The sequence below is a fragment of the Peromyscus californicus genome, unplaced genomic scaffold (assembly GCF_007827085.1).
Source record: "Peromyscus californicus insignis strain IS unplaced genomic scaffold, ASM782708v3 Scaffold_13__1_contigs__length_99412109, whole genome shotgun sequence".
Classification (NCBI taxonomy): Eukaryota; Metazoa; Chordata; class Mammalia; order Rodentia; family Cricetidae; genus Peromyscus; species Peromyscus californicus.
Genome location: NW_026294424.1, coordinates 56,462,204 through 57,038,919, shown reverse-complemented (window position 1 = coordinate 57,038,919; position 576,716 = coordinate 56,462,204). Strand labels below are relative to the sequence as shown.

At 37.5% G+C, this 576,716-nt stretch overlaps 2 protein-coding genes and 1 non-coding gene across 9 annotated transcripts; 1 reads left to right on the top strand and 2 right to left on the bottom strand.

Moving 5' to 3' along the window:
* Positions 1–48,264: 48,264 nt before the first annotated feature.
* Positions 48,265–48,369, bottom strand: LOC128109234 (U6 spliceosomal RNA). The gene has a single exon (XR_008217768.1). It is a non-coding gene; the product is annotated as a U6 spliceosomal RNA (small nuclear RNA).
* A 180,290-nt stretch (positions 48,370–228,659) lies between these two features.
* Positions 228,660–303,400, bottom strand: Dthd1 (death domain containing 1). 5 transcript variants are annotated; one of them, XM_052734964.1, is made up of 10 exons: positions 300,695–301,303; positions 295,734–296,067; positions 293,114–293,293; positions 291,768–292,018; positions 284,171–284,335; positions 280,382–280,671; positions 272,931–273,169; positions 244,775–244,832; positions 238,550–238,874; positions 228,660–228,910 (listed from the first exon to the last, which is right to left on the bottom strand). In XM_052734964.1, the coding sequence occupies exons 1-9, from the start codon at positions 301,279–301,281 to the stop codon at positions 238,552–238,554; spliced, it is 2,427 nt and encodes an 808-aa protein (XP_052590924.1). In that variant the 5' UTR covers positions 301,282–301,303; the 3' UTR covers positions 228,660–228,910; positions 238,550–238,551. The 5 variants fall into 5 exon arrangements, with proteins under 5 accessions (XP_052590924.1, XP_052590928.1, XP_052590925.1 ...); XM_052734968.1 differs by lacking the exon at positions 228,660–228,910 and adding an exon at positions 303,022–303,400 and having other exon boundaries at positions 235,072–238,874; positions 300,695–301,307; XM_052734965.1 differs by lacking the exon at positions 228,660–228,910 and adding an exon at positions 235,072–235,558.
* Positions 303,401–345,756: 42,356 nt separating this feature from the next.
* Positions 345,757–523,695, top strand: Arap2 (ArfGAP with RhoGAP domain, ankyrin repeat and PH domain 2). 3 transcript variants are annotated; one of them, XM_052734962.1, is made up of 33 exons: positions 345,757–345,876; positions 362,786–363,841; positions 378,579–378,637; positions 379,893–379,969; positions 380,839–380,930; positions 382,576–382,926; positions 398,984–399,053; positions 407,442–407,562; positions 418,808–418,986; positions 432,292–432,407; positions 434,425–434,624; positions 438,214–438,299; positions 438,963–439,145; positions 439,659–439,833; positions 440,234–440,368; positions 448,862–449,006; positions 451,228–451,330; positions 451,978–452,176; positions 452,351–452,414; positions 465,324–465,487; positions 469,601–469,813; positions 473,602–473,707; positions 477,021–477,168; positions 480,056–480,124; positions 482,507–482,581; positions 485,606–485,723; positions 491,460–491,588; positions 501,276–501,403; positions 508,543–508,625; positions 509,572–509,607; positions 511,319–511,382; positions 516,543–516,677; positions 521,431–523,695. In XM_052734962.1, exons 2-33 carry the CDS (start codon positions 362,946–362,948, stop codon positions 521,812–521,814), a joined length of 5,103 nt encoding a protein of 1,700 aa, XP_052590922.1. In that variant the 5' UTR covers positions 345,757–345,876; positions 362,786–362,945; the 3' UTR covers positions 521,815–523,695. The 3 variants fall into 3 exon arrangements, with proteins under 3 accessions (XP_052590922.1, XP_052590920.1, XP_052590923.1); XM_052734960.1 differs by lacking the exon at positions 345,757–345,876 and adding an exon at positions 347,055–347,372; XM_052734963.1 differs by lacking the exons at positions 345,757–345,876; positions 480,056–480,124 and adding an exon at positions 347,055–347,372.
* Positions 523,696–576,716: the final 53,021 nt, after the last annotated feature.

Here is a 576,716-nt window from a genome sequence, read left to right as displayed (position 1 = left end):
GGGAAGAAAATTATCAAAATTTTTATTTTGGAATAAAGAGATTAAAACTTAGTATTCACTGGTATCCTGTGTGGTTTTACTGTCTTAAACTCCTCAGAGTAGGTGTTCTTATCTTAACTGGGAGTGGTTTTTGTCAAGGATGTTCAGAGAGAGAGAGAGAGAGAGAGAGAGAGAGAGAGAGAGAGAGAGCGCAAGAGAAAGGGAGAGGGGGAAGAAAGAGAAAGAAAGAAAGAATTTGGCAATTTCTAGAGATACCAACACTGAACAAGTCTCTGAATACTTTCTTTTTTTAAACTTCATTGACCAGAAAAGATCAATTGAAAGCCAATTAGAAATTTAATGGTAGAAATCCCCTGAACCCAAATCGTGAAAAACAAGTAAACATGCTTTCAGAACACTGAGGCTTCCAAGGTACCTGGGATGCATCATTCTCTATATCACAAGCTACTTGAAATACATAGACTTGAACTTTTAGTTTTGGGCCAATGTGCAATTCTTAACACAAGGTTATTTCAGTTACAGGTACCTGCTGACAAGATGGGACAGGGCACACTAGACCCTGGCTTAAGGAAGGAGGTATCCCTGACATGCCCTTGGGCTCTTATCTTATTCCACAGTGTATGCAGTCTCCCTTTGTTACTGTTTCTCCTATTCATTTAACCTAGAAAGAAACATGATCTGAAAACAGTCACAAATCTTAAGACTCAAGAGATCTTGCTAGTCACAATGTGGGCAGAGCTCACTGGAAACAAGATGCTTTTGGTGGCAGGACTGTGCATAGTAATCTTACTCTCTTAAACAGTGGTTCTCAACCTTCCTAGTGCTGTGACCCTTTAGTACAGTTCTTCATGTTGAAGTGACACCCCCTCCCCAGTCATAAAATTATTTACATCTACTTCATTACTGTAATTTTGCTGCTGTTATGAATTATAATATAATATTTATATATTCTTAGGCAACCCCATGAAAGGGTCATTAGTCCCCAAAGGGGTATCAATCCACAGGTTGAGAACCACTGCTATAAAACAAAGCACAACTTGAGCCCACCTGTAAGATGAACAATTTCAAATTTGTTTTAATGGAAAATGCAAGAAATTCAGTCCAAAGCCAAGCATTTAACAGCTTCACTGTGAGGCTTTGATCAAAGGATAATATTTAAAGCTAAGTTTGGAGTTAAGTGGCCATATACATATATATGTATACACACACACACACACACAAAATACTAAAAGAAGTGGACAGAATGTATTTTTATATTTATATGTATGTATAGATATAACAATTTTAGTTTGAAAAATTAAAGAACACAATAAAGATAATTCATGAAAGTAGAGGAAAGGGGATAGTAGGCAGAGGGACAGGATATGAAAATAGGGGACTGAAGATGATCACAGTATATTATACACATGACTGGAAAGTCACAGTGAAACCCATTATTTTGAATAATTAATACATTCTAGTAAAGCACACCTTTAATCCCAGCACTCAATAAGCAGAGGGCAGATAGATGTCTGAGTTTAAGGCCAGCTTGGTTTACAAAATGAGTTCCAGAACATCCAGGGCTCTGTTACACAGAGAAATCCTCTCTTAAAAAAAACAAACTAACTTACTAACTGACTAACTAACTAACTAACTAAATAAATAAATAAATAAATAAATAAATAAAAATAAAATTGAGGTTTCTTGTTGCAACTGGGATTTTTTAAATTTATATATTTACTTATTCTTTGTGTCTTTTATATCACGAATCTCAATCCCATTCATCTCCCAGTCTCTTGTATCCACCTTCTGCCTTTGCAACCTCCCTGTGAAAATAAAATAAAATTTAAGAGAAAAGAAAAGAAAAATCTCATCATGGAAGTGATAGTGTGACACTGTGAGTCACTCACTATACCCTTTAGTCCATATATCTTTATTTGTAAGTGTTCATTGGAAGAATCATTGTCCTGATTAAAGTCCTCTGGTTTCTGCTGTACCATCTATATTGGGCCCTCACTGGAACTCCTCTTGGATATCCTGTTCTTGTCCTGTGTTATGGAGATCCTGCAGCTTTGGGTCTGCAGGACCTGCCCTTTCATGGGCTCCAGCAGATCATAGGTGGGATGGATGTTGGGGTGGGCCAACTTAAAGCCCTGGTTCTAGGTCTGGGTAGTTGCAGGGTTTGTCAGCCTGACAGCTCTCCTCTGTCCTAACCACCAACGTGAGTTCTCCTGCTTTGCCCCAGCTAGTTTATTCTATATAGCAAGGAGCAAAGGATGAGAACAGTTCTCTTGCTTTCATGCCCCGAGGGTCAATTCACCTGTACCTATACCACCAGGACCAACTCTACAGTGTTGCCCAGGTCTGGTGCAGGGCCTGCTCTCCTGAGTATGCAGTTGGGATTTTTATTATTAGTGAACATACATGTGATTCTACTCCTCAATTCAATTCTTCATGCAATTTATTTCTCACTAATATCTTCATTCAAACTCATTGCTTTGGGAATGTACAGTTTTGATATGATTTTATATGGTAGGGGATTTTATTAATTCTCTGTTCTGATCTATTACAGAGCATCTGGTGGCAAAATTCTAACTACTGTCTTGCAGTTGGGGACAATACCCACAGCAAAGTGATTAGAATGGAGAATTGATTTCTTGAGGGCAGGAACCTTCTACATGCACCTACTGCAGCCTTTATGCTAATAATCCCAGAGGCTAGTCCCACTTGGCCAAGGGTGTGAGACAGGGAACCTTGTCGAGGAGTTGATCTCATGAACCTTTTCTCTTTCTTGATCTTGATCTTTCCTATGCTAGTGGAGTGAGTGACCTAATCATTATTTGCTCCTCTGATTTATGTACTGCAACGTGGTGTCTCTCCAAATTCCCCAGAAGAGGCTTGGTTTTTGAAGTCCTTACTCTTTATAAATCAAGAAATGAAGCAATCTATGTTAATGGCACCTTTCTACTGGTTAAGTCCTTGTGCCCACCTCATTCTGAGATCCAACCTAGAAGGACAGGTAGAAACAAGTCTGCTGAACAATCACCTCAGAATGCCTGTCTTCATTGAGTATTGCTGGCATTTAGATTCTCTGCTTACTCATTGTTTTATATCTCAGTTGGTTGAGAACTCAAGGAAGGTGATGCTATTTACTAGACTTGCCTTTAGGAACCCACAAGATGTAAATATTGATAATTCTTGTTTCACAGTTTAGGCATCTGAGATGTAGATAAGCTCAGGCATATGCCCAAGGTCATGCTCAACAAGTATGGGCTCCAGTCTTACCAACATCATATAGACTACTCAACTTCTCAATTATGAAAGGGTATAATTTATAAATTATACAATCATTCACTTAATTTTATTTTATAAAGTAATTAGAAATTTGGACTATTATTAGAAACTTCTGCCTAGTTCTATAAAACTTCATTTTGATACATCTGAGCATCTCCTTTAACTCCTGATCACTACTTAACAAATCTTCATGAACTTTGTAGTACCACTCTTAGCTTTACTTACATTTTTTTTTAAAAAAAGAGTGTTATAAAAATAACACATTTACACAGATTTGGGCTTATCCATGGGGATTAGAGGTGTCAGAAGACATTTGCTGAAAAATCAAATAGCAGCTGCAAAAAGCTTAATTGCTTGCACATAATTTTTCACTCCCCAGGATATATTTTTCACTCTTCTGCAATTTGCTATCTTGGATTCTGATGTTTATTTGTATATGTGGTTGCATAATGGATATAAAAATATTAGTGGTCTAATGTTCACATAAACTTTCTCCTTTAGGCCCAACATTTTTTTTAATAGTCATAGACATAAACAGCAAAGTGATGCTGAGAGACAAGGATGATACCTAGAGAATGTGTATTTGATAAGAAATCACAGAATGCTATTGTTGTAACCTTCACAACTCACCTCCTAGCTTCCTAAATGCTTATGCTTACCTTAATCTCCTTTACCCCACCAGGTGCCCCTTTTCACCTATGGAGAACTTCTTCCTTTTCCTCTTCATTAGAAAGTTACCTCTGGCCGGGCGGTGGTGGCGCACGCCTTTAATCCCAGCACTCGGGAGGCAGAGCCAGGCGGATCTCTGTGAGTTCGAGGCCAGCCTGGGCTACCAAGTGAGTTCCAGGAGAGGCGCAAAGCTACACAGAGAAACCTTGTCTCAAAAAACCAAAAAAAAGAAAGTTACCTCTGTAGAGTGACCTCTGACCAAGATCAATAATCATAGAAAGGATATTATTAGAGGCTGGATCAACTTACAATGATTTCTAAACACTAACAGAATTGATGGAATGGAACAAATCATCATAAGAAAACAAGTTATGGGGCTCATTGCCATTAAAGCCAACATAAATAATTTCTTCTATAAATATACTGTTTTGTTGCAAAACAATAATTTTCATTTATTGTTAAATGTATTGTACATGTGTTTATTTTGTAAAAAAAAAAAATTATAAACTATCAGTTGGTTGTGTTTCCTGGATTCTTTTTCCTGTGATGTGAAAATGTTTGAGTTTCAGCTGCCTTGCTTGTGATATTTTCAACTAGAATGTATCAAAACCAAGTATTCTGTGTTTGATGAAAATTTTATTAGGTCTTATTAGAGTTGCTGTGTTTTCTTGCTGAATCTGCAGTAAACAGCCATTTCAGAGAAAGGGCAGAATGAGGTGCAGTTGTAGGCCAGCTCATACTCTTTTTCATAGCAACACTTCTTTTCTTCCTGCACACTTTCATCTGGGCTAATGCCCTCAAGAACGTCTATGTTTATTGAGAGTGAACTTTGAGGCTTGGGTTTAGCATAGACCTTAAGATGATATGCCTGGATTCAAAGGAGGTTCTTTTATTTTTATTCTTAGAGGTGATTGGATCAGCATTTCTAATGTTTACATTACAACCCAAAAGATGGAACAGAAAAGCACAGGACAAAAAGAGAGAAGAGAATGGCAGAAAGAGAGCAAATGTCTGGAGCAATAAGGAGGACGCAAAATTACAGCAAAAAATCCTGCACAACAATGTTGAGACATACTAACAAAGGGACAGAGGGTCAAAATTCTCAGAAGGAACATGGACATTATGGCTACATTCCCTTATTATTTTGTTTGTTCATTCCATCATCATTTGACATGTTTTTATTGAGTTCTGACTCAGTTCTGGCAGTGAACATGGCCCTGAGAATAGAAGAGAAAATGAACTAGAAGTTACCCACCCTAATGGCAACACATATAACTTCATAAATCATTCCATGATTGCTTCTAAAAATTATTCTCTTGGATAGTATCTATAGCTATTTGAAGAAATCTCTCACATAGGATGTAGTTTCATAGCAAAGCAAAGACAAAAGATTCCTGTAATCAAAGTTTATTTCACATAGCATCAATTAATAGATGACCCAAACAATACATTTTCATAGTTTTGAAAGTTATATGTTTGCATTTATTACGTACCTATCTGTGTTTGAAACAGAGACTTGCCCAGGCTGTCTTGAAAGTAAAGATTTTCCTGTCTCAACCCCCGGAACACTGGGGATGATCAGTACATGTTCACATACTCAGTAAAGAAAACTATTTCCAGTGTAAAATCATATCAACCAATTCTCCTCAGAAGGACTAGGGTGATAAAAGCAGAGAGTAGATGCCAGCATCTTTATCTGACAGGCAAGAAATTGAAGTCCAAACACTCAGAGCTCTGTTGAAGTTCATACACCTCGGGAATGAAATTGTTTATAAATCTGATTGTCTCACTCACAATACAAAGTGTTTTCCCTTGTTTGCTGTTCAGTGAATTTGAATAATAATTAATATGAATATGAGTGAAATAGAAAAGATGCAACCATCTTTAAACATGAGTGAAATACTAGATTCCTAAACTTGAAAGTATACATTTAGTAGAAATTTCTAGTGTGAATCTGGGTCAGATGTATACTTTCTTTGACTTACATACCTAATTGCCAGGGAATTTGCATTTTCCTGTCTGATTTTGTACCACATGTAAGTCATCTACATATTTCAGTTAATCTACACGCTGTAGATGGATAAGCTTCCCTCCTCATAGCTGGAATAAATTTCAGTTTCACCATGCTTCAAGGAAGAGAACTTCACAGAATCTGAAGACAAAATATTTTCAGAGTCAAGTCTTGTCAATCTTTTTTTATAGCAATGAATGGTTACTATGATGCTGTTGTCAGGGTGCTGAAGAGTGTACAGAGTGGGGTTAACAGTGAAGGTATCATAATTTCACATTTATACACAGGCCCAGATTGAGAGAAATGATCTATAAATGTGGAAGCTTGTTAACCTAGGTGTTAGCACTAATGAGCTATGCATTAGCTCTCAGTTCTCATAATATATCCCCTTAAGTTCACTCTGATGTTAACCCTCTAAATTTAGAAATTTGAAAGAATAAGAATGTGAGCTTTTTGAAGAGGATTTCAGTCTTTGTAATTAACATTCCCTAAACGCTCACCATAGCCTCTTTAGGGTCCTGTGCCACTGTGTGTGCATTTCACTAAAATTAATGATGTTAGATGGACATAGTGCTGATGATACCTTGTGTGCATTTGAGGTTACTTTTGAGGGGGCTGGCAATATGTGTGGTGTGTACGCACACCTGTGTGTGTAGACAGACACCTGAGGTAGATGTGAGTTGACTTGCTCTATCACTCTTCCCTTATTCCTTGGAGACAGGGTCTGTTACAGAACACTCAGCTTAGCATTAGCATATCTATGCAGCAAGGGCAGTCACCAGCTGAGCTATCTTTGCAGTCTTTGAGTGGATTTTTTCTTCATCATGTATGCATGATCAAGGTAGCCTCCATGCTCTCCTCAACTGAGTTAAACATTAAGTTGACGTCTTTCTTTTGTAGTCAATTGTTTCTCCATTCTCATAAACCATTTACTTTAAGATAATTTCTCTTCTGCAAATTCCTTCTATAACCTTTTGAGACGTAAATCTCCTCCCAACCTTTGCCAATTTTATATGGGATGTCTTTGTCAAAAATCATGGACATCTATGTAAAGTGAAATCATCAAAAGAGATAGCTCCCTTTTTGGCCATTATCTGTGTAAGGGTAAGAGATTAAATTTAATATGTGCCAGTTTGCAAATCACATTGATCACAACCCTCTAATGTTCCCCAGTTCTTGTTTGCCATTTCACTCCAGTGCTTAAGATACTCCTGCCTTCCTTTACAGCAGTATTAATACATTCAGTCTCTCCTGGTTGTGGTAGACTTGGGTAACTTCTCATTTGTCTGCATAACTCTCTCTGGTGCAATTTCTCTTTGACAATCACCTTTTCTACCATCTTGAGTTTAGTAGCTACATACCAAATCTTTCCTGTGTCTATTAATATAGATCATCTCATTGAATCCTTATACTTTCCTAGCCTTGATTCTTGGTCTCAAATTATAGACAAAGAAACAAAGGCAGAAGAGAAAAGTAACAATTCTTTCCCTAGAAATAATGCCAAGCCATGGTCTAAAAGCCCGGGAGGAAGAGAGATGAGAAAATGAAAAGGGGGAAAGGGAGATGGAGAAAACAGGAGAGGGGAAGACATGCGAAGAAAGGGAAGGGGGTAAAAGTGGGGGAAAGAGAAGAGGCAAAAGAGTAGGGAGTGTGGGAGCTCCGGAAGCAAAGGAAGAAAGAAGCAGAAGGGGGAGGGAAGGGGGAGAGAGGTGAGGGGAGAGAAGACTAGACTCACCAAGTAAGTCTGAAGCCAAACATAGTTCTTTGCCTGTGGTCATCTCTCTAGAAATGTTTTATGTAATTAAAACAATAATCATGGAATAGAGGTCCAAATTTTGTACCGCAAACGGGTATGTCTTTCTGGGAAGGAAAAGTGCCCTTCTCCAGATGCTGCTGATGAAAAAGAGAACACGATTTCCACCTTGCCATTCCAGTTTCTTTTAAAGTTTTATTCTTTTGCGATAGCTAGTAAGTCTATGTCTCTGCATTCTGCACTTGTCGTGTCTACCAACTTTCTTAAGCGAAGCTATTCATGTAGAGTGGGGGCAGTTCTCAGGCACAAATGGTGCGTTTGTAGGCTTTGCTGCACGAAATTGTGTGGTTTTGAAATATGATTATTGGAACAGATTCCACATTTAGCTTTTTTTTATTTAAATATAAGCTTATTTTTAAATTTTCCTCTTTCTATGAATATATAAGACAGAGAGATGGGGTTTTGCTCTTTTTACCTTCACCTGAAATCATCCCCACCACTAAAAATGGGGTGGGGGTCAGGTGCTCACAGGAACTTTCCTTTATGTTGACATTGACTGGTACCAGGATGCTTCAAGCTTCTGGGGTCCCATATTTTCATATTTCCCATGTTTCCCCTAGAGGCAATTTCAGGAGTAGTAATAATATAAATCCCTATCTAAACATTCCTCAATATATTCCAGATAATTTATCCAGTGCTTTAGATACTTGGATTACTTAACCACACAATGAATTTATGAGATACTTCTAATGTTTGCATTTGAATGTTTCCCCAAACTGTTCATGTCATGAAAGTTGAGTATCAAATATGGTGGAGTCAGAAGGTGATGGAGCTTTCATGGCCTAAGACCTGATGCCATGGTTGAGGGCCTTGGAGTACATCTTAGTTTCTATTGCTATTACTGTGACAAAATACCTTGACAGAAACAACTCAAAGGATGGTTTAATTTCAGCTAACAATTCAAGGACCCAGTCTGCCATGAAGGGAAGTCAAGGCAACTGAATCCTGAAGCAGTTGGCCACATCACATTCCCATTCAGAAAGCAGAGACTGATGAAAAAGAATAATGCTCACTCACTTTCATCTTTTTATTTAGTTCAGGATTTCAACCCCAGAGAATGATGTCACTCACTTTGAAGCTAGATCTTCTCAACTCAATTCATCCAGTTATGATAATGCCTCACAGGCATGACAAACTAATTCTGGATTTTGTCCAGTTGACAGTTGACACTAACCACCACAGAGTACCACCCTTGAGGGGATTAAAGATGGTTGCTATAAAAAAGCAATCTTAAATTTCTTTGGTTTCCTAGATCACTGGTGCTTTCTCATGTCTATCCTCAATGCTGATTGTGACACCAATCACTGTGATTTCATGTATCCAGAAAATCTAGACAGAGTCTTGAGCTCCAGCAGCTTCCTTGATTTTGATCTTTACTCTCCAAAAACTATGTGTTAAATAAACATCTTAATTAACCGAGTCATCCAGTGAGTAACTACCATCCAGTAGGCCTCACTACCTCTCTGTACTGGAACAAAAGCTGAAAGCTCAGTTCAATATATACCACTTACATTTGTGACACTAATCTCCTACTTTAAACAAATTGATTGTCATGCTAAGTAACCTGTAAGTGTAATTTAAAATAACCATCATACACACAATCACAGACCTACACAAACATATACTTAAGGATCACACTTTCTTGATATAAATGTATGCCACTCTTTATCTAGCAACTGAACTATAGCAGAACTAAATAATTTCATGTTTTATTTCTCATCTAATGAAATGTAGTTGAAACATTTCTTATTAAGTTTTTTAATTGGCATATATTTATTTTACATGATAGTGGGTTTCATTTTGACAGTTTATATGTGTATAGTGTATTTTATCGTATTGATACCCTTTTACACCCTTGTTTCCTTTCCATCACTGCTGATCCTCTTCTCCTAATAACTGGTCCCCCTTGCACTTTTATGCTCATTTTTTGTGGACCAATTAGTTTCTTAGGGTTGCTTTTTTAAATAGGAACATAAGCAAGAGGTTATTTCTCAGTGCATAGACAACTTGTCACTGTATATACCACTGAAGAAAGTAAGGAAATATCACTCCTCCAGAAACCATTAACTGCCTTCAGATCCTCACAGAGGCTGAGGATTGTCTTAGTAGAAAAAGACACAGAGTGAGACAAAGAAATTGTTAATAGAGAGAATGAAAGGAATAATGAGAGAGAGGAGGGAGCAAAGAGAGAGAAGGGAGAGAGTTTTGGGGGTTTGTGACATATTGGCCATCTATGCTTTCTCTGGATTCCTGTTCTGTGTTTACATGAAGAACTCTTCCATAATACCAGTCAGCTGAAGCTAGTCTCCATTTCCTTCATTGGAGGATTTCATTGATGATATTTAATTTGGTTCTTGGAAGGTTTTTATCTACAGTATCATTACAGTAATTTTTTTCCTAGTGGTTTTCATAGGATTACCCATAATTGTCCTGCATGTTATATGGCCTAGTAACTCAATACTGTTTCTATATATGCATATAATTTATATATATATATGTATGTTAATTTTTATATATCTCCAAGCAAAGATACTACAACTTGCATTTTCCTAAGAATAACAGTATGTTCATATTGAACTACTTAATAGATCCAATGGAAAATATAACACATTTTGGTCCTGAAAATAAGTAACATTTCCTTTCACTTACTTTTTCAAAACTTTGCATGTTTAACACATTTTATTTTTCTTTAGGACTTGAGAAATTGTCCGTGACAGGCAGAGCACTGATGAGTCCTTCCTCCTAAGCTCAACCAGGCAGCAGCAGAGAGAAGAAGAGAAGGCAAACACACGTGAGGGCACAGGGTCTGTACCCTCCTGTGTCTTTCATCCTCACCAACTTCTCTGTGGTGTTAAATTGAATGCAATCCCTTGGGCACATATTTCCCCAGAGGTGAGGATTTTTCTGAGGTTTGTTTTTCAGATTTATATTTACATTTAAACTCTAATGAAAGGTCAACAGAGAATGAGCTCATTACGGTGACCTTGACTCTCCTTCCCACTCTCACTGAAATAATTATCCAGACATTTTACTGTGTACTGACAGGCTAGGAAAGAAAAGACTGGGGAATGTCTCTTCCTGTTTTCGGTTCCATTATCTAATTACCTGATGATTGCTAGATCCTATGCTTATGTTTAAGGAAAACTTAAAACCTATGCTTTTTATGGATTATCCACAAGGATGACCCCATCTAAGAATCCTAGCAATAGTGAAGAGGGTGCCTGAACTGGCCATCTACTGTAATCAGATGGGTGAATACCCTGGAGTCCCACAAGTAGATTAAGCTATTCAACTGTCACACATATGTAGCTGTCCTAGATTGGTCCCATAGGGCTCCTTAGTGGTCCAGTGTAAGTGAGCTCCTATAAGCCCAGGTTAGTTGTTTCTGTGGGTGGCCTCATGATGACCTTGACCCCACTGGCTCTTAAATTCTTTCTCCTTCTCTTCAACAGGATTCCCAGAGCAAGGCTCAGTGCTTGGCTGTGGATCTCTGCATCTGCTTACTGGATGAAGGTTACTGGATGAAGGCTCTCTGATGACAATTAGATTATCTGATTATAGGACAAGGCCAGTTCAGGTTATCTATCTGCTATTGCTAGGAGTCTTAGCTGAGGTCATCCTTATAGATTTGTGGGAGTTTCCCTCGCACCAGGTTTCTACCTGACCCCAAAATGTCCTCTGATCAAGACATCTCTTTCATTACTCTCCCTCTCTATCCCGCCCCCAACCTGATCACTCATGTTCTCATTCCCACTCGAACCTAATTTACCTAGGATATTTCTTTTATTTCCCCATCCCACAGTAATCCATGTGTCCCTCTTTGGGCCTTCCTTGTTACCTAGCCTTTCTAGGGCTGTAGATTGTAGCATGGTTATCCTTTACTTTATACCTAATATGTATTTATGAGTGAGTTCATACCATGTTTGTCTTTCTGGGTCTGGGTTACCTCAGTTAAGATGATTTTTTTTCTAATTCCATCCATTTGCCTTCAAATTTCCCGATGTCATTGTTTTTAGCAGATGAATAATATTCCATTGAGTAAATGTACCATATTTTCTTTATCCATTCTTTCATTGATTTACATTTCATTGATTTCATTGTTTTTATGCTCTGGCTATTACAAACACTGCTATGAACATAGTTGAGCATATGTCTTTGTGGTATGATTGAGCACCCCATATCTCACAGAGGCTGATCTCCAAAATATATAAAGAACCCAAGAAACTAGACATCAAGAAACCAAATAATTCAATTTTAAAATGGGGTACAGATCTAAATAAAGAATTCTCAACAAAAGAATCTCAAGTGGCTGAAATGCACTGAAGAATTGTTCAACATCCTTAACTATCAGGGATGTTGCAAATAAAATGACTCTGAGATTCTATCTTACACCTATCAGAATGTCTAAGATCAAAACCACTGATGACACCCTATGTGGGAAAGGATGTGGAGTAAGGGGAACAGTTCTTCACTGCTGGTGGGAGTGCAAACTTGTACAGCCACTTTGGAAATCAATATGGCAATTTCTCAGAAAACTGGGACTCAATCTACTTCAAGATACAGGTATACCAACCTAGGGCATATACACAAAGGATGCTCAATCATATCACATGGTCTCATTTTCATTAATTGTTTTACACACACACACACACACACACACTCACTCACTCACTCACTATTTTTGTATTTCATTTGTATTATTATATATTTTCCTAAATATGTAAATGCAAATAGCAATCTCACACAAGCTCCCTGCTCCTCTGACTTATACTCTTTCTGCTGCCTCTTCTACAATGGTCCTTGAGCCTTAAGTGCTGGAGTTGTATTGTACGGATTAACTTAGTTTGTAAATTTATTGTCTACACAGCTCTCTAATTAGACTTTAGAACATCTTAACAAGAGGAAATCCTAACCAACTAACTATCCAGGGCTAATTAAATCATGGATTCTGGAGGAGAACCTATAACCACCATGTCACTACACAAGCACAATCCCTAACAAAATTTCAAATATTTGTTCTTGTACCAACAGATAAGTGTAGTTCTCACCCCATCAAGAAAACTTCTCTTTGCAACAGAGACAATTAGAGAATCCACAACCAATCAAAACGCAGAGTTGTGTATCCCAATCCCAATGGATACGTCTATAGAACACTCCCACATCTAAGGCTCATTGACCATTGTGGAAGAGTGGACAGAAAGACTGAAAGAGCCAGAGGATAAGGAAGTTTTCTGTGATATTGTGTCTCCTAGGAATGTCAAAAGCGATACCCTTAAAGTCTTACCAAACATGAGCTGAACAAGGACAACAGCAACAGACATGCTAACTTGAATGGAGGTAAGACCACAAGGCCTCAATCCCACATAAAGAACTGGGAAACTAAGGAATTATGAGAGCAGGAGAAATACCCAGGGAAAAGCATAACAACTAGCTATTCAATACCAAATGGTCATTCCTGAAAACATATACACAGGTAGTGTTATACAGACTGAGCTGGTTATATTTAGGAATATGTATGTATATACATATAAATGTATGCATGTAACAGAAATTGATTTTTAAAAAAGAGCCCATGCATTTGAAAAAGAGCAAGAAGGGTCTATGCAAAGTTTTGGAAGGAGGAGACAGAAGGGAGGATGATGTAATTATAGTATAAATCTTACGAATAAAAGGAACAATAAAAAAAAACACTAAAACTACAATTTTAGCCAACAAGAGCTCTAACATTTTACTTAAATATTGATTCACTCATTGTTTTCTGTAAGAATAAATTCTAAGAAAATAATTGAGACTACCCAAAAAGAAAGAGGAGAAAATAATCTAAATGTCGAATTGACCCTCATCTATGATTCTGCATAATGAAGACAAATGCAGCTACAAAAATAAAATCAGATTAGAAAACAATAAGATATACTTTTTTATTTAAAATATAGTTATGTGTACATACATGAACTGCTTAAAGATGTATGGACTAGTGTTAATGGTGACTATTAATGACTGATGGGATTAGAATAAATTCTTTTTCTCCCTCTTTTATTTTATCTTCTCTCCATCCTTCAATTCCACCTTTCTTATCATCGTTCCAATTATAAAAAAATGATATTCCATCATTATGACTTGCATCATAAGTATAATCAAATGTTTTGTTTATTTCCTTGATTTTTAATATGATAACAAAATATTAAGGTCACTAGTTTAATCAATAAAGAAAAACATGTATTTTTTCCATGGGGTTCCTAAGAATCTAATGCAGGAGGAACTAAAGTTGGAGGATCTCTATGATGCAGGGCAACAACAGGATATCTGAGAGGAATCCCAGTGAGGATCCAATGTTGATAGTGTAGCCGAAGCCAGAGGTCTTAAACTAGACCAATGGCTCTTTACAATGAACATTTGGAAGTAATGCTCTTTGGTCAAAAGGGTGAAACACTGGGACACACCATGACACACCACAGCTTCCAAAGTGAGATTTTTGTTTGTTTGCTTCCTTGTGGGGTTGGGGTTGGGTAGCAGGGGAAGAGGACAGATATGGAGGAAAGAGGAGATGAGGGGGCTGGGGGTGCATGATGTGAAATTTACAAAGAATCAATAAAAAGGTTTTTAAAAAATTTAAAAAGAATTTCGTGCATGGATAGGAGGTGTTTTGATTCTTCACTCCAATTCTCCCCACACCTTTTACTTCCAGTTTCCTCAACTGTTAAACCCACTAAGTCTAGCCTCTGCTGCCAGTATGTGCACGGGTGCAGGGCTATCCATGGAAACATGACCAGCCTGACGGGTATATCTAAAATTCACATCAGCCTTGTTATGTCAGGAAGACAATGTTTTGCAGGCGTCTTCCACTATTTCTGGCTTTAACAGTCTTTCAGCCCCAGATAAACTCTTTAATAAGATTGTCCTAGTCTCTTTGTTCTCTAACTAGAGAGGAAACAAAGCCAATCTAAAAAGTGGACCATAATATGGATGAGCTTGTGTCATTGATTTTTCTCTTCTGAAATACTATGTGAAGAAGAAATAAAATCTCATTTTTAAAAAGTAGTAAAAATGTTTGAAGGTTCATTTGTTACAGCAGTCAACTCTCTCAAGATACAAATTGCATTTGTGCTGGCTAGGTAACTCATATCCAATATTATACTTTTGACCACTGCTCTGCCTTTTATCTGCCCTGGTGACTCAAAATCCACTTATCAGATGTCTCTGATTTTCTGTTTACCACAGACATATCCAAATTTATCTTGGATAACCCCATGCTGCCATTGCATGAATTTTTAGTGTCGTGTGTGTGTGTGTGTGTGTGTGTGTGTGTGTGTGTGTGTGTGTGTGTTTGCAAAATATGTTTACTTGTACTGCTAATCATGCATATGACCACCCAAAAGCAGTTGTTTGTATCCTAATAATCCCTCTGCATCTGCAAAGCCCAAATAGGGGCACTTCTCTCCTACTGTTCTTGTATTGTCAAAAATCTCCCCATCTTCTCTTTCTTTGTGATCTATATTTAGGGACCCTTTTCATATTTAGATCACCTAGATGGTATAGGGCAACTTTGTTCTAAAAACCTGTCCATTGGGAATTTTACTTCTAATTTTGAAGAAAACTTAACACACTCATACTTTTAGGATTTAGGTTGTGGTCTTTGGGATGTAGGTATTACTATACCAGTTATATCATCCAAAACCTCACAGGTCATCCCTAGCTGTGCATGATAGGAAATGATATATTCACCTCTGACAGTATCACTGGGTTATAAGCATCTGTGTAAATGCTGCCATTTTTCTGGTTTCTACTTTCACTGTTCACTTGATCAACATTTCAGTTTCCATCTGTTTTTCATAGACTATGTTTAGTCCTCCTAAAATTCTGTTGCCTGGGAAACACCCACAGGATTGGAAACACATCAACAAACCTAGAGGAATGTTGTACTTTACTTGGTAATTTGAAAAATGTATTTGCTTCAAAGAAAATAATTTGGAGAAAAAGACCAGTATCTAAATAGGTACTTTGGACAAGTGGCTTGAGAGGTGAATGTGGTTTTGTTTTGTTTCTTTTTTTTTTTGTTTTTTTTTTAACATATAATAATCATTCCTTCTCTGTCGCTGGATAGTATGATTCAATACAGAAACTTTGCAAGCTATAAATTTTGTCATTTTTGAATAGGTAGAGTTATTATGTTTGTAAAGAAAAAATATGGAATTATCCAATGAACAATGTAATATATATATATATATATATATATATATATGCAGGTGCATGGTGCAAATGAACTGTGTACTAATATGAAAATGTTACCTCTCTTCTATCATCGACTGAGATCTTCAGCAGTTACATAGTTTGATGCTGCTCATCTAAGCATAACCATGTTCCTTAATCTTCCCTAATAATTAGTATTTTACATTTTAAAAATAAATTACTTATATCTTAATAGGCATATTAATCATATCCATCATCTATAAAGATAATGTTTATTAACTGGCAGTGGCATCTTTTAAAGCATGAATTTATTTCTTAATCAGAGAAACAAATTACTAATTGAAGCACCATGAAGAACAAGCAACTGTGTCATAATGTGTACATCAAGTGACACTGGCAGTCCAATAATGAGAGAGTAATGAGACAATGCTTGTCGAAATCCTTTCTGGTTTTCAGCTGAACTTTCCATCTGGATCTCCCTAAGCGTCTCAGCTCTTCTTCCAGATTATGCATTAAGGATCTTTCTGAGCTAGATGGCTACAGTTAAAAACATACCATCTGCTATGCATAAGTCACTATTGTACATATTAGAAGTGCAATCACACGTAGATGTGATGTGATATGATTAAAGGTCCACAGAAAGATTGAGGATGAAAAAAAATGCTTGTAATCTAAAGCAGAATACAGGTAAAACTATCCACAGCATGAAGAAAAATGCTTCATAAACTGATTAGCAGCAGTAAGAGTTATTAAATCCTTGGGGACAAGATGGTCTTTTAGAACCATTGGGAAGTTGATGTTTATGTTTATAAAGGAGGCAGCATTGGAGCTGCATAATTAAGGGTAGGTAGGGTTTTACAGTTTCATATAGAAAAGGGGAAGGTACATAAAGGGAATAAACATTGATCACTGGTCCAGGCTTTGTTCACTGTTTGACCATACCCATCGGTGATGGGTATCTAAGTATGATTTTCACCTTCACTACACTAGAAACCTTCTATGATTTCCCACCATGCTCTCTGAAAAACAAAATCTATAGCGTGCTTCTTGGCACCTGCAGACGTTGGTCTTGTCAAAGATTTCAGCCTCTTCCCTTGCTTCCACACAAGAGTTCTCACAACCTGCTTGGAACCACTGTATGCACTGATTTCTTTGAGTCCAAAATTCCTGTGGCCTCACAACTGGTCTCTGCCTATTTTTCTGGCATGGTTTCCTATGGTTAGCCTCCATTTGGTCATTTGGGTTCTGACTTGGCAGTTCTTGAGGAGTCTTCTGCCTCCAATTCCAGAATAGTAAGCTTAGTTCACAATCTCATGAGCACTGAGACTTAGAGAATCTCACCTGTTTTTTCATTGCTGTTAGAGTTATCTGGCTTTCTCTGCCTTCAGAATTTCTACCTATCTTCCTAGCTTATGTGGAATCATCTTTAAGTCAACACTTATAATAACATCTCCTCTCAGAACATAATTCCTTGAAACTGATACCTCTCCTGTTAAGTGCCTTTGTTATATGATTTCAGGACAAAGGCATATTTCTTTTAATACCATTAACATTTAAATTAAAATTCTATTTTTGAACCTGTCAAGCAAGGAAATCTATGGTACAGGAGACTGGTTGCATCTTATTAACTGTGTATTCCACATACAGCATGCCCAGCAGTGACTGATTTCCAGATAAATAGTATTTACTCTAGGAACCTGAAGATGAGTTAGAAAGCATGGCTAGATTCAGACTAGGGAGGACTTTCACCTTAGGGCTATGAAAGTTCAGTAGAGAAAAAGAATCCATGTGCTGCAGGGTGGTGGTGGCATATGCCTTTAACCCCAGCAGTTGGGAGGCAGAGGCAGGTGAATCTCTGAGTTCAAGGCCAGCTTGGTTTACAGAGCAAGTTCTAGGGCAGGCTCCAAAGCTACACAGAGAAATGATGTCTCAAAAAAAAAAAGAAAGAAAATTCATGTGCACTTATAATATAGATATCATACACATACATACTGAACAGTTGTATTTATATATTTAGAACACACACATACACACACACACACACACACACACACACACACACATACACACACACACATACACACACACACACACACCAAAAATTTAAAAAAAGGAGGCTAAGCAAAGGATTAGTACTGAGATATAGCAGAGGGGTTGAAGGGAGGAAAGGGAAGTGGGAGAAATGATGTAATTATATTATTATCGCAAGAAGTTTAAATAATATAAAAAAAGAATAAAAGCAACTTGAAGGAAAAACAGTGTTTGGATGCGGAGGGGCAGAACTTGCAATGACTCACAACTCTTTTTCCTTCTATTTCTGAATTCTAAGTTGGACTGTGAGAGACCCAGAAGTCTTAATCTCGTAACCCCCTTTTGACGTCTGTGTATACAGGCGTTTGAGTTATGGAACGGTGTGTCTCTCTTGCCTGTTCTCTATAATGTGAACATTTCCTTGAGCAAGTGTTCTTCCATTCTGACCAGTGAACCTTTATTTAATCACAACCTTCTGTAAGTCCTGTTCTTAATCTACATACACCTGATTCCTGGAAATAAAGTCTTTTAAATTGTCTTAAGTTTTGTTCCCACAACAATATCATAGTTATTTCTCTGCCTCACTTCAAACAGATTATGTATTTTCTTAATAATGCAAGCATCCATTTTCTAATTAAGTAATTTCAAAAAGCTACTGCCCTCCTGTGTGTGAAAGCCCTCTTTCTGGTCACTGAATTCTAAAAGGATGTTAAGGCCTGAGGATAATGAGTGTTTTTGAGGCTGTCTGTTCTAACATCTTGATTAGGAACCTGTAGAGAAGTCACAGTCATTTCTCTAGGCCCTAGAGGTAATTAAAATCCACATGATAGAAATGTAGAATTTAGAGCGGGTGACCTAACATTGCTTACCTCTGTGTGGCAATAACAAATTCACCCTCTATGTTGAATCTGCTCCAGTCCTTTCCGATTTCTACAATTTAAAGTCTTAGTGTTACTGGCTTGGACAAAAAGTCTGATAAAGCGAATACTCTGCAATAAAAGACTCCCTTTGTTCACAGGCCTTGAAGATTCTTTCTCTCCAGCACAGGTGTTCATGAAGGTCAAGGTCAAGCTGCACTGACTGCCCATAAAGATCCCTGCTGCCTAGAAGTCTGGAATCCTCGACCTGAGAGCTGAACGTGCTGAGGCTCATGCCAGATGTAAACAGCCCTCAGCATATGAGCAATACTATAAATAGCTACAGGGTTCTCTGACAAGTCAAAAATTCTACAGTAATAATAACTTTTCAGCTTCATTCCTAGAATCTACCCATGTGTTACCAGTTAAAAGTAATTTTTCTAAATGTAAAATCAGCCACCTGAGACAATAGATTCACCATAGGTTAATAAATTTGCAACTGTTCAGTACTGGTTTTATTTAAACTAAGTCTAAAACTACATGCCTAGGTTTTGTTTTTTTTTAATCAATTGTTTAGACTCAAGTTCCCCTTCCTTTTTTTTTCTCAGTTTTTAAACTGTGTTCCAAAGTTTGCATGATGGGTTTCCAAATGAAATTCTTATTTTGCCTGAATTCTGAATAATTTAAAAAATGTAAGAATTTATCAGGTAAAGATACAAAAATATTACAACCATTTTCCATTATTGGGATGACTGACTTACGTTGCCAACCCATTTAACTCTCTGATGCATCCATTTTGAGAGTACTCTCTGGTTGAATTAAAGCTTTCGGAAAGCTGACTTCACAATAGAATGGAAACAAACAAAATTCCTAACCATAAAAACTTAATAAGGCTGTAGATATGTTAATTAGCTTTATACAGTCATTCTACAATGTAAGCATACATGAAAAGCTTACATTGTTCCCAGTTATCGGAGGATGTGTCAAAAAGGAATGCTTTGAGTTCAAGGCCATCTTCCTCTACATAGTGCATTAAAGGACAGCATGGACTTCATAGTGAGACCTTATCTCAGCAAAACCTAAACCCAAACAATAAACATCACATTGTACCCCCTAAATTTTGATAATTGTTATTTGTCCAAAAAAGAAACTAGTTAATTAAATTTTAAACACCAGAAGTCGAATAAATAAAGGACAAAAGAAGGCATGGTGTATCTTAGTATAACATGGGGGACAAGTTCCATTTGATATGGTAGTTGGCAGGTCAGCTTGGTACAGTTCTTAGAGAAAGTCTGAGCCCCCAAATCCTCTGACTAGAACCAAACTATGAAGACGATTTCATCTTCAACTAGAGGGCGGTCTGCCTGACAGCAGGACTTTTTCCCAGAAAGTAGAGCAGGGTTCATGCTGAAGATAGGGCAGACCTGCCTTACTGTGAGGACTGCAAACTGTAAACATTATTTTACTAATTCCTTGTGAATTTCATGTTATGAGTTTTGAATTTATCCCCACTCCTACACCTAAATTAACTGAACGGGCCATGTTCTTTCTGGATATGACGATACCCCCATGCTTTCAAGAGGGAGGGCTACAGGTCTGTTAATCTACTTCTGAGAGCTCACATGCATTTGAATCTTCTCTTCTCTCTAAGCAGCTACAATACCCTTAAACCTTCCAGACCTTTAGATAAAGACATTACATGTTATTTCCTTTTAAAGAAATCCCTTCTGTGCAGTTCTGATTGATTAGCAAGTGTACTTCAGACTGGTAGTGTGACAATAAACTCTTGGTTGATTTAGAAGATTGGAGTTTAGAGACATTTTCTGCACTTTTGCTTTTGTAGATAAAGGATTCTTCCAACCCAACTAACTTTCTTCTTTCCTTCTTTCTTTCTTTCTTTCTTTCTTTCTTTCTTTCTTTCTTTCTTTCTTCCTTCCTTCCTTCCTTCCTTCCTTCCTTCCTTCCTTCCTTCCTTCCTTTCTTTCTTTCTTTCTTTCTTTCTTTCTTTCTTTCTCCTTGTGTGTATGTATTCAAGTGTATTGTGGATGCACGTACATATGTGGGCATGCATGCATGTAGAGGACAGAAGTCAATGTAGGTGCAGTTATTCAGTGACCATCCACCTTTGTTTAGATAAGAGTCTCTTACTGGCATGGGGCTACCAAGTAGACTGGGATTATGGCCAGTGAGCCAAAGGTATCCACTTGTCTCCACTTTACAAACACTGGGATTACAAATGTATACCACTAGATCTATAGGTTCTGGTAACCAACCTTCGGTCCTCATGTTTGCATGGCAAGCAGTTTACTGACTCAGCCATCTCCCCAGCCCCCAATCCAAATCAATCTTGTATGAGAAAATGCAATACTCTTCCTGAAGTTACAAGTCAGCTCTCAGAACTGGCATGGAAGAACCACTCTCGGATTATATCACTGAAGGGATGTTGTGCTAGGGACAATCAGATTCAGTGCCTGATTTTCATGACCACAGCAACGGGTTCAGAAGAAACTGCATGGCACAAGAACTCAACATGGATTGTTTGCCATATTTTTTTGTACTTAACTTTCTCTTTCTTTCTAGATGTTGTGTGGTGTTGGTATGTGGGTCTGATGTGAAAAATCCTTGTTCTTCATAGTATGAAGAAGGAACAAATATTAATACTACGCTAACGTGAAGTGAAAAAGGAAAAAGAGTGAGAGAGAATTCACTTGTAAATGAGCTGCTAGTGCTCAACTTCCTTCCCTTTATGCCATTAAATTTCATGCAGAAATAAATTTCTCTTACATTTGTTTCTAAGTTCTGAAATTCTGAAATTACATTGCACGGTAACTACAAAGAGTGGCTACAGTTTCAGCCATTTACCTGCAGGTTTCATTTTGTTTTTCTTTACAGTTGATTAATACTCCATTGTGTATGTACCTCATTTTTCTTTTTCCATTCATTAGTTGATGGACATCTTGGTTGGCTCCATTTCCTAGCTATTAATAATAGAGCCAGAATGAACATGGATGTAAAAGTATCTTTGTTGTAAGATATAAAGTCCTATGAGTTTGTGCCCAGGAATGGTAGAGCTGGGCCACAAAACAGTCCTATGTCTAATTTTTTGGAGAAACCAGACTGATTTCCAAACTGCCTTCACTAGTTCACACTCCCACACAGTATCTAAGAGTTCTACTTTTCTCGCATCCACACCAGCATTCATTGCCATTTGATTTCCTGGTGATGGCTATTCTGACCAGAGTGAGTTGGAATCTTAAAGTGGTTTTTCTCTATTTCCATGATCAGTTAAGGATGTTGACCACATTATGGTCATTTGTGTTTCTTCTTTTGAGAATTTTCTCTTCAGTCCTCTAGCCATTTTTTAATTGGGTTTTTTTTTTCTTCATGTTTAGCTCTTTAGGAATTTAGGAATTTTTTTAATTAGAAAAGAACTCTATTAGAGGTATAGTTGGCAAATATTTCTCCCATTCTATCGACTGTTTCTTCATTTGATCGACAGATTCCTTTTCTGTGAAGACATCTCTTAGTTTAATGAGATCCCATTTGTCAATTGTTGAATTTATTATTTCTTAATTAGATTTATTCTTAGGTGTGTGTGTGTGTGTGTGTGTGTGTGTGTGTGTGTGTGTGTACTGTGAGTAGCTGTCAATAGGATTGTTTCCATGTTTTCTTTTTCAGAATGTCTGCCATTGGTATATAGGAAGGCTTCTGATGTGTTAACTTTGTATCCCAACTGTATGACTTTTCAAAGCATGTTTAAGTCTCATGATACTATTTTATGTCACAACGGAATAGATTTTCTAATATAGCTAGATTCATAGTATTTAAATATATATTTCATAAATCATATTTGCCACATTTATTCTTTTAGAGGATACTCAATTATTTTAGATTTTGTGTTATTTCTTAACTATTTTACCAATTTTTTTCATGATTCACCGTCCTTTGTAATCTAAATGGCCTTTAACTAATGAATTGAGGATAATTTTATGTACTCTAGTCCAGAGTGCATATGTTGCTGTTTTCCAGAGTTCTTACAAATTTGAATCTTAGTTCTAAGAAGTACCCTTTTCATATTTTCTATTAAAAAGAATACTTCTCAACATTATTTGATAGTAAGAGACAAATTGCTTTTCCCTAATACAGAATCAAGTGCATGGGCATACACATGGCTTCAATATGTTCTGAGGAGTTCTTGTTGCTTGCTTCATGAAGCAAGCAAGTGTCAATAATAATTTCCAAAGACCACTGAGCCTACAAGTAGCATAAGTAAGTGCATTATGGCACTATAAAAAGAAGGAAGAAAAATATTTTTGGTTCTTCAAGCGCTGCTTACCCTAATCAATATTTCCTAGGTAATACATGAGAATTTATAATATTCAGGCAGAGCTCAAGGGATCATGTTATATAAATTAGATAAGGGAGATTAAAGAGAAATTTCTATCAGTGTATCCTACTATTTCTTACTTTTCTTTCAGCTATCAATTTTAAATTTTATAGGAAAAATATGATATCCATTGTTCAAAAATATAAAATAGAAAGACTACCATTTATGAAATGGTGTTGTTATAAAAATTGCTCCAGATATCAACAAGTTTTGCTTGATCAATTGATTAACTAAAATAGAGTAGAAATTATTCTGTTCCAGAGAACTAGAAGCTTATAACTATCTGAACATTATATATCAATAAGTCTACATGTATGGTAAATCATTTTGATAATCACCATCTTTATTAAATTCTAATTGTTAACATTTTTGACATGAATAAGATTAATAGCATCAAAAATAGGTTGTTTCATTTGTCTGCTACATTTATTTCTAACAACATAATTTCATCATTTCCTTATTACAAAAAGTATTGTAGATACAACAGGACAAAATTTCTTCACCCCAATAAAAATCAACCATTTATAAAGTGATATACCTTATAAATAATGATTCAAAAGATGTATATAATAATAAACAGAAATATTATTTCTCAAATATGAAACTATTTCTGAAATAAAGAGAATTATAACAGCAAATAAATATTTAAGTTAAGACTTAATTTCTAGCCACATTCTTTTTGTCTAATTATACCTTTATAGGATGGTATTGATCATATCTTAGTAACAAGCTAGTTTAAAGTTTAGAAGCTAACTGCAACATATTTATTATTGCATTTTTTTTTGTAGGTAGGAAAGCCAGGTGTAGCAGGGCTGTGCTTTTTTTTGGTTTCTGAAAACCTTCTGATTAGAACAGCAGCTGTCTCAAGGTTCACCTGAAGCCGGAGAATGCACTTACATGACTAAAGCTGTTGGCAGGACAGAGAAAATCTAATTTTAGGCTCACTATTGTGGCTTCTGGCGAGTCTTGGATGAACCACTTCCAGGCACAGTCAGATGGCCTCTCTACCGAGCTTTCCTGGCAGCTGCCGTTCCCCAGGGATGAGAAATCCACAGAAAATTAGAGAAAGACAGAACTAGAAGCTCCAGACTTTGTATAGCCTACTCTTGAAAGTGACACCCTACTATTTCCATCTTGTTATAATAATGAGAAATAAATTAAATATTGCAGCCCTTAAATTCAGAAAGAGAAGTAGATTTGAGGACACAAGGTAGTAATTCATGATACATCTTAATATGCACGTATGTCAACCTTTGTTTAGTTCCTCCTGTCTTCTATAGAAGAAAAGCAATGCTTCCTACTACGCCAACTAGGTGTAACTTCTAAAACCAACCTTAGGACTCCTTCACTTACAAAAATCCACACTGAGAGTCTGAATCTGAGTCACGTTATTTTTTTTAAGCTGCACCATTTGAAGTTCAACACTGGTTTACCTTCCTAGGAGCACCACTGTGATGCCTTCCAGCCCATCCCAAAGTCTAGATACAACAATCACGTCCATAAACAGCAATAGCTAGCAATAACTATCCTGTAACCTGTGATGTCAACACTACTTCCCAAGGGGTAATTCCACAGAAGTCACTTCATCAGTCTTTGCCTCCTCCTCTAACAGCTGCTCTCAGATACTCTTTAGCTGGCTCCCGAGACACGGGGGAGTTATAAGCATTCAGTCAATTGAAAGAACATTACTTAAAAACACCTTAAGAGCTACAAAGTGCTCTAGACCTGTAGAGATCTTTAGACGTCCTTTTCCTTTTGAAAGGTTTTATAGATCCCACTAGAGTAGGCCAGAAAGGCCTGAGTGATAGGAAACCACTGAAAAGGAAACCACAGGTTTGCAGATTCCAAACCAGCCATAGAAAATATATAACAGTTAATTATAGCTGGAGTTTTCCTGCCTGGCCCACAGTCAGGACAAATCTCTCTCACCTGCCAGTCCCACAGCCACTCAGACCCGACCAAGTAAACACAGAGACTTATATTGCTTACAAACTGTATGGCCGTGGCAGGCTTCTTGCTAACTGTTCTTACAGCTTAAATTAATCCATTTCTATAAATCTATACCTTGCCACATGGCTCGTGGCTTACCGGCATCTTCACATGCTGTTTCTCATCGTGGCGGATGGCAGTGTCTCTCTGACTCAGCCTTCCACTTCCCAGCTTTATTCTCCTCCTTGTCCCGCCTATACTTCCTGCCTAGTCAATGGCCAATCAGTGTTTTACTTATTGACCAATCAGCAACACATTTGCCATACAGAACATCCCACAGCAGTTAATATTTACTTTGGCAATCACTGTTATTTTAAATAGCTGTAGCATCCCTCATATTCATCTCAATGTGGTTAATCAAATAAGAATAAAATGAAAAATAAACCTATGTGTAAGACAGGGGTCTCAGTAGGGCTAACGTTTGATTAAATTTGATGATAAAATAGTAATATTATTTCTTACATGTATTTTTATTAGCAATTTATAGGCAAGCAAATACTGAAATCTAGATGCTTACAGATTTGTAATTAATATTCTTCAAGTTTTATAATAGTCCTCAACATAATGGTGATTAGTTTTAGATATTTATAGTATCATGAATAACTGGTTAGAGAAATGTATCATTTTTATAAAATGGTTATATTTCATAGGATCCAGGATGACAATAATGCTTTTAACCTTGTTATTTTACCTGACTGGCAGGTAGTCACTTCTGTAAAATTGCATGGATGTTGAATTATTTGCACAAGAGAGCATTTTTAGCTTAACTTTTTGGAATGTTTTCTCAAAATGTGCCTGTCAATGAGGCTTCTCTGACTTCCCATCAGCCTTGTCTTGACCCATGGGCGTTGCCTGTTGACTCTCCTCTATTCTGTTTTATTTTTTTCTTTCTATCAAATATTTCCCATTCGTTTTCAAACAAGGTGATATTTTACTGTAAAATAAATTTATTGCCTTTGAAACTGCTGTCTCATTTTTCTTTGATCTTTCAATTGGATTTCACTCAGGAGGCTACTTTGGGTTTTCAGAATACACCACATTCTACCCGCTTCTCCTTTTCTATATAGACTCTTCTTACTCTGCATTTTCAGTTGCTTTTTGTTTCTTTGACATTGAAAATGTGGAATCCCAAACAATCTTTACAATAACAGTCTCTTTTCTGGCTTGGTTACATGCTTGGTAATCTCATCTAGGCTCATAACCTTAAATTCTATTTAAACCAACAACATCTAGATTTGGATATTCTTATCCCTAATACCTATGATGACAGTAAGACTGGGCCTTAAATTATGGATGATGGAAATCCAAATGTGCTGCTGTGCCGTCTGGTAAAGACCCATCCTTCCTCTGATCCAAACTTTTGCACTGCTGGAAATTAGTTGTTAATTTAGAATAAAAAAGCAACTTCTCTGTACCAATGGGAAAAATATTCTCCTTCTTCAGGATTGAATTGTCCTTTTTCGTATTTAATAGCTTATAAACATCACCACAGATTTATTAGTGAATATATTTCTCAAACCTCCATTGTTTGAGTACTGAGCACATAATAATATTAAGCATCTCCCACCTATCAGAAGAATGAGTGAATGAATGAAAATATTGCACTTATTACCCACATTGCTGTTACTTTACATCTTTGATTTCTTGCTCATTTCTTATATTCTATCTGGTATTTTCTGAACACATATTACCATTTATTCTATTTTAAACTTTATTTATATATGTATTACAAATAGAAATTTGAAATGCTTAGGGTACATATTGTGATTATTTCATATAGTAATATATGAGTAAGAGCTTACCATTATTAAGCCAATTTTCTTATTTGTCACCACACATAGTTAATGCTCTTTTTGGTGTATGGGGAGAATACTTAAGATCCACTCTGCTGGAAGAATCTTCAATATGTGATTAATTATTAAGTATAGTCATCGTGCTGTCTAGATTATGCCAACTGTATAATTTGTTCACCCAAGAGATTTCCAAAACAATATTAGCAATTCCAGTTGCCTCACAGAGGTAGAAGATAAGTCTCTATTGCTGAAAACAGTGTGCACTTCAGACATAAAGCTCATTTCTTTTTCTTATACAGTGATAACATTCTTAAGGAATACTATTCTTAGTAATACAAAAAATATTAAAATGTCAAAATAGAATATCAAAATTCAAGAAAAAATAATTTTATTTTGATGTTGGTGTTTTCGAATTCTTTTGGATACATTTTGTTGACAATGACTATGAATATAATTGATTTTTGCATCCTGCTGATTTTACTGGTTCTCACAGGTAGAGACACTAGGATATATGTTTTTGGATATGGACTGCATCTATGTCATGTTTGTTCTGTATACCATCTCTTCCCTATAGAAGTTCCTTTACAGAGGAAACACCAAAAATAAAGTTATAGTGTTATGTACTGCCCTACAAACAGTACAAAAACCAAAGGGAATTGCAACGTTAAACATTTATTTTACTCATGCTTTCTCATTTGAACAACATAAATTATTAAGCATATAGGATAATTAGCTAATTCAGTTTGGGCTTTACGGAGGCCTTTATAGTCAAAATCCAATTTGAAATGTTCTGTCTCTCATCTTCCCTGGACCAATGACTTAACTTATGCTTTCTTTGGCAGTTCCCTTTCAAGTGTCCTCATGACCCACCCTTTCACTAACTTGTAAAGTAATCAACAATTCAATTAGGCTTTTCTGACATTTCAAATTACTGTCCTATACTAATGCAAAGTACAACAGAGCAGTCTGGAATATGCAGTGCTTCTTACTTCCTAGCCCTATCTGGAAGACCCTAGTCTTTACCTACCTACTTGTCATCAATTTTTTCCTTAAGCTGAAAGCCAAGAGACAAAGACTATGCTGGTCACTAGTTGTAAGAATTGGATAGTTATATAACAATACATACAAGAACAAGACAGTGTGCCAAAGTTATGCCAAAACTGCACTCAGTGGTCAAAGTTAAAGGACTGGGGTGAATGTTAATGAGTAAAGTGCTTGTTATGCAAGTATGAAGATGAGTTTGGATCACAAGAACCATTTAAAACCTGGGCACAGAAGTACATACCTGTAACTTCAGTGCTAGGATCACAGACATGCAGAACCTTGCATAGCCAATTAGCAAGGTCCAGACTCAACAAGAGACCCTGTCTCAAAAAAATTTAATGGAGAGCAATGTACAGAAGGTGACATTTGACATCAACCTCTAATTTCCATGTGCACCTTCATGGGTATCTATATACACATAAGTGTACATGCACCTCCACAGATATGTGTGTGGGAGCATGCATATTTGCCCATGCATTCTCTCTCTCTCTCTCTCCCTCTCTCTCTCTCTCTCTCTCTCTCTCTCTCTCTCTCTCTCTCTCTCTCTCTCTCTCTCTCTCTCTCTCTCCTCTCCCCTCTCCCTCTCTCTCTCTCTCTCTCTCTCTCTCTCTCTCTCTCTCTCTCTCTCTCTCTCTCACACACACACACACACACACACACACTACATTGGATTAAACAATCCAGTGATAATACCACCAAGAATTCCCAATGCAGCATGACTCTTACATGGTGTTCCAGTATTTTCATAGCCTCCACAGTACATTTCAGTGTATCATCTATGACTCCAGCACTGTTTTTTAGATTCTGACATTAAAATGCACAAGTAAGATAAGGTTCTATGAAACAAACAGGGAAGCAATTACTCATTTTATAAGAGCTGAATGATTCAGCTCAGTTTACTTATATGGTGAATAGGCACAGTTGAAATCAAACATGGGTTTGTCCTTCTTGTAATTAAACTATGTAATATTTCTTAATTCCACTGCTGACCTGGACAGACTATAATTTACTTAAAGTCTAAAGCTGCAATATAGAGCCAAGATGGAGTTGATATAACTCCACTCTATACTAAATCATTGTCTGAACAGTATAAATTACTTGGTTATCCAGGCCCAGATCTATGGCCTTCTATGTGTAGAGTTTGTTGCTAACAGTTAAGGATCATTTTTCTACCCACTCCCTCACTCCAGATAGTGAGTTTATGCCCATTGCAGCATATAACACTTTATACTCTGAAGGAAAATCTTTGAAGAGAATCATTGCTAGGACCTAAGAACACAGCTTGGAACTCCCTTCCTAAGATGAAACTGCCTTTGTCTTTTGTAATTTCTTGTGGATTTTTTCTCATTGTCTTCTCCCAACAAGCTGTTCCTCAAAGTAACATATTGATTTAATTGAATCTTTCAGTTGCTTCTGGGAAGTACCGTGAATAACAATAAGGTTTCTACATGGAATATGACTTAATTTAGAGAGTTAAGTGCTGACACAAGATGGCAGATTCATTAAACTGCCTGGCTGATCAATGGACTACCATTTGAAAGAGCTAATGCTAGCCTGGGACCTAAGTACCTTTTCTCATCGGTTGTCTTTTTTTTTTAATATCTTGTTATGTGTTATGACAGATGTGTGAAAACATCTTAAGACCAAGTCAGCGATTTGAATGTGTGTGTGTGTGTGTGTGTGTGTGTGTGTGTGTGTGTGTGTGTGTATGATATGTATACAAGTGCTGCTTCAGCCCAACATTTCCCATCATTCTGCATCTACACAGAAATAAAGTGTGCTTCACTTCCTCCTTGGCAATGACGATAGTGGGAAATAATCCCTCCTAATAAAGCTGCAACTTCCCATTTTATTCTTTTCAGTAATAGAAAGCTTGCTAAATTAAGGTGGAAACTGATAGTTGGTGCCATTGAAATTACCGTTTGTAAGAAAACGTCACAGAAGCAGTCTTTGTTAAAGAATCTGCAGGACTCTGCTGCTTATTCTGGACACATCCTTTTTCCTGAGACTCCTGACCTTAAGCACCAGGTTTCAGTTGCATATTCAATTGCTTAGTTCTAAATCTCCAGGGAGTTGTCTTAATAAGCAACAGCCTGCCCTCTTCTAAGCAGCCCAATTAGGGTTAGCAGGGAAATTTCTTGCATCAAAGGACAATTGGGCAAACCTTAGTGAATTGGCAAGGCACCTCTAGTGCAGTCCATTAGCGGGGAGTCGTGGTTATAGATCTGAGGATTTTTATTTCAGCCCTTTTTCGGTAGAAGTTTTATACCTGCGGCTATGACTTTTTTTTAAAAAAAAAATACTCCAATTAAATATAACAATGATCTGGTCACTTTCCTGTTTCCTAACATCCTATCCTCTTGTGTGAAGACACGTATATCTGAGTTTTATTCACAATTCTTCACAAAAATAATCAAGGTAGGAATATGACCATGCTAATAGAAAACATACTGAATATAATTTTATTTTAATATATGGTTTTATTAAGATAGAATTTCTGTATATTTTCCTTCTCCTAAATATTGTCTCAAACAAGGAATTAAAAATAGCAAGAATACAATGTCTATTATAAATGATATTGTAGTTATGAGGAAAAAGGAGCATATGGCCTCATGTCCCTAAATGAACATATCTGTGACTGTTCTGTCTGTAGATGCCAGAACACTATCACAGTTTCCCAGTGAGTTCTTTTGAACAACTGAACTAGTAAAGATAAGATATGATTGCTGCACAGGAACATAAAGATTTTAGGGTACCCTAGATCCAGTATAACCATGACGTGGTGTATGCACAGACTAAGGAATTAATTAAGGAACATTTAACTATAAGGTTTAGAGAGGAATAACAGGCACTATTGTCAACTACAGGCAAAGAACAGTAAGTGTAGACAGAGTGAATGGAAAAAATCCATCAAAGGAACACAGAAGATAATGGGGTTGATGTCAAATTTAGTATTTGATAGGCAAAATTTATGTTAAGACCTGTGTGGTTCCACACCATTCAACTCACCATTGTGGATGGTGGAAATCTCACAAGGCCTGACCATAGATGAAGAGCTACAAGCCATCAATGGCTGCTGAGAGGAAGAATCCATTTTCTCTAGGGACCATTCGCTTTATGAGTTACCCAATCCTAAGTGGTCAGCCCCACTTACACTGAACAGACCCACTCGTTCTCTCTCTGTCTCTGTCTCTCTGTTTCTGTTGCTGTCTGTCTCTCTGTCTCTCTCTCTCTGTGCCTCTCTCTGTCTCTCTCTCTGTCTCTCTCTCTCTCTCTTTTTCTCCCCTCTCATTATACATGTGTATGGGTGTGTGCATGTGTGTGTCAGTGTGTGTGTGTGTGTGTGTGTGTGTGTGTGTGTGTATACAGCCCCAATTTTCCCTGTACCCTGTACTTTTTCATCTTTACCACTAAAATTTTTGTCTTGATCTCAAACAAACTTTGGGAAGTTTATTACCCCAACAAATCTCCTACTACACCTGACTTATAGAAGAAAATGATTTTAATAAGACCCATATACTAAGCCCCAGGCTTTCAGATTAAAAGAGTACTGTCTACAGTATCAGAAGAAAAAAAAAACCTAACCTCAATTAAAAGACAGTTGTAACTTATTATATGCTTAGCTGTATTCCCCACTGAGAAGGAAGAAGCACAAGAGATCTGGAGGTAGAGTGCACAGAAGGGAAATTGTAGTAGTCTAAAGACACCATCTGGAGACACATGACACAATAACATTTACTTCAATGAACTTGTCAATACCACAAACCCAACTTGAATTGTCTGCAACCATAAAAGAAACTTACCAGCAGTATTTGGTACAAAGCTGATGTATAACATTGGCCTTGCTTCTATTCATCTATTTTAATTTATCCATAGTACATTTTTAATTGAAATAGAATGACAGGACTTCCCTCCCTTTCTTCCCTCCAGTCCATCCAATGTCCCTATCAACACTTGTTGATGGTCAAATTTTCTTTTATTATTATTAGTGTGTGGGAGGGGTGGGTGGGTGTGGGTGTATATACAACTATATAGATATAACCTGTTGAATCCAGCTTTGTTGTTTGTCTGTATATTATTTCAGGACTGACTACTCTGCATTGGACCAATAACGGGGCTCATCCATGGTAGAGCCTAATTCCTCTTTTACAAGCTCTCATTACTTGCCTGTAATTCTTTCTCTAGAGGCAGGAGCATATGAAATTTCCCCCTTCCATATTAACATGTCCATTGGCATTGCCACTATTCTGGTCATGTTTATACAGTCATTTCTAGGAGAGATTGTTTCACAACAGACTTCCCAGTATTATGGCTCTTACAATCTTTCTAATTCCTCTTTGGGCAATGTTCCTAAGCCATAAATGCAGGAGCTGTGCTATAGATGTATCCACTGGGGATGAGTATCCCATGAATCCTTGATCTCTGCATTGTGCCCAGTTGTGGTATTCTGTGATGGTCTCCATTTGCTAGAAGAGAGCCTACTTTGATGAGTGTGTGGGGGTTGGAGGTGGGAGGAGATAGTCTGCACTTATCTGTAGATACAAGGATAAGATTTAGAATGTAAGAAGTAATTTTGCTGGTCTTACAAGGTGGCAGATGTAGATTATTTTCTAGGTCTATGTTCTTACTAGCCCTGGGAAACTGGCTAGGTTTTCAGTAACAGATATAATTTTCCTCCTGTAGATTGAACCATAAGTCCAATTAGACAGCTGCTAGTGACCACCAACATGTGAGTGCCACTGTACCTTTACATATATCTTATCATGCTGGTCATTGTAGTGGTTTGTAGTTGTTGCAGGATGGTTAAATTGCTTCCCTCCCTTGGCAGTTTGCATAGTATTTCTGGTACCGTGGAAGCGGGATCACAGGATAGAAACTTCCAGGTCAGACCCAGCTCAAATTATCCAAGTTCTATATCCTAAGTGTGCAGTGTCATCAGAAATAAGAGTCCACTCTCAACCTCTGAGAGGCAACCAAGGGCTGCAGCTAAAGCCTATATTGTTTCAGAAGTCACTTGGATTTCACTGACCAATTATTTGAAAGATGGTTTCTTATGCATAGTTTTGGAAGTTTTGTTAGTCTATGACTCTTGTGGAGAGAACTGTCAGCCCAAGTGGTTTAACTTCCTTTAAGATCATATATATAATTATATATGATAATAAATCATATAATATTATAATGATATGGCATATCATGTATATGATATAAGGGTATATATGTATATATAATACACATACATAAATTTAGGTAAATGCAAAATATTATCTCTTGAGGCTTTATCACTCCACCTTGGTATTATCTGTATCTCATCCCTCCTCTTTTTTCTATATTGACATTTCTTCTCCATCCTTAGTTGGAGACCCCATCCCTGCTTCTCTGCTTCCCACTTCATATCAGCTCTATCTTACTATTCTCCCTTTAAGTCTCACTCCCATGGTTCTTCTATACTTTCCTTGCTTTTCTCATTTCTTTAATACCTATTCCATTTGTAGTGGCTATATTCTTTTTTCAGGTTTCTCTTTCATTCCTTACATAAAATATGAAATTAATATACCTTGATAGTCATATCTTCAGACAACAGGATAAAAATGTTTTACTTCAAGTTACAAAATTTCCATTAAAGCAGCCAGTTTTCTTACTTTTATTAAAGAAAACAGTTCTGGATAATCCATGGCCAAAGTTGAGATCACATTGAAAACATGGAAGCTGTATATGAGACTTGTGGATGACACTAAAAAGATAGTTTACAGAATGAGAAGCCCCTCATTGCCATCTCTGATTAGTTTCATGACATGTTCCATATCCACTCCCAATCAAATATTTTCTTTTGACTTTTGTCCAATACACAAATTAGCCTATTGTCATCTTTAACTCAGTTTAAGTACAAATTTCCTCTTCATGGAAGAGAAAAAAATAACTTCTAGTTCAGCAAGATAGGGTTTTATTTAGAGTTATTACTAGTAAAAATACACTAAGAAGAGCAGTCAAGGTGGTGTTGGTGGTGTATCAGAAGGCTATTCTTCCTTAAGTTTAGCATTTCTAGTGGTATCATAGCTGAAAATATGAACTCCTTCAGGTAGACCTCAAACAGTATAACCACAAAATTTAAGCAGATAGGAAAATGGTCAGTATGAAATAATAAGGAAACAATAGAACTCATGCCCAACTAGAAAGTGACAGGAAAGTTAACACCAAGATCATATATCTTGGTTTCAAATATAAAGTCTAATAGCAATGACCTTGTTTTGTGAGCTAACATTTTTCTCCCACTACCAGATATATAGTCGTCACTCAATATGAAGTATTTGATAAATAAACATATGCTCCTTTTTCATTTCTTAGAATTAGCTTATGTTCTTAGGCCAATTGATACAGTTGACTCAGATACTAGGTGTTTATGGCATTACACTGAAAAAGAAAAGGGATTCAATTATGAAACTGATAGAACTATTACTATGTGAAGTTTTCTCCTTGGCTCTTGTTTCCTTGATTGAAAGAATTCAGCCAAGAAGCATAGTTATTTTAAGCAGTGGTTTATTTGCTAAAGCAAAGTCTTCTCCAGAAAAAAAAAAAGACAAAACAAAACTGAAGCAGGATGACCCAATATGTTGGTAGCAACAGTACCTCAAATTATATGTTTTGCTTCACTCTTTAAGTGTTAGGGGTATTTATGAGGTGGGTGACATATTCATGGAGGTAAGTTTACCTTCTCCTCACACCCAAATCATGATTGACAAGACAACTCTTTGAGAGCATTTCTGCCCATCCTGCAATTGCATGTGAAGCAGTGGGAAAGTTCCCAGGTACTTGGGTTTCAAAGACAGCAGAAGAGTCTTCCTGTAGGTTTAAGGATCTATCCTTCTGCATGCAGGAAGCACACCTTAACATCAAGGATAGACTTTACCTCGGGGTAAAAGGATGGAAAAATATTCATCCTTTATGGCATACTTCAATACCCTACTCCCTCCAATAGACAGATTATCCAGACAAAAACTAAAGAGAGAAATGCTAAAGCTAACTAACATTATAAACCAAATAACAGATATTCACAGAACATTTTACTTAAAGACAATAGAATATACCTTCTTCATAGCACCTCATAGAACTTTTTCTCCAAAATTGACCACATACTCAGACACAAAGTGAGACTCAACAAGAAAATTGAAATAACACTCTGCGTCCTTTTAGATCACCACAGATTGAAGTTGGATACCAATAATAGAGACAACAGAAAGCCTAAGAACTCACAGAAACTGAACAACTCTCTCCTGAGTGAAAAGTGGGTCAAGACAGAAATTAAAGACTTGTCTAGAATGGAATACAAATGAATACACAACATACCCAAACTTATGGTAAGCAATCAAAGCAGTTTTTTTTTGAGAGATCTCCTACTCCTAACTTAAAAAAAATATAACAGCATACTGGAAAGCTCTAGAGAAGAAGGAGGAGGAGGAGGGGGAGGAGGAGGAGGAGGAGATCACAAAATAGAAACAAACAAACAAAAAATCAACATATGAAACAAAGAGTTGGTCCTTTGAGACAATCAATATACTTGAAAATTCTCCTTCAAATCAACTAAAAGACAGAGAAAAAATATCCAAATTAATAAAATTAGAAATTAAAAGGGGGCACAACAGCAGACACCAAGGAAATCCAGATAATCATAAGGACAAATTTAGAAAACTCATATTTCGCCAAATTTGAAAATCTGAAAGAAATGGATAATTTTGTCAATCCCACTTAACAAAGTTAAGTCAAAATCTGATAAGCAATTCAAACAAAGCAATATTTAACTACAAAAGGGCTTTGCGACCAGGTGGAGACAAAGATGCCAATATTAAGCTGCATTCTTTTTGGTTCCTTCATATTTAATTTTGTGGCTAACAAGGAATTAGAGCTAAAAAATATAGCTTCTGTTTTTCTCAATTTATTGGTATATAATTATTTGACTGTTTTCAGGATAACTTCCTTTGTTTTGATTTTTTTATTTGAAAAAATTTATTCATTCTATATACCAATCACAGATGCCCCTCTCATTCTTCCTCTTGCTTTCCTACAGTCTCCCCTGCCTTGCCCCACCCCCCATCCCCTCCTTCAAAAGGATAAGGCCTCCCACGGAGAGTCAGCAAAGCCTGGTACATTCAGTTGAGGCAGGATCAAGTCCCTCCCCCTGCATCAAGGCTGAGCAAGAAGTCTTACCTTATAGGCAATGGGCTCCAGAAAGCCAGCTCATGCACCAGGGACAGATTCTGATCCCACTGCCAGGGGACCCTCAAACAGCCCAAGCTACACAACTGTCTCCCATATGCAGAGGGCCTAGTCGAGTTCTGTGCAGGTTCCACGGCTGTTAGTCTAAAGTCTGTGAGTTCCTATGAGCTTGGTTCAGTTGTCTCTGTAGATTTCCCCATGGTGATCTTTACCCCCTTGCTCATATAATCCCTCTTCCCTCTCTTCGACTGGACTCTTGGAGTTCAGCCTGGTACTTGGTTGTGGATCTCTGCATCAGGATGACTTTCAGTTGGCAACAGAAGAATCATTTTTGTAACTTGAAAATCTATGCTCAATTAGTTTTTGTAACATGTATCTTTACTTCCCAATGAAGTTTTCAGGTCTTAAGAATATAAGTAGGATCTAAAATACAAAAACAAAATAAAATAAGCAACTCTCCAGGTTACAAAGTTCCTTTGGATAAGGGATCAATTCATAACCCTCTTAACTAAAACCAGACATTTTGGCAGGATTCAAAGTATCTGGTATGAAGTTCATATTTTCACTAACATATTTTAAAATTTCTAATATGGTTGTAGTTTAATCTGATAGCTGGTCTACTTATTTAAGTTTGGGATAGTACATCATCTTTTTATATGAAGTTCTTTATATGTTTTCGGTGCTGTAGGAAGCTGTGGGTTAGTGAATCTGCAGTCTCTATACCACTTTGAGAATCTGTATTTGTACCTCTTTGAGGCAGATAAAGCCCATACACCAGATGAATGGACTAAGCCTCAATTAAAATAAAAACAAAAACAAAAAACAAAAAAAAAAACAAAACAAAAAAAACCTGTGATATGTGCAATAGTGCCTTGAACCAGAGAAGCCTGAAACTGGACCTCCAAGATGACAACTGCCAAAGTAAGACCCAGGGCCAAATCAAGAAGTGCCACAATAGCTACAAAAGCAAAGCCCAGCAAATAGCCCCCACACAAATACCTCAGCCCTTTGTTTAATATACGAGCTTGCTTGCAACCTCCCAGAGTCTATGTCATTGACTCTGTATCTTCTCACCCCCTGCCCCCAAGGGTACCTAGGTTGGTAAAGACAGAACAGCAACACCCCTTCAATTAGATTGTCATGTTCAAAATCATGTTGATGTGTGAAGACTTTAATGGAGACCACATGGCCCAGGTCAGACTGTTAAATGGCTTAGACTTCAGGAACAGCGATTGATTTAAAGATGAATCTGTGTCCCAAGCAGAGTCAATGAGATGTGTCCCTAATTTTCTTGGACTCATAATAAGAAATTAGTATGTTTCTTTGGAAATATTAGGAACTCTACATCTTTCTGGGATCAGAAAGAAAGAAAACTACTTTTCAGGCAGATCAGCACTTAATGATGAAAACAGAGAACTGCTGATAAATTTTGCATTGAATATCATCATATCTTAGCTCATTTACACTGTGAAATTTTCAGCTATGTAACCCACTAACTGGAACTCATGGTATTTCAAATAATCTCTTTGTTGTGAAATAGAATACTTAACTGTGTAAAGATGAGTTGCTTTTGTTTATGCTTCATTTTTTAACTATGTAAAGACATGTTGCTGTTTTACTTTTCCTGCCTAAGGCACCTGATTGGTCTAATAAAAAGTTGAATGGCCAATTGCTAGGCAGAGAAGGGATAGTCAGGGCTGGTAGGCAGAGAGATAAGAGGAGTCAGGCAGCTGGGGATCAGATAGCTAGTGCCTAGCCAGGTGGGGGGCCAGTCAGCCAGAGATGGATGAAGCAGGAAAGCAGGATAGATAGTACATAGATGAGATAAACTAGCCTCTGGGCAGCACATAGTTTAATAGAAATGGGCTAATTTAATTTTTAAAAAAAGCTAGCTAGAAACAAGCCTAAGCTAAGGCCAAGCATTCATAATTAATAATAAGTCTCTGTGTTATGATTTGGGGGCTGGCAGTCCAAGAAAGCCTGATACATATCTCCTAGCAGAGTATATAACAACTTGATACAAAATATAGTAAAATATTGAAAACCCTTTTAAATACTTCATGGAAGACTTTTATGAAAATGGTGCTGTTATGATTATGTATAAATGCAAACATTTGTAAGGCTGTAAATGTTCTTCAGGCAGAAATATTGAAAGACATGCTTTTAAAGTGAAATATGCATAAAGAAACATCAACAACATATTCAATTCACAAAAAGAGCTGTATAATCTCCTTGGATTTCCAGAAGTACTTGTTTGTAGGATAAATAATGAGTGTTTTAAACTTACATATAATGTTTACACTTATATAAGTGTTGCTTTTTGAGAAATTGAAATTTTAGCTTTTCAGCACTCCTGGTGCTAAATTTATATGGGCATTTGTGACTTGGAAGATAAGTGATACAATATCATGGTGACTCAACATCCATGTGAGGAATTGTTTATTTAATAATAAGTAAAATCACCCAATTCTAAAAAGGAAAAGGGAAAAAATTGAGCTCATTAATGATGTCTATGTAGAAGTAATTTCAAAAGATATATTGCTATGGTTCATTGTAAGAAATGAAGAGACAGCTGCCTCTCTTTCTCCTCTCTATTTTCTCTTATTTTTAATGGATTTTTTCATACAATATATTCTGACTATACTTTTTCCTCATCCAATTTCTCTAAGATCCTTCCCACTCCCCTACAATCCAGATCTACACCACCCTTTCTGTTGCTAGTTAGAAAACAAAAAGTCATCTAAGTAATAATAATAAAATAAAACAAACAAACAAGAATAGGACAAAATAAACAGAAGAAAAAGAATCAAAGGAAAAGCAGGAGAAACACATATAGACCTAGAGACACAAGGAATGTTCATATACACAGGGATACCTTAAAAACAGAAGGCCAGACACCATAATATACAAGTAAGGAAGCGATAATATTAAAAACAAAACAAAACAAAACACAACCAAACAAACAAAAACGAGCAAACATTGAGACAAAGATCCTCCAAAGATGCCATTGAGTTTGTTTGGTATGGGCTATCTGCTGCTGGGTATGGGGCCTGCCCTTAAGAGTGGTTTGTTTTCTCAGTGAGACTCCCTTGTAGAAAACTAATTGTCATTTGCAAGTAGTTATTATTGGAGATAACGTTCAAGTTAGGGATGGAGGCATGTGTCCTCTTCTCCTTTCTGTTCTAGGATCTAGGATCTCATTTGGTGTAGATCCAAGCAGGCCCTGTACATACTGCCTTAGTCTCTGTGACTTCATTTGTGTATCAGTCCTGCTGTATTTAGAAGGTCTTGTTTCCTTTGTATCCTCCATTTGCTCTGGTTCTTACACTCATTCCCCATCCTCTGGTAAAGTGTGAGTCCTGATGGGAGGTATTTGATGGAAGCATCGCATTCAGGGTTGAGTGTTTCAAGGTCTCTCCTTCTCTGCACATTGTCTGGCTGTGGGTGTCTATATTTGCCCCATCTGCTGCAGGAGAAAGATGCTCTGATTATGGCTGAGCAAGGCACTGATCTGTAAGTAGAGCAGAATGTCACTAAGGGACATTTTATTGCTGTGTTCCTTTAGTAGAAAAGTAATATTTGGTGTTTCCCCAGGTCCCTGGCCTATCTTGTCTCAGTTTCTTGGTCACCTAGGTAGCATCAAATAGAGGTTCCATTTCATGTAATGTGCCTTAAATCAAATCAAATATTTGTTGGTTACTCCCACAAGCTTTATGACACTAATGAACTACCTCTTTGCTTTTTGTTTGTATTTTACTGATATCAGTCTGAGTTTGACTATTTCTTACTATCTATTCCTCTTGGGTGTTATTTCTGCTTTTGTTCTACAGATGTCACATGTGCTGTTAAATTACTAATATGAGATCTCTTTAATTAAGTAGGCTCTTAGTGCTATGAATGTGCCTTTTAGAACTGCCTTCTTTGTGTCCCATAAGTTTGGGTTTGCTGTGTTTTCATTTTCATTCCATTCTAAAAGTTTTGAAATTCTTTCTTAATTTCTGTACTTAACCATTTTCATTTAGTAGTGAGTTATTCAGTTTCCCTGAGTTTGTAGGCTTTCTGTTGTTTCTGATGTTGTTGATATCCAGCTTTAACCCATGGTGGTCAGACAGGATGTAGGGTGTTATTTTAATTTTCTTGTATCTGTTGAGACTTGCTTTATTTCCAAGTATGTGGAGTATTTTGAGTAAAGTTCCATGAGTTGCTGAGAAGGTATATTAATTTGTGTTTGGATGAAATGTTATTTAAATATTTTATATCCATTTGGTTTATAACATCACTTAGCTTCAGCATTTCTCTGTTTAGTTTTCATCTGGATGTTCTGTCTATTTGTGAGAATGGAACACTGAAGTTTCCCACTATCAGTGTGTGAGGATTAATATGTGATTTAAGTAGTAGCAGTGCTTCTTTTATAAACTGTGTGCCTTTTTATTTGATGCATGGATGTTTAGAGTTGCAATATACTCTTCTTTGTGGATTTTCCTTTGATGAGTATGTAGTATTCTTCCCTATTTCTTCTGATTAGTTTTGGTTTGAAGTCTATTTTGTCTGTTATTAGAATGGCTACACCAGCTTCTTCTTGGATCTGTTTGCTTGGAATAACTTTTTCTATTCTTTTACCCTATGCTAGGGATATCACTCTGTATGCTGTGAATGTGTTGTTCTGATTGATTGATAAATAAAACGTTGATTGGCCAGTAGCTAGGCAAGAAGTATAGTCTAAGCAGGTTAAGCAAAGAGGAGAATTCTGGGAAGATGAAGGCTGAGTCAGGAGATGCTGCCAGCCACCGCTGCCATGAGAAGCAAGATGTAAAGATACTGGTAAGCCATGAGCCATGTTGCAAGGTATAGATTCATAGAAATGGGTTCATTTAAGATGTAAGATCTAGCTAGTAAAAAGACTGAGCCATTAGGCCATACAGTTTAATTAATATAAGTCTCTGTGTGTTTACTTGGGTCTAAGCGACTGGAGGACTGGCAGGTGAGAGAGATTTGTCCTGACCACAGGCCAGGTGGGACACAGAAAAACTTCAACTACAACCCTAAGGTAATGTCTATCTTTAATATTATGTATGTATCTTGGATGCAGCAGAAGGATAGCTCTTGTTTTCACATCCAGTCTATTACTTTGTGCCTTTTTATTGGGGGATTGGGAACACCAATATTGAGAGATATCAATGAGCAGTGTTGGTTAATTTCTGTTATTTTGTTGTTTTGTGAGGATTTATTTCCTCAACTTTGATTTGCTGATGTAGGATTATTCACTCCTTGTGTTTTCATAGTTATACATTGTCTTTGGAGAAATGCCTATACTCACTTCTCATTTTCAACTGTTTTTTTTTTCTTTCTATTATGATTTTGGAATTCCTTTTACATTTTGCACATCATTCCTTGCCAAATATATTCTAAAAGTCAATCTTTTTATTTTAATTTTTTCTTGACTGTGAAGTGGCTTTTAAGTTTGATAGAGTCATATTTATGTAGTTTTTATTGTATTTCCTGTTATTTTGAGTCTTACAAAAGACATCTTTGGTTAATCCAACATCCATTGTTGTTTCCCCTACGTATTCTGATAATAGTTTCACACATTTCAGTTTTACACTTAACTCTTTAATAATGTGAATTTATTTTTATTTTGTTTTAAATAAATTATAATATTAAGCTAACACTATTTTAAGGGATACTCCTGGGCCTATGATTAGATTATGCTATTATATTTTTAATAACTTGGAAATAAAAAATAAATCAAATTGATAGAAAGATAGACGTTTAGCAGTTGTGAATATACACAAAAGCATTCATTCAATGACAGGTACTATAAATCTATCAATTATAATAGAAGACACTTCAAAAGTGTCCTAAAAATCTTTGAGCCTCCCTCCATACAATCCCCCACATAAATTTCTTTTTCTTCTTTTGTTGCTGATGCATCATGTATACCTTTGTTACAATACTCATCTCAGTATTATGATTTCATATACAATTCTTTTACTTACTTTCCCTGAAATGTGAATTCCATGAGAGAAAAGTATGAATCACTCATTTTGTCTTCCTCCAACCCTCTCAAGATAGAAGATCATGTATTCTAGGATGATCTCAAACTCTGTGCAGCAAGAATGACCCTGAATTTCTGATCTTCCTGCCTAAAATGATGGGATTTCAGATGCGTGCACCATGCCCAGTTTATGCTTTGGTAAGGATCCAACCAAGCGTTTCATGCATGTCACACAAGTGCTCTACCAATTGAACTACTTTTCTAACCTCATTTTATTGTCTCTAAAATGAATTCTATTCTATTTGCTCTATTATGAATATTTAACATGAGGTCTACTCAACTAATGTTTTTAGCTAATTGGTACCTTATGATCAGAGGTCTCCAAATAGATTTGAATTTGGTACAAGTGGCCAAGTATGTATGAAGTTGTCCAGTATGTCTCAGAAGCGTATTTGCTTTATGAACTCCAAATCCTGTAGCTCCATACTGATGTTGCAGGGCTTAGATGGCACCACTCTTCCAGCTTTGCTGCCTACAAGACATTTTTTCCTCTTAGGCTGGTTTGACTCCCTGTGTGCAACTCTGCTTGGCAGATGTCTCATGGCTCTAGCACCTCTAACACACTGGGGTTTCCAACGCAATCTAGGCTTCATTATGACAGCTTCATGCAGTGGCTTCTCAGGGCCTCCACACAGAGACTCCCTAGCCATACCCCTGACTTCAGTAGCTCTACTTAACCATGGGGGAAGATTTCATAAACCTGTCACTCTTGTATCCTTTATGTCTCTAAAGCCAGAACCATGTAGAAAATGTTGTCAGATTTGACTGCCCATTTGAAATGGAAGTTGTCTCCCTTGAACTACATTTGCAGCTTTCCTTTGTTGTTTTTCCTTAGGATCAGACAATTCCTCAGGCCTTTCCTTTTTACAAGTTAGAAGCTTAGCTGGGTGGGGTCTTGTCCTGGGGACACTCATCCTTTTATTTCAATGTGCGTCAGGCCTCTCTTAATTTTCTCATCTCTTTCAGTACAAGCCTTGGCTCCAACCTTAAATTTCCTGCTGCTCATATTCTTATCAAACTTCACATTTTGTATTTCTTCTATCCCAGTTGCTCCTTTTTCATTATAAACCTGATTAATGGTTATTACTAACATCCACAAGACAGAGTCAATATTAGGTTATCTTTAAGTCTACTTTATGAAAGAAATTAGCCTATTACTTTGAAATTTAATCTCAGACAAATCTTTGGGATTAGACAATAAAGAGGTCCCATTCTTTGCCAAAATAGCCTACGACCAGTCTCTAACCTGGTGGTTTAGTATTCTTCCCCTCTGGAACCTCTTGAGTTGGGTCTAGACCATTTGCCTAGCTCTCAGCACTATTGTTTTCCAAGCTGCTGTTCAGATGACCCATTAATCTCTGCTTACAACAGGCAACAGTTTTTCTAATCCAAAGTCCCAAAGTCTTCCACATTCTTTCAAAAAAAAAAAAAAAAAGCCACATGATGTGGTTTGTAACAGCAACAGTCCATACCCTGGTACCATTTTATATTTGTTACTTTTCTATTGCTGTGCTAAAAGACCATGACCATGCCAACTTACAAACTATAGCACCTAACTGAGCTTGTGGATCCTGAGGTTAGAGTCTAGGATGGTAGAATGAAGGCACAGCAGCAGGAGGTGATTGCTCACATCTATAGCTGCAAGCAGGAGGCAGAGAACACACAGGGAGAGGAACTCACCCTCTGAAACTTCAAGCCTGCCCTAACCACAGACCTCTTCCAATAAGGCTAACCATCACAATCCTTCCCAAATTGTTCCATTAATTGGGGACCAAATATTCAACCCTGTGGAGGCCATTCTCATTCAAATTACCATAAGTCTGATTTGTGTTGACCATGGGTGTACCCTGGAATGTGGCTGATATACCTAGTGTCATTCTGTTAAAGAAAATGGGCTTTCCCTCTCCTTCCAGCTCTCATCTGCAAGAGGCTCTATGACCAGCAGTGGGACTTTGTGCTGACTTTCCCTTCTCATGCTGGAATTTTATCTGGCTCAGTATTGTACAGGTCTTGTGCATGATGTCACAGTCTCTGCAAATTCAAGTTGTTGGCCAAAGTGATCCCATAGGCACCCCAAATATTGCAGGCTATTGCCAATGCTATTGGTTAACCGCCACTACCTGACAGTAAGACCTTGCTTCTGATGACATCACATACTTACTTATAGAACATGGAGAAATCAAGTTGGTACTCATTTGGAAGCTTCACATTTACTGACTAGTATTCATATAGTTGCTGAAAGGTGCTATTCAAACTATCAGAGGTGAAAGAAAGTAATTATCAATCTCACCTAGCAATGAACCCTGAGAGCTGCAATAGAAACCTGCTTTGAAGTTATGACTGTGGGTGCAGTGGTGGTACAAATGCTATGGGAGTAAGGTCCTTCTTAAAACATGTTAACTCCGTTTCTTTTGGTTGTGTTCCATAGTTACTGTTTGTCTTTGAAAGAGTCATGATACCTTGCTTTTTCATGCTTTACATATTTATATATATGTACCCTATGGATCAGTTACCTTTAAATTATTTTCAGGTGAAAATATTCTCCTGGGGTTTTGGGCAATCATTTAAGTAAGGTGCATTAGCTTTGGTGTAGGTAGATGGAGGAGTACCGTGTCTGTGTGGCTTTATAACTTTCATCTTCAGCAATGCCTGCATGTGGTTCAGGGACCTCACCTGTAAGCCATCTCAAAGCATTGTCATGCTTTACATAGCAACTTCATCTTATGGCTTTTATATTAGTATCTTGACATTATAACTTTTTATAATATATAATCAAAATATTCACTTTTTGGTAAGTTTTACAATTTTTATATGAAGAATTTTGTTAACTTATAAATTATTCAAATTATTTCAAGTGTTATTAAAAAACTCTGTGTAGACCAACTTTATATGTCAAAGGATAGACAGTCACTAAGTCACAATATTTGTCTGTTATGAGCTTGGTCATTAAAAATAAAAGTGACATATTCAAAGTAATGTCTTTTGTCAGGGTAAAACTAAGGTGTATTTCTTAACATTCCTTTGTGAATAAATGAGAAGTATGACATGGGAATTAAATAAGAATAGGCAGAAAATAACTTTTACTATGTTTTTAAAACCTACTATTTTAATTTTAAGTTCTCTACATTAAACATTTCCACCTATATTTCACAAAGAAAGGATGCTACTTTCATGGTTTCCTAAAAGATCATGACAATTCAAATCATGTACTAAAAATTCATTGCAAATATAGTGACAGATAGAGATGCCCTTCCAAAATTAGCATCTTTAAAGTGTGGTCAACTTTATAGTTGTGTGGAAGTTCACTAAGCTGTCCCAGTCTTTGGGACTGGGAGAATGTCTAAGTCACTTCCTTAAACTAACTTTGTGATGCTTTTATTTGTGAGTTAATTAAAATGAAGTGATTTCATTTATTTTTTTAAATGGTGCCATGACAAATTCAATGATAGAATAATTTTGAAATAAAACACATAACACACTCACATACAGGCATGCGCACACATATGTGCACACACACAAAATTAACCTTGGCTAGCACCATTTGCTAAGGTTTTCAAGCAGAATGCATTTAACCACAAGTAGGTGTCTGCTGTCACAACAGAAAATTTGGCAGTGTATTTAGTTCACGTGGCTATATATTTTAGTTAAATTGAGCTGGATTCAGTCATGTCTACATTAGATGCAGGTCATTTAAATTGTTTGGCTATGATGTCTCAGCCCTTAGAGGTTAAGAAGGTAGTTGTCTAGCTGCTAGCTGGCCTGTGATGACTTTGGCAGGGATGACTTCAGTGAGCCAGAACTACACAATATAACTTTTATCTCTTTATAGTCTAGTCCATAACTCCAGTCATGACACCGATTCAAAATTAAGCAAGCTGTGATTCAAACCTCATACTGATCACATTTGCTGTCTTTGTAATGACTGTACTCAGAAAGAGAGACCTTTACAATATTATATGCCAAAGTATAGAACTACAGGGCATGCTGAAAGATTTGGACCACTTTTGATGACTGTAGCCCAGAGTTCTAGACTTGCTTTTTTATAGGAATCGAAGACGACATAGTTCCTGCACTTCTAGACTCCTGGTCCAGGAACATATAGTTTTCTTGTTAATATTCACCACAGATGAAGAGTTTCTTGATCCTGTAACAGCTTTCAGAAATACACATTGCTGATTGTTCCCTTCCCCACCCCTCTATGCAAGACCTTGGAGGGGTGATTTTCATTTAGCTTTCTTTTGCATGAGGTGACTTTGAAGTATTAGCTAATATTATTTAATGACAAGTATGCAGTAATGTTCTCTTGCACTCAGGAATGCTGCAAGGAAGATAAAAGTGAAAGTGAAATGGCCAAATAAATGAGCCAGAAAATAAGACCCCTGCACAATGAAATTTTAGTGCCTAAGCCAAACAAATGAAAACCTTTGAGGTTAATTATATAAATTCTGCTTATTATAGATTGTAAAAGAAAACAATTTTTAGGTTTCTTATCACCATGGGCAGCTTCTGAAGCTCCAAATGGAATTTCCTAATGAGCATGGAAACAAATCTGTTTCTTTTTTTTCCCAGATACTATGTAGCTTGGCTACACACCAGAACTGACCAGCTGTTCCTCTTCATTCTTGAATCCACCTGGTTTTATTGCAGACATTTGAGTTTGGAAATAATGAATGCTTCTTCCTAAATAATAGCCCTGATACTGTCCTTGATCACCCTACTACTGGCTTCTGGAGTGACTCAATGAGAAAATGGTAACATCTCTCATTTTTTCCAAGAGGTAAATAAAATGAAGTACTCAGAGAATCTCATCGTGGAGACTCCCTAGCCTTTGACCTTGCTTCTGTATATTGGAGGCTTGAAGAACTTACATCTAAGCTTCCAGCATCAAATGAGGGTTCGAAATGTGACAGAACTATGTAGACTAGAAAATGGAAAGAAGGTAAGCCACAGGACTGCAACTGCTATGGTGAACTGCTTGCTGTCAAACAGGTGCAGGGAGTCTTTGACATTTCCAGCAGTGAAGTTAGCAGACAATTCCATAAATAGTTGTGAAGGTTGGGCATTAAAGGTTTGGGTATGGAAACTGAATATTGACTCCTTGCTTCTTGGGTGGAACTCAAGCCTGTACACTGGTTAAGCTGCTAAGTCCTGCAAGCAAGCTCCTCTTTCCTCCTTTTCATTGTTAGAGTAAAATCAGTGACTCTCTGGCAGATTCTTCTATTTGGCTTCCATTTTACCTACCTTCCCCGCTAACCACTGTCTTATATTGGGTGTGTTTATGTGCACATTTTGACAGTTAGTGTTTGTATCCACGACACCAGACCAGTGTATACAAATGCTTTATATTTTTATACTTTTGTAAACTATTTTATATTGTCTAAATCAGATGTATTTTTACAACTTACTCTTTTACTCTTTTAGTCAATATTATTCTGCTTATTTTTCTATTTTTACACATAAAAGACCACTTCATTTGTATTTAACATGTGTATGCTTTTCCAGTGACTAATATTTGTATTTCAACCACAGTGACTGATATTTTAATAGCATCTCAAAACCAGTACCATAATAATACATAACTTCCTCTTACACTTCACAATAGCTCTGATAATTGATTTTCTAATTTTTATCATGACACTTGTACTCCCAAGTCTTCCAAGTTCAATATATTTCTTTTATTTTGATGTATTATTTCAACACTGGTCAAATATTGTTAATGTTTTATGGTTTAGAGTTACAGGTGGATCTTCAATTAGAAATCCAATCCACCAATTTAGCATTTTACACCTAAATGCTGAACAGAAATGCTAAGGAGAAAGCTCATAGATCACCCCCATCATTTGCTTAGATGCTGTCTTCTCAGGAGTAATAGCATCAGCCATTGCTCTCTTCACAGACACCTAAAGAGCTTTCTTGGCATCTCTAATACCATACTTTCTTTGGGCCTTTCTAAATATCAAAATTCATGATCTTGTGTATTGTTCTTGCACAGGTGCTATGCTAATCTTCTCTGTATTGTCCCAATTTTCATACACCTCCTGCAGAAGCAAGACAACCATTGGTCCATGCTTTTTATCGTCAAGTCCTTGTCACCTATTAAGACCACTGAATGTCAGTCAGTTGCTGCTACAGACATTTATGAAGTATCACTCCCAATTTGCTGATGGTCTCCAACACCCATTCTCCTTCCAGAGTATTTTTACAGTGCATAATTAATATTCACCTATGTTCTGGTTTATTTGTTGACTCTTCTCTTTACTTCACTATAAGCTCCATGAAGTCAGCTTCCAAGTCTTTGTATCACTTTAGCACATAATATAAGCTCAGTAGATATTGACCAGTTGGTTGTTGGATACACTGTAGAGTTCATTGAATATAAAATTCACCCTGTCACATGACAAGATTTTATCCTTCAAAACATAAATAGTACGGGGAGAAATAGGATATTTAGAAGCAAGAAAAATATAAAAATAAGAAAGACTTGTAGAACTTAGCATATTATCTAGCTTATTTCTGGATGCTTAAAATTAGAAATATTAAGATGTTGGGACAAATGACTCAAACAAAATGTGACCATTTAATTATAAATTGTAATTTATATTTTAATATGAATAAATTTCACATTTCCTATTAATAGCATTATTTTTTAATTATAAGAAACTTCAAGTATGTAGAAAACTACAAAAATAATCCAAACATTTATGTGAAATCACTAAAATTCAACAGATGTTAACATTTTGCCATATGTGCATCAAACCATTTTTAAAATAGAAAATGAAATATTGCAAATTCAGTTAAGGTCCCCAGTCCCTCATATCTCCTTTCCTCCTGACTAGAAACTCACATATCAAAATGTTTGTACTTCTAATGTATATCCTGTTTCTAGAAACAGTTTGTATATAGGCTGTTTGTATGTCCTGAGGCTCTTTATTATGAAAATCACACAATTAAAAAACAAAATCAAAGGCAAAAAAAGGAAAGCCACGGTGATAGCTTAGTCAGGAAAGTGCTTGCCTTATAAATATGAGGACCTGAGTTCAATCCCCAGACCCAGTGCAAAAATTTCGAGCATGTGACATGGATCTGTAATCTCAGAAAGGGGGCAGTGGAGACAGGAAGATCTCTGGGGCTTGCTGGTCAACCTGTAGAGCTTAACTGGAAAGCTCTAGGACAATGGGATAACCTACCTCAAGAAGTGGATGTAGTTCCAGAAGATGACACTTGAAGTTACCCCAGCATCCACACACACATGCCCATGCACATGCACTCACACAAACATGTACATACACAAGTACACATAAAATGCAAAAATGAGGCATATTTTATGTATAGTATGGACAGATTAGTGTATTTGTAATTCCTGATATGTGGAATCATTCATTTTACTACACTACAAAAAGCTTATTTGTTACAGTGTTGTTGGATTTATAGTCAACCTATCCAGATGCAGGGAAAGAATGAGTTCTGTCTGAGGTCACTAGCTTAACTGGAGACCAGCAACAGCTACTAAAGCAGGTAGAGACTGACCTGCTTGAAAGAGGGAGCTCATGTCTATCTTCTCAATAGTTTACTTCTGTTTTTGCTTAATAAAATTAGTAAATGTATACATTGCACTAACCAAACATATGCATCATTGGAAAGTATTTTCTCTCTAGCTTTTCTTCATCATCTTAAAGCTAAGGTATTTATGGTTAATCTCAAATTACACACTACTTAGAATAAAACATCTTGTTCAGAATTTTTTTTAAAAAAAAAACCTGTGAAAATAAAACTTCCCCAAATTGAAGGTTCATTAACATATAAAATCTACCTTCATTTGTGTTATATTTTACATGAATGGTTTCACTCTGTGCACCTTTTAAAATTTAACTAGCTCATTGACTTTATTGTAGAAATCCTTCATGCTGACATGTAGCTATAGTCTACTTACCTTTACTGCTGTCAAATACTGCATTGTGCTAATCAACCACATTTTATTTTTCTAGAGTGTTTAAAGTGGGTTTTTAAAAAGTTGTTTCTGCTCTTCTGAGCAAAGTTGAAGAAAACATTCTCCTTCCTCTCTCTCTCTAAATAGGTGTAGTACAGTCACCAAGGTAACCAATTAGAGTGAAATTCTAGGTTGCAGGATGTGCCTGTCATATGTGAACTGCAAAGCAACTGAAAATCTTGTACTCTGCCCTTCATTATCTTATTGCTTCTATCTGAAGATTGGTGCAGACTACACTCACTTTACTTTAGATTTTCCACTGCTATCTCAAGTGCCTTTCTAAACATTGCATATGAAGATTCCCAGTGCACACACTTACTTCTATTTCCATCATATCTACAGTTTCTCTTTCCCAGATTATTTTCTTGAGATTTTGTGGATACTGCAGTTATTAATGTATATTTGGCATTGGCAGTCCACATATATGACAGTAGTAATGCCATAATACAACTGGAAGATTTCTATCTCCAAGTAACATCACCATGTTGTAGCACAATAGGTTAGCCATGTGTTTGTGGAGTTGTTGATATAGTCAAACCTGGTACATTGCCAATCTTGTAAAAAACATAACATATATGAATATGCTTATTGATATATGATATAAAATAATAATAATACTGGCATATATATTTCTCTACCATGTGTCTTATAAACTGTACTGCTTCTATTTATTAACAACTGTTTACTGTTATACCTTTAGAAAGAGGGCAACCTCATGCATCTTAGTGTTTCCCATTTCCCTTCATTTTCTCTTGTGCATTCAATCTCAAGTCTGTGCAAATATGAACAATCAAGTCAAGTCACACAGTAGAATCCTCTAGTGGTGAATTTCTCTTGACATGCAAACCCCATATCATTATGTGAAACATGCCTATAGTTTGAAAATAACTAAATACTAGTTATCCATTTGATGTCAACTTAATCTTTTATTAGACACTGTGAATATGCCAGCATTATACACAGCACAGACATGGTGAGCAAGCCCAGGATGCCATGAGTCTTGACTTGTTTACAACCTGGTAGGAGATGCTTACATTCCCATGACTATTTTCAAGCAAATGAAGTTTAATTACTTTAATCATAACAAGCCATGAAACTCATGTTAGAAATGCTTCTGGAAATGGAATGTGGCTTTCACTTTAGTAACTCCCCATGGAAACCATGTGAGAACATACTGTACTCTAAATGTCAGAGACAAGAAATGAAAAAGACCCAGAAATAGAAAGGGATGGAGAAAAGGGGAGAGCGATGTGGGAGAAGAGAGTAAATCAGATGCAGAAAGAAGCAGAGTAGACAAGCCATTTCAACACACATCAATAATTGGAAACCTCAGATAAGAACTAGACATAACAGAGTTATTTTATATTTTAAACATTTGCAAAATTTTTTACTTCCATCTTTTCTCTGAAGTGTGTGTGTGTGTGTGTGTGTGTGTGTGTGTGTGTGTGTGTGTGTGTGTGTGACAAAAATATAGCCAGCTCTAGCTTTTAGTTGTTGTGCTTGCTGGAATGTTTTACAAGATCAGTATCTCCATTCCTTTGCTGTTGACAACCAACACAACCATTGTCCTGACTTTTGTGCATTTATAGGCAACAATCCCTAGGATAGAAGGGTGATTCAACCACCCTCTTCCTTTCACAAGCTCCAGCAACTCATGTTTCTGTTCTCTCCTGCTGTGATAGGCCATGATTTTCACAGTATCCCTGCTTACAGCAAATATGCCCACATAATTCCACTGAGATTCCTCAAATATTTTATTGTTTACATTTTCTATTGATGATAACTAAATGACATCAAATAATAGGCCATTAAGAAATCACAACTTATAATTCTGTAATTATTGAACTCTCGGTGGAATGGTTTAATGTAAGATGCTTGCACTTAATACCCACCTTAATCCTAATGATTTTATGTCATAAATATTTGTGTTAGCCCAGTTTACTAAGGAGAAAGTTAAGCAACAAGATTACTGAGTGTGGCAGAAACACTGACCGTGTGTATGGATATGTGTGGGTTCATGTATGTGCCTATGTGGGTTCAAGTGTACAGTCACACACATGTGTGCAGGCCCACATAAATGTGTGTGGTTAGAGGACAACTTCAGGTGTTCCTCAGGATTTATATTCATTTTGTTCTTTTGGTTTTTTGAGATGCTGTCTCTCACTGTCCTGGAATTTGTCAAATAGACTTTCTGGTTGGCCAACAAGTCCCAATGATCTGCCTGCCTCTGCTTCCCTGCAGAGGCCTTATGAATTTATGCATGTCACCATGCCATTGTAATTAACATGGGTTCTGAGAATCAAACTCAGGTCTCCTTGCTTGCAAGTCAAACATTTTACCAACTAAGCTATTTCTATATCCCCTTTACTTTTTGTTATTCTAAGTTCAATACTGCTTGGGTTAAATTGTCATTTCAGAATTGACTAGATGTACATCCTGATAAAGGAATCCTTAATTTTTTTATTATTTTTGTTTTGGAAATAGAGTTTCTTCAAAGCCCCACACCTCATTCACAATATCTGATACTTCTGTGTTAAAGCTTCTTCCATTCATTTCATGGTGACTGTTGACTTCACTGGTTCTGAGTTACGCCAAGCACCATAGGCTGCTCTTGATACTGTGAGTTTCTGAACAAGAAAGAAGCACCACTGTCCTCCATGAAATTACACTCTAATGAAGGGAAAAACTCAATAGGTGAATAATGACTCATTTAGTCATATTTTGCCAGTGTTATAAAGGAAATTGATGACTGTGATAAGTAATCATATGGGTGAATTTAAAGATTTATTTTTTTATATTTATGTGTGTGTATGTTTGCCTACATGCATGTTTGTGCACCATGTATGTGTGCAGGCACCCAAGAAGGCTAGAAGATTGCATTTGATCCCCTGGAACTGGATTTATAGGTGGTTTTGAGCCATCATATTCATACCAGGAACTGAACCCAGGTTCTCTGCAAGAGCAGTAAGCATCCTTAACTCCTGAGCTATTTCTCCATTCCCAGGAGTGATTTTAAGTGAGATAACTCTTTCTTCTGAAAATGGGACTTTTTTTTTTTATCAAGGTCTGAATGAGTGATGAGAAAGAAAAAAAGCGCACCATTTCTTGGAGGACTCATGTTTCCCTTAGAGGGAAGAATCGATTTAAAGTCTTGAGACTGAGACAAAAGGCAGAAGAGTGAAAAGCAACTTAAGGAGGCTAGAAGAGCCAGATCTAGTAGGCACTTGCCAGGCACTGAGAAAAGTAAGCGCTTTTTCTGGGAAGGCAACGAGATGCCACTGGTGAGTTTTAAGCACGGGAACAATGAAATCTGACTAGCATTTGAAAAAACACACTACAGATGCTGTTAGACCAAGTGAAATTTTAGGTGCCAAAGAGTGGGTGATTTGAGTTCTCCAAGGCTCATATGAGCTTTATTTTTATCCCAGAATAAGGCTCCTGCATCTAGAGTTCTGTTTCTTGTGGGATATGTAGTTTATAAAGCTTATAACTGCTTCTCTTTCCTGAAATCTGAAATCAGAGCACATTTTTTTTTTCTTGGTATTTGTTTGTTTGTTTTCACAAATAAAAAGCAATGAGGTTTAGCATCCCTATAAGATTAATGGTCAGTTGGGTGATACAGTGTTTTTTTTTTTTGGGGGGGGGCGGTTCTTAAAGACACACATAATCCCTGTTATTTGATTGTTTGTTTTATCAGAGACAAATCCATTGTGTCTCTGAGACAGAGAGGGAGTGTCTTGCTTCTTTCCAATTGTGAGACATGGATCTGCCCTGCCTGGCTGTCCTTTAGATGTATACTTCCTCGTGTGGAGACACTGGTCTAGAACAGAACTTGTCAAATAAGACACTGTTAAAAGCTGGCTAACACTTCATTGTGAGCGACTGTCCTGCATCTTGCAATTTTTTTTTTTTAACCAGCACCCCTGTATTCTACCTATAGAAGTCAGTTATCTCTTTCAGGTGATCAAAAATGTCTACAGACACGGGAAAAAACACATTTTGCCCCCATGCTGAGAGGCAGGGTGCAAAATCTTTGACATTTGAGAACGCAGAGTCTAGAAAGACATCTTAGTTCTCTCTTTGCACTTGAACTTTAAATGCATCAGGAACCATATCAAAAGTCAGAGACTGTTGCACTTTGGTATTTTGTGTTATTTACGGAGACATTCTCTGCAGAGAAATGCTGAGCTTCCCTCAAGCCCTTTTCTTCTTCATCACCATGACACCCAATTATGGCCCTAAAATGCTTCTTACCACCGAGCAGCTTAGTAAAATAGCCAGAGTGACTCTTTGAACATCAGTGCTCAAGTAATCAAGAGTTGCTTACCCCACAGGTACATAATTGTCTTCTGTATTTTTGAGGACCTATGGTTCATTAAGAGAAGATATCTGTGCATTTGACTACAAAGGAAATTGAGACAAATCCAGTTAAAGAAACCTAACACATCTTAGCTGCCACATTTCCTTCAAATTGGAATTTCTATTTCTTCTCCAATAATGTATAAGAAGATGAGTGAAACTAACTCAAAATTCAAAATTCTGTTCTCCATCCTCAGATCGAATGCCTGCGTTGCTGGATGAGACTTCAGGAAGCTTGAGCTGGTCATTGCTGACATAGTCCCGAATACTCGTGTCTGCTGTCTTGGGGTCTTTCCTTATGCTTTCCCTTTGAAGGCATTTTGAGACATTCTTTGGCTGAGCAAGCTATTTGGAATCTTTGAAATTCAAAACACCTACTAGATTCTGGGAACTTTACTTTGACCTAAAACCATAAGCTCATGTACACTTTGATCTACCACAAAGCCTAAAGCATTTTATTTTTAAGCTATAGATTTTATGTCAAAAGTGATAATATATTCGAACGGTGACAGAATTACTGGAAGTATTTATATTTAAGATATTTAAGATACAATTTGTATAGAGAGCAACAATACCAAAACTTGCTTAAGAATCAAATACTATATATATATATATATATATATATATATATATATATATATATATATATATATATATAAAACAGTTGTGTAGGCTGGTCTACTTGTGGGGTTCCTAACAGTGGGAGCAGGGTCTGTCTCTAATGTTTTGGCTGGCTCTTGGGAACATATTCCTCCTACTGGATGGCCTTGCCCACCCTTAATACAAGGGGAAGTGCTTAGCCATACTGCAACTTGATATGCAATGCTTTGTTGATACCCATTGTGGGGGGGCTGATGCCCTTTTGAACATAAACAGAGGAAGAGTGAATGGGGGACAGAGAGGAAGTAGGGAATGGGAGAGTAGGAGAGAGCATAAGCTGCAGTCATTGGGATGTAAAATAAAATAATTAATCAAATAATAGTAAAAATAAAAGAATCAAATACTTGGAAGACAGAAAGATGTATGTCATTGGCTCTTCAAATGATGACATAACTATCTATCTATAGCTACACCTATGTACATGATCATGTGTTCTAGGCTTACTTTTAATTAACTATGTATCTGAGGATATCCTTGAACTTCTGATCTTCCTGCATCTACCTTCTCAGTACTGGGATTACAGGTATCTGCCATGCCACCTGGTTTATGGGATCCTAGGGATGAAACTCAGGACCTTGTGCACACTAGGCAAAGACTCTGTATTTCCAACCTCTTACACCTTTGATGCACTAGAAAATAAAATAGAAATATTGTTTATAGGTCTTTGTGTGTGTTCAAGTGCCTGCATGTATCTGTGGAGGACAGCAGTTGATAGCAGATGTTTTCTTTAAATTATTTTTCACTTTAGTGAAAGTGATTTTCACTTTGAGACAGACTTCTCACCACACCTGGATCTCACCAACTTCGCTAAAATTGTTAGCCTGCCAACAAGCCTGGGAGGCTTCTGATCTTTGCTTCTCCAGTATTGGGGTTATAAGGAAGTGTAACCTTGCTGTGCTTTTTTTTTAATATATAAAATTGATTCTGAGAATCAAATTCAGGTCCTCATGTTTGTGGAGTTCACAGAAAAATTGAGCAGAAAATACAGATAACCTAATGACCATTTCACAGCACTTCTCATTATCAGTATCCTGACCTAAAACAATTGATTTGTTACAAACATTCAACCTATATGGACTTACCATTATGACATAATGTCTGTAATTTATCACAGCATCACTCTTAGGGTTGTGCATTCTATGAGTTTGAAGTCATGTAATGACATGTGTCCATATATGAATGTTACCATATGCAGTAGTTTCATAGCTCTGAAATCTGTGAAGAGGCTTTCTTTGGAATGTAATGGATCCTAAGAGTGTAAAGTCTCAAGTGAAACTCCATCACTTCAGAATGGCCATTCTAACTGCATAGCAGTTTGCTGAGGTAGATAGTTTGGGACTGGACGATTGTTTGAATGGCTTCCTCAATCTAGTTCTGTGGTGTTTATATTTGTGAGTTCATTACAATTAAGTGATTTTATTTTTAAAATAACAGTAAGTGTTATAGTGGGAGAGGTGGTCTGTAGGAGTGAACAACTGTGAACTGCTGTTTGAGTTCAATCCTCACCTGCACAATGCCAAGGACCCCCATGTACCTGAGTCTGGTGCAGCAATTAGTATGACAGGAACATATCATAAGGATTTGCTGAATAATTGGTAGCATATATTAAATTAATTGTTTTTTATTTAGCAACTATATCAACTACCCAAGATGTGCTAGGCACCACCAACCTCAGTAAGAAGTGCTGTGAACACAGCACACAGGAGCTGCTCCCCTGTAGAATGGAGAATATTTACTAAAAGGAAAGCTGCCTTTAACTACTTGTCAGCATCCACCAATCTCAAATTTGTTGGAGTTAAGAAACAATAACTATTATTCCTCTTGAATACCAAAGTACCTTTTTTTCCTTTTTACATATTTCAATAGACTTTTTCATAACAGTATTAAAGTCACAGCAAAACTGAACAGAAAATATACAGCTTTCCCATTACCCTCTCCCTAGTGTTTAGAAATAATCCTTTATAGAAACCCTACCTCTGAACATGGCGTTATACTGGATGGACCTGCATGTTATCCAAAGCACATGGTTTATATTGGGGCTCATTGTTAATGTTGTAAATGCTATGGTTTATAAATGTTTAGTGGCCTGTATTCTCAATTATATCATTAAACAGAGCATTTTCATACCTATAAAACCCATGATCTTCTTATTTGCCCTGAGCCATCACATTTAAATGATAATCTAAACCCCATATAAAAATCTAGATACAAATCATTTTATTTCAACTCTATGAATGTATCATTCTATTATCTTCTTTCCTATAAGATATCTGCTGAGAATTCTGGTGCTAATCAGGTTATTATTACACATGTAAGTAGTATTTTCTTTCTGAATACTTCCAAGACTTCTTTTTTCATATGTTCATAAATGTTTCTAGTTGTTTTATAAGTCAGTTTTTTAAAATGACGTATGAGCCTGGCAGTGGTGGTGCACGCCTTTAATCCCAGCACTCAGGAGGCAGAGCCAGGTGGATCTCTGTGAGTTCGAGGCCATCCTGGTCTACAAAGTGAGTTCCAGGAAAGGCACAAAACTACACAGAGAAATCCTGTCTCAAAAATAAATAAATAAACAAATAAATAAAGAAGTAAAATGACGTATGATTGTCCCACAAAACTTGTATAAATTAATGTATACAATTTGGTAAGTGTGGAGCTAAGTGTATCCCTATGAAGGTAGAAGTTGACCATAGTCTATGTAACAAGTCTATGGTAGATAGCATGCCACCAGGAGAAAGAAACTCACTAGGAGAAATCATACAACAATGCATAGCTTGAGATTCTTTTTCTGTTTTATGTATCTGGGGAAAATTCAGTTTTCTTGTTGATGTCCAAGAGATGTTTGACACTATTCCGTGTTTCTATTTTTTGCTTTTGTTGCTGATATTGTGGAATGGTATGCACTAAAACATTGACCAATAGAACACATCTTTTTCTCAGGTTTTCTCCTACCTGTTTCATAGTTTTCCCATTTAATCAGGTTTTAGTTAACTTTGTGTAAGATGTGGAGAGAAGGGTTCTATTTCATTCTTCTGCTTGTAGATATATAGTCTTCCCACCACTTCTTGAAGAGACACTCCTTTCTCTGTTGCCTTCCTGACCCTTATAAACATTCAGTTCACCATGAATGTATTCACTTCTTTCCTGGGCTCTCTTTTTTGGTCTATGAATCTGCTTTATCAGTATCATGCTGTTTTGGTTGCCATAATTTTGTATTATATTTTGAGATCAATTAGTGTAACAGTCCAGTTCTGTTTTCTGCTTAATACAACTGCTTTGACTTCATACTTTGTGATTCTATATACATTTTGGAATTTTCCCCCATTCGTGTAAAAATAACTCATATTTGGAGTTATCAGGTCAGTTTTGGAGTAGACAATGTCTTTGTCTGGCATTTCTGGCACAGTGCTAACCTTGACAGAAAGGGAGAGTGATGAGTAAGGTCCATATGCAGGGAGTTCTGAGCCCAACTATGTTTCTTACTGATACCAGGCAGTTTAGACCTAATATACCCAGTGTTTTCTTTGAAGCAAGATACTCCAGAATTCCAGGGAAGCTGGATGTTAGCTGTGGGCTTTTATTTTCTTACTTGAAAATGACTTATTATTCATTATTATTTTCATTTACTCAATGCCTCTGTTTTATAACAAAACTTTAACAGTAGGGTTTCTTAATATGAGACATGCTGCTGAATCCTATGTCATCCTGTCTTCCTAAAAAAGACTGGATTCTTCTATTGCTATAGACTAGCTTAAGCATCTTTCATGGGTTCATTTCTATGTTTGTTGTGAATTTAGTGATTGTTCTTCAACCTCAACCAAGGAAAACAACAATTTTAAAGATAAAAATCTTTAATTTTTTTTAAATGTATGCATTGAAAAAAATCCAATATCCTTCTGTGAATGATATCTGAAGATTCATTTTTGGGGAGCTGGATAAATTCCAATTTGATTAGAAAATCAAGTGTGTGAGTTAGCTCCCAATAGTATACATGAGACAATTACCTAGGAGAAACATGGGGCATGAAGCTCAAATAATGGAGAGAGCAGCTGAATACAAACAGTAGAGCTTGGTTTCATGCCAACATAGCATATTCAGAACCTCTATTATCAGCACTTCATGATATGCAAGGATTATATATCACATTTTTATTATGCTTAAAATATGATAATTTACAACCATAGCCATTTTACGGGTACAATTCAGCAGTATTAAATATATGCAAAGAATTTTAAAAAGGTTTTTTTCTGAATTGTGTTTGTAAGTACACATTTATTATAGATTTAGTAGCAAAGTTTCTTTTTCCCTCTATCCCCAGACATGAGCGTCTACTGCTCCTGCCTCCTGTTGTCATGACTTTGAACACATCAGATACTCAACATAAGGAAAATTATCCCAACCAGGTTTGTGAGGCAGAAGGGAACTTCTTATCACCAGACTTCTCCAAAAAGAGAAGAAAAGAACACCTGAGCCTTTCTCCTGTTTCTCTCCTGTCAAACTCACATTTAGGTATTTCACTTAAATAATGTCCTGAAGCTTTATCCAGACTTTTCTGGTTTTATATTTGAATAGTTTCCCACTGCGTTAATATATCATGCTTCCTTTATATGGTCATCTCCGGTGGACATTTAGGTTGCTTCTGCCTCAAGGCTATTATTAATAATGATGCCATGAATGTGGTAGTGTGGATGTCTTTTCAAGACCCAACCCTCAATGTTCTTGGTTTTCTGACAAGCCGTGTTAACAATTCATATGGTAATAACCATTGAGTTTGGAAGCCATAGTACATATGTCTTTCAGGTGTCTCCTCATCTTCCTCTACTCTTATTATTTGCTTTGCTTTAGGTTTTATTTGTTTGTTTCTGATAGCTGCCATCTACCTCTGTGGGTATGAATCGATTTCTTATTATAGCTTTGATTCCATTTTTTAAAAACTGTTAATGATACTTAACATCTTTTTATGTCTATATTAACATTTTATGTATAATTTCTAGAAAAATATCAGGGCTTTTCAGTTTCTCATTAGGTGGTTGGGTATTTTGTTGTGAATAATAAAACTTACTTATGTATCCTAGAGATTAACCTTCTCATCAGAATTTTAATCTGAAAATAATTCTACATATGGCCGTGGTGATATTGTGTCCCCCAATATATTGTGCACCATAATAAACTTATCTGGGGATCAGAGAACAGAACAGCCACTAGACAGACATAGAGGCCAGAAAATGGTGGCATACACACACCTTTAATCCTAACATTCCAGAGGCAGAGATCTGTCTGGATCTCTGTGGGTTCAAAGCCACACTGGAAACAGCCAGGAATGGTGACACAGGAAGTGATGGCAGGAAGCAGAAAGGCATATTGAGGACCAGTAACTAGAGTCCCTTTGTGCTTTTAGGCTTTTAGCAGCAGTTCAGCCGAGATCCATTTGGATGAGGACTCAGAGGCTTCCAGTCTGAGGAAACAAGATCAGCTGAGGAACTAACTGGCAAGGTGAGGTGGCTGTGGCTTGTTCTGCTTCTCTGGTCTTTCAGCATTTTCACCCCAATACCTGGCTCTAGGTTTGTTTTTATTAATAAGACCTTTTAAGATTTGGGCTACATATGACTTTTTAATTATACTGGCTGTGTCCTTTGAAGCAGAATGTAGATTCCAACTTTAAAATTCTTCTCCACCTAAAGGAAATACGCTATGTGGTGCTGACCTGAAGCTAAGAAGGGGCTGACGCATGCCTAGACCCCAGATTTTCTCATCCTGAGAGTGGCAGGAGTTTGGCGGCTCCCCTGCTTTGCCCAGGTGCCAGCAATCCACAGCAGTTAGGCTTCCCAGAGTGTGTATGGTATGTACTCCAGTGCAAGTAGCAAGCTCATGCTTCTCCATGGCTACAGGGACTGGTTGCTGCTTCTCTGATTAGCAAAAACATTCCGGGCTGGCCGTCTATGACCTTAAAAGATTCCTTCCCTTGGCCCCTGTTGCCTCTGAGTATGCAAATGAAGTGCCCTTGATGTTCTTACCTCAGCCAATGACATACTTCCACATGAATCCAACTGGCCATTCTTCCTAGGGTGTAAACGTCCCTTGCCCACTCCGAATAAAGGAACTGTCCAATGACAGCCTTGGGTGCATTTTCCAAAGGCCTTGGGATCTGCCTTTGGCCCTGCCTATACTCGTCCCATTTCCCCTCCCCAGATTGTGCTAGTCCACCCCATGCTGGGACTAAGCAGGGCTTGAGTCCAGCAATTCAAAAGAACAAATATTTTTTCTGCTTAGTTATAAAACTAATCTGAGCTTCACCCCTGTCTGCAAAGTCATCTGGATAGTTGAAGGTCAAACTGTAGCAGCTTGTACAACGAAATTAACATCATCCCACATTTCTGAGTTGAAAGGTTAACATTTCTTTAATGTCTTGAAAGACCGTGTTTGGTAAGGGCTCATTATATTGCTTTTGCAAGAAGTGGACTGTCCTGTATTTGAAGCTGTGAAGTCTCTGCCATCACTATCATTTGGACAGACATACTAGAGGTGGCAGTGACCCTCCAAAGTCAAAACCCCCAAACTCTCATATACTAAGATGGAATAGAATTCACTGACTACAGCTATTCACTTCATATGAGAAACTTTGCTTTCTGCAATTTTCATGTGGTGAGATGAGATTCCAGTTGATTATAGCTTTCAAGGCTCATGGCAAACAAATAAGAGATTTAAGGGATTTAATGATAATTCTCCCCTTTCTCCCAGAGCTTAAAACAAATTTTAAAAAATGAAATAGGAGACAGAAAGATGATACCAAAATGTCAACATATTGTGGGTAAGCATTATTGGAAGGTGAGAATTACATGAGCATGCTAAGTCTTCACCCCTTCACCAATTCAGCAGCAAGCAGGTAGCAACGGGATGCTGTGGGCCTTTGAAATAATCTTTCCCCATGATTTGCAAGATCAGAAGCAAGACTCTTATCATTCTGATGTCTCCAAAAGAAAAGAAGGGTGAGAGTATGTGGAACTTGCCTATATTCTTCTCCCCAGACTCACAGACCTCACTCCATTTCCTAAGATGACGAGAGAGGTTAGACATGCTGCAAGGCACTTATAAACTGAATTGCCCACAATCAAAACAAAACTTCAAACCAATTATAACTGTGTGGAAGATTCTACCAGGCTGTTTAGAAATTCATGATTGTAGTTACTTCCAACATTGCAGATCTAATGCTGAATGTCTTGGGCTGCCAGCTGTCCCTCGTCCCTCTGCCTGTGAGTTAGCATCCTGTGACTGATGGGAAGAACTTTGTCATGTCTTTTTACCAGACCTCTAGACTCTATTGGTCCAAAGGCTGAGTTTCATTAACTGGCATCTGAGATCTAGAGCCCAGGTTTGTTTGCTTGGCTGTGACTCACCTGTGTGCCCGGGTAGTGCATTTCCTTACAACTTTCTTTTTCTCTGTGACCAATAAAACTTCAGGTAATCACTTCTAAGATGAAAAATGTCATTCAGGGTAGTCCAAGTGTGTGCTCCTGGGTCAGGAGTCACTCCTGTTTAGTTTAAAATCAGTTGTTTCTTATTCTCTTTGAGCTTAGATCTGTGTTTTCTATCAACAGTCCATAGGAGAATATTTGTAATATAGGATAATTGCTCTAGCTTTAACATTTGACTTAAATTCATAGGACAAAATATATTTATTCTTCATTATTTAGCCTTTTTTAAAAATGAGAAATACCTTAATAGACAATGTTGTGGATAAACTAGGAAACTATAATGTTAAATGGAATAGCAAGCCAATAGTTAATTCGTTAAAAACAGAAAATAGAAAAGAAGTTATTTTGGATGTGGGGTAAGAGAAATGAGTTGTTAAATGGTTCTGTTTCTTCTTTCTTTCTTTCTTTCTTTTTTTTTTGAGACAGGCTTTCTCTGTGTAGCTTTTGAGCCTTTCCTGGAACTCACTCTGTAGCCCATGCTGGCCTCGAACTCACAGAGATCCAGCTGCCTCTGGCTCCCGAATGCTGGGATTAAAGGTGTGTGCCACCAATGCTTGCCTTGGTTCAGTTTCTTAATTGATGCTATGTAATAAGTTGGGGGGTACAGAAATTATCTAATGTAGTTGGGAGGTTTGGGATGAACCTATACTTTACAAATCAAATAGAATACAAATGCATGTGCTACATATTAATAGTTATACTTGGATCTGAGGATCTCATGAGATTTTTTTCTTAAGAAGTTATTTTCATAATATTAAGACATTTATAACATTGAACAGAAAGAGTTTAAAATAAATAACTATTGAAATAAAACTAGTAGATTTGTAGAAAATCTTTGTGATTTTTTTCAGGCAGCTTCTAGACTAGATACTATAACCCAGTAATGTACTCTCGACATTAAACATACAGACTGGAATGATGGCTGTCCCTTTTCTATAGGCGATTTACCACTGGCTATTTGGTTTGAGGTAGGAGGCATGGAGGTACTTAGAATGCAGAGTATTTTGAATTTTGAAACACAATTTTTCTGAAGAGGGACTTCTAGTAATAATAATGATAGAAATAATAAATTATAGCATATTATGTTGATATTAAACATAAATTTAATTTATGATTAGTAATAATCTCTTCAATATATATGAATTTTGAAGTGTTCTATCTGTTCCCATGTCCCTAAGTCAACTACAGGTCCAACTAGTGGCAGTTTATTAACATTTTAAGCACAGGGTTCCAGTGGCCAATACATTACTTCTCTGCCAGCTGCACAGATGCCCTTACTTACATGCACCTGAAATGACTGATAGCTACATATCACGAAAAATTTGTGATTCATAAGGAAAATTTGTATTTTCATATTAGTTCAACCACTGGTACACAGACCCACATACAACCTTGCACAAATACAAACTAGATTCAGCCTGCCCAGATGGAAGTTGTCCATTAAGAACACATTTTCAGTTGAAAACATACCTTGCATGAATCTGTTTTTTTCTAAGGCAGTCAATTTTGTTATCGTTTTTGTGTTTACCATTGCCAGTGTGGCATATGGAATCTAACAATTCGATTCTTCCCAGAAAGAATACTTTAAGAACCCAGGAAATTCTTTTTTGCTGGTGGAAAAGGAAGTTACTATTTAAACTATTTACCTTCAGGAATTACTTTTTTTCCTAAATAAAATTATTTTCTGTTCTCACAACAAACACTAAATTGAAGGTGAGATGGGGGTTTAAAATCATGAACCCATACTTCACATCTTGCATAAGCCCTAAAGAAAGACAACATCTTTCAAAGTGATTCCATTCAGAAATCTAGTGTGGCAGGCTTGCTCTTACAAATTAGAACATGTTGTCTAATTTATCTAATTTATATGACATGTAGGGAATTACCTTAAAGTCTCTGGAAAAATAAAGAAACATCTTTTAAATGTCATGATTTTAAAGTTCCCAGGCATGTAGCCTCCCTGAATATGAGTTCTGCCATAAGACAGGCACTGAATTGGTTCATTCTCTCATTAGTGTGTATTTTTTTTTTTTTTTTTTTTTTGGTTTTTCGAGACAGGCTTTCTCTGTGCAGCTTTGCGCCTTTCCTGGGACTCACTTGGTAGCCCAGGCTGGCCTCGAACTCACAGAGATCCGCCTGGCTCTGCCTCCCGAGTGCTGGGATTAAAGGCGTGCGCCACCACCGCCCGGCTAGTGTGTATTATTTTTTATAAATTATCTTTCAAACTTGTTGACATCCCTCTTTCCACACAAGGGATGTCTATACTTTGTGACTCCTGTCTCACAGCCTTGGGAATCAGGAGTGACCTGCTATGGATGTTCAATTGTCTCTTAGTGACAGTCTTCTAGACGATGATAAGCAAAAAGCTTAGGAACATTTTTAAAAACTGGGCACCAAAAAATGGGATTGTTTCTTTTCCATTTACCTGTGTAATCCTATGCAGGGTTTATGAGGGTGGAAAGACTGGTATGTGTACGGCAGCCTCCTAGAAGCTCTCTTTAGGCAAGACTACAATAGCCTGGGATTAATGACTACCCTTTCAGATGGCTCCCCTCAATTCCAACTATAAAAATGTCACCATGACATGACAAGCTCTAGAAAGTGTCAGATATAGAAGCTCTGCCCTCTGCATGTTGTCAAAATTCACTTGGTGCTTTGTTCAGAGATCTCCAAGGTATCAGGTCATTCTCTTGAGGGACTCACAGAAGGTAATTGAAGGTTATGGTCGCAACTGAGGCAAATTGGAGAAAGACTGTATAGAGCAAGAACAGAAGGGCAAGAGGCACTATGCCAGACTTAGAGAGAAGTGGGATACAGGTTCCTTAGTTTGGTCTTCATCTCAGTTTGGACCCATTATTAAGGATGTGCTTTCCCCGCCCCCCCCCCCAGTTTTGAACTGCAGTGACATATAAAGAAGGCAAACTGAAAAAGCACTAGGCTTTTAAGCAAACCGTGTTACACTGACAGCCATGGCAGCTAAGGCTCAGGAGGGACCCTAGCAATGAAGCCAGGTGCATATCGTCAATCTTGATCTTCGTACAAAAGAGTTCTGGCGTGTCCATGCCCAGTGATCTATTATTGCAGGTGTACTCAACAGAATCATCAGCCATTAACATTAAAAAGTCTGCTGAGGTCCAGATTCCCAGGGCTCAGCCAAAGGTCAGCTGTGATTCTAGGTTCCCATGGAAACATGCAAGAAACAGGTAGTCAGTCTACTGTGACAGCCCTCCTCCCAGTGCTCCTTGCAGAATCAAATCTATGTCGTCAAATTCTGAACAGAAAAAAAAAAAATCCAGATGACAGTTGTTCCTAAACAAAACCATTTGATGAAATTAAGCATTTCCTTAGAAAAAAATGTTTGCGCACACATAACATTGGCATATATTAGCAGGAGTAAAGTGCGAACAGTTCATTTGGAGATGGTACCAACAAACAAGGCAGAGACGTGTGAAAATAAAAGAGGTAAAAGAAGGAAGGTCACACAAGGTCTATAATCAAGCCAGCTCTCACTCTAGGCTGCCAGAGTCCAAGACGAATGAGAAAGTCTGGAGACAACACACCGTATTCAAGAGCAAAGGAAGAGAAGGACTTGTCTGTTCACATCCCTTCTATCATTCACCAAGGGCTATTTCTAGGATCATCAGCTCCTGAGCAGAATTTCCTTGTTCTGTGTAGAAGTCAAATGTCTACCCAGATTCAGTAAAACAAAAAGAATTATACAAAGATGCAGTTATTCAAGTAAATAAACAGATGGACATTGAAATTAATGCCAGGAAGTTATGGGCAGAGAAATGAACATGCTTGCTATATATACTTGCACATACACACATAAAAAAAGATGTTGCTATATCCAGTTTTTGACAGTTTGTGTGGCTGTGAATCATAACCATGGACTCCTGGACACTAAAGATTAAAATAGTCCAGTGTGTTACCAAATAATACTGTATTTAAAGCTAAAGCCTTGCAAATACCATGATTTCATTTAGGACTAGGTTACTAGTAGTAGACTGTCTCAAAGAATCATTTATTAAAAGTTACCTGGTCAGTTCCAATTAGATTCTTCCAAGACTTGTGTATGAAGTGTGTGGTGACTTTAGCAATAGGGTCTTAACTTCAAGTTCTTGAAGTCAACCAAGGACAATGGCAACATCCTAAATTGTCTAGTGAGTCTCTTAGACTCCCCTGATCAATAACTTGAAGGGAGGTTTCTCATATGTGCATGTGTGTACATATATACATATATATGAAATATTTAAGTAAGCTTATAAAATAACATGTTTCTATCCTTAGAGTTATTTATTTCTCCTTCCTCCTTCTCTTTCTATAATACTTTTCTCTTTTCTTGGCTTGTATAGTTACTTCAGATTATGTACTCAGATCTAAAGAGTCTGTTCTAGGATCTACAAATAAAAGAGAACATGGAAAGTTTGTCTTTCTGGGTCTGGGTTATCTCACTTGGCATATTATTTTCTCAGGTACATCCATTTACCTTAAATTTTAATTATTTCATTTTTCTTTATGTCTGAATACCACTCTATTGTGTGTATGTGTATATATATATATATATATATATATATATATATATATATATATATATGCACACACACATCACATATATCACCACATTGTCATTATATATTTCATCAGTTGAAGGATATCTAATTCTCATAGTAGTGGAAGGTGCTTTGCAAGTTGCCAAAGAAGAAAAGCAATAAGTAATCATACCCACTGTTGTAGTCTGAATGTAACTGGATAAAAGGGAGTGACACTATTAAGAGGTGTGGCCTTGTTAGAGGAAATGTGTCACTGCGGGGGTGGACTTTGATTGCTCCTACGCTCAAGCTACTCCCAGTGCTACAGTCTATTTCCTGTTGCCTGCATATCAACACGTAGCAGCTCCTTCTCCAGCACCATGTCTGCCTGCAAGCCACCATGTTCCCCACCATGATGATAATGAACTAAATCTCAGAAACTGTAAGCCACCACCTCAATTAAATGTTTTCCTTTATAAGAGTTGCCATGGGCATGGTGTCTCTTCATAGTAATAGAAACCCTAAACAAGACACCCACCCATAAAGCATATGAACCACAACATTTAAGAGCATGATAATATATTTCCAACAATGCACTAGTGGCACTATTATTTTGGGGGTTAACCAATAACTGTCAAATTAGAATTAAAGCCCACTTAATATCAGGGAATTCATGCCTGATACTGTAAACCTGGCCAACTACCTGTGACTGGAAAGATCATAGACCCTAGAGGAGAGTCTACTACTGCTATTTTCCTAAACCAATATTATTTCTAACTATATTTTAAATATTTATTTTTATACCCATAAAAAAATGTAACTCCTACTCCTCATCAAAGAAGATTCTTTTTGCCACAGAAGGAGACTATTACAGAGAACGACAAATAGTCAAAATATGGGGAGAAAGTGAATGTGGTATGCTCAACCCCAACTAATGCATCTAAGTGCAACCTCCCCATTGATTCTCAGGGAACATCAAAGAGTGATCCAAAAGATGACAAAAGCTAGATCAGGAAGTTGGCTGATCGACAGTATCTTTGAGACATGGTGGCTGCAGTACCAATATCTTAATGATAGAGTTTGCCTAAATAAGACCTGCATAATGACAACCCTAGTCAACATGCCGACATGGATATGCAAAATTTCACAAGGCTCGCTCCTAGATGATGAACCACACGCAATCAGTAGCTGCTGAGAAAAGAAGAATCAGTCTTCTCCAAGGATGGGCGTCCTGATAAGTTATTCAGTCCTAACTGATCATCACTAAATCCATAAATATACAGAAAATACTAAATGAGCTCAATAGGTTGTATAAGTGCATAGTAATAATTACAGAAAAAGAAAGAAGTCATACTTTGAGAGGGAGTAAGAGGGCATAGGAGGAGTTGGAGTAAGAAGGTGGATGGAAATGATGTAAATACAGTACTTATGTATGGGAGTTTCTAAAAATTAAAGCATTTCAATTAATAAAATAAGTAATAGATGCTACCTAGTATCCCCTAACTCAGACCATCTATGATACTGTAGTGATAAGAGCAACTCAGATTATCACTGCTGAATTTTCCTTCTCAGTAGAAAATATAATAAATTCAAAGTTAACATTGGTTGTGAAACTCCATTATATGTTATTCCCCTAAGAATAAGGAAAAATAAGAATAGGGAGAGCCAGTTTACTATTACATTATATTGGCTGAAAAACACAAGCATATTTTCAAGGTTTCAAAATATGGAAACTCAAATAGAATCAATCAAATATAATAATATCAATTTTTATGTTCTGGACTTTAATCATTCACCAAAGGGCCATATTCTAAAACTATGTTACCAGCCTGTGGCAGCTCCTGGACCATTAGGGAATGTAAACAAAAGTAAGAGGAAGTAACATGCTCTTGAGGGAAATATTAGACCTCTATCACTTTCTATCTCTCTTTTGCTTTCCCAGTTTTTGTAAGATGACATGACATGACATCCTCTGCCATGATGTGCTGTCTTAGCACATACCCAAATCAAAGGGAAACCCTAAGCTAAAATCATCTTCTTTGAGTCCTCCACCTTAAATGGGGCACCTATATTATCATCCCCTGCCCTCCACCATGGTTTGGGGAAAATCTCAGAATGGGCTAAGGAAAGAACATAAAAGATAAACAAATAGGAGGGAAGGTCATGAAATTCTGTCCTACGGGCACAGCATATCCATGACATTCATAAATTTACGACGGCTGTGATGGCCTACACAAGGCCCATAAAAGACTTAGCCAGCAAACATTCACTCATAGATAGGGTACAGGTATCATTAGCCCTTGTCCTGCTCAGGGAAGCTAATGGCAGGCAGTTGGGAGCATCTGGAGAAAGGGAAGTTGTTTATAGGAATATAGTCACTGATGAATTACTCACACTACAATAGATAGTTTTATACCTATGCTCACACAAGAGGCCCTGGTCAAGTCTGACACATCACAAAGCAACACAAGAAGACATGAAAGAGGGATGGAGAATTTGTGGGATAAAGAGTGGGTTACTGAGTTGGTAAGGGGATAAGAAATGGTGGAAAGATGAATGTGACTAAAATGTGTTATGTCTATGTCAAAAAATGAACCAATTAAAAATTAAAATGTATTTAAGCATTAATGTGCTTAAAGGGTAGAGGGACTTGCTCTATTAATCCTAGATATTATGTCTAAAAAACCTGAATGTGAAAACTGCAAGTAAGAGGAAGAAATTTAATATGCTAAAGAAATCTAGAGGTTTTCAGGGGAAACATTTTTGGTCACACATCAAGGGAAACTTGAAAAGTGAAGGGAAAAAATTCCTAATATGGTAAAGTTTCCAGAAGTTTTGTTCTTACTCTAATGACGTTGCTCTCTTGGGACTGTAGAGTGAATTAGTGTTGTCTTTCCTTATGTCTCAGCCCTCCTCTCCTCTCCAGCAGTCTGTGTGTCAGTATTCAGAAGGAAGCCGGAGCCTCTGCTCCTTGCAGAAGGATTGCCTCTGGAAAGGCTGTCAGCCATGATGAGTCACCCCTGGCATTGATTCCAGATATTCTGTTGCCAAGCTGCATTTGCTAATGCAGTCATCAATATCATGGTGTCTGAGAAACACAGTGGAAGGCAAATTTGTCCTTGTCATTATATGGCCAAAGGCCTCTTTTAAAAGACACTACAAAATTAATTAGTCTGCAGACATGACTATAAGATGAAAGGATTCATACCAGATATCCAAGCACAAATGCCTAGAAGAGGAAGCCTTCTTTTTATTAGGAGATTCTTCTTGGTGTTTAGGTCAAGTGGTTCACATTTGTTTGGACAGGACAATAAAATTTCATTTTTATTTCCAATCTTGGAGTTAATTAAAGAAGAACTAATGTAAATAATTTATCATTTTTTGTCTGTGTCTGACTTTATCATATCATCACCGCACATAGCGATCTTCAGAGGCTTAGCATAGAATTTCAATAAAAGAAAACTGAGTAGTATAGGATCTCTACGATTTGAAGAGTAAATACAATAATTTCGGAGTAAAGTGCATTGAAAATTAGATCAGAAGAAAATGTGTCTTATTTTCATAATTGTACACATCACCCTGTAGATCTATGATGTGAAGTTAAAAACATTTGTGACATTGAAGAGATGGCTCAGTGGTAGTGTGCACTGTTCTTGCACAAGACCAGACTTCAAGTCCCAGCATCCATGTCAGATGGCTCACACCAGTCTGGAACTGCACCTTGAGGGATATTTGATGACTTGGGCCTCCACAGATATTTGCACTCATGTACACATACCTACAGATAGACAGACAGGCAGACAGGCAGGCAAGCACGCACACAGACACAGGAGCAAATAAGAGGCTAGTTTCCTATTTTTCAGATTTATTTATTATATTTTTATGTGTATGTGTGTTTTGTCTGAGTGGAATTATGTGTGCCATGTGTGTGTCTGGTGCCTGGAGAGATCAGAAGGAGGTGTCTGATCCTCTGAAAATGTAGTTACAGATCCCTGTGAGCTACCGTGTGGGTGTTGAGAAGTAAATCTGGGTCCTCTGAAAGAATAACAAGTATTCACAAGCACCAAGCCATCTCTCCAGCCCCACAAAAATAAAACTTAAAAAAAAAAACCCTCATTTATCACTTGGAGTTTTTAAAAATTCTTTGGGTGTTGTTATTTTACAGAAGAAAAAGTATAAGAATACAGATCATAAATATCTTTCATTTTGCCTTACAACAATTTATTTCTTATTCTAGATTGATGAGTACTGTGATGTTATGAAATTATTAAACCAAATTTGATAAAGTAAGACTAGAGGAATTGAAAATGTTCCCAACTAGATTGCCAGAGGGCATAAATGTCCCTTCTTGTTCTATACCATTCAGTTTGAACAATTGAAAAGAACATACAATTAGTGTTAATTCCCACTGGGATAACAATATAAATTTTGACAGAATACATAACAGAGAAAAATCTTATTTAATTCACAGAAAATTGCTTTTTGTCATTAAGTTTATGGAAGTATAGAGAATATATATAAAAAAGATTGAATAAGTGTCAGAGATACAATTTACTTAAATGTGCCATAGAAAATGGGGTAGTTAAACAAAGTCTCTGTTAAGTATTACTGAACAACACCATAATTATAAGTTAAAATAATGTGGAGGATCAACCATGCTTCACATATATAAGTAAACTGTGATCAAATCATGTATTAATTCTATGTATTTTGAGTAAGAGGTGGCTCATCAATTATGAAAATAATCAAGTACCTTTACACACCCTCCTTCATCAATAAGATTCTCTGGATTCCAGATTGTTAAAAATAAAACAAACAAACAAACAAACAAAAAATACTGTTAAAGAGGACTTGCTGACCAATCAAAATAAACATATCAAAAAACTTCTTTCTGAGAAACACATGAAATGTTTTTAATTTTATAGTATTTATCTTTTGGTGAGCACAGATTTCCCACAAGCTTTCTTTATAGTTAACAATTCTCATTTTATAAATACAGTGTTTAGTTTCAACTACTTCATAAAAGTCTTAAGAAGCAAGATAAGCATTATACCTGTTGTTGAAGGACAGGGGTCAGGTAAGAGAAGGGAAAATGCTCTAAGTACAGGATGAATTGGTAAAATTGTACAGAGAGATTATTGGTGGAGTAAGACGGCAAAATAAAACTATTAAAAAGATTACTGAATTTGGAACTGGAATTTGGTGTGCAATAAGAAAACAAATGAAATGTGGAAAGACTGTTGTCAATAAGCTTAACTCCACACTGGGAAGACACAACATTTTATTATGCAAGCAAAAGATTTAGTAGTATATGGGTAGTAAATCATAGTTTTTCAGTAATTCAAAGTGTGTTTAAAGTTCCATAGCATGATAGTAGAAGAAATAATTGAGTGAGCCATCTCTAGTTACTGCTGCAACACATCTTCACTGCCATCTACCCTGCATGGACTGAATTTTTGCAATTTGTCTTGGACTCTTATTTCTCTTATATTCATTTGCTTATCTATATCAGGAAAATGTTATTGTGCTTTGATAGTTTAATTATTGTCTTTGCTTTCAAAAATAAAGAATCAAAAGAATAGCATTATTTTAAAACATATTTTACGATTATTTATTTATGTATTTATTTTATGGATGGGGAAACACATATGCCACAGCACACAGGTAATGGTCAGAGGACAACTTCCATTGGGTGGGTTCTCTCCTTCCATCATGTGGATTCAAGAGGTGGAACTAAGGCTGGAGAAATGACTCAGCGGTTGAGCACTTCCTGCACTTGCAGAGGATTGGAGTTTGGTTTCTAACTCCTATGTCAGTGTCAGTGGCTATTATGACTGATGATTTTACTTTCAGGGAATCTGACTCTCTCTTGCAACCTTGATGAGCACATGCACGCATGTGTTCACACACACACACACACACACACACACACACACACACACACACACACCAAACAAATAAAAATAAATGTTTGGAAAAACAGGGTATCAATTTCGGTGGCAGGTGACTTTATGTACTAAGTCATCCTTCTGGCTAAGGCATAGCATTATTAAAGTAATTTTCTCAAGCTTTTGATTGTAGGCAGACAGTTGCTTGACAGGTGAGGGACAGAGGGTCTACTTTAAGAGATGAATGCAGACATTGAAAAGAATCCCTGGATTTGACTGAGTAGACAAAAGAAAAACAAAACACTTTTGTATAGTTCTAGGTCTCTAGAAATTAAAGGAAATCATAGCTAGTCAGAAGAAACCTGAAAAGCAGTGAGGAACATGAAGATAAGAACTAAATTACATCTGCCCCAACAACAGACTTCTTACAGAAACAATAGCAGCAGAATATGAAGAAATTACAGTGTCAACGCACCAGTAAGACTGACAGAAAACTTTCAATCCAGTACTGTGTGCCTACAATAATTCCCTTCCAATAAAGAGAGTGAAAGAAAAATTACTACATTTCAGATAAGAAAAAGTTGACTTTCCCACCAGTGAGCTGTCATTGAACTAACTTCTAAAAGATGTGCTTTTAAAAAAGCAATTACCTCAGAACAGGTTTTAGGGGGTTAGAAGCAAATCTGAACACAGGTTTTGGTAGACAGAAAATTTATCAACACTGACATTGTGTATAGAGAAGAAAATAGAATAGTCTTGGAAGTTACAAAAAGAAATACTTGTGTTGAGAAATAGTAAGGTGAAGATGGACCAGAGAGTGAAAGAATCAACCAAAAATAAATACATACAAAAATTACACAAGAGAACCTATCACCTCCTAAAAGAATAAAAGTATTGACTACTTGTAGGTTGAAATTTTCCTGTCCTGATCACCAGATCCAAAATAAATGCACAGAGACTTAATATTAATGTAAATGATTGGCCAATAGCTCAGGCTTATTACTAACTCATACATTTTGTTTGTTTTTTCTTTTTTTAATTAAGAAAATTTTTTATTTATTTTACATACTAATCAAAGATCCCCCTCTTCCTCCTCCCACTCCTCCAGCCTCCCCCTCCAAAACCAACCCCCATTCACTCCTACAAGAAGGTAAGGCCTCCCATGGTGAGATACGTTTAATAGAGGCAGGTCCAAGCCACTCCCCTTGCCTCAAGGCCGTGCAAAGTGTCCTATCATAAGTAGTGGGTTCCAAAAAGCCTGCTCATGCACCAGGGATGGATTCTGATCCTATTGCCAGGGAGACCCTTAAACAGATCAAGCTATATAATTGTCTCATTATGCAGAAGGCCTAGTCTAGTCCCATGCTAGCTCCATAGCTGTTGATCTAGAGTTCATGGGTTTCCACTAGTTTGGTTTGGTTTTCTCTGTAGATTTCCCCATCATGATCCTGATGTCTTTGCTTATAGAATCCCTCTTCTCTCTCTTCATCTGGACTCCTGGAACTTGGCCTGATGTTTGGCTGTGGATCTCTGCATCTGCTTCTATCAGTTACTAGACAAAGGCTCTATGATGACAGTTAAGGTATTCACTGATCTGATTACTGGGGTAAGCCAGTTCAGGCACCCTCTCCACTATTGTTAGTAGTCTAAGCCAGGGTCATCCCTGTGGATTCCTGGGAACTTCTCTAGCACCTGGTTTCTCCCTATTCCCATGATTGTCTCCCTCTATCATTTGCTGTGGATATCACTTTGTATGCTGTGAATGTGTTGCTCTGATTTGGTTGATAAATAAAATGCTGACTGGCCAATAGCCAGGCAGGAAGTATAGTATAGGCAGGATAAACAGAGAGGAGAATCTGGGAACAGAAAGGCTGACTCAGGAGTTGCCAGCCAGACACAGAGGAAGAAACATGTAAAAGTACTGGTAAGTCACAAGCCATGTGGCAGCTTATAGACTATAAAAATGGGTTAATTTAAGATATAAGAACTAGATAGCAAGAAGTTTGCCACAGCCATACAGTTTATAAGTAATATATGCCTCTGTGTGTTTACTTGGGTCTGAGCAGCTGCAGGAGCTGGGTAGACACAGGAAAAATCCAAATACAATCATGATATCTCTTTCGTTGCTGTCCCACTCCATGCCTGTTCCAGCTCCACCATCCCATTCCCTTATGAGATCTTCACCAACCGTACATTTGACAGAGGGCTGATCTCTAAAATTTATAAAGAATTCAAGAAACTAGATATCAAAATAATGAACAATCCAAATAAAAAAATGGGCTACAGAGCTAAACAGAGAATTCTCAACAGAAGAATCTTAAATGGCCGAAAGATATTTAAGGAATTGCTCAACATCCTTAGTCATCAGGGAAATGCAAATCAAAATGGCTCTGAGATACCATCTTACACCTGTCAGAATGGCTAAGATCAAAAACACTGAAGACAACATATGTTGTAGAACATGTGGAACAAGGGGAGCACTCCTCCACTGTTGGTGAGAGTGCAAACTTATACAACCACTTTGGAAATCAATATGGCAGTTTCTCAGAAAAGTGGTAATCAATCCTCCTCAAGATCCAGCTATACCATTCTTGGGCATATACCCAAGGAATGCTCAATCATACCACTAGGACACATGTTCATCTATGTTCATAGCAGCATTATTCATAATAGCCAGAGCCTGAAAACAACGTAGATCCCCCTCAACCAAAAAATGGATTAAGAAAATGTGGTACATATAAACAATGGAGTACTACTCAGCAGTAAAAAGCAATGACATCATGAAATTTGCAGAAAAATGGATGGAACTAGAATATATCATCCTGAGTAAGGAACCCAGACTCAGAAGGACAAACATGGTATGTACTCACTCACAAGTGGATACCAGATGTAAAGCAAAGGATAACTAGACTACAACCCACAGCTCCAGAGAGCTAGCTAACAAGGAAGACCCAAAGAGGGATGCATGGATCTCCCTGGGAAGGGGAAATAGTTGAGAACTCCTACATTTTAAATTAACCCATATTCCTTATTTATGCTCTGCCATGTAGCAGTACTTTTATTAGCACGGCACATTCATTTCCTACTCCCTCTGCATCTACTGGGGACTCCAAACTCTGCCCTTCCTCATCCCATCATTCTCAGTTTGACTTTCCCACCTATCTTTATCCTGCTCAACTATTGTCCAGTCAGCTTGTTTGTTAAACAGCAACATATATTCACTCAGTGTAAAGGAATATTCCACAGCAACTACTCATTTAATGAGACTACAAAAATGAACAAATTCAGTTATTTATTTATTTATTTATTATTTAAGCATGTGTAAGTGTGCAAGTGCATCTGTGTATGTGTATATGCATGTGAGTGTGTGTGTGTGTTTGTGTGTGAGTGTAGGGCAGAGGTCAACCTTGATGTCATTCCTCAAGTGTCATTCAACATTTTCATGAGGCTAGATCTCTTGTTAGCCTGGAGCTCACTCTTTAGGCTAAGGTTGTTAACCAACAAGCCCAAGGCTTCCACTTGTCTCTGTCTCTCCACTGTTAGAAACACAAGCATGAACTAACATGACCCGGTAGGTTCTGAAGATTGAACTCAGGTCCTCATGCTTTCAAGGCATGCACTTTACCCATGGAGCTATCTCTCTAGCTCCCAACTAGTTTTGAAAGTCAAACAGAGGCAAGAACTAGAAACAAGTGGCTAAGTACAACAGATAAAATAAAAACAAAGACACAAGTTAAAATATTAACAGTAACCAGGGAAGGACTTAGCAGAAGTAAGATGAAGAGGGGGTGGTTAATGAACAGGCAAGGACAGAGAAGTAACTTCTACTGTATTGTAGCAAGAAGGATATTCTGTCTCATACATTTAATTTAATGTCTCATAATATCCAATGAAAAAGCTTTTGAATGTTTCTCTCTCTCTCTCTCTCTCTCTCTCTCTCTCTCTCTCTCTCTCTCTCTCTCTCTCAAACACACACACACACACACACACACACACACACACACACACACACACACTCCACCACCACTGCTTCAGGCACTACAGGGGCCATTTATTCAGATCTGAGCATGACATAGTATGGATTTAAATATTAAAATATAATACTGTACCCATAAATGTGTAACTAAGTGTGGTATTTTGAATGACAAATGCCCTCCTAGGTGCATGTATTTGAACACCAGTTGATTGTTTTTGGCTGTGTTTGGAGAGATTGCGAATTTTTTAGAAGGTAATCATGTTCTGGAGCAGTACATCACTGGAGGGGATTCGAAGGTTTCTAACTTTGCCTCACTTTCAGTTCACTCTCTTGCTTCATGATTGCAGTTGAAGATGTGATCTCTCAGCTCCCTGCTTGCTCCCATGCCTCTCCCACCATGATGAATCCCTCCTCTGGAACCATAAGCCAAAATAACTTCATGTTTCCATAAGGCACTTTGAATCAAGGTGCTTTGTCACACCAGTGAAACAAGAGTCCGAAAAGAGCCTGGTGAAGAAAGTAGAACACAAAGACGGTATAGGAGAGTATTTTTAGGGGCACAGACTCAGTTGGAGCAGACTTTGGAGAAGAAAAATGATAAGAACTACTTCACTTTAGAATTTTTTTAAAAATCAGACCAATTGTATAGGTGAGGATTCAATAATGAAACTGTGTACTGAGTAACATAACAATTATCCTCAAGAAATGGAACCCTTTATTTAATTAAGTATTTAAATCTATATTTATCTTTCTTAGAATAAACTGTTATCTGCATTACTTACATAATACAGGATTTTGGATTTAAAGTGTGTTTTTAGAGATAGTTTCCAATACACCCTCACTCCTTATCAGAAAATTCCCCATTTCCCATTTGAATAATGAGGATACAGTTTTTAAAAAAAATCCAGAATTAAGGACAAAAACCAAAGGAATAAAAAAAAATCTAAAAAATGAAAATCATCTGTCCTATTTCCTGAAGATTTCAAAAGCAGAACTCTTTCTTGCCTTTCTGCTCCAATTTTCTTTTTAAAATCCATAGGAAAATGGAAGGAAGTACAGGAATAATAGGAAAGCATTGGAATCACTGCAAAGCTTGGACCAGTGGTTAAAATAGTAATGATGCTACCACTAATAATAAATAACAATTACAGAGGACACGCAGTTGGGAAGAAGATGTGTTAGGCACGAGGAGGGATTGCAGAGGGAAGTGGAGAATAGATACAACTGAGGTATATCATACCTGTATTAAATTTTCAAAGAATAAATGAAAACATCATTTAAAAATGAAAATATCTTTAAAACTAATGAAAATAATTACATTTCATCTTCTACTCTGAATGTCAACTCTCACGTTTAAAGAAATTACTAAAATAGAAAAGGAATTTTTAGAGTTCATCTTGATCTATGTTTTTCTGTAAGAACCCTACCTACTTGGAGCTAAAGAGATGCCTAAGTGGTTAAGAGTAATTGTTCTTGAAGATGACTTGAATTTAATTCCCAGCACCCAAATGGTGGTACACAATCTTCCATGATTTCAGTTCACAGAAGGTCTGATTCTCTTTTCTGAACTCTGTGGGCACCAGGCACAGGAGCACGTCCCAGACAAATCACTTGTCCACACAAAATAAAATAAATTATGAACATTTTAAAAGATCTTTGACTGACAAAATGAAACAAACAAAAGAATAATATTTTGTACATGTGTCTGCAACTTAAGATGTGGAGTTACAGAAGAATGGATTTGTAAATCTTGCTTTATCATAACTCAGTTGTTTAAATGTTTCCTGATGACACATTTAAGCAGAACTCCAAGAGACTGAGACTTAAACATGACAAAATACTGTGAATGGTATAAAGCAAATGGTAAGCTTTCAATGTAGGTTAACTCTCATTATAGAGAAAATATTATGAATTTATCTATAATAGTCAAGTTTTAACACACAATAATTCTTTAAAATACTTCTTGTCTTAGATATTGTCCAGACATGTCAACTGTCCCTCAGTGTAATATAATATCCTTTCTGTTGCTTACTGCTCAGCCATCCCTTTTGTGTCAAATGACAGTGATAGCATTATTAGTAATTATTTTACTCTTACATGTTGACCTGAAAAAATAAAAATGGAGGTAAGAGAGGTTGGAGAAAGAAAGACAGCTATAATAATAAACGTCATACTACAAAAGTGACTGAAAGCATCAAGCAATGGCTTTTGGTTTGGAGGGCTCTGCTGCTTAAGGCTGCAGATCACTGTGTCCAGATAGCTCTCTGATCTTGGTGTAATATGGAGGAATCCCTTTGCAGCAGGACTACCTCCCTACCCTATTTGAATAGTGTCTCTAGGCCTGGATGCCTGACTTTATTTGGAAGCTGTCCCTGAGCCTGGATGCCTGACTTATCTTAAGTGTGACCTTTGACATAGTTCCCTGCAAATGCTCACCCCTTGCTGTCCACATGATAATCAGGTATTGTGCTCCAGTTGTATGGTAAGATCATGCTGCCAAATGCAAATTAGGTGGTGCCTCAGCCAGTGTCCCCATCCTACATATTCCCCTTACGCTGAAATAAAGTTGAGCTGTAACACTGAAGCAGACTGCCAGAAGGCTATTTCCATTGTACTCACAGGTCGTACAAAGCCCTGCACACCACCTCTATTCCCTCTGTCCTCACAGACTGGTGTCAATGGATCAAGAGGAAAAGGGAGACCCCACACTTTTGGAGAGCTTGAGGAACTAGAAAGTTTTATAAAACATACCTGTTATGAATTCAACCTCGTAAAAGCACTAATTAATATCTAACTATTGTTAACTGATAAATCTGGTGACATAAAAATTGGGAGAAATAACACTAAAGCCAACCTCCTACAACTCTCACTTAAACTGTTATAGAGAATGCTTCTTTTGATCTATTTAAATTTAGGAAATTTAAACATAATTTGTATTTCCCAATTAGACAGTTTCTTCAGTAAGCCATCAGTGGATTTTTGGTCGGATTGGTGAAAAGAGCTGATCTCATTTCATTTTACCAGATGTTAAAATAAAGTTTCTTAATGGCCTCATGAGTTATACAGACAATTAAATTGTGCATTTCATTATATAACCATATATTTTCTGAATAATGTCATTTTAATGAGTTTCTAAAACATCCTGAAGTAGATTATTCTAGAAAGAATTACTAGAGTATTTCAAATTGTAGGAACACCTCTCAGTAATGTACATCAGATATTTTATTTTAAAATCTTAAAATCTTTATATCAAAAAGTGTGAGAGATGTCATTGCATTGTTCTCTTCTAGACGTTCATAAAGACATTGTAGATTATAATTAGTAATTATATGTGGCTGTTTGACATCACAGCCATATATTCTGTCCTCAGGGGATTCCCTGTTCAAATGTCACCTGGGTTTAATACTTACTTTTAAAAAACAGAGTACAATAGAAGTTATTAAATTTGGGTTGGAGAGAAAGCTCAGCAATTAAGAGTACTAGCTACTCTTCCCGAGGACTCAGGTTCATTTCCCAGGACCCACATGGCAGCTCACAACTGTCTATAACTCCAGTTCCAGAGGATCTGACACCATCACACAGATATACATGCAAGCAAAACACCAGTGCATGTTAAATAAATAAATAAATAAGTAAGTTATTAAATCACCCTTTACACTAACTTTCAAGAAGGCTGCAGTCTTATTGGTGTTCTCTCATTTTCTTTACCTCCAGTGACAGGCTGCAAGTGGAGTCATAGCTGAAATAGGTGGAGAAGACTGAAGCTGGCTGGTGGCCAGGGTGAATACGCAGTGAACATGAAGGAAAGACCACGCAATGAAGACCTTAGAGTGACCAGAATCACATGAATGAGACTGAAAACAGATCTTTGCGGGCTTAACAATGTTTGTGTGACTTATTTTGGAGGTTGTAGCTAGAGTTTTCCTGCCTGGCCCACAGTCAGGACAAATCTCTCTCACCTGCCAGTCCCACAGCTGTCAGACCCGACCAAGTAAACACAGAGACTTATATTGGTTACAAACTGTATGGCCGTGGCAGGCTTCTTGCTAACTGTTCTTACATCTTAAATTAATCCATTTCCATTCATCTATACCTTGCCACATGGCTCGTGGCTTACCGGCATCTTCACATGCTGTTTGTCATCGTGGCGGCTGGCAGTGTCTCTCTGACTCAGCCTTCCACTTCCCAGTGTTATTCTCCTCCTTGTCCTGCCTACACTTCCTGCGTAGCCAATGGCCAATCAGTATTTTATTTATTGACTACTCAGCAACACATTTGCCATACAGAACATCCCACAGCACTCCCCCCCTTTTTTTTTCAAAAAGGAAGGTTTTAACCTTAACAAAGTAAAATTACATATAATTTGGGAATTTGGGAGTAGCTTCTCTTACTACTTCCTGCTGGAGGGGGGCGCTGTATCTTATGGCGACACAAATAAAATTTTAGAATTATGGAATAGTCCATGAGGCTGTATCATCTGAGCCAGTTGCCTTCAAATCATTCTGGATGTTGGATCATCTGGGCCATGGTGTCATCAGAGACCTTTCAGGGGGTCTTGGCTGGTCAAACCTGATGTATCTTAATCTGGAACAAATCCATAGCCTTTGGCTTTCTGTGGGTACAAAAGCAGAGACTCCTTTCCAAAGCAACATATCCTTATATTCAAATTTTGAAGTCAAGGTACCTTTAAAATATACATTTTGGCATAACCCAACAGCTTTTACAATCAAATGTTTTTCTGCAGTTAAAAATCCCAAAGACAACACAATCCAGATTCTCTGTGTAATATTCATCTTTACGTGGCTTATTTTTTTATATTAATTTTACTGTCTCTTTAAAGACTTTATTTTTAAAAACTATGTATTTCTTTATATAACTGTATATATTCCTTTTTCTCTCTCTTCCAAGCCTGCGTACATTTTTACACACATTGTAAAGCATTTAAAGTCTTGTTTTATCTGAATCTATCTTATTGTGAATCTATTGTTTTAAACTGCAGCATTATGGCTGCTGGCTCCACCCATCTCAGCTTCCCAACATGTCTACGTTTACTGCCAGCTCTGGGAGCTATTGTGGGTCTATGCTTTTCTCCAAGCAGCGTGTAGCCCAGAAACCTTTTTTGTTTTGTCTTGTACTAGCAAGGCTAAATCTACCATGCAGCTTAATGTGCCACTTGCAGAGGCCTCATTCCCACCATACTGCAGGTCGAGCATGCACGCTAGGAACCCACCAGTAGCTCAAACCAGCAGCTGCCGCTCATTTGAGAGAGACAATTAGGAACTGTTTTTAGCTCCGTTTTAGAATCTTTTTTCTCAGTTTTTAGATGAAAACTCTTGCCACCACGTTGGACGCCATTTGTAGCTAGAGTTTTCCTGCCTGGCCCACGGTCAGGACAAATCTCTCTCACCTGCCAGTCCCACAGCCGTCAGACCTGACCAAGTGAACACAGAGACTTATATTGCTTACAAACTGTCTGGCCGTGGCAGGCTTCTTGCTAACTGTTCTTACATCTTAAATTAATTCATTTCCATTCATCTATACCTTGCCACATGGCTCGTAGCTTACCAGCATCTTCACATGCTATTTCTCATCGTGGCGGCTGGCAGTGTCTCTCTGACTCAGCCTTCCACTTCCCAGTTTTATTCTCCTCCTTGTCCCGCCTACACTTCCTGCGTAGCCAATGGCCAATCAGTGTTTTATTTATTGACTAGTCAGCAACACATTTGCCATACAGAACATCCCACAGCAGGAGGTAGATTCTTTAGTTAACCAAAGCACATTTTTTCATTAATTTTTATGGAAAATCAACATTAATATTCAGTGGTGGCTACTAAGCTACAAGCCAAAGCCTCCCAACCAACTACATCCAAAGAAGTCAGCTGGAATCCACTACTTCAGTTTACTTGATTCAAATGGTATCATATTTGTTAAATGTTTAATAATTATTAGTGAAAACTGACAGTAACATTAAAAATTGGACTGTTTTGGTTCAAATCTCCTTACGTATCTGACTTGCTATATAGTATTGTAGTAAGAAATAGCAACATGGAATTTTAATCAAACTCAAGTACTGTCTCTATAGAAGAGACACTGAGGAAAAGTAACTAGGGAATTTCATTGTTATGAAAAACAAAACAAAACAAACAAAAAACTCTTAACATTTTCACACCTATCAACTTTTAAATTTTTAAAAATGTGTTATCTAAGAACAAAAAAGCAAACTCCAAACTATGCAAACTAACAGAAATGACTATCTTGCAGGCATCTGGATGAGTGAACACTTTAAACTAATCAAAGATACCCTAGAATTATTTAAATAATAATTTAATAAAAATAATAACCCTAGATACCTAGTCATTATTTAGTGATGAAAGACTCTAGGAACTTATCAACTTTCCTTGAATTAATCATAAACAACCATGAGAGATTAGGGGACTCAAATATAAATTGAACAATAAAGCTGATAAAATAATATTATTAACACAATGCAATTAAATTAAAAACATCCATTGCTTTAATTTTCTAAGATTTTTTTTTTTTTTACAAGTAAGGCTGCTTTATACTTGATTTCTCCACTATGAGTTTACTTTAGTTTCTGGGAAATATTCCTGAGAATGAAGGGATGATGTCTACCTATAGTAAACAGTCATGTTCCTGTGATCAACATGGATTTTACAAAGTACAATTAATGTAACTTAATAATGTTAAAACCTGGTTCTAATGGTTCATATCATTGTGTTCTTCCCAATTTGTAACACTTATTTTTTATTTTTGTCTTTACTCAGCATTTGGTAACTTATTGACGTCTTGGAAGATGTCACATTAAATCATTGATAGAAAGTTTGATTGTGATCAACTTAAATGACTAAGATTTATCAACAGGAGTGGGCTTCCTTTGTCAATGAAGGATTAAAATCAAATCCTTGGTAATGGCACTTCAGTAAAACTGTTTTGTCTTTATTTGTCTTCATGTTGAAGGAAGATAACAATAGTAGTTGTGAACTATGATGTGGTTAGCCTTTTCTAGGGGACTAAATTATTTATTGAAAAACCAATACTATCTATTAAGAATGTATCTTATACTGTTGCTCAGTATATTAATAAGAATAACAAGATGATAACATTTGGATTTCACAACAATTTTGCATGAAAGATTAAGCACAATTGTTATTCTCTTTAGAGATATTTCAATTTTAGGAACATTTTTAAGGAACATATATAAAAATAAACTTGGTCTAGCCAACTGTATTATTTTCTTTAGTGTTGGATACTGAAGTATCAAAACACATAGCAGACATGATGTGGAGGGCACCGGGGATTGAGTGATTTGGGATAGGAATTGCACACAGCACATAGTTTGGACATCACTGAGTGAATTGGAGATGCTATACTTGAGAAGAAAAGTTACTAAGAAAAATAAACAGGCTTCAACTATCTCATACTGTCTTTAGAAACAGAAATTCCACTTCCTATGTGTAGCTCCAGAGGAAGCATACAAGGCCAAAGGACAGACGTTTCAAGAAACAGTGCAGGATTAGGAGGAATTGCTTTTAGGCAATGAACAATGTCATAAATACAATTTGGGAAACCATTTGCTAGCCCTGAACTTAGGGGAAGTAAGAGAACAGACAACATCTATGATGCCTTCTGTTTCTTTGATACCGTTTCCTTGCAATCTGGAAAGCAGTCAGAATCTTGTGTGATCCTGATCTGCATAAGAATGAGATCTATCTATGGATTTGTGTGTGTATGTCTGTGTGCATATGTATGTGTTCTAGCTAATCTATAGAAGTCCATTAATTTTTATTATTTTGTAGTGTTTTTCTATAACTTTACTCATAGTCCAAATTAAATAATATATTTATTGAATTGGACAAAACTTTAAGTCTCCATAAACATCAGTTTTCAAGAGAATTTTCATATTTCTCAGCTGGATTAGCAATTCATGCATTTTTAAAAGTAACTGTTTGATTACTTAAAATTCTTTACTGGATAGAAGTGATTGCTCTTTCTATAAACGACTTGCAGAGTTCTCTCTCCAAAGAGGACTAGGCATTAAACTAAAATTAGTATCACTAAGCATTTACTAATCAGTAATGCTTCCAAATACATTTAGAAAAAATAAGATAAAAATAAATCCTTTCCTAAGATTTATTATGCTAAATTCACATTAATTCTGCTTCCAGCTTGTGAGGATTATTGAAATAGTTTCTACTGGAAAGTCAAAAGAGAACTAAAGATGACAGGGGTATTGTGAAGATGGGTCACAATGACAAGGGAAGAATAATGATACTTGTTTCTTTCTGTTTTATATGGAAGTATAATGATGAAATAGAGACTCAAATAATAATTAAGGGGATTTAAAGGTTACAGTTTAAGATACTGACAAGTAAAATGTAAAGCACTGTGGTTTTCAGCTCAAAAGAGTAACACACTGTTATGTAAAATCCTTCTTAAGCAGGGTTATATGCAATCTCACCCTGAATTATGAAGGTTTACTTAGTAATGATTCTCAAGAGGTGTTCATGACGTTTTGTAGAATGTTATGACTTGACTTTTGGTAGAAACAGTACTGACACATACATCTGCATTTGGTCCAGAAATCAGTAATGCCATTCATTGACATTGATAACATGTTAAGCTTGAATTTTCATAGGAGTGGGTAAAGAATTATAATCTCCTATCTCCCACTCCAGGCCCAGACAATTTTAGTTCAAAATATTCTAACACATCGCACCAATCAGTACATATAAAATGTACATTCATAATAAAGGCTATTTGTGGGTTCTGTTAGACAATACTATATGCCTTTAGTATGAATACTTGTATATTTCAATGTTTTTCCCTTCTTCAATTGGAAATGTTAGAATGAGTGGAGAAAAATAAAGCCTTCCCAGAGGCAACAGAACTTATAAAATAGCCCCAGAGCAAATTTCTGGGCAGAGGTTGGGGGGGGGAGCTGCCCAGAAGAGCTAAAACAATTCTGGCTGCATAGAAATCAGGGCAAGCAAGGATGGGACACAGCAGATGCAGCTTGTGGAAGACAGAGAGGTTGAATAGCAAAGAGAAGATGGAGAAACCAGTATCAGAGACACCCAGTAACATCTCCTGAATTCAGAAATCGATTTTGAGAGTCATGTGTGTATCTTTCTATTGATTGTTGGGGATGATAGTGAGATTTGAGAGTCATGTGTGCCTTTCTATTGATTGTTGGAATGATAAAGACACAAAATATATCTTGATAATGTTTAAATTTGATAAGGGCGATAAGCTCAGCTCTGCCTCTGGGGCAGAAGCAGAGACAGGCATCTCTGTGTCAGGTACTGAAAGGGCAGTCAGCATGTGATGGATTCAGAAATGGCTTTACAGCTGTAAATAGCTAGTCCACAGAAAACAAAATCCTCCAAAAGTGAGTTTCTCAAAACAAGCAAGCAGACAGAGAGATAAAAACCCCTGGCATTGTAACCACAGCAAAGTTTAAATTTTTAGAAATAAAAATGTACACATGTATTTTAAAAAAGCTTTTATCAGACAATTAGTGGTCTAAAATAGACAAAAGCAATGCTTTATTATTTCTATACAACTTGGAGAGAACCATAGATAAAGAAAAATGTCAGAGGCTTGGGAGTAAATGTCCAGTCAGCTCAAGGAGACCAGAATAAACACTTTCAATCTCACATGCAACACTCACAAAGAGAATAAATTTGGGAATATGAAATCATTTTATCAAACCATGCAAAGTATCCTCACACTGCAATGGAACAGATAACTACAGATAACTGCAGGAGTATCTCAAATTACTCAGAGATTAACCGTTTATCCCAGAATAGCATCATGCTAAATAAATTTAAAATACTTCAAATTACATTTTAAAAATACCACCGACATGGTGATTCCCTCAATCTTCTCACTCTGGTTCCATAGATCCAAATAGGTGGGAAAGGATTAAGGACATAAAGATAAGTGATTTGTGATGCTTGGCGTCCTGACCATTTTTTTTTTTTTCTGTTGTGTTTCTGCTTACCACATTGTAAAAGAATCCTAATATATCCTACTGACTCTAAAGAACCACATTGATCTAATAGAAACTTCTAGATACCTTGAAGAAGAGATGCAATAGAGAGAAATTAGGGCCCACTGACTCAATAATCCTGATGAAGGCCACACCCTTGCATCTTGAGAAACTGCAAGGTGTCATAATTCACTAATCTGAGGGTTAAAGTCTAGAAAAGTCAGCAGCATGTATGGTTCCTTGTGGGGAGCAGAAGAGTTCCTTAGGTCAAATCTCTGATGAGTTGATTCTAGGAACTTCTGACCACTGGAAACTTCCACCTACTGGAGGTATTGGTGCTGGGACCAATGTTTTGAAATATCCAGTCCTTGATTATGGTGATTGAGATTATACAAAGAATTCACACTTTGAGCAGTGAATGAAAACAGGGATTGTGTAGTCTAGTCATATCATAAATAGATATATATATTTAATAGCACCTTGTATGTGGCCATACTTGCACATTTGACTTGGGAAAAATTGGAAACCACATATAAGAGGTTATTTTAATCAAAATTAAAATAATATAATATATTTGGTATGCCATAAAAATGCCAAAATAAATGCAGTATCTAAGATATTCAGCATCTAGACAACATTCCACTTTGTCAGTGACCAAGGTATATCGTGATATTTTATTTGTACTGAAATGTGATTTTATTTGTATGTTAATAAATAAAGTTGCCTGGGGGTCAGAGCTAATAGCAAGCCATAGCAGAAGCTGGGCGGTGGTGATGCACGCCTTTAATCCCAGCACTTGGGAGGCAGAGCTAGGCAGATCTCTGTGTGTTCAAGGATACAGCCAGCATGGAGACACACACCTTTAATCTCAATGCCAACCATAGAAGATCTGGAGGTCTGTATAGATGGGCAGTGACGAGGAGGTCATGTGGTTGGGTTTACAACCAATGAGAAGGCAGAACAGAAAGTCTATAAGAAGGCAGACACACAGGAAGTAGTTCTCTTGGCTGAAGAGGACAGCAGCAGCAGTGAAGGGTAAGGTTTTTAGTTCTTAGCTCTGATCTCTTGGGCTTTCATCTCTGCATTGGCTCTGTGTTTCTTATTTAACAAGATGGTTACATCTACAAAGGTAGACAGAGACTTTCAGGGACAAGGGCCTGTTTCATCTGAATTTAGAAGTTTTGCTCTCCTTTTAGATACATTATGACAATAAGCAATCTCCACATGTAGAATAAGGTAATTTATAATCCCACCCTGGAGAAGAAAGAAATTGACTATTGCCACTTCTTCAGTGAGGACTTTTAAAGCAACATGCTCTGAATGATCAGTGGTATTAACGAAAACATTTTCTTGCTTGGAAGAATCTCTTTTCAAAAACTATAAAATGTGTTCAGATGCTGGGTAGCATTCCATAATTTTTACCAAAATTATATTTAAAACACTTCATCTTCAATGGTGCACAAGCTAAATAATGAGAACAAGGCATTAGAGTAAGACAATGATACACTCCTGAAAGGTGTTTTTTGACCCTTCAGTACTTAGCTTTTTATCCTATTGTCATAACTACTAGCTTTGTATAGCAAACACAAAACAGGAGGAGGCACGTTGTTCCTGTCTTTCAGGAAGGATCCATGCTTCTTTCTGTGTCTATTGAGAAGCCTTATATCATTTTCCCTACAGAGCTGTTTTTCCTGCTGTCCACATGAGTCTTCCACTATTTCCCAACTCCTCTAAAAGCATATTTAACATACGATATTTTGGGCAACATTCCAGACCAAACTACATTTGTATATACACATATGCCATAATCATTCATTGCCAAAGCCAAGAAATCAAAATGAGGAGAAATATTTTAAAAGAGAAAAATATCAGTATCATTCATGCAGAAGAAGATTGGTACAATTTATTTCTTACTGGAACACTGTCCAGTCGAGGGGGGTTTTGCCAGTATTTGCCAGTAAGAAAATACAATACTGAGAAGTATTCACCTACCCTAAGGAGCTCAAGTGAGGTCTTTGAATATGTTCACTCATCACTAACAGATTCTCATAAACCTTCAATCTAAGATCCATGGTACCCTGGCCACTTAGGAAATAGAGATAAAAGAACATTATTATTTCTCAATTTAAGGAGTTATTTCAGCTTCCCACCACAACACTAGGACTAAACCTCTCTTCCCTTTGGGAAAAAAGTAGCTGAGAACAGAAAAAGTCACAATGCAATGATTTTCAGAATTTCATTTAAAACAATGGTTCATTGCATGAGACTTCAAGATTCATGTTCACCTTCTTCATAGCCATCCATTTCATTAGTGACATTATATATCAAGGCTACCTAAAAAAAACTGCATTTTTTGAAAAGTAATGTCTTCTCTGAGAAAATGTTTGTACTGAGAACATATTCCTATCATAATACTGGCACATATTTATAGATATACATATTCTCAAACCTTCAAGGGCTTAGTCCAGCCAAATTCCCATTATATTTAAATACTCAAGTAAAACTGTTGATACCTTCTGTCTCAATCGCCTGCTTCAGATTAGACTTGGCTTTAGAATACTTTCTAAGAACAATGAGCATTAATAGTATGATTTCATTTTTTATTACTTCTCTGGGAATTTCATATGCCTTTTGAGTGTATACATCTCCTCCTCCACTCCTTCAAGATCCATCCTTACCCACCCAACTTTGGGTCCTCTTTTTTGTTTATTTCTCCTTAAATCCAATAAGTCATATTTGTACAGCCTGTATAGACTTGAATGTGTGGCCTTGTACCAGAGTATGATGGACTTACCATGCACTACATTAAAGACAATTGACTCTTTCTCTTCAGGTTGCTAACTATTGTCAAATAAGATCAAAACTAGCATTATTTTTTTTTTAACTTTTTTTTAGTGAAATACCCCATCTTAAATGATTTTCCATCAAGGACTGGAAGTTTGGGCCAAAGACAATTTGGTACTACTGCCTTTACAAGCAGAAATCTAGGGAAAGTTTAAAGGTCTCCTTCTTCAGCTTCAAAACACTATGCCCACTGGAAAACTGTTTGAAAGAGCAGCAAATCGCCCCATACACAAAAGAACACAGTATGTGATGCCTGCCACCTGTACAACCCCAAATGCTTTGCTTGAATGGCTTAACAATAGCCTTCAATGACAGCAGAAATACTGAACAGATTTTACGGGCCGAAAGCAGTGCTAACTGGTAAGAGCCACAATTATACATGAACGGAAGCAGCACGCTAAGCCGGCAGGAGAGTACCGGTCACCTCTGAGATAAAGTTGTGAAAGGCAAGCAAAGGTGACTGAGAGCATTTAAAAATACATGCCAAGTGTGGAAATGTAACGATGGGGATGGAGAAATTTATAATGGGACTTCAAAGTCACCTTTCCCCTAGTCTTAAATTTAAAACAGCACTAGCCTACATTGTTCACTTATTTCAGTGCACCAAATGTTACATTTTAAAATGATGGCTTCAAGATCGCTTTTTTTATTGTTTTCCTAAAGTAAAGGACCTTAGGTCCAAAGACAAATCGATACAACTTCATAAGCAGAACCCTGTCTTGATATGAAAGGGCAAAATGGTCATCAGAGGGACCTGTAAGGAGCCACAATGAGCAACAGATCCTGTTTTTAAGCTTTAAAATCTATCACCTGCTCTGTCCAGAAGCAGTGGCTCTCCTGAGGCTACCATTAACAAGTGAGGTGGAAAGATTCAGGAATTCTGAACCTACCAGCATTGTTCTGGTGGTTCAAACAGAACCTCCATAGCAGTAAAGATGCTTCCTTCACACTTCTCATCCTATCATGTCAAAAGTGCGTCTCAGTCACATATTTCTTCTATTATTGTCAGCCCCCTCATTATTTTCTTTTATAAGAAATTTTTCTCTTGATATAATCCTTGCATGGGAATCCAGTGCTGATGATGTCTACTCCATAGTAAGGGATAACATCTGTTCTTAAATAAGCATGCTCTTAGTTTCATTAACTGAAGGTGCTTAAATTCTAGGAAGAAACCAATCACTGACATAGTAGAAAAATCTTGTCTTCCAATGGCTTCTAAAATATCTCAGAAATAAAATAAAAAGGAAGAAATAAAATGTACATAATATATTGTTAAGTGAAGAAATACTTCAGAAGGGAAAAGAATTATTAAAATAACACTATTCATAGATAAAAATGATAGAATCAAAAATGCTTTTATTCCTCATTTCTCTTTTTATGTACTTTGTTTACTTAACTGAACATATTAATATTTGATATGATGTTGGGAAAAATTTTTAAATATATCTGTAGTGCATCAACCAACTCTCAGATACTTGTAATAAAATTCAGACAATAGAGAATAGTTTTGGATCCCTGCTAGTCAGCTGTCTCCACAAAATGATTAGTGCTAGATTGTTGGCTTATTTCTTACACATGCTCAAGACAACTCTCTTCTCACCCCAACAGTTCTTACAAGTTCTAAGTCCCAGCTCCCCTTCTAAGGAGAGTTCATTCCTGATCTCTGTATGCCAGATTTCCTCAAGAAACTTTATTTTTCCTATTACTGCCAGGGCACTTGGAAAACAACCAGGGATTCTGACACACTTCACAGGTGCCTACCAGCATGAGCCAGTGCAGCTAGAGGGCAGGACATTCACCAAGACTCCTCTTTGAATAAATACGAATTCTCTAGTTTCACTATCATTCCACTCTCTGTATTCTAAAATTCTAATTTTCTAGTGGAAGAAATATATTTAATAATGTTCAATTACACATGCTTCTTTAAATGCAGTTTGCTGCTGGACCAAGTTTAGACATGTCAAAATGCAAGCTTCTCAAGGATAGTCTTCCTCAGTTGAAGAGCTTTTCCATATAGCCTTGTGGTGATATTGTGTCCCCCAATATATTATGCAACCTAATAAACTTATCTGGGGTCAGAGAACAGAACAACCACTAGATAGACATAGAGGCCAGAAAATGGTGGCACACACACCTTTAATCCTATCACTTGGTAGGCAGGGATCTGTCTGGATCTCTGTGAGTTCAAGGCCACACTGGGGGAATAGAGCCAGGCATGGTGACACATGCCTTTAATCCCAGCACCAACCATAGAGGTCTGGAGGTCTGTATAGACAGACAGAAAGTGGCAGAGGTGGGCAGGAAGAGGAAGTGATGTAGCTGGCCTGAGAGAGCCAATGAGAGAACAGAATAGAAAGATATATAGGCATGGATATACAGGAATAGGCTCTCTTTGGAAGCTGCAGAGTTGGTGAGGTAAGGTTAACTGTGGCTTTCCCTATTTCCCTGATCTCTCAGGTTTTCACTGCTATATCTGGCTCCATAGTTTTATTTAATAAGACCATTTAGCAATTCATCTACACAGCCTCATCCCAATGTTGGTGTTCAGGTTATAAAGAAAAATGTATATAAACTTCTATCTGACATCTGGGAGGTATCATCCTCATGTAATTAGGGAATGTCATCCCACATGTCTCTATGATTTTATGTCTGCTCTGAATGCTCACTGTGATGAAGGCCTGTGAATGATTCAACTCATGGTCTGCTTTCTCTGAAAAGAACAATATTGTGATTTTTCCCCTGAGAATGTATCATCTCTATCTGAGTAGGATAGGCACTTCATCTTTGCTCTTATTTGTACTTTAGACATCACAAGTCATGCCAGGGACCATTGCAATCCTAAGCTTGAGAAGTCGTAAAATAGATTGTCTATGGGCATTTTATTTGCAATGAACCTCTAACAGTTTTAACATTAAGCTCACATAGAAAAGCAGCTTAAATAATGTTTATTAAAATGAAGCACACAAACATCCTACACTATTGTATTGACTTCCCCATGTATGTTCACAATTAAGAGAAACAAAACGTTTGACTTCCTCTTCATGGTGGTCAAATGATTTTCCTTTGGTTCTCTCCTCTCCTGTCTGTTCTTCAGTGATGACATCTTATCTCTTTTGAATAATCAGCCTCATGACGTTGCATTTATTGGGAAAGTGAGACGGGGGGAAAAAGAACAATACTGGATAGCTGAACCAAAGCTTGCACTGGGAATTACTCTAATGCCCTTTGCTCAAGTTGTTTTATTGTCTCATCATTTTATCTTTTTATTGAGTCAATAATATCTTCTACATATTTATTTTAAAAAAATCTTTGTAATTATCAAATAATCAAGAGGTAATTATTGCTATCTTCTCATCTCATTGATATGAAAAGAAATGTCTTCAAATCTCTTTTTTTTTTTTCTTCCTCCTACACTCCACAAAAAACAAGGGACAAGATGATAGAGATGTAGAAAAATAATTAACAGCAATAAAACTAGAACACTGACTAAGTCATTTGAAGCACTCTACTCAACATTCTAATTAAATTCATTTGGTATTTAGAACTAATTTCAGATGTCTGCTTATAAGCTCTAGTTGGATGGTGGGGAACTTATTAAATCTTATGCAGTTTATTCAGGCAGAACTAATGCAATGATCTTCCAAGGCAGCAGTCCAGGTTTAAGTGACATTTCAAACCCAAACTTTTGCTTACATTTTTGTTAACTGATAAGCAGATCATAATTCAAGTCTTTTCTGCAGTTATGTTTCTTCATGAACGTGAAGCCATGGTTAGATAAGGTTGGAAATAATAATTGATAATGAAGTGGTATAAATAGAATCTTGCTATTAGACTTCATGGTTTTAAAGATAAAAGTCCTCACAGAGAACAGGCAGAATGTTTTTAAATGCTTCTATCTAATTTAGCAAAATAGAAAATACACATTTACAATGATGTTTTACTTTTTCTTTATTCTAGTGAAAGTGGAAAAAATCCACTGTTGCTGTGAAATTTACACTACTGCAGATGAATAACTTAAACCTCTTAACTTGTACCATCATGAAAAGAAATGATTATTTCCCCAAAGTAGACACAGTCAGAGCACTTTTTCCGCATCACTCCACAAAGCCTTTGCTGTCTCCCTTAAGGGACGTTTGTTCCCAACAATGGTGAGAAGCTATGATTTAGAGAACTGATGTCATTCCTAATTTCATTTTTGTCTCTGGATCCCATTTACTTTATCTCTTTGGAGCCCATTCTCTCTACCACAAGCTCATTAGTGATCATGTTCATTTACCTTTGGTGGATGATTGTGTGTTCTTATTGATTTTTGTTAACTTTCCATTCTTTAAATCATGAAACTTTCTAAAAGAACTCTTTGTTATAATTTGGGTCACAGTCATGTACGTGTGCCAATGAGGGATCCCTGAACTTTTGCAAGTACAAATCTATCTGAAGCACATTTCAACATCTCACCTCATGCTTCCACAAATTGAGTTTAGGAATATTCCTGCTTGAGGAAGGTTTCTGCAAATGCAAATTATTTGCCTTTGTCTAATTCAAGTCCCTCATGAAGCGTCAGTTAAGGAACTGAACCATCATTAAACATGAAAATTAGAAATGATTCTCAGTGGCTTCAAGGAGAGAAATAACCAAGCCCTGGATTTTAATTGCTATTTTTTAAAGATACTTGTTGATTATATTGCTTTATTTCAACTGGAAGGGCGTATACTGAAGTAAAGTATTTTGATTTCTAAAATGACTTTTAAAATGCAATTCTACTTTGAGGAGTGTGTGTGTGTGTGTGTGTGTGTGTGTGTGTATGTGTGTGTGTGTGTGTAAATATTGTATATGCATGTGAGTCTGTGCATGTGTACACACAAGTTCATATACACAAGTATATATACAAGTGGAGGTTAAGGTCAATATGGAGTGTTTTTCCTTGGTCACCCTCTACTTTTTCTGAGATAGAGTCTCTTACCCACAGGAAACATTCATTGATTTGGTTATTCTGACTGGTCAGTAAGCTTCAGGAATCCACCTGGCTCCAACCCGGCTCCAAGGTTTGGGTTGCTAGCACATGTAAACCCAGGTTTTTGTATGGGTTCTGGGAATCCCATCTCTGGTCTTCATGCTTACATGGCAGATATTTCACCAACTGAGTCATCTATCTCCACAGCCCTTCTTGGAGTTCTTTAGCTATGATCAACATCTACGAATCTAAGACAAAGGCACAGTCAGCTGTCTCACCAAATTAATATGTTTATTAAACTTATTGGTTATGCTAGTCAAACCTTATATGTTCATTATTTTATTTGTGATTTAATTTATGACTAAATAATCACAGTTTTATGTTAAAATCAACATTGGTAAATTTATCAACTTGTAAAAAGATTTTATGAAATTTACAATTACCTTATCTCCATGGTCAATCAGATCTTTAGAAATTTTGCATATTCTTTATCTTTACAAACTTTTGTTCATAAAGTCTATTGTATGACATTAATATCATCAAATAAGTTCTCATTTGCTTGTTCTTTTATCATTTGCTTCATGTCATACTGTATGTTCTGTAACTTTGAAATGCCCCAATATACTTGGTTTAGAATTTTCTCATAAAATCCTCCATTATGACAATATAACCTAATTGACAGCCATTGTATTTTAAATTTTAGTCATTCATTTCCTTCATGGTTTTTGTATTCACTTATGCACTCTTCTCCTTCAGACCTGACAACCTGACACTCTTGCTTCCTCTTAAATAAGTTGGTTTTTCTGCCTTCTCTTGTTTTATATTTCTGGGCATTCTCCCTTCATTACCATAGACTAACCTTTTTAGTGTATATGATTGACACATTCAGGCTAAACTGGATGAGCACCTATGAACCTACCCCAGTGCTTTGTCAGTAGGTAGAATGTTAGTCCTGATAGGAGCAGAATGAGCAAAAAGTCTCTCTTGGTACACTTCTTGGGGTACCAACCCTATTCAGAAAGGCTTTGCTATAATGATCTAACTTTCTACCAAAGTCCTACCTTCTAGTATCATCACATCAATAATTAGGTGGCAATAAGTCCACTTTGGAGGACTCAAATATTCAGATCACCACATTCCACTCCTACCTCCCAACTTTGATGACTTTCTAACATACAAGTATATTTTGCATAGTTCGAATGTGTTGTATCTAAAATCCAATATTGAAACTTAATGGCCAATATGATATATTATGATGTTTGATCAGGCTGGAGCTGCAGCTCGATGATAGAGCATTTGCCTGGCCTGTGCAAGGTCCCATGTTTGATCTCAACACCACAAAGGATGATTAAATATGTGGGACTTTCAGGAAGTGATTAAGGTTATCGAGGCTTTTCCTTTGTGAATGAGATCAAGGTCCTTGTAAAAATGCTGCATTCTTTTGCCACATGTGAAGACAACATTCCTCCCTCTGGATAATTCCAAATCCATGTGCATCTTAGATGATGAAAGTAGCTTTCACCAGACAACTGAACTTGCTGTCTAATTTTGGACTTCTGAACTTCCGAACCTGAGAAAATTAACCAGTCTTTATCAATTTCCCAGTCTTGTGAATGTTGTTATAAAAGCACAGGCAAATGAAGAACATTTATTCTATATCCCAATAGCCTCTATAGTCTCTTTGTTCATTCCAGTATCAACTAAAAAGTCTGAAGTCTAATCTAAATATCTAAATCAGATGTGGGTCAGGATGGAGTTATGATTCATCTAAAGCAAATACACCTCCAGCTGTGAGCCTGCAAAATTAAACAAGCTATCTGTTGCCAAAACACAACAGTAGGGTAGACATTTGCATGCCAAAAGGGAGAAACAAGAAAGTGGTAACAAGTTCCATGTTAATCTGAAACACAGCAGGACAGACAGTAAGTATCAAATCTTACAAATTATAAATAATCACTGTTGACTGATATCCTGCCTTCCAGACCCTTGATCAAGAGTGAGTTTCAGGCTTCGCATAGCACCATCCACATGGTTTCAGGGGATTCAGCTCATGTTGAAACTCTTACTCATTCCAGCCAGATACTTGCAGCTAGTCTGGTCTCAGGTTGCACACCGCATGCTCTACTGTGCTGCATTTACAGGATGGTTTTAATCCATGGTTCAGAGAAGCATTGTCTAGTGGGTACCCCCAGTGATGACTTCACCCTTCTGGCAGCCTTCTGCCTAGTTCCTGTCACAGAGGCTCCAACTGTCAGTATCCTTCAAAATCTAAGAGGAGGTAGCCATGTTCCCGTTGGCTATGAATTCTACTTGCCTGTAGAAGTGAAATCATACAGATTAACAACCTGTGACTATGATACTGACAGCAACCAGAGTTCCTGCCACACTTGGGTAAGCTGCTTCCCAGCCAGGGATTGGCAAGAGGAACAGCAATGGAATGCAGGAAACCAAAGGCGGGATCCAAACAGCAAGTGTCAGTGTCACACAAGCATCCATGACTACTCCTTTAAAACTAAAATTATTCTGTTACCCAAACCTTGTACCATGGGACCCTAATGGTAATGACATCCCTAGTGATCTCTGAAATGCCTTTATTATCACTGTGATTTGAATGAAATATCACCCATAGGCCCATGGGGTTGAAAATTTGGCCCCAGCTGTTGGCAAAGTTTGGAAAGTTCTTACAGCCTTTAAGAAGTCAGGACTATCTGGCAGAAGAAGGGCATTGGTTGGGCTTTTAGAGGTTATAGTCTATGTCTGATTATGGTATAGCCTATGTTTTCTGACTTACCAAAATGTGGTACAGTTCTGACATCATATTTTCTTTACCACCATGAACTGAATCTTCCCTAGTCTGTTAGCATAAATTCAGCTTTCTTCCTTTATTTTCTGTTTGGCATTTTGTCAACAGCAACACAGAACACAGAAGTGTAGCTAAAGTTTTCCTGCCTGGCCCACAATCAGGACAAATCTCTCTCACCCGCCAGTCCCACAACCGCTCAGACCTGACCAAGTAAACACAGAGACTTATATTGATTACAAACTGTATGGCCGTACCAGGCTTCTTGCTAACTGTTCTTACAGCTTAAATTAATCCATTTCTATAAATCTATACCTTGCCACGTGGCTCGTGGCTTACCGGCATCTTCACATGCTGTTTGTCATCATGGTGGCGGCTGGCAGTGTCTCTCTGACGCAGCCTTCCACTTCCCAGCTTTATTCTCCTCCTTGTCCCGCCTATACTTCCTGCCTAGCCAATGGCCAATCAGTGTTTTATTTATTGACCAATCAGCAACACATTTGACATACAGACCATCCCACAGCACAGAAGTAACTAATGCAAAGACCCAAGGACCATTCCTTCATTATCTCTATATAGCTCCTAGATGAACTATAATTTTTAACACACCATAGGTTGGCCATTTGCTCTTTCTCATTTCTTACAATATGGGCAGAATAACAAATTCTCCAAATTTGTTCATTATTTTGATTTTAAAATCCATTGCTTCCAATTTTTATCACTTGTGTTCAATTATGATATGAAATGAATGAGACATGCTACAAGAAAACCAGAGCAATAAAGCAAAAGAAAGGAATTAGGCAAATCGAAATTGTAAATCAATTATGTTAACATCCAAATCACAACATACCACCAACAAATCTAAGTTGGAAATATGAATTGTCATTGCTTATGAAGGACACGATCTTATGTAGAAAACTGTACCCAAACTACATGAAACCAAAGTGTAATACCAATCTTAAAAGGTCTTATTAATAAAAACAAACCCGGGAGCCAGATATTGGAGTGAATTCTGTAAGATCAGAGAAACAGAACAAGTCACAGCTAACCTCACCTCACCAATTCCTCAGTTGATCCTGTTTCCTCAGACTGGAAGACTCTGTGTCCTCATCTGAATGGATCTCAGCTGAACTGCTGCTAAAAGCTTAAAAAGAACTCTAGTTCCTGGTCCTCACACCTTATATACCTTTCTGCTTCCTGCCATCACTTCCTGGGATTAAAGGTGTGTGTCACCAGGCCTGGCTGTTTCCAATGTGGCTTTGAACTCACAGAGATCCAGATGGATCTCTGCCTCCTGAATGCTAGGATTAAAGGCGTGTGCTACCACTGCCTAAACCTATGTTTAATATAGTGGCTGTTCTGGTCTCTGACCCCCAAATAAATTTATTGGGAAGCACAAAATACCAACCACACCAAAGTCTGAAACTACAAAATTAGTTCAGCTATGTTTTAGGAAACAAAAATCAACATGCAAAAATTAACACTGGTGAAAGATATTAAAGACAACACAATAAAATGTTAAGATAAACCCTGTTTGTGGTTTTTTTCTATTTTTTCAAATCCATCAAGCCCAGTTTGTGCTACCCATGTACTCTTGGTTGTATGGTCTTCCACTGGAGCCTGGTCAACTAACCAGGAACTCCAATGCTAAGATAAAGCTAATTCTCCTCCTCCTAGCACCTATCAATTGCCAATAAGTCCTCAGATAGTTTTGGGAATTTATGCTTGTGCACGATGTCACAACCACGGTGAGTTCATATGTGTAACAGTCCAGAGAAACTATTTTCCTTGGAGCCATCCATCCATGGCTGTAACATTTGTTCCGCCCTATCTTCCACCATGATCTCTGATCCTTAGGACAAAGGAATTCAATGTAATTGTCCAATACAGGCCTCAGTGTTCTACAAATTCTGTGTTAACCACCATCTACTGCAAATTGAAACTCGTCTAGCGAGGGATGAGAAATACACTAATCTATGGATATAACAATAAGTCATTAAGAGTTGGTTTAGTAGTATATCCACTTAGCAAAATAGAGTACTAGGTCCTCCCCTGGTGCTCATGATTGGGCTAGCTATGGGTTCTTATCTTAAAAATGGTGCTAGGTGTGGGCTTCATATTGTCCTTCTGTTTTTCCAGATATATCCGTGAAATAAATAGAAGCAGTATATTCACTTAGCTGGTGGTAAAATCAGCTTGGACAGCTTTCTGCCTGTCTAAGTTATCAGAGTAAGTACATCTTATAGACCGTTCTTTATCCTTGCTCCATTTGTTTTCCATGCCTTTTCTTATAAGCACGAAGTTAATGTTTAGATTTTTCACAAAGTTAATATTTATATTTTTCTTTCAGTAATTTCTCCTGTGCGAATGTTTTCACACTGTGCACATCTCTGCATAGCAGCCCTTGTTATCACCACTGGAGGAACGAATTTACAATTGGAGGATTGTGGACAATGCAGGGGAAGAAAGAAAAATACGTGTTATAAATCCAGCATAGTAGTTTACTATATTGTGCCTTACTATATAAAAGTGTATTCTACAGCAAGTCAGTTCATACAATCTATATCATAGCTACTTATTAAACAGTAAATTTGATGAGCATATTAGTGCTTAACCAACTAGAAAAAATTTGTGGTATAGAAACCGTATAATTTCCTAAGTAAGATGAAGAATCCTACAGTATCTATTCTACAAAAAACACACTGTCCTTCAGTGGCTATACTACAAATAAGATTAAAATAGCATGTTTAGTCATTATTAAAAACTTGCCACAGAGCTTTACTTTGAACAAATACATACTCTAAGTATTGAGCATGTTAGGAATTTAGTGTAACTTTACTCACCTTGGCTGCCTTAGTGGGCTTTCCATCAATGTGACAGTCACATCAGAGAAACAATTTCAGAGGAAGGAAGACATGTTTTGCTCCATGGTTTCAGTTACATTAAATGCCTTAACATGTCATGACAGTTAAAAGTGAGTGCTTTCATTTTTTAGTACAATTGTCTTGTACAGCTAATCCAGCCTTTCTTACCTTGACCACAGAAACAATAACATGAGACCAGAAAACTTAACAGATATTTATTTGGAATATTTCATATATGTCTAGGCTTCTTTACTTTTTTCTAATATTTTCTGAAATTGAGAGGAAATCATTTATCACCCATAGTATTCACAATGTCTTGTTTCTAAAGTAACCAACCAATAAACAAACATATCTTTTAAAAATTTTAACGTATAATACCTTACTTTATGTAACTCATTGATTCCAGATACTTTAAACTAATTTGTGAAATATTCTCTCAACTTCTCAAATTTTCCTCTGTGTACCTTTAACAGTATGTAGATTTAGGAAGGATATAATAATTAAATTCTTATACAAAATTTTTCAATTTAATATTTCCACAAGTTGCCAGTACACCAATTATTGTTCCAGTTCAACTAAACACTGAAATTCTTTCACTAATAAAATAAGCAAGCCTGCATTTTCTTGTCTCTCTCTTTGATTTTTTTTGAGAAAGTATTTCTCTTTGTAGCCCCTGGTTGTCCTAGAACTCATTTTGTAGGACACGCTGACCTGAGACTCACAGAAATCTGCCTGCTTCTGCCTCCCAAGTGTTGTGATTACAGATGTATGCCACCACCACCCTGCAATATTTCTTATATTAACTGAAGCTAACATGCAGCACCCTTGTTTAATGATATATTAATTAGTATATTGGTAGAATTGCCAAATGATGGAATAAACCTTAACATACGCACAAACTAAGAGAAAAATGATTAATTTATGCTTAGTAAAATAATGCTTATGCATTACTCAGGACTCTGGAGAAATAGAACCAGTGGAATATACATTACATGTGTGTGGATAAATATACATGATATGTATGTAATATAAGATAATCTGCAATGGCATTTGTTAGGGGCTTGCACATAGAAGTCTTGTTAATCTAAAAATGGCTATTAGTGTGACAGAGATATAAATAAATTTGTAGCAGCTCAGTCTAAGAAGATGGAGCCTGAGCAGCTCCTGTCCAACAGTGAACTCCTAGAAGTTCCTGAAGAATGGAACTAATTGGAGTTCACATTGAAAGGGTGAAGAAACTGAAGTCTGATAACTTTGGGTGACAGGAACTGTAATCGTTACAAATATTCAGGAAGAGAAGACTAGAGTGTTCATTCACTGACTAGCACTTTTTTCGACTTTTACTCCACCAGCCCATAGAGCGCTGACTCCAATCTCAGGATAAGTATTTTCTCCTCAGTTAGTGAATGTTAGTCCCTTTGCACACACACACACACAAAGGTAGACGTCAAGGGTTCTCGACATGTCTTGATCCAGTCAAATTGTCAATTTTGGGTTCCTGGATACTGGTGGTCTCAGGATGCAGAGGAGCTGGGGAGCAGGGTCTCTGGGGTCAGTGAGTAGACCTGGCAGGAACAACCAAGGACACTGTTTCATAGGACAGCTCATTTACTGAAGTAATGGGACTAGCTTATATAGCTCAAGTCAAGGGAGAGGGGAGGATAAAGAACAAAGGAGGAAATGCACCGAATTTGCACATACGGAGCTGATGGAAGACAGACAAATGTTAATGACTCATCAATTCAGACACCAAAGCATGCTAGTGGAAGAGCAGGGAGGAAGTGCTGCAGCACATGCAGGGACTTTCCAAGCCTATCAGTTAGGTTCTCTGACTGCTGGTCACATGATTTCAGAGGAGCCCGTTCTCTGGCCGGGAAACAGTAGGCCCAGGGCTGATTTGGGTAGGGAGGATCCCACTCCTCTCATGATCTCTGAAAAATGTCTGGGGTATGAGCAATGCCCTCCATCCTTCATCTTACCTGGGAGCCCACAGTCAATTGAGACTATGTATCACAGAATATAACAGGAAATGTATGCGTGTGATGAAAAGGTAGGAAAGGTGACAACGATTGACCGCATACACGTGTTATTGTTTGTGTTCCTCTGGGTTTCACTGACTTAAGATTTCAAGAAAGGAGAGAAGATTTATTCTGGCTCACAAGTTTCAAATGTACAGTCCATGGTTAGTTGCATGCATTATTTATGGGTCTGTGGTGAGGCAGAACACACAGCAGAGAGGGAGAGAGAGAGAGAGAGAGAGAGAGAGAGAGAGAGAGAGAGAGAGAGAGAGAGAGAGAGAGAGAGAGAGAGAGAGAGAGAGAAAGAGAGAATATCTGTGTATTATATGGTGCCAGGAAGAAGAAACCAGTAAGAAAAGGACAAGGTCAAAGTATGCCCTTAAGAGGCATATCCTCCTAAATGACCTCCTTAACCAGGCCTACCATCCCAAGTGCCCTCTCTGATTAATAGTCTATTGAGGTTTATGCCTATCAACTAATTAAGCCACTGATAATGTCAGGCCATCAGGACCTAATTGTATCTGGATATGCCCTCAAAGACATACCCAGAGATGTATTTTACTAATCTCCTGGGCATCTCTTAAACCATTAAAACTAAAAATCAACAGTAATTGCATTGGCCACAATCAAAATCATCAAGGGTACCTAAGGTTATCCTTTTTAATGAATTAAATTAGTTAATTATTTCTAAGGATACAAAATCAAAAGAAGATATACATTACCACAAGAAAGAAGCAGGAGTAATGTCAACACTTCATAGAGAAGAGCCTCTGTGAGGAAGCTGATTCTATATACAGCAAGAGAAAGGAAGGAATGAGTTTAGGAAGAAATGAAAGCTGGCACAAGATAAAATAAAAATAATCACATGATTCAGCCATTCATTCATCAGAGAATTTAAAAACAATAAATTCAGCCTTCTAATCATTGGAGATTTTAACAGAGGAAGTAAAACATAATGCTATTGTGTAATTCTAAATTTATATGGTTAACAAGTGAATTGGAGACAGAACCCTGACTTGACATTTTTTGTCATCATATGAGGCTTCCCGTACCTGGATTAGGTTACATCTAATTGAGTTATTAGACAAAGAGTTTCCATGGGAATCCTGAAGCAACCCAGGCTGTTGTAATGACTATAGGTTGCTCTCCATAAACTGATAGCAGAGCCCAATTGATGAAGATAACACCTAGAGAACTAATTGAACATGGAGATGTTGAACTAGTGCCTACATAGAGCCATTATCTACATGTGCTGGCATCTTTGGTACAGGAAGGTATTCTGCATGCTACCAAAGATCAAGAAAAACCAACAGAAGGCCCCAAGAAAGGCATAAGATTAAGAGACCCATTCTTTCATACACTCGTGGATCCCATATAAACACTTAACTGGAAGCCATATAGTCTACACTAAGGACCTGGTACAGACCTATACAGCCCCTGTCCATTCTGTTTCAGTCTCTGTGAGTTCACATGAGCTTTGCTCATGTTATTTTAGAGGGCTTTGTTTTCTTAGTGTCCTCCATTCTCTCTAGCTCTTACACTCTTTCTGTCTTCTCTTCAATGGGGTTTCCTGAGCTCTTAGTGGAGCGATTTGATGGAGACATCCTATTTAGGGCTGAGTGTTCTAAGGTCTCTCATTCTCTGTATAACACATGGCTTTGGGTCTCTGTGTTTGTTCCCATCTGCTACAGGAAGCTTCTCTGATGACAGATAAACAAGGCACTGATCTATGAGTATAGCAGAATATCATTAGGCATCATTTTATCACTACTATTTTTTTTAGACCAGTAGTATTCACCTGAGGTCCCTGGTCTATCTAGTCTCAGGTTCTTGGTCACCCAAGCACTGTCAGGTATAGGTTAAATCTTGTGGATTTATGCCTTAAGTCAAATAAATTGTTGACTGGTTACTACCACAGGATTTGTGGCTGACTTGGTGTTATGTTTCTCTTTTGGTGGCATTCACAGTACATTCTTGTACCAAGAGAATAGAGCATATGAAAAACAACAATAACAATAACAACAAAGTGTACCAATACAATGATATCTTGTTATGATATACTCATAGATCACTGCATTGTTCATCCATCATGATAGAACTGTCCTTCTGCAGCATATGAGAATAAATATAGAGACCCACAGCTAGTTATTATGCAGAGTGAGAGACCTTAGAACACTCAGCCCTAAGAGGGATATCTCCACAAATCTTTCCCTTCATGGCTCAGGGAACCATGTGGAAAAGGAGGCAGAAGGAGTCTAGGAGCCAGTGGGGATGGAGCATACCAAAATAAAATAAGACCCTCTAAGTCAACATGACCCTTGAACATAATAACTCACAGAGACTGAGACAGCACAGGGCCTGCATAGGTCTGCACCAAATGGGGTCCTAGAGGCTGAAAGAAGAAGTGGTCACATGCCCTCATCCCTAACCCAGAATTTATCTCCAATTGATGACCACTTGCCAATGAAAATTTAGTATTCTTCAATGTAGTCTCACTGGGGAAACAAACTACTCTTCAGGGAAGGCTGCAGGGCCAGCACTAGATGACTAATAAAAAAGGAAGTTAATAGCTTCATTGGAGGTTCCTTGTTTTATAATACTGAGTTGGGCATTTTTTATTTCATCTTATTTTTTATTTTTATTTTATTTTATTTATATTTTTCTCTATATATACTTGACAGGTCCTTTGCACATATGTCATAGCTTCTAATTTAGTGTTTTTATGGCATTCCTGAATGCACAAAGGAGTGGATCTCCGAGTCTATATTTTTTTCTTGTGCCTTTTCTTGGTCTACATTCCTTCTGTTTGTTTTGTTTTATTCCAATGTATTAGTTTTTGCTTTATATTGTTATTTTACTTTAAAAAAATTATTATCTCTTAGAAGCCTGATTTCTTTCTTGTGTGTGTGTGTGTGTTGTTTTGTTTTCGAGACAGAGTTTCTCTTTGTAGTTTTTGGGCCTGTCCTGGATCTTGCTCTGTAGACCAGGCTGGCCTCAAACTCACAGAGGTCCACCTGTCTCTGCCTCCTGAGTGCTGGGATTAAAGGCATGCACTACCACCACCACCACCACCCAGCTGCCTGTTTGTTTTCTAATGAGACAGAAAGAGAGTGGATCCATGGGAAGAGAGGAGGAGAGGGAGGAAACATTGTAATCGGGATGTTTCATATAAGGGGGAAAGCTATTTTTACAAAAGGGGAAAAAACCTTAACAGAAAAAAAACCTATGAAAATAAATAAAATCTCTAACAGAAGCCTGGATACTTTTTCTCCCTTTCCCAGGTGCCCAGTTGAGTTCCTAGTATATAGCAGACAATCTTTAAACCCAGCTAAATTGCTTTTGAAAAAAAAAAAAAAGTGAATCCTGGGGTTCAGACTACCCACATGAGTCATCCTTGCTTTCATTTAGGAAAATCCTCTGATAATTCCTTCCTGAATTGTGCTCTATGCTTTTCAGATTTTTTTTTCTTTTATTTCTATGAAACTCATTCGAAAGAAATGAGAAGAAACAAAACCTAGCCTGTGCTTCTACAGAGGTGCGGAACTATCACAGAGCATGTCTGGGTTGTATCAGAATAAGAAAGCGAAGTTGACAATGTGCTTCTTTTGGAAGCACAGGTGACATCAGAGAACATGTCACACAGGTGCCATCACTCATAATCTTCATTTTGATCAGTGTTTTGTAGAAAGAACAATCACACAGTGACTATGGAGGAGAACTCATAAACCTCACAAGAACTGGCTCCTTTGATGCCAGTGATTTAATCTAAGCAGTGATTCTGTTTCACAAAAATGAAAGTCTCTTTGGAAAATTACTTTGATGAAGTAGGTAATTTAAAAATACAATTCTATTGTAACACATTTTAGAAGTTGATTAATACTACCTAAATCAAAAAGATTATAGTATTTTTCAGTTCATGTACTTACTGAAGAAAATTTATACTTCGGAGATCAAATACATGCATACTATCAGAATGGCATTAATGAAATTATACAAAGAAAACAAAAAATCTATTAATTACAACTAAGGACATTTAATACAAAATATACTTATTTAAACTGGGCATATAATTTCATGCCTTCAGTCTCAGCACTTGAGAGGCAGAGGCAAAGGGAGAGGCTGGCAGATCTCTAGGACTTCATGGCCAGCATGGTCTACATAGTGAGTTCCAGGACAGCTAGAGCTACGTAATGAGACCCTGTTTCAAACAAACAAGCAAATAAATAAATAATAAAAACAAAATGAACGAAAAGTAAAAAAAAAAAGTTTAAAATAAAAAGTACAGATCCCACTACAAAATATATAATATCATTTACAATCAGATTAGAAAATGGGCAAAAGATAAGAAATTATTTCTATGAATAACTTACATGAATGACAGACATGTAATAATAAATTATTTAACATTACCATTGTTTTCTTTAAAGATTACCATTGTGAAAAGTGACACTTCAAACCATGCATCACACAGAGTACCATTTTAAATCAGAGGCATCAGCAAATGCTGGCAGAGTGTGGGAATAGTCGTCACAGACAATAATGCAAAGTGATGCAGATAATCTTCAGAAATATAATCAACTTTCAATATATATCTTATAATCTGTTATCATACTGAATTCAATTGTTAGCTTATAAATCATAGGTTTTCAGTAAAATCCTTGAGAATTAAATAAAATAATAAAAATAAAATAAGTAAAATGTACGTATTTATTAAATTAACAAGGGATTAGCTCTTAAATTGCCATGCAAAAGTATAATCCTGGGCTGGCAAGATGACTTCATGGATAAGAGTTCTTGCTGCCAAACCCAATGACCAGAGTTCAAGACGCAGAACACACATAGTGGGAGAGAAGCATTCCTAAACATTGTTCCCTGACCTCTACAATACCAGCACCATGATATACATATGCACACACACACACACACACACACACACACACACACACACACACACGTACACACTATACAGACAATATGTACAAATGTTAAACATTTTTAAATATATTTCTAAATCAAAATTTTTAAAAGTTCTAAATAAATTTTGTTATTTGACTTTCTTCAAAAAGAAAATTCCTGACGATAGAGAGATGGCTCAGCAGTTCGGAGTCCTTGCCGATCTGGGGAGATATGGGTTTGGTTCCCAACAACAACAGGTCAGCCTACACCCTCCTGTAACTAAATCTTCAAGCATTAAATCTTCAGCCTTAAAATATGAGAAGGGAAAAACCAACCCTGGAAAGTTTTTTTTTCTGACAGTCACACACATGCTGTTGCACACGCACACAAACACGCACACGCACACACACTCACACACACATACTGAGACACATTCACATGTACACAACAAACAGACAGGCAGACAGGCAGACAGATAGATAGGTAGATAGACAGACACATATTAGAAAGTTAACACTGAGAATTTATTTAACAACAAGGGTTGAGTACAGAGCATAATCCATTTGGGGGCATTTATAGTAAGGAATGCCCCAATATAATCTTGAAGTCGTGCTCCAAGCTCCAACACTAATCTCTCACTTTTCATGCACCATATCATCCTAAAATCACGTGATTAAATCTAGCAAAAATGAAACCTTGCTTTGTGAGTGAAAAGTTGACAGATAGCTTCCTTGTGGTGATCTGAAATTTCTCATTAGCTCCACAGCTAATAACACCATTCTGTGGAAACAGGATTCTTTTCAAAGGACTCCTATGAAGGCTACATGTATTACTTTTTAATGCATCTCAGCCTTTCAGTGCTCTCCTGGCAATGACTGTAATATAAAAATATAGATTTTACAAACAAAAGCAGAAGCTTAGTTTCATTTTTTTTGCTTTTTATTAGTTCTGTCAAATACTTGATATGTGCTATAGGAAAAAAAAATCTATGCATTTTTCTTGTAAAACCTATTAGCTCAGTCCATCTACTCAGAAGCTTTTATTACTCCACGGGTGTGTTTCCTCATAGCATGAAAGGTGAATCTAATATTTCATCATAATGTAAGATCATATTTTTTAAATCACTGAAAGTAATTTAGTGAGGCTGAGAGATGGAAGAATGAAGACTAGATATTGAAGAATTTTCTTCCATAACCTCTTGATCCTTAGAAGCTCTATCTTTCCCTTTTTATAATTATTTTTTCTGTCTTATTAGTGTTTCTCTCATCTACCCACCAATTTATTTGGGTCTATTTTCTTCAAGCATTAATTAAACATGTTCTGTGTATTAACTTTCCCCTGTATAGTTAAAAAAACAAAGGAGACAAGCAATTAATTCAGAAGAGTTTAAATGATCATTTGTAAAACAAAAACTATGAAAAACACTTAAAGCAACCCAGTAGAACCATAAAATTGTCCTTGGGAGTATAAGAAGAAATTGCTTTTAGCAAATAAACCATAAAAGTTTCTCTTTGACTATGACCAACTGTCATCATCATCTAGTGATATTTAAGCATATGATAGTATAGGCAATCAAAGTGCTATCAGGGAGTTGTCAAAAATAGTATTTGGGGCTGAGAAGGTGGCTCAAGTTTAAAGTACTTGCCACCCTAGTGTGAGTACTGAACATTGGATCCTAGATCCCAAGTATATGATGGATAAGTAGGGTGGCCTGCCTATAATTCTAGTACCAAGAATGTAGAGATGGTATCCCTGGAGCAGACTAGTGAGTCAAACTAAATATATCAGCAAGCTCTGGGTTCAACTGAGAGACCCTGTCTCATTCACTGAATAAGGTGAAGAGTGATCAAGAAATACTCCCAGCCTCCACCTTAGTCTTCTGCAAATGAACACACGTATGCATACTCACTGACAGGCATGTGTGCCTCCCACACACAAGCATGCAAACCATATGCATATGGTACACACTTATTTGAGAAAAAATATAGTGTGCTAGAAGATTGAATAGTAATATAAAGAAATACCCTTAGTTCTTACATGAAAATAAGTGTAAAATTACCATCATATAGCAAATCCAATGCACAGGCTTCTCTACATCTCAAACTCTGTTTTAATCAATGTAATAGTTAGTTTTTTAAGCACCACACTTAAGTTTTGCATATATTTAATGAATTCTAAGTATCATGACAAATTCTAAAGACAATGGAAATTAATGATTCCTGATAACAGGAGCTTCCTGAGTGGTCAGGAAATTCCTCCAGGATTATTTAAAGGACAAACATGCTTATTTGGTTGTTCAGATGGTGGTATCTGAAGTTCAAATTAATTCCCTTCTGTGGTGATATTGTGTTCCCCAATATATTGTGCACACTAATAAACTTATCTGGTGTCAGAGAACAGAACAGCCACTAGATATAGAGGCCAAAAAATGGTGGCACACACACCTTTAATCCTAGCATTCCAGAAGCAGAGATCCATCTGGATCTCTGTGAGTTCAAAGCCACACTGGAAACAGCCAGGCATGGTGACTCACGCCTTTAATTACAGGAAATGATGTCAGGAAGCAGAAAGGTATATAAGGAATGAGGACCAGGAACTAGAGCTTCTGTTAAGCTTTCAGGCTTTTAACAACAGTTCAGCTGAGATTCATTCCGGATGAGGACTCAGAGGCTTTCAGTTTTAGGAAACAGGATCAGCTGAGAAGTTGGAGAGGTGAGGTTAGATGTGGCCTGTTCTGTCTCTCTGATCTTTCAGCATTCACCCCAACACCTGACTCCGGGTTTGTTTTTATTAATAAGACCTTCTAACAATTCATGCTACATTCTTCTGTTTTTTAAAATTGCTATGCCTATGCAGTATTTCTCCTAAACTCCATGGTATGGAAATAGAAGCCTTTGTGTCTCTATAGTTTCTTGAACTAATAGACTCTTACTTGACATTTTTTCAAGTCATTATTCATATTAGATACTTAGGACAGATATTCATACCAGCTTATTAAATAGTATATTTTTGCAGAAAGCAAAACAAATATACTCATAACCATATAGTCCTACATGACAAAACAATGAATGAGGCTAGTGTTTTTCTGATTCTTCTTTTGTATACCACTATTTCAATTACCTTTAGGGGTTATGGGACCAAACTTATCCCTGTAAGTTATGTTAATATGTCTGCCACCTTTTCCCTCAAAAGGATTTTATCTTTCTATTGTCACTCTTCCTGTACAAACAAAGGATTCAGCATGGAGAACTTTTTAAAAAGTCAGGAGGGACCATTCACTTTTGGTTCTACATGAAATCAGCATGGAGAAGAGAAAGGAAGTCCTCCACGTTCCAAGTAATTTTACACCGGAGGGAGATCATGGCTTCATCCTCCATCAACTTCACAGAATAGTTACAAATTTTAAAATCTGATTCTACAAAAGACCCCCAGTGCTGGCTGTCTCTGGTAGTTGATTTTGGTTAACTTGTATACTTCATTTTTTTTTATACTGCATCTTATCTAATTTCTGCTAAGTTAAAAGTCAACATTGGTTTCAATTTAGCTTTGGAAAGCTGCAAATGGAATAATGTTGGGCCAGACAGAAGATGGGGCATAGTGGTTATTGATGCGGAGGCCATCTTGTACCCATCAGAAACTCAAGTAAGGTCCAAGAACATGTTGTGGGCAGTGGTATGTATTGAGTGAGTGAACTCCATGTTGAGTTTGGAGAAGACTGTGAAATTGTTAGATCAGGGGCTATCTTGGGGTGGATGCACCTTAATTTAAGTGTGTTTACCTCAGCGCACATGATTTTAAAATGAATTTTATAGTTCCTTATTAAAAAAGCCTGAACCACTGGCCTATTAAACATTTTTCTCTTTGTTATTTACTTGGATAAGTTTTTTGTGCAACTCAGTTGGAGAAGCTGTCCCAATGGAATTTATGCAGATAGTGCCTTTTGGAATTATGCAAAGGGCTTTTTGTGTTGGTCTGTCAAGTAGCAGTCCTTGTTTTCTAGCTTCATAAAACCCATTTTTCTTTGTACTCCATAACTAATTTGATGTGTTATACATCTTATTTGTTTCTTCATGGAAAATAGTTCAATTGGGTTGCTTTGATTTCCCATTTTACTGTTGACAATCTGTCTTCATAGCCACATAGAGTTGTTAGGAATATGAATCACTTCAAAAGAACTCACCCAGTGCATACATAATCCATGGAATCATGAGCCCCTGCTTCCAACTAAGTTGCTATTGGCAGTTCATGGCTGCTGGGGAAAGCACAGTCAATTTTCTTCAGGGGTGTTATTCCTCATAGGTAGCCCATGCTCCAGTAGATAGTTTTCACCCATGCACATATGGGCAACACTACTTCATTTAGATGGGTTATAACCAAAGAAAAAGGTGGAGGGAAAGAAAAAAGAGAGATAGAAAGAGTAGTGGTGGACATAAAGATGGTAGGGGGAGCAGGAGATAGAAAGTAGGTAGTGTGAGACCAAAATGAGCCATCTTAGAAATAAGACCAAAATGCTTTCACCCTAAAATTAAGGCCTAAGATTTCAACTTTTAGGAATAGGCCATTCGTTACTTAAACCAGGAAGTTCAGATTCCAGAAACCAGGAAGTGTAAAAGTACAGAGTCACAAGATAGTCACGAGGTAATGCCTGCCTGACTATGGAATGTCCTCTCCCTGGTTTCCAGGGTAACTGACCACAGAAATGCCCCCACCTGAGGGCAGCCAATGAGAAATGGTGGCGGGCAACCACTCCCTTAGAAGTAATTTCTAGAAGTCCCTAGAAGCGAGCCAATCAGAATTGTACTTGTACTAGCGCCCCTAAATAATGTAACCTTGTGGCTTTTTCCCTTTAAAAACTGAACTTGCAGGTAGGGGGGCACTTCCTCCAGCCTCCACTGCATTGGATGTATTGGACAAAGTCCCTGCCTAGGCTTGTATATCCAGAATCAAACCTTGCTTTTGCATTCCGGCATGCTCATCTTTGGTGGTCTCTCTGGGGGTCACGATCTGGGCACAACAGTAGAATCAAAGTACACTGTTATGGATTGCCCAGAGTCTGGGGAGGATGCTACATCCAATGTGGGATATCTGAGGGGAAAAAAAATCTACGTACACTATGCTCTTATGTCTGTTAACTTTATTTCTCTAAGACAAAATTCTATCTTTACAGCTACACCTCTGTCAGGCATTCAGGGCAGGAATAAATCTAGATGCACCAAGCTCTTTATCCTTCTACTTTATTTCTCTGGGATGAAATCCTGTCTACTTAGCTTCAGTTCCATCCTGACACTCAGTTCTTCTTTGTTTCCTCATTTACTGTCTTCTCATAGTCCTGCTAACAACTAAGCTCTTATGCTTCCTGCCTCATCTTTGTCCTCTGTTTCTTCGCCCTCCACCTCTACTTGCTCTCTACTCCCGGCTCTGATGAACTCTACAAGTAGTCTGCCTTATCATTTACAAAACCTCTGTGTTCTTCCCTTCTCCCTGGTCATGCCATTCTGTCTGCCTCTAAAGAAAATACCTATCCCTTCTTCCTCTGCCCTTGTGGTTCTCTGCCTCCTCAGGAATGTTGCTCCACCCTACCTTCCACCTTGATATGTAAAAACCTCTTTCATTCTCAGTCAGTTGCTCTGGAGAGCCACTAGGCCTCAAGGGAAGGGGATGGTCTGAGCTTCATTAGCACAAGAAGCAAAGCTATACATCTCTCACAAGCTTGTTTTTGCCTATGTGACCTTATCCAGGTGCTGGCTGGAACAGGGAAGTTCACACACACACATTCTATGGGAATTGTGAGCACAAGAAATTCATAACAAGGCACAGCTGAATATTAAGCTGTGTAACACCAAATAGTTCATGCTAGATGGCTTGCCACTTGACTGACCCTTGGCCTGGTCAAGGCATAGCTTTAATATACAGCTGGATTCCTTATAACATATTCTTGTGGCTCACCACACATTGTGGCTAGAGAGATGGCTCAGCAGTTAAAATTGCACATTGCTCTTGCAGAGGACCTTAGTTCACCTCCCAATACCCATGTCAGATAGGTCAAAAGCGCCACAACTCTACCTCCAGTGGATCTAAAGATTGTGGCCTCCAAGGTCATTTAAACTCATATGCATATACCCCATAGAGATACATAAAACTAAAAATAATAAAAAATGAATCTTTTTAAAAACATTGCAGTCAAAAATTTAAAATTTAAAGTAACTGAAAGCCTGATTTATATTTTTAATGTTATCTTTTATTTTTGGTTCATGGGTAGTTTCCAGAGAACTATTGCCTCTATAATCTCCTTTCAACACATTCAAAATCATTTGACCTTTTCAAAGTGTTTTGTTTGTTCTAAAAGCATAAATAAGCTCTGCATAGGCTTTCAACTGGTTTTAATTGTACATATTTTATGTTAATATTTTTCACATCTTCCAATCAGATGATTTTTAAAATGATTTCTTACCATGTAGATATAGTTACTTACCAAAATCCTTATTAAATTTTCATTTTAGCCTGTTTTTCTCTCTGCTTTTCCTGCTCTCATTCAATTGCATATTTATATACTTCAGAATATGGGCTCAAGCATTGTAGTCTTTCAGTATCAACCATGTAGCTGTTGGACACTGAAGACATATCCTTATGATGCGGAAACTACAAAATGAAGATAAATGTCTTTCCCTGATTAAAATTACCCACTTACGTCACTAAAACTATAAATAACATTGTCAAAATAAACTAAGGCATTCCCTCTATTGGCAATTTTAAATGTGTGGGTTTTTTTTTTTGTGTGTGTGTGTGTGTGTATGTGTAACAAAAGTAGGATATCTTCTTCACAGTTCTATATTCTGTATTATTCTATTTGCCACTATTAGAAAGTAAAATCTCTCAAAAATGCAGTTTTCAAAACTTGAACATACAGTTATACCACCATGTTGGCAATTAAATGTTTAAATACCTACTTCTTTTAAAATTGAAACAACAGAACTGCTCGGTTTATTTAAGCAAGTTATTTTTGAATGCCTATTCTACTACTAAAGGTAACATCTTTATTGACAACACAATTAACTGACTATATTGCACAATTAGTATTTTAAGTTACTAAACAATTACAATAGGTATATAACAGAAATTGTTAATATAGGAACAAGAAAGGTCAACTACAGGTCACTACCTATCTGTTTCTAAAACTGCACAGTCACAATTGTCAGGTCCTCTGACAAACAAGTGGTCTCACTATTACCCACACCCACTGTCAGCCCATTCCAAAGATGTATCACTTGAGGAAACTCTTAACCACTGCTCAGATCAAACTGACTGCTGTCTAAAAGCTAACCTACTAGACTTCTTTGGAAGTCAGGTTATTAGAAAGGTGTTTAAATTTCAAAATTTTCCTTTTGAAATATAAATACTCCCCACAGTAGGCCTTACCTTGTCTGAAGAGGAAATTGGGGATAGGTTGCAGGAGAGGCTGGGATGGCGGGGGAAGAGAGGGGGATCTGTGGTTGGTTCATAAAATGAATTAAAAAAAATTATAATTAAAAATATAAATACTCAAACCTAGTTCACAATTTAGCTGAGTTGAATCAGGAAAATAGTTGAGAATGAGTTTTGATTTTGCCTTTAATCATGTTCTCATCTTGCCTTACATTTGTCTTTCTTATTTTTCTTTTCAAAGATGTCTCTGTGTGTGTGTGTGTGTGTGTGTGTGTGTGTGTGTGTGTGTGTGTGTGTGTGTGTAATGTACATATGTATGTGGGTTCTTGTATGTGTGGATGCATCTGTGTGTATAGGTTATGTGTTGATATGTGTCCTAACCCATTGCTCTTCCCCTTATGTCCTAAGGCATGGTCTCTTACTGAGCTTGCACCTTGCTGTTTGAGCTAGTCTGGCTAGCTAATTTGTTGAAAGGATTCCCGTCCCCTTCTCCTGAGTGCTGCGATTACAATTAGCCTGCCTTTCTACAGAGTTCTGGAGACCCAAACTCCAGCCCTCAACTTTATCCCTAGAGCAATCCCCCAGTTTGAAACTGCCCCATTTTTTTTTTAAATAGTACTTGATATGTTCAACTTAAATGTAAGGATAAAGGTAAAACTGAATTATTTTGCAAAGAGACAAAAAAGAGAGCAAAAGAAGAGAAGTTATGGCTGTCTCTGGTCAACCTAAAGGGTAGGTTAGGTGGACATACACAGAGTTAACAGTGAAAACTAATGATTGTGTGTTTGCCAGTGAGGGACATGTGCAGGCTTGTTCCTTGGTTTTTTTCCCCTTAATCTTTATTGAGTTGCTTTTACTTTGGGATACTTACACTGCTACCATGATCCCATACCCCAGTGAGAACTTGCTTCTATTTAGGTTCAACATTATTGAGAGAGTCCCAGACACCCTAAAATTTATAAATGGATGCTGAGGCTCTTGCATGCCTAATGGTACATTTAAAACCAGTGGAATAAACCTCGGGATTGATTAACCTCAGTGTAAGACCAAGGGAGTGTCGGAAACTATTTCAAGCATGAAAGATTTTATAAAGCCAGATTGCAAAGGAGTGTCACTTTGGTTCAGAACTCCCAGTGAGAGCAGGGGACAACTTGAGAAGGTAGGACCCAGCCAGGCACATTGAAGTTAAATTTTTTATCTAGGTCAAGCCACAAGAATCAGAGTATCTGAAACTGGGCTTACTCTCCACACACCCACAACCACAGACCAGCAGCAACAGACTTTCTTTTCTTTTTTTCTCTTCTTTTTTTTTTGCAACAGACTTTCAAACCGCAAACTATACACTGATGATTCTCCCCCACCAATCTCAATCTGTACAAAGCCAATTGCAAATTTATGAGTTTTGTCTTTGTAAAAGTCTGATCTTCTTGTCCCTTCTGTGGAACACAGTCCAGCTACGACTCCACAAGTGGGGACCTCAAGTGACTCCAAAGAAATACCTTTATTCAATTCTGATTCTAATTATCATTTTTATTTTAGATGTGTTGAAGATCACATATCTGTGTCATTTTGATTTTATTTTGCATGCTGAGTAAATGTTTATATGTACTCATATGCACATGTATGTTGATTGTTTAATACAAGGTCTCATATGCATCCCTGGCTGAACTAGAATTCACTATGAATGCTGGTCTGGTCTCAAACTAACTGCGTGTGTCACTTGAGTGTTTGGGTACCACAATATCTCATCTTGGACTCATAATGATTTTTGCCACTGTGAAAATGTAAAAATATTTCTGGTATCCATTAACATCTTCTCAGGAGCAGAATGACAGTCTTGAAAGAAGAGAGACAACACAAAGGGGAAATTTGACCTTTGACTAGAAGGACATCCTAGAATTTGGGTGGCTCAGAGTTTTTCTGCATTTTATATCTTTATCCTAAACTTATACATGTATCGACATACATATGCATATACTTCTCAACATAATATTCTTATTTCAAAATATAAACAGGGTATGCTCAAGGTATCAACCATTTTGGACACTATCTATTCTAGTTTGCATTTTTAACATACGTGGAAATTTATCATGATCCAGATGCTACATAAAATATCAAAATAATAAATCGTTTATCAATATCATGCAATATCATGTCAATGTTAACTATACAAAAGAGTTGAGTAAAGTCATTCATGTTTTCATCATTACATTTATAGAGCCCGTTGTATCATTTTCTTGTTTTTCCTGAAGTAATCCTATTAGAATTTGAATCACTGTGGACAGTTTGGATGGAAGATAAAGAAGTCATGTTCCCTGCTCTGATGAATTTACCATTAAGTTGAACATTAGAAATAGTGTACATATACACATAGATGTACACATACCTATATTATTTTCATAGAATAAATAAGATCTCACATGCATAAATGATTAAATTGAAAACTGTTCATTGTTTTAGCATGGGTTAGAGAATAATGTGATCATCACAACCATTGGCAACTGTCACAAACAGCTCCATATATTCTTAATCTAAATGTCACTTTAAGGAGATAAAGATCCTCCTATCTCAAAGCATTCTTCTTCCCAAATAATCCTGAGAATCCTTAGTGATAATTAAATGCGTGGAATGAAGATTCTTTAAATTTTGCTGTTGTGGGTCCCGCAGGTGAAGGCATTTTTCTTCTTGGAATTGTTACATGGGATATAGGGCACTGGGAAAGACATAAATAAACAGAGCTGCCTCGTAACACTGGGTTCCACAGCAGCTGCTCCCATCAACTCTTCTGTCTTTTCGCTTGTCAGTGAGTGGCCCAGCATCTGTAGTATTCCTTAGAGGTATGCCCCCCAAGCCTGCATTTCCTTTGGCTTAATGCTCTGCTACACTAGCAAGAAGAAACTTTCTTTCACGCTGCCTGGATTTTTGTAAGCAAAATCTCTCAGTTATATTAACATTCATCCCTTAAAAGTGTTTGGAGGTCATGTGACTTATTTCCAATTTGTTCTTTCCAATCAAAACAACTTGTGGTTTTGTTTCTGCATTATTCTATAGTCATCTATACCTTATATTTATACCTTCTCATCGAAGAACTCTAATTACTCAATAGAGTAACAAAAGGTAAATTATGATTTTATTCTTATTATGTAAAGGCTAAACGTTGATAATATGAGTGCTCTCACTGACCCTGCCAGCAATATGAATGAAGTGAGGACACAAGCCTCCTGACTTTAATTTTATGTCAGTTTCCACAACCACACATCATTTAATACATTCATGCCAAATTATGGGCAATCTTCATAAACATCTTGGAGTGTATAAAATGCTGAATTATTGAAATGTGATTTCTTCCCTAAATAATTAAGCATTTTATCCACACGAAAATTTTACTATTTTTTCAATTAACCAATATTAAGCACCTGTTTTATGCAAAATGCGCCGCATCTTAACAAGAGGCTGGAGGAAAGGTTCGAGTCACTTGGCCACAAGAATTGCTTCACACTGACAAGGATCCAGCTACCCTCGGTTCAGGCTGCTGAAGAAATCCACCTGTATCTAAGTGTCTTCCCTTTTGTTAAGATTCTCTCCCATGCTACTCATGTTTCCACAGGCTAGGAAATGTAAGTTAAAGCATCTAGATGGGAACCAGAAATTGTTTTCTTTCCAGTTCTAAAGCAGCACAATGCATATAATAGGTTCAAACTAACTACTTAGAAAATGAAACATAGGTAATTAAATATGACTTTGTCAAGATTATGAATAAGACTCAAGATCCAGCCCAGTGATCTCAGAGTCGTGAAATTCAAGAAATATTCTTGAAAATTATGAAGGGCTCTATATCTGAGTTTGCAAAGAGAAAATCACTCTTCTTAGAGAAAGCATATTAAATCCACATGAGGTATAGGAAATGTAATTATTTTATCACATATCAGGGCATTTAAGTCTTACTGCCCTGCCAATAAAATAGATTGTTTCATATGAAATATGTAGTGAACTGGAGAACCTTTATGGATGACAGAAATTGTTTTCTTAATGCCCCTGAAATCAGATTTTATTCTAAATTGGAGATTTTTCAGTTTATAAAAGATAATAAGGCTTTCATACCATACCTTATCTTGCATCTACTGAGAAGTCTACTACTGAAGTGTCCAAATCAAACCCCAGAACTTTTTTGGCAGCAAAATACTTTTACTATGTTGACAGAAAAACAAAAACAACAACAACAAAAGCAAAACCAAGTGCGCATACACACACACACACACACACACACACACACACACACACCAACCTCAACAACAATAACAACAAAAATACCACATAATTCAAAGGGAATAAGAGATAGTTTATTTGTATGACCATGGCCCTAGAACCCAACATTAGGTTACCTAATTAGATTAGATCCTGTTAGATACCTAATTCAATCCCATGTTACAACATGGAAGTAGTTTGATGCGTTTTATATGAAAAGAACAAAGAAAATTATAAATTGAGACATTTAGAAAATACATTGATGGAAACATCACATGGGCAGCTACAGCAGGCAGAGGAATCTCAAGTGTTGATGTCTGATGCTACCTGGTGGCATTCATAGCCCTTCCATTGATGGAGAGTAGGGTTTTGTTAATACATTTCAAAGACATTTATTTGTTTATTAGGATGGTAGGCTGATCCAGAGGTAGATAAAGCATGACTCTGTGGGAGTCTAAGATAGACCAAAAGAACCTGTCATTGTATTATCCATCAGCAGCTTCCCAGACTGTGCATAGTCATTGACGTCTGAAGCACTTGGTCAGCCTATGCACACAGCTTCCTTCCGTTTCTTGTTTATACTACTAACTGGGAAATAAAGACTGTACTTTGTCTCATCATTTTACATTATCTTTTAATGTATTCATTTATTTGTTTTGCCAAATGAATAACGTGCAGATGGAGTTGTTAGTGATAAACAACAGGTCTCCATTTAGTGGATTGTGAGACTAACTAGAACTCTGTACTGATCTGTACAGTGGGAAGGAGAGAGGCATACTATTTATTCTTGGGTGATATTTGCAGAAGCTGCCAGATAAAGCTAGGCAGAAAACCAGCTAGCTGACTTATCACAAACCCTGGGTCAGCTGGACCTGAGCTCTCAGCATGGTCCAAGCCCAGCTGCATCAACAATGGCTGCATCATCAGTTACTATTCCCTCTCATTGTTCTTGGCAGTGGCTTTGTTTTTAGACTTCTCAGTACTGAATACTTGGAGGAGTTGCAGTTTGCCATCTTGAAATACTACCTCTCTGTTGGTGACCTCCTCTAGTCTGAGGGCTTAGAAGCCATCTAAATTCTGTCTGGTTTCTTCTGCAACCTCTCTGAACTCCAGACTCACTCAAGCTGCCGCCTCTCAGATCCCCACTTGAATGACTAAGGGCCATTTTCTAGCATGACACTTCCAGAACTGACTGTGTATCACCTTCCACAATTGCCTCCCTCTCATAGTCTTCCAAAATGTTTTTTTTTTTTTTTTTTTTTTTTTAGATAGAGATAATTTCTCAGATGTTTTGATTACATCCTCCTGTGCATGTACTTCACCGGCATGTGTCACCTCATATGCAGCTGTTAACTGTTGCTAGAGTTTTCCTGCCTGGCCCACAGTCAGGACAAATCTCTCTCACCCGCCAGTCCCACAACCGCTCAAACCCGACCAAGTAAACACAGAGACTTATATTGGTTACAAGCTGTATGGCTGTGGCAGGCTTCTTGCTAACTGTTCTTACAGCTTAAATTAATCCATTTCTATTAATCTATACCTTGCCACGTGGCTTGTGGCTTACCGGTACTTTACATCTTCCTTATCCTGTTGGCGGCTGGTATTGTCTCTCCTGCCTAGCTTCCTGTTCTCTCAATTCTCCTCTCTGTTAGTCCCGCCTATACTTCCTGCCTGGCCACTGCCAATCAGTGATTTATTCATTGACCAATCAGCAACACATTTGACATACAGACCATCCCACAGCAGTTAACCTCTTCCTTCCTTCCATCGAAATCTTCTTGAAGGGAGAAGTCCATAGTTTATATTGCTAGAAAAGAATTTTGCTTGACATTTTGTGAAATAAGAGTATTTGATTGGGGGGGGTCATAATTTGTAATGGCTGCATTTTGTAATATGGTTGCTTGCTAGGAAAACTGGGTCTGTATTCACAGAGAAGTCTAACATCGCACAGGATCCTGAAAGCACCATTCTTTTTTTTCTTTTCTTTATTAAGAATTTTTTTTGTTTGTTTGTTTTTTCAAGACAGGGTTTCTCTGTGTAGCTTTGTGCCTTTCCTGGATTTTTTTATTCATTTTACATACCAACCACAGATCACCGTCTTCCCTCCTCCTGCCCCTCCAGCCTTCCCCCCACAACCCACCCCCCATTCCCTCCTAGGAGAAGGTAGGGCCTCCCATGGGGAGCCTTCCTCCTGCCTCAAAGTTGTGCAAGGTGTCCCACCAGAGGTAGTGGGCTCCAAAAAGTCAGCTCATGCACCAGGGATAGATTCTGATTCCACTGCCAAGGGGTCCCTTAAGCAGATCCAGCTACACAACTATCACGCTTATGCAGAAGGCCTAGTCCAATCCCATGGAGGCTCTACAACTGTTGATCTAAATTTCGTGAGTTCCCACTAGTTTGGTTTGGTGGTCTCTGCAGGTTTCTCTATCATAATCTTGATGTCTCTTGCTCATAGAATCCTGCTTCCCTTTCTTCTACTGGACTCCTGGAACTTGGCCTGGTGTTTGGCTGTGGATCTCTATATCTGCTTCCATCAGTTAATGGAGAAAAGCTCTATGATGACAGGATACTCACTGATCTGATTACTGGGATAAGTCAGTTCAGGTACCCTCTACACTATTGCTAGTAGTCTAAGCTGGGGTCATCCTTGTGGATTCCTGGGAACTTCCCTAGCACTGGTTTCTCCCTATCCCCATGATGTCTCCCTCTATCATAGTATCTCTTTCATTGTTCTCCCACTCCAACCCTGTTCCAGCTTGACTATCCTGTTCCCTTATATCATCCCCTATTCCTTACCCTCTGTGTCTACCCCTCATCCCCAGTTTACTCATGGAGAGCTCATCTATTTCCCCTTCCCAGGGCTATTCATGCGTCCCTCTTATTGTCCCCCTTGTTACCTTGCTTCTCTGGAGTTGGAGGTTGCAGTCTGGTTATCCTTTGTTTTACGTCTAGTATCCACTTATGAGTGAGTACATACCATTTTGTCCTTCTGAGTCTGGGTTACCTCACTTAGGATGATATTTTCTAATTCCATCCATTTTCCTGCAAATTTCATGATGTCATTGCTTTTTACTGCTGAGTAGTACTCCATTGTGTATACGTATCACATTTTCTTAATCCATTCTTTGGTTGAGGGGCATCTAGGTTATTTCCAGGTTCTGGCTATTACGAATAATGCTGCTATGAACATAGTTGTGCATGTGTCCTTGTGGTATTATTGAGTATTCCTTGGGAATATGCACAAGAGTGGTATAGCTGGATCTTGAGAAATATCGATTCCCACTTTTCTGAGAAACTACCATACTGATTTCCAAAGTGGCTGTACAAGTTTATACTCCCACCAACAGTGGAGGAGTGTTCCCCTTGTTCCACATCCTCTCCAGCATACGCTGTTATCAGTGTTTTTGATCTTAGCCATTCTGACAGGTGTAAGATGGTATCTCAGAGTCATTTTGATTTTGATTTCCCTGATTACTAAGGGTGTTGAGCAATACTTTAAATGTCTTTTTGCCATTTGAGATTCTTCTGTTGAGAATTTTTTGTTTAGCTCTGTAGCCCATTTTTTGATTGGATTATTCAGTATTTTGATGTCTAGTTTCTTGAATTCTTTATATATTTTGGAGATCAGTGTGGGGTTGGTGAAGATCTTTTCCCATTCTGTAGGCAGTCATTTTGTCTTATTTACCATGTCCTTTGCCTTACAGAAGCTTCTCAGTTTCAGGAGGTCCCATTTATTAATTGTTGCTCTAAGTGTCTGGAAAGCACCATTCTAATGTAAAGTCTTTTTATGTATATTGTTCAGAAACCTGTCTATGAGCTTCTCTATAAATGATATTAAATTTATAATCATGTATGTTTGAAATAGCTTGTACCCTTAAAATATCTTCCACTTTGAAATTCACTGAGCATGGACCTTAAGAAAGGTCTTGACAATGCTTTAATAAATAAATTGTTTTACTTAAAATCATGTGTTTCACAATTAAATTCTTATCAAATATCTATTAATGCATTGTTAAACTTATTATTTGCTTGTTAAGTTTGGGAGATGCTTTCTGAGTGGCAGCATTTATAGACAACATTTTGAAGGGACTCACCATAGGCTGGACTGAGGAACAGCCATATGTCTCACAAGCCTTCCCACTGAAGTCTGTCCAGCCACGACACAGGCACAATGTACCTATATTCCTAGTGCTGAGACAGAGTAGGTTTGGTGAAGTTATCTAGGACTTTGTTAGCATCTTGTCACAGAAATGGAGATCAGTAACTGCTACTGGGGGGCACTGGTCTCTGACTGACTTAGGAAACCCAGCTAACATAGACTTTTCACAGACTTTTCAGGAAGCATTATACCTGACAACTGTGGAAGCATGTGCAAGTCACTGCAGGCCAGGCCAGGCCAGGCCAGAGATAGCGTATTTACTGTAGATGTTTACAAGGTTTCCTTTCAGATCTAGGACAAATGCCTTGTGTCTATTTTAGAGTTGGTCATCTAAAACACCAGGAAGCCATAAAACATAATAATGTGTTCTCTGGTGTCAGTTCTTTGGCCTCTCTAGAATCCATGGTGAAAATTTACTGCCAGAATAACAGCCTTAAGAAATGTGTTCCTTTGTAGGAGGCACCTGAAACATGTGGGGTCCCATCTTGCAAATGGGATTATGTGCCTTTATAGAAAGGTTTGATATGTGGGCTTAAAAGATGGGTCAGTGGTAAAGAGCACTGGATGCTCTTCTAGAGGACAAAGTTTCAATTCCCAGCATCCACATGGCAGTTTACAACAGTTTGTGCCTCCAGCTCCAGGGGACCTGTTCTCTTCTAGCCTCCATGGGAACCAGGCACACTTGTGGTGCCGACATACAAGTCTTGACCACTTCAGTCTCCAGACTTCGTTCTCACAGCACCTACAATTATTGACTCTCTTTGTAGCACCTCCCACCATGACTCAAGCTGCTGTCCTGCTGGGTTCCTGCTTTGATTTTGTACAATCTTGGATACCATTGTTCTTCCCCTTTGTTTCTGCCTTTTCTCTGATTTTAATAGTCTGGATCCTCACTGGGCTTTGCTGATCTACATAGAAATCCCTTTTTTCTTCCCCATCCCTGAATCTGAGTAACTAATTATAGACTTCAGACATTCTAACATTATCTTTTCCCTTTTTTTTTTTTTTGTCTAGTAAAAAAATAAACCTCAAGATATCATCTAATCAGAATTTTGTTTTTCTAAATATCCATCTGGATGCTTCTTCTGATAAAACACAGTGAGAAAAGGTTGAATTCACCCAACAGAATGAAATGTAACTGCACATTGAACCTGTTGAACCAGCAACTGTATGCACATTTTCTGTGCCTTGACTGTTGGTTGACTTGTATTTGAATACTTGACACACTGACACAAAAATCACATTAGTAAAATTAAGAATATTCGCAATAGACTATAGCAGTTTAGAGAAATTACAAATTCTGACAACAAACTGTTTTTTAGGGCAAAGGATGTTGAGAAAACACCAAGTTTTCCAAATTGACCTTGTGGTTCTTCTTTCTTGGCTTCTTAAGTACTGGGATGATAGAAGTATGCCACAAAACCTTGAGTTCTTCAATTTGGATGACTCCAATAACATTCTAAAGGCAAAATTTTGCACCCCTTATTTAACAGTGCTGATATTAGAAATCTTCCTCGACCATACTGGCCACAGAACCAATCAAAAACAAAACCTGTCTAAAATTATGAGTTATAGATTTTGTTGAGTTCATTCAGCTAATTTAATTACCAAGTTGGTTGTCAGTTTATTGACAAATGCTTAAATAACAATAGTTTTGTGTCCTTGCAATTGGTCCAACATTTGATTTCATTGTACCTGAGAAGTGGTTTTGAGGGTAAGGAGGACTTTCTTCAAAAATCCTCAAGACTTGTCACTATCTGCCAAAAATAACAGAAGCAGCCTATAAATAACTGAGTTGGGCAAATCAAGTTGGTTTATGTTGGTGTGCAACACCTTACTTCTGTGCTATATATATATATAAAACAACAAATGCCAGACTGGCTTATTGCTTGTAGTCCATTATCAATCTATCAACACTTTCTTTTTTGTGGGTGGGAGGAAGGAGGAGGAATATTTTCACAGGAATACTTTAAACACTTCTAATTTATGATGAGATTCTGAATATTCTGAAATATATTGCAATTTTTAAATGTCAAGCTCATTTAAAAAATAAATAACACATTATGCATGAAATGTATTTGTGGCATGCAATGAGATACTGGTAACCTTTTTATAATCAAATTTTTCATTTGGAAGTGATTAAATACTCATATGCTATTGTAAGGAGTATTAGAAAGGGAGATATTGTGTATCGTTTCCTCTGAGTGCAGCAACCTGAAAGACTGTAGAATGATAGCTAGACACCGACAGTGATGTCAGTGCAGTAAACACACATAAAGTCTCATCACTACCTTGCCTTCCCGACATTCTTCTATAGCCACAACCACTTTCCATGTGCATCCCTTATCCATACTTGTAGACAACTTTCTAAACAGTCTTATTAAATAAGAAACGCAGAGCCAAATTCAGGGGTGAAAGCCTTAGAGATCAGAGAAATAGTGGTAGCCACCACTAACCTTTAGCTCACCACACTGCCATAGCTTCCCAAGAGAGCCAGTTTCTGCCTGTCTAACCTGCACCTTTATTGCCTTCCTGTTCTGCCTTCTCATTGGCTCTTAGCCCAGCCACCTCATTTCCTCATCACTGCCTGCCTGTACAGACCTCCAGGTCTCTGTGGTTGGTACTGGGATTAAAGGCATGTGTCACTGGGCTTGGCTGTGTCCTTGAAGGCACAGAGACTCTGCCTGCCATGTGATCGGATTAAGGGGATGTGCAACCACTGCCTGACTTTTGTTTATGGCTGCCTATTAATGTCCTCTGATCTCCAGGCAAACTTTATTTATTAACATACAAATAAAATAGCACCACATTTCAGCACAAATAACATATCACCACACATACTTAATCCTTAAGACATTCTAACATGACTTCCATTCCCGTGCATTTAGTTCCCAAATGTTATCTATAAATAGAACCATCATTAAAAGATAGTCTTGAGTGTTGTCTTTTAAAATTAAACTTAATTCTATCCAGATTTATCCAAGTTGTTTCTTGTATCAATTGACTTCTCTGTTGAGTAGTGTCCTGTATAGCTACTTTACAGTTTGATAAAACTTAAAACCTGCTGAGGGACATCTGGATTGCTTCCAGAGTTGACTATTGCACATAAAGCTGTTGTAAGCATTTTTGTTTGAATTTTGCATGAATATAAATCTTCATTTCTCTGAGATTAAAAACTCAAGGGTGTGATTATGAAGTCACATGATAGCTTTGTGTTTATTAAGAAGCTGCCAAACTGCTCTCCCGAGTATCTGTGCCATATATATTCCCTCCAGAAGTGTGTGAGTAAAACAGTTCTCTACATCCCACAAGTGTTTATAAATTTTTTTCAGTTTAGCTAATGTGGTGTGTTTAAATTTAATGACCTTATTAACAATGCTGAACAATTTTCCTTTGCTTATTTACCATCTGTACATCTTCTTAAACATGTCTAGTTATGTCCTGTCTGTTTCATAATTGCATTATTTCATTCATGTTTTATATTTAGATATTTATCATTACTGTGTAAACTTTATTTCAGTCTGTACTTTGTATTCTCATATTCTTTTTTCAAGTGTGTGTGTGTGTCTGTCTGTCTGTATGTCTGTGCATATGTATGTAGTCAATGGTAGACCATTTGCCTAATAGACAAATAGGCTCAATCCCTAGCATCACTGATGTAAAAAACAAAACAAAACAAATAATCACTCCCCCCAAAAAGATGTCTCATGAGAAAGCCACGTTTACTTACATTTTTTCCCTTTAAAAGTAAAATGTAGTTTCTCACTTGCTCCTTCCAACATATTTTGTGTTCTAAACTTTAAGTTTGATGATGATATGTCTTAGCATGAATTTCTTTGCATATTTTAAGGTTTATTTATCTCATTGTGTTAGAAACTTTATTCACAAATTTGACATAATTTTGTTATTATAATTCTTCTTTCTCTTTCTTCCCCATCCAAAAGTCTAGTGACAAAAATTTTAGATTTTTGTCTACACTACATGTTTCTAAAGCTTTCTTTGAAAAACTTTTATATTGGATTTATTCATTTTATTTTATGTGTGTTTTGCCTGCATGTATATAATAAGTTCACCACTTGTGTGTTTGGTACCAGTGGGGATTAAATAAAGGTATTGGAACTGGAGTTACAGATGTTTGTGAACCACAGTGTCAGTGCTGAGCCTCAAACCTGGATCCTCTCCTCTGCAAGGACAAGTGCTTTTAAACACCAAGCCATCTGTCCTGCCCCTAAAGAATTCTTAAAGTATTTCTGCAATCTACTGTATCCCAGGTATTCATACTGGTAATTTGTCTTGCCCTGACTTCACATGAACTGTCTTCCTTTCTCCATGGATCTGTTTCTTATCTCATCTGTTGTGGGAGTTTTTTTTTTCCTGTTATTAGATTTTCATTTTACAAGATACATCCAATTCTTTTTGCATCGAATGTTTCCTCAAGCACACTTTTTGTTTATTTAAAGATTTGTGTGGTAGCTGCCATAAATCATTTGTAGATAATAACATCTCTGTCAGTCTGATGTTGGAGAGTCTTATCTAAGTTGAGATTTTTTTTTTAGGGTGTTATTTTGAGTTTTTTTTTTCTATAGGAAACTGGACAGTTTGTTTTTGGGTTATGGGACTGTGGATTTTACTCAAGTGCCTGTTTTATCTGGCTTCCTTTGATATCATTCTGGTAAGAGAATAGTACATGAAAACTATTACTGGTAGAAGTTAAGATTTCCCGATAATCCTCTATTTATCTCAAATGAGGAGAGATTGCTAGTGACATATATATGGAAACCTGGGCTTTATATCACCTCCACTGGGATATGTAGGGGTATCTGGGTGCTTCACAGATAACGATCACTGTTAGAATCCCAAGAGGATGCCCTCCACATCACTGAACACTGGTGAAAGTGGGATTCTGTCAAGGTGCTCACAAACACTTTGCAGAAAAAAAAGTAAGGTGTCATGTTACTTGAGAGATTTGTCAGATGGTTATCACGGACCACAAGGAAGGAAGGATTAATCCGGTCTGCTTGGTGTGAAAGCCACTGCCCCCTAGTGGCCCTTTCTTAGCACAACTTCAGAATGTTATTTACAGTGCTTTTTAAAACAGCCTGGTAAAGATAGACACCTACACTTCCTAATTAGACTTTAGTGGGATGGGAAAGGGAAGGCCATGCAATTTTCTGTGGTTTTTGTTTTGGGCAGAAAGGCTGTTATAATTTTTTAATTTAATATTCCCTCATTTTTTTTTTTTTTTTAATGATATACTTTTCTTGGAACCATTTACTTCTGAGACCCTTGGGACATCGTCTCAGAGGCCACAGACACCAAGAACCAGTGTGGGCGGAGGGGCTCTCCATGCTTTCTGGCACAAAAAAGCTGTGGCAGGAGAATGAAGTCAGCCAACTCGAGAGACATGGCTGGAGGCTCCACTCAACCTTGAGCCCAGCAGAAACTCTTCAGATGAGGCAAATGGCAGGCAGCGACAGTGGTTTGGAGAGGGCAGCAGAGACTTTGGATCTCAGCTACCGGAGCAGGTCTGTCAGCAGGCAGCTGGAGGGAGTGTGAGGGGCACCTTTGCTGTTGCTTGACAGACAAAGCCTCCAGAGAAAGATGCCCATGGGACACACGCTAAGAGGGCCAGGAAATAGGTGCCTTTGAGTCTGCGTGTATACCTTGGGGGACACAGAGGTAGGCCTGACTACCATGAGCAGTGGTGAACAGGGGAAGCCCTGCAGAGGCCAGGCAGCATCCCCAAGGGTGGAACAGTGGAAACGGTGGAAATGACTTGGGTGGGATGAGCCCTGGTGTGGATGAGCAGTGGAGGTTTTGAAATCCTCCCTGCAATGAAACGTCCAGGGTCTGAGTCCCTCGCAGCAGCATGCAGCAGCAGTGCTCCAGCTGATCAGCGGAGACACTGGAACTCGGGCCAGCCTGGGCTCCCAGGGACACACTGAAGCAAAACAGTCAGAGTTTCTAGTCAGCTGATACTTCTGACCTCAAGTTTGAGAAATATGAGCAAAAGCCCTCCCAGGAAAGTCACAGTGAGGTTAGGAATCTTATGATGCCTAGACAGTATATTTATTTTCTTCTCCATCTTCTAGAGTCTTCTGTATATTTTTATATAATTTCTGAGGTTAACTTAGAATGAAGAAGTCAAACCACCAAAAGTAGAATTAATTGGAAACGTTAGGATCTGGCTAAAGAAAGAAAGGTGACTAATATACCTGCACATCTCAAAGTGATACAGGATATTTTGGTGGGCCTTTTTAATAAGAATAAAATTTGAATATAATATATACATTGTGAAAAAAGTAATAAAATTGTTTCTTCTATGATAGGCATCAAATTAATGCTAATAAAATTGCAAAAAGTAATTTGAAGGATAATTACAGATAGGAAGTGGCAGCACCTGAGTTTCTCTGGCCCATTTTTGATAAAGAAGTCCATCAGTGTCTCAATAAAGTCTAGACATCTCACTTTTTCATATGGTAATTTAAATCCTAAGGAAGCACCTACCTTTCTGATATTACCAGGGAAGTGGGAGGTGGAGTCCAAAAACCATGAGAGAAGAGTAGATCTCCAACAGCCTCCAAACTTGGAAGTTACTGTCTTTCTAGCTGCCTAACTCTAGCATCAGACTGAGGAAATGGGATAAGAAGATGCGAAGACTTTGAAGGAGTCTGGCAAATACACATAGTATCACCTGCTTGTGTGGTCTTGATGCAATTATTACCTAACTTTCAGTAGCTTCATTTGTAAAATAGTATTAATAAAACAATTTCTAGACAAAGACAGTGTGTGTTTAACACAGTATCTGGTACCTAATAAGTGCCTGGTGAATGTCATAAGTAGCTTTAAAGATAGAAGGAAGCATTATTTTCCCCATCAGAAGGCTCAGAGAGTAAAACAGATAGGGAATTATGCGAAGAAGTTTTAGCAGTCCCATTGAGTAAAACTGTGAAAACTAGAACCATTTGAGAGATGGCTCTGCTGTTAAGGGCACTTACTGCCTGTTTTAGTTAGGGTTAGTATTACTGTAATGAAATATTGTGAGCAAAATAACTTGGGGAGGAAAGGGTTTATTTTGCGTAGACTTCCAGTAAACGGTCCATCGCTGAGGGAAATTAGGGAAGGAAGTTCTTTAGGGCGGGAGCCTGGAGGGAGGAGTTGATGCAGAGGCCATGGCAGGATGCTCCTTCCTGGCTGGCTTACATAACTTGCTCAGCCTGCTTTCTTATAGAGGCCAGGACCACCAGCCCAGGGGGTCCCCATCCACAATGGGCTGGGCCCTCCTATATCAATCACTAAGAAAAGTCCCCACAGGCTTTCCTGCAGCAGGATCTTACGAAGACATTTGCTCAACTGAGGTTCCCTCCTCTCAGATGACTTTATTTGTGTCCAGTGGATGAAAACTAGTCAGTACACTGCACTTCCAGAGGACTTTTGGTGTTCAATCCCTAGCATTCATGAGAGGTGGCTCACAACTGCCTGTAACACCAGCTCTGGAGGAACTGATGGGCTCTTCTGGCCTCTGTGGGCATCTGCACACACATAGCCTATATACTCATATACACACCAATAAAATTAAAAATTAAAAAAAATACTAGAAACATCAAATGTTGATGAACATATGGCACAACTAGAAGTGTTTAAATTTTTTGTCACTGGGAGTGTAATGTTGTTAGGATCTTGTATAACTTGAATAACATTTGTGTGTATAACTTGAAAACTATTTTGTGTGACTTGGTATAATGTAAGGCTTACAAGATAGGAGCCAGCAGTAAGGCAGGTCTGATTATGAATCAAGCCTAAGATGGGCTTTGATATGCTAATGAACAACCCCCAAGGGGACATTGCTATATTAATGAGGCAGACCTAAGTAACGAACCTCAATAACATCACACAAAACTAATGCTCATTATAATAATACAAAAACTGGAACTTTGGAGGCAGCACTAGGGGTGAACTGGCAAGTTCTTGAAACTCATCTCAAGTTTCTACCCTGAAACACATCAGACTTTGAGACTGGCCGCTGTGTGGCTCTGGCTTCAGTAAACTTCGAGTTTCCAGCACCGTGGTTGAGTTCACACATGCTTGCCTGTCAGTATTAAGTCACTGGCCCATGCTCTCAAGGACTTTCTGGGACCTTCATCAGTGACATCCACCAGGTCTACTATAGTTGAAGGACCTTACAGTGGATGTGGTTCAAGCTTGCAAGCTCCAGAAGGGTTCTCACTGGGAAAGTTTCCTCAGTGGAACCCTGTGGCAGTTTTTGCCTAACCAACTATTTCTGCCTTATAAGATATCTGGGCGGTGGTGGCGCATGCCTTTAACCCCAGCACTCGGGAGGCAGAGGCAGGTGGATCTCTGTAAGTTCGAGGCCAGCCTGGGCTACAGAGTGAGTTCCAGGAAAGGCACAAAGCTACACAGAGAAACCCTGTCTCGAAAAACAAAACAAACAAACAAACAAAAAGATATCTGATTACCTGAGATTGCCATAACACTTATAATAGCATGGTAGTATAAGGAATGTTTATGTTAATAAACCAGGAATATTTGAAAGGCAGAGAGAAAGAGAGGTAGACAGACAGACAGACAGTCACAAGCACACAGAGAGACAAACATGAGAAGCCCATTAGTTTGTATTTTGTGTTCTGAGCATTCTATTTCATGCAGGCAGGGAGCTCTGGAGTTGTCTGCTCAGAGCTCATCAACATGGTCTTCCTTTTGTTTGTTTTACATATTTGTGCTCAACTCTGATTTTTCTCTCAAGAGAAGCTATAGCTTGCTGTATCTGTTGATGCATATCAAGTGGATTTGGATTCACAAGTGAAATAGAGGTTAAACACATTGCAAGCCTTCCTGATGATTTAGTCATGGGATAGAATAAAAGTAGTAGAGCAGGGTGCCCTTTCAGCAGCCAGGGGAAGCTAGGGCACTAACTCTCATTGTGTATTCTGTAAGAATCTATTCTAGCTATTAAATCTCCAGGAAAGTCACTGGTGTTTAAATTTATGTGCAGACTTATCCCATAAATTGGGGAGATACACAAACATATTCAGTCTTACTGCTAAATCAACCCATATTAAGAATTAATGGGGATATCGTTGGAAGATTTACTATGTAGTTCAACATACCATTAAAACTTCATTTATTTCACTGCAGAGTAAATGCAGATATGACTTATAACTTAACAACTAATGGTACTTTAAAATACCATTAAGTGTCATTCTGGGTGTAAAATGCACTGTATCAGACCTGCTCTCCTGTGCAGTAGATGCTTTCACTAAATATGGATTCAAGTGTACTTTCTTCTGCCCTTAGTTTATTGATATCAACATAGTCTGGAAATAATTTAAAATAATACCTTATTAAGTTCTTCAAAATAACCATGTATTTCAACTTGATTTGGCATCTCTGAGTCCATGTTTTAACAACATGACCATCCTTTTCCAATTTGGCCATCAGCAGTACTTTCTTATTTGAAATAGAAGCTGCAAAAACATGTATATGTTGTTGGACATCAATTACATGCAATGTCAATCTGTTTATAGTTATAAAATTTAATAAAGAGTTGCACTGAGATCCAGGACCATTCTATAACATCTAACTAAATATTAGGTAATAGTATTAGTAATAGTATTATTAATTAATAAAAATCAAGTACAACTTAAATGCATATTTTATATCAAATTCTAGCATAAATGGTTTATAAGTATGAACTCAATTATTTAATAAGCATCTATGATGAGAATAATTATCTTCATTTTAGAGAAAAGAACATTTTGAAAAGTGAATAACTAATCTTAATGCAATCAATTAAAAATTGCCACATATGCCGGGCGGTGGTGGCGCACGCCTTTAATCCCAGCACTCGGGAGGCAGAGCCAGGCGGATCTCTGTGAGTTCGAGGCCAGCCTGGACTACCAAGTGAGTTCCAGGAAAGGCGCAAAGCTACACAGAGAAACCCTGTCTCGAAAAACCAAAAAAAAAAAAAATTGCCACATATAACTCATCATTTACTTTAAAATGGTTTATATTCAACTCTTACAAGGATAAAAATCAATCATTTTGTAACCTTTTGGTATGGCTTAGAACCTGATAGTAGAGGAGACCAGTGTACGTTGGTGATTTGATTCAGAAATATGTATCTATGCAGATACAAGTTTCAAAGAAAGGGATAAATTGATTCAGCTTGAATTTAAATGGATAGTAGAAGAACCTGGGCCATTGGATGTACTGTATTTCCAAACAGAGGATTATAATTGGTCGTCCTTTCTTTTAAGCATTTTTGAATGGATGAATATATATATACACATATATATGTATATATATATACACACACACAATTCCACGAAGAATAGACTGGCAAAAACTGAAAGAAGGCAAATGTGGCTTGAACACATGAAATTAACAGAACAGTTACATTACTAAAATTATTCAAAGGAAAGATGGACTCCAAGTCCAAGACCAACAGTGAGGCTAAATGGAGACATGGAGTTAAGGACAAACAGAAAGGAAATGACAAGAAGTGATAACTCCAATGGTAGTCACAAGGAACAAAATGGCATGATGGAAACCAGAGTCTGTACTAAAGGTCATATTTGGGAAGAAGGTGAAATCTATTACTGGGGGAGTAAGATGTACTGAGTGGACAATGTGCATGTTCAAAGAGAAAATTATGCATGTGGACCTAAAGTAATGAGCAAACAAGAAACATTCCCATAAGCAGGTCCCAACATTTCAACATGCACAAAACAAACTGTGTAAATGAAAATAAGGTCCAGATATAATCTTGCCTGCCTGTATTATATTGACAATTTTTTTGGAACTATTAAAAGACTGAAATTCCTCTTTCAGACTGAAAATGTGATGGAGTGTTTGTTTTTCATTAATGGGTAATGTAATAATAAAATGTAAGAGACACTCCACTCCCCCAAAGAACATTGAAGGAACCTATCTGTAATTAAAAACTTCCAGGGCCAGTCAAGCAGTAATTATGTGTACGAACAAGAAGATTTAAATCTAAATCATCTAAATGGAATGAATGCTTCTATAATCTTAATAGTCTGTGAGTGGTAATAAACTTCATTTAGTCATAAATGTAACTGACCAGATTATCCCATTTAATCCAAATATTAAGCAGTTTCCTTTTTAAGGAGAAAGTTGAATTCTAGCAAATAACCAGATGTTTGCCCAATTCACTTTTTAAAAAAAATCCAAATTATAGCTCACTCTGCTTAAAACCAGTCCTGAGCATCATTGTTCTACCTCAGTTAGTATTAGAGCCATTTGAATTTAATGCAAAGCCAAGGGAATTGGAAGGTAGGAAACATGCAAGAAAAGTTTATTTGCAAAATGCCAATCAGATAAAGGATTATAAATTTAGAATATTCTGAGTAGTTTTAAAATGCAGTGATAATAAAGAAGATAAATTAACTATAAAATTGGGAAAACACAAATCGTCAAAGAAGATATAGACAGAAGAAAAGCACATGAAAAGACACTCAATAGCATATTTTCCTGGGAAACAGCATTCTAACAATAGTGCACAAGTATCATAATGTTCAAACTTTCAAACGCAGAATAAAGACACCAAATGTCTATGACAATGCTGAACCTACAGCAGTAGGTCTCATTCGTTGCTGACTAGAATGAAAATGTTAGAGATACACGGAAAAAACAGCTTAGCTATTTCTTACAAAACTGACTCTATTCGTTATTTTTCTATTTCTGTAACAAAACACCATGACCATGACAACTTACAGAAAAAAAAATTTCACTTTGATTTATTGTTCCAGAACTTTTAAGCCCATCATGAGAGCAAAGCCATGGAAGCCAGATCGTCAGCTGAAAGCTCACAGTTTGAACCACGAGAAAGAAGCAGAGAGAGGGAAGTAACTGGAAATGACCTAAATCTTGAAGCTTTCCATGCCCCTAGTGACATACTTCCTCCAGGAAAGTCACACCTCCTAGGTCTCCAGAAACAGTGCCTCTGATAGGAGACTAACCATTCAAATACCAGAGATATGGGGAACATCTCACTGAAACAACCATATGACCAAGCTTTTGCTGTAGATTGCACAATCATCGTGATTCTTTGTGTTTACTCAAAGAGAAGGAAATTACAAATCCCCACGAAAATCTGTAGAAACGGGTTTATAGCCAATGTATCCAAAACTGTCAAAACTTGGAAGAAGCCATGATGTACTTCATTGAGGAGTAGATAAACTATAGTAAGACACGACATTGTATCTTAGTGTCAAATGAAGTGAGCTATGAAGCTATGAAAATAAACAGTTGAATCTTGAATAATCATTCTTGAGTAGCAAAGCCAATCTGAAGTTATACATTTTGAGATTCTTAGTATGTCACATTCTAGAAAATATGGAACTATGAAGATGGTAAAAGAAAGGTTTGTCATTGCCAAGGATAAGAGTGTTAGACACCAAGGATGTCTGGAACAATGAGAAACTGTGATATACATTGTAAGGAGTGAGTGAAGTCTTGAGGGAGTGAAGTTCTGAGCAAATGTGTATTATTTGACATGAGCTGACCACCAAGGTTTCAGACCCACCAGGAACTGGCAATTTTGGTCAGGCTAGGAATTGGCAAAGCCTTCCTCTGGTCTAAGTATCGGTGCTTAGGAACAATTGACCAGTGTGTGCAGAAACTAGCAAGTACAGCTTCCTCCTCTTCCTCCAGCTTCAGACACTCACCTACAGAGACCTCCTACTGAGAACAGCTAACTCCTCTCTTCCCTGCTCTACCTAATAAACTCACTAAGGTTCTGGGTTGTTGCCTTAGTTGCTGCCATTCCCATAAAAATGTGCACATCACACTCACCCGAGCCAAGGTTTTCGGTCCATGTTGTTCATTTTCTCAGTGTCTTTGTAATTTCTTTATTCCCTTGATGCCCTAGTCAGGTCAAGTTACAAAGCCATATGGGTTTCAGTGGTATGGTACTATGAATGTGAATAATTTTCATTATACATTTGTCCAAACACACAGATTACAAGACATCATGAATGAAGCCTTATGTGGGCTGTGTGATAATGTATGATATGTGTGATAATGACATGTCAGTGTTGGCCTGTCATTGTAACACATGAACTACTTTGTTGACAACAGTAGAGGCTATGCATGTGAAGGGGCTGTTACATAAAAATTCTGCTCAATTTTGTTATGCTTAAACCTGCTCTAAAACCATGTATTTTTAAAAGCAATCATAGACTTAAGACTAAGACTCCAAAGAATATTGGGGAAAACATGTTTCAACTTTCTTCTCTAAATATCTGTGATGGGAATAAAGAGAAGAGAACAACCATTTAAAGGTTGCTATCTGGAACAGAAAAAGAATTAAAGATTTCATGTAATCCAGACTTTGTATCTCTATCTGAAAATAGTTGAAAAGTAGCTGTTCATTTAAAATGGTCAAATAACTATAAATTACCAGTTCAGAGGAGTTAGTCATGGGTTCATTTAATCTGCTGATATTTATGAAATAATGATTATATGCAGCTTTATGAGCTTGGTTACTGCAGTGTGATTGAATGCCTGGATAAAGTTAATAATACAGGTTTGTTTGTACAATGTCCGCTTTGGGATCTACGTGTTTATTTAGAGTCTTTCTTCTTGGAGTAAGTTTGAAAACTAACTCTCATTGTTTCTATAAGATTAATCATCAACTTTTTAACTCTTTCTCTTAAATAGGCTTACAACCTATAAAGTTAAGTTAAGAAACAACTGACTGCACTGAGTGGTGGGAAACAACTGTAATCCTAGCACTCTGGAGATTAAGGTAGGCAAATTACAAGTGGAAGGCCAACAGAGCTATACAGCAAGACCTTGTCTCAGGATGAAAACTAACTCCATAAAATTCCTCACAGCATTGATGCACATGTAATTAAATGTCTATTGTCAGAGGGTACCACAATCATAAATATATATCAACTGTTATATTTTCAATGATATTTTCTTATTCTTACTGCCCTGCTCAAAAACTAAGATAAAGGTAGAATTCTAATTATCTAAATCTCTCTCTGTCCTGTGCTTTGCTAACAGTACTAGCTGTTGCTTTTCTGCACCTATTTTATGCTGTAGACTAGCATTTTTTTCCCTTAGTGTTGAAATGTATGTATGGCTGTGTACCGAGCTTTCATAGTTTGCCTTCTAATTTTAACCCAACTATGAAAGGTATCCCTATCTTACTAAGCATGCAGACATCTGGAATGCCTTCAGATAGAACATGGCTGTGTACATACATAGTATCATTCAAGGAAGAGTAGATGCAAATGAGTGAAAATTAAGATGGTATCATAAAAATTCATAAAAACATTTTTTAGTGAACATCTTACAGATAAAATCAAAACAGGAAAACATTATATTCAACAAACAATACACTTTGAATCAATGTGCCATGAAAATAATGTGGTTATTCCCAAACAATAAAGTGGCTAACTTTTATTGAGAGTAGTAAGTTCTGGACATTTTGCAAAATGCTCCATTTGTCAAAGCTACTATATTTCCTACAAAGGAAATCCAGACCTATAAAGTGTATTACATCATGGACCTTGACATTAATGATTCAGATGGTAAAGAATAGGGATGAAATTCAGATGCCCTGGGTCTATGAATGCCCTTGTAATCTGAGAAAGGCATTGTTACAGTTAGGTAGTAATATGTAACAATGACTGATGACTCAGTCAAGTTTTAGTCCTTCAAACATGCTGAAAATTCAGATGTGTGAGTGTTTAAAGGTGTCTGACTACACAAATGTACATGCACTTGTGGCCATTAACATGTACTAAGAACTCCATACTGAAAAAAATAGCAAAGAGAGACTTTTACAGCCCAACTCAGTCCCTGCAGGACCTTAATTAAAGGGCTGCATTATATCTATAATGTGGAGATTGTTACTTTCCAAGAATCCTGTGTTAATGATAGTAGGAACTTTGCACAGGAGATGACTGGCAATATTCTGATGTCAGTTTTATGAGATCTGAAGTTCCCTAGTGACTGAGCTAGTACTGGCTGGTAGGCAGGAATCAAGGGGTTCAGCCACCTCTATGTGAATCCCATTCCAGCAGCACACTGTAACGATTATACAATCACACCGCTGAGCAGAGGACATTGTCAGAAGTAGACTTAAATCAATGGCATATAAAATGGCATTCTTCCTCTTCCTCTTCCTCTTCCTCCTCCTCCTCTTCTTCTTCCTCTTCCTCTTCCTCTTCCTCCTCCTCCTCTTCTTCTTCCTCTTCCTTCTTCTTCTGTGGTAAAACATTTGATTTGTCTAAGCTTCCTGCTCCTGCCAACATATCTTCCCCTTGCTGTCACACTGACAATCCATGATGGACGAGTAAACCAAAGTAAAACATTAATTCCCAAAGTTTCCATGGTTTTGGTGTTTTATAACATAAACAGAAAAGTAGCTAATACATATTTGTAACAGAGAATGGACTGTTTGTTGTGAAGAACATGACCATGTTTTTAGAGGAAGGTGGAAGACATTGGAACTTTAAATTGGAAAAGTGGCAAAATGTTGTAAGCAGAGTTTAAAAGGTCATTCTTAAAAAAAGCTTTGAAGATAATAGTGCTCAGAACAATGTAGACTGTGGAGACTCAGTTCAGTAGGTTTTTTAAGAAGGAAAAAATATTACCAATTTGTAGCCATTGTGATATTTTGACAAAGAATCTAGTTGTTTCTGCCCATGTCTGAGGCTAAATTTAAAGATCATGAACTAATTACATTGGCTGAGGAATTTCAAGAATGTAAAGTTGAGTCTTTGGTATGGTTATTACTGATAATACATATGTAGCCCTGTAATGCAAAAACGGGTAGTGAGAAACAAATAAAATAAAATGTACAGTTTGGAAAGAAGAGGAAAATTAGGTGGCCTAATTTTATAGCCAAGACATGGACTAGAGGAAAGGCCACAATTGTTATAATTATCTATCACCATTAAGGAGAGGTCTGCCTTGCTCTGCAACAAAGGGCATGTGCTCTCATGGCAATACCCCACAAAGCTAAGCTTCTGTGGTAGTTTAAATGAGAACTCCCCCTGTTGTCTCTGGCATTTGAACCTTTGGTCCTCAGGTGGTGATACCATTTGAGAGGTATAGGAGGTGTGGCCTTACTGGAGGAAGTATGTCACTAGGGGTGGACTTTGAGGTTTCAAAGCTACATGCCATTCCCAGTTTGCTATCCCTGCTTCCTACTTGTAGTTCCAGAGATGAGCTCTAAGATTACTGCTCCTGTTGCTGTGCCTTTGCTCTGCTATCATAGACTCTAACTCTCTGGAACCATTAGCTGAAACAAATATTTTCTTCTGTAAATTGCCTTGGTCATGGTGTTTTATCACAACAATAGAAAAGTAAGTAAACAAATTCCAACTTGTGAAAAAGAGCCTTAGGCATTTTCTTCTCCTAGAAATCAACTAAATAAAAATGTTGTGACTAACATCATTTAAGGAGGTCTATTGCAAGCTGGCAGCAGAATTTAGCAGTGTCAAACACATGGTGATGGCTTTCAAGGTAAGAAAGATTTAGGAATGAAGGGGTCATATGCTGTGGATGATTGACTGATAAATAAAATGCTGATTGTCCAGTAGCCAGACAGGAAGTATAGGTGGGACTAGCAGAGAGGAGACTTGGGGGAACAGGAAGGCAGAGTCAGAGAGATGCTGCCAGCTGCTGCCATGACAAGTGAGATGTAAGGTACCCGTATGCCATGAGCCACATGGCAACTTATAGACTAATAGATATGGGTTAATTTGAGATATAGGAAATAGATAACAAGAAGCCTGAGCCATTAGGCTAAACAGTTTAAATAATATAAGTGTCTGTGTGTTTATTTTGCAAGTGGGCTGCAGGACTGCCGGGGCTTGGTGGGAGCTGAAGAGAAACTCTCCAGCTACAAATGGCGCCCAACATGGGGCACCAGATATTGGCTGAAATATTAAGGCAACTCCACGTAGTTAAAAGGGAGGTTTATTCTGTGGGGTAACTTACAAGTGAAGGGATAGGTTACAGGGTCTAGGAAAGATGAATTGCAGTCCAGCAGTGTTCTCTGGAAAACTCTGCTCAGTCTACCTCCAGCATCCAGGATCAAGGAACCAAGAGATCCAGCACATCTAGATCTTGGGTCTTCAGGGCTCCTCTCTCGGCTCTGCCTTCTAGGCGTGACAGTTACCAAAGCCTCAATGGGGTAGTACTTCCAGGTTAAAGCTGGAACAGCTACCCACTACAGTCATGAATTCTTCTCCTACAGTTTCAGAGAGCTACTAGCTGAGGCTAGGCAGCATGCATCCCTGCATTTAGATTCCAAGAAAGCAAGAGACTGTGAGAAGTCCATTGTGTGAATCTATGAAAGTGAAACTTGGGTTGTAGTGTAGAACACAAGATGTTAGAGACTGTAGATCCGTGAGATATTGGTCAAGAAAATCCATGGAGCAGAACCAACCCAAGAGAGAGACATATGTTACAGAGAACAAAGTTGGGGACATGGAGCCATTTTGAAATTACAGTCCCAGACATCAGACACAGAGCTACAGGATTTGGTATTTTCCCTGCTGGAGTTAAGTCTTGCTTTGGCCCAGTGTTTCTTTATTATGCTCTCATTCCTCCATTTTGAAATAGAGTTTGGAAAACATCAAAATATAATTTTCGGTTGATAATACAAGTTAGGATAGAAAATGAATTAGGTACATTTTAGACTAACCAAAATAGGATAGATAATGGAATATTTTTTGTTGAATTTGTCAAATGCAAATGGACTAGACATTGTTGATGTATTTATTGCCTGTATATAGTTATTGTAATCATTGTATATAGTTTTTCTTACATTAGTTATAATTTTATTTATTTTAGACAAAATGTGGTGATATGTTATTTGTGCTCTAACAAATAAAGCTTGCATGGAGATCAGAGGAAATATCCAGCCACTGTATTAAACATAGAAGTCAGGTAATATTAGCACATGCCTTTAATCCTAGCATTTGGGAGGCAGCGATTCATCTGGATCTCCATGAGTTCAAGGCCACACTGGGAACAGTGCCAGGCATGGTGACACACGCCTTTAAATTCCAACACTAGTTAACCATAAAGGTCTGGAGGTCTGTACAGACAGACAGGAAGTGACAAAGCTGGGCAGAAAGAGGAAGTGATGTAGCTGGGCAGAGAGAGGAAGTGAGATTGCAATGACAGAAAGCACATAGGCATGAATATACAGGAAATGGCTCTCTCTTGGGCTGAGGATTTCCTAGGGTAAGAACTTGTGGCTGTGGCTTGTTCTGTTCCTCTGATCTCTTGGCTTTCATTCCAATAATCTAGCTCCCAGGTTTTTATTAATAAGACCATTTAGCAATTCGTCTTACATTCTGTGATTTGTTGCCAAGCTGTGGTTTGCTGGTAACATGTAGCTTAATTTTGTATTTTATGGGAAGTTTCTTAATTTTTTTCCTTTTTATTGAAAATAGATTCTTTTCTTATACATTATATCCAGATTGTAGTTTCTGTTGGTTTTAAATAATAAGTGGCACTGTTACCATGGGAGGAAAGGTCACGGGGCACTACAAAAACCCAGTATCAGAGCTTTATTGGGGGGGACGGACAAAAGAGAGTGACCAGGCCTGGGAAGAGGCACGTGCAGAGAGGGGGGGTGGGGAGAGAGCAGAAGAAGGAGGAGGAGTCTGTGACTGGCTTTTTAAGGATTTCCCAGCACATAGCATGTGGGTTTACTAAGCTATGCCATGCATGTGCTGATTGTGTGACCCTGCTGTGTGCATTTGCACGATCATGCAGCACACTGATGACATAAGACCCCTTACTTAGCTACTGAACTGTTCATGTGTGGTCATAGAGCTGGAGTTGCAGAATCCTAACAGTTTCCCCTCGCTCTGCTCCTTCCAGCCCCTCCTCACTTCCTCTCCCAAGCAGATCCACTCCTTTTCTGTCTCTCATTAGAAAAGAATAGGCTTCTAGGAGATAACAACTGAACATGATGAAATAAAATATAATAAGTTAAAGAAAAACCATCACATTGAAGTTGGATTTGGCACCTCAGCAAGAGGAAACAGTTTCCTAGAGCAGGCATTAGAGTCAGAGAACCCACTTGTTCTCACACCTTGGAATCCCTTATTAAATGAAAAGCTGCAATATAGAGACAGAGGATCTGTTCTAGACCTGTGCAGGCTCTGTGCTTGATGCTTCAGTGTCTGTGAGCTCATAGGCACCTTGTTTAGTGATTCAGAGGGCCTTGTTCTCCTGGTCCTATCCTCCATCCTCTCTGACTCTTATATTTTTCCCAACTCCTCTGAGCTCTGAGGAGAGGGAATGGATATAAACAACCCATTTAGACTCTCTCTGCACATACTGTCTGACTGTGGGTCTCCACATCTATTACCATCTGCTATTGGAGGAAGCTTTTCTGATGATGACTGAATAAGGCACTGATCTATTAGTAGAAGAGAATATCACTAAGAGTCATTTTATCGATACTTTATTTTTTTAATGTATTTTAAACCAGTTGTGTTTGATTTATTCTATGTATTTGGGCTATCCAATCCATAAAGGTAGGGAAGCGTGATAGCAAGTGGTAAAAATGGTGACAGGAGCAGAAAGCTAAAAGATCACATTTTTGACCATAAGTAAGACACAGAGAGAGCAAGCTAGGAACGGCATGAGGTCTTAAAAACTCAAAGCCTGCCCCAATAATATATTTCCTCAAGTAAGGCTGCATTCCTTGACATGTCCAATAAGTGCCACCAACTAGGGACCAACTGTTCAAATATCTGAGCCGATGGGGGACACTTTCACTTAAACTACTACAGGAAGAAGTGGAGCCTTGATGGAGGAAGTTTGTCCCTGGTGGCAGGCCTTGAGACTGTATGCTCTCCTCCTATTTTCCATTTCAATGTCTTTTCTTTGTGTTAATGCTTAAGAATGTGATCTTTTGGCTTCCTGCACCTGCTGCCGTGTCTGCCTCTTGCTATCATGCCTCTCTACCACAGTGGACTCATACCCTGGGACCATAAGCCCAAATAAGCCCTTCCTTCTATAGGGCACCTTTGCCCTGGTGTTTCATCATCGCAACAAAAAGGTGACTAATACAATATTACAAATTGAAGTTCTTATGAATTACATATGGTCTAAAAGTTCTGTCCATGAAAGTCAAGTTATTCAGGCCTCACCAGTGATTTCTAGACTCAGTCTCTAATCAGATGCTCATATCTCATGATGGAAAGAAAAGTCATTTATCATGATTTGATCTTTAGAGAGTTAGAAAGATTCTGAATTTGCATTTCTTCACAATGGCCTGCTTTTAGATTCTGGTTTGGATTGTGGTTAACTCTGATTGATTCAATAGCACTGATTTCAATAAGCCAGTTTTTGCCTCACTGATTTTCAATCAATTGATATTCATACTCCTACTTATTAAGTGTAATGAGTCATAATGGCTGATTTTTATTCTAAATAAAAAGAGTTTTTCCATATTTGATTTCATTATTTTTCCTTACTTTCACTCTGTTTTAATTAAATTTTTTGTCAATTAAGAAATACTGTAAGTGTGGGAAGCAGTGCATTCACTGAAAGTGCAACAATTTCTACTGTGCTCTGTATGGAAATCAATAGTGTCTCTGTGGAATGACTTGCTGTTCTGAAGTTATGCATTTAAACCACAGTTTTTAAAGAAGTCTGCTACCAGGCGCCTGTGCATAGTATTTCCTACAGAAAAAAATTTATATTACTCGGAGATGAATTTGTTGCATTACTATCATTAAGAATTTCAATCCAATACAGAAGACAGAGGATCAGGTTAGCTTTCCATATGATAATAAATACAAAGATAAAGCAAACCTGTGATTTGTAAAGAATTGTGACAGAAAAGATACGTTGTGCAAAAATACCCTGCCAAACAATGTCTTAGTCCTCAATCTTTCATTATTATCTCTTTTCTTCAAGTAGTACATTTAAGAGTAGGAAAAGCAAGAAAAATGTGTACCGACTAAACCTTTTTGCAGAAGATTTTAGTGAATTTTGACTGGAAATTTAGACCATTTAACTGTAAATTTCGTAGTCTGACATTCAGGTTACAGCTCAGGATGTGATGATAATAGTAATAATAAAAAGAGCTTGAATCAGTTATCCAGCATACTTTCTACACAATGCTATTCTACATGCTTCCTCATACTTGGGACAAAGGCTTAGCCAGCCAACTACGTATTGTAGATCAATTGCAAAACATGCAGAGTAACCTCTTCTGTGATTCTCTTTATGTTTTCTTTGGGTTGTGTGTTTAAGTTAGTGGCGACAGGAGGGGATATCTGCTTACTCTCATGGTGTTATTTCACCCCACAGCGATCTGCTGGAGAAGTCTTTTGATTGAAAGCATCAGTTACTAAATAATGTCCCCCAACCCTGCCTGAAAGCCTCATTGTCCCTTTGGCTTTCTCCTCCACGAAGCTTTTCCCTTCTAGGTGCTTATTACTACCTGAAGCTACTTCTGTGACTGGGTGGCCATGATGGAATCAGTTTCAATCTGTCCATGTTGCTAAAACGAAATATCTCAAAATGGTTAATTTATAAAGAACATAGATTTAGTTTTTACATTCTGGAGTCTCCACAGTTCAAGAACAACTCACCAGAAGATCTGCAGTCTACTGAGGGGTTCGTTCTCTGCTTCCAATGCAGCATATTGATGCTGTGTGTTGACATGGTGGAAGGGACAGATGGGGAGAGGGGAAGACTACTATGGTAACACGTGGTGCAGGAAGAGAACATGAGTGCCCTCTTCTCAGCATCTTAGAACCTTATTGCCTTTCATGGGAGCTCTACTCTTGTAGCTTAATCAACTCATAAAGGTCCTATCTTTTAAATATTGTCATTTAAATTCAAGACATGAATTTTGGAGAACACAATCAGACTGTAGCAGAGGTTCTAAAAATATGTTGTTGTTTTTTTTTTTAACAAGTGAATGGTGTTGGAGATAATCACGTAAAAAAGAAAAATATCAGACTTAGGAAGGCAAATGCCATATTTTGTCTCATATGTGGAATCTAAAAAGTACTTTTAAGATGTGGAAGTGGAAGAGGGACTATTTAAAATAGAAGGAACTGGCAGGAAGAGGGAAACAAATCAATAATAGACGAGAAAGAACAAAGTAAAAAATACTCAGGAGCTTTTTATATTTTATTTTTTATTTCATTTACCTTAAAATTCCATGTTAAGCATATAAAACATGTTTGACACATTTAAACTTTATGTAATATTTATACACAATGAAGTTATAGATACATTTAGGCAAATTAATTTTGCAACCATCTCCTAATTTTTTAACATATGGTAAAAAGTGTCTCAAATCTACTTTTATGGCAAGTTTTTATTATAAAATCCAGTATTATTAACAGTGGTCCCCCTGTTAGACCGTTAGGTTTCCTCATACTACAGCACTGTAAATCTGTAGTCTTGTGTCTCTTCATCCTTTCTTCCTAACTAAACTCCCTCAATTAACTTTCATTGTTTCCATATGTTTGACTTTACTTTTTAGGTTCTTCATGTATGAGATTATGCCATATTTTCCTTTATAAATATTACTTATTTTATGTGTGATAACTCCTTTTAGCTTCTCTATGTTATTAAAAATAATAAAAAATAATAGGATTTGTTTCTTTTTTTCTCTTTGCAGTACTGGACTTTGAATTCAGGGTCTTGCACTAACTAAGGTACTGTGTTACTCAGATACCATTTTCAAAGCTGAAAAATTCTGTTGTATATATGCATATGCATATATATAAGGTAGCATTACAGACATATCACAATTTATTGAGTCATTCATCTGTGGTAGACGATTTAGTTGTTTCCATAACTTCTCAAATGTCTCCTTTCTTTACTGTAAAAACAAAAGTACATTTGATAGCTTCCACTGGTGACAATAATCCCGAAGCCTGATCTATTCTAAGGCTGTTTTTCCTGCTGTTTGTTTTGTTTGGAAGAGCTGAACATATACTTCTAGATTTCACAATACTTCCAACTTGAAGTCTTGTCCCCATTAATAACTCAGGGTTTTGTGACAGTTGTTTGGGGTTTGGTTGGTTGGTTGATTTGAGGGGTTCCATTCATTTTAAAAGAGCACCTTCAGTATTCTTCCTCACTATTTTTATTTTACCTGTGCTTTTCTATTGTCTGTCACTCAAGGTATCCACCTCTGGTGAGCCTTTTCAAAATGTGAAAGATTCAAGCGTAAAAGTGGGAGGGATTGGGGTAATGAGATACTAGCAGAAAAGTCAGCTAAAATCAAAGGTATAAAAGCTAGGTGGAAATCCAAGAAATAAACCAAACTAGAAGTGATAGTAAAAGACAGGTGACATGGAAGAAAAAAGAGGAATTAAATACGTAGGTTAATGTTTTAAGTGAGGATGAGGAGATTGGGAGAAAAGAGAGTAGGAGCTCTGTTAGCCAAAACCAAGGATACACAAGGATGTAGAAAGCCACTAGTTTATAAGATAAAAAACAAACAAAGCTAGATAGATGGATAGACAGACAGACAGACAGATAGATATTGAACAGAAACAGTTTGCAAGTGTGAAAATGATGGCCCCAGAAAACTTAGGTTTTTAAATGAAAATCTCAGTGCTAGAGATACTAGGAGTTACTGGTCATGAGGGTCCCAAAGGCACCCAAAACACCACAGGCTATTTCCATTGATATCAGTTGCCAATGATAACTAGACGATTAAACTACCTCTTGATGAAGACACCACTTTCTTTGAATGTAGGACATGAGGAATCAACCTTGAACTGACCTTGGTTGTCTCACCGAGCTCACATAGGTCCAGAAATGTGCTATACAGCCTTCTTGGGGAGAAAAGACATCAATGACCTTACCCCACTCTAGATGCAACATGCTTCAATACCAACCTGCTGGCAAGATGTGCCTATTGTAATAGCAGCATGACAGTTATGAAGGTAACCAACAAATTTCTGATTGGACATGAGGCCTGCCTGCTCCACAGGGGGGATATTCTGCTTGGTATTGTAAACCCAGTCCAAAGCCTGTAACTGAGGAGATCTCACAGGCCCTAAGGGTGACCTTCTATTAGTTTTGTTTTGTTTTGTTTTGCTAAATCATCATGCTATCAGACTGCAACTTAAATATTTATTTGTACCCACTGATTTGTACTGCTTTAAACCTTGGTCATGCTGTGGGATGGTCTGTATGGCAAATGTGTTGCTGATTAGTCAATAAATAAAACACTGATTGGCCATTGGCTAGGCAGGAAGTATAGGCGGGACAAGGAGGAGAATAAAGCTGGGAAGTGGAAGGCTGAGTCAGAGAGACACTGCCAGCTGCCACGATGAGAAACAGCATGTGAAGATGCTGGTAAGCCACGAGCCATGTGGCAAGGTATAGATTTATAGAAATGGATTAATTTAAGCTGTAAGAACAGTTAGCAAGAAGCCTGCCACGGCCATACAGTTTGTAAGCAATATAAGTCTCTGTGTTTACTTGGTCTGGTCTGAGCGGCTGTGGGACTGGCAGGTGAGAGAGAGATTTGTCCTGACTGTGGGCCATGCAGGAAAACTCTAGCTACATGGTCAGATAAATTTCTTTTTTGGCTTGGGTAGTGATTAATACCTGCACTCCAAACTGTCCAAAATGTCCTGGGTAAATAATGCTGAGTGCATAGATCTGGATGAGTCATCTAGCTCAACTTTCTACCATCCAAAGCTCAAGAAACTTCACAGAAGAGGGGGCAGAAAGAATATTGAGCTGGTAGGTGGGGAGGAGAGCTGTGAAATGCTGACTTCTGGAGATGGCATGTCTGTTACACACATCAATTTACAGCAATAGTGGTTGTAGCAATAGTGGTAACCCAAGACCTGAACGTATTCAGCCAGTCAAAATTCCTGGTTTGGTGGGAAAGGAGCCCCTGACGTTCCACCCCTTTCAGAGGAGCTATTGACAATTGGTGGATTCTGAGGAAGGGGGAATCATTCTCCCTTGGGGATGTAGCCACTGGTAGGCTTCTCATGACCCAATCGATGTCACACATTTATACACACATGGGCAGTACTTATTGGATTCAGAGGTTATTAATAACGAAAATGAGGTCAATAAATTAGGAGATGGATGGTGTGGAGGCACTGGGGGAAGTGAGGAGTGGTGATAGAGGGATAAAATACACTTTAGATGATGTATAAAATTTTCAAAATATAAAAGCATTATTTTTTTTTTAAATGTAAGGAACATCTTCATGTATCTCTAGCCTTGGCAGAATATGAGTGGGAAAGATTCAGATATGTCAGCATCAAACACTGTTTAATTAGATCAGAGTTGTGAAAAGTGATCATCCCAACTTTGGCGTGTAAATTTGGGAAGCTACCATTTCGTTTGCACATTCCTTGATTTGCGAGAATAAATGGCAAAGAATCACCCGCATGCAGAAAGAATTAAATACAAAAGCTTCCAGCTTCTCCATACATGTGAACATTTTTTGGCTTTGCTGGAAGGCAGCACTTCAGAACGCCATGAGGAGGATCCAAGGCGGGAGGGTGGGGTGGGCATGCTACAGAGAAGTGTTGAAAATACTATACATCTAGAAAGATGTGGATGTGCTTTAATGCTTGGATTGATCTAAGTTAATCCCGGGCCTTCAGGAAGCAGCTTTTACTTGGCTCTTCTCCTTCGAGGTAGAAGGTGATGGGATGAGGATTTGAAGATGAAGCAGATGAATTGGGATCTGATTTCACAATAGATGGGCAGCTGTTTTGGGCCTTTCACTTGAACTTCAATCTGCTTTTAATTTCTTCTACTTCTCTGCATGCTCTGGCCGTTCCTCCCTACCTTGTATACAACAAAAGGGAATCAGGGGGTTCTTTTGACTCGCCTTTTCAATTATCCATTGTTTTAGAACAATTCAAAGACAATATTTTTAATTAATGAATTATTCTCTGAGGAATTTAAAATATTTTCAATTCTTTGAATTAATGTAGAAGATACCTATTAGGATGAAGGTGGCCAAGTACAGGAAATTCAATTTGCAGTTGAAATGTGTATTGCTTCTTACGTTCACTTTTTTCAGTTCTAAGGACATCTAAAGGTTCTAGAATAGTGAAATCACTGCCTTTAACTTGGAACTGATACTATCATATAGCAGACATGTAGTGACATAGAAAAGACCTCTGTGTGACCAGCATTTATAAGCATGTTTGTGAATGCAATCTGTAGTCATACAGCTCAAATAAAGAATGAGGTCTCAAGCATTAGGACCATTCGATGATCATCATACTGGTGACTGAAGAGAACTTCAAGGTATGAATTTATATTTTCCCATTTTTCTAGGTAGTTAATGCCACCCACCTCAGCAGACTATTGAATAAATAGGTAATAGCAGAGGCCTTTCAAGCACTAAGGAATCCTATTAATACAAAATGAATGAAATCTATTGTGTCAGAAAATTTCCAGTGCATCTAAATAGCCTTGCTAGCCTTGTGATACTTCAGCATACCAATGTATGCTAATCTGTAACTTATAGTCCATGTGGCTTCTTTGTGTTTATTTATAAGGTGCTTGTAAAATATTAATTAGTAATATGTACTTCAAATTATCTGATCTTTTTGGAGGTCAACCCGGTGAATGGTTGATTGAAGGTATATCAATAGTTTTGTGTCATAATATCTACTTATGTTAACCTATTCAATAAAGACTATATCAAGATAATGAATGTAGCAAGATATACAAAAGAGAATCCATGTAACATTTTTGTTTGGGTTCTTATTCTATTGTTAATCTTCACAGGTTATTAACGTGGAAAACCTGACTTTCCATGAGCTGGAAAGGCTTGTGTTGACAGTTGTATCTAAGGCTGTTATTTTTGACTTTTCTATGAAGTATGTGAAAATTTAATCATATATGCTATGCTTTCTGTAAGAAAGTGATGAAGCAATTATACTCACACATCAAGACAAACTGGTTCACATTAATATTCTCGTAGATGAAGATAAGTAGGTAAAATCAAATAGGTGAGAAAGGTCCACATGACACAGCTTTGAGAATCCGGCCTTGAGATCATATGTGTGAGCAAAGTAAAAGAAAGAGAATGTCTGGATGAGAAGTGAGAAGCCACAGATTTCTGTGGCACTATGAACAGTTGTGTTTGGAAGGGCATTTGCTAAAAACTGAGGAATAATACTGAAACTGTGGAGCACAAACTCATCAAAAGAATCCATTCAAAAGAATGTATTTACACTTTACCCCTTGTTGATTACAACATGTAATTGTAGAGATGTCTTTAGTAAGTTGTTAGGGAGTATAAAACTAGTTTGTCAACATAGTGTATTTGGCTGGTATAGAGATTAGAAACAGTGGAAGCCATATTTCGATAATACACATGCAACCTACCACATACTCAACCGGTGTGGTTTTGACAGCAGGTAGATAAATGTAGGTAATTAGATAGCTAAATCTTAAGGGTCAGGTGATTAGATGGGGAAATGAGAGAAAAGACCTCAGGCAACTGTGAGAGGCTAATAATGTCAACTGTGGTAGAAGATCAGGAGGCTGAAAAGCCAAGACAGATACATAAATATGTGGTACAGGCAGCAATGGCATGCAAGAGGTCACATTTCATGTTCTTACTCATCCATTTATGTATTTTTCTCCTTTAATTTTTCACACACACACACACACACACACACACACACACACACACACACACACACACAGCATTGTGTGCATACTGTGCTACATAGTGGCAGATGGAATCCGGCAAAAATGTTTGGAATATCATAGATGCTGTGTTCCATAGTGTCAAAACTGAACAAAGCTTTACATTTTGTGAACCTTCATTTGTTTTGTGTTTAAAAAGAAAACCACTTATTGAGAAATGTAAAAAGAATAAAGAGGTAAAGAGACATGTAGTTAACATCCAACCAAATACATAGTAGTTTAATGTCTGTGAAATACGGTGAGTCATAATTTTCCTGAGAAAGAGAATTCCTAGAAAACTGCAAACCAACAGTGGCTCAGCTCATTTTGTTCTCTCCTAACACCAAGCTTGTGAGACAAGCCACTGTTGGGGCCAACTGGTCCCAGGCCATATCGAAGCTGTCTGAGTGTGTGGGAGAGTAGGGTAAGAGGAACAGAGGAGCCAACGGGAAGTTTCACTTGGAGGCTGGACTCATGCTGGCAACACAGAGTGTACACAGAAACATGCAAAGATAAAGCACTGAGCATCTAAAAAATTGAAAAGTGGCTTAAGTTAACAATGTGCCGTAGAGAACTGATTCTCCCTCTCACAACAGACATCAATTTCTGTAGCTCTTCATCTAGGGGTGGGGTCTTCTGAGATTTATTTTCCCGTTAACACTGGTGTGGCATTTGGTATTGTCATTATGCAGATACTGCTTAGGTGAGACGAAAAAAAAAAACATGTAAAAGAAAAGGAATCTAGGGGCTATAGAAAGGACTCTATGGTCGAGAACACTTATTGCTCTTGCAGAGGACCAGCTATCAATTCCGAGAACTCACACAGTAGTCCCCAACAATCTTTAATTCAAGTTCCAGGGGTACAACATCTAGTTCTGACTTCCACAGGATCCTGCATTCACATGGTACACATAAATATACTCAGGAAAACACACACACACACATTAAATAATACATAATTATTTTTAAAATTAAAAGGAATTTAAAACTTTTTATTATGTCAGTGGATATGTTTTTGTTTCTTTAATGGGCTCTAGGGTTTAAAGAACAAAAAACAGCTGGATATGGTGGCGCACGCCTTTAGTCCCAGCACTCAGGAGGCTGAGGTAGGCAGATGTCTGAGTTCAAGACCAGCCTGGTCTACAGAGTCAGTTCTAGGACAGGCAGGGCTATACAGAGAAACCATGTCTCAAAAAAACAGAAAAAAGTTACCTAAAGAACAAAAAACAAGCCATCCAAGTACAATGAGGAAACATTTTACACAATGAAAGGAATTGAACTTGACCCACGGTGACACAAGCTTTATTTCTGAATCCTATACTACAGAGAGCATATCCTGCACATATACCTACCAAAAAGAAACTGAACAGCATATGGCAATGTTTTCAAGAACCTTGGAGAATTGAAGAATCGAGCTGAAGTGTTAAATGCAGTACTTGTGGTTGAAGCCAGCACTGCAGAGAAATAGAGAGTGTAGGAATGATAAAGAAGTTAAGATATTTTTTAAAAAAATATTAGACAATACAAGGGGGAGAGAGAGAGAGAGAGAAGAAAGAAATCAGTCCTTTATCAGGATTTAGGGAAAATGTCTATGTTTGCCTTGCTTGTCTTTATGTTTCAGGGAAACCTAGAGTTTCTTGCAAACCATAGTGAATGATTCAGAGAAAATAGAAATAATAGATACATACACTAAAGATGCAAGAAATGGAAAAAGGAAAATCACTGACAAAATTGCAGGCACTTTTTGGAATAGCATCTTTTATTTATGTGATTAAAATTTACCCATTTCTGCCTCGGAGGATGAAAGATATGTTTTTTTTTTTTTTTTTGGTTTTTTTTTTTTTTTTTTTTTTTTTTTTTTTGAGACAGGGTTTCTCTGTGTAGCTTTGCGCCTTTCCTGGGACTCACTTGGTAGTCCAGGCTGGCCTCGAACTCACAGAGATCCGCCTGCCTCTGCCTCCCGAGTGCTGGGATTAAAGGCGTGCGCCACCACCGCCCGGCGAAAGATATATTTTAATGAAAGACAGACATTTTGGTCACATAGTTTCAGTGCTCAGTCTAGATTACATCTTAAGCCTCCATTATCATGGCTTACTAAATGATTTTGTTTCTCAGATAGGATCTCAGTACGTAGCCCAGGCTGGCCTGAAACTCTTGTGTAGCCCAAGAATTACTGGAACTTAGGATCTTCCTGCTTCGGCCTCATGTGCCACCATGCACTGCACATTTTTTAACCTTCTCCAAGAAATAGTGTCTCCATAAACAGGTGCATACATACACAAACAAAGCAAAATGAAAAACAACAACAGCAACAAAACAATTGATCTTGGAAGGAAAAAGTTCAGTGATGTTAAAATTAGTGCAGATGGATAAAACTTGTCAAATGAGTCAAGACAATAAATCTAGTTGCTTTTCTAGCTTTATCTCTGCCGTGCTTTTCATTTTGTTGTTACTTTAATTTGTTTTTCTTTTTGTGATGAATAAATGAATAAAAATATAATTGATGATGAGAGTATAAAATTCAAAGCAAAGTTACCCAGCTTCAAAATGACTGCTGTGGTGGTTTAAATAAGAATGGTCCTCTTGTGCTCATGCATTTCAAAGCCTATGTTGTTTACACAATGATAGGGGAAAGAAACCTGGTCTATCCTCATAACAGACAAAGTAGTACAGAATGAAGAATGAGTTGATCTAGTCTTGGTTGGTGAATTGATTGTGAGAACTTAGACCTTACCAGAATTAAGTGTCTTTCACTTTGCATGATGCTGTAACCGCAAATGTTGCCGACTGGGCACACAGTTCTATGTGTAGGTGTGCCTAGTGAGAAAAGTTCCTTTGTCATTGTAACACTGCTTATGATTCTAACATTAGAGCTATGAATCAAGTAGGCAATGCTTACAGGTGGGAAAGTTGGGGAAGGAAGGGAAATAAGGGAAATGAACAAACTGGCAACTATTGTAACCATTATTAGAAACTTGAAACAAAATTGATTGTAAAACTGTTCATGCAAACCATTGAAACCGTATAAATAAAACCAGCCCAGGATATCCAGCCCACTTGTTTGAAACAGGTGGTCACAGTTTCTTCATTACGCCAACTTCACACATCTGTCCCAGGTCATCGGACCCATTTGGAGCATCCCTGCAACATCCTCATTTTAAAAGATCAGGACATTCAATTTTGTTTTTGTCGATTTGAGATGGGACTTTACTTTGTTCTTTTTTTAAATTTCCTTTTGTCTCTCTCTCTCATCATCCCTCATTCCCTTCCTCTGTGTGTGTGTTTGTGTGTGTACATGTCATGTGTGTGAAGACTGTGTGCACACATGTAGAAGTCAGAGGACAACTTTGGAAGTAGCTCAATCACCTCCCGACTTGTTTGGGATTTGATCTCTTTGATGCTGCATTTGCCATGCTAGCCCGACAGCTTCCAGGGCTTTTGCTGTCTTGTCTCCATGTCACTGTCAGAGTGCTGGGATAACAGAAGTATGGTCTTATGTTTGACTTTACATGGGTTCTTGGGATTTGAACTCAGGTCTTTGTGCATGTGTGGCAAGCACTTTACCCACTGAGATTTTCCCAAATCGCATCATTTTTTTTTTATTGTTTGTATATTCCAGACTGCCCTGGAACCCCTGACCCTCATGCCTCAGCCTTTTGAGTGCAGTGATTATAGTTGTATACCACAAATGCAGCTAAGTCATCAGTTTCCTCAAGCATGAGAGGCAACACAAAGTAATATCTGGCAACGTTGCAAGTTTTTTTTCTCATGAACACATGTTTTTGTTCCTTTATCTGTTTACAAATATGTTAAATGTATCTATAAATTAATGAATAAATTTAGAAATTGTTTTACAGACACATGACATACTTTGTGGACATTTAGATTGTTATTAATGGTGTGGACTTATGAAGAGCAAAGAAATTGTTAAATTTTGATTACTAGAAGATTCTGACTAGAGTATGAAAGCTCTGAGCCATGTGTGGCAGCTAATAACTATAATTATAACTCTTAGGTGGTCTAGCTCTTAAGTGATCCTCTTAGCAGAAAGATCATGAATTTGAGACCAGCATAGACTAAACAATAAGACTACCTTTAAAAGATAAAAACAAAATGAAAAGATATGGTTGGTTGAGAAAATAGTGATAAAGGTGCCATTTTATATGTCATGAATATTCTAGAACAGTGGTTCTCAACCTGAGTCTTGAGACCCGCTTGGGGGTTGTTGAATGACCCTTTCACAAGGATCACATATCTGATATCCTATATATCACATACTTACATTACGATTCATAATAGTAGACTAATTATAGACAGAATTAGTAATGAAAAAATTTTATGGTTCCAGTCACCACAACATGAAGAACTGTATTAAAGGGTCACAGTATTAGGGAGGTTGAGAACTACTGTATTGTATTTTAACATGTCTTTATTCAAGCATGTCTGAATGTTAACTATTACCACATAACATTGCTGTCTACAAAATCATCCTCAGGAACCATATAGTAAAGCATCGAAAATGTCACAAAATAATATTAAAGTAGGTTTATGATCTCATGTTAGGCTGCACTCATGGGTATCCTGAGGTGCATGTGGCAAGGGCTGGGTGCAGCAGACAGAAAATTGGGAAAGAAAAGCTATATCAAAGAGATATGTCAAAGGCACTATTCACTGCTCTTGAACATATTGGATATCAAAATCAGTGCAAACACTTAAGCACAGGCATGGGTTGCTCTGTCCCTGCAGAAGTTAGGGAAAGATATTTTCGTAGGACTGGGTTTTGTCTAGCTCCTGGAGAAAAAAACATTTAAGCCTGGTTTTCTTTCCTAGAGTGTTTGGTGAGTTTGATGCCTTGTAGTAAGATTTGCTTTGACTCAAGTCAGAAAGGTTGCAGAGACAAGAAGACTGCATATAATCACATATATAACTGACCCTCAATCAATGCTGTGGACCCTTTCTTGGGCTTTTGTACTATGCCATCATTTTCTTTAAGAGATTGGACACACTGCTGTCACAGAACTGGGAGAAGACACTTATTAGCCTACATTTGCTTATATGTGGACAACATTAGTGTATTTTTTCTCTATGTTAACTTAACATATATCATATCTATGTCAATCATTCAGACAAAGCTTTTCTAAATTTCATGTGTCCTTTCAAATTATGAATACCCCTATCTGGGAGGATCCGAACTTGTTGAAGATCAAGAGTTCATGTCATCTCTCTAAAGAAGCCAAATGGAGTTATTTAATGAAAACAGGAGCCATGGGAGAAATAATGTGAATTAACAAGAATAAGAACAAAGAACTCAGGGTCAGATATGGTCAGATGAAATTATTAAAAGAAGAGACAGAAAAACCAAAGTAAAAGTATTTTTAAATTCTATATTTCATATAAGAATACAATGTGAAACTGCACCAAATACCAACATACAACCTGACATTCACTCCACAGATCTCCCAAAGGCTGCTCTATAGTGACTTGTTTCAGTGGGGTGTTTATAATGTTTGTCTGTATTTTGGTATGCATGGACAATTTGTTCTGTTTTAGTAGTGAGTACAGGTCTGTTGTGAGAAAAATTCTAAACAACTGTGTGGTAGACTAAACTTCCCAAGTGAAAACCTGTAACCTAATCTAGGAGCTGAGAATGTTAGTTACCTTGCATTAAAGTTAACGATTCTGAAATGGGAAGTCATTCTAGATTAACATCGCAGATCCAGAGAAATTGAAATGACCTTGGAAGGGAAATTGGAAGGGGGGAAGAGAGCAGAAAACAATATAATGATGGGAGGAAAGACTGCTGTGAAAGCCAAAGAAGCTGGAAGAAACAAGACAATGAAAATTTCTCTGGCACCTATAGACAGAACCAGCCCCAGTAACAGCTTGACTTTAGCTCCCTAAAAGTTAATTCAGAATCTTGTCTTTTAGAACTATAAGAAAAAGAATTAATGTTGCTTTAATTCACTGAGCTCATGGTACGTTGTTAGGGAGTGGTCCAGTACTAACACACATTTGTAGTTCTGTTGATGGACATGAAAGCCGTTTCCTGCTGCAAAGTGCTTGTTACATAAAAAGCGCTCATTTCAAGCGATTGGCTTGATCTGTTTGGGAGGCATCCAGGCAGTGGGACCCGGTCCTGTGCTCATTGCATGAGTTGGCTGTTTGAAACCTGGGGCCTATGCAGGATTGCTTGGCTCGGCCTGGGAGGAGGGGACTAGACCTACCTGGACTGAGTCTACCAGGTTGACCTCAGTCTGTGGGCAAGGCTTTGCCCTGGAGGAGATGGGAAAGGAGGGGGGGGGGGGACTGGGGGGAAGGTGAGGGGGACGGGAAGGGGGAGAACAAGGGAATCCGTGGCTGATATGTAGAACTGAATGGTATTGCAAAATAAAAAAAAAAATGCAAAATTAAAAAAAAGCGCTCATTTCGAGAAGTTATAAGGGTAACATTTTTAGAACACAATTTTAGAAAGAACTTTTTTTTTTCTAAATCGAATTACCATTTTTCCACTCTCGTTGGTTGTTTCATGCTTTACAAGTATTTGTTTCTATTTCATAACTATTCAAATTCTGATGGACAGATGCTGGTCCACCTTAGAAGTCTTCATTTGTGTTTCACAGATGTCTAATACTATTTTATATAGTTTTTATATACAAATTGATCATTTAGCTATTACTTTGAGATTTATATTATATTCACAGGTCGCTTTTGAAAGATTAGCGCTGTAAGTGAATATGCACGTGATTTGGGAGATAGAGAGAATCCTGAAGCCTCTTTCTGTCGCAGGCTGTTGGCCAAGGTTTGATCCTGTATCTGTTATTTTTTTCCAGCCTTGCTCCCGCCCGTGTCCTGACTCTCACTTACTGCTCTAGAATTCTGAAGCTCCTGCCCATGTCCTGACTCTCACTTACTGCTCTAGAATCCTGAAGCTCTTGCTCACAGTGTAGTTGGCTAAGTCTTATTTCCATGCATTGGAAATGTCTTCCTCCTCTCAGTGTCCAGTTTCTACTTTATACTTAAGTCACAAATTTACTTCCTTAGAAAGTGTCCTTAAGCAACTATCCCCCTCGTTATAATACTCTCTGTGTTATCAAATTCAACATGTTGTTTCCCTGTGTGTTTCTTTCTAACCTGAGTATCTTAAAAGTGAGCAAGTCTATGTGATAATAAGAAGAAAAGTGTAAACTTGTGTTTGAAGCTTGAGTTTATATTTAATAAAATCAGTTGATTTAACAATTGTATCTCCATTTGAAATTATGGAAAATGAATTTCCAGAAAGAAATGACTAAAGTTATTATAGTTAGTGTAGCCTAAAAACAAGAAGAATGCTGTGTCCTAGATAATATAGGAGGAGAATACTAGATATTAATAGAGGAGAAGCAGTAGAGATTTGATTTTGTTTTTAATTTGATATTTTAAAAAAGACATATGTACTACTTCTTTATCTTCTGTTAAAGTCCCTTCCTGTTTTTACTAAATATAGGCTACATTCTAAAGGGCTATAATTCTTAAAATGCACAGTTGTTCTGGGTAGCATAAACTCTTTAAGTCCGTGTACATGATTTTTAAAAAAATGGTACAAAGTAGTTATTCAATAAATCCTTGTTAACTGGGATTGTTTTTCCCATATTCCAAATGCCAAAGTCAGATGACTGGCCAGGATCTAGCCTGACAAATGTCATTGTCTGACATTAGCAGTTGGGCTTGCTCCATTTTGTTCACCACAAAGAAAGTCAATAGACCAGCTAAAGACAAAAGTATGCCAGGAACTAACCTTCTAAACAGCATCACAGAAAGTCTACCACCAGCTGCTAAACTTGCATTTGCTCCAGGGGAAGAAAAGGTTGTTCCTCAATTGTGGTGAATGTCATGTTCTCCTTCACCAGGGAGTGCGGACTGTTCAGCATTATGCAATGGAAGCAAACCCATTTCCTCTTTGAAACGAAAGAGTCCAGCTGGGTTCAAGCACAGGATCTCCTTGGAGGAGGTTGACCTGCCACCCTTCTCTGCATTAAGGCACAGAGACCTCATGCATTTACTCACTCACTGAATTATACGTATTGAGGACTCTAAGGCGAGTCCTCCGCTGAGCACTGTGAGTAAAGGAAATTGAAAGAAGTCTCTGGCCTTTTGAAGCATATACTAGTACCTATTACACAAATAACTGCTGCCAATTTTTCCAGTAGTCACATTAGCGTAATTTCTTTAATTTTAATACATTTGCATTGAGAATTAAAGAAAGAGAAATGTTTGAAGTAAGAAAGCTCTAGACCTATCATTTACTTTTTCAAATATGTCCTCTTTATTTTTCTCCCCCTGTAAATGTCAGAACTGAGCTGTTCTATTTTCACATGTTTGCTCCACAAGGAATTCTCTTTCTGCCTTTGGTTCTTCTGTAGTGTTCTGACCCATTACTTCCTTCAGCTTCTCCTATTTTTCTTTCTTCACCTTGCTCTGAAAGAATCCTTTCTCTCCTTGAATAGCTCTTTATCCTACAATCTCAGAACCACTGAGCTAGGTATATCTGGAATAAATGCCTTAAAAATACTCATTTATTAAGTCTATTTTTGCTGTTTCTAAATGATCGTGACTAGGTTAAGGAACTTGAAGTGGGCCAGACAACAGCACCCTCTTGATCTAAGCCGATTCCCAAATAGTTTTTGCTACAGACAATGCTCTTGGAAATTAAAAAAATAAAATAAAATAAAATCCTCATTTTTTTCAGCGGTATGGCCACCAGTAGGTAGATCATGCTCCAGGTGGATAGCCTCACACCCAAGAGCATGTAGACAACACCTACTGGACTCTGTGGGTCATACAAAAGAAGAGAAGAACAGGAAGGCAGGAAGGCTTAGTATGAGGGTGGTCTGAAGGGAGTAAGAAGGAGGGTTTAGGTTGGATACGATCAAGATACATTGCATACATGCATAAACTTATCAAAGAATAAATAAAAATATTCTTTAAATTATAAGGGGAAGGACAATAGACATAAAATATTAAGAAGAAAGTAATTAAAATTAGAATTAAGTAAAATTTCTACCCACTGTTGGCAGAGTCTGAATGCCTGCTGGGGAAGTGAGAGATGAGTTTTCATAGTTCTCCTACTCAGAGTTGCTAGCAAGCTAGATTAATTCTTAGTATAGATTTATCTGTTTTTATGTTGCCCTAGAGTAATAAATAAGATAGACTATTACTGTATGTAATGTTACTTTTTTCTCTGGACAGATGTAAACAAATGTCTATTCACTCCACATAGGACATCAACTTAGAACAAGGAAAATATTCCACTCAAGTCTAGCTTGCTGAACCATTGCGTTTACTGGGGCTGCTTACAAGAGTATACATGAGAAGTCACTTCCAGGAGAATGGCTAACTCAGGCAGCTACAGTACTGGAAAGTCACCAGAACACAGATAACTCACAAAAGCTATGTCACTGTAGCTCTCTGTAGAACCTGAAGGCAATTCCACTGAAAATTCTCTTCTCTGACTGAGGTGAAGCATACAGGGGATAATCACACTCATAAACTAGTTTGGTCTCAAAATAGAATGGCTTTAAAAACATGCAGGTGATATAGTGTGCATGTATGCCACATGCATGGGGGTACTTATGGGGTTATATTATGGACACTCACAGGATTTCTGTCTTATTTTTACTTGCTGTTCTTGAAGGCAGATTAAAATCTGCTAACTGGGGAAAATTTCATTTTCAGACACCCATGAAGTCTCACCAACATGACTAACTAAACTTGAGATTAACAAGGACTAGAGTAATAGACATGTTAATGCAGCAAAGGAAAGCCCAGGAGGCCTGAACCCTGCACGAAGAACTGTAGACAACTAAGGAATGGAAAAAACAAGAGAAACAGTCTTCCCCAGGGAGAGCACACTAATTGGTTATCCAGATGGTCAGCTCTGAAAACATACAAAAAATTAACATTATCCGACTAAGTAGATTTTATTTAATATTTAGGAATACAAATATGGACATACATACATATATGTCTGTAACAATGATTAATGAAGAAAAAAGATCATGAGTTTGAATGAGGGGGTATATGGGAGGGTTTGGAGGGAAGGGAGGAATGATGTAATTATATAACAATGTCAAAATTCATTTTTTACATATTTAGACCAATGATTAGTGTAGATTTTAATCTCATAATGGTCTTTATGGTCTTAAAATATTTTGAGATTATACCTGAGCCTTTTGAAATATGAATCCATATCTACAAATATTCAATAATACTAGAAATTAAGCTCATAATTCTGATGTGTAATCAAGGGAAGAGCAAATGAGGAAAGACAGAGTATCGCTGTTCTAATGACAGCTTAACATACGTGAAAATTTGAAATTCTAAGTTGTAGTTATAAAATCAAACTGATTTTCTTACATTCTACACAAAACAAGGTTACTAGTGTTTTGGCATCTAATGCTGGATGTACAACATAGTCTTTACTTAAAACTGGACTAAGGCTGATGAGTAACCAGTAAATAACTGTTCCTATGGCAAAGCCACCTCACTTCTCTGACACTTGCTTTTCTACCTATAATAATGAAATCTTAAAAAGTCTTATCCAATAAAACAAAATGAGAAATATGAACAAATGGAGCCATACCATCTAATAATATAAGCAGATTTTTTCTTTAATTTCATAATGATAGAAAGATGGAAATAAGATCTACTCTCTCATATATGTGATTGTTCAATGATTTATCTATAGACATGATGTTCAGATTTTTAGTTTTGTCCATTTCCATAACTGAGATAATCACCCATTTCCTTCTGTCCCAAGCCCTTGGAAACCTCCTGGTATTATTTGCTTCTGTGTTGGACTGTTTTTAATAGTTCATGTAATTAGAATTATACAGTCTCTCCCCTTCTATGATTCACTTACTTAAGTCAGCGTTACTTAAGTCAAACTTTTGTCTGTTTGTTGCCAGGGGGATAACACTGTAGCCACATATCTCTGCTAGAGTCATGGGTCTTTTGGGTATGTTACCCAAAAAAGCGGGGAGATGTTATGGTGCCACAAAGAAGGCGAGACAGAAGAGGAAAGGGTAGCCTACATGCTGTCCTCTCCTTCAGGCTTAATTTTGAATAATTATATGAAACTCTGGGCTCAAACACAACACCTCCAAGAGCACAGTGATCAACTTAGCACAGGGAAAGACCATTCCCCTCTGCTCTGCTCTGTCCTACCTCTGCTCTACTACACAGAGGTCCTTTATGTGGGAATATTATGGAATGGGTTGAACACACAATTCCTCTGAACTTGTCTAAAATGACATTGAATACTTATTGTTCTGTTGAACTGTCCAAAGCAACATAAGGAATAACCCCTTCACCCTGCTGCTCAGTCGTATTTCTTCAGTATATAATCCCTTTTGTCCTGTCCTGTTCTCTTTTGTCACTGCAGAATGAGTGGCCACCAAAGAGTTCATGGCTCATACCAGCAGTATAGACACTGATATCCAGTGTGATTTTTTTTTTTGGAGAAAGGAAGGTTTTTGTTTCTAGTATCCTCAACAAACATGATCCAGAGCCTACAGTTGAGATCCAAGTCCTTTCCCAAAGCAATCCTGTGGACAAAAATCTAGGACATGACATCTTTGAGTCAGGAGTCAGTCAAGGTCCACACTTGAAGAATAATAAAGAAAAAGTGGTAGATCTTCTGGAGGTCCTTGGTGAGGCAAAGAGTGAATTTTCTGCATTATAGTTGTAGTAGGATAAATAAAAACGGTGAGAACAAATCCTGATGATTTAAAAGTTTCCTTCTTTGCCTCTGATATTTGTAGCTTTTATTGAATTTGTTCTTTGAAAATTTCAAACAAAAATAAAGTACATTCTGGCTACTGTAACCCCCACCCTCTCTAATATTCCTTTCATTTTCTCCTCTTTACAAGTCCTTTTCCTATATTCTTTTTGTCTCTGTCTATATCTTTGTCTCTACCCCCAACCTTTCTCTCTCCAGAGTTTGACTAGGATGATCTGTGTGACTATGGGGTTAGACTTTCCAAAGAAGCCTGGAGAGGTCCTCAGTGGGTACATAACTCACAACAAAGGCTGCCCTTCCCTCAGAATCTGTAAGTAACCAACAGCTAATTGGGGAGAGATGGAGCCATTTGAACCTCTCCAAGATCTCTACCTTACTATTGTTAGACCCAGGCTTACATAGACCCACTGCTGAGCATCTCACAGCTCTTCTTCCTTCCTTCTGGCTCTAGAATTCTTTCCATCCCCATTGTCTTCAATGATCCCTAAGCCTTAGATGGGGTAGTATAAAATGTCCTGTTTAGGACTGAATACTCACTGCCAGTTATTACCCTGAGAATCCATGTGTAACACGAAATCTAATAGGTCTTTTAAAAAAAAAAAAAAAAAAAAAACCCAGTACCAGATATTGGAGTAAATGCTGAAAGATTAGAGAGACAAAGGAACAAGCCACTGCCACGTCTCACTTCACCAATACCATGAATCCTCTGACTGAAATCCTCAGAGTCCTCACCCAAAAGGCTCCAGCTGAAAGGGGCACTTCGGCCTAAAAGCCTTTAGTTCCTGTCTACTCAGGCCTTATATACCTTTCCCACACCCAGTCATCACTTCCTAGGATTAAAGGCATGTGTGCTTTTGAGTACCGGGAATTAAAGGTGTGTGCCACCACTGCCTAGCTCTGTTTTATCTCCTAGATTAAGTAAATCTCATGTAGTCCAGGGTAGCTTTGAACTCACAGAGAGCCAGACGGGTCTCTGCCTCCCCAGTGCTAGGATTGAAAGTGTGTGCCACCACTGCCTCTATGTTTAATCTAGTGGCTGGTTCTGTCCTCTGATCTTCAGGAAAGTTTTATTAGGGTACAACAATATATCACCACACATGTCTCTGGGTTCACTGCTGTTCACAACAGGGGGATGTCTCTCTTGCCATTTAGGTTGAGTTAGCAGGTTTTGTCAAGAGCAGGCAGGTAAAGGAAAACTGGAAAAGGACAGAAGAAACTCTCAGGCTACCCCTGATGAGTCTCATCAACAGACTTGCCTGTATTCCATTTCAAATGTCAATTGCATCTCCAAGAAGCAAGGAAGAAATGGTTTTAGTGTAAAGTGCTGAGCTCTTTTGTGGTGAGGAATAAGTCTTCCAGGTGAGAAAAGGTGGAATTCTAAGTTCATGATTTCACAGGTAAAATATCTAACCACTCTTTCCCACCCCTTCCTTCCCCAAGATCATTTATCATATTGTACTTTATGTCCTTATGATGGCTGTTCAATAGAAATACCACATAAGCACAACAAAAGCTACATATGTGATTTACAATATATGGAACTCACATTTTAAGAACTCAAAAGAAATGGGCAAATCAACACTACCCCCTTTTCTTTAAGCCCAGTGTATGGCATACAGCTGTTCTAAGTGTACTCTTCCAATCCACTTTGATGTGCTTGACAGAGCTTTGTACCTCAGTGACATGAAGTTCTAGTGGGAATAAGTCCATAGCCCAAAAACCTCTTTAGCTCTGAGACTTTGTCGTGTTCATGATTGTAGGCTGGCCTCGAACTCACAGAGATCCTCCTGGCTCTGCCTCCCGAGTGCTGGGATTAAAGGCATGCGCCACCACTGCCCGGTGAGGTAAGTTCTTGTATTGTGTTCTTACCTTATCTTCAAACTCTGTTACTATCTGGATGCCCCCCTGCAAGACTCATGATGAAATATAACTGTCTTTGTAGACACATTAAGGGAAGGAGCTTTTAGATGGCAAGGTGTTTGGCACATAGAGTCAGGGATGAGGAAGGGTATTTTTTTTAATGAATATGGCAAAGCTGGTACATTTTGTATGGGTGATTTGAAAGACAATGGCCTACATAGGCTCATATGTTTGAATACTGGGTCCCCAACTGCTGTGGGATGGTCTGTATGTCAAATGTGTTGCTGATTGGTCAATGAATAAATCACTGATTGGCAGTGGCCAGGCAAGAAGTATAGGCAGGACTAACAGAGAGAAAAATTGAGAGAACAGGAAGCTGGGTGGAGGAGACACTGCCAGCCGCCATCAGGATAAGGAAGATGTAAAGTACCGGTAAGCCCCAAGCCACGTGGCAAGGTATAGATTAATAGAAATGGATTAATTTAAGCTGTAAGAACAGTTAGCAAGAAGCCTGCCACGGCCATACAGTTTGTAACCAATATAAATCTCTGTGTTTACTTGATCGGGTTTGAGCGGCTTGGGACTGGCAGGTGAGAGAGATTTGTCCTGACCGTGGGCCAGGCAGGAAAACTTTAGCTACACCCAACTGGTACAATTGTTTGGGGAGGATTGGGAGGTGTGGCCTTGTTGAAAGAACTGTATCTGTGGGGCGTAGGCTTTGAGTTTTCAAAAGACAAGTGTCATTCCCAGGCTTCTCCAATCTGCCTCAAGATTATGGATTAAGATGTGAGTTCTCAGCTGTTACTGCCAACATGTCTTACCTTGCAAAACTATAAGCTCAATTATACTTTTTCATAAGTTGTCTTGTTCATGGTGTTTTGTCACAGTAATAGAAAAATACTACAATAGTCATCCTCAGATGAGCCAAAATTGATCACATTTTTACTGAATGACATTAATTTTCTACCTTATTACAGTAAGTTCTCTTACCTAATTAATATGAATTTCCTTAAAATGAAGAAGAGAATTAGCCAAAAGAGCTCTGTTCTAACAAATGGACTGAAGATCTTATTTTGGGAGTAGGTTAATTACTAAAGGAGTAGAATGCTGATTAAAAGAATTAATCTAGCCTAATTCCTCCTTGTGTTTTGCATATCTCCACTTTCCCATCTGCCCTGTTGTGATGCCTGATGGAGGCTTTGTCAGAAGTAGGATCATGGTCCTGGGAGTTTTCATCTTCTGAATTATGAGTCAAAAAGATAGCATATCATAGCAGTTCATAACTCTATTCTGTTAGAAAGCATACTAAAACATCAAACTTACTTATTCTAATTCCTAATCACTGAAATACAAAGAGAAATTAATGGGTTAGAGTTGAATTACCCTATCCAAGTCTAGCAATTCTGAGCTACAGCCTTGCAACTCAATCTAGGCATGCTGAGCACCTCTCAGCCAACCTACATGCTCAAGAAATATATACTCATTGATATAAACCATTAAATTTAAGAATAATCTTCATGAGACCCCCTTTTGTAATGATAGTGTCTTCCTCATATATAGAACAAGAATGGCCACACATAACTCACAGGGTTATATTAAAGATGAAATTTTTAAGGCTTAGAAAAATAAGTATACCAAAAGTATATGTATTACATTACAATGTATATGTATTACTTATTACATTTAAAATGAAAGTGACTTACATAACAGTTAGTGGATAATAAATAAAAGTAAAAAGTTTAATTGTGATTCAGGTTTTACTGGGTACCCTAAATGCCTCAAATACTGACAGCTGAGCACCTGGTTTATAGCATCACTAGTGTTGATTGTTTTGGAGAAACGTAATAACTGGTGGAATAAACAGCAAATACTTTTGACTCAGAATATAAACTAATTCACCAACTTAACATTTTAATGTTATCTAATAAGAACTCACTGCTGGGCATGAGGGATCTGAATGTGAATTGAGAAAGAGTAAAAGCAGAGAGTGGATACAGCTCCTCTGCCACTACCATTAGTGTGATCTTGGGTAAAAGTATCTCCAAGCCTCAATTTCTTTACTGTAAGACTGGGACAAAATTACCCCATTTTAACAGAATTTGTGAGAGTTAAAAGAAATATTTGATATAACAAAGCTGATACATGTTACAGCATTAGAAAATGATCTTCTTCTTCTTCTCCTCCTCCTCCTCCTCCTCCTCCTCCTCCTCCTCCTTCTTCCTTTTTTTCATGTTTCCTTCTTATGAGGTCGTCTCCAGAGCTCTTTATATTCTTAATGATGGCTAAGGAAATTAAATTTTCTTACAACACCATGTAAGAGAAGAGGATTAATTAAAATGATACTTTGAGAGAATTACCTAAGTACTCTCAATTGTAATTATGGAATTCAAGCCTCAAGTAAATAAAAACAATTTAATCAAGATTAAATTGTGTGATTGGGATCAGAAGTGGCCCCACGAAGCTCTCAGACAGTTATTTGGACTTCACAATGTTACTCATTGGGCATCCTTACTCATACTTTCTTCCTTTCTAAAAGACCCAAGATGGAAGTTTATCACTCAAGAACTCACATCGGTACTTATACACGCTTTTTTCCATTCTGTCACAGATGATTTTCAGTGTCCTTTTTCTGAGCCTTTCTCTCCTCTAAAGGATAGGTAAAGTGCATGCTCCTTTCCATGACTTCTGTCCAGTTAGGGAAGACCTTAGGACACAGTCTTGTCAAGAAAGATAGGAAGTCTGCTGAAGGATTTCTAAAAATTGTAGTGTTTGAAAATGAGCCATTTCTTCCTTTTTTCTTACTTGATCTCAATCTAGATGTCTAGAGTTTCCGTAATCATCTTAAACTGAAATGAAATGAATAGAAAGGGTGATTAGAGGAGAATTCAGTTCCTTCATAAAATTGATGCATAATGTTCCAGCTGTTTATCAGCAAGTTCCACATGTCATCAGCCATTTAGGAAAGAGAACAGATCAACTGAAATGTAACATCAACCATTCAAGAAAGAGAGCAGATTAACTGAAATGCAACATAGTTTGCAAAAATTGGACATGTGCCTTGGAGTCACTTATAGGTCATAACAAATGTGGACCGAATCTTTATGTTTCTTAAGAAACTCTTACGAATAATCTAGTTTTGCAAAAACGTTATTAACAGAAAAAAAATCCATTGTCAGATCCTCAAGTGGTATAATGATATGAAAAAAGTCTTTAAGTATTTTAAAGGCAGAAAATTTGTTTCAAAGTATCTCCTCTAACAACATTTAATAAAATTAAAATACTTCATGTGAGCACATCCTCAGGAAAGGGTAAATTAAGTTTGTATTTGAAATTCCGTTATTCAATAAGACATTTAGGCATTTTCAAAGTTATAAATACGAGTAAGAGAAGTGACATATTATACAACATTGTGCTTATTTTTAAAAATGATTTATTTCAAGTATTATTTGGAAGGAAGGTATCATGATATGTGTCTATTTGATATCATAAAAAATGAAAAGATTAATTCAAAAGAGCACTTGCTTAGATCTCAAACTATGTTACCAAACCATAGTAATAAAAACAATTATGACACTGGTCCAAAGACAGACATGTAGACTAATGAAAGTAAATTAAAGATTCAATATGACTATGCATCCGACGTTTGACAAACGTGCCAAAGAGGCACACTGAAGAAAAGGAAATCTCTTCAACAAATGGTGCTTGGAAAACTGGACGTCCTTAGGTAGGTGAATGAAGTGTGATCCATATCTATTACCTTGTACAAAACTAACCCCAAATGGCTCACAGCTTAAGTGGGAAAACAGAACCTGCTAGAAGAAAGCACAGGTGGACTTTGCTCTCTCTCATGCATGTCTCAAGCCCAAGTCTTCAGATGTGAGCAGACAGCCCAGAGTAACTGCAGACACAAGGGAATCAAAGGCATGGTGGTGCAGGAAGCAATAGCAAGGCAAGCACCAGCTGAAGGGGAAGATGAGAAAAATGAGAAAAATGAGTGGAGGCTTTAGTTAGGGGAAGGAAGGAAATTAATACAAAAGAAGAAAAGTGAAAAGTAACAGTATGGATGTCTGAAAAATTATAAGGAAACATATTATTAGCTATCTATTCTAACTAAAATTACATTTAATACATATAAGTATGTATATAAATATGCACATATAGTTTAAATGAAATTCTCCCCTCTGGGCTGACAATGCTTCCACCAAGTGACACAGACTATCTGACATGAAAATGTCAACAGCAGGCATGAGACACCATTTTTTGAGTTGTTTGTTAGGGTTGTCTAAGAGTCTCTCATTTGCTCTTGCCCTTGGTTTTCCCCCAAAAGTTGAAAGTAAGTCTCCATTGCTAAACAAACCATGTACTTCAGACACAGGACCCAGAGAATCGAAGGTCATTCTTCACCGAAAGACTCCTCCCCAAGGACTAGCTTTCATGGTACCAGAAGGTACCACATAATGCTTCAAGTCAGGAAGGCAACCAATGGTCCTACCTGGGGATCAAGGACCATAGAAGAAGAAAGGAACAATTATTGTAAAAGCCAGAGGAACAGAAATTCTTCTGAAAGATTTCATCTCCTAGCCATGTCAGAAGCTACTTCCGTTAAGTCTCTCACCAACATGGATGCTGAAATGAGACCTGAACAAGGACTTGCCCAGTAGACATGCTAACATGGAAGGAGAAAGGTCATCAAGACTCAATCATAAACAAAGACCTACAGGCAACTAAGATATGCTGAGAATGGGAAGAAGCAGTCTGTTTCAGGGGGAAAGCCCTTAAATTGGCTTGATTATTCAATACCAAGTTCTCAGACCTGAAATCTGCAAGTAACAGTATATAAACTAAGCAGGTTCTCTCTCTCTCTCTCTCTCTCTCTCTCTCTCTCTCTCTCTCTCTCTCTCTCTCTCTCTCTCTGTGTGTGTGTGTGTGTGTGTGTGTCTGTCTGTCTGTCTGTCTGTCTGTCTCTCTGTGTGTGTAACATCAATTAAAGAAATAGAGGCTTTGAATTAGAGAGAGAGCAAGGGAGGTGCATGGGAAGGGCTCAGCAGAAGGAAGGAAAGGAGAAAAACAATGTAATTATATTTCAATTTCAAATATATATAGCACTAATTGAATAGCAATTAGATCCAGTCAAATACCTAACTGAGCTAACAGATAGGAACTAGCTGGCTAATAAGTAAAACCCCAAGCTTCTCAGAGCCATCTACCAATTCCTTCCTCTTCACAAATCAGCCACCTTCCTTATGAAGGCGTTACTTCATCCAGCTCAGCATCCATTGCATAGTGTACCAGTCACCAACATCTTTATTTCCTCTGACCATGATGTCTGCCTCTTCAAGAACTGAAATAAGGGTATCCAAATATCACAGCTTTGGGGCAAATAGACCTAGACTCGACCCCTTTCTCTATTTCTTCATTTGAAGCTTGTCTTGAACGTCTTTCTTCCACTTCTCTGATCCTAAATTTCCTCACTTGTAAATTGGAGAGAATGAACACGTCGAGTAAAACTATTTTTTTTAATTTATTTTAATTTATTTTGCAATACAATTCAGTTCTACATATCAGCCACAGATTCCCTTGTTCTCCCCCCTCCCGTCCCCCTCACCTTCCCCCCAAACCCCCCCCCCCCCATTCCCATCTCCTCCAGGGCAAAGCCTTCCCCACAGACTGAGGTCAACCTGGTAGACTCAGTCCAGGTAGGTCTAGTCCCCTCCTCCCAGGCCGAGCCAAACAATCCTGCATAGGCCCCAGGTTTCAAACAGCCAACTCATGCAATGAGCACAAGATCTGGTCCCACTGCCTGGATGCCTCCCAAACAGATCAAGCCAATCAACTGTCTCACCCATTCGGAGGGCCTGATCCAGTGGGGACCCCTCAGCCATTGGTTCATAGTTCATGTGTTTCCATTCATTTGGCTATTTGTCCCTGTGCTTTATCCAACCTTGGTCTCAACAATTCTCGCTCATATAAACCCTCCTCATTCTCGCTAATTGGACTCCCAGAGATCCACCCGGGGCCTAGTCATGGATCTCTGCATCCAGATCCCTCAGTAGTTGGATGAGGTTTCTAGCACAACAATTAGGGTGTTTGGCCATCCCATCACCAGAGTAGGTCAGTTCGGGCTGTCTCTCGACCATTGCCAGCAGTCTGTTGTGTGGGTATCTTTGTGGATTTCTGTGGGCCTCTCTAGCACTTTGCTTCTTCCTATTCTCATGTGGTCTTCATTTACCATGGTCTCCTATTCCTTGTTCTCCCTCTCTGTTGTTGATCCAGCTGGGATCTCCCACTCCCCCAAGCTCTCTTTCCCTCAACCCTCGCCTTTCATTACCCCCACTCATGTCCAGGCTGTTCATGTAGATCTCATTCCATTTCTCTGTCATTGGGCGATCCCTGTGTCTTTCTTGGGGTCCTGTTTTCCAGGTAGCCTCCCTGGTGATGTAAGTAGCAGTCCAGTCATCCTTGTTTCATGTCTAGTATCCTGCTATGAGTGAGTACATACCACGTTTGTCTTTCTGAGTCTGGGTTACCTCACTCAGGATGATTTTTTCTAGATCCATCCATTTGTCTGCAAACCTCATGATGCCATTGTTTTTCTCTGCTGAGTAGTATTCCATTGTGTATATGCACCACATTTTGTTTATCCATTCTTCAGTTGAAGGGCATCTGGGTTGTTTCCATGTTCTGGCTATTACAAACAATGCTGATATGAACATAGCTGAACAAGTGCTCTTATGGTGTGGTTGAGCATTTCTTGGGTATATGCCCAAGAGTGGTATAGCTGGATCTTGGGGGAGATTGATTCCCAATTTTCTAAGAAAGCGCCATATTGATTTCCAAAGTGGTTGTACAAGCTTGCATTCCCACCAGCAGTGGAGGAGAGTTCCCCTAGCTCCACATCCTCTCCAGCATAAGGTGTCTTCAGTGTTTTTGATCTTAGCCATTCTGACAGGCGTAAGGTGGTATCTCAGAGTTGTTTTGATTTGCATTTCCCTGATGATTAGGGATGTTGAGCAATTCCTTAAATGTCTTTCTGCCATTTGAGTTTCCTCTGTTGAGAATTCTCTGTTTAGTTCTATAGCCCATTTCTTAATTGGACTGTTGGGCATTTTGATGTCTAATTTCTTGAATTCCTTATATATTCTGGATATCAGTCCTCTGTCAGATGTGGGGTTGGTGAAGATCTTTCCCATTCTGTAGGCTGTCGCTTTGCCTTGTTGACCGTATCCTTTGCTCTACAAAAGCTTCTCAGTTTCAAGAGGTCCCATTGATTGATTGTTTCTCTCAGAGTCTGTGCTACTGGTGTTCTATTTAGGAAGTAGTCTCCTATGCCAATGCGTTCAAGACTACTTCCTACTTTCTCTTCTAGCAGGTTCAGAGTAGCTGGATTTATGTTGAGGTCCTTGATCCACTTGGACTTAAGTTTTGTGCACGGTGATAGATATGGATCTATTTGCAGCCTTCTACATGTTGATATCCAGTTTTGCCAGCACCATTTGTTGAAGATGCTTTCTTTTTTCCATTGTGCACTTTTGGCTTCTTTGTCAAAAATTATATGTTCATAGGTGTGCGGATTCATGTCAGGGTCTTCAATTCGATTCCATTGGTCCACATGTCGGTTTTTATGCCAGTACCAAGCTGTTTTTATTACTGTAGCTCTATAGTAGAGCTTGAAGTCAGGGATCGTGATGCCTCCAGAAGTTGTGTTATTGTACAGGATTCCTTTGGCTATCCTGGGTTTTTTGTTTTTCCATATGAAGTTGAGTATTATTCTTTCCAGGTCTGTGAAGAATTGTGTTGGTATTTTGATGGGGATTGCATTGAATCTGTAGATTGCTTTTGGTAAGATTGCCATTTTTACTATGTTAGTCCTGCCTATCCATGAGCATGGGAGATCTTTCCATTTTCTGACATCTTCTTCAATTTCTTTTTTCAGGGACTTAAAGTTCTTGTCATATAGGTCCTTCACTTGCTTGGTTAGTGTTACCCCAAGGTATTTTATGTCATTTGTGGCTATAGTAAAGGGTGATGTGTCTCTGATTTCCTTCTCCGCTTCTTTGTCCATTGTATATAGGAGGGCTACTGATTTTTTTGAGTTGATCTTGTATCCTGCTATGTTGCTGAAGGTGTTTATAAGCTGTATCAGTTCCTTGGTGGAATCTTTGGGGTCGCTCAAGTATACTATCATGTCATCTGCAAATAGGGAAAGCTTGACTTCTTCCTTTCCAATTTGTATCCCCTTAATCTCCTTATGTTGTCTTATTGCTCTGGCTAGAACTTCAAGTACTATATTGAATAAGTATGGGGAGAGTGGACAGCCTTGCCTCGTTCCTGATTTTAGTGGAATTGCTTTGAGTTTCTCTCCATTTAATTTGATGTTGGCTGTTGGCTTGCTGTAAATTGCCTTTATTATGTTTAGGTATGTTCTCTGTATTCCTGATCGCTCCAATACCTTTATCATGAAGGGGTGTTGGATTTGTCAAATGCCTTTTCTGCATCCAGTGAGATGATCATATGGTTTTTTTCTTTGAGGTTGTTTATATGGTGTATTACATTGATGGACTTTCGTATGTTGAACCACCCTTGCATCCCTGGAATGAATCCTACTTGATCATGGTGGATAATTGTTTTGATGTGTTCTTGGAGTCTGTTTGCCAGTATTTTATTGTGTATTTTTGCATCAATGTTCATGAGGGAGATCGGTCTGTAGTTCTCTTTCTTTGTTGTATCCTTGTTTGGTTTAGGAATTAGGGTAATTGTAGCCTCGTAGAAGGAGTTTGGTAATGTTCCTTCTGTTTCTATTGTGTGGAACAATTTAGAGAGTATTGGTATTAACTCTTCTTTGAAGATCTGGTAGAATTCTGCGCTGAAACCATCTGGTCCTGGGCTTTTTTTGGTTGGGAGACTTTTAATGACTGTTTCTATTTTGTTAGGGGTTATTGGACTATTTAAATAGTTTATCTGGTCTTGATTTAACTTAGGTATGTGGTACCTATCCAGAAAGTTATCCATTTCTTTTAGGTTTTCCAGTTTTGTCGAATAGAGGTTTTTGAAGTATGACCTGATGATTCTCTGGATTTCCTCAATGTCTGTTGTTATGTCCCCCTTTTCATTTCTGATTTTGTTGATTTGGATGCTCTCTCTCTGTCTTTTGGTTAGTTTGGATAAGGGCTTGTCTATCTTGTTGATTTTCTCAAAGAACCAACTCTTTGTTTCATTAATTTTTTGTATTGTTCTCTTTGTTTCTATTTTATTGATTTCAGCTCTCACTTTGATAATTTCCTGGCATCTATTTTTCCTGGGAGACTGTGCTTCTTCTTGTTCTAGAGCTTTCAGGTATGCTGTTAAGTCTCTAGTGTGAGATTTCTCCAACTTATTTATGTGGGCATTTAGTGCTATGAATTTCCCTCTTAGTACTGCTTTCATAGTGTCCCATAAATTTGGATATGTGGTGCCTTCATTTTCATTGATCTCTAGGAAGTCTTTAATTTCTTTCTTTATTTCTTCCTTAACCCATTGGTGATTCAGTTGGGTATTATTCAGTTTCCATGAGATTGCAGGTTTTCTGTAGTTTTTGTTGTTGTTGAAATCCAACTTTAGACCATGGTGGTCTGATAGAACACAGGAGGTTATTCCAATTGTTCTGTATCTGTTTAGATTTGTTTTGTGGCCAAGTATGTGGTCAATTTTAGAGAAGGTTCCATGGGGTGCTGAGAAGAAGGTATATTCTTTTTTGTTAGGATGGAATGTTCTGTAGATATCGATTAAGTCCATTTGAGTCATGACATCAGTTAAGTCCTTTATTTCTCTGTTAAGTTTCAATTTGGGAGATCTGTCCATTGGTGAAAGTGGGGTGTTGAGGTCTCCCACTATTAATGTGTGGGGTTTTATATGTGATTTAAGCTTTAGTAATGTTTCTTTTACATATGTGGGTGCCCTTGTGTTTGGGGCATAAATATTCAGAATTGAGACTTCATCTTGGTGGATCTTTCCTGTGATGAGTATGTAATGCCCTTCTTGATCTCTTTTGATTGATTTTAGTTTGAAGTCTATTTTGCTGGATATCAGGATGGCTACACCCGCTTGTTTCTTAAGACCGTTTGATTGGAAAGTCTTATCCCAGCCTTTTATTTTTAGGTAGTGTCTATCTTTGAATTTGAGATGTGTTTCTTGTATGCAGCAGAAAGATGGGTCCTGCTTTCGTATCCATTCTGTAAGCCTATGTCTTTTTATAGGTGAATTAAGTCCATTGATATTGAGGGAAATTAATGACCAGTGATTGTTCATTCCTGTTATTTTTTGGTGGTGATGTGTGGGTACTTCTATACGTTGGGGTTTACTGCTGTGACTTTATCTGTTGCCTGTGTTTTCGAGGGTGTATCTGACTTCCTTAGGTTGGAATTTTCCTTCTAGTGCTTTCTGTAGGGCTGGGTTTGTGGATAAGTATTGTTTAAATCTGGCTTTGTCATGGAATGTCTTGTTCACTCCATCTATGGTGATTGAAAGTTTTGCTGGGTATATTAGTCTAGGCTGACATCCATGGTCTCTTAGTGTCTGCATTACATCTGTCCAGGTTCTTCTGGCTTTCAAAGTCTCCATTGAGAAATCGGGTGTTATTCTGATGGGTTTGCCTTTATATGTCACTTGGCCTTTTTCCTTTGCTGCTCTTAATATTCTTTCTTTATTCTGTACGTTTAGTTGTTTAACTATTATGTGGCGAGGGGACTTTTTTTGGGGGTCTAGTCTGTTTGGTGTTCTATAAGCTTCTTGTATCTTCATAAGCATTTCCTTCTTTAAGTTGGGAAAGTTTTCTTCTATGATCTTGTTGAATATATTTTCTGTGCCCTTGAGTTGGTATTCTTCTCCTTCTTCGACCCCTATTATTCTTAGGTTTGGTCTTTTCATGGTGTCCCAAATTTCTTGGACATTTTGGTTCATGACTTTGTTGGCTTTAGTGTTTTCTTTGACTGATGAATGTATTTCTTCTACTGTATCTTCAACGCTAGAGATCCTCTCTTCCATCTCTTGCATTCTGTTGATTATACTTGCATCTGAAGTTCCCAATCGTTTTCTCAGATTTTCTATTTCCAGCGTTCCCTCTGTTTGTGTCTTCTTCATTTTTTCTATTTCCCCTTTCAGGTCTTGGACTGTTTCCTTCATTTGTTTCATTGATTTTTCTTGATTTTCTCTCAGTATCTTATTGTTTTCTTCCAGGACTTTATTGATTTCTTCTAATTTGTTTGCCCTTTCCTCTAGTTGTTTACAGCATTCTTCACATTTTTTTGTCTTTTCCTCTACACAAGCCTCTAGCTTCTTCATGATGTCATTTATAAGGCTGTTTTCTTCTGCTTCTTCCAATTTCTGATGTTCAGGTCTAGGTGTTGGAGGAAGGCTAGGGCCTGGTGATGCTGTATTGCTATTCATTTTGTTGTATATATTTCTGCCTTGACGTCTGCCCATCTCCTTGTGGTTCGTTCTTGGCCTTATCCGCACACTTGGTTCAGACAGACCAGTGTTCCAAAAGGGAAGTCTGGAGCAAGATGGGAGCTGGGGGCCGGCCTCTAAGTCTCAGGAAGAGGCTTGGGGCTCAGGGGGATGAGCGTGGGGGCAGGGCGTGGAGACTGCAGGGTCTGCCAGGGGTCTTGGAGAAGAGGATCCTTCCCGGTGGGGCTAGCAGGGAACCTGCCCGGTGGCCAGAACCTGGGGCCAAGTTGGGCAGGTCTTCCCTGGAGTGGCTGGTGCCCAGGGATGGGGTCTGGGGCTGAGTAAAACTATTTTAAGGGGTGCTGCCTGCCATATGAAAACAACCTTGCAAGTGTTTGTTTCACATTTGAGATTTGAATTCTCGGTGATTGTTCATGAATTTCTCTTGCATATCAAAGTATAGATGATGTCAAACTTGCCACAGCATTTGGTGCTAGCAATCCCACAGCTATCTCTTTATTCAACTAAATATGCACATTGACAATACCATAGGCGTGTAGATCATGCTGCATTGTGAAGTGATTCTAGGCAGAAGTCCTTTATTAAAGAGTAGGCTTTTTGGGGGGAGAGATTATCTATCCTATTCATACCACTAATATTTCATACTGTGCTTAGCACAGAGAATTTAAATATTTTTGACAAGATGTCCTTGGATGTAGAGACAGATCTCAAAATTCTAAAAATAATCAAGGTCACCTCTCTCCATGTTTCAGAGTGGGTTTTCCAACTGACACAATATGTTAAATGTCCTATACATCCCCAAATCCCATAAGAAAGCAGAATGTGAGAAACAAATATATTTTTTTCTCCTATACTTATAAACCTGTGTCTCTACCATGGTTTCAATAATAAGGTTTCAGCAGGAATTCAATGTTGAAGAATAACTGTCACCTAGGAAACAAATTGTAAATTTCTCAAAGGACTGCAATTTTAAATTTCAGACATCTTGAAAAAAAGCATCCTCAAAAGAATATTTTTAACTGACTTGGAGAAATTAATTAGATGAAATGATGCTTGCATCTCTCTTTATTCTGAAAAGTGTGCTCAGAAACTTCTACTCACAGATTTCCTTTTGATTTTCTTTTTGATCAGTATGTAACTTCCAATGTCAATGTGAAGATAAAGTTTATATAGCCCAATGCAATAATAAAGATTATTTTTTAAAAATATGCCCATGTTACTGTGTTTCTTGGCATATAATACCTAGGGAAGTGATTGAAAAGGTAAAGGATAGCAAAATAATACAAAGTTCTTAAAATGATGTTGCATAATTCTAGGAATAAGGACAAGTGATAAGGCTGTATTTAAATTCTCTGACATTCTAAAAATGTCTATCATAAAAACGTATCTAGCCATCGAATACAACCAGAGCACACATGCAATATGTCATTATGTTTACTTGAATAGAGACTTAGTCCTACTGCTACTGGTTACAAACTAGTGATGAATTATTTTTCTTGATTATTAAGCAGCCAGTGTTTTTATTTTTTCTGTTTTCTGTCCTAACTTTTTTCTTTACTGAGCATTTTAAGCATTCATGGCAACAATATTAAGCTTGATGCTGCTTCATTGTTACCATGGTCTCTTTTCTTGTTGCATTTTCTTCAAAGTTGGTGTCTTGTCCAGACCAGTGGCAGCCTTACCAAAACATTCATTCTGAAAATGATTCCATTTGTCATCCTGGCCTCTCCTGACACCAACAAACTGATGGCCCAATCTAGGCACTATCTTTAGCGGTAAGATGATTGACTAAATATTGTGAAAATCCTTCTAGAGAACAACCACTCTGAGTTGAGGATTGCTAACTTACACATAATTCTATTTTACATAGTCTATGAAATCATATGAAAATTGAATGAGAAGCCACTTGCAATCTATCTTTGCTAAGGAATGAGTAAATCCCATGAGTGGATACAGACTGGGTTTGTATTTTCTTCTTCATTTGTTCTTCCATTCTTCTGTGCTTTTTGATCTGTTCTTCTCGTATTTCATGTCGGTCTCTGTGCCATGCTAGTACATCATGGCTTCTTGTTATTTCTTTTGTCTGTAAAATGCTCCAAGTAAAGCAATTTTTTCATAACATTCTGTTTATTTAGAACACAGTTTCCTTTGCTTAAAGTACATAATACCCTCACACATGGAAATTTTTCCTTCAATTCTCTGTCAATTATGTCAAGCAGAACTTTTTGCAGGATTTTTTTTTTTACTTTTGGATTCTTTAAATATTCTTTGTATTGGTGAGATAAACTTTGTGTATTGTTGTTACTTTAGGAATTGAAACATACAAAGTTCAGTTTGGATCCTCATGAATCTGTGACCATTCCTTCATCTTTTCTATCTGTTTCCCTTATTTAGAGAACATTCTTCTTTTTTTTTTACAGTCTATAAAATCATATGCAAATTGAACGAGAAGCCACTTGCAATCTTCCTTTGCTAAGGAGTGAGTAAAACCCATGAATGGATATATTCTGGGTCTGTGTTTTCTTTGCATGCACTTGCACATGGAAGGGCGTGTTGAACTGTTCCTCTCACACTTCATGTCGGTCTCTGTGCCATGCTAGTACATCGTGGCTTCTTGTTATTTCTTTTGTCTGTAAAATGCTCCAAGTAAAGCAAGTTGTTGATAAAATAAGGATGACTCTCTAGCTAGTTCTGTCCCTACTGTGCCGGTCTCTTTCCACTGAACTCACAGAACCACATGATTGTGGATTGAATTCACATGTGCAGTCCAACATTGTCACATACAAGGCCATTCACATAGGAAAATCATGAGGCCAGCCAAGGAATCTAAAACCTCTCAGTACAGGGTAGAATTTCCTTATATATCTGGGAAAGGTGCTGAAACATATTTATTTAACAGTTTTCCAGATTGATTCATTAACTTTTTATTATTCAGACATATGGCATATGGCTCTCCATTTGAATTTCTGCTCCAGGCCTGGAAAATATTTAGAAATCTGTACAAAAGGGTTTCCTCTAACAGAAAATAATATTTTTTTTTCGTTTTTCAGCCTTTAAGTTACAGTTATAAAGAACATAAAGAGCCTGAGATTTCTGACTCCAAAGCATAACACATTGAGTAGAACATGTGCAGGCTTCCCAGTCCTGCCAATAAACTCAAGAGTGTGGCATGTTTTCCTTCTAAATATTATTATGCTGTTTTCCTTTACACCAGGACTTGTATTGTGCTTCAGGATGGAGGATCGCTAGCATCATATTAACACATATTGGCAGACTCTTTCTGATTTCCTGTCTTCAGAATCTCCCTAGAAATTTGGCGTTAGTTTCATAGTGTATACTTTATATTTACACTGATTTGAGAGGCATAGACAATGTAAAGGTGTATTCCTCACCAGAGCTAAAGCTTTGGGGCTGATGCAGGAATAACACCCATGAGAAAGAATGTGCTTCTAAATGGGACTGGCCTCCTGGTATTTATTTATGATAGCTTCAAGTTTGTTTATTTAACCCTTTATTCCTAGGACAAATTGGCTTACTTTGGTGCATTTAACAAACTATAAGTATACCAAGAGTAGAAAAGCATAAACAGTTCTCTAAAATTCTACCAATAACCTATATTTAATTAATTTTTTAGTGGCTGTACTTGCAAATATACACACATTGAAATAGAGAATATGAAATATATATATATATATATATATATATATATATTGTTTTCTGTATATTACTCTATTTTATCACTTCATTAAAATGTTAGGTATAACTCCTTTACATATAAATATGTATTATTCTTCCTTATTGCTGTATGTTATTCATTATGTAGCTAGACATGTAACTTGATTTCTTCCAGCTGCTTTAGAAAATGTATTATTCTGATGCAAAAGAAATTACAAAAAAGTTAACCTTCATCAAGAAAAATAAAGAAGTTGATGGTTGAAAGAAAAAAGAAACAGTGATCATAGTACAGTCTTCTGGTGATTCTGGTCCAGGAGAGGGAAGGGCTACACCGTAGAAACAGTGTGGAAGAGTTTTTCAAAAGACTATATTTAATACTCTTTTGGGATACAGAGGCTCTTCACATACCCTGGAGTCTCGGACGTGCCAATTTACCTTCTCATGCATTCCTGGTACCATTATGTCCTCACTTTTCTCTGTCTCTTTACAGAAGTGCTGACACGTGGCCAATGTTCTAGATATTGCTGACATCCACTGACACTGTCCCAGTCTTTGACACTACAATGGGTAAAACACCTGGGTTTACTAGGGCAACTTCTCCTTACTTGATGTTGCTCCAGTGGCCACCTGTAACTCCCTCTCCCCGCCCCATCCACACCCTTGTGTGAAGTGAGGGTCCAGCACTACACTCACTAGTCTCGCTGCTTCACATGCTATTCTGAAACTGCTTGCATCTGCCTGATCCCTTCCTTTTCTGTAGATGGATTACTTTCAACTTAACTAAAGCCTGTGGCTTCTCCTTCATCATTTCCAGCTTCTGTGAGTCTCTGTTAACAAATATCACAGCAGTTTCACACCATATACTTAAATCACTTTGTGATGGAAACACTATCTATCTAAGCCACAGCAAGCATACTGGATGAGGTGAAGCAGCTGATTATCCTAAGGAGTCAGCAAGCTGACCATTGGAAGGAAAGGAAATTATCTCTGCATCTTTGGTTCTTGGTGGTGGTATTAACATTTGTTGATTTGTTTTGCCTCATTTTGTTTTTAAGATAATGAGTAGTTTCACAGTAGTCATCTAGGGTGAGAAAATATTGATGATAGAAAAACTGAGTGTTTCAACAAACTGATGAAAGTGAGTGTGAAGATGAACAGATAAAGACAGGGTGAATGGGACAGAAATCTGGTGCAATGAAATGTACTGGATATCTCTCCAGTGTTTCCCAGACCTCAAGTGTAAAATCTGTATAAAAATCAGTTGTATTCCAGTAAGAAATGCTCTGCTATCTGCAACCAGCTTACTTCTGATAACTTCTAAAAGAATGGGATTTTATCCAATAACTTCTAAAATAATGGAATTTTATCCAACAATGATACTCTGATCTGAAAGATGCCAATCACACTTGAACTGGACTCTGATACCATAAGGAGACAAGAAGAGGTAATCAAGTACGGACTGAGTGTGAGAAAGTCTCACTGTCTTGCCCATGCAGGTTCCCAGGACTGCCAGACTATCTCCCCCAACAGCTAGGAGTTTTCCTAATGATAACTCCGACCCATCAGAGGGGAACAGTCAAGTGTGTGTATGTGTGTACTATAGAAAGAGTACCTCTGTATCATATAATGCTTCTCTTTGTATTCTTGTATTCATCCAGTTTCATATAATAAGCATACACTTCCTTTTTCTTTAATCATAAAGTTAATATTAATTAAGTTAGTACTTGTGTGGACAGTATTATTAGCAATTTAAATTCATTATCAATTTTCACAGTAACCTTATAGATTAGGTATTATTTACTTAATGATTGAAAGAGGTGGGTTTTAGAGGTTAATATATTGCTCAATATCATGTGGCTAATAGGTGATTAAGTAGTTTTAACCAACTCTCTCTTTTTCTAAACCTCACTTACAATAAAATTTTCCAATAAGTGAAATTTATTTTTCAAAATGAATAGCTTCTAGCCCACCCATCCTAAGTGTTCTTCCTTGACATTTCCATACTTTATCCAGGTAACTGGGATGACGCCTGAGAGCACCTGGTGTACATTAGAAGTGACATGGGTGCTGTGATGCTGCTGAGGAAAGAGACAAAGAGGCCTGTGCAAGGTTTCAGTCACTCTAGATAGAAATGTGAGAACTCACAAATATGTTAAGATAGGTACAGCTTCCTGTGTACACAGTACACATACAAAATCATGTGTTTCTACTTCACACAATGAGATTCTACAGTGCCCTTAATTATCACATAGAGAAGTAATATTTGAATATAAAATCCTCATAAAATTATGTTGCTGTTTAATGTATAAGAAATAATTTAATACAATATGAACAAAATATAACAGAATCAATTGAAAGGCTATAGTAATCTGAAAAAATATTTTAATCAAATTATAATTATTTCTTTCTCACCTCTCCTCCTCTAACCTGTCCCATGGACCCCACCTCTTGCTTCTCTCAAGTTCATGGTCGCTGACCTCTTTAATTTTTGAAAAGAAATTATTATTAGTATCCTGAGAGAAATGAAGGAAAGTGCTACATATTTTTTTCTAAAATGAAATAAAATTAAAAAAAATAAAGGTGAGGTTGGAATAAAATAAAAATGATGGCGAAGAGAAAACAGATAAAATAGAATGGAGAGGGGAAAGACTTTCAGGATATTGAAAAATAAGGCTGAAGAAACTTGTCACAAAGTAGAACCCAGGCTGATGAGATAAAAAGGGAAGATAACCAGAGAACAAATCCAGAAAAATCCTTTGCAGGGCTGCCAGAAATAAAGAACAGGGGAGGAAAAAAGCAGAGAACACGAAGTCATCAAAAGAGTTTCAGGATTATTTCCAAGAACCAGAGAATATGAAATTTTAGCTTCACAGAGCCCATAAAATGTTCATAAAAATGGAAGAAAAACAGATCTAACCCAAAGTACCTATAAAAATGGAAGAAAGGAGTTCTCAAGAGAAAGTTTTATGAGCTGAAACAAAGAGAAAGAAGGAGGGAGGGAAGGAGAGAGGAGGCAGAGCCTACTCAGAGACTTTAGTGCTTTGTAATGACATTTTCAGGCACATCACACATTCAAACCTGACTTCCCATGTGAGCATTCTTGAGAAGAGTAATAGAACCCCTCCCAACTCACAGAGAAAAAGAGGAGATATTGAAAAGTGGGGAAGAGACATTTTCAGGATGGTGATGGATTGGAGCACCCATGCTAACAATGACAATCCATGTTGCCATCACAGATGAATGCATAGTCTTCAGAAATGATAGATGATTTTACTAAATATAAAGAATAGTTGATGCATATGGATATATTTGATATACTTTCGTAAGCATAGGGAAAATCTGCTTTGGGATATTGATCGTTGACATCAAAATGTTTGGAATTAAAGAGTTTAGATTAAAACTTACAGCTACTTTTTTGTATGATTTTATATAAACCATGGTACAAGAAATAATAGAGAAATGGTAAACTAATAATGACATGGGAATAGCAAATAAAATGATATAAGGCATGAAATGGAACAATCCATAAAACCCATTTACCATATTTGATTCTGAAAGAATATAATCAATTTCAAAATTAAATTCACTTTGAAGAACCAGCTCTCTTAAGAGCAGACAAAGGAACTTTGTATCTGAGGAAAGTCCAATCGTGTCAAGCTTGGTTTAGTTGGTGTTATCAATGGTTAGGAATACTCGTAGGAAAGACTGACAATTAAGGAAAACAAATCTGAATAGATTAGAATAATTAACTTTCCTTAAGAAATGATCTCATTATCTTAACAGATTATACACAAAATAATGAATTTCCAGAATTAGTATCCCGATTTACCCATTAGTGGAAGGTGAATATGATTAAAACCATTATCTGCTGTGGATATCATTCTGTATAAATAAAACACTGATTGGCCAGTGGCCAGGCAGGAAGTATAGGCAGGACAAGGAGAGAGGAGAATTCTGGGAAGTGGAAGGCTGAGTCAAGAGGAGACACTGCCAGCCACCGCCATGACAAGCAGCATGTGAAGATGCCGGTAAGCCACGAGCCATGTGGCAAGGTGTTGATTTATAGAAATGGGTTAATTTAAGATATAAGAACAGTTAGCAAGAAGCCTGCCATGGCCATACAGTTTGTAAATAACGTAAGTATCTGTGTGTTTATTTTATAAGTGGGCTGTCAGACTGCCGGGGTTTGGTGGGACCTGGAGAGAAAACTCCAGCTACAATTATCAGTATCTTCTATAATTCACTCCAAACACTGAGGAAGACTCATGTAAGAGTCTTAGTTAGGACATTGTGTCATCTCATATCTTTCATGTTCTTTCCTTAAAATTCAAGGGAAAAGAGAATCAAGGCTTAAAATAAATCTAGAAAATATACATGTATGTATAGACTTATATTTACATCTAGATTACTTGTTAACATGCAAGTGACTAGCCACATATGGAGCTGGAGAGATGGTCCCGTGATGGAGTACACTTGTTGATTTTACAGAAGACACAGATTTGGTTCCCGGCACCCATATCCGGCAGCTCAGAACCACTTGTAACTCTAGTTCTGTTGGATCTGGTGACCTCGTCTGCCCTCCACAGGCACTGCACACATGTGATGCAAACAGCCATATACACGTATCCATAAATAAAAACAAACATTTTTAATTAAAAAAAGGGAGAGATTGGCTACATTGGAGCTAGAGAGATGATGCAGTGGTTAGGAATACTTCCTGCTCTTCCAGAGGACCAAGTTCACTTTTCTCATCTCCTGTCAGGTAGTTCACAACTGCCTGTAACTCAGAGCATCCAACACCCTCTTCTGCCTTCTACAGGCAACTGCGGTCCTTTGGCATATAGTCACAGAGCGCGCGCGCGCACACACACACACACGCACACACACACTCACACATAAATAAAAATGACAAAAATAAATCCTTGAAATGATGAGCTACAAAGCAGAACAAATTGTTCAGTGGTGGAAATCACAGTAGGTGTTAACTCTGTATCAATTATCCATTAAAACGTCATTTCATAACACTGATATTTTCCAATCAAAGATCATGTAAAACAGCAAGGTGTCTTTCAATAACTAATGAGATGTTAATGAAGATTTTTTGAATCAGGAAGACACATGATAATATGTTTGCTCCAGATAATAGCAAAATTTGGTACATGAACACATTTAATGAAAGCAGCTATCTAGCAGCATGTTTCTTTTTATAGAAAAGACACACGATTTTGCTAGCCTAAGAATAGTGTACCTTTTATGCTTAACCCAATTCAGGGTTAGAGAAGTCGTTTCATTTGCCACAAAAGGACTCAAATTTCACATTTTTCATCAAAAACATTGGGCTAATGAAAATAGTGCATGTTGTGGGGAAATACAAGCTTTTATACGAATAGAAACCTTTAGCTGCCCTTCTAAGTTTTCTAAGTAATTGAAGAGCAAATGCCAAAAGGAAGAAAAACTGAATGCTAGCCAAATTTCTTCTTTGTATAAAAATTCTTGAGTTTAAAGAAGACAAGGGAGATACATTGTGCTTTTAAATGATAGCATTTCTTCAAATTTGAGAAGTGTACTCCATCACGGAGTCATCTCTCCAGCCCCATATGTGGCTAATCATTTGCATGCAAATAAATAATATAAATATAAATATAAAGTGTCTGTCTTAAAAAGAAAACATTAAAACCACCACAACAACCACAGATTTCCACTCATTCTGTTCCAAGGTAACACTGAAATTTGTTAAGCAAGGAAACTAATTCTGAGTTCTAGAGTGCCCCCATGTGGACGTAAGTAAGCACTACTCCCTTACAGTGTGGCTCCAATTGCTGCCTCTCACAGGGGCTATCTAGAGGCTGATTAAGATTTCCTTTTGCGCATGATTTCTGTTGATTTTGTTCATTGTTAACTTCATACAAGTACAGTGCATTCTGATTGTTCTCACTCTCTCTCTCTATTGTATCTGTCACAACCTTGTGGAATTCCTTCCACAAGTCCCTTTCTCATATTGATGCCTCTTTGTTTTGTTACCTACAGTGATTAACCAGAGTTGTCTGTGTAACCATGGGGTTAGACGATCCATTAATGAAAACTGTCCAAGTCATCACAATAAAGTAGCAGTTTACCATGGTTTCCTTTTTATTTGATTAAACTTTTAATAGTTGCACACTAACAGTATGAATAAAATGAACAATCACTGTGTACAACATTGGATCCCAATGCTTGTCATAATTTCTGGCACAGTGCAGATATCTTAGTTTCTTTTCAGATGCTGTGATAAAATGTTCTGACAAAAAGAAATTAAAAGACAAACAATTTATTTAAGCTCACAGTACTAGGTTACAGTCCATTATTTTGGGGGAAGTCACAGCATCAGAAACTAGCCACATTACATTTAGAATAAAGACGCAAAGAGAAAAAAAAACAAGAACAAAAACTGAATTCATGTTTGCTACTCAACTCTGTCTTTACTGATATAGTCCAGAATCCAAACCAGCAAATGATACCACCAATACTGATTGGTCATGCTGATCACACATTCATCGGTAGCGGAAGTTATCTATGGCAGAAAACCAACTAAGATTTTTCCTCAAGAAATAGAAAGCAAGGGGCTGGAAGAAAGAGAGAGAGAGAGAGAGAGAGAGAGAGAGAGAGAGAGAGAGAGAGAGAGAGAGAGAGAGAGGAAGGACTATAGAGAATAGCATTTCTGGTTTGGTGGAATAGGAAGTTTGGTACTCTTTTTCTCCCATTCCCAAATAACAGAAATTGTATAAAATGTTTAGGACTGCTAAGACTCAATAAATGGCAATGAGCTGAAATAGCTTTTTATAGTTGTCAATGATTTGTCATGCTTAAGTATCAATTCTGGTATGGATTTGTAGAAATAACCAACAATAGCATGGGACCAAACTGAAATCTCAGTCTCTAGTACCAGTTTTTAAAACTTGCTAATCCTAAGGCATTTGCTCATGTTTTCATCAGCTATTACCTTTGACACTTTTATGATGTAAGTATTTTGATAATTTTAGGTCACTAAGAGCAGTAAAAACTAAAATTATTTCTAGTAACAAAACTTAGGACCAGCAACCTAAAGCTTTTGCCTGCTTCTCAGGAGTCTATTGTCATTGAAATAAATTAAGTCAAGGAGAATTTTAACTCGAATTTCACAACATTCATTAAACTTATTCACGAAGCAAAGAAAGAGGCTAAGCTATTTAATATTGAGAATTCAAAGTACACATCTCATGAGAAAGTATGTTTTAAACTTCTTTTGTAATCAAAATTATGAATACTTAGTTTAAGTGTATATGATAGAGAGTAAGAATTGATTAATAAGGAAAACGGTTTTCTATTACAGTAATATAAAAATAAATTCTTACTATTTTACTTTTTGTGTTCTTCTCTCCATTTCCTAGTTAATTTATAATTATAATACAAATAATGAAATAAAATTATATCCAGCAAACTAGAGTCATAGTCTATGATATTAACAAGAAATTTAACAAAAAGAGTTTTATGAATTCTCATTATTAATATGTCAATCCTGCACTTTAGGTGTGCATAGTATACCACTAGATGTGGTATTTTCTACATATATTCTACATATATATTTCTTTTCCACAGAAATATAAAACCAAGTTGACTCCAAATGTGCTCTCTGCTTTTCAAATATAGGAAAATTTATTATCTAGTAAATTATATTTTTTCTTTTCTCAGGAAAAAATAAAGTCTGTTAATAATTAAAGATACTTTTAGGAAAGAATATATATGTACATTTAAATATGCACTCCATAAAATACTAGTTGGCATTACCAGTATAGAAATCCAAGTCTGGTTCTAACATCTGTATGTCAAAATGCAGATCTAAGCAAGAAGTTCATGTGTGGAAGTCATAAAATTATTGGTTGTTTCAACACCAACCAAAGACTCCAGTGAAAACAAGCCTTAGATGTTTCATTGTCCATAATCCCTTTGTGTAGGTGCTGGTCCTCAATCTGGTGGCCACGTCTTCACCTTACTTCACCACATCATCAGATAAATACAAGCATGAGGATGTCACTCATCCTTCTTCACCTCACCAGGTTCTACCGACCTTAGAGAATAGTCAGAGTCAGTTTTCTCTTTTCTCTAGAGAAGCTATCCTCCTTCTCCTACCTCACAACTCTTACATCAGTGATGGCTGATTCTTTCCAGTTGGGGGGCCACAGGCCTCTGTAGCTCATGTTGCTTTCTCTACCTTTCTCCTTTCTCTAATTCTCATTGCACTCTCTTTTACATTCCTTTTCTATATCTTGTAAATTAGTTTTATTAGTACATAGATTCCCCATGAGAGATGTATGACTTTCCACTTGGGGAAGAACCCATTATACAGTACCATGTCAGTAGTGTTCTTGTCCATGGTTCGATTAGGTTTCATTACAGTTCTCATGGTTGATACATTTGCTTATATTTCTGCATTATAAGGCAACTATGAACCCATAGAGATAAGGAACAATACAACCAACATTTAGCAAACATCCTGAGATATGTAGGGTTCTAAATACATGTTTATGAAAAAAGAAAAAGTGCAAAACTTTTAAGCAAAGAATCCCACAAGGGTTTCCATGTAGGAACTAAGCAGGTATTTAGACTGAGTTCTTGTGGAATTGGTGTCTGTGGTCAGATATTGAACCAACAAGGACAGAATAATGTGAAGATGGACACTGAGTCCTGGAAACTCAAGAGGCTCCATATGGCTATTCAACATAAATCATCCCTTCTGCACCTTCCATACTTTAGCCCTACTACTCTCTAGTGTCTTTACTACATTTGACTAGCTTCCATACATAATATTTTCATAATACATTTGCTTAAATTGACTCACATTTTCATTAAACTTACTATAATAAGAACTTTATTTCATTGCTTTATAGAGAAAATTCAGGATTGTCCCAAGAACACAAATTACACATAAGTATAATGGGAGGTTGGTTTTAGTTAATTCCACGGTAGGTAATTAGGACTAATCCTCCCACCAAGAACAACTAAGAAAGCTAAACAAGATATTTTTAAAAGTATTTTTAACACATTAGAGATCTCCCAAGGCTAGGAAAAATTACAGAGAAAAATCTTGGAGAAATCAGGAAAACAAAGAGTTGAGTCTCACACCAGAGTGCCCCTCCCCCCGCCCCCAAAACTCCTTCACCCTGCAAATCCTAGCTCTGAAATGCTTTGTTTTTCAGATGTTGATGTCTAATGAAGAAATGGAAACTAATTCCAAGTCTTCCATTTTGCTTCTATTGCTGTGATAAAGACGGTAGCCAAAAGTACCTTGTGGAGAAAAGGGCTTATTTCAGCTCACATGTCCAGACCTCAGTTTATCATTGAGGGAAAGCAGGGAATGAATTCAAGACAGGAACCTGGAAGCAGGAAGTGACAAAGTGGCATGGAAGAGTGCTGCTTGCTGTCTTGTTCTTGGCTTGCTCAGTTCGCTTTCTTATACTACCCAAGACAACCTGCCCAGGGAATGGCACTGCCTATAGTGAGTTGGACTCTGCAATGTCAATCAATAATAAAGAAAATGGCCCCACAGACTTGCCTACAGGTCATCTGATTGAGGCAATTCCTGGATTAAGGTTTCCTCTTAGATGACTCCAACATGTGTCAAGTTGAAAAAAAAAGCACCTCATAGACTTTGATAGAGATGGAGTCCATGGCAACTGCAAGCTTTTACAACAAAAGCTCTCCCCATAGCAATATTGCCTAGAGGAGCCCAAATTAACGCACAGCTTTACTTGCAATGCTACTTTCTTCTTTTGTCTGCATGTATTCACTCCCTCTTTCTCCCACTTTCTATTGTGTTCACACAGTAACACTTCCTAGCTCTCATGCATTGTCCTTTAGTAAAGATAATGTAGATCCACAGAGATCTGATGGAGACAGTTTCAGCTCTAACAAGGTCCATTTCAGTTCTAACAGGTCTATTGCTCTGCGGAGTTCCAGAACTTAAAGAGAAACAATGTTCTATTTTACAACAGTACCAATCCCTGGAATATGTAAATTCTAGAAGTGTCTCAGTCAAGTGAATCTGTTGTAAAGGAGGAGAAAATTAATAAGCTGACTTCAGGGCTTTAGAAATTCTAGAGGAGTTTGTATGGTAATTGGTTTACAGAGATTAAAATATTGTCCATATCCAAGCTTACCTTTTCAAATGTTTTGTCAATGTTTTCCTCTAACCTTTTCAATGTTTCAGTTCTTACATTAAGATCTCTTATTGATTTTGCATCTACTTTTATTCAGGTGAGGAAAATATGACCTAGTTTCAGTCATCTGCCTGCAGAAATTCAGTTTTTAAGCATCATTTGTTAAAGATGCTGTTTTTTTTCCTCCACAATGTATGTTTTGATTCCTCTTCATTGAAAATTGGGTGTTTGTAGTCATGTGGACTTATTTCTAGACATTCTGTTTTGTTCCACTGGTCTATATGATTGTTTTGTGCCAATAACAAAAAGTTTTTGTAACAATGGGTCTGTAGCATAATTTGCAAGGAGGTATTATGATGGCTTCAACATTGTTTCTCCTGTTTCTTGGGTTACTCTGGCTCTTTTGTAGTCATTTGTGGATCCAGATGAATCCAATTTTTTTCTACTTGTGTAATGAATGCAATTGAAATTTTGGTAGAAATTGTTACAAATTTGTAAATTATTTTCAAACTATATCTATTTTTTACCAAATTATTTATGTTCATTCATAAATGGGAGATTTTCCCGTCTCCCGGGGTCATCTTTATTTATCATCTTAATTTTTTAATAGTACATGCCTTTTAATCTCCTTGGTAAAGTTTACTCCTAGGTATTTTGTTAATTTTGTAGCTATTGTGGATGATTTTTTCAAACAAATTTTTTTCTTAACAGATTTGGTATTGTTATATGAGATGGCTATTGATTTTTGAATGTTTATTATGCATCCTGCTACTATGATGCAAGTGTTTATTGGGTCTAAGTCTTTTCTGATGGATTTTTTTGTACTTTTATGCAAATGAACATGTCCTATAAATAAGAATAATTTAACTCTTCATTTTCCTATTTGTACCTCTTTTTATCCCGTCCTCTTACCTTATTGCTCTAGCTAATACTTCAGGTACTATGTTGGGTAGGATTAGAATAACCAGCAAGGGCTTTTTAAAGAACAATATAATAGCTCAAGAAAAAAAATCTCAAAATTGAAAAATTGGACTTTATGAATTAAAATTTGGGTTATTTCTTTTGGAGTTACTGGCCAGTAGGTGGTGGCCCACGCCTTTAATCCCAGCACTCGGGAGGCAGAGCCAGGCGGATCTCTGTGAGTTCGAGGCCAGCCTGGACTACCAAGTGAGTTCCAGTAAAAGCGCAAAGCTACACAGAGAAACCCTGTCTCGAAAAACCAAAAAAAAAAAAAAAAAAAAAAAAAAAAAAAAAAAAAATCCCAAAGACTGCCAAACATTAGAGGCTATTGAGATGCTTTTGGCTACCTTTCAGAACTTGATGGTAAGACCTTGTTGATGAAGACATCATGCAATTGAGTCACAAAATATGGAGAAATTAATCCTTTACTGATCAGGATGCTTGATTCATACTGGCAAGCTTTCAATAGTGCTGAAAGGTGTTATGCATCTTATTGTAGGTGAAATCTTACCCACTCATGAAAACTTTGAGCTACAATAATGACTTATGTTGCAAGACACATCTATTAGTTCAATAGTGTCATGAACATTATAGGAAGTAACTAACTACTTTTGATTAGATTTACATTCTACTCCACAAATGAAACCTATATTTGGTACCATTATTGGGCCAAGCATCTACGGCTAGACAGGTTATCAACATAATATTATTATTTGCCAAATGGACACAGTATTAAAACCAAGTCTAATGACTTATTGTTATAATATATTATTATATATTAATATATTAATGCATTTCTCAACCTTCATCAGAGAAGCTTTTGTTTTTAGTAGATGATGATTAACACATCTGGCCAGAGTACATAGAATAAGAGATTACAGAATGCTTAGCTCTAATTGGGATGCATATACCACACTCTGTCCTCCAATGGCCCAAATATAATTGTACAAGAGGGTAGGTAGGGGTAGAGTATAGAGCCAGAGGTAGTGAATGACAACAAGGAAACAGTGTCTTCTGGACAGAGCAGACATAAGCTCACAGCAGTTGTACGAGTGTAAGCCAGACCAAATCTCAGCAGGGATAGGGGAACTGGGCATCAAACCCCTTAGATGAGGGGCTTTATCAATTATGAATTAGCTTCTGGTAGAAGGAAGGCATGTTTTCTCTAATAGTGTAATCCCTGATAAGTTAACCATGCATTCAAGAATATTTGTGACTGCACAAATTAGTCTTGATTGTAATACAAAACAGGTGCAAAGTTGAGTGGGTATAAAAGGAAGAATGGATATGTAAAGAGTTGGGAGAGGGAGAGAGAATATGATCAAAACATGTTTTATAAAATACTCAAAGAACAAATAACATATATATGTCACTTTTTAATTAAAATTTTTAATAAAAATTGATGACATTTTTAATGAAACAGCGATTCAAATTTATTCCTACATACCACAACTGACTTTGAATACATGAAAATTATTAGTGAATAACATTTATTATAAAATCTTATTCTAGAAATAATTCCATCTAACACACAAAGAACAATTATAGTGCTGATATACCATTTCTTTAAAAAATTCTATACTTGTATGTACTATTATACATTTATATAATATTTTTCTATGTATAAACATACAGCTATGTCAACTAATGCTAAATTAAAGTGACAAATTAATTTTTACATATGTATTTTTATATACACAAGTGTACTCTTAAGAGTTAAAAATTTATCCTTTGATGTTATCATCAAACTTTAAACAATATCATTACAGCTTATGATTCAATGATATTATACCATATCAGAAAGTAAAAGTAAAAGTATTAATTATAAGAGAAATTATATAGTAAAATGAAAATTATGATTATTGTATAGCTAGTTATACATATAAGAAAAAAAGACTAGTGTTTGACTACATATCTCACTCAGAAAATGAAAGTATGTTTTGTCCTCACTCACACAAACATTTGTTTCACAAGGGGCTAACACTTTGCTTGCATTCTGCTTTTTACTGGTCTTGTAGGTTGTTTTAAATAAAATAGCAAGAATTCTTCACTCCAAAATTATCTAGAATTTTTAGTGTGGGTTATGTTAACCTTTGTACATTTGTTTTAAATAGTGTATATACAAATTTATTGAGGTGCTGATTAATATAAATCCAAGTGTTTTTGATATCGCCTTTCCTAATTCTAGCCCTAGCTTCATTGAAATGAAACCACAATATTGTCTTTTAAATGTCAACAGTGACTGGTGTTTCTCAGGAGGCCTCTGGATAATAATAAAATCAGTTCACTTGAGGATTAGAAATGGTTATTTTCATTTCAGATTTTATTCAATGAAAGATAATTTGAAACTCTTTGTCTACCAAAAATGGGCATTTTATAAAACCATCTGACAAACCAAAATAGATGAGCCTTCCAGATTAATTATACGTAAGTAGCTTGCAAGTGCATGATTGGTGATTATGTTCTTTCCAGACTGAAAATAGGCCTACTTATACTCACACATGAAGACCGATATTGGGTACAACATTAGATTATATATATATATATATATATATATATATATATATATATATACACACAAAACAACAGTTTGTGTATTTACCTAGTTGACAATAATCACACAACTTACATTATGAGTGTAGGAAGAGCACCACCTCTGAGGTCAAGGAATGGCACAAAACCAGGGACTCCTGTCAGTAGCTATTGGGAATTTCTCTTGTTTTTCCTTAATATCTCACTTCCCCCACCTTCTCACCTTTCCATAATAACATTTTTGTTGTTATTGTTGATAATGAAAAGGAAGAAAAGATGATCTAGTCAATGTGGTCACATTAGAAAGAAGTACAAAGAGATCCAGTGACACACTGGGAAAAGGGACAAAGAGAGCAAGTCCATCTTTAATATCTTAATGTTATGCTGATAGAATCAGCCCTCTTCAGGATGCTATCCTGCTCAGTCAGCAGTTCATCATTGTCTCTCCTACAAGGGGGTCTAACAAGTTGCAAATCTCTTAGTTGAGAAGATCCCCATCTGGCTAACTCAGGCTTTGAGCTTTCTCTTCTCCCAGTGTGAGATTCCTAAGAGAATTCTGTTTTCTTGAGGTCCGTTGTTTCAATAGTCTGATAGCCAAAGTGGAAGACACAAGTGTCTCTTCAAAATATTCTTATCCTTCTAGAAAAGTTGTATTTCCCCACTTTGTTTCAGTCCCTCATTCTTGAGTTGGAAAATGTCTATGTCTGAAAGAAATATTGAAATAGAATACAAGTAGAAACCAAGGTTAAAACACATCCAGTTAGACACCAATGCTATAGAACTATTTTCTATAACCACTTGGATTTAATTACTTTTGGAAGGGCTGGCACAAACCATTCAATGTTGGTTGGAGACAAGGTCTCCTCACAAAGCCTAAGATAGTATCAACTGTATGATCCTCCTGCTTTAATATCCCAGGTAAATTCTGGGATTCTAGACAAGTGTAACTCAGCATGACTCCATCACAATGCTGACAACTTCCCATCTTGTTTCTGAACAATATTTTCCAAAGACATTGCTGATTATCCATTTGGCACTTTATTGTTTATTGTGTCTCTCCATAAAAGGATAAAACTTGTCCCGTGGTTCTAATTCTAAAACACATAGGTGGAGAGAGACAAGTATCAAGGAATCAGTGCAATAAACACTTTGTAGTCAATGTTACGCAACTAAGAAGTGTAGAAGGAATGAGTCTTGGGCAAGTCATACCTGGAGTCCATTTCATTTGTCCTGTGAGTATTATTTCAAAACTGTTGTTCAGCTTCCTTTGTCAGAGACTGTGTTTCTGCAGATTATTAACAGACACGTTGCAAAAAGAAAGTCAATAAGAAAAACTAAGGATTTTGGAAGCGTTCTTTCTCTTTCTGTTTTTTTTTTTCAAATAATTTAAGAAGTATTAGTTGCATATCTTCTGTGAAAGTCTAGTAGACTTGTGGTATTAAGAATATGGGACTGTGCTGCTTTCAGCTAGAAGACATTTTATCACTTAAAACTAATTTAAAAATTAAGTATTGCTTTACAGATTTAGCAAAGTTCAATACCATTTAATTATCAGGAGGCGCTGCTTGGGGTTCCTGGTGTTAGAGACTGTCTATTTGTCTTTGCTGATGAGAATAGTCATAATTTAACTAGGAATACATAAACATAAGACCTGAAGAAGGTTAGCAATGTTAATAATTCTAATTTAAAAGATGTGATCTCTGTAGTTTTTCTTATGCTTTGTATAAGGATTATATAATGCATATTATAAAAGAGCCAGCAACAATTAACCTCAACAAGTAGAAGACTTACACGAATTTGCATATGTTTAATAAAGTTCAATGACTGAAGTAAAATTCAGAATCATTTTTAAGATTTAAAAATATTTCAAATTTTTAAAAAAATGTCTTTGGGGACTTCACATATAATTACTATATTTATATCATTTTCTCTTCCCTCTCTTTCCTCCAACTCCCTTGTCTCCAGCCACACCCCTGCCAAACTCGTGGTCTCTTTTTCTTGTATTATTACATATAAATATATATTATATAAATAATATTGTACATATATACAAATAAATATGACCTACTGAGTATATTTTGTGTTGCTTGCACGTTAATGCTTTTAGTGCTGACTACTTGGTATTGAACAACTAGTTAGAGAGCCTATCTCTGGAGCAGGCTGATTCTCCCTCTCTTAACAGAATGTTTAATAGGACTACAGAATTCAGAAAAATTCAAAAGATTTTGGTATCTCCTACAAATTGATGGAATATTATTAGCTATATAAATAAGTTATTTACAAGTCTGGCACATACAAATAATAACATGATGTTTATTTATTTTATTAGAGCAAGTTGATACATACCAAGAATTTAAATATCAAAGTTGTCTAAATGCCATATTCTTTACTTGGGCACTTTCGGTCTGGAAGATACTAAGACATTAGCATCGTGTCACACATGTAGTGAAGCCTTCCCACAGAGGGTTGGCTGCATCTCTGAAGTCCCATCATTATCTTATCTAAGTAGATACCTGCTGGGTTCAGGAATCAATAGCTAAGGGAACTAAAGAAGAATGTTTGCAAGGTCTAATACAACACAGAAAGATTCCATCACTTGTTGCAATTGTTCCTTTCAAAAAGCAAAGGGTAAAACCCTGTGAGTGAGAAGTGTCCACTGTTAGTCCTTTATACCTTTCCAGAAGTTGTCCTTCCACTTATCAAGGATGCTGCCATGTGGCTGCCTTGCATTTCTCCATTCTTATTTATTCTGACCCAGGTCCAAGGGGAAGCAGGGTTATATTCTGGCCTGCTGGGCCCATTGATCAGGCTGATGCTTGCTGTAGCCACTGTTATTGCCTTTTCCTTAGTCATACCTGGCTGTTTAGAAGGACTTGTGGTAAACAACAACATGTACCAGTTACTTTACATGTATCAACCTCATATTCATCTTAATTTGTAATCTTTTTTATGGTACATAAAGTTTAGATACTAAGATATGTGTCATGGGTATATATACATATACATACACATATATGTATAGTATGACTTTAAATAGTTTCTTAAAAGACAGTTATTTGAAAGATATTAACACAGATACATAAAAAAAAAACCTTGACTTTGTTAAGGTATTTTTTTCAGTAGTTCAAAATCTGAACATAAATAGCATAAAATATCAAAACTTTTCTCATAACAAAACATGAAATCTTGTCATTTAACTACAAAATATTATTAAGAGGAAAACAATATTCTTACTCAATGTCACAAGATGGGTGCAGCTATTTATTAATGGAGACTGCCTTACATCTTCACCAGGTTACCAATAGGCAAATACTATACAAGGCACAGAAGTTATTTTGTAAATAGCCATCCATATCTATCCACTTCAAGATTTTAAGAGTCAAGAAATGTGCAATCAACTTTCAGCATCCTCCTGCTTCTGAGCTTCTGATGACTGATGATATAGTTAACAGATGACAAGGGGCAGACTTTCTCAAGAATCAAAACAAAGTCTAAATGTTCATTTTTCTGCTAAATAGAGAAAACAGGCAATTTATGCCAGATGAAGTGGGAAGATAGGAAAATGTACATGGGATGAAATTTTTCCACGGCATCTGTGACCTTCTAATCTTTCTTCCCTCTCTGGGGTCACCTTCCTGCAGGTGACTGATACCACAAGTGTGCTTTTCAGTCCCCTTATGTTCATTATGATTGTTTCAGGACTAAGATCATAGTCTGTATCCCTAAAAGTCAGGTTCAGGCATGCATCATCTATAAGACAATTAAAACAACAAATTTAATAGTGAAAAGCAGAAAGGATATATTTACTCAATATAACCACATTGGGAAGAGAGACACAGATACCATGACCCCTAAGTCCATCTTCCTCTGTAATGATGTTCACTAAGTCCTCTTTTGCTTTGTATATTCCCAATAGAGTCCTCACGTTAATTTTTATTTGCACAAGACAATGAACTTGGAACCACTTGAAACAGTGATCCAGTGTCAAGTTAATCTTTGATGACTGTGAGTATCTGGCATCTTAGGTCCTTGTGAGCTATGGAAGATTCTGTTACTCTCAGAAGTAGAAGCAGTAGACACTGTGTGAGATATATTTCAAGGAACTGGTTTATGTCATAGCAGGATCAAATGGGAAAGACCAACATTTTTTGGCCAGATTATCAGAAAGAACAGGCTGGACCACTTTAGGTCATGCCAAAGTTTCTGTTCAGCAGTGTATCTTCTTTATGAGAAGTTGTCTAAGGCCCTTCAGTAGCTTGAATTGGGCCCACTCCCATTATCTAAAATATCTCTATTACTTAAATTCTGCTAATTGTGACAGCAATGACATCTAGAAAATGTCCTTAAGGCAGCATTTACATTTAGATTTGTAGCCCAGTCAAGCTGAGATAGCAATAGACACTAGATTATATACATCATGCTTAAAAGATTGAGCAGATACCATGGTTACCATTGAAGTGAACCCAGTAGATACAGTATGCAATACTGCAATACATTTGTTTAGAATATAATCTGATCCTTTTGCCTTCCCTGGTGGCCTTTGTTCACATTTGGTCCAGTCTCTACATGTTTGAGCGATCAAAGATTGGTGTGTAGTATACATAGCAGTTCTTGGGGAGAAGTTCTAACTGATACAGTTTCAAAAGATAATAGTTTTTCCTTAAAATGTTAGTTTGTCCTTTCAGAATATCTCCTTGTAATTCCAAAGAGCTCTATCATCTTTTATACATTAAAGTAATCAGCCTGAATCCTAAGATTTGGGTGAATAAAAAGTGTACCATGAATGATCAATAATATAAAGACACATATATTTTTTCTAATTAAAGGGATGCTCTCTACCTTCATGCCTGAAATAGTACAGGGATATTCTACTTCTACACAGGATGATACTACAACAGTCTTTTTTTATTGGAAGGGACTATTTCCACAGCAAATTGAATTGTGTTAAAGGCAAAAATGTGAAGTCCCTTTAACATATTTTATATCAATTCATTTTGCTCTGTAATCTTGTTTGGTCTCTGTCATGTTCCAAAGAGTTCAACAGAAAGATTTTAAACCACTTTCCCCATTCACAGTGATTCATTTTCCCAGGAAATGTCTTGTCTGTCTCTTTTCATTATAAAAGAAATTACCAGCTATTCAGCCAGCAATTTTCGGTGTCCTTGGAAACAAACTAGAGTGACTTCTTTTCAATAAAGAACCAAGGAAAGCCACATGTGCTCTGAAAACAAGTTTATCTAAATTATTTTTTAAAAGGAAAAAAAATGCCAGTCTCCTACTTTAATCATACTATATAGAAACCTGTCAAAAATATAATAGAAACAAGCCATATTTAAATGAATAAGTATTTTAAAATTGGGGGAAGATCCTGCACAGCAAATAAGATAGAGGACATGCTTATTTTTATCCAGTAATTATTAAACAGGAAACATTTTCCTCCTACTCCCAACATTGTTGGCTATTCCTGTATTTTTTTTTCTTTATTGTCATTGTCAAAAATTAAATGCAAAATCTTCGCTGTGTAAAATGGGTTCCTAAGAACCAATCACTGGTTCAAATGTCCATTCTATACTTGACCTCAAAGTACTTGTGGGAGGAAACTGTGTGCTTTCAATTGGATTGTTTGTCTTCTGTGTTTGAAAGCACTGGGTGGAGTTTCCTGTCTCTGAAAGAGACTGATGAGATGCTAGCCAGAGTCTGTAAGAGGGCACTACATTTGTCTGTGTCTCTAAACTGAGGATTCCTAGGATGGGTGAGGTTCACCAAGAGGTCTCTACAATTCCTTACAGTCTACAAATCTTTTCCTTGTTTTATTGCAGTATTTAAATGTTTAAGCATGATTTTCATACTACTGCTCATGATTTTATAGTGGTTGAAAATTTTGAATTGAATTAAATGTCCTAAAGCACTTAGCTACATTTCTGACTCTTTATATGAATGAATTTGTGTCTAAAATTTTATATATATATATATATATATATATATATATATATATATATATATATATATGAGGCTTCATTCCAGAGATATAATAATTTACATGTTTGAGGCAGATGACTTGGGGTTGGGTAATCTACCAGAACACTCAACCCTAAAGAAGAATGATTCTCCCTCTCAGCTTCTCCCTCTCAGCAGTCACTAATTGCCTATACTTCTTTATTTGGGAGTGTGGCCCTGGGAGATCTCTTCCATCAATGTTAGCATATCAACTATTGTTGTTACTGTTCAGGTCGTGGTTACACAACCATGCTGTTATGATACAAGCAACAGTAAAGGCACTCATCAGTATATATATATATATATATATATATATATATATATATATATATATATATGTATGTATGTATATATATATATTATATACACAAAACATATGCACATATGTAAACAACATTAATAATTAAAGAAGAACTCATTAGTTTGAGAGGGAATGGGAAGAATATGACATGGGAGGAGTTGGAGGGAAAGAAAAGGGTAGAGAGAATTGATGCAAATACAGTACTCATGAATGAGACATCATTTTAAAGAAACAGATAATGTAAGAAGTGATGTAAGTTCTGAGAAAGAACCAAAAATTCTCCAAATAATTTAAATAAAAAAGAGAATTTGCATGTTCCATGTATTTTTAGAGGTCTGAAGAAAATTCATTTTTTAGACAAATACAGATGCAGAAAATAAGCTAGCATATTAATATAAAGAATTAAATAATGGAAGAATTAAGACTAGACATCAGTCTTCTGGTTTTCATAGTAGTTCTATAGCCATTAAACCATATGTATCTTACAGTCCTGATTTTGGATTTATCACAGGGAGTTTAGAACAATACCCCAAAGACTCTAACAACCTAATATTGTAAAGGGCAGAGGTGTGTAAAGAAACTGGTAATAGAAGAAAGATGTAAAATCAGAATGAAATGCTAAAGAACAACAACAAAAATACCACGGAAGAAATGAAGATTGCCAGTGATGGTTCATTAGTGGACTGTGCATCAGCGAGTAAGAAATCTGAGCTCGGGAATAGTTCTTAAGGCATCTAACAGTAAAAGGAACAGAGAGAAAGTAAACTATGGAGCATTCTATCCAAGACTTATGATGCCATCCCAAAGAAATAATGCCTACGCAGTGAGAACAGTATAGGGCTAAGAACAAGAGACAAGAAACAAAGAAGAGAAGAAGGAAGAAAGGGAAGGAAGGAAGTAAATATGTGAAGAAATAATGACTGAAAATTTACCCAGAACACTGTTAAATCCCAAACTATAGATGCGGAAAGCTCAGAAAACAGGAAGTAGAACAAATTCTAATAATTCTCTATTAATGATAATAATATAAAATCTTTCATCTACACATGATACTCAAATCATAGTAAACCAGAGACAAAAGCATAAATCTTGAAAAAAAGTAGATAAAAATATGTATAGGGGAGAAAAAAAGCTAAGAGCTGCACTCATGTCTCCCCAGGAACCAGGTGACAGGAAGAGTGTGGAATAAGATTTCAAACACAGACAGAAAAACAAAACAACAACCTAGGCTTTGGTGTCCTTGCAAAGCTATAGTGTCTGGTGAGAATGTGAAGAAGAAATAAAGATTTTCTCAGATTAAAAAAAAAATTATGAGAGATTTATTGTCAGTAGAATTACCTTAAAAGGAACATAAAAAGATCTTTAGGAAAGAGGAGAGTTATACACATCAGAAACTAAGATTTAGATTTAAAAGGGAATATAAAAGAAAAGAGGAATCGGGAGAGATGGCACATTAGTTAAGAGCAGTTACAGCTCCTGCAGCGGACTCAGTTCCTGTAAGCAGGCTACGTGGCAGCTCACAATTGCCTGTACTGCCTGTTCCCGGGGATCCAACCACACTCCGGACATCGTCCATGCTCTTGTCTGGTCTTCTAGGGCTTCAAGCAGGCATGCCATGCACGTACATACATACAACGAAAAACATTCAGACTCAGAAAATAAAAACAAATAGATGTTTGAGAAAAAAAAGGAATAAGGGAAGGTAAAACAAAAATCTTTTATTTTTATTATTCTCTCAGTAGTCTAACAGCTTATGGGTCACCAAATAACAAGAGTGTAGTTGATGGTTGATCTTAATTTACATATAAATAAAATAAGTGACATCAGATGAGAAGGAACAATTCTGAGTACATGGGTATTAAAAAGTAACTTATTCCCATGGGTATTACCTGAAACTATCAATGGATTTGGTTAGCCATTCTTGCTGACTCTCTGGTCTCTACTGAGTTTCTTCCCAGTGCTAAAACCTACAGACGTATTGTATGATCTCCTTAATGAACTCTGTCCTGGTCTTACTTCCCAGCTCACTTACCATGGAGAAGTGCATACTGCTATTATTTCCATTGTATCTTGCAGATGTCTTTATTACCATGTTTATCCATATTTTATTTATCTTTTAGGAGTAAAGGTACACGGATAACCCTAATGCTATATGGAGGTAAATTATATGAAGGTAAACAAATTGTTTATTTTCATCTGTTTTTTTTTCCATATAATTTATCATATTCTTTCTCATCCCCCAACTCCGTTCAGATTATTTTCACCTCTCTAGTTACGCAATTTCCTGTTCGGTGTATCAAAATAAATAAATAAATAAATAATCAAAACAAACAAACTTCCAGTAAGAGAAGCAACAACAGGGAGTCTGTTTTGTTTGTTGGCCAACCACTCTGGTCATGGGCCCTGCCCTGGAGTGTAGTTGATAAACCCAGTGACACTCCAGTGGAGAAAAATGGATTTTCTCTTTCCCAGCAGGTATCAATTGCAAATTGCTTCTCGGTTAGGAGTGGGACCTGGTTATCTCTCAGACACTCAAAGTTCACAATGGTGACATTGGGTCACCAGAGGGCACCACCTACCCAGAAGTTGGTTTTCTAGTGAAGTCACCTGAAGCTCCTTGACTTCTAAATCATAACTGAAGACAAAGATTGTCATCTTCCCCATAAGTAGTGCAGATGATCCTGGTTGAACTCAGTGAATCTAAAAATAAAAGGAAAAGGAAAGAGAGAAAGAGAGAGACAGAGAGAAATTCTGTCAAGAAGAGCAATACTAACCAGAGTCAGTAGGGTGTGTGTGTATCTATCTGTGTGTGTGTCTGTGTGTAAAAAAATCAAATATAGAAAAAAGAGGTCATGAATTCAAAAGGGTGTGGTTGGTAGAGACACTGGAGCAGTTGGAGGGCAAAGGTAGTTGTAAATGTTGCAAATACAATGTAACTACATATGAAACTTTAAAAACTTGTTTAAAAAGTCATGAATGTGGGAAGGGGATTTGTAGGGAGATAATGGAGTGAGAAGGAGATAGGAGTTTTAATAATCAGAGTACACAAAAATGGATCAAATTGCTAAAGAACAAACTCAATGAAAAATTTAAAAATATATACTATGCATATACATACATATATACAATCATCTAGAAACTGGGAGATGTCTATGGGTAAGACAAATAAGGTCTCCCCCACTGAATTTCTAGGATTTCACTCCAAGCTGATTATTTGAAACAATCAAATCTAGTTAGGCTTTTAGAGTCTAATTTGTCTGGGTCATTACCAGGGAAACAAGTTTCATTCTGGTCTCCTCTAGCCACTTGGCCAAAAGGTGCTCATCAAAAATCCTACTATGCATTGTATTGGGTTTGTCTTTCATACAATATACAGCATGGGGGGGGATACACACATGCACTTTTAGATATCCATTTGTAACCAATTATGATTAACTAAATTACACAGAGAAGTCACAGTGCACAAAAGTATGAGTCAATTGGTTTTTTAGAGTTTAGGAATAGCTACCTAGAGGTGGCAACATAATAGTAACATCACCACAGCCAATCAGAAGTAAGTAAATATAATTTGGTAAAAGATTTCTAAGACAACACCCCAGATGGAAGACAGTAAAAAGAGCCCCATGAAGTACAACATGGTAGATAACAGAATAAGGGAAGGAGTGTTTAGACATAGAGTTTAGTCCAAAAGAGTTGCTGTGTGGGAATATGTGCTAATCATTTGCAGTCTTCTGAGATATACCTGCTAATTGGACACCCAATCCAATGTAATTCCAGCCTTATGGCAGCCTCAACACCAATCTAGAACCATGTTGATTTGGAACATGACCTAGAGAGTCACCACAAAAACATGATAATATTAATTGAGTTTAATCATGTCAAGACATGTTTATGACCTTGTGGTGGTTTGAGTAAGAATGATCTTCATACACTGATGAGCTTACATAATCTCCAGTCCATGGACCTGTTTGGTAAGAGTTAGAAGGTGTCACCTCATTGGAGGAGGAGTGTCAATGGGGGCTGGGCTTTGAGGTTTCAAAAGACTTCCCAATGTGCTCTCTGCTTCCTGTTTGATAATTGAGACATAAGTTCTCTGCTGCTGGTTTTCAGCTGGCTGCTAGCTACCTTTGCTCCTCCATCATAGACTCTAACCCTTTGGAACTGTAAACCAATTGTGTGTGTGTGTGTGTGTGTGTGTGTGTGTGTGTGTGTGTGTGTGTGTGTGTATGATAGCTTTACATTAAAAAAATAGGTCTCTGGCTTAAATATAATGTTCTTTTAAGCCAGCATACTTTTTCTTTTTGTTTTTTGATTTGTTTTGTTTTGTTTTCAAGACAGAGTTTATCTGTGTAGCTTTGCACCTTTCCTGGAACTCACTGTGTAGCCCAGGCTGGCCTCGAACTCACAGAGATCTGCCTGCCTCTGCCTCCCAAGTGCTGGGATTAAAAGCGTGTGCCACCACTGCCCAGCAGCATACTTTTTCTTATTTGTCTTTCTAAAAAGATAATTTGAAAACTAAAGAAAATACAAGGAACATGACTAAAAACAGCTGGAGAAAATAGTAAAGTAGCATAAAAGTAGTAACAGAATAATGGAATAGTAATATATCTAATTAATTAAAATAATTACCATTCATCTACTACCAAGCCACTAAGAGCTCAATACTGGACTAGAACCTAGAAATTAAATGATGGAAACAGTTTTTAAAGTAATATTATCTGTGCTGTGTCATAAGTATGTTATGGTTTCAATGGGGGCAGTACATGTGAAACTAATGAGGCAGTGTGGTGATTTCTATAATTAGGGGAATTAAATTTAAGGAAAGACTGAAGCAAAGAAAAGTAGGTAGAATAGGGTAACTCCCATTATTATTTTTTCTCTAGTTCTTACTGTTTTCACTTGTGAAAACCTGTCAGACCATGTGTGACTTCTGGAATCATGAGCATGTTCTTGTAGCCAGAGAATCTGAACATGGCAATGTAGAATTTTGTTACCAAGCCGAGCCCAGTGATGTTCCTCTATGAGCCAACTAACTCACCTTTTTGTGGACATTTCTTTCAAGAATTATTTGGAAAAGTCAAAGTACTCATTTCCACTGACAATACTGAGTTGAAATCATGAATTCATGACTCCTGATACTCATTTATAAAGCCTTTTGTGTGGACCACATGAAATAAGAGAGACAGAATCGGATAGAGTGGCAAGGACTCATTATGCCTGATATCAGTAGTTGCCCACAATTGCCAAAGAAGTAGTGTGAGGTCTTGTCCCTCCATGTGGATAAAAGTAATTCTTACTGTTGTGGAAGATATTGTTATACTACAATGAATAGCTGGTATATGCATTTTAAAGATCTTGATTTTGAATCTCAAAATCAGAGAGTAAATCATAATTTTTTAATTTAAGGCCAACAAATATGGATTTTCACGGTGTTCATTAAGCAATGCTGGATAGGTCATAAATGTACAAAAAAATTGCATCAAGTTCATGGAACAGACTCCTAGGCCTGCATGAATATGCAAATATCACAAAGTCCTGTGACAGAATCTGAGGTCATGAGTCTGGCAAATAGACAAAAACACAGAAAAATGAAGTAGGATAGTGACTGAGTAGCAAGAAAGAGTCACGTTTCAAGCTCATTATAAAACTTCTAGCAACATTTAGGACACTATACACTCGGTTTTAAGAGGACCTTAGCCAATAACAAGATGAACTAGTTAAAGAGTGTCTTGTTGCTAGCATGAGGCTGCTGGTGACGACATGTTCATTTTTAGTATTTGGCTTTAATATCCTGAGCACAGCAGTAAGTTAAGATACAAATAGAACATTTTAGGAAATGGGAGAGATGCACGGTTAATTGAATTTCTTGTGACATTTTACAGGCTAAATTTTATTTTGAATGACTAGGGAAGAAATCTTTAATGTTTTCCTCTTTACTTTTTAATTTTTTTAAATTATCCTCTGTAGTTTGCTCTCATACTCTTCTCTGTTGTGTCAAGCCATTGTCAAATAGACGAGAAGGACTTAGTGCTTACACTAAGAGACAGTCAGCTACACATGACACCAAGTGAAAAGGTACCTGTCACTTGTGTGGGGATGAATCAGAAGTCAAAGTCATGATGACGGTATTGTTCTCCAGGTCAACCTACCCTGACCACCCTAGCGTGGCTTGCATTTAAACATAGCATGCAAAGTGAAGAGATGTCTGTAAGCATGAACTAATCTTCAAATCCATGTTCGCCCATAAACCAGGAGCCACCAGATTTCACTCCTAATATGTGTGTTACTCATCACAGCTTTGTATTCTACTCTTAAGACAAGCTTATTTAAAATCCCTTTTGATAGTAAGAGGAGATAGGCTCTGGGGAGATTAAATCCTGCGGAAAAAAATCATAAATAGAATTAGTGTTCTGAAAAAAAAAGTGAAAGACATTCTTTGCCACTTACAACATGTGACCTCACTTAGAGAAGATAACTATCTGTGAACCAGAAAAGGGTTTATTCTAATTTGCCTTCTATTGTGGTAATAATCACCATGACCAAAAGCAATTGGGTGAGAAAAAGGGTTACTTCATCTTACACTTCAAGGGAGTGTGAGGGAAGTCAGGGCAGGAAGTCAAGGCTGGAACTGAAGCAGAAGCTATGGAGAAATGCTGTTTATTGTCTTGCTCCCCATAGCTTGCTCACCCTGCTTTCTTATCATATCCAAGAACCACTGCCTAGGGTGGCACCACTCACAATGGGTTAGACCCTCCAACATAAGTCATTAATGGAGAAAATGTCCCACTGACTTGCCTACAGGCCATCTGATTGAAGCATTTTCTCAACGGAAGTTTCTCTTCCTGGGTGACTCGAGCATGTGTCAAGTTGATAAAATTAACCAGGACAAGGACCCTCCACATTGGACAGCTATTGTCACAAAGCATGTGACATACAATAACTTAGAGGTAGAAATTTTTATTTTGACTCATGATGTCAAATGTCTCAATTTGTAGTCAGGGGGGCTCTTGTTTTGAAGCTAAAGAAAGGTAGAGTATCATGGCCGCAAGAGCAATGTAGCAAAGCTACTCAAGTACCTCACAGATGACAGGAAGCTAAGAGAGAAAGAAATTGGCCACAGCCAAAATACACTCTTCAAAGCCATGCTCTTGGCACCACCTTTCTCCAACAAGACCCCACCTCTGACAGCTCAACAAACTAAGAACTCTTCAATGGATCATACATTGTAAAAGTCATAAATTTTATGTTCCGATGTCCTCTCAATGGTCCTTACCTCTGGATGTTACTGCTGCCATAGGTACCAAGCACTCGGCACACCAGCTTCTAGGGTACAATATGGATTTAAACCATAACATGTCTTCAAACACTAATCCAAATGCCTTGGTCTCAGACAGCCCAGACTTCAGATTATAATAAAAAATTTCTAGTATACAGTCTAAGATATTCTCTATTAAATAGTGACCCAAACAGATTAAGACACGAGTAAAATGACTTTAAAAAGAATATTACCAACTCCATTTGTCCCGTAAAAAATTCTTGTTTTCCTCCCCTGGTACACCCAGAGGTTTACAAATGATAAACTTCCATTTTCTATTCAGTGCTTAAATAAAGAAAATGCAAGAAGGTGTATGGGTTTTCAATGAAAATAACAGTAAAAATAAAACTAACTTTAGAATAGAAATGATTAAGTGCAAATAATCATGTTCCTTTAAAAATAATAAGGTAGGTTTCAGGACCCACAGCAATGTCAACTGGAAATGGCTCCAGCCCAAAGCTTAGGACTGTCCTACTGCACCTGCAAAACATCAGACGAAGCCCACCTTAATAGTTCTCACAATGACGTAATAAGAAACAGAGGAGGCAGAGAAGGTTTACAGTAGGGTGTAGGTGTTGGATAAGCATGAACCAGTAGGAAGTATTGTGGAATATTTGTTTAACTATGCAAAGGTATGGTGCATTTGTTTATGTTGTAGAATATTTAACTATATAAAGATGTGTTGCATTTGTTTAATTATGAAAAGATGTGTGTGCCTGCCTAAGGCACCAGATTGGTCTAATAAAAAGCTGAGGAGCCAATAGCAAGGGAGGAGGTATCGGCAGGACTCTTCTGGGCAGGGAGAATAAATAGGAGGAGAAATTTAGGCCTGGGGAAGAAAGAGAAAGAGATGCCAGGGCCAGTCAGCCAGACAAGGAGGAAGCAGGAAAGCAGGACATACAGAATGAAAGAAAGGGAAAAAACATGGAGGCAGAATGTAGATGAATAGAAACAGGTTAAATTAAGTTAAAAGAGCTAGTGGGACAAGCCTGAAGCTATGGCCAAGCATTCATAATTAATAGTTAGTTTCCATGTCTTTATTTGGGAGCTGGTTGGTAGCCCAAAGAAAATTCCTACCACAAAGTATAGTTTCAGGGCCTTGTTTGCCATGCACAAGGACCTGGGCTCAATTTGAGCAAGAGAAGGGTGGGGGAGGCGTTGAAGAAGAAGAGAAGAGAGGAAGAGAGAAAAAGGAGAAGGGGAGGAGGAAGGCAGACTTAGATCCAAATGTGTAGATAACCTCCTGTAGACTTCGATCCTAATTTGTAGACAACAGGTAGGGTGAATTTATACTTCATGCTAACTCCTTTTCATTTTCCTTTCCTTTTTTTTTTTTTGACTTTCCCAAACTTATTCCATGGTTTTATGGTTTTTTTGCCTTAAACATATGGAACTCTGAAAACTTAACACAATTTATGTATAAATATAACAAGTAAATAGAAAAAATGCTACTGATACATTTATAGTATATTTCATAAAGAAGAATATATAATCTGTTATTATACATAATAATAAAAATGCTATATTTCGCTATATTTGAGATTATTAAGATTACATCAACAGCCGGGCGGTGGTGGTGCACTCCTTTAATTCCAGCACTCGGAAGGCAGAACCAGGCAGATCTCTGTGAGTTCAAGGCCAGCCTGGTCTACAAAGCGAGATCCAGGACAGGCACCAAAACTACACAGAGAAACCCTGTCTCAAAAGGCAAAAAAAAAAGAAAAGAATTATACCACATAACCTTTGTGGCATCATGAGGACTTTTTGTCTCACAATTAAAAGCCAGATAATGTATGGAAAATATTTTCTATTTTAGCCTTGTATGCTACATAATCTTTACTCAATAAACTTACTATATCTGAAATGTCTATAATAAAATGTTGTTAATTTTGTATCAATATATGTAAATTGTATGTGTCTAAGTATAGGTATGTGTATGTGTGTGTGTGTGTGTGTGTGTATAGGTGCATATGTGTATGCATGTGTGTGTGTTGTTTATATATATATATATATATTTGAGTGTGGTGAGAAATATAAAGAATTTTATAATTTCCCCTGTGAAGAGTGTATGATTCTGATGTTTGTGTTATTTGTTCTAATTGGGCTAATGCACGTCTTAACAACTTGCATTGAACAGAAAGTCACTGGCACTTCACTAATGGCACTGGCCTCATTAACAATGATCCAGAGAAGAAATAATACTTCATGAATTTAGTCTGCAGCTATTACTGGGAAATGTGAGACATTATTGTGTGGAATTTATGTATTTAAGTATTTATAATTGGTTAATACTCATAATTTAATAGTTCTGTAGATTAAAAGCAAATGAAAACTTCTGCAAATATGAGTCGGATATGAACAATTAAGTAATGGGTGGTGGGTAGTAGGAACCGGGTTTCTTGTTGCTTTAGTGGGGAATTATAGATAAGTAAGTGGGGACTAAAATAACCTGCCTGGGGATGCATAGAGTTACTGACATCCATGACAATGCATGCTAAATTACTATAGATTCAACTAGGTATACATTAAAAAATATGTGCAGATATGTGTACAAACACACAAGAAGCATCTATGAATATCGCTACTTGCTTTGTCTGCTGGAAGGGCCTAAAATTGGCATACAAGCCAGAGGCTATAAGCATAATGCTCAGATACAATGATTATTGAAGAAATGGGTGACTACAGTACCAGAAAGCATGTAAGATGTGCCAAGAGCCTCTTAGTATCTGACAGTAAGAGACTTCTGTGGAAGAAATGCCAAAGGAAACAATTCTATTGCTGGGGTATGCTGAAAAAACACAGAAGCCAACTGATAACACTGTAAATAGACAAAGGTGAAATAGTTTGAGCTACAATGTTAATAAGATTTTAACTAAAATCCAAAATATCCCTTCTGACTTACATAAATGACACATACCAGTCACATTTTGTTTTCATATAGTAGAATTCAAAATAACCTACATCGCTATTTTACCTTCAGGGGTTTGATCATGACACCCCAATGGTAAGTATGGGAGGTGTTTTGTAAATGTTATGAGTTACACTGAATCTTCCTAGTATTTATCCATTGCAGATTTAGTTGCCAATACCTCAAAATGTGACTTTACTTGAAAACATAGTCTTTGCAGGTATAATTAATTAGGATGAGGTCATAGAAAAATGAATCTCTAATACAATCTGACTGATATCTACAAAACATAGACACATATACAAATAAGGTTGCCATGTAAACCTGAAAGTAGAAACAGGAATAATTCATCTACAAACCAAAAAAAAAAAAAAAAATCCTAAAATTGGCAGCAAATTGCCAGAAGCCAGGTGAAATTTCTAGAATAGATTCTCTTTCACCAGTCTCTGAGTCTTCAATACCATTGACACTTTGGTCTTGGCCTTCAAGCCCGTGTACATCTGCATGATTTTCCAAAGGCTCCTGCAATTAATATTTGTCTTCAGCTTGGTGGGATTGGGAGCAGATTAAATGCAATGGAGGGTAGGGGATGGGAACATAAGGGAACAGGATGGTCGAGCTGGAACAGGATTGGAATGGGAGAACAATGAAAGAGATACCATGATAGAGGGAGACATCATGACCATGATAGAGGGAGACATCATGGGGAGAGGGAGAAACCGGGTGCTAGGAAGGTCCCAGGAATCCACAAGGATGACCCCATCTTAGACAACTGGCAATAGTGCAGAGGGTGAGTAGTGCCTGAGTTGGCTTACCCCAGTAATCAGATCGGTGAATACCCTAACAGTCATCATAGATATTCATTGTTTTGTCTTTTCAAATTTTATGTAAATCTAAATCTATTTCATAATGATAAATTTACTTTGAGATATATTTTAAAATGTGTGAGCTGCACATAAATAATTTATTTAAAATGCATAAGACAGACTATTTCAAATTTAAGGACATTTTATATGAAATACAGTTTGCAAAAATCCCAACATGCTCATAAAAGTTAATGTGTACATTTAATTAAAAAATGTGATCATAATAACTCACTCAAATCGTGGTGTTTGGTGAAGCAGAATGTATATTTTTATCTTTTAAAACCACAATGAATAAATTTTTAAGATATATCATCTTTGACATATTATTCTTAGACAACTAAGTAAACAACTCAGGCTTCATTAATTTCAGCTGAGCAATATTTTACGTTCTACAGTAATAACTGAAAACTTAAAAGCATCAAATTTTCATCAGTAGGTTTTATCTTCTGTATTACATGCAAAATCAAAATTGCTTGAGGGTCTGACACTGAATTACCCTGTCATACCTCCCCTTGGACATGTCGAACTATCACTTCTTAAATCAACTGAAGCCAAGATAGACCACTTGTGGTAGACATTTGAGGATTTAATATTCCAGTTCGTGTCTGGCGTATATCTTCTGTCAGTAGGTGATGTGATGGTGTGCTAGTTAGGGTTTCTATTGCTACAATGAAACACCATGATCAAAAAGTAAGTTGTGGAGGGCAGGGTTTATTTGGTTTACACTTCAGCATTGCTGTTTATCATTGAAGGAAGTCAGGGCAGGAACTCAAAACAGGACAGATCCTGGAGGCAGGAGCTGATGCAGAGGCCATAGGAAGGTGATGCTTACTGCTTGCTTCCCATGGCTTGCTAAGCCCACCTTATTATAGAACCCAGGCACCACCCATCATGGGCTGGGCCCTCCCCCATTGATCATTAAATGAGAAAATGCCTTACAGCTGAATCTCATGGAGTCATTTCCTCAACTGAGGCTCCTTCCTCTCTAATAACTCTAACTCGTGAACACACAAAACCAGCCAGTACAGCTAGCTATTCTTGGTTGTCAACTACATCTGTGTAGTGGGTAGCCATTTTAGCTTTGATCTGGAAGTTTCAACCCCCATTGAGACTTTGGCAACTGTCACACCTACAAGGCGGGGCCAAGGGAGGCGCCTGGGGACCCGAGATCTGGATCGGCGGGCGTGCTCTCTGTTGCGGGACCCTGGATAGTGGAGGTGGACCGAGCAGAGCTCCAGAGAACACCGTTGGACTGTGATACACCTTTCCCAGACTCCGCGACCTACCTATCCCTTAATTTATAAGTTGCGCCATTAAATAAATCTCCTTTTAACTACATGGGTGGCCTTAATAATTTCAGCAATATCTGGCGCTCACGTGGGGGCAAATTCCAAAGGCCTGGGTGGCTCCCACCCTCAGCCTCCTCCCCGGCTGCCTGGCTAGCTCAGTCGCATCTGTAATTAACTAAAACTCAAAAACGGAGGGCACGCCCGTGAGGAATTTTTGCTTAAATTGAAATAGGAAGATCCACTTCTAATCTAAATCTTTGAGGTAGAAAGACACACCTTTAATTCAGATCTTTTGAGCTGGGAAAACACTTTAATCCAGATCATTTGAGCTGGAAAAACTCACCTCTATTCTGGGCCACACCTTCTGCTGGGAATAATTAACACATTGCATCCCATTTTCACCAACTATTAACATTCTTGTTTTGCTGATTCGTCAATGAAGGTCCAATCAGTATGGAGGTATCAGTCTGAAAGTTAGAGGACAGGAAATTAGTACAGGAAAAAAGTCTTGCATAATAGCAGGCAATATGGGGCCAGAAAATAAATTGCATCAGAGCTGGAGTTGCAGGCATGTTCTGCCAGCTTCAGATAGTGAACTCCAAATGATAGGCCTATGGCAAAGCCACTGTCCCCAGGGAGTTGTGGTGAGCAGTTCCAAAAGTTAGAGAAATAAGTGAACACAAAGTGAAACATCTGTGACCATCTCCCTCTCATGTAAGTTTGTAGAATAGGTTTCAGAGAATAATTTCTGTCTTCCAAAGTCACATGAATACTTCTAGCCAGCACTAATTTTGAAGAATACAGAGAAAGGCATCTCTCAGGAAGAATCAGCTTAACCACAGTAACTGCTATGTGTATGCCCAGGGAGCTCTACAGTGTCCTTGTACCTGACATCATCATCTTCATCTGTATAGGACTCTGTAATCATTTGAGTAATAGAGAAGACTTTTTATTAGACAAATGAAGACCATATTTTAGAAAAGTTCTTACAAATTGGAGCTTCCCAATGATGCTGATTAAGATGTACCTTTACGGGGGCTGGAGAGATGCCTCAGAGGTCAAGAGCACTGGCAGCTCTTCTGGAGGTCCTGAGTTCAATTCCTAGCAACCACATGTTGGCTCACAACCATCTGTAATGAAATCTGCTGCCCTCTTCTGGCATGCAGACATACTTGCAGGCAGAACTCTGTATACATAATAAATTTTAAAAAAGATGAACCTTTATAAGAAATATGAAAAATAAAATAGTATTAATGACGTGTTATGAGTGTGTCTGTTTGGGTTGATTAATAGGATATATCGTATCTGGAGGCTAGATTTGCTATGGGGTAGAAATACCTCAGGAGAAAGCAGAGGTGACAAAACCAAGATGGTGACCTGGGGTTGATAACATGGGGCCAACAGATTCATAGCACATAAAAGGGCATAGCAGGAGACCGCAGAAACACCTCTCACAACAAGCATCAGACTGCAAGACCTCTGAGTCAAAGGTCTTGAAATCTGGAGCACAGAACAGTATTCAAACACTGGAGCCCTGAATCAGGGATTCAATCTAAGCCTCACTCATCTCATCCTATAATTTCAAGCTATTTTACAATAGAGAAATCATTTCAAACTCTGAGAAATATTATTATTAATAGTAATTATGTTAATTAATTAAATTAAAAATTGAATATTAATATAAGAATAATAAAATACATGGCTATGAAATTGAACACTACTGTCCAGGGCACAACAACAACCCCATAAACACTATTTCCAGAGATTAAAAAAAAAATTTCCTTTGTTATTTTTAGAGACTCAGCTTCTGACCTTGATTGCTTTTTGACAAATTAAATTATTAATTACTGGAAGGTAATTGCATTACTCTTATTACACACACACACACACACACACACACACACACACATATATATATATATATATATATATATATATATATATATATATATATATGACATTCAGTTGATTTGTTGGTCTCATGAATTACCCACAAATATCCTACCCTCAAAATATTTTAGGAAGGTAGATTTTGTGTTCACTTTCCAATACTCCAGAACTCTCAACACCTTGAGTGTAGTCTTGGGAATTAGTCTTCTCTAAGATACTCTTTTCTCAACAGCACTTTTTGCCCACAAAGTTCCTCACATGAAGGTCCTTTTAAAGGTTTTAGTGATCTCTTTTGATTTTTATTTCTGGCCTTGGGCACTGTACCGTATCTTTGCAGAGCAAAATGCTATAATTTTCCAGAATTACTTTGTAACACTAAAAGTCATATGTCATGTTACATTCTAGTTTTTTTTTCTTCTTAGCTTCTAGAAGTAGCAAATGCCACTGTTGTTTCATGTAACCTTTGCAGTATCTTGTATATAAAATGGGGGTGTGAAATGTGTCCTTTTAAAGGCTAAGCCATCACTAAATTCTAGGGTGAATGTCAACACCCTTTCCTTGTTTCTCTAGGGGCATTTGTGGTGACCCTGTTTGCCATATAGGCATAATAAACTGAACACATGAAAATATACAGGCCTCAGACCAAGCTGTTGAGAATTTGATTTTATTATTTAATCACATAAGAGGTTCTACTGAGTGTTTGAATTGAGTTTGTCTTTGCAGAGGTTGTGTGGTTAAATATATTGATTTCTGTAGCTGAGAGCAGGTGATGAGGGCAAATAAAAAGAAAAAAAAAGGAATTCGCATAAAATATAGAGAATCAAGCACCTAAAGTAAGATAAAAGGCCAGAAGCCATAAGTTTCTCTATTCAGAGAACTCAAATTAATGAGTATGTCCAGCATATGAGAGAGAAAGAGAAAGTTATCAGCCACTTTCAACTTTCCCTTTTTCTGCATTATAATTCCCTCTCTTTTCAGAAGATAGCTACTAGAACCAATGGTTAGGATTTAAATCCTGGATAATTATCTATTAGTTGCATATCATTGGGAGATTTATGTCACTTTTTATCTCTTCACGGGCACATCTGTAAAATGTGGATAATCATTCACCTATCAAAGCAATCATAGGGTAATTAAGCACACACTGTTAGAAATCATGTTCCTGCCTTTACCATGTATTAGTTGATTTTCTGTTGCTGTGATGAAAGACCATGATCAAGGCAACTTACAAAAGAAAGTTTATTTGTGCTTAAAGTTCTAGAAGGTTAGAATCCATGATGGCAGAGAGAATCCTGGCAGCAGAAACCAGAACCTGAGGCCTCACGTCTTAAACAGCAGGTCCAAAACAAAGAACAAAAGGGGTGGTGTGAGTCTTGAAACTCTCAAAGCCCACTCCCAGTGACAACTTCCTTCACAAGGCCATACCTCCTAAACCTACTCAAACTGAGCCAGCAACTGAGGACTGTAGCTAAAGTTTTCCTGCCTGGCCCACAGTCAGGACAAATCTCTCTCACCTGCCAGTCCCACAGCCTCTCAGACCCAACCAAGTAAACACAGAGACTTATATTGGTTACAAACTGTATGACCGTGGCAGGCTTCTTGCTAACTGTTCTTACAGCTTAAATTAAACCATTTCCATTAATCTATACCTTGCCACATGGCTTGTGGCTTACCAACATCTTCACATGCTGTTTCTCATCGTGGCGGCTGGCAGTGTCTGACTCAGCCTTCCACTTCCCAGCTTTATTCTCCTCCTTGGCCCGCCTACACTTCCTGCCTAGCCAATGGCCAATCAGTGTTTTATTTATTGACTAATCAGCAACACATTTGCCATACAGACCATCCCACAGCAGAGGACCAGTACTCAAATTCCCAGGAATACGGGGAATGTGAGGAAATTTTCATCCAAACCACCACAGAACAGGTGATTGTTATTGAAAAAAACTGCAAACATAGAACTTGACATAAGCTATTTCTTCTTACTCACTTTGGGATAAAATATGCTATGGACTGACAGTAGTCATTAGACACCCAGAGGTAACTTTGTGGGATAAAAAGTGCCAAGCCAAACAAGACAGATTTCTATAATATGTAAGGATAAGAGTTAGAAATTCTTGGGAGAAGGAACTAAATCGAGTTCCTGCAGTTACTTGCTTTTGGATCTCAGATTATGTTTGCTCTTGTGTTCAAAAGCAATAAGCAAGATCTGGAGAACTTCAGAGTACTGGGCTTTCATTTTAATTTAATAAAGAATTAACCATAGCTGGGCCTAATGGTGTAGTCCTGTCATCCCAGCTGCTCTGTGGTTTTTGATCGAGGACCCCCAAGTTCCATAACTACCTGGTGAACTTAGTGAGGTCTTGTTTCAAGATCAAAACTGAAAAGAAGGCTGCTCAGGAACTTGCTCTGTAGACCAGGATGGACTCAAACACAGAGATCAGCCTGCCTCTGCCTCCGAGTGCTGGGACTAGAAGTGTGTGCCACCACTGCCATTGGGAAATTTTTCTAAGTTTTCCACATTCTCTGGCTGCAATTGATCTTCCATTGCCTTTAATTCAGCCCCTAAATGTACTTCAGACCTACTACTACACAAAAGACTTATTTTATGAAGATCATCAGTGAACCCTGAGTTGCTACGTCCACCTTTTTCAGTCGATCTACCAGAACTTTTGTCACTGCTCGTCACAATCTCATCTGGAAAATTCTTTCACTGTTGCCTTTCCACATATTCCCTTCCGCTAGTGTCCCTCCTCTTTTCTTGGATTTCTTTCATCTCTTGACCATTCTTCCCTAGCTCCTCCTTCTTTCAGTTTAAACATACAACACATATTTTTTTCCATCCCAGATGTTTTTTTATCCAGTTTCATGGATTTAAACTTATTCTGTATTATGACATGTCTCAAGTCTACGACTCCCATCTAAGACTTCCACTCTGAATTTCAGAGAATACAACTGTCTAATGCCATCTTATGTTTTGAAACTAACACGCAAAAGCCATAGTTCCTACTCCTACTGCCTGTACTCTACCTTAACAAAAGAGAGCTCCATTTCTGTAAATAGCAACTTTATTGTTTCAGTCACTTAGTAATTCTTCGTGTCATCCCATATCAAATTTGTGGACAAGCCTAAGATACTACACTGTAAAACTATATTCATAGATGAACTATTTATTGCCTTCATTGCAACTATCCCCCTAAAAATACCATCATTGCTCCTAATTGCTTTCTCCCCTTTAGTTTTTAATTTTTTTTTATTTTTTTATTTTTATTTCATAATACAATTCAGTTCTACGTATCAGCCACGGATTCCCTTGTTCTCCCCCCTCCGGCCCCCCTCACCTTCCTCCTAGCCTACCCCCCATTTCCACCTCCTCCAGGGCAAAGCCTCCCCCGTGGAGTGAGATCAACCTCATAGTGATCATAAACCATCAAACAAATAGAAAATCGTCATGACATACATCTCCAACTTCTCAGTAACTTTCCTTTGAAGTTGAAAAACAGACAAAGGTGTTTTTTCTATAGTTCCTGGCCCTTACATCATTTGATATCATTTCCTAATACTAGTTTCTTATTTAATTTTGCACCACTCATGGTGTATACATTTTTCTAACATTTTATCCTCCTGCTGCCTGGATGATTCCTCTTCTAGACTCATAATTCTAGTTCAGAGATTTTCAATGGGTTGTCATCAGCCTGCAAATAGAAACCACATTAGGCATTTCACAGAAGAAGACTCATTGTGGAATTGGCTGTTGAAGGGTGTTGACAGGAGGTGTTGAAGGATGGCAACAGTCCTAGGAAGCATTAAAATGAACATGAAATAGTAAACACAGAAAATAACTACCACCTTTACAAACAGGAGAAATTTTAGAAAGGGTGTGGGGTTGTCAGAAGATTATAACTCAGAAAACTGTCACTCAGACCTCTAAGTCTGTGCAGTGCCCACCTGGTGGTAGAACTTGGGGAACCTGAAGGAAAAGACCTACAAGATTTGTTGTCATGCCCAGAAGTCTATGTTATGAAACAAATAATGTGTCTCTAAAAATTCACATATCAAAGCCACTAATGTGACTGTATATCAACATGGGATACTTGAAAAGGCAACTGAGAATAAACTAAATAAAGCATGGGAGTGGAGCCCTGATGCAATATGACTGATAGGAAGCAGGATGTGAGCACATAGAGCAACAGCTCCAAGGTAGCAATGCCAAGACGATGACTCTTGCAAGCTGCCACAAAGACAGTCCTTCAAAGATTCCTTGGATTTGAACTTCTAAACTCCAGATTTATAGCAATCAAATCTTTATTGTGATAGTCATCTAGCCTGTTGTGTTCTATTACGACAGCCAGAGCTATTTAATAAGATCACCATCCATCAGAGTCAGTGCCTCAGAAAATCAAATGAGGAGTTTGTAGAAGTAGGTATAAAATTGAGAGGTAGAATTCCATTAATTCAAAAGTGCCAAGAAAAGCTGAAAGCTAATGTCATCCCTTGTAGAGTGGAAGGGCCATCTCTAGAGTGATGCCAATAGAAACAAAGAACAGACCAGGAGAAAGGGCCTTCTTTACTCCATCAGCTTTCAGTCTCCGTCTGGTGAATTATACTTGGTGGAGTTAAACAAACCAAGTGGACAATGAAAAATATTAACACAAAATCCCAGTAATAAACAGAAAAAAAATACTTCATCGGAACCACAAGATTCCTGGACTCCTTGAATCTGGGCAGGTAGCTTAGGCATGCTACTAACTAGTTCCTACAAATTAAATTAACCCATTTCTATTAATCTACATTATTCCACATAGAATTGACTCTCTTTCATCTTGCAGGTCCTGTTTCCTCTCCATGTCTTGTTGGCTACTCCTCTGACTCTGCCCTCCTTCTTCCCATCATTCTCTCTGCCCTGAAAATCTGCCTAGCCATCAGTCAATCAGCTTTTAATTAACAATGATAGAAATACATATTTACAGTGTACAAAGAGTGTTCCACAGCATTTCCCCATTTTGTCTAATTAAAGAGGAAAGTTTTAACTTTAATATAGTAAAATTATATACAACAAAAACTGTTATCAAGTAAGAATTACAGTTACAATATCCAGTCCATTTGTATTTGGCAAAATTAAAGCAAATACTCTATTATTTATCTTATCTTTGTGAGTCTAAAGTTTTATGTCAAATTTACCTTTTATCATAGCTAAGAAAAAACTTTAAGCCTAATTATTTAGTCTTCAACTACACCAAAGACCCCAGAAGGGTAAAATGTTACCTAATGACAGATTCATCTGCCTGCCTGGGTAAGTCACACAAAATTCTTCTGTAATGTTGGGGCATCCATCTTAGGACTAAAGGCCTAGTATATCTGACAGACTTTTCTAAGCAGGGAATTTTGAAGGACTGTCCTACTTTATCTTGGTAAAGTTCGGTGGTCACTTTCTTTCTTTCATCCTGTTGGTCCAATTTGGACAGTATACTGTCAGCAATTGAGACAAGGGCAGTTTCTTTGCTCAAATGGTTAGCTTTTGCCATAAAGAAAATTTCATGCAGAGTTTCTTTGATGTCCATTATCTTCTCTGAAGTGAATTGGTGCTACCAAGGGCAGATATGTCTTTCTGTCAAGAAAAGTCTTATGTTTTTAAAACATTTTAAATATCATATTCTGTAGGTCTTTGAAGTGTTTGAAGACCATCTATCTATCTAAATATATCTGCCTATGATCTTAAAAATGTATCTAACATGTCTGTAAGTTTGACTATTATTGATGACTATTAATTTGTATTTCTTAATTATGCATTATATTTTTAAATGAGCTGCATAAACACAATACCCTAAACAAGAGTAGAAACATACATACAATATAATAAAATTAACTTTAAATTTGTATCAGTAAACCAAAATCCATACCAATGTAAAATGTCTTGAGATTAATAGCTGTTTTTTGGATTAAAGTAGATTCAGTAATCTACCCTTTTTTCCTATTATTCCTATGTTATATCTTCCTTTTTTCCTTTAGAAAGATATCTTTGAATTTAACATTTTTGTTTAGTTTTTTTTTCTGACTATGTTTATTAACAACTTATTATCAACCCTCTTAAATAATGACAAACATTCACAATCCATTGAATAACCAAAACCTGCCCATACCCCATCTCTTGGGAATGTGGGCATTGTTTTCTAAACTACTTTCTGTTGTCTATGGGTACTGTTATCTTTGGGGAAACCTTGAGAAAATCAGAGTAATTGTTAGGTCTTTGCTGGAATGTTTGTGAGGCTGGACCATCTCAGCCAGCAGCCTTAAAACTGTTCTGGATACAGAACTCCAAGAAAACTGCAACAATGGCATTTTGAGATGCTGGATCACTGGGCTATTTGTTTTCATTGGTGTCTGGTCCCCTTTCTCTGAAAATACATAAACTTTTAAAGGTAACATACATATCTGTATTAGTACAAGAATAGACAAGTTTGCCAAAAATGATTTTTCATTTTATGTTTGGGCAGGTAAAATATATGTTATATGGGATTTTTGTTGTGTTTGGTTTTTTTTTGTTTTTGTTTTTAGGTTTCTTTCTTTATGTTTATAGGATTTTCATGGGTCTTCCTCGATCAAAACTGATCATCTTTAACCTGGAATGAATCCACAGTCTCTCATTTCCTGTGGAAACAAAAGCATAACCCCTCTCCCAAACACACCTTTTGGCTTCCATTTTGAAGTCAAGATATTTTTAAAATATACAGGTTATAATCCAATGTGTCTTAGCAGCTGTCATTCCTTTATTAACAATCAGAACATCTAAAGACAACACATTAACATACAGAATCTCTACTGTATATTTCCTATCTTTACATAGCTTTTTTTCTTTTATATTACTCCCTTTTAAGGACTTTACTTATTATTTTAAACTGTATTTATAATTTTTTATAACTGTCTATATCATTTCTATTTTCTCTTCCAAGCCTGTGTACTTTTTAAAACACACTGTAACCCTTTTAGAGGATTTTTTCCATCTGGATCTGTCTTTACTGTGTATCTGTAATCTTTTTTGTCTGTATGAGCAAAACCCCAAACCTATCATTTATCATGCTGTCAGGGAGCAGCTGAGAGAAGTCTTTCTGTACTACAGCCCATGTGAGAGACTGTAGGAACCTACCATGAGGTTTAGCTCATGGCATGCTGCCAGCTGCCAGGAGATGCATCTCTGTGCTATGACTGGCATAAGAGACATGAGACTAGAAAGCTTCATTTCACTCTATTTTTGTGTTTTTAGAACTTTTTAAAGTTTTCCTAGGTCTTAGGCGAATGTAGGTGGCAGATGTTTGGGCACCATTTGTAGGCAGAGTTCTTTTGTGTCCCAGCAGTTACTCCTAAATAACTATAAGAGACTTAATATTAATTATAATTGCTCAGCCAATAGCTTAGGCTTGTCTCTAGTCAGCTCTTACATTTTATATTAACCCATATTTCTTATCTACCCTCTACCATGTGGGTACCTTCTTCCAACAAGTCACATTCATCTTGCTTCTCTCTGCATCTGTTCTCAACTCCTGAGACCCCATCCTTCTTCTTTACTGCATTCTCTCTGCCCCTAAAATCCTGCCTAGCAATTGGCCAATCCATTTTTTATTAACAATGAGAGAAATACATATTCAGTGTACAAAGATTGTTCCACAGCACCCTTGTTTTATAAAGTAGTATGATGACTGATGCTCTCTAACTCTAAAGTTCTCAATAAATATTAGAAAGCAAAGTAATACTTAACATCTTAAACATTTGACATTACAACCCCTGTCTGCTTAGCAAGGCCCATTTGTTCTTACATAAGTGTTTATTCACCATCTGGGTGACAAAAACCAGTTACAAACTGTGTGTTTTGCAGTAGATTTAATGAAAATTCACTCACAAGTGTTAGATAAAAATGATGCACTATGCTTTGTCCAGACACACTGAGTGGCTAACTGAGCATCACAAAACCTAGCATTGAGTCTGGTGATGTCTAGAATGATGTCTGAGACCTGCAAAGGAATATGACAGTATTGATGCAATATATGGGTGACATAAAGAATGGGAGTGATAGAGCTTTCAGAAAAGTTAAAGATAGTGTATTGATCATACAATATGAACCAAGTGGGTTTCAATGTAGAAAACCCCCATCTCAAAACAGCATGAAATGTATGTAAGTTATCCAGTAAGATATGAGCAGAACCAGACCAGATTGAGATTTCCTATGCAATTGAGGAAGCAATTACTTGTAATTAATAAGCAGATTTAGTGGTAAATAATGATTTTCAGTTGGAGGCATTGAATCATAAATCTTTATGATTTGCTTAAAAAACACTCTAAACAATTTATCAAAGGGACAGAGTCAGGGTCAGTGAAAGAGCCACTCAACCTACTCGGCCCTCTGCATCTAGGGACAACACAACCACTAAATAATGATTTGCTGAACCAATGAGGTGCTAGAACTCATTGGAAAAAAATCAGAGAATATTGTATTTAAGAAGATACAAAGCTGGCCATGTCTACTTAGTTGACCCCTGTTTTAAAATACAAATGAACTTTTATTACGCTCGTGATTTATTCACAATGACAAAGCTAGTTTCTGGTGGAAAGATCCTGTGAGAACTTCCCCCTGAATTTCATACTCTGTTCCACTGACAACAATAAGCAGAGAAAAAACACATGTGTTGGACTTCTTATGACATCTGGTGGTTAAGCATGTGAATTGAATAAAAACTTGCTTATCTTCTCTTCAAATACATAAACATATAGCTTCCTCAAGTCCATTTGTGTGAGGACAATTCCTCATAAGATTCCTTCTTTAAATAAGATTACATTTTGCATAAGTAAGCACTAACAAATTCTAGAGTGAAAGGCAATCCACTTGAGCTATTTGAACTTTTCCCTGTCCCATATCTGATTAGTTGTGGAGATCTGGAGTGTGCATCTGAACCACTTTAAGTAAGTGCAGCATGAAAAGGGAATGGCTTGGAAGATTTTGATTGATGTAAAGCAGTAGCACATTTTAATAACATGGAAAGTCTGTGCTAGGGTTAGCAGCTTGTAACAGGTCCATAGTCAACATAGAGGAAAACATCACCAGTCAAAAATATATCTTAACATCTTAAAATTCATGTTAGAAGACAAGGTATTAATTTAGATAGCTCCCTATCATTGAATATTGAAATAGTGAAGTGTTTCTGTCAGAAGCATTATTTGAATGTGTTTTAATTTGAAAACTTCCTATATACATTCAGTCTAGAGCTGTCCCCTGCTTTACTGGCTCTAGTGTTGATTTGGATCACTCAGGTTCTCTTATGGAATGGTTTTAGATTAGAATGGCTGCTGTGAGGCAATGTAGGAAGTAGATGATTGGAAGATTGAGAGATAGTGTTGGTCTTGTTCATTTCTATCCTGCTCAATGCTATATCTCTCAAAGGAGTCAAGTGTCTTCATGATTGAAGTTCCTATCTAGGCTCTAGATCTAGCACTTTTTTTTCTGCTCTGAAACTTCCTCTGTCTAGGTCTAGAACTTTCCTCTGTTCTTAAACTTCCTCTGTCTAGGTCTAGAACTTTCTCTGTTGAGGAATTTGTTGTTAGTTTCCAATACTTCTGCATCCCTTTATTTGAGGTAAAGTTTGTCCTATGTCTCTTGAAGAATGGCTTAAAAAAACCAATCCTCATTTAAACCTTCTGTGTGCTTGATGAGACTTTTGAGAATATCTTTCTAGAGATGATATTGTTTACATAAGAGGAAAAAAACTATAGCATAAAAAGGAAGAGCAGTAAATGACCAGAAACCTACCAGGCTGGATGCTGTGTGTTCTAAATAAATAAGGACTTCTTCAAAGAAACATATTTATGATCAGGAAGCCCCTAACCTGCAAAATAATATTATTTGTGATGGTAGGGGATGTTGGGTATTGTTGCCTTAAAATTAGGCTTCCTAAAGTATGAAGATTGCTATTGTTTTAGAATATTTGCCTCTTTAGTCCATCAATATCCAAATATCTAGAACTTAGAATATAATCACTACTTAATAAATATATTTTCAAGCTGAAGAGATGTCAGAATATTTATTTGAAGGTACAAATTAATAGATGGTTGGGTCAATGGTTTAATCGATTTATGGAATCATAGATGGATGAATGAATAGTTATTAACTATTTTACTTAATTCAACTTTGTATCATTGAACCTGATTTTGATTACTTTTTCAGAAACATGGTAATATACTAAGAGAAACTCAGTAAAGATTAGGGCAAGAGATATGCTGTAATTGAGAAAGCGTCTACCAAATATTCTGCTGCTTAGAAATTAGATTTCTATTTTACAATGTACACCATGACCAAAGCAACATGGGAAGGAATGGGTTTATTTCTTCTTATGGTTTGTGATCCATCATGAAGGGAAGTTAGGGCAGGAATTCAAGGCAGGATCCTGGAGAGAGAAACAAGCTGTGGAGAAAAGCTGCTTACTGGCTTGCTCTGGGGCTTACGTGCAGTTACCTTTCTTATATCTCCCAAGGCCAACTGCCTAGGGGTAGCATTATCTACAGTAGACTGGATACTCCCAGTTCAGTCACTAACCAGTAAACACCCTATAGACTTGCGTTCACGTCAATCTGATGGAATCGTTTTTCTTCATTGAAGTTTCTTCTTCCCAGATGACCTTAGCTTGTGTTAAGTTGACAAAAAACTAACAAGCACAGCAATAAAAAACAGTTAAATTTCTTAGCTAAATGAAAAGATTAAAAACATGCTTATGTATTAATTATCACAAATATTTTTATGAAACAACTGAATTTTGTTTGGTTCTGTCTTTTTGATGTTATTTAACTTCTCCATATTTCTATTTCCTCATGGCTCTTACTAGAAAACACATAATGTAATGATTACAAGTACATGCTGGAATATACTAAACTGTCTCCAATGGAAAAAAAGTACCTCATTTATGACCCTTGCTGATTTTGTGGTATACATTCTACCACTACACTCACTCACTGCAAGATTGCTCTTAGTGTACCAACACGTCTTTCTTAGACTGCATCTCTGAGCCTGCTTCTATTTTCAGATTACTTTCTCTGCCCATAGGTTGGAAAGGGTCTTCACCACTAAGGGCTTGTTGATTAGAAGGAGCCGGCCTGCCTAAGCCGGGACACTTTAGCCAGCTCCTTTCAACATATCTTCAAAGTCCCTTATGCCAGATAAAGTAATACAGTTGCAAGTTTTGGACACCCAAACATGGATTTTTTTAAAGTGAGAATTGATAACAGAGATAATACTTGTAATTATAAATGTAAAACATCAGTAGATGCTAACTACAGTTTCCATGCTCATCTTTTTAAACATTTTTATGTTTGATGTTAAAAGAACAAACGTTCCTTTATACAAGGAAGCTAAGTAGTAAATCCCCATACAAATAGTGATCAAATATTTAGCAAGCTCAAAGCTCATATTTTTCTCCAAGGCACATGTGATTTATGTTCACAATGATTATTATAAAGTGTATCAGCAGGATCTAGGCTTTCTGAAACTTCAAAGACAGATGCAATCGATCTGCTGTGTTACTGTTGCTTCTACTCTGTCCTAGCCAATTTCCTATGTGCTGTAATTGGAATTTTCTAGTGGGTACAGTATCAATTTTTAATAAGTAAAAGTGCTCTAAAATTTTACAGAAAAGGGACTTTAGATACAGGGGAAATAATAACTCACGTTCAGAACATACTCTGCTCCATAAGAGTGGTAGTAAAACATAAGCAAGGACAAAGGAGCCAGGCCTGAAGGTTCCTCTAAGTTAAGCAGGATTCCGACAGGACATTTTATCTTGAACACCTGTTTACTTTCTACTCAAACAGGAAGTAGAAAGAGCAAGATAGGAAGCAGCCAAGGACAAAATCCTAAGGAACTTTTACCATGACCTAGTTCCTCTAGCACTGTCCCACCTCAATTTTAGAACCTCACAAAACAGTGCTTCTGTTTGGGTACTAAATTTCTGGTCATGAGCACATGGAGGGCATTATTTGTTCAAGCCACAACATGGGGCTTTCTAATGCCGCCATTCCTCTTCTTTCACTAGGAAACACACATCATTTGGACCTCAGAATCATAGGATAGATTTCTAGGTAGTAATCAGTAAGAGATTTGAATTGGCCTATAAAATGATCCTCAGTTTCTTTCCCACCTTTATACAGATTTTCTCAGAGCTGATAGAGATCAAGGGATTCACCCTCGTTTATCTCAGTATAAGACAATGTCTATGATCACAAAAATATTGCATTTAGTCATCATGTGACATTAAACTTTTTTTTTTTCTAAGATGACTTCTCAGTGTTGAAGAGTTTCCTTAATGTATTTCCTACAATGCCTCTTAATTGGGATTTAATTAATGTTTTCACATTACTAGACTGGGTTCTGGGTTTTGCAAGGAAAACCCCAAATGAATAATCCCCCCTCATAATGTCATTTCATTGCACACCTGATCAAGATGACTTATCTCTTTTGTAATTGATTTTATTTTTCCTATGCATGACCATTTTGATGGACTGTTGGTCACTCTCCTTCCTTTTGGATTTCAGTGTGGGGAGGACATGCTGACCAAACCTCAACTGTATTTTTCTTTCCTCATTCATGTCAAGTCCACCAAGAAGTCAATAAATATTATTATTTTTCTGCTTTACTGTTTCTGGGCCTCTGATTGACTTCTTTCTATAGTTTCCATCTCTGCTGAAATCCTCCATCTTTTCACCCATATTGCCCAACTTTTCCTAGTGAGTCTTGCAACATCACCAAAAAATGTTCTCTGGTGTTTCCAGTGTCTTGATCATAACTGAACATAGCTTTGTGGATTACTTTCCTTGGTCTGCAAGATTCTTCTTCCCAGACAAATCCCTTGGCTCTTGCTATGATACGCTTACTAGCTGATGATGATAGACATACGTGGGGTTTCTGAAGAGACCTAACATCACTGAATCATGGGACTTTCTAAGTGATCTCTGCCTTACTGGTTGCAGATCTCCTGAGATCTGGTTCAGGTTTCCCACTCCTTCCACAGTGCACACTGCATCTGCCTTTCCCCAGGCTCAGTAGGTCTTGGCCTCTGGTCCGTGTATTGTGAGGTTTACTGCAAGTGACTTAAAGCTGTTTTCTAAGAGAGAAGCATCAGCTGGACTTCCTGACATTCCCTCAACTGTGATTTCTTCCTTCTTCCGGGCATCGCTAGTGAGGAACGTGTTCTGTCTTGTTTCACCAGCCACTACCCTTTCTTGTGAGCTCCCAGAGGAGAGTCACAGAGAACATCTCTCAGGATGGTACAAATTTCCCTTTTGCTTCCAGGTACAGCAAGTTTTGTATTCACACACTTTCACCCATTCCACTTTTAGCTATTTTCTTTAAAATTTTGACTTTAACTCTTCTTTAACAAACTTGCTGCATAGCCCTATATCCAATCTGTGACGTTTTGTGCATACCATTGGGCATGGCTTGTATATTTTTCTTTATAAATCACTGCCCTTTCTTCAAGTTCAGATCAATTTAAAATCTACAATCTGTATTACATTCAAGAAAATTTATAATTTTCTTCTGGCACTTTGAATATAAGCAATGCCTTTTGCCACTTTTTATCCCTAAGCACAAGCTAATAATTCCAGTTAATATTTAAACAGATGCACAATAAGGATTTAAAGATCATTCTTTTTCACTTAGAATCTCTCAGTTTATTATCAGCATTCTAAATTCTGTACTTGCTATGGAAAAAGTAAACTAGATGTCAAGAAACCTGGATTGGACCCCTATTAGTAACATGTGGAATGTTACTCCAATGCTATGAACTTTCTTATCTACAAAAGGAAGATATTCTACTCCCTTATTTTCCCAAAATGCTCCATCATTTTCTTCAGTAATAGTTTATAATTGTGTTAGCAAAGCATATATTTTCACAGGCTTTTAACTGTATGTCTCCATTTTATGTACTGGAGGGTTGAAATTACAACCCAGAACTACAGGTTTTTCTGGCAGCGAACTGGGACTTGATCAGTTACACAGATGTTATGACCTAGGAAGTGGTGGTGGAAGCCCTGAGAACTGCCTGAGCTTCAAGGAATGAAGAGTAGTACATTAACTCAACGATTTATCAAGGCTCTTAGCAAAGTGTAGAATCAGCTGCAAGCTGAGATAACACAGATTAAAAAGCACAGGCCTTCTAAATAACACCCGTCGAATCCCCAAATTTTTAATAGGAAGTCGAGTTTTCATTTCACAGGAATTTGTTTCAGTCTGTATTCTCTGATTTTCCTTTTCTAAATATGTTTTACCTGAAATAGATTTATATCACTCTCCACCTTCCCTCTATCCCCTCCAAGCTACCCTGACTGTAACCCATACATGTTCATACAACTCTCAAGTTGATAGCCTCTTTCTTCCATTATTATTATTTCATATACATGTATATGCAAACTGATATCAGTGGATTTTTTCCTAGAGCCCATTAACTCACTAGCCCTGGGAAGCTGGCTTGTTCCAGTACAGGGCTTTTTTTCCTGCCTCTAGAGTGGGCCTGTTTTGATCAAACACCATGACCAAGGCAACTTCTAGAAGAAAGAGTTTATTTGGGTATATGGTTCCAGAGGGTTATAGTCCATGACAGCAGAGCAAGAGCATTGTGGCAAGAGCAGAAGGCTGTCTCCAAAGCCTGTGTCTTGGTGACTGTATGGCTGGTGTCCCATTGATTTGTCAGTTGTCATCTCCTGGCACACTTAGATTTGCACCACACAGTTTCTTTTGTCTCAGTAATGAAGACAGTTCCTCCTCTGGAATCTCTGTGTTCCAAATTTCTCTCACTTTTCCTGCTCAGAGAAACCAAGTAAAGGTAATGTCATGACCAGTAGTACAGCCTTACTTTAGAGTCAGCCCTGCTATATACCATAACCATGAGTGAAGTCCAATACATTCACAGAGTAGAAATTATACATCATTTATATAAAAAGAGAGTGGGAAATCTTGGGGATAATTTTAGAAATCTGCCTACCACAGAATTTTATGAACTAGAGAGAAAATAAGCTTTGGAATCAGAGACAAAAAAAGTTTAGAAATATAATCTCATAATTTGACTTAAAATAGCTATTTAATATTATTTATTTAACTTTGAATGAGTAATTAAGTGGACAAATAAGAAAGGGAACATGCAAATAAAAAACCTGAGCATTTGAAAACCTATTTCATCATGTAAAAAAGATAAATAATAACACCAAATTGAAGATTACCTAAGAGAATGAAATGAGATCATACATTAAAAGCCTATGGCATGTAACTGGCGCTCAATTAATTGCTACCTATTATTAATCTTTTATAGTGGGGCTATATGGGCATAACATTCCAGTAGCAATCTATTTCCAGTCCTGCAAAAGATGTGAATCTGTGCATGTTCCTTCTAGTTGTCTTACCTCTAATGCCCACATGTTTTCTCCCTTGTTCAATGTTTCTTAAAATCTGATAGTCCTAACAGCTAATATGATTTTCTTCCCTGTGCTTGATAAATGAATTCAACTGAATTCATAAGGATAATGACAGGTTACAACAGCAAAGATGTTTTCACAAATTTTCTGACATATTTCCTATGGATTGTACATGGGTAGTGGGTTTCTTCCACCCTCATTACCCAGGTCAGTGAAACATCCTTTCCAGACATGATGCTGTTCTCAGAGCAGGAAGAAAAGGGAGAGGGAAGAACCACTTAGTGGTCTTAAAACTCTCACTCAAATATGATTGTGTATGTCCTTATGCACTCTGAAACATCAGTCAGCAGGAATGTACCACCCCACAGTAAGGAACAGCAAACACTCTGACACAACCATGGTGTTGTAGTAGTCTTTAGACATCCAGATGTTGTACTTGTGTTATTCTGTTTTACCTTCTTCGCAGGCATATCTGCCATGACAGCATTGGTTTACAGTTGTGAGGTGCACTGTAAAAAGAACACTGACTAAAAATAATATGCTAAAAGTCACAGTCTATTAAAAATGACTTTATAGTAAGAAATATATTTCAGTGTATAGATGTTAGCCAGTTTCATTTATTGTCAAATCATAATAACAGAATATGGCTCAGAACATTTTAAAAAATTAGAAATTAATTCTTGATTCCTAAGACTCAAATCAGCTTAATAATCAAATTAGTAAACATTTATTGGAAACTGAATGGAGCTCAGAGTGTATTTATTTCTTAGTGTCATCAATTATACTTACATTTGCTCCTCAGAAAATTTCAAAAAGATATACATTGTTCAAGTAACCAATCCTACATTGCATTATCAATTAGATTGCTTTTGTTAAAGAAAAATAAAACACATTCTAACATATAAACCATGTGCAGCAATTTCTACATACTTTGTTTTGTCATACCAAATGGGTGTTAGACTTTTGAGACTTTTACTATTAGAGCTGAATTTAGCAAAAAAAAAAAAAAAAAGGAATATTACATGTATAGTACATTGACTATATGTCATTTTTTCCCTTTATTGCAAAATGTTATTAAGTATCATGCAAAATATTGTTTCAATATGTAAAGAAATTTCTTTGTAAGGTCTTGCTCTCATCCTTGATTTTGTGTGAAACATGGGTTCCCCCTTGTGGCTGTATGGACACATTTGCATTGACTGTTTATAAAGGAAAGTTTCCAGATGTGGTCTAGACAGCGAAGCAAGGCTGGGCTCACTTCATTGTGGAGACCCTCGGTGTCTGTACAAATGACCCCAAGTGAATCTAAATAGAAGTATAAAGGTAATGTGTTATACTTTACATCTTTTAGTATGCACAAAAACATTGCAGTACAATTCTGTCATTGAAAAATGAAACAATCAAAAATGTTAATTTACATTAGCTACACAATAAGCAGCTTCCTGAGGCATTACCCACTCAGCATGGCCACAGTCAGCTTTTCTCATTTTAAAACTGCAGACCTGAATTTCTCTCTTCCTGGAGGGACCGACCGGGTGAAGAGTTCTTCCCCTATTCTACCCCCTTATCTTGGCTCTGGGCTCCACTCTGCTTGGTCTTGTGAACAGATACATCTTCTCAAATGACCTCTCCAAAGGAAAAGTCTTTGTAGTCAGCATAGACAGAGTTTTCTCTGTTCTCTTTCTTCCCTCCTATTACTCTTGACCCAAGGCTAAGCACAAAAGTTAAAAGTTGCAAGATTGCTCTGGGCAGGAAGTAGAACACAGTGGACAATGCCCTTCAACATTATGGGCATAAACGTGACCTGAGGGACTTGGTGACTATCCATAATCCAGAAATGATTTAGAGGGCTGAGTTTTCATCTTATGAAACTGATTTTAACACCCATTCCACATATTTCAGAGTCTATTTGAACAGAAAAGAATCATTCTTAACCTGGCTGCAGTGAGGAACTTTGCATTTTACTTCCTAGGGCCTACTTGAGGCTAAATCAAGCAAGATCTATCAGAATCAGCCCAAGATTCAAGCTGACGTAATATGCAGCTAGTTTGAAAACTCAAGTGTTGAATACAGGAGAATCATACAGGTAACACAGATAGGGAAGGGCCACCAGGGGCAAATCTGGAACACAACAAAATTGCGATTACTGTTTCATTTCCACAAAGCAGGCTGTATATCAAAGGGATGACCAGTGTCTCGTTACACAGAATCAAAGAGAGTTATTTTAGTACAAGGGAGTAAGTTTATTGTTTCAACAGGCACAAATCAAAACAGAGCTGCAAGTGCAGATGTGAGCATCAGGTCGGCTGTATAAAATGTCCCTCCCTGGTAGCATTAAATCTGAGATGGATGTTCAGTATTCTAGCTAGAGGCCTTTTATCTGGACCGAGCCTGGCACATCAGCTTGTAGATCAAGAATTCCTGTCTGTGTCAAAGTGGCTTCAGTCCTCCAGGCAAGTAAGGGATTCCTTCTTAACTGATACAATTTCAAGTGGCAATTTTTTCTTATATTGGATGATGTGGAGAACAAAGTTTCTCAGTGTGCAAGGAATCAAAAATCACTTGAAGGAGATGCTTCAGAGCTATGATGTGTGAGGCAGTATTGATTCCTATTAAATTTGTGGCTAGCTTTACCTATGCCTTGTGAATGGTAGGGATGACTGTTAAAATCCTTGCACACTTTTCTCCTTTCAAACATGATATTTGCCTCACAAGGTTGTCTTGGGGAGAAAGATGGAACCGTTAGAGTCCAGATGGCCTATCAGTATGTTCATGGGTACTTGTTCATTCATTAATTTAATGAAGAACTTTTGAGGACCTACTATATGCCATGTCCTTTGCAAAACTCTGAGACCCCACTGATAGACAAAAACCAAGGAATTGTACTCATGAAAGCTAAAAGGTGATTGGGAGATAATATGCATTGATAGGTGATTATAATCATGTACAGACAAGCTGTGGCTGTACTTGCAGGTGGGTTTTAATGGACGTTAATCTTATCCTGGGAATTTGGGAAACTCAAAAACATTGTCAAATTTATAAGCTCTAGAAGACTAATAAGTAGCTAGAAGAGTAGTCCATAGTAGAAGAAAAGGAACTTTGAAACAGAATCTTCTAGGGTTTTGTCTATTGTTTCTGTTTGTTTGGGGTTTTGAGGCAAAGTCTTCCTATATTGCTCAGGCTGGCCTTGAACTTGAAGTCCTGCTGTCTCATCCTCCAGATTACTAGCACCGAACACAATTGCCACCATGGTCAGCTGAGTCCTGGTGGCAGAATTCTGTGTAGTAGGAATATATCAGTGAGCAGGAGACAAGCACCTGGCCTTTGTGTATGTACACAGAGGAGGGTGCTGACTCACTCACACAATGTAAACAACGGTAACAAGTAAGCAAACTATAATAAATTGGAGACAATTGGAAGAGGTAACGATTCAAGGATCAATGACTGACATGCTATCTCTGAAAATGTGAAGACCATGCTGTGACTTATTGAGAGCTTAGATTACAGAAGCAATGCTTGGCTAAGCTGCTGGGAATCCCCCAGCCTACATCCGCCCTGGCATTGACCTCACTCACTGCTTCCTTCTTCCCCCATACAGTCGCCTTTTTAACTTGAGGGAGCATGACTTTGTATCTTTGATAAACCTCTCACTCCATGACAGATCTGGACTCCTCACTGAGAAACAGTCTCACTGAACAAAAACAGTTTCTTGAAGACACTGGTAGCAGCTGGGGAGTTTAATTTGGAACCTTCAGAGCTTAAATATTTTAGATTTCCCTTTCCCTGTCCATACACCACATCAAACCAAAGATTGAGTCAAGTGCCTACTTCCTACCACATTCACCTCTCACCCACCCACCACTACCCTTGTGGGCACAACCTTGTGGAAACCATTTAACTAGTCATGGGTTCTAGGGGTGTTTTAATCACTTGGTGTGGAGAGGGAGAGATGTTTAATGGCCTGAAGTTCATGGGCCAGTTCAGGTTAGTTTTTCTTTCTTTTTTTTTAGTAATTTATTCTCTCATATATTACATCCTGGTTGCAGTTTCCCCTCCCTCCTTTCCTTCCAGTCCCACTCTCATCCACTCCCCACCCCCATTTCCCTTCAGAGAAAGGCAGGCCTCCCAGGAATTTCAATCAATCAAGGCATATCAAGTTGTAATAAGACTAGGCACTTCCCATCATCTCAAGGCTGGAGAACGTGACTCAGCAAGAGGAAAAGGGTCCCCAAAGCTGGCAGCAGAGTCAGAGACAGCTCATGCTCCCGCTGTTAGGAGCCCCACAAAAAGACCAAGCTACACAACTATAGCATATATGCACAAGGCCTAGGTTAGAACCATGCAGTCTCCCTGATTGTTGGTTCAGTTTCAGTGGGCTGCTAGGAGTCCAGGTTTGTTGATTCCATGTGTTTTCTTGTGATACTCTTGACCCTTTTGGTTCCTACAATCCTTGCTCCCTCTTCCTTCCCTCTTCCACAAAATTCACTGAGCTCAGCCTAATGTTTGGGGCTCTGAATCTGCTCCCATCAGTTTCTGGATGAAGTCTCTCTGGTATTGATTTTGCCAGGCTCTTATTTTTGAGTATAGCAGAGTGTCATTCATTAGGGATCTTTTTGTTTGTTTGTTTGTTTGTTTTTCTGGCCTCTGGTTTCTGATCCTCCAGGCAATGTCAGGGGTAGGCTCCCTCTTGTGGCATGGGTCTCAAGCTGGACCAGTCATTGGTTGGCCACTCCCACAATTTCTGTACCACCAGATTAGTTTTTTTTTAATGCAATATTCCATTGAAAATATCATAGCATCTTTCTGAGAAGTGCTAGTTTAGAAAAAATAGATCAAAAGTTAACTCTTTTGAAAACTGGATTATGACATTCTCAAAGCACTCATTGCTTATGAAGACCTTGCTATTTTTCTCTGAAATACTTCAGAATTTCATACTTCAGACACAACCATTTAATCAAAATGACTATGATTAAGCACCATAGGTTTTGTGAGTTTGAATAATAAATGTTAATTTTGTCTAATTTGTAAAACAAAGTGCTTAATAATTAGCAGAATGACGTCGATAATAGGTTTTTCACTGGTAAAGTTGGTGATTAACGTAAATGGTAGATCATCCTTAACCCTGTCTGGTATAAAACAAGCAGCAAGGCTAAATTAATTTTGCCAGCCTACCACTTCACTCTTAGGTGGAGGAACGAATGATTAATATACATATATATATATATATATATATATATATATGCTTAAAAGTATGCTAAAATAAAATTATATGCCTATATATGCTAAAATCTGTGCAAAGAATTTTCATAATAGCACTGTATATGACAATCTGAAAATAGAATTTATTTCAATGCCAATCTACAATAGAATATATGAATAATTTGCCAGATAGTGATGGTGAATGCTTTTAATCTCAATGTTTGGGAGGCAGAGGTGGGTGGATGCCTGTGATTTTGAGGCCAGCCTGGTCAACAGAGCAAGTTCTAGGACAGCCAGGGCTACACAAAGAAACCCTGTGTTGAAAAGACAAAAAATAAAAATTAACAAAAGAATATATGCATAATTTTATTTTTTCCATAATGAAACACTGGGCAATAATGCAAATGAACAAACTATGGCCATGCATGGCAAAATGAATGCATTTCACCAACATAAAGTTGAATTAAAAACTTGAACATCAGAGAATCCATGTTACATTTCTCAATTCAAACATTTTCTAAAATTAACTATGATATGTTATATGATCTTTCACATAAAACACAGGCATTGAAAATGCATATAATTAAATAAGACATTAATTTTTGATACTATGAACTGTATACAAAATATCTGACTCCTCTTGTGGTAAAATATGCACAGACAGGTTTCTGGAGCATGAGGTGAGGTTGTAGAGATACATGGGTCAGGATTTCAATAAGACACAGATGGGGTAATTGAATAGGAATAAAGGAGCTGTGTCTTAAAAGAGAAGGGACTGCATGGGAAGCAGATGGAATAATGCAGCTGTTCCTCACAAGGAAGTGGGTGCCATCTCCAGACCTAAAGAAAGGAGCAGGGCATCGACCAAAATTCAGGGGAACATGGTTTCCTGGAGAGGAGTTCAGATGAGAGACACAGCTTTACAACCAAACTACAGGAAGGAAAAAAGGGACATAGCACACAATTCTCTCTCCTCCCTCCCTCCAGTCTCTTGCTCGGTCTCACCAGTGAGCAAACCCAACTGGAAGCCAGTGCTTCTACTAATGTGATTCATGTGGTCAGCACATCAGACAAAAGGCAGGTGCATCAGGCTGGGGTGTGGCTGTAGGGAATTCTGGAGCATTTTTTATGTGCCTCTTTATGGTTTTAATGTTGCAATAATATGAGAAATGTTTTAACACTGGGAAAACTGTGTCAATGTGTACGAAGGGATGCATGTATGTATTTCCCTTTCAAATATGTATTTAAATGTGTGTGAGAGAAGAAGTGGTAGAGCAAGAGTAGATTGTGTAAGAGAAGAGAGAATGTGTGAAAATGTAAGTGTGCACATAAAGATTTTGTGTGTGTGTGTGTGTGTGTGTGTGTGTTTGAGGGTAAACATTGTGGTGATATTTTATTTATGCTGAAATGTGATATTTTATTTGCATGTTAATAAATAAAGTTTGCCTGGAGATCAGAGGTCATAGCCATAAACAGAAGTCAGGCAGTGGTGGCACACACCCTTAATCCAATCACATGGCAGGCAGAGTCTCTGAGTGTTCAAGGACACAGCCAAGCATGGTAACACATGCCTTTAATCCCAGTACCAACAACCATAGAGACCTGGAGGTCTGTATAGACAGGCAGTGACGAGGAAGTGATGTGGCTGGGCTTAGAGCCAATGAGAAAGCAGAACAGGAAGGCAATAACGGTGCAGGTTAGACAGGAAGAAGCTCTCTTGGGAAGCAAGGTGGTAAGCTAAGGTTAGTCAGTGGCTATTTGATATTTCACTGATCTCTTTGGCTATTACCCCTGTGTTTGGCTCTGTGTTTCTTATTTAATAAGACTGCTTAGAAATTCATCTACAATACATGTTGAATATGTATATGAGATGTGGGGATAGATTGCATGTGACATGATATACCTGTGAATCTATGTGAAAGTATCCAAGCCGATTTGATAATATACCCATGTGTGTTTATGTGATTATGTATATGAGAAAAATGTGTTTGAATAGGTGGAAGTGGTGTGTTGCTTACAGTATTCAGATACACAGGAGGTACACAGGTAGGTGCAAGATTGTGAAGTAAATGGTATGTTAGACAGTGAGATTGTGAGAGGTGTAAAAAGATGTGTGCTTATGAATATGCTTGTGTGTGTGTGTTTGTGTGTGTGTGTGCAGATACTGAGGAGATGAATAGGGTGAAGGAGTTGAGTGAATGAGGTCATCTATATTAGGAGGCTTGTGTGTGGAGGTTGTTTGCAAAAGTATATACATGAGTGTGAAAACATAAATCCATATGAATAAAAATAAAATATTTTTCTTGAAAGAGAGATGGACACCTGAAAGAAACAATATCTGTAATAGCAATCTCTAATGGCAGAATAAAAGGAACATGAAATCTTTTTGCATTCAGAAAAGCATTAAATATTTTACTTTTTCTTTTCACTTCAAGAACACAAGAAAATATAAGTCGCACCTTTTGGGTGTAAAAATATTTCTTGACTAATAAACTATAAGACAGTCAATTGTGACTATCTTAGAGAAGTCCTCACTCTGCTGTCTGGGCAGCTTCCTTCTGGGTGTTTCTCTTCTCTCATAATCTGCATGCTGATGCCTATTTTGAAATATCTCTAGTAAATGCCACCTCTGCTTCATGCGGGCTTGTCATGAACTTCTTTTCTGTGTTGAAACCACTAACTCCAGTTTGACCTGAGTCCAGGTCCCTAACAAAGGGAACATCTCAGGCTGTAGTATTATGCCTCTTTCCCTGCCTCCAACCCCAATATTTATGCAATAAGATTTCTCTTAACTGTGTAATAAACACCCTCTTTAAGTAATTGAAAGAGATCTTGGGTTACTTTACAGAACTTCATTTTTTTTCTGTATTGCTTCATTTCCTTAATAATGAGGATGAAATGTCACCAATTCTCAGCAACCTTGCTATAAAAGAGCTTTTGCCAGTAACTGCCTGAAGTGCTTTTATACTATTAATTTATTTTAAGATTTTCAATTTCCTAAAATTTACTTGTTACTGCCTATCATTGGCACCCTTTATTTCATATTGTCACATCTGGGCCTCTGACATCATGTAACTGGAATTGGTTGCTTGGAGTCATGAAATACTATTTTAATTTTAAATAACAATTATTTAAAAGTCATTTGCTATAACATACATTTACTTCACACTTAGAAAACAACCTCAGCTATTGAAATGTAAACTGGGTGTGGTGGTTTGCAAGAAAAAATGGCCCCCAAAGGGAGTGGTACCATTAGGAAGTGTGGCCTTGTGTAGTAGGTGTGGTCTTGTTGGAAGAAGTGTGCTACTATGGAGGAGGGCTCTGAGATCTTATACACGCATAAGCCATGCCTAGTGTCTCAGACCACTTCCTGCTGCCTCTAAGTCAAGATGTAGGACTCTCAGCTATTTCTCCAGCATCATGTCTGCCTGCATGCCACCATGTCACACCATGATAATAATGGATTAAACCTCTGAAAATGTTAGCCATCCCAATTAAATGTTTTTCCTTTATAAGAGTTGCAGTGGTCATGGTGTCTCTTCACAGCAATAAAAACCCTAACTAAGATGGGGGCAAACTCTATTGCAAATGCCTTTAAGCTTAGCTGAACCCATGGTGCTGTTGATTGCCGAAAACATGTCAGTTATCATTGAAGGTACTGACACCCAAAAGAAGCCTTCAGTTGTCTGAGGATTCCCTTTTGTTTCCATTGATTTCTCAATAGTGGGTCTTTCAAACAGACTCACTTCAAACAGTCTTACTCAGTAGCTGGAAAAAGTTGACACCCAATCTTTAAAGTCCTTTTCTAGGGTAAAGGAAGAGTGAGCATACCTTTATTCAGCAGTCACATCAAACCAGGACTGAGGTTCCGTGAACACCTTGTGTTCCCACTTGAACTTGAGCTCTTCTGCAAGATCACACCGGCCCAGCTTGCGGAGATGGCGAGCCAGGAGGCGAATTTTGTCCATGGAAGTTGGTAGTGATCGTTTCCAGAAGCAAAGTAGTTCATGGATCTGCTCTGTCAGATCATCAGGGTGCTTGAGTTTGATGAGCTGAACTGTGCTGCGGCGCAGAGGGAGGGATGTGGTGAGGACCTCAACACCTTCTTCAGAGAGCTCCTCAGCCAGCCAATGAAGTAAGTTATCCCAAAGAGCCTCTGTCAGGGCACATGTAAAGTTAGGTGAGGATAGTAAGGTTAGGACTCTTGCTTAGGCACGTGATGATCTAACTCTCCTCACCAGCTTATGTGAAATCTACCTGCTTTCATATTTAGCCTCTGAGAAACAGAAAGCTATGAGACAATCCAGGTAGGCAGCCAAATATCTGCCAATGCCATGGTCATCTAAGGATACCAGCGACCGCAGAGGCTTAGAGATGCTAATGTCCCTCGGAACCAGAAGGACTTGTTAAAATGCCCCATTTTATGCCCCATGCTCATTATGATTGAGCAGTACTAGGGTAAGGAGGGCATTTGATGTTTTAACAAACTCTTGGTAGATGCTGATACTGGAGTCCAGACCACTCTTTGAAAAGTACTGTGTTAGAAGATGTTTTACAGGTACAAACAGATATTTATCTTTATTAGTACGAATACGATGGATAAATACATCAGCTAGTCAATTTTCACAGGAAAAGCAACAAAAGCCAGGGTACCCAGGAAACATTTCTATGGAAGGCCCCTTACCCTAAAATTTCCATTGACCTCTGCACCACTTAGATTTGCAAACTTCTTGAGCTTGTGCGGTATGCTCAACATATCCCTCTCCAAGCTTGGAAACTACCTGTTCATCTCTTGTGTTTCTGATTCCACTTTGCAGTCATGACTGGTGGCTGTGGCGTATGATTTAGACATCACTCTGTGAAAGGTCCCTCTGCCCTACTCCCTTCTATCACAGTCACTTGTCTCCCGCTTTGCCCAGACTTCCACCTTCTACTACCTGCAGGAATTATACTCTGAATCCCCTTTCCTATGGAGATTACTTAGGAGAAGGGTCAGGTACAACCTTCCTGATTTTCCAGTGTTCTCCTAGCATTAGGCAATGCACTCATTTTTGATGTCCACTGCACTTCATAGATCTTCCTCTCCCCATGTCCTTCATCCTTCTTCTGAAGTTATCAGGCAGCTTCATCATCAGCCTTGCTGGTAACTATTCACTTCCCTAACCACAATCCCCATGGTCCTGTCTTGTGTTTCCAAAACAAATAGGGGCCAATCCTCACATTTCTTTCCATTTCCATTTCCTTTCCATTTCCTTCCCTTCCCTTCCCTTCCTTTTCTTTTGTTTTCTTTTCTCCTTTTGCATTGCTGAAGATCAAGACCAAGGCCCCACCCATGGTTAGTACTCACGCTACCACACTGTAGAATGCTAACTCTACTGCTGAACTACATGCATTCACAGTCTGAAAAATCTTATGCTTCATAGTCAATGAGATTGATTCCTCCTATGTGGCCTAAACTTCTCATCATTATTACTTTCCTCAACATCCTAGACTTCCGTGGCTCCAATTCCTCTGCTCCTGCGAGGGGGAGCACTTCCCTTCACCACTAATAGGCACCTCCATTCACTCACTCATCTATGCAGAGTCCCACCTGCCTCTGAACCACTGCTGCTCTAAAGGCTCAACTCTCTATCCATGATGGTCTTCGAACCAACTTAAAATGTGTTTCCTCTTTACCTCCATTGTTTCCCAGTTTCCAACCTTAATCCTGCATTCTTAACACTTTCCAAAGTACTTGGGCTTCCCAGAGTTATGAAAAATGTGTTGAATGTAACCAGCTAGGCAACATTGTATAAACATAATATTTGAGATATTGACCAACTTAGAAATCTGTTATTGTTCTAAATTCAATTTAAATTTTTCTATACCAATGACAATGAATCCTTTCTTCTGCTTTTAAGCATATTCAAACTGTCCTAGAGACATTTGGTTACTACTTACAGCAACTGGCTCTTATTCTGCATCTTCTATGACACAGACGGACCATGTCATTGTTTTTTTTTTTTTTTTATAGTAGTAGTAGTTCATGGTTTCCTGCTTTTCTCTCTTCCCTTGGTTAACTCATCTCCCTAGTGTGACTCAGTGGATCCTTCTTGTGTCAGTCTGCTTGAATTCTTTAAAAGAACTATTGTTTTATAAATTTCATTTTTATTTAATATTTGTGTGTGTATATATATATATGGTGTACATATGAGAATGTGGGTGTGTATATGCTATCCATTATATGTAGGTTAGAAGATATTGTTTGGGATTTGGAGTCAATCCTCTCCCACTATAGAATTCAGAGATTGAACTCAGGTCTTTAGGCCTGTATGGAGAGCACTTTTACCTGTTAAGCCATCTTGTCAACCCCAATTATTTCATTTCTTATGTCTCTCCTCAACGGATTTATACACTCTTGCTGACTTACCTCTCTCCTATATGTAACATACCCCAATCTACTATAGCTTAATCTTTAGGTTTGTTTTTCTTGGACCTACTATAGTACTGAAATAGTCACCTCTTTGTGAGAGATGAATTCATCAATATGGCTATAGAACAGATAACTGAGATATCATATTTATAAAATTAAAACTATCACCTTTGGCCTTTTTCTTCTTTCTAGCCATTTGACCTTCATTCCATTTGTTTGCTTCTTTGGTTTTTAATGTGATAGTTTGGCCAAGTAAGCTAAAATACTACATATTATTCAAATTTCTCAAAGCTCATTTCACATACTGTTGTGTCTAAATACTATCTCAACTTTACAGATCTCAAGTATTTCTTCTGCTTTCCAGCCTTGTTGACACACTATTGATCATTCTTGCTGTAGTTGGGATCTTGAATATTGTCCCCTTAAAAGACCCATGTTTCTAAGCCTGTGGTGCTATTTGGAGATGGAAGAACCCTTAGGAGGTGGAGCCTGGTGAGAAGTTAGGTCTTTGGGCCTTTCTTGTTGGGGGAGCATTATGCTTCTGAGGTCTTCCTGTTTCTCTCCATTTTTTTTCTTCCTGATGAAATGAGATGAACATGGCTCCAGTGCCATATCCTTCCACCACAATGTACTCTACTGGCAGAGATCCATGGTGAAATAGCCCAAATAAGTTTTTCATATTTCAAATATTTTAAAGATTTATTTGTTTTGTTTTATGTGTATTTGTGTTTTGGTTGTATATATGTATGTATGTTGTGCATGCAGTACTAACAGAGGCCAAAAAGTGATCATCATATTCCTTGTAACTGGAATTATAGATGGTTGTGAGCCTCCATGTGGGTGCTGGGAGCCAAACTGAGTTCCTTTGCACAAGCAACAAGTGTTCTTAACCAACAGAGCCATTTCTCCAGGCCCCCTTCCATTTTAAAATCGATGCCCTTGGTAGTTTTGTCACAGTGTTGCAAGGCTGACAGCTACAGTGTTCTATCTTCTTGCTGGAAGGAATTAGGGTTCTCATTCATATTATTGCTATCAATTTTGGCCTTTGTATTTGACACAACTTCTAAGGGTTTAAGATCTGATCTGATCTGGTCAATCCTTTTTTTATAAATCTGTTGAAAGTCTTGGCTATTATTAAGGCTTCTTAATTTGGCATTTTAAACATTTAATTGTTTATTGATTGTTAACTTACTATGGGGGCCTGTGAAGCAAAGCTGTGAACTTACTGTGAACTATGGATGGGACGAGTACAGAATGTTCTTCCCACAAGGTGCCCTTCTAGGAAGAATTGCATAAACCATGATAAGTGAATGCACTTGAAAGCAAGGTCATGGAGGAATGCCCTGATCTGTCCACATTAACCCCATGGTAAATGCAAAAGCCTAGGTATGGTGATATTTTATTTGTACTGAAATGTGATTTGTATGTTAATAAATAAAGTTGCCTGGGGGTCAGAGCTAGTAGCAAGCCTTAGCAGAAGATGGGCGGTGGTGGTGCACGCCTTTAATCCCAGCTCTTGGGAGGCAGAGCTAAGCAGATCTCTGTGTGTTCAAGGATACAGCCAGCATGGAGACACATGCCTTTAATCTCAATACCAACCATAGAAGACCTGGAGGTCTGTACAGACAGGCAGTGACTAGGAGGTCATGTGGTTGGGTTTACAACCAATGAGAAGGCAGAACAGAAACACTATAAAAAGACAGACACACAGTGTCTCTTTTTTGGAGTAGGTCTCTTTCAGAGAGGTAGGAGCACCGCGACAGTGAAGGGTAAGGTTTTTAGCTCTTAGCTCTTTGATCTCTATATTGGCTCCGTGTTTCTTATTTAATAAAACGGTTGGTTACATCTACACCTAGGAGGAATAGTCTTGGTTCTTTTGGCATGACCAAGATGATAAGACATAAAACAAGGTGTATTCCCTCGGTGTACTTATATTTGCTTAATCTACCTGTAAACATCACCCCATCTCTTGCTTGCCTTAATAAAAATGAGAAGTGCTTTGTTTGCACTACTCTTTTAGAGTTCAGAAGCCTGGAGTACCCTAGTTTGTCTCCACTCCGATCTTTGGAATTTATCTGTGGTGATATTTTATTTGTGCTGAAATGTGGTGATATTTTATTTGTATGTTAATAAATAAAGTTTGACTGGAGATCAGAGGACATAGCCAGCCATAAATAAAAGTCAGGTGGTAGTAGCACACACCCTTAGTCCAGATCACAAGGCAGGCAGAGTCTCTGTGTGTTCCAGGATACAGCCAAGCATGGTGACACATGCCTTTAATCCCAGTACCAACCATAGAGACCTGGAGGTCTGTACAGACAGGAAGTGACGAGGAAGTGAGGTGGCTGGGCTAAGAGCCAATGAGAGGGCAGAACAGCAAGGCAATAAAGGTGCAGGTTAGACAGGAAGTAGCTCTAGCTTGGGAAGCTACAGCGGCATGGTGACCTAAGGCTAGCTGGTGACTCTCACTATTTCTCTGATCTCTATGGTTTTCACCCCTGTATTTGGCTCTGTGTTTCTTATTTAATAAGACTGTTTAAAAATTTGTCTACATTTATCCTTCAATCTTTCAGACTTAGTCTTGCTGGTCATGGGACAGGTCAACAACCCAAGCTTAATTCCATCTATGGTCATTCTTCCATCTGAAGCTTTGATGATACCTGGAACTTCCTAGTACACATAAGGAGGACCACTAGGCTCCTGTACAATCTGATGGTCATTGACAACAATAACTATCGTGTTTTTATTTGAGCATAAAATTCTTTAAAAATTAACATTGTTAAACTTTTTGGGATTTCATCCACTTCAGCTGTGTGAACTTCACCTGCTCTCTTTTAAAAAGTATTTATTTGATAAAGTATATACTAATGAAGTTTATTCCTGTTCTCTCTACGATGCAGTTCAGGGGTACCTGCATTTCCTGCCCTAACCCATAAGGACTGCTAATCAGGATTCTGTACCATTCCTGGTGGACCTGATAAAGTATGGCGAATAATATGATGCCTTTGAAGAGCACCAATGATAGAATTCATAGATTTAACATCATTAAATAATACATTTAAAAGCTTAAATAGAATAAAAGTGTCAAATTCTGTCTGGAAATTTGCATCTTTGTTAGGTAGCTACATACTTATTAATATGAAACCTAACTAATTATGCATAACCACAACCAAATTTTTTCCCTCTGGTTTCAGAATTCAAAGTGCTTAGTATTACACTATGGAACCTACTCTCTCCTCTTTCAATGAAATACACACCTCAGTTACACCTCTACTAACATCTAAGGCTGGCCTAAATTGACAATATTTAGACACTGACAAATGAAAGTTAGAGTTGAACAATTTTGTAATAGTTAAAAAAAAACTATAGTGTATTTATCAAACCGAGAAATTTCTTACAATCTGAGCCAGATGCTTTCTCAAGCTCATATTTCTGTGAATCACAATGCAATTTTAATTACATATACATTTGCCAATGCTATTTTAGGTTATACACACATGAATTCCCAAAGAAGTCCACTGATGGGCATTCAAGCAATGAGTAAGTGTCACTCTCTCCCTTCTTTTATATAAAAGAACTCAGATATATGTAAACTATATAAAAATAAAAAGTAGTCTGACCAGGACAAAGTCAAGGGTCCTTACCAAGAGGGTCTGTAGACACTCTTTTGGTACTTTGTGGACGGCTGATTACTTTTTCATGCTGCTCAGAGAAAGGGAAGCAGAGGAAATGGAGGAAATTATACACTAATGAACAAGCCGCAGTCTCCACCCAAACCTCACCCTTCTTTGCAAGACTCAAACTACACACCTTGCAAACTTAGATTGTGTGTGTGTGTGTGTGTGTGTGTGTGTGTGTGTGTGTGTGTGTGTATGTTTAACAGTGGTTTTCCTGTGTTAGAGCAAATTACAACCCAAATGTTTCAGGAAATTTACACTTAGTAATACACACTTGAGCATCACCAATGAAACCGCATGAACTCCAAACAAAATTAAAATTGAAGATGATTTAAAAAGCAACTAGCATAAAGTACCACACAAACTCTATACCCAAACCATGATATTTCATAAAATACATGTGGGCCAGAACTGGGCCTTTACACTCAACTCAGGACTTGGTACCCAACAGAAAGTCAAACAATGGTTTGTGTGAATGATATGTATATAGGATACAAAACAAAACAAAACAGTTAAATGGTTATGCATGTATCTTTAAAACTTATTTTTCCAGAACTAATCACATAGCTAATCATTCCTTTTGAAACTACCTGAGTAACAGTTTATACACAGTTAATGTGAAAGAGTGAAAAATAGCACAAGACATGAAGCAAAAATGTCTAGTTTTCAACATGTAATTAGAGGCTGAGAAGCAAAGTTTCTTTGGAGCATTTGTTACCTCAATCTCTGTGAAATACATTTATTAAAACTGTACCACAAATCTTGAACACAGTTCACTGCAGTTTCATCTATAACTACACAAAACCATAAATGAACAAGATGGTCTTAAGTAAGTGAACACTACATCCAGATTATGGTACAGTACTTACTGAAAAATAAAAGACAAATAATTGAAGGACAAAAAAGGGATTAAAAAATATTGAAACATCCAACAGTTTCTAAATAGAAGTGCCATAGGGTGCTATGCTAACTGCAAAATGTTTGTTTTAGAAAGTTACATATTCTAGTTTCTCTGAGATCACATTCTTAAAATGATAATTTTTTTCAATATGGGAAAGATTACTAGTAATTGCTGATAGGTGGGGATCAAGGAGACATGGCTATAAAGAAGGATAAAGAGGTTTTTGTGATAATGAACCAGTCCTGCACTTTGATGGTATGATGGGTATGCAATTCTTCAAGCTATAAGATAGCATAGGGCTATACACAAGCATGTATCGATGTCACCTTCTGGGTTTTGACAGTACATTGCAGTCATGTGGGATGTGATTACTAAAGAACATTGGCTGAAGAAGGCATAATTCTCTCTACTACCTTTCCAACTTCCTGAAAACGTACCTTTTCTTTTTTCTTTGTGTGTGGTGTGTGTGTACTGGAGTTGAACCAAGATCGAGGTACACTGCCAGCACCCAATTAGAAAAAACTGCCTCAGAGCAATGATGTAAGAATGATAAAAGCACTATATGTTAAAATGTGGCACATCCTATGTACTTAAAACAGCAAGTTCACTGAATCTGAGTACTTGCAGGAATGCTTCTCACAGTTCTATGGAAGAATATAAAACTTACATTAGGAAGTTTCAATACGAGGAAATTAAGAAATGAGTATATGTTCAGGTGTATTATACTATAGCACTTCAATCTAAATAAATTTTGATGTATCAACTATATGAAATATGTCTATTTATAATTTTAATATTTATGTGTGTGTAAGCATCTCTGTGTGCAGGAAACCATTCAGGCTTTTGTGTCAGATGCTGTGAAGGTAGAGTTTCAGGTGTAGGTGTCTGTGAACCAGCATATGTGGGTGCTGGGATCTTCTAGCTGTGGTCTTTTTATTAGCAGCAAATGTTGTTAAACACTGAGCCATCTTGTCATCTCCATAAATAGTTCAACAGAATCTGTCTCCCCAACAATGGGCATTGCAGGGACTGAGCCTACGTAGGTATCAAATTGCTTTCTTTGTGTATCAGTAATTTTTTCCTGCTCCCAGGAAATTGTTCTTTGCTCACAGAGATATCTCAAAGCATCTTGATGCATGACAATGTTTCTGATGCTTAAATACAGAGGGTTTTTCACACGTATGTGCCATCCAGTCTCCTCATAAAGGATTTTTATTTATTTATTTATTTATTTATTTATTTATTTATTTATTTATTTATTTATTTTGAGACAGGGTTTCTCTGTGTAGCTTTGTGTCTTTCCTGAAACTCACTTGGTAGCCCAGGCTGGCCTCGAACTCACAGAGATCTGCCTGGCTCTGCCTCCTGACTACTGGGATTAAAGACGTGTGACACCACCGCCCGGCTTTTTTTTTTTTAAACTAAATGGCATATTTTTTAATATTTATTTATTTTATGCATATGAATGCTTTATTTTCATTTATACCAGACGAGGGCATCAGATCTCATTACGGATGGTTGTGAGCCACCACATGGTTGCTGGGAATTAAACTCAGGGCCTCTGGAAGAACAGCCAATGCTCTTAACCAATGAGACATCTCTCCAGCCCTGTTTTTTTTTTAACTTTTGAGATTATAATATAATGACATTTCTCTTTCCCATTTCTTCTATCCTAACCCTCCTATATACCCCTTTCCATCATCCTTCAAATTCATCACCTCTTCTTTCATTAATAGTTATTGTATTTGCATACTTATAAAAATATATATTCCTAAATATAACCTTCTCCGTATGTATAATATTACTTGTGTGTATACCAAGTGGTCAGTCCTGAAATCATAAGGGATTTTTAATGCCACCTTTCCTTGCCTGGTTTTCCCTGCCCTGTGCTTACTACCCCATCCATTTTCTGCATGGTTTTTACTGGGGCACAGTTCTTGTTTGTATGCTATTTTGCCTGGAGCTTTGCCTTTGAAGCTGTCTGTGTCCAGAACTGCCCCCAAGTCAAGAGACTCTGCATGCCCTCATGCAGTCTTTCTTTCTAATGGTCCCAGTGTCCCTAGAAGGCTCCCTGTGTCTTCCTGTCCAGAAACAGCTCTGCTTCTCTCCTTTCTCTTTTCTCTCTTTTTTTTTTACTCGGATGGCGCCATTCTGTTACCTCAGCCATCTGCTAAAGGAAGGCTTGTTATTTTTATTAGTAGTCTTTTTGTATGGTAACTAGTACATTGTGGCATGTTGAATACAATTTCTTCGTCAATTTCAACTTTCATGGTATATGAATACTGTTGAATAAATCAAAACATGGTTCTAATCTTTTAAAACTTTTTCCTCAATACACTACCCTCTTTCAAAAGAGACCAGTAAGACTTATATGGCAGGTTTTTTTTCTCACTATAACCCTCTTAAGGATATCAACATGAGCTATAAATAACTTGGGTAGGTACAGGTGTTACATATTTACACTGCTATTTATGAACCCCTTCTCATAAAATGTCACTAAAAAGAACTGAAACCCAAAACACCACTTAGGCTTGAAGCAATATGAATATTTTTTCTCTCTCTGTCTCTCTGTCTGTCTGTCTCTCTCTCTCATGCACACACACACACCATATATATTATATACATATTAAATATGTGATTAAAAAATCTTTGAATCTTCCTATAATATCCATGAATAAAAAGTTAGTTTTAATTTTTTTCATTTTTCGTTAAGAAATTTCTACTCACTCTACATACCACCCACAGATCCTCCCTCCTCCCTCCTCCCATCCCCCAGCCCTCTCTCCCAAGCCACCCCACATCCCCACATCCCCCAAATCAAGGTCTCTCATGGGGAGTCTGCTGTGGGATGGTCTGTATGTCAAATGTGTTGCTGATTGGTCAATGAATAAATCACTGATTGGCAGTGGCCAGGCAGGAAGTATAGGCGGGACTAACAGAGAGGAAAATTGAGAGAACAGGAAGCTGGAGTGGGAGACACTGCCAGCCGCCATCAGGATAAGGAAGATGTAAAGTACCGGTAAGCCACAAGCCACGTGGCAAGGTACAGATTAATAGAAATGGATTAATTTAAGCTGTAAGAACAGTTAGCAAGAAGCCTGCCACGGCCATACAGTTTGAAACCAATATAAATGTCTGTGTTTACTTGATCGGGTTTGAGCGGCTTGGGACTGGCGGGTGAGAGAGATTTGCCCTGACTGTGGGCCAGGCAGAAAAACTCTAGCAACAGGAGTCAGCAGAGCCTGGCACACTGAGCCTAGGCAGGTCCAAGCCCCTTCCCACTACACCAAGGCTGAGCAAGGTATCACACCACAGGCACCGGATTCCCAAAAGCCTGCCCATGCACCAGGGACAGATCCCGATACCCCTGCCTGGGTGCCTCCCAAACAATTCGAGCCAAACAACCATCTTCCGTATCCAGGGGGCCTAGTCATCATAGAGCCTTTGTCCAGTGACTGATGAAGGCAGATGCAGAGATCCACGGCCAGGCCCCGGGCTGAGCTCTGGGAATCCAAATGATGAGAGAGAGGAGGGATTCTGCAGGTGGGGGACATTGAGATCATGATGGGAAGATGTGTAGAGATGACCGGCCAAACTAGTGGAAGCCCATGAACTGTAGACTAGTGGCTGTGGAGCCCCCATGGGACTGGACTAGGCCCCCTGGATATGAATATTGACTTTTACAGCTTCTATTGTCCGGATTCCAAACATTGCTGACCATTATTTCTGTCCTGCCTAAGTATAATTCTCTTCCTGAATGATTAAAGTTACTAAAGAATTTAACTGAGATCATATCTGTGAGTTCAGGTGCTTTTCTGTGTGATTTTCAACAAACTGACATAAAGGTATCTATTAAGTGCTCTAGTAGTATGCCCCCCAGCACTTCTCATGTTCCCCTTATAGGTCTTTTCACTCTCCAAGATCCAGCCTTGATCAGTCTTGACTTTCTTGTTATACTAATTATCTCTGTATGTCGGCAATCACAAACTGTTCTACTTACTGTAATATATGTATATATGGATAGATAGATGGATGGATGGATAGATAGATAGGCAGGCAGGCAGACAGATAATAGTTATCGTACTGTTTTATAGACCCTAGCTAGAATTGTTCACTGGTACTCTTTATAGCAACAGGGATTAAGACAGAGAGACTGTAAAGCATTTTAAACGCCACGGCTCAGGTCAGTTCTTGACACATAATGTATGCTCAGTAGAAGTCACCTGTTTTTATCACACGTTTGGGAAGAACTGGGTGCCATTTTTGCATGTATGAAGGGTTTCTACAGCACTAACATTCTAAGGGATGAGTGTCCAAAGTTCCATTTGCAATTATGATGCAAATAGAGGCTTGGTTAGAGAGAAGTCTCATCTCAGTCAATGTTACCATTGCAGAGTAGCCTCAGAAACAGTGTTCTATGCTGTGTCTCACAGCAGCCCTGCACTAAACTATTGTGGAACATCTGATCTCTGACAGTACTTTGGTCTGGGAAAAAAAAACTCAGCATTTCAGTATCAGCTAGGACTCAAACCCATTGTAATGTGCTCTCAGGGAGCTTATGATGGTGCATTCACTAGCCAAGCCAACGTCACTATAGAAACACATGGGTGAGAATAAAGGGCAAAACAGTGCAGAGAAAGAAAGAGCCATTGTGGGCTGGCTTTAGGGTGATTTGCTTGGTGACATCATGTCATCATCCCACCCTCCCAGCCTAAATGACTGAATGGGGGTCATAGTTGAGAACACAGCAAAGATGATGAGGTGACCCAAGCCCAGGGTCTACCACAGTAACTGGTAAAACTGAAAAGAATGCTTTAAAAGAGAAAAACTCGGGGAAGCTACATCATTTAGACTATTTTGCACATATCTTAAGTGGTTAAGTATAAACAATGAAATAAAACTATATCTTTGAGATATAGAGCAATAGTGTGTTTCAAATTATAGTTTAAGTGGTAAATTAATTTCAAAGACATCTATGATAATACTGTTACAATTTGGTAGATGTACAAGTAATACATGATAACATTGTCATATTTAGTTTCTATTGCATTCCATTATGGGAGTCTCCAGAGAAGAATCAGTTTTTATTAGATAATCATGATGGAGATTCCCTGCTCTTTTGAGTATCTGTACACATTGATGCCATATAGCAGAATGACTAAATAGTACAATCACACTACCAAAAAATAAGAACTGTCATAACGTTTTTAACATGTATCTTGGGGCACTTAATCCTGAAAATTTTGCAGGTACTTATTATAACATCTTATGGTAACAACTTCTTCATCTTGTTCTACCCCACACTCCTCACACTTCAACCAACTTGCCACAGATTTTTCTGGTAACCAGGTTATTTGTTTTGTTATTAAAATTCACACAAGTTTATTTAAGTAATGGATCAAAATGTATCTAATTAGTATTTGTCTGCATATCTCTAGCATGGGTTTTTATAAGTATTTAAAACACCATAAGCAGGTTCTGGTATTCATTGCGGTAATTTGAATGAGAATGGCCTCCATAAGCTTGTATATTTGAATACTTGTTTCCCACTGTTGCTGTTTGGGGAGGACTAGGAAGTGTGATCTTGTTGGAGGAGGTGTCACTGGGCACCAGGCAGTTGTAAAGCTTCAAAAGCTTTCCACCATTCCCAGTGTGCTCTCTCTACCTTCTGCTGTGGAGTGAGATGTGAGCTCTCTGCTACCACTCTAGCTGCATGCCTTCATGTCTTTGCTCTTCCATCATTAACTTTAACCCTTTGAAAGTGTAAGCCCAATTAGACATTTTATTTTATAAGTTTCATTGCTCATAGTGTTTTATCACAGCAATAGAAAAGTAAATAATACAACTGCTTACTATAATTTACTTGTTTTGTGTGGAAAATTCTTCAATAATAGTTATCACTTACATTTGAGTGCATTTATAGCAACATAGTTGTAAACTATTTTCTTAGTTTTATAACACATGTTTCATGTTGATTTCTTAATGATTTCTTATTATAGGCAAGCTAGATAGATGTGGGGCGTTTACCCACCAACCCCACAGTCTCCCAGAGTTTTCTTGAGTGTGAGCAGAAGGAAATATTAGATAGAAGGATTTATTGCAGAGAATAATGCGGAGATAAACAGATAGAAAATAAAGGATAACCTCGAGAGGGCCTGGAACCTTTTCCAGTGGGCCGGACTGTCTCTGCCCCAGGGTTTTTATGGAGACGCCAAGGGGTGGAGCAAAAGACCTCCTCCCCCAGCACAGCCAAGTGCAGACCATCTCAGACACCTGCACTCAGGCCCATGGTCCTGATCATCCTCTATGTGGACCTGCTGGGTAAAGCCACGAGGAACCCGAGAACGGGCTCCCACAGATAGACTATTAATCAAATAAGTAATCTGTTATAAAATTAATACTAGCATAAATTCTTCTATATAGGTTCATCATAACTGTCAATCAAGTAAGAGTTTATCTCTGTATTGTCTCATTCTATGCTATACGACATTATTTCATTCCAAAGATAAAACAATAGTTTGACTAATTATCATGCCTATTTCACAAATGTAAATTCACCAAGGCAACATGGCTAGGATATTGCAAAATTCGATTTAAAACCTAGGTCTCTTTAAAACTCTAATTTAGGGGCTTATGATGTTCTCTGATAGCAACATTAGCCAATGATTTGATTAGTAATCATGTACTAGCAATTACTCTAAAAGGGTATATCCTGTAATCTTTGCAGCAAAATGCAGTTTTGTGTGTATCCCATGAAGTCATTATTATGTATATTTTACAAATGAATAGGACAGATTTAAAGAAAGAAAACAATTTGGCCAAAAATATACATTCAAAATGACAGACATAGCATTCAAGCTAATATCTATAAGAAAATCATAGCCCATATTTATAACTGTAAGCTTAAACTTGCATATAAAATGAATATAACATATAACTTTGTATTTAGTTACTCTAGTTCTACCGAATGCTCTATTCATATATGCCAACTTTGCTTCTCTGGTCTTTGAGGTATTATGAGATGGTAAAGAGCCCGACTCCTGGCCCTAGTATTCATTTAGTTGTAAGCAAAATATTCCCCTTTTCCTCTTTCCTCACTTAACAAGCAAGAATAATAGCACCTATTTCCCAGTGACATTGAAAGGAGGCACTGAATTATATCATGTTCCTTTAAATCATGGCATAATGTTCAACAAAGTGCTCAAAATATTACCAGTAATTACTTATTTATTTTTAAAAGATTACTACTTGTTGCCTACTTAAAAGGAAGTTCATTTATATAAACAAAGAGAAACTCTAAAAATAAGTGCAATTAAAACAAAACAGCATTGCTAAATTCTGTTGCTAGCCAAGATTTCTGAACCTGAGAGCAATTCTTAGCTAATATGGGAGTTTTGCAAGTGGTAGAAACATTAACACCAGCCTGAGTTCTATTCACAAGATCAGAGAAAGGGACTAAAAAGAGAACAACTGCCTCACCATGTGAATCTATTTTTTATTTAAAGGTAATTTATGTATTAATTTAAGAAATAAATGAAAACACTACCAGCAACTCCAAAAATTGAGGACATTGTGTAAAAAAAAAAAAAAAAAAAAAGCATCCTTTTTTATTTTCTGGGAATTACATCACTCAGGGTAAATATGTTTGGAAAGTATTTGTGTCTTCCCAAGCTCTAAAGAAAACATTTTAATGCCATGGGGGTGAGGAGTCATCATGGGAACTAGACTCTTCTAAATCAGAGAAAGCCAGATCCAGGTGGGTAGAGGGATGGCTGCAATGTCTGCCTGGCAGATTAAGAACTGTGTCACTATTAAAATAGAGCAGAAAAATCTTACCAGCATGTTCATAAGCGACTAAGCCTTTAAAACCAATGTGATTATGGAAGGCTGCTTCTGTTATAGGAGCTGAGAATGTCCAGGTGAACAGATTAACCACCATCCAAGACTCTGTTCCAAAGCTGAGTTTCAACAAAAGGGGTTGGTTTTTGTGTCTTAGAGGCCTGCTCTTTTCTGAAGTGAAATGGAAGGGGAGTGCTTCTGGGGTACAGGGGAGATGGAGAAGAGCTGGGAGAACGAGAGGGAGGGGAAACTGTGGCCAGGATGTATTGTATGGGAGATGAATCTATTTTCAATAAAGATAAATAGATAAATAAATAAAATTGCTCATTCTCTTCTCAGGGGAAGGAAAAGACTTCAAAAGAGGGTGGCAGAAGCCAAACTCTGTGGTTGGATCCTATTAGGACCCTGTCTCTTACAAATGAAAAGAAAAGGGAAAAAAACTGAGTTAGTCATTGAATACTAAACATAAGCTTGCTGGAGCTCATTATGGAGGCAGTAATTGTATTGTGATCAATTTTTTTTGTCTTCACTCTTTAGAAATATATTTGCAAGTAATTATTTGTAGATGAAATGGTATGTCATATTTATTTGCTTTAAAATTTTCCTATAAGAAGAAGTAATATCATCAAATCTGGGCATAAAAATGATGGAAGAAGTGTTCACTAAAGTTCCTTCTGTATTTTCTCTATTTTGGTACACATGTATGTGTTTACACACTGGCACACACCAAGATTTTTAAACAAAGAAATTAAAAGACACCAGCATGGGTGGGCTGATATCTTATGGTTGTTGTCATATAGACATTCTGTGAACTCTATAATCAGCATAGAACTTCCCTGACGGCCTAGAAAGAGATGGTCTGCACTCAAAATGAAAGGGAGTGCCATCCCATGGAGGGGCTTCAGGGCAGCATGAACCTAAGGAGAAGTATGGTCATTAAGGAACAAAATATCGAGAGTTCAGAGCAATCTTTTCCTTTTAATCTAGACAGATCTCACAAGGAAATAAATTGAACACTTAAGTTTGGAAATGAAAACAGGTGCTGCTGGTGTGGAAGAACCAGGCATCTTCGCTTGCCCAGCTCAGCTTATTCTTTGCTTTAAGCCTATGCTTATTTCTATGCAGTAGGCTTTACAATTGCTTCTTCATTGGTTTTACCATTGTTTGAAATTGAAAAATAATTTCATTCTTTTCAAGGCATTAATCTGACTATGCTTTCATCAATAAGAAAAAAATGAATGTCCCCTTTTGCCTCAATAAATCTAGTCACAAAAGGAGACAGCTTTCAAGCCCTGGTAAGAGGATGGATCAATTCAGGAAAAACTCAAGGAATTTAAGGAAGTTGGCAGATAGGAAGAGATGCCTCTACCAATGGCTGCGTTTGTAAAGTGAGGAGAAATCTGAACAGTTCAGAAAACACATGTGGAGTATTTAAAGACAATCAAAAAACATCATTAGTCAGTCTGAAATAGAACAATATGAGTCTTAAATTGATAACACTGGCTTCAGGGTTTCTCAATTGTTACTCTCGAACAAATGAGAAAAGCAAAAGATACGCTGCATGAGTTAATGAAACACTCCACACGTACCAGAACTACATAAATATTCATGCTTATTAATATGAGTTTTTTAAACTACTCAGAATTCCAAGTTGCTCCTGCAAAAAGCAAATCTCTTTGACCCACAAATGCAACTACATGGAAACTGGTATTTATTTTTATAAAGCTGCTCAAGAAAATGAAGAGAGAAGCCATTACTCTCAACAACTTTGTTTTGATGGCTCCACTTCAAGATTATACTCCTAATAGATTTTGTCAGAAGACCCACCACGGTGACTAAATTCTGAGAATAACTATTTCTAGGTTATTCTAAATGATCTTTGAGTTCCTGTTTGTTTTGTCTTTAGTGGGCTTATAGCTAGGAATAGACTTTCTAACAATATCAGTGAGATAAAAGTTACCTGAAAGGTCTGGACATTCACAAACATAGTTCTAGGTCTTATACAGTCTAAGAAACCCCAGCAATAATCAAGGCTTTCCTGTCATGAGAGGCTTTTTCTAATTGTTAGCTGAGTAGAAAACAGGTTAAAGTTTTGTCAGTTATTAAGACACACTTCAATTGTTCATGAATGCTATTAGTATGCATTCATTTGTTAATCAGTGAATTCAGCAAAATGTTATTGAAAGCATCTGAGGAGAGAATATTAAATTAAATGAGGTCCTCTAGCTCCAATAAACTTAGTCACACAAGGTGAAATAGGGTGTCATGGTCAAGGTGGCTGATGCTGAAGTCAGACCAATCTGGTCTATTGTACTACTAAACTTGATGCACTACTTCTCCTGAGGGGAAAATTTCTCTGTCATTCTATATCTTCAACAATGTACTTTTTCAGAAAATCATTTAACATGGATAAATGTTTTATCAAATTGCTAGCAGAGTATAAAAATTAATAGTACTAATTACTCTATATAAATAAAAACTGCAGTGGACCATACATTAGTAAATGTGCAAATACATTGGTTACAGTGACTGTTCAGCACCTATAACCAAATTTCTTCATTTTTGTTTAGTAAATGTAAAGGTTTCTCTAAGGAGGTAACAACAGAGCCAAGTGCAAGGGTCATTACTGATATAAGAATTTATGTTAAGAGACCCTGAAGTAGTCATGATTATAATGAGTCAGAGAAACGGAACTAAAGATGTTACTCAGGGCAAGGTATCAAAAAAAGGTTGTAGGGGTAAAAGGATGGGAGCTGTGAAGGGCTTTCTATGCCAAGATGACCCATGGATACCCACTGCCTATTGAAGAGTCTTAGTAATAATGATAAAAGTCATTGGTTTTTGAGAAAGTCCATACTTTCCAGTTATATGAAAGCTGGCCGTGAGTAGAAAAAGGCACTGATCACAGGTCCTCAAGGGAAAAACAGTTCTAATGGGTCTGTATTAAGAAGAATAGAAATAAATGCAAATCTGAATAACACTTCCAAAGTAAGTCACTAATACACTGCAATGGTCGTAAGACAACAGGTCACACCAGTTGCCAAAAGCCCCTTCCCACAGCTTCCTCTCTTCACCACTGTACTTCTGTTTCCTAGCTCCACCCATATCCACAAGTCCAGTTGACTCCATCCCTAAACCTCTGTGTCTTTCTTCTCTTCTTATCAACATCACCATCTCATCATGAATTACTTAACTGTCTCTTTGATTTACTGATAGTAACTCATCTCCTGAATCTATTTCCATATATTTCCATCTATTATAATGACACTACAAACAAAATTTTACCATTTTACTCTCCTGGTTAAACTTTTTCAGTGGCTTGTTATTAATTATTCATCTACAATTAAATTCCTATAAAATCAAATTTAGTTATGAACTAGAAACCTGGGATTTGTTTACTATGCATTACATACTGTCTCTCTGAGTAAATCTTTAACTGCACATGTTCTCTATGTCATAAAGTCCATCACACCCTCCTGATGAATTAGATATTCATGTGACCCAAATGAGGAATCCAAATCACTCCATCATAGTTCCTCAGTTGATTTCAGTATGAAGTTTCCACAGCTCCCACTCAAGCCTCAAAGAAGGACTCATTATATGTTCTTGAAATACACCTGGTTCTTTCCCATTTTGAAGTTTCTGTTAAGACTTTTAAAGTTTCTATTCACTGCTGTGGGATGTTGCTCAACTTCCAACTACAGTTCACTGTATCAACAAAGCCCACCCCAGAGTGGGTGACAACTCACAAAGCTGAGAACCTGGAGAACACTGGACAGCCTGCAGGCAGCTGAACAGGTGAGAGTGTCTTTTTCCAGGCGCCTCACTTGGTCCAAACTTCTAGGCAGCTAGGCTAGTTTCTGCTTCTTCCAGGAATCTGGTCTGGTATCAGAGGCTGCTTTGCAGGTTTGCTCATCTGAGAGTCTTCTTTGCAGCCCAGCTTCCTCCTCTGAGGGGGACTCTCAGCTTTTATTGGTTATTCTGGCAGGGAGTCTCTATGTTTACTTGGTCGGGTCTGAGCAGCTGTGGGACTAGCAGGTGAGAGAGATTTGCCCTGACTGTGGGCCAGGCAGGAAAACTCTAGCTACAGGGGTCAGAGAACAGAACAGCCACTAGAATATAGAGGCCAGAAAGTGGTGGCAAACACGCCTTTAATCCTAGCATTCCAGAGACAGAGATCTGTCTGGATCTCTGTGAGTTCAAAGCCACACTGGAAACAGCCAGGCATGGTAACAAGAGCCTTTAATCCCAGGAAGTGATGGCAGGAAGCAGAAAGGAATCTAAGGCTGAGGGCAAGGATCCAGGCCTGGTTAAGCTTTTAGGCTTTTGAGCAGCAGTTCAGCTGAGATTCATTTGGATGAGGAATCAGAGGCTTCCAGTCTTAGGAAACAGGATCAGCTGAGGAATTGGCAAGGCGAGGTGGCTGTGGCTTGTTCTGCTTCTCTGATCTTCCAGTGTTGACCCCAGTACCTGGCTCCAGGTTTATTTTCATTAAGACGACCTTTTAAGACTCGTGCTACAGAATCTAAATGGAATCACCAAATAACCAGAGAGACAAAGCTCTACTGAGACATTTTTCGCCACCAAATGAAATTTCCATTGCCAGGGAATGTGTTACATATAATTGAGTTGTTGGCCAAAGGAGACCCATGGAAACCCACAATGACCCAAGCCATTGCCAAGACTATTGGTTGCTCTCCACAAATTGACAGTAAGTCCCCATTACTGAAGATAGCACTTATACATCTCATTGAACACAGAGAAGTTGACCCACTGCCTATCTAGAGCCTTTAGCTCTACTGACTAGTGTTCTTGGTACTAGAGGGTACTCTGCATGAGACCACAGGAGAAAGATAAACACAAACCCAACAATAAACCCGTAATCTACAGTGGCAACCTACCTGCAAGATAGACTGGTGTAACAGTGGCTCAGAAGCTGGGGGAGTAACCAGCCACCATCTAATTGGATTTAAAGCCCATACCATGAGATAGAACTCATGCTGGACACTGCTTGGGTGGCCAAGAATCTGAGACTAGATAGGCCAGGGACCTAAGGGAAAACCAAATAGTACTGTTCTGATGAAGGTATGTAACAACATAATGACTCATAAACACATTCTGCTATATTCACAGATCAGTGTCTCACTTAGCCATCACCAACCAGAGAAGCTTCCTCCTGCAGTAGATGGTACAAATACAGAGACCCACAATGGGACAATGTGCAAGGAGTAGGAAACCTTGGAATACTCAGTTCTAAATGGGATGTCTTCATCCAATCCCTCCCCTCAGGGCTCAGAGAACTCTGTGAAAGGGGAGGCCCCAAACAGGTAAGGGTCAGTAGGGATGGATGATGTCAAGGAAAGAAGGCCCGCTGGACACAACAGGGCTGGTGCACACACGAACTCACAAGAGACTGCGGCAGCACACACAGGGCCTGGACAAGTCGAAGGCAGATGGGACCCCAGTGCTGAGAGAGGAAGTGGACATGACCTTGATCCCTAACCCCAGAAGCTATCACCAGTTGCTTACTGATTGTGAAGGAAAAATCAGTTTTCTCCAATAGATATATAAGCCTCATTGAAGGGCAAGCCCAATATCCAGGAGAAGAAGGCCAACATGGCTGAGCTCTATGGTATTTATGCAGGTTTTGTTTTGATTTTAATCTCATAATGCTGTGTCTGGTCCCCCCGCCCATGTCTTTTGTTTATATATTATGGTTTCTAGTTTTGTTGTTATGAGATTTCTGTGCATGAAACTTTGTGGCTTTTCCTTTGGTTCTTGTTTTCTCTGTTTGTTTTGTCCTATACTGGTTTGTCTGTTTTTTGTTTATCTTATTTTATTTTCTTTTTCAAGATGCCTCTTTGTTTTCTAATCAGAGAAAACCAGAAAGAGAGTGGATTGCTGTGGGATGTTCTGTGTGCAAATGTGTTGCTAATTAGTCAATAAATAAAATACTGATTGGCCATTGGCTAGGCAGGAAGTGTAGGCGGGACAAGGAGGAGAATAAAGCTGGGAAGTGGAAGGCTGAGTCAGAGAGACACTGCCAGCCACCATGATGAGAAACAGCATGTAAAGATGCTGGTAAGCCACGAGCCATGTGGCAAGGTATAGATTAATGGAAATGGATTAATTTAAGCTGTAAGAACAGTTAGCAAGAAGCCTGCCAAGGCCATACAGTTTGCAACCAATATAAGTCTCTGTGTTTACTTGGTTGGGTCTGACAGCTGTGGGACTGGCAGGTGATAGAGATTTGTCCTGACTGTGGGTCAGGCAGGAAAACTCTAGCTACAAATGGTGCCCAATGTGGTGGCAAGAGTTTCCACCTAAAAACTGAGAAAAAAGATTCTAAAACGGAGCTAAAAACAGCTACCTAATTGTCTCTCTCAAATGAGCGGCAGCTGCAGGTTTGAGCTACTTGTGGGTTCCTAGCATGCGCACTTGACCTGCAGTATGGCGGCAATGAGGCCTCTGCAAGTGGCACATTAAGCTACATGGTGGATTTAGACTTTGCTAGTACAAAACAAAAAAAAAGAGGTTTCTGGACTACACGCTGCTTGGCTAAAAGCATAGACCCACGATAGCTCCCAGAGCTGGTGGAAAAGGTAATACCGCCATGTTGGGAAGCTGAGGTGGGTGGAGCCAGCAACCACAGCTGCTGCAGTTTAAGGCAATAGATTCACAATAAGACAGATTCAGATGTAATAGCTTACAATGTGTGTAAAAGATACGTAGGCTTGAAAGAGGCAAAAAAGATGATATATAGAGTTATAGAAACAAATACATAGTTTTTAAAAATAAAGTCTTTAAAGAGACAGTAAAGGAGCTGGGCGGTGGTGGCGCACGCCTTTAATCCCAGCACTCGGGAGGCAGAGCCAGGCGGATCTCTGTGAGTTCGAGGCCAGCCTGGACTACCAAGTGAGTTCCAGGAAAGGCACAAAGCTACACAGAGAAACCCTGTCTCGAAAAACCAAAAAAAAAAAAAAAAAAAAAAAAAAGAGAGACAGTAAAGGTAGTATAAAAAATAAGCCACGTAAAGATGAATATTACACAGAGAATCTGCATTGTGTTGTCTTTGGGACTTTTAACTGCAGAAAAACATTTGATTGTAAAAGCTGTTGAGTTATGCCAAAATGTATATTTTAAAGGTACCTTGACTTCAAAATTTGAATATAAGGATATGTTGCTTTGGAAAGGAGACTCTGCTTTTGTTCCCACAGAAAGCCAGAGGCTATGGATTTGTTCCAGATTCAGATACATCAGGTTTGACCAGCCAAGACCCCCTGAAAGGTCTCTGATGACACCATGGCCCAGATGATCCAACATCCAGAATGGTTTCAAGTCAACTGGCTCAGACGATACAGCCTCATGGACTATTCCATAATCCTAAAATTTTCTTTGTTTCCCCATAAGATACAGCACCCACCTCCAGCAGGAAGTAGCAAGAGAAGCTACACCCAAATTCCCAAATTATATGTAATTTTACTTTGTTAAGGTTAAAACCTTCCTTTTTGAAAAAAAAAAAGGGGGAAGTGCTGTGGGATGTTCTGTATGGCAAATGTGTTGCTAATTAGTCAATAAATAAAACACTGATTGGCCATTGGCTAGGCAGGAAGTGTAGGCGGGACAAGGAGGAGAATAAAGCTGGGAAGTGGAAGGCTGAGTCAGAGAGACACTGCCAGCCACCATGATGAGAAACAGCATGTAAAGATGCTGGTAAGCCACGAGCCATGTGGCAAGGTATAGATTAATGGAAATGGATTAATTTAAGCTGTAAGAACAGTTAGCAAGAAGCCTGCCAAGGCCATACAGTTTGCAACCAATATAAGTCTCTGTGTTTACTTGGTTGGGTCTGACGGCTGTGGGACTGGCAGGTGATAGAGATTTGTCCTGACTGTGGGCCAGGCAGGAAAACTTTAGCTACAGTGGATTTAGGTGAATGGAGAGGTGGGGAGGACCTGGTAGGAGTTGGGAGAAGTGAGCCATAATCATAATACATTGTATGAAAAATATATATATATTTTAATTTAAAAAAAGAAAAAAATTTGAAGCTTATTTCATAAACTAAACTTGAAATTTTCTTAGAGGCCAGGTCACTGATCTTCATTATCAGAATATTTTAGCACTATAAAATATATCTTGTTTTTATTAAGATGCTTTGATTTGCTGATATTTTGTCTGGCATGTCTAAAGAAAAAAACAAAGCTAGGTGAGAATCAAAAGGAAGACAGACAACTGTCTAAATTAATAAACACCATTTTTACTCATTAAACACAGTCATTTAAGATTCAGGAAAATGCAGTGCCCAACTCCTGACTTGTTATTCAGACTTCTGATCAGAGAAATCTGTGTGGACAGAAGCTGAAGAGAGACAGGTGATGGGAGAGAGGAAGACAGAAGGAAGAAGGGAGAAAAAGAAGAAAAAGAAACAGGGAAAAGATCAAGAGCAAGGGTTTGGGAAGAAGGGAGGGAAGTCTCTTCTGATGACATAGGTGGGCAAAGCATTGCTCATCTCTCTCCCTTGTGTGTTCTAGTGGCTCATGCACAACTGTGTCTGTCTCTGAGGATCACCCTGGTGGGTGACAGGCAAGCAGGACCAGAGGGAGAGTCAAGGGGAGTCAGAACTAAGCTCAAGAGGTAAAGTTTAGCTTACAACTAAAGCAACAACAACACATTTTTCTTTTTATTTATTTATTTTGTTATTATATTCTCCATTATTTAAAACAATTGATCATATTCTTACCCACCCCTGAGTCACACCAAATCCTTACCTACCCAACATTAAGTTCTTTCTCAAGAAAAGAAACAAAAACGCAATGCAACAAAACAAAATCCCCAAATCCAAGAAAACAAAATACAACCATATTCAAAAAGAGAAAACGAAAACAAACAAAAACCCCCATAAACTATAACCATATAAAAGCACACACACACACACACACACACACACACACACACACACACACACACACACACACACACACAAACTGTGGTGTCCATTATATGTTGGAGAATCACTCCTGAACATGAAGTCTGTCCTGAAGTGGTTGATATACCCAGTGGCACTCTATTGGCAAAAACTGATTTTCACAGCAGATGTAAGTGAAAGTTCAGTTGTTAACTTTTTCCTTAGTGGCTAGGTTTTCATTCATTCATTTTTTTAAAAAAAAAATAACAAAATAAAATACAATAAGATAAAACAAAAACTATCATATTGATGTTGGACAAGACAAACCATTAGAGAGGAAAGACCCCAAGAGGAGACACAATGGTTCACTCAATAAAGAGTTCCATAAAAGTATTAAACTGGGAGGCATAACATATGCACTAAAGACCTGGTGCTGGCCTGTGCAGGCCCTATGCATGCCTCTTCAGTCTCTGTCAGTTCATATGAGCTTTGCTCATGCTGATTTAGAGGGCTTTGTTTTCTTGGTGTCCTCCATCCCCTCTGGCTATCACAATCTTTCTGCCTCCTCTTCTGCAGGGCTCCCCGGGCAATGAGGGGAGGGATTTGATGGAGACATCCAATTTAGGACTGAGTGTTCCAAGATATCTCATTCTCTGAATAATTTAACATAATATTTCAATTTATCAAGATCTTAGTGAATTTATTCTCTGACAAAGGTTGGAGCATAAAGCAATAGACATGTTGCTGAAATTGCCTGTACTATAAGAAATGTGGAATTAAGTTATAGAGAATTCTAAAACTCCCTTAAGTTCAATGTTTCTACGAAAACCAATTTACTCTGGTTTTTCTGATAGTGTTTAAAGTATATATATATATATTTTCCTAACATATTTTCTTATGAGCTAGAAACTGACTAATGAATTCCATTTTTTAAAATAGTATTTTTATTTATCCTGAAAAACTTGCACATGTATACAGTCTTTCTTAATCATATCTATATCCCCATACCTTACTCCTTTAACATTTCCCTGGTCTCCCAGCACATTTGACTCCCAACTATTTTTATTTATAGCTCACTGAGTGCTGTTAGTGCTACCCATATGTGCTGTTTATACTTTACTTATTAACTCTAATACAATTTTATAAAATAACTACATCTGAAAACTGTAAGCAAAACTAAGGTACCTGTGATCATAAACATTTCATCCCAACTCCAGAATCCACTAATTTATTTAGTTAAGATTACTTTAGCGGTTCATGTTCTTAGGGGAAAAAAAATGCAGTTTTAGAATCATCCTTCGCAGGGTCGGAAGAATGCAATGAAAGCCCCAAATCAAGAGAAAGTGACACTACTGACGAACTAACTCATGCAGTAGGACCTACACATTTCCTTCCTTTAACACGATCTGTTCTTCAGGTGGTGGGAGAGGAAATGCTGACACATTATCTCTCAGGGTTTTTTTGTGTTTGTTTTTTTGTTTGTTGTTGTTGCTGTTTGTTTTTTGTTTTGAAGGAAGTTCTGTCTCAGCAGGACTTGGGTCAGTGTTGCTTATGTAAGCATGTCATTGAGGTATTGCTGGGAACTCCAGCCTCCCATAGACTTCAGCCAGGGGATGAAAGGGATGAAAGCCCCTCAGCATTCAAGCAAAACCACCCAACAGGTGGGAGAAGTACAAGGCAGTCACAGCCCAAGCTGACGAAAGTCACCAAATGTCATAGAGCCAGCCATCTGGGGGATTTCAGAAGCACATGTTCTGGCACCAAACATTCTAACCACTTCCTTCCACCCCAAAACACCTCATTTATTTTTTTCAAAGGTGCTTTCTTTCTGCCAGCATACAAATGAATGTAATATCAACAGAATGTTCTTGAGCATCTCTGAAAAAGAACTGTTTAAGGCACAACTGAGAAATGATTTATAGGCAAACTATTGTCCTTTGTGGCCATATATTTTTACCCATATTGCTGACATGGCCATTTTCAGAAGGGCATCTGATTACCGAGTACCACAAAGAACCTCTGATCCTTTTTGCAGACCTTATCCCACGTTGTAGCCACCATAACACACTACCCCTGATGATATTCCTTCAAGGCATTCCAGAGTCTAGTCATCTTCTGTTTTCCTTACCCCATCTGATGGTCTCCTAGAAATGTAGGTAGAGAGGCTTCTTGTCATGTGTTCTTCCTCAGCCCAGAAGTAACTCACTGTTGTTCTACTTTAACACGCATGCCACCAATTTTGTTTATCCTCTGACACTAATTTGTCTCCTTCCTTGATGTTTCTCATTTTCTCCTCTCATGTCTTATTATCTATACTATAGCTGTATTGATTAGTGCATTCATGCAACCAGCATTTGTTTAACATGTGGTCTATGCCAAACATGGCTCTACATCTGCGCCAGTAGGTAATGAAGGGACAGAACAAAGCTTCCTGCAGTCATGGAGCTTACCTACATTTTTTCTGTGTGTAGGTCCTTGTGCCTGCAACATACCTAACGCACAAGGCTCCAATGCTTTAGAGGGAAACAAAGTTCAGGCAGGTTACAGATGCACTAGAGTGTTGGATTAAGAGAATAGAAGTATATCACTTACTAAGTAGATTCAGATGAGGCTTTAGAGAGAACAGGATATTTGACCGAACAATGAAGTTTGAGGTATTGGCATATAGATAGACATTCGGAGGACCATTCAGGTCAGAGTAATCACTAACACAGAGATTTCCATCAGAAGACTATGTGGTGTGCTCTAGAAGCAGGAACAGGATAACTGTGGGGTTGGAGCTGAACAAGTGAAGAGGATGGGATACAAGGATCTGGACTCAGTGGGCCTGTAGGTCATCTGGAGACTTCTGCAATAGCTGTCCCTTATGAGTGGTTTGAATTTTCTGAACTCAGTATCCTTCAGCCTCCGTGATAACATGGTCAATTATGGTTGAAAGTATTAAACAGGAATTTCCAGAAATAAAAAATCCATAAATCTTAAGGAATTTATGTTATAGTAAATTATCAATTGTTCCATTTATTATTAGTTGTGCTTATTAATATCTTACTCTGCCTAATTTATAACTAAACTTTGTCATAGCTATGTATACATAAAAAATCCATTTCCTTAGGTTTCAATAATTTCTAGCATCCACTGGGAATCATCATACATTATTTCCTGCACATGAGTGGAGCCCTTGCTCTGAGGGAAAACAGAGTCATCTCAGGGTTTGAAGTAGACATGTGATCTGAATGATGTTTTTAAAGATACCTCTGTCCTCAAAACAAAAGTGGACCACAGAGAGGCAAGGGAAGGTTTAGACTGTGGTCGTTATGCTTCATTGTCATCTCAGGGGAATCTGGGATTGCCTGGGAGACACACCTCTGGTGTCTGGGAGAGTGTGTACATTGACGGTAGACCGAGAAAGGAAGACTCACTCTGAATGTGGGCTGCAAAATCCCCTGTGATAGGGGGAACAGACTGAATTAAAAGGTAAAAAGGAGAAAGGAAGTCAAACCCCAGCATTTGTTTCTCTATGACTCCCGAAGCACGTCAATATGAGACACCCTCCCCCGCAGTGCTGCACCTGTGAAGCACTCCTGTCACCAAATCTTCCTGTCACAGGGGACCCTCCCCTGCAACTGGGAACCAGAACAAATCTTCTTGACTTGCTTCTCATAATGTATTTGGTCACAGTGACAAGAAAAGTGAATATTATACTATCTATACAGGAGCACTATTGTACGTTAGGTCCTTGGCATACAAAACATGGTTTTTGAATGAATTAATATATGAATGAGCAAAATATGGAAGTTGAAGAATGTAAGGTATTCTCACAAGGAGGAAGTAAACAGATAAAATTTACAGTGGATCTCCACTTTCCGAGGAGCCTCACAGCACATTAACATTATACCTTGTGATTACTTGTGTGCAAATATGTGTGACTATATACATACACAACACATCATGACCATCTGTTGATACACCATGTCTTTGAGATGCTTGCTTTTCAAATATTCTTGAAGTCTTGAACTTACAGGTATAAAATACCTTCAAATTGTATGTACTCTGTAGCAATCACTTAGCTCTTTAGACCTTTCCAAGGTACTAAGGTGGAACTGTTTGTGGTGGTTGTTAAATGTTAGTATATTTTAAACTAGAATCATTTAAGGGGAAAAAGGTATTCAACCTGCTTGTTCTAAGTGGTGTTTAACATTATAGCTTCTGTTATTTGTAGAAATTAAGCCACAACATTTATTCTGTTAAAAGTATTTTCTGTTTGCCTTCTGTGGGTACTTCTATTTACTGAAAAGTAACACATGTTAATGCTGCTTAGCTGAGTTGGAGTTTTTTGTTTTTTGTTTTTTTTTTTCTGATTCCAAATTTTGAGGAAGTAGTCTGTTCTCACAAAACAAAGGTCATGGTTTCAATTCCTGTTTAGGTTTGTATTAGTTATAAAAGAGGAGAAAAGCTTCCTCAGCCGCAGATTCTTTCTCAGCCCCAGGGAACTTATTTGCAGAGGCTTTGTATAAAAGTTATGGCCAAGAGTGTGAATCTGGAAAGCCCTGTACAAACCCATCTGGAGGAAAGGAAAGTACAGATGGCATATTGATAGTCAATTAGCCTACGAAAAGCAGCAGATATTTAAGACATTCTATATTTAACACAATGATGTAGTTTCAAGATGATAACTTTCAAGGTTGGACAATTTTAAGACTAGTAGAAATGACCTCATTGATCTAGTCATTCATAAACATTCCCTGAACTTGTGTGACCTATCAGATGCATGGCAGAGTTGAGTAGAAAAACCTGTCAGTCTGTACTGTCAATCATGCCTGACCAGCTAGAGAAACAAAGCCCTCAAAGAGACATGTCTTCTCCTGAATGTGACCAAAAGAAGGGAGGGAGGCAAGAAAGAGAGAAGGAAAGATGAGGGGATAAGAGGGAAGAAGGAAGGGAGGGAGGGGAGAGGTTGGGAGGGGGGAGGTTGGGAGAGGGGAGGTTGCGGGGGGAGGTTGGGGGAGATTCAGAAATATTCAGAAGGCAGTTTCACAACATGCTTATTTTGGGAAACCTTGGTGTGTGCCCCAGTTGGATGGTGTCTGTTCTAGCCCTGTGCTTTTGATCAGCTTTATAGTACCAGGTCTGTGTTCTTTCCTGCAGAGTGGGCTTCACATCCAATTACAGAGTAGTTGGTTGATTTTCTCCAAAATAGTAGGGGCAATGGCACTATTGAACCAGTAGGAGTCTTGCCTGGCAGGTCAGTATTACAGCAAACATGGTCTATAGCTGAGTGAAGCCATTGATAAGTTTACTTTCCTAGTAACTTGAACAGCATCTTCCAGTACTATGAATGCTAGCTAGCAGAGAGAGAGAGAGAGAGAGAGAGAGAGAGAGAGAGAGAGATCCCAGCTCAGTTCCATCTTAATTTCTGTGTCCTATAACCAAAGTATGTAGTATCTTCAGGATAAGGTTATATCACAATGTCTTGGTGGGAAACCAAGAGCAATGACTACAGGCTGTATTGTTTTGGAGCCTCTGAGTCCTTCCTGGCTAACAACTCATAGGAAGGAATTCCACATCTGATACAGATTTTGCTTAAAAGCCTGTGGCTTCCTAGAACAGAATTAGCCATCCATAAAGGAAAGGTACCTCCATTCCAAACTTTTTTTAAACTTATTTTTCAATTATATAAAGCAAAGTCACAGGGATTTACACACTTTTACATGTGTTTTTACCTTTTGGTAGCCCTCCAAACCCCACCATTTCCCCAATCATATTTAAGTTTTTCATGCTGGAGCAGCACATACTTTGCTACTTATTATTTATTTTATATTTATTATTCCCCTGTCTTAGTGCTTCCTTCCCAGTGGTTCTTTCTTGCCTCCTAATAAATAATTATACTATACTCACAACCAGTTCTACGTTCAGCATGGAGCACATATATGGATTTTTGAAGAGGTTGGCAATTAATGCAGAGACTCATATTTGTTCAAAATGCTGAGAATAAGTGACAATACTCAGTCTTAAACAAGACATTTGCACACTTGCACACACACACACACACACACACACACACACACACACACACAGAGAGAGAGAGAGAGAGAGAGAGAGAGAGAGAGAGAGAGAGAGAGAGAGAGAGAGAGAGAAACCTGAAGGCCCAGAGCATATTGCAGAAGAAAGGTCAAAAAGAATTTAAGAGACAGAGGATGGGGAAGAGTATCATCTATTGATGCCACCCAGATCTGACATTGCTCTTGCAAGCATAAGTAGTAGCTATGGAAACCTTCACAAGATTGGGCCCTCCAGATTCCCGCCATGGATACAGGAGATGCTCATGAGGCCTAGTCCCTTCCTGAAGAGCTAATGACTGTTAACAACTGCTAGAGGAGCACGTATCATTTTCTCTAATGGCGTAGCCACTAGGGGTCTAAGTGGAAAAAAAAAGACAGCAATTGGAGGAAAAGGAAGGGGGTAGCATGGAATAATGGGGAGTATGAAAATAAAAATAATAAGTGGTTTATATATATATATATATAACAGAATTAAAAAAGAATTTACAGTTCTATTTAAAACAGACATATATTTGCACATATAACATACATAAGCAGATCGATATACAATGTATCTGTATTGGAATTCTGAGGGCTTGGTAGTGACTTAATAAAATGTCTAAAAGATCCCCATGAAGGCAATAAAGACAGTACGGTTGAAAAGTGTTTGTATGTAGAGAAACAATAAGCAGGGCATTATAATGAAATGTGGTAACTGCAACAACAGATGAAGAATCTTGTAGCTCTACATATCAGGAACACCCACAGCTTCCTGGGAGAGGTCACACTGAGGCAGAGGTGAAGAGGTGGTCAACAGGAGCAGGCAACTGGGTGAGAGGTATGTGTGTGTCAGGGTCAGAGAAGGAAAAGAGCTCATGACACGTTTATGGTGATCACTTACAAACTTTCACAGGGAAAACCTATGCACACTCCTAAATTAGCTACCTTGGTTAATTATTTCAAGAATCATACAGGCCACAGAGGAAATACAGATAACTGAAAGTTCAATTTATGTCACATGTTTGAATTGAAGTTCCTTTTTCTGTACATAAGCTCTCTCTTCCTGACTCTTTCTACTAGAAAATCCTATGGAGCTTGGCTTTCTCTCTCTCTGATCAGGCCACAGCTGCAGAATACAACACAGCTCTTTGGAAGAAACACGCTCAATTAAGCAGCCTGGAAAGCAGCCCTCATGGGTATTCTGAACTCCAAATCTTTATGTGTTCATGCAGAACAGCTCCTCAGTCTGACAGGCAAGGGCTCATATAATTAAGCTCTAAAATACCAATCTGAGAAAGTCTGAGTGTCCTATCCAGTCCAGAGTTGTGATCCTCAGAGAAGTTAATGAGGGCTGTATGGAAAGCTCTCACGTGTAGTCACACAAATTTAGTACCTGGTCTGAGTCACACTCTGTTCTCACCATTCAGGACAGGACTTGGCCAGGACAGACTAGGTCTAAATACAGCAAATAAACCTAAAGAGGGTTACAGGTTAAAAGATGACTAGGAGATGGGGGATGGAGGAATAAGGACAGTAAATAGCATGTGGGCAGGGACTTGAATGTTAAAGAGTTGAGTGCAGGAGAACACTCAAATTCTTCCTTTCTAGGTACTCCAAAATAAAGTTTGAGGTGATGGCTATGCTAATTATCACAACTTGATCATTATATGTTATGTATATATTGAAAAGCTCTACATAATAAATATGTGCATTCCTTGGTTATTGCTGATGGTGACTGAACCCAGAGCCTCACATATGCTAAGCACATGCTCTTTACTCCATTATATCCCAGACAATATGTAAAATTATTCTGTCCATTAGACTCACAGTAGGAGCTAGAGAGACTGTGCAGTGGGCAAAGGAAAGAACCAATTTCTGCAAATTGTTCCCAGACCTCCACTGTGGCATATATATGTTCACAGACAAATGGACATATACCACAAACACACATACACACATACACACACACACACACACACACACACACACACTCACATCTGTGTATATATATAATTTAAATATTAATCTATATAATTTAAATATTAAGCATATAAATTTAAATATTAATCTATATAATTTAAATATCAGCTTTATAAATTTAAATACTAATCTATATAATTTAAATATCAATTATATAAATTTAAATATTAATCTATATAATTTAAATATTGATTATATAAATTTGAATATTGCTCTATATAATTTAAATATTAAGTATATAAATTTAAATACTATATAATTTTAAATATTTAAAAAGTGAAATAAAATTTAAAATATGTAGACTCTTTATAGGAAGGAAATTACAAATAAACATGGAAACATCAACATTGCAGAAGATGCACAAATGGAAGTGAGTGTTCATTTAGATGGCTATACTGTTCTGAACATACTGCAGTTTCTGCCATCAGTGGTTTAACAGCATATCCTCCTGGCTCAGCACCCCAATACCTTCTTCAAACCGCCAAGGAAAAGGTTCATATGGCTCAGTGCTTACTCTTTGTAATGAGGTTTCTCTGCACTAAGGCTGCTTTGGTTTGGTTGAAGTCCATGACATACTATTTGCTAACTTTTTCTAGTAGTTTGTCTACACTCTTTCTGTTTTCGACTTGTCCTACAACTTTTAGGGAGAATCTGGATACCTGCAACTCTATCCTGCCTTCTGGGATAAGAATAGAAGTTTTTTCTGCTAAGAGGCACCAGCACAGAGGTTGCTGAACACCTGGCGAACAGATTTCCTGAGTTGGAATCCTTCCTCTGCACTTAGCTCTAGGATCCCAGACAACGTGACTGAACCTGCTCCGTCTCCACTTCTGGTAACGCAAGAACAATGGCATTGCACCCAAAGATTCTGTGAGGATTTAATGACACGGTGCATGCAAAAGCACTTAAAGGGATTTTTGTATTTTAGAAACTATGGTAATGGCTTTAATTGAAATGTGAATTTCTGCTAAGATATTTCTATTATCCCAATCAAATGCATTCCGTTTTCTTGCTGTAAGCCAGTTTTCCCTTCGTGTCTAGTGGTTAAATTCCCAAGAACAAAAACAGTTTAGAAAAAAACATGATGTAATCACCACAAAAGGTCTACTGTTTTCAGCTTCCTGAGATGCTATTTTCAACTTCTGAACAACTATTAATGCATTATTTATACCATTATCTAATCAGTTATAATCTTATAATGCAGTTTTATATACATGTTTTACATACTCTGTTAGGTTACATTTATTTTCAAAAGTACTATTCCACAGAAATAGAGTTTGAGATGTGTATTTCAATGCAGCAGTTACTTAAGGAAAAATAAAATTGATTTATGGAACATGTTATTCAACCCGATCAAACCAAAATATTACAAAAGTGCCATTTCATCATTATAAACAAATTATGACTCATTTATATTTCCTTACTGGATCTATCTGGCACAGGATGTCTCCTTTGAAATTAGCCATATGTCACATGTTTGAGGATAGCCATGGTGGACAGTAGCTACCGTTATTGACAACACAGATTCTGACTACATTTTATTTCTATAACTCTGTATTTATGATAACACGTAGGAGAGCAATCTCTTTCAGAAGTACAGTTAATATTTGTTAATTAAGGACTGTACAAAGACTGGCTATGATGGTTCACACCTGTAATCCTAGCACTTGGAATTTAAATAAGGAGATTTGGAGTTCACGGTCATCCTCAGCTGCATAGTGAGTTTATGTGTGGTCTGAGCTACATGACACCTAAAAAATGTACAAAACCTGTATATGGAAAACATGTTCTGAGATTCAAAACACAAAAGGTAAGAACAGAAAAAGGCTTTCTTTAAAAGTAACAAATATCTTTTTGTAAGACAGTGATAACATGATTTTTTCAGCATTATTTCCCATTAAAAATACAAGGTAGTTATACTCATTCATAGAAAGTAATTACTTATACAATAATACAATGTTTATATGCTTTAATGTGTTTGACCTTTTGGAAAATCATTTAATCTGACTTTCTGGCATGAGGCAGGTTATTAGATATGAATAACTTGTAAACATGCTGGCATAGATTAGTCTTAGTAAAGTTTTTTGATGTTAGTCCCATGTTCAGACTGATCTGTCCTTCAAATACACTCTGCAATGCACTCAGTGTTTTCACAAATGATGTCGAAGTTCCTCAGACGTAGTTATGGAAGATGAACGGCATTGTTGCCATGGTCATTAACAACATGCTGTGAGAAACCAATCTACTTCCATTGCTCTAGTTAGAAAAAACTAACATCAGCAACAGCAGAAACCCAATGCACTTTCTATTACTCTAGAGTTGGCCCTACCTACCCTTCTTTATCAAATTTGGCCTTATGTTTATTTTAGCCTTCTGTATCCATTTGCTTGCAGAACTAATTGTAATAGGGAATTACAAAGAGGCGACCAAAGTTGTTACACAGGAAGGGGAGGGACTTACCTTTGGCAATTTCAATGGTAATTTGCAAACTGGCAGCTGGTAAAGATTTTCATGAAGGGATTGATCCAAGTTGGGGACAATCTTCTCTCTGGGTACTTTATAGACCACAATGGTGCCTTTATAATGAGGGCAGCTGTAGTTCCCAAATTCATCCACCTCTTTGATGTGGAGTTCTAGCCTGGGTTTTCTTTGCAGGTGAAAGATGACTTTGTAGTCTTTCCCATAATCCTTCCCATTGCCTGAAAAGGAGATACATTTGTCACAAAAGGATAATCGGTTTGCTTTAATTTGGAAAATCCCAATGACCTTTCATTTATCAAGTCTAGTTAAAGTGTCTTGCCTGCTGTTACGCCTTGTGAGGATAAACCCTAACAGCAATGACAGGTTATTGTAGATTATTAGGAAGATTTCTCATCTGTAATTGTATTCTCTGGAAGCTCCGACACAAATAATTTTTGCTTTTGCTTTTTCCTCTCCATGATTTTCTACCAAGAAACTTCTGGAAATATTCATGTTTTCCAGTCTTTAGAAAGTCATCTTCACTCTCCAAGAATTATCTTTCTCCTTCCTTTGTGCTGTTCCTATCACACTGCACACTGCCATGAGCACACATTGGATATTTTAGTGCTGTATTCTCCTGGGACATGTGGCTGCTTAAGTGTAAATTACAATTAAATTAAAGACCATTAAAAGTTCAACTATTTGACCTCCTAGATGGCTCAACAGGTAAAGTGCTTGCCACAAAGCCTTAATACCTGACTTCAATCTCCATATCCCACATGATAGGAGAGAACAAACCCCTGCAAATTTCCTCTCACCTACACACACACACACACACACACACACAGAGAGAGAGAGAGGGGGGGGGAGGGTGAATAAATGTTTAAAAATGTGTTTAAAAATTGAACTTCTCAGTCACTCTACCCATGCTTACTATGCTTAGTGGCTACCACATCAATCTCCTGGCTTCCTTAGTTTCGTTTGTTTGGTTGATTCATTTTGGGTTTTCAAGAAAAAGTCTCTCTGTATGTCTCTGGCTATCCTGGAAATCACTCTATACACCAGGCTGGCCTTGAACTCAGAGATCTACCCACATCGACCTCTGCCTCCCAAGTGTTGGGATTAAATGTGTGTGACATGATGGCCCAGCTAATGGCTTCCTTAGTACAGAGAACAGAAATAAAATGTTATCACAACTATGGAAAATGACAGTGCTATTGTGGCACTTCCAAACAGAATAGTTACTGGATTTGTTGGAATTGTTAATAAAATGTGGTGGATGCTCTGAAAACAAAGACATAGATAAGTCTTCTCTTTGAAACTAATGAAGCTTTTGTGAACAGGAGTTTGCACCTCTGCAGGTTTTAGGGCCTCATATTGCAACAGCAGAAGAGATATCTATGCTTCCTCAGACAGTGCCTGCCTGCATCATCATCGCAACATCTTTCAGAAGCTCTGAGAGAGCAGCTGAGGCGGCATGTTTGGGATGTAAAGGTCTAGAGTCAAGTCCAGCCTCTGCCACTTGTCTTCATGGTAATATCTGTCCGGTGCTCCTACGCTTGGGGAACTTTGAGGTCCTTAACTTCCTCCTCTTTAAAACAGGAAAAACAGCATTTGCCATCTAAGATTACCCTTAAAAGTGACCTGATGTAATCTGAATAATATAATTGCCCCAACTCCTGGTACATATTAAATGCCGAAGAAATGACAGCGTGATAGTAAATGAAGAGAAAGAAGCAAGATTCTGTTGTTGTACTGCATCTGTATGCTAAACCAAATAGTTAAACTTTTAATGAAACACCAAACTGAGGTTCTACTCTCTAGGAAGACATAAAGCTGGTGGTCCTTAGCTATATCTCTCACAGAATGAATGCCTTATGTTTTGCCTAGGGGGAAAATTCAGTAAACAATTTGGAAGATATTGCTGTTTCCCTGCTGTGGCTGCTAAAAGGCATTTTGGCAAATTTCTAAATTTCACTGAAAAGCAGGAATAGACAGGTTCTCCATTGTGGAAAGGAGTCCCCTTAGAATAAGATTGTGTTGTGGCAATCTGGTTCCTGAACTGAAGCAGATCATTGAGGACAATTACTTATGGGGGAAGGAGTGTGTTACTTAAGAAGGTTTCAGGTTAGCGTTTTTTAGTGATAAACTATTTTGGGTGATTAAAATGTGATCTATATTGGAAATTAAAGTTTTCAGATCCCTTGAATAATGTCTTGTTAGGTCTTTGCTTCCCACCCCAAGAATTATCAGAAGAAACAGCACTATGTTGATCCTAGTCAACTATGACTTAGAAAATTTCTTTTTTTTTTAAATCTCTTTTTTCCCTGTGAGATTTACAGTTACTTGTAAGTGACGATTAATATGCAGGATACAAGGATTTGGAAGTAAGCCTACATCGGTTAAATTCAGATCTAGACTGTGTAAACACCTTTTAAACATTAGTAGTATCTGTAATGGAACTCTAAAAGTCATATCTGTAAATTAAATAAGGATGCAATTATTGAGAATTTATCAGTAACAGATTCACGATCTTGTAAAGGACTTGTTACATAGTTTTTAAAAAAATTTGGACTTGTATTGTTGTTAAGAGAGAACATGATATTTTGAGGGCCATCAGTCTCTAATAAAAAAGAACAAAGGGCTGAAAAACATAAAATAAATGACAGTATTTTTCCTCTTCCTCTGACATACACAAAGAAGTAAAAATGAAAGCGACATTTCTAAAGCTTTGGTTGGCTGACCTTTGGAGAGAGTTTCCCCCTTCTGACCATATAAGACACATAGCCCTTAGTAGAGAACTGAGACAACCACTATTGCACAAATGCTTGCCAAGTCAAAATATTATTTATATTTTGTGAGTAACTGGAGGTTTCTTACAGCAATACATATTCTTCTCGGAAATGAGGGTTAAATGTCTTTTATTGATGTCATAGGCATTCACATACAAGAAGAAGTGCTTTCCCTAGAAAAGTCAGATGAGGAAGCAAAAGTGCTAGTTATAGGAGGAACCAAAATACCCAGAGATAAACAGTGTCTTTGTGTGTTTTTATGATTCTTACTGACTATCCACAGCTTCTACTCGACAGTCTGCCATGGCCTTACAGAAATGGCTCAATTACAGAAAGAGCTCATTATATGGCCTCTTCATTTCAACTCTCACCTTATAGCTTATTCTCAACAGAGTTGTGGTCTAGCTTGTTATGTTACTCCTCTGTGGACCACTCATCTCAAATGGTGTCTCAGCCTCAGTCTTTGCAATGGCCCTAGGAGTGATCAGTTCGCATCTCCTACTACCTCCCCTCATGCCTTCTGATCCTGCTTTTTTAGCTTTTGCTGGTCCTCAAGCACACAATTTATATGCACTTTTAATGCCTATGTCTGAGACAAACTTCCTGAGATGGGATTAATGCTCATTCTCTCATGTCCTTAGAGAATTATATAAATGTCACCTACTTAATAGCTCTTCTATGATCATTGTTTAAAACTGTAACTCTGCCTCTTCTTTATCTTTTTCCTGTTTTGGTTTTCTGAAGTACACTTTTTAGCCAGCATTATAATGTATATTGTATTCACTTAATTACTTATTTTTTCTTGTCTATAGATGATAATATTCATAATAGTTGGTAAGTTTTACAGAGTGAATAAAAGGATGATTAATTGAATATGCTACCCAAGGACATAAGGCACTGCCAACATCTTTGAGGCACATGGGCTTGCACAGAGTATTTCTAGACATTAGGTGTGAGACTACGGTATCACTATATAAAACCCCCAAGAAATTGCTAGCATTTTCTGGATTTTGTTTGCACTCAAAGGGATCCTAAGGGTCATGCAGCAAAATGTGTAAGTGCTGTATTGAGAGCTCTGACAGAGAATGAAAGCATGCTCTAGCTCTATCCTGAAGAATGACAGGCAAAGATAAAGATCAAGATGCAGAAACATTCCTTTGATCTCATCTCAGAAATAGGAACTGTGTTTATGCCTTGTGAAACTTTCTCAAGAGTCATCCATGTTGCATATCTGTAGGTCAGAGGACTTTGGGTTTTTTATTGGACAGTTGTCTAAATTCCATAATGTATGTAGCTAGAGTTTTCCTGGTCCTGCCTGGCCCACGGTCAGGACAAATCTCTCTCACCTGCCAGTCCCACACCTGCTCAGACTCAACCAAGTAAACACACAGGGACTTATATTGCTTACAAACCATATAGCCATGACAGGCTTCTTGCTAACTGTTCTTATATCTTAAATTAACCCATTTCTATTAGTCTGTAAGTTGCCACATGGCTTGTGGCTTACCAGTACCTTACATCTCACTTGTCATGGCGGTGGCTGGCAGCATCTCTCTGCCTCAGCCTTCCACTTTCCAGAATTCTCTTCTCTCCTTGTCCCCCAAGTGCTGTGGGATGTTCTGTATGTTAAATGTGTTGCTCTGATTGGTTAATAAATAAAACACTGATTGGCCAGTGGCCAGGCAGGAAGTATAGGCGGGACAAGCAGAGAGGAGAATTCTGGGAAGTGGAAGGCCAAGTCAGAGAGACGCTGCCAGACGCTGCCATGACAAGCAAGATGTAAGGTACTGGAAGGCTACGAGCCATGTGGCAACTTATAGACTAATAGACATGGGTTAATTTAAGATAAAAAAAATTAGATAGCAAGAAGTCTGCCACGGCCATACAGTTTGTAAGCAATATAAGTCCTTGTGTGTTTACTTGGTTGGGTCTGAGCAGCTGTGGGACTGGTGGATGAGAGAGATTTGTCCTGACCCTGGGCCAGGCAGGAAAACTCTAGCTACAAATGTATTAATGAATTTATTCATAGTTAATTCATTCAACCACCACAATCATTAGTGCAATGCCAAGACCTTTGTTTTCATTTCTAATCACAGAGTTCCTTCTATCTGCCCTGTACTATCCTAGGTGACGGGGGTTGCGTGGTATCCCCAACAAGACTGCCCCCTTCCAATGAGAGTCTTTATAGGGAAAATGGCATTACATAACTAAATAGAAAGTGGCGTCTGTGGCAGGGGACACAAAAGAAAGGGCGAACATCTGTGAAAATAAAATAAAGCTCTAAAAAAATGTGGCGGGGAAGAATAAGGAACACATCCTTGAACATGATCATTAAGAAGATGAAATAGGAGACATTAGGGTGGGAGAGAAGCAGGGGAGGAGATGAGGGCCCAGCAGACAGAGGACACCTGGGGTTATCTCCTTCGGCTTCCCATGTTCTGATGTAGAGATAGGTATCAACTCTTTGTGGAGAGTCATGTTCCTCCTCGATCCAGAAAATTCCAGTGAGGATCCTAATATGAACAAGAATCTCCTGGAAAAGGACAATGGAAAGAATATGGGCATCTTGCCTGCCTTGGTTTCTTTGAATGAAGATGAGGTCATCTCCATCCCTCCTAGATGCTGTCCATCTTTAGGCTGTCTTAATTTAGCATGGGACCCTGGACTCAGTCAAGACAACAGATTCCCTGCCTGTAAAGACAACAGCTCAGTCCTGTTTAGGACAGTAGGTAAACATAGCTGCCTCTTTGGTGTTACAGAAAAATCATTTGCATCATTAGTTTGGGTGGAGTACTTCTGAGTTATGACTATCTCTCTTTCTTGGGTGTCAAGTTTGGCTTCTGCTTCCGAACTTAAGTAGAAAGGCATCGTTCCCATCCTTCTTTCCTCCTCTCTTCCAGTGACAGACATGTAAGAGTAGAAGAGACACTTTAGATTGGGAGATATTGGGTAATAATGGGTCTCACTTATCCCTGTGAGGGTCAGGACTGGCTTCAAACCTCCTTTTCTTTGTGAGCTACAAATACCACATAAGGCCTTGGGGCCATTTTCTAAATGAGAGATAGTAGGCATCATGGATTCAATATTATACATATTAATTTATATATATATATATATACATATACAAAGAATATTGCATCAAGTCAAGTGCATAGTAAGGTTCCTGATTCAGAACTCCCCACAAAATCCACCCTTTAATTCTCTCTCATGTGCCACCATTATCACCATACCTTTGATATTCTATTTTACTCAAGGAAGGAATTGGAAATTGGAAGTAGCTGATGAAAAAGAAATACCCAGATGGCAATTCCTCTCAAGACCTTTTGTTCTCTTCTTTTACCTATCCCTTTACTCTTCTTCTCTTTTCTTCTTTTCACTTCCCCTTTCGCTGTCTTGAATCTTTTTCACCTCCCCAACCACTCACTTCTCCCTCCCCCACAGCATTTCCCACTGCCATCATCTTGTTCATCTTCTTCAGCACTGCCATATCTTCATTCATTCACTCTACAGTCAATGAAAGAAGGTACTGTTAGGCTCAGAGGACATCAGACAAGGAAGACATGCTCACTGTCCCATGGACTTTCATTCCAGCTAAGAATGTCTCCTGAGAATATGAGTAAAACCCAAACCTAGGAGCCACTAATTTCTAATTTTAATGTCATTTATAATGAGAACAAGAGCAATACTGGGTAAATGTGGGAATGAGAAATCTGCAGGGTGTGTTGCCCACATAAAATATTCTTAAGCTTCTTTTGTACCTCAGACCACTTTCCAAATGTAAAATATATTTCTGAGAATATATTTTAAAATATGTAAAATAAAATACATGTAATTTAAAATAAGGAATTACATGGCATACTTCTAATCATGGGAGTCTACTGACCCATGCCGGATTCTTAACAGACACATCAAAGAGTATGTAGATAATTTTAGGTGCAATGGAAGCTAATACAGTTCTGCTAGATGAATGACAGACAGATGCTCCTGAACTTGTGATGTTCCCACTTTCTTACAAATGTAACAAATAGAAAACATCATGTCAAAAACACACTTAATACATGTCAAATACTTAACACCATGGCTTAGCAACCCAACATACCACAGAATATTAGTTCTTTCCCCTTGAGACTGAGTGGCCAACTAGGAGTTGTGACATCACAGACAGTATCATTCCTGAAGCAGATAAGTTGGAGAAAGACCAAAACTCAGAATGTACCATTTCTACTTGAATATGTATTGACATTGTATATCATAAAGCCAAATTTCCTAAGTCAAATCATCATAAGTGGGAGCCATTTATCACATGACATGTTTCTCAACAAATTGTTATTTCCTTATGGAAACACATTCATATTGCCAGGTGGAAGCAGGTAGCATTTAGAAACTATGGAATTGTCACAAGGAAGAGGTGATGTTAGCTTGAACTCGGGAGCAATCATGAAGAAGACTGTTTCTAAAAGAATGTCACTTAAAATCTGTCCAAAAAGACACATGTGTCCCTGTACATAAAAAGACTAGTGCCTAGATAGACTAGTCAGTAAATGTTTCCCCAAATTCTCTAAAGGGAAGTCTTCCTTAGTAATACAAGTTTGGTGTGTTACATCTAAGGTTTGTGGCTTATAGTCTGTAAAACACATAAGAATATTTCCTCATACTTACTTGAGCCAAATATGTTTCCAGTAAACCTTAAAAGAAGTTGTTCTCCTTCTCTTACTTGGAAATGTCTAGATGATTCTGGAAGTCCTCCAAAGCCTTCTGAGCGCAAGTTCTTCAGTACCAGGTTTAACTCCTTCGAAGGTACCACTAAAATAACCACTCTGTGCGGATTGTCCTTCTGGTGTGACAGCACAATACAGGCAGTGGTGCTGAGTGAGGCTTCCTCTAAAGACTTCACAAAAGAAACCAAGTGGCTATTGTCTGCTGTGGAAGACAGGTGGAGCACAATAAACCTGGGTAAAAGGAAAGAGGCGAGACCCAAAGGGAATATGAAGCATTGAAATACCACAAACCCAAAGAAAAAAAACTGCTTTTCTTAACTTCCACTTAGAGCAATCATTCTGATGATCAACTGCCTATATTAATGAAGGACTTTGGTGAAATCCCAGGCAGTCAAGAAGCTAATTCAGATCAACTAAGCTGTTTGTTGTCTTTGGCTGCGTGTTTTGCATGCATGTTGTTTGTATGGGTGCATGCATCTGTACATTTGGCTGTGTGGGCATATGTACATACATGCATGTGGAGGCCAGAGATCAATGTAAGATGTTAGGTATCCCTCCATTCCTTTCCATCTTAGTATTTGAGATAGGCTGTCTCATAGAGTGTCTTGGTGAACCTAAGAGAGCTCATCAGGTCCACTAGACTTGCTGGCCAATGAGTACCAGAGATCTGCCTGTCTCTGTTCTCTTCAATACTCAAGTTGCAGATGTGAACTGTCATACTAAGGTGTTTGAGTGCTGGGGAACTGAACTGAGGTCCTGTTGTTTGCATGGCAGGAACTTTACTGACCAAGACCTCCCCCTAGGTCTCAAGCTAAATTCTAAAAGATGCTTTTGGATATTGTTGGGTAGTTTGTTCTTGCTCTGTAGCCCAGCTAGTCTTGAACTCACAACAGTCCTTCCTCAGCCTTCCATGTGATGAGATTACAAGTGAACCCTACCATATCCCCCTCTAAAACATATCCTTAAAGTAATCACTCTGTCTCAGCTGAGTTCTAAAAGTGGTCCTATGTTTTCATTATAGAGTCATGCATTCTATATCATTTCAATCAGTGACTGCACATACCTGGTTGTTCCTATGAGAATATAATGGAGCTGAAAAATTCTATCACTTAGTAATGTTGCAGTCTTAACACCACACTACAAGGACATTACTCACATGTGTGTGGTGATGTTGGTATGAAAAAACGATTGCCCTGCCAAGTGTATGAAGTTGCAGCATATAGAATTATGCATAGTACATGATACTTGATGATAACAATAAGCAACTATATGACTGCCTTTTGTATTTAACGTATTTTGATTATTAGCTTAGAATGTATTCCAATCTAAATAATGTTTGGGGTACAGAAGAAGACACTGCTCTCATAAAAGATGACAGCTCCAGGTATGTTGTTGCCCCTAAAGAGCTTGTAGTGGGACAAAGTAAGGAGGTAAAAGGCAGTGTCTGGGTGATTCTGATGCTATGTAGACCTAGAATAATGTTTACTTATGTCTTTAACTTTAAAAACAACAACCAAATTAAGTAAATCCAGATGGATTGGTTTGTGTCTGTAATTCCAGCAATAAGGAGGTAGAGGCAGGAGGACTATGAGGCCAGTCTTGTCTAAATAGAAAGGTTTGAGAGTATCCAGGACTAGCTAGCAAGATCCTGTCTCAAACGATATGAAATAAATAAATGAATAACAATTTAAAATAGAAATTTGCAGAGAATAAAATGTAAACAAGGCGTATAGAGATGTCTCCATGGTTAAGATCACATTATGTCCTAGTGTAGGACCCAGGTTAGGTTCCCAGCACTGGTGGCAGGCTGCTCAAAACCACCAGTGCCCTCAGCCCTTGGAAACCCTACACTCTCTTTTGAACATCATAGGTTCCTGCACTCTTAGAAAAAAAAGAGAAAAGAATGTAAGGGAAACAGTTTTATATAGCCAAACAATATGCTTCTGTTTAAAGTTAATAACACAAATGACCCAAAATGTGAAAGTTTTAAATATATGAAATAATAAAATAATAGTAAGTAATACTGTTTATGATTGAAGAAAAAGACAGTAAATTTAGTCTCACCACTGACACAGTATTTATAAATCTTACACAGTGCAGAGTAACATCTTGGGTCTTCAGATTCAGTGTTCAGACTCACCCAGAACCATGCCCTGCCCTGCAAGCTCCATCCATGGTAAAAGCACTATGTAGATATTCTATTAAAAACATCTTATATCCAATATTTTTACTATACTGAAATACATTTTGATAAACTAGCTATTTTATGTTTAAATCAGCTGCAACCATACACTCTTAGATTTATTCCAGGCTATGCTACCCAGGTTTGTGTGAGTACACTGTGTTCTTTGTATGGTAGTACAATTGGCAAGGTTTGAAATGTTCATTATTCCATCATTCAACAGAGTAAGGCTATAGAAAAGTATCCAAGTAATACTTCAAAACACGGAAGCAAATGATGTTGAAAATAATCCATTTCTGTAACACATGTAGGTGGGGGTGAAATACTCATCTTCATTTTTGTGATGTGAGAATTTTTATGATGGATCTTGTTTGGGGTTTAATTTTTTTCCCATCCTAAATCATATCCTCAAATGCTAATGTTCATGTAACACTATATGTCACTACAGAGGTATACAAACCAAGGTGAGGGCACTAGGATGACCCTAATTCAATATCCCTAGTGTTCTTCAAAGCAGGAGTTTTCAACAGAAAAAGAAGAACACAGAACACTGTGTGAGGAGGACAATGGTCATTTATAAGTCAAGCACAGGCTTCCAGTGGATTTTTCCCTTGAAGTCCTCAAGGGAAGCAAACCCTACACATGCTCTGATTGGAGACACGGAGCCTCTAGAACTGTGGGATAATAAATAAATGTGTGACATTTTGTTACAGCACCCCTGGGAAACTAATACAGACTTAGATCCCAGAATAGGACAAGTTAACCCTTGCTTGGCCTCCAGAGAACAGAAGCTCTCATCCCCAGCAGACTTCTCTCACAGACAAGGACTGCTGGGTGTAACCACCAAAGCCAACCACTGTGATGTTCCAGAGTTCCCCTGGGGCACCAGGCTGGGGAAGAGCCAACAAAAACCAGCTTTGCCGTCATGTTCCCTGGACTCCTCCACTTCTTTCCTTTCCTCACAGGTTCTTCCTGAGAGGCCTCCCTCAGTCAGCCACCTGCCCTCTCAGCTCACACTGTGTTTCTGCAGAATTTGGCGTGGGGATAATCACAGAGGTCGGGTCGTCATTACGAAAGGAAACCTATCTTTAGACATGTGATTGCCTCTCTTCATGAGTGCCTAATCCTCATGTACCTGAAAACTGTCTAAAACATTCCTTTAATGGGCCGTCTAGAATACATGGAAATGAGAAAGCTAAATGAAGGAACTGAAATAACAAATTCAGTTTATATCTACATAGTTATGAGATGAGCACAGTACGAACAGTTAATTACTCTCCTGTGGAATTTAAGAAATGAAGGTGCTGTTTTGAAACTATTTTTGTGGTAAGAGAAACCTATAAAAATAAACCTATGTTGAAAGTAAATTTCGAAAGCCCTACATATACTGTCATGAGCAAAATTGCAAAGAGAGGATCCATGTCCATTGTGGTTTGCATTTTAAGTACACCCTAAAAGCCAGCGTATGTTTCTATGATCCCATTCCTACACATTAATTATAGGCTATAGGAGAGTGCCATCACCTCTGATCATTTCCTATGGCCTTACCTCTCTAAGTGTTCACACAATTCGAAAGATACCAAGCCATTCTGGACAGTTCTCACCACGACGTCATCAATCCCAAACCAACCACTGTCTCTGCTTCTGAATCCTACTAATTTCAAAGTTTCACAAGCGTTGTTACCAGGTTTTCTGATGGAAGCACTCTTGGTCCTATAAAATGGTTAACAGAAATGGGTAAAAATCCACATAGCACAAATCACATTAAAAACATCTACTTTTTATGAAGTAACTAATCCAGCAACAATCCATCATGTGTATGCTATGCATTCCTAATTATTTCTGACTTCAAGAATAGAAAGATGGGACGATTATAGCCCTTGCTTCTAGAAGTATCCATACACTATCATAGTATTATCTGTTTATAGCATGGGGTGATCTGTGTGGTACTAAGAAGAAAGTATGGGGGATTTAGGAGCAAATATACTATTCAAGGATATTTGCAGAATAAAAATGCTGGTGTGAAAGAATGGATTTAAAGAATGAAATACATTTTACTACTGGCAAAAGAAGGTTTAAGGGAACACTTAGAAACAATGGACTCAGAGGGACAAGTACAGACACTTTAGGGGTACTTAAGAACCATAGACTCCAACACCATTTCTTCTGGCTGGGTTCCGTCTCTTAAAATCAAATGACCATACATAAGGTATTTTGTATTTATGTATCTCAATTTTACTGGCTATCACAATAGAACAATGTTATCTTTATCATAGGATTATATATACAAGTGTGGATACTTATGAAGCATTCATTGAAAGTGTTAGGTGGTATTAATATTCCCATACCACATCCTACAGCAGAAGATAGCCAATATGCTTTCTTAAATACTTTTCCTGCTTATGTAACACGTCCCACCCAAAGCCTAACAGCTTTAAGTACCACATGTTACTGCTTGCCAACTGGAGTTCATTCCATAGACCAGTTTCTAAGAGCCAGCCAACGCAGTTCCCTTTCTTTGGAATTTGGCTATGTCAGAGTTCAGAGACTGTGGCTCATCACTTTCCTTTGGTTGCAAAGCTCTGGACTAAGGAAATCAATTGATAGTGTGCATATTAAGAAGAAAACTTAGATATTAAGGGAGTAAGAAAAAAATTAATGTGAAAGAGACAATGGAGTCTTCTGAGACTAATATGAGGTCCTTCAATGAATGTTCTTCTTGCATTCATTTAAACAGTATCTGTTCTTCACAACCAAAAAACAAAAAAAATGTTGATACTGAACACCTTTGGAGAAAAACATCCTGCAACTTGCTGGGGGACAGAAACAATTTAGCTAGCTACCAAAATCAAGATCGATCTCTCTCATCTCTCCCCATCTCTGTCTCCTCTCTCTCTGTGCATTTATGTGATGTGGTGTGTCTATGTGTAGATAATTAGAATTATAAAATTTACCTGTTTCACAGACCAATATGTCCTATGACTCAGAAACAAAGAACTGGTCTAAACTTACATTATTTTTAAAATCCTCTGTTGGTTTTTCAGGGACTCTGACAGAATAAAATAAAAAAGTAGAGAAATTGGCTTTGGGATGTTAGATTATAATCACAGATGTGGCAGATTTTTTTAATCCTGAAGCTAAAAATTAATTTACACTGGAGAATATATTCACACTGAATCAGAATCTTGATCATTCACTAGAAATAAATTTCACTAAATACAACGTTGATCCTTCCCTAAACCCACCCATGGTAGTTACTATTCACTTTTTTTCTGCCAATGCTCTGAGTTTCGATGAGGTCGTAACGTGTAGTGAAAGCTCATACATCCTGACTCAGGACAGACAGTTACTTGATTCAGCCAAATAGTGCATGTGGCATTCATGAGCAATGGCCACTAAAATATTGGCTAATCCTTTGTTTTGAGTGTACAATGGGGTTGCATGTCTCTATCACTATAGTTGAGTGAGACCATGTGACTAGCTCCAGTTAAATAATTGGAAATTGAAGAGAGATTTGTCACTTTGGGGACATGAGCCTTATTGCTAGTGAATCTTCCCAAAGTTTTTTCTACAGCCATAATAGCAACCAGAAAGTATTTGTTCTGTGCCTAAGTACAGGCATAAGAAGCAAGAAGCAGCCTTTCATAGCATGGAATGAGATATAAAGACTGTTGTTATATATGCATAATAAGATACAAGAACTGTTAAGAAATTTGTTATCACTTCATAACATAGGCTGATCTGTATTCTGTATTCCTTCTTGGTCCAGTTATGAGTTTCTAATAAATTTGGAATGGGAGTTCAGCTCTAGGCTTATAGAGCTGAACTTATTTATATGCATATAAATGAGGGAAATATTCCTGTTTTTCTCTAACTTGGATTTATGAAGATGTAGTGGGTATCATCTGCATGAGGTACAAACATGTCAGAGAATATAATTGGTTCAGGAAAGAACACAAATGAGAGACTATATTTTATCCCCAGTACACAAAAATATAAATAAATAAAAGTTATAGCACTTTTTAATTGAAGACTTTTGTTTGCTTTTCTGTGACTTAAAATGTGTCCTTAATAACCAAGATTAATAGCATGTGCCTGTAACCTTAGGACTGAGTAGGTTGAGGTTGAAGGAGAACAGAGAGTGTGCAGCCAGTTGGGCTACACAGGAAGTACCAGAAGAGCTATAGAACAAGAGTCTGTCTCAAAACACAAGAAAGAAACAGTCCTGAGTTAAAGAAACAGAATTTGCAGTAATAGATGCAATGTATCTTTAAGTCAAATAATGGCATGTTACATCCATACCTCCTAGGATTAACAGCTCTTTAAATAAACTATGCCCTACTTATGCACTATTAGCAAACCTTGACAAATAATGTTGCCTAGTAATGACTAGTACTTGGTCAAGATCAAAAAATGACATGTTGATGTTATGACAATTCTCCAAAATATATAAACCAGAACTGGAGAGATAGTTTGGCTAGCACAACATGGAGCATGAGCACAGGAATTCTGACCCCTACCACTAATGTAAATGATGGGTGGGTAGGTGTGTCTGCCCTTTTATAATCCCATTGGTCAGGAGATGGACATATGGAATCCTTGAAGCAAACTGATTAGACAGACTAGTTGAGCCAGTCTGTTCCACATTCAGGGAGGTACCCTGTCAGTCGATAAAGTGAAGAGTGATTGAGGAAGACACCCAACATCAACCTAGGATCCCACGTGCATACACACTTTCACACATACATGTTGAAAAATTAAAATAAATAAAATATAGTGCATCTTTCTAAAAATGATTTATTTAAAAATGTTCATCTCTTCCCAAGATAGAATCAGGTTCTGTGAAGATGCTGACTAAAATAAATATGCTATTAATCTCTAAGAAAACGTGCTGCAAGCAATCACATTATCAAAATTCTCATATCACATTTTACTTTCAGAACAATCCCTTTGTGGTATACATAATGCATGGGCCTTTAAATGTGAATGTCAACACTTTAGAATTAGCTTTTCTCAGAAAACTAATTTAGCCATTAAAGTACTGATTTTTACATAGAATTTCTTTACTCAAAAATTTAAAACAACTCCCATTATAAATTATACATGTTGATGATAGAGCTGTTTTAAAATAGAAGTGTCTCCTGACTAATTTTTTTTTTGTCAACTTGACACAAGTTAAAGTTACCCAGGAAGAGAAACCTCAATTGCAAAAATGATTCCATCAGATTGTCTGTAGCAAGTCTGTAGAGCATTTTCCTGATTCACAATTGATGTGGGACAGGCCGCTATAGGTGGTGCCACCCTTGGGCAAGTGGTCCTGAGTTGTATACAAGAGCAGGCTGAGCAAGCCATGGAGAGAAAGCCAGTAAGCAGCACTCCTCAATGGTCTCTACTTCAGTTTCTGCCCAGACTTCCTTCAGTGATGATGAACTATGATATGGAAGTGTAAGCCAGATAAACGCTTTTCTCCCCAAGTTGCTCTTGGTCACACTGTCATCACAACAATAGAAACCCTAAGACAGAAAGTATATGGACAAGGAGCGTATGCATGGTCACATTGCCTAGGGTGTATGGCATACTGAGGAATTTCCAGTGGTCTATTTTCTACATGGTTTGTATTTAGTTTGCAATAAATTGATAGATTGATGATCATTTTCTGGATCAAATTGTTCACTCTGAATTTAATATTTGTTACCAATGTAATCACTTTGGGATTTCAATTCAAATGACTGATATTGAGAAAAAAGTTTTTGTTTTTGTTTTTGTTTTTCTGATTCAACTACCCTGTTTAATTATCAAGTTACAAACTTTTGGTGTCTTGCCTAATTGACAATGTCCTTAGTCCCAGTTACACTTATCACAGACTCCATATTCTAATCTACTGTGTGTTGTGGATATGTATCTGGTCATGACAGCTGGGGATTCCTCATGATCTGTCAGCGTTAGTACAACTACTAGCACATGTCTCTATTCGAAAAGTTATTGTTTAAAAATATAAGAACATTTTTCTTTGTTGAGCACATATGGAAGTCAGTTACTATACCTTGAGATTGTGCTCCCAAAGACACTGCACATTAAGCACTAGCATAAAAATTTATTTCTTCAAAAGTGAAAATATAGACATTGCTAAACTGTCTTACTGATCAGCAGGGTCTACACATTCAAATTCCTTTCTTCATTTTTTTTTATTTCCAATAGGCTTCAGAATATCTAACTCAACAAAGAAGAAGTATTTCCACAATGCGGTACTTCATGGAAAAATAAGGGTGATGACTCCAATTTCCATTCAGGAGACTTTTATTTCTAACCTGACTATCTATCCATCCCCAAGGCGACTATCTTCATATACCAAGGAGTATAAAAATGAAATAACATTTGTTAAGATTATTTTGGATAAAATAAAAGACAACTAAATCTGCTTTACCCAACTATAAAATGAATCAATTAATAATAATGCATGTTTGTTAATGGAGCAAATATACAAGGTAGAAAAACTATATACAGAAGACAAACATCATCTTTACCTATTTTTCTCTTCATCCAATTCTGAGCAACATAAAATTCACTTTATAAATTTTAAATTTATAAATTTTAAATTTTTAAATTTTAAATTTATAAATGTTGCTACTTCTTGAGTCCAAAGCTCTTCTCATGTCAATGGCCATGCCTTTGGAGGGCAGGGTCAGCCCACTTAGGGTTCAAAGTTTCCTTATAGCAGTGACACTGACTAATATGGAAATCTCCTGTTGAGTCTGCTTGAACACAAAAGGTGAGTTCTAGAAACTAGGTTAATTCCCCTCAGACAATCTGCCAGGGAGACAAGATGATATATACACAGCCCAGGATCACTGTCTCAGGCCTGGCAGTCACCTATTACTACACCTTTCTCACCTTTCCTTAATTCCTTCAATGCCACATAAAAGACGTTCGGAAGAGCATCCCATGATAAAAAGGTCTGCTTCTGGTCACTTCAATATTTGGTTTCCATGAGTGGAAAGATATACTACTAGGGAATGTTCAAGAGGGGTTTCCTCTTGATTTTCCAAAGCAGGCTTTTCAACCCTCCAGGACCTTAATGTTCTTGAATGCAATAGTACATGATATGTTTGAAGACTTTACAAAGCAATAGCTTCAGGTTTAACAAAAGGGAAACATTTTATTCGCTCCATAGCTCTCTGAACCCATGTCTCACTGAAATTGTGACATTATTATGGTAGGTTGGGCCTTCCTGTGTGGACCAGACAGTACTAGCCCCTAAGGACCGTACAGCATGTGTGCTATTACTATCTATAACATTACCATTTCTTTCCCCAATTGATTCTTCCAAAGATTATATACTTAATACGTATAACACAGAATGGTACGTAACAAGTTTAGAATGGGTCATCTGAGAATCTTTCCCCAATAAAGCAAAAATAGTTCTATGTGGACAATGCTCTCCCAATAACCAAGAAACAGGAGGCAACAGCAGTAAACAGTAATCAAATGAGCAGAATATGAAACTATCCATCTTTGGGATCACAGGCGCACTGGAAAGATGAACATGAACGTTTAGCATATTGAAACTGTTGAAAGTAGTTTTGAAGTCGGAGTTGGATCTCAACAGAGACAGAAATACATGCCATCTGAGGAAACTGGCTCCGTTTCATGCCAGCAGAATCCTATAGTGCACACCCAGGCATTAAAGCCCCCAAATGAAGAAACAGAGCCACGAATGACAGCAGAAGAAACAGCCACAGATAGGAATTCTCAAGACGAAGGTACAAGCAGCAAGAGACTAGCAAGAACTTAGGAAATTTTAATAGGTGACAAATACAATAAGAGAGTTTAGAAGAAAACATTAAAAACAGTAATTCAAATGTCACCTTAAAAGTATATTTTAAAGATCAGAATATTTTTTTAACATTGGGGTGTTTTGAACTGGAATGTGAAGAAATTATATGGCACATTGCCATAGGTATATGATGATGGAAATACGTAACAGAAGTAAAGAACTGTGAAAGTGTGTTGGAAGGAGGCTCTGCTGGTGAAGTCGAGTAGTGAAATTATAACTACTGATCATGTCTATTTCTATGTCCCCTATCTTTTATCTTATAGTAAAGAATGTGTAATTTTCCTCCAGCCACAAATCAACAGAGTGCTGCCCCAAGCTTCTTAAGCTGCAAGCATAATAGGAACAAGAATATAGCCATTAACTCAGACAGATGGTGGGGACTCAATAGAGAGGAAATGTGTGAGTTCAGTTCATGACTGCATCACTCACTAGTTCTTAATGTCACTACACTTAAGTCTTCACATTGATAAAAAATGATAATGCAGGCCACAGTACACAAATCTGCCACAGAGTGACCTCTCGGGTAATAGCAGCTGTTACTCAATTCTTGTTTTTCAAAACCAGTCCTTTCATGTTTAGTAAATGGGAATATCCTCTTCTGTCTCCTCTATTAGGAAAGAAAATTAATCTTAAGTTAAAAGATGGGAATTAAGATCAGGTTTAATGTCCTGCAATATGTTCAATTTGCTAACCTTCCACTTTTTTTGTTTATTTTGGCTGCTGAGTTAATATGCATATTTGACTTTATTCATGAAGATGTTGTTCGTTTATATGACTTGGGAGAAGAAATACACTTGCAGGTAAATATAAATTCAAATTAGGTTGATTAATTAACCAATTTTGAGACAGGGTGTCTCTGTGTAGCATTGGCTGTCCTGGAACTCACTCTGTAGATCAGACCGGCTTCAAAATCGCAGAGATCCGCCTGCCTCTGCTACGGGAGCGTTGAGATAAATCGAAGCAGCACCACGATCTGGGAAATTTTATTGCATTTTAATATATCAAATTTATCTTATTCATACACTGAATGAAGAAACTAGAAGTACTATGTTGCATTCTTATAATTAACCATATCATAAATTCTTGAAAGATTTAATCTCATATCTATATTATTAAAAAGCACCGTTTTTCACATGGTACAGCTTTGAGTCCATTAGAACTAAAACTCTTTCCTATTGTGGGTCAACTGTGAGAACATACTTCATACTATTTTACTCAGATATTTAAATACAAGTCAACTGATTACAAGTAACCCTGGAAGGTTCTTTGTACCCCAGTAAATTAGTTAGCAGTAGTAGGTCTCTGACTCACCTGTTGAAGTACAAGGGTGTTGGCAGGCTCCTGTGCACTGTGGCACTCTCTGGTCTCCTGTGATCTTTCTCAGACTCAAGGTTCTTTTTTTCAGGGAGAGGAGAACAAGGAAGGAATACCGTGACTGGCTTTTGAAAAGAATGAGTTGATGGGTGCTGGATGTGTATAAGAGGACTTGTCGACTGTACTGAATAGGAGGAATCTTGATGTGCTTTTAAATATGACACCAGAGAAGGGTCGACTGGCTGGATCTAAACAAAAAGGAAGGAAAAATATGTCCATGTCCATGTATACACACTCAAATACACATATGCACACATACATTCAGAGGATGCAAGTATTAGCATGGCCCTAAAACAATTTTCTGAAAATTTTAGGGAATGTATTTTCATGTGATTCTCTGTACATTCTTGCCTGGAAATAAAATTCTTTATATAAAAGCACACAATTGAGTAAAATCTCTTAAAATGTGGTTTCCTATTCATATATGCATGTGCACATGAACACACACACGTGCATACACACTCACAAACACACACGTGTTTATTTATGCATATATACGTTTGTGCATGTGTTTTAGAAACACTCAACTATAAACAACAACATAATCAAGGAAACAGAAGTGACATTTTGTGTAATTTCTAAATATCACTATTCTTAGATCATGCGATCAGCACAAAATTGAGAAGAAAACTAACACAAGTCAAAGTTCATAGAAAATATTTTCAAATACATTATTACAATTAGGCTTTCTTCCCAATCTTTCTCCTTGACTTACTATTTGTGATAGGAACTGGGAGAAATAGGAAAGAGAAAATGGGAAGAACAAGGCTTGGAATGATAAGGAATCCCACTGGAGAACATAAATTTTCTGGGATGTATATTCATATGGCATTACACGTTATGAAAATAGTGTTTGTGTACATTAAATTATTGTCCAAAAAAGCTGATTTTCTTTAGTAAATACAGTAAAAATTCATGATAATAACCATTTGAATGGATCAGTAGCTTCCTATCTTTTTCCATCAATTTATTTGGAAATCTGGATTTATATAAATACCCCCAAATTTGTCAGCAATTGTTTTCTAGACATTCAGCATATGTTTGCCAACAAACATAAACAAATAATACAGAAGACTATTTAGGAAAGCCTTGTAAATAAAAGCAGAGGTGTGTTTCAGATTGCTCAAAGTATTTACTGTATCACTCAACTCACTATAGATGAGTCCGCATATAAGAGAAGATAAGCTTCATGGATATATGACAAATCTACAATTTCTGCATCTGTAGGACCATGCTGGCCCGCTAGACAGAGAATATAATTAATTTACCTTTTTAATTTTTACCTTTAACTGGACAAGCACTGGTGAGTTGAAAACTCCTGCAGGATAACTGAAGGCTATCCGGGCATCTACGCTTGATTTTAGATTGAGTCCTTTTTTCGTTACTGTGAAAGACTGTTTCTTTAAACATGACACTACTGAAAACATACCCAACTTGTAAACATTCACTGCAGCACAAGTCCCCTATACGGAGTAAAAGACACTTTACTGAAGCAAGCAATTAGCATTATTTTGGAAAAATACATATATAACACATATTCTGTGGGCTGTCAAAACAAGCAAAAAATGTATATGCTACCCATAATCTCCCATGGTGTGGAGAGATCACATTCACTAAGATATGATCTTTTTTGGGAAAGGATAAGGAGATGTTAAGAGTTTCTTAAGCTTGAACTTCCCAATAGAGAAATGAGAAATGAATTTATTTTGTAACTTAAATTAAATCTTCACACATGTATAATAGGTAGTCATAATATCTTCACAAGTTTTAGTTACTCTGAAATCCTAGCCATTTTTGGCTAGAATGATTTTTTTTTTGGGATAGAATGAATTTTATATATAGAACTTGTCTAGAAGTTTCTATGCAATTTTACAGAATTCCAAGGGATAGAATTTTATTTCCTGGGCATTTTACTTTAACATTGCAGCAAGTGTACTGTCCGAAAAATTCTTTCTTCTGACAGATCACAACATCTTCAGATGCCATAAAAAGTTATTGTCTCTATTTCTTTCCCCAGTGGAAACACATAACTACAGAGTAATACACTGTGTCTTTCTTCTGTATTTATATTAAAATAAATAACCATGTATCCAAGCACATACTCAACAGTTTTATCATGTAAAATGGAACTGAGTCCATAAATGGAAGGAAAATGATCTATGTGTATAATCATCAATGCTTTAAACAAGGAGGCAGACCAAGAAATAATTTGCTCTGTTCATGCATTCCCCAATACCAGCTAGACTCCACCCAGCATGAGTGGATAATAGCACATGCACACACACAAACATTTCAGGGTTATTCACACTGGAAAATAATCTGCCATTTGAAAGCTGACTAAGGAAAACATTTCACAATATCACAGTTGGGAAAATTCGGAGCACAATGATCCTGCTTCAGTGGCCAGAGGGAAAGTAGTGAGAAGAAAAGGTCTCCTGGGAACAAGTGGTGGTTGCTGAGCACTGAGACCACATTTGGCAGATACCCGGCAAACTAAAAAGGCCTTTGAGAATTAGAGCATTTAAATGTCATAGGACCCACATAAAACTTTGGAAGGGGTCCAGAACTCAAATGTTCCTGAGCTAAAATTAGAGATAACTCTCATTAGCCTACTATGTAAAGAAGAGTACAGTTTTCTGGTAAACAATGATCGTCTTAATTTTTCTTGTGTCTTGATTATTCATTTACAAAACATCTTTTGAGCCCATCTGGGAAAGGCACTTGTACTGTGAGCAGTTTCTAAAGTACTTGTTATAAAGGACACACAGACTCGCCAAGATTGAGAGGCCTGCTCCAGAGCAATGCTAATCAGACTCCCATATTCACAGGCAGCTAGTCTAAATCTAACAGGTATTAGTGGCATGAATAGGAGTAATGAAAACAGACTTAGCTTTATTATTCAACTATGTAGCCTTGATTTGATTTGTAAACAAACCAAAAGGACAGAATGTATTATGAAGATTTTAACATGTATTCTTTTCTGTTCCCACCAAATAAGAAACATTTGCATATAAAAACATAAACACCTTAATTGTTTACAAATAAATTCAGTAGCCCACAGAAAACTCAACTTGAATCCTCATTAATTCTCTAATACTAAATTCAGTAATTCTGGATTCTGTCTCAGCAACATTTGAATTTGTGACATAGAGAGCCTTAATATTATTACAATAAAGTCTGTTTCACATGGTGAAAACTTATTGACAACTCGCTTGTATAAAGACTTTCCCATCTTCTTAAGTGGTTTGTTCATTTAGTTTTTGCCGTCTTATCAGGCAGACATTATTATATTACTTTTCAAATAAAAGCTCTGAGTCACAGAGAGGTGTCTTGATCCATCTGAATTTATACTGTAGCTAAATGTGGGAACCACATTTCTTCCTTTACTGCCCTCATCCCAGTGACTAACAACACAATCCTCAATGTGTAGATTAAAATCCATTTATAAATTTAATCAATTCATCAGAGCATTCACATACACAGTTTCCATTATATATATATATATATATTTCTCCCAACCTATGAATAATAAAAACTAAAACTATAGCATCTGAAGATTCTAATGCTTCTGTGTGGGCAGCAGTCCAACACAGTAGATACGTAATTATGAAGTTAGCATGAACTATGAAGTGAATGAAGCTATGATGCTGGTTGTTTTCTAGGAGAAAGAAAGGAATATTTGGTGAGTCCTAGACCCATTCTCTATTACTAACTTTGGCAAATAATTTCTACTGTTTGAGCTTCATAGACGTTATTTAGGGAAAAAAAAACGTGAGTATTCTAACATAAATGTGTCCACACTTATATAATGGAACAATTATTACTACATTACTGCATAATATTCTGAGTTACAAGAAGGGAAGGGAAACAAACAAATACAGTTGTAGCCCAGGCCTTACTGACCTTGTAAGAAGTTCCCCTCATTCCTTCCAGTGAACTTGGCGTTAGGTAACTGGATTGAAAGTTTGTGTCTGTCATTTTCACCAGGATGTCTCTGTAACTGCCCTTGTAGCTTGCCTTGAAAGGAATTGCAATGCATACTGGGAATGGGATTTTCTTTTCCTTATCTGAGCATTCAACAGCGATGACGTTGCTGACCAACTCTTCGTTAGCACTCACTATAAAGGAGCTCATGCTGTTAATTATCTGGCAGTCCAACTGTTGCAGGACATGCGATGGTGCTGTGATGTAACAAGACACTTGAGGGTCAGTCCCAGCGCTCAGCACATCAAGATACCTGGAAAAAAAAAAAGCAAGCTTCATTTTCCAGCCATTCTATCCATGTACTTTATAGACAAAGGCAGAAGGTCACAAAGTGTGAGGCACATTGCCTTGATGTGGACTTTAATGTTCCTAGTTATTAACCCTGTAATCAAAAAGATGCTAAACCTCTGTGTACCACAATTTCCTGTAATATGGGGTGAAAGCAACATCTACTTCACATAAGCTATAACTGTTTTTGACTAATTTTATTATCAAAGTGATTGATTTATTCCTCACTATTGTTCATCCTATACTAAAATTCTAAAATTAATGATGTTTTTAAATAAATTAATAGTTTACTTAACTGTGAGGAGAGAGATGCCTTTATAGTGAGGTCCTCTAGGATTACAAGAATGAATTTTTTTTCTGATTTAAAAGTAAAAATTCAGAAAAAGGAAAGTCCCAGCATTCATCCAGTCTTATTGAAATCAAAAGTACACATGCATGTGCATGCACACACAACCCCTCACACACAAACATACACACACACACACACACACACACACACACACACACACACACACACACACACACACTCATACAGAGAGAGAGAGAGAGACAGACAGAGAGAAAGACAGACAGAAAGAAAAAGGGAGACAGAGAGATAAGACAAAAACAGTGCAGAGGTATTCAGACTCTATATATGATTGGGGTAGAGTAGATTCCTTTTCTTCCTCAAAAGTAGCTAGTTTGGGCGATTGTAGGAAACTGAATAATCCAGACAAAGAAGAAAAGCTAATTGCTCCCTTCCATAGGCCCTCACTCCTGACTCACCACCTGTTCTGGGAGACTTGAAAATTCTAAACAGTTCCATCTGGAGGGGAAAAGGCCACCAAGTCCTTGACTTGGAGAGGAAGAAGAATAAGGAAGTTGCCCATCTTAAATGCTTAAGTATAAAGTACATTAATCTACCTAAAACCTCTTATTTATTTGCCTGTCTACCTACTGGCAAGGGATCTGTATGATGCCTATTACCTCAAGAAGTGATGAATATGAAGCACAGAAATTGTCCAAGTACACGAGGTCAAATAGTGATATTTAAGTTTTGGTACACTAATCCTATTAAGCAGGAATAGATTTCTAATCCTCAGATTATCATTTGAAAAGTTTAACTATTTTATTTCTCTTCAACACCATCTTTGCAAAGATTTTCAGTGCCTTATAAATTTGAATTCAAATTTGAGACTGGCCATTTCCTATTTGTTTGCCCATAAATACCACAACCTCTCAGAATAGTCAATAGTTTAATGCTTCCTGTTGGTCAGGTTTTAGCCACATAGTTTTACTTAATTTTTATAGCTTCTGTGTCAAGTATTATTATCTCTACTATTTTGCAGACAGGGAAACTGAGGCTGAGATTTTTAACTTGCTACAAATCTCATAGATGTTCAATTTTAGAAGTAAACGTTGACTCTCTGCTTCTTAATGTGGAAGTAAAAGCTCTCAAATATTGTCATTCCTTTCTCAGATCTTCCCTAAGTAATGATTGCTCCATCCATTACAGCTTGAAACTAATATCTAATCTATGATATTGTGAAGTTTGGATGAGATCTAATATTTAAACCTATTAAAATGTAATGGATCTGAATAAACTGCATGATCACTAATGGTTTGATCTCCATGTTAACACCATCCACTTGGGGTTCTCTTCTTGATATTTATTTCACAACAGAGAAATAATGGAAACAAAGGCAATGTTGAAGGTATATGACAGGATCTATGTATAACACAACATCATTTTCTCAGTTATATATTAATAAAGTTTTAGCTGTTTTTCCTTTACTGTTAATACAGTTCAAAGTTTACTGCTAAATATAATTTATAATTTCATAAGGAAATATAATTAAGCATTTAACTCATAGAGGTCATTTATTTATGTACACAGTTCTGAACTTATAAAAAGATCTCCAGCACGCTGATCTGCTTAACTTTTTTGTTCATAGAGATAATGATAATTCAGAAAAAAAAGAAACATTATTCAGCAGAAGATTCAGTGAACTGGCTTCATTTAAGTCCAGGAATGCCCTCTTCTCTATCCTGGAGACCATCTCAATGCACCCCACCTCTATAAGGTGTGGTTCCCAAATGACAGATAAAGTGTACAGGAGATTTGTAAATAAATCCAACCTCTACAGTCTTAATCAACGATGACTAGTCTTGTTACTAAATAGATTACATTAGTTTAGTGTTTTTTTTTCTCTTTGTGTACACTTTAGTATAGCTACCTCCAAAGGATGGGGCTTTTGGGAAACTGAAGGTTGAGGAACCACAAAAGATCCCATGCAAGGTTTTGTTTATTGCATATACTTTTATGTGCTGTGATGGCTTCCTAGCCTGGGGGACTGCAATGAAGAGTCATCTTGGTAAATATGCAAGCCAAGCACAATTGGTTCAACGCCACAGAGGAAGTCAGTCGCTAACCAGGGAACACCTAAAGTAGGTGTCAGAGGGAGTGGTGCCGGCAATGACTCACGAGGTGCTGTTTTGAGTCATTTCTGAATGGGAGGATGTGAAGTGTCAATGTTTTTCTCAAATGAAATGAGAAACCACATATTGACAACTTTAGAGGTTGTTTGTCAGGGACAGTAATTCTTGCAAACCATGGAGGTCTTCATGCTTTGAAAGATTCATCGACAGAATTCACTAAATTCTCTTTGCTGGGGATACATTACTTTCTTTTTTCATTTTGTTTTTATAGAGTCCTATGTTTAAGGTAAGCAAAGTACTTGCTGAAGAACATAGACTCGGTGATGTTTTCCTGGGAACGGTGTTGTGTGCCTACACAGTAGACCATCAGCGTGTTATGCCGAGAAGGATACAGGTGTACAACAGCAGTGAGGAGTGGTAGGATAGTGAAAGTAGCTGGGCTGTGGGGTGATATTTTATTTGTGTACCACAATAAAGCTTATCTGGGGATCAGAGGAAAAAGCTAGCCACTATATTAAACATAGAGGTCAGTCAGTGGTTACACACCTCTAATCCTAGCATTTGGGAGGCAGAGATTCATCGGGATCTCTGTGAGTTCAAGGCCACACTGGGATCAGATCCAGGCATGGTGGCACACGCCTTTAATCCCAGCACTATACATGGAGGTTGGAGGTCTGTACAGACAAACAGGAAGTAAGATGGCAGGGCACAGAAAGGTATATACGCATAAGAATACAGGAAGTAGCTCTCTCTGGAGGCTGAGGAGTTGGTAAGGTGAGGTTGGCTGTGGCTTGTCTATTCCTCTGATCTCTGCTTTTCACCCCAATTTTTGGCTCCTGTTTTTTTTGTTTTTATTAATAAGACTATTATTTTTATTAATAAGGCATGACATCAAATAACATACTAACACCTAGCTGAGTGTGAACACTGACAGAGGGACCCAACACTAAGGCCCCTCTGTGACTGTCTCATTTGCTAATCACATGCACCAAGGAAGAAGACACTGAGAAACTGAGATAAAAAATGAACACACAAATAAAAAGAAGGAAAAAGAAAACACGAAGCAAGTTTCAAAATAACTTGCTAATAATAAGACAGCAAATAAAAATTAATTTTGTCCTGCTCCCCAAATATTTTCCCCACTATATCACATTGTTTAGGAAGATGTTGCATTTATCTGGGAAAATATAGTTAGAAACTATCAATTTAGACAAATCAAGAATCAATGCTACCTTGCAGTGGTGGGGAGATAGCTCATAAAATACATTAATCTTTCTCCCTTTCTTTATTCCATGGACTTTTAGAGAATCTGATTAAAAAAAAAAGCAAACAAACAAAAAACTTCTGACAATTTTCTGAGTTGAATAGGTGTGACCATCATATTTACCTTTAAGAACTCTGAAAAGCCTATCCACAAATCCCCTGGAGCTCTGAAGGCAAGATTTAAAGACTGATGACAATTATCTTAGAGATAATCGTAATCATATTAGCAAATTGTCTTTTAATTTTTTAACATTCTGAAATTTCTTTTTTTCTTATTAGAAACTGAATTTTGTTATTTAGAAAAGTGTCCATGATCTGAACAATTGCTCTGAATTATTTTCATAACTAATTATTTTTCCTTTAAAGCACTACTTAATATTAGTATTTTCTAAAACAATGAAGAACAGAATGATATTAGCAATAGCAGCCACATAAATTTCTGTGGGTTGATTTTTAACTTGAATCACTTGTTTTCAGTAAATTTTGGAGACATGACACAAAAATATAAAACTTCATTACATATTCCCTCATATCATATGTTGGGATTTTTATCCCATAGAGGACTGTTAGGAAACAGGGCCTTTGCAGGACCTAATTAGGTCATAGCACAGTCCTCATGGATAGGATTAGCATCATTAATAAAGGACCTTGAAGCTGGTTTGCCCCTTACACCATTTGAGAATGCAACAAGAAGGTACCATCTGTGAATCAGTAAGCTTTCAGTAGACACCGAATCTCCTGTGCCTTTCTTGTCTCTCCACCTCTAGAACTCTAAGATATTAATTTCTTTCACTCAAAACAAACCAGTTTGTGGTAGTGTGTCATAGCAGCAGGCTTAAGGCATTTAAGAACTACAGAAATGAATGTAGAAGTAGGCTTATATAAACATTTCTCACGGTGTCTTTACTTACTCCTTCTCCATTATGTTATTCTTTTGTTTTGGACTCTCTGAGTCATTATGAAGACTATTCACATCCTTACTGGAGACATCCCATGCTGCTGGGGATGTAATAATCTCTTCTCCTCGGTTTTCTGAGGTCTCTCGAGTTTCCCTTGTTGTTGTCTGGATTGCATCATGAATGTCTTCCTTGTTGCCATTTATGTTCTCAGCAGTCATGTGTTCTATTTGTTTTTCATCTTCATTTTCTGCATTATCTGGGAACACTGTGCTCTGTGACTCTTCTTGCCCTATTACATTTCCACTCAATGATGCATTGTTTTCTTTCCCCCCTAATTCAGAATTTATCTGGGTTTGATTTTCTTTTAACTGGACCTGGTTTGTGTAATGACGTTCCTCTGCATTTGTAGGAGAAACAGTAGCTGTTTCCATGACATTTAGTTCCCTTCTTGGAGCAATGTCTGTTGCTTTGGTATCTTGAATGGCCGATATTGTCTGCTGTGGAGTACGGTCCTCATGCATGCTGCATAAATTACACATCTCCTTTTCTTCTTTCCTTAGAAGCATAGCACTGTTCCCCAAATGTTCATTCATTTTCATGAGGCAGTCTATGAAAGCAATAATTTCTGCACATGTAGACACACAAAAAAGAAGTAAAAACTAAGTCAAATTATGCTTCTGCACAGATGAGGGAAGTATCTGCACAATTTGCCAGCTTTTAACCTTTTTATAACTACAAGGGAAGAAACTCTACTTTTAACATAGTAGCCAAGTAGTGAAACTGGCCCTTTTTTCCCCAGAAGTATGCTTTAAACCTTATAGAAAAATGTGAGGATCCTTCTCCTTAATAAGGATGGAGGCAAGAACTCCTCAGTCATTTGGAATATTTGACAGTTGTTCCTTTGCCTTGGGAGATACTATACTATATCAATTGTCCATTTCAAATATCAGACATATATTTATCTGAACACCCAGGACAGGTCAATAGCAGAAAAGCAACAGCTATGTTATTTATGATGACACAGATGCTGTATTTTGGTCGGAAATTCAATCCTTCCCCTACTGAGCACGTGATCATTAAAATATGCCAAATTGTTCTTTCAAAGAATAACGTTACCGTATCATTCTCTGACTGGACCCTGCAATGGTTGATCAATGAATACCAAACTAAGACAAATTGCTTTACTCTAAGGCTAAGTAAGCATCATCAAACCCGAGTCAATCCATTTCTCACTCCATCCTAAGCTCCTATCTGTGCATCTCACTTCGCAAGCTTCTCTCAGGCTGAACCTTTCTAGACTCTCAGCTCTGAGTCAGGAGTCTGTATCCAAAGATCACACATCTCACTGTCACCAAATCATCCTTCCACTAGTCTGGACTTGCCTTTGCACTACAGTTCTGACAACTTGGTCTTTGTCTGATGCCTGAGATCCCATGTTTATTTTGAACTCATCCTTTTTGGTAGCTTACTAATTGCCTTAGCTTGTTGTCTAGGACTGGGTTCAATCCTTCCAGAGACTGACTGGCGGTGAGCTCCTGCTGATGGTCCTGGGGTCACATGCTCTGGGAGAGGTTCTCTGATATTCACTATTTGGCCTCTAGACTGAACTCCTTAGTGCTGTCTACTCTGGATTCCTGACTGAGGTCCACCTGCTCACCTTGACATGACTTTATATGTCTGAGAGCTGGATTTCATACTGCCACCTAGATTCTGAAAGCATCGATGTTAGGACCACAGTCCTCAGATACTGCATCCCCCATGCTTACTGTACTTTTTAGTGCACACACCTGGTCATATTCCCAAGAATTTACATCCTACTTTCAGTGTGTAGGGATCCAGTTTCTTCTAGCTTATCCAGTCTTTCCAGTGTTTTTGTAATTAATAGCACTAGGCTCAAATGACTCTGGAATTAGAACATGCTCTTCCAATATAGAAAAACTGCCTGTTCTGCTTTAATTAGTCCTGGACTTTCCTTCCTCTAAGGCTTTGGTCTTGCAAATAACAGACCAAGCACCTGAATATCCAGTTGCATGGCTCCAATTAGTTGTTTAGGCGTCAGTTTAAATACCACATATTTCCTAGCAGAGCCGTAAATTCCCTTCCTTAAAATATGATTCCTGGCCACCAGAGAAGCCTGAAAACACTTCAACTGTTCCCCAACAGGAGGAGCGTTTAAATCTTGTGAGATACTGTCTTCCTCTACTTTCTCTATAATAACATCAGTTTTTTGTAAACAGATTCTACCTTCCTTGTTTCTATACATAGCTCCTCTTAAATATTGACCAGATGAGTATTTCAAAAGAAAGTACAAACCCAAGCAAACAAAACAGACTACTTGCCTTGTCTCCAGACACATTGATTATCCTTGTCAAGTAGTATATGCAGCTGCTGGCAGGTAGACTGAAGAGTCCCTACAGTGTGTTCCAACAGTTGATGAAGGGCTTCACTGAGCCCTTGACCCAAAAAGATCACTGTGACTAGCCAAGTGGCTCCCCCAGCCACCTCACAGAGACTATCACCCAGGAGAGCCTGCTTTAGCATTTGGTTTTGTCTCCAAATCTGCTTCAGTATTTGTCCTAATTTACCTAAGCCCTTGTCTTCTGTATCCATTTTTAAGCTCCAGAAATAATATATGTATCTCCTGCTAAAGGTTTAGCACGTTCAAACTTAGCAATGGTTATTTCTTCTAAAATCTCATAGATGATCCAAGTCAGCGAAACATTCTTCCGCAACCTAAGAGTTTATTCGGCTTGTTGTTGACCAGTGAAAAGTTACTAGGTGACCAGAAGAGGGGCGTTCCTGAACCCTAGTGCTATTGTGTACGGAGGAGATTAATCACCAGGACAGAGTTAGCTCACATAATCATACATCCATGTAAACTTTGCAAATTCAGTATGCTATGGAAACCCCACATCTCTTTAATTTTTACAGTAACAAAATATGTATCCCAGGTAGAAGATGAACTTAATTAATTAAAGCAAACTCTTGTTTTTTTTCTCTTTTATTACAATACTGCTACTAAAATTCCTGTCTGTATCTTTATAAATACTTATTAATGAAATATATGGTTTGCTTTAAAATAATTTGGGAGTATACGAATAAAGTTTAGAAAAATAAGATTGGCCATAAAATTAGAATTTGTTGGAACTGGATGAAGTTACATATGGGGTCTTTTTAACTTACATACATGTAAAATAAGAAGTAAAGATTTAAAGTTAAAACAAAGAGTTAGAGGAGGTCCAGGCATGGTGACTTATGAGTCTAATCATAGCATCTGGGAGTTAGGGGCAGGATGATTATTTCAAGTACAAGACCAATCAGAGCTCCATAGTGAGACCCAGTCACCAACAACCACAGCAAGAGTTAAAAGAAAGAACATCCCTCTGCTGGAGCATAGCCTAATACCATTGTTTAGTAAGTATAATTACTACTTTCTTATAGGTAAGTGTACATCAAGATTGAGATAGGAACTTGGTCTCAGCTCTGCCCTTTGATAATTTCTCTCTAATTGTGTCAAGTGCTTCTTTACAAAAAGAAAGCAAACCTGAAGAGTGACTTCCTCTGGGCTAACAAGGAGTATTTACTACCAATATAATTAAAATTCAGATGTAGAATGTTCTCACCATGCTACCTGTCCAGTGGGCACATTATAAATGGGATCATTGCAACACAGGGCTGGACGTAGGGGAGGCTGAGGTATACTGCAGAACAGCCTGCTTCCTCTCCTCCAACTCCCCTTTTCTAAGAAAAGAGAATACACAGCAAAGGGAGAACTCATGTTCCCTAGAGGACCTGATAGAAAATAAAACCTTTCAAAAAATAGGGGAATAGAATGCTTTCCGCCCTACAGCAACATTATTTCATCTTAAGCACTGAGGTTCTTAGGGCTTCACTTAGAATACACAAACCATTGGGGGAAAGAGTTCCAGGGAATGAAGAAGGAAGAGTGAAAACACAGACCTGTAGCCTGCACAAACCTCCCTCCCTGGTCCATAGATTCCAAAGGGCATGGAAAAGAACACAGAAGAGCTGGGGGCTCCAGAGTGTATCTCCTTATATCCTACTTTTCAGGTAACTAATAACTTCTGAGAGAGGGCGAAATTGTCATCCACAGGGAAGAGCCCCTCATTGGCTATCCAATACCAAATGGTCAGCACTGAAATCATATACAGACAATCAACACTAAATGGACTCAGGAAGTTGTATTTATACATTTGTGTGTTTACATGCACGTGTGCGTGCACACACACACACACACACACACACACACACACAAGCAGGAATGACAACAACAATTGGAGAAGAGGAGGCTGTGAATTTGGGGGGAAGAGAGGGAACACGTGGCAGGGGAAGGGGTTGGAGGAAGGAGAGTGGAGAAATGATGTAATCATATTTTCATTTTAAAAATTACAAAATAAGTCTTATTTTCCAGTGAAACTCATTTTTTTTTGAAATTTTAATCCATATCATATAAAAGATTACATTAAAATGTTTTCACATTCTTTCGGTTTTCAAGGCATTCTAGTTGCATCTCAGCTTATTCTTTTGGCTAAGTGCTGAAATCTATATATAATTTCCCAGATCATATACAAATGGCTTTTATTCGAGACTAATTCTGAAAACCTTTCTCCAGTATATACTGTGAGCTATGATTTCAGGCCTTTTATGAGAGGCAGATACATGAGTACATAACTGCAATACACTTTAGACTGTTGAGAGCTAGACCCAAAGCATGAAAACTTAACTGATGGAGGTATTCAAATTAGGAACCTAAGGATGAACAGGCTAGAAAACACAAAGAAGCACCATTTTAGATTAGAAATCATATTATCGAAGGTATGTACATGAGAAGTTTTGCAGTGGAATGACAGTAGAAAGATGTGATTTTAGGGAAAGACTCCGTCAGGAGGGATGAGAAAAGTTGCATCCAGAATTGGAAAGACTAGAGAAATCAGAATTTGGCTTTGTGGATAGAAGTGAGAGGTTATATGTTTTAAACCAAAGTAACAAAAATGATGAAATCTGTGCTACATGTCACATATGGCACTGATGCCATAGATTTAATTCTTGGGAGGCTTGAGGATCTACATTAAAGCAGTTACAGGGCAAGCAACGAAAGTGGACATCTTGAAAGCAGATTGAATTTGGAGTAGAATACATAGAATTTACTGCACAATCAGACAGACTGAAAGAAATTGAAAGCATTGGATATATGCCCATTTATTTATTGGTCACTGATAAAAGAACTGTTATTGGCAATGGAATATAACTAAGCCATCTCACTTAGGTCACTTCCTAGTTGGTAACTGTATTAAGAAATATATGAGGGACTTTAGGTTTGTTAGAATGGAATTTGATTGATATTAGATTAAGCTTTCAAGTTAGCTCAGGAAAACCATTGAGACTGTGTTAGAAATGTAACAGATAGGTAAGAAGAGTATTGGCAAATATTTGAGCATTTTCTGTAAATAGGTAGTGAATGAATCCCCAGTAGTAGAAGAAAATGAAGAACTTATACCATGCACATTTTAAATACTGAATGAAACAATACTAAATGCAAGATCACTAGATCCACTTATGTTTATTTCCTTATAGATGTGTGAGAAACCCTCTCTGTCAGGATAAGAAGGAACACCCAAAACCTCCCTCCTTAGTTCCAACACCACTTGCTCATTTCATGTCTACACTTGCTTTCTGTCTAGCTTCTAAAGAATAGGCAATGTTTGCAAAATAAAACTTACCACAGGCCATGCTGCATGCACTTGTTAAAACAGGCATCTGCATGTTTCTGCATTTTGATTTCAATTAATTGATGTCACTGACCACAAGAAAAACTGACATTTACAGTAGAGACACTCAAATAAATCAACTGCAGAAGTTCATCTGATGGTTTTCACACTACTTTAGACCCATCATTGTTGAAGCTCATTAAGACTGCTTCCAATTTCCTACTAAACAGCCTGTACTTCACTAACATGAGACAATTTAGCGCATAGTCTTGAATTCATATAAAATATTATATGGTTAAAAAGATGACAGTCTTTAAAAGTATCCAGTCAGATATTAAAACAGGGGAGTAGGATAGTTACTAGTATTTTCTCTAAAGAAGTAAAACTATAGCAGTTGGATAAATTATTGATTCAAAACAAGGGATAAAAACAATAGTGTTTAATGTTTTGGTATCGTATTTTAATAGAAGTCCTGATGGTTAGTGATTCATAGTTCAGATGTCAGCACAAGAGCTTTAAATATAAACTAAATGTAAATATTGTCAATGTGCATATCAGTTTTAAAATGTTTCAAAAGATCACATGATGGAGGAGGGAGGGACCTGATGGAGGGTGGCAAGGGAGGGGCTTGAATAAGAAGGAAGTATAATGACCTATGTGTATAAAGATACAAAGATGTCATGATGAATCCCATTATTGTGCATGCTAAAATAAATAAATAAAATAGTAAATAAAATAAATCAAATGGTAAAAATCAAAACCAACACGTCTGTTTTTGAAGATAGATTTGATGCTCCTTCTTTTTGTTTTTACTCTGCTGCTTCCTCAAATCCCCAGAAAAAGAAAAAAATAGTAATAAATTTCACTAGGAAAAAGAAAACAAATTATGATAGAAGAAAGAGGTCAGCAAAGTCCAAGAAGGTTAAAAGTAGTAAACTGTGTGACGCTAAGGAGAATTGAAACACAAGAATATAAATGGTGAAACGGGGCGGGGCTGGCCTGCACCAGAGATGCTCACAAAGTCCCAGCACTTAGAAAGCCCTGGTGCTCCTGGACTTGAGAAGGAACTTCAGATAGTAAGTAGTTTTTGTTGTGACTGGATTGGAAGCAGGTAGATGTCTATGGCCCACCATTGGGTTCACAGTCAATTCACAACCTTTTTTCTACTCACCAAAGTTTGAGAGTCTTTCCAGAAAAGACATCAGCAGAGAAGCTGAAGGCCTTATTTCAGCTTCTCACCTCTGAGAGCGTGGAGGGACAATCATAACCTCCTAGACAGAATGCAGAGTCCTTTCCATAGCATCTGTACACTGTAAGAGATAAACATCCGGGATTGAAGCATTCAGTGCCCCTCCCCCACTCTCAGCCCTTCAGAACCTGCTCAGACCTCACTGGATTGTCCAACCAACAATGAGGCTCTTAGTCTTAAGCCCTGCCTATGAATGTCAAGCTTGTAAACCGTGCACTTAATACCTCCCGTTTAAATATGGGGAAATAGCCATTGAGGTCAGGCATCTACAAAAGCCTCTAGTAGAAAGCAAGGGGCTGAACTATGGAAAGTCAAACAAAGCATTTGAAAGAAATGAGCCAACACAGGGAAGAGAAGAAAATACCAACCACACAGGTACTTAAATTTACCAGACTCTGGGATAAGACAAGAAAATGTACATCTCCTCCCATCAAACCAGAGAAGATTTTTCTTTACAAAAATGAGAAATCTGCCTCTTGAGAAGAAACTCAGAAATTAAAATATATTAACAGAAAAATTTCAAACTAGTATATGGTCAGGAAAAAAAAAACAGTCAAAAAGACCTTAGAAAGATCAAAGAAAAATGCAGAGACTCCCAGTCAGGGGTAGGGGGAAGGGAGGTTAACGATATTAAAGACTTGATGAAGTAGTCCAATTAAAATGAATTCTAGAAAGAGAAAGAGGAACAAATATAAATGTGTTCCAGAATAATTATTGGTAACCTCCCATATAGTATAGAACAATGATAAAGCCAGAATAAAATTAAACTTTTGAGGAGGATGTGCACTTATAGTCTACTGTGTTGCACTGCTGTGACTAATATTTACACAGCCAAAACAGTAAAAAGATCGACCACTGCTTCAAATAAATATTATAAGTCTGTTACTAAGAAGGGCCCAAGAAGTGTATATCTGATGATATATACAGGGAGGTATATGTAAGAGCAAAAGGGTTTATTACTCAAAGAAGAAGCTATTTACTTTATAACTAAATGCAACAAAAGGTAAAAATTAATATTTAAGAATCTAGGTTCTTAAATGGGAAAATAGCACAGCAGTTAATGTGCTTGTCATGTAAGCATGAGAACCAGAGTTAGGACTCACAGAGCTCACATAAATGGGTGTGCCAGCATGCCTGTGAACTCAGAATTTGGAAAATGAAGATGGAGATCTCTGAAGCAATCTAAACAATCAGACTCCCCGAATCATCCAGCCCCAATTTATCTGAGAGATCCTGCCTCAATGAATGAGGTGCAGAGCAATCAAGGAAGACACACGGGGTCAGTCTTGGGCCTGGATGCATGCACACATGCACACACACACACACACACACACACACACACACACACACACACACACGTGCTGTGATTAAGCATGCTTTAAAAAGGACTCTTTAATGTGATGGCCTCTGGAAAGAAGGCCACAAAGAGAAAAGCAACCTCTGACTTCTTGAAACTGGCCTACTATTGCCCTGGTGTTTGCTAGGGACTGCTCTGGCCTTCACAGCTAGAAGTTCGCATTCTCACGTTGGAAAATAAAAAGTCTTATAGAACCTCAATATCTCGTAGGAACAAGAGAAAACAAAGATCCCCCCCCCATAATCACAAGTAAACACAGGTGGTATGTGAGCCTTGTCTCATCCATGAAATAGCACTTGTGTCCTTCTCCCAGTCTCTGTACTAGTTGTTTATAAGCCACTGCATTTTTAGTCTCATTATAGTCTGCCCTTCTTACGGAGATTTAGTGAGGGCTTGGCATGCAGCCCAGGGGTCAAGCATTTGTCAGTACTTCTCCTAAGGCCTTAACTTCCATCCTGAGCACCAAAAAAAAGAAAGAAAGAAAGTATTGAGATACTGATACAACCAGTAAAAACCAGCATTATCTCATTTTACATATTATTCAAATTCAAAAATGGAACACCATCTCAAAAACACCCAATCAAAGTACAAATCAGATCATCAGATGAGACACCTCACAGCTCTCCATGGCAAGTTTTCCCTCACTGAAATAAAGAATTGCTTGGTCCTACTTGACCAGTTTCAGGTGTTCATGGTAGTCTTTGGAAGGAAGACATTGATAAATGTTTGGGAATTTGGGGTGGAAGGAGTACAAGGTTGAGTGATCTATTGTTTTTCTTTGGAATCGTAATACTATATGGCTCTTAAAACAATGTGGCTACATTCCCTAGGTATAAGGTGTATGCATACTTTGTAGAAGGGCCTGATTCGAGTGTTATCTTCCCTACGGATCTCTTGGCAAAGTATTAAAACTGGCATAATAAATCACTTCTATGGAATAACTTCAAAGTAGTCAATGGAGACTCTGTTGACTTTATAAAGAAAAAAAAGTATCACTTGGAAATGCTTAGAATTCATTGCCAAATGTTTAATAGTGAGCAAAAACCTAATTGGCTGGGCAAGTTTTTCAGAGGTGGAATGATCTCCAACTGGATATAACCTGGAGTGAAGTGCTTTATCTGAACAGAGTTCCAAACACAGCCAAAATCAACAATTGTTTGGTGATTCAGATAAAGATGAAATGTCGTAAACATCCCACATACTCTTTTTAAAATATTATCATACCTTTTACCATCTTAAAAACAATACAAACAAACATCTCTTTTAATGTCATAAATATTGTCAAGTATTTTGAATTACTTCATAAATATCAGAATCTTCTTATACAGTTCCTAAAATTATATTCTAAGATTCATGAAGGTGATTGACTCCTTGTTAACGGTTTTAAAACAAATGAAAACAACAGAAAACTCATTTTCATAAGTGTACATGCCTAAAGAAATGGTAATGGAACAGTTTATTGATAGATTTCAAACATCTTTCATTTTTGTCATTTTGTATATGCTAATGAGGCACAGAAGTAAAAGAATTTATTCAAACCAAGTCACTGGATTGGAAAATAATAGGAGACATGTTGACAGAGATGTTTTCATTCCTTTGTATGTAAGCAAATGCATGAACGTTTACCATCCAATTAAGCAAATTCATGAACATTTAGCATTCAATTATAACTGTGAGTGATTCTGAGATGGTTTCTTACATATAGATGTTTAGTGTTGAAACTTCATTCTCCTTGGGCAAGTTCCTCAGTCATAACAAAAAGCAAATGGTTTCTTCTATCTACATGTCAGGAGCTATCCTTGACTTGAGAAGCAATTATATATGTATTCAAAGATTTGAGTGGCAAGTCTCCTTTTCAATAGCATTAACGGCCTCCAAAGCGATGCCAGTGCTTCAGATTACAGCCTTGCAACACTTCTCCATTGAGTCATTGCTGTGTTTGTAAAGATTCTGACTCTTTATACAGTCATGGGCCTATCACATGAAACCAATGAAATAACTTTCATGTGAACTGAAAAACTAGATGGCTTTCCCCTCTGCCAAAGTTTTCTGAACCAGATTTTCACAGGAGGGAGTGTCCAATGCATTACTGCAGTTTATGTATATGTGTGTGCATATATATACATATATATATGCATAAAACAGATTTTCACAAGAGGGTGTGTCCAATACATTACCACAGTATATATATAACAGATTTTCACAAGAGGGTGTGTCCAATGCATTACCAAAGTATTCTTTGCTGTCTCAGTGTTTCTAGTGCTTACTTCACCTTCTTTGTGGCTTGAAGTTTGTCAGGCTATGATTATAGTTCGGAGCAACAAATCCACAAAAAAAAAGAAAGAAAGACACAAACGAGTGAATAAAGGATGTTTTCTACAAAAGAGAGGCAGAAAGTGCTCTGTATGTTTTAACTTGAATATACTTCACTTATTCTGTCATATCCCCTTTATGTGATCTTTGCCTCTGGTCTTATCAAAACAAAACTTCTCTTCTATCCTACTCCTTGACATCCTAGAAACCTTAATCCCCAACATACACAAAGACTCCTCCCTTGAAAGCTGAACTGTCATCAGAAATCTGATTCCTTACACTGCGAAATATGAACATAAGATTTCCTCATACTGCTAAAAAAAAAAAAAATTACCTTTGTAACTCGGGCGGGGGTGGCACATGCCTTTAATCCCAGGACTCGGGAGGCAGAACCAGGCTTATCTCTGTGAGTTCGAGGCCAGTCTGGTCTACTACACAGAGAAACCCTGTTTCGAAAAAACAAAAACAAAAACAAACAAAAATGAAAATGAAACAAACAAACAAAAAAAACCTTTGCAACAAGCTAGTTCATAAGCATGAAATGCACACTCAAGAAACTGTCTTGAGGCAAACAAGAAAGGAGTGGGATGCCCAGTACCATGCTTGTCAGACATAGTTGAACTTATTCAGCTCCATTGGAATGAGTTAGGATCCCCTCAACATGCCATCATTTTCATCATGACCAGTAGAGTTACGCTGTACATACATACCTCAGTGATCTTGTCTCTCAGAAATAAAGTTCACTGAAGGTGGAAAACTTTAGGCTCCTCAGAGCTGCAATTTATCCCTTCTCACACCAGTGTTATCATAACATATTTAGTCAATCAACCACTGTCTTATGTAATCTATATCTAATTATTGGCTGTACCCAAAATCAGAAAAGAACATGCTGTTAATCTTTGTTTTCACGTGACTCTTTTCCCTTGTTCTCATTACCGTGTTCAGGACTACTTGGAAGATCTCAGTGAGGAGCAATATGGGGAAAGAGGAGCCATTTTGACCTTAGGTAAGACTTTTCTTATCCAAACTTATCATCATTGGCGTGTCCTTTCTGGCCCTGTTTTCTACTTACTTTTCCATTTCAACACACTTTCCATGTTGCTCCTTCCCTCACTGTCTAGCATCAGCTGCCAAAATCACCTACATAAACCCATTTGTACTAGAATCTTGGCAGGTCCAAGATTCTTCGGAGGCATTATTTGAATTTTTAAAGAATGAATCTGCAAAGGCAGCTCCTGAGGCTTCTATGCTCTGCCTATTCAGAGTACCTGTCAGCCTGTGCATTAGGTCTGCACAGTGCTGTGCTCTCATAAGATACTTTTCTTTGCGGTTTGTTTTTTCTTTTGAGAACTTTCAGAAACAACACGATTACTTACCCAACCATTTCATATTTCAGAATCAGCTATAAAAATTCCAAGGAAACTGCATTTAATTTAAATAATTTCTCTTTTAACTCCTCAGGATGAAAATGAGAACAAGAATGAATTAATTTTATTCTCTGGAAGCAATGACTCTTTTGACAGAGGCAATCCAGTACTTTTTTAATGATATATTTGCATTTAACTGTAGACCCAGATAACAGTCCCAGTGTAATCCCAGATTCCCATATTGAATTAAATCTGATCTGGGCTATTTGGGTCGCAGACCAAAGAAGTGCCCTCTCTGTGTCATTTCTCTGTAAATAGTGGGTGCGCGTTAGTTTCCCTCTATAATGTGCATTTATTTTTGGAGCTCATTAAAGAGGTTAGTCAGTTTAAGTAGGTCTAGTCAGTCAATAGGAGCAGACGCTGAGGTTGGAAATACTCTCTGTAGTATTATCTAACCACATAAGATGGGGTCCTTTTTAATTCCTGGATACTAGCTTCAAAAGATTGAAAAGTCTCATTTGAAATCCAGGCCTTCAAATTAGGTCTGCACTTCACATGGAAAGACTTTTCCTTTGTATTCATATTGTCACTTCTAAATGACAATAATTTAGTTGGAAAAGGAAACTCTCCAATGCACCATGAGCTGTATAAACTGTGCCAACCAGATGTGAGTGAGGGTATGAAGATTCATTTAAATCCCATAGTTCAATTTGTCTTCTTCAGCTCCTTTTTATTTGTCTAATATCTAAAACCAACTCCAGAAAATTAGCAAGGTATTTGTGAGTTAATGATTAAACTGTATTTCAGTAATATTGACATAGACATCTATTCATTTCTACAGATTGGTACACAAGTTGGTACCTGTGTACAGGAAGTGGCCTTCTTAAGCTTTGAGGGACTTGAATTTCTCAAGTGCTTAATTTTTATTGTAAAAGGGACTGATGGTACTAAGATATACATATGTACATACATTCGTACATACATACATACCTATGTGCAAGTATGTGTACATGTAAAAATGAATGTGCATATGAGCATGAATGTGCATGCATGTGTATGCTCATGTATGTGTGTGGACATGTATGTTATGTGTGTGTGTGAGCATGCATGTGTATGTCTGAGAGAGAGAGAGAGAGAGAGAGAGAGAGAGAGAGAGAGAGAGAGAGAGAGAGAATGCACGCATACTTTTATGTATGAGTTTTCAGTTTTAGAACTCTTTTGTTTATTTCTAATGTTCAGGAGAATTGTTATGTTCAAGCATGGGGAAAACTGTCTCCTATGTTTCTTTACTTTTAAAATCACAACTGAGTTCAAGTCTTCTGAATTTGAATGGCACAGTTTAATGCTGTCCAACAGAGTAATTTCTAAAGAATTGACAATTACTAACCAATGAATTGAAAAGTGTTATAGAACCTTTAAAAGATGCATTTAACATATTTACAATATTTTCAATAAGAAAATTGATATTTAAAGGAGGGAAATGGATTTCTACATCCTTTATGGCACTTCACACATTCTCTCTTAAACAACACATTCTAAACTTAACATTCAGAAAACAATTTCAACATTCATAAGGACTGAGAGAGGGAGACACAAGGATACATGTCAAGGGAAATGACTGAGATATAACGCACATCCACTCCAATATCTATCTGATAAGTTTTTCTGGGAATCAATGACCCGTGGGAAAGATATTCACAAATAGGACTACTATTGTGGATTTTAAAATGGGAGTTGGATTCCTTATCTTTGTCCAAAGAGACAGAGTATGTTTCCATGACCTTGAAGACAGATACTTAGAGCTGTTACTTGATCCAACAGCTATGCCAATGCCCATTTGCATGATATACAAAGAAACAACACAGAATCAGACCAATTAGTTCCATGTTTCAGAGTGTGCCCCTCCAGTCTCCTTACATGATAGTCTGTTGGTTGGGATAATGGTGAGAACTTGCCTGCAGTTTAGCTGTGAGATCTGGGCCAAGGGCAGATATTATAACTCATCTGAGAACAACTCTAATGGGCATCACCTGTGAGCCACTAAGAGCACAAAGAGCAAGACAAGATTATTGAGAATCACCCACTCCAGAGAAAGCAGGTGCTTATCACCAAATTTCTGTCATCAAAAACTAAGGAAAAACTGTCCTGTATACCTACACTTTTATAGAGAACAGGCCTCCTAAAGTGGGACATTTTGAGTGACTAAAAGTGCATTTTTTAAAGAACAGAAGAAACCAAAATATTGGTATTTAAAAAACAAAAAACAGAAAGTAGTCATATGTTACAGTTGCGAAGCAATACCTAGACTAGATTAAGCAAGGACAGTAAAGGAAAGGACACATTTAATGATAGGGCCACTGAGTAGTACAGTAACAGATGTTGAAATATAAACAACCTAATACATTCTCACCAGCAGCTTCAACCTGTAAGGAAGTCCCAGATTTATGGAAAGAACAGTGAAACCACAGATGGAGTAACTATGTAACTCTGAGGAAAAGCCCTACAGCAAAACAGCCTCTGCCCTCCCCTTGGGACTCAGCCCCCATGAATGAACTGTGAAGGAGCTGAGTCCCTTCTCATATGTTACAGCTTGTAAGAAGCACACCCTGTTTCCATGGGAACCATAGCCATGAGGCAGCTACATCTTAAACTTAAGACAAAACAGTCCTCCAGGTTATCTACCAACCTAACTTTTTATGACAATATTCTTCTGCTTGATCCTGAAACTCAGCTTGTTAGACATCATTCAGTTTGCCTGGTCCAGAAAATGTTTCATGGATATGAGTTTGAACAAAATTCTAATCACATTTTCTGTGACCTACAACATGTCAGTCATTGAGAGGTTTTTTCCTTACTCATACCTCTTCCATCTGTAGATTACACTAGAATTTCTATTTCTCTCCTATTAAGTGCTCATGTGGCTTTTCTTCCCATGTTCACCCTGTAGTGATTTGGTGTGATACAGAAATGCAAAAGCAATATTATCAGATAATCATCTGCATACCATTTGAGACAAATGCTGAAACTCACAGTATTGGAATGTCTTTATAAGCCTTCAGTCAAATATTGTGTCTGTTTCTATTACATAAAAATACCCTTTTCTTCACAGGTCTGAGGAACATATCTTTTGGAAAACCTAAGCATCAAGATATATAGCGGAGTTTATAGTGCTTCCTAAGTTCAGGGAAAATGTATTTCCCACAATTAAAGAATTCCCTTTATAAGCTTTCAGATAAAACATCAGTAACCACATCAACTCGACTTTGATTAGAGCTGATAAATCCAATTTTTGACACTAAATTGAGCAAAAGAACATAAGGCATTTTTATTCCTTTAACATATTTTACTAAAAATTAGTCTTTTGTTTACTTTGACTTACCTGTTTAGGCACTGAATAAAACGCCCATTCCTCATGTGTACTCTATTATATGTGTCACGTATCCTGTTTGTGTTTAGTCTACAAGGAAGAGCTAGCTAGCTAGCAATGCAAGACTGACTTAAACAGATTTCAAATGTTATATAAGCTTGCCTGTGTATATATACTTGTCTTTAGAGTCCTTTATTACTACTGGCAAATGAGTAGTTCTTAGCCTGTAGGGGCATGTTTAAAGATAATTCTGTATTTCACAATGAAGTTAATAGTGAATTCTTTCATGCGTAGTAGTTTTGTTTATCTTGACTGTTAGAATAATCATGAACAATTATGCTTGAAACAATGTGAATTGCTATATAGTAACTATGGTTAAATAGTTACTAAGACTGTTTTCTCTTATTATCAAGCTTAATATGAGTTTTCCACAGGATATACAAAAGGCATGATTTTAAACTAGTAATAGTTTAAACTTGAAATTATTGTGATGATGAAAAAATAGTAGATATTCTTGGTCATGATCTCCCATAATGTATTAGCTCTTTTGACTGCTTAAGGGTTTATATTCATAATACCCGATACTTGAATGGAAATTTGAGTTCTTAGAACTCAAAAACATTATTGTGTGAAATAATATTCCAATTTATTTTGGAAGGAAATGCTTTAGTCCAGTCTATTTCCTGAGAATGTCTTTGTAAATACATAGGACTTTTTGAAACTCCTGCATGGCAATACCATGTCTTATTGCCCTTCCTGGCTGTGCTCTCCCGGGATAATTAGGTGTTTAAATGGCAAGATCAAAAAAGCCTAAATTTAGAAGGAATCACATAGTTCCAAAACTAGAAATAATCCTTTAGGGCTACCTAGTGCTGCTTCCTTGTTTTATAAATGATGATGCTGAAGACAAAATGATGCCTTTTCTGAATAAGGACTCACTACAGACCTCATCATAGCCAGTCAGTTCCATATGCCTGTGCTAGTCAAAGAGCGGTGTTCATTGTTTAAAAAAAAAAAAAAAAAAAAAAAAAAAAAATCTGTGGTGTAAACTCACAAGGTTAGTTAAACTGAAACTATTGACTTACCACTCCCTTGAGTTGTTTCTTTACATTTGTATATCTGTTTATGGTGCTGAGAATGGAACTCGGGGACTTGTGGATGCCTGTTAGCAAGGGCTCTGCCAATGAGCTACAATCTCAGGCAAGTATTAATTCATTGTAAAACATTTTTAGTGGTGCCTAATTGTGGTGTGTACAGAATAAACATTATTATAATGCCCATATATAATTCACTTAAAAGTTTACAGTCTACCTCTTACCCTGCATTTCCAAACAATCCAAATACCTAAGTATGTTTAAACTTACAAACAATTTGACTATTGCAAATAAAATGACAAAGATCAGAAATCATACATAACAAAGGGAAAGATAATACTGAAATTGAGAAAATAACGTTTTTAGGCATGGAAATTGGCCCTGAGCTTTTTGGTCAATAAGGCAGAAGATGTTAATTTTTTTTTTGGTAGTGATGATTTTACCTTCTAGATCTGTATCAAAAAATATTAATATAATGGTCACCAAAAGAAGGTATGAAATGTATCATAATTTTTGCATGTTCCTTGTACTGATTTAAGTGAAAGCATTTGAGCTTTATATTATATTCCTGCGGGGGGAGAATTTCAACTGAAAGGACTATTAATTGAGATATATTATGATAATGTCAACTAATGCAGGGATAGGAGTAGTACAATTGAAGAATGAATAGTTACTGATTCCTTACAGTTCTACTTAAATATTAGAAGATCTATGCCTGAGGCCAGAATAGACCTGATGTAGTCCATTCATTGTTCCCTTGAAAATACTGGGCTGAGGCAGATTTCTACCAAATTGAAATTTATTTTTATTTAATTATTTATTTTATTAATTCATTTAATTAACCATATTCAATTTAATTCAGTTGAATTTGGTTAAAGTCAACACACTTCCTTGGATATTCTCCCAGTGATATCATCTCTCCAAAGATCCAATGCAGTGAGGAAGCTTGAAAGTTTCTGCAGGACTCTATCAGGATGGACTCAAAACAGCAGGATGTTCCTCTCCTAAGTATAGAACTAACTGGCTAGACTGGCATCTGTGAGGGAGAACAGGATGTGCGAACTAGAAGTGTAAACTGAATTTCCAAAAAAAAAAAAAAAAAAAACCCTATAATTTAAATTCTGCATAAAGAATGAAGTCTACAATCAAGAATCCATTGTTGGTAGACTAAGGGCAGTGTTTCATTAGTTTCATGTTTATTAATTTTCCCTTTAATAGCATTTTGCTTCTCGTCTTGGTTTCTGGTCTTCTTTCCCTTTTCCTTTTTAGTTGTTTTTGGTTTTGAGGTAAGGTCTCGGGTAGCCCAGGGTGACTTCAAATTCTCTATGTAGCCAAGGCTGTCCTTGAACTCCTGATCTACTTATCTCTCCCTTTACATGCTAGACTTACAATTGTGTTCCAATCCCGCCTACTCTACCGTATTTTCTTAGGCTACAACCATTTTCTTTGCACATGTGTTTATCAGTATACTCCGAGAAACAAACAACTATACCAGGTTAAATACAGTAGGCAAATTACAAGTGAGAGAAAGGGGAGGGAGTAGGAAGAACCTTGGCCTGATGTTAGATGAAGAAAAAGCAAGAAGATAGATGGTGAAAGAACAAAGGTATAGAATCGTGATATACAGGTACTGCCAGAAGTTTCTTCCTGGGAAGACTAGGCAAAGTCTACACATCTCCTTGTAAGGTCATAATGACAAACCCAAGTTCAATTCCACCATAGTTCACCCTGGGGAATCAATGAGTTTATTGGGCTGGCTTACAGAGTATGGGTAAGCAGCCACAGTGGAAAATTTTCACCCAGCATGGATGCTGATCCCTCCATGGCTGTATAGAATGAGCCCTCGTCTCAGTTAATTTCCCCCATTCTATGCACAGCAGTATCTCCTGGAAACCAAACGGCCACATGTAGTGAGGGCAGAATGGCACACTACTGTTTGGGAATGAACTGGCTGGATATTCAGATGACATCCAATGCTACTCACCCTCCTGTCCTTTTCTGAGGGGATCTCAGCAGTCAAGAAGCCTAGTTGTGATTTTCACAAGTAGGCATAGCTGCTCTTTGGAAGAAGACTGTTGTTTGGCTTGGAGGTTAGTGCTATACAATGGTAGGCCTTTCGGTTTTAGAGATGTTTCCACATGAGTATTTGTGCTCAGGAACACACTTGCCAAAGTTTCACCACAATACCCAGACCTTGACCTGGGCGCCGAGCTGAAGAAGGAGTTCTGACACAATTGTGGCAGTGGGTTCCAGAGTTTCGGGATTGGGACCCTTGGTTAGTTTTTCTTTCAGTAGTCAGAAACCTAAGAGGTAACTTCTTGTGGCATTCACATATAGCAGTGATCTATCTTGAGGGGAATTAATCATAAATATTCCCCCTTTAATATGATTTTTATACACACACACACACACACACACACACACACACACACACACACACACATATATATATACACTATGTAGCCTACACTGTTAAAAGCTTTACAGCTTTACAAGTATTTTATTATTTCATTCTGCCACTACCCTGTAGCCGGAAGTTTTCCTGTGTCCTACTGGCTGGCAGTCGGGACAAATCTCTCCCATTCGCGTCCCCCAAGTAAGCACACAGAGGCTTATATTAATTATAACTGCTTGACCCTTAGTTCAGGCTTAGTATCGACTAGCTTTTACACTTAAACTCAGCTCGTTTCTGTTAATCTATATGTTGCCTTGTGTTCCGTGGCTTTTCCTGTGTGCCATTACATTACATGCTGCTCCCTGGATGTCAGCCTTCTTCCTACAATTCTCCTCATCTGCTTATCCCGCCTATACTTCCTGCCTGGCTACTGGCCAATCAGTGTTTTATTAAACCCATGTACAAAAGCATTATCCCACAGCACTACCCCACTATGATTTACATCTGAAAATTTACATAGTCTGATACCTCTCACAGTCTGTGACAGGCTACTAGTTAGCTTGATTAAGCTAAGAACAGTGGTTTCTTTACTTGTGGTGAATAGAAAGAAAGAACGTCTAAGAGATTTGAAAATTGGAAATTATATTAGCTGCTTTTTTTGTTGCTGTGAAAAACTGCACTGACAAAAGCAACTTAAAGAAGAAAGGGTTTATTTTGACTTATCATCAAAAAGGGATAGAGTCCATCATGGCAAGGAAGGCATGGAAACAGTTAGGGAAGCAGAACTTCAGGAGCCGGATGGTGGCTGATCACATTTCCATACACACACACACACACACACACACACACACAGAGAGAGAGAGAGAGAGAGAGAGAGAGAGAGAGAGAGAGAGAGAGAGAGAGAGAGAGAGAGAGAACAACAGAGATAAAACAAGAAGTTCAGCAATGCTATTAACCTTCAGAGCCCACCCAAAGTGATGTTCTTCCCGCACCAAGGCTCTATCTCCCAAAGGTTCTATAACCTTCCCAAACAGTAACACTAATTGGGGATCATGTGTTCAAGTACATGCAGCTATCAGGGACATTTCTCATTCAAAGCACCACAGAAAGGCTGCGGCAGATAGTCATCTCTAAAAGTTGATTGGCAGGCAAGTGAAGGGATGGAAAGATGAGGTGTCATTCAGTTGATTTCCACAATAACTTCTTTCTCCCTCGCTTGCACATCAGGTCTTCTTCCAGTCTATTCGCTGTCTTGGTCCATGGTAGTCTCAGACTTTCATCAGATACTTGCCTCCTCAGAGGGAACAAGTGCCCATGACTTCTCCTTTATGGATCCAATTTGGCACCTGGATTACTTGTTTCTCTTAGATGAACTACTTTCTAACTTCTGAGTCCTCTTTCAAAGCTGTCCTTTTCCACTTGTGCGTCCTGTCTGTTCTGTTGTCTTAAGCACATGGTGACTCTTCTCCCCTGTCTAGTCCCTGAGTCAGTCCAATTATCTGGTGAATGAGACCTGTGCAGGTTGGCTTCCGAGCTGAAAACCCTGTTTTGTCTTGTTAAACCAAGCACAAATAATAATATCAAATATGAGAAGAGAACTCGGCCAGCTCTTATTGAAATCTCTGTCCCTCTTTTGATATATAAAGTGTCTCACTCATAATTTTTAACACAGCTGTTCTTTCTGCCATTTCATAGTGCATGGTGCACACCAGAATTTTGTCAAAACAGAGTAAGACCTTCCTCATATGTACTAGAGCTCTATGTTTTCATGCCCAAGAAATGTATTAGCATCTTATTCCCAGTAAATTGTAGGAGTAAACTCTATTAGTCAAGTATAATACTTCTGGATTTTAAGTGTAGATACTTAATATGTTGGTATATAAAACCATATATTGAAAAACATTTTCTGAAAAGATGGAATGGCTACAGTTTGTGTATTTTTTTTTCTGAGAGTAATTGTGTAACTCATTTAAATCTTCTGCTTTCATACTTTAAAATTTGAATACAGAATTAAGGATAGAAAAATATTACTAATGGCATCTGGGTGACAAATTTTAGGGCCATACTGAGAGTCATACACTTTGGGGGGCCAGCCACCACCTTTTACAGGGTTCCTATGAGGAAGAGAGAGGAATAAAGAACTTGTAGATAGAATGATAGGCCTAGCCAAGAAGAAAGAAACAGAGGATAGCTTTCCAGAGGACCTGGGTCAATACCCAACGAACCAGGACTTTATTCAAAAGGGCTTTTTTATAACAATGCCAAGGGGCGAGGCAAAAGACCTCCCCCTTGCTAGATACAGTCAAGTGCAGACCCTTCCAAATACCTGGTACCCAGGCCCGTGGTCCAGTCATCCTCTTTTGCAATCCTGCTAGGTAAAGCAAGCTCAGATTTCACTAGGAAGCCTCTGCGGGCTCCCACAATACATGTAACTTATCTGTGAGGACTCACTCTGTTTATATGTGAAGCTTTAAATCCATCCTCTGTATGCCTCTGTGTGGTATGTTTAGCCATATGATGTTCCATTGGGTTTTGCTATAAGGACACCGAAGAGTCAAGAGGTTAGAGAAGGCATAACACCATTCTCCTGTCTGATCTGTGCTACACAGCAATGGTTTTTTTTTTTTCACATCTTGAAAATTCTGTTTATTGACTTTATGTGCATATTATTGCTATCTTTTATTACAGAGAAGTATCTTGTCCTAATTGAAATATAACATGCTGCCATTCAAAATGTTAACTTTAAACTGGTCACGCTGTATTAAATACTCCTCAAACCATAAAGCAATTTGATTTTCAAGTTTGTAAAAGGCTAGATGTTTATTTGGGTAAGCAGTGCTGAACACAAAAATCTCAGTTATGTGTCTCTACAGCTAGCTTTAGGCAAGTTAGGTTGCATCATTTAGGGGGATAGAATGCCCCTCCCATTGTGTACATACTGGGTAAAATGAATTTGAAATCACTCTCAGGCAACCAGGAAAGAGTCCGTTCTCCCATTTGCTTGTTTCTATATTCACCCTGAGAACTAGTTAAAAATCTTTTTTTTTCTTTTATTGAAAATAGATTCCTTCTCATACAATCTCCTGATTATAGCTTCCCATTCCTCTACTCTGCCCAGCTCCTCCTTCATCTTAATATAATTTATTTTGCCATCTTTGGCTGTTATCTCTCAGAAGCCTGTTCTTTTCTAAACAGAGACAGAAAGAGAGTGGGTCTAGTAGTGAGGGAGGGTGGGTGGTGATACTTTTACTGTAGGATTGCCCATTTATCCTTATTCACTGTGGTATCTGCAGAACACTTGAATTAGACAGTACTGAATACACAAGCATCAGGCATGTGGGATGAGGCCTTTCCTTCTACATGCTGCTCTAACAAGAGATGGAATCTCTTACCCATTGTCCCCACAGTCCTGGGGGTAACTGCTTCTGCTCCTAGTCACTCTGGGTTTACTCTATTTTCGCCCACAGACTCCAATACCTATTTCACCATTTCTTTTTTTTTTTTTTTTTTTGGTTTTTTCGAGACGGTTTCTCTGTGTAGCTTTGCGCCTTTCCTGGAACTCGCTTTGGAGACCAGGCTGGCCTCGAACTCACAGAGATCCGCCTGGCTCTGCCTCCCGAGTGCTGGGATTAAAGGCGTGCGCCACCACCGCCCGGCTATTTCACCATTTCTTACATAAACTCTTCTCTGTCAAAGGCCTCAATAGGATAGTTTTCCTCTATACATCCTGTCTAATACATCCAACATTTTAGGATTTCTACCATATGAAAAGGGTCTTAGATCTATTTACACATCTTGTTCTTCTCTCCAAATACTTTTTAGTGCTTCTGTGATCTGTTTTAATTGTCCTCAAGAAGTTTCCTTTCAGCTGTCAAGAACTAAAAAGCCATGAAACTTCTGTGTGTACGGCTTCTTCCTGCTGACTCGGCAGGTACTGTCAGAATTTCCTGACAGATAGATATCAAAGGTATTCCACATGGGTCCAGTTGCTCACTTTGCTGTCCTTACCCGGCTCTGAAAGTATCCTTTGTGATATCATCTCTCCATCCTGGGCTGTTTTATTCAATAGACTTCGCAAATTATGTTTCTGTTGAGTTTTTGTATTTTCAGGCATGTAGGGCACCCATTTCTCCTTTGCAATCTACTTAATTGAAGGTCTTATTCTATTACAGAGACCTGAGTCACGGGGATACCCTGGAGGACAAACTGTATCTGACAGACCTTAGTGTTTTGTATTACTCACACGACAAGAAGGTGCGACATGCCAGCCTACCATCCTCTTCTTCTGCTACGTTATCAATCTCACTTCACTTCCACTTTATCTGATGACTTTATTTGAACAAAGAACTCTTCTGACACAAAATACATTAAAAACTAATAGCATAAATTCTCCTCCACATGTGCAGAGGTTTCCTCTGAATCCGAGGATAAAATGTCTGCATTTTAAGGAGAGACCTTCTTTAAAAATATATAAAACGCTACATGACCCATAACTCAGAATTCAGTGTACAGTTTTCTCTCAGGTGTTACAATATTTTGAAAAGAAAACTATTTTCCCTTTATGTATTTAAAAGTATTGCTATTTGCGTGTAAAGTACACAGAAATTCAAAGTCTATATTCCTTGAAATTGCCCTTGTGGTTTCAAATAATTTATTTAAAAAGGTACATTCAGTGAAACTTCATAATGCCAGAGTACAAGATAAGTTCTTCACTATAAAAAATAATATGTTTAATTCCCTGGATTTAATTAGCCAAACAAGAATAAATTAAGAGACACATTGAGCTCCCAAGATTCTAAGTCATTACATTTTACATTAATATGTATTAGTTCCAAGCAGTAAATGAAAATTATATATGAAAGGATTTGAAAGTTATAAAGTATTAAAAGGAATGAAATGCATATATTTGAAGCTGTCTTCTCAATAAAAGTGAATTCCTCAGAAAAAAACCCTGAAAAACATAAAAATGCAAGAAAGTGAATGACAATGTAGAAACGACACTGAAAGTGTGAGTGGAAACCATTTAAAAGTAGGATTCAATTCACTTACCATTCTCAAAGTGGCAAATTCATATTACTGGTTATTAGTTAAGATAAGCAAATGTAAGAGCATTATTCTTTAAGCATATTATGTTTGTAATACTTTCTCATAGTATTATATTTAATATAGATGTTCCTTTTTTCAAAAGTATAAATTTCCACAATATCCTTTATTATCTTATGATATTTTATTCACTCTTTAATAATTTATTACATGTCTGCAATGTATTTTGATCATATCTACCACCCTCTTCAAATCCCCTTACATTATACCCCACCCCCCCCCATCCCCCACCCGCCACAACATCATGTCAACTTTCTTTGTTCTTAGTAACTCCCTGAGTTCAAATAGCACACATGGATATAGGGCCATCCACTGTAGCATGGGCAACCTACCATGACCATACCACTAAAACAATTCTCCCCCTCGAAGCAATCATCAACAACCAATAGCCCTCAGTTAAAGGTAGAGCCTCATAAGGCTCCACTTCATGCTTGTGGGAATTCTGACTGCCTTGATCTTTTTAGGTTGTTATGAAGGTAACAGCTACGGTAAATTCATGAGAGAAATGCTCATGTAATGTCCATAAGGCAGCATTTTTGCAGCATTCTTTCGAATCCTCCAGATCCTACATTTCCCCCCTCCCTTTCTGTAGTGTTTCCTGAGGGACAATGATATAGATGCGCGATTTAGGGCTAAACAGTCAACACCCAATTCTCAGCTCTTTGACTTGTTATAAGTCTTTGTGTTAACCACTTCCTACTGCAAAAAGCAATTTCTCTGAGCAAGGTTGACAGCAGTACAAATCTAAGGATATAAGCATAAAATTTAGATGGCAATTTGGCAACATGAATATTTGGTAAAATTGTAATAGTGGTAATAGTGTGTTCTGTCCTAGGGTCCATGACTCTCTAGTCATGAGCTTTTGAGCAGATTTCTAGTACCAAGTTGAATTCCCTCCTGTGTTGCAGGCCACAAACACAGTCAGAAAGCAGTTGATTACTCCTGTAACAAGAACGTCATTATTGCACCATGTTGTACATTCTGCCTAGCAGGTTGGTTTTGTAGGATGCAGGCTTCAGTGCTATGTAAGACCATCAATAGCTTTTCTCTCCCGTCTAACTGAATAGCACTTTCTGGCATTTTGAAAGCTACCAGCAGGAAGGAAGTTTTCCAGTCAGTTCAAGAGGGATTTCTACTATGCCTTACATTCAATGTGACTGGTGTCTTCAATAGAGTTTTGCCATCTAGTTACTATGTGTAACAGAAAGGGATGCCAATAGGTTATATTGTATTGATGGACTCTGAGACATCCTTGACCAATAACTTGTAGAGTAGTAGCCCAGGCCTGATACTGAGTTTTGTTTAATAATCCATCTCTTATAACAGCCTTGTTCACCTATGCAGGGCTCCTCTGTTCAAAATTATTTTTCATTTTAAGCTGTGTTTTAAATTTCTCCTACAAAAGTGTGGTTTCCATATGGCTTTTTCATATCTTAGTTTTAAGGAGCCCAGCTCCTATCTTCTCCTCTCCTCTGTCCCCTTACCTCAATACTCACTTCAACTTTTTTTTTTTTTTTTTTTTTTTTGGTTTTTCGAGACAGGGTTTCTCTGTGCAGCTTTGCGCCTTTCCTGGGACTCACTTGGTAGCCCAGGCTGGCCTCGAACTCACAGAGATCCGCCTGCCTCTGCCTCCCGAGTGCTGGGATTAAAGGCGTGCGCCACCACCGCCCGGCTTCACTTCAACTTTTAATCTATAGTGTTTCTACCCTTTCCTTCTTTCATGTCATTTGTGTTCTAAAAACTCTTTTAATTATGCTTTTTAATTGGGTTGTAAGATGTATCTTTCCATATGGCTTTTTTTACACACCCATCACTTTTGTTAACCTTTCCTCCTGCCTTCTTTTCCCCCATCCACACATCCCCTATCTGGTCCCAATATTCCCCATCTCCACTTTCTTTTTTTTTTTTTTTTTTTTTTTTACATTTTGAATTTTTTTTTTTATATTTCTTTTTTTTTATTAATTTATTTTGCAATACAATTCAGTTCTACATATAAGCCACGGATTCCCTTGTTCTCCCCCCTCCCGTCCCCCTCACCTTCCCCCCAAACCCCCCCCCCCCCCCATTCCCATCTCCTCCAGGGCAAAGCCTTCCCCACAGACTGAGGTCAACCTGGTAGACTCAGTCCAGGTAGGTCTAGTCCCCTCCTCCCAGGCCGAGCCAAACAATCCTGCATAGGCCCCAGGTTTCAAACAGCCAACTCATGCAATGAGCACAAGATCTGGTCCCACTGCCTGGATGCCTCCCAAACAGATCAAGCCAATCAACTGTCTCATCCATTCAGAGGGCCTGATCCAGTGGGGACCCCTCAGCCATTGGTTCATAGTTCATGTGTTTCCATTCATTTGGCTATTTGTCCCTGTGCTTTATCCAACCTTGGTCTCAACAATTCTCGCTCATATAAACCCTCCTCATTCTCGCTAATTGGACTCCCAGAGATCCACCCGGGGCCTAGTCATGGATCTCTGCATCCAGATCCCTCAGTAGTTGGATGAGGTTTCTAGCACAACAATTAGGGTGTTTGGCCATCCCATCACCAGAGTAGGTCAGTTCGGGCTGTCTCTCGACCACTGCCAGCAGTCTGTTGTGTGGGTATCTTTGTGCTCACTCATAGCAGGATACTAGACATGAAACAAGGATGACTTGTCTGCTACTCACATCACCAGGGAGGCTACCTGGAAAACAGGACCCCAAGAAAGACACAGGGATCACCCAATGACAGAGAAATGGAATGAGATCTACATGAACAGCCTGGACATGAGTGGGGGTAATGAAAGGCGAGGGTTGAGGGAAAGAGAGCTTGGGGGAGCGGGAGATCCCAGCTGGATCAACAACAGAGAGGGAGAACAAGGAATAGGAGACCATGGTAAATAAAGACCACATGAGAATAGGAAGAAGCAAAGTGCTAGAGAGGCCCACAGAAATCCACAAAGATACCCATCTCCACTTTCATTTCATCTACAGTCTATGCTCCTTCCTGCTTTAGTGAACCACCACCAATGGCTCATTTCTAGTTTGTTGCTCCCCCATATATACTCTACATTTAATGCAAGATACAAAAAACTTGAGCTAGGAACCACATATAACAAAGAAAATGTGACATTTGTTTTATTTTTTAAGCCCTAAATGAAATTCTGTTGTGAATATGTATATTTTTTCTTATTCATTCAAAAGTTGATAGATATATAGGTTAGTTTTACTTCCTAAATATTGTGAATAAAGCTCTGTAAACATGGGTATGCAAGTATATCTATAGAATCTACTTGATGTGCGTATCTTCTTGGATTAAGAAAGAATTGCTCTAACAGATTTTTCTCACACATATGTTGTACAAATTGACAGGGATGTCAACAAGTTCAGTGACAATCCTCTTTGCTTTATAGATAGACAACCAAGGATATATCTGAAAGGGTTTTGGTTTAATGTAGAGCTTTTGTAATTAAATACAATCTACAATTTAATATCCCTATAGTAATACCATGGATGTTTGTGATCTTTAAATGAATCACATAATAATTTCCAAGTCTCTATAAAGTTTTTATTCTCTCCCATCATCCTTAGAAAGCATAAATTTGTGTTGACACAGACTTCATGCTCTTCAACTTGACTGGTATTGCTCATTAAATCTCTAACTTAACTTCTCTGACTCTGAATTAAAATATTTGGTATAGATTTCTGTAACTAACCTGTAGTTCATGTGTATGTAATTAAAACTACTAGTTGTTGCATATAGAGAACCTCTTATAAGTAACAGAATCTGAGATGTTAACATAAAACCTAAAGACCCAGAATTAAGATCTCACTTTACAAAACAATTGAAGGTAGGTGCAGCTGCTCAATTAAGCCCTAATATGAAGACTATGGGTAAAAGTAAGAGGCCACTTCTTGGTCTAGTCTATGGACCTGTGGACTGCTCCCTCTTTATTTTCCTTTCGGTATACCAGTGAGGATGTGGATGTGATGGTGAGAGGAAGAGCGGCCACATTTGTGAGGTTTACCTCATGCTGATAAAGACAGTGCCTTTGTTTTGGTTACTTGGTTGCTATAAAAAGTTATCATAGGCTGGGGTGGGGGTGGGGGCTAAACAACAGAAGTGTCTCATAGTCTGGAGCTGTACGTTTAAAATCACCATGGCAGCAAAGTTAACATCTGGTAAGAAGATTGCTCACCCCATCCTTTAGATGGTAGATACCGGGTTTGAGAGCTCTCTGGGCTCTATTTGAGGAAGACAATAGCTCATTCCTAAGCTCCTTAGCCTTATGACTTACTCACTTTCAAAAGTTCCACTTCACATTCAATCCTATTATATTTCTTAGGATAGATTCAACAAGTTAGTTTTGGCAAGGGGCATAGTTAATCTCTAACAGATGTGATGAGTCTGATGCTATCCTGGGCTATACATATAGGAATTAAGAGGGCACCATTCTATCTATTTAGATGACCACAATTTTGACTTTCTCTACTGTATCTAAACAAGAATCCTAACTCATACAATCAACATATACGAAAGTCCTGTGCTGAGCTATTTAATACAGTGGATGATTCTGATTCACTTGTTTACTTGCTGTCTAAATTTAAACAAATTAATTAAAATTGTATAAACTCAATTCCTTTCCCCAGTGTAAAATGTGTTTTGCTATAAGGAGGAGATAGTTAATCCACATATGTGCTTGCCTCTGTACTTGACAAAAAAAAAAAAAAAAAAAAAAAAAGCAAACACAACAAGCCTTCAAAAGGTTTTTTTTTTTTTTTTTTTTTTTTTTTTTTTTGAGACAAGATTTCTCTGTGTAGCTTTGTGCCTTTCCTGGAACTTGCTTGGTAGCCCAGGCTGGCCACAAACTCACAGAGATCCGCCTGCCTCTGCCTCCTGAGGGCTGGGATTAAAGGCGTGCGCCACCATTTGCTAGTGTTATAATTAAGGCTATATGTCAACTCTTTCTATTGTGTAGATAAACTCTTAGCAAATAATAATCTCAAGTGTTTCTTGGATGTTACACTTGGTCTGATGACAGTTCTTTAGAATATCCACCCCACCCCCATTACCCTTTTTACTAAAAATATTTTTTTCTCATGTGATATATCCTGATTACAGTTTCCCTTCCCAGTTACTCCCGTCCTCCCCTCCCATTTGGATCCATCCCCTTTCTGTCTCTCACTAGAAAAAAAAAAAAACAGGCTTCTAAGGGATAATAATAAAATAAGTTAATAAAACAAAAACGAACACATAGGAATAGGATAGAACAAGCAAATAGAAGGAAAAGAGCACAAGGAAAGACACATACATACACACACACACAAACAAATAAACAACCAAACCAAAATAAAAACACACAGACATAGGTGCAGGACACACTTCTTTGTTCACTCAGGAATCCCATAAGAACACTAAATTGGAAACCATATATGCAAATGACCTGTAGGGTAAAAAAGAGAGGAAATATATAAATAAAAAATTAAAAATAAGATAAAATTAAAACACACACACACACACACACACACACACACACACACACACACACACACTACCCTGACAGGACATTTTGAGACAAGGAACCTCCCAAGATGCCTTTCAGTGGTTTTCTGTCAGACCTCTACTACTGGGCATGGAGCCTATCCTTAAGAACAGTTTGTTTCCCTAGTAATGCTCCCTTGGGAAAATCTAATTTTTCATATGCAAGTGGTTATCAGTTGGGGATAGATCCTTGGTTAAGGGTGGGGGCATGGACCCACTTCTCCTTTCATCTATAAGACCCCGTCTGGTGCAGACTCATGCAGGATCTGTGCATGTTATCTCCGTCTCTGTGAGTTCAAATATGCCTCAGTCCTGTTGTATTTAGAAGGACTCTTTCTCCTGGTACCCTCCATACCTTCTGGATCTTACACTCTTTCCATCTCCTGTTCTGTAGTTTTCCCTGAGCCCTGAGAGGAGGGGGAATTTGATGGAGACATTCCTTTTAAGGCTGAATGTCTCAAGATCTCTCACTCTCTGAATATTGTTTGGCTGTGGATCTCTGTATTTGTTTCTATCTGTTGCAGGAAGAAGTTTCTCTGATGATGGCTGAGCAAGACACTGACCTATGAGTGGAGCAGAATATCATTAGGAGTCATTTTATTGCTATTTATTCCTCTTGTAGAACAGTAGTGTTTAGTCACCCTAGGTCCCTGAGCTATTTAGTCTCAGGTCCTTGGTCACCGGAGCTGTGCTGGGTATGGGCTCCAACTTGTGAAACGGGCCTTAAAGTCAAAGGTGATACTCTTTGGCTTATTAGTCAGGGTTCTCTAGAGGAACAAAACTGATAGAATCTCTCTTTCTCTTCCTCTCTCCATCTCTATCTGTCTGTCTGTTTCTGTGTGTGTGTGTGTGTGTGTGTGTGTGTGTGTGTGTGTGTGTGTGTGTGTGAGAGAGAGAGAGAGAGAGAGAGAGAGAGAGAGAGAGAGAGAGAGAGAGAGAGAGGGACAGAGAGGGAGGGAGAGAGAGACACAGAGAGAGACAGAGGGAGAGAGAGAGAGAGAAGGAGATTGACTAGAATGGCTGTCTACCAATTGAAAGTCTAAGAATCTGGGAGTTGTTCAGTCCACAAAGCTGGGTGTCTCAGCTGGTCTTCAGTATATTCCAGAATTCCCAAGAAGTAGGCTCTTATGCTAGTGAATATTCAGACTTGCCAGTGAGAGCAAGCTTCCTTTCCTGCATCTTTTATAAAGGCTGCCAGCAGAAGGTGTGGCCCAGGTCAAACATGGTTGTTCCCGCCTCAAAAAATGTGAATTTAAGGTGGGCCTTCCCACTTTAAAGAATCCAGATGAAAGGTAGGCGTTCCCACTTCAAATGATTTAATTAAGGAGAAATCCCTCACAGGTATACCCATCTTCTTGGGTTTTACTTAATTGCAGATATAGTCTAGTTGACAAGCAAGAATAGCCATCACAAGTCCACCTCTTGTCAAATTGACACACAATCATATCTCTCTATGATATGCTTAATTTCCAGATATAACAATAAGCTGGTCATCATTATGACTAACATGATATAACTATCACAAATACAATCATAGACAAATTATATGTTCAACCAGGTGATAATTACATCTAACATGATATAACTACTCCCACACAACCACAAATATATTACCGATTTTAGAATAGGTGACAGGGGACATTCTTTTAGTATTTCAAACTTAAATATGATAACCAATGATATTCTTTTAACTGATGTTACATTACATGATAAAGAAATCACGGAAAGAAAACACAAATATCTGTACAAATACATTCTTAACAACACATGACAGAAACCCTCATGTCAATTATATCATTATTTATGCAACTGGTCATGTGGCAGTAGCTGGTATTTGTAACTACCTTTCTCTACTATCTAGTCTGTATTTCCTCCAACCTCAGCAGGTCATGTTTCTTTTCTTAGGGGAGTGATCCATACACTCATTCCTGAAGGGACTATGCCCTTTGTCATCCTGCCTAGATTTAGTTGTATTTTTCCATTGACTTTAATCACAGGACATGGTAGCACCAAGATCCTAAAAGATCTCTTCTACTCCAGGCATAATCTTTCTTATTTCCATTGTGGAGAAGCAATCCAGTTCTCCTGGTAATCTGGATCAATCACCCCTCCTAACACTGCTATTTCTTTCTTACCTTGGTGCCTTATGAGCATTAGAAGCCCGAAGTGGGCAGGTGGGAGTCTGACCTTCCAGTTCAATGGAATGTTTATTGTGGCTCCTGGCAGGGGCACTCCTCTCTGAAACCAAAACTTCTAGGCCAGCAGAACTTAAGTGCATGGGAACAGGAAGCACACATTTTCGTGGTAGGTCACTAGGGGTGATTCCTGGACCTGTGGATCCTGGCTATGGGAGAAATCATATCATATATTGGATGCTGATTTGAAGCATATAGCACCTTCTGTAGAACTCTGCCCCAGCCCTTCAAGCTGCTGCCACCTAATTGGTGCTATAACTTTGTCTTCAAAAGGCCATCCCATCTTTCTGTTCATCCAGCTGCTTCAGAATAATGGGAAACATGGTAAGACCAGTGGATTTCATGATTGTAGGCTGTTGCACACCTCTAGCTGTGAAGTGAATTACTTGGTCAGAAGCAATACTGTGTGGCATACCATGATGGTAGATATGACATTCTGTAGGTCCACAGATGGTGGTTTTAGCAGAAGCATTAGGTTCTGCAAAGGCAAATCCATTACCAGAATAAGCATCTACTCCAGTAAGCACAAAGTGTTCTCCTTTCCATAGAGGAAGTGGTTCAATGTCGTCAATCTGCCACCAGGTTGCTGGGTGGTCACCCCCAAAGAATGGAGTCATATTTGGGGTCAATGTTGGTCTCTGCTGTTAGCAGATCTGGCACTCAGCAGCCTTGGTGAGTGTAAATCCATGTTGTTGAGTCCGCTCATAACTTCTATTTTTTCATCATGGCTATTTTGTTTATGGGTCCACTGAGCAATGACACGGATGGCTGTGGAAAGGGGCTGACTTTCCTTAGAACAGGTCTGATCTACTTGATTTCTGAACTCCTTCTCTGTTTATGAAGTCACTTTTGATCAGCATTTACATGAGATACATATATCTTTCCATCCATCACCCATTTAGAACCTGCTCTTTAGAAGTGATATTGCTGTAGAGTTTCCTGTGTGAAGTCACCTTTGATCATCATTTATATGAGATACATATATCTTTATATCCATCACCCAGTTAGAATCAACTTTTTAGAAGTGATATTGCTGTAGTGTTTCCTGGTATGTTTAAACCTGACATCTGAAACAAACAAAAGTATTTAAGTGTGTGAGTGGTTTTTTTTTTTTTTGTTGTTGTTGTTGTTTTTCTGCAGTAGGTACCACATGCATGCCTGGTATCTATGGAAGGCAAAAGAGAGTGATAGATCCTCTGGAACTGGAGCTATAGATGGTAGTGAGGCTCTGTATAGGCCTTGGGAACTGAAACCTGATCCTCTGCAAAAGTAGTAAGTGTTCTTGACAGGGAATCAGCAGTTTTGAGCATGTGGTTCAGTACTGCAAGTTTGGTATCTGGATGAAATGAATCTAGGGAGTGTTAAATTAAGTGGGATTCCAGCAGGATTGTTCTCTGCATGGTTCCCTTGAAGACTTTCATACAGCATGTGTCATTAAACCTTCAGGAGAGAGTTTTAATTGAAGAATTTTCCAGGATTATTTAACCAAGTAGCTCCTCTCTTCCTAAAGCCTCACACACAAATCTGAAATGAGACTCTGGTTTGGAAATGCTACTTGATGTTGCCATCAGGGTCAGGAGAAAGAGCTCTGTGACTCTCTGCTAACATAGCTGTCTTATTCTCTTAAACTGTTAATACAATGCTTTCATGACTCGGTCTCTCTTGCTCCTTAAACTTATCTCAGTATTCTACATAAATAATAACAACTATTACCAGGGTCTGTCCTTGAGCCAAGTTCTCTTTTCTCTACTGTTCCTGACACCCCAGTAGCTAAGGAACTTCATATGTTCAATGCCTGGACATGCTATCTTGCTTACTTAACAAGTATATTTACTTTGAAGTTACCACGATACCAGTGTGGTTTGTGGATGACCTTCCTGGTAATGGAATTGACTCATTCTATTTTCTTTCTCATAAGATAATGTGAGTAATGATGTTATTTCTAATGCTCAGAGAAAGGAATCTGTAAACTAGTATTCAAAATTTGTAGCTTGACTCAAAGAAATCATAGCTAAATAAAGTATGATCAACAGGAATTTCAATCAGGATGTGCTTAACTGTATTATGGGTACAATATGTGAAAATTTGTATAATGTGCTGGCTAGAATTCTTTGAAGACCAGAATACTTTGAAGACTTGGCTCTTGTCATTGTTTCCTATTATTTAATAAGAAGATGATAGTCATGTATAGGCCTGTACAAAGGACATGTTTCACTCAGTGGGAGATGGCTATCAATAAAAGAGATCAAAGCTGCAGTTAAAGTCTGTTATCTGGGCAACATCGGTAATAGATGCAAAAATAAAATAAAATAAAATTTAATAGCCAGTTCCAGTCACTAGTTAAGCTAATAACACTCTATCTACAGGGAGATAGGCTGATGTAGTAATTATAGTGAACTAGCTTCTGTATTCACAGTGCTACTCATCTTCAGTTGCAGCTCTACTATTTACAAGTCAGGTGACTTTGCCGAAGTTACTTAAACTCTTATCCCTTTAGGAACCACCAGCTAGAAAATGAGACCAGTAGTACAGTGCAATCTCTGAAGCTGAGGATTAAAGAAATAGTTTGTCTACTGGGTTGGGTTGGGGATTGGGTAGACTTTAGAAAATAAGACTCCCTACAAGAACACACATACACATATGCCTACATGAATGAAAAACTTCTATCTTGGCAGAATGCTATGTTGCTATTCTAATTCATATATACCAAATAGTACATTTAGCTAAAAGATCTTTGGGTCACCAACTAGCTCCCAAATAAACACAGAGAGACTTATTATTAATTATGAATGCTTGGCCTTAGCTTAGGCTTGACCCCTAGCTCTTTTAGCTTAACTTAACCTGTTTTTATTAATCTATGTTTTTGCCTGGGGCTTTTTACCTTTCTTTCATTCTGTATGTCCTACTTTCCTGCTTCCTCTGTGTTAGCTGGCCCCTGGTGTCTCCCTGTCATTTCCTTTTCTTATTACCCCTAGGCTAAACTCTTCCTCCTACTTGCTCTCCCTGTCCAGAAGCCCCACCTATACCTCCTCCTCACTATTGGCCATTCAACTTTTTATTAGGCCAATCAGGTGCCTCAGGCAGGCAAGGTAAAACAGCAACACATCCTTACAAAACTAAACAAATGCAACACATCTTTGTATAGTTAAATAAATATTCTACAACAGATCTTATCTGTTTTTCTTAATCATGCTATCTAGGTAGTCTTAGGAGGTTTAAGGCTCAACTCCAAAGAAAGTAGGAGGGACAGTTCACCCCCTTAAAGTAAAAACCAGTCTTGTATGTAGAACTTTGCTAGGACTATGGAGAATGTGATAGTAGCTTGGGGAGACCTCTGGAGACAGTGGATTTGTTAAACAAAGAACATTTAAAAGGGATGTCAAAAGCTGCTGACAGAGTATTCCCAGCATCTCCACATCACAGCAGGAGTTAAAGGGTGTGTGTGGGGGGAGATGGTATGGAGAGTTGAAAATGAAAGTACGGAAAGAATCACAACCCAAAACGTTGCCTTGTTTCTCAATCTCCTCCTCCCCTTGACCTGAGCAGAGGGAAAGGAAATACGTTGCTCTTCCTGTCCTACCCATTATCCTATGGCTGGCTTCAGCACTGAAGCAGGCCTGTGGGAAAAGGATGCTGACAGGGGACCAATGAGTTTCATGCACAATTAACTGATGCTGGTCTTGTATGCTAGTTCAGACTAAATATTTCGATCACATGGGTTAGGATATTTTCATCGTCGACACAAGATGCAGAGTCGGGGGGACACATGTATTCTAAAACAGAGGCAGGAGTTAGTTCAAAGGCAAACTGGAAGTGGGACTGGATACAATACTGGTGAAGCATTTGCCCATCTGATGACATTTGCGTTGCACTGCTTCTTATGTGTCCTGTGTACTTCATGAAGGTGATAGGATGAAGTAAACTGGCGGTTTTAAAACACATTGCTTAGTTAAAACTGTCTTGATCCAGAGCACAGAGAGAAGGTACTAGTTCAATGCACTTCATTTTGCTGTCTATACCTTGAATAAATCAATGAAAAACAAAAATATCCATTTCTGGTGCCCTAGAAACTGCATTGAGAAAATCCAGGCATTTACAGCTCAGGGAATGTATTAAGTAGTAGTTCCTTCATGGATAGAAGGTACAACTCAATAGGCAGAACTACAATGGTTTTCTTAAAAGGCTTGCAAAACCTACTGGGCAGATGTTGTGTTTTGAGTGCTAAACCAGACGGAAGCTACAGTAGTGGGGGTGTAAGCACTTCCACAGGAAAAAATATAAAACCATCACACCGGATGCTACGGAAACCATGTGGAGTGAAGGAAATGCAAGCCCGTGAGTTAGGCCTTTGAAGGTCTGCACCTGCTCTTAGATGACTTGAGATGGTGTGTCAGACTTCTCTCACACAGGAGTGGTACCACGTGGTTTTTAGGAGAATAAGACTACTATCTCTCCAGACAGAGAAACACTCTTACATGGGCATCTGTTTCCTAAAGTAAGAACATAGGAAAGGCTGGTGTGTGAGTAACAGCAACTAACGTACTAAGTTGGTGACTGAAGAACTTCTCAACCCATGTTCCAATTTCTGGAACTCTTAGCTATAAAGAAATTAACTCAGTTAGCATCTCTATTCCCAGATCAACCAAAACTTTCATGAACGACTGGGACATTTTTATCCATTTTTTCCCTTCTAAACTAATTTTTGGGACTAGGTTTGGGGATGGCAGTTGAATTTATTTCTACAAAACACACAAAAAAAGCATCTCAGACTTAAAACATAAATATTTATTAGAATTTTACTGCAGAAACTGGAAGTATATATACACTTGCTGGAATCTCTACAGGAATATCAAATATAAAATCTTTTTTTCAAAAGGCTGAAGTGCCTCTGACTTGTTCATACATAAACCCTGTTTCTAAGTTACAACCTGTAAATCACAAATGTCCTTCGATTTCTGCATAGACCTTAGACTTCTGTACACATGAAATAGCCCACAGACTCATGTCCATACTGTAGCTATTATTAATACATTTGCAATCCAACCTCCATGTATTGAAATTCATCCCCCTGAAATACTACCAGGAATTGAAAATTATATAAAGTGCAAAAACTAAAGTAACTATGATTTTCCCTCTTAAATCTCTCCAATAGCTTCTGAAGAACTTCTCAACCCATGTTCCAATTTCTGGAACTCTTAGCTATAAAGAAATTAACTCAGTTAGCATCTCTATTCCCAGATCAACCAAAACTTTCATGAACGAAAGTTCTTATAAACCCCACACCCTGTATGTGGCCTGCAAGAACCTATTTATTGTAGCAACCTGCTCTTCCACCTTGTTATGTTTTGTATTCCCTGCTTCACTGGGAGAGACCTTTTTGTTTTTTTCAGTTCCTCTAAGGTTCCTGCTTTTTGCTCCATCTAAGGTTTTCCAAATGTTCTTCTTTGCCTGAAACATGTCTTTGCCTCCCCCATGCACGCAGAGTACAAATCTCCCACCCACTCCTTCATTTCTCGGCTTAAATGTCACTTGTTTAAAAAAAGACTTTTTTGAGTTACCAATCAAAACTGTTCCTTTTCCTGACTTTTCTCTAGCATAAAATATTGTTTGCAATACCATAAATGCATTACTTGGTTTGAAATGAATGGGCAGATTGAAAGGGATCAGGCAACATGATGACAAATACTACTTTTTTATTATTTTAGACAACATGTCAGACTTGGGAAATTGTGGACAGATTGAGATTTCCTAGGGTTTCTCAGCTAGGAGGAGCTGCATAGAACTCTTATTCCTAAACGGCAGCCCACAAGAAGAGAAAGCAGATGAAGGAGCAGGGCCTGAGGCCAATGACTTGTGCACCAGATAAATTACCCCCATCACTGGTCAGACAGTGTGAAATGGGTGGGTGGGTGGGGGCAGGAAGGTTTTAATCTCCTACCACATGAGCACACAAGATTGGGGGGGGGGGGTAGCAGAAAAGCCTTTTTTTACATTTCCAATTCAAATTTAATAATTTAAGCTAGACACAAGGAATGTCTATTTTAGACTTTAGAGATAAGTTATCAGCAATTTCATATGTTTCAAATATCACAATGCATGTATATGTTATAAACAAAAGAAACACATCAATATGTATGCATGAATGTGCTGTGGAAGAAGTATCATATATTTATTTATTAATATGTGTTATATGTATAGTATATATGCCATATGGGTTTATACATAGTGCACATACAGATGTCTCACATACACCTGTATACATATCAATTACTATTATTATTTGGTACTGTCTGCCTCTGCAATCATATTGTAGGCCCCAAGAGTATAATAAAGATTGTCTACTTTCTTACGTTCTGCATTTGGGACCCTTCACATCCCAAAATACCCATTAAAATCGGTGGAATGCTCAAAATATTTACTGTGTGATTTGATTTAAGACTCAATAATAGTTGAAGTGGAAGTCATGAATTGTACTGCTGCTCATAATAAAATGATTGGTATTAAAAATTATCGTCTGGACTGTGTTTTTCTAAGATTTCCATTTTAGAAACCCTCAAGCTTACCTCACTGGAAGCTTATCTTTCACTGATAATTTCAGGGAAAAGAATTCACATTTGTAATCGCCACAGCTCCTGAGTCATCAGCTCAGGGAGGACCTATGTTTGTGGAGAAAACAGCCAAAGAAAGAATGTCCTGACCAAATAAGAGCAGTCGGTTTTGCCATGCTGATTTGCTTCTTATTAAAGCAAGGTCAGCAGGCCTTTGGATTCTACATGAGAAGTTAAAAAAAAAAAATCTATATTTTTTAGTGGAAAGCCTCATTTTGGAACCGATTAAAATTTGGTGAACTCTGTGGTCCAACACTTACGGAGGACTTCCTGCTTTCTGGCTACCCCCAGGCGCCTACTTTGTGACCTCAGCCCTCATTAAAGATGCCTTGTGGTGCACTCTCTTATCAGTCCTTTTCTTGCATTTCATTTACTCCTTACGCTGGCACTAGGAGAGCTTTCAAATGCGCTCTTGACAGTGCAGTTTCTTTGGTTCGTGAGGAGTCTATTTCTAGCCACGGATTTTGTGTCATATCCCTTGTCTTTTGTTTTGCTAAAATCCTAGTTTATTTGAAGCTTTCAGAGCTTTTATAAGGATACTGATTAGCAAAAAGAGGAAAAAATGGAGCCAAACAGCATTTTCAAGCTCTCATGCAGAAGACCAGATTTAAACATATATATGGTAAATTCAGCTTTGAAGATACAGAGAAAAGAACTGACACATCAAAATGATGTAATAATTGTCTGACCAGTAGATGTATCTCATCTACAAATCCTTGGGCCAACACTAAGGTATTGTGAAATTTCTCTTAGCCTTTACTTTTCTTAAGAGATGCTACACCAGAAAACAGTAAAGTTAGATTTTATTTTTGTTAGTAATTAAAAATTAGAGCACGTTAACAATTTTAAAACGTGGTCTTTTTTTTGCCTATCTTCAACATATTCCTCAGCAAAAAAATAACTGTGTCCTAAACTATGACATGTAGTTTTAACAATTATTTAATCTTTTTATTATATATAAGAAAACTCTTTTGAGGTTGTCTAGACACAGATGCATATCATTATCTCACTGTCCCGTTTCCTTGTTTTCTGCTGAAACCTGCTGTAAACTGTCTGAAAACGTCTTAACGGACAAGCTCAGTATCAGTAGAACTGTAGGTGTAAATAATTCACAGGAAGTGCTGACAATATAAGTATCGATGTTCTAGTTCATTTGAACGTAAACAATAGCCATTCCATTTTAAGATGAAGTCTCGCTTCCAAAGCAGGAGAGTCTAGAAATATGTATATCATATAAAACTCTCAGCTCTTGGGCCTCAATGAGCTTCTAAAGTATTAGTTTTATGGGAAAACATTCATTACCCATTTTCTTGATATTTAATGGTTTTCTTTAAAATATGTTGTTTCCACAACACCATCACCCTTTGGTGAGTAGCTGAATTAGCTGAACATTGTCCGCAGCTGCCATGTCTATTGCGGTCTGGCGGTACCGACCACTTACTGTTTTCTTGTGGTGGGGAGTTAGATGACGCTTTCAAAGCAACTCTTACAATAACCAAGAGCCACAAGAATTCTACTTGAGGTGTCAACTTAATAAAGCAAACATTTACCCAAGGCCCCAGGATGGGTACTTCAGAAATTATGAACAGCAAGAAGAGGAGTGTCTCTGTAGCTAAAGTGCACAGCTGACTGACTAGGATTTTCCACTCAGCTAAAAACTACAGGGAGAAACATGAGAGAATACTGCCAATGGCTCGGCACCAGGCAGATCATTTCCTCCAGAAAATATTAGCCTCAGAAGAGAAGTCTGTATGGTTGAACTATTTTTTTTTTAAGTTTTTAAAAATTAGCATGCCAACCAATGGGTTTCTTTGGGGTGTTTTCATACATACTTTGCTCTGGTTGGTCATCCCCTCCTGCTCCCCTCTCCTGTTCTGCCCCTCCCCTTGCTTCCTTTCCCTGAGGAACTCCTTCTCAGCTTATAGGTCACAGTTACTCTGTTGTCTTCTTTTGTCATGGTTTTCCTTTTCTTCATGGCTGAATACTTTTAAAGAACTTTCTATATCATCACAGAATGTGATGTGCAAGGCACAGGCTTTGAACCCATATCACGACGTGCTTTTGAATCCTAGCTCTGTTATATACAGATTGTGCATTCTTAGCTGAGATAACTTTTGGTTTCTAAAGGATTAAAGAGGGCATAATTGTGGAACCTAGTCTCAGTCCAATTGAGAGGACTAAAAAATGTTAGTATGTCAAAATACTTGGATCACAACCATTAATATCCCACCGGGAGCCAGCATGTTGTCTGGTGCTGGGGATGCCTTTCTGTATGCTGTAAATGTGTTGCTCTGATTGATTGATAAATAAAATGCTGATTGGCCAGGAGCCAGGCAGGAAGTATAGTACAGGCAGGATAAACAGAGAGGAGAATTCTGGGAAGTGGAAGACTGAGTCAGGAGACTCTGTCAGCCACTGCCACCATGAGAAGATGCAAAGTACCAGTAAGCCACAAGCCACGTGGCAATGTATAGATGAATGGAAATGGGTTAATTTAAGATATAAGAACTAGATAGCAAAAAACCTGCCATGACCATACATTTTATAAGTGTGTGTTTACTTGGGTCTGAGTGGCTGCAGACCCCAGCAGGACTCGAGAAATCTCCAACTACAGTCTAGGCCCAGGCTGCCAATGAGGGCCATGTCTGGGTCCGTGGTCCTGGTGCAGCTGAGGTCTGTGTTGATGTCTGTGGCCTGTGTCATTTCATGGAGCCATGGAAACCATGAGTGATGGAATCAGAGGGCCATGCTAAGCAGGCCCTGCCCCTTGTTGGATGCTGCAGGAGAAGAGCTGGCATCAATTCTCATGGGAGACCTGGCCCCCAGCACTCAGGAGAACTGGCCTCACCCCTCACCATGGGCAGATGAGAGCTGACTCTGATGGCATGGGAATAGAGGCACTGGCTCCACCCCTCACCTGAGGAGGGTGGCCACAGTGGCCTGGTCAGACGAGCTTAGGTATCACCCAGGCCCACTCTAAACATCTACTCCATCTAGAACCTGTTGGAGCTTGTAAAGGAACTGGTCCTGTGGAATAATACCCACGGGCTCTCCATGACTCTGGGTCAGTTCTAAGAGGAATTTCAGTGAAGATCCAGTGATGATGGTGTACCAGAAACCAGAAGCTTTGAACCAGACCAGTGACTCACTGCAATGATTATTTGCAAGTAAAGCTGATTGGACAAAAGGGTATACTGAGTGACACGTTGTGGCTTCTAATACCACCAGGATGGATGAAGGAGTGTTAGAGAGGCTAGAAAGATGGAGGAGCTGAGGTTCTTTTTGTTGTTGTTTTTCTCTTTGTGTTTGTTTGTTTGCTTGTTTTGTTTCATTTTGATTTTTAAAAAAATTTCTTTTGGAAGGCCATTGCAGTGGGGAGCAGAGGATATGGAGGAACTGGGAGGTGAGCAGAACTGGAGTGCATAATGTGAAATTCCCAAAGATTCAATAAAGAAATCATGTTAAAACGGCCGGGCGGTGGTGGCACATGCCTTTAATCCCAGCACTCGGGAGGCAGAGGCAGGCGGATCTCTGTGAGTTCGAGGCCAGCCTGGTCTCCAAAGCGAGTTCCAGGAAAGGCGCAAAGCTACACAGAGAAACCCTGTCTCGAAAAAAAAAAAAAAAAAAAGAAAAAGAAAAAAAGAAAAAAAAGAAATCATGTTAAGCAAAACAAAACAAAACAAAAACAAAACCACATAAATAGCACAGCACCTCTTTGTTTCCTTCAGTTAATTAACCTGATCACTTCCAAGGTCCAAGGTGGCAAGTATGGCCCACAACATCTCCCGTCAGACTTAGTATGCACACAGAATTTGCTATGGTTTGAATTTGAAGTTTCTGTCACAGACTCACATGTTGAATAGTTGGACCCCAGCTAGCAGTATGATTATGGGAGGTGTCAGAAACTTCAGTCATCATCTTTATCACAGCAGAAGAAAGTAAATTAGAACATCACCTTAGTGTATTTTCCAGAGTGACCTTGAACTGCTGGGGGATAGGGAGTGAAATAATCTATATGCAGAAAAACAATACTGCATGAGCTTTCTTATACATGAAATCTAAAAAAAAGAAAAAAAAATTAACTAGGGATGACATGGTGTATTCAGAGTCTGAGAATACCTTGTGACCAAAAACAACTTGGGGAAGAAAGGGTTTCATAGTCCATCACAGTCCATCAATGAGAGAAGCCATGGCAGGAACTGAGGAACTGAAGCAGAGACCATGGAGGAGGACTGCTTGGTAGCTTGCCCGCTATGGCTGTTCCATTTTCTTTCTTATATAACCCAACATCATGTGCCCAGGGATGGTACCACCTATAGAAGGCAGGGCCCTCCCACATCAATCTACAGAGAAAATGGTCCACAGGCCTGCCATAGGCCAACCGGATGGAGACTATTCCAACCGAGGCTCCTTCTTCCCAGTTGACTTCAGCTTGTGTCAAAAGAAAAAAATAATGGGATAGACAGACAGACTGACTCAATCAGCAGAGACCCTTTTCTGAAAGAGAGAGGGAGAGAGAGAGAGAGAAAGAGAATTCACAGAAGTACAGTGTAGAACAATGGTTACTGGAGAGGCTGGTGGGTAGGAAGAAGGGTTGGTGAGATGCTATTCAAAGGATACAAAGTTTCAAGTAGATAAAAATGAACAAATAGGTTCATTGTATAACATAAAACCAAAGTTAGTACCACTGTGTAATAATAGCAGAGCATCAGGGAGTGGAGTTAGGGAGGAGGGGCAAATAAAAGATGATTTACATACAATTCTCCAGGTAAATTTTCATGTTAAATTGCATGTTTGATAATATTACTTCATAAAATCTGAGTGGAAAGTATAGTACTGGTAAATGAATATGTTATTTTGTTTACTCACAAATATTGTGAAATATTTGCCTGCTGCATCTAGAACTCTAAGTTTTCTATCTGGCAAAATAACATTGGACATTTTATACAAAATGAAAGATTACTTTAAATTTCTTGTGTAAGCAATCCTGGCTACCAGAGATTTTTGCAAATGTCTTAAGAAGAAAATGAAACTGTAACTTAGGTCTTGGAGAACCCTGGGAGAAAAAGAAAACAAAACAAAACAAAAAACAACAGAACTAGCTGCACTGGAGTTACTATTTCCCAGGTGCCTTAGCTGTACAATCACACTGTGTTCTAACAGTCACTCTTATTACTGGTGGAGAAACCAGGGCCCAAATGTTAGTAGAGTGTACTCAAACTGCCTCAGCCCACATGGTACATTCAGCTCCCTCCCAAGAGACAATTCCTGGAGAAGACTAGTTTGGAACTGTCCCCTCTTACGGTCTAATGTGATTGTGTAAGTTACTCGCCTCCTATTTTCTTTAGATTTCTTATTGCTGATGTCATTACATGTCAAGTAAAGTGCCTGGAGCAGCAGAGGTCATGCAAGTGGTTGGTGGATGCTAGTGCTGCTGTGAGGTTAGAGAAAAAGGAAAGAGAGAGAAGAGAGCTAGGAAGGAGGGGTCTCCATTATCACCTCTTTCAAGCCAGTGCATCAAGGGTCAAAAAGGACAGGGGCAACAAAGGCAGAAGAACAGGATAAGCAGTTCCATTTGCTCTGTTATCAAAAACCTAGGAAGTAGGGGTAGGGGCAGGTCACCTTGGAATAACTCCAGCCTCCATGGAAAATACTGGGAACAGATACATATATTTCAAGAGCTTGGCAGTCCACAGATCTCCATATCTTAATTCTTATAGAAAGTCAATTTCTTTGTCTACTTGGTCCTCTTAATGCCTCACTTAAATAATTGATGTAGTGCTAATACAGCCTAGATGTGCTCAATTTATCTGCTATTTACTACTTAGCCTCTATCAGCTTCAATTAAGCCTGCTTTTATAAAACTGGAAGAATTATTTCAACTCAGAATTGCGGCATATAAAATATGTATTGGGTGTTTGGCTAGAGACTGGTGATTAACAAGCAATTAATAAGAGGTAGCTTTTACCATCTTTCCGGAGCCATCTTTTCTTTCCCTTCATATACGAGGGTTCATCAGGCAGACTTGGCATTTATAAGCAGGGTATGCTGGCCGTGGTGGAGGACAGTTTTCCTTCCCACTCCTGCTAGGAAACAAGTGTGCCTTGCAGCACTGAAATCCTTCCCCAGGGAGAGGGCAGCACCTAGAGATTGTTTGGTAGTTGTTTACCGTTGTATCTTCAGTGTTCTCTGTTCAAATTACCAACCAGAACAATGTCAGAAAACTCCAAGTACCCAAATAACAGAACCAAGGAACTAAGATATTGTAAGGAGGCCCCAGACCCTAATAATTTTGTTAAAACAATCACGAAAAGTAAATTGAAGACAAGTTAAGCTTGACCTCCTGAGACACCATAACTGATGTAAGAACACTTGTATATTTATAACCTCTTGTTCAGGGAAGGATTTAAGAAGGCCAATGAAGATTAGGGGGGGAATATGTAAGAACTGTTGAGAAAGAAAGAAAGAGACACCAAGAATACAGGACTAAGATGAATCCAGGAAAGGGTCACGCACAGAAAATTTGTTGTAAACACGGTGGAAAGCAAAAGGAAAAAACAGGCAAACAAAAACAATTCTGCGTGCTTTGGACAAAGTTAAGGAAATTTGCCTAGGAAATGGGGCCTTTCGTGAAGCATTTAGTGCGGAAAGAAACCGAAGTTCTGGGGCCTGCCTTTGCCACCAGAACCGCCCTCACAAGGATGGGGGCGCTTTTGGCTGGGGCTGTAGTTTGAAAGCTCTTGGTGATGTGGATTCACAGAGGCCTGGGCTCCACGCTGCGAGCGCTTCACCCATTATCTTATTTTCATAATAAGGTCTGTGCTTCACTGTAATTGCATCACTTTCGTCAACAGATAGAGCGCAAAGATAAGGACTTTCATGTTTTAAGGGAGAGAGAAATTCAGGTAGGTAATCTATTAAAAACAAGCAAACAAAGCAAGCCTCAAACAGTAAAACGAAGCAGATTAGGGATGACCCTACTTGCTCTCAGGTAGGTTTCTGGGATCCTCTCTTTTCATCTTATCACCAAGATCAGGCAAGGACCTGGCTCAGAGAAGAGGAAGTTCTTCCAGGTTCTAACAACCCCACAGTCTGAGACCTTTGCCCAGGTAGAGATGTTCCTCTGGACACTGACTTTAGACTGCTCCTCAGATTCATCTTGAAAAGGGGATCTTAGTCTCTGGCCACAGCGGAGACTGGGAGAATCCTACTGAAGGGTTGGCCAATACGCTGATTCCGGGAACCTGGTAAAACCGGTGTCTTAGATGAGTATGAAGTTTGGGAAATGCTGAGGCAACAGGGAAAGTTCTCCGTGGGGTAAGCTTCTGCAATCAGAGGCGGTGGCAAGGTTCTGTCCCTTCGGCGGACACCAGCCTAGATCAGCGCGCCCAATCCCGGGCACCGGGCAGTAGGAGCCCAGCAAGGGTCCCTACCGGAGGGTGGCAGCTCCGACCCCACACCCCGAGACGCGCCCTCCCCTGGTCCCCACTGGGCAAAGGCGCTCCAGGTGGCCTGGGCGGCAGGCGCGGCCAAGCGGTGGCAGGCTGACTCAGCCGCGCAGCAATGCTGCGGAACCGGGACGGCCTGCCCTGCCACCCCCGCCGCTGAGCTCGGGCCGCCCCCGCCGGCCGCGGATCCCCGCCCCCGGGGCCCGGGAGGAAGCACCCGGGCGCGGCGCCGAGCACCTGGGCGGCCCGGGCGGGCGCCGTTTCCGGGGCTGCGCGCTCGCCGAGCCCAGCCGCGCTCCCGCCTCCAGGTGCGGCGCGGGGTCCGCCCGCCGGTGACAGCGCCCCACGGGGACAAGCCGGCGCTGCGCTGCCCGGGCTCGGCGGCCGCGCGCGCGAGGCGAGTCCCCGGGGTGGGCTGCCGGCCGCGGTTACAGTCCCCGGGGGGGTGGCGGGTGGAGAGGACGCCTAGCCGCGCCGCGCTTTCGGGGCTCGCACAGTGCTCGGGCTCTTCTGGATTGCACCGCTTGGATCGCGCTCCCCCGCGAGTGGGCGTCGGAAGAGAAACCAGAGCCGGTAAGTGATCTGAAGGCTGCACTTGCTTCTGGGATTTGACCCGCCCGGGTGACAATCCAGTCTACCAGACTCGGCCTCGTCCCTTCCCCCCGCGCCCCACGCCCCCGACCAAAAGGCAGCCTGGGCGAGTTCCAGGCACCGAGTTATTTTCTTGGTAGAGGTAATGACTTGGGGCTCCGTGCTCCCCCGCACCCTGCTGGTTACACACTTAAGACGGCAGCCCTGTTAATTAACTTTAATTACAATCATTCGGCCTCCACCTGCCTGAACCCAGCACTGTACCCGGGGACCTCTCCAGAGTGCATTTACCAGGCAGCTCTTTCTCCTTTGGTGTGGGAAGCAGTTCTCATGGGAGACTTGGTGTCCATCTATTAATTAAAGTAAGTTTTATTTTACTTCATTCTGTCTTTTTTTTTTTTTTTAAATCAGTCTTGGATTTCTTTGTGGTGATCTGGAGTTACTTTGGTTTGTGGAGTTGTCTTGTGAACCTTTGATAATTAGAGGAAAAATACGAAAGTGACGAGCTACACTGTGTGGAAAACTGTCTCAGGCTCTTGGAAGTTGATAGAGCGATACCAAGTTTGTCCTTGAAGTATAGGAGGCTTAGGGGGCATATAAGTTGTTTTAAAGTATTGAAATAAGCTATTTTTAAAAGTACATTTAATCGGATGTCATTGTTATTACCAATAATAGCGTTGTACTTACGAGCCCAGTATTGATTCTCCTCACTTAAGCGCTCTGCACCAGAAGTGTAGGGAGCATTGCCTGTTTGCAAGTGGTTATGAGTGCAGTAACTTTTTGAAGAAAAGGAATCTCTATAAGAGTGTTATTTATGACTTTTATACACTTACAAGAGAAATGTGGAGGGCGAAGGCACTTGGTATTCCACCATTTAACAATGTTGAAAAGAGAAAAAAAGTGGGTCGTGCAAGTAGGCTACATCCTAAAATGGAAATATCCCCTGGCTCCCATCCAAGGAGAGACGGAACACACATTTAAGGTGGGTCTTCACACCAAGGAGGTGTTATAATATTGCCTTTATGTGTCAGAGCCAAAGATTTTTTTAAAAAATAAAATGTACCTAGAGGGTAAGTCAAATGGCTTGTTAAAACTGATTTATGTGGATCTGCTGTCTTGTATTTTTTCCTTCCTCCCTAAGCCTGTCAGATGTGTGTTATGGGTTGTCTGTGAAAGGAGAGACTGATGGTCCACTTAAAAACAAATTCTCGTTTTCCTGACATCTCAAGTTCCCAGCTGTGAGGCTCATGGGCACTCAGTGAATGCTTTTCAGATTAAAGTGCTTTTAGTTACCATGGTTAAGTAGAACTCAGGTTATAATGAATTACAGTTTTGAAAACCTGCTTCTGGGGATTCTGGGCTGCAGATTTCATGAGGTCCAAGGAGACTTTGCCTTTTGTTTTGTTACTTTGTAACACACTTCCTTGCAACTAACTCAGAGTGGTGAAGGTGATGTGAAATTCGAAGTATGAATGGCAGCAGATGCTTTAATAGCTCCTGTTCTCCCATATCCCACCACCTCTTCAGATTTGTTTATTGATTCACTTATTGGCCTTTCCTTTTGTACGTGCTAGACAGTGGAGTGTTTTGGATTCTTTGTAAAACACTCATCAGGTGGATTACTTCTCATTGCTGCTGGAAATATGCCTTTGCTTTAACCAAGCACTGTGACTGTAAACGTAGAGGGTATGGGATGCCATCTTAAATCATTTCTACCTTAGAGTGTATTATATTAGATTTCAAAATATACTGGTCAGGGCCTGGCTTGACGGCTCAGCCAACGAAGATGCTTTCCACCAAGCCTAATGACCTGAGTTTGATCCCCACGACCCAGGGCCTTATGGTGGAAGGAGAGAACAGACTCTAGCAAGTTGTCACCTGACTGCCATACAAAGGCTGTGTCATCCCACACATGTACACACACACACACACACACACACACACACACACACACACACACACACACACACACTAAATAAATGTAGGTAAAATGTCACCCAAATCAAATATGTAATAGTAGTGAAGTCATTTGGCTCCCCCCCTTTTTTTTTTCTTGATTGCAATAGCAGTGGTATTCTAATTGTTCTGTCTGTACAGAAATTTTCTTGAAGGTTTGACTCAGCAGAGCAGACTTTTCTACCCATGCTCAAATGAGAACAACGGTATTCTGATATGGGGAAGGGAGGCATTTTGTTGAAAAGCATTGGTGAGAGGTGGAGAGAATTCTTTTCTGACTTAGACTTATGTAGAGGGACTCATCTGGGATGGGTTGTTTAAATGGCTTACCATTCCTGAAGGTTCTCAAAAAACAGAATGTAAAACAAAAACAAAAGCAGACAAACAGAAAACCTCCACTGGCTATGCTGTGTAGCCCAATAGGAGGAGAGTAAGACTGGGTCTGTGCACCAACAAGGGAGACTGGTCTTTTCCTGGTTGGTAGATGACTTGGACTCCAGGGGTGGAGATCGTCAGAGGGCTGTGCAGAGCTTTTCACGGCATTCTCAAGAAGTGCAGACTCTTCAGTTTTCCAGGTCTTTGGCTAACACCACCTGCCTTTCTGACATCGCAACTTGTTGGACTCTAGGTCCATTGCACCTACTCTGTCTTCTTGCTGTGGCCTGATGTTTATCTTCTCTCGCTGTGCCTCCTTCATGGCCTTTGGTCTGCTTTCAGGTGCTGGCCACTGTTGTCTCCACCTGTGGCCTTTCTCCTGGAAACCTTCCTTATTCAATAGCACTTACTCTCATTGCAGTATTTGGAAAGCATACTTTAAGTATACTCCTCAAGTTGATGGGAGGCTTTTAGAATCCCTCATTCATCTTAAAGCATGGTGCCAGATCTCTGTGACTTAAATAAAGCGTTATATTGCAAACCCTGTAAAAGTCAAGGTCACAAACTCTGAGTTTTCCCATTGCCTCAGAGTAAGTGCTATTTTGCATGCATCTCCTCCAGAGAACATTGTTCCATCTCCCTAGTCCTTTTTCACTTGTACTGAGCAATTTGTCCCAGGGCCAGTTGTTTGTGCCCATGTCATTTCCTTTGCATATTGTCATGTCTAAGCCTGATCTTTTTTTAAACTACTGGAGGGAAGACATTGTATCTTCACTCTGTAGCCCCTGACACTGTTCGAAAAGTAAGATAAGAAGTACTGTTATCTTGAACTGAAAATATTTCCCACTATTCTCTTGGATAGAGCAGTGTTCCTTAAATATTTACTGAAGGCATAAATGTAAACAGAGGGGCATATGAGTTCAGAGACAGTTGGAGTACTTGTGTTTTCATAAGAACAAGAGACTTTAGGAATCACAGCATCAAGAGGAAGCTCTTGAATTCAGTTGGAAAAGAGGTCAGGGCGCTATTTATAAATGCAAGAGAGGAAACATTCACAGTAGGCTATTTTGAAACATCTGGTTGTTGGTCTAAAAATGTGGCTCTTAAATTCAGAGAGATGGTGAATAGATATTTGTACTACAACACTGAGATGTAATGCACATAAAAAAGTATGTTTATATCATAACTCTACATTTAAAGGACTTTGTACTGAACTGTAATATTGTTTCAGTTTTTGCCTGGGTTAATTGAACTTTAAGGCTGTGTTTAAACCAGCCTGCCTCTCAGTTCAAAGTTTCGAAAGCATCAGGTTCAACTACAGAAGTGCTACAGACTAGTTAGGGCCAGGAAAGGGCCTTTTTCCAATAGAAGCAGTTCTAGGTATTGGAGCACATGGGTGGGCATCGACCGTAGTGATGTGGGTTTCTGCTTGTCATTCCTCATGGAAACTGTGGAAGATAAACTCTTTCTTTGGTTGTTCCCAAATCATGGCTTTACTTCAAAGATTTCTTCATTATAATTTAAGAGAAATTTCAAACCTCAACTAATTAAATGTAGATGGGAACTTTGAGAGATATATTGTGGCCAAGGAGATTATCAAGCACTTAACTATTAAGATGATATCTAAAACACACTAATGTAGGCATTTGACATGGCACAGTGCAATAACCCCTCATGCTAAGTAAAGGAGTTAACTTTCCTGGTTTTGACAGAGGTACTGAATTTTAGATTGCAGAGTTGTGTTTTTCTGATTGCACAGTAAGTAAAATAAAAATGTCTCAGAGTAATTTTTTCCCCCTTGATCCAAAAGCCAAATGATTTTGCTTAGAATCTGGCTATTTTAAGAACAAGTTTCACTTATTTTGCATCTAGAAGCTAGCTAATGACTAAATATTTGCTGTTTGCCAGAAACCATTGAAAGGGCCGTGTGCATACGCAAACATTTCCCCCTTAAAACAGCCTTGAGTTGTATGCATTATTATGTTCCCTGCTCATCAGAAGACGATAGTGAGACTCAAGAGGGAAAGACATTGTTGAAGTCCACAAAGATTGTGTGCAACAGAGCTGGGAGCTTTTGTAATCATTGTGGTCTGTGTCCTAAGTCTAAAGTCTTCCAGTCTCAAGACACTAGTCATGTCCGTATCTCACTAGGTTAAGAAAGCTGTGCTTACTTCTTATTAAGTGCTTTGCAGTTTATTAGAAAAAAAATTTACAGTCTTCTTTTAAAGAAAGTTGATATTACCATGTAGGCCAAAGAGTAACACTCAAACCCAGAGCATTCATATCATATGATATAATTAAGTGCAATATTGATTATAATAGATGAATTAATAATAACCAGCACTCATCATTTGCTTGCAGTTCACGTTAGAACATTGTATGTGTATATATATATATATATACACACACTTATGTGTATATGTGTGTGTTTGTGTACGTGGGCATGTATGTATGTATATGCATATACATATTTACACACACACACACACACATATTGTGTCCATGTAGCATGTGTATATGTATGTATATAACTATATATTTCTTTGTACTTGTTTATTGGCATTTTATAATACAAGAGATAAGTAACCCTCATCTTAGAAGTAAGGACTCTTGTGTTTCAGGGAAGTTAAATAATTTTATGAAGATATTCAGTTAAAATGTAGAGAAACCTAGGTCAGGGATATGGTCAGTGGGTAAAAGCACTAGCCTTGAAGAGTGATGACTTGAGTTCAATCCTAGGAACCCACATAAAATGTTGAGTGCAGTGGTGCCTTGCTAATCTCGGAACACCTGCTGCTATATAGGAGGTAAAGTACTGAGAACCCCCGACTCCAGAAACTCATGGGCCTGCAAACCCAAAATAAAATAAATAAAAATGTAGAGAAGCCTGGATTGGAATTCAGGCATTATGGTATCTAGTGTGGGTGGAATTAATAAGGGATTAAGGGCAGATGGAATAGGAAAATCTCACAGACTGATAGTGCTGCACTTTCAAAATGGAACTGTGAAAGGAGGGAAGAAAATGTGCACAGAGTTCATTCTGTTTCCCCTCTCCTCTCTGCTTTATCAAATTACCATCTCAACCATTTTGTAAGTGTACAGTTGAATAGTGTTACGAATGTTTACATTCTTGTAGAACAGATTTCCAGACCTTTTTCCTCTGACAAAAACTGAATCCTTATGCCCATTAAACGGCTCCTCACTTCTCTATCCCTCCTTGATGCTCACCAGTTTACTCTTGATTCCTATGAATTTGATCACTTAAGATGATTCTTCAAGTGTGTTCATGTGGTGCTTTCCTTTCTAGGACTGGTTTATTTTACTTAGCAGAAAGTGGTAACAATTCAACATTGCAATAGAATTTTCTGTCTCTTTCTGTCAGCATCTGTATGTGTTATGCATCCTTGTGTGCATACCTGCTTGTGTGTGTGCAGGTGTGTGGGTGCACATGCATGTGGGGATCTCAGGGTAATCAGAAAGGACCTAAGTCACTTTCTGTCTTACTTATTCATGTAGGGTCTTTCCTTTGAACCCAGAGCTTAACCTTCTGCTGCTCTAGCTAGCCAGTCTGACCTCAGGATCTCCTGTCTTTTGTCCACTGAGTGCTGAGATTATGGGAAGGCTGCCACGCCCACCTAGTCATTTACATGGGTATTGGAGACCAGAACTCAAGTCCTGATGCTTGCACAGCATGTATTTTGCTGACAGCCAGCTCTCCAGCTTTCATTTCTTAAAAAAAAAAAAAAAAAGACTACCTCTCCCATTGCTTGTGTACACATTTGGATTATTCCATTCATCTGCCTATATGCATTGGGTTGCTCCGTTTGTTCTCAATGGAAGTTAAGTCTTTTTGTGTCACTGCTTTCTCTTGCAGTCCAGATGTATTCTTGCTCTCACCACTGCCTGCTTGTTTAATCAGTGGAGATGGTTTTGTTCTTAATTGATTTACTTTGGCTTAATATTTTGCCGGGGGAATTCTACCACAGTTACACATAAACTATCTTTCTGCAATGGTAGGTGCAAAATAAATGTTACTAAATTGTTTGTTACCATTGCTATATAAAAGGACATCAAAGATGTTTTCCATTAACTTGTTATTGGCTGTTAAATCTGGGGCAATTAACGTGTAAATGAACTGAGGCTTTTATATTTAATGATCTATGTGGACACCCACACCCATGGTCAACCTAAGAGTTGTATAAGACTTGAGCGTGCCAACTATGGAATATAATAATATAAGCAGCACTCTTAAATACAGTGGTCTTTAACCTGTGGGTTGCTGACCCCTTTGGGGTTGCATATCAGATATTTACATTATGATTCATAACAGTAGCAAAATTACAGTTATGAAGTGGCAATGAAATGATTTTATGGTTAAGGGGTCCCCACAACATGAGGAAGTGTATTAAAGAGTCTCAGCACTAGGAAGGTTGAGAACCATTGCTCTGGTGAATCTTCAGTGTTCAAGCACAGGACACAAATGAGAGGAAGGACATGACACGATCACCTTCCTACCATTTGATTAATTGGGCAGCTAAAATGAAGCATCAAGGCCAAAAGTGTGAGTTGTGGAATCCCACCTCTAGAATTTTGGCTTCACTGTTATCTCCTATTTTAAAAGCCTTTGGGTCTAGGACCTGTTTCCCAAGAGAGCTGCAAGAATAACAGGAGACCCTATACAGATGGTTCACAACAATGGGCTGCTGTTAATAATGTAAATCCTAGGAAAAAGGGAAGAGAGTAAGTGTGTCTGGAGAAATGGGGATGGGCTAGTGGTTTAAATTAAGAACATTAGGGTTGAGAAGATATAGCCTGTGGGTGATCACACTTAAGAAAGATGACCAGGTTGAGAAACTTGTCTTCCTATAAGGAGTTTAATTTTGCCAAATAATCAATTGAGTCGGTAAAGAAATGGCAGTGGGGAGGGATAGCGAACAGTCAACTTTTATCTTGTGGCTAAATACACAAGGCCATGACAATAAGGGAGTTAGTTTAGAACTTCAGCTTTCTAGTTTGCTTTACACTGTGGAATTGAGTAAAATGGGGGAAAAACACATTTTTCAGCATCACTTTCTCTTCTGCTTGGTTGTGTGGAACAAGATCTTGAATGTGTTGTCTTTAAGGATACTTGGAGTTAATATCTCAGTACTAAACAATAGACTTGCTTTTTGCACAAATATTGTGATACCCATTTCTTGAGACTATATTTTTCCCCAAAGCGAAGGTGAACTTCTTTACACTCCATGGCATAAACTAGTTTGTGCAGCATGCTATTGACATGATGCCTTTTAATCTTCCAAGGAATAAGCTGCGTGTCGTCTAAACATTTGCTGGAAAGTTGAAGGCAGAAACAATTTTCTCTTTGACCATCTATAGTTCCCACAACATATGGGGAACTGATTTGTTGTAGGGAGTGAAAATTGGTACCATGATAGGATATATTACATCACCTCTCTTGTCTGTGCTACTCAGTCATTGAGATGAGTAGAAACAGTTTCTAGTATCCTTTGGCTCCAACCCCAAGAGACAGTACCAATCTACTGGGAACTACTGTTCTGGAAGACAATAATCTTCCATTGTTATTAGACTCTGTAAGACATGCATTGTAGGAAATTGAAAGTTACATTATTCACTTAGCAGTCCATCTCCTCCCCCTTTTATTGCTATTTTCGAAAGTTCCTCTTAATCATGTGAGTTTATGATTATTAAGCTTATTATTTCATTAAAATTGCAGCTTCTAATTCACCTAGAGTTAAGGTGATGTGTTTTCGTAATGGATTAAATATACACTGAAATTCAGTTCTGCAAATGCTCTTTTTCCCTCCCATAAGGAATTAGAATCCACAAATGTGATTCCAGAACTTGCCTGACTGAGCAAACAGTGCCCTTTTATTTAATGAAGTGGCTGAGGTACCAACCAAAGTTGTCACTTGTTTCCTTTCCTGGTTCAAAGACGTACACTAAGTTCTACCGGGAAAGGTACAGACAGGTGAAGTGGCCTGGTTTTTCTTACATGAGGCAGGAGGAGAGGTTGTAGGTACCCAGCAGATGATTTGGAGTGGCTCCCACTGATTTTCTGCCATATTTGGGTCCTACCCCGAAGCCTTCTTAGTAGTTCGATGGATGGGAGGAATTTGAATCCATTCTCTTTCTGGTCCTTACTAGCTTCCTAACTTAGAAAGACTGAATTTTAAAACAATGAATACTTCCTATCTGTCATCCTGATTAGATAAGAGGTGTCAGGTAGTAAAAAAAAAAAAAAGTGCATTGGGCACGTTAAAGTAAAGAGTGGTGAGTAGCAAGGCATGCTTACCAGTGTACCAGGTGGAAAAAGCCCTCCCAGAAAAAGGGACATTTGATGAGACCATGCAACTTATGGAGTGAGCCATGAACCATGGAATGTGTAGTGTACACTGGTGTAGTTTGTTTTTTCACTCTTTGGTATTTGGGGGCCCATCACCCAGCTCCAAAATAAATACACGGAGTCTTATTCTTACTTATAAATGGCCAGCCTTAGCTTGGCTTGTTTCTAGCCAGCTTTTCTTAAATTATGCTATCTGCCTTTTTGCCTCTGGGTATTGGTGAAATTATTAAGGCCACTCCACGTAGTTAAAAGGGCAGTTTATTTTATGGGGTAACTTATAAGTGAATGGATAATTTACAGAGTCTGGGAAAGGCTTGGCGCAGTCCCGCGGTGTTCTCTGGAGAACTCTGCTTGGTCTACCTCCAGCGTCCAGGGTCCAGGAACCAAGAGAGCAGGCACATCCGGATCTGGGGTCTTCAGGGCCCTCTCTTGGCCTTGCCTTGTAGGCATGACAGTTACCAAAGCCTCAATGGGGGTTGGAACTTCCAGATCAAAGCTGAAATGGCTACCCACTACATCTGGGCTTTTATCTTTCTCTATTCTATATACCTTTCTTTACTTCTTACTCTGTGGCTGACAATCTAGCTGGGTGACTGGCCCCTGGTGTCCTCTCTCCACCTTTTCTTACTCCCCATCTCTCTTCTCGGCTTTCTCTTCCTATTTATTCTCTCTGCCTGCCAGCCACACCCATCCTTTCTTTTGCCTAGCTATTGGCTATTCAACTGTTTATTAGACCAATCAGGTGTTTTGGACAGGCACAATAACACAGCTTTTCAGTTAAACATATACAACATAAAAGAGTGAAACACATCTTTGCATCATTGAACAAATGTTCCACTACATAAACAAATGTAACACATCTTCAACTAATAGTCCACAACACACTGGAGATTGAGAGAGATGGAAGCTCAAGTGAGAAAGGGTCTATGTTAGGAACAGGCTGAGGCCAGTTGGTAGTTGCCAGTGGAGCCAGAAAGACAGGGATAGTGAATTTGGGAAGTTGTGGGGAGTGTTTATGATGTGACTTTTGTTATAAAATTAACCATAATGCTTCAGGTATTAAGAATCTGGTGTGTGCAGGGAGGGCGCCAATACAAAGTTAGGGATATTGGTTCAGGAACCTACTGTAGTGGTCTAAGGTAAATAAGAAGGTAGATTGAGTGGTAGCAGCCTGTGGCAGCAGGGAATTGAGGATATGTAGTTGAATTCAGGGTGGAGCTTGGTAAGATGATAAAACTGTTTATTAAGTGACACATAGGTCAGGCTTATATCATATGAGTCTAAGTGGTGTTCCCCTTTGTGTGCTTCCTCATTGAAGTACATCAGGATAGTATGGTCATGTGCACAGTCATGTTTGTCATGCCCATCATTTGTACCATCCCTCAACATATGCTGTAGGATGTCTATAAACATATTCTTTGACTGGTGTTTATTGGGAAGCTTTAGAAGCTTTTAGAATCAACATCTTGACAGAATGTATTATGGTAAAATAATAATGGGAAATAATAAATAATAGTGGGATACCCTGACTTAGCATTATGTGTCTTAGTTGGGTGTTATAAATACTTCAAATGTATTAAAGCATTAATTTCTCACAGCAGCCCGATGGGGGAAGGTGTAGGAACTGCTTATACCCATTTTCCTGTTGAGGAAACTGAAGTATAGAGAGACTAAATACCCACATGCAAAAGGTTTGTAGGTGGGGAACTGTTATCTGATCCAGGTCACTTTGGTTTAGACTTTCTGTTTTTATACTGAAGTATCCCATGGAATGTGCAGAATATGGCTAAGACTGGTCTGAATGTGTTCATCCTCTCAGATCATGTGTGAAACCAGGATCCCCTAGAGTAGCAGTCTTTAAATGTGGGACGTTTGGGAAGTGGTTAACATTTGTGGATGAGATTAGTGAGTTTGTAAGATGGAAAGAGGGAGCGTTTTATCGCTTGTGCTCTTCTGCCAAATGTAAGAGCATATCTGGGAGGAGCATACCCTCCCCAGACACTGGAACTCCAGGTCCCTTCCTCTTGGATTGATTGTGTTCCAGAACTGAGAGCAATGCTATCTATTGTTTATAAATTATCCAGTCTAAGGTATTTTGTCCCAACAGCCTAACTAGCATGAAAAAAAAAAAACTCTCTTAGTCTTTGAGATCTAACAGAAACATGGCTTTCTTGCTTCTTTTCTCTACAAAATAACAAAAAACATATTTCCTTCTCCATGTTCCTTCAATTACCCTTTAGGGCAGTGATTCTCGACATGTGGATTGAGACCCCTTTGGTTGTCCAAAAACCCTTTCACAGGGCTTGCTTAAGACCAACAGAAAACACAGATGTTTACATTAGGATTCATAACAGTAGCAATATTACAGTTACGAATTAGTGACAAAATAATTTTATGGTTGGTAGTCACAACAGCATGAGAAACTGTATGAAAGGGTCTCAGCATTTGGAAGGTTGAGAACCATTGCTTTAGGGTATTAAGAGATCAGGATAACTTTCAAATGGAGACTGAAATGTTACTTTCTCCACATACATCTGTATCTAGCACCCCAGAACTTTATAAATGGTGTGGAACACATTTAAAGGGTGGAGAGAAGTTGGTAGGGGTGGTAGAGATGGTTTCAAAGCGCACACATACACACACGCACACACACAGGCTTGTGTTGTGTTTTAATGCCTAGTTTTTTACCTTTCTTTGTCATATGCATATATTCTTGTGGGTGGCTGAATCAAGGAAAGCAGGCCAAAGTCTATACTTGAAACTCTCTCTGTGCAATTTATCATACTGAATAGGGCTAAAGAGCCTGGTTCTTTTTCATGACATGGAATAAGATCTCCTTCCATGGACCCTGAACTCCTCTCTACAATTTTTAACTCTGGCCCTGTACTTTCTCAAAGAATAGAAAGGAATCAACAGTGGGAACTTACAAATAGTGAACATAAATCTTGTAATGGAGTTGAATGTATAGTATGGGTGACCACTAGCAGTGTGTTAGTGGAATGGCTTCTGCCACTTGACCTATACCAAGGCTGGAGTACATCTGAGTGTTTGCATTTTACAGAAAACGAAACTGAATCATCGCATTGGACCTGTATTTGAGTTCATGCTTCTAGGAAGTGAAGGAAGCAAGACCTGAACATAGTTTGACCCCAGATTTGTGTGCATTGTATTGTGTGCAGAGTGTTAAGAAGGTTTTCCACTCAAGCAAAATGAGTGATAAGGTGCACTAGAGCACGCTTGAGAACTGTAGAGGATTTGCAACTCTTAATTACCAAGTTTCAGTACACAACCCAATCACGTTCGGACGGGGTTAAGAGGCATTTCTAGTCCTGCTGTCCGTAGGTGTTGCTGTCTAGCAGATTCCTACACCAGTCTCTGGAGAGCCACTGAGTCATACCATGCCTCCCAATAACCCCTGGGAAGTCAAAGCACAGAGGGCTGCTGCTGTCTCATATTTAAGAGTGGTCCTGTCTCTTTGTATCTCATTACTTTCTTTGGAGCTAAAGTCTCCTAGGAAAAGATAGATATGTGAACACCATTGGTTGCTCAGCCCTTGAAATCAGACTGTTAAAAAGTCAGGTGACTGGAATACAGATCTAGTATTAAAGTGTAAAGAACTGCAAGGTCTCTGGGTAGAGAGCCTCTTCCATGTCTCCAAAATTGTCCTGTAGTTATACTTAGCATGGTGAATGGTAGCGGAGAGATGGTTATGAGTAGAACACTGATGTATCTGTCCTTGATTCAGACACCCAGGAAATAAAGTATGTACTGTGAAAGGAAAGGCTGTGTACGAGAACAACACAGACGCACACACAACAAACAAATCTAGCAATACAAGTCCTTCAACCACTTCTATCCCTGACCAGTCCAGTTCCATAACTCATATTCTAAGCACTAGTTATAGATACATATGGAGAAAAGGGCATTCTGTTCTATTTTAGGGGTCCAACTGTTACCTACTTAGAGGAGGTAATACCTGCCTCCTCAGAACTATACATGGTGCATAGACAAGCAGATGCAACATATGCTAAAGGAACAAAAATAACGAGCTTCCTGCCTCAGAGGAAAAACAGTTAACAATGAGGTGAAGTGAATAAGGGATGCTATCAGACTGTTTGAAATAGTTTGAATATAATAGTAGAGTTCTTAACAGGATTGACTTCCTACAAGGAAACATTTACAAGGCATGATACTTGGCATATGCTTGCTGTTTGCATCAGTAGAATCTGCTGCTATCATTATTATTATTATTATTATTATTATTATTATTATTATTATTATTATTCACAAGAGGCTAGCATGTGACATGGCACTATAAGAAAGTTCAATTTGACAATTTTGAGACTATAAATTTTGATAATTCACTGGTGCATGGAATGAGGGTTTTATTCAGAAACGGTTGCAGGTTTTTCAGGCAAAAGGTATTAGCAGGTCCTGGGCCATAGCACAGGCAGCAAGAATGGAAGAGCATGTGAGTAAGACCAGCTGATACAACAAAATACTACAGTCTGTGTGGCTTAAAGAACAGAAATGCATTTTTCATAGTTCTAGAGGCTGAGTCAAGTTGCTGGCTGGCAGATTCTGATTCTATTCTTGTGGGAGCTCTCTTCTTGCCATGTCCTCAGTTGGGTGGAGGTGTTATGACCTGGTCAGGGAAATAACAAGCTCTGTGGTTTTTCTTATAAGGATCTAATCCTATTGTATCAGAACAGCATCATTTAAGTAATTAGTTCCCAGAAACCACTGTCTCCAAATCTAGTCCCACTGAAGGCTAAGGCTTTAGCATAGGGATTTTAGGGTGGAGGCCACAACTTAGTCTGTAGCAAAGAATAAAATCAGTAGTTTTCCTGTTCCTTGTATGTACTTAGTGAGACAAGGGTATGCTGGGGTTTTCAGATGTGGGTCTCAGATTTGGGTGAGTGGGTGGTAGATGGATGACACTTATGGAAAGATCTGATATTTTCTTTGAATATGTATATGTTTTGTTAAAATTGTTTTTTTTTGTGCTAATAGGTTTATTTTGAGGGCTGGTAACCATGACTGTGCCATTTGGAATTTATTTTTCCCAAAGGGACAGTGCTTCTGAGCCTTTAAAATTATTAAGCAATTCATTGTGTTTATAACTTATAATGTGCTGGATTCTAAACTCACTTATTTTATACATTGTAGCAGTTAGTTCCAGCCAGTGTCCTGAAAAAAAAAAAAAAAAACAAAACCAAAAACCAAAAGACAAAAAACAAATAAAGAAGAAGAAAGTTTGCACAATCAGCTGTATTGGTAGCGTGGGTTAGCTCCCTCCCCCACACCCGCCCTGACACAGGCATTTCCTGCTTTCCTCTCTGGTATCTGAATTTCTCTGCTTCTGTTGTAAGCCTGATGAAGGTGGGTGTTCTCTGAAGCTCTATCTTTTGATAGTGTTTGCTGATCTTTTTAAATATTCAAGGCAATAGCTTGTAACATTTGTTCCCTGGAACATGCTGAGTCTATCCAGTGCCCTTTGGAGGGCAACAGCAGTTGTGGTTTCCAGACACACTGCAGAAAGGACATTGCTTAGGGAATTTTATCTTGTTTGTTTTATGTTGTGTTATAACTTTTATGCAGTTATTTTTTTCCCTTGAAGCATGAGGTATAGATAGCTGCACATACTTAACACACCCATATATCTAGCACTGATATCAGTTGGCTTTTTAAAAGGCTGGTGATGCTACACCTGGTGGCACATACCTGTAATTATTTGGTACTCTTGGATGAGTTCAGTGCTTCATAGATTTGTCTAAAGAATCAGTTCAAGACCAGTGAGATCATTTTAAGCTTTATTTACAAAGTAGAAAGGGTAGGGAGTGTCACTCGGTGATAAGAGTGCTCACACAGCATGAATAGGGTCCTTGTCTCCATCTTTACTACTGAAAAAGAAAAAAAGGAAAGGAAAGAAAGAAAGAAAAGAAAAGAAAAGAAAAGAAAGGAAGGAAGGAAGGAAGAAAATACAAGTAAGGTTGGAAAAAAGCATAAAACTTTGTTTGGGAGAAAAATGTACTTGCTATGAATACGTTGAAGGAAAACATGACCTTTAAACTTTTACATTTCACCCTCGTATTACTATATTTCCTGCTAATTAATGTACTTAAGAATTACCTAAATTATCATTCAGCTGGTGTTCTCTTGCGTGTTAATATTGATTGTTAACACATAATGCCACCTGCTCTTTTGAAATGTAAGGTGCAAGAGGGTCTGCCTGCTTCTTAACAGCCAGAAACTAACAGAAGTTAGTGAAGAGAAATTACCAGGAACTTAGACCTCAAGACTGTCAGTGTCTTGGGGGCTCTTGCTTAATACACCACCCTGTGAATATTTAATATTAATTCTAAGTCTTGTATCTGACTGGCAGCTTACTATTCGACTAGAAAGTAAGCCTCGAGAAGTTCCTAGTAGCACCTGAAATTTTATTCAGGGAATTACTATCTTCAGATATTATTGTATTGCCCTGTATATAGAATATTAACCAGGTCTTTATCTTACCCAGCTGTGTGATTCTACTTTTTTGAATGCTTATTTTTTTATTTTTTATTTTTTTTAAATTTTTTTTGGTGACCAGTATAAAACTGTTTCACAAATGCTTTGAAAACTGGTCTTTCTTATCATTTTACTTGTGCTTTTATCAGTTAATGATATAAATAAACTTGTTTTCACATGTATATACCTTATATTTGTGAGACTCATTTTTTTCTTTTTCTAAAATCTTTTGGTATTATCATATCATTTCTGGTCTGCAACTTTGTGTTAAGCCTAGGGATTGGCTTTCAATGCACCAAAGAATCCAATCTCAGCAGGTAGCAAATGTACCCTTAATGTCTATTTTGTTTTCACAGGGTAAGTTTAGTGTAAAACTAGGCTTTACTAATTGAAGGATACTGGGCTGAGAATGGAGTTTGGGGGTAAAGTGCTTGCTTAGCATGTCTGAAGATTTTGGCTTGATTCCTAGCACCACTGAAAGAAACTATTTATATAGTTTATATATAAATACATACATATATATATATATTATATTTCATAATAATGAAAATATCCTAATTTTTTTTTCAGGCTTCAGCATATGAACAGGAATAACATTCTAAAACCAGAAAATAACATTCTGAAAACATTATAAAAAGTGATAGAGGAAAAAAAAAACGTAAGAAGTACATCCTTGTGTGTGTCTCATTGTGCTGCTTTTTAAAACTCAGGTAGTAATGAAGCCACCATTATGTCCTCAGTCAGTGAAGTAAATGTGGACATCAGAGATTTCCTAATGAGCATCAATTTGGAGCAGTACCTCTTACATTTCCGTGAATTTGGCTTTTATACTGTGAAGGACTGTACATCGATAAATGATAGTGTGCTACACCAGATTGGAATCTCACCAACAGGACACCGTAGGAGGATACTTAAACAGTTACAGATGATCTTTTCAAAAATGCAAGACATCCCAATATATGCAAATGTTCATAAAACAAAGAATGGCAACACCCCAGAAGAGCCTCACAATCCTCCATCTTCCAGCAACAACACCTGTGTAGAATTTTCTGATTCCGTTAGTATTCCTAGACCAGGCCTGACACCGTTGGAGACGGTTACAATGAGTACCTTTGGTGTAGGAAATTGCCAGTCTCCTAAATCACAAGATAAGCTATCCCTTTCTCCACAAGACTTGCCCTTTCCAGAAGAAGAGCAACACCAGACTGTGGATTCTCCGCAAGATTCTTTATTTGGTGGTGTAAATGTTAAAATAGATTCTTTGATTACCCAGAAGGCTGTGGACTGTACAGCTGGAGAAGAACAAACAGGAAAAGTCAGCTTGATATCAGAAAATTCCAGCAAGGCTCTTAGCACAAACCCTGAATGTCTTCCCTCTGTGGACTATCCAACATCAGAAACACATTCTGGAAATGGTACCAATGGCTCATTAGAAAGCTCCCCTCCAGCCCCGTTCTTTCAGTTTCAAGGAGAGATGGTTGTGAATGATCTGTATGTTCCCTCATCACCAGTCCACACACCCATGAGAAGCCGGAGCAAGCTGGTCTCCAGACCTTCTCGATCGTTTCTGCTGAGACATCGTCCTGTCCCGGAGATCCCAGGGCCAACAAAAGCAATTTCAGGGAGGTAAGAAGTGTTACAGAAACTTTCTGTATTCAATATGGGAGACTTTATTCATGTTTAACAACAGTATTTTCAAAGTTCCTTCCTAAGGCTAACCTCTGTGTATTTGACCTCTGGATATTTGAACCAACCTTTCTGTTGTTCTTTTTTTTTTTTTTTCCAGATGTTTTACCCCCATGTTATTTGTACTACCTGTAACTCCCCAGAGTCTATTTCATAGCCACTGGGGAATGTAGCCTTTCCCTGTTTCACTGGGACAACGTCCATTCCCCTCGCTTCCCCCCACCCATATTCCTTCCTTTATCCTCTCTCCTCATCCAGTACTGTGTTCCATTAGCATAGATCACGTGTTTGAATTGCTGACTCCGTCTCTCTACTTCATTATTTACTCTTTGGCAGGGAATGCACTTTTAATGCCAGTTTCTCATTGCCTGGCACAGTGCTTGGCACCGATCAATAATTCAACACAAATCTGTTGAACTTGGAAGTACGTGTGCTAGGCAGGTGGCTATAGAAAACAAAAAAGGTTGCAGTCTAGTGTGGAAGACAAGAGTAAAAAAATGTCGGAACTACAGTAGGAAGCCATGTTCATGAGCCAGAGACCTCTGGAAGCCCAATGAGAGGGGCCCTACCAAATACAAATGGGTTGCAAATATTCTGAGATAGCTAGGCAATGTCAGAGAAGCTGACTTACAACAAAGAGAGCCTTTCACCATTTATCAGTTATACCTTAAGTAGCTGGGGTTTTCTCCAGGGATGGATCAGGTATGACTCACCCATCTTTCCATTGATAGCTAACACAGGTCTCTACTGGGCATGCAGATGAGATTCAGGCTTGATGGGGCTACTGTAGAGCTCTTCAGACTTCCTGCACACACTCCAGGCCAGCAGGATTTCTGCAGAGGCTCTTTTGCAGCCTGAATCTGTGGCTGCTACTGATTCTTTTGCCCTGTGGGACCCTTAGTAATTGAAATTGTATTTGCAAGAGAAGAGGTAAGAAGACATCATTGTAAAGTGTAGCAATGTATGACTTGGTTGAATTTAAATATTTCTATTAGAACATAAAGTCTTTGAGGGCAGAGACACTAATTCATTTCTCCTTGTCATGATGGGCCTGATATCAATGGCAAAGTCTGGTGCTTCCTGGGAATCAGCAGTAAAAATATCATGTATAAAATACGCAGGCCCTAGCTTGCTCCATAATTTCCAGTTTGTTGTCCATTCTTCACAGAGGCCCTAGAAAGAGGGACAGTTCACATTGTGTATTACTCACTAAGTAGCAATCTGAGGTTAATTTTCTCAGGATCTCAGGGGCAGGGAACTGAAATTTCATTGCAGCAAAGTGTTAGTGACATCAGATAGGAAGAAACCTGGTGTTTACCAGAAATCAGTGGAAATAATGTCACAAGCAAGTGCTTAGCTTGCTCTATAATGCCTAGAACCCAACTTCTTTTCCCCTTCTTTTTTGCCATTCAGTATTTGTTTTTAGAAATACTAGGCAACACACCCAAAGTAACTTGAGTTTAAAAATCTCCATAACTAGAGACCTGAGGAATATGACTACTATAGAAGAAAAAAAAAAAAACCCTGAGCAGACAGTATGTTCCTCCTTATATACAATTATTGGAATATGTTGCCTGAAAATTTAGCATATGAAATATATCTTGAGATCATAAAGGAAGATGTTAGTATATGGGTAAAAAAATAATGCATTGTAAAACAAAAATATAATAGTATTAAAATATTAAATAATTTCAATAAAGAACGTGTTGGTTAATGGTTACACTGGTTACACTGGTTGGGTCTGCTTGGTTACACTGCTGGGTCAATTTGGGATCATGACTGGAGCACTGGATGCTAGTGTGATGGAATGTAATTATAGAGCTGTCCTCCCCATAATTTCCAAAGTAACAGCTCTAGTAGAGTTACATCTTTTATCTCTTCCCTTTCCTCTCTCCTAAACCTATGTATCCCTCCTTGCTTTCTTTCAAATTCATGGCCTCTTTTTTTCATTAATTGTTGCTACATGCATAAATGTATATGTATTCCTAAAGACAACCTGCTCAGTCTGTATAATGTTAATGTATATATTTTTTCAGGACTGACTGTTTGGTGTTGGATAACAAATTGGTGTGCTCTTTCTTGGGAAGTCTATTTGTCTTACTCTCAGTGTTCCTTAGTTGCCTGTATAGTTCTTTGTGTAGGGTGAGGCCTTGTGGAATGCCCCCCTTCTCCAGTTGACTTTGTCATGGAGACTGTTGCTTTCCTTGTTCAGATCATGTTTAGGCAATCAAATCAGTGAGACTTTAGAGTATCGGTTCTGAAATTACAGTCTCACAGCCAACATCCTAACCCTCGACTCTTCTAATCTTTCTGGCCCCTCTTCTGCAATATTCCTTGAGCCTTAAGTATGGAATTTGTTTTGTAGATGTATCCAGGCATTGGATCCACACCTCTACATTTTGATTGGTTATAGTTTTCTATAATAGTTTCTGTCTGTTGAACTGAGACTTTTCTTGAATGAGGGGTGAAGACTACACATATCTGGTATAAGGGTAAATATAGCACTATTCAGGGATTATGCTGGTTTAGTCAAGTGACAGTTGTAGGTTCTCATTCAAGATTCATGACTTCACTAGTCCTGGGTAGCTGGCTAGGTTTCCAGTACCAAATATGATTTCCCTCTCATTGCATTACTTCCCTCTTAAGTCTAATTAGAAATTTATTGGTTATCACCATGGTGTGCATGCCTGTATTACACCCTTAGGGTTATCATGGCATGCTGGCATAGTGGAACTCAACTTCTTAATACTGATTTTTCAAAAAAAAATATTGCATATATATGAATTTGGCTCCAGATTGTAGATCACTCATTATTGTGTAACCTTCTAGCTTTAAAATACTTGCTAAATTTGAAGAGTTAAATGAATGGAAAAGCCTACAGTCTTCCTATGTCAGAAGCTTTCTCTGTGAGAGAGGAGTCTACTGTGAGTGTATACCGCAAAACCAAATCCCTTGGTAGCCCTGGCAGATACTGTGAGATGAGAAACACTAGGTGTAAATCAGGTGGCATGTTCTACTTTCTGCAAGTTTTAGAGACCACTGATGCTCATAAGTAGCTGCACAGGACCTGTGGTTCTGCACCCTCATTCTCTGAGAGTCCATACAGGGTTTAGAATTAGATGGATGCCGGAATAAGAGGAGACAGCATCACTAGCAAGTATAAGAATTGCTGGCAAAGGAACCCTCATAGAGAAGAAAAGGATAAGAAACAATGAGCACCCTTACAAATTGAATGGGGCAAAGGGTCACCAGTTATAAAAATTCTGTGGAAAATGTAAACAAAAGCTAAGGTTTTTTTTTCTTTTTCTTTTTTTTTTAAATGAAGTCTATACAGATAACTCTGTCCTTGATGATAAGGATGCTCTTCTTTTCACTGGGAAATTTCATCTTTTGCTTTTAAGAAAAGTGCCAAGGTTAAAGCAGTGCCCTCCCACCTGCTGTTTTTAAACACTTACATGAAGTGCCTTTAATTTAAAATAGCTCAAATGCCAGAGTGGTATAGTTTTGACTCCTTTGGAGGGAAACAGTCTCCATATCACATGAAAGCCTATTGATATTAAAACTGAGAACCTTTAACATTTAGAAGTAAAATAACATTAAGATTAGTTATAAGTAATCTAATGCTGGCTGGCTGTGCATTGTTCACAGTGTGGTTTTTAGACTTGGTCATTGAAATCTCTTCTTTTTTTTTCTATCTTGGAGTAAAGAGAAATATCCACATGCCTTAGGAATGGGGGAAACTGGGGATGTAGCCCAGATGGGCATGTTTTCCTAGTATGCAGGTGGCCCTGGATTGGATGACCATCAGCACTGAATAAACCAGGTGTGGTGGTGCATACTTGTTATCTGAGCTCTCGGGAGGTACTCAGATCATAAAAGGAGCAAGCAAATGAAAATATTTCCTGAAGGCCACTATCTGTTTTTCCTTGTGGTCCTCTGCATTACAGATAGCACATGCACAGTTTCATAGTGCTATAATATCACCCTTCAAATATATCTGTGGATTACAGAATGAGAGTTTCTCTTTGGTCAAATAATATCTACAAAAGATATTGCATGCTTTTATTGTATCAGATAACAATATTTCTTTGTCTCCTCTTTCTGTCCTCTCTCCTAACTAATCAGACATGGTTAACATTCTAGTTCAATGGATTGCTTCTCTTCTTGCCTTGACTTGTTCTGAATTCACACCTGTTCCTTTTCTCTGGGGAGCAGGTCTAGTGTGGTAGGGGAGGGCAGTGAATGTCAGGCTAGCTTCCTCCTTTACTGTCTCTACTTTGAGTTGGTGCTGTTTCTTTGGATCCTAGAACAGAAAGTAACTAGCCTCTTGCTGTTTTCTTTACGAATTCTGGGAGTGTCTTGTGATCCCATGCAGGATAGTCCTGATAGAGGAAGAACATGTGTCTTAAGCCACTAAAAGAAATATATTCCATTCCCTTTCCTCCTTTACTATGATTTAATGGTTTTTATGCATTGTTCATGCAACTGTTTGGTACTTGGCATGGCTTGCAGAAGCCTCTCTTTTGGATAAAGCACCTTTTGAGTGTTTCCAGAAGAAGAAAAGGAGGCCTCTGCAGTCATGGGAAGGGGATGGTGCACACCTGTGCAATGAGGAGAGTTATCTACCCTAGAACAGATACAAATCTAAACCTGCAGTCTCTAGCCCTCTTTGAATTTCTTTAAAACCTTGAGTCTGACATGGTGATTCATGTCTATAATCCCATTAAGTCTGGAGGCAGAGGTAGGAGAATTGAAGGTTCCAAACCAGCCTGGGCTACGCAGTAAGAGTGCATAGTAGATAAGCAGAACAACAGACTTTTCGGAAGATCGTTGTATACATTTTGAGAGCAAATGTAAAGAAGGTATGAAGGAGAGTGATACGCAGTTACTGAATTGAATAAAGCATTAGTTTTGAAGCAAAGTTAAGAGTTGGTTGAGAAAAGGTTCTAATGTAGATTTATACACGACCAGGGAAGAATGAGAGGAAGGTGAGAGGGAGTGGCAGGTGCGTGCGCGCGCACACACCCCTAAAGGTAAATATGCAGGCATTTCAGAGAGAGAATATCAAACCAGCCTCTGTGCACACTTGTACATGCTTGTGTGTGTGTGTGTGTGTGTGTGTGTGTGTGTGTATGTGCTCATGTATGTATTTTGTTTAGTTGGTGTTGAGGACTGAGCCTAGGGCCCACTGCAGGCTCTGCAAATGCTTTACCACAGGACCATTCTTTATTTATACCTTTTTATTTTGAGACAGACACCAAGTTGCCCAGCCTGGCCTTGATCTCACTCTACAGCCCAGGAGTCCTTGGATTTAGGATCCCCCGCTTCACCCTCCTGAGCAGGTGATATAACAAACCTGTGGCACACTAGCAAGTGTGGTTGGTAAACCAACCTTAATGGAAGGGGTTAGGTATTGGTTAGGTAAAGGTAAGGGGGAAGGACAAGGAATTTGGGAATTCTAGGAATGGGTCCAGACTGTCCCAGAAGAGGTAATCCTCATTTTTGGTCCTAAATGAAGTTTTACAGATGTGTCATGCCATCATATACAGGGTAGCACAGGCTAATGACAATGGAAGTATCACTGCCCTGAAGGATAGGAAAGTTAGCAGTCATCTTTGGTAGGTCCCATTGGCCCAAGGAGAGTGGAGGTAGTTTTGCTGCAACACAACTCTATGATTGTGTCAATCTTCATCCCCGTGTGATTTGCACCCCCACACCCCTGTGCTGCCCCGGGCTTGTCTAGATCTAGGCTACTTCATTTTCCTACTCAGAGATTTTCATATTAGGGAAACTGAAAAGCTAAGGAGATCTATTTCCCATCACTACTCCAGCTGACTCCAGGATGTTGACCTTGCTGTGGAAGGAAAAGACATTTCTGACTGACCTGGGGGTGTCAGTGCCACTGCCAGTAACCCTAGAGTTATGAGGGGCTGCAGATATTGCAGTAGTATCTTTCTAGCATAGGTTGTTGAAGTCAAGAAAACACAAATATTAGGTTAAAATGCAGGGATCAAGTGTAGGTTTTCAGTTTGTTGATAATGGCTCCCAAGGGATCCTAAGTATGGTTTCAGGAATGGGGTAGAGTGGGTAAAATCACTTTTACTGCAGTCTAAGTAGTGTTTGGACCCAGGCAATAATGTCTGTAGGGGAAATCTAGACAGCCTTGGAGCAAGAAGAATCAACGTCATATTTCATGTTGAAGGAAAGCTTTGCATTTCACAGAACAGCAGAAAAATTCTGATGAGTCCTAAAATTCAGCTTTTGTTCTTTTTAGTGCTTTATTTAAAACAATGTATTCTTTCAAAAATTATTTCAGTTTGTTTTATATGTAGAGACTGGAGGACAAATTGTAAGAATTTCTTCTCTCCTTCCATCCTGCGGGTCCTGGGATTCAAACTCAGGACCTCAGGCTGGGCAGAAAGCACCTTTACCTGCTGAGCCTTATTAGCCTTATGAAAAATAAAATGAAATGAAACAAAATCTGAAAAATATTTCAAGAGCTACAAATTTCTGAATTGAACACATAATTCAAATTTAAATAATAGATTCATCTTTAGAGGGTAAGAATGTGTATCCATATGCTTAGGACTTCATTAAATTAGAAGGTCGTTAATTTATACTTTCCTGTAAACAAAAAAGCATTTTGCTTAAAGTAAGTATATACTAAATCACAAGCTGAGCTAGTCAATTTAAAAGTTTCCATGATAATGTAATAGACTAGGGTGCAGCAGCCCTTCATAATGACCACTTGTTTCTAGTCTACGGGCATTTCTGAGATGCTCATAGGTAGAGATTGACTTGTGCATTATGAATTTTACATTACTGGTCTATGCTGTAGGTAAGCATAGTTTTCTGAACATAGATTTGCCTGTGTTAGATAGATATTATGTAACCTCAGGGCACCTTGAAACTGCTGCCTAAGGAATGTGGTTGTTCCCCTTTTGGCTTCAAGTCTGCACTGATCATTGGTTATCATTGTAGTAACTGCAGTTTTAAAAACATTCTTTGAAATGAAGATCCATACAGGGTACATGATTGATTATGTCTGTGGTTTGACTGCCTTGCCCAAATAGTATGTGTATCAGTGCATTTCTCAGCAATTATCCTGATTAAAAAAATCTGTGGAAAAGGGGCTGGAAAGGTGGTTCAGTGGGGGAGATCAATTGCTGTACAAGTCTGGAGAACCGAGTTTGAATCCCACCTACCCCTATACAAGCTAGGCATGGCACTGTAGACCTAGCTGAGATAGGTGGATCCCAAGAGTTTGTTGGTCTTTCAGCTGGTTTTCCTTTGCCCTTCACATGTACATCGTGGGTAGGAACACCTGAACATTCATGCGCATGCTGCACACACACACATACACACACACACACACACACACACACACACACACACACACACGCACGCACGCACATGCACACATACACACACCCCACCATGTAAAAATAACCTCTAGGGTGTACTGAATATTCACTTAATTAAGTTATTCTTTTTCCTTTTCTTTTTATCTAAGACTTTCATAATCAACAAAATTATTCGTAAGTTGGAAAATAACAAGCATCCCAAATCTATGTAAAACAGAGACAGTTACCACAAAACACCACGCAGAAAAAAATAAATCACATCCTTTCATAGTAGACCCAAACTTTAGTTGGTTGAGAAATTACCATGTCAGCCTGCTTGGTTCTTCCTGCCATGTCTGAAATCATCTGTACTCTGAAGTTTGTGTTCATTCTTCGCTGCATGGTTTTCAGCCTTTGCCACAGATGCAGTAGCATGGCTATAGACCTCTTCGGTTTGGGGAAAGGTCTGTCTCCCTGTGTAACATGTCTGGCCTGTGACTCCCAGTAGTCCTACCATAGTTTCTTCAGTGCCAGACATTTGAGGCTGCCACCACTCCTGACCATTGCAGATGTTTGAATGTGGTGTTCTTCTGTAGCTTGGTGTCTCAGTACTAAAATGAAGACCTTAACATGTTGGTATGCATTGTATACAATAACTTCTATATAATATTATATTAAAAGATAATTTATTCCCCCAAGGCATTATTGAAATGTTTCCACTATTACAAATGTTGAGAGTTCCTTTTAAAGACTTTCCAAAGCAAATGAACATCTCAGATTTACTGAAAGAACAAACCATTCTTTTCCCTAATAAATATAGTGACAGTTTTTTTTTTGAGCTCTTACATAACCAAACACAATGGTGAATGGACTCATGAAGTATCTTTTTAAATTGCTTTTTTTTTTTTTACTCCACAAAATAATTGAGGGCAGAGAAGGCCAGTCTTCAGAGGCCCTGGCTTCTGGAACCAAGAGAACTTATCTCTGAGAGCTGAGATAAGAGAGTCCCACAGCTGCCTCTACATATGCATATTTCCTATCTTTTAATGTGCCTTTTCTATGAATTATATAATACAATGTAGGGAAAAGGGACCTTGCTAAGTTTGGACTTATTCCCCAGTTTTGGCCAAACTGTAATATAGTCATCTTTTCATTTTATGTATTTTATCATTTTCTCTTGATCTGAGCAGACAGCTGGAGGAGCCAGGCAGAGCCAGGCTTGAGGCTGGACCAGGAGCTCTGATAACAATGAGTCACCCCTTGATGAGTGCAGAGCAGTAAGCACAACATGGAAATAAAAGGGTGAAGGAGGATTCATTACTTTATACAAGTCAGGTGAGCAATGGGGATAACTCTCAAAGTGCCATCTCTCAGAACAAGGAAAACAAAGGCTTTTGTTATGGGGATCTCTTAGTTCTTAGCTTCTAGATGGAACAAATTTAGTTGAGAGACACAAAGGGCAAGGGCAAAGTTTATTTAGCAAAGCAAGCAAACACTCCAGAAGGAGATTAAGGCTTTCTCAAAGAAGGGCTATGAGTATAGTAGCTTCTGTGTTTTGGATTTTAAATTTTTTTTTTTTTTTCGAGACAGGGTTTCTCTGTGTAGCTTTGCGCCTTTCCTGGAACTCACTTGGTAGCCCAGGCTGGCCTCGAACTCACAGAGATCCGCCTGGCTCTGCCTCCCGAGTGCTGGGATTAAAGGCATGCGCCACCACCGCCCGGCGGATTTTAAATATGTTATGAACATCTACGAAGTGGATGGTGTATTTGTGAGATAAAGTGACCATTTATTTCCTCCCAAATTATGGCAGACCTGATTTTCCTCGTAGGGTGTTTCATCCTATAATCATCAGGCAGACTCTGAGACTGCAGACCCAGATCCAACAGTAGCACGTGTGCACAGGGAAATGGTCTGGTACTTTATGTCTAATATATTGAAGACAACCTGCTGTGAGCCTCAAGGACAATTAACTAGAATGGGGTATTCCTGACCATCAGAAGAGGAGACAGCTGGCAGGAGAAGAGCTTTTTTGAGTGACATCGTGTGTCACTCCTTTATGAGACTGTTGAAGGTCCAGCGTTGATCACATGAGCATTAAGACATTCTGGTACCTTCAAGGATAAGCCATTTTGCTATTTTTTTTAATTAAGGGTTTTAATTGTTTCTAAATAAATATTCAGTTTTTTAATGTTAACATACAAAGCAAGATGTTTCCTCATGAAATCTTCATATATATCATACATTTTTCATATATATCATATAAATGATACATATATATCATTTCCTTCCCTCTGCTAATACCATCTCCCTTGCCCCTTCCCCATCTCCAGCAGGTTACCTTCATCTCTAGTTTTCAGGTCTACTCATTTTTGAAAAAGACATTTTATTTTTACTTATGTATTGTGTGTGTGTGCGCGTGCGTGCGTGCGTGTGTGTGTGTGTGTGTGTGTGTGTGTGTGTGTGTGTGTGTGTGCTTGTGAGTTCACACGTCCTCAGAGACCAGAAGAGAATGTTGGATATCAGGAGTTAGGGTAGAGGTAGTTGTGAACCACAACTGACTGTGTACTGGAAACTGAACCCTGGACCCCTGCAAAGTGCTTTAGCCACTGAGCCATCTCTCCGGCCCGCTTTTAAATTTCATATCACATGTATTCCATTATTCTGTTAACCCTCTAAATATAAAAAACATCCTACTCCGTCCATATCTTACCTGTATGTACATGTTTTCAGGAATGACCACGTGGTATTGGATAACCAGTTGGTATTCTCTTCCCAGCTAAGACTATTTCTTCCGCTCTCAGCATTGTTTAGTTGACCATAGTTCTTTGTTTTGGGTTATTAGCATGCTTACTGCTGTCCTCTTGTTCAGGTCACCTTTAGGCGGCCATGCTCTAGAGACTTCATGGGTATAGTTTTGCTGACATTTCTAGGAGACACAATCCCATGGAGAACTTGGTGTTCCTCTGGCTCTTACAGTATTTATATCCTCTCTTCCACAATGATCCCTCAGCCTTATGTGCCGGAATTGTTTTATGGATGTAACATTTGGGACTGAGTTCCACACTCTGTGTTGTGATCAGTTGTAGTTGTTAGTAATGGTCTATGTCTCTTGCAGAGAGTAGTTTCCTTGATGAGAGGGGAGAACCACTTGTATTTGTGGTATAAGGACACATAGTTAGAATGTTGTTAGGGACTGTACTCGTTTAGTAAAATGAAGATTGTAGGTTCCCCTTCCAGATACATGACCTCACTTACGCTGGGTAGTTGCTTACGTTTCCAGTATGAGACATGATTTCCTTCTTATTGAGTGGGTCTCTAAGACCAACTAGAGAGTTATGGCTAATGTCAAGGTATGCATACCCATATTGAAGCCTCAGGGTCATGCGACTCTGGTCGTTGTTATGGTTCATAGGTGCCATAGCTGGGTAGGTTGTTTCCTTCTTTTGAAAACTTGCATAACTATGCCTTCTGGTACCATGAAAGCTCATCCTTAGAGAAGAAGCTTTCAGGTCAGATCTATCATAGATCCTTTGGGCCCTGTATCTGAAGTGTGTGGTGTCTTCAGCAATAGAGACTTATACTCCACTTATGAAAGACAACCAAGGGTAATAGGAATAGCCTACAAAGTTTTAGGAGTCTCTTGGACAACCATGGCCAAAAACTTAAAAGAGGACTTCTCATGCCTGGTGATGGCATTTTTGTTAGTCTATGGCTCTTGGTGGAGCATTGTCAGTCCAGATCAGATAATTTCATTTAAACTATATATGTATATTTATACACTGATGTGTATGTGTGTGTGTGTGTGTGTGTGTGTGTGTGTGTGTGTGTGTGTGTGTGTGTGTGTTCGATATTTTTAGGTATGTAGTTAATAGTTTGATTCCTTATGACTTTTTCAGACATTTTACTGTTATTTTACCCTCTTCCCTCCTTCTTCTGTATTTATCTCCCCCTCCCAATATAGAGCCCTCCCATTTTTTTCTTATTTTTCCCCTCAGATCTCTTGTGTTCTGCTATTCCCCTCTCTATTGCTCCTTCACCCCTCCAAACTCTACAATGGTCCCTTTTTACTTTCTAGATTTCTGTAGTTCTTCAAGGTTGCTTACTCATATCTGGATATTTGGAGCTAGAAACTTCAGAGAGAGAACATGGAATGTTTGTCCTTCTGGGTCTGGGTTACTTTGTTCAGTATGATGTTTTCTAGTTCCATCTGCTTACCTGCAAAATTCATGACTTCCTTTTTTCTTTCCAGCTCATGGTAAGAATTTGTATATATTTTAAACAAATAATTGGACCATAGATTGTGGAACTATATCTGGACTATTTCATTCATTTGGTGTATGTCTAGTATTTATTGTTGGTTTGCTGATTTGATTAATGTAGTTTTAGACTAAATATTGAAATTACAGAAGTGTGTCTTCTAATCCTATTCTTTGAAAATTTATGTTGACCATTCTAGCTCATTTGTATTGACATGTAAACTTTCAAGTCATCTTACTAACATATATTTTTAAATCCTGCTGGATTTTAAAGCCCATTGGAGTATTATTTGGGGTTCTCTTTTAGAATTTACACACACACACACACTCACACACACACATGCACACACACGCACATGCATATACCATTATGGGGAGAATTTAATTTTAATAACATTGAGTCTTCCAATTTACAAATGTGATATATATGTTCAAGAATTCTTTTTTTTCCTCAGTAATCGTTCAGTTTTATTGCCCAGGATTTATTCATTACAAAAATTAATTTAGTGTTATTTCATGTTGATATGTACTATTATAAGAAGAATTGAATTTTAAAAGTTATTTTCCCAGTTATTCATTGCTAATATGTTGAACTATCAGAGTTCTTAATATTAACTCTTTCTCCTGAGATTTTGTTATATTGAATTGTTTGAGAAGAACCTGTGCTGGCCCTTACCTATTATCCAAAGGCCTAAAGGGTAGCATCAGGGTCACTAGTTCAAGACCTGACTGGGATACAGTGTGAACTCAAGACTGACCTGAGCTATGTAATAAAACCCTGCCTTAAAGCACCAGCTAATTTCCATAGTGGCTGGACTAGTTTTCACTCCCACCAGCAATGGAGGAGTGCTCCCCTTGCTCCACATCCTTGCTAGCATGAGCTGTTGCTTTTGTTTTTCATCTGATCCATTCTTACAGGTGTAAAATGGAACAGAGGAGGAAGTGATATGGAGGAGACAGAGGTGGGAGGAAGGACTGAGAGGAGTGAACGGGAGGAGAAATTGTGGTCAGGATGTAATATATGAGAGAAGAATAAAAGTTAAAAACAAAGTAAAACAAAATAAAACAACAGCAAACAAGCCAACCAAACATATACAGGATGATTCTTTTCATTTTCACATCCTCAGGCTTCAGGCATTTAATATTATTTTGCTCATTTTGTTATTTAGGCTAAAACCACTGGAATACTATGAACATAAGTGATTGGAGCAGATCCCCTTCTGTCTAGGAAAACACTTAGTTTTCAGTTACTTCTTTTAGTATCTCTTTTATAAAATCCCTTTCTAGTTAAAGAGGCTTGCTTCTAGGTGTTGACAGGGTTTTTTTTTTATTACAAATGGTTGTGTCTTGTTATATCAATATATTGTATTTTTATTAGATTTTTTTCCACTGTCAAATAAACATTAATGTCTTAGTTGTAAATTTTACTTGCTTATATTATTCTTTTTATGTATTGTTTGACTTGATTTACTAATATTTTGCATTTATGTCTTGGGCAACATTTATGTATAGGTTTTTGATTAATTAGTTATCATTAACATTGGATTAGCAGGGTAAGTTGAGGAACAAAAATTTGTCATCTACTTCCCAATATATTTTTCAGGATTGATATTATTTCTTTAATTGTGTGTTGGAATTTACTATTGAAATATTTGGGCCTGGAGTTTTTGTGAATGGATGATTCATTACTAAGTTTAGCTTTTTTGGAAGAAATAGAACTATTAAGTTTTTGTTTAACCTTTGCAGATGTAATCATTTGAATACATGGATAATGTCCAGTTCGTTAATGCTTTGGGCATAAACCTTTTCTTACTAACTTTTCTCTGTTATGTTCTTAGGTTCTGTAGTAAGAACTTCTGTTTTCACTTCTGATGTTGTTCATTTTTATCCTCTATCTCTCCATATTTTCTTTCACTGAAATGTATCCTTTTTTTTTTTTTTTTTGGTTTTTCGAGACAGGGTTTCTCTGTGTAGCTTTGCGCCTTTCCTGGAAGTCACTTGGTCGTCCAGGCTGGTCTCGAACTCACAGAGATCCGCCTGGCTCTGCCTCCCGAGTGCTGGGATTAAAGGTGTGCGCCACCACCGCCCGGCGAAATGTATCCATCTTATTGATCCTATAAAAGCCAATTTTTGTAATAGCAAGTTTTAAATTTTGTCCATATTCTTTTTCATTGATTCTGTTCTTTTGTTATTTCTTGGCCTCTAACTCCTTGGGCAAATGTTTATCTAAGAGAAATTAAATATGCCTTGATCCTTCCTTTAGATGCTTCAACCAAACTTTCATAGTGCAGTAGATATTTCATACATCTTTTGTACACTGTCTGCTTTGTCATTGCTGTTTTCACGCTATTCTCTCATTGTATTCATGTCATACTGACTTGCAAACTGTGAGCCATTTGAAGAAGAAGTATTTTCAAAATATGTTCTTGGAACATATATTTTTGATAAAATGTAATAAAGGTCATGTCAATATAGCTACATAAATACTCACATCTATTCCATTCGTTTGTTTTTGACACATGATAACAATTTTGAAATCAAATGCATATGAACACGGACAAATACATTTTTAGAAATTTTGAGTATTACAGGGAAGGGATTTAAGTGACTTGTAATGTCTGATGAAGTCTCTCCCTTGAATACTAAATACAAAACAAATTGGTCACAGTCCATCCTTGGTGCATGAACAGGCCTTTTGGAGCACACTTGTATGATGGGACACCTTGTACAGCCTTGGGACAGGGGGAGGGGATTGGACCTGCCTCCACTAAATGTACCTCCCCATGGTAGGCCTTACATTCTTGTAGGAGGGAATTGGGGTTAGGTTGGGAGGTGGAAGCTGGGGGGGGGTGAGAGGAGGGAAGAGGGGAATCGTTGGTATATAAAATGAATAAAATTTTTTTTCTTAATTAAAAAAAATCATATGGGTGGGATATGTCCTGGATGTATAATTCAAGTCAGCTCTACATTTGAGTATTGATGTTTCTACTTAAATTCTAAGTCTTAGAAGGTTGTGTATCTTCAATATATCCTAAATTCAATGTGGCATAATAACAAAACTTTTCCTTTTGTTTTAAGCTATTTCCGTGACAGAAGAAGTGCTACTACCTCAGCTGGAAAATCTTTGACACTGAAAAGTGAGTGTCTGTGTTAAACTCTCCATAAATTAATTTAGCCTCATGTGATCATCTTAAAGTAAAGTTAGAGTTGTACATGACAGCAGCCTGCCTGTCAAACAGGGAATAATGGGGATGACTGTCCTCACTTCCATACTATTTTACAACCTTAAAGATAAGTGAACACAAAAGAATTGAGCATTGAGACTCCCGGAAATTTGCACATGCTCACATCAAAATATGTTTTAAATACACTCTTCATTTATTATTAGTCAAAGGTATTTAGCAAAATTAAAAGTTTTGTGGTGATCTGAGCTGCAGAATAATTATGTCTAAAAATATTTTGCTACAGTGAAAAGTTTGACACGCTTGCTTTGGTGAATCGATCATTTATTGGACCTTCCTATTTGCTATTTGAAAATCTGCTTATACAAGTTCCAGAACATCATATATATATATATATATATATATATATATATATATATATATATATATATATATAAAATATATAATCTATATATAATATATATACATATATATGCACACACATATATACACATATATACATGTGTATATATGTGTGTGCATATATATGTATTATATATATATACACACACAGAGAGAGAGAGAGAGAGAGAGAGAGAGAGAGAGAGAGAGAGAGAGAGAGAGAAGCTAGCAAATGACTGGCTACTGATCCTTTTGGAAAAAGTTGCCCTAGAAGAAATGCAAGTATTGAGGATTCTCTTCTGTAGATCAATGCAGTTTGAAGATACAGGACATATTCTTGAAATTACTCCTCTATAGGTGTGTTAGTAGCTGTAGCTGAGAGGGGTTACAGCAAATGAGGTCTAAGGTTTTAAGTGCTCCATAGATACTATATTATTGAACTGTTTACATTTGTTTATTGAGTGTTAGATCCATCTTTTAAAAATATGCTTGGCTTTTTTAACTAGCTTAAAAGGCACTGTGGCCATTCTGTTGCACATAGGCAGTGTTCTTGGTTATATTCATGTGGATTTTGGAGGCTAGCAGGGCCATATGTAACTGATTCTGATGTCAGTTAGTGACCTCATGTCAAGTGAGTGATATGTATTAAGACCATGAGAAGAGTTGATTTGGGAGGTAAGAATTGGGCATATCATTTTGGACTCTTGTAGAATAATCTTTAAGTTATGATATTGCTATAAAATGATTAAACAATGCTTTTATATTTATTTTTTTTCACTATTCCACCTTATTCATCTTTTCCATTGTCATTCTGTAATTCCTCCAAAAGATTCAAATGAGGAAAATCCAACTTCCATCTTTCCTTATGGAGAGACATTTCTCTTCCAGAGGCTAGAGAGTTCCAAGGTTAGTCTCATTCATTTTATTTTATGTTCCATGAGCAGTTATTTGTTCTGTAGCTTATTCATGCTTTTTCGTTCTCCTATAAACTATTGTAATGATGCTTTACTATGAGTAAACTTCAGCTTGGTCAGTTAGGATAATCTATGCCTTTAGATATGGATCTAAATCTATGGGCCATGAAGACACATTTTCACTTTGACCTCAGCAGTCTAGAATAGTGCATTGAAGAACTTCCCACAATGTAGCTTACTACAGTAAAATGATTAAACACTGATAAAGCAATAAACCTCCTCAGACTTTCCTTGGCCTTATTCAAAGAGGCAGTCTTCCTGAGTCTGGAAGTTTGCATTTGTACATTTTGTTCAGGTTAATAACTCAAGTTTTGTTTCTAGTACTTCTCCTCATTTACTATTTTATTTCTTAGACTTGATAAAAAGAAACATGGGAGAAAGGTACATATCAGAAACAGCTAATGAAGTATAGCTCAATGGCAATGCACTTGTCTGACATGTACAAGGCCTTGATTCTGATCCATAGCTGCTCTCCATAATATAAAACAGATTTTTTATATTATGGAGAGCAGCTAAAATCCACAACCAAACAAATCATACAGGGAGTAAAAGTATGTAAGTTCTACTGTTAGTTAACATTGATTATTCTTAGTTAATATAATGAATTGATTTAAATACAGAGGACATCAGAAATAGTTTGATGTTTTCCTTTAAATTGTTTTGAACTGAAAAATGATCTAAGCAATTAAATTTGTTTAATATAAAAGTCAAATATTGTAGGTATTGGTAAAGTGGGGTTACAGCATAAATTATTACCTAAACCAAACATGCAAAACAATGAATGTATTTATTTTTTAACAGAAGAGATCTATAAAGAATGAGTTTTGGGCCCATGAGGACTCAGTCAAAGAGGAAGCAGCCACTACAAGGAACTCCATCTTAACGAAGTCCAGGTATGCCTGTGAGTGCTGATGAGTCTCTTTATAGAATAAAAGGCTTTAAGATGTAGATGTTTTGCTCATTGTATAATGTTGTAGTTCTAAGAAAGTAGTTTATTTGGTTAAATTTGAAACTTTCCTTTCTTTCCTGGATGTTTTCTGGACAGTATTCATTTTAATACCTGACCTGTCATGTGTAAATGGAGTAGCTGCTTTATTTCTAGAAGCTGAGTTGATATTCCATAGCGGGTTATTTTTGTCTTGTACTAACTGTATTCATTCATCCTTGCCTAATGTGGTATTTGGTGACTGTATTCACTTTTTTTCCCCATAGAAAATTGATTTGATATTTATTAAACTTAGTTTCTTTAGCTGTGATTGGGCATTAAACAAAGCATCTTAAAGACATAGTAAGGTTAAAAAAATTTATACATATTGAAATAGGATATTTTATTTATACAGATTGAAATAAAATATCCAAGTATTTTAACTGCAATGAATTTGCTTAAAAATATACATTAAATGCATATTTGACTATAAAGTTTCCGTAATCTGAGTACTACCAAATACGTATTATATGCATTGCAGACATGGGACAATCTTGTAAGCATGTAATAATTTATTCTCCATTAGGTCATTGTTCTCTAAGATGGGCTATATGTTGGTACAAAGAAAAAAGAGACAGTGCAAAACCACATTGAGCTTAGAACTGTACAAATGTATTATGTTCCTTGCATTAGAAATTCACTGTTGAGAAGAGTAGATGACTCAGTTATTCTGGTAATATATAAAAATGAAGACCCAAACTTACATTTCATATTTCTCTGAGGTTTAGTTGGACTTAGTATGCTGGATTATTATTCATATTCACTTTACTTTCTACCTTCATTTTCCAAAGCTAATACTGTTGTGGATTTACTTGAGTTAAAAATAAATAATGCATCCTCAGTAAGTGATAAGAATCTTTTATGATACAAAATGGGCCAGGGCTAGGTTGCACGACTATTTACAAAACAGTTTTAGAGCATTGTAACAGAAAGATGTATATGACCTATAGTTTGTCTCATCGATTAGCAAAAAACTTCTTTATAATGAGACTTATTTCCTATAAATTATTGAACTTATTTTGCATTTCTGAAATCCATGGAAATATGCTGAGCAATTAAAAGTGCATTCCAGTAACTATTACACCCGACTCAGCTTTTACCTTGTGATGCACACGACCCCTCACTTGTTTGTTGACTAGCAGTGCGGTGCAGTGTTTGCCCTCTTGCATTGTAGCCTAGTGCTCTCTGATTGGCTAATCCAGCTGGCCAACAAGCCCTGTCTCTGCCTCTCTGGCACTGGGATTATAGACACACATCGTCATTTCTGACTTTTATAGGGGTTCAATGCGTCTAAACTCAGATCCTCAGAGTTGGGTGGCAAGTCCCTAAAAGAGTTTTTTATATTTTTGGTTGTGAGCCTAGCCTTTAACGGCTGAGCCATCTCTCTAGCCCTAAAAGAGTTTTTTAAATCACCAGATTGAGTAATTGAACATTGAGGTCTTTTTTTGCCTTAACTTTCTGTGGTTGGTTAGTTTATAAATTTTAAAGATTTAACTGACAGCTTAAATTTACCACGTCATTTTAAATTTGATTACCTTTTGTTTTCTGTCTAGCATATATGATAACAGCAAGGAAAAAGTGAATGAAGAGAAAGTGGAAGATATTTGGATACCCCGAGAGGATAAAAATAATCTTCCAAAGGACTCTGCTTCTGAGTCAGAATACTCAACAGTAGAAGAGTGCTTCCAGAGCTTAAGAAGAAAAAATTCGAAGGCATCTAAGTCTAGGACTCAAAAAGCCTTCTACTTGGACCCTTTTAATAGGCACAGTTACCCTTTAAGCTCCACGAGTGGGAACACTGAGTCGTCGACCATCTCAAATGCCATCTCTCCCTATGCCTGCTTCTATGGATCTTCTGCAGCCAAAGATAAATCAGGCTGGCTGGACAAACTTTCTCCTCAAGGGTATGCGTTGATACACTTTATTTCCTCTGTAGCCGTTTTGATACATTCAAGCTTCCTCATGTCTAAATCTGCCAGCTTTCTGTACCCATCCCACATTCCGCAAGTTAAATGTTTTTAAAGCGATTTCCAGCACATATTGGCAAATACCGTGTCCGAGGCCTATAGGGCACATGAAGTACAGTGCTGCAGGAAGGTTCGGAATAGCAGAACTTTAAGTTACGAGTTCATCTCTAGATTCATAATATTGGTTTCTAACTTGATAATACAATGTACTTTCCAGTGTCGTACTTCACGGCAAAGCAAAACAGCACAGAGTTATTATTACTCAGTCCACACTGTTTGGATTTTGCTCATACCAGAGCAGTGTTTTGTTTGAGAATACAGTGCTTATTGTAGTTAGGGAAAAGAACATCATTGTTTAAAATTTAGGTCTTTGCTTTTATTGATCCAGTATCCAGTATTAAGGAAAAAATATCCAGTATTTTTTTTCTTAATGTGAGTAAATGATAAGTCAAGGAAACATGTTTTACTTAAAGCATTTTAATGTCTATTTTATATTTGAACACATATTACTAATATAGCTTTACTATGACATTTTTATATTTCAACTTCAATTGAACAGATTTAGTTTTTATATGTTGCTCAGAATATCAGAACCCTTAAATATAATCTTAAAACAGATATATCATTTGAAATATTTACAAATAAAATTCTTTCCCTTTTGTATTATATAGTACAGAGAAATCTTTGGGGATAAATGGCATTTTTAATTAGAATTATTTTTTGCTATCCCAACTTTTTGATTTAAAAATATTTATTTGTACTATTCTTTAAGAATTATTACATTAGTTTGGGGGTCAAATCTCTTATGTTTAAGCAGCTAATGTGAGTTCTGGAAATGTGCTGTTTTTCTCTACTGTTCCCCTGTGACTTTTCTGCAAAGCCTTGGTTTAATCCAAAATTATTTTAGGAGCAAAGATCTATTAGGATAGATCTATTAGGATAGATAAAGATAATTTAGGAGCAAAAATCTGATGCATAGTATGAGTACAAATTATATTTCTTAAAAAGTAAAGCTGAACATAATTTGGGTATTGGTCAGGTAATTACTAGCCATGAAATGTGTCCTTGGAAAAGAACGTTTTGAGTGAAGTGCAGTAGTGTATGTCTCACTGTTATTTATGTCATTCATTTCTTTTGACATTGTGATGACAAACTAGTTTCCTGTGTGTATTTTTTCCTTTCCTTGTTAGTAATCAGCATTATTGGCAAATGCATATTTAAGTATCAAAAGCAAAGGCCAGTATTCATATATATAAATCCATATAATAAAGAAGTAGAAAGAAAAGTGAGCTAGAATATTTTCCAGTGTTTCATGTCTGTAAAGTGTAAATGGTTAAGGAGTGGAGGTGTGATTGCAAATTGCCACAGGAAAAGTTGGAGGATGCTTGGTGTGGAACACTCTGCAGCTAAAGTTTCCTGGGTGGAACACAATGCTGTTTCACTTTATAGGCTTGATATGTTTATGCTCTAGGCACATTTAGAAAGGTGACCATTTTTGGCCACCTAGGATAATTAGAACATTTTCCTTTTACATTTTTTTCCCATTCTGTGAGAACATGCCTACAGGAAGATGATGTGATTTTAGACTTACATTTTTCTGTTTTGAGTTTTTTTCTGGCTTAATTATTATTACTTGTTTACCAGTATGAATGAAGATAAGAAAGAGAAACAAAATTTTTTTTCATGCATTGCTTTAAAACTCTTGTACGTGATAATATTTCTTTAACTTAAAAGAGATATTTGTAGCTGGCCAGAAGACATGTACTAGGGTCTAAGTGGAATCTGAAACTTGCCCTTTCCTGGTTGGACTTTGTGGGCTCTTTGAGGCTGTTCATGATGCTCACTGATCTTACAAGGTGACCTTCCTCATTTCTTACACAGAGCTTGCTGAACTTTGACTCATGACCAGTTGACTCTGGTTCATATTGTACTAATTGACATGACATTCTGAATTCCATAACAGCGACCAGCAAACTTTTCATACAGGGCCAAATGGTAACTATTTTAAGCCATATAGCTATATCCTTTCTATTGCAACAGTTCAACATAGTTGCTACAGCATAAACATAGATATTGTGAAGATGTAATGCGGTATAGGAGGCTGCATTCCAACAAAACTTATTAGCAAATTTATTTGCGGGGCCAGATTTCCTTCAAGACCCTTAAAAGCATAAACTAGAGAGATGGTTGGCTCATATCTCATATATCCATTGTACTCTACCTCACTGTGTTCCAGATAGAAAAAAAAAAACAGAATAAAAAGTAAAATAGCAAAGTAGGAAAGCTACTTTATGTTCTACTGAAGATAGAAATACTAAAAAGTATGAGATTTCATTGGAGGCCTCTACTAGCTCATTTCTACCAAAATGTACTCTCAGAAAGCATCGTGCTCACACCCCTCACCTATGTTCTTTCCTTAATATCTCATTTGTATTTTACATTACAACAGTATTTCTTGCATATTGACCTTGATCACTTAATTTTCTTCTGAAGGGTTCATATACTATAATCTCTTATTACCTCCTTAGCAAAAGTCATCTACATTACTTTGGCTCACCACATTTCCTTCTCAGTAATTACCTACCACCACATACGTGCTTAGTATTTGTCATTGGATGAGCCCCTGAAAAGCTTAGTGTTAAACATCATTTTCTTTTAATTTTTCTAGGACAGGAATGTTTTAAATCTACAGGGATTTTGTAATACAAGCAGATGAATTCAACGCTGTGTTAGTATATGAAAATGTGCAGGTGGCCTTGAAAACAATGGGTATACATTAGCAGGGCAGTGACCCCTTGGTGCTTTTGTAATTGGTTTCCCTTAAAGCCATGTATGTGAATGATCAAAATACAGTATTAGTAAGATAATAGTTAATACTTTTCCAAGTAGGATTTGCAAGTGTCCTCATTCAGGGGTGACTTTTGAGAAGATAATAAAATATAGAACATGGACTTACTTTATATGAGTGAATACATACTTCCTTTATAAATGGAAAACAGGAGTTTTGTAATCCCAGTGTAAAAACCATCCACAATTTTATAAAGAAAATAATTTGTTGTTATCACATAGCAGAAGAAACAATGAGACATTTCCAGTTGAATTGAAATTATAAGAAGTTGGGCAGACATGGTGGTATACATCTGCAATCCCAGTACTCTGGAGGAAGAGGCAAATGGATCAATCCAGTTTTGAGGTCAGATTTGTCTATACACAAGCTTTGAGTTTGAGTGGCTTAAATACAGTGCAGCCTAAGACTATTGGTTTAGGAAATTATGTAGCAAGCTGATTTGGGGATGTATCTTTTTGGTAGGCTGTCTGCCTAGCATCCACAGTCTTGGCTTCAATTCCCCAACACTGCAGGAAAAACAAAACAAAATAAAAGAAAACAAAAAACATTTGGAAGGAGCTTTAGAAACAGGAGTCTACGAGACTCATAAAACAGTGCTGGCTGTTACCCTTGCCCTTGATTTCCCCCATTGATGATAAGTCCTTATTGCTGAAGACACCACACTCTTCAGGGACAGGACTTGGATGATTAGAGCATGAACTGACCCGGAAGTTTCCTTTCTGAGAACTGGTTCTCATCGTATCTGAAGGTGCTTTACAAGCTGTCAAGGGGAAAAAACATCAATAATCCTACCCAGCCTTAAAGCCTGTGTACCACAACAATGACTAGCATGGCAAGATTTTCCCAAAGGTGCAATAATGCCACTTACATTTTGGAGGTGGGCACAGGGCACAGGTAACCAACAGGTGTCCAGTTGGACACCTCTGCCTGTTCAATTGAAGGCCATTTATGTTTGTCTATATCCCCAGCTATCTGTGGCTCTGAGGTCATGTACCCTAGAGGAGAGCCTACTATTGCATATTCCTAAACAAGCATAATTCCTAACTATTCTGAATTTATATCCATAGCTAAATGCAGCTCTCACCCATTAACAAAGAAGCTACTTTATTAAGTAGAAAGAGTCCATTACAGAAAGCCATGACTGGTTACAATGTAAACAACTAATCATTGGTGCCCAGCTTCTGTACCTAAGGCTCAGAGAACACTGGGAAAAAAAGGAGCTAGAAAGATTGTAATAGCATCAACCCAGAATATCTATTGAAAGGTGGGATCTTCTCTATATGACAGGTGAGCTGCAACGATACAATCTCAAAAATGTGATTACCTAAATAAGAGCAGCACAGTGAGAGCACCAGTTGATATTCCAACATAGATGAGGGAAATCTCAGAAGTCCTCACATGTAGAAGAAGAGTTATATGATATTAATGGCTGCTGAGAGAGGGAAAATCAATCTTGTCTAGAGACAGTCTCCTGGTTATCCAATCCCAAGTGGTTAGCCCTTAACACACACACGCACACACACATACACACACACACACACACACACACACACACACACACACACACACACACTCTCACGCACACATGCATATTCAACAATGATTCCAGTTTTATTTTATTTATTTTTCTTTATTAAGAAATTTTCTACTCAGTCCTCATGCTATCCACAGACCCCCCCTCCTCCCTTCTACTCCCCAGCCCTCTTTCCCAAGCCACCCCTCATCCCCACATCCCCCAAATTGAGGTCTCCTATGGGGAGTCAGCAGAGCCCAGCACACTGAACCTAGGCAGGTCCAAACCCCTTCCCACTGCACCAAGGCTATGCAAGGTGTCACACCACAGGCACCAGATTCCATAAATAAAAGGAGAAATGTCCATTTTTTTATCACCCCCCCCAAAAAAAAATACAATGATTCCAGAAGGGATCATGAGTTTTAGAGGGAGAGGAGGAGACAGGAGGAATTGAGGGAGAACAAGGGTTGAAAATAATGTAAATACAGTAGTTATATATTAATTTTTCGAGAAAGAAATAAAAGTACTGAGCTAATACCAGTGTTTCAAGTGAGACAAAACATGAAAAAAAACGTATTTGGTGATACTTGGTTAAAAATATCCAATTGGGCTGTGAGGATCAACAGCTCCCCAACTTGTAATTAATCATCTCAACCTTTTCATATCTGTATAGGCACAGGTATGAAAGACTGCATATCTTTTATCGTGCCATTTCTCCAACATTTCACTTGGAGGAGGAATCCTGGGAATTATAAAGGTCAGAGAACATGGCTAAATGTGCTATGCAGTTTCTAGGAGATGCATGTTGAAACCTTGAAGACTATCCATAATAGAGAATTAAATTCTAATTGTTAAACATAATCTTTTATGAGTGTTTGTGTGTATAGAATTACAATTTGAGTGCATTTATAAAAACAAAGATGATATATTAAGGAATTCACATTTCATTTGACAGGATCTTTTAAGATTTTATTTTATTTTTTAACTCTGATGACTGTTTTCAAAACTGTTTTTGAAACCGTAGGACTGACTGCCTGACACGGCGTTAAGAGCCTGGGATGATGAAGATTGAGCATACGAGGATAGCATAGCAAGCAATTTGCAAATATGATTGCTTAGGGATCAGTGGAGGTTATGCACACAGGATCAAGATGCCTCCTTGGCCTTTCTGTAGTCTCCACGCAGGGCAGAAAAAAATATATAAAATGTTAGACCGTTGAGAAAGGGTCAGGGAGTACAGTTGTAAGGTTGCAGGGCATTGAGTAACGCTTCTTCAGAGATGCCTGAGAGGGAGGGAACGCCATTTGTGTTGGACTCAGATAAAACTTGGAAGTGGCATTTTAGGAGAAGCACTTCTGTGGTTGCCAGGAGGGAAAAATGCCCTGAGGCGGGTGATGTGAGGAAATGCTGCAGAGTGGGACAGAGTAAGACCAAAGTGGTTGTTGATATTATAGATGGAAAAAGAAAATGCTCCAGGACTGGTGGGGAGAAGCGGTCAGTGAAATTAGACTTCCAGTGAAACAGGGAAATGTAAAACAAAAAGAAACAAGCAAACAAACAAACAAATCAGAGGTCCGATGTCAAGGGAAGGTCAAACAAGCCTTGGGTAAGGCCAGGTGAGGCCAGCCTGTGATTTCTTGGGAGTTTAGAATCCATGATGTTATACCTTTGTCTGTGAAGGACTTCTCAGCCCGCGTCCAGTCACCTGGACTGTTTTCGTAGGGCAGTTCCCCACCCCGATGCAGGAATGTGGTTATCTCAGATGTCCTTGTAATGTAGTGGAAAGCGACCATGGGAATCTGGCACATTTATTTTTCTGACCAAAATGTTAAGTAGCAATTACTTGGTTAAACCGAGAGTTGAATCAAAATCTCTGGTTATTATTATCTTTTTTATAGTAGTGAAACAACTGTGCATTTTACAAATCACTTATTACCTATAAAGCCTGTGACAAGGAAACAAAACACTTTATTTGCAGTCTGACGGGGGAAATATTACTTTTAGTTTCCATTAAAGTAAACTGACTAATTCAGTCAGTCTGGATGCAGAAAAACACATAAGGTCATGGGAGCCAGACCGGCTAAATTAGAACTGCCAAGATGCCATTCTTTCAAAATGTCACTCAAACCTGCTTAGAACTCAACACCTGTGTTTCCCACATACTAGTGTAAGGTCAAGAGCAAGATCAGCTGTGTAGGATCCTTAGAGCTGACTCTTAATTGGTGCTCAGTAAAATTCAGTTTCCTTCCCTTCACAACACTTTTATTGCAGATGACCTTCAGTCCCTTTACTAGCAGGGAGTCCTAGTCATTTTCTTACTTTGGCAGACATAAGGTCAAGAAATCATCTGTTCACCTTGAACTTTGAGAGCCCAGCTATAGCAATAAGGTTTCTCTGGTCCCACCCAGCCCAACAGTCCTGCCCAGCCCCATGGCCCGCAGCTGCTTATAAAATAATCACTCAGAGGCTTAATATTATTTACAAACTGTATGGCCTATGGCTTAAGTTTCTTGTTAGCTAGCTCTTATAACTTAACCCATTCCTATTAATCCATAAGTTGACACATGGCCATGGCATTACTGGTCTGCTGACATCTTGCTGCTCCTTAGGTGAAGGCTGGTGTCTCTCTTTCTCCTCTCCTTTCTTCTCTCCATATGTCTGCTTGGATTTCCTGCCAGCCTCCAAGCTGCCTTGCCATAGGCCAATGCAGCTTTATTTATCAACCAATCAGAGCAACACATATTCACAGCGTACAGAAAGACATCCCACAGCACCCAGTCCCTTTGACTGCCCTGAAAGCATATTATTTAAGTCAGAAAGTTTTCTAAACAAGCAAATACACAGGCCAAAATACATGGCAACCCCTCTTCCTCTACAATTTATTCACAGGCCTCCTTCAACTTTTTCATGTATTTGTTTCTTTAAGAACTCTATGTATTGAATTTCCTTGGAGCTGGAAAATTGACTCAGTTTTCTTGAACCCAGGGCTTTGCACATGTTGATCATGTGCTGATTCACTGAGTTACAACCATAGCCTAATTTTTAAACTGACACACAGAGGCATAACAAATGAATTAATGATAATATTATTTTTCCACACACATGTACATACTGTAATGCCTCTGTCAGGTTACAATTACCTGTACTCTGAAATGTTACTCAGCAACTTTTCAGTGGTTTGTTTTGACATTCATTGCCCCCTCTGCTGTGTATGTTACTAGTATTGTGTTCTGATATGCTTGGCCTTTTTGTTATTAGGAGTTAATTTTTGGTATGACACTGAGAAAGATCTGTTTATTATTTTTATCACTATCTTCTCCTCCAGCATAAACACAATTGCTGTTATTCTCTTAATATGGTTATCTAAAAACTGTATCTGTAATTTAATTGAATCCTCGACTATCAAAGCTATTCATGTTTGAGTTATGTAGGATAATATCAATACTTTTTATTTTGCATGAAACTGCTATTTATTTGAAACCGGATCTCATATATTCCAGGTCCATTGTCGGTCCCTTGCCCTCCCCTTCACAACCCTTTTTGAGATATAGTAGCCCTTCTTCTAGTCACTGAGGATACTATGACCCTCAGTGGATGCCCTAAACCTTGGAAAGAACAGAACCCTATGTATTCTGTATTTTTTTTCTATCTATACCCATTAGAGTATCTGGAACTGGAATTATAGACAGCTTTTAGCCTCTATGTGGGTGCTGGGAATTAAATGTGGGTGCTTTGGAAGACCAGGCAATACACTCAACCACTGAACACTCACTCCATCCCCATTGTATATGTTGGGGTCTTATAAGGATGACCCAGAAAGTAATGTGGATTTTTAACATAGATTTTCATATATTCTGTCCAATAACTACTAGTCTCTGAAAATTCAGGTTTCATGGGGCTGGGAGAGTGCCAACTGCTGTAGTGTATACTGCACAAACTTGAGGAACTGAGTTTAGTCCCAATACCCACATAAAAAGCTGTGGCAGGTGGTGTGAGCCTGTTACCCCAGTGCATAGAGAAACAGACAGGAGAGCTCCTTAGGCTTTCTGGCCAGACAGCCTAGTCAAATTAATAATTCATGTGCAGTGAGAGACCCTGTTTCAAAACTAAGATGGAATGAAACTGAGGAAGACCCCCTGACTTTGACCTCTGGTCTACACAGGTGTACAATTGTGGACATGTGTATACACACATGTACATACACATACAACTTGGGCTTCACATGAAGTTATGACATTTGTGACAACATGGATATACCTGGAAGGCACTGTTTGCAGTGAAACAGGCCAGCATTGTTAGATGTGGAATCGAAAATCAATCTCAAAGAAGCTGAGTGTAGAATAGTGGCTACCAGAGGGAGAGAGAAGGAGAGGTGGTTCAAGGTTACTTAAGCAGTACAAGGTCATACTTAGATCGGAGTAAGGTCTAGTGTTCCATGTCTCAACATTGTGAATTAAATCAGCAATGATCCACTATATAGCTTGAGGAGAAGAATTTTAGGGACTCACCATAAAATGACAAATGTCTAAGATGATAGATACACTAATCACCTTGAGTTATTTAATGAAATATATACACGAATGAAAACATCCATTTTTACCTTTTTACCTTATAAATACGTACAAATAATAGTATACCAATAAAAATAATGTTCAAAAACTTAATTGAGTTTTTGGAATATTTTGCTAAACAATATTTTTTTTCAGTATGACTTAAGTATAAGAACTGGAACTTGAGTCTGAAGAGAAGTCTGTGTTTATTTTGTTGCCCAAGCATCTGGTGAGATACTCTCAGAAACTAGTGCTTGGATTTGCTTAAAAGTGAGGAAAGGCACTTTGGAAAACTGCTGACATTTTATAGAAATACTGGAGAATCATTTTGCATCTACTTCTGTTGAAATTACTTCATTCTTAATACTGTGTCATTTAAAAGCTTCATACTTTAGAAAGGAATTAGAGACATGAATAGCAAACTACGATGAGTAATTAGGTAAATAAAAACGTAGCTGTCGAGACTGTAGTGTTCCAGACAGACTGAACCTGTATAGTGTCAGAGCAGTGGCTAAGAGAGGATAGTGCATATTTTTAGTATTATGCAAAGGAGGCAGATGACCTCAGCAGATGCTGATGTTGTCTTTTTTTCCCTTTGATATTATTTAGAGTAAATGTAAAATACATTCTGAGTATAAATGCCATGACTAATAAAAGGCATATATTTGACCAGATGGCTTCAGGGTCATTCCTGTTGTGAATTTTAAATACAACAGTTTGGTACCTCTCATTTTGTTAATGTTGTTGCTTAGCATGTTTATCAGGTTAAAACTCTTTAAAAAAACAAAACTTAAAGATATAATCTTTAAAAAATTAAAGCAAAGCCAGATGTGGTGGCTCACATCTTTTGTCCCAGCTCTTGGGAGTCAGAGGGAGTTAGATCTTCATAAGTTCCAGACCAGCCTGGTCCACATAGTGAGTTCCAGGCAAGCCACGATTACATGATGAGACCATGTATCAAAGACAAAACAAAACACAATGAAACAAAACCACTACCCTCACCACCACAAACAGCAACAAAAATCCCAAACCCTGCTGCCCTTAAAAATGAATTTAGAGGAGAGTGCCTCTGTGTGACTCCCTAATGAATAGAGATTTAATTGCATGTATTTACACTGTTTTGAAAGAAAGCTTTCTAAGATCTACATTTTGAGACAAAACCTGACAATAAGAGTTGAAGCTGTTTTTATGAAAGCAATTGAAGCTTCAAAACACCTGCCCTACCAGAGCTCAAGGGAAGAGTTTATAGAAAACTGTATGGTGATACTTCACAAGCCTTATAAATTATTCTGAAAAGGCTTCTTCAAGAAGTGTTTCCCTTCAGAACACTAAAAATGAAAGAAGCTAAGACCCAGGCTAATATACCTCTTGTCTGTGTTGCCTTTATTCCTGAAGGGACTCTGAAACAGTTTTCAAAATTGAGCTTATGTGTAAACCATGTAGAGGTCAAATGCTATCACTTACTACTAACTATTGGCATGACTGGACTGTTTGGCTGTTAGATGTCCTGGAGACTGTTGTGGATGTCTGTTAAGAAAGCAGTCTTCAGGAAGAGAGTATCTGTATTGGTAGTGTGATGAGGAGGGATTACATAACTAGCCTGTGACTTTGTGCCTCAGTCTGTAAGGTAAGGCTAATATTCCTTTTCTCCTTTGGTTGTTTGGAGGATTAAATGTGTTAATGTTTGTTAGTGGTTTGGCACAGTGCCTGGAACAAAGCATTATGTGTGTTACTGACTGGAACTTGAATATTTCTTCCCTGTAATGCATTATTATGACCGATTTAACTTGCATTGCATCACACCAGGAACACTGCTAACATGGCATTGCCTTTCATAATTCCTTTTTATTGATTTTAGAATTCCATGAAGCCAACCCAGCTGTTGAATGCAAAGTTATGCGTGTGTGTGTGTGTGTGTGTGTGTGTGTGTGTATGTGTTTGTGTGTGTGAAATGCATGTGTATATTGCATGTGTGTATAGGTGCACATGCATGCTTGTGGGAGTTTGTTTGGAGGCCAGGGATTGACATTGGGAATCTTCCTTGATCTCTCTCTATCTATTATATTGAGGCAATGTTTCTCCCATGAACCCAGACATCAGTGATTTGGCTATTCTATCTATCCATCTTGCTCCGGAATCCTCCTGCCTCTACTTCCCAGTGTAAGGATTACAGACAAGCTTCCATACTAATGCACCGTTTATGTGGGTGCCATTAACCTGACTTCCAATATTCATGTTTGAAGGCCAGACACTATCCATTGAGCCATCTCTCTAGTCTCTGTTAAATAAAGTTCAAAGGACAGATGTTACCACACAGAAATCATTAAAGTACTTAAAATAAAAAAAGAAAAAACAGATGGGGTGTGTCTTACTAGGCTATCTTCCAACTGATAAATCTCCTGCCCCAGCCTCCTTCGTGCTGTATTTACTTACCATACACTGTTATGCCCAGCCATAATTAAATTAACTTAAATTAAATTTAGAAATAAAAATTTTACATTGGAATTTAGAAGTAAAATACTCCTCAAGAGCTTTCTTTTTTGTTTAGTTGACATTTGAGTTTGTAGGATTGTGATATTAAATTCAAGTTTATATTTGCTACAAAGTAGCCTAAAAGTATAAAAGAGGATGTAATTCCCTTTTATTATTTTGTCTTGTCTTATATTATTATTAGAATTCAGTATTGACGTTTACATGCAAAAAATAGATCATTGGGTATTGACACATTTAGTCAGCAACGTAGATTATTCAATGTTAAGTTAACGTACATCTTAGAGATATATTTTATATTGATTATTTTAATTTTAAATAAATATCAATAAATATATCATATAACTAACCATATTTAATTTTTCCTAGCTTTTTAAAAGTATAATTGATAAACATGGTACATAATATACATAACTGGACAATTTGGCACATGTACACATTGCAGACCATTCACCACAACAAGGATTATTTACATGTCTGTCATCTCACACAATTGAAACCTAATCTTTTATCCAGTTTTGACCTTCAGAGCTATTATTTTATCCAACTTTGTGTAAAAATATATCATTAACTATAATCACTACTCTGTATGTTAGGTACCAAGAATTTATTCTTCTTAAAATTGCAAAGTTGTCAATTTATGTGTGGAAACTAAATAGTTGAATCTATGAAAACAGAAAGTCCAAAAGTGATTACTTCAGGCTGAAGACAGGAGGTACGGGGAGATTTTGGTTAAAGAAAATACTTAATTCTAAACTGTACCTGTAGTTACTTCGACTTAATAATGAGCTTTTAGAGCTTCCTGTAGGCTTTCCTCTTTTCCCTTTAATTACAGGGTAGTCTTATAAAAATTTTTTTTCATATAATCAAACTGATCCTTAGTATTAAAAAATAAAAATATAAAAGTTTAGTGAGTCATGTTTATAAAATGCAAATTCGAGTATACTTTTTTTGTGTGTGTGCAGTACACATTTACTCAGTAAACATTTGATGAGTATATTTTGGGTACTAGGGAATCCTGTAATCACTGGGTTTCCAGGGACAAATGGAACTGAAATGATTTTGTATTTAAGGATCTCAAATATAATATGGGAAATGAATGATGCAAAAAATGTAATTAAATATTTTGCTGAGTGTTATTATTAGTAAATTGAAGAGGAGAACAAGGGAGGAGGGTGAAGGACCCCTGCGATGGGCCAGGTTGACATTTGGCTGGAATGGCTTTTAAGCTGAGAACTTGAGGACAAAAGGAATGAGCCATGTGAGGAGCCAGGTGGAAGTTTCTAAGCACTGAATATGTGTTACAGGAAGGCCAAGAAGCAGAGAAGATTCTGGGGGTAGATGGAGGTCATAGGACTGAGAATGAACGGTCCACAGAGTCAGCACCCAAAGACTTACTCCATGACAGAAGTGACATTTTTGTAATAAGATAGCAAAATGCCCCATTTCTACTCTAGAAGGGTGTCCTTTTGCCTACATATATGATTCTCATTCTATTCTGTACAGGACCAGGACAATTTCTACTCCATATATTCTTAGATTTAGCAATTTTAAAAAGAGCTTGATTTAAAATTGATGAGCACATGAAGTAGTTACCTGCTGTTGAGAGTATTATAGTTGCTGGGAGACTCTGTCACACATTAAGGCTGTTACAAGACTAAAGTTTTCTTTTTCTTTTCTCAAAGCAAAGCCCTTAGCCTACTGGGCACTGAGCTGTCAGCCTGCCCCCAACAGTCTGCTGCCCTCCACATTTTCCTCCATTAGGCTCTTGCATGATACCTCTGGTACCCCACACAGGCAACGAGACTGGCCTGCAGTGCAGCGGAGGTTAGCTGTGAATTCAGTCCAACACAGAACCCTAAGCTGACTTTAAAACTAGGAAAGGTTTATTTTTGTTTGTTTGTATGTTTATAACCCAAGGGCATTGTGCTTGAGCTTGAATTGTGTAGATGACAACATACATAGTCAAATAAACAGTTGGATACTCCTGGCTTTTGAAAGAATCCAGGCTGGGAAGTGGCTTAGACTGTGAAGAGCTTGCATTTAGACTCATCAGCACCCCTGTGAAAAGTTGGACATGGCCGTTCACATCTCTAAGCCCAGATCTGAGAATAAATACAGGCAGGTCCCAGGGGCTCCATAGCCCACAGTATAGCACAAATGGCAAAATTCCGCCTCAGTCAGAGACCCTGTCTCAAAAAAAAAAATGAGATGAAGAACAATGGAAGATACTTGAGATTGACTTCTGGACTTTACAGGCCTGGACACATGTATATGTATACACACATACACATGCGCACACAAGCAAATTCTCTATAAACCTCCACACGTAAAAAAAAAAAAAAAAGAATGAAAGCTTATGGGTCCACATAGCTGCAACTAAATGATCTGAATTTAGGTGTATTAACATAGCTTTTGAGCCATTTTCACTTGCTGCTCTTGCAGGCTGTGATTTAACTCTGAGTTTTCAGAAATTTAACTGCCCTTCCGCAACTGTTATTTTTATAAAGGAAGGTGATTGCATATGAGTGGGGTGTGGATGTTTTCTTTTTCTGTCTTCCTGCTGTGTTTTAAAAGGACTGTGCTTAGTCATATTACTTGTTCTTTCAACCATTTTAGTGCATGTGTGTGTGTGTGTGTGTGTGTGTGTGTGTGTGTGTGTGTGTGTGTGTATGTGTGTGTGGTTTTACTTGGGTCTTAGTGTTCATAGTTAATCATAAGTAGAGAATGAGACATTTTTGGACTTTGTCCCTGTAAAGCAGAGGTGGGGTTTGGGAGGTAAGTGAACAAATACATGAGAGAGATTGCAGGAACTGCTGTAGGGAAAATAGAGTTTACTTTGGGAGGAAAACTCTCTGGTTGGCTTTGTACTGGTTCATCAGGGAAGGAGTTTTTTATGAAAGTACCTTAGGGATAATTCTTAAAATTGGCAAGGGAAGAAAGATAGGATGGAGTAGGGCTTTAAGGAATGTCCTCCCCAAAGATATTGTTTATATTTTAAAATGGAAAATGACATTTTCTACTGAGCTCTTATATTCTCTTTCAATGTAAGGCAGGTGGGGCTCCCAACAGACCTCTTGAGTTCCCTAATGACTGTTGGGACTGTGTTGGGACTGAGAAGAAAGAAACTCATTTGCTTGCCTTGTGAGAATGGGGGAAAGGAGGAAGAAAACAATGGATACAGAGAGGCTAGGCTATTCAAGGAGTAAAGAACGCGTGTTGACTGATTTTTGCCTTTCCTTCCAATTGTTAGTGTTGGGAATCTGGGGATCCTTGGATTGTTGGAAGGGAAAAGCCAGATGACTAACTCTGCAGGGCATTGCTATGAAAAGAGAAGAGATAAAACAAGCCAAGGAGCTTTAGGAAGGAGCCCGTAGATGACGGGATCAGATGGAAAAAGGCCGGTAGTCAAAGTGGTTGTATGAGGTTAAGTCTCTGCGTGTTCTTATTAATCATTAATTCATTCAGTGTTTATATGTGAAATTGTTGTACACACTGGTGAACTTCAGTTTTTTTTCCTGTTTGGTTATTAGCACTGGTTGGCTGTCCAGATGCATACATTTGTTAATGATTAATGTGAGAATCTTTTTATATTTTACACCAGTAATAGACCTTTGGCTGGGAAACAGTAAGAAGAAAAAACTCTCCCAGGGCCGGAAAGTTCTTTTTCTATCTTTAACTCATCTGAAAACCACAGGAAGTGATACCAACTCCTTAAATGTGTTTAAAAACTGCAAAGGAGGAGGGAGGGAGAAATGCTTGATGCTGACCTGTTTCACTTTCTGAAGTAAGAAGTTAATTTGGGTATCTATTAAAAACAGATGATATCCCGATGGCATCAGTACAGACCGAAAGTGTGCAGAGGAGAGGGTATTGAAAAATCTTATGGGCTCGAGTGTGTGAGTGTGTTGGGAGAGGGGACCAAAGTAATACAGAAACCAAGTGTGTGCACAAAGCTTCTTCAGCCAGAAAGAGTCTTCTTTAAAGTCTGTCAAATGGGATTATTTTATTTTGTCTTTGATTTTTGTGTCCAAATTTTATTTGCCTTTTATATGATCCTCTTTCAACTGTCTCCCGTTTAAAGAGGTTGTAAATGACTCTCTAATTTAGCAAGGATTTTTCAACATATTTACTTGGAACCAAAAATTTATATGTATAAATTCAATTAACAAGGCCATATTAGCTTAGCAACATAGTATTCGTTCACCAAAGATCAAAGCAAACTAGGATCCACATATATGCTTAATGAGGGTGAAAACATTGTGTTGTATGTTCAGTGAAGGATTATCTTCTTCATGGAATGTGGGTTCAGCGATGGTACATGGACCCACATCTTGTTTAGTGGTGGCACACACTGCTGTGTGTGATAGCCATGTTCACATTATTTTTCAAATGCATGCTTTACATAGCTAGAAAATGGTATTATACACATTTCCCTGTGTACTGTGGGTAGAAAGCTAGACTTGGGCTTTGTTGTAGCCTCTCTTTACCTCTGTTGTCTAACAGAACAATGGAATGTACTCAACATAATGACATTACAAATACATTTCAAATCTGCTTTCTGTTAAAATAACAGTTTTATATGTTTTCCAGAAAACGCATGTTTCAGAAGAGATGGGTGAAATTTGATGGCTTTAGCATTTCTTACTACAACAATGAAAGAGTAAGTATATTTACAGTTTTCAAGGGTTATTTTATACACACTGAGTGCACTTTGGGAAACATAAGTTAATTGTTTAGCATTTTAAAGAACAGAAAATAGATTATCAACACGAAAAGAACTGGAATATGACAAAATCACTCCTTTAATAATTTAACTTTTCATAGACATGTACAATCAATTCTTTGCTCATACATCTAATAGCTATTTATGGATCATCTATAAACTGTAGGTGATGCTATGAGCAATGTAAAGGTGAGTACAAAGTTTCATCCAGTAGGACATCCAGGGAGGTAAACAAATCACATTACAAATAGAAAATTGAGAAGCAAGGAGGGATTGCCTTATTCTTTGAGAGTGAGAAGTGTTTGGGTAAATCCCATTTGCTATGAGTTTGGAAAAAAAAGTAGTTTGTATGTGCAGAAATGAGAGAGAATAGGAATAATTTACAGAAAAAAAATACGCAAGAAGCTCCCATGAGAAAGCATTGGCCATTTCACAAAACATGTAGTGTTTTCTGGTTATTTTGTGAATGAGCTTTGTGAATGGGAGATGTGGGAGATGATGCTAACAGGGTTGGGTAGAGACTACTGAAAATCTTGTCTGTTGGTGAATGTAGCAGAGGGATATTCCTTGGGCAATTGAGCCTTAATGCATGGCAGAGTTCTAGGAATGTCTTCTTAAGCTTTGAGGATGTCTTTCTAAGGAGACATAGGATGAAACATCTGTGGGGACCGTGTTATTATATCTGAAAACAGTAAAAGAAACTTCCTGTGTATGTATTTATATTTGTCAATGTGTGCATATATTTATATGCATGCACAGTTAAAAATAGCAAATTCTGTGTCTTATACAGTTACATGGTACATGATCAACCCCCTGTGTCTTAGCTTGTGTATGGGTTTTGTGCTGAACCTTCTATGCATCAGAAATATGTAAAATGTTCCATCTGTATTGACCGTGTCCATCATTTTTCTTGTTATTCTCTAAATGATACAATAAATAATAGTTTACATAGATTTTCTATATGTAAGATATTATAAGTAACCAGGAGGTGATCAGGAATGCAGGAGGATATGTGGAAGTTATATGCATGTTACCATTTTGGTTAAGAGCTCGAGTGTTTGTGGGTCTTGGTGTCTGAGGAGTTTCTGAAATCAATCCCTCTCAGACACTGTGGGGCAATGTGATCAGCTGTTAAACTTAGAAATTACATGAGTAACATCTGCATCACCCTTTTGACTTTTGTTTCACCATTTTCTAACTGTAAAGGTGAAACTGATAAATATACCATGTTTTAACTTATTAAAATTAGACATTTTTTTTCTCCTAATTATATTTTATGTTTAAAGTTTTAATTTTAAGACAGAACCACATTCTTTTATTTATATACCAATTTAACATTGTTATCTCATTAGAAGTTTATACTGCATAATATTTGTGATATTTTTGGCTTGGGGAGAGGTGTCTCGTACTGCTGCAAGGCAGAGGAGTATGTATACTTCTAGACAGACAATAACCTGGGCTGCATCAAACACTTACAGCTGGGAATAGTAGAAGGCTTCAAGTGGTTTGGTTTTTATAATGACCTAGATAGAGTAACCACTTGGTTTAAACAAACATCCACATGGTTTGCACAGTGGTGGGACAAAGATTTTTCATCATTATTTGCTAATCAGCTATTTCTAGTTTGTTTGCATGTTTGACCATCTTGATGTTTCACCTGTGTCCGTGATGTACACAGGGAATTCAGTGTCCCTAGACCTGAAGATAACTTTTTTGTCATCATTATTTTTCTCTTTTATTATTATATTTTTCATACAATACATGAATCATGTTTGTTTGCTGCTTTCCCAATTCCTCACAGATCCCTTCACATCTCCCTCGCCACCTAACTTTGTGTTCATTCTCTCTTTTTCAAACATAAAATGAACCCAAAAACAGTAAGACAAAAAAAAAAAAGCCAAAATGAAACACAAAAACCCACAAAGAAAATGGTTTAGCTGTTAAAGATTAGACTCATAACCAAAATGACAAAATGATGTCAGAGAAACTACATCTGGGTCTTCTCTGTGGTTTTTATTGAACTACAGAAGAAATGTACTCAGGTGTGAGGAAGACTTCCTTGCCTGGTTTCTTTGGTGGCAGGATTTTCTCTACTCCCATTGAAGAAGGAATTTCTACTTTCTTTCCAAGTGGACGAGTTTCCTCTATATCATCTCAGAGCTCATCACACCTGCAGTGGAGGGAGCCTATTGTCATTTCAGATATTTATGCTACAAAGATCATTATTAAAAGTTTATAGTCATGTGATTTCCTAGAAATCATTTCACCAAGCATCATTCTTTAAAAATACTCCAGGTATATATATCTCCAAACATTTCGTGACCTTGCATCCAGATGATTGATTTCATCTTGCCAAAACCTTTTACCATTTGAGAGTTGTTTCTTAAAAGATTTTACTGGGTCCCCTCTGAAAAGACGTGCACTTACGGATTACAGCTAGTGCTCTGGCTGGCTGTGCAGTTTAGCAGCTGTGTGGATGGTGCCTCCGAGTCATTGAATACCTTGATGTGCCCCTAAGTGTATGGTTGGGCATCAGGAGGTGGTGTGCAGAGGTCCCAATTTTCTGGTTTTCTTCCGTGTTCCTCAGTGTCGCCCAATGATACCTCCAAGGGGACTTCTTCATTTTATTACAGAAACAGTGTCATTCACACAGCCTTGATATCTGATCCCCTGCTAGTAAATCTAACTCACCCTGATTCCCACTCATCTGTGGGAAGAATTGCCCTGTGGTTGTTTCATCGTCTGAAAGTGGCAGATAAATGACAGAGTTGACCTAGATATCTGTGTGGTATAACCTCCAGGGATGCTTTAAAATTTCTTTAAATAACATTTCACACTTTGGAAAACAGGCATTTCGAGCCTACAATCCATTGAGGATTTTTTCTTTTTACTTTGTATTGTCTTTATATTGTTGTTACAAGAAAAAATGTAAAATCAACTCTACAGTGTTGAAAGAACCCACAGTTTTACCCTGAGATCTCACAATGGGTTATAAATGAATAATTAGATAACCTCTGACTTCCTGAAGTTCAAGTGACACAGTAGTCAGTTTGCAGAGTATATTTTGATCACTTCCTTGCTTTCTACATTTCTCTTCCAGAAGTCATTACCTGTTAAACATAATATCATTGTTATTTATAGGCATATAGTTTTTTTTCTCTCTCTCTCTTTTTTTCTAACTCCTCGGTGCTGTTTGGATTTTCTTCATTTGACAGACGGGTTAAAGGTAGCACAGAACAAACTGTTAATTATCTCATTAGGGAGTTTTTTTCCAAAGCTATTATAATTCTTAGTAAACTAAATTTTTGGAGAAGGTCACCTAGGTAACAATGTGTAAATGTTTTTAGATATTTAAAAATTCCCACTGTCTGGCATTAGTCATGACATATGCATAATAGATACACTCATAAGCCGTCCATAAAGATGCTGTGCTTCTTCCACCTTGTAGGTTGCCTGGCAGTGCGAAGATGTTCTCTCTTTCTTCACAGTCTCTTGATTTGACCGCATATTTTTTATTTTAACTTACTTTCATTTACAGAGTTTTCTTTGGTAAACCAATCAAATTATGTATTTCTTTGTAATGACCTTTATTAACATTTGGGTGCATACTTTGGGCAACCTGAGTACCATTTCTCTGTCATATTTTACTCTTCATATATTCTTTCTTTTCTTCTATTCGAACTTCTTTAGCTATTGTTAGCCATTGAAACTACTGTTAGCCATTGAAACCTACATGAGGACCTGCAGGATGACTCACCAGGTAAAGGCAATTGCACGCCAGTCTGAGGACCTGAGTTCAATTCCTGGGGCCCACACAATAGAAGGATAGAACCAACTCCAGCAAGTTTTGCTCTGACCTGCACTTACATGCCCACAAGCATATACATAAATAAAAAAGTAAAAAAAAAAATTAAAAAATTTAAACCACATTTAAATTTCAACCATCTTAGTATTGTGTCCATAAAGCTTTGCTTTATTTTCTCCAGCTGGATGACAGTTGGACTATAAATGTGTCAAGAAGTCTATAAGGAAAACAAATTGAAAGAAGGGAGGCAAATTAGGAGAGGGTGGTAATAAATGAGGCATTATGAATTATGAAGTTGTGTAGTAATATTTAGGTTCAGTAGACGTGATAAAAACAAATTTCAAAAATATTAAAAATGAGCTGTCAGAGTTTGGTATAATTGTGATTGATTGGACATGGGATTCAATCATTCAAAAATATTTCTATAGCAATAACTCTAAGAAAGTTGGTAAGGGAAAGAGATGAATGATCTAACATCTACATGGAAGACATCATTAATCAGATTATCACATTCCATGACACTGTAGATCATATCTAAATTCCGATGTATAATTATTACAAAGTATATATACAAGTTGCTGTTAAATTGGAGTACTTGTACTGATGAGTGTCAGTACTCTAGAAGTGAGTGGAGCTGAGAAACAAGGCCATTCAGAGCCTTAGACAGTTATATACTCTGAGGATTAAGAAAGATCACTTGAGTAAAGTTCTAATGAGTTCAAACTGTATACAACCATAAGGACAAGTCACACATGGAAAAACATGTTTTTCCATAGAAGCATATAAAGAACAGTTTAAACATTTAATTGAATAACATCTACAGGCAATAATGAGCAATCTGAAGTGAACTCACTCCTACCCACTATACCTGAGAGCACAAAAACATTCCAAGAACAATTCTGTGTTCCAAAGAAACTGAGGTCACAAGACTCTCGTCTATTTTCTTGGAGTGTTCTCACAAGCACTCAGAATTCTCTTCAACTGACTCCATTCCTGGACCATGTTCCCACAGTGAGGATCAAGGTTCCAGAGAAAAGTCCCAGCAGGAAGAATTTATTCAGTAGAGTAGAGTGTATTTATGCTGAACTGTGAAGGATTAACTATAAATGCAAAGACCATTGGGCATTTAGAGGTAGGGATGGGAGCATATTGACACTATAGATGTAGGGAGCATTCTTATTTTGTTTGTGGAAAGGATCTACTCGGGTCAAGGACTATTCAATCCTATTTCAGAGAGAAGGACTGGAAAAGTGATATTTTATTAGTTTTGTCTTTTTATTTTATTTTTCATTATATGTATATGAGTGCTTTCCCCTCTACACACACACACACACACACACACACACACACACACACACACACACACACACACACACATATTCATTTGTGTGCACCATGTGCATGCAGTACACATGGAAGCCAAAAAAGGACATTGAGTTCTCTGTAACTGGAGCTGCAGACAGTTAGGAACAACCATTCCGGTGTTTGTTATTGAACCTGGCTCCTCTAGAAGAGTACCCAGTGCTCTTAACCACTGAGCCATCTCTCCAGTGATATCTCAGTGGACAAGTATGGCGTTGAGTATAAACGCTGTGGAATAATCCTCTTGTACACTGTAAAGAGAATCGTCTGTTTACAGATACTTTTTCAGCTATGGATGAGTTAATTTGTAATTTGAGGAACCTAGGCAAAATTAAGCATACTACTGATGACTCAACATATTGGAGTCTGGTTGAGTCAAGGTGAAGATGAGGAAGGGACAGAGGGAGGGAAGGAAGGAAGGAGGGTTGGCAGGTCAAGTGAAAGAGAACAACTTTAGGTTTGTTCACACAAAGGTGGTGGCTGAAATGTGAGACGGGATCTCTCTTCTTAAGGAAGAAGGATAAAAACAAGAAAGAAAAACAAGAAGAAGAAAAAAAGAAACCTCAGTTATTTCGTGAATACTTTTTCCTCTGATATTCTTCCTGTTGAGGTTATCCATTCACTTTCCTAAATCACATGTAAATGGCATGTTCATTGTTGGCTATATGAGAGGATGTAAGAAAGGGAGCATACATGTGTATATATTTGGAATGTTATTAGAGTGTGAATAGGATTTTGACAATTCAGGGGTGAGAGGTTAGAAGAGCGGAGGAGAAATTGTTGTTGGAACCAAAGAAGATGCCAGGTAGATAAGGGGCATGGTGACCATCAGAGGGGGCCCATCTTTCCTGAAGAGCATGGTGCTGCTGACAGCTGTTCCTCTCCTGTCTGTAAGGGCAGAAGACTATTAAGGGTGGGGTGCTCCCTGCATGGAATGGTTTAGCATATTCATCTCCTAAGCCTTTATTTTGGCGATGAGTTTCTGCTCCTAACGAGTTTCTATGGTATGTTACTTTAGACGTTGTGTTTATGTGGCAAAATAGTTGGCATAAATGGGATGAGATTTATTTGGGGCCATGGTTTCAAAGTATTTGGTCCCATTTTTTCTAAGGTAATGCAAAACAACATGGTAGCAGGCATATGTAGCAGAACCTACTTCACAGTGGCCAACAAGCAGAGATCAAGAAAGGACTGAAGGCCTGATACAACCTTTCAAATATCCTAGTCACACACATGTATAGGGCCTAAGTAGGTCCCAGGAAAGCTACTTAACTGTTGGTCTAGATTCTATATGCTCCCAGGAGCTCAGGTCAACTGTCTCTGTGGGTTCCTTCATAATGACTTGACTACCCCCTGGCTCTTACAATCCCTCCTTTTTTTCTTAAGGAAAACTCCCAGAGCTTCACCCAGTGCTTGGCTGTGAATCTCTGCATCTGCTCCCATCAGTTACTGGATAAAAATCTCTACCTGTGTATGACACTTATGTAGCTTGGTCTGTTGGTAAGGCTCCTAGCAGTGAGATCAGGACCTATCCCCATGCTGAATTATCCAGTGCAGCCTTTATGCAGGTGGAGGAGCTCAGTTCTACCTTAACTTGATGTGCCAAGCTTTGTTTAAGCCCATAGGAGACCTGCCCCTTTAAGGAGGAGTGGATGGGGAGGGGGGTAGATTGGAGTTGAAGGGGGGAGGGAACAGGAGGGGAGGAGGGAAGAGAAACTATGGCTGGTATCTAAAGTAAATGAAAAAATATTAACTAACTAAAATAAAATTAAAATTAAAAAAAAAAAACCCTAGTGATGATACCCATGTCCCCCAATTAGGCTGTACTTTTTAAAGTTCCTGCCACCTTCTACAATATTGTTACCAGCGGGGTCCCAAGTGCTTGACACATGACCTTGTAAGAAGACTTTCCTACTCAAACCATCAAATGTAGATACTACTATGGGAGAGAATGGAAGAAAAAGCCATTAAGGACAGCCTGTGGGAAAACGTCTGATATTCAGATGTGGGATGTGTGTGTGTTACAGCCTCATATTTCTTGACAACTCTGCATTCTTTATTATTTACTGGTTTTTTTTCCGGGGGGCATCTATTTCTCATTATCTGGCTTCTGTTATTTTTATTTGATCTGTCTTGTCAGAATTCTGCCTTTCCACTTAGCAATTTGGTGAAAGTTAAGTTTTCTTAAAGTCAGGATCAAACCTCACCATGTTTATGAAATGCTTTAAAAGGAACTGAGGTTCTGCATCTTTTTACTTATGTGTCCTGAAGTTTGAATTCACTTCTGACCTTAAATTGCCTGGTTTTTAAGTGTATAATGAGTCTGAAGTTTCTTTCTCACACAAAACACAAGAAATATTCCACTCTCAATAAATCATTGAGGTCATCTACCAAATGGTTTGGGAGTTCTAAGCAAACTGAAGATTGAGAGAAAGTGGTTAGACTCTTGATGTCCTTGAAAGCAAAATGATAATATGCGTGTGAATGCCGATTGGTAGCAGCAGATGCACCTTTCTTCATTTCTTGTTGTTTTTCAGGGACATAGTCTTACACTGTAGCACAAGGAAGCCTCTAACCTCCCACCTCAGCTTCTCCAATTTGGGGATTAGAGGTACAAATGACCATACCTGTTTTTCTTTTCTTACCCATTATTCATTAGGGAATGGGAAAAAAAGTGACCCAGTGTGAGATCAAGGTTCTCCTCATCAGACCATGGAGAATAAGGTGTATTAATGAATCTGGCAGGCTCCTTTGGCATGCTTGTTCTCTATAATGCAGCAGGATTTCGAGATGCTTCCCTGACAGTTCCTGTTGTGACCAGCAGATGCCTGCAAACACCGTGGAATCCTTGTGAGCAGACCGATTTAGAGACTGTGATTCTGGGCTTAGGAAGTGGAAATTGCTGGCCTCTTAGTGTTATTTTTTTTTATTTGGTGCTCTGCCTTTTAAATCTAGGCGACCAGAAAATTGAAAAGGTCATTTCTCTTAAAAGCTTCTGACACTTCATAGTTTTCTTTTGCTGCATTGAAAATCAGTGTATTTGCTTGTCCCTTTAAAATTTTACATAGAAATCATGAGAGAAAAACAGTTGTGAATCCTGTACCATTCTTACAGGATCTTCAGAAATTCATGTTCATCTTTTTCTCTAACTAATACAGGAGATGTACTCAAAAGGAATAATCCTGCTCACTGCGATATCCACAGTACGGGCTCAAGGAGACAACAAATTTGAAATTGTTACAACACAAAGGACTTTTGTTTTTAGAGTAGAAAAAGAAGGTAAGATTATTTTCCACTACCCGCCCCCTTCTTCTCCTCCCTCCTCTTTCTTCTAAGATCTGACTGTGTTACTCAGTCTGGTACAGAACTCACTATTCAGTCCACAGGACAGGCAGGCCTTGAACTCTGAAACCTCTGGCCTTATTTCCTCAAGCCCCAAGAATTCAAGCATGCACTACCCTACCTGTGTGTAATATAATTTTGTTATTGCTATCAAGATACTCAGAGTCCTTCATTTCTCACAAATCAGGTTAATAAAACGGGTAAAGAAAAATATAAGGCCACTTATAAGTCTATTATTTTCAAATAATTTACATTTTAAAAAGAGTTTTTGAATGTACAGTGGTAAAGCCTAAGTAAATTAACAAGTTGTTCCTTGTGTGGTTACTATTATATATCAAAAACATTTTTTTCAGGAACTATTAAGTATGAGATATGTCTTTAAGCTGTAGCTATAAAGCAGTGTAAAATGGACAAAAATATTCTCTCACAGAGACCACTTTAGTGTGTGGTTTTGATAATGCAAAATAGGCACTTAAATGTTAAAAAACAAAGGTCCTGAATGTAAACAAGTTGTTTTTCGAGAAGCTGACACAAGGAAGTTCTTAGCTAAATGAACTGACACAGTAATCTTTGGGTTAGAGACTTTGTACTGATTAAACTCACTGAGTTATTTTTATGGGAATCATCTACTGTGGGTCTCCTGATGCAAGGGTGACAGGTAGGGCAGAGAGATGGCTCAGCAGAGAATGATGCATGCTGCTGGGAAAGATAACTCGAGGTTATCCCTGGGAACCATATTGTGGAAGGAGAGAATCGATTCTTGCACGTTGTCTGCAGACTTCCAACACACAAGACACAGGTGCACCTCCACTCCTAAGTGCCTGTGTTTGTGAGCATGCACTCTTATGTGTGTACTAGCATGCAAACACACACACACACACACAGAAAGAGAGAGAGAGAGAGAGAGAGAGAGAGAGAGAGAGAGAGAGAGAGAGAGAGAGAGAGAGAGAGAGAGACATAAATGTGAACACAAAGGAGAAATGTGATGTACTGTTTGGATTAGGCTAAAAGTGTACAGGAGAGTATTCTCTGAATTTGATAGTACAGGAGGAAGAGGTAATAGGAAATGCAAGTTCTGTATTGTGCATTTGATTCATTCTCAGGATATGTCATGGCGATAATCTTCTCTAGTTTCAAATAATACAGGTAAGGCCAGCTACTTGATTAAATGTTAAGAGAATGACCTTACTTTAGGATCTATTTGGGGTAGATTTATAATTGACCCAATTTTTAACAAAGTGTCATCTTAGTGTGCCCAATAATAATTGCAAAGGGACTTACTGAATACTGTGTATATACCAGACATTTTGCCAAATTCAGCATCATAACAACCTTTTAAGGCAGTTTACATGATTGTTGTCCTACTTTATACACAAGAGCATCTAGCTGTAGATAGAAACTACTGTAATGTTAAGCATTGTGTAGTACCATTGCTCTTTAAACTACTCGGCTCCCAGAACATGGGTTAGCCTATAGCACAAAGAAACTGTTTAATAAATATGTATTTCTAGAACGCTCTCACTATTACTGAAGGTAATCAGCAGTGAGTGTACCCAGCTCCCTGTCAGGGAACAATGTGTTCCAGACTTTGATTACTGATGATTTATGAAATCAAACTAGAAGCTTGTGTCGCTGCTGAAAACAAAAACACCACACCAAGCCTTCCCAAAGAGCATAACAAATACCAAAGAGCAGTGCTTAGAGGGCATGTTATACTGTGTAACCAAGCAATGTAGATGTTCCACATGGCTGATAGAGAAAACATTTCATATTTCTATTGCTATATTTTATTTTAATTTTTAAATACATTTTAAACTAAAAGTTTATCACAATACTTTCATTCTGTTTCCTCTGTCCTTCTCACCCTCCAACCCCTTTCACATTCTCCCCTCAAGCTCAAGATAGTTTCCTTTTCCCCAAATATTATTGTTACACACACACACATACACACACACACACACACACACACATGCACAAACACACAAATTCAGTAATTTATAAATACAACCTGCTGAATTTTTATTGTTTGTGTGTATATGGTTTCAGGGATAACAACTTTCTATTGGATAACCAATTAGAGTGCTGATCCCTGGAAGAGGCTAATATTCTCTTTCATATCAATCATCCGTTGCCTGTAGTTCCTGTCCAGTGGTATGGACCTGTGAGAATTTTCTCCCTTCCATGTAATATGTCTGTTGGTATTGCTATTGTTCAGATATTGTTTATGCAGACAATTCTAGGAGAGAGTGTCAGAGCAACAGATGTCCTGGTATTATGGCTCTTCAAAATCTTCCCTACCCCCTCTTCCACCATGTTACTGGAGCCATAGACACAGGAGCTGTTATGTAGATGTATCCATTATGGCTGGGTTCTTCATCTTCCATTGATCTCTCTGGATTGTTTCTAGCTGAGGTTTTTTTGTGTGTGTGATGGTCTCCATTTACTATAAAGAGAAACTGCTTTGATGAAGGGTGGTAACTACACTTATGGGTGGATATAAGGATAAAATTTAGAGTGTAGTAAGAATTATCTTAAGACCCATGACCTCATTAGCACTGGAAAACTGGCTACCTTTCTAGTACCAAGCATTAGTCCCTCCTGTTGAGCTGATCTTAAGTCTGATTCGATGGCTCTTGGTTACCATCAACATATGACTGCCATTTGCTATATATACCATTATGGATATCTTACCACTTTTTGTCATTGTTGTGGTTCATAGATGTCACAGCTGAGTAGGGATTATTAATTGCTTCCCTCCTTTGGCAGTCTGCATAGTATTTTATGTTACTATGGAAACTATACTGCAGGACAATGACTCCCCAAACAGTATAGACTATGGCTGTTAACCCTAGTTCACTCTCAGAGGTTGAGGGTAAGCTCAGGTTGCTGAATAAACTGTGCACTTAGGACACAGGACTCAGATTATTTGAGTTGACTTGGTAATTACAAGAAAACAACACCAGAACAGAGATAATTAACCTGGCCTACAGCCTAAATCTGACCACAGAAATCTTGGTGGCACACAGTCATTCTCATTCATTTATACGTCAGCCCAAGGTGCTTGCTAGCCTCTACTGCGGAGTGTTTGTAGAGTATTGTGTGTAAATAGCCACTTCTGCAAATCATAACTAAAATACCATTACAGTTTGGCATTTTTCACATTCCCGCTATCTAATGTTTTGGTTGTTCTGGGCGTCATAAAAAAAAAATATTGCCCTTTTCTTAAATAAATGTGGATCATATTAAAATAGTATCGCTTTGAAAATTGTCTTCCTTAGGGAGAAATTTCATATTGACTCTTCTTGTTCTGGGGTAGAAACACTGGCATGGGTGTGTAGTTCATGGCATTATGGTCTCCAGCCATAGCTATGAGTCAGAAATTTACAGACAGGTGATGCTATGGGGTCCTGCTTCTCAGGGTTAGCACAGAGCTTCACGATTCTGATGGGGGCGTTCCCTGTCCAACACTGTTCTCAGAACCTGGTTGTCAATTGTAGGTGCTATGTTTCTGTTAATTGGAGCACATTGTAGGCCATGGGAAACAGACTAGTCAGTCACTCAATTCTAGGCACTAGAGAGTTCTCCAAGGTAGTTCTGAGTCGGATACCTAAAATGGTCTTAAATTCAAAGCAGCTTATTAGACTTACCATATGAAATATACCCCAGTTGCTTAGGGGAGTTACAACATGGTCCGAAGCAAATTATGAGATGTCTTCTATGCTGTGGGATGTTCTGTATGGCAAATGTGTTGCTGATTAGTCATTAAATAAAACACTGATTGGCCATTGGCTAGGCAGGAAGTGTAGGTGGGACAAGGAGGAGAATAAAGCTGGGAAGTGGAAGGCTGAGTCAGAGAGATACTGCCAGCCGCCAAGATGAGAAACAGCATGTGAAGATGCCGGTAAGCCACAAACCATGTGGCAAGGTATAGATTAATGGAAATGGATTAATTTAAGCTGTAAGAACAGTTAGCAAGAAGCCTGCCACGGCCATACAGTTTGTAACCAATATAAGTCTCTGTGTTTACTTGGTCGGGTCTGAGGGGTTGTGGGACTGGCAGGTGAGAGAGTTTGTCCTGACTGTGGGCCAGGCAGGAAAACTCAAGCTACACTTCTAACTCTTCAGTTTTCACCCTCCTCATTCTCATTCATGGTGACTGTCTGCTTCATTGATTGCTTCATAGTGTTACTGAAATCTCTTAAAGATGTTTTAGGACCATGCTATAATTCCAAATTCCCTTTAAAAAATATTGTACTACAAATAATGTCTTTTGTAAACATTAAACAAAGGAGTACATAAATATGTATCTACTTTTCACCAGAGCTATGGTGAGACTTTCCAATAATATTAATATTATACTGTAGATGAACAGTCTTATTAAATAAGAAACACAGAGCCAATTGTAGAGTTAAAAGCCCAAGAGGTCAGAGCAGTAGCTGAGAGCTGAGTTTACCTTTCACTGCCACTGCTGTCCTTCCTCTCAGCAAGAGCTCTACTTCCTGTGTATCTGTCTTTTTATAGACTTTCTGTTCTACCTTCTCATTGGTTGTAAACCCAACCACATGACCTCCTCGTCACTGCCCATCTATACAGACCTCCAGGTCTTCTATGGTTGGTATTGAGATTAAAGGCATGTATCTCCATGCTGGTGGTATCCTTGAACACATAGAGCTCTGCCTGTCATGTGGTTGGGATAAAGGGTGCGTGCTACCACTGCCAGACTTCTGCTATGGCTTGCTATCAGTTCTGATCCTCAGGCAACTTTATTTATTAACATAAAAATAAAATTACATTTCAGTACAAATAAAATATCACCATATTATACTACTGGGGTTGAGGAAATAGTTCAGTGGTAAAATGCTTGCTGTGCAAGGGTGAGAGCCTGAGTTCTACCCCGAGTAGAGGCATATGTTTGTAATTCCAGTGCTGCTACAGCAAAATGGAGAGCAGAAAAAGGAGAACCCCCAAATATTCATGGAGCACCTACTCTGTCAGCGAATATGAGTCTGTCACAAACAAAATAGAAGGCAAACACTGACACTCAGATTGTATTCTGATCTCCACACTCAGACCATGGCAGGCATATGTGCACACACACACACACACACACACACACACACACACACACACACACTCAATATAAAGGTGTCTACTACTCAGACATTTGCCCAGTTTTAAACTCTATATCTCTGTGAAGTTTTCTATAGTTTGAATGGCCATTCTGAAGCAATTGGGTGGCTTTTGTAACTGTGTGATATTCTTTTATTGGTGAGTTTATTAGAATAAAGTGATTTTTTTTAAAAACAAAACAAAACATACTATAGGCCACAGATTTGGTTTTGAAGAACTTATGGGTTGAAGTTACTGATTGTAATGTGTATTACCACCTGAGTCCTCTTCACGCATCTTAGAATCATATATTCAGCTTCCTACTTCATATCTCAGTAGCACGATCTTCAGTAGTGTCTCAGATGTCGGATGTCCAAATTCCTGTTTCTGCTCTTCCCACTAAACCTTCTTCTCTTCTAATCTTCCTCATTCCCAGAATTGGAAGACTCCTGTGCTCAAGCCATGAGCTCCTATTGTTCTTCTTAAGTCGTTTCCTTCTTTTATCATATATCATCTAATTGGTTATTGAATCCTGTCACTCGGTCATTTTGACTTTGAAGTTAAGACTAGATGCTGACTAGTTCTTAATGCCTACAGTGTCACCTCTTAGCTCAAAGCAATTGCTTTCATCTGGGATAGTCATGTCATTGATTCACTACGATCCTGTCATCATTCCTTTTGTCAGAAAAACCATTCAATAGAGAAGTCTGATCATATCAACTCATTTCTAAGGTCCCATTGTCTTCCTTTCTTACCGAGAGCAAAGCATAGTGTGTATAATGTCCCAAAGCCCTCTAGACTCTTGATCTGGTCTTGGTCTTTTTCCATTCCTTCCTTCCATGCCTACCCTTCTTTGCTACCTTTCAACAGCAAGGTGTTCTTGGACCTGGATCTGAAAGTCTCAGTTGCCCTGGGACCACAGCATGCACTGGTCTTCATCCTGCAGTATTTTCTTCCAGGCATCCTTCTGCTTGCTCCATTACTTCATTTCTTTAGGCATTGCTTGACCAGTCCTTTTCTTCTGAGACTTTTCATATTACTATATTTAAAGTAACTCTCCTGTTGCCCCTCATCCTGTGCATTATGCTGTCCCAACTCACTTGCCACTGTGTAGTGTACTCCAGTGAATGTCTGTGTTTTTATGCCTTCTTCCTTTCAGTAGAGTATAATCTCCAGGAGAGAATGTTCCTGCTCCTGGTGTGCAGAATAAGCCCTGTAATATAGCAGTTAGTATTTGCACAGGTAGTGGTTATCAATTTGACAACACTTATGGCTCTCATGTTGATGGCTGAAGGGGCTTTCGTAGATCAGATCATATTAAAAGTAAAGTTCCTGACTGGGTATGATGGGTGCTTGAAAGTCTAGCACTGAGGAGGCAGAAGAAAGGTGACTACTATAAGTTAGAGGTGAGCCTAGGCCACAGAGTGAAAGATCTGTCTAAAGAGAAAAAAAAGAAAAGAAACAAAAACGAACCGAATAGGGAAGGTTGAGTTTGTTTATGGTTATTTTGGTGGTACTTGTTTGCATGTCCCTGTATGACATTCTCTGGTATCCTTTGTAACTAATGAATTATCTGTGCTAAATTTTGAACTCAGAGAATGTGATCTTCTTGTTGACATTTTGAATTTTTCTGATTCTTTGGTGTTTCTGAAAACCACAAAAACTAATTTAAAAATGGTTGAAGAGATTGCTGTTTTATTTTGTCTACATTATAGCAAAACCACTTATTCTTTTGTCTTTCCCACTTTTACCCCCCACCCCCAATTTGGGTTGCCATTCATGGAGAGAAGCCATAATAGAGAACATTTCAGAAGGAATGATACTTAGTAAAGTGCTACTATTGAGATACAATCAGATCTTTATTTTTTGAAGGAGTCAACATGGTAATCTGTCCCATTAGCCACTAGAGGCTAAAATACCCCCATATGCTCCCAATACCCAGGGAATGTCTGAATCTGTATACAGTATTAAATAACATATGCACTAATTCTTTCCTATATATGCATACATGTGATAAAAATTAATTCTTAAGTCAGACACAGTAAAAGATGATCAGCAATAGCTTATGATCAAGCAGAAGAGTTATGACAAAATATTTTTGTATAAGTTATACTAATGCGATCATTCTAATCAAAAAAATAGCTTTTTCACTGGAAGTACTACACAGACCTTCTTGGGCATCTTTCAAATTGTCCTGTATCAGTGTGACCTCACTTTAACACCATTACTAAGTAGTATAAAAGCTTAGGGAATACAGGTACTGCACAGCCATGATGTTTTACTTGTTACCTGAGATGGGTACTTCATGCCTTGTGGAAGAACATTTCATACAAATGGCTTGTATACACTGGGATAGGATTGTGTCTGAAGTAGAACAGGGTGGGTGGGATGGCTTAAGGCTTTAGCACACTACTAAGAATGGCATGTAATTTAAAGCTTATGAATTGTTTATTTCTAGAATTTCACACATTTTTTTTAAACTGTAGTTCACTGGCTCAGCTACAATAGCACCTAGCTTGTCTCAAACCATTTATCAAAATTATTTGGTTTGGAAATTGTCAAAGCATGTTTCCCTCATCTAAGGATGCACATATTGCACAGCCTAAGACTAATGACTCTTACAATCTGTTTTATTCTGTTTGCATTATCTGTTCAGTGCTTCTCTCTGTTTAGAACTGGATGTTCCTGTTAATTCTTGTTTTTTTTTTAATGAATGATTTGTTTGTTGATAATTTCATATATATTGTCAACAAACAAATTTCATGAATAAAAAGAATTCACACATACATTGCACTCTCTATACCCTCACTCCCTGCTCCTTTTTAGTTTCCTCCCACCCCTGTTACTACACCCTCCTCCTAAAAGTTCCCTTTCCAGATCCATGTCTTCACTGTGTTGTTTTATGACACACTGATTTTAGTCATGACAATCTGTGTGTCCATGTGTATCCAAACATCCACTGGAGCCTGGTGGACTAACAGTTTTGTGTACAACTGAAGATGACTGTCTCTCTCCCAGAATCTAACAGTTTTCAAGAGTTCAGCAGTCAAGGGTAGGGCTCCATGAGCCCTTCCTCAGTCTATTGACAGTCTTGTTCGGACCCAGTTCAGGTAACTGCAGGTGTAATGAAATCACATTTGCAATGGCTGTCTTGTGTAGAAGATAGCATTTCAAATCTCTTACACCCCTACTCCCTGCTTTTTGCCTCTTAAATTCTTATCATTTTTCTGAAATGTTCTTTGAGCTTTATGAAACTGATGGCTACTCCATATTAAGGAATGCATGCCTGGTAATGTAAAACTGGTCCAAACCCCATGTCTTGGAAGGTCATATACCCTCACTATAGTTGTATAGTTAAATAGCCTTGGCACTAAGCTATAGTCTTATATATATATATATATATATATATATATATATATATCCATAGAAACTACTTTTTATGATTAAAGAAACTTGTCTTTGCAGTGAATGGTAGTGATGTGGAAACACATGAATCCTCAAGGTGCTTAGAATAAATAACAGATTAGTTCTCAGCCCCAAAGAGGACATTCATCTCTTATTCTTTATTTCCCATTACTATTTGAAGACTCGGGAGCTAAATAATCCTAGAGATAGATATATTTGTTTCAGCACTGCTCTAATATTGCAAAAGATGCAATTGCCAATTGTAAATTAATTGCTGAGAAACTAAGATGTATGCTAACTGTGACCTAAAAGCCACAAAGCTTTGGTTTACTTCATTACATTATATTTACATTTGAAACTATTTTATGAATATTCAGAGAAGCAACCATCCTTTACCTTACTTGGCAGAAACATTTTGTGTGAAACCAACATTCACAAGTAATAACCACAGTAAGGTGGAAACGCTTACCAAAATAATAGCACATTTCTCTAGTGTAGGCTGGACCTGTTGCTGAAGATGTCACACTGGAGGAGTTGTTGCTTGTTGACATTGAAGATTCTGAAATGCTTTTGATGTATAACAGCACTGGGGTGTTTGAAAAGTACTTCATCCAGATAGATGATCTTTGATAGAACTCTTTTTAGTACTTCATCAGTTGAGTGCAAACGGTGATAATTTAGGAATTAAGATTTATTGTGAAGTAATTTTTCATCCTTAATTCAATATGAAAGTATCTCATAAGGAGACTTACTGTAATCCACAGTGAAGTTGTGCATTCTCTAATAGGGAGTCCTATATCTGATGGTTTGGCTCTGGTTACCCTTTCTATGGAAAATTTTGCTACTTGAGATTCAGTCTGTTTTATTTTTTCTTTGTTCCTAATAATCCATCCCCTGTTTGGTTTGAGAGCTATAACAATAGTTTGACTCCTGGTTTGTGCATTTTTTTTCTCATTGTACATTTAACATTTATCTACATCTATGGGTCTTTTCTTGTAGAGGTTGTCTCTGCTCACATGTTTTTGTTAGTCTGCTGAGGTGTGCCAGTGTCCTGAAAATGAACAGTGTTCTGTGAACTAGATTGTCCTGCCATCTTTCATGGTCACTTTATAACATCAAATTCCTTTTTATTCAGGGCTGCTTATTTTGGGGTTAATATCCATGAAAAAAATATGTCTTACTCTTTTTAATACACTGACACTTTGAATGTTCATGTATTTTTCCTTTTATTACACTTGATCTCTTTGTTCCTATTCCTGAACTTCATGTTCCCAGGTTGGCCTACCAGTCATAAACATAGGCATCTCAATTCTGTCTCCTCCTTGCTAATTATCCTGAAGTGCTTTTCTTTTGTTTCTATAATTGAAAGCAGCTAGTGGCTGTCTATATTTCTCATCATTTCCTTGTGAGTTCAGAAGTCTCAATATGCTCCTTTTGAACCAATGTTTGTTCCTGGTACTTTTTTCTTGTGTTGTCCTTGCTCTGAATCTTGCTCTGCCCTTCAGGCTTCAGTTTGGTTTTTCACATTGTTCCTCATTCTCAAGATCTATCACATGTCCCTCCTTTTTATGGTGCCAAATGCAGTTGTGTAGGAGTTGAAATAATTTTTATTATAATTTTAGTACTACCTTTCTCAGTGACCTTCAGCAAATCACTTACCTCAGTTGAATGGACTCATATATTATTTGATACCATTTGTATGACATTTATTCTAGTCTGTGCTCCATTATCTGTTCAAATCTAACTTGACTTATTGTCTTGATTGCTCTTTGGAGACTATATCACATTTCTATGTCCCCAATATAGTATGTGGTACATAATTGAAGGTCACTTGGCTTGTATGGAGGGAGTGTGAAGACCATGTTTTACTTTTCCAGCTGAGTTATAAAGCATTATTTTCTGACTATTTCCCTATTTCTTCCACCGGTTGAGTACTGATGCTGTTTTCTTCTGTACTCATTATTTTAATGTATCTCTGACAAAGTAACCTGACAGACAACTTAAGGTAAAAAGAGTTATATTGGCTCATGGTTTCAGAGAACACAGTACTTGGCAACTGAGCCTCTGGTCCTTGGGAAGATCTGGCTAGAAGAGTATGTAAAATAGAAGTTTCTTTACCTACTTCCAGAGAAAAAGCTGAGAGGAATAAATGCACTTTTCCATGGGTATAGCCTTCAAAAGCAGTTCTCTTTTGTATAGCTACTTCTTCCAGCTCTGACCCTCTACTCACTTTCCATAACTTCCCAAAATAGTACCACCAACTGCAGGGCCACAAGCTCAAAACAGAACCCTAATAGAAATATTTCATTGCAAAACGATGGCAAAGAGAAAACCCAATCTCCTTAATCATCTAAAAGTGTTTCTCAGACATGGATAAGGTTGTAAGTCTCCTGGAGTTCTTTGAAAAAATGCTGAGCCTTTTGGGGTTGGAATAGAGCCAGAGATGTGGTATTTCTTGTATGATCCTAGAAGAAACTCATTGTGCTGGCTCCAGAGCATCTACGTAGTCTTTTGGTTCTGTTAAATTTGAACTCTTGCCTCTGCTGACAATGGAATTTAGGCTGTGGTTGTGGTAAAGAATTTGTATGTTACTTACTTTAAAACAAGAGGATCTCATGTTGATGCTTCTATGTCCAGATGTCTTATATGTTTTCTCCTCTAATTTCAGAAGAGAGAAATGATTGGGTCAGCATATTATTAAGTGCACTGAAGTCACCATCCCTTACTTCACAGTTGCAAGCAGCTACAGCACCCGAGAAATGTGGATATCTTGAATTGAGAGGCTACAAATCCAAAATCTTTACTGTTTTAAAGGGAAACAGTGTGTGGCTTTGCAAAAATGAGCAGGTGAGCTTTGTTACATTAATTGTAATTACTGTTCTTTGGTGATAGCCACTGTGTTTAGCTTTTGAGAGCTACTTGAGGTTTTATTTATAGTCTTGCTGTTGCTTTAAATACTCCACTAACAATAACAAAGAAAATCTGATTGAATGCTTTGTTTCAGAAAAGTGTTTCCATCAGACCAGAGGTTGCATGCCACCTTTTTTAAAAATTTTGTAATTAATTTATTTTTACATATCAGCCATGGATTCCCCTGTCCTCCCTCCTACCACCACTCCCCCTCCCTCCAATCCACCCCCCATTCCCATCTTCTCCAGGGCAAGGACTCCCCTGGGGATTTTTTAATGGACTGAGGAAGCAGCATTGTTGGAAAGAATTGTTGAAATGTATACCTCAGTTGAAGGAAATATAGCTGTCAGAGAATAATTGAGAATATGTACAGATATTGTTGAATGGGACTAATTCTGTATCTTTGTGATAGAAAATTAGAAGACACTAACAAGTAACCAGGTGTATTAGTTACTTTTCTGTTGACATAAAAACACCAGGAGCAAGGCAACCTATGGAAGAGGGAATTAATTTTATCTTAAGTTTCTTGAATAAATAAGAATCTTTAGCAGGAATCCTAATTGGTCTTAATAATAAAAACCCAGAGCCAGATATTGGGGTAAATGCTGAAAATTCAGAGAGACAAAGGAGCAAGCCGCGGCTTCCTCTTGCCTCACTAACTCCTCAGCCTGAAAGAGGTGAGCTCCTGTGTCCTCCCACCTTATATTCCTCTCTCTGCCCAGGCATATCACTTCCTGTCTCTATCTCCCAAGTGCTAGGATTAAAGGTGTGTGCCACCACTACCTGGGTCCTCTGGTTAACTAGTGGCTAGCCCCATACTCTGATCTGCAGGCAAGCATTATTTGTTAGAGCACAAACAAAATATCACCACATGAATCCATCATGGCAGGGAGCCATAGCAGTGAGAATAGGAAGCTGAGAGCACACATCTTGAATCATAACCATAAGCACCAATCAGAGAGAATGAATTAAAAGTTACAAGGATGAAAGGTCTCAAAACCCCAACCACAATGACATACTTCCTTCGTAAATGCCACACCTCCTACACCTCTCCCAAGCAATGCTGCTAACTGAAGACCAAATATTCAAGAATCTGAGCCCGTGGGGGACATATTTCTTTGAGTCCACCACACCAGATTTTATTGTCTTTATTTTTCTTTGAACAGATATTCTATTTGTCATGAAACTGCTTTGGTAGTAGAGCCACATTAAAAGAGGTGGGTATAGAGATGTATAGGTATATATATATTTACAACCATATAGATACAAACATCTACCTATATACCCATGTCACCTATACATAAGTATATGGGCTTTAACAGTTAGGTTATTGAATTTGGTTAATAGGAAAACACTAAAGAGATAGTTTAAAATTTTTGTGGAGGCTTGTGGATAATTAAACTGTTTTTTTAAATGTCTTGTAAGCTTTACACTTGATTTTGTAGTTACGGACTTACTTTTATCTACTATTTCAGACTTTTATATATAAAAGAAAATTTTTCCTCCTTAGGTGACTAATTCTTATTTGAGGGTGGAAGAGTGTATTTTGAATGTCTAATCTAACATGAATTCATTTTATAATGGACTGTAATAAGATATAGACATGGACTCTTTTCCCATCAAAGACAGTCATCAACTCAAAACAAGCAATAGTTACAAACTGAAACTATACCACTTAGGCGAGGTACTCTCAAACTTCAGTATGAATGTATTCATTATTATTTTTTGTGGGAGGATACCTTACCCAATTATTTGTAGAAGACATCATTGAGTAACACGGGCAAACTACTAATGTAAATGTTTAGCATATTCCTAAAAAGTAGTGACATACAGCTTAACAATGTATATGAAGTCTCTGAAGTTAGGTGATTAAGACTTTTCTCATTGGAATTCATGCTAAAAATTCATAATTTGCATGTATCTGCATTGCAGTTACTCTGCCAAATTCAGGAATTCATTTTTTACTTGCACAGACCCAATACAATTCCTATTATTTGTTTCATTGTTCACATTAGCAAGATTATCTGAGTTTGTATTATTTTTCTAGCAGTAATATGGTTTTTGAGTTTTATTAACCCTTTGGGAGAAATACTTTTTTTTAAATATGAAATCATTGTTTTAGTAACAGTATTTGAAAACAAAAATCTAAAAATGCTTGCCACTGGTTGAGTGCCAGGTACTATGCTAATTAATTTATAAATACTCATTTTTAATCTCTCCTATAATTATAGGAAGAAGATTCTCTCATCTGTGAGTTAAAGATGAGTAAAATGAGGTTTACATAGTTTGTACAGGGCTAAGAGATTCATCATGCCAAGCTTAATTTAAAACTAGAATTTTTTAACACTATGCTTGTCTTCTTACTAAAGGCTTAGTTAGTATCTTTTCTGAGTTCTTGTCTTTTGGAAATAGGCAAGAATTAGTTTTGTGACTAATTTCATTGCCTAGGGGTTTCAGGGCATGTACTCAGTTAATGTTGTATCAGGCTGTGCACTCTCAAAGGTGTGTGCTTATCTAGCAGGGCAGTTTTGTTTGCAAGGGTGAAATGCCAGTCAAGAGCAATTACAGGTAATAAGCTCAGTGCTTTTGCTGCCTGATTATTTGTTTGCTTTGCTTTTTTTGAGATAGCATCTCTTGTAGCCGATGATCTTGAACTCTTGGTCCTCCTGCTTCTACCTCCCAAGTGTTGAAATTACAGTCCTGTGCCACTGTATCTGTCTCAATGCTGTATTCAATGCTGTATTCCATGGGTAGGCATATGGACAGGTCCATAACACAGGGCATCCAATAAATTGGTGAACTATAAATACTTCCATTTACACAAGTAATGACTAAATTATTATTATTACTTTTTAAAAGCAGTAAAGCTGGAGTACACATCATCTTTAGATAAGTAAATGTATTTTTAATGTACGTTTATTCAGTTTTTTCCTCCTATATATTCAGGTGCTTATACTTTATCTTTAAAGATATAATTTAGAGTATGTATGCGTGCGTGTGTGTGTGTGTGTGTGTGTGTGTGTGTGTGTGTGTGTGTGTGAGTATGCATGCACGTGTATGAGTGTGTGATGTTTGCATCATATTATATAGAATCAACTTGACTAGTAGTTAAGTGGAGCGAGCCATACATGTTTTGGTCCCAATAGTGCCATTCCAGCTCTTGATGCCTTTCCATTTGGTGAGTTCCTTATTCTCCCAAGGAAAGCTGTTTAATGCTGATCTCATAGGGAAGCAGGTGATGGGAAGAATCTTGTGACCTGCTGAGATAGGATAATCTTTTTTCTCAACACAAAGGGCTTCACCCAAGTGAGGGCATTGGCCTGTTTTAGGAAAGCACTGAATGATGGGGATATATTTTAATGTAAAATCTAAACATTTGAGCCAGGTGGTGGTAACACATACCTTTAGTCTCAGCACTTGGGAGGCAGAGGCAAGAAGATCTCTGAGTTCGAGGTCAACCTGGTCTACAGAGCAGGTTCTAGGACAGTCAGGGCTACACAGAGAAATGCTGTCTCGAAAAACAAAAACCAAAAACAAAAACAAAAACAAACAAAAAAAACCTATAAGTTTGATACTTTCATACACACACTTGCATGTGCACACAAACACACATACACACACACACCACAAATTTTCAAAAGTTATACAACAAACATACTCATTTAAAAGTATGAGATTTTTATATTTGAACTTTTATATCACAATTTTTGTTGGATCTATATAATAGCTATATATCAAAACATAATTGTTTTTATTATTTATAAGCAGTGAATTCATTGCACATGCAATCTCATAGCATATTTCTTAAAAAAGAAGTCAATGTATATCATCACTCTAACCCAAGAATTATCTTCTACTTTCTATCCAACAATAAATACATAGTTTCACTAATTTGTTGATTATTCCAGTGAGAGTAAACACAATGGATAGAGGTGAGGGTTGGCCATTATAGAGAAATCGCATTTATCCTAACCACATGTGATGGGCCTGGGAGGTTGCAACATGGGGTTTTTATTTCTGTTCTGCTGTAACTAACCATCTCTGGTAATGCAGTGATTCCCTTTAACTGTCACCATCATGCAGGGAGGAAGATCGCTGTCTCCAAGGCAGTCATTACTTTGTTGAAGTTTCAGATTTTTGTGCCTATTCCAGATGAGATGACTTACCCTTTGGGATGTGTGTTGGATAAGCATTCATGAAAGTACCACATTTGGTTCAGTAGTATGTGAATCCCAAACCACACCCTATGAAATGCTGCTCAGATTTTTTTCTTCTTTCTTTTCTTCCAAAGTGATAGGCATCCAGTGAAAGGGGGAATGGAAATCCTGGAAAATGTGTAAAACTTCCTTCACCCATGTGCCTTTCATTCACTTTATTCACCACTGGATGGTATCTTTATTATTATTATTATTAAACTTATTTTAAAATAACCTTTGCTCAGTTGAACATTTTGAACAGTGATACAGTGATGTAGGAATCAACAAACATTTAGTAAAAATTAAGAAAATCATTATTGTAGTATAGTTCCAGAATTTGAAGGATTCTTCATAGCACATTGAACATAATTCTGAAAGAGTCTGCAGCCTACGCTTTGTTATTACCGCAGCCTTTCTGAAGTGTCAGTAATTTGTGTAAGGGTTTAAAATGTTCAGCCTTTCTTGAAATTTTGCCTTACCACATTCTTTTCACTTAATACAGAATTGTATTAGCAGAGTGACTTCTTCCAAGGGTTTAAAAAATTTTCAGTTGCATCATTAGAATTTAGAAAACGGGAAAGCCATTCAAGATTGTTTTCATTTGCTTGATCCCATGGGTTTCTTTCACTGTGTATGACCAGAAGTTACTCTCCTTTGAAGATTGTTGTTTCCAGAGCTTTCCTTCCAGTCCCCAAAGATGCTCTCACAGTGCCAGCCTGCCTGCAGGCACATCATCGGCAATCCTTTTCTTTAGTTCCTGAACCTATCTCTAGGACTGAGACAAGAACATGCATTTTCTCACTTAAATTCACCGTGAACTCACTTTTGCCACAAACTCTTATGATTTTTGAAATTCCCTCTTGTTCTTAAGAGCAGTGGTGTGAGCCTTCTGGCAGTCTTGCTGTTCATCTGTAGGTGTGAGCCGGCTGGCAGACTTGCCGTTCATCTGCATTGTGTTCTCTGACTGGTATTAACACAGTGAATAATAGACATCAGCCTGTGTTGAACATGGGCTCCTGGTTTCCTGGCTGCTCGGTTCAAAGGCTCCCTTCTTCCTTTGCTTTGTGTACTTTTACTTCATTAGTACACTGTTGGAGCCGAAACCCAGAGGGGCTCTCAGGCTGCCTAGCAGAAAGACTGGTAAGGACTTAAATTAAATATAGCCTGAGGCGTTTTCAGTTTTTTCTTTTTTCCAGCTAGGCTCTATGGAGAAGTAAAGGGGGAAGAGATGAAGAATTAGAGAGGACCTTTGTTAGAGAGGCAAACAACATCTTGGATAACAACACTAAAATTCTTTGCCTAAATACTCTGTTGCAAAACAGTGCATTGCCCCCATCACGTAAATTAAATGTCACCCCCTTCCATATTTAGTTCCATCTCAAATGCCCTTTCTGTTGCAATTTTTGCATATTTCCTTCTACTCTTTCCACCTGCTTGTGTCTTATATACTTGCAGTGTATTATAATAGTGACAGCATTTTCATATTGTCATTTCCACTCTGTGTAAAAGGACTTCTGTAATTGGATGTGTATAGGTTTTACTATAGTCATTGTTATGTTTCTAGATCCATCTGTCTATTTAGGAGAAAGTGGAGGACTGGCAGCCGAGGTTGGCCCCTTGCTCCCACATCTTCACTGTGGGGTGAGCAGGCCTGCGTTCACAGTCACACATACATACAGAGAGAGAGACAAACCCAGAATTCCTTTGACACTTCTCATCAAGGGCCTTTCACATTTAAAAGGCTGCCTACCGGGGTTTGGGAGGATGGCTCAGCAGTTAAAGTGCAAGTACTTCTCTTCCAGAGGACCATGTGCTCTAGAGAGACTGAGATGGTTTCCAGAAGCCAAGTCTGGTAGTGCACAACTCCAGCTCCAGGGGGATCCAATGCCCTCTTCTGGCCTGCATTCATGTGATTCTCATTCCACCACCCCTTTCTCTCTGTCCCTCCACACTTCTTTCTCACACACACATAAATAAAACAAATCTTTAAAAAATAAAATACTGTCTACTTGTAGGGGTTCTCAGCATTCTCAATACTGTAACCCTTTAATGCAGTTCCCCAATTTCTAGTGACCCTCAACTATAAAAAATTTTTTTGTTACTATCATTTTGCTACTGTTATGAATCAAAGTGTAAATATTTTTGGAGGTAGAGATTTGCCAATGGGGTCATGACCCACAGGTTGAAAACCTGTGGCCTAGAGGGTAATAGGTATCACTGACATTTTTCCTGAAAAGTAATTTCTAAAGATTTATTTATTTATTTATTTATTTATTTATTTATTTTTATTGTGTGTGTGTGTGTGTGTGTGTGTGTGTGTGTGTGTGTGTGTGTGTGTGTGTGTAAGTTTGCATATGTGCATACACCAGGGAAGAAGCCAGAAGAGGATGTTGGATCTCCTGGAACTGGTGTTATAGACACTTGTGAGCTCCACTACATGGGTGCAGGGAACCAATCCTGAGTAGGTCCACAGCAAGAGCTGCAAGTGCCTTCAGCCACTGAGCCATCTCTCCAGCCCCTTAGCCTTCAAAGAGCTGTGAGCTTTTGTATTACTAAGCCTTAGTGAGAATGCATATTGTTTGCATTGTCTCATTTCTCACTGTGAGTTCCAGGCAAGAAGCTTCTACTCTGTTAGCATGTAGAATCAATTTGTTGAATTAGAATAAAGTCATTGAATTAATTGTCATTTATTTATAGTTGTCTCCTTGGCTTGAGAGTTTGTCTTTTTATAAAAAGTTTTTCTTTTAAATTTACATTTTGCTCGAATTAATCTCATTGTATTTTTCTGTCTTCTTTGGTATTATGTTATCTTTTTTCCCCAATTCCTTTGAGTACTTTATATAATTAAGAAATTAAACTTCATGACTTATTTTCATCATTTGGTTACATTTCATTTCTTGTTAATGTTATTATGTAGAAATTTTGAGCATAATTTACCTAAAACATTTTTAATAAGCTTAAAGTACACAGGTCCTCTGTTTTCTTGACAAATTATTATTTTCTAAACCATTTACCCAGAAAAATGTAGATAACAACCCAGTATGTCTAAATGTCATATATTTTTCTGTCTCTGTGTGTGGTCTTTTGAGACAAGGCCTTACTAAGTAGTTTTGGTTCATCTCAAACTCATTGTGTATCCCAGCCTGGCCTTAAACTTGCGGCAGTCCTCCTGCCTCAGCCTCCCATGTACTGGGAGGTGTACACCACCACACCTAGTGCAATAATCAAGTATAGTCATACTTTGAAATAGGTGTATTGTAGTGTATTTGTTCCTGGTATTTTTGTTGATTAGAATTTCAGCACATGGTCATGAAACAGATTTAAGAAAACTGGCCTTGGCTTCCATTTGTTATGAGTCCCTGATAGTCTCCCATCTCTTTCTGATGAGTTTTTAAAATATCATGCTAATATTAGCCTGTTCATTACAACCAGATGTCTTGCTTGGTGGGTTTGGGCATCCATTTGATGCTGATTGTGGCACTGGGGTTTTAACTACAAAAACTCATTTGATTAAATATCTTCAAATCAGAGTATAACAAGAGCCTCTTCCTCCTAATGTAAAGTCCCTTGATGCTTTGGCATGGGGATGGACTACTAATAGAATTTAAATAGGCCTCTGAAGGCTTGGTTTGTATGGCACAGAATGAAGCCACAGGATGTAGGTGGTGACCTCACATTCTCTGGGTTCTCTCTCTGGCCAAGCTCTGCATCTGGTGTTTCCTAGAAGTCTGGTGCCAATGTCATACAATGCCACATCTGTTTTCAACAAATGTTTAAGCACCAAGTTCTTAAATTCCTGGCAGGGAAAACCTAATATTCACTATTTCTAAAAATAGGTTGAGATTTCAGCAGATTTGGGGTTAACAAACTCTGCTTTAATTTCTCTCTTTAGGGATCAGCATTTCATTTTGCTCTGACGCCGTATGGTTTTAGCAATTCAGAATTACTCTCATTGAATAAATTTGTATAAATGACTCATTTCAGTATCTTGGTCAATATTTGTGATAAATTCTTTCTGAATATTTAGTACAGAGTAATTCTGTGATTACAGATGCAATGGAATATTTTATGAATAACAAATTCTGCCTGTAAAACTTTTAAGTGAAAGAGTTGTCTGAATATATCTTATTTCATTTAATTCTTATAACAATACTTTAAGGTAGAGTTACTCTATTTACAAATGATGTGGTTGAGGTCTAGATAGGCAGCTTGCTAGTACTTCTCTAGCTAGGTTTCTTCCTTGAGTCTGTCAGGGCCAAGGTATTTATATAGTTGCAGTATCTGGAATCTGCTAAGCAGCACATGTGATCCTTGTTGCTAGTGGTAATTTCCTGCTTTCTGAAATTCTGTGTTGGCCACAGAAATTAAATATAGAACATTGCTTACTCTACAAGCCCTCCCTAGCCCTTTAACTTTCATAGTATAGCATCTCTACCAGTTTTATTCTATTGACAGCTTTTTAAGGATTGAAAGTTTGCTTTTCACTTATTTTTCAGACTGAAAATAAAACTCACAATCATACTGTAGTCACTGGGTGGGGGCCCCCAGAGGCTCTTTAGTAAGGTCTTACTCAAGGTCAGAAAGTCTGAGCTTGCTTTGCCCAGCAGGGCTGCATAATAGGATGATTTGGCCAAAGGCTTGGTTACCACGTGTTTTGAAGGTTCTACACTTGTTGGTACTTTATACCTTGACCTTGAAAGGGGGAGGTCTTTTGCCCCTCCCCTTGCTGATGTATAAAAAGCTCATCAGGAATAAACTCCGGATGTCTGTGGTCTTAACCCAGAGCCCTTTCAAAGCTATCCTGTGTCTCTTATCTCTTTTTCTTTGTCTAAATGTATATTTCTTCCTATTATTTCCAACTCCTCACTCTTAAAATTCAAGAACTCTTTGATAGGTCAGGGCTGGTCCCCCTACATTGAGTAATATAATTTAATTTCTTTCTTTTTTTAAAAGTTTTTTCCATTTTACATACCAACCACAATTCCCCCTCCCTCCCCTTCTCCCGCTTACCCCCCACCTTGCCCCCACCCCACCCCCATCCACTCCTCTTTGGACATTTAACACTCACATTTTATTTTACTTAAAAAAAAAATCATGTCAGCTTGTTACTTTAGAATAAGTACTTCCTTGCAATTAACTTTAGTATTGCATTTCATTGATTTCAGATGGAAGTGATAGATAAGAGATAGAATTAATGATAGGTAACTAGACTTGTATGCCACTCAGTGCAACTGATCATTCTTCTGAGCCTCCTTTAATTATGTGAACTTGCTCCTCTTCAAAATAATGCTGAAGAAGAAGTGTCTGAACATTAGTTCATCTTGGTGGTGTCATTTGACTGATATCACCTCTTTTGAAAAAAAAAACTTTTTATAAACACGAATCTCATATTTTCTGTCTTATTGTAAGTTGGTACAGGTGCTTAACCTACAACCAAGCATTCTCTTTCCCTGCATGTTACAACTTGCTGTCATCTTTCCTTAGACCATATGCTTCATATACCTTGTAGTCTAATACTTTTGTAAGTCCTAGTATATAAGTCCTAGTAAAATTTCTTGCGTACTTCAGGTCCTAAATGAATACAGCTTTTTCCAGGATGAGTTTCCCTGCTTTGAAAACATAGTAAGGTGCATGCTGCCAACTTCAAAAATTTTCAGACAATTGCAGCTCATAGTCATTTGTAAACTCCTGAACCCTAGACAGTGATTTAAATAAGCATGGCTGCAGCAAGATGTTGTTTTCAGCTCTACATAGGACTAGAGCCCAGGGCAAATAGTAACTGAATTCTATTGTGTTCTTATGCTCATTTGTACTTAGTGGTCTTAATGGAATTTGGTATACTTGGATTGTACTCTGTATTTCACTCTACAGAAGGCAGAGGGAAGTATTTGGGTCCTGGTGCCTAGACAGTCTAGACTTAATGCTGTCTAAATTCTGTTAGCAGTTTTGCTCTGAGATTCAGTGGCACTTTGAGAATCTTAGGTTAGAGTTTTCTTTCTTAATTAAAGACTTTTATGGTTCTGTACTTTTTTTCATGCTGTTAATGCTCAGGATGTACAAGATGGACACAAAAAATTTGTCAAATACCCAGAAATGGGACATAGTCTGGATGTGTTCTAATAGTCTGAAGGGGGGCTAAATATCACCAAAGTATTCTTAATAAGAAATGCAGTTGTTTCACATTTAATCACTCTCAAGAGCGCTGACATTTATTTTGTGACTGTGCTCTGTATTTTTACAGTCAATTGGTGCTAGTGAGCTGTGTGCATCCTCTAATTACTCAGAACCATATGGCCATGGCAGACAGTTGATAAATGGGTTACAATTTTCCAGGATAAGAAAATATCATCTTTGTCTTGCTGGGGAGAAATTTGGAGTGCTGAGCTGACCCTCACTTTACCAGGAGTTACAGCTTTAGATGTAGTGATTTTATGACTCATGTGGAGATGAGGGGCCATCCATCCAGGCGGGAACCATGATGAGTCTCATCAGTTTCCATAATAGGTTGTCATGCCCACCATCTGCTAGTCTGATGGTCAAAGCATGATGAGCCTCTGCCCTTAGTATCACACAATACTTGCAGGCCACGCACCTCACAGAATGCTGTAGAGTGGCCTAATATCCTTCTCTTGTCACAAGCCTCATTGTGAAAAACTGTTAGAAGGCCGTTCAGTGCAGGCACACTCTTTTATCTAGAGTTTATCCCCTGATCAAGTTTAGACAGGTGCCTCATTTTGCTATTCTCTTCTTACTTCCTCATTTATAAAAGAAGGCTTAAGTTTCGAGGCACACAACTTTGGGAGTTTATCCCACAGTTGCATTATTCAACAGGGACATTTATATGGATAATTAGGAGTTGGTATTTTAATTTACAAAATAAAGTCAGCCCTGCGCTGATATGTGGAAAAGTATTAAAACACGGCTGCTTCACTTGGTATGCTCCTTGTCATCCGAAGCTAACTATACAAAATGGAAATGGATCAACTCCCATTCTAATTATTTCACAGTAGTCAATATTTTATTGTGTTTTTGCTTTTACATTATTTTTAATTCTTTTGAGATTATAGTATAATGTTATACTCTTTATTCTCAAATTCTGCCTTTCTACCCTAACACTGTGAGTCATTTATTATCCTACCAGAAAATGTAATATTTTATTGATTTATTTTCTAAATACATCATTTTTCTGATTTTATCTATAAACCTTCACATTGAAAAATAACAAATAGGGCTGGAGAGATGGTTCAGTGTGTAGGAGCACTTGTTATGCTAGCATGAAGACCTGTGTTAGACTCCTAGAGCTCATATGATAGCCAGGCATGCCCGCACTTGTGCCTGTGATGCCAGCCAGGCATGTCCACACTTGTGAATATAACTCCAGCACCATGGAGAATGACAACAGGAAAATTGCTGGGGCTTCAATGACACTAGCTTGTCTATAGGTTTAGTGAGAGACCCTGTCTGAAGAGATTAAGGTGAAGAGTGATAGAGCAGATCACCTGGCAACCTTCTCTGACCTCCCTCCATGCATAAAAACATGCATGCCCAGACCACAAATGAATACATCCAAAAAATATCAACCCATATGAATGATAATATCAATAATAAATGCCTTTACAGAATTATGACTGATGGCTCTTAATACCTACATATGTACATACATCATACATACATTCATACATATGGGAAATTTGGTTCTAAAATTGTTTTGTTGTAATTTTATCAACTAAGAATGCATTAGTTGTAACCACATAGACCTACAGGAAAGTTAAGACATAGTGACTTCTTAGAGCTGAACTCTGGTGAGAGCAGAGAAGCACTGATGTGGACAGGACCAGGTGTCTTCTCCATCATGTTCTGTAATGACCTCTTTATTTCTAGATGACATTGCTAGACAATATTGAAAGGTAAAGGGTGAAAAGTTTTCTTATAATAGGTATCTGTTTGTCCTCATATGTAGCATTTTATATCATATAGATAAAAAAAATGGGATATATAGGCAATGTGTAACAGAAATGCATAGTACTCTTTCTCCCATGCAACAGTTACAATAGAAAAGGGCATTTGAATTATTTTTTCTTCTTATTAATTTTTCTAAATTGTCTTTGTTAAGTGTTCTTATTGAAAATGGAACAGTATTTTTGATTTTTCCTTTAGTATGGATGTGTTTTTATTGTCATAATTCAGTAGTTCCAGGAACATTTAATCTGAATCTATTTACACAGATCATTCCTTTCTTGAGGTGGTGATTGTGCAAAGTATTGAGCATATTTATTGCTAAGTTACCAGGCCCATAGGATTATGCAGCATATTGCCAACATTGTTACTTTTAGGATGGGCTGTCCTATTTTTTTAATTTTCAATGGGACACTGTGAACTCAGTTCCTATCAATGGTGAACAAAGGGTAGTTTTCGTATCACAGTGGCACTGGAGGAGGTTTTTAAGAGTCTGATTGGAATATTGGCAATGTAAACCTGTACAATTGATAAAACAGCAATGTCTTTGAATGTAAATGAGGAGGAACACATTTCCACAGCAGGGACAATGTAAGGAGATTAAGCAAAAGCCAACAGTCACATATTTAGTTCCTTTCCATCATGCAATGCTAGATGCATATCACTTGTAACTATCTCTTTGAATCTCAGTTTGCCACCTTCTCATATTAAGGGTATTTATGCTGACTTCATAATGCTCTTTTGGATTTCCTAGCAAATAAATATTTGGCGCATGACAAAGGTTCTTAATTTGTTAGTTTCTTTAATTGATTTGATACATGTTAACTATAGTACCCACTGTTCAAAGCAAGGCACATGTATCCATGGTCTTGTCAACTTAGCTCTGTTGCTCAGTGATGCTTAGGCTAGCATAGTGTTAGCATATACTGGGAAGGACTGCCTACTGCACGAAGAGCTGGCCTTTTCCTTTTCTAGTTGACTCTGTTTAACTCCATACACATATATGGCAATGTTTCTAGGAGTTCCTGAATTAAGAAAGATATTATAGTTGTGTTTTCAAAAGTGATTTTGTATTTTTGCTCTATACTAGGATTTTAAGAGTGGACTTGGTATTACTGTAATTCCTATGAATGTTGCAAATGTAAAGCAAGTAGATCGAGCTGTGAAACAGTCTTTTGAGATAATCACTCCCTACAGGAGTTTCAGGTAAGCTATTTAAAACATTTTTTGTGTGAGTATTTGTTTTTATGACTAGGAGAAGGCCTGGGAAATTCATTTCATAATGCTGGCAGTTGTGTTACATTGTATAGAACAGTAAAAATAATCTGTTCTTGTCCACATTGTCTAACTTACAAGGCATGTAGGACATCACTGTGAAAATGGCTTGGAGAACTATGCAAGTAGCCAAGATACTTTCTTCATGAGTCTTGAATTACCTCTTTTTGCAATACTTTGTTTATAAACTGAGCATAATGAATATGTTAACTCTTTCACATATAGAAGAAATAAAATAGTGTTGCATTGACTTCAGGTTGTGTTTACTTTTTTTAAGCCTAACTGAATGAATCCTACTTTAAGATTGGCTTTTAATTACAGTTGCTGAATGTGATTTCTTCCAGTCACTCAAGTTAGAATCATTCTGGGTTTAATGGCTCACATAAAGTTATTAATTCAAATATCTTAACATCTTGATATATATATATATATATATATATATATGTAATAAAATGTATTATGATAGTTGAGGAATTGCATCACTATGACAATGAATAATACTTAATGTGCTTAACATATTTTAATCATGTATAATGATTCCATATGGGTAGTATAGACATAGGCAATTTGTTGAGTGTAACTACATTAATACATTTTCCCAAATGACACAGGTCAGGTTGTTTTGTGAGTCAGAGGCAATTGTTCTAGGTTTTGGATGATGTAATTATTGCTGATACTCTTGAGTATCTCATACTTTGTTTCTCAAAATATGTCTGTGGGCTCCAATTTTGATGAAAATTAACAAATAAAGAATAATAAGCTTTATTTTCACACTTGCAGATCTAGAGCTTAGATTGTAGATAAGTGGCATTGTGTTTGCCTAGCATGCGCAAAGCCTTGGTTTCCACCCTCAGCACATTGCATATCACACATACATACACACATACACATTACACACACACACACACACACACACAGAGAGAGAGAGAGAGAGAGAGAGAGAGAGAGAGAGAGAGAGAGAGAGAGAGAGAGAGAGAGATTCTAGCCTTCACTGAACAGAAATCCTGGCTGTAACTAACCTCTAGGACCTCTAGGAGAACTTGAAATCAATAATTAGTATTGTAGGAATGATGTAATCAAAGAGTTCTTCAGAAAGTACAATTTCTATAAGCCACTTATTTTATGGACTGCTTAGAATGGTAAACTACCAATTATTTTCATTATACTTCAAGTCATTATAGTTCAAAGAACAAAAATTATAATGTGACAATAACTTACAGTGGGTTTTGTTGTGAGTCATTTGTGGCATATGTGGATATTACCTATAATAAACAATCAATAAATCTTTCTTGAAGAGCAACATTGCTGTTTAATATTTTATCACTTTTTGTGAGATATCTAGCCAGTACTAAGAAATCAGACTGTGTCAGAGCTGGCTAAAATTGAGTTAGAAATCCTTTAAAATAGTAACCATTTAAAACTTTTCTTGTTTCTCAGTCTCTTAATGCCATCTGGAGAGTCTTCTAATTAAAAATTTCCATTTTTAAATCTGAAAAAAATCACAATTTCTGGTGGGTGGTTTTTTTTTTTGATAATTTTAGTTTTAGACTATGATGACATACTTTCCTGGCAAAATATTCCAGCAGTCATGAAACACTGCCAGTCTCTTTTTGATTATTATATAATCCACTGCTTCAGAGACATGACTCTCATTTGCTTTGACCTACCAAGGCAATTCCTATATGTCTTGATCAGAAATAATAAGTGTGTTAATTTTGGTTAAAGATCTGTGAGCAGGGCCATCAGCAGTATGGAAAATCAGAAGAAAAAGAAACTGATTTGTTAAATTAGATAACTTTTTATTAGAAAAAGACAATCCAATACCACCCAGCAGGGTTCATTTTAGCTACTATTTAATTTGTGGCTGAAATGAATATGCAAACTGAACACCCTGCTTAATTGGCCTGTATAAGGGAGATCAATAATGCAGAAATGTTAATTGTTTCAGCTTCACAGCAGAGTCTGAGAAAGAGAAACAGGACTGGATTGAAGCTGTGCAGCAGTCGATAGCAGAAACTCTCTCTGATTATGAAGTAGCTGAGAAGATTTGGTTCAATGAATCCAACAGGAGCTGTGCGGATTGTAAAGCCCCAGATCCTGACTGGGCATCCATCAATCTCTGTGTTGTCATTTGTAAGAAGTGTGCAGGTAATTAGTGATGTGCTTTGCTTATCCCTGCTTGGTTGTAAATTGGCACTGGCTGTTCATTGTCATCAAACATACTGTGTCCTAGGTAATGGTTGTGAAAAGTGAAATGAGATAAACCTTATTAAATAGAAGACCATTTAGAAATATCATATAATTCTATATTCAGTTCTATGTGGATTTGATAAAAATTAATTTTTAAGTATGTAATAATATTTTGAGTTTACTAGTCCATGCATAGATTTTTTTAAAAAAATGTTTAAAATTTTTGGGATGATTTTAGAATACATCCAGAACAAGTTTGCATGCTTGCATGAATACTTTCAGTAGTGGTCTAATTATTTTTTAAAGTGTATTTTTTATATTGAAAATGTTCAGGCTCTATCCTTGTATGCTGGATCTGACATCTCCTATAGTATGATTTTGAACTGGAATGTTTCCCAACAGAACTGATGCTTATGAAAAGAGCTAGTGCCACAAATGCCTTCCTTCTTGTGACCTTAGACTTGGTTGTCTGGCATCTCAGTGTATCTATGAGCCCCGATCCATATCCAAGGGAGTGGATAGAAGTGAACTTTTATCTATGAAATGCTTTATGGAGCACTTGGAGAAGCTTAGCCAACTTTAGTCTCCCAGACTCTCTGTCCCCCTTGCCTCCTACTCTACAGATACCCTGACTCCAACTTAAGAAGACACAGAATTTACCAATAGTACCAGCTGTTCTGATGCAGGTTTACAGAGGTAGAAACCTATGTGACATAAAGTTCTTTAGACAGGCACAGAAATTGCTATTACAATAGAGGATGAGGACAAGATTAGAGTTGACTACCAGGCCCAGAGACAGGACAGGAAAGGAGCTTCTGACTCAGTCAAGTAGTGACAATGAGCAACACCACTCCAGCAATTGTCGAGAAGTTTCGGCACTTTCTGGAGCTCTGTCCCATAGCATTTATTATGATATGGAGGTAGCTTTCTTGACCACTTAATTAACATCATAGTAGCAGAAAACATCAGTCTCCTATGATTCTCTACATAGTTTTTTTTCCCCACTTCCTCTTCTCTCCCATCTCATTAGGAGAGAGAGAACTTTATTTTGCTTCTTCCTATTCCTCTTGTGTTCCATTTCTTTCCTCCCTCCCTAGGGTCAGTTCATCACTTACTTAGTCTCTTGAGTCTTTAAACTAGTTTCTTGTTTCATCATGCAAACTTGCCTCAGTCTACCTTCTTAAAACTGATCTTCCTAAGCTCTTCAGTTCCTTCTTTGCATTGATCTCTGTTCGTTTTTTCTTCATTTCTTTTTTTTTTTTTTTTTTTTTTTTTTTTTTTGGTTTTTCGAGACAGGGTTTCTCTGTGTAGCTTTGCACCTTTTCTGGAACTCGCTTTGGAGACCAGACTGGCCTCGAACTCACAGAGATCCGCCTGGCTCTGCCTCCCGAGTGCTGGGATTAAAGGCGTGCGCCACCACCGCCCGGCTTTTCTTCATTTCTTTAACTTCCTTTTCCTTCAACATTTTGTAACCAGCCTTTGTTTCTCTCTGTTGAGTACAAGTATTTACAGTATTCTTACCAGTGTATTTTGCCAGTCAGTCTCCATTCTTACTGTGTTTATTTTCTCTGTAATATTTGAGATCTGTGGCTAGTATGTCTGTCTTTGATGTTGGCGCACCCTCCACTTCAGTAAGCCATGCTGTCTTGCTTTCTTAGTAGTTGTCATCCATGCTTCGGTGACCTCACCACTTCATGCTGCTGAAGTACATGTGTGCCTTGGGCTCTGTTTTCAATTCTCGTTCTTTGTATCAGTGTTACTTATCATTTGTATTGAGTGCTCACTAAGAAGATGATTTTTCTAAACCTATGAGAATCTTAGTTCAGTTTTCCAAAGACACTTGAAAAATAGCACATCAGAAGTAGAGCCATCATTGCTGCCTCTAGCCCAGTGTATAAGCCTGCATATTGTCATCCTTGTCCTTATTGGTGAGAAGTTGTACTGCCTACCCATGTAGGCCAGAAAAGGTCATAGGGTCCCTTGAAACTATAATTATAGATGATTGTCAGCTACACTATGGGTTCTGGGAATTGAACTCGGGTCCTCTGGAAGAGCAGCCAGGTCTCTTATCTGCTAAGCCATGTCTCTGGTTTTTTGAGCTTATCTGTTCTTACATAGCCTGCTTTAGCATCTCCTTCTGCAACTCGCAGGCTTCTAATGTTGCTTTTAGGTTACAATTAAAAGTGCAAAGCAATGTGAACTCCTGCTGTGGGACTTTGTGCCCTAAAGTGTCTTTACCTCTTCAATAAAGAAGGAAAAGAGCCTCTGATTTAGTATACCACAAAGTGCAGAATCTTTACTGTTCCTAGGCAAAGTATCCATCCTTAAGATCAATGAAAGTTCTTACATAAATGTTTTTCATTTTAGCTTACTTGAGACATATACTTGTGTATCAATTGTGTCTGAGAGTGGATTTATACTGTACTTGATTTAATTCTCTGCTTCCTTTCTTCAGAGGAAGCAGTAGCATAGGATATCAACATCGGGTCTCTGTGCTCATTTTTGCTACAATTGTCAGTATTTGATTGTCTGGTATTGGTAGCTGTATTTATGTGCATGAGATTTAACTGAACATAAAGGTTTTCCTTGTTTATAAAAATAGCTCAGAATTAGAACATTTCTAGCAGGTACAAAGGCATATGCTCATCCCCATACTGCCAAGGGGAAAAAAAGTTTGGTAATCCCAGGCTATTTGCACACATACACACACACACACACACACACACACACACACACACACACACACACACACACGTGTGGGACTATGCACTTACATATGTATATACATACATGTATATTATTTTTGAAGTATAGTTTATAGTTTTATGGAAATACATGATTGTGGCAAAGCTTATAGTTGTTACCCATTTTGGTTCGTTATGCTTTTGATTTTGTATTACCACCATAAATACTCTTAGTGTTTTGGGCAGTTAGGAGAGTAGGTACTGGGATGCTTTAAATTGATGTTATATATACACATATATACATGCATACATACCTGTACACATTTTATGTGTGTGCTTGTATTTAAGCAGGTACACACATATATGCCACATGTATATGCATTCATGTGGATGTTGGGGGACAACCTTCAGTGTTGTTCCTCAGGTAGCATCCACATTTATTTATTTACTTTTTAGTTAGTTTGTTAGCTAGTTAATTTTGTCAGAAAAGTTATCTCACTAACATAGAAATTATCTAGGCTGGTTGGCCATCAAACCCAAAGGATCCACTTGCAATCCCAGTGTTGGGATTACAAGTACACACCACCATGCCTAGCTATTTTTATGTGGTTTCTGGGGATTGAGTTTAGGTCTTTACATGCAAGGCAAGTACTTTACTAACTTAACATCCCTCACATGCACACATATGTGTATGGGCTGGGAAGGGAAGGGATTGCTGGGAATTGAACATAGGGTCTCACACAGGTGGGCAAGCTCTTAACCACTGAACTATATTTCCAGCCCTCCAATACACATTTAACAAAGCAAAGCAAAATAAATTTACATTCAAATTAAAATGGAAATGTAATTGTATCTTCCTTTAGGACAACATAGATCGTTGGGCCCTAAAGACTCTAAGGTTAGAAGTCTGAAAATGGATGCTAGTATTTGGAGTAATGAGCTCATTGAGGTAAGTCCTGTTTGCTGGGCCATGTGAACAAAGAGTGGATGAGGTTGGCAATAGGGAGTGATTGCTTTTATAAAGAAGTTCTTAGATGAAATTCCCACTCTGGTATAAAAATGACACTTAGCTTCTCAAATTAGATACTTATTTTTAAAATAAAGACTACAAAGAACTTTAATGATACTCAGGATGTAAAGATGTGGCAACTCTGATGAAAGTGAGAACTCTGTTTTTTTTTTTTAACTCATATGGAAAAGTATTAGAAAAGGGAATGAAGCAATTTGGCAGAATTTATCTGTCCTGAGCTTTGTCATTAACCCACCAGTTCGATCTCACTGTTTCTGTCTCTATTTCCTCTCCTGTTCCACTTTCTCTCCTTGAGACAGACTAGCTGCACAATCATTTAAATGAATCTGTCTCAATATGTGTTCAAAGAGTAAGGCTGCTTTTGTTGCATTTGTGTGGTGTGTGCTTAGTTTCCCAGCTGATGCTGCCGTAGAAATAATGTCTGCTGCCCACTGTCTCTCATCATATGCCTTGAGAACACAGGCTTTCGTGCTCTCTCTTGTATTTTATATTGAATTAGGTTTTAGTTTAGGATGTGAATCAATTTTGAAGGTTCAAACACATTTAATGAAATACATTTTCTTTTTGCATTTTCCATTTCAGCTATTTATTGTCATTGGAAACAAGAGAGCTAATGACTTTTGGGCTGGTAACCTTCAAAAAGAAGAAGAATTACACATGGATTCACCAGTTGAAAAGAGAAAAATCTTTATTACCCAGAAATACAAAGAAGGAAAATTTAGAAAGACTCTTTTAGCATCTCTGACCAAAGAAGAGTTAAATAAGGTAAATTAAATATAACACTATGCACAAATTGTAATGATATATATATGTGTGTGTGTGTGTGTGTGTGTGTGTGTGTGTGTGTGTGTGTGTATGTGTGTGTGTGTGTATATATGTGTGTGTACATATATATTGATATATATATATCAACACTCTTAGTGTAGATCATTTAGTGTACACTTTATTACATTTGAAATGTATTAAATTTCTTAGCCCCAGCCATTACAGAATAATAGCAGAACAAGTCTTCCGGAGCATCCATGATAGTTTGGAAGATTCAGAAGGAGCATATTCTAGAACCAAGATAGTGGACTGAGACTTTGAAGCATTAACTTATGACTTTAACCCACACAGTGTAGACCTTTGTTGCCCACTCACTGATTCAGGTCATTGATTTCATTAGTATAGGAAAAAAGAAATACATGCTTCATAAATACATTGTCGAACTTGCATTCCTTTTAAGAGCTAGACTCGCATTCACTTCCCATAAATGGTGTATGTTCTTTTAATGGCCAGGCTCTATGTGCTGCAGTGGTAAAGCCAGATGTGCTGGAAACGATGGCCCTGCTGTTCAGTGGAGCAGATGTCATGTGTGCGACAGGAGATCCTGTCCACAGTACCCCCTACCTACTGGCCAAGAAGGCTGGGCAGAGTCTACAGATGGAATTTCTCTATCATAACAAGTTCTCAGGTTTGTCCCTCACCCTCTACTGACTGCTCTCTTCCACAAATATATTAATTTTTCTACCAAGAAAATTACATAGTTACTAAAGTACTGCTTTACAGGAGAAAAGGTATAGGACTTGTATTTCTTTTATGTCCTTTAATCTTATAAATGGAAGATTAAAATAGTTAATCCGACATAATCATTTCTTCCAAAATTAAATCTTGTTTTCATATTTGAATAATAAGTATGGCTTAAGTGCTTATTTGCAAATTTTATACAAAGCAAAATAAATCTCTCTGTATTTATTTGGTCATAAATCGGGAATTATTTTTCTTTTAGTTCAAAACTCCATCACAAATTCCTAAACAAAAGGGAACTTTATTATGTTTTGGGTTTAAATGTAAAATTTTTTTGCCTTTTCTAGACTTCCCTCAGCATGATGTTCATTCTGAGGGTGGGTCAAGTCAGGAGCCTGCCCAGTCCACCTTCCTCTGTGACTTCTTATACCAGGCCCCTGCTCCTGCTTCCAGAGTCTCTACAGAGAAAAAGCTACTTGAAGGTATCCTTCCTGCTCCTCTTAGATTTTGTTTCTGGCTAAAACCTTTTTACCTGATGTTTGCTCATTTGTAGTGACTATTCACTATGAGTTCTTTGCAGTATCTCTTATCAGAAATGCTTCAGACCAGAATTGTTTCAGATTTCAGGTTTTAGTTTTTTTGTTTATGTTTTTTGTTTGTTTGTTGTTGTTTGGACTTGGGAGTATTTTCATAGCCTTTATTAATTAAATGTTCCTAATAAAAAAAAGAAAAAAGAATCTTAAATCTAAGAAATTATAAATTTGGGGGCTATTGATTCTTGAATTGATTGTTTTCCGGATGTTTGGCACACTTTTAATTTCAGATTTATTAAGTATGCTTAAGCTTTTTTTTTTTGTAAGTTATATATCTCAAAGTAGAAATTAGGTTAAACTGTGTATCATTAGATTTTTCAAAACAAAAAAATCTATCCTGTCACGATCTGCTTTAAGGACTTTGTGCTCAGGAATTGGCCACATAGAGTCTAGACCAAGCTGATGTTAAGTAGTTTTCCCAGGAAGGAGGAAGGAGTCAGTCCTGATTCAGTATTTCAATCCTGGCTGTGTTGTAGCCTTTTTATCGTGACTGCATTCTGATGGGGGATAGCAGGAATAAATACCGTTTTCTGCTTTAAGCTTATATGGTTGTTTTTTTTTTTTTTAACAATGCAGTGATTTTTATTTTTTCTTTTATTTAACATAAGGGATAATAAATGACAAGCTTTACCAAAGGTTTGTGAGGGTAAACCATGCATCAAATCTAACAATTACTAAACTCTGCATAATACCCAAAAAACAAAGTTCTTGCCAATGACTTTCCTGATTTCTAGAGTGTTCTAGAGCCATTCTTCAGTCTTGAGTTTAGTACAGATCAAGGCAAGAACATGAAACAGAAATGTACCTTTCAGTTTTTCAATATAATAAACTATTATCTAGACTAATATTAGGCTCATCAGATCTCTATAAGGTCTTTTTTCAAACATGCTTAAAAAATACCCTGGAATTGAGTAATGCACATTTGATGCTTTAAAAATTTATTACGGAATCTTCCCCTTTAGATTTCAGAAGTTAACTTTAAATATTTTGAATACATTTCACATCAAAACTGAAAGAAGTTCGTCTTGGTCCATGTGATTTAAGTTTTTATGGAGTGTTGGGTTCAAGACCTTTGTAGACACTAAACTCACTACTCATACTTATGTCCCCTGCATAAAGTGGAGCAGTGTTTGCATGTTACTTAACATTTTTTTCTTCCATACGTTTCTAATCATCTGTAGATTTTTTTATATTACATGATAGGAATGCACTGAAAGAAGTTACTACCTAATATTGGTAGGAGATACTGGCAAGAAAAGAAATATGTGTACATTCAGTAAAGATGTAAAACATTTTGGGTGTTTTTCATTAGTAATTGATTTAGATCTATGGGTTCGGCACCCATGGATATGCAGAGCTGGCTGACGATACATGGAAGTTAATTAGGATTTTTTTTTTCATTTGAAATGTTTTTCTAAAAGTAATTTCAAGCAGATATCTAAGATTTAGTTACATAGTGCACTAGAAATTATTTCATTTAAAAATTCCCTCCTGGTAAGATATTCTTTGAATGTCTTTTTCTATCTAATTTATTAGCACAGTTTATAGATTCACGCTCAAACCGAATCTGCTGACAGCAGCCCGGCTCTGCTTATCCCCAGGCCCTGCCTATGCCACAGTACTGCCTTTATGTCTCTTTATATCCACCTTAGCTTCACTGTGGTCTTAAAAAAAAAAAAAAAACCCAAAACAAACTTAATTCCTTTCAGAAAAGAACTCAGGTCCTGTTCATCCATTGCTCAAGGGAAGACAGCAGGTTCCCACTGCCGGTGAGACCTGGTGCTTGTGTTTAAGACCTGGGAGTTGTCTTTGGCTGCACTCTTCATTTGTGGGCGTTCCTTCTGCATGCCCATGCCTGGCTCCGTAGCTTAGGCTATTTCTAAAAAGGCTGTATTCTTTCCTCCCGCCACATCTGGAAGTCCTGTCTCCAGTGTGATGCTATCTTATTTTTCAGGGGTTGGCTCGTTGCCACATAGTAAGGTCTCTCTGTCACTTTATGCAAATGTCCTCTACACTATTAGGTCATCATCTTCTGAGGATGCTGTGCAGTTCTAATATGGCGCTTACCATGTCCAAGACAACCCCTTGGTCATTTGTTTGTTTCTCCTTCCCTGAGGAGTGAAGGGTCAGTCGTGCTTTGATTCTCTCTGTTTTGTTCAGGTTCATTAAATATTTGGTGTCCAAATCAATGTTAACACTTAGTTACCCCATGAGAAATATTTGTGGAATGAACAACTGTATCTTTAAGAAAGTTATTAGCTGTTTAAAAATATCAAAGTCACTTGTTAGTAGTCTTTGATTGTATGTGTGGTTTGATTGCCAGTGATTTCACTAAAATTTGAGCTGTCAGTAGTCAACTAAGATGAAAAAAACGTTAACTGAATAAAATTCCAGAAAAATGTATAGATTTAAATTTTTTATTGAAGTATTTTATAGTTATATTATTATGTATGGTTAATTTCCCACAATACCTAATTTATAATTTAAACTTTATGTATTCTTTGGAAAATATGATATGCAGGGTCCAGTATCTTCTGAGCTTCACGCAGGCATTGAGAGTCTTGTCATGGATATTGCCACTCCCGCACAGAAATGGGGAAACTTTCACATCAAAAGATACAGTTGCTGGCATAAAGCATATGTTGTTAAGAAAAAGCTCTTCCAAGAAGTAGAAGCGGAACTCTGAATAAGCATGTGTTTCTGGCCCTGTTATTGGCCTGCTCAAGATTCGGCAGCGCTGCTACTGTTGTTGGATGTCAGCTTTATGGGAAGAAAATGAATTGTTTGGAAAGATGTAGAGATTAAAGTGTGGCTGCCACCTTTGCCTCTGAAAGGCAAGCGCTGGACAGTACCACTCCATCAGCTCTTGTCAGCCCAGGCAGAAAACAAAGTGATTAAACATGAAGACAGGAGTCCGGGAATGAAATGCATGCATTCTTCGGAGTCACTGAGGTTTCACATTGTCAGCGCAGCTTTTCCAGATCTCAAGTTCTTGTAGCTCTTGCTTATGAAGACAGATCTGTATTTTGCTTTTTCTTTTCTCGGTTTAGTGTTCATGAAAAGAAAGATTGATAGCCTTGTTATACCTCTGCACAGAGCTGAATAATAGCATCCTGGTTTTGTTTTCGGTCTCCCTCCCTCAACCCTGTGTGTTTCCCCTGGTATCTGGCTTTGATTAGTTTGTGCAGCCTTTGGGTTTTAAAAAGAAAGTGGTTGATAGGGTTTTCTAGAGACTCCTATTCCATTCTGTTTATACTTAATTTCATACATTAACAAGGAATTTTTAAAGTCCTTTATTCTAGGAAAAGCCTAAGTTGTTTACATTTCTTTAAAAAATATGTTTCCAAGGCTGAAGCATATTTATTTAAATGAGAAAAATTACTGGTGCATATTCCTCTCATAAGTGGGAGCTGAATATCATCATTTTAGGAAATTTAGGAAATGACTTCATGGTTTTGGAAAATAATAGCTTTGCCTTAACCACCTCAGATTCATTGTGCACACGCATATTAGAATATGAGACTTCTCTACTATGATACTTTAAAAGTGGTCATATGGTCTGATCATGTAACATGCATACAGGTGTTTTGCTCAGTGGTTAAAGGGTAGCTTCCAGATGCTACCTGTTTGAAAGCGTCTCCCCTCTAATAGTAATTATTCATGTGACCTGAGGAAGCTTAGTTACCTTCTCTATGCCTACAAAAAGGGTACAAGACAGTGGTTTGGGCACAGAACTGACGTCATTCTGTAGGCTCAGTGATTCATACATATAAAATAGGTAGAACATGCTTGGCCCGTGAACATGATCAAGGCTGATGGAATTGGGGGTGAGGGAAGGAGCTGTTGAGGGCTCAATATAAACACAGCCGTGTGGTCGATATATTGTGCACCCCAATAAACTTATTTGGTGGTCAGAGAACAGAACAGCCACAATATTAAACATAGAGGTTAGGCAGTGGTAGCACTTGCCTTTAATCCTAGCATTCCAGAGGCAGAGATCCACCTGGATCTCTGTGAGTTCAAAGCCACACTGGAAACAGCCAGGTATGGTGACACATGCCTTTAATCCCAGGAAGTGATGGCAGGGAGCAAAAAGGTTTATAAGGCGTGAAAACCAGGAACTAGAGCCTGGTTGGGCTTTTAGGCTTTTGAGCAGCAGTTCAGCTGAGATCCATTTGGATTTCCAGTCAGAGGAAACAGGATCAGCTGAGGAATTGGCGCGGTGAGGTTAGCTGTGGCCCATTCTATTTCTCTGATCTCCCAGCGTTCACCCCAATACCTGGCTCCAGGTTTGTTTTTATTAATAAGACCTTTTAAGATTCGTGTTACACAGCGGCTTCTAGATTCCTGTTGGTTTCTGAGTTTAGTTGCATTGTCCTCCAGGCCTCATTTGACCTCCCCAGTTCTAAACTAGAACATCTATTTCATTCCATGGAATACTGAAATAGCGTGTCTGTGGAACTGCATACAGGGTTTGGATAAATCCTACATGAATGTTTGTCTTCCTTGTCCCAAACAGCCAACTGCAGGGAAATTAAGAACTCCATCTTTCACTTTCACCTCACATACAGACCCTTCCCTGTTAAGCAGCTGAGTCTTTAGAGTCACCTATTATATGGCCCTGATTTCACTTTGGTGGACATTTTGCAAAAACTGCTTTTGGTTTCTGTAGCAGAGAAAAGTTCTTTGGGGGCAGTGACAACCACAATTTCATGGGTCTTCATTGCTTCCCAAATCAACAGGAATGTCGAGATTTCCTGTCTCATCTTTGTTATTCTAAGACTTCGAAGACAAGAACCATGCCTAGCTTGTCTGACCTCTGGCCCATTTCCAAAGCAACTGATGTTATAGACAGGACAAAGCTAGAGCACAGATCCTCTTCAAGCCCACATTTCTATGGAGCCCCCTCTTTAAAGAGCCCTGTCATTTGTTTCCCATTAGAAATTACCTAATTAGACTCTGCATTCACATTTGTTCTGTGCATCATTCCTTTGGGCACTGTGTGTTTAAGGCCTTTGAATGGTTGCCAGTTGTCTTCTGAGAGAGGAACATTCTCATGAGTCTGGAAGGACTATGAGGGGCTGACCTCTGCTGGGTAGGGTAGTTTTGTTTTCCATTTCCTGCATCCTGTTTAACCTGATCACCTGGCCAGGTATCTCCAGTATCCATTTCTGTGGCTGCCTCCTCCTGTTGTTTCTGAAGAGCCTGGGTGGTTGTAGCTCTGAATAGGTGTGCTGCTATAGAAACCTGCTCCCCAAACATGAAGAACTATTTTGTAGAAGCTGTGGGAAGGATGAAATTTTCTCTCATTGCTCTCCTCTGGGAATGTCCTGCTCCTCCTTGGCTCCTAATGGGGGGGTAGGGGGGGCGGCTACCTGACTTTTATCATTCCAAACACATTTCCCATTAAGGGGATTGTAAACTGCAATGAAGACTTGGTGTACAATAGGAATCTCTGGCACTGTGTGCCTTTATGGCAGACATTGTCTCATCCTCGGTTTTTCTTCTTTTAGGAAGGTTATTCCCGTCCTCTGTCTTTTCAAATTAGTTCATGAACTGCTTTTGTTAATATATAGGCTTTCTTTTTAAAATACTTTAGGGAAAATAATTTTCATTTAAAAATTGCTGGTCTTTCAGGATGTTTTTCTTCTGTAGTGGCACAGGATATATAATGTGACTCAGAATTTTGAGTCCCTGGAATAACATATCGCCTTCCTCTAAGCACTGACCATGCCTCTGTTAACTCTCTTTTCCAGGGTCTATGGAGGGCTTATTCTGATGGTTGTTCCTGAGTCTCTTTTTCAGGTTTTCTGAGTATGTCAGTCCTGCCAGCCTCAGGGTTTCTGGCTGCTGTTTTTCCAAATGTTGTATCGTCTTTTTCCTTAGCTTCTTATTGCTGTTCTTTCCTAAGAGTCCAGTGAAGGGATAAAAGAAGATTCAAGCCTCAAGTCAATGGATTTTTTCTTTCATAGTTTTGACTTAATTTGAGACTTATGGAATCTTAGAAGAATGTATGAAAAATGTCCATGTGTATATAGCTCATACAATACAAATATTAGTGTTTTAATTTGTTTCATCCTCATATTTGTGTTTTTTCTCTCTCTGTCTTTCTCTCACTCATGCTTTTTATTTTCTAATTATTTTCAGAAGTTTTCTTTATTTGAATTACCTCAGTGTGTATTTCTTTACAAAGGTCAACTTAAACTTCCAAATCAAACGTTGGAAGTCTTCTGATGTCTAGGCTTCTTTTTTTCCCCCTCAAAGTATTTTAGACTGGATGCTTTCTGTCAAGTTTAAAATTTTAAAAATAATATTAACATTTATTGATTATGTGATTATTGTGCTACTCTGAACTTACATGTTCACCAATTATCACACAATTGGCATCCAACAACAGAAGTATAGCCCTTCATACTTCTGGTGTCAAGTGTTACATCAGCATCACTGGGTTAAAATCCAGGTGTCCTCAAGGCTCTCCTGAGGGCTCTGGGAGAACTAACCTCTCTATAGTTTTTTTAAATAGTTAGAGTCAGTCAGAAGGCTAAACCCAGCCTCTTGCAGACTAGTGAGTCCTGGCTCTAATCTTTTACTAAATGTGGCAAGATAATTGACAGCTACTCTGTTTCGTGAGCAGACTGTCATGTAACCACTTTGTTTCTGTAGTAAGCTTTACTGTGACTTCAGGCAGTGCTTAAGTCATAGTTTAGAATTTGACCTGTTTACTCTTTTTAGAGTAAGAGACCCAGTTTTCTTGTAGCTTAGGAATGATGTTGCTTAGCAACTTAGCATGAGGTGGGAGTGAGAATGGGGGATGGGAATGGGGCTTGGAGGTGGGTATGGGTGGTGAGGATGGGGGTTGGGGAGGTAGTGGTTGGGAGTGGCCCTACCTGGACAAATACAAATATAATTTCTTCCCTTCTCATTCTATACTCATGAAGTGTGAGCTCATCGACCCTTTCGGGAACCTTGCAGGACATTGCTTAATTCTTTGTGATTGCTTTCATTTGAATGTATCATCTGTTGTCTTTCAGAAGAATTCTTTTTGTTTGTTTGTTTTGTTTTTTTATGAACTGTAGGTCTTTTTTTCTGAGAGAGAGAGAGAGAGAGAGAGAGAGAGAGAGAGAGAGAGAGAGAGAGAAAGTGTGTGTGTGTGTGTGTGTGTGTGTGTGTGTGTGTGTGCTCCCTTTGAAATTAGATCTTGTGTCCTACAGTACCATTGGCTTGGGGTTTAGGGGAGGGAATAGGAATGGATTAGTCTTTGATATACTTTCTTCCTATCAAAATGTTTTTCTTTTGGAAATAACATTACAAAGTGACTTGTGATGGGTACAGTGCAGCTTTCCATCTGATAAAGGTATGCTGTAAAGACAAAAACATGGAACAAAAACTATGAAAGAAATTCTTAGTGCACCTTAAGCTTATATATTTTGATCCTAAGCATAGTTCATCAGCTGTTTTAATATTCTGGTTCAAGGTCTGTCTCAGGTCTCTAATCTCTGGGTACATATTCCTCTTGTGGAGGTTCAGTCAGCTGTACTGAATTGGGTCACTCTTAGGTAGCAAGAGACATAAATTGGATCCAGAAGAGTAAAGGGTTCCTTTACACTTTCACGTTGAATTAATTTTTCCTGTCTTCCATTTTTGCTTATCTTTACTCTCTCAAATATACTTATTAAAGTAATAAAAATGCACAAAACTCATACCTGAGTATCTTCCACAGCTAAAACCATTTCTGTGGCTCCTCTCTATAGGATTAGTAACCTTTTCTTAAAAGGGACTTGCAGCGAAATTTTAAACTTTGTGGGTCAGATAATTTCCATGTTAGCTCAGTTCTTGTAGTGGCAAATGAGACACAGGCCATCCATAAGGAACAAGTATCACTGTACCAATAAAACTTTATTGTATCAGGTGGTGGTGGTCGAATTTGGACCCTATCCATGTTGTGCTGACCCCTGTTTAATAAGGACTTGAAAACTCCTAAATAAGACACTACAGACATTGTGGTTTTGGAGCATTTTGTTTACATCCTTCTGACTCAATAGATGTGCTTTTAGTTTTTGCTCTATTTGTCCTCTCCATATCCTCTGTGAAGACCACAGTCTTTGTGGTTCCAGGGCTGTGTTGAAGCTTTTCACTTTATGAATTAGCCTACTTCTCTGGTCATCAATGTCATATTCATTTTTTGTCTGGTATATCCTTTACTATTAGGTGAGAATTTATTTGCAAGGAAAAGTATCAACTTTATATCCTATGAATTAGTCTGATGTTTCCTTTCTAAAATAGGGAATTTGTCCATTTCTTTATTGGAATACAGTCGTGATTTGTTTTTAAAAAGTTTATATTATAGTTCCATTTATTATTTGCTTTGTTTTAAATTCCTAGAGATAAATAAAAAGTGGTGTGTTTTGGAAGGCGGCTTCTTGAGTTACTACGAAAACGACAAATGTACCACACCTAATGGCACTATTAACATCAGTGAAGTTATCTGCCTGGCTGTCCATAAAGAGGACTTCTATTTGAGTACTGGGTATGTCTACCCTTGAACATCTATCTGGGAGGTGAAAGGGATTGGTAGTCCTTGTATCAGGTGATGAGGATTTAGTTATCTTTCATGTTCTTCCTTTGCTTCCTGTAAAAAGATTCTATGGTATCTTCAAGCCAGTTCATTTCATCTGAAACCTCCATATGAAATTCTCTAGAAAGTAGTTGATACTATAGCACTACATTGTTGATCATTGAAATACTTTTGTTTCTCTGATAAATTTAAATAGTGGACTAAAAGCAGGAATCATATATTTGTTTAAAGGATATCATATATAAAACAGAAGAAAACTGCCAGGCGGTGGTGGTGCACAACTTCAATCCCAGCACTGAGGAGGCAGAGGCAGGCAGATCTCTGTGAGTTCAAGGCCAGCCTGGTCTACAGAGTGAGATCCAGGAAAGGCACAAAGCTACACTGTCACACATATGCAGAGGGCGTCTAGGTTGGTCCCATGCAGGCTCCCTAACTGTTGGTCCAGAATCAATGTACTCCCAGAATCCCAGTTCAACTGTCCCTGTGGGTTCCTATGTCATGACCTTGACTCCCCTGGCTCTTAGGATCCCTCCTCCCTTTCTTTAGGACCACTCCCAGAGCTCTGCCCAGTGCTTGGCCGTGAATCTCTGCATTTGATTCCATCAGTTACTGGATAATTAGGGTAGTGATCAATCTGATTACAGTAGATGGCCAGGTTAGGCACGTTCTCCACTGTTGCTAGGAGTTTTAGCTGGGGTCATTATTGTGGATTCTTGTGAGTTTCCCTGGCATCAGGTTTCTCCCTAGCCCTCCATTTTACCCCCAAATTGCCTCCTGAACCCAGCCTACCCAATGAACTTCCTCAAGTTTCCACTTCCCCCAACTCGACTCCCACCCCCAGTTTACCCAGGAGATCTCTTCTATTTCCCCTTCCCAGGGAAATCCATGTATTCCTCTTTGGGCCCTCTTTGCTATCTAGCCTCTTTGGGGCTGTGGATTGTACGTTGCTTATCTTGTACTTTACTTCTGATATCCACTTATGAGTGAGTACATACCATGTTTGTCTTTCTGGATCTGAATTACCTCACTCTGAATTATTTTTTCTAGTTCCATCCATTTGCCTGCAAATTTTATGAGGTCATTGATTTTTACAGCTGAGTAATAGGCCATTGTGTAAATGTACCACATTTCCTTATCCATTCTTTGGTTGAGGGGCATCTAGGTTTTTTTCCAAGCTCTGGCTATTATGAATAATGCTGCTATGAACAGTTAGGGAGTCTGCATATGTGGGATAGTCTTGTAGCTTAGTCTGTTTGTAAGGCTCCTAGCAGTGAGATCACAACCTGTCCCTGGCACTTAGCTGACTTTTGGGAACCTGTTCCCCATGCTGGATTACCTTGCCCAGCCTCTATGCATCAGTCCTACCACAACTTGATGTGCCATGCTGTATTCAAGCATATGGGAGGCCTGCCCCTTTCTGAATAGAGATGGAGGAGTGAGGGATTGGAAGGGGAGTAGATGGGAGTCAGGAGGAGGAAACGGGAGAAGGTGAGGTAGGGGAATCTGTAGTCAATATGTAAAATAAAGGGAAAATGTTAAAAAAAATTAAAAAAATAAAACAGATGAGAAAAGAAAAAAATAAAAAAGATGAGAAAAAAGAAAAGTGATTATTGACTCATGTTAAAATAAACAAAATATCAGATGAACACTACCACTGAGCAACATCCACAACCCTTAAACATATTAAGTATCATATTAAAAGATAAATTTTGAGATATACTTGAATACTTTCATGATCTGAAAATGTTGAAATTACAGAGGATTAAGCATTATTTATATAACCTATTTTACTTATTTAAAAACTTGAATGAACCTGAGAAACACTGATGTGAAAACTTCTTACTGTGTTTGTTTTATAGTATAGTTAATGAAAATGTATACAAATTAAAAAACAAACCAGTTTTGTGAACAGAGATTTTAGTAATTTTTATGATAAAAGAGATTTTGCAATGATGTTATTTATATTAAATTATAAGAACTCTATTGTCATTATTACATAATTACCAATCTATCCTACTTGAGAGTCAGTTGAAGGTGCTATTTTTCTATTAAATATTTGTCAATGTCGTAAAAACTGATTAATAACTAATTTGCTTTTCTTTTGATTTTTAAAGTTTTAAATTATATTCATTAATTCTGTGTGGTGGTGTCTTTATATTTGTCCTTGCTGTAGGCCAATCTTTGTCTTTGAGATCTACTTACCCTCAGAACGTGTCTTTTTGTTTGGAGCTGAAACATCTCAGATTCAAAGAAAATGGACAGAGATAATAGCCAAGGTATTTAAATTTTATATTTGCTAGGTCCAGGAAAGATCCTTAACTTGAGGTCTATAGTTGAGTTTCAAAGATCCATGGACAATTTAACTACAATTCTAGGAAGAATTTTTTTCATATTTTCAAAGATGGCCATCAAAAAAGGTTAAAAGCAGACTTTCAGGCCCTGCAAAAAACAAGTTCATCTAGAACATTGATAAAAATCATTCTTATGAGTTAACTCTGTATTTTTGATGATTAAGATGGAGTATTCATATTGTAAAGTCATTTTTTTCTTGTACCTTCGCATGGGAATATTACTTACCCCAATGTACATGAGGAAAGGAACAGATTTAGCAAATGATATAAATGGAGTACTTGTGGGAACCTGACCTTTTCTACGATTCCACAAACCAAGAAAGAATAGTTACTATTTTGCATATATAATAAGAAACAAGGCATATGGTGCTGCTGTTTGAAAATATATATTACCTGTTTACTTTGTGTTTCGTAGCATTTTTTTAACTGATTATTTTGAATTTGGCATTTACTTAAGAGCCTTTAAAATAGGAAAACAAAGATAAGTTTTCCATTTTCCCCTCTATCTGTAGATAGGGAAGGGCTTTCCTATTTTCACTGTCTTTCTTACTTTTCTGTATTTGTTTTAACAGCATTTTGTTCCCTTTGTTGCTGAAAACTTAACAGAAGCTGACTATGATTTGATTGGTCAACTCTTCTACAAAGACTGCCATGCCCTGGACCAGTGGAGAAAAGGCTGGTTTGCTATGGACAAGTCTAGTTTGTGTTTTTGCCTTCAAACGCAAGACGCTCAGGAAGAGAGAATGCACCTCAGAAGACTGCAGGAGCTAAGTAAGAGGACCCCCACACCTTGTTGCTGGGACACACCTCCTGATTGCATGTGATAATGGCAGCTTCACATGGAATTTGGAAGCCTTAACCCCAAACTTGTGACTAAATTGTATTAATTGTGTATCTAAGCATATTTTAACATTAAAAGAAATATTCATCCTTTTATCTCTCCAGCAATCAGCACAATGATGCAAAACGGAGAAAAGTTAGATGTGTTACTCTTAGTAGAAAAAGGGAGGTAAGTACCTTTTGGCATATTTTTCCTTTCTATTTCTCAGTTAGCGAGTAGGATCTTTTGGTAAAGCTCTTAAGGGAAAAACTATTATCTTAAAATTTGAGAAACTCTTATTTATATAAACTGTGTTAGAGCCTTTCATCACGGACAGATTATAGCAAAAAAAGAAAAAAAAAGTACAATTTTTCATGTCTTAGGATAAAGTAGCATGATGGATTTCTACAGTTTCCTGTAGACCTGGGACATTCTCATTTAGGTATATGATAGGAATTTGATGATTATAGGTGTACTTTTAGGGTCTAGTTAGACTAGGAATGGCCTGTGCATGTGAGTCATTCATAGCTAGAACTTGATTTCTTGAATTAGTTTTTCAAAAACTATTAATTAAGCGTCTCCTATGTATCAGGTTACTTGACTTGTTAGGGCTCGAGTGATGACAAAATAAACAAGATCCCTGTCCTCGTAAGTATGCCCTCATAAAGCAAGTATTGTAGTTGGGGAAATGATACAAATCGACAACGGAATCCCAAAGCAAACACACACACACACACACACACACAAAAAAAAAAAACCAAACAAACAAAAAACAAAACAAAACAAAAACCAAAAAAACCTATTCTTCATCATTGCCTACCAATTATAAATCCTCTGAAGAAAAATCATCAAGTTTATGAGAGAGTGAATGAGAACACTGTGTTAGTGAGGGTGAGAGCAGAGATATTGTGATGAAATAAATGTCTGCATAAAGTGAGGAGCCCTGTGATCTAGCACATTAGATATTGTATTCCAGACGTGCAGGCACTGATAATTGAAAATCCTGTTAGAAGTCTGAGCTTGTTATGCAAAAGGGGTGTGGTAGTTCATGGGGGAAGGTAAAAGGGGAGAAAATGGGAAGAAATTATTTCAGACATATCCCTAGGGCCTGATCATATAGAACACTGCAGGTCACAGTATGCAAAGAAAAAAATATTTTTTTTTTTATTCTATGTATGATGATAAATGACTCAAACTGGAAAGTGGAATTATCTCATTTATTTTCTTTTAAAGAAATCTTCTACTCTGACTCCTGATGAATGACTTTGGGGGACAGAACAGGAGTCAATTTTTTGTGTCCAGTTAGAGTCTTGTCACTGAGTCAAGCAAGAGATAGGTTACCTGAGAACCTAAGTGTTGACGAGTGCTTGGATGTATCAGCAAAGCATATGATGTATTGATATAGATTAGATCAGTGTTCTTCTTAAGGATAGCGCTAGAGTTTTGACTATAACAACTACCCGGTTTATGATACTGTTTTTAAGATAATAATACATTCAGAGTAGAGGTAGGATTTTAGTAAGATTGGAATAACTGATTAAGAACTCATCTAAGGAAATAGTATTATGGAGATATCTCTTAGATAGCAAGTTGAAAAGTAAGAAATATGGAAGAATTAGAGTAAACAAAATATGGTGATACATTCATAGCTAACTCATTTTTCTTGACTCTCCATGAGAAGTTACCATTGATAACATAGACAATTTAAAAGAAGCTGCATTTATTACAGCTCAGATCTTAGTGAGGACAAACTTTCAAAGATGTCTAGATGATAATGAAATTAGACAGATAGGATATTTGACCTAGGAATTCAATATGTGCACAGTTTCTTTTATGGTGGCCTGGATTTGAATAAATTCAAAGGATAAAAGAGACCAGAAAAGGGAGGGATTAAAGCCATAAAGGGCCAAACATGAAACAATTATTCCCAATTGGGACAGTCTCTGAGGAGAGCAGGTGGATGATGTGGGACATTGAGCACAGGCTCCTTGATATGAGGGTGTTGCTTTGTGAACTGGAGGTAAGGGTGAGTCCTGGGCTTTTAGTCTGGGTGATTGCATGAAGAATGTACACATATTCAACTGTCTCACACTTGACTTGTTAATTATTGCCGTGAATGTTGAAATGCTGTTTTAATGCTCTGCTTAAATAAGAGAATTTTGTCATATTATAAACTTTTTTATCTCCTTTGGTCTGTTAGATCTTTGGTTAGTAATGACTGTAAGCTAAAGTAGACTTTGGTTGTCTGATAAAATCATTGCTTTGGAAATAAAACAACTTCCAATTACTCATGTTGATATAGAGATAGTGTGGGTAAGTCAGATTCAGGGAAACCAAGCAACTGCAAGTTTTAACCTTTAGTTTTTTTTTTTATTTCTGTTGTTGTTGTTTTGCTATTAACACCTTCAAACAGAGACATGAATCATAAATAATGAATTAGTTTCACATATTCCCCATCCCTGTGTATCTTGGTTAAAATAAAGTGTATTAATAGATGAATATTTCTTAATGGCAGGATAAAAAAAGAATTCTCTGAACTAAAAAAACTTCATAAGTTGATAATCACCCACTACATATAGTCCCCATTGAAATGCATATCTCAGTCTTTTTGATAATTATCTCTATATGCATATCATGAGTGTGTTTAGAGAGAGGAATATTGCAATAATATTTTCTACACACAGAGTAATTTTGCTCTAAAAAGCTCTCAGCAGAAGGTATACCAGATGGCCTCCCTTTAATGTGTATTCTTTGTGTTTTTTAAAAATTACTATTTTGGAAAATAAAGCTTTCGTGATCACACTTAAGGGTTTTTGGTGTGCTGGTTGGTGCTGTCTCTGGGACACAGAATCTGTGTCCTTTGCAATGCCTTGTTGGAATTTCTTTGTATAAGAACGTAACTATGATTTGAGTAGATTTTGTAAGTTAGTGAATATGCAGACCAAAGAGTCAGAAGGCATTTTCCTAGACAGTTGATCCTGTCTCCATTTGATTGAAATACTCAGTGGATTACAACACCTCTTTCTCAAAATTAGAAACTGTCTGCTCTCTAACCCCCACACTCTGTGCATGTCTTTTAAATAAGACACTTTCTTTGCTGCCTTTGTGTCCCAGAGCTGCATGCACACTTGCCAAAGACACCTATCACTGAGCTTTTGCTGAGAGGCCTTTGATTATATTAAACAAAGGAAATAATGCAGCTGTGTTATCAGAAACAGGAGTGAAAGTGGTATGTTTTATGTGTGTGTTTGTTTTTAGTCCCCTGAATGACCTATAGGAAAGCACATTGTATTTAATAGCTCCCAAGGCTGACTGCATTTCAGTTTTAATTGCAAATCTCAGACATAATGAATCTAACACTGGGGAATAAACATCATGTCAACATGTTCCACAATTTTGGAATGGAAGACTTTGTTCAGTCTGGGAGATTAGTACCCTAAATTTAAGATCCTTATTTTCTATTAAATTATTCTGTACGTGCTTCCTTTCCCCCTGGAATTGTGCTTTATGGGAGAGGTTATGGTAGTGATCCTCCTGAGGGTAAATTATCTTAAAGTGGTTTCTAAATTGTGCATGTAATTGCAAATTAAACAGTAGCCCATTGCCCACAATATCAGCTTGACTGCTTTTACAAAATTTGTGATTTAATTCTCAGCAATGAGTTCATGGGAATTTTGCCCAGGAAAAAAGATGAGATTTTTTTTTCTCTTGCTACACCTATAGATTTTTAAAATTATTATTTGGAAAAGGACTATTCTATTGTACATTTAAAATGATTTTATAGTAAAGAAAATTTAGATGAATGGAGTGTGTTGTTATAAGAGATGGATTTTGAGTATATATTGTATTTGCTTCAAAATTTGTTTTCATTCAGAAGTATTTCAATACACCATTATGTAAGGTTATGGAGAAAATCTGGCTGTATTGGTTCATGGCTATACTCTCAATACATGGAAGGATGAGATAGGGGGATTATAGTGAATTTAAGGCCAGACTGGGCAACATAGTGAGACCTATAAGCATAAATAAATTAATAAATATATAAGTAAATAAATAATTGATGAGGAAAGAGTAGAAAATAATGAGTCTCTCTCTTTTCATGGTATATGTGAGCAGGATAATCTCCCCCACAAGGAAGAATACATTCTTACTAGTTCTTGATTCCAATAGAAATATAGTGATGGAACTGAGAGATCGAGGTTTTGAAGAGTTAGACACTACAGGCTTAGAGAATTTGTGTGGACTAGGAACAGAGGCAGTCCAAGTAGGACTTAACCTGGAGAGTTTGAAGACAAACTCTGAGCCAGTGGTTTGGGAAGATAGGCGGATGGCATATTGCATTTCCAGTTAAATTAATTCCTACGTATTGAAGGACCTTTTCAAGAATGCAGAAAGCATCCTTAAAAGAACATTTTAAAAGTTATTGTTAAATTTGAGGATGTGGATTCATTCTGTAGTCAGTGAAATATCAACAATGCTTTAAGCAGACTTGCCACATTTTTTTTTCTCACATTCCACATACAAGTGTTTGTCTGATAGTAGGTGGGGAGATGAGAGTGGAAAACTAGCTGAATCCTCCTTGAGGAATCAGGTGGCTGGAGGCTCTTTACTGTGCTCTAGGCTTCCAAATACTCAATTTATTTATAATAATGTTTTTAATTCATTATTCTTGTCGACACCACCTCTACATCTGCGTATTTTCTTAATAATTAGCATTTTTCTTTTTTCTTACTAAAATTCCATCTCTGTGTCCCAATTTCTTATCTGAAGTGTTAGAAATAAAAATCTCTGAGGTAAAATGTAGATGTTAGGGTCACACTGCTAAATACAGTGTGCCAGACACCTGTTTCTGGCATCATGGGATCACTCACAAGGCACATGCTGTTCCTCTTTAAATAACTAGAAAGCTTGACAGGATAGAGGAAGCAACTGTTTTCAGATTTTGTAACAGTTGGTATTTCTGGAATGTGATTACAGAAAGAAAAGAATCAAATGAGGTGAGCCTTTAGGTGGTCTTGGCTTTCTCAGACACTTATGGCACAGAGAATGGGAAACCCAGGCACAATGTGGCAGATTTCAGAGACAGGCATCCCATGATCCTGGCTTCACAGGAGTGTCAAAACAAGGGGAAATATGTAAAGCTCTGATGTCTTTGTAGAAGTTTTCTTTGCGTCCTTTCCTTTGTACTTATCTGTACACTTGCAGTGTGGACATTTAAGAGGTCAGGCACACTTCTTGGAAAGTCACTAACCAATAAGCTTTAAGGCACAGATAGAAGTGGACTAGGTCCACTCCTCTGATCACCTGGATTCCAATGATGCTGTTATATATACAGGGCATTTAGTGAGGATCCACAAAAGACAGCAATCCTAGTGTAGTGCCTAACTCAGCCTTAGACTAATGGGTGCTCTATTTTTATAAGCTTTAAATTTTAACCTGAAATAGACCTTCAAAAGACCAGTGGCTTCACAGATACTTTAGTTCTCTGGGTTGAACAGGAAATTGATGTGCAAACCAGCATTAAGAGGCAGTTGTATAGCTTGATCTGCTTAAGGGGCCCCCTGGCAGTAGGATCAGGATCTATTCCTGGTGTGTGAGCTGGCTTTTGGAGCCCATTACCTATGGTGGGACATCTTGCACAGCCTTGATGCAGGGGGAGTTGCCTGGACCTGCCTCCACTGAATGTACCAGGCTCTGCTGACTCCCCATGGGAAGCCTCACCTTAGAGGAGGAGGGAATGGAGGATGGGTTGCAGAGGGTGGAGGCTAGGAGGGGGAAGGAGGAGGAAAGAGAGGGGGATCTGTCATTGGTATATAAAATGAATGAAAAAATTTCTTAATAAAAAGAATAAGAAAAAAAAGAGTCTCTGTTGGAAGGCATCACAATCCCTCTCAATAACTCAGTGTCCATGGTATTTAACATTAAGATAAAAGTATGAGTGATGTAGTAAAGGTACATCAAAAAACTTTATTATAAATATATTGTAAGATATCAAAGAAAACATATACATATTTACAAATATGTCTAATTGAGGGAAGAAAACAAATTAAATTCTTTTTTGGGGAGGTGGGGTTTCAGTGTAGCACAGTTCAGTCTTGAACTTACTGTTCTTATCCTCTGCCTGCTGAGTGTTGAGACTGTAGGTGTACCAGATGTTATAAGCACACACAGGTCAAATACAACTTCCAGAGCTCAAGAACACAGTATTTGAAACAATAATTTCAAAAGTCATATTCGGTACAAGTCTGGATTATTGGGAATTACCTAACATGTCTAGAGTCGTGTGCTTGACCCACCATACCAAAATGGAAAGAAAATTAATAAACTCTGTAAAGTAGCAGCAAGGACAGCAAATACACGTTACCAGTGGCAATGGCAAGAAGAAACTTTACTGTGGGTCATCTTATAATTTAAAATAAAATGTAATTCTTATAAACAATTTTATGTCAATCACTTTAACACTTAAGATACAATTGAACCTTTCAGATACTTGAACTAGGTAGTCATGTTCACATATTTTATTCAGCATTTTATTTGTAGATCAGTATGATAAATAAATTTGATAAGAAGTACCAATATTGGAATGATAACTGAAATAGAGTTGCAAATCTTGGAACTAGAGTGAAAATAAAATCTGTAATCTTTTTTTTTTTTTTCAAATTTAGAAACTTCAGTTAGAGATTGATGGCTTACCTCTGTTAGCCAGCACTTCAAAGACTGAGGCAGAAAGACTATGAGTTAGAGACTAGTCTAGGTTATATATTAAGTTCTAGGCAATCCTTGTCTCAACCCCATCAACCCCCCAAGTTAGAAATATTGTTCCACAAATAAGTTTATTAAAAAGAGAAAAAAAATCAATTGTTGGAAACTTGAAACATTAAGATTATAAAATAGCAATGAGAGGATTGGTTAAATATGGTAATATTATCATAAAATACAATAGTCTGTTTGGAAAATAATTTAGCCAGATTATTTTTGTGTATGTATATTTGGTATACATGTGTGTTTGTGTGAGCAATACACATACATGTGTTTGTTGGTGTGTGTGTAGGACAAAATGTCTTTGGATGTCTTTTTTTATCCCTCTTGACTTTATTTACTGAGGCAGGTTCTCGGGCTGAGCCTGGGACTCTAAGATTTGTTGAGCTTATCTAACCAATTTGCCATGGGATCCAACAAAGCTACCTCTTCAGTATCAGGCAGGCCACCATACCTACTGGCTTTTGCATGGTTGCTGAACTTGGTCCTCACACTTGTGTGGCAAACTCTTTATCCACTGAGCCATCTCCCTAGTGACAGATTCATTTTTAAAATAAAGTTCAAGTATACTTACTCTATATTCTAGTGAGTGAGATTTAGCATATTTACACAAAATACATTACAACATATAGCCATAACAGTACAAAGGTCCAAGTCAGCTCAGTTTCTAAAACTAAAAAGTAGGAAGAGACTAGGTATTCCCTAGTGAGTGAATGTATAAACAAAGTATGTTGAACACTTATGCATAGAACACTAATTAATTACTTACTATTCTTAAGGTATCTGTATTAATATAACCAAACCTTAAGAATATTGTGTTGAATAAAGGAAACTGGATGCAAAAGCATAACAGCATGGCCTTTCATTTATAGGAAACGATCAGCTAGGAGTCTAATATATAATGACAGAGAACTGACCAGATTATTTTCGTGGGTGATGGATAGAAGAGAGGATTCGCTGCATAGACTTATGTAGGAGTTTTGTGAATGATGGAAATATTTTTGTATTGATTTTGGTAGGAGTCACACGGGAAAGGCATTTGTAAAAATGTTTTGAGCACACAATTAAAATGAGTGCCTTTTAAATCTAATGAGCAAATGTCACTCACAGCAGTAAAATGTTTCATCTTTTCCCATTAGAAACAAAAAGCCTACTGTGGTGATTAACATGCTCTTCTTCGAGAGCTTTCTTAGGAAGTGGAAAGAAAACTACAGTAAGCATTTCCAGATAGCTTAGAGCCATATCCTTTGCAGATATAGAACACTTTCCAAAGTGGAATGTATGCTTTCTTTGTCTCTGTCTGTCTGCCGGTCTCTGTTTCTGTCTGCCTGTCTCTGTCTCTCTGTCTCTATCTGCCTGTCTCTGTCTCTCTGTCTCCCTCTTTCTGCCTGTCTCTGTCTCTCTTACTTGAAGACATGATATTCTCTATGTAGATGAGTGCAACTTTGAACTCACAGAGTTCTGTCTGCTTCTGTTTCCTGAATTCTGGGATTAAATGCTTACACAACCACATCCAGTTTGGATTCTCCTTTTAAAAGAAGTGACGTAGATCTTATTGTGTTTCAATAGACCAACTCCCAGGCTCCTTCCAGTAATGTCTTTGATCCAGCTTCTTCAGGAAACCATGTTTTGTGATTCTGTCATAAGAAGACTAAGAAGATGAGACATTAGTGTCACTTATAGAGAAAGCATTTCTTGGAAATTAGGACCAAGAGTTTTTTTTTTGTTTGTTTTTTTGTTTTTTTTGAGTACAGTTACATGGAGTAGGTGATAGTTGGCAGACTTAGAGAAGAGTTTTTGAAAGTTGGTGGCTGCTAAGGGAAAAGGAGTCGTTTTTTTCTCAGAGACATGGCTCCTGAGACGCTAACCATCTCCAGTAGATGGCTCTATATCCATGCACATATGGGCAGCACTAAGTGGACTCTGGGATTCAATGAAAGAGCAGATGAAGTTGGAAGTGAACAGTGGTGGCGGGGGTGGGTAGGGGAGAAAAAGAGACCAATTTGATCAAAACACATTATATGCATGTATAAAATCCTCAAAAATAAAAATAAATAAAAAACCCTAGCTTCCCAGCCCTTCCTTATCCTTGGGCCTCAAACAAATATCTTCTATGCTTTAGTTTGCTTTTCACAAATGAAGACTTTGACAGACAGATTTCCCTTTCTCTGGTTCAAAGCTCAGTGCAGAACACAGGTGACATGCTTTCAAAGTCTGTCCCACATGCCTTGACTGCAAGGGATGAGTGACTACTTTGTAGATTTATATTGTTTGTTTCTTATAGCTTTTTTAAACAGGGATATATAGGAAGAAAGAGACAAAATATTCATGAGTTTTCTAACTAGAGTCAGTTTGATGTTTTGGAAAATATGAGTTTATACATGGGTATAATGATATATTCTCTGTTCTGTATACATGCTATCCAGAAGTATGGGATAATGTATTCCAAGTCAGCTGACCTTTCCCAAATCTGGCAGCTCTAAGCTTATGTCCATTTTCAGATGCTCTAGTAAATATGCTTATTGCTAAGCACGTGTACATGGCAGAGGGACAAAACAGATTTTTTTTTGCCTTCACTTCAAATTATGTGCTTGTTGCAGAGTCGTGCAGAATTGTCAAAAATTTTACATATACATGTTAAGTTTCTGTGCACATATTGGCAAATTCCTTTTCAGAATATTTGTGCAGTCTATAAAATACTTTATTTGTCTTGTTATATATTCTTTAGTTACATCTTAAATATTTGGAAAACTTCTGACATTGCTGTTTTCATCTATACACACACACACACACATATACAAACATCACATATACTATCTATTATTGTTAGACTAGTTTATGCATATTGTCTCTTTGCATTTTTTACATGTATTATTCTTTAATGATTGATGACCAAATTTCTACTGAGGACGTAAAAATTTTCATTTTTCTATAAATGCTTAGGCTATTCTGTTTTTAAGTCATATTTATGATATATGATATTTGCTTCTCAGCTTTAGTTATTTATAAATTAAATTTATTTTTATACAGTCTGATTATTGATTGATTATTGATTCAAAAGATTTCAGGTTTATTCAGTTGACTAGACTCAAACCATTATAAACAATAATTCATTGATATGGTTCAATTTTAAGAAATTTTTATGCATTAGCCCTTGGGCTTGGCTTCTAGATTTTATCAAACTGCCCTAATTAATAATAACTAATTAAATGTCTCTTTACTTGACTGAGATTTATTTTTGGGAAAGTGTCAGTTACAATAGATAAATCTGCTATGATTAGAGTTCATCAAAATAACTTTTTCAAATATTGAATACACACTTGAATTTTTACTTGAAATTCTTATTTAAAATGTGAAATCAAGTTTAGTAATGCTGGAAGATACAATGTTGGTCAGCATTTACATTGAAAATATCTTACGATGCTTTACGTGGTGTGTCTAGAGTTTAAATAAGCAACAGAATTGAAGGTGGTTGAACTGATTTGGTTAAATGTCAGCCCTCCCATGGGCTGTAGTAGATGATATATTTTAAGATTCACTGTTTGACAAGTTGACACAGGAGTTGACTTGTCATTACTTGTTCTAGCCCTCACTAGTTCACAAGCAGACAGCTAACCTTCCGTTGTGGGATTTCTTTTGACTAGAAGGAAAATTCAGAGTTTGAGATATTCACAGTTAGTGACAGGGCTATGCCGGTCTTAAAGGACCACTGCTACATTTTGGATTTGTTTCATTTCATTGGCTACTAGAGTACTTACCCTTTGGATTTTCAAGGATTTGAAGTCATATTGGCAATGAAATTATGAAGTAAAATCTATTAAAATTAAAATCAAGAAAATGTTATTGCTGTCTTTAGAAAAGAACAGAATTTTAACTAGGAGTATATATGAAAGGGTTTGCTGTTTTTGAAGGCAGTTTACTGCGCTATTTCATATAGACACAAACTCCCAGGTAGGATGCTTTGGATGATGTACAATAAATGGAAAAGTTAAAGCACTGTAGAACTATTGGACCACTTGTCAGAATTCTTCAAAGAGAAAATGGCCAAATCTGTGGGTCCTGGGAGTTGTGGGAGAGTGGAAATGAAAACAAGAGATGAAGACATCAGAAAACAAGAGCCAAGGGTTAATAAAAAGTAATTACAGCAGCTGGAGAATGCTGTAAGAGTGCTGTTGTTGGCTTGGTCTTCCTGGAAAAGCATTGCAAGAAGAGAAAAAGACATAAAATAGGAAAAGCTGGCAGATTTTCTTTTAAAGTCACAGTCAGTGATGTTCAGAAATGTGAAAGATTTCATTCTTCTGCCTGATTCCCCACAGAAGCCCTAAGGTTTCATCAGCTTGTTCTTCTCTTACTGTTGCTGAATCCAAAGTATCCAACTCATACTTAAAAAGCAAGATTGAGGGAGGAGATGGGGGGATCTGTGATTGGTATATAAAATGAATAAAAAAAAAATTCCTTAATAAAAAAAGGAGAATAAAAAACAAATCAAGATTGAGTAGTGTGCCTTTAGAGTAAATATACTTGAGATGCATTGGCATTTAATGCTTTAAATTTTGTACTGAAGATAACATTTGGAGATACATACCAGTAAATGCCAGAGACCAGTCTTGGGCAGAGACCAAAGTGTCTTTTTTGCTTGTCTGTGCAAAGTTTGGTACCTGATCAGTAAGCTGCACAGAAACAGCAAATGGTAAAAGAGAAGGTGGAATGACTATTGATTAAGATGGGAACCTGTGACCCATAGCCTGGAGACACATCAGAGAGCATCTGGGATCCTCACCTGGCTTACATCATTGGCCAGGAGCTATCTGTGTGGCCAAAGATGAGATGTTACAGAGTCATGTAGAAAACACATGCCAAGTCATGAAGACCCTTCTCTTGAGAAAACAAAAGCTTTAAAGACATGACATTTATCCAAAACTGGTGTCATTAGCCTTATCTTGATGAAATAATATTCTGTTGAAGAATATTCTGATAGTAGTGAGGAACAGAGACTTAAGATAGGGTATCAGGAAAAGAATTCTGCCAGGGGTTTTAATGACCTCAAAGAGAGATGGAAAGTTCTGAAGACACACAGAAGAACTGCAGACAAAGTGAATATTTCAGATTACAGGAACCAAAAAAAAAGAAAGAAAAAGAAAAAGAAAGAAAGAAAAAAGAAAAAAAGCATTCTATTTTTGTGGAAGTGATTGGCAGGAGATCTTAAGCTACAATAGTGAATCCTAAATTTCAGAAGAATCACAAGGAGTAGGATAAGTTGAGACTTTGGTTCCTAGAGAAGTTGGTTATCACAAGAGAGAAAACTTTCACATTATTGTTCCATGGTGGAGGTATCCAAAACCAGTGTTTCTTAGCAGCATGCTTGAGGGCATAGTTATGATACCTGTGAGGTGCTCAGCTATCTGCTGAGCTGTGTTGTTATCATCATTTCCCCAACAGTGAAACTGAGAACTCATCTAAGTTATAAAGGAAGTAAGTGATGTAGGTGGGTATTGAGTTTGGTACATCTGTTTGCAACCCCACACCATATTTTGTTTTGATTTCTTGGAGCATTATCTTGCTACATAGTTGCTGCCTGACAGGAACTCCCAATGTACCATTAGCTTATCTTGAACTTGTGGTCCTCCTGCCTTTCCCTCCCCACGCCCCAAGGCTGGGGATACAGACATGTGCCACCAGACCTAGCTCTCCAGTTGCCCTTGATCTTAGCAAGGTGTCTTTTGTGAAGGCCAGTTCTAGCCCAGAGATCTGGAATAGAAGTCATTAATATTGAGGAGGAGATAAAGGCACTACCCTGATGATAGGACTCTGGATCGTCCCTAGAGTCTGTAGAGGTCCTGAGACTACATATAACCAGACTATTCAGAAAGAAGAAGGGGATTGGGGTGGGAATGACTGACTTCAAAGAATGGAAATCTGAAAAGGAAAGGCAAATCATATGTTTGTTTTGCTTTTTCTCCCCTTTTAAAGGCAACTATAAATTAACAACTATAAAACCTTTTTTGTTAGCCAGAAATGGATATTTGGAGGCACTGGTGATGTTTGCCACAGTGGTTTTCATTGAGTTATTTAGTGATCGAATTGGAGAGCCAGGGAGTTGGAAGAGGAAGACTGAACTGGTAGAGCTTCCTCTGTGCTATGTGACCTTAACAGACAAAAGAGGGACTGAGAGACACCTGGTGGGTGGAAGGTAAAATAAAGGATCTTTTTTTGTTTGATTGGTTGGTTTTTTAATGTGTGAGACAAGATCACATTTATGGGAATTTTAGGGTAATCTGTGCTGAAAGTAATTTTAAGTAAAGTAAAATTATAATATGGAGTGCTTTTTAAACTTCACAGAACGCTATACATCCATGGGCATACCAAGTTGGATTTCACAGTCTGGCATACTGCAATTGAAAAAGCAGCAGGTACAGATGGTAACGCATTACAAGATCAGCAGCTCTGCAAAAATGACGTCCCCATTATTGTGAACAGCTGCATAGCATTTGTTACACAGTATGGTACGTATCACAGGATGTTTATTCAACTCCTAGAACTTAGGGTATCATTCTTACAGCTTCTAAGTGGTACCTCCATTGGAACGAATTAGTGCCTTTTCCCTTTGCAAGTACATCAGTGAAAGCAAAAAGCACAGTCGCTGCTCAGCCTCTTCCCACTCCTCCCAGCAACACTCATTGACACTGGGCAATGCTTTCCCACAGCTACCTTAATCCTTATGTCTATGAAAATGCTATGTAACCCATTAAATAAAATAGCATAAAATGTACATAAAAATAGTAAAGACTGTTTTTAGTGGTAAGACTCTGAGAACAAAGCCAAGGGTAACTCACCATGCTTAAGTGGTTTCTAGAAATAATAAAACCATGGAATAATATACAAAATGATGTCCTTTCTGTTAGCAAGCAAAAAATACATGAGCGTTTATTTCATGCATCATGCAATAGTCAGAAGTTTATTTTAAGGGTGATCATTCATTTTACTGATTGGATTATTGACCACAGATACTTTTATGAACAATTAGCGAACAAAAATGATTTCATCTATACCTACTTTGTCAAGACTCATTTTAATTTCTTGTGATGGGGTAGGTTTTCAAAGTTTACCTAGAAAGTAATCTTTATCTTCATGTTTATTTTCAAATTATTTTGGATTCACAAATGACACATACATAATTCTTATGTCTAAAAGATAGAAAGTATGTGCGTATGTATGTATGTATATATGTATATATGTATGTATGTATTCAGATTTTTATTTATGTGGCTTTTGGTTCAAATCCAGGGCCTTGTGCATGCCAGGCTAGTACTCTACTGCTCATAGATCTTGACATGCATTGTGAATATAATGTATTTTTGACCTTTTAACAGATGGATAATGTCATTTATGCAAAAAAAGATATAGAAAAGAATAAAATGATAACATTTCTGAAGCTGTAATAGCTTTTTATCCTCTTAGTATGATAGGTACTTGGGGTGTTTTAACTTGAAAATAAGACATAAGTAGTGAGAAAAACATAGTAAAATATTGTGTTCTTAAGAAGCGTGCAGCCAGAGTGAGCAGTTCTCCTTAGATCTCATATTCTATATATGAAGCTGATGACATGATAGATGACAGTATGTCAGAAATTAGCACTCTGATAAGAAGTTGTTTTCAGAAGTTCAATCTATAATGCTTTATATTTATTCATAACTTATTTACAGTAAGCTCTTTTGGCAAGAGTGGTATCTTAATTATTTTACTTCAAATGCAATCCAAGTATGTTTTTTTTTAAATTTTGAATTCATTGTGTTTTCGTTGTATGTATACTGAGACTATTAACATAATCATATGTGTGGCCCTTACTATGGGATTTTTTTTACTACTATAGTGCACTAAAATATTTCTTATCAGCTGTAGTCCTCTTTATTTGAGAAGTAGAAATGGTTGGCTTCATGTATTGTGCTCATCCACGTTAGCTTGGCTATATTTCACAGGGATGTGAGGGGCACATACTGTGTTAGCAAGGGCATAAGCTCACAAGGAACTTTCACATCACATTAGTTTTTCAAAGTGACAAATGATTAAAATAACACAGGTAGTTCCAATGTAACCAATTGAATGTTTCTCTGGGGAAATCACAAGTTTCCTGTGGTGTTTATTTGAATTTTAAACCATTAAGCACTAGATTGTTTCAACTATATCTGTTATATTTTAAGAACTTTACAACTAACACAAAGTGTATCAACTTCTACTTTAAAGTAATAAAGCCAATAAATGATTATTTATATTTTTAGTAGACTATGAAATAAAACCTTTATGTTCTATGCACTAACATAAAGATTTGATAGGAACTTGGGTACTGCACATAGCTCATAGGATGCAAGTGTTTGACTCAGAGTCTCTACAGTAGCAATTATTTTGAATGTCTTAGCCTCTGTATTAAAATGTAAAGTCCAGTTTTCTGTGCTCCTCATGTTAATGTTTTGAACTTACCGAGTTCAGATTGTATTATGGATTTAATCTTTAAATTAAGTATAGTAATTAATTCTTGGAGGAAAGTTATTTCAATTTATTTAAAAATATATTCAATAATTTTAAACATTATTGTGTATGTGTGTATATGAGTGCCACGGCATGTGTGTGTAGGTCAGAGGATAATTCGTAGGATTCAGTTCTCTTCTGCCTGTGGGTCCTTGGGATCAAATTCAAGGTTGCAAGCTTGGGAGCAAGAAGCCGCTAAAGTTATTTACTTACCAGGCATTAGAAATACCCTCAGCAAAGGAATGTTGTCTCTCAGGCACATAGTTAAAATTACTCTGTAGCATTTACTTATCTTTGCAGTAAATAGTCATTCACCAAGTGCCTTTTGAGTTTTCCCATGGACTGTTCCTGACAGTTATGAAAAGAAACCGAGACTTAATTCTTGGTGCCCTGGCTTCTAGGGGCTCATAGATTTATGGCTCAGAAACAAGCACATGGACAGATAGTTACATCTTGGGGTATAAGGTAGAGAGGCTCACTGTTCTTCAGTGTGAATGGTAGAGTATGCACATGTGTGCATGGTAGGGTATGGAGTACTCTACTCCAGAGTAGAGAGTGATTAGATAGCTTTATGGCTGTCTGTTTAGGAAAATGTGTGTGTAGATCAATTTGCCCAGAGTGCAAAGAATGGACACATACAAGAGGCAGGAGGTCAGGCCAGCTCCAATATATTTTTAAAATCATTATAAAACTGCCTAAGTTTTCTCTACAGGCATGAGGAAGGTTACATCTAGATTTTTTGGCTTCTGACAGCATGACTAACAGACCTATCTTGTTTATCACATCATCAACATTGTAAGGAAGCATTGGGCCTGCATAAGAACAGGGGCAGGGAGCTGTATAACGTAATGAGGAACCTAAGACACAGATAATAGCATATCAACAGAAAAAAGAGTGAATTTTTGACATATTTTTTAAATGAAATGAGTAACAAATCTTCTGACTCGGCACAAGGTAAGGTAAAAGTAAAGCCATCTATTGAGATTGGAGAGATAGGTCTTAAAATGTGATTGGAAGGTAAGCTGATAAAAGGAGCAGAGAATCAGTTCCTTTAGGAATTCATGATTCGCTATTAGGTTATGAGTGGCATATGTGTCTGTCTCTGTGTACATATGATGGTATATATAGTGTGTGTGTGTGTGTGTGTGTGCGTGTGCACGTGCGTGTGTGGTGAATGAAATTTTAAGACAAAATCCAGATGAAAACAGGTACCCTATATATGGGATGATAAGGATGGGTATGTTCACCCAGGGAATTTTCTAATGCATCAGAAAGAGAATAGAAGTGAGGCTGGAAGAGCGAAAGAAACAGAACACTGGGGAGTCATCCTGGAAGGAGAGAGAAATGGACACAAGATCACGATACATGAAAAGCCATAAGATTAACAGAATATTGGCAGCAGCTTCTGGGGGCATGTCAAATGCTACAAGTGGTTGTCATTATCCCAAGACTGAAGGACATCTAGATAATACTATTGAGATGCTTACCAACAGGGCTCCAAACTCTGGGAAGACTATACCGGAATGTGAGCACATAGAAAAAGGACAGTGAATTGAGCTTGGTTTCACAAGGAGAAAGATCTGGGGAGGAACCAAAGAATTTGTGTGGTTGTATCACCAACACCATCGTTTTGTACCCCCATTCTGCCACAAATCACTACTTTGACTTTTATGAGGTACCTGATGAGACAGTGAGTTGGAAACATTGGGAAAAGGTGTAGATAGACACAGCAAAAACAACAGGCAAATACATGTTAAGAATATGAGAAATATATAGCAAAATTTTTTACTATTTGGTCCAAATATAGGCAAGTTGTTTTCTGAGAATATGGGAAAATTCCTCTTGAGGTAAAAATACCTTCAGAGATGTTAGTATTTAGAACTGGAGAGAGACCTGGGGGAGGTTAGCTGATGCTGAGGATCAGGTGGCTTATTCACAGGGGTGGAATTTAAAATCGAGGGGTGCAAGGTCTTTAACCTCTCGTCTGATGACTTATTTTGTTCATGATCCCCACAGAAGAATCTGTTCTGTTCCTAACATATCAAAATAGATTATGAATACTTCTCTTATCACTGTCTACGTTTTTATCACAGGGTTAGGATGCAAACACATTTATCAAAAGAATGGTGATCCTTCGCACATAAATGAACTCCTGGAGAGTTTCAAAAAGGATGCAAGGAGTGTTAAGTTGCGAGCTGGAAAACATCAACTTGAGGATGTGACGAGTGTGCTGAAGAGTTTTCTGTCTGACATTGATGATGCGCTTCTCACGAAGGAGCTCTATCCATACTGGGTCTCTGCACTAGGTAATGCCCTTGGGCCAAGCCATCATGCCTGTCTTCTAATTTAATACTTAGGGTTTTCTTTTAAGTTTTTGGTCATCTGAAAATTACTAAACAGCTTTTGTTTCTCTTGTCATTTATCCTACCTCTTATTAATGTAACTGACAAAATTTTTATTCATTTTCTAAAGATTCCATGTAATAAGGGAAAGTTATGTTACACCACATGGAAACTTAGAGTTTGAATCTATTAATAGATCAATGGTTAATAAAAATCCTTATTAGGTCATGTTTCTTTTACTAAAAGTTGTTTTACACACATTAATTAGAACTAGCTCCTTTGCTGAACAGCACAACAATAAGAACATTTTAATATTTTTACCTTTTTCTGTTTATAGTTTTTATTCCACACTTGTAAGGAATACAAGTGTAGTATTTTTCATAATCTACTAACATTTCTCATGTTTCTAAAGTGTTTTCAGAATGCCTATCTTCAATCTTTATAGTTTCAGTTTTTTACTTTTAGTTCTTTATATACTGTAATAATAAATATATTTCCTATATATACAATCTATTTTGAAAAATTTTTGGAAAATTTGTCTTGAATTTGACTATCTTGTTCAATCTTAAACTGAACTAATACTTTTTAAAGGGTTGACTTTGAAATCGTATCACAAAATAATGGCAATTTTTAAATTTTCCCCAGTAGCCCTTAATAATAGCAAGAAGAGAATAGAATTGTCACTAAAAATGTAGTGTATGGTAATTTAACTATCTAATTCAGAAGGTAGTCTTTGATTTGCTTCCAAGTGTTTCTCTAGTCAAGAGGGTTTTAATCTAATCCCAAGGAGAGATGAGAATATAATTTCCTGGGATGTAAACTATGTCATTACATAACATGTTTCCTAAGTCCAGTTTTCTGTGATACTTATTTTAAAGGGTTTTAGTATGAATAAAAGTGAAATTTTAATATGTATAGTTTATGAATAAATAAAATTTGTCTTCATGTGAAATTATTCATCAAAAAATAGACAGCCAATGAATTTTTTGCTAAAATTGTCTAGTGACAGAGAAGTCTTTACTATTGTCACTTGTTCCAGAAGAGGTGTTTAAAAAGTGTCAAGACTGTTTCAGAAGGTAAAGTTTTCAATTTTGACTTGGGGATGAATGTTTGAGAATTTTCTTGGCGACTTCTTTGAAAAACCCTTAGGTCTTTCACTTTTAGCCTCTCCTAGCCATTTCTGAATGCATACTGTTGGATGTCACCTTAAACCATGACTTTGTGTGACCTCCTAAGATCTGGCTCAACTGAAGCTAAGAATTCTTATAGTAAGCCAGGCATGGTGGTGCAGGCCTTTAATCCCAGTACTCTGGAGGGAGAGGCAGGTGACACACTATGGGTTCGAGGCCAGCCTACAAAGAGAGTTCCAGGACTGCTAGGGCTACACAGAGAAACCCTGTCATGAAAAACAAACAAACAGAAAACAGCAGGAAAACCCAAAGAATTCTTGTAGTAGCACACCAATTATTTATAAAATGCATGAATGTCATCACATAATACACAGGAGCTGGCAACCCTGCCAAACATTCTTGTCCATGTGTTGATAGTCACCTTGGGCTTAGGTACTGCACAAATATTATAATCCCAAGATTTCCTTGCTATTGATAATTGAATGATTTAGACATTGTATTTTGATCATCTTTTCCCTCTCCCAATTCCTCCCAGGTCCTCTCTATCTCCCTACTCACCCAACTTCATGTATTCTCTCTGTCTCAATGGAAACAACAATAACAACAAAACTGATACACAGAGTAATTCACAGAGACTGTGGACTGTGATAGCATGCATAATACTTGCACATGTTCAAACCAGACAAATTTCCAGCACTGAGATAGGGTAGTACACAAAAGGTCCCACCCCTAACCTAGAACTGTTTGTAATTGATACCTTTTGGGAAAGGGAAAGGGAACATAGACTTTCTCCAATAGAGTGTCACTGGCTGTATCAACCAAACTCCAGGGCAGGTCACAACTAAATTGCTCATTGTATACTTCTGCCCCTTGTGCGTGTATGTGTATGTGTGTATATGATATATGCATGCTCATGCATGTGTGTGAGGGGGTGTGCATATCAGAAGTTGGTGTCAGGCCACTTTTCCAATCACTTTCCACAGAATTGTTTTGGGACATTTTCTCTCACTGAACTTGAAGCTTTGTAATTGACTATATTGGCTGCCCAGAAATCCCCAGGGATCTTGTATCTCTGGCTGCCCATTCTGGAATTACAGTCATACACTACCATGCCTGGTTTTTTACTTAAATGCTGAGAATATAAACTCAGGTATTCATGCTTGCATAACAGGCCTTCTACCCACCAAGACATCTCCTCTGCCCACTCATCGTATTTTCTATATGACTTGAAATCTTCCCCAATTTTTCTTTCTAATTGCATTGTTTTGAGAATATCTGTTTATTTTTGTAAAGTACATGAAATGTGCTCTACTATTTGTTGCTTGATCTAAGTGTTATAATGTTAATTAGATTTTATTGAATGCATGAGATTGCTTCTAAAATCATAAACTAGAGACATGGGGAGGTTATGTTTGGATTATCCTGGGATAAAAAATAATTCTAAATTCATGGGGTGATTTGGATATTTTCCCTTCCTGCATTCCCAGAGTCCTGTCTGGGTACCACACTTCCTTTTCTAGACCTCAGGTGCAGCTGAAATGAGCACAGAGACAACATTTGTGATTTTGAACAGGGACATACTTGGAAAATATGTCACAGTTCCTACATCCCTGGGGGATCTTACAGCACTTTTCAAGGGACTGTATACATTTAAAGACTCTTTGGAATGTCCCTGGCTCTTCTTGTGTAGTAGCTAGGTAGGGCTAGGCAGGAAATGGAAATGTCTTCCTTCCAGATGTCCCTGGGCCTTGATCCAGAAGAGTAAGTGCAAAGTAAGCAAAAGTTGTTGCTATGAAGAATAGTTGGTACTTCCCACATCATCTCATAGTTTGGATTGCACTGCCAGTATAATCCACTTGAATTCTACCATGTGGAAAAGTTCCCAGTTCTTAGCTACTCCAGAGGTTTGTCTTCTGGGATTAAGAGGAGAGAGGGCGATCCTTTCTCATTTGTCTTTTGATGGACCAATTAATTTCTTTTCATGACAAAAGCACAAGGCCCATGATCTTCTAAATCTGAATTATGGTATTAAGACCTGTACACCACCTCTTCCACATTGTCCTTTTTCTTTTTCTGAGACTTGAAGGCAGCCTGGCTGGTAACAAGCCCCTTATGTAGATCAAAGGAACAGTACAGTTTATAGTTCTGGGATGTCTCATAGCTTAGAGAAGATGTTTAGGATTTCATAAGGAAAAGGGTTCAGAAATATTATTTTCAAATAAAATTGATGAAGTTCCACTATAGCTGGATATAATATACCTTTGGCTTAGATTTTCAATGTATAATGAAGTTTGAATAATCTATTGACTGTATTCCTGTTAAGATGTAGAAGTCTATACAATAGGCTATATAAAAGGAAAAAAATCCCTTTTCCTCTCATTTTGAAAGTGCCTAATTTACAATTACAGATTATAAGAACTATAATATATGACTGTGTGATGTTGTGTAAATAGTTGCTTTTTTATTTTTAGAATTATAGGCAATTGTGTTAAAAACTTGGATGTTTTCTCTTGAAACCTGATTGTATCCTTTATACGCTTGTAACTATTAATTAAAAAATAATATTGAAAGGTAAATTTACAATATAAATGGCTGGTTTAAATGTAAAGAATTTCTCCCTAGATACACAAGACGAAAAGGAAAGAACTGAAAAATACAGAGCATTCATCCGCACTCTTCCAGGGGTCAACAGAGCGACACTGGCAGCTATAATTGAGCACCTTTACAGGTAGGTAGACTCCTGAAACTTTGGAGCATTTTAAAGCATGACCACTGTCAAGATGTCAGTTTCTTTGAAACTTGAACTTGTGTCGCTGAACTTCCCTGTCTTACGTGAAAACTTACAAATCCAAGGAACTGTTACTTTACCCTACATTTTTATAATTAAGGTATATTTACAGTTGAGTATGTTGGGGATGTTCTTAAATAAGTGAGAAATGATTGTATACAGCACTCCTCGGCATTCTGTTAATAAGCAGGACATTTAAAACTTTTTTGAGCCTGAAATTGGAGAAGAAATTGATTTTCTCGTGATACTCTATAAACATAGATAAATTACACAGAGCAGTTTCTGTCTATACTATGTGAGGACAAATGTTTAAATACAGAATTTTGTAACATGATGCAGGGAGCTATGGAGGAATGATCGAATGACTTCATACTGAAGGGCTGGAGTCCTGTAGTAGGGAGAATTCTGAGAATACAATATTTTCATTTGTGAATTTTATAAACTTTTGATATAGCTTTTTTTTAAGTAAAAGTAGCTGATTTACAGATAAGATTTAGAAATATTCCACAATGCTTTATCTTTGCCAGCCAGATATTCTCTTGTAACATGTAAACTATTACTATAAAATGATTTTTAGCGTTTTTGTTTAGCTCCCAATTTTGTTTTTCTTTATTTGGTGGTTGGGATTGTGAATGTTAAGCATGATTCCATAGTGAGCTATAGGCAAAACCTAAAAAAAACCATATATTTATATTGTATCACACACATAACTATATGAGATGCTAGGATAAAATTAAATATATACTTTTGGAATTAAGTAAGAGAAAATGAAGGAGTCAATATGTGCTGAAGTCCAAGGAATGTCGGCAGTTCAGGCAATTCTTCAGCGTTAAAGAGACATATGAACTGGATACAAAACATAGTGGTCATAGCTACTAGGGAGCTCGTAAAGAAGAATTGTTTGAGCCCAGGAGTTCAGGGACATCCTGAGAACTGGAGACATTGTATAAACAAGCAAGCAAGCAAGCAAAAGACTAAAGAGAAACCCAATGCATGGGTAGAATGTATCTTCTAGGCACAGGAGTACTAGGTGACCAGAACAGTTTCCTGGCAGGAAGTTATGAAAGACTTTGTCAGCTGTATATACTGTTTGGATTTTACAAGAAATGACTGATATAATCTGGCTTAGCACAGTATCTCCTGGGAAGGGAGCATCTGGGAAGAGACAGAGAAGTCTAATTGGGAAACATTTCCCTGGGCTCTGATGAGAAGGTCAGGGTAAGACTCTGAGAAGACTGGTTATGAAATACCGGGTAACAATAACATCTCAGTATCAAGAAGTATAGGAAACAATCTGCCATGTACACAGTTTATTCCAGACATTAAGGTAATCAGAGAAACTAAGTGCATTGACAGCTAACGAGGTCCACAGAGGGATGGTATTACTGAAGAAGGCTCAAGAATGTCAGGAATTGGGTAATGTCATCAAAAGTGTGAGTCACCTTGGATGCAGTTCAATACCTGCCCAAGATAACAACTCACTTCTGCCATCGGTAGCAGCCACTTCCTCTCACCGTGTATTCATTATGCACCACGGAGTGATTAAAGCAAGAGTCTCTTCCTGAGATGCTGGTATTCTAGGAACAGGGATAAATTTTCTAGATATTTACAGTCTAGTGTGATAAAAGTGCAGAAGTGGTGTGGAGGAGCACTTGCAATTGTTACCTCTTCCTTTATTAAATTCTAGTTCCTTTTCCATCTTGTAAATCATCTGTGATGACTGCAGTTTCTTTATCCAATCTCTGCTGTGAAGTTTTGCATTTTATTATAGATTTCTGACATTATCATATATATTACTACCATGTTTACTCCTTTTTGCATGCATCTAGTAGACTCTATAGTCTATATACACAGGAGCACCTCTCTCAATCAAGAATAGTTTGCTCTTTCTTGGTGTGTGTGTGTGTGTGTGTGTGTGTGTGTGTGTGTGTGTCCCCATCCATGTCCAATGTAATTAAGTCAAGAGTCATGCAGCTGCTCTATATTCAGTTAGTGAAAATTCAATAGAGATCATGAACAGGGACTTGTACTTGTATTTCTCCTCGACATTTTTATCCTTGTAACTGTCCCTTGTGGAGGTTACTGCTGTTGTGAAGCACTTTTAACTTATATGGGTGAATATTTAAAATGCCCTTTCCAGTACCCAAAGGTTGTAGCTGACTGATTAGAAGAATTAATTATCTTGTCAATATCTATTTATTTTAGAAAGGCATTTTCGGGGGCTGAAGAGATAGCTCAGCAATTAAAATCACGTATTGATCATTCAGATGACTCGGGTTCCATTACCAGCACACACATGACAGCTCAGAATCATCTGTAACTCCGGTTCCTGGAGATTCAATGCCTCTTCTGCTCTCTGTGGGCACCAGATACACAAATGGTGCACATAGATACATGTAGGCAAACACCCATAAAGTAAAACACATTAATAAGTAATAAAGGCATTCTTATTAGTTTCTAAGATAAGGATAGCTGTATTTATTAATTATGCTTTTGCTCTTTTAGATTTAATGATAACCTGCTTTGAATAACTGGATGAACACCTGTTGTGAAAGGACTTGAGAAGTCATAAAGAACCATTTAGATTTTATTCTGTTAAAGGGAACGTTGTTGTCTCATCAAGTCTAGTTTATCATAGCAGCCCTTCTGATGGGATTCACTGGTTAATGACAAATAAATAACCAGGAAATGGTTTCTTTGGCTCTGATGTGAAGCTTAAAGTATATGTACTTAGCTAATGGTGTACTTTGTGGAAAAATGTAGCCTTTGCCTGTGACCTGAAAACTGTCATTACAAGTCCAGCAAGTCCCTGTAGAGCCTGTATTATCCTGACTTCCTGCGCTGCTGCTTCTCTCGTTTATGATGCAGCCACATACGTCGTTTCAAACTGGGACTTACACATGTTTGTGCTCTGGGCATGGGTTGTTCATTGGTTGCAACTGTTTGTATACAGTCATCAGTCTCTGAGCACCAGGCACTGCTCCTTTTAACAGTAATTTTGCTTCTGTTCTTAACTAGGCTGTAAATGTCTTTTAATTCCCACTGCGCCTTTTATTTCAAAGAGCTTCATACTGTGTGCGTGTGTGTGTGTGTGTGTGTGTGTGTGTGTGTGTGTGTGTGTATGTGTATGTATGTGTGTGTGTGTGTGTGTATGTGTATGTGTTTAAAAATGATAACTGAGGATTTTAGCTTATGTTTCTATAAAGTTCTTGAATACAAGTATGTCATAATGAGATATACTTTCCCCTAACAGGGTTCAGAAATGCTCAGAAATCAATCACATGAATGCCCATAACTTGGCATTGGTCTTTTCATCCTGCTTATTTCAAACTAAGGGACAAACTAGCGAAGAAGTCAATGTAATTGAAGATCTAATTAATAATTACGTTGAAATATTTGAGGTAAGAATTCTAAACCCTCCCTTGTTACAATGGGTTAGGCATCACAGCTTGCCGAACATGGTGCCTATTTCAGGACGTTACTCAGGTCCTTGTGAATATTTAAAAAATAGGGACCTTGAAGGATAGTTTGGTTTGAAGGTTTTAGATATAACTGAATTTGAAAACAGTAACCATTTATTTAAATGTAGCAGCTTTTAAATATTTTCACCATCTGTTGTCTGTTGGACAGCATACTATTTACAGGGTTTGTGTGTGTGTTTTCTTTTCACTGTGTATATGCATTAAGTATGTCTACTGAGAGGTGTGAAGTTATGTGTTTAACAAATGCAGTGATCAACAAAAGCCTATTAAATGCTGCTATTGAAATCACTTTTTTTTTCTTTTTCTTTTTTCTTTTTTTTTTTTTTAATGTGCTCCAATTGGAGGACAATTATGACACATTGTCTTATGGCTTTTACTGAGTCCTCACTTGTATTTATTTCACTTTTCAGTTTGCGGTTCTCTGGAGTGAGTATTCTTATATTTTTTTTTTTTTTAGTAAACTATTAGAATAGTAATATTTTTATAGTCTAAGGAAGATAAAATATGGGAAATAAGGATAGGCTTTAGTAATTTAGTAATGGAAGGTAAGAGTCCCTTCCATTGTATAAATAACACTCACACCCCTTTTTTGGTCTAGAGTGGTTCAGAGCTTGCTCAAATGATATTTTCTTGTATTCTGTGGGTACAGATGTGCCAAATGAAACCAGATGAGTTGGAGTGGCCATTTAGTAATCTTAAGAATTTTATATTTTTGTTACTATTTTTTAATTAATTTATTCTTCTCTCATATATTATATCCTGACCACAGTTTCCCCTCCCTTCTCTCCTTCAGACCCACCCCTCCTCTATTTCCCTTCAGAAAAGAACAGGCTTCCAAGGCTATCAACCGAACATGGCAGAACAAGATACAATAAGTTTAGGCACACACCCTCATATCCATGCTGGACGAGGCAATCCAGTAGGAGGAAAAGGATCCCAAGCATAGGCAGAAGAGCCAAAGTCAGCCCTACTCCCTTGTGGGAGTCCCACAAGAACAAGCTCCACAACCATAGCGTATATGCAGAGGACCTAGGTCAGACCCATACTGGCTCCCTGATTGGTTGCTTCAGTCTCTGTGAATGCCTATGAGCTCTGGATAGTTGATTTTCTGAGCCATATTCTTGTGTTGTCCTGGACCTCTCTGGCTCCGATAATTTTTCTTCCCCTCTTCTGTAGAATCTCCTCAGTTCTGTCTAATATTTCACTGTGGGTTTCTGCATCTGCCTCATCCGTTGCTGGATGAAGCCTCTCTGATGACGATTATGCTAGGTTCTAGTCCACTAATATAGCAGAATATCATTAGGAATCATTTCATTAACTTCTTTCCCCCAACAGTCATGTTTGGTTCTATCCTAGGCCTCTGGGCTATCCAGCCTCTGGTTTGTGGCCCTTCAAGCAATGTTAGCCATGGGTCTCAGGTTGGACCCGTCAGTGGTTAGCCACTCCAACAATTTCTGTGCCACTTTTACCCCAGCACATCCTGCAGGCAGGACAAATTGTAGGTTAAAGGTTTTGTGGCTGGCTTGGTATCCTAGTCCCTCCACTGAGGCAAGGTTCAGGCTCGATATCCCCTATTACTAGGCATCTTCCTGGGGGCACTGTCATATATTCCAGGGAGTTTCCATTGCACTATATTTCTACATTACCCCCAAGATACCCCCCCAAGTTCTGGTTATCACTCCCAGTATTCTCTCCTTTTCTATCTCCCCTGACACCTGATCCCTTCTGTTTCCATCCCCACCTGCCCACAGTCCACCCATGAAATCTATTCTATTTCCCCTTCCCAGGGAGATTCATGCATCCACCTTGAGCCCTCCTTGTTACCTAGCCTTTCTGGGTCTGGGGATTATAACATGATCATACATTACTTTATAGCTAATAGACACTTATAAGTGAGTACATAACATGTTTGTACCTTTCATTCGCCTGCAAATTCCGTATCATTTTTTTTTAACAGCTGAGTAATACTTGATTGGGTAAATGTATCACATTTTCTTTATCCAATCTTCAGTTGAGGGGCATCTAGGTTGTTTTCAGTTTCTGGCTAATGTGAATAAAGCTGCTATGAGCATAGTTGTGCATGCGTCAGTGTGGTAGGGTGGAGTGTCCTTGGGTATATGCCCAGAAGTGAGACAGTTTTCCTTATTACAGGAAGACAAATGATTTTTACTAATATAACAGTTTGTACTGTAATTTCTAGGCGAGTTCATACCAAAATTGCCTTTTCATTGCTCTTTGGTCTCTTTTTCATTTCTTGCTGTTTGTCTATTGTTTTTTTTTTTTTTTTTTTTTTTTTTTTTTTTTGATCAATAGCACCTTCTTTGAAATGATCTGATGCTGAGATAAACAAAAATAAATGTGGCTTTACATGCTCTCTTTATTATGTTAATAAAGCTAAATGGTTACCTTCATAGTGTTGTTGAACTTAAGCTTTTACTGAAAGTTTAATAAGCCCTTAAAGAATATTTATATTTGAGTGATGAGTCTTGTTTCTCACCTGCAAGCAATTTCAGAAACTGTCCATGGGAACCTGTGTCGGTAAATATCTATGGTTTTTCCATGAGTAAACTCTACAGTCTGATGGGACATCATCAAAGCATGTTTTGAACCCTATGAGGCTCTGCCCAGTTGGCTTCATGTTGCCCAAATTGTGGGGCTCATGTGATCAAGATGATGATAATGATGGCCATCCTGGTCTTTTTGCAGTTCGTTGTTTATTTACATTCCTGAGGAGCTAGGTGAGAAAGAGCACCCTCGCTCTGTGTACTCTACATTATTAGAATATCCCAAATTATATTTTAAACAGGTTAAAGAAGACCAAGTCAAACAAATGGACATAGAAAATAGCTTTATAACCAAGTGGAAAGACACTCAAGTGAGTAGTAAGAGTTAGTCTCTAAAGACTTGAAAGCAAAACGTTCGTAAATACATTTGTGGTGTGTGTTCAAGTTCCTATGCAAAGCAAAGTAAAAGAGACTGAGGGAAGATTGGGGCAAGTCTGAAACCTGATGCATACATACAGAATGCATTAGTATAACCTTAGATATTGAGGAAGCAATGGTTAATATTTACTAAAAACAAAACACCATTGGCTATGCCAGTGGCTTTCAAAAGAAGCATTTAAAGCCAAAGTAATACTAAACTAAATTGCAAAATCCTACAGCATAATGTTTTTTTCCCTTATGATTAGGGAAATATAAATGATTTCTCACATGCCTCTGCTCTGCATGCTCTCAGATGATTGTATTAATGAGACGGTTTCTAAGGTGACCTGTGCAATGCATACTAACTTTTGTCTTAAGTCTGCTTTTCTAAATCCTGTCTTGCTTTCCTAGTTACATTACTTTGGACTTGTGTGTTCAGGATGCACCAGGCTTTTTCTGGGTACCTTACCTTGTTTGATGAATTCCCTGGAACGTCTTAAGGTTGATCATTAATCATCTTCTGGTAACTAGGAATGATAATGGATTCAGGGTTTCACTGTAAATAATAGAAATGGGTCAAATGTACTCTGTTCATAATTACACTCAGATAATGAGGCAAATTCCTGCTTATTAGTCAGACCCAAAGTTTGCTTCAGTCCTGAAATGTCTGCTACTAATTAAAGGAATCATTGCAGCTATCGTTCTACATGAAGCAGATGAGCACATGCTTAGATTCCCTTCAAACTAATACTGTGATATTAATTACTTAACAAATGATTCCCTCCATTTTGGCTGAAAGTAATTAATGAAACTTCCAGAGGAGTTAGGTATAACACTAAACTAAAAATAATCTGGCTTATTATCAGTGCTTATAACGCTCACTTGGTATGGATGTAAATCGGTCCTGAAATGAAGGATTTTGAGCCTGAAAGGAAATCTTTGTCAATCTGATCTATATTGTTATTGCCCAAGTATCTGCTTGTACTTTACAACAAAGAAAAAAAAATCTTGGATGTCTTGGCATTGCCATAAGTAAAACAACCATGTACAAAATAAGTTAATTGAGAAAGACAATAAGAATAATGTGGAAAATGGTTATTTCTGCTTGAGTCTTGCTTCAGTCTATTTCAAGCCCTGCTTGGAACTCTTTTCTGAATGCTCTGTCTTCCTCTTATTTTAATTCTTAGCTACTTAACTACTTAAGTACTTAGCGACTGGTTGGTCCACTTTGTATGTTCTGTGTGTTTGCCTTTTTAATTTTTAAAATATTTTCTTCTTGCTATAATGTTTATAAAAACAGTGAAAAGCAAAAATGTCAGCTGTTTCTTTCTCCCTTGAAATTTTATGTAGAATCAAAACTGAGAAAGAAAAATTGGAAATAAGCTTTTCTATGCATATAGTGACAAAATAAGCAAGAGTATTCCTTCAAAGTACATTTTAATCTTTCTCTCAGTACATTTTAATCTTTCTTACTCATTAGATTTTAGATTCTTATGCTAAGGAAAATTTAACATCAGAATGAGTATGTCTCAGAATATTTTTAATTTATTGGTGATAGATGTGTTTCAGCGGATATACAGTGGCATTCTGAAAAAAAAACAGTCTATACAAATTATTTTTTATATATTGATTTGATTATTTAGCTCTATTTTATTCTGTTGGTCCACACGGTGCTGTCTTGCCCTTTTCTTTTTTAGTTCTAACTTCGCTTAGTCTCTGTTTTGGCAGGTAATGACCCAACAGAATGTTCTTAAATGCTTCCGCGAGGATAATAAAAACTAAGGCTCATCTTGCTTGTCTATCTTATTCTATTATTTTACTTTTACTTTTATTGCTGAATTGCTTTCCCTGTTTATAATTTCAGTGCAGCTTTGAGATAACGTACCTCACCATTTCAGTGTTGGAATGTGTCAGCTGCATGAAAATTTACCAAGGCTTATTTTGTCTTTTGAGATGATGTCCACATGGATTAAGAGCTTTGCATATTCTGTGGCTCCTAAATGCGTGTTGTCAAATGCAGCCTGTGTCCTTCCTAGAGTCCTTGCTTCAGTATTTGAAGCTACTAAGGCCTTGACCATGGCATAAAATCTCATACTGTGACTGTTGTTCTAGCTATATCATTTGTTTAGAGTCTAAACTAGAAACTCTTGTCTGTAATCAAACACATTTTGAAATAAGTACCTAATAATGGTGAGCAGAGGAATTGAGCCAATTTCAATGCTGTACATTTTTGAGAAGTGTGACAGGTATTTTGTAACCACTCTCTTAGGTGCTGTGTCTGTGATTTTTGTGACATACTTACATGTGCTATCTTCACATCTGCCCTTTTCTAGGTGTCCCAGGCTGGAGACTTGTTAATCGAAGTATTTGTAGAAAGGAAGGAACCTGACTGTAGTATTATAATTCGGGTGAGTCCTAAGGAACAATATAAAGGGTTCTGTTGGAATCCTAAGAGCTGGTGTTCACTGACAAATTTTCTGGCATATTTTGATTTTTAGGTTCTCTTCAGTTCAAACAGTGACTGACAACAAGATTGATCTTTCCTGGCAGTATCCTCTAGGAATTTGGAATTTTAATTATTTGGAATAGGGCATCGCCTGTGCATTAGTTAAGATTTTTCTATAGGTGCCAGAAAATAAACTGAGCTCAAGTACTTGCTTCTGCCCTTTCTAAAATTTTAACATGAAGCAAATTATTTACCCTGATTTAGCCTTCATCTTCTTAACTATAAAATGAGGAAAAATTACAGGATTAATATTGTATTATTGATAGAGCGACTCATTAATATAAAAGTATGTAAACACATAGCAAATTATTTTCCAAATTACTGTTTAATAAGTACCTATTTTAGTATTATTAATGTTCAGTCTCATTTCCACTACTCCAACATTTAAACTTAAATATTAGGTAAGTCTTCCTTTGAGCTAAACTAAAAATAGATATTTTTCATAGTATTGTCATCCGTGACAATATTTCTTCTTTAGGGATAAGAGCAGTACTTTTTCATGTGCTTTTTTTGCTAAGATGATTTTTCCTCTGTAAAGAGTGCACATTCTTCTGTGTAACAGAAATTCACTTTATTATCTCTTTTAAAATCTAAGATGTTAAATATCCTGGAACTACTAACTTAGGTAATTCCAGTGCTTATGTATTGTGACTATATGTCATTAGCTGCCTTGCATAGGACATGGAGCTGGAACATGATCATAGAGTCTATGATCAGATCTCGAGTGAGGCATTTTCTCTTCATTAGTCACATCATAGTTCTTATGCTGAATGTGTAACTGTCATAATAATAGGAATTAAAAACTATTACAGATTAAATTACAGACTCAATCACTCAGGAAAAGTCTATTGTTTAATGCTAGAAGAGATAGAATACATGCTTTAACTCTGCATATATATTATAAGAATATATATACATATATACTTTTTAAAAGCATGTTTTAATTTTGTTTTTCTAATGAAGTTGTATTCATTATTACAGTTATGCAAAGTTCTCCCATATTTCCTCACTGTCTTATAATAAAAAACTATGTAATTCCAAACAATCTCAAAAAGCAGAACAGAAGTAACTAACTACACAACAATAATCAAATAATCAGTACCATTTGCATATAACTCTGAGTGAAAAACCACATTGCTGTATTTATACCCTTGATTTTGACTTCAAGCCCTGGAGGCTGATGATATACCAAGTTTTGGGGAATGGAAAATGGGAATTGAAAGACATTAAGGGCACAGTGCAGACTTGGATCAGCATAAGCTACCCCTGATGTTCATTACACTACTGTTTGCATTTTATAAATAAATGCTTTCCTGAAGTGTGGAGTTCAAGGCACTTCCTGCTGCTTATTTCACACATTTCATTTCTCACTCATTTTTAGTCCTTGAAGAAAGGGCTATATTTCTTTAAGAAAATCTTTTCAGCCGGGCGGTGGTGGCGCACGCCTTTAATCCCAGCACTCGGGAGGCAGAGCCAGGCGGATCTCTGTGAGTTCGAGGCCAGCCTGGGCTACCAAGTGAGTTCCAGGAAAAGGCGCAAAGCTACACAGAGAAACCCTGTCTCGAAAAACAAAAAAAAAAAAAAAAAAAAAAAAGAAAATCTTTTCAAGGCTGAAGAAATGGCTCATCAGTTAGGAGATGTGACTGGTCTTCTTTAAGACCCTAGTTTGATTTCCAGAACCCACATGGTGACTCACACCATCTGTAACTCCAGTTCTGGGGAATCTGAAAACCCTCTTCTTACCTCAGAGGGCATCAGATGTCCCAGTGGTATGCATGCATACATGGAGGAAAAGCATCCAAACCCATAACATAATGAAATCACATTTAAAATATTTTAGAGCAAAGGCAGATTGGAAGCATCATGGAATTATCCACCTGCTATTTCCATTGCTACATGTTCTCCACTTTTACTGGATGTTGAGATCCAATGGAAGTTGACAATTCTTTGTGAACCTCCAAATACAAAAGAAATATGCTTCATTGTGTAATTAATATAGTTCATAAATTAAACCCTGAATTTCATGAAGATAGAATAAGTGAGTTACCTATAATGGCGTGCGCGCGCGCGCACACACACACACACATACAAAATATGGACAGATGAGCAAATCTAAGAAAATTTTAAGTTAGGATATTCATCCAAACTAAGTTATAGTTGCAATGTTCTAATTATTAATTTGTCTGCTGCTTAACATTATCTCTAAATTCTAACTAAAGAAACCCCTGTTGTTTTTTTAATAATATACAGTCAAGATTGGCAAGATCCCAGAAATCCTAGAGTCCCTGAAAAGGTGATATGCTCATAGAGTGGCCTCTAACTTTGAGATGCTTGTGGATCTGTGCCCGAGGCTGGTACTACAGATTCTACTGGATCCTGAAATACTAGCTTGAATGTACTCTGTATGTTGGTATGCCACCATCTGTCACTTGGCATTGCAGTGAACACCACAGACACTAAAACCCCTGGGCTTCTTGGCATGGCAGATACTGTTTAATCATCTTCATATTATTTAGGGTTCAGGCTGAATAAAACAAGTAACTATCCACTCTTGATTATGGAAAGAAAAATGAAAAGTTTTCCTGTGAGAGAATTATCAGACTTATCTGATGAGGTGTTTGTGTATGTGTAAATGTGTGTGGAGAGAGAGAGAGAGAGAGAGAGAGAGAGAGAGAGAGAGAGAGAGAGAGAGAGAGAGAGAGAGATTGACGATGTATATCTTGTTTGAGTGCCTAGTTGCTTACTAAAACAAATAATTCTCCCCAATGTTTCTATATTACAATATGTCTTTGACTTGACATTACAGTGTGTTTTGTGGAGAAAAAAATATAACTGTTTTCTTTTCTATGTTCTTGGAGAATCATCAGATGGGGAACCTGATTAGCACAAGACTACTTCTGTGTCAGACATCTTCCTTCTCTTACAGATATCTCCTGTAATGGAAGCTGAAGAGTTAACTAATGATATATTAGCAATAAAAAACATTGTTCCTACCAAAGGTGATATTTGGGCTACATTTGAAGTCATTGAAAATGAAGAGCTAGGTGAGTGGCTTTCATACTAGAGATTCTTCAATTCCTTACAGAATGAAGTACACTTCGAGACAAGCCATTACTAACATTTGCTGTTTTCCTAAAGATTCGTATCTCATTGTGAATTCCTTTCTACCTCTGTGCCCACTGACATATGTTATCACCACTTGAGGTTGACATCCTATGATGTTGCTCATCAGAATAATTAATTCTTCCATTAATTATATAAATCAGTATAAAGCCTTAGGTATCTTTGTTGCTGTCTTATCAAATAATGGTTTTGTTCATAAGGACAAGCAGTTTGATTAATAACAATATCGTAAATGTCACCTCCCCAGCACCTTATCTCTGTATGGTCTATATTTAGTAAGAACAAAGGATACATATTTAAAAGATTATTGCTCACTCCAAATCAAAACTTTTAGCTCTAGCAGAAACCTCTCTTTTGGCTGTTTCAGTCTCTTCTGTCATCAATGTATCACTTTGTCATCTTTCCTCCCAAATAAGCTGAAGAGTAAAGAGACCATTTCAAACACCTTGACTCCCTGGTTGCAAAGTGCTGAATAAGCTTAACATTCTAATGACACCATTTGGTTTTAAAGACCTCTAGGAGACAAAATAAGATGCAGAATTTCATTGTACCTTGACCATCTGTCTGGCTGATACCTACTAAGGTCTTGGGACCCTTTCAAGTATAGCTGTCAAACTGCCAAAAGGAAAACATTGCCACCCACAAGCTCAAGATAAAAATTAAAATTCAATGTTGAACTACCCCAGGGTGCATTGTTTGGAATATTGAAGTCAGCATTAAAATGGAAGGGGATTAGTATGCACTCCTTCATCACTCCATCTTGATATTTTTATTCATCTGATTTTTTTCAAACATAATTCCTTAAAAATTAATGGGACTTACAATGTGATATTGTCAATATGTCATGTCAAGATACCGTATTCCCTAGTGTTTGGGTGTCAGTTCTCAGTATCTCCCTTCCTTAGACTCTATCCCCACTGGACAGAACTGCTCTGGCAAGTGACTCCTGTGACCCCCAACTATGAGACTCAGCAGACCTGCTTTCAGCTTCACTCTAGCTGACATTCTGTGCCATCGATTGCTAATGACCTTTTCTTTTTCCTGTGGTGATATCCAGTCTATTTTAGGTGCCGCTTCCATGTTCTTCTTGGTTCTTCAATTGTTCCATCAAATTTATACTTTTTCTCTTCTGTCAGTTGTTACAAATTGTATTTGTTGTTTTACATAGGTACAGTAACACAGCTTCACAGAGTTAAAAAATAGCACACCTTAAAATAATATTCTACTACATCTAGATTCTTTTTTTCTTTCTTAAAGAAATCACTTTGATTCCCACTCTCATTATGTTTTTAGATAAAAGATGTCTATTGACACTATTGCCAAGATTAACTGGATAAGTCACAAACAGGGTTGTATTGTTCCATTGTTAAAATCATCTTTTCATTACTCCATCATTTTGACCTTCCACCACATTTCCAGACATGGATAAAGTATGCATAAGTTCTTTGCCAAGATGAAATATTAATACTCCCTGTTACTGTTATCAATGGAGTCCTCATTTCTATCCTGAACTTACAACCTTAATCTATATTATTGACATTTTAATATATATTCTGGTCTTGTGTGATAGAGACCAAAAATGCCTGTTAATTTCTGTTTATTCCATGCTAGGTCTATTATCCTTCTCCAGACATTTCCAAATTCCCCCCACAAATCAATTCCACAGGCTTCTGACTCATGTGTGAGCTGTGATCATGCCTATGACCCATTTTTTTCCCCTGTTGAATTTCCATTCATCAGCTTTCTGGCATTGTAACACATGTCTGTGATAAACCATATATATGGAGAAGAGAGTTCTTTAGTCTCACCACTCAAAAAAGCTGCTTGTCACTTGATAATGAGGAAGCAAAGAGATAAAGTCTAGGTCTCAATCTCTCCTTCAAAAACATGCCCCAATTAGCTAGCATCCTTCCCTTACAGAACACTGGACACAGGTTCCACTATACCCTCAGAGCACCATAGGCCCTGACGAAATCTTCAACATATGACCTTTGGAGATCATTCAGAACCTAAATTGTACCAGAGAGGTTTTTGTTTGTTTGTTTGTTTTTGTTTTATCTCCATGAGCAACTGCTCTGTTTTAAACAATGCTGTGGTCTTAGTACTTAACCACAAACTGATCTTACCCTCTCTGTATGTTCTGTAATTCTCAAAGAATTATCTGCTTGAGGAGCTCATTTATGTAGACTTCACTGAGGATTTTGGTTTTATGAAGCAAGTACTTCCTGTGCAGCAATATGATAGCAAAATATTTCCTTTTCCCTTATAAATACTATGGTATGGAAGATCTATGTGGTTGTATTAATATGATTTCAAGCTCTTCGCCTCATCTATATGTAAAATGCTAATAAAATACAGGTTGGGATGAAGAGAGGCTTTTGCCTTCCTAAGTTTGGCCCAAGGAATTAGAGTGGAAATGCCATCATCATTTGTGAAAACCTGTGCTACCAATGGCAGATATTTAATGATAGCAGCTGTTATTTCCAATGAAAATTCACTAGCTTTCCTATTGAACTAAGTAAATGAGGTTCATTCTCTGCACGATTTTAAAAAGTTGATGACATTTTAATTTTTACTTTCTTCCTTATCTGTTCTCTTTTTACACTGAATTTTTGTCAATATACAGGAAGTAGACAGTAGGAAGTGCTATTTCTAGATAATGACCTGCTTCCACATGATACATGCCCTATCCTGTGTAATCTGCCATGACGTAAGGCTGCAAGTATCACCATCAACAAACATATATTTGTAACATTTATATTTTAACAGTGTTTGATACCTCAATCCATTTTTGATGCTTTTCATCCCTTTCTTAAATTTTGCAATTGTAGTGTTTGATGATCTGTAATATTTATCTCTTCATTTACAACTCTGTTTTTTATCTAGAAAATTGAATTTGCAAGGTTATCCTCCTCCTCAATTATTTCATACAGTGATCCTGATCAGAAAAAATACACTTAAATTTTGTGACAAGAATTAATTATCTATCTATTAACAAGCCTATGTGTCTGCTGTAACACATTTCAGTATAGTGAGAACACAGCTCCATCAATATGGAATCTACTTATAATTGAGTGTACTAGTAACCATCTTTGGTATAAGTCTTCTGAAAATTGGAAATCTCATTACCAATTCTATTCCATGGCTCATCCCCTAGTCTAGTAACTGTGTCATACCTGCCTTGTCATGCCTACTGCTTAATCGTCATTTTCCTTGGATGTAATGTTGAAACTATTGCTGCTATTTCTTTACCAGTGAAAGGAAGAAAGGCAAACTTTTTTTTATATATTGCATTATTTTGGGCTCAAAAACATCTTTATTCCCTCTTACCACCCAAAAATTACATATGAGAAACCATCTTGGGAGATTTACATAATTGATGGAAATCAACCTAAAGACTGAACTTAAAATATCAGAACTTGAAAGTACAGTTAGGTTTAGGATTTAAATCTCTGGTTCTCGCCTTAACTCCTTAGATGACTAGGCAAAAGGAGTAAGTTCTGTGAAATGTCATTTTACATATAAAGTAAGAAGATTAATAATGGATACTGATGTTGTTGGTTGGTCTTTGGTCTTTTTTGGGGGACCCTCCACCCAGCTCCCAAATAAGCACACATGGAGGCTTATTATTACTTATGAATGCCTGGCTTTAGCTTGGCTTAGTGTCCAGACAGCTTTCCTTATCTTATTCCATCTACCTTTTGCCTCTGGGCTTTTCCTGTTCTCTTACTTCTATAAATCTTACTCTTACTTCATGGCTAGCTGGTTGTGTAGCTGGGTGGCTGGCCCCTGGAGTCCTCCTCCTTCTCCAGCTCTTAGCTCTTTCCTCCCAATTTTCTCCTTCTATATATACTTGAAGAGTGCATTTGGGAGGATGTAGGCAATAACTGATATATTGTACACGATACATACACTAGGTGCACAGTGGTTATTCTGGAAATTGACAACTTCTAATGGGATCAGAACTATCAGCCTGCATGTGGTTGAATCAACAGTTGTGTAAACTGAGTACTTACTATGATTAGTTTTATATTTGGATGTATATTTGGATGTATCTATTTTCAATTATATGAGTATTTATTTGTGAGTCCATCTCTTTAATTAGTAATTGAATTATGACATAGACAAATTATGAGCTATTTAGACCTTTGTCCAATTTTTCAGAAAAGATTTGTAAAAAGTAAAATTAATCTATTGCAATATTCACTTTTCTGTCCTTTGTCTGGTTTTACAAAGACAAATGTTTTGTTTATCTGATAAATATTTTCTGTTAATTTATAGGTTATGCAATAAACTCACAATGGACTTCAGTCCTGGGATAGTTATTGAGAATCTATTATGTAGTCAGCATTGTGCTGTGTGCATGTATATCTTTGTGTTACATAGTTAATAGCCATTATGATAATAAGTAGGCATGCTTTAATGGGCACAGAAGGAAGGAAGCATTTTCATGTATGGATAGGAAGCCAAAATATTAATTGCTCTTTTGGGGACCTTGGTTTACTGATGACTTCTCTCTTCTTAAATAATGTAGTCATAGCAGAAGAGGGGTTGATGTCTTTATTGCACAGTGTGCTCATGATTCTATCATCAGTTTCAGTAGGAGGAGTAACAGATAGGCAGGTACCCTTGGCATTCTCTTCTTCATTGGTTGTTAGCATTAGTACTTTAACTACAAACATATTCCAGGGTGTTATGGTCTGTACATTTGGGGACTGAAATAACTGACTGAATACACAGCTGCAGAGTTGGGAAAGAGCTGTGGCATCTTCATATCAGACCTTCTTTTCCATCTGCTTCTTTATTTGCCACTAGTCCACTATGAAAAGGTTTACATATCCCCAGAATATGCTTTTGTGCACACATCTTTATTAACCAATTGACATATTTTAATCCACAAATAGAACTTCCTTATGAAATTTCAATTATTGTTGAAATTTTTTGTGTGAAATGCCATGCTAAGAATATATAATTCAGTTTTCTAAAGCAAAATATATATGGATTAAGAGTCATCAAAGAGATTTGCTTCAGACATCATATAATTCCTCACTTATAGACTTCTAATATAGATTAATTTATAATATTGCTACAAGGTTCATATATTTCATATTCTACAGTAGAATAAGAAATGTACTATTCTTATTTTCAAAGATTCTCTGCAACCATATTTTCTGATTTGATATTGATTTGCTATGAGAATACTACCTATAAATTATTCACTATTATTGATTGGAAATTATAAGATTGTAATCTTATTGAGATAAACAAAGGAGTAATTTGTGCCTGTTAGTATTGGAGAAGATTAATCTGCTAGTCCTCTTAAAGTTATTTAATTGGATATGCTAATAGGAATGTTATCTACATTAAAAACAGATTAAGACACATGGCCATTGTTGTAAATGAGATTTTATCTTAAAGGGAGCACATCTAAATTTTGAAACAATAGTTGGATAGATTACTTTATATAACAATTTTGACTGAGTGTGTCACCTGTCTTGTGTATTTGGGTCTCTTGTTTGGAATCCTAGTACTATTGCTGTTTAATAAAAAATGTTCATGCCATCACATACATATCTTTCCACAGGATGTTTTAAAACCTGTAATCATTAACTACATTTCTCAATTTGGTTCAGTTTAACTTCGGTTTGTGTTTGCAGAGCGTCCTCTTCACTACACAGAGAATGTGTTGGAGCAGGTGCTTCAGTGGAGTTCATTAGCCGAACCCGGTTCTGCTTATCTTGTGGTGAAGAGATTCTTAAGCATTGACACAATTAAACACTGCAGAGGTAGGCACGCGTCCTTCACATTGCAGGGGTGGTTAAAAGTTCAAGTAGCTGAAGAGGAGTTATTAAGACACAAGTGGTGTCTGAAAATGGGGAAACGGGAATAGAAAAATACAGAAGCTGATTGCAGAGTATTGTGAAGAAGTTTAGTGTGTGTCACTGTGGCAGTAGCTGGCTCATCTGATGGTACACATTCATGTTCCTTAAGTAATGGATTGTGTTTCTAAGGGTCGTTTGTGCATATGCATGTTCTTGTTTTATTTTATGGTGTCTTCTTTAATTAGGTTGACATTCATTTCTGGCCATTTGATAACCACAAACATCTAGCCTCTGAGATTGAGTGTGTAGTATAAATCTCACTGTTCTTTTGATGATGTTTAGAAATAAAATAGGCACAAATGCAAGGACACAACATTTAACTGGAAGGACTGGAAAAACACTGCAATGTTCAATAAGAAGTCAGTTAGCTTAGCAAACCATAGAACATGGTCTCTCAACACATATGAGAAGTCAAAAGCTTGATCTTGAAACTTCTCTCTGATTGTGTTGTCATCCACTGACAATTTAGAACAACATTTCATCTGGGCTTATCCGTAAAGCAATCTTCAGAGCTGGGCATTAATATAAAGTTGTATGTTACTTTGATAAGTAATGTCAATAATAACCATTATTACTTACTATTCGTATACAATTAACCAGGCACTAGAGATACCATAGGTCATTTAAACTTCTATTTTATTTATCATTGAAGTATGGGTATGTTTGGCTCAAGTCCATCTATCATTTCACCTCCTTCAATGTCTCTCCTTTCTCATTTACCACTTATGGTAGTTTGAGTGAGAATTTTTTTTTTCTTTTGAATGCTTGGTCCCAGTTGATGAACTGTTTGGAAAGGATTATGTTGAGTAGCCTTGGAGGAGGTGTGTCACTGAGAGTAGGTTTTGAGGTTTCGAAAGCCCATGTCAGGCCAAGTCTCTCTCTGCCTGCTGCATATGTAGAATGTATATGCAGAATGTAGCTCAAAGATACTTACTTCTCCAACAACATGCCTGCCTGTCTGACACCATACTCCCTGCCATAATGATGATGGACTAGCCCTTTGCAACTGTAAGCAAGCCCCCAGTTATGTGCTTTCTTTTATAGCTGCCTTGATCATGGTGTCTCTTCACAGAAATTGAAAAGTAAGACAGTGCTTTTCCCTCCTAGCTTTATATGCTCTCCATCTGTCTGACTCTGTCTCTGTCTCTGTCTCTCTCTCTGTTAATACTCACTAAGTCCATTTAGTCTGTATGTACGTAGATATAGGACCATTTATTAAATCATAGGTGGCCTCTCAGGGCCTGCATCCCTGAAGAAAACCAGCTCTCCTCTGCCAGCAGTCATGACTTGCCAATAGCTACTTAGGCAGAGGTAGGACTTGATGAACTCCTCCCTCACTTGTACTGGGATTTTGTCTGGTTTGATCTTGTGTAATTATTCTGTCCCTGCCATTGTGAGCCCATGTGTGCAAATATGTTGTCACGTCCAGAAAACATTTGCTACTGACATCCGCTTATTTTCTTTCTGCTCCAGTCTACCACTGATCCCTGATCCCGGAGAAGAGGGAATGTGACATGACACTCTCATGTAGAGTTGCACCCTCCACAGATCTTAGTCTCTATGTTACAGCCACCTGTTGTTAGATCTCTGTGTTGATTGGCTTTACCGCAAAAAGAAGCTTCTCTGACGAGCGTTGAGAGATGCACTAGTCTGTGGGCATAAAGATAAGAACTCAAGTGCCATTTATTCCTATGTCCATTTAACATCATAATAGCACTAGGTTCAGCACTAGGGCCTTTTAAAAAAAAGTTTTTTAGAACTCCTTGTCAATTTTCATATTAATTTATTTTACAGGTGAAAATTAGAGAAAGTGATTTTTCTCACATCCCACAGTTAGTAAATGCTAGTTTTGAAAACAAATTGTTCTATTGTTTAATCATTTTAAAATTAAAATTATAAGGGGTGGTGGCAGAAGAGCTCTAAAATGTTGTGGATGTTCTCATTTGGATTGTAACCTCAAACTTGCTCATCAGTGAGTTAGTTCTTAGTTTCACCAAAATTTAATATGATAGTTTCTAATTTCATAGTACTGTCTTTTATACTTTATACTATCTCAAACTATTTTATCAAATACATTTTTTATTATCAATCACCTAAATAAACAAATATATACTATTTTTAGTATAGAAATGTGGCCTTTCACAAGCTCCACCTTTCTGTAGATCTCTTTACTACCCCCATGTTCAGTTTAATGACATCCTTCTCACATCTGATCATGCAAATGCACCAGGCATTCATGTCATAGACCATTGTTCTAAACTAGAGGAGGGTGTGCCCCCTAGGAACACGTGGGAATATCTATAGATCTTTGTGAGCATCACAACATGGGGAAGTGTGGGGAACTGGGAGTTCCTAATATTTAGATGTCAGGTTCTGCTAATGTTTCTGAAAAGCACAGAGCAGGTGTAGCTAGAGATTTCCTGCCTGGCCCACAGTCAGGACAAATCTCTGTCACCCGCCAGTCCCACAGCCACTCAGACCCGACCAAGTAAACACAGAGACTTATATTGGTTACAAACTGTATGGCTGTGGCAGGCTTCTTGCTAACTGTTCTTATAGCCATTAATCCATTTCTATTAATCTATACCTTGCCACATGGCTCATGGCTTACCAGCATCTTTACATGCTGTTTCTCATCATGGTGGCTGGCAGTGTCTCTCTGACTCAGCCTTCCACTTCCCAGCTTTATTCTCCTCCTTGTCCCGCCTACACTTCCTGCCTAGCCAATGGCCAATCAGTGTTTTATTTATTGACTAATCAGCAACACATTTGCCATACAGAACATCCCACAGCAAGCAGGTCTGTCTGTAGAGCTGATTTTCCAGAGCAAATGGCAGGGGTGCCAATTTAGACCCTGTCTGGAGTATCTATCTTTTAGTTGTTTGTATATCTTTCTTCTTAAACATGGAGTAAAGAAAATATGTTAGAAAATGCTTGGGTTAGCTTTAGCATTAAAAGCAAGCATTTGCAAGGCCATGCATTCTATTTCCAGTTCCACCCAAATATAAATATCAAATAAGAAGTGTTTTCCTTATGAACCATCTCCTTTTAATATCATGGCATATACCTGATCACTTCGTGTTTTACATAGAAATAAAATTTCTTTTGTATCTAGTGTTGTCCTTTCAATGATATTATTCTAATATTGTCTAATTATACACATCTAAAATTTTCACCTACGTACAATATCTTAGCTGTTGATTGACTCTTGTGTCATGACAATGTGGTTAAAAAATACAAGGCATTGAAACATAAAAGGTTATGACAGGAAATAAGCTTTTGAGCACATAGGGATGAGTCTCCCAAACAGGAATACCTTTAATGATTGTTCAATTGTGAAAAACAAAACAGGAAGATATGGATTTAGTTAATTAAGAGAAATGGGAGAAACTGTTGTGATCTACTCTTACAGCACTGGTAACAAACTGGGTATTGACTTAGTGCCCCAGATATTCCACAGTATTCTCCTGATGTATCTGAGTCAGTGCTTGTGTAAATGTCTCTGTATACATCCCCTGCTATCATTGCAGAACTCAAGCAGAGAAAAGACAGCATCCCTGAGGTGGCATTTTTTATTATCTAAAACAATTTTTTAATTTAAATATATTTTGATCTTATTCTTCTCCTCCCCTAAGTCTTTCAGGTCCTCTCCTCTGCTCTGCTCACCCAACTTTAAATTCTCTCAAAAAACAAACAAATCTGAATACAACAACAACCCTCCCAAACCAAGAAAACAAAATAAAACGCCACCACCACTCCCCTCAAAACTTATAGTAAACTGTGACCAAATAAAAGGATGGACACACACACACACACACACACACACACACACACACACACACACACACAAAAATAAATAAATAAATAAATAAATAAATAAAATAAAATAAAATAAAATAAAAATAAAAAAAAATAAAAACAACTGTGGTGTCCATTATATGTTGGTCAACTACTCTTGAACATGAGACCTGTCCTGGCTTGTTTAATAGATACACCCAGTGTCACTTCATTGAGGAAAAAGATATCCCCCTGCCAGCCAATACAGGTGACAGTTCAGTTATTAACTTTTACCACAGTAGCAAAGTGTTCATTAATTCATAATTTTTCCAGACAATTGGCTGAAATATTCTTTCACGGTACAATGTTACAAACTTTGGGGTTCGTCTTTTATTTCCTACACTCATCTTCTGAGTATGGAAGCCACAAAACAAGTCTCTACTTCTGTACTGTCCCTAGTTCATTTGTCAGTATGATTGCAGCTGTCCACGATTATACTGTGTGTAGCTCATTCTTCCAGGAATTAATATATATCCCACAAAGTGAGTGAGACCCTAGAAAAGTACCAGTAGTAAATATTCTGACTGAAGCATTTTCTGATAGTAGTAGTGGTCATTTTGAGCCCCAAATAGGAATTATAACCTGCTTAAAAACTTTAACTCTTTATTCCATAAATTTTCCATTAATGTTATAGAAGAGTTTGATTGATACTCAGATTGTAAAAGCAAAATAGGCTATTTTGTTATAGTTATTTTTACATGTATTACAAGTTGAGATTGTCTTTTTAAATTAGCTATCATATATATTTGAATGCCACACTGAAACTCCAGCTCCTGATTTAGATCATGTGGAAGGTGAGAAATAAATGTATAGAGAAATATAGTTGAGGATAATTAATTACAGTTCTTAAAGTATGACTCTGTGGCTTATAAGGAACCAAGCTGTACAATTTAATTTATGATGGCAGCATCTATGCCTCTCCAAAAAGTACATATCATGCATATCATAGTGGTAAAAAGTGTAGAGATTTATATATATATATATACATATATATGTATATATATATATGTATATATATATAATATTCTTATGTCATCTATGGCATTTTTTATCTGTATACTTTTTGATGTGATTGTTTTTAACATGCTAAAAGTAATACACATAAAAATTATCAGTGTCTTAAATAATGATTTTCACCAATGAGTATGTTTTTCTGTAATCTTAACTTTCTTAATGTCTTTTATATATTGTCATAGATTTTGGATGTGTTAAGTATTCCGTCTCATTTGTGTCTGCTAGCAAATGCATTTTTAGTCAGAGTAGCAGCCTATTCTAGAATTATTGTTCCATTTGTGATATCCATTACACCCTACAATTTGTATATAAAAAGTATAAGCATAGCTGATGTGATTTCACTAATAATTTATTAATAGAAAGCTTTCATTTAAGAAAAAAATCATTCTTAAAAGCAGTAAAGGAATGATATTAAAAATCTTTTTTCCCATTCCTAATATTTTAAAAATTCTAATGACCAAGCAGATAGCAGTGCTTTATGAACAAGAATTTGATGTGACCACATTTTCTCTAAGTAACAGAGAACTGCTCTTTTTAACATCTCATTAAAACAAAGTTGCCACAGTGTATGCTTAGCAAGTGTGAGAGTCTGGCTTCAGTCTACAGCAGTTTTAAGGGGTTGCACTAAAGCATCCTTTGCTGACTGTCTCCTCTTCCCTAAGTATTTGACCTATTTTTTTGTCACTGTCTATCTCTTCTGTAACGTTCATTCATTCCTAGATATGTATGCATTTGCCTTACATTTTATTGATTTGCTAGCAGGTTTTTTTCTCATGTGGAATAAGTATACGAATATGTTTGAAATCATGCTTCCATCGCTTCCTAAGTTTAGACCCTATTGTACAATATTTGCTCTGTTATAAGGATTTTAATATCCTCAGCTGTCCTACTTTACCCAAACCATTTAAAATGTAGATATCATAAGTAGGAATAGATTTTAGATCATGCAGCATTTAATTACTGCTCATTCATTTAAAGAAATGAGATAATGCAGTTTACTTTTATACATGGAATAAATAGTTCTTGTCATTACATAAAACTCAGCGTGTGTTTGTTCAGAAACAGCATTTCATTTCTGAGAATCATTTAGTGTCATGGGCATTGTTGTTATGAGTTAATTAACTTGAAAAGAAAGATAATAATAGTCCTTAGATTTCATTTCTCCCCTATGGGTTAAAAGTTGAAACACTGAGATAAAGAAAATAAAACGTCATTTAAGTTGCTATTTAGACTTTATCATAGCTACTATTCTAAGACTATCTTTTATTTCATTTCATTTGTACTGTTTCTATATCTGTATTACAGGTAAATTTTAAATTTATCCTTCTGTAAGCTTCCAGATTAAATAATTTTATATTGCTGAATCATATTTTAATAAAAATTATTTCAAATTGCCCCAATAAAATTTTACTCATAGAATCAAATCTTAATGATATGAACAGAGAAGAAATACTTTAAACATGTAACATGTAGCTCAACTGCAGATCTGTGTGTGTTTGTCGATTTATATTGCTGTATATGGCAGATGCTTTAGTTTCAATTCATCTTAAAACTAATCAGTCCAAGTCCAATAACTTTTGAAAAATTCACATTTGGACACTTAAAAACTTTACTGTTAGTAGACTTAAGCAAATCAAAGCAAAATTAGGAATATGAATCATAATATAGTTGAAATTATTTGTATTCCACTCTCCACGGAGTCTTGCTGTATCCACATATGTACAAAAGTTTGAGGGTTTGACCTAGTCCACTTCCAGGGGAAGTATTGTCTTGAAGATGTATGATAATGGTCCTTGTAGTTACTGTAGACTGTGAGTGTCCAGATATTTTCTGATAGACTAATTCTGTAGGGAGGAAACCAATTGGTAAGTTTGATTAGCTTTCTGTTTCATGCAGGAATCTATAACAGGAAATTTAAAGGATTGTTAAGCATCATCTTTACCCAGAGGGAAGAAAAAATCTAAATGTCCAAAACCTATTTAATATAGAACTACAAATATAGAGTGCATTGAATGACTATTGTGGGTCAAAATGCTCATGTAGTGCTTTCAAGCACATAAAATAGTCTCACTGTATCACCATTGACATCTACTCTAACAAGGAATATCTTCTAGTGGGGAAAATGTCATTCCCCTTTGCTTATTCTTGTCTCCACATAGAAAATAGAATTCTATGTTAGATGCTAGCATATCTAAATTCTAACTGTAGGTTTATTTATTTTAACTTGTCAGAGAACCATAGTATGCCACAACTTTCTCATTTATGAATTTGATAACATTATATCCACTTTTCTTTTTATATTAATTAAAATTTTTCATTTATTTTACATCCCAACTGCAGTTTTTCCTTCCTCCCCTCCTCCTGTTCCCTTCCCCTGTCTCCCCTCTGCCCCTCCCCATACACTCCTCCTTGTTTCTGTTTAGAAAGGAGCTTGAGACTCACAGGAGGTACAATATATAACACTTCCAAAATGCTAAAGGACTATTTATACCTTTATGCTTGTTAAGAGTGTGTTGAAAACTATATCCTGATTTAATATTAAAAAATGCATCTCTTACCATGCTAGGTATATTTTGGAAACAGTTTATTGTGATTCTGTAATAATAAACACAGCATAGAACAGTAATTACTTGCTTTCTGCAGTCATAACTTCTAGTATAAATTGGAAAAATCTCTCTGGTACAAATAGCCTAGCCACTTATATTACAGTACTGTTTTATTTATAATTTAGGTATTTATATATAATATCATTATAGAGTAATACCATTTCCAGGCAATTAGCAGGTAGGAGAATAGATTCTAGGCATGGCAGCATGTTCCTGCTGTCACAGGTCTTTAAGACTTATGCAGGAGTGTCATAGACTTCAGAACTGACTAGAAGAGTGAGACCTTGTCTCAAAATAATTCAAACATGATGTGAAACATATGCTTGTTTCTACCGCAGTGAGCATCTATGCCTTCAGAGCAGAAGTTCTGCCTCTGCTCTTATACACGTGATTCTCACCCCCTCCCAAGTCATCCCCTAAAAGTAACAGCCTAGGCAGGAAACCCCCAAAGAGAACTCTTTAAAAATTGTGGTAAGGATGCTGAACTGTAGCTCTTCACAGTTAAGGGCTTCTGGTAGGGGTACAGGTGGGGAAGTTTTTTTTTTTTTTTTTTTTTTTTTTTTTTTTTTTTTTTTTTTTTTTTTTTTTAAGGGGCTGGCTACTAGGAGTTTGGACATGCTCCAGTGAGTGAGTACATAGGCAACACAAGTTAGACTTGTTTATTTGTTTGTTTGTTTTCTTTGTCTTCTTTTTTTGGGGGGGATGGTCATAAGGGTGGAGATCAGATTTGGGAGGCCTGGAAAGTGCATGTGATCAGGATGCATGATGTAAAATTCCCAAATAGTCAATAAAAATACTATGTTGGGGGGGGAAGTGTTTTTCTAATTGTAAAGTAGTAGCTCAATAGAATGAGGGGAATGCATTTGTTTTCGTATCTGAAGTGCTAACCAAACAACTTTCACTAAGCTACAAATAGCCATGCTTGAGAGGCAGGGAAGGTCATCAGGTGTTGGGATTTGATTAGAGGAAAGCCAATACTAAATGAAGTAGTGCCTGTTAGTGTACGGTCTGGATCGTTCCGTGGGAGACTTAGTGTCTTGGAGAGTGCTTTGTCTCTTCAGACCTGTTGCACTAACAAAGGTGAGTTCGATGATTTCCCCAAGTTTACCGCTAAACAATTTCCTCCATTAGAGCAATTCTGTGGAAGAGCTCCTCTTTCCCAGTTGAAAGTAGGTGTGTAGTTAATACTTCTTTCTTTCCAAGTCCCTTTTCCCTGTTCCTCCTTCATGTAACACTTTCTGTACTTAGACATTTACAGAGCATCATGCCGCCCGTGTATTGATATCCTTGGTCACATTAACTGTGAAATCCAACTGCTGATTAGGTAAACAGAAGCCAATGAAAATTGAATAATTATCCAGTGAGGGGTGTGGTGACCCTGATCCTCTATGTATCATTAGAAACTTTACTGCCTGGGCATAAGTGATTAGCATCAAGGATCATTATGCTATGAAGGAATCTAAGGATCACAGACCTAGTCTAGAGGACCCACATTGGAAAAAAATATGAATGGGTGGATTTCATTTCACTATTGTGTTAGTATATTTTATTTAACATCATGTATTCAAAATATAATTATTTCAGCATGCAGCCAACATTTAGAAATATGATCTTGAGGCTATCACAGTGGCCCAGGAACTTAAACTCTCATCTCTAAACCTAAGGGTCCAAGTTTGATCTCTAGAATGCACACAAATAGGAGAGAACTGATTCTGAAAGTTTTCCTCTGACCTCCGTGTATGTTCCATGTCCCCAATATCAATAAATGTAAATTTTAAAAAAGAAATGACATTTTTCCTTTTTCAAACAAATGGTTAAGATTTTAAAATATATGAGACTAGAGAGATGCTTCTGTGGTTAAGAGCACTTACAACTTTTGGATTTCAGGTCCCAGCGCCCACAGTAGGCAGCTGACAGCCATCTGTAACTCCTGCTCTAGGAGTTCTAATGACCACTACTGGCCCCCAATGGCACCCATACTCATATGCCATACATTCAGACACATGCATGCGTAGGCACATGCACACAAATAAATAAAAATAAGTCTTTGAACAGTGAAAATACAAATGATTTATATTGTGTCCCCAATAAGTGAAAATGGACCCAATTTCCAGAAGTCTGTTCTGTCTTACAGAGAAAAGTATCAAAGAAGGTGCCTTAAAACTCAAAGAAGAGCCATCTAAAATACTATCAGGAAACAAATTTCAAGACCGATATGTTGTTTTGCGAGATGGACATCTCTTTCTTTACAAGGATCCAAAGGTAATTGAGTAAGTGGGATTTGAGCATGTGCGTTATTATTTTGTGTAGATATTTGTCTTTGTCTGACACTGGTCCTGGCCATCTCTCTTCAAAACAATGCTTGAAGTAAAGTGATGACTTCCTTCAGCTTCTGAGAAGTAACACCAAAACATTCAGAAACTTAGTCTAGAACTTCCTGTGGCTTTTCTGTGAACCTCAGGTTTTGTTGTTGTTGGAAGAAAATTACTTCATCACTGAAGAGACTTTAAGTGTGTTAACATAAACTATCGCATAAATCAGCATCATGGCTAGGAGTGTGTTATATTCTAAAGGCAAAAAGAGGCTTTGGGTGAGCTAGTGGAGATTTAATGAAGAGGAGTGTATGAAAGACAAAACTCAGATTCTATAACGAATGTTAACATCTTCCCTATACATTTAAATAAATTCACCACCATATCATATTTATTAGCCTCTATTCCCTGTAAAGTTTGAATTTATTAAAGAAATGTGAAGTGGCACGGAGAACTAGATATTATAAAAGCAGAGTTAGATAAATGATGTAGCTATAAAATGCTGAATTTGACATCAGAAAACCTCATCTCTGCTAAGAGTTACTGATTGAGTAAGTAACTTAATATCTCTGCCTCTCTTATGAATGTGATGATTATAATGTGATTCCTATAGAGCAATCACATTAATGTTTAAACAAGAGTATGTATGAGTATTTTTTGAAATATGAAACACTTGTAAATATATATCATCATAACAGTGTGCTTACAAAGATACCCATAAGAATAGGATTAGGTAAGTTGCAGAATGAACAAATATATTCAAAATATCTATGTCTGAAACAAAAAAGATTCATCTAGATTATTATGAGCCATTGCCGTATCAATGGGAAAGACATCCCAGTAGACATTTGATAATAGGGTTGAGCAGATAGTACATGAAGGAAGCTATAGAAATTACTCATGAGCCACTAAACCAAGTGTTCAACATCATTAGTCATCATTAGTATATCATTTCACAAACCAGTTGTTTTGATGAAAATCTTGAGTTACAACTCCAGTTTGGAGCAGGATGTACAGTAACTGGGGGTCTAATAAACATTTAGTGGAAAGGTAAAACCCCAGTATTATGTAGGACTCTTTAAGAGTTTCAAAATATTTATTCATCCACCTGCCAATTATAACCCCCAAGCACTTATAAATGAATGTTCTTTGGCAGCTTCATTCACAGATGTGTCCATAAATAGGAGAATAATATATTCATCAATAGAATACTCCTTATGAGATTTCTAGTAGATGTCATAACATGGATGAACAACAAAAGCACAGCAATCAGTATAGAACCATATGCCAAATCATTCTGTCCACTCTAAGGGGAAAGAACTGACAAAGGGTCTGCTTGGCCTGGGGAGAAGAATAGCCATAGACTTCCCAGGGGGCAGGAAGAAGATGGAGTAGTAGCTAGGGAGAAGCATTGTCCATCTCCTCATTCCACCTGACACACTCAAAAGGGAGCCTGACTGAGTATCACATGGTTGCTCTTTGGTGCTGTGATTCTATTCTCTCTGCAGAAGAAAACTACGCTTTTTAGAAATAAACCACCTACATGTTTTGCGTTATGTGAACAGATTTTAAGGTTCTTGAACCTTAGATTTGCACTTGTGAAAATCAAATCTAAACTTTACAGTTGACTATTTTAGTGATCTAAAATATAACTTGGTTAACCTTGTCTACTTTTCCATAATGAGCCATCCACCTTGTTCTGATCTACTTGATCATTGATCTTTTATACTTGTAACATGTCGGTGAAGTGTTGTGTTTTCAATTAGATATCACCCTAGGGCTTTTAATAATCAAATTGAATATTTTTGTCCATTCAAGGCCCAGACTCTTTCTACTATATACCAACAGAAGGCCCATAAAACAATTTATCTTTTAATATTAATTTCATGAAGGAACAGCAATGTGGCCACACTATCCCAAAATAACAATAGTGTGGCTATTGCATGGCAGCAGAATATGTGGATTGGCTGGCTTCATGGCATTTTCTAAAAGTCACCTGGAATAGGGACTGTTACTATTCCTTCTTGATACATGAAGAAATTGAGCCACAAAGACTTTACATAAATGTCCAGAAAATTTATATCCAATAAGCAATGTAGACAGAATCCATTCCTCCCAGATGTCAGATTGCAAAAGCTCTATGAAAGTATTACCTAAGGACAATTAATTAATATTACTGTAGCTCGATATTTTGGCTGACAATTTATTTGAAGATGATTTGACATTTTCATCCAGATATTACCAAGTGTGCTTAAATGTGGTTATGCAGGGGTTGGAGAGAGGGCTTAACAGCTAAGAGCACTGATGACTTTTACATTTGACCGAGATTTTATTCCCAGCACCAACGTGGAAGTTCACAAACACCTGTATCTCCAGTTCTAGGGGATCAGACACCCTCATCTGGTGTAGGTTGGTGCCAGGCACTCACGTGGTAGACAGACATACATGTAGGGTCATCTGCAATATCTCATAAGCACTCAGGATTTCAAACCATAAGGACCACAGTTATAGAATATAGTCTGATGTTTAAAATCCATTTATACCACCAAAATAAATCCATCCAGCTCATGCCTTGTCATCAAGGACAGCAGATGAGATTCTTTTCTCTAAACCCAAACTGCTATTGTTTTCACCCCATGATTTTATTTTGCTCCTTATTTTTTTCATACCATAGGCCTGGTAATATTGATTATTATGCCATTGCCAATGCTAACTTTTCAAATGATTTCACATTAAATAATCAATAGCAAAATCCTTATATTTATTTGAATAAAGATTTGGCTCTGGGACAGCTTTCACTAATGTATGTGCCCTGTATACCATTTGGAAAATTATTTCCTGAGAAGGAAGTAGAAATTATAAACTGAGAAGTATATTTAAAGCAACTGTTAATTAGAAATAATTTATGAATGTTCATTAACAACAAATTAGGGTAATACACAAGGGAAGATAGATTTTGTTTTCACAGATTTTCCAAGCACAGAAAATGTTAATTAAAATATGTTCAGAACTGATTTCCATAAAAGGTGAGAGGTTTCAAAGAATATTGCCATTAGACTGTTAATGGTGTGAAAAACTGAGTAAGAAAAGGTAGAAAGGCAAATGAGTAAGGGGGGTGTCCTTAACAGTTGCCTCAACTAATAAGAAGACTCCGTTTAGCCTCAGGAATAATTTTGAAGCTCACTTATTTAATTGACTTAGTTAATGACTTCACTTTGAAATGTAGTAACTCAAGCAACACATTGTAGATTTCATAAAAGTTTAGTTTGTTGAATTTTTGGAGGCATTCACCAGGAATTAGGCAAACGAGAGAGAGAGAGAGAGAGAGAGAGAGAGAGAGAGAGAGAGAGAGAGAGAGAGAGAGAAAGAGAAAGAGAAAGAGAGAAAGGGAGAGAGAGAGATGCCAACTGAGATTTGCATTTATAGAACTTTCCATTGGGACTTTTACAGTTCCTTGTTATGCATGTTCAGTTATAATGTCAAAATGCACAAGAGATTTCTTTTCCTTGCTTCGGAGTTGCCTCTCTACTTGTGACTTTAGGGTGGTATGAAGTGATAAACTCGCATACCAGGAGTTTTGTGGGGAATTTCATTACTTTATACTCTTTATCTGCAAGCAGAAAGTCTTTGAAATGCAAGCAGTATTGGGCTTACCAATATCCTGGACGTGTAAAGACCAGCAACATTGGGCATGGGGATTCTAAGACATGCAAATGCCCTCATTCCTATGGCATTAGGATTGCTGCCTTTCACTCTACTTTGTAGCAAGCATGGTATTGTGTAACAGGCATTAGCCAACTAATCTGCTGGGGAGGATGTTAGCCTCAGTTGCAGTATGATTTAACCTCCTACAAAGGTAACCAGGAATCACCTTATAGCATGAAGGCTTAATGGCCAGCTTCTTCAGTAAAGCCTATAGAGGGTTCCATAACTGCCATACCTCATGATCACACAAAAGACTTACAATTTTTAAAAAAATGTTTGCTCCTTGAAATTCAACAAGTTAGCAAGTCATAAGATCAATATAAAAAAAATCAATCCTCAATTGGATTTAGAAGAGAAAATATGTCAAGTATTTTTAAAGGCCCTTAACAAGAAATAGGAGCTAAAAAGGAAACTATAGAACTTCCCTGATAAAAACTGATTTAACCTCACTGATATTGATTTCTAACTCTATTGTAATTCTCAAATGTTCAGAGTTATATTTTTAGAACTGTGTGAAAAATAATAGTTTACCTCCAAAGGAAAATAGATAAGGAAACTAGCAAATACTTTTGTTGATAAAAAAATGAAATAGTCTTGAAGTATTTTTCTACTATTAATATGTGCAATACGTCAGAGAAACCTCAAATAATACAACTCAAAATAAAAGTGAGCATAGAGGAATGACACTGTAAAGTCCAGGAAAAGAATTATTTATCCAGATTTAATTTTTAAAACTATGTCATAAAAATTGCATGTATTAACTGTGAACCTTTGTTAAATAAATTGGAATGAATTAATTATCTAATTTAAATTTTCACTTATATTGAAATCTAGAATATTTCAGGTTGATAAAATAATTGAATATTTTAAAATAGCAACCATCAAAATTCACAAGACCAAGAAAACAAGTCAACTGTACTGGAATATCTTGAATTAACAAATGTTAAGGATGACTAAACGCGGTGTTGTGGTCCATTTTTGTAATCATAGCACTTGAGAAATGGAAGCATATGGATATGGTTATACTCAGCTACGTAGTGAGTTTGGAGTTTGAATTCACCTGAGAGCTTTACTGAAAAAAACAAAAAAAAACCAGTTTGCTTGACCTCATAAAAGAGCAAAATTAAGGCAAACAGCAACTGAAATTGAACATTCTATTTAAAAGAGACCTTATTTTCACATCAATATTTTAAGTGCTAATAAAAAGAAATAAGCAAAGACAAGGATGTACATTGTTTGAGATCAAAGTTTTGTCTTTGATTAGTAAAAACAACTTATTCATAGTCTGTGCTTCTGTTACTGTTCCTGACCCATAATGGCCAATTAATTAATGAAATGTGCCTGCATATGTCTTCAATGATAATGAGAAACAGTGCTAATAGTATGTAGATGGAAGTTCCCTATGTAAATTGTAGGGCTCAGTCACTGTCAGAGGCCACTTGTCAGCAAGGCATTGAGTTCTTGCTTCCCTCTTTGTTACTTTTCCTATAAGTATCTCCTCTGAGTTCTCCTGAAATCAGCTTTTAATTTTATAAACATAGCCATAACTCCCACCTTTTACTTTGCAAGTTTGATTGGTGATAAATAAAGGCCATCACAGTGACACTTTAATATATAACACATAGTCGAGCTAGGCATTTGAGATTTGATGCATTTCCTTGCATCCTAGCAAATCGCTGTACTGGAATTTGCCCAAGTCTATATGTTCTATGTTTACGGAAGTAGCTACTTCCTGTGAGTTCATTTTATGCCAATCCCTAGAATAAGCTTGATAGGCATTTTTGTTGTTATTGAACCATTACAATAACCTCTCACAATAACACTCTGGTTACACATTCACTTTTCTCCCTACACAATCCAGATGGTGAGTAATTTTATTTTCTCAACTTACAAAGGGAAATAGTGCAAAATCACAAAACTACAAGAAGCAAAACAGATCTATACTAGGTCTCTCTGACCTCAAACTCCTTGTTCTTATTCATGAATCCTATCTTCCTATCAGTTTAAAACCATTTCTTCGAGAATTTTTAGAATATGGAGAATGGTTCATGATAAATTATTTCAATAGTTATTATTTTTATAAAAATTTAAAATTTTTATAAAATTATTTTTATGAAAGTGTTGGTATCCATGGAGTAGGATATATATGATTTTTAAATCAAGTTTAAATTAGAACGTGATACAATCTTAGCCCTGCCAAACAAATGACATGTGAAAAATATATGTAAGCAGCCATGGGGTTCTTTTTTTTTATTTTAAAAATATTTTTTTTATTTAAAATTTTTATATATTATTTTGATTATATTTTTCCTCTCCACTTCCTACTGACCCAACTTCATGTTCATTTCTCTCTCACTAAATAAATAAATAAACCCAGAAAAATAACATGCAAAGAAAGCCCTAAATTAAACAGAAAAGCTCACTTAAAAGTGGGGAGGGGGCCAGGTGGCAGTGGCACACACCTTTAATCCTAGCATTCAGGAAGCAGAGCCACGTGGATCTCTGAGTTCGAGGCCAGCCTGGTCTACAGAGCGAGATCCAGGACAGGCACCAAAACTACACAGAGAAACCCTGTCTCGGGGGAAAAAAAAAAAAAAGTGGGGAGGGGATGAAAAACCTCTAGAGGAAAAAAGAAAACAAAAATAAGATAATCCTTGGAAAAAATGATATCCCTTTCCCAGCAGGTATCATTTGCAAATAGATTTTTGGTTAGAGGTTGGCCCCTGTGTCTGAAGGCTAGGCGTTTGTGTGGTTTGTACCTATGCAGGTCTCCTTTGTGCTGCCCCAGTCTGGGAGTGCATGCCTGCATCCATCCTGTTGGATCTAGAAGATGCTGTTCCCTTCGGTCCTCCACTACTTCTCGCTTTTGCTATCACTCCTCTTCTACAAGCAACATTTAGCATCCTTTGGTCACTTACTGAAGCACAGATACTTACTTTCAATAGGGTGTGGAGAACATGTCAATGATCCAGAGAAATCATAAATTCCTTTCAGAATGTATTTTAACAAGTCATTCTTGATCATTTTCTTCAATGTAACTACTTAGAATCATTTAATATGAGCCTGTGAGTGCACATGGTCTGTTTTCCCTAATTGTAAAATCCATAATTTATAAAATTCTTTTTTATTCAGTGATAAAATCTTAACCAAGGCAATCTGACATCTAGACAGATATTTGTACCAATTATGATGTTATACAGTTTCTACTTAAATTTATTTATTTGATCACATTACAATCAAATCAGTCTCTGTTTGCTAAGCCTTGTAGTATGGTCACAAATGTGGGACAAAATAAAGAATTCTGAATGTATTTATTAATTTCTACAGAAATGTTAAGAATATGTAAAATCTACTTAATTCCAGGTTATATTTCTTCCCTTTCAGAGCAGCAAGCATGAGAAGATGTTTTCTCTCAACTTGATGAAGTTTTATCTTGGTGTGAAGAAGAAAATGAAGCCCCCAACCAGGTAAAGAAAGGGGTAAGAGGGAAGCAAAACAAAACAGGAAATAAGTCTGTTGGAGGGCTTAGGCATAAGTGGCATTAGTTTAACACCTGTAAATCCTGAATCTTTCATCTGTCCCTGGGATCCTTGGGTGGACTGAGTGGCTTTGTGAGTATATGAGAGAGGGGATATTCCCACTGCCAGAAAAGGTTAAGCTCCTTCCAGACTGCCCTCTGCCTTGGATGAGTCAGGAAATCCTCAGGAGAAGTCAGCAACTTCCAGAACAGGATTGCTTGGCCTCCCACTCCTTGAGAGCACACAGCAGTGTCTGGGGTATAAGGAGGAATGCTCCAAACCCACTAAATAAAAGAGATCTCACACTGCCCGTCCAGCTTTCTGAGACTTCACATTTAGAGTGTTCTGATCCTGGCTCTGTAATTTTTCTTAGCTCCTCAAACATGGACCCTCTTAAATATTGCCTCCTTTAATATTTGATGAACACAGCATTCATTTATACTGTAATTTGTTATCACAGACACTTTGATTATCTATGTAATACTATTATATTATTCCAGAAAACTCTTTAATGACCTGTGGTTCTCAGATTCCATTACTGAAATTTTTTCTTACTTTTCCCTCCATAATTAATTATTAAGCTTAAGACATATATATGTATTACACATGCACACATACACACACCTGACTTCAGCTATTTGCATAGATATTTGTCCTTAATATCTTCATCATATATGTGTTGCTATTAAAAATACCTGAGACAGACTACTTAATGACAACACAAAATTTGTTAGTGAACCAAATAAAAGCATTAAAGATTAAGTTTCAGAGGCTCAAGGTTATGGTACCTTATTGGCTGAGTTCTGTTAATGGGCCTTCTCTGGATGTCTCACATCATGACTTATGACAATGGCGGGGGTGTGTTTAACATATTGTTTGTGTTTCTCTGATGCAGTTGGGGATTGACCGCATATTCTGAAAAACACCATTGGTAAGTTAACTGGCAACTTTTTGATTTTATAGAATATTGACAACTTTGAGTAAAGAATGACATCATGGCATAGGCAGAACTACAGATAAAGAAAAGGAAATAAACTTGTATTCAGTTCAGTTAAATATAATCTCACATACTTGCCAATGTCTCTTTCAAGAAACTACATTGGATTTCTTTCATAGACTGTAGATAGTATTGGAATCTAGCTTTTAGGAAATAAATAGACAAAGTTAAGGTTCGCATTTTTTTTAAGATAAAACCTAAGTTGAAACTTTAAAAAAAAAAAATCCATAGCCTGTTTTCAAACCTGTTTTCTCCTTGTGTTTTTTCCCGTTGTCTCCCTTCTCCTGCTTGTCTCCCAGATCATATCGAAAGCCTTCTCCTCCTTAACCTTCTGTATCTAGCTAGTCCCCAGGTTGTGTTAGGTTGGACACTTCCTCGTCCCTTCTTCAACCCACTCCTAGGGGCCAGAGCTTCTTAATCTGCCTGGTTTATGGGAAGTACATTTACTCTTACACTTGGGACTCTGCTTTTCTACCGTGCTCTCTACTCAAACACTGCTGATGTCTCTCAAGTGACCACATAAGATGATTTCCCATTTGCCTGGAGATGAAAAAAGACAATGTCTTAACAAGACTAATGAAAAAGAAAACAAGCTTTAGAAATGTCTTTTTTTTTTTTTTTTATGTTTTGGTTGAGAGCCTAGCCTTTAATGGCTGAGTCATCTCTTCACACCTGTCCTTAGTGCATGAGCTGGCTTTCTGGAACCTAGGGCCTATGCTGAGACATTTTGCTCAGCCTTGGTGTAGGGAGGAGGGGACTGGACCCGTCTCAACTGAGTCTACCAGGCCATGCTCAATCCCCAGGGGAGACCTTGCCTTGGAGGAGGTGGGAATGGGAGGAGGATTGAAGGGAAGGCTGCGGGGGCGTAGGAGGAGGATGGACAGGGGAATCCGTGGCTGATATGTAAAATTAAATTAATTATAAAAAAAAACGAAATGTCTTTTTTTTCCAATTTTTTTCAAATTAGTTGTTTTTACTTATTATTTATAAGTCCAAGAATATGAAGAGTATAAGTTCATTGAAATGTCCATTACTTCATTCTAATATCAGGTACAAGATCTACCTCTTTAAAACCGAACTCTTCTCATCCCCTCCAGACTCCGTGTACCTGCATCTGCTATTTCTGTGTTTTTCTACAGCAGGTCTCTTGGCTCTCTTACTGTGCTATTTATTTGTTTGCATGGCCAGCTTCCCTATTGTCCTGTGCAAAGCTTGAGAGCAAGAGCTGCTTTATTTAGGGTTTTAGTAAAACATTACTGAGTGACTGCCAACAGACCCATAGTGATATTTATCTGACGAGACCTTGTCTAAGCCCTTTGAAAAAAAAGTCTCCACTCCATGAATGCACACATATGTTCCAATCTAAGTCTCTGGAGAAAAGTTGTGTTACTGCCATATGCATGAAATCACCAAATGACACTGACTTTGCCTTCCCAAAATATTGCTGATCATTGGCCTTGGGCCAATTTGAGGTTTACTTCCCAGAAGATTGAAACCACTTCTACTAACATAGTCTGAGTTTGATTTCATTAAACCATAAGTTTGGAAGAGTTCAGAAATGTTTCTGACTATTAATATTACTGCCCACAGTGTGGAAGAGCAACTGTCTTTTACAAGTATTTATTATATAAACATTGTTTTGTAGGCACTTGTGTTGTGACAGTTTACAAGCCCAGATGGAGTGGATGGCCAGTATCTTTATTGCTCAGGTATGATATCTGTTATAAGCATCTAATTTACTGTTTAAAGGAAATGCTAACATGCTTGTAATTTTCATTGAATTTTTGTTTGTAGTGTACACAATTGGCACACTTTCACATATATGGAAATCCAAATTTTCCATTGCTCTTTGAAAGTGGAGATTATGGTGACTGTCTAGCCTTCTTGTTCCCACCAGCACAGCAGCCCTTAAGCTTAGGGAGAAGTGCTGGTCCAGATAATAGCCTTGCCTGGGTTCTCACTTCTCTGCAATAGCATGCAGATCTTCATACAGAAGTGTATGCTCTGTCTTCTCCTCTCATCCTTCCTCCTGTGTCGTTGCAGAAGGAAGGCTAGAAAGTACATTTCTTTGATACCTCATCTATGGTAAATACTTTGTAAGAATCAAGTTTTGTAACCTTTAGGATGCACAGTAGAGCCTGAGTTTTCTTGAAACTGTTCATTAACATAGTGCACACTTCTCAGTTCACTGAGACCCATAGACCCAGCTTCACACTCAGTCTTCCACTTGAAGACAAGTTCTTTTGACAAAGGGTTAATAAGCCTATTAATTGAATTTTTCAACCTTTTCTAGCTGAATTAGCAATACTGCTTCTCACAGAGCATTGGAATTCATGGCTAATGAATAAGTTGTCACTATTGCTGTTCAGATCTGTTCATATTTCTTACAATGAAAACGTTAACTCACTCCCTCACTCCCAAATCTAGACCTTATTTGTTTTGAAAAGCATTTCTCTGTGATTTAGTTTCCTAATTTTCCACAGATGAATCTAGATGCCACTTTTAACCTCTTTCACTTTATCAGCAGTCTCTTGCTCTGTAATGCATTGTAGGGAGGAAAAAAAATGGTGAATTGCTAACATTTGAGTCCTTTCTTCATTTTGAAAAATCAGATACCCATACTGTACTTAAAAACCAAAACTCTAGACATGAAGTGCTTTGTTTATAGTTGGGAGCATACGGTCAAAAGCTACTACAATATCTGTTTACAACTCAATTAAACTGATGTTTTTGTTTTCAGATTTGGAGTCAATAGACCTTCATGTTGACAGTCAGGGAATGAACAGCACTTCTCCATTGTAGCACTAATTAAAAGCATATGTATAATTAGTTGTTTTGTTTGTGCCTTTTCTGCTATAGTGTAAACTCAGTACGAACGACTCTTCCTTATTTGGCTCTCATGTATATCTGCCTCCTTGGAGCCTATTGTGCTTCCCAAAATATGTACTGAGTGTTTCTAAAATATGAAAACAATGACTAAAATAAACAGGTAATTGGATCAGAGCTGAAATGAAAAGTGTGATAAAATGAAGCAAATGTCAGGAATTGGGAAAGGAGGTGGAATACATGAGGTAAGGGAGGACACAGTTTAAGAGTAGTTCTCAGGGAATGGATTTCTGAGAAGGTGATAGGTGAGCTGAAGTCTGTGTAAAGTGGGGAGAGGGATGTTCCAGGTATTCGAGGGTGGGGTTCTGTGGATAGGACCCACAGCTTCAAGACTTGAGGTGGCACCACAATTCATTCATTTCCCAAGTATCCTAAAGCTCTCACTGGGAAGACAGGAGACAAGGTATGAGAGCCCTGTTGAGAGCTTGGAACAAGGAAGGATATAACTGTAGTGTTTTTATTGGAAAACAATTATCGAGACAGCACTATAGAGTCAAAGAAGGAAGCAGGAAGAACAGCTGTGTGGCAGATGTTTGCCCAGGCTTGGGCAGAGGCAATGTACAGAACAGAAAGACTGAGGAATATTTTTGAGATAAAATGAAGGGGTTTTTTTTGTTGTTGTTTTTAAATTCATGGGCTATTTAGTTTGAAAGAAAGAGTAGAAATTAAAGAAGACCCCGATCCTTGTGTTTGTTTGTAACAAGACTTTTATTTCTTCTGTTGAAGTAGGCTTTATTGTTTTTTTCATTTTCATTTGAGTTTCTTTGTAAAGCATATATCTGAAGCCAACTTTCCATTTTCTGAGATGTCGGTTTTTATACTAAAAATAAGTACAAGGATACCATGTCCATGAAATTGGCTTCTCTTTGCTGTATGTCCATAGAGAGGTCTGTCTACCTTCTATTAAGTTCACTGGAGAGCCTCCTAGTGGGTCAGAATAGCTCATTCTTTAAGTACAATATCAGTAAATTACAATTTTGTTATATTTTAAAGTCTGAATACTTCATGGTTTCAGTTTCAATAATTACGAAAATTTGCTACATTTGGAATAGTGATATTATAGGTTCATATTTTTAAGTAAGTGAAATTTTAACACTTCCTACAAACCTTGAGGGTGTAAATAAACACAAGATTTGTTGTGCCTTTTGCAGATAACCTGTTTTTCAGTGTGTGTTTCTTGTGTTTTTTTTTCTCTTTTTTTAATCTTTATTTAAAATAATGTTAAGGACCTAGGCAATTGATGATTGTACAGAATGTTACCAGAGCTATAGAAGGAAACCAAGAGTTCTGTTAGATCTATGAAGTACACAAGTGAACATGCTGAGTTGTAAATCTGACTCTAAAAATTCAGGCAAAAGTTTGAGGTTAAAATGTGTATGTGGGACAAGTTGGCATTTGGATTGCACTGAATGCTGTAGAAGTGCATGGGATGTTAAAAAAAAAAAAAACAGGCAGAAACAGAGCTGTCTAGTAACACTAGGGTGTTCTATATTTTGAGGTCAAGCAGACTTGAAAAAATAGAAGATGTAAGAAGGAATGGCAAGAGAAAACACAGGTAGAGATAATGAGTTTGTGACTAGTGTGATTAGTTAGGGATATGAGGGCCAACATAGATTTCGTGGTTTCAATTGGATTGACTGTAAGACAGGATAGCATATATTTTTTCCAAATATGCCAACGGAGATAACCCAGGCCATGGCCAGACACAAGGAAGCACTGTTGTTCATCATTGCTTGAAGTCATTATACATCAGAGAGAGTTGTAGACTTTTCTTTTCCTCAGATGATTGGCTGCAGCCTACTGCGCCATTTAAGATATCATGGAGAACAGTTGCTTGCAATCAGAACAATTGCTGATAGCAAAGAAAAAGGAAAACTCAGTTACATGGCTATGGATATAGGGAAATTAGTATATCTTACTATGTAAAATTATGTATTTAAGTGATTAGTGATTTAGATCAGTGGGTTAAGCACTTGTGAGGCAGGAAAGGCTGTTAGAAGTTCTAGGATGAAGGAGTAAGTGAGAAATAATACTCAAATAATGAGGAAACAAGTTGTCCTATGGCAGTTTGCTAATCTCTATTAAGTTTAAAGTTAACTTTAAAGTGAAATGGATCTACAGAAAAGTCCTCTGTATTTTTAATCCACCAATTAGTAGGTTATATTGAAACAGGCAAATTATAATGAAGTCCAGGGCCTCAAAAAAAATGTAATAGAAGGAAAAGAAGCACAGGTCTTGAGGAGAATTATAAGGAAGTAAATTTACTAATTCACCATGAAACCTAAGCCAGGGTTTGAAGAACAGGAAAAAGGAAAACTTAGAAGAATGATGAGGGTAAATAGCTTCAAGATTCAAAAGTCAAAAAAAAAAATCTACAGTGGGTGAAATGAAGTCAGCAGAAAAGATAAAAAGGACTAGGTAAGAAAGTGAGAGGCAGAATTGGAGATTGGCAGTGTGATCATCAACCATGATGTCCATAGTACAATCCCCAGTTAGATAACCCCTGTTATATGACTTCTGAGATCACTTACCAATAGCTTATAAATGGTAAGTGAAAACACTCACTTAGACCTCAAACACCTCACTTATAACCTTGTACACCATATATATAAAACATATCCATTTATCTCAAGAATTTATTTGCAAGCCTAATTTACAAAAATTCCTGAGTCCCTGCTCAGCCTGTTTTCTCTTGACTTCACTTGTTGAGAATATCCCAGTTATAAAACATCAGAGGTACTTTAACTGTGTTTGGAACTTTTTCATTGATTAAATGTTATGTAATCTATCATTACAGCTTTTATTAATTGAGATAAATCCTTCCATAATTTCAAGGGATATTTATCAAGTCTGATAATAACTGCACTTTTACTGTAGAATTCTTGAGGATTAAATAAATGTATGTATATTAGTAAAAACAAAATATGCCCCTCATTATAAATTATCAGTACATTATAGTCACAGGATCAATACTTCTGGAAATGAATTATTTGCAATAAAACAATATATTAAAATACTAACTACCCATAAAATTTTGCTGATGTATCTTAAAATTTGAACAAAATGAAGAGTGGTGTTTTAGTTACATATCATTACCATTTGTTTTTATTTCATCCAACATCTGTGAACTCATTTTAGTTTGGTATTCACTGTTTGTTTCTTTGATAGATTGCTGTCTGAAAATCAATTTGCCTTTCCCTACTTCTAAAATGTTAATCTACCCTAGGAAATCGAATTCTTTAAATAACTTTTATATATGTGTATTCCGAGGATTAAGCACTTAGGGCTTACATTTTTACCTGTGGGCACTTATCCCCCATTGCAAAATTAAGTTGTTGTTTTTTTTTCTGGGCATGGCTATGATGGTTTGGTAGACTAGAATTCAGCCAATAATTGAGGAAAAATGCACCACTCTTCCTGTTATAGAGTGATTTTCACTATAAATGTGTGTGTAAAAGGGTAACATTTCTTTGAAATTAAATTAGATGAAAAAGTTTTATTTTTCAAAAGGTCACAAAATAGGGCTAATTTTTTTTCAGATATCCATGCCTTCAGTCAATTTGGAATATATATATAAGATTAAATTATTTTCATATTAAAAATCACCTTGGATATAAGCAAGAAATGAATGTTTAGTTACTATGATTACAGAGCCTAGAAAATATAGACAAGTCCATTATTTTTATTTTACAGAGAGACTTGCCATTTTCCTCCAATATTTTCTACCATTTGGTTTGATAAGTAGTACAGAAGGCATGTGTTTCACACTTAGAAATTGAACTGAGACCTCAAAGCTCTGTTCACTTAAGAGTTTCACATCCTGGAGCCATGTGCCTGCCAGAGTCAATGTCTAAGTAATTACAAATGGCATTCTCACAGAAAGTAGCTTATTTGGTGTGGATATGTGGGGGAACCAAGTGACTAATGTGGTGTAGCGCATAATGAAATCACACACCAATGGCACTAAACTGTTTTTCCCGCAGCATGAGAATGATATATGGCCACCAGCTGGAAAAGAAAGAAAACGTTCAATAACCAAGAATCCCAAGATTGGGGGTTTACCTCTGATTCCCATCCAACATGAGAGGAATGCAACCCTGGCCCGGAAGAATATTGAGGTTGGTTATGATTTCGTTGTTCTTATGGTAACCTCCACCATTTATTTTCCTACCACTTAACATGGCTGAGTAAATCAATTACCTCACTGGCTTCAGCTGCATAGCAGTAATCACTTCGAACAGCTCAATAATGTCCATAATACATGAAGAAAACCGTGACTGTAACCCTCTGCCACTTATGTGAGTACCATTGACCACATGTTACATATCCATGACACCATTCATAGTCTCTCAAGGAGCCAAGTAATTTTACGTATTTATCTAGACACCCTGGTTCCTAAGCCGACCTCAAATCAATTTCACAAGGTTACTCATAATGTCCTCTGAGTGAATATGGAGTAAAAAAAAAAATGCCCAGATCATGTCAAAGATACCCACCTCTAGTGTCACAATCACAATCCAGGCTTGGAAACCTGAGAGATTTTAGAGTAACCACAAGATTCCCTTTGAATATTAATATTAGTGATTTCACATTTTTCAAAAAAGTGACTTTTTTTTTCCTTTGCCATCAATTGTGACATGAAGTTCAGTCTCTTGGGAAAGAACATGGTTGCTTACTCTCAAAACTCACTTTGGAATGACCCTAGGCATAGTTAGGCATAGTACCTTAACTGAATTTTTCAAAGACAAAAATTAAGAAAAAAAATAAAACCTACGTAAAAGATGATATAGATTACATATTCTTTGGACTTTGATTTGGGCTAAGCTGTTAGAATCATTCTTTGTAAACACTGTAGTGAGCATATCCTATACAACATTTTTCTTGTGTTGGAGTGTACTTGAATATTGGCCTACATGATATTGCCTAACTGATGTAATAAGAGGAAAAGTTGTCTCTAAGAATCTATGACTGCACCTCTGTCCATTCTGCCCCTACAGCTTTTGACAGGAGCCCACTTTGCAGGTCTTTGGATACCTTAGTCAATCAAGAATTTTAAAATTCCAAAGTTGTTTCTCATAGGCACTTGGGCCAGGGAATCACAGCTTGATCCAATGAATCTAGTACAGAGTGAACATTTGCCTTTCAGTGACCACAGTGTCTCCTAACACTGCCTGTGACCAATAGAGGAACAAACAAAAGATGAAATTTTAAGACAAAAATACATTAACCAGTATCAATTATAGATAAATAAATCTACAACATATTTCCTAATCCCAAAATCACAATTTTAAGTATGATTTTTAACATGCCTAAGATAAAAAAAACCAAACAAAACAAACAACAACAACAAACCAGATGAACTAAAACTGGGGAGAAGTGTTAAAGGCTCTTATAATGATTCTAAGAAATATTAATTGCTAGAAAATATATGAGTAATTAAAATAAACCAAACATTTTTTGTAAAGATAATATCATTCAGTAAATTTGGCAAAGGGATCTTTTAAATGTTCCAATGCTTTAAAAATACTAAAACTGACTTTAAATGGTATAAAAGCAACAGTAATTAAAAATAAAGTTTTTCATAGGAATAATTAAGAATTTTACTGTAGAATTAGAGTAACTTAATTACATAAGAGAATATAATTATAAAATGCCTAAACATTTCTTACTTTTGGTTTAAAAATGAAAACAATTTAAATTTACCATGTAGGATGTATTGCTGAGAAATAATGCAATCATACCATTACACATGTTCAGGAATCATTGCTTTTCAAAGTAGTTGGCATTCTGAGATATGCTGACTTGATTTTTTTATGTTTTCTTGGAAGCTGTTTGAGTGCCTGATTCAGGCAGGGAAGACTTCCAGGAGATTTCTAACATTTAATTGGCAAATTAGTGGTAAGACAACTGAAGAAACCTAGAAATGAAAATTGTTGGCAATGGAAACTTCCCAGGAAGAGGCACATGTAATACTTAAGATTTTATAAGCTCAGTACTACCTGTGGCACACCCACTTCCAATAGATCGTGAACTCCTTTCTCAACATTATGTCCTCAGTTCCTTTCCCTATATGGAACTAGTAATCCCTTCTTTGCAGGGTTATCAATGGTGACTAAGTTCTACTGCACATCAGAATGTATTAGAATGATGTCTGCCTTGCAGCTAATGCACATCAAGATAAAGTTATAAGGAGCATGGACAGCACAGTGGGACGATTCATTCATTCCCAATACTGCATTCATAGCTGGGCATGGTAGTGTGGACCTGTATTTCCAGCTATTCAAAGGGGTGTATAGAAGGAGACTTGAGCCCAGACATATAGGCCCATCTGGGCAGCTTATCAAGATCTTGTCTCAAAAGAAAAAAGATCTTTGAATCACATCTGTAAAATAAAAATAACAAAGAGAAATTACTCACTTATAAAATGGAGGGTTTTTTTTGTCTGAATCTGTCAAATGTTAATGGAATAGACATTGTTAATGTAATTCTTGACTGTATATATTGTATATACTTATATTAGTTATAAGTTTCTTTTATTATTTAGACAAATATTATTTAGACAAATAATAAACAACAAAACGAGTGGTAAGTTAGAATCCCAGACTATCTCCCTGTCGTCACCCTGGGATTGATGTGATGGAAGAGAACACACAGGCCAGCCTAACATCCTGTTCCCCTCACCTAAGTGTTCCTGTGCAAGCCACTCGATTCTTAAGTTTTTGTTTGTGCACCTTAGAAAAAAAGCAGTGAGTAATCATAGAAGCTCAATCATAGAAGCTCAAACATTATTTCAGGACTTAAACTTCATGGTGTGACTATTCATTTTATAATGTGGATATTATTCATTAATGCAGGAGTTCAGCAGGGAAGTCACTTAGGAGTTTCCCACAATCATATTTGTACATGTTGGTCACTTGATTTTTTTGACGTCATTCGACCATGTCAGTGAGCCCCATGTCTGTAACCCCCATATTTGACTTCAGGGTGAAATCTATGAGCACCAGACTAAAGATTTGCTCTGAGAACCTGTTCCCCATCTGTTGCTCTGGCTCTGACAGTCGGAGCTGCTGTCTGAAGCTGGGGGAAGAGCTCCATTTCTGTTAAACTAAGGTGACACAGACTGCCCTGCCTGTGACACACTACTTCCTGTTTACCTTTGCCTCCTTTGTCTCTCTTTTGAAATAATGACCTCATCATTTAACACCAGCACACCAACCCCCTTTTCCTCATGTCTTTCTTTCTTCACAGCATGCAGCATGCAGGGCACATAGTACATGTCCTATGAGTTATGCAAAGCACATGTGATCTCCTGTTTTTGCTTTCCTATTCTTTGACTTTGAACGTGTTCCTTCCACCCCATGTTCCTGTCTTCATAAACAATGATAAATCACTAATAGGTTTGAATACTTTGCTCTTAAATTATGCATCTAAGAGAGCCAAAGTTTTTGTCTGTTTATTCTGTTTTGGTGTTTTTACTGTTTGATAGTTGAAAGATGGTATGAATGATTACCGTAAGAGAGATGATGGTTGGATGGATAGGTAAATATTAGACAATTGATATAGATAGATAGATAGATGATGGAAAGATAATAGAAAAAGAGATAGATGATAGAAGATAGATAATAGAGATGTAGATGATAGATGGAGAGATAGATTGATTGATTGATTGATTGATTGATGATAAAGAGATGATAGATAGAAAGATAATAGAAAAAGAGATGATAGAAGATAGATAATAGAAATATAGATGATAGATGGAGAGATAATTAAAAAGGATAGTTGATAGAGATATAGATGATAGATGGAGAGATAGATGATAGAGATATAGATGATAGATGGAAAGAGATAGATAGATAGATAGAGCTGTATCCTATACTTATTGAGTTGTAATACTCTGAGAATCTGAGGCAGTTTCCCTCAGATAGATATTGCCAGCCAATAGAGATCATGCAGTCCACCTTTCAGAATCCATCCTTTATTCATTGCAGGTGATTTACAGTCTGCTTCCAGGACCCGCCAGCCCTTTCTGTACACTTAGTAAATGTATACTCTAACCCACTGATACAAAAGTGGGTATTAACACACACATACACCATAGTCCAGTGCCTTTAAAAGTTGACTAGGAAATCAGAGCAAGTGTTATATGGGGAAAACTTCCACTGGTTAAATATGCTAGGAGAAAAGTCAACCAGCAAAAAAAGTTTAACAGATTTCTGTGCAACACTTCCTCTCAATTTCTTTATTATACTGACTTACATTGTGACTCTAAAATCAGGGGCTATAGCTCCAAGACATGGACATAAAACCAGACATGCAAAGGCCAACAATAGAACTGTCGGTTCTACCTGCTGGGAGAGAGAGAAATCACTTTTCTCCAATGGAATGGCACTGTGTATATCAACTACTCTGGGGCAGATCTCATGCTCAGGAGTAGTTGACCAACAAATGACAGACTTACACAGTTTTTTTATATGTGTGGTAATTTGATTATAGTATGGTGTTTGTTTTATCATTGGGTGATGTACTTTGTTTTCTAGGTTTGGGGTGTTTTGTTGTTATATTGTATTTTGGGTTTGCTTTTTGAGAAAGAACTTAAAATTTAATCTGCATGAACTTGGGTAAGGAGAAGAATATGAATAAAATATATTTAAATTTAAAAATGGTTTTATATAATAAAAATTAATAAGAGTATTAAAAGGAAAAATTCAGACATGCAAGCTGCTTAAAGCAAAGTAAAACTAGAGCATGCATCATAGAAAAAAAATAAACTATAAAATGGGAAGCATCAACTGTTTGCTTAGTGTATTTTCTAAATATCAATTGTCTCAAGTATTGTTTTACTCTGACATATTCTGTTTTCCACTACTTTAGAGTGCAAGAGCAGAACTTGAAAGGCTGCGGCTGGGTGAAAAGCAAGATCGAGACTTCATGGATTCCAGCTTAAAAGACAGAGCCTCCATCATAGCCCACTGCTTGGAGCACAAAGATGATAAACTTCGAAATCGTGCCAGAAAACATCGCAGTTTCAACTGCTTGGAGGACACAGAGGCGGAGGTCCCACACAGCCTACCAAAGGGCTTTAAAGGTCCAAAGACGCTAAAGAAGATTGAAGACAGGAACAGCAAGACTACTTTAGACCCTGATCACAAGCTGCCATCAAAAGTCATCGAGGAACTTAGTGTGGTTCTCCAGAGGTCAAGAACTCTTCCTAAAGAGTTACAGGATGAACAGACGTTACAGAAAGAAATAAAATAAATCATCACACAAGTTATTTTTTTCAACATTGTATACAATGTGTGCAAACTAGAAATCAAACTGTAATTCTTGAGTTCCTCTATCTAGACAAATTTGTCTGTATTTAAGAAATTTGTTTATCTATACCTAAGCATTTAAGAACATTTTAAAATATGTATATATGTGGTTAAGTGTAAGATCAACTTTATTTTGGTCTGGAAACTTGTAAAGTTCAATTGTATTAACTGTAATAAATTTTTGGGTTACTGTAAGTGGCCAGGTCTTTGAAAATAGATGTGTAAGTGGGGGTAATTTATGAGCAGAAATCTGTACTGTATTGTATAAAATGCTGTGTGTACATGAAACCTATGAAATTGTATTATATTTTGCACTTTGAGAAGGCTTGTATATTAAGTTGCCATGTGTTTTTAGGTTTACATAAGGTCCATCTTAAGGAAAAGAAAGGGAAGTGAGTTCAAAAGGGGAAAGACATTGCAGTAGCTGTTCAACCAACATTGGGAAGAAAGCCAGGAAGTTACAAAATATTCTACTACCCATGGAGGTGACCCAGAATTCATTCTAATTCACCAAGAAACAAAGCGTGTTGTGGAGAAACTGCTTGTTATGAAAAAACTGTTGGTGTCTGGAGTGTTTCCAGTAGTTATATACAGCCAGCCCACGTCAGTGGTGACACTGGCCACTGTCATTTATGGTTCAGTAGACAAGCCCCAAGACATATTAGTACACCAGAACTGTCTGTCAGTGTTTGCTCAGAGGAACTTACATTGCACTGAAGAGTGTGTGCATGGACCCAGCATGGATGTCATTTGCACTGTTACTGTATGCAGGCAATTCTTTAGGGCTCCCAACTGTATTTCTGGTACGAACAAAATTCAACACCACATCTTTTGCTATTTTTTTCCTTTATTCTGTGTTTGTTGCTGTTGTTGTTTCCATTTTTAATGTAACATTATAATGCTTACTAATGTAACATTATAATGATTACTTCTGCATCATCAGTATCAACTGGAAGTATGCAATATGTGGCCACTTGAAGGAGCCAATGGCTGCTTGTACAACACATTTGCAAGCAGGCACGTCACATTCCATTTAATCTTTCTTTCTACCTGTAGAAATGACATATCTCTGTATTTTTGTTGCCACATAAGGATCACGTACAGATTTGACAGTTTTTCATTAGTCAGACTACACTAGCTTATAAATCGTTCGTGTCAAGGACAGTGCTTTTTATTAATTCTTTTCCAAGTTAAGTTGCGTTGATGTGTCTTACAACTGGAAGTTATATACCGGATCTTTATTCCCAATGCTCCTTTGTCCTGTCCTGTATTTGGGGTCTTTTCTATTTAAGACAAGTCTATGTGCTAAAACCCTTGTTTCAGTCACTCTTTCACAGGTAAGCAACATGCTGTGAAGTACGAGGGCTGTCTTCACTCAGATATGCTAACCAGTTACATTTGCTGAAGATAGCAGAGTTTATTAGGAGTAAGTGGCATTTAGTCTTTAAATCCAAGTAAAATGTTAACTGAAATAGTAAGTAAAACTGCAGGGCAGTTTTACGAGTTGGTGGCACTATTGAAGACGCTCCCTTCAAAGCAAGATATTGTGTTGTTTGGGAAGAAAAAAATTAATTTTAGTAAACTTATTTCTGATAAGTAATATTTATATTTTTTATGAAATAAAGAGATATATGGCCTTGTTGAGGAAGTGTCACGCTGTTGGACCTACCTTACTGGAATTTCTCCTGAAAGTTGAGATTAAATCTGATCACTTCTGTTGTTTTTCTTTTTTTCATGAATAATCGTCTCCATTTTTAAAATGTAACATAAGGGCTAATGGTTACATCCGATTTTGAGTAAAAATTAAAATAGTTTTACAAGTCCACTAGAACATGACTCTTCTCTTTTTTCATGACTCTCAGAAGTTTAAAGTTATTCTGGTGAAATGAATCAAGTGCTTTATTCTTTTTTGCTGTTTAAAAAAATCGAACAGGATGCATCTAACTGTCCTTTTTGTAAAAACACATCAAAATAAATCTTACTTTATGCCAAAGGCTGAATACAGGCAGGTGTTTCCTGAAAGGACTGACGGCACTCAGTTTCATCTGTTCCCATAAACTCAGTTATTAGCCACCATCTATAACATTACCTGGTGGTTCATCAAAATGGTTCTAAGAACCACAAGCAGGAGCAGTGGAGGCAAGGCTCTGACTTGTGTACAGATCGGCTGCTGATTGGCACTGCTCCAAAGACAAATTTTAATTCTAAAGTACTCAGAAAATGCATATTGCAGAAGGAGATGCTTTGGAAAATGGGGGTTGCTCTTTAACATCTGATTATCATGTACGGAGATGACTCACACTCTTAGCAGCTTATCTGAATTTCCTTCAGGATACAACACTCAACAGAAGTGAGACTTAGGCTTAAAATGTGAACATTTTGCCATCACGTGCATCTGTATTTATCTCTAATTGGAAACCACACACTAATGAATCCTACAGATTACTAAAGTGTGTCTTTTTTAAGCATACGGTTATTTTAGTTTAGTAAACTTTAAAGTGATCATAACTACATTGCCTTCATATTCTCTACCATGACTGCATATATAGAATGTCAACTTTTAATAGCTCTTGGTGTCTCCAAGTTAAAAACTTTAAAATTATTTGATTAAAATATCTTTAAGTCACAGTAATGACTACTCTGTGCATAGTCATTTTGTGATTGCTATTCTATACATATAAAATTTATCCATGCACATACATGCATTATGAGTCAAGTATATGAGGCAAATAGGTAAATAATATTAATAGAATGTGGATAAATCACTATTAGTTATTAATGTGTTTGTGTAGTTCTCATTTTAACTAAATAGATATTGCTGGCTTTCAAAGTGCTTCTAGCTGTTTTCCTTTTATGCTAAATTACGTACTAATGAAATCAATTTCCACATTGTATAGGTTGAATTGTCCTAACAGCTCACACTTAGCCTTAACTTTCAAAATTTCAAAAAGTGACTTACTTTGAGATATATCCTTTTAAGGGTTGTTTGCGTTAATAGGAGACCATGAGAATGAGCTCTGTTCTGTTCTGAGAAGTGCCCTAGGAGGACACTAGGACATGCAAAAAAAAAAAAAATAGTGTGGATTCATAGCCAACAGAGAACCACTGCGTCTCCCTCCCATCCATGCCCCCACTGACAACTCCAGTATATCTCAAACTCCCTGTTTCTTGTTCTTTCTACACCACCTCTTCTTATTGCTTACCAGGTCAAGAACTTAGGGGAGAAAGATGAAGCGAGTCATTTAGCTCATGAGTGGCATACTATCTGTATCCTTTCAGGCTAGCCAAGAATGCTATTAAACCTTCTAAAGTTGCAATTAGCAGGGAAAAAAAAATGAGTGTAAAACTTGTAAGACACTGTCGTAAAGCAAGGATGCATATATTATCTACACAACACCTGCTTAAAAATAAAAATGGAATATATATATATATATATATATATCATGTGTATATGTACATATTATATATACATATTACATGTTATGTTATTAACATATGCTATATATTTATATAAAATAAACATTAAAATAGATGAAATTGTAACCAACAGTAGGGTGGTAAATAAAAGGCCCAATATATCACTAACCCCTTCAATACAAAATAAATACTCAATTCACCACCAATTTTTTCTGCACTTTAGACATGCTTTTAGTTTAAAAATTGGAGTTGAAGAACTTGAAGTGAATATACACATGCTATAGAGACACTAATTTACAACAAAGCTGGTATCACCAAACTCCCATAATACAACACTCTTTACAGTCAGAAGTTGTGTTTCAGACAAACACATTTTTTTTTTATCTATCAGAGAGGTCAGTCCTCCAGGGAGGTATAAATGAATAAGCTCTTTTATCTCCAATATAAATAATTATAAGCTTCATGATGCCAAACCCAAATATGCAATCATAGGGGAAAATGTCACCACCCTGGACAGGTGGAGGTGCTGAAAAGCATAAACCAAATTTATAAATATGCCACAGCAAACTATGGACCACCCCACATTTTCTACTAATGACTATCCTGATGAAATGGTTTTTATATTCATACACATAATCCTACAGGACAATGGACATAACCAGTATTCTTGAATAAGTTTGAATCAATCCTGTTTCTTAAAGGTATTTTATTCCCCAGCTACTCTTGCCATATAAAAACAGTGAGCCACCTTTAAAGAAATATTTCTTCTCTAATCAATGAACTTAGGCTCTGGTCTCAAGGAATATTATGCTAAATTAAAAACTTTTCTCTTTCTGTGAAATAAAAGTGTGAAATTACAATATGGTTTTGCAGAATGTATTTGTATAGGTTATACATAACCATGAAAGTTGTATATATTTAAAAGCAAAGTATACACACCTGTGATTATATTTTATTTGTGCTCTAACAAATAAAATTTACCTGGGGATCAGAGGACAGAGCCAGTCAGTACATTAGACGTAGAGGCCAGACAGTGGTGGCACACGCCTTTAATCCTATCACTCTGGAGGCAGAGATCTGTCTAGATCTCTGTCAGTTCAAGGCCACAGTGGGAACAGAGCCAGGGATGGTGGCATACAACTTTAATCCCAGCACTTGAGATCTCATGTCTTTGCTTGGGAAGGGAATATGCCTTTAACCCCAGGAAGTAATAGCAGGAAGCAGAAAGGTATAAAAAGCATGAGGACCAGGAACTAGAAGCTTTTAAGCAGTTCAGCTGAGATCCCTTATTTTTTTCTTTCTCATTTTCATACAGGAATGTTTTGAATTCTTATTGCTCTCACAATCTCCTATAAGTTTTAAATATAAAACTGATTTAGTTGTGAATTGAGAAGCTATACTATAACAAAGAATCTATACTACATAACAAAGAGGCAACTCTGTTTTCATGCTGTACTAGACCTTAGAGGATCATTGGGTCCATTCTAATGAGAGGAGCCCACCAATTAGTAAAAAAACACAAGCAGGGCACTAAATAATTTTAGAAAAACTTGCAAAACAATGTTCCCCCAAGATATCCCTGCATATAATACCTTGATGAGTGAGTCAAGAACTGGCTGTTTATACTCAAAAGCATAAACACTCTAGTTATTAAGAAATATAAAATTTGCATGTAAATGGATAAAGCTAGAAAAATTCATCCTGAGTGAGGTAAACCAGACCTCCAAAAGACAAATGTAGTATGCATTTACTTATATGTGAATGTTAGCTGTTAAGTCTTTAATAAGAAGACTGCATATAACCATGGAGGCTAGATGTAAAGTAAGGGACTAGTGTGGAGGAAAGGACCTCCTAGGAATGGAATTAGAATAGATTTTTATAGATGCATGGAGTGAGTGAGGAACGGAAATGGGAGGATGAAATGAGGACATAGAAGGATGAGGGGATAAGGGAGTGAATAGAGGGAGGGACAGCTTAATTTAAGGGCATTTGAGGGGTCATGTATAAACCTCTTACAGAAGAGTCTTTAAATATATACACATATGATAGAAATCTAAATAGAATCACCCAATAATGGAGCAAACATAGTTACAACTCGACATCTCTCAACACCAAATGAAACCTTCACTGCTGGGAATGGGTTGCATCTATTTGAGTTGCTGAACAGAGGAAACCCCCAAATAAGCCAGGCTATTAGTTGCTCTTGACAAGCTAATGGAGACAGCTCCCAACATCTTCAGGTATCTCCTTATATCTGAAGACAACATCTACATAATTCATTAAAAACAGAGAAAATGAGCTGGTGCCTACATAGAGCTGTCACCCCCTACAGAATAGTGTTCATGGTACTATAAGATTCTCTGCTTACTACCAGAGGAGAAAGATAACACTAATCCAGCAAAAATCTTTGATCAGTGATGTGACCTGCCTATAAGATACACCAGTGCAATAAGTGGCACAAAAGTTGTGGGAATAACCAACCACTATCTGATTGGATTTAAGGTCCTGTCTTAGGATTTCTATTGTTGTGAAGTGACACCATGACACAGCAACTCTTATAAAGGGAAACATTGATTTGGGGGGGCTTACAGTTTCAAGATTTCGTCCCTTATTATCATGGTGGGACATGGTGGCATGCAGACAGACATAGTGCTGGAGAAGGAACTAAGCATTCTACATCTTGATCTGTAGGCAACAGGAAGTGAATGTGTCACTGGGCATAGCCTGATCATAGGAGACCTCAAAGCCCAACTCCACAGTGACACACTTCCTCTAACAAGGCCATATCTACTCCAACAAAGCCACAACTCTTAATAGTGCCACTCCCTATGGGGGCCATTTTCTTTCAAACCAACACACACAGGCTTATAGCCATATCATAATGAAAAAAATGCATTCAGTACAACTTCAAAAGTCCCCATAATCTATTACAGTCTCAAACTTATTTGAAAGTCTAAAAAGTTCAAAGTTTCTTCTAGGAATCATGTGATATGTTAACTGTAATCTCCTGTAAAATCAAAAAGTAGATCACACACTTCCAATATATAATGGCACAGGATATACATTACCATTCTAAAACAAAGGGAAGAGAGCATAGTGGGGAAATACTGGACCAAAGCAAGACTGAAAACTAGCTGGACAAACTCCAATCTCTATCTCTACGTCTGATGTCAAAGTGCATTTCAGATCTCCAACTCCATGGATGCAACATACTTCTTAGTCTTGGGCTGGTTCCACTCGCTGTTAGCAGCTCTCTGTTGGCAAGTATCTCATGACTCTGACATCTCCAACATCCTGGGATTTCCAAGGCAATCAAGGCTTCATCTTCACAGCTTCACAGAGTGACCTTTCCAAGTCTCCATTCAGAAACACCTTTGACACATGCCTGACATCAATGACTTTCCTTAGTCATGAAGGGAGATTCCTCATGCCCTTTCTTCTATCTTTGACCATAAAGCTAGAACTACCTGACCAAAGATGCCAAGTTCTGTGGCTTGCTGGGGCTAGAACATGGCCCCTTCATTCAATGATATCTTCACCAGCTTTCTGTTTTCCATGGTTTCCTTCACTGCCTAAGTTTGGCTGTCTTGAAACTGGATCTGAATACCAGGCTGTCTTTAAATTTAGAGATCTGCCTGCCTCTATCTGGCTCTAAGCTTTTCTTTAATTCCTTTTCACAGTTTGGAAACTTGGATGGGTGCAATCTTGCCCTGAGTTCACTAGTCCCTCTATTCCAATTCATAATTTCCTTGAACACAGGACTTAGCTCCCTACAATTTCCTGGTGCTCCTTTTATCCTCAAATTATACATTTTATATTTGTCCTTAAGCTTGCTCCTTTTCATTATATATGCTTATTAGAGTTAACCCTAAAAATCACATGACAAAACAGACTAGGCTGTTTTAAGATTTTCCCTACCAACAGAATTAATCCAAATATCTTCACTTATCCTCAAGCAAACTCTTCTAACAATGGCAAAAAAGCAGCTATATTCTTCACCAAAATATCACAAGAATGATCTCTAGGTAACATACTAAAATTTTTTTCTTCTGAAAACACTTGAGCTAGACCCCCACAATTCAAGTCTTCCATGCTCCCACAAGTATGGCTAATTCAGCAGTGCTTAAAGCACTCCGCTGCTTTCCTAACCCAAAGTACCAAAGTCCAAATTCCTCCAAACAAAAACAAGGTTAGGTCTATCATGGCAATACCCCAGTCCCTGGTACCAACTTCTGTCTTAGGGTTTCTACTGTTGTGGAGAGACACCATGGCCATGGCAACTCTTATAAATAAAACGTTTAATTGGGGAAGTCTTACAGTTTCAGAGGTTTAGTCCATTATCATCATGGTGAGATATGGCAGCATGCAGGCAGAAATGGTGCTGGAGAAGGAGCTGAGAGTCCTACATCTGAATCCATAGGCAGCAGAAAGAGTCCATCTCTATACTGAACATAGCTTGATCACAGGAGACCTCAAAGACAACCCCACAGTGACACACTTCCTCTAGCAAGGTCATATCTACTCCGACAAGGCCACATTTCCTCATAGTGCCATTCTCCATGTGTTTACAGGAGCTAACTACATTTAAACAACCAAAGGTCCATTCCATGGGATGGAGTGCACACTGTTCAGGTAACCAAGAACCTGAGTCTAGACAGGTCATATGCCAAAGGAAAACCAAATACTTTTGTTCTGCAAAAGGAAGCAATAATATGACTCCTAACAACATATTGCTATACTCATAGATAAGTGTCTTGCTTAGCCATTATCAGAGAAGTTTCTTCCTGTAGTAAATGGGAAATACAGGGACCCACAACTGGACAATATAAAAAAAAATTGAGAGATCTTGGAAAACTAAATCTTAAATGGGATGTCTCCATCAATCCCCACCCAACCTACCACTCGAGACTCAGGGAACTCTTTGGAAGAGGAGGCAAAAATATTGCAAAAAGCCAATGAGGATATAAGACACCAAGGAAACAAAGTCTTTATGACACAGCAGAGCTAATGTACATTTGAACTCATAGAGAGACTATGGTAACATACACAGGGTTTGCATAGGTCTAAGTCAGCTGTCCCCATCCCTAATCTAGAAGCTATCTCCAATTGATGAATTCTCATGAATGAAAAATTAGTTATTCTGAAGGAGTCTCACTGAGTATACCAATCACACTTAAGGGCACCATGCACAGCAGTAAATGGCCATATACAAACAAACTTAATGGTATTTGGGGGGTTTATTTGTTTGTTTATTATTTATTTATTTGGTTTCATAATTTTTTTCTGGACATTTTTGTTTGCTTGTTTTTCACCTAAAGTTTCTTTTTACTTGTATGTTATGGATTCAAACTTTTTGTTTTTGAGGTTTTTCTTTGTTTGCAAATGTGTCTGTTTTACATCTGTATGTGTTTCTTCTGCTTTAGTTCATTCCTTTACTTTTTTCTGTACATTTGTTTGTTTTGTCTTATTCAGGGTTGTTTTTATTTTATTTTGTTTCTTTTTTTCTAGCTATTTTCTAAAGGGAGAGGGCAAGAAAAGGTGTAAATTCTGGTGGGTGGGGAAGATTTGGGACACATTAGGAAGGGGAAACCTTAATCAGAATATATTATATGAAGAATAAAACTATTTTCAAAAAAAGAAAGAAAGAAATGCTAAACCATAGATGTGACTCAATTGATTCAGTGCTTGCCTAGCATGTTTGAGGGCCTAAGTTCAACCCTTAGAACCGCAAATTGCAGGTGTGGTGATTCATATCTGTAAATCAACACTCAAGAAGTGGAGGCAGTTCAAAGTATTCCTCAGCTACATAATGTGCTCAAAGCCAATCTAGGATGTTGAGATCTTCTCTCTGGCCCCTCCTTCCATCTTTCCCTCCCTTTCTCTCTCTCTTCATCTCCCCCCCCTCTCTCTCTCAGACACACACACACACACACACACACACACACACACACACACACACACACACATACACACACACACACACACACACACAAGAAATATTAAATATATAGGACATAACAATTAAGAAAACCACTCACTGATAGTAGTAGAAAATTCTATAAGAACAGTTCTCTCTCTCTCTCTCTCTCTCTCTCTCTCTCTCTCTCTCTCTCTCTCTCTCCTGTGTGTGTGTAAGAAGAAGATGACTAGAGTTTTCTTAAGCTATTCCTTTGTAGAATAGAGGCAGGTACAACTTGAGGATGCAAAATGACTAAGTCTATGTCAGGTGATTAAGCCAACTTTTGTTGTACTGTGCTTGATGATGAAAATATTAAAGCTTGATATTTACAGTGCATAATACACCTCAGTGGTTGTAATAATGTATTGAGCACTTACAGTGTGCAGTTATTACCAAAGCATTCAATACATTGGAAAAGAAAATTAATGTAACATATAGAATTCTAATAGTATTGGGTTCTAAGCACATAGAAAATGCTAATTTCTTTCTTCGCTCTATTGTTCCTTCATTTTCTCTTTATTCCAAGTGACACATCTTTTGTTGTGTATCTACTATATAGTTGGTATTGATCTACTACAATATTTTATAATTGTATCTAAATTTGTAAGTTTATTGACAGATTCAATATTAAACTTGGTTGGTATTCATTTAAAATGTAAATAATTTGCCAACATGTAGATTTGATTGGAAGTTTCATAATCCAGTGCCCAAGTAAATAAACCTTCCTTTCAATAAATTTTTATTTTAAAAGCACTCAGATCTTATTCAGCTGTTTCAAAGGTGTATAAGTACTTTTCATGAACAATTTGAAATATTGTTTTCTTTAATGATTAACATATCATTATTAATGTCTTTGGAATCTAGTATGCCTAGTAGCTGAATATGCAAGGAATGCCTTTTCCTTAAATCATCTGTTTTAGAGAAGTGCAGCATTGTGATTGGAAACATCAAAAGAGAAATTGCCTAACGAAGATGGGATGTGCTGCTCAGATTTCATATCAACTTGACACAGAGAAGGGAAGGGAATCTCAATTGAGAAAATGCCTCCATAAGATTCGGCTATAGGCAGGTAAACCTTACCACATATTTTTGACTGGTGAGTGATGTGAAACGGCCCAGCCCCTTGTGGGTGAGGACTCCCATAGGTCCTGGGCACAGTAAGAAAGAAGGCTGAACAAGCCTTGGGTAGCAAGCAGCATTCCTTCATGGTCTCTGCATCAGCTTCTCCCTACAGGTTCTTGACATGAGTTACTACTCTAAGTGCAGTGATAGAATGTGATGTGGAAGTGTAAGTAAAATAAGACCCTTGCTCCCTGTACTGCTTATGGACACAATGTTACCACAGAATTAGAAACTCTAACATAGAAATTGGCACCAGGGATGGGCTATTGCCTTGACAGACCAGACCTTGTTTGGGGAGAATTGTGAATGTACTTTTGAACTTTGGGCTGGAAAATCCATAGACAATCCAGAGATCAGCAGGCTGCTCTGTGGGATCTTAGAATATAATGCTGAGATCAGTACAAACAATAGGGAGTTTCTAAAGGAAACTTTTGCTCTCTGCCTGCTTGCCCTTCGCTCTCTTTGTCAAGTTCATGCATGTTGCTGCTGAAGTATTATCCTTCTTCTTTGGGATTTCAACCTAGACTAAAGACCGGCTGAAATATCCATCCTCATGGACTGAACAACTACTGGATTCTTGCCTTTTCTGTGAGAAAACAGCTATTGTTGAACTAGCCAGGCCACAGTTTGTAAGCCACTCTAATGAATCCATTTTAATGTATTCATTCTATCAGTTCTGATTCTCTAGAGAAACCTGACTAATAAAGACTGTGGTAGAATATACAATATATTACAAACTTTAAAAGTCCTATCGTCATCAAAAATTCAAACACCTCAAAGGTTCAGTCTCTTTAACATATTCAATGACTCTCTAAACTATGCATAGTCACTTATCTGTGTGTTCCTATAAAATCAAAATTATTAAGTACTTATTTTTTTCCAAGAGGGAAAAAAACCAGTACAAAATCACAATCAAATCAAAGCAAAACCAAAATTCAACAGAGTAAATAACTCAGTGTCCAATATCTAGGGTTCACTCACAATTTTCTGGGTTCCATCAAAGAGCTTGGATAGTCACCCACAGCAAATCTAGCTTTTCTCCTAGAGTCAGGCCAGCTCTAGTCCATAGATGCCCTTGGAGATCAGCACATAGGACTGGAACCTCCAAAATGCTCACATCTCCACTGCAACTTGAACCTTAGCCTCTCCTGGGCTCCCTTCACTGACCCTGAAGCATGATGCCAAGGCTCAGCCTCTCTTCTTGACACCTTCAATTTTGGTACTTATACTGCTTTTGAGACTGCACCTTCACCAATGGCCTTACTTGGCCTCTCACAGTGATGGACTATCATATGGAAGCATAAGCAAAATAAACCTTTTCCTCCTCAAGCTGCTTATGGTCCTCGTATTTTATCACAACAATAGTAACCCTAAGTAAAATAAGGATATTAACTAGTAGGATAATGACATATTTCTCTGGAGTGGATATTTGTATTCAGTACTTTGATCAAATTTTATGCTGTACAGACATATGAATATATCATAATTTGAGATGGACACAACCGTGATGTATATGTTTCATTTTATGTAAATTTTATTTTCAAAGAACTGCATTCTGAAATATTGGGGACATTTTGAGGATAGTTGCATTGCACCTTAAATGGGTAGAAACAAGGTGAATTCGCTGTCAGAGAGACAGGATAAGAGAGAGAGCATGATGGAGCTAGCACAGTAAAATGACTGCTAGAATCTGAGTGGTGGACTCTGGCTGATTAACTAAAAGTTTCATTCAACTTGGCTTCATCTTGAATTGTTTACATAATAAAAATTGGGGAAGAAGAATAAAGCATTAAGGGCATACCTAATTTATTCTATTTTATGTCAGTAGATGTATTTGGCACTAAATTACATTATGTACTTTACAGCTGCCTTTTCACATGTCCTCATGGTTCATAACAGGACAAGTTGTTTTTTCCATGTGTTTCTTTTATAATTCAATTAACTTGATTTGTCCACTGCTGCAAATTGCATTAACAGTAACAACGTAGAATAACTTAGTGTTTGCTCTTTATGAATAAGTTCAATAACTTGCTGTCTTCATTTCTTTTTTCTTGTTGATGTGCTCTAATTAAAAGCTATTAATGTCTGTGTTTCCTAGCAATATGGTTTCAATATTCATATTTAAATTACTACAGTACTGATATGCATATTTTTCCTAATAAATGTCACATTTTATTCTTTGTTATTTCTGTTTAAGAGTTTAATGACCATGCTTGGATGTACAACATTTAACTTCCAAAAATTTTTATTACACTTCACACATTTAACATACACTCTTTTCAGTACTTTAATGGTAAACACCAGAGTAGGGGTCCAGAAACTGCTCAGATTCAACAAAAATATTATAAGAATAAATAAATGCTATCTACATGTACTTTATTTTTATAAATATTTAGCACAGATTTATGAAAACATTTTTGGGTAGTATTTTTTTATTATTTGTTTGGGTTTTTTTTTTTGAGACAGGGTTTCTCTATGTAGCTTTGGAGCCTTTCCTGGAACTCACTCTGTAGCCCAGGCTGGCCTCATCAGGTAGTTTTTATCAGTCATATTTTACACAGACAATTGAATTTCTGAAAGTAATAGTGGTAGTTTTGCAATGGTATTGAGGTAAAAATTATCCTATACACTATTTTAATATTACACTATGTTCTATTATAATAAATATATTATTTTCTTGACTGAGATTTATAGCTAGTTTTGAGTTTTAACTCTTAGAAAGTGAAACTATTTGATTTAGTTTTATGCTTTTAAGTTCATGCCTTGAGACATAGATTTATAAATATTTATTTTAATTAACTCTCAAAAAAGTAAAGATGTTTCAATTAGACAAGAAAAGAAAGGAAAACAAAATGAAGGAAGGAAAGAAGGAAGAGAAAAAGAAAGACAGACAGAGTTCAATGAGTCATAAGATTGTGAACTAAGAGAACAAGGGAATTACAAAATAGGATTTACTCCTGATCACAAAAGTTTAAAGTCTTTGAGCCTTGCTTTCTCTTCAAAACAATGATTTTCTGAAATGATAGTCTCAAAATACTCACCTAAAATCAGACTCATCAAAATTAATTGAAATTTTATTCATTAGCCTTGTCTCATATTGGTGAAAATAAATTCTTCATGGTCAATGATAAATTTTAAAGGCATCAACAAATTAAGACATATCTTGCATGTGAAAGTAGAGACCTAAACATATGGATAATATTCCAATCCATGCAGTTTTGACCAAATAAATAGTACTTAAAATTAATTTTGAGTTATAGTTGTGAAAATAAAAAATAATTGTGTAAAGGCTTACTCTTGCTTCAAATGTATAAGATACCTGAATTTCTTTGAAAGACAAAAGGCATTTGCTGGGAAAAGTGTGAAGGATCAAGTGCTTTGCAGGAAGTGTCATATTCATCTGATTAGAGTACCTAAGCAAGTCCCAATTTATGACATTTTCTTACTTCCATACCAGAGCCATCTTGATGTGTCTCTTAAAATGTTAGGAGAAAGCAGATTTTCAATAACTTCTTCAACAAAATCAGCATTGACTTCAGACTTCTTTAAATCAAATGCTCTTGAATTCTGATTTGACAGAAGCAGAGAGAGTTCTAGTTTGAGAGCTGACCCTGAGGAGTCTTTTTGTTGGCATTCAGGGTCAGGGTTTCCCCAGATTTGATTCATTGACAAAAGTCATTCTTTCATGGAAGATATCAAAAGCTTTACTAAAGAGTTGCATAATGTAGAATGTACACCTATTGTGAGGGTGAAAGTTAAGCATCACCAGTTGAGAGTGTCAGGAGATGAAGGTCTTGAGGTTTTTGTTTCAGCCCTTTACCTAGATCCTGGCTTCAGTCAGTATGAGAACATCAATTCTGTGTCCAGAGCTCAAAGCCAATGGTTGTGTAAGTACATCATAGTGGAAGTTAAAGTTTTTATATAAAGGATCTCTAAAATAAAACAAGTTTTATTAGTATAAACATCTAAGCATAAGAGACCCCTTTCTGTGTATATACAGGTTTACTTCCATACAGCTAAAAAATTTTCTGTAGAGTTACTTTTAAAATATGTGCTGAATAAGTTACATTAATACACAAATATTTCATATATTCAAACACAAGCTCAATGGTCTATAATTTGCTTTCAATTAATATTGTTTTAATAATGCATAATTAATTTTAACAAGAGCAAGATAACCATGAAATAATTGAAATCAGGATATTTGTTTATATGTTTGTATATACTCAAATGAAATATCAATTATTATATTCTCTGTTCTTAGGCTTTTAGTGTATTTTTCTACAACAAATTTTTTTTTATTCTACATTTATTGAGTTCCTAATGTATACTAGATTATATGTTACGTTCATATATTTTCTCATTTTAATTAGATAAAATGCTTCAATTAGACTGATTGCTAGGTTTATCACTTTGTATGCTTATCTCCCCTTTAGAGAGGGAATATTTAAAATTTGTTATTTAGCAATTCAAAATGTATACTGCATTGTTATTGGAAATAGTCACTATTTTGTGCACAAAGTGGCTAGAATTTGCTCCTCTCACCAACAAAGCATGTTTTCCTGCTAACATTGCTAACATCTCTCCTTCCCTTGCTCTTCTTCTGGCTGCCAGACTCTGCTAGTTAAAATCTGCTCTGTATTTCTGTAAGGACACTTTTTTATGCTTTGTATATAAGTGATATCTTGCACTATTTGTCTTTTCTGTGCCTGGCTGACTTCAGTCAGTATTCTTTATCTAAATTTATACAATGATTAAATAAATGACAGTATATATATGGTGGAAACCATTTATATCACTTCCATATGTTGGCTAATGTCAAATTGTTGCAATAACTATGAACATGCAAATTTCTCTTCAAAATAGAGATTTCAATATCCTTTTGGGGGGTTTCTGGAACATTTTGTAATTCTTCGCGCACTTTTCTGAGAAGTCTGTACACTCCATCCCATTATAGCTTCAGTAATTTCTGTTCTAACTATGAGATAACAAGGTGCCCCTTTTCTCTATATCCTTGTCAATGTCTTCCATCTTTCATCTTATCCATAACACCCTTCAGAATTCATAAGATGCAGCATCTTATTATGGAATTGATTTGCATTTCTTGAGTGATTGGCAGTGATGGGTATTTTTTTTCTCATGGAACAGTTGGTAGTTTCTACGTCTTCTTTTGAGAAATGGCTATTCAGTTCCTTTGCTCAATTTTAAAAGTAGGAGAATAATTTTTATTGAGAAGTTTTAATTCCTAATATTTTAATTTAATTCCAAATATTTTCTTCTAATCAGTCCCTTGTATTTTCAAGCTATTAACCATTTCTTATGTGTGAAACTTTCTAGTCTGGTGAAAACTTAATTATCTATTTTTGTTTTTGTTGCCTGTGGCTTTGGAGTCATTACTGTGAAATATTTATAAGCTTTTCCCTCTGTTGTCATCAAGTAATTTTAGTTTTCGATGTTTAAGGTAAAGATTTAATACATTTTATGTCAACTTTTATATGTGGATTATGAATAATGTCCATATAGTCTTCTGTAAGAGGACAGTCAGTTGTCGCCAAAGTACAAATATGTTCTGAAAGCTTCTGTCTTTACAAAGTAATAGTGAAATATAGAAAGTGCACTATTAATACTTACTTCACAGTCCTCTTGTTCCTCCAATGTAGCAAGAGCAAAGTCTTCAGAAACTTTGCTTTTCTGTACCCCGTTTACTGAACTTTCCCTTGGATTGACTTCAGTCAGATTTTCCACACATAACCGAGTCTAGGCAAGGTCAGGAATTACACACCTCAGATAACAAATTTGCTGGACATAAATTTGACAACGTAGCATATGATTATTTCCTTTCCAAACTCTGTCCCTCTTACTAAATGAGGCCTTGCATGCTACTTAAATCTAAACATTAACCAATACATGCTTATTTGATCACTCTTCTAGACTCTTATATAAATTTCTTGAGTTATTTCATCCAGTATAAATACCTTAACCATACTGCATATTTCCTAGTTAGTCCATTGTTGTATCATATGTTTCTTTATCTTCAAATATAATTTTTAGTTAGCTTCTAAGAACATTATATCTACCCACATTTTAACTTTATAAGATAGTTTCTGTGAGTGTAAACTCAAAGTTTGAGCATACTGGCCTAATGGGCTTTATGAGAGTATTGAAATATAGGAAAATCAGTTTTAATGAAAACCCAATAATTAATATGTATAAATGAAATGTGCAGATGAAAATGAAATTTTCTAAGTGTTCTTTTACATGTTTCATATTAGCAACAAGAAGTGAATCACAATAATGATTATTTCATTGATATGCAGAGATCCCTTTGGGACATATCAATATAAAGGGGCTGCATATCTCTTTGTCTGGTTAGATTTCAAGATTAGACAGAGGATATCAGCATCTGGGAATCCATAAAACATTGTGATCGAAAGGTTTCACTGAAGGCAATGTATCCATGACTGTACACATGAATGGTCAGCACACTGCAAACTAGGATAAGCCAAACTGAGTAAGTAGGTGTCTACTGAACTGCGTGGGGAAAGTGCTCTAGCAAGAAAAACAGTTCTGTTTAATTTTAAGTACTTTCACCAAGCATCTGAGCAACAGAAAGAATGTAAGAAGTGATAACAAGACATTGCAATGCATTTAATAGGCCGGAATGAACTTAAAGCAGTTCAAATACCCAATCTCTTAAGAAAATGAATGCAAGAGTACAAAGTAGATTGGAGCAGTCCCATAATTGTGTTAAATCCCTCAAGGTTAATGTCCAGTAGATTAAACATGTTATAATTGAACTGTTGAGAAACAAATTAAAATTTTAATGATCTTTTCTCCCTTTGGAAGTAAATGTAGTTCCCTATTACCAGTGCTACTAAAACACCAAATATCATAGCCTAATCATCACTTAATAACCCGCTCTTAGTGCATCCAATTATACATAATTAATATGTATGTAAGGAGGCCTTTAAGTGGTTTATTTTTATGTACTACATGTTGGAAATATAAGCACCATTATTTTGAATTACCCAAGAACTTCTTTGGTGTTTTATTTTATTGATATGGGCAACATATGTGTTCTCTATCTGCATCGACAGATTTTCAAACACTAATTGTTTTCTCCTGTGTACCTCAATCCACACCCAAGCCTGTTGTTCATTTATATCATTGAAAGGATAAACAAAGCAAACAGAATGAAAATCTAATCTATGAGAATAATATGTGTTAACTTGAAAATGTTAAAAATCACCAGGCTTACCTATATGACATTATTTTTGTGGGGCGTTTACCCAACCGCCCCCACAGTTCCCCAGAGTTTTCTTGAGTGCGAGCAGCAGGAAATATTAGATAGAAGGATTTATTGCAGAGAATCTCGCGGAGATAAACAGATAGAAAATAAAGGATAGCCTCGAGAGGGCCTGGAACCTATTCCAACGGGCCCCGACTGTCTCTGCTCCAGGGTTTTTATAGAGACGCCAAGGGGTGGAGCAAAAGACCTCCTCCCCCAGCACAGCCAAGTGCAGACCATCTCAGACACCTGCACTCAGGCCCGTGGTCCTAATCATCCTCTATGTGGACCTGCTGGGTAAAGCCACGAGGAACCCGAGAACAGGCTCCCACATGTTTTTTCATTGTACTGGGTAATCACAGAAATATTATATATATATATTTCACATATATGCATATATTCTTCTTATCTTCCTTCTCAAATTAAACACCTCTATTATCTATAATGTCTTTGAAATGGCTTTCTCCTTAAACAACTTACTGTAAACGGAAGAAAATTTCCTTCATAACTTTGTTTTCTCTCCTGGCTTTCATCTCCTGGCTACATATTATTCTTCCTACACAGACTTCTCCTATTAAACTAGTAAATGAGTGAATTTTGGAATCTACTATTCATCTGCTGGTCTCCTCTGTTCTTATTTGGACTTAGACTTTCTGCCTTTCTTGAAGAAGATCCCTCATATGAGCTCTATAGTTTTCTTCATGGTCATGAGCAGCCAAGTCAAGCATGCTTGCAAAAGCTTAGTATAACTTCAGTCTAAAGGCCCCAGGCATAGATTCGTTATACACTGGCTCAAGAAAAGGAGGTTATTATGAAGCACGGAATGAAGCAGAATAAAGTGTGTTGAGAGTCCAGCTTGGAAACATGAGTCAGATTTTTTTTTTTTCAGGCTCAGTGTTCAGGCCAGGGATGACTTCCAACAGCCCAAGCCAAACAGGTCATGCAAGCAGCAGCAGGGGAGGACTGTGTAGACCACGGTTGCACCAGTAGCCCGACTGAAAATGAAGTTCTAGGCAGGGACTTGCCAAGTATGTGGGAACAAATCCAGTGTTCAAGATATGCCTACAAAGCAGGTGGCTGTTATCCAGATGGCTGTGATAGATGTACAGAATATGGAGGCAATGTGTGGAGTTACACAAACTCCGTGGGACAGAAACTCTGCAGTGGGGATGTACTCATTCTTGTCCTCACAACCAGGTTGTGCTTTGTTTTGTTTTTTAAGTGTGTGAATAAGACATGGTAGGTCATGATGCTGCCAGGAGAAGGCAGTGCTGTGAACGTAGCTGAACTGTTTGTAACAGGAATCTCCAGAATTTTTTTTCTCCCTTATTTCTCTGTCCTTGATAAATGTCTTGAATCCCTCTTTTTCTTCTTTGCTTGATTTTTCTTTTTCATATCTCTACTGAAAAAGAAAGAGTGATAATTATTTAAATAACATGACTATTTGTCAAATGCATTTACACATAGTAATTTTCCTCTTTAATGAGGTAGGAGTGATATCGGGGAAATTTTAAATTTAGTTGGCATAAATGTTCCCAGAAAATTAAAATAAATGCAAAAGATGACATTTTACAAGATTGCTTTCCATTCTTAACATAATGAACAATTCAGTCACTGTTGAATAGCCCAATCTACTTTATTTCTTTGAACAAACCCATTGTAAGAGCCAACATCATCCCTGTACTTCCAAAGCAGAATGTAATTATCATCACAATTAGCTTTTAAAATGATACACATTTTCCTTATAGTGTTGCTACTCATCTTCACCTTCCTCTCCAATTTGTATTCATATATTGAAAATGGCTGCATTAAAAAGATTGCTCCTTCTGCATCTCCTTATATTGTTCTGTCAAGAAAATCTGTAGAGATGTTATAATACATGTAACTGTTACCCAAGTGAGTTATGGAAGGCACAATTTAACCAATATGTAAGGTCAAGTCATATTGTCATTGTTTTTAAGTTTCCAAAGAAACTTTAGAAATGTAGGTGTTATTTCACACCAAGGGGGAATGTTCAGAGAAATTCCTCTTTCAATATTTGCAAAAAATATGAGACTTTTAAAGTACTTCTCTGCCCTTCATTAATCCTTGGTTCTTCATAGTCTTTAGAGACAAATGCTTTAATTATAATGAATTATATCTTAGAAAATAGGAATTTAGAGAGATAAGACCATTTTGTCTTAGCTATAAAGATTTGTGGGCAGGGAGGGTCCCATCTGAGATCTCAGTGGCTCCCTGTGGAATGTCAGGTCAGCCAAAAGGTTAAAGTAATCCACTTGACTCCTGTTATCCAAGTATCTAGAATCTATCATGTCTTCCTTAAATGATGACAGAGAATGAAGTAAGAAAGTTCACTGCAAGGGTGGAGCATATGAATATGATCATATTGTCCCAAGTTTCATTGTTGCTGGCCACATAAATTCATGGAGTGGTAAAGAGAAGCTCTCTCAAAATTTGCAAACCAAATAGATAGGATTATTCTCTAAAAGTTGAACAAAGATCTCTTTTTAGAGCACAATATTTGTGAATCTAACCAGAATGGTTTGTAAGACTAAGAAATTGAGAATCATATAATACAACATGGGAGGGAAACAGCGTGGACTACTAGGCAACCAATAAGAAACTTCCTTCCTCCATACATTTCTAGGGAAAGCGTATGTGCATTAGTAGAGAGATTTGGTCTGCCTATTTCTTATGACATATATATATATGTCATAAGAAATATATATATATATGTCATAAGAAATATATATATATATATATATACTTGTTGGCAAAGTATCTGTTAAAATCCAGAATGAATTAAATATTAAAATGCTGAACTAATTCTCCTTTTCCTAATTCTATGCTAACCATTCAATTTTATGAGACTAATTTTAATTTGCTAGAGTAAGCTTTCCTTCAGGGAAATCAAACCAGGTAGAGAGCATGTAGGGCTAATCTTCTCCTTCAAGCTTAGTTAGTCTGATTACACACCTAAAATACAGGTCTCTATTGCTGCCAGAGTCAAGCCACAATCCTGGAAAAAATTAAAGAATTACAGTAGTGAAATCAACAAGACAAACAACAGTTTGAAAGCTGCTCTATGCCTACCTACCCAGCACAGAGATGATGATGGTTGACTGCAGCTCCCCCTTTGTATTGATGGGGGTAGGCAAATAAAATCAACCTGAACCCCAAATGATAGGTAGTACCTTGCTGAGTGTGAACCGCATGTGAAACTCTTGGTGCACTACGCTGAGTGGCCAGAAACCACTTTTAATGGAACACAGGGTAAGACACTGAACCCAGAGACTAGAGGTGGAAGTAAATAAGGACATTAGATCTGCCTTTGTAATCCAAGTACTTATCATATAGGAAAGATATGAATCGGTTCTATATGGGTATTAGCTAAAAATAAAAGCCAAAGTACAAGTTATACACGGAGAGAAATTTGTGGATCATTATTAATCTTTAATAGAGAGTACTTCTCTTTGGTCTGTACAAGAGCAAATTAATTTTCTGGATTTTCCACATTCTAGCCAAGCTATGTTCCAACAACTTGTTAAGGATATTGAAAAGATATTAAGAATATTTAGGTACATAAAAAATAATATTCTTCTTCTTACTTTAAAATTGTGGTTTATTAGGCTGAGCTCAGGGAATCTTGCTGAAGAGAGGGAGGAGGGATTGCAGGGGCCAGAAGTGTCAAGGACACCACAAGAAAACTCACAGAATCAACTAACCTGGGCTTATAGGAGCTTACAGAGACTGAGCTGACAACCAGGGAGCCTGAATGGAACTGACCTAGCCCATCTGCATATTTGTGACAGTTGTGTAGCTCGGTCTTCTTGAGGGACTCAACAGTGGGAGCAGGGGCTGTCTCTGATTCTTTTGCTGGCTTTTGGGACACTGTTCCTCATTCTGGATTGCCTTGCCCAGCTTTAATACAAGACAAGGTGCTTAAATACTTAAATTAAATACTACAACTTGGTATGCCGTGTTTTCTTTACATCATGGGAGGCCTGCCCTTTTTTGAATAAAAACAGGGTAGGAGTGAATCTGTGGCAGGGGAGGCAGGGGGTGGAGTTGGGGAAGGGAGGTGGGGGGAGAGGAGGGAGGGAAAACTGTGGTTGGAATGTAAAATAAATAAATAAATGATTAACAAATTTAAAAAATTGTGTTTCCTACAATCTCACAATTGCTCACTTCTATTCTTATAAATAAAACTGATAAATTAAATTTTAAATAATTAGAATATTTAATATGTAGTGGGTAGCCATTCCAGCTTTGATCTGGAAGTTCCAACCCCCATTGAGACTTCGGCAACTGTCACGCCTACAAGGTGGGGCCAAGGGAGGCGCCGGGGGACCCGAGATCTGGATCGGCGGGCGCTCTCTCGGGTGGGACCCTGGATAGTAGAGGTGGACCAAGCAGAGCTCTAGAGAACACCGCTGGACTGTGATACACCTTCCCCAGACCCCGCGACCTACCTATCCCTTAATTTGTAAGTTACGCAATTAAATAAATCTCCTTTTAACTACGTGGAGTGGCCTTGATAATTACACCAATATTAATACATTATTCATGAGAATTAGTTATAAATATTTTATATGAAATGATGAATTTGAATAAGCTGCAACCATATCATGAAAATAAAACCTCCAGATAACTGGGAATAAATCTACAGGAAATATAACACTACTATATAGAAAACAATAAAACTTAGAAAATTAGTGAGGAGTGAAATAAGAAAAGAATATACCAGTTTCATAGATTGCAAAAGTCAAAATAGTGAACACACAAATTTTCTCAAAATTACTGAGTGTCCCTTGAACTGTACATAAGATCCCCTTATCTGACAATTAATTATGGACCAACGTGCATGTGTGTGGTGGGGTCAAGTTCTTGAACTTTTGGAATCTCAAAAAGCAAAATTTAATAGTTCAATTTTAAAGATAAGCCTAAAGATGAAGGACTTATAAAGATAGTGTGCTTAAGGTAATGTGGTATTCTAACCTGAGAAGAATAACAAACAAATGGAGTGCACAGTTCAAAAATGGACTTCCAAAGGTTTGCCATCTGATGTAGTAAAACCAATATTGTGTAGTATTAGAAAAGGATGGTTGATAGGTGGTTTGAGTCAAACTGTCCACCCCATCCTCACGATTTTAGTAAGTCTCTGTAAATATTAGCAAGTGATAAAACAACAGAACATATTTAGAACACTATTATCACATAGATAGAGAAAATAAAAAAATTAAACAGGGAAATGAAAATTGCTGTTCGTGAACAAGTAGGTGAGTTGGGCGCAATGTATGTACAATAAAAACCCCTGAAAGTACTATGCTGAGATTCGTGAAGCACACTCCAGAGGTTGAAATTAGCCTGTGACCAGGCCAAACACATTTTATGTGACATGGTAAATAATTAAATAAGGTACCTATCATTATTGCTGTAGTGATGGTGTTGGTAGAGTGCGTATCTGCTTTTATCCCCAAAGCTATGGTATTTGTGGAAAGGAGGATTGGGAAAGTCTGACTTTTTTACTGTTAGAGGTTGCTTTGTAAGAAAATAATATTTTCAATGAAATCTTGAAGTCTAAGTTCAATTAACTTTGAAGAAGTATCTTGAGGGTGGAAGAAACGGCAGATGAAGAGGCATGGAGGGAGACCTGCAGTTGCCTCTGGATTTTCAGGAGCAAGCATGGAGATTAGATGCATTAGTTCAGATGGACTCCAGTTAGAGTCTCACATCAAGAGCTAAATAACCAAAATAATAAATAAATAAATAAATAAATAAATAAATAAATAAATAAATAAATAAAACCTTAACAAAACAAAACAGTCTTCTCCCATTGTTATGATTCCTTTTTTAATTTTTTTTTTAACCTTTAAAAAGTTGAAATGTACTGGGGTGTAGCTTGGTTGGTAGAATGCTTGACTATCCTGTGCAAAGCCCTGTGTCTGATGTCAAAGACTGAATCATCAGGTAAGGTAAGCTCAATTCTCAGGATTTAGAGACAGGAAGATAATAATTTTAACATTATACATGCCTACATAGTGAGACTGAGGTCAGCCTGAGACAGAAGAGATCCTGTCTCAAAACAAAACCAACAAATCAACACAACCAGACATGGTGATATGTTAAAAAGCTTGTGTATCTTCATTAGTGATTCAGATTTCAAATTCTTTTATGCTTTTGAAATATTTGCCTATACTTAATGAGCTATCCTGGAGATGGGACCTAAGTCTAGATATGAAGCCAATTCGTGTTTCATATATACATAAAAATGTAGCATGAAGTTAATTTTACACAGTTATTGTGCACCTATGTTTACATGGCGATCCCTCACATGAGGTTGGGGCAGACGGCAGACGGGGGAGTTCTGTATATGGTGTCATTGGTGCTCACAAAGTTTGAATGTTTAAAGTTTTGAGGATGTCAGACTTTAAGTTTAGGAATGCACCAACTGTGCCTACCTCCTACATAGTTACTTTAGTTGCAAAATAAACTCATGTGCATGAAGTATATGGAAAACTACTTAACAGAATGTAAATGACAGATAAATGATATATTATTTTCTATAAAACTGTGTCAGATAAAGATTTATAAAAAGTGGACAGGGATCCATCCTCCGAAGGCTGAATCTGCTGTGCTGAAAGCCCTGTCCATGTTCCTTTAGGCAGTGGAAGACCATTAAAGGTATGCAAGCAGAATTGTGACACAATCTGTCCTGCTCTCTTGAAAACTGTTATGACAGTGTCAGAGAGACATGAAAAATTGTGAACTAAAAGCTGACTTCCCATTGCTGTCGTCTACCCCATGGCACACCTGACAAGACAATTTCAGTTTCTACTGTGAGCAATACTCAGTGCAAAGCAGATAATTTTTAGCTCAAAAAAGCACTTTCTGGTCAGAGCCTCTTTCCCGGAACTATACTCCAGTGAGGCTTGGGCATAATTCCCATCACAAACAGGGCTTCCACATGCACTAACAGTGGACATACACTCTAGACTGACACCTTTCATCATTTCATTCCCAAACAAACTCCAGTCTTGTGAAGCCACAGCTAATCTCCCACAGAGCTTACTCATGGTGATGCCCTTACCCTTTCTGAGACCTGCCAGGGCGTCTCTGGATGCAGACCTGTCAGACTCATTGTCATTCACAGCAGATATAATGACAGTCAATCAACAATGTTTATTGAAACCCTACTGTGCTCGGAGCACATGAATAAGGCTATAGAAAACTGCCATGGCAAGCAAAGCAAGAGGAGAATGTGTACACACTTCTTGTGTAGTACCTGACATTCCTGTCAATAACATCAGCTTTTCTAGGCCATTACAGATTGCTCAATACCACCAGAAATGTGACAGTTTTCCTCTCTGCCAGTTTCTAGAGTGTCTGAGAGACAAGAACTCCCTAGGCATTGAACAACTCTATCAGAAAATTTTGAATTGTCTTTGTAAATAATCTCTTAACTTTTCATGCTTGATCAATTATCTCTAGATTGCAATTATATTAATTTACTCACTGGAGTCAGTGTCAAGGCAAATACTACTTAAAATACTTGAGAAATAGTTTCTCAGGTATACTTCATTTAAGAATCAATGCTTAATATATTATTTTCTCCAGAAGCTTGGACTATTTTGCTTATGTTCTGAACAGAAACCATTTTGAATTTTCACAGAGGGAAAAATTATAAAAGCATGCATAGCATAAAAGTACAGTTGGAAAATTTATTTTAATATAATTTTCTTGGAACCTCTTTTTCATCATTTAAGTTATATTTAGAGAAAAAAAGAAATCAATGTCCTAAACACTTAAAAACAATCTTCATCATTATCTTTATTGTAATTTTCCCTGTGTGTCTCAAAGCCATTTCACATATCATTTTCTTACTGTCAGTTACTAAATAATACTGAGCTGTTGTGGGTGGTTACCTTCTACATCTTGAGGTTTTTTTTTCTGTAAAATATAATTCTCCATAGCTACTTTGTGTTTACAAAGATAGATGAAGGGTCCTGCTAGAATCCCAACGCCATCCAAGAACTAAATTGAACGAAGTGTCAGCTTGTTTGACTCCTCAGAAAGAAAAACATTTTGAAGATCCAGTTTGTGTGTCAACAACATGCATTTAACAAAACAAAAATTAATCAGATCCATTCCAGTGACAGGAGGTGATTCAGTTAGCTGGCTGGCAGTAAGGTTGCTTAACAGGTTTCAGATTCCTAATTGGGTGTCTAGCTTGCTAAGTAGCAGCTGGTCTTTAATTAGTTGAAAAATTATTACCACTAAGAGTTGCTTTAAAAAGAAAAAGAACAAAATAATTAAAATGTTAGAATCCATATGGTGAGAGCTTATCCTCACTTGTCAATAGCTGTTTGCCTAATAAGTTTTAAAATATTCCTATACCACTTATATTTAAAAATATAACACATGCAAATGTAAAAATCTCAAAATATTCCCAGAATGCAACAGTGAAAAACAAGAACCCACTTGCCATTTAATAATTTTTGATTATGAAATGATCTCTAATACCCCCTCCAGACAGAATATGTGATTGCTAAGTAAGTCTTTCAACAGACCTCATTATTGAAAGGCTTACCGAATTCTCTGACTTGATTTTTCATAAATACAAAGACACTACTGAGAATATCAGTTACCTTACAGATGAGAGGAAAATTGCTCTTGTACATTATCTCCTTTTAAAGAGTAGCAAGAGGTTAATTTTATCTACAATTTCAGGAAATCCATTTTGCCATGATTGAGTTTAAGTTAAAGTTTTATAAACTTTTGATACATCTTATTGTGATAAACAAGTTGATACATGAAATAGGCCATGAAATACTAAATAGAGATAAATGATAGATAGATACATAGAAAGGAGAGTGAACAAATTATAGAGATATATCCATATCCGTGTAGACATGGACATATAGAGATATAAGACAGTACTCTTACCTCCCACGTGAAAAAGCTAGCGTTCCATAGATCCAATACCATTCTAAGAAGCATTTACTTCTACATGTTTTGATTTGGGAGTGGTAGAAAATGCATGAGTTTTGGTGCTAGCAGGATAGAAGCCAAATAAAAGCTCTGTTTTTACTAGCCTAATATGCTTTAACTCACTTTTGCTCAATGCTTTCTTTTATTAGATAATAACAATAAAATCCAACTCATGAGTATTGTTGTGAATGCTGCAAAACAACCATTATGATTTCTTCAGTGCATCACTAATTCAGTATTTGCTTTTTATACCTATTTCAGTAGACTGTCAGTGATGTACTTTGTCTGGGAAAATCAACTATTGATTAGATATTATGCCTTTATAGCACAGTATTAATAACTAATGCTTTTTTTGCATTCATCACTATTCTTAATAAATAAATATGTTATTTGTTCATGAATCCTGGAGACTTGGACAACTGTTTGAAGTAATAACTATCTAATGTATATAATATTCACCTCTCAGTGTGTAGAGGCAGTGAGATACTTACATAAATGAATTTTTCAATAGGATAGTTACTTACCCAATATTCTTCCGATGATTCTAATTCCATGAAGAGGAAGCATTTTTACATGCATTTCTATATGTCTTTCCCTTTATACTGTGTTGCCATATAGGTATTTCACGAAAAGAATAATAGTCATACCTATCTCCACTACTTATGTGACCTCCTTAGGACAGCATGCCTTCTCTCCTGAAAGAATTAGAAACTAGTCTATTATTTAGGTGTGTGTAAGTGTACATGTGTATTCATATGTATTCATGTATATGCAGGTATGACTATGTATGCTTTTTGATTTGTACATACATATACATATGCTTATATATTTGTAGTGTGGATGCAAGGAGTTACATGCTCTTCGCCTACTCTCTTGAGATAGTGTTTACTACCTCCTATTGATTAAGCAGTGAGAACCTGAGAATCTGCTTGTCTCCATTTCCCAGGCACTGAGATTTGAGCATGTGACATGATGCCTGGCTTTTTACATGGGTTCTGAGGATTGAATCCAGGTTCAACTAAGCTATCTCAGCCTCAACTATTCATTTTTAAACTTTAACTACGTTAAATCATTGTATTTCCATATTTTAACATTGGTTCTGAGAATCTGTCTTAGGATAATAAAATAAATACTTCATAATTAATTTCTACATTCACCTTTGTCATACTGTCCTGCTTAATTTTGAACACTAAGGTCTGTGCTGATGAACTCTACAATACATCATTATGTTTTGCACATTGTAATATTTACTGTCAATATTAAGTAAATATAAAATTATCATGATCAGGCAATGTCAATTGAGAAAAACACTAACATGTGGTATAGTAAGATGCAAATCAGCTAATATATATTCATAACAAACATTTGGTCGGCATCTCTCTTTCACATGGGTGGAAATAAATTCTATTGCACTTCTCTATGGTCTTCTATCTTGCCTGCTGCTTTTGCTACAGATGCTCTCAACATCTGAGGAGCTGTGTGAGCATCAACCCCCTGCTGTATACAAACAAGATGCTGATGGTCTCATGATGATATTTTCTCTTTGCAAGACCCAGCAGTTGATAGAGCATGATAGAAATCCTCATTGTTATACACTGTTAACAAATATCTGTAATTACCACTGCTAACCAAATAAGTGGCTCTGCTCACCCATTTCATAACACAGAAGGGTACCCCAATGACATTTTATTTTCCCTGGCCTTGTTTTTCAGCATTTCATGACAGATGGAAAACTCCTTGGCCTGATCATGGATGGCCTAACTAAGATACTTGACATTTTTTTTTTGTCTCGTCAATGAGTGACATTGCATTTGAGCAAATTAAGAAGAAACTATAAACAATAAAGGGGAGTACTATAGGAACTCTCCAGAATAATTCAGGGAGTACAGGAACTTACAGTATTATGCTAAATGCAATCCTAAACAACTGTGGAAAAAGAGGCCTAGCAGGGAAGCAGGTAGTGACTCTCCTTTGAAGACAGTTCTTTCTACAGCTTTCTTGAGAAAAGGCATCTTTCTACAGTACATTTTGAGATGCTTACTAGGCGGCTTTGTGATTCTCATATTTAGTCTAAATTGTTTAGCCTCTGCTTTCTTGTGAGTGTATTTGTTATTTTGAGTCCACATCAGGTTTCCTTTCATACATGCATGCCTTTTTGTTTCATGTTATGCTCCTCTCCTTTTAATCAGAACCATCCATGTAGCTTTGAGTTCAGAACTATCTACTGGATCTGGCAGGCTCACTATCTAGTATGCTACTGAAAGCAGCCCATCAGTTGCCAGTAGTTCAGCAAGGAGAAATGATTCCCTTAAATCCCCTCTCTGCTCTGTAATTGGCTGTTGACAGGTTCACTCCTGAACAGGTCCAGAAGAAACACTACAGTCGCTTTGAGATTACATTTTCAATGGCGATGCCATTCTCTGGACATAGCATTTAACATCCCTTCTCCATATTTTTTGGACTCTCAAATTTCATTCAATTCTTTTGCAGTGTTCCTCAAGCATTAGAGATGATGTTATAAATGTCTTGTTGAGGGCAGAGTGCTCATGAGTCTCTGAGTATCTGTGAGTTTCTGCATTCACTACTTTTCACTGCAGAAAGAAATTTCTCTACTAAATACCAAGAGTAGCTTTTGTTTGTGAGTGTAAACATGAACAATGAGAATGTAATTTGGTGCCATATTGATTTAGCTAAACCATAGTAATGATGTCCCTGCAAGGGTCTATAACCTCCCATTCATGGGGTTTTGACCACGTTTACAGAACCAATCATGTATTCTCTGATGTATATCAGGCCTCAATTTCAATCACAGAGCAGTCAGTTACCTCCATAACAGTCGTACCACTATTTTAGCAGAGGGCACTCTCTGCCTGACAGGCTGGCATTGTAGTTTCCAGGGTTCCAGCTGGTTGAGATTATTGATGTTGTGTCTTCCCAGCAGCTTGTGTAGCACCTTTTGTCATCACAAAGCTAGCTAGTGGGGAGACAGCTTCCTTCTCGTTCCAACTTTCATTCTCTGTCTCCAAGACATGATGTATGGTGCCTTCACAAATAGGGCTTCATCATCTAGTTCCAGAATGACCAAGAAAAAAATGGCATTAGTGTCGGCCCTTTGGAGGGTCTATGGGGCTTCCCTGACCAAACACTCACAAGGAAGTACTCCTCACCTTGTATTGAGAGTTTTGTTTGATAAACAATGGCTTCCCAGAGTACCATCATTCAGTCATGCAAGATATCTTCCTTTTAATTTTTAAACATATATTTTTATGAGCTTTCAAAATAATGAGTTTTGATGTAGCTTTTTCATAAATGCTTCATTTTGGTTCACTTTTTCCTTTCCCCTTCTCTTTCATCCTTTTCTTCATCATGCCTGCTTGAAACTTTCTATCCCTAATGTTCCCTATTTCTGCTTCTATTTACTAGTGTTCTACTGTGTCCCTTCCCTTAAGACATCCCCTAGCATTGGCCCCTTTCTGGTTTCCAAGCTTCTACAGATGCTCAAAGTAAATACATAAAACTAAAGCTTTGAAGGGTGCAAATGTGCTGTGTTTATCTCCCTGGGATTGTGTCACCTCACTAAATACTAATTCACACACACACACACACACACACACACACACACATGCATGCATGTATGTATGTATATGTGTACATTATATGTGTGTGTAACTGAACAGAGATTTCTCAAAACAAAATATATTAATTGCTAATAAACACTTTTTAAAAACCTGTTTGACATCCCTAACCTTCATCCAAATGCAAAGTAAAACCACTTGAGACTCCTTCTTACCCAATCAGATTTCTTGTTACAAAAATAATCCCAAAAAATAGATACTAGCATGATTTTGGGAAAAGAGGAATTCTTTCTCATTGTTAGTGGGAGTATAAACTTTTGCAGTCATGATGGAATCAATGTGGTGGTTCTTCAAAATGCTAGAAATAGGCTGGAATATGATTGAGCTATACCAGTCATGGGCATATACCAAAAGGATTCTATAACCTACTACAGAGATAGGCGCCTATCAATGTTCATTGCTGTTGTATCCATAGTAGCTAGGAAATGGAACCTACCTAGATACCCATCAATAGATGAATGAATAATGAAAATTTAGTACAATATTTAGCTTAAAAATGTAATCATGAAATTTGAAAAGTAAATGAATGGAACTGGAAAAAGTTATACTGTATGAGACAACTGAAGTCCTGAAAAGACATATACCACATGTTCTCTCAATGGTGGATTCTGGCCCACAACCATTAGTTTTATCAAAAGTGACTTTATTTAAAACATCATATTAGAAAAATCAAAGTAATTATACTTTTTTTGTTTGCTTATTGTTGTTTTTACCTTTTCTTCTACCTCCAAATTCCTTTTTCCCAGATTTATCATCTCTTGCCTCATCAATAACGTTTTCATTTGACCATTTACTTTCTACAGTCTGCTCTTTGTTTCTGAAATTCTTACTCAAAATGATCGCCAAATTCCTTATAGGGGTAAGTGGTGCACCCTGAAATCTTAGCACAAGCGAGATGGAGACAGGGGAATCACAGCCAATTCAAAGACAGCCTGTTCTGCATAGCAAATTACAGGCCAGCCTGGGCTACACAATGAGACATCTGCTTTAAACATCCAATGAAGAAAAAATGTCTTCACATTTTTTAAAATAAAAGAAAGTCAAATGTCTTAAGATAAACTGAATGTTTGTACGATCACACTCAAACTTTCCATACTGTACAAAGTATAAAACACTGATTTAAAAAAAATAATTTCTCTAAGTCCCAGTGTATGACTTCTTGTTCAAATTCTTCCTTAACTTAATACTCTATAATTATGTGATTCTCGATTCCTTGGGTACAACAAGGCATATTTCCCTTGAAGATCTCTACACATATTGTTTTACCTGGAACACTGAGTAGAACACACTTTTTGTTTCTTAAACCTCTGTTTAAATGTAAGCATATAAATTAGATTTCTCAAGAACCACTCTCTGCAAGGCAGTACACCTCCTAACACCCTTATCTTCCCCATCCTGCATTCAGTTTCTCTGTATTGTTCACCACAATCTGACACATCGAATGTTGTAGTGACTGTCTCTGCTAATAGTGTATAAGATGCAGAAATAAAGGAAAGATCTTTGTTTTGTCCAACCAAGTCTCACAAATGCCAAGAAGAGTGCTTGGCAAACAGGAAGTTCCTGCGGCATTTGTTAGCTGTGTAAATGAATGATTCATCTCATTTAAGATGCACCAAGGATTCATAAGAAATGAGTATCAAGTTTTCATGCTAACTACAACACGACATTAAATATATATTAGAACATAAGTTTCATAAAATTATGCATTTTTTTCCTCTAAGTTTTCAACTGTTGCTTTCTGTCCTGAGCTTAAGGCATTTCAGACTTGTGTGATTTCGAATCGCACATGGTAAAACAAATGAGCATGGCATTGACACAGCCTGACCTTTAAATGACAATGAGAGCGAAAGGGCAGAATGGATGTGGCCTTGTCAGACTCTTATGAGAATAGAAATTTCTAGCAGCCCCAGAGAAGGTCAAAAAAAGTGTACCATAAATGGAATGAAGAGGCAGCTGAAAGTTTTTTATTGAATGAGGGTGACAGGCAGAGGTCTCTCAAAGAATATGTAATGAGGATCATCTAAGTCATTCAAACTGAACAGTGACCAAGAGGTTATCTGATTTATCGCACATTTTAAGCAAGGCATGATCATTAAGGAGAAATAATATATTTTTAAAGGCAACACGTGATCATCTTATAAAAATTCAAAAGGTATCAAATGGCAGGACAAAAACAAAATTCTATATCGTGTATTCTCCTTAACTCTCTAATTCCCTTTCTCAAAATTATCATTTAAAATTAATTAGATTTTATACATTTGCAGAGATAGTCATTACAGATATAATCTGAGTAATATTTCATTTAAATTTTTGTAATGGTGAAGAATTTCAAGTCAGTAAGAATTACAATAAAACTATGGATGAAATTTATATATTTGATGAATATGGTTAATATTTGAACAAAATTCCTTGGATACATTGGGTTCAAACCAGAACCAATCAGTGCACCGAGAGGGGCAGTTGGACACGGGGTGCCACCCCTAAACAAGAATCTATTTGTAACTGATATCTGCCAGCAATGGGAAATTAGTTTCTCCAATGAAGTGACGTTGGATATATCACTCACACACCAAGGCAGGCCCCATGCCCAGGAGTAGTTAGCCAGCACAAATGAATGTCATGTTTTGTGTCTTTGTTTGTTCTTGTTGTTGCTGTTGGTTTTTTAGGTTTTTTATATTTTTTTGTTTTCGGAGGTTTTTTTCTTTTGTTGGGGTGTATTTTATTTTGGCTGGGAATTTGGGCTTATTTATTTTTTTGTTTATTTTGATTTTCATTTTTGTGAGTTTTATTTATTTTGAGAGTGAGATAGAAAGAATATAAATTTTCAAAGGAAAGGAGGTGGGAAGGATTAGAAGGAGTTGGGGACAGGGAAAACATATCAAAATATATTGTATGGAAATAAAATTGTAAAAGAAGAAAAAAGACTGAAAAAACCAGCAATTTCTCCAATGCACAACATAAGGTACTTTTTATTATTCAGTTTACTAATATTTGAATTATTGAGTTTACAAAGGTTAATGAGTAAATCTAATAAATATAGTTTTGGCTCATTTTTTTGTTAGTTCTTATCATATATATATAAATTCATTGACTAATGTGATTGTTAATCTTGATTAGCAACTTGATTATATTCAGGAACAACTAACAGTACGATCACCCATTTCAGTGCAAGTGTGAAGCTATTAGGTCATGGAATTTTCTATCAAATTAGTAGTGTGTCTTGTTGGTGGACTAAATAGAACACACTATTAGGAAGTGGTGGAGCTGTAGAAGATCAGTCTGAAGCAGAAGGAGTAGGCTACTGGGAATATGTCCTTGAGGTCTATGTCTTTACTTTTTTTTTAAATCTTTTGCTATGATGGCTTTTTTCTGCTACTTGTGTGCCATAAGCCAGCACCCTCTATCATCCGCTCCTACTGTCATGATCTACTGCCACTATATAGGCTCAGAAACAGTGGGACCAAGTGACCATGGACTAAACCTTCTGACTTAATCGTGAAATTCAATCCTCGCATTAAAGCATTTCATCAAGCATTTTCGATATAGGTGTGAAAATGTAGCTAGCATAGCTAATAATGCCATTATAGCCTTAAACACACACACACACACACACACACACACACACACACACACACACACATACACACAATTTTCCCCCTTTAAAATGTGAAGTATAGGGTCCCTAGAAAATATTTCATGACAATCCTTTCAAGATCTGTAAAAATGAACTGATGAACTGCTTTTTCTGCATTTTCATATATAGAATTATTTATTATTTTGAGTGAATTTTTATTACAAAAAAGTGTTAATTTCGGCTTAAGAAAACTCTCACAGATAATTTCCACTTCAAATATTTTTCTGTCCCTTCAAAGTCTAATACTGGTAGGTAATTAAAATAATATGGTTTAGAGGGAGGAGAGAGAAAAAGAAATGCTGTGATGATATAATAATCCCAGAAAAAAAAACCTAATAATAACATTTGTGGAGAAAGTGTCATTAAACCACAAATGTTTCTAATGCACAATACGATATATAGGTACTGATACTTTTCAATCCTAACATGGATCTACACATTTCGTTGCTTCTAAATGCTTTATACTCACAAAACTATAGTATATGTTTATTCTATATTTTGATTTTTTACAGAGATCTTGCATAAAATTTGGTAAAGCAAGGCATTACTGTAGTGCACTAGTGATATATCAAAGCTTGGTATATATAACATGACAGAACTCTCTGTGTCCCCCACAACACAGTGCTAGGATCATAATGAGTAAAAGAAAATCTCCAAAGAGCTGTGAGCATCTCAAACGTGAGTTACTTGGCACCTACTCTGTTATGCAGGCCTGGAATCTCCTCTATCTGGAGGGCACCGGGTGAGTAGCATAAGGAAGCATACCCTTTGAAACTGATAAGGGTACAGGGGAGGACATCCTTGGAAATGGGTCTGTGATCTCTGGAGCTGGGTACTTTGAAAAAAATATGAGTTAAAGAGAACTTAGTGTGGACCTCCTGTCCTTGAACTATAAATGTTGTGGGTTTATATCAGTCTAATCAAGGTACACAGGAAAAACCAGTCAGAAAGTTTGTCCTATATGTTCAAATAGAAATATATAGGCTCATTTAATTGCATATGGACAAAGCAAGGGTTATTAAACACCAATAAAAGATGAAAAATGATCAGCTTTAGAAAGACAGCAGTGTCGACAGCTGTATAAATGGTGTACTTGAGACAACATACTTAGCTATGAAAAAAAAGTATTGCAGCAGTCCAAGACGTAAGTTTTACCTGCTAAAAATGGAATTCCTTGAGATCATGTGATTAGTACCATTTTACCTCTCAATCTGCAGAAAATTCTTAAATAAAAACACTGACAGTTTCTACTAAAAAATAATCTTAAATATAGCAGTTCCCAATATTTGAACCATAGTAATTTTAATTCCCACATTCTAAAGTTGGGAACTCATGCCCCGTACATAAACTGTTTAATAATGATAAGTATCCTGAAAATTTACTCCAGGCATATTTCACATAGAATCACTCTACCATCATTTGGATATTTCAGAGTGACTGAGACACATAATACAGAATTTCTGTAAGTTATGGAAAATATAATATATTTGTGTAATTGATAAAATCAACAATGTATTAAATTTCATTTGTTTAGTTTATTTTGGTGGATGTTATAAACTTGATGCCCATTTCTTTTTCTCTTAGAAATGGAGAAATTCAGTTCCCTTATGCTTACTTAATATTGTCTCATTCCACCAACATATCATTGTAGCTTGAGTTTTCCTGCCTGGCCCACAGTGAGGACAAATCTCTCTCACCTGCCAGTCCCACAGCCTCTCAGACCCGACCAAGTAAACACAGAGACTTATATTGCTTACAAACTGTATGGCCATGGCAGGCTTCTTGCTAACTGTTCTTACAGCTTAAATTAATCCATTTCCATTAATCTATACCTTGCCACATGGCTCGTGGCTTACTGGCATCTTCACATGCTGTTTGTCATCGTGGTGGCTGGCAGTGTCTCTCTTACTCAGCCTTCCACTTCCCAGCTTTATTCTCCTCCTTGTCCCGCCTACACTTCCTGCCTAGCCAATGGCCAATCAGTGTTTTATTTATTGACTAATCAGCAACACATTTGCCATACAGAACATCCCACAGCATAACATAGTTACAATTTTTTAAAACTCTGAAACATGTCATTTAGTCTAAAAGGATGTGTGAAGTTACGATACAGTTCAAAGTATATTATAGTAATATCTGTTCAGTAGTTCCCAATATAAGACAGACAGTAACTGTATAGTTGAAGATCCTATATCTTCCTAATTATACTGCATTTCCTGCCTTCCTGAAATGATTCCTGGCACCTGAAATTAAGATCCTATCAATAGGGGGTTCTGTGGATGTGTCTAAGTGTGTTTGTTCCATGGTAAGACGGGACTGGAAAACTGAGTTTGGAAACTAGGTTTTAAGGCAGAGACTGCTTGCTGAGGCAATTCACAGAGTTTTGCTGTGCAGGCATTTGAATCTACATGCAATCTTATTTTCTATAATCATACAATGGAACACATTTTAGGAATATTGAACTAGGTAATTTATCAAATTTTTGCATAACTCATAATGAACCAAAAATCAGATGAACACAGGTATCTTTATAGGACATGAGGGATCTTTAGTGTTGACTGAGCACAGGTATAAGAGCAAGGTGATGTCTCACTAACAAATCAAATCTAAGTAGCAAGCAGAAACAAACGTTCATTTCTACGTATAATATATGTCCATCATAGGTTTGCTAAGTAATTGTAATGGCTTTTCTTGGTTGTCAACTTGACTACATCTGGAATTAACTAAAATTCAAGCTTCTGGATACACCTGTGAGGGATATTATTAATTGAATTATTTGAAGTGGGAAGATCCACCTTTAATCTGGGCCACACATTCTGGTGGCAGCCTATGTAAAGAACATGGAGGAAGGGAGCTCTTGCTCTTCGCTGCTTGTGCTCACTCTCACCGGAAAGTACATTCCTTCACTGGTATTTGAGTCTGTTTCCTCTGGATTCCAGCATCTACTGAAGGCCAGCTGAGACATCCTGTCTCATGGACTGAGCAGCTTCTGAATTCTTAGACTTTTTGTTGGACTAGCTGGAATACGACATGTAAGTCACTCTAATACATCCCATACACACACACACACACACACACACACACACACACACACACACACACACAGCATTTCCTCTGGAAAGTGATAACATAGCTCAGTTATTAAAATATGCTATTTGTGTATAATGTACACCATGTATATTTGACAAATCCACATTACATTGAGAAAATTTTTTTCTCTGAAAATTGTCCCTTCTTTAACGCTAAGATAGAAGCCCCTGTCAACCTTTGGAAAGGAAGCAAGGAGACTCAAGGATGATGCACACAAGAAAACTGATTGGATGACAGATATCAAATTGATAGAAAAGGATAAACAATTCTCAAAGTGTAGAAACATAATAGAGGGACAATCCAGAATAATTTATGAATAAAAATAATAGCAATGATAATAACAGTAATTAACAATAATGATAATAATAGATTATATGTATGCTATTACCTCTACAGAGTCACTACAGCTACTATGGCACATTTTGGTTCTCCATTTGATTGTGTTAAGAGATGTGTAGGACTACTGATAGGTACTGTTGTGTCCATGAAGTATCTCTAGGAAAGATTGACCTGAGGGAAGGTAATATGTATAACTGGAGGGACCTGGCCTGAATGTGGGTGATACTTCCAATGGAATGCTGGGATTTAAGAAAGTTGAAGGAAGGCAGTGTGTACATGCATGAAAGCTCCATTTTCTTTTCATGTCTGTGACCATTGCCATTGCTTCCTAGGGTTCTGGTAGATCTTCAGTACTTAGCTGCATGGCTGAGATATCTAGCTTCTTGTATTGATTCTGACCCTAATATGCCATCTCTCTTTTGGATCCATGAGAGTACTGTGTAAGACTCTCAGTAAGTAGAAAATTGTCTGCCTTAAGATAATCCTTTTTAAAGTTATTATTCCCAGTAAGTTAACTTCTATACTTTCACTATTACATTTTCAATTAAACAATAGTAATGCTTTATCCATATGTTCTTATGTACAAATATTACTTTTTCTCATTTCAGCCTTTTTTTCCTGCTTACTAAGTGAACAGAGTATTTCTGACCTCTAATACAATTTCATTTTTTATTGAGATTTACTTGTGAGTTGAAATTGACCTTTTATCAGAATATTGAAATATCTGCGTAGACAGGTACTATGTTAGCCTAGGGCTGCTCAAACAAATTAACCTTAAACTTGATAGTTTTAAACAATAGAAATTCATTCGATCATGCTTCTGGAGGCCAGAGGCCCTAAGTCAAGATTGGCAAGACTTTGCCCTCTCTCTCCAAGGAACCAAAAGACATTTTTCATTGTTCTTCTCATTTTCTAATAGTTGAGGGGATTAGCTTGTGGAGATGAATAAAATTCTGATTTCTGACCTCATTGTGTGGGAAGTTTTGCTCTTCCTGTCATGCCTTCTTTTCCTAGGAAGACAATTTTCTTTGGATTAAAGGACCATCTACACAATCCAGGAAAATTGAGTCTCAAGTTACTCAAAGTAAGTAATTCTAAATTGATAGTCTCAACATCTCTTTGCTTGAGTCAAGTCACGTATAACTGTGTTCGAAGTGGACGATTCACTTGGAGCCCAACTATTACCACTATAGATACCAACTATCTCCACTGTACTTTGACATTGTCCCTTTATATTTAGATAGTTTATTCAATTTCTATTGATATAACACTGTAACATGAATTGCTAAATGGTCTTATTAATAAAAAACCCAGAGCCAGATATTGGGGTAAAAGCTGAAAGATCAGAGAGGCAGAGTAGCAAGCCATTAATTCTTATCCCTACGAAATCCTCTGCCAAAAGAGAGCAAGCTCCCCTCTCCACCCCGCTTATCACTTCCTCTCTCCACCCAGCTCTATCACTTCCTGTCTGTCTGTACAGACCTCCAGATCTCTATGGTTAACTAGTGGTTAGCTCCTCCTTCTGATTTTCAGGCAAGCTTTATTTGTTAGAGCACAAATAAAATATTACCACATAACACCAATTTTATTTTTATATTATTCAGTAATTTAAAATTTTATGACTCTGAATTTTAATAATGAACATTACGATATACATGTAAAAATCAGTTAATACAGTTCGTCTGTATGCTTACTATATTTTGTTATTGTTAAATAGTCAAGGCCACTTTGTTTTCTACTTGCTAAAGAATTCTGTTTCCTTGTAAGTGATAGGTTATATGACTGCACAAATATTCTCCTCTATATAGGTCAACTTTTCTCAGGCATATAAGAGTAATTCTAAATTATCCTTTTAATGCATTTGCAAATATGTTCATTTTGTGAATTCTAAGAATCACTTTACAATACTCCGTTTTTATACAGAGAGCACTGCACTCTGAATCCCATTCAGAATTTACAGCCAAGAATTCTGAATTTCATTGTTAGTCTCAGTACTTACTAGCCATATGACTTTGAACTTCTTTCTTTTCCTTTGGCAAGACTGTATAACCTTGGCTAGCCTCAAATTTACTATGCAAACCAGACTGGCCTCAAATGCACAGAGATCCATCTGCCTCGGTTTCCTGAAATCCAGAGTTAACAGTGTGCAACACAATGTCAGGCCAATATGTTCATTTTCAACCTGTAAAATTCTACAACACTGTCAGTCCAAGAGTAGGTGTCCCTCATGTGTTCAGGAAGGCGTGACATGCTAAAAGTTTCTCATTAAATGTTCATCATAATGATCATCACTGTTATTAAGGATGGTATTTCATAAGAAGCAAGACAGTATAAACTTCCTCTTTTCCTCTATAGTTTAGAGTTCAAACAGTCCATTTCTCTGTTAAGTTAGAGTCAAAGTTCTTGTGTAATGAATCTGAATCCCAATGTAAGGTAAATCACCCGATTTCCCTGTCAGGTGGATGAATATGGCCCTCCCCTCAGATCACACCCACACTTGGTCCTCGGCTTGCTAACTCTTTTTATCTGCCAGCTAACATTTGCTCTTAGCAGCCAACAGGAGTGTTTTGTTTCTAAATTTCACTTGGTAATGCATTGTTTACTTCCTAGTATACTCTCGTCCTCAAAAGGTCATCAAAGCTACTCAGCAAGTGTCACCTGTTGCAGGGAAGTCTGCTCTGCCAATGTTGGCTCTTCTGTTTGCTTGGATTTTGTTTTGTTTTTATAAATGCTCTTGTGTAACAGGAGGAAAGAAATCCTGGAGAACTGAATGTGCCCATTCTAACACACACACTTCTTGTTGTTGCTTTTCCTGGGGAATCTTAGGAGATATTATTATGCTGATAATATTTAAAATTATTTTTTATTTTTCTGGGTAGTTGGCTTGGTGTCTATCTTAATGGAGATTTCAAATATAGATTGCGTGGGATTCCTGCCTCTGTTATCTGTTAAAGAGTTGGTAGTTGACATTATATTCAAACTGTGGCAAATTTGTGTAACTCTACAGTGTGATATTTTTATTGACTTCATTTTATACTTGATTTTGGTATTTATACATGTCTTGTAATCATTTTGGTCAACTTATATTTTATATTTTTTTGAAAATTATTTGAAATTTTGGGATGACCAATTCACTTATTAATGAATAACTATGTACTATTGATAGCCAAGTATAAGACCGATTTATAGTGTTGTAATAGTCATTAAACACCATCATATAAGACAGAAAAAAAGTTAATGACTCATATAAAAGTATTAAGCTGACAAGAGAGAGAAATTTTAAGGTATGTTGGGGAATAATTCAATTCTAACTCATTAGTTATAACATAAAATATAAACATAACATAACATTTTTTTATTATCAGAATAATTTTAATATGCACTGAATGATAAAAATTTTAAATAAACATACTAAAATGTTTTGGGATATAGGGGGAAAGAAAACATATATTAATGACACTGGGATTTTACTTTGATAAAATTTTGTTTCTTTAGGCTACATACACTTTAAGCATACAGCTGAACATATTTTTTCCTATAGTTTTCTTAGGAAAAATTCTAAATGTCAAATGATAAAAATAGGTGAGGCAAATCAAACATAATCTACTAGAAAACTGCTCTTCTTTCATAAAGTGTGTTTCTTTAATTAAATTTTATGGTACAGGATTTTGAGTTAATATCAGGTGAAAGGCTAAAATTTGCATATTAATAGGGAGATTTTATGGAAAAATTGAGACTATACAATTTCATGACATTTCTTATCCATTTTGACAAAACACTAAATTAAGAAATTCAAAGATATATGCCCCTTCAAAACAACATTTACCTGAAGTAATGATATAATCTTCCTCTTTATGTTATGGGAAAGTATTAATTTTTAAAAATTATGACAAGCAAATGAGAGAAAGAGGTAGTTTCTTATGTTGACATATTTTTGTCAAAAGAAGCCATCTCTCTTGTAGATCTTGCCCTTTGAGCACTCCAAAATGACAAGCATTTGTTACCCATGTTCTGCCGACAACGAAGGTGCGTTTTGTAAAAGACAAATGGAAAGAACTGGATTAATTCCGTTATAAAGCGATTTGCATTTTGCTGTTTCCAACATGTCTTTTCGAGATTGATGAATAAGAAATGAGCTAAGAAAGCCCCTCCGAAGCCGCTATTGCTGAATATGGTAGAAAAATTGCTGTGGCTGAAAGATGGATCAAGTTCCTGTCAGGTAAAGCCAGGGAAAATTCTCTTGTGTTATCAGCAAATCTTACCCGAGAGGGAATATTACACAAGATGCATGGTCTAGCTTTCCCCTTCTCCTGGAATCCAGGTCCCTGTGCACTGGAGCAATCTAACAGATTTTCTGCATCTTCATTTTATTAATTTACCAGTTAAACCATGAGTCTGAAACACATAGTATCTCATCTATCCTGTGGATTGAATTTCCTCTGCAAAAATTCACCCTTTAAAATTAATCATTAAATCTTTCATGATGACGATAAAGCCCAATTAATGGAAATTATTTGGTTTGCTCTTTTTCATTTTGAAAAAAAAATCTTTATTAAATTTCTACCATTAGGGATAAAATAATCAATGCAAATTCAATGAACACATGTTTTTGGTTTTGGGTTTGCCTGCTTACAGTTTTTGAATTTCTTATTCTTCTGTTAACTATATTCTCATTTTCTTTTTTTCAGTAGCTCTTATAGTCACTATTTATAACAATGCAAAATAGTAATAACAAAATCACAAGGTGTAATTCTTTATAATTCTAATAGTCTATGAATTTCACCACTGTTTTTGCCAAACACTAGTATTGTAATGAAAATCAACTTGGTGTGAAAACTCATTCTAAGAAAAATATGTAAGACCCCTAGGCATAGGTATTCTAGAACGAACAAATATGAGACAAAAATTGCCTATTGTGAGTATCTAGAAGATTTCTTGAGAACTATCCACTGCCATACCTTAGTGTCCTGACATAATGTCCTTTGAGACCATGTGGCAAAACGTGGATACTTGTAACAATTTATCCAAAAATGGTACATTGGTTGGGACTGTATGTTCAAATAATTTTTTAAACTTAAAAACATAAAAATGATTGGGATTACATTATGTAATTCGTTGTTAGATAGCATTGAAAGATTCTTTCAGAATAGAGCCCATGTTAGTAACAAGGATATCTCCACTGCCATTATCTCCTAGTTACCGCCCATTCAGTCTTCACTCCAAAGCTTCTTAGCCTAGTTCAAGGCATGCTGGACATATTCATATTTCTCTAATATGCCAAGTCCCAGTTTTTATGTCTTTGTATAAGCTGTTCTTCCTGCCTAGAATGTTCTACATTGAGATTCTGTACCTCACTTGCCACTTTCAATGTTACAACCAATTAAAATATCATCTCTTCAGACAGTTGTTTGATCTTTAGATTTAAATTAGATTTTCAACAGATCTTGCTGATATTTGCCTTTTTTATTTATTTGTATGTTTATTTATTTTTAAGGAAGGAAAGGTTTATTCTGGCTTACAGTTTGAGGGAATATATTCTATCATGGCAGGGAAGGCAGGATGGCATGAACAGAAGGCTAGCTGTTCATGTTGCATAGGCAACGATGAACCTTAGAGGTATGGATGGCTCTGCTTGGCCCGCTTGCTTCTGTGACAGAGTTCAGGACCAGGCCATGGAATGGTGCTCCTCATACTTAAAGTGTATGTTCTCACTTCAGGTAATTTAATTTAGGCAAGTCTTCAGAGATATCCCACAGTATGTTTCAAAAGTGATTCTAGTTCTTACAAAGTTGGCAACCAATATTAACTGTCACAGTTCCCTAGTACACTTATAAAAACCCTAGCCCTTTCTATTTACAAATCTATTCTGAGCTCTTGCCCTGCTGTTTACTCTGTACTTTAGGCAGATAGAAAGCTACATTTTAAAAATTAAAGAGACAGTACCATATTGGACAAATATTATTCACATAAAGTCTACCTGGAAAATTAGGCTTGTTATCAGAAAGCAATAAGGCAAATTTCTTAATGGAAGGATTATTACAATGAAGGAAAACGAAAACGCCGTGAAAGAACAGTCTGACAGAACAACAGAAAATAAAAGCCTACCAGCTTTCATTTTTTATCTTAAAATTAGTGTTACAATTTAAAACCTCATGATTCTCTTCATATTTCTTGATATTTTCACCACTGAGATAAGTAGCACCAGCTTCATAGTCCTCTTTCAGCCCCATGGAAGGGATGGATTCATGACAACGGGGCGGCTTTTGAAGAGGCAGTAGTCTGACTGTAGTTGAACTATATATATAGTGAAGTCATGCACTGCGCTGGCAGCTGCTTCACTCACGATGGCTTGGATCTGAAAAGTCCCCCACAGGCTCATATTCGGAATGCTGGGTCCATAGCTGATGTTACTGTTGTGGGAAGCAGTAGAACATTTGGGATGCCAACTTTGGTGGCAGATAGAGGCCACAGGGGCAGATTTTTGAGGATTTGAGCATGGCGCCTGGATTCTGCTTCACCTTCATTTCTTCTGGGCCACCGTTTTTAAAGGTCTCTGCTTGGTGCTTTTGCTCCCACAAACTCCACGAGGCTTTCTTTCTACGATGCAACCGACGCTTCTCAAACCAGGAGACAAAGGGAACCTTTCTTACTTGGAGTTGTTTCAGTCAGGCATGGTGTCAGAGTGACATCATTGCAAGTCACAACTCACTTTCTGCTGGTGCACAGAAGCTCAGAGCATCTATTACGAGGGGATGTTTCAGCAGGTCTTCTTTTTCCTCTCTAAATATGGAACATCTAAGAATTAGAAATATTTTAAAAGTTATCTGTCCCTTCCTTTCTCCTAAATGTTTGATGCACAAAATAAGGTACACTGATCCAGGCAGAATACCCGCAGCAAGTATGACTTAAGATAATCCAAGGGATAAAGTTAGGGAAGCATGGCTGGGACATACTTACTTATTAAGTTTGTTGTAGAGTCAAGCTCAAGAAGTAGCTCATAAGGGTGATGATGTCCTTGTTTAGAAACGATGGTGACAGTAGCAACTGCCAATCTAACTTTACCCTGACTTCAGTTGCTTGTTACCTATGACCTCTTTCCTATTAATGTCCTTCTAATTATTTCTTTTTTTCTTAACATAGTGACTTCTTCATGGGCCATGAGAAAAACCTTGGAATCCTATAAACAAGCGTTTCAGTTTGCAAGTAACAGAAGCAGTTTGATTTGAAGAACTTTACAAAAACAGTGGCTTGTTATTTTCTCTACATTGTGTGCCATCATTACAAAAAATTACCCCTTTCTTCAGTTTTCTATATTTCAGGCCACTAAATTCTTAAAGCATAGAAAATAACACACTAGTTTCCACAGAGTTATTATAGCTTCTTTAGTTCTACTGGTTGTGCTAATATAATTAAATGTAACTGGGTTTAGCAAGATCATAAATGTATAAAATCATTTTCTTGTGGAAATAAGATGCCTAATGTTTGTCAGTGAATATACTCACTATTAGGTTGGTAGTTTTGTTTTAGGTTTTGACATTATGGTAAAAACAGAGCTTATATAGCCAGAGAAATAATATTAAGTGAGATAAACATAAAAATGAATTTGTTTTGTTCCACAGTGAGTAATCAAATTAGAAAGATTTATTTCACAAAATGAGTTAGTTCTGGCATACAATGCATTGCTTCAATATAAGCTCAGAGACTTGTCTTTGTCTAGTCTATATGACCCCTGTTATGCTGTGAGCAGTGATTCTAAGACTTGAGTGTTAATCAGAACCACCATGATCAATTGTGAATATAATGATTCTAGGCCTGACCCTATGAATGTCTGGATATCTGGGGCTCAAGACTTTGCATTTCAGATGACTTCTCAGGATGTTTCTGATTCAAAGAACCACAGTTTAAGAGAATCTACTTAGGATAACCATCTACTTTCTTTTTCTGCAGGTATTATGTCTGTGAAAAAAAAATTAATGGTCATTCAACAAATATTGTTAAGTTACATGTTTGTACCAGGTACTCTAGTAGGCATGGTTCCTACCCTTGGAAAATCATCAAGCAGTGTCTTGTTTACTTTTCTATTGTTGTGATAAAATAGCATGACCAAGGCAACTTCTAAGATAAATTATTTAATTGGCTTACAGTTTCATAGCATGTATCCATACATTCACGGTCGGGGAGCTTGCCTGCTGCTTGAGCAATAGAGGAGAGCTCATATCTTGATCTGTAAGTAGGAGGCAGAGAGAACTAACTCAAATGGCATGAGCTTTTGAAACCTCAAAGTCCTCCCCCAGGGACACACCTTCTCCAACATAGCCACACACCCTAACCCTTCCTAAACAGTTCCATCACCTGGGGACCAAGTATTCAAGTTTATGAGCCTATGGAGGCCATTCTTATTCAAAACACCACAAGGATAAAATGACTAGTTCTTTCAGTGATCAAAGGATACAGAAACTCTTTATAAGGAGATAATAAGTTCACAAGTAAAACCATTAAAATGTGTGTAAATATCTAAGGATATGGCTCAGTAATATGGTGTTTGTGTCAATTAGGAGAAGCAGTAGATTCCATGACCAGCAAAACACATACATACACCGCACACACATGCACACATGACATCAAATTAAAGGAAAAATACTTCTTGGTCTCTATCCCTACCCCTAGTCTACCTCAAAAATGACTTCATACAACCAACCATGTCAATAGTTTTATTTAAAATCTGTCAAAATGGTTCCATGTCCTCCATTCTCCTAGAATGCCTTATTAATTGTGTGAATGAAATATCATAATTTCTTGTTTTGAGGGGTGTCTAAATGCATAAGTGTTATTCCTGCTCTTTCAGAGCACTGGAGTTCAGTTTGTTGCACATACATCAGGTAGGTTACAAATGTCTGGTATCTCCAGCTCAAGGAGATCTTATATCTTCTTCCAGCCTTCATGGACATTTTTACACACATGGCATATACTTACACAGACACTATGTATATATGCACATTGAGATATAGCTCATATATATATATATATATATATATATATATATATATATATATATATACTTGTGTGTGTGTGTATCTCACATGCTCTATAGCCCATATAAAATGGCAAGTTGAGCAAATAATTTCAAATCATTCCCTCTCCTATAAAGGGAGTTTTGCTATTGTTGATAGCTCTGGATTATCGATACTAATTACATTCTTACTATGTCTGTGCTCTCTGGGTTGCTTTTGTCTTTGTTCTGCATTGCTTAATGCAAAGCAACTTTATATTTTCCTTTCTCAAATGCCATTCAATTAAGTCTGTTGTTTATACTATATTATCTAAAATGTTTTGTGTTCACTGAAGACAATTATAGCAGTGAGAAATAAGCAGCTTCTAAATAAAATGGCAGGTATTATACCTTCAAAAATGCCCCCAGAAGGCTGGGAGATTGCTCAGTTTGTAAAGTAGTTGCATTATAAACATTTAAATTCCCAAAACTCAGTAAACTAAGTCCAGTTTGGGGGTGCACAGTGTGTTTCCAGCACTGGGGAGTTAAAGAGGTAGACTTCTGGGACTATACGACCAAGTAGCCTGTTTGAGGAGTTCCAGGACAGCTAGAGACCCTGTTTTAAATAACAAATGGTGAGAAGTGCCTGAGGGACAATATTTGAGGTTTTTCTCTTGCCTCCTCATGGAAGCACAAATATAATGTATTCTCCAACATGTGTACACACACACACACACACACACACACACACACACACACACACACATGCACATATAAGCACACACACATACACATACATTCATATACAATGCTCCAGAGAAGTTCCATAACAGACAATCTATTACTGGCTGTGTATGTGTCTTTAATATGAGAGATAGTGTAACATGGATAGGAATACTGTCTTCCTTTCTCTAAGTTTTCACAAATGTCCAAGACTTATACCTCTAATAATGGAATAGTGGCAATCTCCAAATTCTTGTTAGTCCATCATTCTAGGCATATTTTATTAGGCTAAGATTAAATAACTGCTTAGTTAAATGACCTTGGGTCTAATATTTTATATCTTACAGTCATTATTCTCTTAAATATCTCCTAAACCCTTAAACAATGAAGAAACTGCCAGAATGTGTAGCTAGAGTTTTCCTGCCTGGCCCACAGTCAGGGCAAATCTCTCTCACCTGCCAGTCCCACAGCTGCTCAGACCCGACCAAGTAAACCAGAGACTTATATTGCTTACAAACTGTATGGCCATGGCAGGCTTCTTGCTAACTGTTCTTATAGCTTAAATTAATCCATTTCCATAAATCTATACCTTGCCACGTGGCTCGTGGCTTACCAGCATCTTCACATGCTGCTTGTCATCATGGCGGTTGGCAGTGTCTCTCTGACTCAGCCTTCTACTTCCCAGCTTTATTCTCCTCCTTGTCCCGCCTATACTTCCTGCCTGGCCACTGGCCAATCAGTGATTTATTTATTGACCAATCAGCAACACACTTGACATACAGACCATCTCACAGCAAGAATGTATTTATTCAAGAAGTGATATCATGTTTATTTATGTGTCACAGTTCCATGCCTCTGTAATGTTTAGATGATAAACAATTATGTATAATATATCACTAGGGGTGATGGTACTTATACCATTTTCATTTTCTCAAGTATTATTAATATAGCAAAGCTGAATATTTCTGAAAGAGCCATGAGTTGGCCCTTTGGCTAAGTATCTGGGAAACAGTGTCAACTGTTTAGATAAGGAAGTATAACAGCAGCAGGGAGTAGTAAAAATGACCATGACCTTTAGAGTCATGATACATGTAGAAAATTGAATTGCTGACATATAAAGAATGGAGGAATGACCGTTTGAAGATCTGCTGATTCATTACTGACTAGCCAAATGCCTATATTCCAAACAGTGTGATCTTCACTATTTTATTCTTCAGGCTTTGGTTCCAAGTCAAGTATAATTTAGAATTGATAAAGTCAAGGAGTTGGTCATAAAAGGTAATGAGATTCACTTGCTCTAAGCACAACAGAGCTTGTAAAACATGAAATTCACTTTTAAATCATATGGTCAGGGTACTATTTATTTTATATATCAGAATATACAGTGTCCTGCAAAAACTTTCATCTTTTTTTTCTGACTAAAAGTAGTAAACATTTGATAACAAAGCTCATTTACACCAAGGATAAAACATTTTCCTCATAATTTGATAACAATAACAACAACAACAAAAGACAAAGTGGATGATAAGGAGATGAAATTCTAATATAAATGAGGAGATTGTATGCAGGGAAGAGGTGTCTGCAGAGACACCAGGCAGTCCACAACTGCTTACGAAAACAGGCAGAACCTGACAACCAAGCAAATCAAGGCTTAAGGTCCAGGTATTTTCACACTTCTGTTATTTGTTTAGAATTTCAATCCTCTATGGGTGTAGAATATATCATATGTTGAGGTTTGAATGACAATGTTCCTTATCAGCTCAGGTATTTAAACACTTGGTCCCCAGTTGGTGGCACTATTTGGGGATTGTTAATAAATTTGACCTTGCTAGAGAAAATATTTTGTTTGGGGCAGGCCTTGGGTGTTTACAGTTTCACCCCACTTTCTGCTCCTTGTCTCTGCTTCTTGCTTCAATCCCGTGAGGTCTCAGCTTCGTGCTCCTGTGGACATGCCTACTGTTCACCCCTGTGCTTCCCAATCATGATAGACTTTATTCTTACGGAACTGTAAGCCAACACTGCTGGGGATGTCTTTCTGTATGCTGTGAATGTGTTGCTCTGATTGATGGATAAATAAAACACTGACTGGCCAGTAGTCAGGCAGGAAGTATAGCACAGGTGGGACAAGCAGAAAGGAGGATTCTGGGAAGTGGAAGACTGAGTCAGAAGACGCTGCCAACGCGGGGCGGTGGTGGCACACGCCTTTAATCCCAGCACTCGGGAGGCAGAGGCAGGCGGATCTCTGTGAGTTCCAGGCCAGCCTGGGCTACCAAGTGAGTGCCAGGAAAGGAGCAAAACTACACAGAGAAACCCTGTCTCGAAAAACCAAAAAAAACAAACAAACAAAAAAAAGGAGACACTGCCAGCTGCTGCCACCATGAGAAGTGAGATGTAAAGATATTGGTAAGCCATGGGCCACGTGGCAAGGTATAGATTAATAGAAATGGGTTAATTTAAGATATAAGAACTACATAGCAAGAAGCCTGCCATGGCCATACAGTTTATAAGTAATGTAAGCCTCTGTGCGTTTACTTGGATCTGAGCGGCTGTAGGAGCTGGGTAGACACAGGAAAACTCCAGCTACACAACACAAACTCTTTCCTCCCTATGTTGCCTTTGGTCAAGATGACAGCAACAGAAAAATGATTTATACATTACATGTTCTTTCAACACATTTAAATCTATTGCAGCTTTTTAATTTCTTTTAATACTGTCTATCTTGCAGATGTCTCAGGAAGATGAGAAGTTTGTTTATTTCTCTCTGCATAGGTGAAGTGATCCATAGATATCAATGAAGTATAATTTACAGTGTTCCAATGCAGTATTTCCTTGGTCTCTCTATAATGAGAAGTCGATTTTTAAGTCTTTGTTATTAGCTTCAGGGTATAGCTCAGTGCTAGAGTTGATGCCCTCTACAAAGCCCTGGGATAGTAATGGGGAAAAAAGAAAGTCTTTATTTTTGAATTGTTCATTTCTTCTAATATTGTTAGTTTTTGCTTGATATATTTTGATACTTTTTGTTGAGTTTTATATTTTTTTGAAGACTGAAGCTGGAATCAGGTGGTGTTCTTTAGTGCTACCACTGTAACCTGGAATCTCCACTTGTTTATCAGGTATTGCATAGAGGGAGTGGTTGGCTTGTCTTAGTAGGATGTCTCCACAGCTGGGCAGTCTCGACCTGTAAACACCTGGAAGTAGGCTGCTGCAGTTGTTAGTCTTTGCACTCCTCAAACAATTGTTCCTAAACACTGATGCTGGCACTCAGCATGGTCACTATGGATACCTGCTTTGTTAGTTTCCCATGGGTTAGCTGCTCTTGAGGTCCTTCACAGTCAGTGCCCTTTTCAAAATACACATTGACTTAGAATGTCACTCACTCAGGGCTTCTTCATCTCTCTACAGCTCACTTTTGCTTATTTCTCAGATGTTCAGAACCAATGATCACAGTTAGTCCAGGGTGGTTTGCTGAAGTGATGGACAGAAGACTGTAAAGCTTATAAGAGGGAAGATCATCCCAGTCACTATGCCCAACAAACAAAAGCAATGTTTTAGCAAATTAAAGCCTTGAATTGTTTTTTTTTTTTTTTTTTTTTTTAATTTTAGCAGGAGAAACCATCTGATCATAGGCCTTTTACATTTCTAGATGTACTGACATAATTAGAACACATCCATGTGGGTTCAAACCCAATTACTTCCCAATTATATCTGCTCTCATTTTAAGGACTTGCTGTCACATATACCTGTTGGTAATCTATGTGACATTAAATCCATTCTAAATCTCAGTTATGTAAACTGCCTCAAATAGTGATCATGCAGAAGAAACTGGAAATAACAAAACTGATGCTCTAAAGGATTTACTCATAAGCTTGTTTATAGAATATTAAGTTATACACAGTTGAATTTAGTTAAATGAGTGCTGCCTCCAGTATGATAAAAGATGAGTAGTGCATTAACCAGGCCAGTTAGAAACCGTAAGAAAGAAGATTTTGTGCAAAAATGAAAGTTTAGGGTTGGTGAGAAATTTCTAATAATATTTGTTCAACTAATACTGTCCTTCAATTAATCTCCATTCACATATCAGAAGAGAAGCCTGACTTAAGACCTGTCATTAGGCCCATCCCCATATCAGAGAACATGCCTTTAACAGGCAGCTCAAGGAGGCAGGGTGGGGTCACAGGCATCTTTAAGTCCTGCTCTGCCATTAAATCTCCTGTGCTCTTATCAGGAAAAGCACAATGCTGCCGACTGGGCAGGATGAACCTGGGTAACAAGTATTCAAAAAGAACAACACTGGTGCACTTAACAGATTATTCATTGCTTTGTAAATCACTCATCTACCCAAGTGGCCACACTTTCAGCCTCTGCTTAAATTGTTCAGAGTGTAATCTGGGGCCAGGACCTGAAAGAGACTTAAGTGTGAGAGGGTATGTGGAATGCATAGTGTTGATTTATTTACGGGGCTCTTACGCTGCGAGGAAACGTCACGAAACACGACAGAATCCACTAACAAGAGTTTTATTAAGATAAGGGAGAGAGACAGATGTGCACAGGCCTGTGGAAAAAACACGTGAGTGAAGTGGGGCCGGGAATCATTGTGTGGGCTTATAAAGGCTGGGCTGCGCCTGTGCACACAGGCCCATGTGGCTATTCCACACATGCGCGTAGATCACATGGTTGCACTGTGCGCTTTACGCAACCACGCAAAGCCATGGGGTCCTGGTCACATGAGACATTTTGACCAGGAAATGACTAGGCAGAAGTGACTAGGTCCCGCTGGGCATGCGCAACCATGCCCAATCCATATCACATAGGCCCAAGGTGTTTATAAGTTAACAAAACCTTCTACTAAGGGTGAGCATTAGCCAGAGCCAGATGCATGCTGTTATTCAGGAGCTTTGGCTTTGTTGGCTTCTAAGTGTTCAGAGTGATTTCTCAATGGGAAATATATTATTTCTATGGCAATGACTTTTTGTGTGAGTCTAGTTTTCTGCCATATACACTTCACTTCACTTTTTGAAAATGTAGACTGCTGTTTTAAGTTAATGTGGGAGAACTTTTATCCATTCTTCACATACTTCACATACTCTCCCCCTCTCTCTTCCTTCTTCCCTCCTCTCCCTCTAATTGTAGTATTCCCTTCCTATGTTTAATTCTGTGCCACAATTCTTGAGCTACCTCATCCCGCTGCCTCTTCTTCCCTCCTTCTTCTGTGAATGACCATTTATTCTGCAATCTCAAATCTACTGTTGAGGGCCAATGAATTGGCTCAGTGAATAAGAATGCTGGCTTCCAAACCTGATGACCTCAGTTCCTTTCTGGGACTCATATGTTGAAAGGGGAAAACTGACACCCTCAAACAGACCTCTGACCTCCACACACATATCCTTATACATGTCCTGTCCCCATAATTAAATAAACAAACAAATGAATAAATGTAGTAATAAAATCTACCATTGAGCTTCTCTGATAATATAAAGTGTTTTTTTTTATTATTTTCATTTTCCACTGAGAATTTGTATGAAGATAGTTGTCAGTCAACAGACAATATGATAAATTTGTTTACATCAAGACAACCATTTGCTTTTGTTATCAAATCTGTTATTCTAGTTTTCAATATATGCAGTGAACCCAGGGTCATGCACATTATATGTAAGTCTCTACTACTGTGCTATGTCCTTGGCCCTTGAAGACCATTTTTTTTATAAAAGACTTGTATTTTGAATTTACATCCCTATACATATAGAACATGTCTCCAGTCTAAAAAAAATTGAAATAATAATACAACATATTTCTATGTATTACCTTTTATTACTTTTGTTTCCAGTCTATGTTTTTATGAGAAATATTTGACTACTCTAAAAATAGTTGGTTGTAGCACTTTCTAAATTTGAAAGAATAGTAAAAAAATAATTGAAACTTAATAAATCTTTGAATTGTTTTACCTTACTGCAAGGAAATTATGATACATATTTATTTCTTCCTAATATTTTAATATTGTTTAGGAAAATTATGAGTCTTCTGAAATATAATTCAGTTTAAGAATGTGTTTCCATTTTATTTAAAATTCTAAAGAAAACCATTTGAAGATAAAGTTTATACTATCCTAAGTAGAATCAAGTAATAAGTACAAGAATATGAGGGAAATTACTTAGGGCCATTATCACAAGATTATCTACTTTACCCATAAATTATTTTTATAAATTTTAATAAAGGTATAGGTATTTTTGCCAGATGTTTTAAATGTTATTTCCTGTGCTTACAAATATGCTATACTATGTTATTTAGATTAGGAGTATAGTAATTAAAATGTTGATTTCAAAAGGGGGATTTCTATATCTTTTAATTTTGATGTGTCTCCTAGTTTCTAATGGTAACACAGTGTGAAAGTCTCACTGCTTCCAGTGGCAAATATGGCAAGGTAAACTTGATATGCAGTCATGTTAATAACCAATTGAATAATTTACAGTGCATTGTAAAAATGACAACTTCTGTGTATTTAATTATTTCATTGACATTTTCAGATAACCAAGATACAAATTTCTACAATGAAGATTTTGTGCAAGGGCTTGTTTAATCTATGCCAAATCAAATTTCTTTTAGCTAGGAAAAAAGTCAGCTTTTTGTAATTGTTTCTTACTATCTTTATCTCATGTTTACTCTTCAAAAACATTTAAAATGAAAGAATCCCAAATTAAATGTCTATTAGAAGCTAACTCTACAATGAATGTTAATTGGCATAAAACCAAGAGGAATATTCTTGTAGTTCTCTTCTTTAGGGACATACTGTTAGATTGTGAGTAGAATAAAACATAAACTGTTATCAGTTTGGTTTTCTGTTTTTAAACCGTAGTATCAGTGTGACCTTGGAAATGATCAACATTCTAGAATTCTGTCATATCAGCTGCCAAACATGTGAGAGACATTAATTTTTCTAATTGTGATAGTCTCTTCTGTTCTCAAATCTAAGTTTCTTTGACAATCTGTTCTCTGTGTGTGCATATGTGTCTGTGTTCATGTCTCTTGATGATGCATATGTCTATTTTTATCTGCATAAAATGTTGCAGTAAAATCCTAGATTTCAGTGCAAAGCAGTTAACTTGCGTTTTATGTTGTTATCCTTCTCTCTACATAGGCACTGATTAGAACTGTCTGATAAACTACTAAGTGGGGAAGATTTTAATGCTGTGGACGAGTGTTAAACTTCTTTAAATTCCTATACTAATGGCAGACATTTTGATAGATGTCATCATTGAATAACACAGAGAACAGGAAGGAAGGACTCATGATCCCAATTTTACTGAAGTTGAAGCTGTGTTTTAGTGAGTTTAAGTCACTTGAAAGAGGTCATATGGTCACATGCAGTACAAAAAAAAAATGAGGAGCTGAGCAAAAGATGTCACATACAGATTGTATCACGAGCAAGTGAATGAGGTGAAGACAGAAACACAGGGAAACAAGTCCAAGATGGATTGGCATCATTGGGCTTTTAATTAAAATTTACTTATTTAGAAAGTTTAATACATCAAAAAGAAAGTGGCCTGAAATTTCTCCAATGATAATGGTAAGCCAACCAGATCTATTCTCACACAATAAAGGAAAAGAATAGGACTTAAAACTAAGGAGAAAATGAAGCTGCTGTGTTCTAACTTCCTTTCCAGA

What these genes read in the sequence shown, in the direction of transcription:
- Dthd1 (XM_052734968.1), bottom strand. Translation starts at nt 303,292, where the DNA reads ATGGATACAGAAGACAAGGGCTTAGGTAAATTAGGACAAATACTGAAG. An exon ending in ACACCCTTGTACTTCAACAG is followed by an intron (nt 284,336 to 291,767) that starts GTGAGTCAGAGA and finishes ACCATTTTATAG; the next exon opens with GACCAAGAGTGCTTCCATCA. An exon ending in TTGTGTGAACACTTAGAGAG is followed by an intron (nt 280,672 to 284,170) that starts GTAAGGCCATAG and finishes CCTTTTACCCAG; the next exon opens with GTTTATTGTGCTCCACCTGT.
- Arap2 (XM_052734962.1), top strand. Translation starts at nt 362,946, where the DNA reads ATGTCCTCAGTCAGTGAAGTAAATGTGGACATCAGAGATTTCCTAATG. An exon ending in TCCATCTTAACGAAGTCCAG is followed by an intron (nt 380,931 to 382,575) that starts GTATGCCTGTGA and finishes TTTTCTGTCTAG; the next exon opens with CATATATGATAACAGCAAGG. An exon ending in AGCATTTGTTACACAGTATG is followed by an intron (nt 465,488 to 469,600) that starts GTACGTATCACA and finishes TTTTTATCACAG; the next exon opens with GGTTAGGATGCAAACACATT.